Here is a 576716-nt window from a genome sequence, read left to right as displayed (position 1 = left end):
AAACAAAGAATAGTGATACAAATTTGTCCCGCCAGGGAATTACACTCTAAAAATTTCTTATTTTTCCAATGCGATATATTAAAAAAATAATGAAAACCCGCATTATAATTAAACCACAAAAATATATTTAAAAAAAAGAACTTATTCGATATCATAATTATGTTATTGGGGTTTGTAAAGGAGTACTAATTTTAATCAACTAAACGGGTGACAGCAAAACTGATCCCCGGGCATTGAGATATAAAATATAGAGATAACACTACAAATCCGAGCAAAAAAGTCGTCGCCAAAGGAAAGGAATGACCGGCGGAGGGAACAAGTATCGCCACGTCATATCACGTCAACTTTGGCAAGCAAAACACGTAGTCCAGTAAAAATCACGGACTGTTTACATCTGTCTACTGTAAGTTCTATTCAAGATGTCGCTCCCTTCCGCGTACGGGTCACCTTTGTTTATCATTTTAGTATACGCCCGACTAACTGAGCAGGACAGAGACAAGAGATAGCTTACGACTAATAAATACTGGTAACATATTAATAAAACGCTTTTAACATTAAATATATATTTTAAACAAGTATTGATTTAGATAAAAACATTACTTGTTGGTGAAAGGTTATACTGTCGCTTTTTCTATCTTTTCAGATCGATTTGTGCAGTATCTTAGCGTACATATGAACATTTTAGTAATTGCGAGGAGACAAAAGTTCTAAAGTAGCCGGAGAATGCTCGCAACAGACTAAAGTCAAAATTATGCCAATTGGCCGCAGGTTGAGGGGCCACATTTCAAACGCTCATATTTACTCTTGTTACATATCTCAATGTTTTTTATCTCAGCTTTTTCCAACTCCACACTTCGCTTTCGTATCAGCGTCGGCGACGGAACCTCAGAACGCCTAAACATTGGGAAAAAATAACGTTTTTCTTCCTATGTCCGTACTCCACTCGTTACCTGGCCATTGCATTGCTTTATTAGCTGGTACAGGCCGATTAGGATAATTACAGCTCTCTCCCTGGCAGATCACGACTCGGGAATTATATACAAATATACACAAAATGCACTTGCATCTCTCTGCACGACTGTTGCATTTCTTACTATTACTGTTTACTCATAACTCGTACATTCTTACTTCTCTACCGCAGTGCTATTCTAATACTCCGATGCTCAACTATTCTGCAGACAATTGGAATCTTCGAGATTCACGTGAACTCACGTTTAAATGATATTTTAATAATAATATATCCATTAACATATCGACTGGGAAAGTCGAGAAAATATTTATATCTGTGATATTGTGAGCATTTTTCGCCTCGTGTAGTCATAGCATTTGGATACCTTGTTTAAGCATGAGTTCGATGCTTGACAAAGTCGACACGACGTGTTAAAATATTTATGCTTTATAAAATTAGTTCACATCATCCGAAAACCTAATACAAACATTTAATTAATTGCCATTGAATATAAAAAACTGTCCAGAACATTTTTTTGCTGATTTAAAATATTCTAAGGCTTTCTATTTCTTCGGGTAACTAATTTCACAATTTTAAACCCTTGTACAACGAGTTTTGCGACCATTTTCCCCCTCGTCGTAATTTTCATTTAAATTATTTTAATTATATTTTTCATTGCTCCCCTTAGTATTTTTTTAAATGAAAATTTGAACATTTTACTGTTTTTTTTTATTTGTGCAATTTTCCTACATTTTTAAATAGATAATGTCGAGGTTTTACTGACAGAATGCATTAAGTCATTAAAACAAGTTCCGAGATAATCGTATTTAAAGCTTTTTCATTCTTTCAACATTTCTCCCACAATTCTCTTTTTTTTAGAGCTTTGAAAGAGTAATCTTTATTCTAGACATAGCGTAAAATTCAAAATCAATATCTTGCACCTATATTAAAAAATATTTTAAATATATAAAGACTGTCGACAATGCATTCTGTCAGTGTAGCCTAGATATGTTGGTTTTAAGTATCTTCACTGCCTTTGTCTGAAGCACTTAAATGTTTTTGTTTTCCCCTTTTTTACATGAAAAAAATATTCACTTGCAGTAATTTGTATGTGGAAGTGGGTATATTATGGTTTTGTGTCTAAGAATACTTTTGTGATTTTACAAGAAGTAAATATTTATTATTTATGTTCAAAGCATTAAGTGCAAGTTCGGACATGGTGGTGTTTTCACCCCATTTAAATCTGCATGAAATTTTTGTACATTTCGTAAATGCTATGTATACTACGGTGATAGCAAAGGTGAAAGTGTGTTTTAGTATTTGCATATAGGTGTAGTGAGACGAAGAGACGGGTAGGTCTTAAAACCGGTAGACATTAAGTAAATATTTAGTTACATTATTTAAGAATACTAGTGATTATATTTATCTAGTGATTAAAGCTCTTATTCTTCCCGTGAATGAGATTTTTTAATTTTTATTTTATGTGCGTAAAACTTCGTTTAACGAGCATAATAATTCGTTCCAGAATGTTACTCCCTCACTCGTAATGCGTAACACTCGAGCGAAACAATTTTTCTCTAATTAATCAATGTACAATACAATAATACAGGATGTTCTTTAACCCTGTCACATCCGAAACCACGATGATCAGTATGGACAAGAAGACATATTAGCATATTTAAAAAAATATTTAAAACAAAGAAAATTTTGAAAAATAAAATATTTAAAACAAATGGTTGCTTATTTCTGCAGGGGAGAAGTGAGGGGAGCTCAGTTCTCTATTGTCAGTGTATCAGATTCCCCCCTCCCCCCCTTGTTTCTCCCCTGCAGAAGTAAGCAACCATTTGCTTTTTTTTATATTTTACTTGTTTATATTATATTCGTTCCAAAAAAAATATTTTAATGTGCCAATATGTCTTCTTGCTCATACTGAATATCGTGGTTTCGGATGTGACAGGGTTTAGTGAACACCCTGTAGATACGTTCCGTGTCGAAAAAAATACTCGACAAATATTATAACGTTTATTTAAACAAAATTATAAATTACATTGTTATTATGTTAATGTTAAAAATATTTACAAATTATGCTTGAAATATCGAATCAAATATTGATTGAATAGGTCCTATGTGTGAAATAGAACCGGAACCCTGGACGAGTGTTTTCGACGTAATGTCTAGTCTTAGGTAAAAATATTGCAAGGGGAAGTTGAGTGGAAAAAACTCCGCCTCGTAGTGTAGTGTTCGCCTATGTTCGAGATGCTGAGTTCGATGCCTGGGGGCATCAAAGAGAAGATAGTTTTACACCGCAATATTTCAATATCAGTGGAACGGCGCATAAAGCATAAGACTGATCACCTTACGTTCCTGCAACGGATGATCAAGATGGAGTATCTTAGTATCTCCGTATTCATTTTACCAAGGGTTTGTGATTAATTATTTTTGGCTAGAAAGATATCAAACGATTTTTGATTTTGTCCTCGCCACGATTCAAAACTTGGTAGAAATGCGTCACTGCATTTTCATTAAATACATTTACGGCTCGCATACCCACTGCCTTGTCGAGGTGATGTTTCTCAATGAACGATGACACAGTTCCCCATGCTTTCAGCATTTCTCTTATTGCGTTAGGTGCTAGTTCTGCTGTTACCTCCGCCACCCCTGACGAACTCGCTTTCACAGCTGCCTTTTGATTGAAGCTTCCCGCTTCCCCGTGCCTTGCAACGCCGGGGATACCAGTTCTTCTCTTGAATTTCTCAAACCACCCATGGCTTCCCTTGAATTCTTTTTCTCTGTCCTTTGACGGTCCTGTTTCCTTGATGAGGTCGGCGAAAATTAGTTTTGCCTTTTCACAAATGATGCTCTTGTGTAAAGTGTCGCCTTTCACCACCCTTCCGTTAATCCACGTGAGAAGCGACCTTTCAACATCGTCGAGGATACGTAACCGTTGCGTAGATATTCTCGTCACCCCCTTTGAAGCGTCTATCTTCTTAATCATGTCCTTATTCTTGAGGATGGTACAAATCGTAGATGTAGACCGATTGTATGTGCGTGAAAGATCAGCTACGCTCACTCCTTCTTCTCGTTTCTCGATGATTTTACGTTTTAATTCTAAGGTTATTTTTATTCTTTTACAGCTGTCTCCTCGGAACTGATTCTTCGAGGACATTTTTGCAAATTATTACCCCAAAAAATCACGAATATATCAGAGCGCAAGTTTGGAAGGTAAACTTGCAGCGTCACTAAGAAGCTGGCGCTGCGAGTGCTAGGCGCAGACTGGCGTGCGTGATTGGCTAAAAGCTTTGTGCGCAAGTCTGTGCTTTGGACTTACCATCCGAGATTCCCGGTATTCCCCTCGTCGCGTCGGCATCGACATCGTGATGTGAACCGAAGCTTATTTATTTATTTATTTATTATATATACGGCCTAAGCCAATTACAACAGTTACATGAAGAAACATAAATGCAAGAAACTGAACAAAAAGAACATAAAACTATGTAGCAAAGACAAACAAGGGCAAAACAATAATGGTATACAATATATTCATAAAAACGAAAGACATAAGACTTCGAGCTAAACCATGCCATTCCAACTTCATCCTACACTGTTTAGTCACGAAGAGATCTACGAAAAGCCGGAAGATCTATCCCAAATAATTCGAAGTCGTGTGATGAATTGACTAATCTACACATTCTGGACATTGGGGCATAAAAACAAAAGTTGCTCTTAGAAGATTTTATAAATAGCAGATTTTGACTTTTGGTGACATGGTTGGGGAAACATGAAAATAAATTGTTTGCAACAGAGATGGGACATCACTTATAGCATTAAGTATTTTGATGCATATAAGGTCCATCTCAGTTCTACGTCTCTCCTTATTAAAGGAGAAATTTCTTGTTCCGCTCGTAATGCGAATTACTTATTATGAGAGTTGCTCGTTTAGCGAGGATCCACTGTATCGAATCGAATCGCAAATTGATAATTCTGTTTCATGAAGGTAAGATGATCAATCTTACACTTCATATGCCAGTCCAGAGTCATGGCGGCCTCCGTGGTGTAGTGGTCAAGACGCTTGACTCACGCACGGAAGGTTCCGGGTTCGATTCCCGGTGAGAACACAAAAATTAAAAGTGTGATTTTTCTCAAGCCTGGGTGCTCTGTGATGTAATTCACCACTGTAATTAGGCCTCCTGGCCTGTTGTGGTGCAAAAAAATGTTATAATGTTAAAAAAAAAAAAAATGTTAAAATGAAATATTCTAGTGTAAAAACACCTTTTTGAATAAATATTTCATATTACCCATGTAGAGAATCGAACCTTTGAACTCTTGCATGATAGGCAAACGCGCTAACCACTACACCACGAGGCTGGCGTATAATGACGAATTATGCATATTAAGAACAACAATCCAAAAATATAACAATATTACAAATTGGATTATCGGAATCGTTTTTTAAATTTAAAATCTATATAATCAATTTTGGAAAGCAAAAAATATTGAGTTATTCTGAAAATTAATTTTGTTGTGATAAAAATTATAATTTAATTATATATTAAAGTTTATAATACAATAGAACTTATTAATTAATTGATGTATGGGAGTGAAGTATGGACTTGGAAAAACAGGGATGAAAGTATGCTGAATGCTGTCGAAATGCGATCTCTAAGGCGAATGTGTGGTAAAACTATGTACGATAGATGCACAAATGTCGAGATCCGTACATTATGTAAGGCTGAGATCGGCATTATCGACAAAATCGAGAAAAGAGCTCTGCGCTGGTTTGGACATGTAGAACGAATGGACAGCGAAAGAACGGCTAAAAATATTTACCACGCGAATATTGATGGACGCCGAAATAGAGGAAGACCGAGAAAGACATGGCATGACCAAATCCAACAAATACTTGAAGATGGACATGTTCAAGTAGTTGGAATAATCGGCGTATCTGCATGAGAAAATGTAGATTAAGCGAGATCTGTATGCAAAGACAGATGGCGTTCTATCCTATCTGCTTACCCTTATGGGGAAATGGCGTGATGATTTGTTGTCGTTGTTAATTATGCAGCGCAAACATTCATGCTTGCATGCATCAATGTCCCGATTGTGTCCCGTTGTAAACTCGAGACAATATCTGGACTTATTTGGTGCGAGTCTTTCTAAATTTAAACAATTACCAAGACAGACCGGACCTAGTCTGAAGTTAGTAATTATTATTTATATTCTAATTAGCTAATTTAATAAATAAATCATTTTTAAACATATCTAAGTATGCTAAACATGCTAGTAAATTTACGCTCATTATTTGTAACGGATCTAGGTGTCTACCATAATAGTAAATTACTCTGCGATACCCATGTTGACAGCATCATACAAAAGTCTTCACGTGCCCCTGGCTTTATGATGCGTAGCTCTACGTCGTTCACCATGGCTAAGACACTCAAAATTCTTTACTGTACATTGGTGCGAAGCAGCTTGCTATTGCATCACAAATGTGGAATCCTATGTACAATGTGCTGATATCACGCATTGAAAATATACAAAAGAACTTTGTCGAGTACATGTGTTTTTCGTTGAATCTTGATACATTCTAATATGTCAAAAAAATCACCTACTACCTCTGCAAAAACATTGCGAAATAGCTGATATAATTTATCTATTAAGAATTGCTTCTGATTCAATTAACTGTCCTGAGTTGCTATCTAAACTCTATATTGTTGTTCTTCAAAAAGTTGTTAAACCTTCCTCTTCATACTCCTCGTCTAATTCTAGAAAATCATATTTACGGCGAAGTTTTAATAATTTTAATGTGATGACAAAATCATTAGGCATAAATTTATTTGCGAATAATCTTTATGACGTGCGGCGTTTGCTCTCAAAATAATTTTATAGTGTTTTTTTCTTTTGGATTTAGATAATTGTTAGTTTTATGTTTGAGAATATATTATGTTAACATACTGTAGTGCTATTTGTGAAAACCTGTAATTGGCTAATTTGTTGTTTGTTTTTTTTGTATATGATAATTGTAGGCGTTGGTTATCTAAATAAAGAATAAAAATGTAAAAATACGTAAATTGTAATATAAAATACGTAAACAGCTTAATTAAGCTATGAGATACGTTGTACATACATATGTGCGAGCTGTTTATTTATATCATTCGTTATCAATTTGTAGATACGTTTATTTCTATTACAAACTTATCAATTTGGGTCCATTATTTATAAAAAAAATAATTTACAATTTACATAATTTTCGGAATAGGTAATTTTCTCATAAAAGGATTTTTTAGTATCGCGTGTCGAAGAAGGTACTTCTTTACAAGGGAACACGACCCGTGGGTTGATACCGTATTAAAATTTCAAAAACACTAAAAATTTAGTTCCACTTTTATTACAATATTCATCGTTGTTCTTAATTCGAATTTTTGAATAATCATAAAACATTCCCAAAAATTGTTCCGATTAAATTACTCTTACGTCGTAAATTGCTCACTTAGCTGGGACCCCGCGAGTGCGAGGGGGACACCAACACCCTCCGGCGTTAACAACCGCGCGGGAGGGAGCGAGACAGAACGAGTCATTAGGAGGAATAAATTCGGCAATAAATATGCTAAGTCCTAAAAATAAGTGCCATATAAATCATGGAACGGACGTAAATATGGAGAACATGTTATTTGGAGACTTGTACTGCAAGAAGGTCTACTTAATATCATATAAAATATATTTCTGCAATGTAAATCACTCCGCGTCTACTGATTGTCGGACATTTTGTTGATTTAACGCGTTCAATTGTTTTTTATTGCATGTTTAATTGGGGCCAAAAGGCAACACCGCTTTTTTTGACATTCAATTGCGTTATACAAAATTCACTTTATCGAATATCAGCTAGTCCTTAATTAGAATAATTTGGATTTAAGAGAGTAGGTTTTGTTTTTGGTATCAAAACGGATTTACAGTCGTCAGAAAATAAATTGCATTTGTCTATTCCACTATTTGCAGTATGGTTTTGGAAGCTAATTTTACTGGGAATAACATGAGAGGCATTTTTAGATTTTACATACGACCAAAAACGTTTAGGATCTATAAGAATTTCCCTCTATTTTATGATTATAATTTATATAACTAATACCTATATTAGTTTTATAAATTATAATCCTAATAGATGTTTTAATCTTGATCGTAATAAGGAGAATGCTTTGTAATCAAGTGAGTTTTTATGAAATTCATATATATAAATTTTTTTTATTTATAAATCATATAACACAAAGTATTTTACAAGTATAATACTTTGAATTACATTACCAGGAGTTACAACAACTCAATTCGGGACATAAATAATATTAACATTAAGAAAATAACACATACTGAGAACAACAAAGAAACAAAGCAAGTTTAGCACCTTTATAACTAAATATAGAACAACAATATATACGCCTAAAACCTTTTCTTACACAAGCAGAATAAATATATTTAAAAAAACGCTTTTAAGAATAAAAAAAAGTAGTGAATCTACTAAGGGAGATAGGGTCATTTACATCACATGCCATGCAGATGATGCTGCCATAGTGATGATGAGAACATATCCACCTCAGTTAGTAAACATCTGGATGCCTAAAAAATGTCGTATAGTCCAATGAACACACGATTATTGGAAACATAATTCGAATATACAAAACGTGTGTCAGACCAAATCATGGTGTGTACAACAGAGGCGAGGATAGATAGAGAGAAAATAAAAAATACAAAAAACCAAGTAGAAAAACTAAATAGAAAAACCAAATAACTGCTCAGAACGTCAGAGATGAAAGAACTAAAGGCAGTCGCAGGGAAACCCAGAAGAGGCAGAATCTAGAGTCAAGAAGTTAGACGGATTTGTGATACCCATTGCATAGTAAATATATTTTGGAGCTGTCCATTAATTCCATTAATGGACAGCTCCAAAATCCTCTATACCATTGCCCATGAAATCCCGGCTGTTTGCCGTCTGCCCGGAAGACCACCAAGGAGAGAAAAGAACAGCTGAAACTCAAAGTCTCGGGAGTTAGCTTTTAGCTGATACCAAATTAATCGATCTTAATCGAGAAGAAGAAGAAAATCAAACTTTCAGAAATAATTTGCACTCAGATCTTCCAAGAAAAGGTTTAGGTAGAAGTCCTTGAGAGTCACGCTTTGCAATTTACGCATTTCATTTTCTTTAATTTTCTTTGCAAATTTTAATGATAGCAGGATTATACCACGGTGAGTATTTGTTTGCTAAGACATCCTTTACGGGAATATAATTATAAATAAGATCATTAATAATATTAATGAAGACAGTATTGACAGAGGACATTACATTATCCATATTGTTGTGAGCAAATAATGTTTTCCAATCGTAGGTTACAGCTTTTATTTCCAAATTGTTTTGTCTGACCCATATTTTATTTTTATCAGCATTTGTTTCATCACTAAAACTTCATTCTTCAATTCCTTTACCTCTAATTCAAGTGCATCTAGCTTGAATAGTTTAGATGAGATTTCAGTCAGTCAGTCTTAACTCAACATCAACACAAATAGTTATCTTGAGCTCCATCTGCAGTTCGGCGAACCTCGGGTTAAAGTGCTGAGAAAGCTTTACTTAAATCCATATTGGCTGAGAATGCTGGAGATTGAGGGAATTCAGAAATTTCAACAGTTCTTCTTTTATCTTTTTTGGAACCATATTAATGTTATAACTTTGTTATTGAGTTTTCAGTTTGTTTATTATATTATGTTTTTTAAAACATGCTTAAGTTCCTACTTCGTTGTTATCTATTGATCTCGTGCAAAATAAATTATATAGTTTATGGTAGAAATCAGTTAGCAGTAAAGTTGTCGGTTAGTATTCAGTATAAATATTAATTTCTACTATCACTTCATGCAACGATTAATTGTCCACGAACAAAATATAAGAAATGTATGGAAATTATGGCACCTGAGCTTGAGATAACAGTTGTTGATGAGAATGAGTACTTTACTTTGTTAAGGCCGGTGTTTGGGTCCGGTCGCAATATAGTATTTCGAGTAATAGTTTATTTTTCCATAACTGTCACTTAGAAGTATCCGGAAACAAAGATATGTCACGTTTCTTAATTTTTAAATAACTTTTTTCATGTCGTCGTCACAAAATGATAAGGCAGTGAATTGAAATTTTCACTCTTTATAAAATTTTTAATAATCTATTTATAATTTAACAATGTTTTGAGTATGTCCAAATGCTTGCAGACTGGCTGTTTAATGGAACAGTTTAGGAAATGTGGATGTTCAAACATAGGCAGAATAGTGAATATTACACAGTGTGTAATATTCACTATTCCACTTAAACCAGCCAATGACAGGTCATAAGCCCTGTAAATGCCTAGACTCCCATTTTTCCTTATCAAATGTGTTTTTCTCCTCTGTTGCAAGAAATTTAAATATTTATAATTTTACGATTCAACTTATTTTTTTTATTTAACCAAAGTAATTAAGATTTTTCCGCTTCTTCCCAAACACATACGAGTAGGTAAACTAAAAACATGGAAAATTGTAATGGTATCTCCTAAGAACCTCTCTTCAACTTCTCTCAAAAATATCAAACAATATTCGTCTGAAATATTTTTTAGAAAACATTAATTTATTAAGAGTAAAAATTAAAACGGGAAAGTAGTCGCTATCGATGGACAACACTTTCAATGATATTTATTTATTTATGTATTCCGGACAATTTTTATAGCGCCTTTTTTGTGAAAATGCACCTGTACAATAAACATCCTAACACGTCCTGCAGCTACCATGCGCATAGCCGGTTGGGATTTTAGTTCCCCTTTTCCAATATATTATTTTCAATTTTAAATCTCACACTAGTTAACATATGATACAAGACTTAATAAATATCTCTTATTTTTTTTAAATAATGAACTCGTATTCATTTCAAATGGACATTTTCAGACTGGATTTGGAAAGTAAAATTTGCAAAACTGCGCTGGATGTTCAAAAAAAAATTAAGTATCCTTGCTACGCGAAGAATGAATGTCCGCTAATTCAGCAATACATCTGTAAAAGAGAGAGCACGAAGATAGAACTCATAACAAGGAAAACAGAGACGCTGTTCTGTAACGAGTGTTGGGTAAAACAAATTCAGTCGGTTGATGACAGTGATGGGGGACGTACGCGCGTAATATAAGCGGGGTATTTATGATTTTCATTTTATTTTGCTATAACGGGGCTAAATTATATGTTTGTTTGCATTAATTATAGAAAAAAAAATATAAAACAGTATGTCTCTTATTTTTTTTTCTTATCAAATGTCTGAACTTAAGAATATTTCGTCTTTTACTAGTGGTAACACGATGTTACATCACCGCGCGCAAAGGGATTATTTACCAATCGTTCTAGAGTAATCGTTCTAGAATAAAAATACACAAGAGCTAGAAACAACATGTCATGCAGCTAGCTAGCCTACTAGACCCCATTTACGTTTTACAAAAAAAAAACCAAGAAGTAGTTTGTATTGTATATTATTATTTTTTAAATGCAGCATTAATTTTCACTAAAAAACAGTGAGAACGTATTTAAGTCTGCAAAAAAAATATATTTTAACTACTGTATTTTACGGTGTACAATTTACTGGATTTAGAATTATGAATGTTATTTTAAAAGCAAAAATAAAGTTTTTATTGCTTGTTCGGAATTGGTTCGAGTTAAGTTCCTTGACATCATATTCGGGCTACAAATCATTCTTAACGTCAGCATAAATGTTCCACTTTTATTACGAACCCTCGAGAAGCAATAACACATGTCATATGTATCCATAAAGTATAAGACAAAGGTCGTCGCTGAATGGTGCAAAGAAAGAGTCTAAACACAGGGGAGAAGAGTTTGAAACCAAACGTAGAGAAGAATTGAACTGATAAAGTTATTATCATTTTTTATCCACATCCAATGCCTACAAAATGTTCATACGTAGTCTGCTCAAAAAGTATCGCGAATTTTGTCAAAAATTAATTTCGTTTCGGGTTCAGTTTTGGGAACAAGAAAAGGTCACAGAAGGTCAGATCTGAAGAATACGGAGGCTGCGTTGTTTTTGGACAAAAATTCGCCCACATGCAACGATGTGTGAGCAGGGGCGTTATCATGGTGCAAAAGCCTTTTTTTTCTTCCACAAATCCGGGCGTTTCTGGTGGATTGCTTCGCACAAATTGCGCATAACTTGCAGGTAATATTTTTTATTGGCCGTTCTACCTTGTGGCAATAACTCATGATGCACCACGCCCCTGCAATCGAAGAAAACTGTAAGCAAAACGTTTACATCAGACCGAATTTGGCTCGCTTTTTTCGGTCTTGGCTCGTGCGGTAGCTTCCTTTGGGATATATATGTAGATAGATAACTTTGATTTCCACGTCATAATCATAAATCCATGATTTGTCACCAGTTATAACCCTTTGGAGCAAATTATGGTCGTCGCTGACAGAGTCCAACAGCTCCTGAGCAATATTTTTGCGATGCAGTTTTTGGTCAAATTTGAGCAATTTTGGTACGAATTTCGCGGCGACCCGTCTCATTCCCAAATCATTGGTTAAAATCGAATGGCACAAGCCAATCGATATGTTTAGGTCCTCAGCAACTTTTCTATCGGTGGTTCAACGATTGGCCAATACTATTTTCTTTACTTTATCAATGTTTTCGTTTGTTGTTATTGACGTGCTCGGGCGTCCGGCACGCTCTTCGTCGTTCACATCTTCTCGGCCCTCTGATAACATTTCGTACCACCGATAAACGTTGCTTCGGTTCAAGGTAGCTTAAGCATATGCCACAGTCAACGTTCAGAATGCGTCCGCGCACTTAATTTTGTTTTTCTGCTGGAAGGGCTACAGCTGTGCCGAACAACATCACTCTGGCTGTTGATCCTTTCCATGTATCCAAAGGGGTTTTTGGAAGCAGGATTCTCCTACTATTTTAACAAGAGTCTTTTTATGTATTTTTCGTCTTTTTTGTATTATGTACGTATTCAATTATTTATTTTGTAATGTATTTATTATTTAAAATAAATTAAGTATATTGAACTGAAAAAAAACTTTACTTTACACTTTTCTAATGTTTGCAAGCGTGGTTAAATCTCTTAGGTTAGAAGTTAGAAGGCATCCATAGTATGTGATCTACCCAAGTGTATTACCTCTGCTTAATATCTGTTGTCACTTGAATTCGTTTTATTTATTTTCAAATTCTTGAGTTTTTTACATTTCAAGGACACAAGTCCCAACTCCATTGTAGTAAAGTTTTGTATTTATATTTACGTATTCATTTTTTGGCATTATATGCAATAAATTGAACATTAAAAACAGTGCAACATCGCAGGAGAAACCCGTGCCGAGGACACTTAACATGTGAGAATGTGCATACCAAACGTAATGTACAGAAAAAAAGGAAGTTTACACTGTGGGTAATTTAACAGTATTACTCGTAGCGTAAAACACTATACATATCTTTAATGTCCCTCCGTATACCTTCATATCGTGGGATAATTACTACGAGACTAGATAACTTCATACGAAATATTTTAATCGGAACCATTGTCAGTTTATTCCGAAATACCACAGGGGTCAAACCTTGGTCCACTTCTCTTTACTATCTTCATTAATGATATCGTGAAGGTCATTAACTTCCAGCGATTTGTTTTATTTGATTGATTCTTGGTGCTTTATTGTTTTTTGGTATTTTCAAGGCTACTGTGATTCCAGCAATTTTTGGTGGTTGTGTCAATGGCTGATTGATGGTTTCTGACTCTAAGGAACGACTATTATTTATTTCTCTCCAATTTTTGTTCGTATTAAGAAGCTGTTTGAATTAACTTTCCATTTTCTTTTGATTTTTTTTTTATGAAATGATATCCCTATTGGCATTTCCTAATTATCAATTATTTTAACGGACAGTGGAAGAAGGTTATAGATTTTAATTCCATAATACTCAAAGTCCTTTTGACCGAAAGTGGTGTAAGTTTTAATTTTTTGAGTTGTCTTTGTGTCGAGAACCTTGTATTTATTTTATTGGTACGAGGTGTATTTATTTATTCATATTTTTTGTCTTACAAACCATAATTAATAATAAAAATATTGTGACCCCACTGGGGTGTTACCCGTGCCGTGGGCACTCAACAATATACTTTTTTTTAAATATTTTTACATTTGAGAATAAACAAAAAAGAATAACTTAATAAACAGAAATAATTAACAAAATGTTCAGACAGTTTTAAACACTAAATATTTGTGTTTATAATTAATTTGTGTACATAAACATTATTCATATTACAAAACGCACAATGAAAGAACAAAAACCTAACATAAGCTATACACTTGTGAAGCAGTTGATTCAATATTGGTTTGGGTGAACGAGACAATCCATTTTACTTCTACCCAGCTCCACTATTTATTTTTTATAATGTTTTCGAACATTTTCTCTTTACTAATTGTTTTAATAATTAGTGGAAGTAGGTTATAGATTTTAATTGAATAATACTCAAAATACCTTTGATCCGAAATATTGTTGGGTTGAGATGAATACTAGTACAACAAAACATCATTCAAATGAATGCAATCGTCGTAATAATATACACAAGCATATTTATAAAAAAATATCTCCAATTTTGATAAATGGGAAATCATAACTGAGTTTTCAACTCAAATCCTTCCTTTTTACGAAAATCCAGTCATGAGCCCTTCTATTAAAAATTGTTTTTGTACCTACTCGAAAGCTTAATAATCGGTTCAATAAAGGTTGTTTTATACATTGTCTTATCTATCATTCTCTTAAAGCCGCATATTATTACATTGGAACGAGACTTTTCAGTGAGGTTATAAAACATAATAAAATATTATAAATTTATTTCGTTTATTAATTCAATATGTTCAAAATATAATTTAAGAATGTTTTATTATTTAAACTTTCTACTGAATATGCTGTATAATTTTTAGGTTAATTTTTTTAATATAAATCTTGTATAATTTTTAAGTTTAATTTTTTTTATAAATCTTGGGTATAAGGAAATTTAAAAAAATAAATAAACATATTAAGCCAAATATGTAAGTATTATAATTGTTTGTAAAAGGCAGATTTGCCGTTTGTTTTAATAAAATAAAATAAAACAATATTTAACGAGGAAGCGCGCCCCGCACTTCAATTTTATTTTAAGATGCCAAATAAAATATATTCTTAATTTTAATACCTGCAACGTTTTTACCATCCATATATTTGACCACTTACCGACTTTTCTATATTTACCGGTTTCGAGACGTACCCGTCTCTTCGTCTGGACACAAATTAAACCAACATACAAAAGCCACTATACACCTTCGCCATAATTGTAGCTCAAAAATATAGACATTGAACAGTCGGTGAGTAGTTATATACAAATATTTAATAACATTTGGTAAAATTTTAGACCATAATGATAATGATTTAAAGATTAATTTTAATTCGCGTTAAATTGAATGCAAAAAGTTTCCGCAACAAACAATAATCTAGGGCAATTTAAATGGCTTTAGCATGTTCTTTTTCCACAAATATTCCGAACAGGTAGAAACTGTCATTTTATTTGCTTATTTGTTTTCTTGACCTGATTGCAAAAGTTATTTTATAAAAGAAACAAATTGCTTCTATGGCACATTTTTACTGTTTCAATTAAATGAAGATAACTATGATTACTTTAAGAGTATTTATTTATTTATTAATTCACATGGTGCTTTTTAAATTGGATTTTTAAAGCCAGCGCAGTCGTATTAAATTAATACAAATTAACAACAAATAACAATAACAATTGTGGATTTTTTATAGAAACAAGATAAAACATTACACACAGCTCACCGGGAGGATAAGGAAATGAGAAATGAGATAGGAAAATAGGAAAATAGGAAAATAGGGAAAGAAGAGATAATGGAAAAAAGTAGTAAGAGGAAGTAAACATTACATATTACAAAAAAATAAATATAAAGTAGGAAAACTAACGTTTGAATATTTTGCACGAGTAATGTCTCTATGGCAGCGATGGTAAAAAGGGTGTGTTCATCTGCTCCGTAATTTAAGTTTTCTAAATATTTTATTATACGAAATTAATATGTGTTCAAAAATAAACACAAAAAAATACTTTACCGAATTATCCATTAAGACTACAGTCTGATAAAAAGTAAACAAATCAAACGATTTTATATTTATTTTAGAAAAATTAGAACGTCATTCGTCAGCCAATATGGGCACTAATATTTTGCTAAAAACATTCAAAAATTTACAACTGAATCATTAAATATATATATATATATATATATACAATTCCATAAAATGGGGTTTGAACTGAAATATTTAAACTGTTTCATTTTTTAAAAACTATTATTGAAGGTATAATTTCACGCAAAATAACGACAAATTCCTTAAAATGTACGTAACTAAAAAAAATATTTCTTTTCAATGAATTCATTTCTTGAAAAAAAAACTTTAATATAAAGTCTTTGTATGAGAATCAATGTTACTAAGTTCGGTCTAAATTTTATGAGGCGTAATCTGCTGGTCGAAAAGTAATTATATTTTAATCTTATTGCAACAAAGAGGGAAAACATTTTTGAGAAGGCAATATGGAAGTCTAGGCATTTATAGGGCTTGTGACCTGTCATTGGCTAGTTTAAGTGGCCACTTTACAAACTGTGTAACATTCACTATTCTGCCCATGTTTGAACATCCACATTTGGTTGGATGGTTATAAATATAATCTCGCCTCGTGGTCATACGGCCAGCGCGTTTGCATACTACGAAGGCAGACTCAGGTTGGTTGACATGAAATATTTTTTTAAAGGGTGTTTGAACACTTCAATATTTCATAGGTCTATATAATAGGCGTATGTGTCCTACACCTACAGTGTAATACTGATCATGTTATCTTTATGTAACAAATAAATCAAGATACGCAACTATTTGTAAACCAACGCATGCACCATTGGGTGTAAAAAGGAACGATTATAATGATGACTGACATAAATTTAGTTTCTTAAACAATTGTACAATATTATAATTAATCTTTTTACACATAAAATATTTGTTTAAAGGGTGTTTGAACACTTCAATATTTCATAGGTCTATATAATAGGCGTATGTGTCCTACACCTACAGTGTAATACTGATCATGTTATCTTTATGTAAAAAATAAATCAAGATACGCAACTATTTGTAAACCAACGCATGCACCATTGGGTGTAAAAAGGATCGATTATAATGATGACTGACATAAATTTAGTTTCTTAAACAATTGTACAATATTATAATTAATCTTTTTACACATAAAATATTTGTTTAAAGGGTGTTTGATCACTTCAATATTTCATAGGTCTATATAATAGGCGTATGTGTCCTACACCTACAGTGTAATACTGATCATGTTATCTTTATGTAACAAATAAATCAAGATACGCAACTATTTGTAAACCAACGCATGCACCATTGGGTGTAAAAAGGAACGATTATAATGATGACTGACATAAATTTAGTTTCTTAAACAATTGTACAATATTATAATTAATCTTTTTACACATAAAATATTTGTTTAAAGGGTGTTTGAACACTTCAATATTTCATAGGTCTATATAATAGGCGTATGTGTCCTACACCTACAGTGTAATACTGATCATGTTATCTTTATGTAACAAATAAATCAAGATACGCAACTATTTGTAGACTAACGCATGCACCATTGGGTGTAAAAAGGAACGATTATAACGATGACTGACATAAATTTAGTTTCTTAAACAATTGTACAATATTATAATTAATCTTTTTACACATAAAATATTTGTTTAAAGAGTGTTTGAACACTTCAATATTGCATAGGTCTATATAATAGGCGTATGTGTCCTACACCTACAGTGTAATACTGATCATGTTATCTTTATGTAACAAATAAATCAAGATACGCAACTATTTGTAAACCAACGCATGCACCTTTGGGTGTAAAAAGGATCGATTATAATGATGACTGACATAAATTTAGTTTCTTAAACAATTGTACAATATTATAATTAATCTTTTTACACGTAAAATATTTTCTTTTTTATGCTTTTTAAGAGAAAATATTCGAGAATTTCAAACAAAGTTATTTCAACAAATCAAATATACAAATTTCATTCGAAGGAAGTTGCGAAATGGGTCACTAAGTATTTTTATTTCCATACATAAATGTTGCTTTTAGTTGTAAATTTTGAAGAAAACAACTTCAGACGAAGATTTGAATACATTCATGTATTTTGGAGCCATACGTTTCAAAATTACATTCTCAAACACAGAACAGAGATATTTTGTGTTCTCAAACAAAAGTTATTGGAACTTACAGACTGTTTTGGCTTGATAATTTACTGACATATTGTTTAGTTATATTGAAATTTATGCAGATAGATAGCTATACAGAGATAGGTAACAAGGACTAAAAAGAAAGCTGAATAATGCGTCTTATACTTTAAAGTATTATATACGATACAATAACCACACATCTATACACATATACACCAGGAGCAAATTCTCCTTATAATCGATTATTTGCAACTTACCATTTTTTTTTGACATCAAAAGTAATGTTTTATATTAAATTATTATAAGGAAAAAACTCATCAGAAAAAAATAATGCATTACATTTCTTGGGTTAGTAAATTCATATCATATTTCTTTATTCCATACAGCGAGCCAGTTTCGCTTTTTCGGTCAAAATTATTACTACTGTATTACACGAGAATACTCTGCTGAAGAAAAAACTTGAGTTTAAATACGTCTCCCAAAATTTGAGAATCGTGTTCAAAAAATTACACTTGCGATTACAGTAAAATCTTGCAGATTTCCTCAATGCAATTTATTCTAGCAAAATAAGTATACTTTATTTTATTTAAATTATTTATTGACAATTCTTGATGTAATTCCATTGTAATGATATAATAACTTATGTTTACAAATAAGTTTTAAATTTTAAAATACACCAGTCTGATGATGCCCATTATAGGGTGAAAGCGCTAATTGGTCAAATAAATAAGTGAAAGTGTACCAAGTATTTTTGAATTAATGACTTATCTGTAAATATAAGTTATTACATCATTACTTAAGTATACCTTGATAATGAAGCTTGTATAGCTTTGAAACCAGTCGGTAGATAAAATAAGTGGTTGAAAACTAAGTTGTTTTCATTTGTTTTGGTATTCGGTATATATTTTTTTTAAATTTTTATATTCTATTTATTGATAACATTGCGCATGCATTTATAAGGGACAGAGACACAGTTAAAGCGACACAATCAGGAACGACCCATGCCTGTGAACTTGCCCCGACTCTAGAATATTCGTGTTGAGTCGGGGCACTTGTAATGCATTCATAAACATGCATATATACATATAATTTCGTACTATAATTTATACATTTGAATTAAAACTACATTCGATTGTAATTTATGTAAGAGATAGGTATACAAAAAAATAATATCATTAAAATAATTTAAAAAATACATTTAGCACCGGGACGTGCCTTTAAACCGATTTAGGGACTACACCCACAAAAAATGGATGGAAAAATATAATATTACAGTATATGTGCTTTGGAAACTTTGTATTTTTTTTTTCGTTGTATTATTATTGAAATGAACAAAATGAAATCAAAGGAGGTGTAAAAAGGATTTTTTATTTCGTAGTGTTCGACTAACTGTGGTTCTTATGATGTACCCAAACGTTTAATTTTGAGGGCCATTTTCAACGAATTGTAATTAACTCACTATTAGAAAACGGGAATCAATTTATGGTAGAGTGGGATTCACTACGGACCTTTGATCCGTGAGTCCAAGACACTAGCCACAACCCAATTCTGATTTTTTTCATAGCTTTTTTTTATTGTTAAAACTCTAGAGTTCAAAGTAAATAAATACAAGCGATATCATATTTATATACAACGTTTTATTTCTGTTTACATTTTTTTTTTTTTTTTTAGGTAAGATGTCCCAGATTTGGATTTCTGATACATCAAAGGGACCATAAACATTAAATCGCAAGTACTCTACGCGAAACGCATCCTGCCTCACTGCTCTGGGTTAGTACATATTATTAATTTGATAGATTATAAAATACATTATTATTATGTGGATCTTCAAATCTTCAAGATCTCCGAGATCGACAGCTGCCCATGTGATGATGAAACACCTCAAGATATCCTTCACCAGTTGATGCATTGCCCCTTTTACAGCTTTCAGAGACAACAGCTTGAGGCGCGATGCAGAAGTTTGAGTGAGGATCTATGCGTCGTCGGATCGATGATACTTCATAAAGAACTCGAGACGAGCCAGTGCCGAAAAAGAACTACTGTCCTCAATAAAACAGAGAAAACTCGCATATCTGGGCCATATCATGCGCGGAAGCAAATATGTGCTTCCACAGCTGATAATGATGGGAAAGATCGAGGGAAAGAGTGGAGTTGGAAGGCGACAGATGTCCTGGCTGAGAAACATCCGCGACTGGACGGGAGTGCGCGGGGTTGAGGCGCTGTTCCAGTCGGCGCAGGACCGGAATGCCTACTCTAGAGTGATCGCCAACGTCGGGGAGACCTGATATGGCAAAGAAAGGAGAAGAAGATATCTAAATTATTTATATTACAAAACGCACAATAAAAGAACAAAAACATAACATAAGCTATACACTTGTGAATGCGAATGTTGATGGATGCTGAAATCGAGGAAGACGAGACCAAATTTAAAAAAATACTTAAGGATTGAAATGTCAAAAGTCGGAATAATCGGCGGGCGTGCATGAGAAGATGCACGAAGGTAGAGAAAGCGAGATCTGTATGCAAAATGATATGGCGTTCTACTCTCTGCCTACCCTTGCGGAGAACGGCGCGATTGTTTGTTTGTTGTTTGCAGTCCGGTGTCCAATACTCGGCGACCTGCCCCTGCAGTAAAAAGTAATTATTAGCTGAACTTTCTCGATTCCCGGTCGTAACTCGGAGCTATTTGTCAGCTGGGACGTGCCGGACTCGCATTGTTCCAACTCCGGAAGAGAGAAATGTCAAACGCGTAAATTAAAACGTTATTATATTTGTAATTTCCCGCGGCGACTCGAACCAATAAATTGAAACATATTTCGTTCCCGTGACACGTCAGTGCTGAAGTTTTCAAATATTTCAGGCCATTGTTCCCGACCGTTCCCTCTAAACGGCGCGTTGCGCTCAGTTAACTGCAACAGAACTCCATTTTTAAACGTCTCAAGCAATAAAAAAATACTTATGACGTAATAGAAGACGCCGAACTAACGCTTAGGAATTTCCCGATTTTGAACGATTCAGTAATTTGCTATTAAAATCGTAACTTTAAAGACGTTGAAACTAAGATGCAATAAGATGGACATCATCTTTCAAATTGAGTGAAGATCAACGTGGTTAGTCCAAATATTTAAAAATCCAATTATTTTTACGCCCATCGCCCGTATTTGGAAATAAAAGTGAATTAGATTGAGTAAAATTTTAATTAATTGTATGGTGTTTTGCAAAAATGTGTTAAGCTACACCAACCTAAAACTAAAATAGTTGATGTTTAACACGAGATGCATTTTTCAAAATTACGATTAATAATTTAGTTTGGCTATTAAGTTTAACGTTTATAAAATACTTCCCAAAAAAAAATATGTTAATAAGCATTTTAATCTTTTTTTTTAATGTTAAAAATAATAAATAAGGATTTTTTTGTCGGTCTGGTGGTGTAATGGTCAGCGCATTTGCCTACCATGTGTCATGTACTTACATAGTAATAGTAATAATTATATTTAGTTAGCAGGTGGTAGAAATTACGTACTCCACAGAATGAAATATACCTAGAGCTCTGATGCATGTGGCACTTAGCCATCTGATAAAGCCCCCTAGGACCAACATTAACATCTTAAGCTATGCAGAAATCATGTATTTTTATTTAAAAGAGTCGTTTATAGTAAGCACCTAAAAACCATATGCTTCGGTGTGTGAGAAATATATTTTTGCGTGAATCTCAGGATGTCGCGTGGGAAGAATAAATATTCCTATTTTTTGTATCAAACCTACCCCTCCACTGGACCAAAACTTGCATTATATAAATCCATACGCAGTCCTTGGAGAATGAATTAGAAATGTTATCTCACGTGGTCGAGACTAACACTTAATCCATCTAAAACGGAACAACTATGGATGGCTTCAGCCAGACGACAGAATTTAATTCAGGATACGGCACTACCCGATGTAAGGAGTACCGCTTTACCCACCGTTAAACTACTGGGAGTCATCCTTAATTCTGACCTTTCTCTTGACACTGAAATTAGTAGAACGATAAGTTCATGCTTTTACCAGCTGAGACAGATTAAATGCATACGCAAAAATTTGCCAGTTGATACCGCCCGTCAATTAATAAATGCGTTTGTAGTGTCTAGAGTCGATTATTGTAATGGTATCTACGCAGGTCTACTAATGAATAAAATAACTCGCCTACAGACTGTATTAAATGCCGCAGCCAGAATTATTTTTGGAATCTCTAAATTCAGTCATATCACTCCACTACTTCGGGAATTGCACTGGCTACGTTTTTATATAATCACTTTGTAAAGCGCCCTTGAGGCGCTTATATAATAATATTACGAAAATGGCGCCATATAAGTTATCCATGATTATTATTGCTACGGCACTCTGACAAAATGCTTAGTTTTATTAAATTTGGTAACTTTCAAGTGTAACAGCATAACGGCTTTTTGTAATATGTTTTAAATAATAAAGTTAATATATATAGCTAGCCATACTTGTTATTCCTTATTTATTTTTTCTTTTTTCTCTGCTGCCATTGGCATGTTTTTATACTTGTTATACTTTTAAACTACTTTTAATTACTTATATTATATATGTTAATAAAATCAATATATTGCTGCTCTTACTATAATGTGTCATTAATTTTGAAGATGTTTTTTAAATTGACCTAAATTTAAATTTACCGTCTTATATTTCACTTAAAGATTCTTCTCGTCGTTTCTTTGAATTCCTTAAAATAAATATGTGCTTATGTTTTTCCTTTTTTAAAAAAAATGTAATTACTATTTTATTTTATTTTTACATCTGAGCATGTTTTTCATTCTTTATTTCCATTCTTAATTCTTAATTACTCTTACAAATTTTCTTCATTTTTAATATTATTTCCATTTGTAAATACTCACTACAAACTACAAACCTTAAAATATATTTTTTTCACTTAAATTTAAATTTTTAAACAACTTTCATTTATGTTTTCTTTTTCCTTCTCTTTTTTATACTTTCATAATTAACATTAGATTTAATTGCTTTTTAATATGGAAACTTCACTGGTCCATTAGAATTAAGTCCAATTGTGTAAAATATTAAACTTTGTAACTGTACTGTATGTTTCCTGAATAAAAGAAAATATAAAAAAAAATAAAAAAAATAAAAAATAAAAAACAACATCTTTGTGTCTAGTCAATTGATCTGGTGGGCTTCGAATAATCCTTTTATGTGTTCTACTACATCGGCACATATCAAACATATGCAAGAGGTCTCGGGTTGTAGTCGGGTTGTGTCGATTCTAGACACAGTTGATATTTTTTATCATTCATTTATTTTGTTTATTTATCAAAAGCATACGAAAATTAACATATAAATGATCCTACTGAACTGCATAAAATGCAGTTACGTAGGATCAGTTACTTACGGTTAAGTTCTAATATATATATACATAATCTTATCTTTTAAATTCGATAAATATATAAAAACTCTTATTACTATGGAAAAAAAAGAAAATATGTACATCAAAAATAAAAAAAAATCTAAATAAAAAAGAAAAACACTAAAAAATTTCAACATAAAAAACTACATTTTAAAAGCCAGATTTTAAGCAGACGTCTTTCTCTTGAGCCAGATAAGATTTTTGGTTTTTAATATTTTATGGGAGCATATTACACATTTTTTGTATATTGTACTCTAGTGTTCTTTTCCCGTTTTTATTTTTGAATTTAGGAAGAGCTAGTTCATCTGCACTAGTGATCCGAGTATTATATACATGCTCCAATTTATTTCTATATTCAGATAGAGACGCATGCTGAGAAACCAGCTTGGACCATAATAAAACTCTAACGCATAAAATATTCATAGATTTATACAATAAGGATATTGGAATATCGTGTGGCTGATTTGTTTCAATTAATAATTTGATTATTGAATTTTGTAAGTTCTGAACAAAGTTTATGTTTGTATTACTGGAAAAAGCCCATGAGGTTAAAGCGTATCTTATAATTGATTCTGAAAGTGACAAATAAATTATTTTTAAAGTACTATCAAGGACACAATATATTTTAATATATACATTTTACCAACTATTGATCTAAGTCTATTACACAATTTTTGTACATGAGCATCCCATTTAAATTAATCCTAAATAAACATACTCACTAATATTTTCTAATACATCACAATTGTAGGGTTATATACTAATCTAATTGATACAGTGAAAATCATGAAAAATTATACAGGGCTCTATACCAAATTTGGCATTTGGTGATCTAATATGCAGGGTTTGATCTTCTTAGCACTGATAATCAAACCTAGATCATGTGACTACCTTTTCAATTGTATAAAATCATCCTGTTATTGTTTCTCAGCAGTAGCTAAATTATTATGTGACATCACTAGTGCGGTATCATCAGCGTACACTAAATGTTTGGCATTTATAAATAACTTATTCATAATAGTTACATACAGTATATATAAAGTAGGACCCAATATGGAACCCTGAGGTACTCCGGCAGTTACACATTTAGTCTCACTTAATTTTCCATTTATTTTTACACATATTTTTCTATTTGATAGATAATTCACGAATAGTTTTAGGAGGTTTCCACTGATTCCATAATCATTAAGTATTTCAATTAGTTTGCAATGATTTATGGTGTCAAAAGCTTTAGAATTATCTATAAACAGTACAAGTATATATTTTTTTATTATTAAGGTACTTTTTTTTGGAATCCAATCTGATTTGAATATTTTATTGAAAACTTTAAAAGATATTATTTTAATGATATGTATTTTTCGAGAATCTTTTCAAAAGCAGGCAAAATACAAATATGAAATATAAAAGGGTGTTTTTACACTTAAATATTTTATAGTCGCTGGACTGGTACTTGAATCATAAGGCTGATAATTTTACCTTCATGTGACAAAAATTATTAAGGTACGCTGCGATTGGTGTACCAATTCAGTAACCTATGCACCATTAGGTGTGAGAAGAGAATAATGATTATGATGATGATGATTTATATTGTAATGTATTTTTTTTATTTAAAAAGTAAATAAAATTGAAATAAATGCTTAATGATCTTAACCAGACGTTAAAGATACATTGGGGTTTACTTCCAATATGAATCCCAAAATTACAAAAAGTTAGATGCCGTTTGCAATAAATAAAACCTGTGGACAACTCTGGCAAAGAAAGCGTCAATTGCGGGGTTAACACATTTTTGCTATATTACTCGTATTATCGTGTGAGCCACATGTTAATCTTATCTTAGCAACAATACGTTAAGCGTCGTGAAGCAGTGTTTCATTGTTTTTAGTCCAGGACCTCGATTATAAACGCCATCTTTATTTGTACATATCGAGACGGTGTCCTTAACTTCTGTACTATCTCTATCTACCTCGGTATGTTTTCCAGATCGAATAGAACTAATGAATGACCTAAAAAATTTAGTCCGCGTTCCTCTCATCATTAAATTTAAAAATAGTTCTCATTTATATTTTAAATAGGCTTCTGTGATAAAACGTGCCCACTTCAAAGCGATTATACACTCTAATTAATTCAAATTTAAGCTAAAAATGCTCGCTTTACCATATAATAATTAGCAAGACGGTATACTTAGCGATCGTCTGTACTTATGTACCGAGCAATTACAAGGCAATTTTTTTTTTATTTTGGGGCTTAAGACATTTTTACACAACACCCATCCAACTATCGTAATATGAAAAAAATAATATATCGGGGTTTCAAAAACAAGGGTAAAAACACTGTTTTAGTTGCTGTTTGTGTAATTAAAGACAATTATTTTGTAAATAAAAACAAATAAATAATTAATCCTTAAATCAATAATAACTGAAAGATCACGCTTTTGATTAGAAAATTATATTCCTATCAAGGAAATTTAACCCACAAACTGGAAATTCATATCTATTATGGAATATAACAATATAACAGTATTGAAAGTATTCCACGCACCAAGATACGGAGAAAAATATTTTTTTATTGTAATTCCCATTTCGGTATGTGTTTATTTAACTATTATCACAAATCACAATGAATAATGTTAAATTAATTCTTCCCCGCATAATTAATAATCACCAGACAAAGAAACCATTTTTTGCCATCTAAATGTAGTCAATAATGAAGCCATGACTCTACCAATAGTTTGTTATAATATTATGATTGTTTCACAATGAGTGGAATATTTCCCTAGTCCAAATACTCGCATCTCGTACCACATTTCAACACAGACATTCGAACGTTTTTTGTTTCGAAACAATGTAACATAAACAAAAGAACAATGAGTCGCCATTTTGTTTTATTTTCAAAGTCAGGTTTGACTCCAGTTTACAAAAAGCCCTTACGACAGCAACTCGACTGGAATATCTCCGACTAAGATGAATATTTCTGTATATTCTCTACTCATTTTATACCGGCCATCTTTTTTTATTATATTTTCCCTCCAATTTGATTTATTTGACATTCGCGAACCAAAGACAATAACCGTAAAAATGTAAATGAAAACGAGATTATTTTTTCTTAGCGAATCCATTTCAACTTCTTAAATAATATTCATGAATTTCGTTATAAATTTTTTAATGCCTCTTTGGTTATATTAGATTTCGTGTTTTTTCGCGATGTTTGGAATGAAACCATATTGAATAAAAGCTTGTAGGAATTTTATTTTATTATGCTTCCATTTAAATAAAATCTCGGAGACGCTATTGTCAAGACACTATCTGACAATATTTGAATAAATCATCCACTTTTATTATTTATTAAAATTTGAACAAGTTTACTGAGAAAATCTTTTTCATATTTTATTTTTGCATTTAGTAGAGTATTTATCTTTGTTGCGTTGGCCATATGTGTTCAGTAAAACTTTAAAAATAGTTCAGGAGATTAATAAAACCATGCACATTTTGATAGTGGATTTATTTATTACATATTTTTTTATTGATACCAAAATATATAATTACTTAATTTTATTTTAAATAAATGCATATTTCATTGCAACGAAATTGTATGATCTCATTGAGAAATTAAATATACTTCAAAAAGAAAGTTAAATCAACCGTTATTGCCAGCAAAACGGCGTTAAAATGATTTGTGGCAATTCCAACTTTTAAATTCAGAAACGTTGAATTCAACGGAATAAATTGTATTACTTTACTTCCTAATTTAATTATCTGTGTCATTAATAAGCTACTTTACTATTGCGTAGATTACTATTTTTAATATTATTTCCCCGTTCTTATGGTTTACCTATAACGATGCTCAGTGCTTCGGGAAATCGAATATAAAAAATGTTTTCATGCACACGGTAAAAATTAAAGCATTTTATAATAGGGCAAAGCTTCTCTAAAATGAAAAAAAAAAAAAAAAACCACTAAACTTTCTCGTTGCGGTATATTCTGCTCGTTACTTGAAGGCAAGATGATCAGTATTACGTATCTGGGACCATGAAACATTGAACTGAAAAAAGTATTTTCAATTCAATTAAAAACTGAACTACATTCCAAACCTCCGCTGTTTTATTTCACCAACTAATATAAAGCTTGATCTCCGACTAATTAGTAACTAGGTTTGATGATTTTCTCTCTTCTTGTACCCTATTTATCTTGAAAGCTAAAAAAAATATTTTCACGTTTAAAACGATACCATAAGTCAAATTTGCACATTAATCTCTTCCAGAGAATTAACTCTCTCGGGAACAAACACACCGATGACCAAAAAATATATTTTTTGCTATAACATTATCAAACTTCAAGAACCAATTATAATAATTTGTTTAAAAATTATGATCGAGTTTCAAGTATTTTCGTTTGTTTTTCATTAAATTGTTTATTTATATTTGTAAATTGTTTATAACCTCTGTATGTAAAAGCCCTTTCTTTTTTTCTTCTTCTTTATTTTCTTCTTTTTCTTCTTCTTTTTCACATCCGCTCCTAAGTGGAGCATGTGGACATCACCAGTTGCCTCCAGGAGACCTTTTCACCAGCCAGCATTTTCGCCTCTTCCCACATCGATCTAGCGCCCCTTAATTCCGCCGAATAAAGTCGGAAGATCGTCATCGACGGCCTTCCAGGACGGCGTGAGCCCGCAGGTTCAAAGAAGAGGCAACTAGGGTTTAGGTTCTTCTGAGACATGCACATGTCCAAGCCAGGTTTACCACCGCATCCTCAAGACGCTCGATATAGGAGGCTGCTGCGTCCGTTCTTGGACTTTAATGTTAGTTATAAAATCGGACCACCTTATACTTAATATTCTTCTCAAGCACTTACTTTCAAAACTCAGAAGTTTGGTGTTTTGAGCTTTGGTAAGGTCCCAAACCTTTAGGCCGTTATAAAAAAAAATAATGGCATACATGACATTAGATAAAAAAAAAAGGATTTTTATTGTAAAATTAACATTAATCATAAATAATGATAATTTTTTTAATTGTTAAGATAAAGTTATGAATAAAACCTCTTGGTTTAGTTTTACTTTTATAATTTTTTGACGAACAAGCGCTTTCGTCTAAGTAGGCATCTTCAAGACTGGTAAAGTGTTTACAACGGTTACAGCTTTAATACTATTTCTAGCATATTTTGGAGATAAGGAGATCAAAAAAGTATTTTAACAGGGGACAGAAAACATAAATATTGACAAGTAGTTTGCTAAACAGTTCATTTAAGTAAGATAAAACTAAAATTAGAACTAAACCATGAAGTCTTTTTGAAAACTTAATTTATAATTTTATCAAAATCATAAACAATGCAGTTATATGAAGAAATATCATAAAAAACATCACTATTATTAATCATATTAGAAAAAAATTTAGACGTTCTAAGGGATACCAGTAATTTATTCATTTCAAATTGCTAGGTTATATTTTACAATATATTTTATATTCGTCAACTTATTGTGGCATTAGGCTGAGCCTGTGTTAATCCATAATAATTAAAAGAGAAAAAAAGTCAATTGAAAAAACTTTTGACATTCTGCAATATCAATTTTAAGAGAAAAAGACCAAAAAACAACGTAAGCACTTGAAAAAATAATTGATATTGCACAGAGTTATAAACATCTAGAAAACAATAAAATGCAAAAATAATAGTATAAAATAGCGATTAGTACATAAATAAAATATATTAGACATAGTTACAAATATAATCAATTAAAAAAACAAAAAAATTAGAGAAGTGAAGTGACCATTTTCAAATAGTTGTAAAAACCTTGGGGTAGAGGGGGATTCGAACCTCGAAACTGGCAATCCACGGGACTTCAACTCTATTTTTACATATCATTTTAAGCGTTACATACAAATTAAAATATGAATTAAAAAATAATCTTTCCGCTTTATAATTTAAGCAGGTTCGAAAATAAAAAAATCTTAAATTTCGTGAATTCAAATGGGAAGTTTAAATTTATCTTCAATTTTATCTACCAAGTAAAATTAAGTTTTCAGTATGAAAAATAGAATATGTTCAATTTTTTTGTCTAAACGTATTCAATTACAGGTTACCGACAAAGATACTATTTTTTACAAATATACACGTTTTCGTACATAAATATCGATGTTAGTTTATACTGATGAAGATAGCGTTCATAATCGCGGCGCTATCGAAAGGTTTAAACCCTTTCGTATAAAAATCGTAAGCACAGAAGAGTTTAAAATTTTAAAAACCTATGCCAATGTCCGTATTTTTACATTGTTTTTATTACCAAATTATTTGTAAAAAAGGTATTAAAAAATGTTAATCGAGTGTCAGCAGCGAGTAATGGAAGTAATGAGAAAAGTACTCCAACTAACGGAACTTGTGATGAGATAATAATTCTCTCCTTTTAGTTACATGAGAATAACAACGGTAGAATAAACGAACTAACAAAAATATCAGCAGCTGTTTGTTCTTGTTTCGAGAAACTATTTTCTGTGCCCAAAACTAATCGCACTTCTAGCTAGAGTTGCATATTATTATCAATTATTTTATTCAATTACTTAAACTTTTTAAATCCTAACGGTTTTTGCGTAGGGGCATATAGACTTGCGAAAGACTTAAATTGCAAATGAAACACAACTTTTGTGTTAAATGGGTCATCCGATTATTTTAATCAGCTCTAAGCCGCGATTATAAAGTCTATCTTCATCGAAACATACCAAAACGGTATACTTAACTTTTGTACTATCTGCATCAACCTATTTGTCATCTCGATGTCATATTATGATCGAGTCTAACAAATAAATCCTAATTCAAGCAAAAAAATGCTCGCTTGAAAATGACTTTTGACAATTACCAAGACGGTATGCTTAACGATAGTCTGTATTTATCTACCGAGCAATTACAAAGCCGACTCCTTTAACGTCTCGATACGTGCACTCAGTAATATAGTAAAGCAGATAGAAAAAAAAAATAACTCTATTTATTTTTTATGGACGCAATTTTTACGCCTAGATGCTCTTATATGTTAATGGGGCAGAATGTAGCCACATTATTTGTGCATCTAGGCGTTCGTTTTCAAAACTGACAGCTATGTCGGAATTTAATTCAATTTTAAAATATACTTATCTCTCTCTCGTATTAAAAATAGGCTTTTAAGAAAGAAACTGGCCACCCCAGAAAGATAAAAAAATATATAAATTATAATTAAAGCAAAAACTACTTGGTGGAACAAAAATTTTGGTTCTTTGGGATAGATCTTCTTACTTTACGTAGATCTCTTCGCCATCAAACACAGTGTCGGATGAAGATGGATTGGCATGGGTTATCACGAAGTCTTATAAGTTGTTCGTGTTCGTAAATATATATTGTATACATTTATTTTGCTGCACTTGCTTGTCTTTGTTCAATTTCTTATACATATATTTCTTCATATAACTGTTGTAATTGGCATAGGCCGTATATATAATATAACAAATAATAATGAATATTAATTTTTTTGTGTACTAATTTTGTTGTAATTTTCATGGCCTTTATCAACCGTTTTTATAAGTATCTACTATATGCATCTCTTTTGAAATAAACAAACTGAACTTGATGGCACAGAGCCAATTTTACCATATAAACAATCAAAAAACCTTTTTTTATTTTCAACAATAAATGTATTTTTTTAAAAATTAAAAAAACTTAATTGGAACAAATTTATAGCAACAGACATGTTTGTAAAAAAAATAAATGGAAATGAAATAAAATAGAACGAATTTTACCAGAAAAATAATCAATTCTGTAAAACAAATCCCTCAACATAAAAGTATTTACCATTACCAATGCCATACAATTTAATAGACACGTTACAAGCGCGTAAAATATGGCATTTCAATTCGTAGGTATACATAAATAATATATGTAAAAGCATGTTTATCGTGATTTGCTGTTTTTTTTTCCAATAAGGAAGTTCAGTGGCATTACAAAAAAAGTATTAATTGACTATTAAACTAATCAAAAAAAAATTGTATAAATAAATATATATAAATAAATATAAATAAAACACGAGTGATACTTTAATCCACAAATTTGGAATATCCAGTGACCGGTTTCATCGCTTTCGCGACATCTTCGAGACTGGTATCTTTATTAAAGAGTTAAATGTATTTATACAAAACAGAGGTAAGGATAGATAATTCAAAGTTATATGTGAGTGAATTAAATAAAGTTATTTTTATCTTTAAGATCATTATCAAAAAAAAATCTTTGGGTTAACTAATGAGTTGATATAATGCTATTTTAATGTGTTTAAGTATTTAATTTTATTTTTAGTGTCCCATCCTTCTTGAGTGTGGTTTTGTAAATAATGATTTCTGAAAAACAAAGGGTAAAAAGTCATTAGTAAAATTATATTACAATGGGTAATGTAATGGAGAATGCACATGGGTTATCTGTTCATTAAGTAATTCTACGTCGGCTTTATTTTTTAATCTATTAATTTCGAGAATTTCTAATTTGTCAAGTTTATGGCCTTTAGGTGCAATATGAATTATTTTTACCTTATTTTTTAATTCAAATGAATGTTTATTTTCTATTAAATTATTGGCAAAATTTGAATTATCTTTATTATCAGACCATGATTGTATGTGTTCTTTTATGCGTTTTTAGAGGCTCTACCCGTTTGGCCTACGTAGCATGTATATTTACAGTCGTTACAATTAAGAAGGTAAGTTCCTGAGTTGGAAAACTTATCTTTTTTGTCTTTAGTATTTACCAAAAAATTAGCTAAGGAATTATTATTGTAAAAGGCTGCAGTGCATTTATTTTATTGAATAAAAATAAATGCACTGCAGCCTTTTACAATAATAATTCCTTAGCTAATTTGTTGGTAAATACTAAAGAAAAAAAAGATAAGTTTTCCAACTCAGGAATTTTGTTAAATAAAAATAAATGCACTGCAGTATTTTACAATAATAATTCCTTAGCTAATTTGTTGGTAAATACTAAAGACAAAAAAGATAAGTTTTCCAACTCAGGCACTTTGTTTTTCAGAAATCATTATTTACAAAACCACACTCACGAAGAATGGGACACTAAAAATAAAATAAAATACTTAAACTCATTAAAAAAGCATTATATCAACTCATTAGTTAACCCAAAGAAATTTTTTTGATAATGATCCTTAAGATAAAAATAACTTTATTTAAATTACTTACCTATAACTTTGAAATATCTATCCCTACCTCTGTTTTGTATAAATATATTTAACTCTTTAATAAAGATACCAGTCTCGAAGATGTCGCGAAAGCGATGAAACCGGTCACTGGATATTCCAAATTTGTGGATTAAAGTATCACTCGTGTTTTATTTATATAATAAATTACAATGAACTTCCATCACTTACAAACTTAAACTAATAACAAAGTTTTATTTTCATAATAATTTAGTTTAATTTTATTCGTTTTTTTAAGAGTTTTAGAGGCATTTCGCCGTACAATAAGGAAGTTCAGTGGTTTTTTAAAAAAAAAATATTTGTTGATAGACTGTTAAACTAAGTAAAAAAAAATTTTTTTTAATTTTTATATATCGTATTATCGGCGCTGTAACGTCAGAGGTTCATTTCCGCTTATTCTCATTCAGTTCTTCCCATTGGTCCAGAAGCGACAAGCAGACCGGAAATCTTCCATAGCTCTCAGATCATAGGTTGATTCACATGAACCAGTGACGTCATTAAAAATAGTGCGTTTTTATCAAAATATTTTTTATTATTTTTTCTGTACATTTTCAAGAAACTTTGCGATACAATTGAATGCTTTAATTTTTGTCCCGCGTAAGAAAAAATAAATTGTATCCAATTTCCCGTAGGGCTGAAGTTCCTCGTTGAATGCTCTAATTTTTACCGTGTGTAAGAAAACATTTTTCATATCCGATCTCTCTTAGCACTGAACTTCGCAATTTTCGCAACTATTGCCATTTTATTTCCTGATAACTTCTGTCTTATAAACCTAGTCTAAACTAGGAAATGGGGAATATAGCTCAGCCAATATGTTAACAAATAAATTCAAACCCTTTGTTGAAGCTACCTGGTTTTTGTTACATTCGTGTTTGTGACGTTATTTTACAATTTTCCACTTTTCGTTTTGCTTCTCAAATTCAGTTTTCTTTTACAACAGAAATACATTCGCAGTAAATTTTGAAGTCACGTTTTATATCATTCCATCTTGCTGAGCAGGGGGAGAAAAGGGGCAGGGGGGCATATTGGAGAACACAATAAAACACAGAAAACGATGAATGTCGCTTTTTGTGATTATTTTCATGTTTTTATAAAGTATCGCCGTTAAGTGAATTACAAATAAAATCTCTCGACGTCTCGTTCTTCAGGTAGGCACTTTAACATATTTCCGAAGTATAACAGAACAAAGTTTTATGTAAGTGCTTCTTTGGGTACCATTATTTTTGCATAATGCTTCTGAAAGTAAAAATGATATTTCACTAGGTTTTAGAGAAACAATAACCATCAAAATTGTTTTCAATACCTGCATTCTTAAAGCATTAATATTAAAATAAATAATGTAATACCCGCCTAACTTTTAAGTGCACGACACTCGAGTATGGAGAAATGCAATTTGTGCCCACTTAAGTATGGTTGAATTTGTTTTCCTTAATGGAGATGTTTCCAAACATTACGATTTTAAAGGAAAAGTTACAATTTTCTAATAGAATTAATATCTGTTGATGGTCTAGTTGTGCCAAAATTTAAAAATAAATATATACAGCGTACGATAGATTACTCGTACATTGTTCATAAAATATTTAATATGCTGTCCTTGACTTAAAAACATGTCTTAGTAAAAATAAAATTATATTTTTATTACGAAAGTGATTAGAAGACAGGCTGTTTTAATACTAATTTATTATTTATGTAAAACTTTTATTTAAGAAATTCAATATTTTTATCTCTGGTTAAAAACATTTTTTTTTTTCTTTTTAACCTTTTCTTTTCTTCCTTTCTTATTTTATACTTGGATCTTAATTCTAAAAGGTACTTTTTTTGTTATCATGGATGTTAATGTAATTTTTGATTTATTTCGTTTTATTTTAAATTTTTATCTTTTTTGGTTGCATTTCTGAGCACCCACTGCTTTATTGTTTTTTTTTTAAATCTTGTTTTCCTCTATTTTTCTTCTTTTAAAAAATATTTTATCTGGTTTTCTCCAGTTTTATTTTTTTCTTAATACTGTTTTTTGATAAAGCATAAAAAACAAAATGTATTTTTTGTCTGTACAATAGTATGTTTGTCTCTTTTATTTGAATCTAAATCAAAGCTAATGTCGAAGCACTCGATAATAAAACTACTATTTAATAGTTTATCGGGACAAATATGTTATAATATATCTCATATTGACCATATCGAGTCTATCCAACACCGTTTTTTAAGAAAAGTGGCATGGTTGCTCGGATTACAAAGGGGTAATTATTCTTATTTTGAAATAGAGCAATCTCTTAATCTGTCTTCATTGGAGAGACGTAGAACTGAGATGGACCTTATATGCATTTTCAAAATACTTAATGCTTTAAATGATGTCCCATCTCTGTTGCAATCAATTTCTTTTCATGTTCCCAACGTGTCACCAGAAGTCAAAATCTGCTATTTATAAAATCTTCTAAGAGCAACTTTGGTTTTTATGCCCCAATGTCCAGAATGCGTAGATTAGTCAATTCATCACACGACTTGGAATTTTTTGGGATAGATCTTCCGGCTTTTCTCAGATCTCTTCGCGACTAAACAGTGTGGGATGAAGTTGGATTGGCATGGTTTAGCTCAAAGTTTTTAATCTTTCGTTTTTTTAAATATATTGTATACTATTATTGTTTTGCCCTTGTGTGTCTTTGCTAAATAGTTTTATGTTCTTTTGGTTCAGTTTCTTGCATTTATGTTTCTTCATGTAACTGTTGTAATTAGCTTAGGCCGTATATATATAATAAATAAATAAATAATATTGTATGTTTTTCTTTTTACAATGTTTATTGTAATAATATGTGTGTTTGTATCTCTTACGTTCAGCCTGTCGCACACATTCACATCAACAACTGATATGCCAGCTTACCAAAATATTTATTTAAATATTATGTTAATACAAAATCTCTAGTTTTTTAGCAGTGCTTATTACAATATTAAATCGTAGACTTTTTTACCTCATGATTCGACAAATAATGATTTTTACCCCTACTGACACAATGTGATTTTTAGCTGTGATCAACAGTAGGGTTATATAGGATTGCGTGAGATGTGTAAATTATAATACGGAAATTTGTAGTGTTGTGAAATTCAAGAAACTATCTAAAACGTAGATTTTTACGAAATTTAAAAAGTGCCGATACCTCGAAAACTGACAATGTTTTACTGAGATTATATTTACATCAGTCCCAACCTAAGAGTAATTTCTAAGAGTGTGATGACCGAAGAAAGCAATGTCATCATTTTCTATAGAATCCAATACAACATTATAATGCAACTCTAACGGTATTGGACATGAAATCGGGATCATCGTTTTGCAGTACATTCACATCGTCCCTACCATGAAAAAAATAACTACAAAGGAACGTCGCCTGTAAAGAGACCTCGGGGTTTTAGCAACGCCAGTCAGTCATCACAAAAGTTCAGTTTAGTCAGGCAGACCAGCTCGACGAAGTCACACCGGTTCCAGCATGTAGCTCAAATGTCTCTTCAACCCATCATCGCGGTGCAACACAACCAAGTGCTGTATCTTATTCGCGATGTAATAAATAACCATCAAACAGCAACGTCGTGTCTTCTCTCAATCTCTAACTGGGGTAGGAGCTCCAACCAACCCTCAACTACCTATTCCTACATATTAAAATAATAAAATATTTCGTCAATATTTTAACGTATCTTGGTTGAAAAAAACTTTATTTTCTGTCATTTTTCCTTTCCGTTTATTATTGTAGAAAGCTCTTCTTTCTATTTTTTACCCTAGGATCTATTTTGGGTTCAATATTATATATATTATACATTAATGATTGGTCACTGTACAAGTTCAAGGGAAAAATTATTATGTATGCCGACGACATTGGACTATTCTATAAAAATCAAACAGACATATTAACAAACAATGACATAAACAAAGACCTAACTATGTTGACTAAATGGACAAACACAAACTTACTTACACTTAGTGAAAAAAAAAAATGCAATATTATCCATTTTGAATCTAGAAAAAATGTCATAAAGTAGATGCTTACATAAATAATGAACGACTTCCTGAAATTGAACATGTTAAATACTTAGGATTAACAATAGACAGACAGTTAACATGGACAATTCATATCAACAATTTAATTAGTAAAGTGGCGACATTATCGAGTCTTTTTTTAAAAATCAAAAATTTTGTTCCAAAAACGGATAAAATTCTATTGTATGAAGCCTATGTAAAAACTCAAATATTTTATACGCAACTACTATGGGGAGCAGGATATCAAAATGACATAAACAGACTACAAAGACAACAAAATAAAATATTAAAGTTAGTGTATGACCTTCCTATTTAACTGCAACTAGAGAACTTTTTAAACAAACTAAGCAATTAAATATAACTGAACTCTTTCAACTAGAATCATTAAAATTTATCCATAAATTAGCCACTAATGTAATTGTAGACGAAGAACTAAAACTTGTAAAAAATTTTAGTCAACATGGACATAATACGAGAATATCAGACAAATACCATATACAACTTTCTAAAACAAGACAAGGACAATCAAGACTAATGAACGAGGGACTGAAATTATACAATAAACTACAAGACAAAACTAAACAAAAGACTCAGACAAACTTTTCAAAAGACGTAAAAAATATCATTTTTAACAACAGAGTATGAATGAAAAATGTATATATTATTCTATGTAAAATGAATGTAATAATCCGTAAGGGTTTATAAATAAATTTTCAAATAAAAAATAATATATATACAATTCACATTATCTATGGACATCTGTAAATTTTTCAATACTTTGCTTTATATTAATATTAGAGGCTTTGATGTTTTAGTTCACACGAGTAATCCGAAATCTAATCAGTCGTCGGGTGCAGTATTAAAATTGATTAGCATGTATAAAAATAAGCCTTTGAGTACCAGCGCCCCTGTGTTCCAGTTTAGAATGAGTTTTATGAATAATTCTGACTGCATTACCAATTCGGGAGACGCTCGGGAGGGGCGGGGGCTGGAGGGAGACAGGAGAGTGGGTGGAGAGAGAAGGGGAACATCCAGGGAAGAAATTCTGAACTCGTTTGAACTTTCCACGATGAAAGGACTCCATTTAAATAAAAATGTTTCCCCGAATCATAACATTTCCACATAAAACAAAATGAATAATGTATTTTTATTGGAATTTATATTTCTCCATATCATAACAGTAATAATAGTAAATATATCTTAGTGAATTCGGATGGAAAATGTTACACGTTTTACAGTCATGTAAAAACGTAAAAAAATCACCAAACCTGCTTCACGTAATATTTATATTTCTTTTACGATTACCATGGAACAATTTTTGTAGAATAATAACATTAATGTTGATGAATATGAAATATTTCAATTTTGAAACATTCATGCTTTTTAGTGTAATTCTTGATTAAAGTTCATTTTTAATTGGGTCATTAAAATATATATATATTCTTGATTTCTTTAGCTTAATTGCTAGCAATATGTGTTACTTTTTGATTTTTTGTACTAAAATATTTACATTGTATATTTTTTATACGTGCAAGAGTGTGTAAATACGCATGTATGTGTGTGTGGATATGTGTGTGTGCATGTATGTATAATTATGAATGTTATTATATTCATAAATTCGTAGGGTTACGATGATGTAATAACTTATCTTTACTTATAAGTTATTAATTTAAAAATACTCGGCACACTTCCACTTATTTATTTTGACCAATTAGCGCTTTCTTCCTCTAATGGGCATCTTCAGACTGGTGAATATTATACATAATATTTCAAATATCTGCCTTCTAATAATATACAAAATGATAAATCAAACCGCTCATACACGCGTGTGTGTAATATTCATGTAAAAAAGTGAATTTGAACAGGAATGTTGCGTCTCATAAAACGAATAATACGGACCAAAATGGACACCGAGTCATTGGAACAAAAGGCATAATAGTACTACACACGTGCGTTTCCAGAAACTATCTAGCAGCCAACGGGCCACATGGCGACGGTATCTAACTACTGTCTACAAAAGCATCTCTTCGGACATCTATCTCCTTTTGTTAACCATAAAGTTGAAACAGTGTTTGATTTATTTTAGTTTTTATGTTTACTTCTTGGCATGAACACTTGACCAATTTACTACTATACTCTATTTTTAATAAATTTATTGATATTGTTTTTAACTTTGATGGAATTCCTCTCGTCCATGCGCTTTGTAGCTGCAGATGATTGGTTATCTAGCTTTCATATATCAACTTTAAAATACCTAAATTTTGTAAACGGGGTCTAGAATTCCAATCGTCTATGCGCTTAGTAGCTGCAAGGCGTGTTGTAATCTTACTGCTTTTTATTATTATTATTTTTTAATGCATTAAATTTATTTGCCAATTTTTTATATGTGTAAATGGGGGCTAAATTTCTAACTGTCTATACGCTCTGTAGCTGCAAAACGTCCTGTAATCTAGCTCCTATCTGTTATAATTTTTGATTGATCTTAATTGAAAACAAGGAACTAGAATCCCAACCGTCCATGTGCTCTGTAGCTGCAAGACGTACTGGGATATTTATTAATTGTACAGCGCCCTTGAGATGATTTTCACAAAAATGGCACTTTATAAATTATTCAACTGATATATATATAGTGTAAGAATAATTTATGTAAAACTAAATATTACTTTGAACTAATTAAACCAGTATACTTACGCAAAGTCAATCATACCATGTGAGATTTTTATTTTGTTAAAATCTGTTAACCTGTCTTGTTATGAGAGAAAAAAAATCAATTACTAAATACACAAATTTTTTAAAATAAATTATAATAGAAATAAAATACAAATGATACTAAAAGTCACAAATTTGGAGGGTATCTTCGGTATTTTTCAACTTCTATGGCCGCAAAGTTAATGCTTAAAACATGAATAATATAAATAATAACCTAATAGTGCTATAAAAATTTTTAAAAATTGATTATTTTATACACTCAACAAATATATCAAAACAAAAAGTAGGGAAAATAATACTTTAATGTATAAAATGTCATTTTTATAGTAATTAAGGTCTTTAAATACTGTCAAGAAAAAAAAAAGTTATTTATTAGTGGCATAAAAATATTTTTAAATTTGTAATTTTGAATTTCCGCGAAAATGCCCATTCAATTGGCCACGTTTCTTATTCTGACCATTCAATTTTGTTTAGAACATTGTCATGAATCTCACGTCACAACTATCAAAGCCAAACATGTCGCGGTTTTCTTGTGACGTATTTCAAAAAAAACATTTCTTAAATAACTTATTTATGAAAATATTTCTCCACAATGCCCATATTGATTTTGAAAATACAATTGATTATTTTAAATCCATTTCATATATTTTTATCGGTATTCGTAGTATGTGATATTTCCCTATTTGAGCCTAAATTTTTTACTAGGTATGTCAAAACCATCAAAACAGGATGTGTTTGTGTCAGAGAGGAGGTGTGTGTGAAAAACTAAATAATAACAGTCTCTTAATACTAAATTGTTCGGTAATAAATCATTTAATGTATTTAAAGTTTTATCTTTGACTAGTTCAGTCGTTTGGGTGAATAGCCACAGAATATAACGAAAATCTGCTTTTACGAACCAATTTTTGACCGTCTCTTAGTCAGCAATTCGGCCACCATGCAAGAGGCTTCGGCTTCGATTCCTGACATGGTTGACACAAAATATTTATTTAAATACATACATAGTTATTTTTATAGAATAATACTACACATAATAATACGATTTTTTACTAAAAACATTAAATTTTGTTAAATCTTAACGATAGAAGAAAAATTATAGCCCTGTTAAATTTATTCAAAATTGTAAATTTAATATGGGATTGCCCTGAACTATTATCTCTCATCAACTTCAGGGTGCCTGGAAGAATGACTAGACAGGTGCCACCGTTTTGTAGCAACAATTCACGGACAGTGTATACTTGTAATGCCGTATTAAATAGACTTCAGGAACTCGGCAATAGTTATTCCCACGTATCTGAAATATTTAGTGTAGGGTATTGTTCCTGTAGAACAAACCTTTTGAACTTTTTCAAAGATGGTGAATGGTAATTATATTTATTTATTCATGCATTTCATAATATATATATATATATATATATACATATATATATATATATATATATATATATGTATATATATATATATAGATACAGTTTTTTGTTCACTTTGCCTAGCTGTGTGAAACAGTACTTATGATTTTCTTGTTTTTTTTACTGTAGAATGTTTTATTATTTAAACATTCTACTGAATATGCTGTATAGTTTTTAGGTCATTTTTTTAAATATAAATCTTGTATAATTTTTAGTTTATTTTTTTTATGAATCTTGGGTATAAGGAAATTCATGTTTTTAAAAATATATATATCTATATTTAGCCAAATATGTTAATATTATAAATGTTTGTAAAAGGCAGATTTGCCGTTTATGTTTATAAAATAAAATAAAATAAATTCATCAAATGAAATAATTTATTATATCCCATTTTGTTTTTTTTCCTTCCTCGTACTTATGCTTATTTCCGCTTTATATATTTTGATGTTTTCTTTTATTTTTTAATATCGTTTAAACAGCTATATTGATACATTTTTGATTACTTTGATTTACACTTAACATACCATATTTAAATCAATTTACGAGCTCCCATCCATCTATATGGATGGGAGCTCGTGAATAGATTTGAGTTTAAATGAGAAAGATGGATTACAATTAAAGTTATTTATTGAGTAGATACAAACGAGTTACATCATTACATTTTTGTACAGAAGGAATTTACAATAGCGAACACTGGACGAAAAGCTCTGGTGAGCGGCGCGAAATGTCAAGACAAAATGTGAAATATTCTTCCGGTGCACGACATTTAATATCTTGTTCGAGCTGAGGTTGCAGCGGATTACGCGTATCAAAGCGGGGCTCGGGTCTGCCAACTAATGATGGAAATAATCGAAACATTTAGTTAATCGAAATACAAGCATTCGAAACATGCAAATAATCGTATTCAAACATCGAATTATTCGATTTTTTTACCGTGAAATGTCAGAAAACGGCAAAAAAAAACAATAGTTTCCATGCATCTTACTTGATTTATTTACAACACCAGTAATATGGGATTTAAACGAGAAATACGCTTCAAAAACAATACAAAGAACTTTAATTTGGTAATTGCGTGGTAAAAGTACATTATTCATGTTATAAGGAAATAGAGATGTTTCTTTGAAGCGAGTATACGAGATAACGCAGCATTTTGAAATGCTAAAAGGTAGTTTGTTAGATACAGACCAATGCCATAAATTACTCAAATTAATTGCGTAGAATGAAAGCGTTACAAACTTTTGGTTTCACAACAGACGTGTAACGGACGGTTTCGTCGCTGCGCTTTCGATTCTCGACCTGAATACCCACGGCCCATTGTTTTATGAAAACTATAGCTAACTTCGTGATTGAGAATCTTAGAATGATCTTTGTCTGTATGCGCGAATCTAAAGCATTATTACTCTGAGGATCTGTACGTGAAATGCGATCAGAAACCCAAACGAGAGTTTTTGACTCGACGACTACTTTTAGGTAAAAATCTTGAAACGGGTAATGAAGTGGGGATGGAGAAGTCCGCCTCGTAGCCAGTGGTTTTCGCGTTCGTTTGCTATGTTTTACATCCAAGGTTTGATTCCATACAGGATGGACATGAAATACTAGTTTAAATTTGATCAACAAATTACAACAGGGATGGGGAATACCTTAAATAAGGGAATATGGAAGTCTAGGCATTTACAGGGCTTAGGATCTATCATTAGCTGGTTTAAGTGCCCACTTAAAACACTGTTTAAGATTCACCATTTTGCCTATGTTTAAACATCCATATTTCTTCAATTCTTTTATGTGTTGATTTTAGTGAAGTTAAAGAGCTAAAACCTTTATTGTTGCTAAGAGCTGACTGAATTATTTCCCATACTAGGCATCGCCGGTAAACAATATTTCATTTTTTAAACTTCTTCTTGGACCAGTTGGATTTATTACAATATTTGAGTTTGTCCAAATGTTTGTAGATAAAAGACGTGTTTTCAGGCGTTGCCTAGTATTTGAAATAATTCAGTCAGATGAATCTCTTGGCAACAATAAAGTTTTCAGCTCTTCAACTTCACTAAAATCAACAGATGGAGGAATTGAAGACATTTGGATGTTCAAACATAGGCAAAATGGTGAATTTTACACAGTGTGTTAAGTGGCCACTTAAACCAACCAATGACAGGTCCTAAGCCCTGTAAATGCCTAGACTTCCTTATTCCCTTATTTAAGGTATTCCTCATCCCTGTTGTAATTTGTTAATCTTAACGACTCCCGAGGGGGTAAAATCCAGTCTTTTGTCCACAAACATTTGGACAAACTCAAATATTGTAGTATCTCAAATACTGCGATCACCTAACCTTTTAAGAAACAAAAAAATATCAAGTTTGTTACGCCACATGTGCACACATTGATATAGATTATATACCTAGCACATTTGCTAGGATGATGCGTTTGGATTTGTTTACTACCTACGGAACCCTGGTTAAGATGTTGCAATTTTCCTACCGCGGACACTTATATTGTTCCGGCGCCAGAACAGCGACTGAACTGACCGTGGGCCCAAGTGATTTCTCATATTCTCACCGCGATCGCAAAAATATATTTTGCCATCAATAAGTATTAAATCTGTGTGTATAATTCGTCAAGTGACCCTCCTTCCTGACAGAAGATTGGATCTGATCCTGACTGCCGCGACAGAAGTACCAGGAATAGAGGTGCCAGAACCCAGAATAAGGTAAGAATTGCAATTATTGTATTTAGGGTTCTGTAGCAAAGTGAACAAAGGATACGCATCCCGCGAATCAGCTATTTTCGAGCGTGCAACTGCTAACGGGCAAGCGGTGCGATCACAGGTCGTAAACTTCATTCGGTGTACCAATGCTGAAATAAATACAATAAAATATATTTTTGATGATAACGATTTAAACGAAATTAGTACTTACTACTTACATAGCAAATACTATACTTAAGTAACCAATATCTATGGGTTGACTTTAAAAATATGTATGTATATTTATCTTATTGCACATAGGTGTTTAAAATAGTCTTCCGGAAAGAATTGAAATTATTCCAATGGATTCCAGTTGCAAGGATAGAATTTTCCAATTCCGAATGTCGCAATCCTCTTTTTTTGATAACGCATTTATTTTAAAAACGATCTCCAATAACTTCCATACACTTTTGCACGTAATTAAACAACAATAAAAACAGGTTTCTGATACTAAATCTTGAAAATTAATGTATGCATTGTTTAAAATAATACTCTGATAAATTACCCCTCGATTTATGTGAATTAAAACTTTTTTTAAATAATGACAATCTTTTTTTGGCATTTCAAAAAACCACAGTTATTGCACAAAATAATAATAAAGTACAAAATTCACGCATTAAAAAAAATGTTTATCAACTACTCCTAATTAAAACAAAAATTAATAATTATTTGTGAAAACGATCAAAATAGCAAGTAATGACTTAAATTTGGGTTGATATTTTTTGTTTCTACCGTTAAAATTTAAATATTATCCTTATTACAATGTTGATATTTAAAGCACAAACATTGTTATTTTCTTTGTTAAATTATAAAAGTGCGTATTTAGTTTGTGAAAAATCACTTACCTGAATTCAATATTGCAAACTGGTTTCATGAACAGAACATCGTTCCTCTGTCAAGGCTTAAAAATAAACTTATTAAGTTACACAGTAATATAATAATTTAATCTGTTTATTGAATACTGGATGTTTTCAAAGCATGATACAACTATAAAAGTAGCAAATATTTGTTGGAATGACTATGTTGTATTGTGTTCGAAGAATGAAATATATTAGGGTATTAAAAGCAAACTTAGAAATCTCCACCGAAAACGGAAAACTAGTTATTGATGTCAAGATAAACTTTACATAAAAACCTACCTACCTAAATAATAGCGAAATTCACGACCGTCTCTCTAAATCTTGTAAAAAGAAATTCCAATTATATTACTTGACACCGCAAACTTAGCATTTTCCATTGAGTTAGTGAAGCATAATTAGAAATCTCACAATTAATTTTCCAAAGTTTTTTGCAAATATCTAAGTAACGCTTTTAATAAAGATTTCTAAGTTCTTCTTCAATTCTTCGAAGCAATTCTTATACCCTTATTTATTTTAACATATCACAACAGAGATGAAGAACATTTAAGAGAAGGTAATATAGATTATTTATTTGTTTGTTTAAATGATATCCGACAAATGTGATGTCTTCCGTGACTAGGAGTCGCGTACCGCATTCTGTCGGTCCAAATTTTTGTAACTTTTTCCAACAAATCCAACGTTTTTTTTTCGTGAAGATATTTTCGTTTTTCCGTGTTTCTATTTAACCCAGAACTATATTCTCAATACGCCCGAACACAAAAAAGTATAACATAACCTAACAGTACAATGAAAACAGAAATTTTGTAATAAATTGCATTGAAAATGGGATTTAAGAATCGATTTCTGTTCAAGAATAAAAAAGAAAATTTTGGTAGGTACAAAAATTTTGTTTTACGAAAGACCTCTACGAACAGCATAGTAATCGAAAAAGTCAGTTTGTATGAGATTATGGGGAAAAATGGCATCTTAAATAGCCGTGTTAGAATAAGATCCTAAAACAATCCATAACTCTTCGTCGGCCATAAGTGTCTTCAATAATTTGTTATACGAGCATATTCTCTGGAAAATTGACACATTTACTGCCTCGGTAGAGTGGGACATAACGGGAAGAGGTTTCAAATGAAAAGCATAAGTAAACTAAAATTTGAAGAACACAACACCCGTTACCTCCACTTTATGTCTTCGTGATGTTTTATCGATACCTCTGCCGACTTTATTGCTGATCATTATTTATATTATACATTATTATGCTCAGGGCTGTAACTTTTAAGATATTCGTTTTAAAAAAACCTACTAAATTTAATTCCAGGCAATTTCAGAGCAGGCATCGAGTCAAAAACACTTACCTAAGATTCTGATTATATTTCACATACAGGACTGTATTTTTCATCTGCCTAGACACAAACCACGTAGTTGCGTTAATTTTTAATCAAATTTTGCAAAATGGTTTTTAAGTTAAGATTCCACTAACCATTATCGTGTTTATAAGTTGATCTCTAAGTTGCGATAACAACCTTAGTAATTCATCAATTGTAATAATTATTGTCTTGTAGGATATGTTATAATACAACAGTAAAATGACAAACAAATACTAAAAATGTGAGAATGCTTTAAGAGGCTTAAGCCAAAGGGTTGCCCATCGATTTTGTTAGTGAAATTGGTCGCTGAGAGCCTGAAAGGTAAATGATAGCGATAGATAACCTCGATCGATAGAACACATGTTCTTGTTTGAGTTACTATTTTTAGTTTATTTGTTAAATGAATTCTTTATTATGTTTATTACGTTACATTTTTCTAAAAATATTATATATCTTCTTCTTCCGGTGTTTTGTCAGGTCCCCAGGACGCTACTCAGAACAGGTCCTCAAGTCAATTCGCCATAGTGATTCCTGGAAAAAGATGACAGGGTGGTGTCCCGTTGCCTTCTCTAGTGGATTATTCTGTCGGGGTTACATTTCCTTAGCTGGTCGGTTTTGGTTTGGAGGCGCCAGAAACTCGCCTTTCATCCTCTCGTTATCTATTATAATCACACCGTTATGAGAGTGATCCCATTGCCCAGGGTTCGCGACGCGGACGCTGACAAGTCAAACTAGTCAATAGTGTTGCGGGTATAATTTCACTGGGCACTCGAAGCATTTTATAGAATCACACCCTTCACCAAGATGTGACTCACTGCATCCTTACTGACAGCTACCCTTTATTATATACCTACCATGTAAATAAAAAAATAATAAATAAAAAGCCTATTTTCTATTTGACAGGTGCTCTTTTGTAGCCTTTTTACTGCAATTATATTCTTCTTAGTGGAGACCTTGTAGCCTCTTTCTCAAGAGGGATTTGTCTTCTGCCATGAGCTGGTTTAAGTGACTCTAGGTATATTATGCACTGTTTTGTCATTTATGCATTTACCATTTTGTCTATGTCGGAATATTTGTATTTCTTCCTTCTTTTATCGTGCTCCCTTTACGTGCTTTGATTTCCGTGTTTTCTTCTCTAAAATGTTATCTATCTCTGCTGCAATATGTTTATCTTAATAACTCACAAGGGTTATATATAAATCAAATAGCTACTTGTCCGCAAACATTTGCGAAATTTCTGAATATTGTTAAATTTATCTTTGTATAAACAAAATTTGAGTTTTCATCGCACAAAATTTTACCCTGTCCTTCAATAAAATTTTAATTTATTTTACTACTGCACTCGTAAACAGTGTCAGTTCTGTCTAAAAATCAACGTTTAAAATCGTGATAAAAAATCATTTCGTCGACATTTATAACGCAGTTTATTCCACGAAATTGAATTTTCTTCTAATCGGTCCATTCGCACAGCACATCCCAGTCAATAGCGCGAGACTAACACTTATATTATGTCATATGAAAGCATTCCATTTATATTTCCATTATCTCATCCCCTCCCTGCCTCCTCCGCAACACACTCCCCGTCCCCCCCTCCCGCCGCTAATGGGATGTGTTGCCCTCATTTTTTACGACGTTCCCGTAAAAAAAATACAAAATAAAAACGAATAAAAATGTAAATTGCGTTGCGAATTTTTGTGTTGCCTAGTTTAATGTTTATTCTTCTCTCCCCCACACAGTTCGCTCTTTTTATGCGTTGGTACACATATTAGATATTTTATACTTTTACGACGGAGCCATTTTTCCGGCCCCCCTTCTCGACAGAGCCGGTTCGCGTTTTGGGTAACAGACGAAACGCCCGCCCCGCCGTGGGATCTTTTTTGCTTATTGCGTGTTTTTATTCATAGAATTTTCTTGTTGAGACTTTTATTAACCTTTCTGATTGTGGTCTATCTCTTTGCTCTTCTGAGGAGAGAACACATTCCATTCCTCGACATACCACATCGTATTTCATAAATTATTTCTCTGTTTACGGTGCCAGATTTAAAAAAAAACCTTCATCTTCGTATAAAAAAAATCACTTTCCTTGACTACTTTCATGAAACTCCTCCCGACACACAATTATATGTCCTTAGAACTTTAACTTCCATTTTTTTAATTTTATTTCTTTTCCGGAAACTCTTCCTTTCTCCTTTCAAAATTATTACCAGATCTCACATTTCTCATTATTCTCTCTCTATTTTGCGTTGCTCGGAACAACTCTTTATGTCATAAAGACTTGTCAAGAGAAGTAACATCCTATTTGATTAGAGTTGCCATCCGTTCCGATATATCGCAACACAGCCGAAACATCCAACCCGATAACTGGCTGCTTTACACTCTGTGTGACATTCACCCATGTTTGAGCGTCCATATTTCATTAATTCTTCCACCTGTTGATTTTAGTGAAGTTATAGAACTGAAAACTTTATTGTTGCGAAGAGATTCATCTGATTTGAATACTTCACATACAACGCAACGCCCGAAAACAAATTTCCCATGTCTGTACATCATGGACCTGTTGGTTTAATTGCAATATTTTTATCAATCTCTGTTGACCATCTTTGTCGTAACTTGTTAATCTTAATGACTCCCTAGTGGGTGAAATCCAGTATTTCATCCACAAACATTTGAGAAAACTTAAAATATTGTCATAATTTTAGGTGTTATCATAAGTTGTGTCATTTTTTTTCGATATGAAAAGAACAAGAGGACCCATCAACAAAAAAATCATCAAATCAGTCAATAACATTTTCTCATTTATTACTTTACTACAAATTAGTCAATAATTCATGGCATCTCCACTGTACTCTGCGCAAATATAGTGATCATCTTTATCAGCATTATTCTTTCGATTGAAAGCGAAATGCGATGTGACATAGACAACTATTGCTTTGTTAGTTGCTAATGATATGGTTATAAAATATACATACGATGCTTCTGCATCGTCTGAATTATTTTGCTACGATTTTTGATAGTAAAAACATAATAATGCATATTCGATGTATTAAGCTATGGATTAAAAACACTGGTTTATAAATAAATATTTTAATTAAATCAAAACAAGAAAAGGACAATCGAGACTAATAAAGCCTGGACTGAAATTATACAATTAACTACCAGACAAAACTAAAAAAAAGACTCAGAGAACCTTTACAAAAGATGTTAAAAATATTATTAACAGTAGAATGTGAATTTCAAAAGTAAAAATATTTTGTTAAATTTATGTAACCTGCAAGGGTTTATATATAAAAAATTAAATAAACAATAAAAAAAAAAAATTTTTAATGTATAGATCGACTATCTAGTTTTGGCGCTTTTGCAAAACGTTCACAAAAACATTTTTAATTTATATTGTACTGATTTCAAAAATCTTGATATTATATTAAATGATTTTAAAAATTTATTTTGGGTTAGAGTGAAAAAAAAATCACTTAAGAAAGTGTCATATATTTATTTATTTTTAACAGGGACGTTTTTATTTTTCAATATTTTTTGTTCTTTATGATAATAATGAATACAGTGTTATTAAAATGCACAGTTCAAATTATATTGGAGAAAATATGTACACAGACTTATTGATAAACAATACAGATAGCACATTTGGTTAAAATTTAAAATGCCTTTTTACTTAAATCAACATCTGTAGATGCGTTTGTGTGAGTTTTGCAAACGTGCCAGCTCTAGTTAAACAACCAGTATGACAAGATGTTTTTATGTGTAAAAAGCTAGAAATGTATGCTAGGACAGACGTGTATGGCGGCTCATCCTCTCTGCCTACCCTTACAGGGAAACGGCGTGACGGTGTTTGTTTGTGTTTTGTTTTGAACGGAATTAGGTTTGGAATAAAGAAATGACGAAGACATTACCAGTTCTGTTCTTCTCTGCGTTTGCTTTCAAACCTTTCCCTCGTCTTTAAATCCTATCCTTGCGCCATTCAGCGACGACCTTTGTCTTATACTTTATGGATACATATGACATGCGTTATTGCTTCTCGAGGGTTCGTAATAAAAGTGAAACATTTTTTAAAATCATGAATGACTTGTAGTCCGAGTATGATGTCGAGGAACTTAACTCGAACCAATTCCGAACATGCAATTTGCGTTCAAATAATTTACCCGAATGTTTAATTTTGAGGACCATTTTTAACGAGTTGTAAATATCTCAATATTAGAAAAAGGTAATCAAGTTGAGGTGCAGTGGGATTCGAACCACGGACCTTTGAGCCGTGAGTCCGAGACCATAGCACCGGGACCACAACGTGATTCGCAATATTAACTGTATTTTCGCTTTTCAAATAACATTCATAATAAGGACTTCAGCCGTGCGGGAAAATTTATTAAAAAAATGCTTTTTTATGCGCGTTTAAAATTAAAGCGTTAAATTTTGCAGCGAAGATTATTGAAAATGTAAGAAAAGAATATAAAAAAGTATTTTAATAAAAATTATCTACTTTGAACGGCGTCACTAGTTCATATGAATCAACCAATGAGAGAGTTTTGGAAGATTTCCGATTAATTTACCGTCAACGGACCGACCGTCAGAACTTACCGAGGAGAACCGGAAGAGAACTTGAGACCTCACACGCGGAGTAATTTCAGAAATTCAAAACATTAAAAAATCGTAGCGCTGATAATAGGATACGTAAAAAATATTTTAAAAATTGGCTTAGTTTAATAGTCTATTGGGGCCAATTTTAGATTTCATATTTTTCTTGCCATCATTTTTTTTTTTCATTCGGTGATAAGTTTTAAATTTGGAATAAAACAGACATAGCCGTTATACTTTATTGTTATCTAAGTCTTCGTGTTTTATATGGTATTGATTAGGATAATGGCGGGTAAACGTCCTCAGAAGTCTCATTCCAGCCCTGTTCTCCACCGTCATTCCACTAAACAAATTCCTCTCTCACGTTTTACGAGTAATATATTTGTGAAATGTCTATATTTATGTTCCCCTTCGCCCTGACATTGTCAATCATGTTGAGAGTTCCACAATGTTTATCCCGACTCCTGGATGATAGTACCATTTCATGAAGAGTCCATTAAGTCCGTCTTCTTCCAACAGCCTAATCCGGTTCCACTGAAGATTTAATCCATCTTATAAATCACTTTCATTAACATCTTCAGTAAATGTTATTTTCAATTAAATTCAATTCGTTTATTTAAAACAATACATACATTACAAACTAAAAATTTAAGACGTACATATTACAAAAACTTAACTGGAGATGCAGGTATACCGATCTCAATTATATGTCTTCCTGCAAAAAACACCACTTGGTTACTTTAGAAGATCGCCGTCTACTGTTGGATATGGGGGTGCTTCATGACATACTTAGTGGACGCCTTGATAGTCCGGCTCTTTTGTCGGAGTTATCATTAAATGTCCCCAGCTACCGCACCCGTCACACGTCGAGCTCTCTATTTCATCTGCCAGCAGTTCGTACGAACTATGCCCAGAACTCTCCACTTATACGTTTTGTTGGTGAATATAATTTGAACTTTCCCCTTATTGATCCATTTGATTGTAAAAAAATAACATTTAAAATGCATGTCTTAAAACATACTTTTTTGTCTTATACTTAGTTTTAATAATAAAGTCTTATTTTATCTTATTTTATTTTATTTTACTATATTTTATCTCTAATTCTTAATATTTTAAATATATTTATATTTTCGACACTTGACACTTGTGCAATATTTACACACATGTCCACCCTCATTCCAATATAACACCCACCCTCTCACTTACTTACACTCACACAAACACACTAGTATGTTTTGTACGTGTATTTAATGTATTTCTGTGGATATCTGTCATTGGTTTTATTCTCTGTACATTTTATTTGTTGTATTTTTGTTAAATGTATTACTGTTGATATCCCCAATAAATAAAATAAAATAAAAAAAGACAAAAAATTCATAAAGAGATTCTTGTCAAAATAGTAGAAGAATCCTGCCCCAAAAAACCACTTGAGATACATGGAACAGATCAACATCCAGAGCGATGTTGTTCAGCGTAGCTATAGCCCTTCCACTGTTGGTCCTGTATATCGGAATATGAAACAATCTATGCTGACGCTGTCTTGGAACATACACAAACTAATGCTCATCATAATCTCAGGATTATCAATCAAACCGCGCAACAATCGATAAAAATGTGTAGTCAAATACACATTCCTTCTAGTCTCTAAACTGTTGTAGCTATGCATACCCTGGAGAAACTCGGTCGGGTAGAGCCAAGGATGATACCCGCACTCTCTGGTGTAGAGATATCTCAGAAACTTCTTTTGGATTTTCTCTATCATAAGAGAGTACTTCAGTTTACGCGGCCCCCAAATCGTCGAGCCACTCTCGAGTCTACTTCACACCAAGGAGTTGTAAAGAGTTCTCAGTGCGCGGGTATTTTCGAAAACCCTGGCAGTACGCAGAACAAATCCTAACATCTAAAAGTAAGAATCGGGTTATGGTCCCGTGGCTAGTGATGCGGTCTCACGGATCAGGGGTCCGTGTCCGAACCCCACTCTACCCCAACTTGATTTTCATTTTCTAATAGTGAGTTATTTAAAACTCGATGAAAGTGTCCAGCACAATTGAAATATTTGGGTAAATTATACGAACGATAATATTTCTTTTTCTTTAAAAAAAATTAATAATAATGGCGTATGACCTCTTACCGACTTTTCTATGTCTACCGGTTTCCAGACGTACTCGTCTCTTTGTCAGGACACAAATTACACTAACATGCAAATCCTACAATACACCTTAATCATACTCATTGTCAACATTTTATGGTGGTGTATAGGGCACTGATTGGTAAACCAAATGCTGGGTATTTCGATCATCTGTTAAATTAAGGTAAGGGGATCAGTATTACGCTTCAGGTGCCAGTCACAATAGAAACAATAATAAGGGTCAGTGAAAGCAGCACACTTACTTCAGTCAGCAGTTCATTTCTATTATTTTTTGCATCCATTTTCGAGAATCTTCGGCGCACAATTAAATGCTTTATTTTTTACCGCGCGTAAGAAAAGATTTTTATATTCAATTTACCATAGTGCTGAACATCCTCAGTGCTATGGAATCCCATCAAGGCGGCCTCCGTGTTGTAATAGCTAAAACACTTAACTCACGCACGGAAGGTTCTGGGCTCAATGCCCTGTGAAAACACAAAATTATTTTTTTTCTTTAACCTGCGTTTTCTGTGCTGTAATTCACACAGTAATTGGGCCTCCTGGCCTGTTTAGGTGCAATAAAAAAAGAATTGTCAATCAATACAATGTTTTAAGTTTCAATTACAATGTTTATAAGAAGAAGGTGAGCAAGTGGATTAGGGGTAGACCTTTTTATATCCTGTAATTATTTTCGTGACTAAAAATTGTGTTGCTTTTAATTGAAGAAAATCTCTTATTGTTTTTATGTATATTTCATTTTTACTTTCTATGTTTATTCATTTACATATGTTTTTTTTTTCTTTTTAATACTAGTATTTTAACCGAATCTTATTTTTTTTTAAAATTATAAATGGTATATTCTGTAATTTATTTTTGTTCTTCAATTTTTAATTACTAACGATATATTTTCACATTTGTATTTAAGCTTCAATTTTTATTACTATCGGTATGTTTTCCAATTTATATTTTTGTTCAATTTCTTAATTACTAATTTTATATTTTCTAATTTATTTTTATGATTCAATTTTTATTATTATTACTTGCATGTTTTCTAATTTATATTTATATTGATTTTTTCTAATGTTATTATTATTATTTGAATTTATTAAGCATCATTTAATGAAATTAAAAAAAAAAAAAACACGTGAAAAAATAAGGTCCTTCCTAAACACAGGAATTTCGTAGCTAGTCGAGACCTGAAACAAATAAACTCTGTACATTTTAAAACTGTGAAATACTAAATAAATAAATAAATAATATAAATCGAATATGCATATGTACCAGATACCAACAGGATCACGCAATAAATGTACATGCACCCTTTATAAATCATGTAGCAATAAATACTGCTATTATAAAAACGATGAAGCATATTTTTATATCTAGGCACCGCTATCATTGAATGTATTTTGGACGTATTATAATGTATGTTTCTACTTAAGTTTCTCCTTGATGTTGCAACACTTTCTCTAAGTGAAAATGTCCACTTGACATTATAGTAATTTATGTTTGTAATTCACAAAATAAAAATAACTCGTGAAAATGGCGAATTTTTCAAATAAAATAAAAATAAATAATGGACTGTTCGCTTATTCACAATATTCAGAAAGTATTAATGCGTAAGTTAACTTTTTTTTGGTGGAACACGATTTCAAATTCACGTCATATCTATTTAATTATATTTATGGTGGGCTATTTGATAGGCATTAATAGTTAAAAATCAATAGGAATATTTAATGTTTTTGAAAAGGCTTCCGTTTTTAAAGTTGTTTGGATTTTTAACTATTGGCAATGATCAAACAACCAGCTGAGTTCGAAAATTTTGACGTTTATGAACGTCAATTTTTTCCTTTTTTAATTTTTTTTTAATTGTTGACAAAATAAGTAATTAAAGCAAACTTAGAAATCTCCACCAAAAACGGAAAATTAGTTATTGATTCCAAAACAAACTATACATAAAAACCTACCTACATAAGCAATAGCGTAATTCAAAACCGTCTCTAAATCGTGCAAAAACAGATTTTAATTGTACTACTTGAACCGCAAACTAAGCATTCTCCATTGAGTTAGTGAAGCATAATTAGAAATCTCACAATTCTTTTTTCAACGTTTTTCCCGAATATCTCAGTAACTCCTTCAATTGAGATTTTTTAGCCTGCTTCTAATACCCTTAAGTATAAAATTACAAATGGTTTGTACACATTTTCTTTTTATATTCAGTTTTGAGTGTCATTTTGACATCATCAAAGCCCACGCATATTAACTTGGCACAAATAAATATAATATGGCAATAAATGTTTAAAAACCATGTGTAAATTAAAACACAATCATTATAAGACGTCTTTCCCCATTATGAAATCAACGAACAATTTTTTTGCGTTATATAATATTTATTTCTGAATAAAACTATGGTGTATGTACCTTATTACGAGACCTTACGTTTATTTTAAGCAGTAACAATAAACTAGGGGCCATTTTTGTTCATTTGGGGCGCACAAAATTATCTAAGATCTCATTTTCAAAAATAACCACAGGGAAATTGCAATGGCTGAATAAAATGAAGGCGAAGTGCTTCGTAAACGCTTCACTTTTGCTTATACATCATTCCATATTCGCGGCAGTCACTTTTATGAAGCGTATTCTGGCATATAACTTAAATTATACCAATTTTCACCATTCTGCCGGCATTTTTGTTCCATTTTCATAAGTAAGATTTATCGCCTCGCTCGCGGCTCTACTTGGACGGGAAGCATTGGAAGGTCAGAATATAAAAAAGATTTATATCTCGGGAATTACCCCTTCCTTATCGGTGGATGTACCTAACTTGTTACTCGTGTTCGGTAGTCGGGGCTAGCCACCCCCGGACCGACTCGACTCTTCACTCCACCATTATAAACATATTGTGTACCATTTAGTTTAAGAGTGTTTATACTACAGCATTATAAAATGTATAACCTCACGGTGAGTCTGATGATCTTTCCTTCGTGTAAAAGAAGATCGAATACCCAGCATCTGTTGAACTAATTAACTAAGCAGCACCGTATGCAACATCTATATGGCAGCCGTCTGTGATATATCACTTAATTTGACGACTGAGAAAAACAGATTTTCCAGTGACTGTATGGCAGGGGCGAATCGTCCAAACAAGCGATTATGCACAGCTTACAATTATATTCGACTTTCTATAATAATGTTTTAGAGTAACTATGTTTACGGGAAAATAAATAACATAATAATTATTTAATATAAATTACTACCGCCGTTTATATATATCTACAAAAAAATACATCAAGTGCAGCCCGTTATCAGTGAACGATGAAACTAGCCGATTACCTCAGCTTAATCATCCGTAAAAAGTACACTACATTTTACATCTTTAACCTAGTCGCGTTTTTTCAGCACTAAAACAACCTTGCAGATTACAAATATTATTTGAAGGTATTTGTAACCTAATATTTCGAATATTATTTCCGAAGGACTATTTTTTTTTATATGATACCGTTAACATATAATGTTTTTTCTTTTTTTTTTTTTTCAATGAAGGTATAATTTACACACTTATTGAAAGTCAATATATATACAAAACAACACAAAAAAGATAGTCAGGTTTCAATAAATAACTTATATTCCTTGTTCATTATGTACTTATATGTAGGTACAAATTAGTGAACATTTTTTTGTAAATTACCTATAAAATAAATCACTGCTTGCCACTGCTGTATAATCCTATACGGGACCAGAAGAGTCGGCCACATCTCTCACACTTCCAGGTTGTGGGGCAGCTACCTACTGACTCCTGTAGGTAGCTGCCTTCCTCGCAGTCTTTTAAGCCTCAGACTTTCCAGTCAGAGGTCGTCGTGTGCCGCTTTTCCCTCCTTTACGGCTCCTCTCCACACATCTCTATCCCTGGCGAGATCTTCCCAATGATCAGCGTCACCGCAAAAAGACTTCGTGTCACGTTGACAGTCATCTTTAAATCGCAATGGGGGTAGGCAGGACACTTGGCAAGGCAAAATGGTGGCAAGCGGACACCCAGAATTATAAAGTGGAGACCATAGGCAAACAAAAGAGGTGTTGGAAGGCCAAAAAAGGATAGATCGACAAAATTGCCTCGATAACCGGTAAAACATGGAGGATAAAAGCGGGTAACAGGAAGGAATGGATACGTTTGAAAGGGGCTTTTATTGAGCAGTGAAGATAAAATGGCTGTAGAAAAAACAGCATTTTTTTTAAATAGAAATATCGTGTAAGATTTATAAAAATTACATTTTTAAAACTGAATAGCACATAATTAAGTATTATCGATACAGTTTGACCATATAAAATATTAAAGGCTAATGCTAATGCTAATAACTGTAACACCAAAGTTTATCAGTCGAGGCGAAAATGGCCGACAATATTTCACCATTACCCCTTTTACAAAATCATTATTTCAAAATCTGATAAAATCACGGTTTCAAAATAAGCTAATTAAAATTCGTTTCAGTAGCGCGCCGCGTATTTTATTAGATGGCAAAATATTTTATTTAAAATATTTAAATCGATAAGGCAACCACTTCAATTTATTTTTGAAAGTAAGCCAAAAAGCAGGGTTATTTTTGTCTCACTGATTCTTTCATTGGAGTAACGGCCATTTGCTTATGCTTTTTTTTATTCTAAATAGCTGAATACATTAAATATATTACTTCCTTAATCTTATCAGCTAAATGTAATGAAATCATTTTTTAGAGTTTAACTGGTGAATAACGTATTTCAAAATAAATCAAACTATCAATTTGTATAAGTTTCTTTCTTACTCTATATATTTTATTCTCTTTTTCGTCCGTCTGTCGATAAAATCTGTCAAATTTTCTATTATTTATTTGACTAACTTTTTTTTTTCCAGATAAAAATTCTTAACAAACTTTGATGGTTCACACTTCAAAGTAATCCACCTTATGAAATATGTATTTATGTCTACAGACGCCCAGCGGTCGATTAATTATTGTTTATGGTTAAATAGGCTAATCGATTAAAAAAGTACCAGACTTTCGTACGTTTTGTAGATTAAAAGATTAAAATAAAATGACATTGAAACCACTAAAACCATCAACAATGACGTGCAAAAACTATTAGAATGGACCAACAAAAACTTCTTAACACTAAATGCCAAGAAATGCAATATAATACATTTCGAAACACAAAAGAAGAACCATAACATGAACATAAAAATAAACAACGAAACTCTTAAAGAACTAGAACATGTGACTTACCTAGGACTCACAATGGACAGACAATTAAAATGGACAAAACACATAGACGGACTCACTAAAGTAATGGCATCACTACATAGCGTCTTCTACAAAATTAAAGATTTTATATCAAGAAAGGAAAAAATTATGATGTACGAAGCCTGTGTCAAAAGTAAATTGAGTTACATGATCGCCTTTTGGGGAACTAGTAACAAGACAGACATAACATGAATACAAAAACAACAAAATAAAATTCTTAAACTAACATACAACCTATCCTACCTGACCTCTACGACTGAACTGTACAAAAAAACACACCAGTTTGACATAAACTACTTGACTAAAATTGAGACCTTAAAAATTGTGTACAAAATAACACTGGGAAACATACAAGACGACGACGTAATATTAGTCAAAAATGCTGACATACATAAATATAACACCAGACAACAAAAACACTATCATATTGAAAAAGCAAAGACAAACACAGGACAGTCAAAAATACTACATAATGGACTTAAACACTACAACGACCTACCTTACTACTTGAAAACTTTTAATGGAGACAAATTTAAAATCAATCTGAAAAAGCACATGATGACTGAACTAACTAGACTAGACGAGACATAAAATGACTAGACAATATTAAATTTCTAATGTAACCCTAACGGGTTTTTTAAAATTGTAAATAAATAAAAAAAAATTTAAAAAAAAAATTTAAAAAAAAATAAATGTAACATAAAAAATATCAAGTAAAACAAACATTGAAATTGCTCCACAAAAAAAAACTTTAAAAAATTACTTATTTTTAATTTTTTTATTATTTATTCTGAAGACCAACAGCCACATTTATCATATATAAAATACAAAACCAATAAAAAAATAAACCAATTACAATATGTTTCTATTTTTGGGTGATACAGTGTGTGTTGGATTTATTCCGACGTTTCGGCTACCATTGCAGTAGCCATCTTCAAGGTGAACTAAGTGTTTTGTAGAAAAAAGTATATGTTTAACTACTAGTAATTTGTACCGTGTTGCAGTCGGCATTAGGCTCATTTCTATTAGTTTTTATAGTATGTAGTGCTGGGAACCATGTTGAGTTTAATTTAAGCCCGTCATCTTTGTTTATGTTATTTGAATGTCTGTGTTTCAATTGCCTCTTTTATTATTCGTGCACTGTAATTACTGGGTTTAAGTCAAATTTTCGGTTCGAGGACGAAAAAATGACCGGTGTCTATAAAGTGTTTCGCTATTGCAGATTTGTCGGGGTGCCTAAGTTTACACGCCCTTTGGTATCACCCAAAAAAAGAAACATATTGATAACAGTGATCGTGAAAACCTTCGCACCTATTAAACAAATTACAAGTTTTCGAGAAAAGTAATAACCATCATCATTCGCTTTCCGCACCTAATGGTACATAGGGCACCGAAGTGGTACACCAAATGCAGCGTATCTTGATCATTTTTCTTACATGAATTTAATACGATCAGTTTTTCGCTTCAGGTACCAGTCCAGGGATTATGATATATATAAAAACACAATTTAAATCAATATTTTATAACAACCATGTCGGAAATCGAGCCTGAAGCCTTTTCCATGGTAGGCAAACGCACGGACTATCACACCACGAGGCCGAAGTAATGATAATAAACGATCGTCGTCCTGTAATGTTTGCACGATCTCCTCAAAAATTAAACACCTTGCGTTTATTAAACACGATTCACGTTAAAAAAAAAACGTTTACTCCCAGCGGCTTAGCTAAGCGAATAATTGACTTTCTACTAAATAATCTTTAATTTAAGGGAAGATTTAAAGAGTTATTTTAGAACCTTTTTTTATTGGGCAACTACGACCTCATTGGCTTTGCTAATTTCCATCGAATAATCCCCTCGAACTCTCTCCCTTTCCTTTCCCTCGCGCCATAAAATGTAATGTGTTTTAATTTAGAACTAAGTAGGATTAAAGCTCCTGCAAATCCCGTTACTAGTCCTGTTACCCTGGTAGGAAGGAACGTAATTCTTGCTTCCTGAATATTCAGAAACAATCATTAAATAAGACGATTCGAAATAAAATAATGTTTAATCCGTTTTATTTCGAGAAATGGGGGAGGATAGAGAGAGAAGTAGAAAGTTTTACTGCTTGAGGGATATTAAGGGGTGTTGAGAAATCACCCTTGGTACCTCTATATGTTAACAAAATAAATTTGATTTATCCAACTCAAAAAAACTATAAATTCATTCAGTATTGTGCGAATGAACGTGAACATTTCGTAATTCTTATTTTTTTAAAGATGGCTACTTTGCTGCAAGACACTTTCGAAAATTTATTCTTCATTATTACCATTCGCATATGGCTCTGCATCAGTACAATAAATTGAGCGTATATCGATCATCTGTTACATGAAGGTAAGGTGATTAGTCTTACGTATAACATGAAATATACTAGTGCAAAATCACATTTTTAATCTATATTTTATGTTGGCATTCACAGGAATCGATTCCGAGACCTGAAGCATGGTAGACAAATGAGCGAACCGTTGAACTACGAGGAAGACTTATCTCCACTCGATTTTCTTTTTCAGGATTTTTACCTGACAAAGGTTATCGAGTCAAAAGCACTCTTCCACAATTCTGGTCCTATTTCACAGAAATGTATTTTTGATCCGCCGGGACAGGCAGATAATATATATATAAAAGAGCTGATGTAAAATCATGTGATTTTTAAAGAGCTGATGTAAAATCATGTGATTTTTAAAGAGTTGGGGAAAAAATCATTTATACGCGGTGATGTAACATCGTGTTACCTCAAGAGAAAGACAGAGTTTTCTGAATTACAAACATCTGAAGGAAAAAATAGAGAATTACTGTTAAATAATTCTTTTTCCATAATTTACAAAAGTTATAACATAATTGAAATACGTCGGTCATTTAACTAGCATGCACTCCTATTCACTGCCAATAACAGACTGAACAATTTTCTTCTTTTGTTTTTGTATCTTTCACACAAACACCGGCCACAGAACAGCGTCACTGTCATCCATGTTATAAGTTCATTTCTCGTGGTCTTTTTTATACAGCAAAATAGATTTATGGTGATATTGACACCCTTTTCATCCGTGTAATTATTCTTCGCATAGCAAGGATAAATATTTTTTGTATCAAAATTCAGCATATTTATATAAATTTTACTTTCCAAATCCGGTTTGAAAATGACAATTAGAAAACCACAAAAATAAAACTTAATTATTTCAATAAATAAGAGAGTTATATCAAGTCTTATTTTCTATGAAGACTGGTGTTACATCATAGACACACAAGAATGAAATACATTATATTGGGAGCTGACAGTAGCTTGTTACTTGACCTAATGTCTGCACAGTAAATAAATGTGTGAGCTGAACTAATAATATAATGTTTTTTTCTTTTTCTTTCTTTTTATTTTTTTTTCTCTCTTACTGTTATATATGTATATATATCTGTGTGGATTTAAATGTGAATACGTAATATATGTATTTTATATTTATTTTTTAGACACTATAAGTTTAATATATTAAACCATGTAAATGAATGCCTCGACACGGGTTGTGCCCAGTGAGGTATTCATTTTTTTTTTTAAGTTTTATATAAAACGTGTAATAATAAATAAATAAATTTACTCTAAAATAAAATAAATAATGACTATTACAATACTGAATGTATAGTTAATATACTATACAAATTCGACCTTGGGTCGGTAAGTTTTCGCACGCACAATTTGTTTTCAAATAGCCTTGATTTCATTTAATGAATTTTGTTTGGAAATAATTATTAAAAGCTTTTTGTATTGGCTCAATGACTTGGAATTTTTTCTCTTTTATCATATTTGGTGATGTTTGATTTATTATCTTACCGTATAGTGGTTATCGCATTTGGCTTACTTGCCCCGGGTTTCAGCTCCTGAGAGGGTCGAACCAGAGTTTTACCAATGCAGTGCCCCGTGCCTCACTAGGTCTGGATAAGGAAATAATGACGATGATGTACACAACGCTATTTTAAATGTCTGTCAACAACATTATTTATAATCGACGCAGATACGTAGCAAGTCAAGTCGAAATCTTGTAGTAGTGACTATGAAATGTTTGGAGACATTCGGTATGTGGCTGCACAGAAAAATACTTCATTTTATTTTATTTATTTTATTTTATTTATTTATTTACGGACAAAGTCCATTATAAACATTACAATTAAAAGAAATTTTTACAAAGGAATAAAAAAATATAAGGAACAGAAATAAGCAGCAAAGACAGATGATAGATTTTTTAGATTAAGTAAAAAGCATAGGCTAACTATACAGATTCTTTAGCTGATTTGTAAAGAAAGACATCCTTACACCATAATAATCAAGATCTTGATGATCGTTCACCCGCCTGATCATTCTGGGCAAAGGCGACTGTGCACCATAATTGGTCCTGTAGTGACCGAGGAAAAGCATTTCATTATTTCTTAGTCTACGGGTGGGAACGTTAAAAAGAATCTTTTGCAAAATTTCAGGGGCATCAATGAGACAGTTCATAATTTTATACATGCAGATTATATCTGCAATGCATCTGCGTTTTTCAAGACTTGATATGCTTAAAAACCTCTCCATATCAGAATATGAATAGTCTCCTCTTTCCAATCCCATCTTCCATGCAATTTTTCTTATAAAACGATGTTGAACTGATTCAAGGCGCTTGATATGAACAGCATAATGAGGGGACCAGATTACAGATGCATATTCAAGAATAGGGCGAACTAAAGAGCAATAAAGTGTTTTAAGTGTAAGCATACTTTGGAAATCAGACGTAGTTCTATTAATAAAGCCTAAAAAATTCATATACCATGGACAGATTTGCGTCAGGTAAAATGCATAAAAGTATGTGTTAGTCCTGTCTGATCCACAGTGGACGGCTACAAGCTGAATCTGTTCCTCATGTTAGAGGTGGCTGAACCTAAAACTCACCAAAACGTTTGGCAAGCGCGGTTTTTTAATGCCGAAAACCTTCAAAATGATAAACTCGGTCTTGAAAACAAAACTATCCCAGGTGAGTAGAGCAGACTGCTAAAAATCTCACTCCGGCACTAAACCAGTCTGCCTTGAAATTTCTGGGGGAAGCAAAATTCCGAACACAGAACTCAAAGTCTACAACATAAGGACCGTGAGACAGAAGGAAGTCAGAATTTAAGTATCTATTTAATAGATCGTATTGTTAAATTGAAATGGCAATGGGCTGGTCATGTTACGAGACAGGGAACAGAGAGATGTGCACCCCGAGTTCTGAATCGGAAACCGTGGGATAATAAATGAGCAATCGGACGGCCCCAGAGAAGCTGGGCTGACTATATTATCCCTGTCGCAGGAAGTAAATGGGCAATCGCAAAAAAAATCGGAAGTCATTAGAAGAGACCAATATTTTTAAAAAAAGGTCCGTTGGATTTCTTATATGATTCACATTCTGCGTGGAAATAAGTATGAAGTCCTCAAATCTATGCTTATGGGCGAGATTGATGGACTACGTGGACCTGGCAGAAAGCAAACGTCATGGTTTCGCAACATAAGAGACTGGACAGCGCAGAGGGGCCTTTTTCAAAGTGAATGCCAATGCCGAGGACACCTGATAAGGCACAAGAAAAAGAAGATAGTGGGGAAAAAAGATTCCGTCCGTCGAGAGCCACAATGGAGAATTTTCACGCTACATTTTTTATACGATCCCTTGACCAACTCACGTACTAGCCTAACCTAACTAAGCGAAGATACTATATTTGAGATCTGTTAAAAAAGTCATCACAACCACAAACCTACAAATGTGTTTCGGGAGACAAATGAAAAGTAATGAACTCAATCCATCGGGATTAAAATCCCCCTCCACCTAGCTTATTATTTATTCCCATATACTTTAATTCGGAATATTTGCAAATATTAAAAGTTTTCAAAGATTTCTCTTTGAAAATACCCAGCTAGACGGAAAAATATTTATTCTGTTAAGAAAATAAACATTCTATCATCCGTCACTCCTCCGGTCGTGTTTAATTTTACATTTTGAATCTATCAAATAAATATTTACTCAGTTTTATGGCGGGTCATTAATAATCCATTTTATTTTCCTGTTTTGATATAAAACGCCTAAAACATATTTATATAGGCGAGGAAGCAGCTGAAATAACACATTTCATTATTTCAATAAAGAAACATTGTACTACATTGGACTGTGGAAACGAAACTATGCTATTTTTAATCTGGCTTGACTCGTTATTCAAAACAAGATGAATTAAAATATGCAATTAGGTGTTAATACAATTAGATCTAAATTTGTTGCTGTTGCGGGAAATTTATTGAGGGAAGTTACAGCAATTTTTTATTTATTTATCAATACATTTTATCTAAACTAACAAGGGTACATATCCCGTTCCAAGCTAGACAATTACATTTTAATACTCGTACATAACAATAATTTACAAGTTAAAAGAACGAACAGACAAATAAAATATAAACTTAATAGTATACACATATTGATACATACACATATACATACATATACATACACACATACGTCACATACATACATTTATATATATGTATACATATACATTCTTAAACACATACATATACCTATGCGCATACACATACATACATAAAAGGTACAAAATTTATCGAATATATGCAAAACTTCATGATTGCCTTTTGTATTTTTTTCTTTTTTTTTTTTTTCTTTTTTTTTTCCAACATCCAGTAAAAATCTCTAATCCGCGGCATGCATTAACTTCTCTGACTCCCTACGACCAATGTCATGAAAAAGCGAGGTCAACCCTTTCTTCAACTTGACAACACTCCTGCTTTTCCACGATTCTGACAAAAAGTTATGCACCTTCTTGCCAACACAACAGTGTTGCCTCGATGCCAGAACAGTGTGTCCTCTTCAATTAGTATCAGATCCGTATTGGAATATCTCGTATTATGGTTGTGGTTGACGATGGGGTATTTGTCTCTATTTATGTGTGTAACCACTACCGTTCTCAATATATACTATTTAGTTGACTTTTGTGTGAAGTGTGTAAAGTGGCCACTTAAACCAGCCAATGACAGATCATAATCCTTATTTTTGTGTATGTAAATTAAATTTAGTCTATTTTATTATATCTTATATGTTTTTAATTTCTCTTTTCTTTTCTTTAAAAAAAAATCTTTCTTTATTTTTACCTTTCACTAAACTTAATCTTTATCATTACTTAAATTGATTTTACACTCTTATTTTATATAATTTATGAAAGATGGTGGAGTTCTATAATTGAGAATATATGTAAAGAACGTTAGTTATGCTTACTTAAAAAATGTATGTATTTTATGTATTCTTGTTGAACTTCCAAATAATTTATTTTTTTTAAATAAAAAAAATAAGCCCTGTAAATGCCTAGACTTCCATATTCCCTTCTCAAAAATGTTTTCCCTCTCTGTTGAAATAAATTTAAATATGAACAACTCCCTAGGGAGTAAATCCAGCCAGTCTGCAAGCATTTGGACATAATCAAACCTTTATTTATTGTTAATTTGCCATGTTATAATTGCTTATTTAATTTTTCTTTACTATTTCCTTATTTTCTGCTGATTTTGTTTCATGTATCTATATTCTTTATACTGTGTTCAGGTGTTTTGTTTTATTATAATTGTTTTTCAATATTATTTTATACTTTGTCAAAGGCGTAAGCCGTCGAAATAAATAAATACAATTATTTAAGAGTACACATTGACAGTAAAAAAGTAACTGATGTTCCGCTATAGCCGAAATGAAGTTATAAATACTCCATAGATATTGGAAGGAAATTTTGGCGTTTACATGTACTTGTACTCGTATGACGTCCGTAAAATCAACGAATTTATATCACACAAAATTGGATTTATTTTTACGAATTGTACTTAAGGATAACAAGAGGGTACGCGGCGCCAGAATATTTAAATGAATACTACTACCATCACGTCATTTCCCCGTAGAGGTAGGCAGAGAGAGTGGACCGCCACACACGTCTATCCTGGCATTCCTTTCTAGCTTCTTCCAAATTCATACATCTTGTCATACATGCCCTTCAGTTCTGCCTGCTGACTTTATGGCCAGACTTAAGATATTTTATGGTTAATCTCATAATGCCACGTCTTCCTTGGTCGTCCTCGTCTCGCTTTACCGTTCATTTTCGCCATATTAACTTGTTTTACCGTTTTTTCGTCGTCCGTTCGTTCTACATGACCAAACCGCCTCAGAGACCCTTTCTTAATCTTATCAATTAAACCTGACTCAGATTTACACTCTGCCTGATTTCATCATTCATAACCCTGTCATACATTGATTTCCCACACATTCGTCTAAGAGGTCGTATTTCAACCGCGTTCACTCGGCTTTCATCCTTCCTCTGCCAGTTCCATGTTTCACTTCCATAAATAAGTGTTGGGACTAAAACTCCGTTGTGCACTGCCAGTTTAGCTTCGATTGACATATTTTTACTAGCAATTAGTGCGCTGTTTATTTTCTTGCCCGCATTCACTCTCCTTTTAACATCTTATTCTACTCTTCCATCCCTTGAAAACATGCTTCCCAGATACACAAATTCTTCTTCTTGTTTGAGACATTCAATAAACAACATTCAACTGGAAAAAGTCACAGAGATTCGATATCTTGGTGTTATATTTGACGAAAAACTTGAATTCAAAAGCCACATCAACCACATTACTTCTAAAAGTATGAAAACATTGGGTTTTATTCTTAGAACCATTAAAGATTTTAAATCAGTTAAAATAATGAAACTCTCGTATATATCCTTGGTTAGAAGCCACCTCTATATATGGTCAATATATGGTCCCCTTTTTACAAAATACAAAATTCACAAAAATAATGTTAAAAACGTCCAATTTTTAAGATTCATTAATTTTAAACTTCATACCTATTCCTATGGAACAAATTGACTTCATGTCTTTGTTAAATTCTTTGAATTAACCTACTCTGAAGGATTGCAGAAACTGAAATCATTATATTCTTATGTTATATATTGTAAAAGGCACTTGTGTCTGTCGTATGGTAAATAAATAAGTAATCAATAGATCCTCAAACAAAAACAACTTAAACAAATACAAAGTAATAAGTTCAACGTCTTGGATGAACATATTAACTGTATGAGATTGCTTCGGGAATAAATGCATAACATCGCTACTGTTTTCATTATTATCCATATACGTATATCGTATATGTGTATGTCATCACTGTCATACGTATTATTATATAACTTTTGATTCCATTTTCGACATGTATTATAAATTTTTATTAATTTTATTTTTCTATTACTATTTTGTATATTGTTTTGATTATTTTGCATATTTTTTTTGATTACCTGTATATTGTTTTAATATGTAAATAAATATTTTTGATTTTTAATTTATATATCGAAGAGTCCCGACTTAACACTGAATTTCCTTACAAGTCGGGACATAATAAAACATATAATTGTGTCTATGTAAAATTGTGTATTTTGTGCATTAAAAAAAAATATTAAAAAAATATACCAATTCCGGACAAAAGGATTTTGAGTATTATGCAATTAAAATCTAATTAGTATATTATCATACCATAACCACTAAAAACTGGATTTTGTGGTTAGTATTTTACATGCATTCCCGTTTCCAACTCCCTGCGTACCGCCACGCTAACAAGTAGCGAAATTTTCGATCAGTGTTGTTCAATGTATGGCAGAGAGAGCAACGTGACGGCATATAACATCCTCTCGCAACAGTATTTCATGAAAAAAGGTGTCCGTTTTGCAGAAAACTCGAAACAATTTGATAAAAACTTACATGTCAATCATGGTGATTTTTTTTGAACGTCGAATTGAAAGCTTTAGTATTTCTCTTACCCTCCTTAGGAAATCGCAGATTTGTTTCACCTTCAGGCTCGGAAAGGTTAAAAACATGTATTTTTCTCTCCATCAAAGTAGTTTGAATAAATAATTACATTATTTTACAATATTCTTCCAAGAGACTGTAAAATACTTAACTCATTGGGCATTTAAGCTCACCATAAAAATTCCAAAGCAGGAAATATTGTACAAGCTTGTATTCTCCTTTTCCCGGAATAAGAAGCACTTGTAATAAAACTTAATTTAAATGTGAGTAATAGGGTACTTGAACTAATGAACTAATTAAAATTCATTTATGTCGTATAAAGAATTTATTTGCATTGCTGACCTTATAAAGAGTTCAAATAAATTATATCATATACACATAACCTACTGCATAAATTAAAATTTCAATACCAACTTTTTTTTTTTAATTATAAATATCAGCGTTCTTATAATTTACCCAAATATTTCAATTTTGATGACCATTTTCAACGAGTTGTAAATAACTCACTATTAGAAAATGGAAATCAAGTTGGGGTAGAGCGGGGTTCGAACCTCGGACCTCTGATCCGTGAGTCCGCAACACTAGTCACGGGACCACAACCCGTCACCAACCAACTTATGTCACTAACCGTTTCATCTGCCAATTTTGAAAACAAATTTTGGTTCATTAAACGGTGAAGTTGTGCCATTTGCAAAAATAACTAAATTAAATGCATGGTTTTTTGTATTGCATTTTCAAAAAATCAAGATGTATTTTAAGGTGGGGAAAATAATTTTTAAAAATCTTATGTCAATTTTTTTTTTTTTAAAGTACCTAGTCTTTTTCCTCCGGCTGTACGTCCAATTTACTTGGGTTCAGCCCCCCTACACGTCGGACTAAGGCAGTGGTCGGCAAACTCTTTAGTCAAAAGAGCCAAAGATCAGCATTATGACGATTTAGATTTCAATATTTGAGTTTGTCCAAATTTTTGTAGAGAAAATATTAATACCGTATTTCACCCTCTCGGGAGTCATTAAGATTAACAAATTACAACAGGGATGGAGAATACCTTAAAGAAGGAAGTATGGAAGTCTAGGCATTTACAGGACTTATGACCTGTCATTGGCTGTTTTAAATGGGCACTTTACACACTGTGTAACATTATCATTTTCCTATGTGTGAACATCCATATTTCTTTAATTATTCCATTTGTTGATTTTAGTGAAGTTAAAGAGCTAAAACCTTTACTGTTGTGAAGAGATTCATCTGACTGAATTATTTCACATACTAGGCAACGTTTTATTCAATTACAAACACGCGCCTCGTAGTGTAGTGGTCAGCGCGTTTGCCTACGATGCAAGAGGTTTCGGGTTCGATTCCCAACATGATTTTTTTTTTTAAATGTGTTTTTACACTAGAATATTTTATAGTCCCTGGACTGGTACCCAAAGCGTAAGACTGATTTTTATTTATTTTATTTTATTAATAAATTTATTGCAAAAAAATAATATACATACTTAATAACAGGGAATCTATATAAAACCAATTAATGTAATATGAAAACGGAGTGTTCTCTGTTCATGATAGTCTCCATCTAACATGGCACAGCCTGTTCTAAGATGGAGATTTTCTATCTTTAGAGCATAAGTAGTCCTATACTAATAAAACAATAACATAAAAAAGAAAAACTAAAACTACTTATTTATAAATGCCTAGCTAATCAAATGTAAGAAATTAGAAATCGTCATTAAACAAATATAAAGTATATATATGTGCCAAGAATACATGTTACTTATACATAAATAATATAGTACAATATAAAATAAAACAAATATAAAGCAATGAAATACATAAAAGTATAAATAATATGTGTACCAATTATATAAAGTAGTACGTTTTTTGATTTACATATATTTTTCAAGAAAATCTCTCGCTACACTATTTATATGTGCAGTTATTTTTATTTTAAAATTTGTTTATCATTTTGAGTCTTTTATATTTGGAAATAAATCATTAAATATTTTTGGAGCAATTACATTGTATTGCTTTTTACCAAAGGCGGTTGATACAAATGGGACAATACAGTTAATTTGTGTTGCTGAACGAGTGTTTATATTTTATTGGGTTCTTTTGACCTCACTTAATTTATCATAAAATTTAAGTAGAAAGCACCTCACAAACAATTGTCTTACACCCAATATCTTTAACTCAGCGAATAGATCTTCCGTTGGATACCTAGAGGGTTTTTTGAGAATGATCTTCATGATTCATTTTTGTGCTATTTTTACTGGTCCAAGGATTGAACAAGACCAACCTCCTCAAGCTAAATTGCAATAAATATGATAGTTTGCTTTGGCAAAAAGCAAAGTTAATTTGTCCCATAAGTTGAGCATTCAAAATATTTCTTTGGCTTTTGTAAATGTATGCTGATTTCCGTATTTGCTTAGATATTTCAATAATTTGATCTTTCCAGCTAAGTTTAGAATCTATTATGACCCCTAAGGGTTATAATAGATTCTTACACTTTATGTAACAAAAATCAAGATACACTACGATTGGTGTTCCGCTGCAGTGTCCTATGCATCATAGGGTGCGAAAAGGAAATGATGATGATGATTACTACATATACATATTACTTTTCTTAAACATACTTATAATTTTTAACCTTTTTTTTAAATAAACTTTAATCTCTTTTATTATTGCAACTCATACGCTCTCATGTCGCTTAGGTACTTTTGTCTTTCCGTTTTCGACATGCTGTTGCAAACAACTCCGTTATTCTACATAGTAGCTCGATTTGGTATTTTAAATTTAATTTAATTCAGGAGTTCGAGACAGTAAATCGAGTAAAAATATAAATATTATTTTATGTAAAAGGCTAATTAATATATCGTATTAACATACAAGCTTCATTAACAGGCGCAATAATTACTGCCCTTATGTTAATAACATATTTCTTAACGTTGAATAAAAACGCTAATTAAAACTGGATTTCTCCCTTCACTAAACAAAAACGCTTAATTAATGATTCGTTATTATTTTTTCCATATACGAGAAATTCTTAGGAACATAATTAGTTAAGACGTGTAAAGCGTAGTAGGGTAAACCAAACAAAGAGTACGCTCTTTTATTTTAATACATTTTGTAAGAAAAAACCTGCCAACAATTATAATAATATGAAAGTGCAACATTTTTGGAAACAATCAGGTAATTATCAGGAAAATACAAACCAATGCTCATCATAATTTCAGAATTATCGATCATACCGCGCAATAACTGTTGTATCGAAGCAAACCCTGGAGAAACTCGGTCGGGTAGAGCCAAGGATAATACCCGCACTCTTTCATGTAGAGATATCTAAGAATATTTTTTTAGTTTTTCTCTATCATAAGATAGTATTTCAGTTCATGTGGCCCCCAAATCATCGAGCCACTCTCCAGTCTACTTCGCACTAAGGAGTTGTAAAGAGTTCTCAGTGCGCGGGTATTTTCGAAAACCCTGGCAGTACGCAGAACAAATCCTAATCGAAGAGCCGAAGGTTTTACTATCGGTTTTGCTCATACTAACAATTTAGTCAGTGAAAAATGTGGTTTCATTTTTAAACTGAAATTTAAAAAGCCGCAATCATTATTTGATTTAACTCGGGCGCTTTCACTGTCAGTTTGGCGACTTACGTGGAAGGCTTATGTCGGATTTGACACGCCGCGCCGGGACCTTAAGCATAGTAGGCGAACGTGCCTACAACTAAGCGGATTTATCTACTCTCGATTTTCTTTTTCAGAATTTTTACCTGTGTGGCTAGCCGCACACAGGTAAAAATATCTTAAACACCGGTTTGTGATTCAGGTTCTTTTTCACGTTTGCTCATTTGTTACGTGAAGGTAAAGTGCCACAGAGACAAAGAAATATTGCACTTTAAACGACCTTTGAAATAAATATGTTAAGTTCACCGGGCCAGGAATCAAATCCAAGACATCAAGAATGGTAGGCGAAGGCGCCAACCATTTCACAACGAGGCGGACTTATCTCCACTCGGTTTCCTTATTCAGGAATTCACCTGAGAGCCGCCATCAAGTCGAAAACACTCGTCCAGGGTTTTGGTTTTATTTAACACTCATAACTGTATTCTAAATGATACAGTTACGTGTGTTAATTCTTTAAAGGTGCGTTACAAGTGAAATGGACCTAGAACCCAGGACGAGTGATTTACTTTTGGGTAAAATTCTCGTAACGATAGGGCTTGGGACTAGGGACGATGAGAATATCATCCTTATTCTACCACTTTGCCTAGGCGTAACTTTATATCAGGTTTATAAGTAAGCCCCCTATAATATTAAGAGGATATGCAGTATTTTATGTAAAAAAAACATTGCTATGCCATAATCCAGGGAGAAATACGTCGAGTATAAGATGGCTTGAATTCAAAAGAGTTATTGTCTTTTAACGATTTAAATTTACCTTTGTGAGGAACACACACAAATAGGAATGTAAACATCCTGTAAACATTTTTTTTATTTGTTGTAAATCCAGTTAGTTACCTTCAATTTACTTCACTTATTAAAATAATCTTCCAAATAATGATATGAACCTGTCAGGGATGTTTTGATGAGATATTTTAAATCCAATTAATTTTCTTAACACCTCACAAATATGACTTGCGATTAATTTATTATTTCCTCATTTGAAAATATTTTAGAACGCATAGAAATAAATTTACCAGAATTATCACGTGGTGACTGTAAATAATAAAATATGTTTATTTATGTACGTAAAGTTTATGTAAAAATTTTAATACACATACTTAGTGGTATTGTAATTTACAATAAACCATTATTCCTTCACTGCATTTATTTATTTGTTTACTTATTATAATATAAGTTTACATATTTAATAACAGGGAATAAAACTAGTGAATAGAAAATTAAAACGGAGCGTTCACTGTTTAGAATAGTCTCCATCTAACATGGCTCAGCCTGTTCTAAGGTGGAGATTTTTTATGTTTTAAAGTGTAAGTAGTTCTATACATATATAAAATTTACAAAAAAACTAAAACTACTTAATTATAAATGCTTAGCTAATCAAATGTAAGAAATTAAAAATCGTTATTTTACAATTATAAAGTATATATATGTGCCACGAATACACGTTACTAAAACATAAATAATTTAGTATTATAAGTATGTAATTAAAAAACAAATATAAAGTTATGTAATGTACAAGAATATAAATGTGTACCAATTATATAAAGTAATCTAGGTTTATTAATTTACATATATTTTTTTTTTTAATCTTTTGCTACACTATTTACATGTGCAGTTATTGTTTTACATTTTGAGTCTTTTATATTTGGTATTGAATCATTAAATATTTTTGGCGCAATTGCAAATTTTGGCAAATTACATTTTATTGCTTTTACCAAAGGCGGTTGATACAAATGGAACAATACAGTTAATTTGTATTGCTGAACGAGCACGTTGGTTTTATATTTTTGTACAACTATTTTGGTGAAGGTGTTAAGTGGGATCTGCATGTTTTTTAAAAAAAAAAAATGTTTGCATTCTTATGATTTACCCAAACATTTCAATTTTGGGGCCAAATTGTAAATAACTCACTATTAGAAAATGAGAACCAAGTTGTGGTAGAGCGGGGTGCGAACCTCGGACCTCTGATCCGTGAGTCCGCGACACTAGCCACGGGACCACAACCCGTTACAAGTGTTAGTGTTATCAGATTCCTGGTGAAGAAACGGGTGTGTCTTGAAACCAGTAGACATAGAAAAGACGGTTAGTGGTCAGGTCTATATATTTTTTTTTTATATCATTAATTAAAATGTTTGACCACTAAGTAAGGTTCTTGCTTTGAATATTAAAGTTTGAATGGTGGTCCCACATATCAATATTTTATTATTTCTTGACATGTAGCGTAAAACTGATCACTTTACCTTCTAATTAACAAAAAAAAATTATGCTACATTTTATGTCCTAAGCTCCACTGAATGCGGATGAGGAAATGAAGATATTTATGAAGTATGCAAATTTATAAAATTTCATTTTTATTTTTTTATTTTATTTCATTTTCTCAATAAAACACAGCCCATCATATAAATCACTTGGTAGTATATGATTTCATTATGTTGGTAGAAAAATATATAAAATATTTTTCATTATATCATGGGGATAACTTTTGTAATTATTTATTTTTAAGAGTTTTATTGTATTTTCAAGAAAGGAGTTAAGGACTGGATTTTCCTTAGTGGGAAAGATCTGAGTAGGAGACTCCTTGATGATTTTACGAATGTTTGAGTTTTTATTTACCATATTGATGTGCCATGTGTGTATTTTAAAAAAAATATTTTTTTTTATTTCTGACCCTATATTTGTGGTGATATACTCATGTGTCTGTGTCAACTAATTGCTAGTCTCATCTCAACACAGAACTTTTAGTCCCATGGAGTTGGGACTTATGTCTCAAATAATGTGCAATAAATTTATGTATGTAAATAAATAAAAAAATTAACATAATAGTATTTATGCTCTGTATTTTCTTTAGTGTATCAGTTTTATTATTGTACGTGTTAGTGAGGGTGAGTATATACATACACGGTTTTTCAGGGCCAGACTGCGAAAATTTAAAGGAACATTACTTATGGTAAGCTTTAAAAAAATCCTAATAAAATTATTTCAAAAAGTCATTTAAAAAATAAAAAAAATTAATCTCAATATGTAGTAAATTCTTAATTTCTCTGACAAACAGTCCCTCCACAAACCTTTACCCCTCTCCTACCCAGCCGCTTTGCTTGTCCGCATCTGGCGCGTTTAGCTTCGTTGGTCAAATACGTTTTTAACAACAAAAAGGCGGAAGAGTCCTGCTAGTCTGAGAAATTAAAGATTTACTCCATTTTAAGATCATAAAAAAATTGAAATTTGGAAAAAAATTGTTAGGATTTTTTTTAAAGCGTACCATGAGGAATGTTTCTCTGAAGTTTCGCGGTCTGGCCCTGAAAAACCGTGTATAGAGTGTGAGAGGGTTTGTATATACATATGTATGTGTGTACGTTTATGGCAGTATTATATGTATATGACAATGCGTAATATAAGTGAACTTATTGAATTATGACTATCAAAAAATATCTGTTAATTATACATATCAACCACCTTATCAGTCTGTCAAGAGCCCTCCAGCTTAAAACCCAAATTTAAAAAAAAAATGTAAAAAATATACAAAAGCAATAAAAAATAAAAATGTAAATATACAAGTACTCGGTACTCATAAGAAAGGTATTCTCCATCCCTGTTGTAATTTGTTAAGTATATATATAAGTAATAAAATAAATAAAACAACTTAGTTTTTAACCACTTATTTTTATTTTCACCGACCGGTTTCAAAGCAAACAAGCAAGACAAAAAGTCAAGGTTTACGTAACTAATGAATTGATTCCTTTTTATTTAATTTATATCATGTTCACTTGACAAAGGAGCTTGTTTGCTTTGAAACCGGTCGGTGAAAAATAAAAATTAGTGGTTAAAAACAAAGTTGTTTTATTTATTTTATTATAGTGAATAACCACAAAGTTAGTGCTTCAAATATAAACTTTATATATATAAGTACTCATATATGATTGCATGTATGTATATACAGGGTGTTCTTCAAACCCTGTCACATACGAAACCACGATGATCAGTATGAGCAAGAAGACATATTGGCACATTCAAATAATTTTTTTGAACGAATAAAATCATTAAAAAAAAAGATAAATAAAAAACAAATGATTGCTTACTCCTGTAGGGGAGAAACGAGGAGAGGCAGAGGGGAGTCTGATTCACTGTCAACCGCACAGCCACGCCCCCCTCGCTTCTCCTCTGCAGAAGTAAGCAACCATTTGGTTTTTAAATTATTTTTTTTAAATTTTCTTCGTTCCTAATACTTTTTTTAATATGCTAATATGTCTTCTTGCCCATACTGATCATCGTGGTTTCAGATGTGACAGGGTTTAAAGAACACCCTGTATATGTAAATATATAAGATGATTATTTGACAACATTAATAGTGGCTTTGAAAGTTATTTGTTCATATATGGCCATTCATACATTTTTTTCGCATCGTTACATGCATTTCGAAGTCTTATTTGTAATTAATGTTATTTTATGGTATCTATTAAAAATTATACAGTAATTATATTGACATTATAATTATTTATCATTACAGAAACATTGAGATTAGAGCCAGAGATAACATTGATAGCAAGAGGCTGTTTGTAGCGAGATGTTGATCTGTCCTTGCAAAGTCTCTCCCCGTAGCTCCTCCCATCTGCTGACTACTGACTACTGACTGCATTGAACTATACTGAATTCATTGTAAATTAAGCATGTATTTTTCATAAATTTTTGTATAATATTAATTTACGTTTCTATTCGCGTTCAATGGAGAGAATAAATGTGAAAACAAATAAGGAGAATTACTTATATATACATCATAATGCCATTATTTAATAAACTAACATTAACATATTATCAGCGATATGATTTTTTTAAATTTTTTTCAAAGTCTAGAATAACTCCGCTGTGACTTCAGAGGTTCTTCTCCCGATTGGTTCGTTTACGGGAAGCAAACCGGATATCCCTCATAGCTCTCATATCATTGGTTGGTTCAAATGAACCAATGATGTCGTTTAAAGTAGTGCGTTTTTTTTAATTTTTTTTTTTATTCATCTTCATTTTTTTTTTATTCATCTTCAATTTTATCTACAAAGTAAAATTATGTTTTCTGTATAAACAATAGAATATGCATACATTTTTTTTAAAACATTTAATTACCGGTTACTGACGAAGATATTTGTAATTTTCATGCACATATTATACACATTTTCGTACGTAAAATCGATTTTACCTCATACTGTCTCGATATGTACCGATGATAGCGATGTTTACCGACGCTACGAAATGCGTAAGAAAATGTGTATATTTATATGAAAATTAAGAGTATTTTTTTCAGTACCCAGCAACTGAACATGTTAAGAAAAAAAAAGTTATCATATTCTTTTTGACATACAGAAAACAAAATTGTATTATGAAATTAAATTGAAAATAAATTTAAACCATTCCTTTAGAATACGGACCGGAGAATACGGGTGTTAATCTAAATATTTTAATTTTTAATATAGTTGAAAATGACTCTTTAAATTTATTTATCCAATAATGGCTTGGTAATTGTTTTTTTCAATTCAATTAATTTGCATATTTAAATAACCAAACATTACAAACGAAAATTCATGACGTATATTTAATAAAAAAAACAAAAAATACGTAAAGAGACTCTTGTCAAAATAGTACGAGAATCCTGCTCCGGAAAACCCCGTTCAGATACATAAAACAGATCAACATCGAGAGCCATGTTGCTCAGCATAGCGATAGCCCTTCCAACAGGCCTATCCTTCGGCAAGTTGGTCCTGTGTATCGGAATATGAAACAATCTATGCTGACGCTGTCTTAGGTAATTATCAGGAACATACAAATCAATACTCATCATAATCTCAGAATGACTAAAATGTTTTTCCCAACGCTGGCTGATGCAGCAAACTTCCGTCATCATCACCAAAGTACTTTTGAAACGACCCAAATTTTCACCGGACGCGGAGCTATGAGAAGTTATCTATGTATATAGGTTTAAATTAAGGAATGATGACTATTGTCCATGCGATGATATTTCTTCACAGAGTATCGAACATCTGTTATTTCAGTGCCCATTTTTCAGTTTGCAACGCCATAATCTTGAAGCAGAATGCAGGAAAGATGGAATATCCTTAACAGATATCCACACTGTAGTTAAAAGTAGTTATCACGCGCTATTGTTCTTTAACTTTGCAACAATGGTAATTGGACTCATGAAGGTAATAAGCCAAAATCAGTGATCGAACATCCCATTTCCAAGACAAATAAAAACGATTTTTTCTGAGTTAGCCTTGTACATGACACGTAAGGCTACTAAATACAGGGGTCCAAATACATATTTAAAAAATTAAAAAATCTCAGAATTATCAACCGTACCGCGCAACAACTGATAAAAATGTGTAGCCAAATACACATTCCTTCTAGTCTCTAAACTGTTGTAGCCGAGCATACCCTGGAGAAGCTCGGTAGAGCCAAGGATAATACCCGCACTCTCTCGTGTAGAGATACCTCAGAAACTTTGTTTGAATTTTCTCTATCATAAGAGAGTACTTCAGTTCATGTGGCCCCCAAATTATCGAGGCGCTCTCGACTCTAGTTCGCACCATTGTTACTGGAACAAGTGACATTCAATGTTCCGATCCGAAAGTAAATGCACGTCATTTTCAACAATTAATTTATAATTCTTACAAACACAATATAACAAAATATATTGTTTCTGTGAATCGAGTATAGGAACGTATACCACGCATGTGTGCAAACAGTTTTAATCCATTGATTGTGTTCAGTAGTAAGGACAATACTAGTAATTATTACCTAGTTATTCTGTAGAAACACCTTGATCTTTTTAATTCTCAAACAAGATTAAGCAAAGATAAAATTTATTTATTACTCTTTGTTACAATATACCTCCAGTAACAATAATCGCCCAGAGATACAACGAGGTCGTGCTTTAAAGGCTTTACGGGGGTTTATTTATGTTTCGGTAAATAAGTATTTGTGTATTTATGTTAATATAATAAAATTTTAAGGTTGGCAAATTTTAAAAAATGAATTTTGAACAGTTACTATGTGGGTTCGTGCATACACTATGCGGAGGATCATGATTAAAATAATTATTATAGTTAACAAAAAAATTAAAAATTAAATACAACTGCCTAAATAAACAATCCTCATGAGATTAGACAGAGATTATAAAGCTAAAAGTTTCAAAATACAACTCAAATTTATCTAAAGGTAATCTAAAGGATAAAGTAGAACTTCAATTATCTGAATCAATTAGAACCGGACCCCATTCAGATAATCAAAATTTCGGGTTTTTTTCGAAAAAAATTAATATTTTAATTAATCACAGTATACACGTTAAAAATGAGAAAAAAACAATTTTGAAAGAAATTTTTTTTTTCTTTTTTTTTTCTTTTATTGGTAAATTTCATAAAAGGTCCATGTTTTTAAAAAATTCTACACAGATCTACTTTTATACATCTAGTAAATGTTATCACTGTAACTCTCCAAAAAAAGAGACTAACTCTTGTGCTTCGAGAGTGACTTACACTGTTGTAGTTGTTTATTTATAAGAGAAGAAAAAAAAGATATTTAAAAAAAAAACAAAGAATAATAATACATTCATAATAATTAAAATTAAATGCAGTTTTTACACGTGTTCAAAAAATTTCTTTAGATTTACTTAAAATTTATTTATTGATATGCTATTTTTAATAGTTTTTAGTTCATTGGGGAGGTTATTATAATTTTGTACACCTTTAAAGGCAAAGCTATTTTGACTCTTATGTGGAATTTAGTAATTTTAATATTATTTTGGTATCTGAGTGACTTATTCATCATTCAAATTAATTAATTAAATGAAAAGGCAACACTTTTACACATGATAAGCGTAATTACAAATGCTGTACATTAGTACGGTGTGTAAGTACTAGTAACGAGTAGTGTTTTATTTTATAGGTAATCTACAAAAAAAATTCTTTCAAATGTACCTACATACAAGTACAAAATATATAAGTAATATAATTATAAACGGCTATTTTTTCTGTGGTTCTTAGGAAATCAACTCATACAAAAATTGTGATCTTTATGATATACGTAGCTTTATTCAACAGTATTTTAATGCAACACTCACGCAAATACGCAAAGTTTATTTTAAAAATACCACAATGACATTCAACGGATATTACCATTATGATGGAAATGTCAACTCTGAGCACTAGCCGATTCGGCCACTTCAAGCGCCACATGTCCTATGTGATACATAACATGTCAACGGTATCCTATCAACAAAAATTAGTCCTTCAGAAATAATGTTCGAAGTACTAGTTTCCGAACAGAAAATCTTCAAATAATATTCGTAATCGCAAGATTATTTTAGTGCTGATGAAACGCGACTAGGTTGAAGACAGTGTACTTTTTTGCATGGAGAAATAAGGTGGGGTAATCGGCTAGTTTCATCGTTCACTGAGAACGGGCTGGGCGCAGGACGAACTTTATAGATTTTTTTATATAAACGGTGGTAATGATTTATAATAAATAAAAATTATTTTATTTATTTTCCCATAAACATAGTTCTTCTCGCAAAGGTTTGCCTTCGACTTAATAAAGCTTAGACGAAATCAAGTGAGGATTATCACTAGAGCCCACAAAGGGCACTGCAGATTAAACAAACACCTTGCTAGAATAAACTTCTCCGAAACTTCTAGATGTAGGTTCTGCAGTGCAGATGAGGAACACCAATACACATTCTATGTGAATGTGATGCTTTACATCACAAAAAGAGCCTTATCTTGGGGGCAGCACTGGTTAAACCTGCGGATATTAAAGAGCTCGCCCCTTACCGAATAGCCCGATACTTTACGGATCTGAACTTGGAAGGGGAGATTTAGCAAAATGTAAACTCTCGCCTTCCACACAGTAGCCAGGCTATTTATAGACCCAGGCTTGGAGGGCGAGAACTATTCACTGGGACCCGTCACAATAGATCTTCACAGGTCGCAGTGACGTCAGGAGCTTGAATAGCACCGACCCCCATATCTAAGAATAAAAATAATATATAAGAATAAACATAGTTACTATAAAACATTATTATATAAAGCCAAATATAATGTTAAGCTGTGCATAATCGCTTATTTGGACGATTCGCCCCTAGTACGTACCGTACTGTAAATAAAAGTCATTGCTTGCTGAACATTTTGGTCGAAGTTAGCTGTTCGACAATCATCATCCATTTTCGGGCAGCTAAGTCGTTATTTTGCGAATCGCAGTACGTTTGTTTGGTATCCTGACGAAGAGACGGATACGTCTCGAAACCGGGGGACATAGAAAAATCGTAAGTGGTTCTATACAAATATTTAACAACATTTTGTAATATAATATTGTTTTAAATGCTCTGTATTACTTATATTATGCTTACATGTATGTATATTTAATTGTATTTGTAACTAATATGTAAAAGGCACTAAGTGCCGTTTATTTCAATAAAACAAAATAAAATAAATAATATCCTTACACTGTATAATATTTACTAGTCTGAAGATGCCCATTAAAGGGTGAAAGCGCCAATTGGTCGATCAAATAAGTGTAAGTGTACAAAGTATTTTTAATTGGTAAATTATATGTAAATATGAGGTATTACATCATATAAGTAATCGTTGATGTTTTTTTTATTTACTTGTTTCGAGAAGTTTCTCTTTGTTTTACGGGAAAAATATTTTGCCAGGATTGATATATACCCATGAATCAGAATAAACGTCTATGTACATGATACATATTTATTTTGATTTACACTCTCTAAAACATGACTGATTCTGTGTCCTCCATCATCCTTTTATTTTTTCCATTTTCCATCCCTCTCCATCTAACCCCATATCTTATTCATATAAAAGTGTAACACTCGGAGTTCAGGGGGTCGAGAGGCGCATGTCGGGGCGAGGAGGGGGTCGTTTATCACAGACTTTATATTCGCTATGGAGATTTTATATGGTAGAATTATGCAAATACAATCGGCTGTGAGTATTATAACTCTGTGAGTTATGCCCCCCTGTCCCTTCCCCCTTCACCCCCGCCCCCGCCGCAACCACACACATAATATTATGTTGTATACATATAAGCCAACTAAGGAATACACGCAAAAGTTGATCTGCTTACAACATCCCTTAGCCGAATAATCATACCTGCATAAAAATTGTTTCACTTAACTGTACATGTGAACATAGAAACAACAGGTGGAAAAAGTGAGTATTGAAACATTTGCAGAATGGTGAATAATGCATAGTTTGTAGTACGATTACTTAACTAGCCAATGATATAGACAGCTTGCCCACCACATACCGCCCACCGCATCTGAGGACTTAAGTCTCCTTGGCGGTGCCAACATCCACGGTAAAGTTGCTCGTTGCCGAACGAAAAAAGCTGCCCGAAGGAGCTATCTGTAATCTGGTAGCCTTAGCATATTTTTCCTGAAAGAAAGCGATCGAGAAACACATAATATGCGCTTCATTAGATCGAGAAAAGAAGGAAGTAAATTTTTCACTGACTGGGATTAAACTGATTAGACATGATCAATTTGCCGGAATGATTACAGAACTTTTTAAAAGCTTTAAATTTATTTTTGAAGCCACCAGATCTGTTTATTCGACAGGACCTATAACAGGGCCACGGATAAAAGACAGAAGCTTTATTCGATAATCATAGAGAGGGGGAAAGGAACAAGACCACTTTTCAAAAGACTGATTAGGATATCCGCAGCATCACGAAGAGGAATCAACGATATTAAAAACAAACAATTTGTTGCAATAATTTGTTGCAACTGAGAGGGAAAACATTTTTGAGAAATATAGAAGTCTAGACATTTACAGGGCTTATGACTTACAAATTTAGATCTAAATAACTCCCTAGGTAGAAAATCCAGCCTGTATGCAAACATTTGGACATACTCAAAATATTGTTGAAATAATTTGCCATTAAATTCACCATGATCTGGTAAAAACTGCGTGTCCAGTGAAAAAAAGAAAGGTAACCCTACCTAAAGGTGAAGATTCTTCTCTGTCTAACTGGCAAAAAGTTTCTGGTCTGTACCATGCGAAGGAACTAGTAAAAGGGTACTCGCAAAGATTTGCTTTTGACCTAATATAGCTCTGTCGAAATCATGTAAGGGTTATTACTAGAGCGCTTATGGGGCACTGCAGATTGAACAAACACCTTGCTAGAATGAACCTTTCCGAAATTTCTAGATGTACATTCTGCAGTGCAGATGAGAAAACACCTAAACATGATGCTCTTTTCCGTCCCGTACCCCGCCAGCTCTCTGTCTTTCCTTCCATAATAAGTTGGGGAAGGGCATACTCCTCATTGCGGAATATGTGACCAGAGTATGAGGCTTTTCTTCTTTTGACAGTGGTCATTAACTCCCTTTCCTTGTTCATAATACTCAAATCCGCTTCATTGGAGACACAATCAGTCCACATGATTCGAAGCATTTTTCTGCACTGCAAAAGTTTGAAGGTCTCAATTTTTTTCATCGTTGAAACTTTAAGAGTCCATCGAGCCCATTTTGTTACTTATTAGTATCATAAAAAATATATTTAAATTTGTAATTTTGGATTCCCGCTAAAACGGTGAATACATTGGCCACGCCCCTAATACGTCACGATTCATGTTTATTTGTTCCTGATTATTTAAATCTGTTTAGAACACTATCACGAATCTTGGCGTCACAACTATCATGACCAAGGCCAGGCGCCGTACCGCAGTTGGTTAGACGGATAACTGTCAAACTGGCGTCGCAGGTTCGATTCCCGCCAGTTGCAAGAAAAATATTCAAGAAATATTTTTTTCTCAATTGGTTTGGTTGTTGGGGTGATTGATTTTTATAACCTCCGTCAATATCACCTCTTTCTCACCCGCTGACAAGCCACTAAGTAGAGGCTTAGCGGGTTAATCCTTTTTTTTTAAAAACATGTCGCATTTTTCTAGTGGCGTATTTAAAAAAACATATTTATGAAAACATTTCTCCACAATATCCATATTGATTTTGAAAATACAATTAATTATTCTAAATCTATTTCATATATTTTTATCGGCATTCGTAGTATGTGATATTTTCTTATTATACTTTGAAATACTGCAACTAGATCTGTGTACTATTTTTATAATTTCTCTTCTTCCTCCCAACTGAGATAAAATAAAATACAATATAGTTGGATTACCAGTGCTGTGCCATATGCACCTGGTGATAAGGAAATGACGATGATGAATAGCAAAATTGTTTTCTTTGTCATAAATTTATAATCAAAGAATAATTCAGAAACAAGTAATTTCAAATTATAACTCGTAGCATAATTGGATTCCTGTGTCAACTTTCGAACGTAGCGTTGGCGTTGTTTGAAACACTCAATAACGTAAGAATGAACGTGACGCAGCCCGTAATGTATAATCAGCTCTTGTTAAATTTAAGGAAAATACGACTCAGAAAATACGTAAACAAGAAGATGATCAAACTTACTTGTAAACGATATAATCCAATTCCCTAGAATTTGCTCCGAACTTTCAGTGAGATTTCAATTCCAGTCTTAATACTTATAATAAGCAAAGTTTGCGAGGGATTCAAAATAAAATAAATAGGTTTTATGATATTGTACGCCGAACTTCGCGATGGAAGATTCAAACAAGAAAACTTTTCGCTCGTAAATGTATTTTTACTATTAATTGAAGTGATGTTTTCTCTAAACTCTTTACAATTTTTGAGGGGTTGAAAATTTTGCTGATGGTTTTTGCTTCATATTCAAATATCCTACATAATGGCATTTACCCGCCTTGCATTTGAGATATTTAGAATCTAGTAAATTTGATACACTTTTCATTATAATGGCTGGTTTGATATTCTTGCACAAATTAATGTCTAACTGTATAGATGCTTTGATATCCTTGCTCGGATAAACCTTAATGTACCTCGCCGTAACTTGCTTACCAATCCTGTCATTGCTGTGGGAAATTATTATTATTATTTTTTTATTTATTTATTATTTACATACAATATTACATTTTAGTTATTTTAAGACATTTTTGATTTTTTTTTTTTTTACAGGACTCACCAAGCCAATGAATATGGCTTGTCGGTAAAGATCCTTTACAATTAATCATATGATAGTCCTACATGGTTTTATAATAATAATTACTACTAACTTAGATATAGGGAGCGAAAAAAAAGTACATGTAATTGATGCTTTCAAAAAAAATATTTAGAAGATGTAAAAAAAAGCAAAAAATAAGTGAATGATCACGCAATTTTAAGATAAAAAATAAATAAATACAGAACCGGAGTACCAAAATTTTAAACAGAAGTGTGTACATATTTAATAGGCACAAAGCATTTAATTAAAAACATTATTTATTAACATATCCATATCTATATCTATATCCATATCTATATCTACATCTATATCTATATCTATATCTATATCTATATCTATATCTATATCTATATCTATATCTATATCTATATCTATATCTATATCTATATCTATATCTATATCTATATCTATATCTATATCTATATCTATATCTATATCTATATCTATATCTATATCTATATCTATATCTATATCTATATCTATATCTATATCTATATCTATATCTATAGATATATATATATAAATATATCTATATCTATATCTATATCTATATCTATATCTATATCTATATCTATATCTATATCTACATCTATATCTATATCTATATCTATATCTATATCTATATGTAAGTCTATATCTATATATCATCCTCATCCATATCCATACATATTTATACCCGTACATGCACACATACATATCCATACATACATATATACACATATATACACATACATACATACATACATACATACATACATGTGAACATACATATACACACATAAACATCCATGAGAATATTACTAAGTTATAAATTCTATTTTAAAACTAACATCGGATTATTTTCCCCTCTGCCAAGGATCCTCAGAACAGTGAACGAAATCTCACTAAACGGTACTGTCGATGTGTTCCTACAGCAAGGGCAGGCATTTAAGGAGCAAGCGGTGTTGTTTCTCCTGACTCGCGATGTCGTGTAGATTATGCTATATACATACCCTTTGTTAAGTATACACTTTGTTAATTTAAGTAGATTTTAAGAATGTTTAGATTAAGTATTTCTCATAAAAGCCAATCTATTAGGGCTTACTTAAGCCTGTTGATTGGCTAAAAAAAAAAAAAAATTATAAATTATATACAGTTTAAAAACTTGGGAGTTCACATAACTGAGGATGAAAGTATTCACAAAGAGCTCGCAACCCTCTTAGGAATTGCTAGATCAACTTTTGACACGATGCGTGTGAATCTTGATACTTTACCAAAGCTCAGAACACCAAACTTCCGAGTTTTGATAGTAAGTGCTCGAGGAGAATATTAGGCTCAAGGTGCTTCGATTTCATACCAACTAATATTGAAGTCTGAGAACAAACGCAGCAGCCTCCGTTTTAGCCGCATACCCTTCAATTGAACGTCGTTACGCAGAATGCAGCCATCTATAGAAAAGTAAAACTGAGATAATAGCACTTTTATGAAAAGGGTGAATATCAAATCTTTACAACAGTTGGAATGTTTTTGACTTTGACAAATGATAAACTTCGCTAGTTCCTTGGCTCGTTGCGGGCACTGGGTGCGTTTTATTAATAGTTTTATTGATATTTGGAGAAAAATACAAATGATGGCAATGATTTATAAGAAATGGTAATTATTTGTTGGTTTTTCTGTAAATAAAGTCACCGTAAAACATTATTATGGATGGTCAAATATAATGGTAAGATGCGCTTATATACACGGTTCGCCCCTGGCAGCCAGCCATAGAAAAGTGAAACTGAGATCATAGCACCTTTGTGAAAAGAGTGAATAACCAAATCTACCTAACAGTTAGAATGTTTTTTACGTTAAAAAATAAAAAAGAATGAATTCATTATTTTTTTAAAAATATTTTAAACAAGAATCTAATTATGTATTTGACCACTTTTAATGATTTTTAAAAAACAGTGAGATTTTTCTAGTGCTGTGGGTGTTTTCCGCAAATTTAGAAACGCCGTTTTTGTGATCGACACTATTTTCTGAAGTTGATTATTACAATTTGTTGTATGAAAGCGGTCTGGCTGTTTTTAGCAAAACATAGGATTGACCTTACTGCTCCCGACACAAATATATTTTTTTTTTAATTGTGGAATGGCTGCTTTCTGCATAACTACGTTAAATTATACAAAGTGTAATTTATGATTTTAGTACACCATTTGAAAAATATCGTTATTTTGTTAAGTGATTGTGTTTTAAGCTAGTTAATTTCAGACTTTATAGGTAAATTTTTAAGTATATTTCTTAAAAGGCTTATTGAATAGAGGGCTTTAATAATAATGGAAAATTAACAGAGTGTATCATCGATAAAAATATCTTCATCGGTAATATGACATTCGATATGTTTTAAATATATACATTTTTGTAGAGAAAAGTCGATTTTACTTTACAAACAATTTAAAATATTTCTGTTATATTCCCACTGTGCTTACCCAATTCAGGCGTAGGTTTTCTAAAAAGAAAATTCTTTGTAGATACAGATTTACTGAAATTTTCGGTGTTAAAGTTGTTAATGAAAGCTAAAATTTACTGAAAAATGTAACTGTGGTAAGCTTTTTATATCATAAATTTTAAAAAATATGAATTTCGTCATTTTCAATTCACTAATCTCAGATTCTAAGAAATTATTTTAAAAAATATATTTTTTTAATTTATTTTAATTAAATTCATTTATTTCAAATATAACATAAACATTACAAACATATAGTCAATTCGTACATATTTTTAAAAAGAAATTTATATGAAAGAGACTCATATCAAAGTAGTAGGAGAATCCTGCTCCGGAAAACCCCTTCGGATACATGGAACAGATCAATATCCAGAGCGATGTTGTTCAGCATAAGCAGCCGCAGCCTTTCTAACAGGCATAACCATAGGCAAGTTGGTCCTGTATATCGGAATATGAAACAATCCATGCTGACGCTGTCTTAGGTAATTATCAGGAACATACAAACCAATGTTCATCATAATCTCAGAATTATCGAGCATACCGCGCAACAATTGATAAAAATGTGTAGTCAAATACACATCCCTTCTAGTCTCTAAACTGTTGTAGCCGAGCATACCCTGGAGAAACTCGGTCGGGTAGAGCCAAGAATAATACCCGCACTCTCTCATGTAGAGATATCTCAAAAACTTTGTTTGAATTTTCTCTATCACAAGAGAGTACTTCAGTTCATGTGGCCCCCAAATCATCGAGTCACTCTCGAGTCTACTTCGCACCAAGGAGTTGTAAAGAGTTCTCAGTACGCGGGTATTTTCGAAAACCCTGTACGTACCCTGCAGTACGCAGAACAAATCCTAACATAATCAATGCATTACCTGATTACACTGATTGTCTCTATGTGTTTATGAAATGTCAGGGTGCTGACAAATCTAACTAATCTATTTATGCTGCATTTTAAAATAATATTACTACTACCAACACATCGTTTGCTCGTAGGGGATGGCAAACAGGATGGAACGCCACCACGTCTATCCTGGCATACATTCCTAGTTTCTTCCATATTTTAAATATTTATAATAGACGCATGTACGTAATAGAAATGCAAATTTTATATTATAATAAAGTTATAAAACCCAAGGCTCGTTATACTCTCTCTTGTGTATAATATTTTACTTTTATTCCTGCGTTTATCTTCTATTCGGTGCTACGTAACTGTTGGTGCCTTTTGGGGTAAGGAAAAATCCTTTACCTGCATTAAAACTTAAAGGCGTCATTTACATAATTATAAAAAATAATCAATGTACAATTCCCTGTTTTTTCTTTACATTTTGTTATTTTGTTCTCACTGGCACATTTCTCATTATTTTAAATACTGTTTATTTAAAAAACATTTAAGTTTGTAAGTGAAAATTCTTGATGGAAGTTCATTGTAATTCATTATAAAAATAAAAGACGAGTGATACTTTAATCCACAAAATTTGGAATATCCAGCGACCGGTTTCATCGCTTTCGCGACATCTTCGAGACTGGTATCTTTATTAAGGAGTTCAATGTATTTATTCAAAACAGAGGTAAGGATAGATAATTCAAAATCATATGAAAGTAAATTAAATAAAGTTATTTTTATTTTAAGGATCATTATCAATTTTTTTTCGGGTTAACTAATGAGTTGATATAATGCTATTTTAATGAGTTTAAGTATTTTATTTTCGGGTTAACTAATTCAGTATTTTATTTTTAGTGTCCCATCCTTCGTGAGTGTGAAATTGTAAATTATGATTTCTAAAAAACAAAAAAAAAAAGTCATTAGTAAAAATATATTACATTGGGTAAAGTAATGGAGAATGCACGTGTGTTATCTGTTCATTAAGTAATTTTACGTCGGGTTTATTTTTTAATCTATTAATTTCGAGAATTTCTAGTTTGTTAAGTTTATGACCTTTAGGTGCAATATGAATTATTTTTATATTCTTTTTTAACTCAAAGGAATGTTTATTTTCTATTAAATGATTGGCAAAATTTGAATTATCTTTATTATTAGACCATGATTGTATGTGCTCTTTTATGCGTGTTTTAAAGGCTCTACCCGTTTGGCCTACGTAGCATGTATTTTTACAGTCGTTACAATTAAGAAGATAAGTTCCTGAGTTTAAAAATTTATCTTTTTTGTCTTTAGTATTAACCAACAAATTGGCCAAGGAATTATTATTGTAAAAGGCTGCGGTGCATTTATTTTACTGTTTATTTCAGTCATTTTATACTCGATGCATCAGTTTTAGTACCTTTTCCATCGTCGGAAGACGTAATTACTTAGAGGCGAAATGCATAAGCGTTAGTTAGGATCTAAGGCACATCCATTCCCTAATAAGATGATTTATCACAAGAAGAAGTATCATACATGGTTGGAAAAGAAAGGACAGATATTGAGGACATAAAATGACGTGACCTCTTCAAATGAAACGGAAGGCCCACTGATGATATCAATAGTCCGGCTTTTCTTGTACGAATTTTCTTTGTTTTCTCTTTATGACAGTATTCTTTTTCAGATACATTTTTTAATTCTCATCCACAGTCTTACGAAAGATTCTTAATTAAAAACAAACACACCCTTTTCGAAAAGCAATCAGTTTGTCGTGCGCATTTTTGCGTTTAATTAATTATTACTTTATTTATCAGATATTAAAAAAAATAATTTTAGTGTTACTATTGATACAAAGTTTAGTGTTATTTTAATTGATTTACATGTACAGTTAAATGCTCTAATTTTTACCGCCTATAAGAAAACATTTTTTTTAATGTATGTGTATAAGTTTTGTACGACCGTGTACAGAGTATTGATGCAGAGCAAATCTGACGGAGTGGAAAAATTTGATGATCAAAACAAATTTTCTCTCCTTTTGAGTTGCCTCCATTTTGTTTTCACAAAATACAAAACGGTCTTCCGTCAACACAAAACGCTTTTTATGCTTTTAATGTATTTCACTCTGCATTTATCCTGTTCATTTAATGGGACTTAATTTTATTAACATGATTAAAACCCTCAAAATATTTACAAAATATGATAAACAAATTTTATGGAAAATATTCGAAATAATAGGCGATGTCTGGGAATTCAGATGAATGGATATTTGAATATATTTTTTTCTGTCACTCTCTCTGATACTGATACTGTTTGAAAAAAACTGCACGTCTGACTGATTTTGCCTTATTAAAATCCTTTTTTTTCTTTTTCCGTTTTTCAAAATAATTTATCATATTTGTATACCGTACTTTCAAAGACATATAAAACTGGGCACTTTTTTGGGTTTTTGGATGGTCCTAGATCTCCTAAGAAACAATTTATTAAAAAAGCAAAAAGATTAAAAACGCACCAATGGAAAATATCTGTTGTATACAAAATCACTACTTTAGTGCTATAATCCAGGGAAACAATACGAGAATACGTTGACTTAAAGAAAAGTCAGACTGACGTTCTTAAGAACGTCAGCTATTTAATTGCCTTCCGATTCCTTTAGATAATTCAATTTCTGTAAATTCTGATGATTTGAGCAGGATCAAAACACACGTTATCACATTGCATTATAAAGCAAAAGGTATATAAATGTATCGAGTCAAATGAATGTAACGTGGTTTTTCTTTTAAAGGTTTTGAACTGAAATAATTTTTACCTCTTACCAACTTTTTAGGGGTGACATTTACAATAAAACGTGTATAATGAGCTGTAATTTAGTGTTTTTGTATACAGCAAACCAAAAGGCCCAATTAGAGTGGTGAATTACAGCACCAAGCATCCAGGCTCGAGGAAAATCATATTCAATTTTCGTGTTCTCATCGGGAATTGAACCCGGAGCCTTCCATCCGTGAGTCAAACGTCTTACTCATTACGTCACAGAAGCCGCCAAGATTATTAGACTACTGGTTATACATAATTTTTCAAAGCCTTCTTGTGTGAAATATTTTTTACATTCAATCATTTATTATTTGTATACATTATTTTTACTCCTGTATTTTTTTAAAGTAAATTGATTGGGTGATTTGTAAAGTAGTTTTTTTGTAAACTATTGTTTTCTGACGCGTTCCGTCTTGATCAGAATTTGTCAATGTTCTTATAGTAACAATTTATTTATTATGCCAACGATTCTCGAAACATGCTTCATTTTTACTGGGAATCCAACTTATTTGCCAGCTCAAATTAATACTTAAATCTTTCGAATGATTATCATGTATGATTTACATAGCTGTATTTTTCCTCAGGGTATTTGTTTGCCTCTTCGAATAGCGCATTTGGTTACCATGCAAGAGGTCAAGGACTCTTGATGAAATTTTTATTTAAATTGAAGTTTAACTATTTTTTTCTTTTATGGTTTTCTTCATCCGAAGAGTAAAATAAATAGGTTTTGAACCAAAAGAAAAACAATGTTTGAGTATGTCCAAATGCTTGCAGACTTGCTGGATTTTTTCCCTAGTGAGTTATTCATATTTAAATTTATTTCAACAGAGAGGGGAAAACATTTTCGAGAAGGGAATATAAAGTGGCCACTTAAACCAGTCAATGACAGGTCATAAGCCCTGTACATGCCTAGACTTCTATATTCCCTTATCGAAAATGTTTTCCCTCTCTGTTGAAATAAATTTAAAAAGATTTTTTTTTTTTTATAATGAGTTTACCAATTGACAAAAACTACAACATATGTAATTTAATTTCTGTAACAAAAAAAAGTTTTTTTTTCGAAAAGTTTTTTAATATTTCGTTGATTTTTTTTATTTTTCATTGCAATATTTTAAGTGAATATATATTATTTTAGTTAGCCACTCAAAACATTATTTTATTTTTCTTATCAGTCTTATGTTGTTATTATCAGTCGCCATGTTATATGCATATATGTATTTATAAACCTTATATTATGTAGCCTTTAATTATTTAATAACATTTCGATCGTGCTTTAGCTAACATGAGGTTGTCTCGTTTTTGGTGTAGTGTTTTGTTTTTTTTTTTTCATTTGTCTTTTCGCCTTATAAGTATGTTATATTGATATTTAAAAATGTATTGGTCCATAAAAAATTTTAATAAATAAAATTTATAATAAAAAAACAGAAATAGTACCAAAATATTTTGCAAGCTGAAGCAAAAATATGGTGGTTTTACTTGAAATTCTAATGAAATGTTTAAAAACTGCATTTCAAAAAAGCATGTCTCTTTAAATATGTACTTTTATCTTCTTTTACCACGACAGAACGTCTAATCTCGGTGGTGTATTACAACACAAAACACCCACATTTTAATTATTACAATCGGGAATCGAACTCGGAACCCCCGTGCGCGAGACATGCTTATTATTCATTACACCACAGGGGTTACTATCAAACTTATGTTCGAGTAAATGGAATTTGATTTTACATGACAACAGCTGACGTTATAATGGTTTTATGTCTGGTGTATAATATAAAATTGGATTTTCCGAGAAAGAAATAAGTAATTCTATTGATTCACTTTGTAATAATCGGGAGGGAGAGTGCATTGATCAATAATAATCATGATTTATGGTCGAGATTCCTCTTTACCTATACTTAAGTGAAAATTACAAGTTGTGATTTGATTACGTCCTTATAACTTACAACTTACAGGGGTATAATCCCGCGCTATAGTATGGACAGCAACACGAGATAATTGGGACAGAGATAATCTTAGTCAATCAGAATTCCGTGCACTCAAATCGTTCCCAATTTAACTTCATTTATTACTTAACTTAAAACTTCAATAGCATTACGCTCTACACGAATTGATGGTAATTTGGTGCGAGGGAGACAGAATGCAAATAGAGAAATAAATACTGTGACAAAAATCATCTGAGTCGAGCAGTCAACGTGATATTCTATGGTTCTGTCTACGACTCAACGGTCTGAATCAGCAAAAATGAATTAATACATAATTAATCACTTGGTGCCGAAACATATTTTCAAATTATTTTCTTTACATTTCAAGCTTTAAATATCGATTGTGTTTTCTGGTTTTAACCATTAATATTGTTTTGCAGCAAACGCCAACATCTTTCCCGTTGCACAGTCCAAAATGACTGTTTTATAAGTCATAAATAGTATAGTATTTCGTGCTTTTTGATACGGCATTTAAATTCATAAAGTTCCGATTTATATTCCAGTAAATATCACATACCGAACACCGATAAAAATATGTGAAATGGAAGTAGAAAAATTAATTTTATTTTCAAAATCAAATAGATATAATATTTCACTCATAATATTTAAAATAAAAATTGTTAAAAAATACGCCTTATCAAAAACACGACATGATTGATCGTGACATTCGTGACGTCAAGATTAATGTTCGTCTACAATGTTTGGCATTTTTTCTTACTGTTTGTATGGGCCGGTATTGTCGCGTGGTTTTTACGAAGTATTTTGACGTTGTGAATTTATATTCGCTGTGCATATATGTACTATACAGTTATAAAATCACTAACGTATGTAAATAATCGCGTATGAAATAAAACACGATATCTCTTCACACTAAGTACGAACTGGAATGACAAAACGTCAAAATTAAATGCGAATCGTGACGTATAAGCGGCGTGGCAAATGCGATGAAGCGTTTTCGCAGGATTTTTTTATGCTACTAATAAGTACTTCATGTACATTTAAGTTTGTAAGTGAAAATTCTTGATGGAAGTTCATTGTTATTTATTATATAAGTAAAATACGAGTAATACTTTAATCGACAAATTCGGAATATCCAGTGACCGGTTTCATCGCTTTCGCGGCATCTTTGAGACTGGTATCTTTATTAAGGAGATTATTCTTATTATTACCTCTATTCTGTCTAGTAAAGAAAATAAATCATATTTTATTTATCAACGGACACAGCCAATCCCTACATGTTGATCCAAATAAAATTATTTTTGAAGAAATGGACGGAAGACAAATAATATTGGTGACATAATTAATAAAGCACAAATTAACACAACACGGCATAGAGTATACAAGTTGTTCGATAAAAAAAAAGTCGGTAAGCGGTTTTAAACAAATATTGATAACAATTAGCAACTGTTTGACCACAAATTTAATGATTTAATAATAAATTAAATAATATGCTAAATAATAGTAAGTACCAAATTAAACAATACAAAAATAAATAATGAAAAACATCACAACATTAAGATATGTAATAAGTAAATAAATGAATAGAAGGAAAGCAGATTAGTAAATTTTTACTAGTCTCAAACTTTAAAAAGATTGTCAATCTCGTCCCTATTAAAATATATCTTTTGAACTACACATTCCTTCAATACCATAAAGACATAAATGTTATCATGATTCCATTACGTGCGCGTTCGTAATTACCGATTTTTATTCAAATAATTTATTTCAAACCTCAAGACTATAAACAAAACAAAAAATCGATCAATCATTGAAATTATAAAAGGTCTTTGAAGTTTTATGATGCTTCTTTGTGGTGCGTGGAGTCATGAACAAAATGGACGAACAGGAGGTATGAGTACCATTAGTATAATAAAAATGTTAAATAATAATATAATGGTCTACGGTTCGTAGTCCTAGATCCAAAATCGTCTTGCATTGTGGCTTGAATAGCGTCGCCTTTATCCGTCTCAACAGAAGTCATTCCAAGTTATGTACCCAAACAAGAAATGTTCTGTTCTTTGTAAGCTGCTTCAAAAAAGTTTATACTTAGTCCACAAACCGGTTATAAAAAGTGTTCCTACAACAGTCCGAGACGAACGAGAGTCGTTTTACCAGTTCAAGTCTACGAGCGCTATGTTTGTCTCATTTCTTTTCTTCGGGATTCAAGAGATGGGTTACGGAGTCAGGGAATTGATGGAGGTATTTCGGTCGCGGTTTCGGATAAGCCGGTCGATTCGGAGTTATGTTGCACCACTCGTACTTTACATGGAAAATGTATTGAGAATAATGTAATCGAGTTTTTGTCGTTTTGCTTCTTACTTTGTTGGCTAGAATGTTAATTATAAAGTGACAGCGTTCAATTATACATCGGCCTTTATGTTGAACTTTCCTCTTCAGTCCCGACTCCCAACTCTCGGCGAACGACCGTAAAAAGTTACCCGTAGCATTTATTTGTTTGTGTTGTTTTTATAGGCGGACACAATATTTTGGAATTATTCATGGCTCAGTGGGTATTTTAATGAGAATTTTGATTAAAGACAACGACTGTATTTGTAAAACGTAAAACGAGAAACAAGAGTCGTGACTTCTGCGGTCGGTTAATTGCCTTTATTCCTACTAATAAAACTGGCTTTCATATATAAATAAGGCTTCAACTCTCTTTCCGATAACTCGTTTCGTCTTTGTGTATTATTATATTTCCAGATACCTAAGTATCGGCTCTACCTACGGACATAATGATTTCATATTTATATAATTTAATAACGTAATGATAGTCGTGTAGTAATGACGGCCAATTTGTCTCCGGCGTCTCGTCTCTGGCGGACCACCCCGTCCCCGCCCCGTCCCGTCCGCTCTGTCCCCGCTGTCCCCGCTGTCCCGTGCCGTCCCTACTGTCCCTGCCGCCCCGTCCTGCCCGTCCTGCCCGTCCTGCTCGTCCTTCCCGTCTCTCCGAGCGGAGAAGTTATGGAAACTGAAATAAATTAAACGCGAACTAAACTCTGACAAAAAATCCATTTATTACACGTTGAACAGCTATTTGTTTAAATGCAAACAAAACGCGGGGGTGTCGCGGGGTGCGGCGTGGCGCGGGTCGGCGGGGGGGGGGCAGGGGTGTAGCACAATACACACATCCGCCAGAACATCAATCACCGCGACTTAATGGACGGCTGTCATTCTCAAGGCATTCCTATTTCTGTGAGCATTATTCACTCCTCCCCCGCCCTCCCGCCCCACCAGCCGCGGTCTGCCCCCCCCGGAAACATATTTATTTTACTTTAAATGCAAAGTCTTCAATATCGATTGGCATAATAATATTGTGAAAGGCGCATTCCTCTCCTACCGGAGCCGACTCCTCGAGTAAATAATTATTCGCACTCGCTTCTACAATGAGCTCTCTTTACGCTGTCTTTATTTTTTTCTAATCAATTTACATTAAAGTTATTCTCATTTATTAACCTACTAAGCATTCATTTATTTACTATGAATACCAATAACAATAAATTACCAATAACAACAGCTATACAACATAAAAGAATGTATGTAGCAAAGACAAACAAGCGCAATAAAATAATTGTATGAAATATAATTAAAAACACCATCAACATATAAGACTTCAAACTAAAGCTAGGGTTTCCTAGGACAGCGGTGCCCGTATCTTAACGGCCGTAGTGAACGGTGATGCGGTGGGAAGCCGTCGTAACGTCGTCTAGAGAGTGGTTTCCTAGGGAAACGGTGTTAAATGGTGTTGATAACACCGTTTTACTAGGAAACCACACTCTAGTCATCGTTACGACGGCTGTCCACCGCATCACCGTTCACTACGGCCGTTAAAATACGGGCACCGCTGTCCTAGGAAACCCTAGCTTAACCCACGCCAATCCATTTTTATCCCACACTGTGTTAGTGGCGAAGAGATCTACGAAAAGCCGGAAAATCTATCCCAAAGAATTCCAAGTTGTGAGACGAATTGACTTATCTACACATTCTAGACATTTTTTAAATATTTTTTTTATTTTTATTAATTCATGCAAATACATACATATTACAAAAATACAATAATAACATATCCCAAACTCTTTGAGGCCAAGGGCCCTGTGTTGAGTTGGGAGACAACATAATGGAAAGTGGAAGCACATACATAATTAAATAATAGCAAAAAAAATAGTATTATATAATATAAATCGGGTTGTGGTCTCGTGGCTAGTGTCTCGGACTCGCGGACCAAAGGTCCGTGGTTCGAATCCCACTCTACCCCAACTTGATTCCATTTTCTAATAGTGAGTTATTTACAACTCGTTGAAAATGGCCCTCAAAATTTAATATTTGGGTAAATCATAGGAACGCAAACATTTCTTACAAAAAAATATATATAAATACATATACATGTATTTCAAAGGGCATCCGGATATATAATAGTATATAAATCTATGCAATATCTCGCAGCAGTCTCCTATAATGGTCTCTTCCCTTTAAAAAAAATCCAGACTAGTACACTCTTCCTGAAAATGGCTTTCGTTTTGGAGAATTAAATATGTTCATCCACGACATTAAACACTCTTTGGGCTACAAAAGAAAAATTCTTCTGAGCCAACGTCGTACGTGTTTTGGTGTTTTTGCAATTAAACAATTCAAATTACAGGAAAACAACGTACGAGCATTCTGCTGAGATCTACTTTTGTAGCCGCATGGCCAGAAATGTGCCAATGACTCTTTTAAAAAAAAATGTATAATGTCCAGTAACTTCATGAATTGGAACAATGTCTCAGATGGGAAAATGGGGGGACAACGCAGCATTACTCTTAGAATTAATTTTTGTACGTTTATTTAGGGGGTTCATGATAGACGCAGTGCAACCTCCCCAGCCCACTATACCATAGGTTGCCACTGACCAAAAAAGAGCAAAATACACCGTTTTGAGAGTGCCAATGTCCAAGATGTTCCTAAGTGAGCAGAATACATGGCACTGTTGAACTTCTATCGAAGATTTTTGACAATAATTATTCCCAAATACTTAATGTACTCAACTGCTTTTAAAATCTGGCATGAACAATCGGATTTTATTTCCAGATTAAGATGGGATTCAGGTGATGATCTATTACCAATACTAAACGTAATATATTTGGTTTTATCCACATACAGGGTAAGCAAATTATTCTCTATCCAGGTTTTCATCGCTCTCATACCACAATTTGCTTTTTTGAGTACAGTTCCAATCTCTAGCTTCAAACAACAAAACTGTGTCATCAGCAAATGATATTGTTTTCCGCCTTTTCATTGTGGCATAAAAACAAAAGTTGCTCATAAAAGATTTAAAAAATAGCAGATTTTGACTTCTGGTGACATGGTTGGGAACATGAAAATAAATTGATTGCAACAGAGATAAGACATCACTTATGGCATTAAGTATTTTGAAAAGCATTGGGCATTCTGACCGAGTCATCCGTTAACTTCCATCGTATTCATAATTCCTACCAAATTCTGCAACAAGCAGTATCCGATACTCTTAATCACTATCTCCCTATCCACATCCGGTGGCGCATAAACCACTGCATTGGTACTTCGATTACAGGGTATCTGGATCGTTTTTCTACATTTTTTTTTAATGTTTTCAAAGGAACAACCCGCTAAGCCTGTATTTTAAAGGCTTTTCAGCAGGTGGGAAAAAGAGGATGTGGATGGAAGTTATGAAAAATACACCACAACACCCTGATCAATTGAGAAAAAAATATTTTTTGGATTTCCTTCTTGCAACTGGCGGTAATCGAACCCGCGACGCCAGTTTCACTGTTAGCCGTCTAACCAACTGCGCCACGGAGCCTGTGAAAGATAAGGTGATCAGTCTTACTCGCGCTTCGACATAAAATATTCATTTATTAACGCCCAATGGGCTTTTACATATACAGAGATTATAAACAATTTACAAATATAAAAATACAATATAAAATAAAAAGCATATGAAAATCCTAGAATTTCAATTATTATTCAAAAAATTTTAAAATAATTAGTTCTTGAAGTTTGATAAAGTTTTTACGAATACGTACATCTATTTTTTGTCATCAGTGTGTTTGTTCCTAAGAGAGTGAATTCTCGAGAACAGATAATTAATATTTGAATTTTGCTTGATATTTAAATATGTCTAAAATAAATACAATGCCTCATTGGCCTGTTAGGAACTTTAAGTTAAATAAATTTGACCAAATCAGGAACATCAAAAAGATTATTTACAACTTTATACAAAAAACGAGATCAGATATTTTTTTAATATCACTAATTTTAAGCAAATTCAATGTACGAGTATATAAAGAGAAGATTATAGATTTATTTTCTCGCGGTAAATGCAGTTGCTAGAATATAAGTATGGTATTAAGTAGGATCTTCAGATATAAAGTTTCACGGTCACCTTGCCAGGAATCGCTCCCACGACCTCAAAGGTGCCAACCACTATGCAACGAGGCGGACAGAGATCTCCTTTCGATTTCCTTTTACAGGATCTCCAGCTATTAAATCACAAACACTCATCCAGGGTTCTGATTCAATTTCACAGACAGAACTTCATTTCTTGTCCGCTCGGCCATATGTATATTAAAAATTGAAGATATAAAATCATTTGATTGCTTAAACCGCATACTTTATTACTTTATAAAGAATCGTTAGTAACATAATGTGGTATTTATTCACCAGAGGTATGTATGTATGTATGTACGAGTACCTAACCAAATTGAGCTACGAAATTGTCTAAACCAAGAGCGGTCATTTACCTTGCTATAATGAAGGTTAACACAGACACACTACATAAACATTATATAATACGAATGAAGTCGTATTTTATAATATTATTTATACGGACGTCTAATTCATAATATTGTACAATCGATCAACTCAAATTCAAATTATTTATTAATTTCAAATCTAGCGTTATTATTTTTTTAAATCTTGAAATATGGAACACATTTAAACATATTATTATGTGTGCTCTAATAATAACTATGTACATTTATTTAATTTTAAAGTTTCATTTTTCCTTTCATCCACCTGATACTGCAAAAAAAAAATTTCAAATACAACCTTCGCTCAAAGAGGATTGGCCTACTACTCGGTAAAAGTGTACAATCTACTTCCATTATCCATGAGAACAATTAGTAAGTTCTCGCAGCATAAAATTGCTATGGAGAAATGGATAGTGGAGGTGGGTTGCGCACGGATCGATGAGTGGATCAAGCCAAATAGGTAAAATTGTGTACTGTGTATGAAATTTGCTCTATTGGTCTGTATAAATTGGTTATGTTTTTTATGATTATTTTAGTTTTTTATTGTTTATTATGTTAATGATAATTAGGTTAATTGGATTAATTAGGTTTTTTTTTGTTGTTATTATTATATTAACTTTGTTAAATAGCTAATCTTAGGCATGTTTCACATTTTGTAAAATGTTTCCCTCGGCACGGGACACATTATTATGTATTAAAAAGAATACAAACAATGTAAAAGTATAAATAAATAAAACATATTTCTTAACCTTCTCTTTGAACTTTGATTTTTTTTCCCCATTTCACAATATTTTTTTATTGCCTTAAATAAAATAGAATTATGCGACTTGGTCTTTTTCTGATTGGGAGTCTGATTTTTACCTTATCTCTGGTATTGTGATATGTTTATGTTGGCATTTATCCATAGAAAATTATTATAAAAAAAGTAGAAAGACTCGATGGTTTGTAATAGACTTTGTGGGAGTGAAAGCGAGAGAGAAGTGTTTATAATTAAATTCGATTCAGTGATCGTTTGAAAGAAGACAACTTGTTATCAAAGAAATCAAGACTGGTATATTTTTTGGCAGACCTAAAATTTTTTGGGCTTAGGGAATGAAAACCATAGTTAGTTCTATGGTTATCGGTATGAAAGAGTAAGTTTTGTCTGAGCTTTCTAGTTGAGATATTTAATTTCATTAAGCATTTCAAACAGTATGTGAGGATATTAGAAGCAAACTTAGAGATCTCCACCAAAAACGGAAAATTAGTTATTGGTGCTAAAATAAATTGTGCATAAAAACCTACCTACCTAAATAATAGCGTAATTCAAAACCGCATATAAGTCTTGCAAAAAAGATTTCAATTTTACTACTTGACACCGCAAACTAAGCATTCTCCATTGAGTTAGTGAAGCATAATTACAAATCTCAAATGTCTTTTTCCAAAGTTTTTCGCAAATATCTCAGTAACTCCTTCAATGGAGATTTCCAAGTTTGCTTTTTATACCCTCGTGTACTTGGTGACGTGTTTGCACTTTAAGTGATTTTAAAATACAACAAATTTCATTTTATAATTCTAAACTTAAAAAGTATTTAAAATTACATACAACTACATGATATACCTTTTCATGATTAACCAAAGAAATGTTATTTACAATGTTTTTTTTTTATTCATCCGTCCTGTTTTTATGCTTCGAAATTGGTACTCTAAATTCGCGACAATTTATTGAACTGTTTGAAAGCTATGTGTTGCGAGGGTTTGGTATCCATGAAACTTCGTTGACTTCACAGGTCCTATGCGTTGAGGTATATAACTAGAGTAAGTATGAGCGTTCGAAATATGGTTCCTCAACCTGCGGCTTTAGTCTGTTGCAAGCAGTCCCGGCCTACTTTTCTCCTCGCAATTACTAAAATATGTACGCTAAGATACTGTACAAATCGATCTGGAAAAGAGATGGTATAACCTTTCACCGGCAAGTAATTTTCTTACCCTCAATCAATACTTGTTTAAAATAGTTATTTCAATGTCAAAAAACGTCTTATTAATATTTTACCGATTCGTGAGTTATCTCCTGTCTCCGCTCTGCTCAGTTAGTCGGGCGTATAGTAAAACGCCAAACAAAGGTGACGCGTATGCGAAAAGGAGCAACATGCCAAATAGGAAATACAGTAGACCGATGTAAACAGTCCGTGCTTTTTACTGTACTACGTGTTTTGCTTGCCAAAGTCGACGTGATTTGACGTGATGACACTTGCTCCCTCCGCTGGTCATTCCCTTTTCTTTGGGATCGACTATTTAGCTCGGATTTGTCATCTTTATATATTATATCTCAAAGGTCCTTTACATGAATTTTGTTTTGTGATCGGGTACTAGTGGATGTCTCTATTGAAGACGGCATTTACGTTGCTGGTAATGCGATCTCGTAATAGGGAAGCATTTATTAAAGATTTTATTTTAGATGTTTCCCGTAAACATGTGTCCTTTTTTTTCTTCCTTATAATAAAAATATATCACTGCATTTATTAAACCGAAAAAATCTCTGAAAAAAATATATACTAAATATAGAATCCATTACGAAATTTAAGTTTTTTTATAATTATTCTTTATATAGGATTCATCGAATCTCTTATAATCGTAAATAAATTAATTATAACTATAAAATATGAATCAATTAAATAAAAATCAAATAAATATAAATCAATAATATATAAATCAATAATTAGTAAATTAAACCAAACTAATTTAAATCAAAAAACTAAAATCAATAATCGCGAATCTAATGCCAAGCTGTCTTATCCAGCAAATATTCATCGACTCTATGGTAGTTCTTTCCAAACAGGCTGGATTATAAAAATAATTTAAAAAAATATTGGCAAAGCCTGAATTTCATGAGGTACTTTACTGTAGAATCGAATTAAAAAGAAATTAAATTTTTTTGCAGTATGGGCACATCTAGCATATCTTTATTTCTAGTGTTGAACCTATGGAAATCTCTTTTCTTCTAAAATGAACAATATTTTTATGAACATCCATAAAATTTTTATAGATATATTGATGTGTGACTGCCAATATATAGATTTTTTTAAACATGTCTCTGGAAATATAGGAAGTAAGAAAATAAGAAACAGAAACAATAAAAAATAGATGCAGCGACAAAAATTAATAAAATCAAAGTGGATAATTAAATTAACGAAAATCACAATGACATTTATACTATTTTGTGACCCATTTTATAAATAATTTATTAAAGGGAAAGAGGCTTAAATTATAATTGTCGGTTGTGTGTTTCGATTCCCCTTCATGCTGCTGCGTTTATCATAATCAATCTTATGAAGACATCCTGTGGTCTTGACCCTTTCTCTCCCTGTAAGAATACCGAATAAAGCTTCCAGCTACTATCCGCGGCTCTTTTATAGGTCCTGTCGGGTATACGGATCTGGTGGGTTCCAAAAAGAGTTTCATGGCATTTAAAAAGTTTTGTAATCATTTCAGCGAATTGATCATGTCCAATTATATCCTATTATATCCCAATCAGTGATAAATTCACTTCCCTCTTTTCCTCAATCCGATGAAGTTAATATTATGTACTTCTGAATTAGCTTTTTGGGGCACAAATATTCCAAGTCAGATTGCAAAGAACTGCTTCGGGTAGCTTTTCTCGTTCGGCAACGAGCAATTTTTCCTTGTATGTGGACTTCGCCAGGGAGACTTAAATCGTCATATCTGGTGTGCGGTATTTGATGAACAAGCTGTACCAAGCACACTGGATACAATACTAGAGAGAAAATGTCTCCTGAATATCTTCGGTTTATCGCAATCAGGCTTGTTTATGACATTTGTTCGGGTAATTGTACATGAGCAGTTAATTTAGTAAAACATTATAATATATATTTCTGCCTTCTCCCCGCCACAGGTCCGGCCATCTTCCAATCGTAATAAATAAAGATGTCTCCGATAAGTAAAACATATCCAGACAAACAAAACAAATTATCAGTCGTGTACGGTGCCTCCTCTCCCCTCTCCTCCCCACCCCGTCACCCCGCAACACCTGTACCCCAACCCTACCCATCTTCGAAGTACATTTCATTCAAAACTACACTCCGGTTCGAAAGTTGCAAATCGAAGCAAAAATGTAAGAAACCTTGTCAATCTGATAGAAAAATCAAACTTCACCAAAATACAACAGGTAAATATCAAATAGGTGCCAAGGTTTTCACGGTCACTGTTATCAATATGTTTATTTTTTGGGTGATACCGTGTGTGTTGGATTTGTTCCGACGTTTCGGTTACCATTGCAGGAGCCAACTTGACCAAACTCCATCTCTCCAACCATCAGGTGACTCAGTTTACCCTGAAGATGGCTCCTGTAATGGTAGCCGAAACGTCGGAACAAATCCAACACACGCGGTATCACCCAAAAAAGAAACATATTGATAGGTAAACATCAGTTTTTTTCCAATTTTAAATTAATAAGGGTCCATAAAATACTGTCGAGTAAAACAAATATTTTTTTTATACTTACGTATTAGTAGAATGAAAATGTTTTTAAATTTATAATTTTAAATTCTCGCGAAAACGGTTCATTGCATTGGCTACGCCCTTAATATGTCACAATTCGGTTAAATTTTGAACTTTGTTTGTGACCGTTTAAATTTTAATAGAAAAACGTCACAATTGCCAGGGCCAAACAGGTCGCGTTTTTGTAAAAACATATTTTTTAACAATTTCATAAAAAAAAATTATGCATGCAAATATTTTTCCACAATATCTATATTGATTTTGAAATTACAGTTAATTTTTCTAAATCCATTTCACATGTTTTTATCTGTATTCGTAGTATGTGAAATCTTCCTATTCATCACGCGATTTTTTTATGTTTGTTATTAAACTGTAAAAAGGCAATATTATTTACCTGTATATACAAAAAAAAATCTGTCTGTAATAGTATTATTATGCAACAAGAAAATTATTAAAAGACATGGTTGCCAATAGTATCGTGTTATTCTCCATGGTATACGAACTTGAGTATCTTAAATTTATCATACTTACATGCCGGAGAGCGACATTTTGCAAAAATAAGTATTCTATTTTAATTCTCACCTTTCCGGCTATCCCTATGCAAAAAATGACAATCGGTCGCTCCGTTGAGATGTGAAGGAAACACAAACAAACATACTTTCGCATTTATATTATATAGATATTTCGTTCCCCTTATTTCTTTATGGACGCTATTATTTTTTTGTGCCTAAATATATACACGCGATTTTGTTGAAATCAAAACAGGTCTCTGGAATACATTGGTCGTATACAATTTAATAAACTGCCTGATGACCTTAAAAATGAAATGTCGAGTGGTAAATCTCAAAGACCAGAAATGAAGACCTATTTCTTGAATTTTTTTGAAAGTGATAGTTTTTAGCTCAGTTTCTGTGAATAGTGTATATATTGTGTTTTAGGTTTAAATGTTTTTCTTTTCTTTTTTTAATATTAAGTTCACAGATTGTTTAAATGTTTTCTTTCCTTTTTTTAATATTAAGTTCATAGATTGTTAAAATTTGTTTAAATTTTTATTGTTTAAATGTATACTATGTATTGTTACAAGAAATGTACTATTTTTTTTATGTACCGTCCCAAATGAGTTTTCTCGTACAACTCCTGGGAATATAATATCATGATATTCATGTCTTATATGTTTTATTAATAAATAAAAAATAAAAAAAATAAAAAAATATCAACAATTTAATTAACAAAGTGGCGACATTATCGAGTCTTTTTTTAAAAATCAAAAATGTTATTCCAAAAACGGAAAAAATTCTAATGTATGAAGCCTATGTAAAAACTAAAATATGTTATACGCAACTACTATGGGTAGCAGGATATCAAAATGACATAAACAGACTACAAAGACAACAAAATAAAATATTAAAGTTAGTATATGACCTTCCCTATTTAACTGCAACTAGAGAACTTTTTAAACAAACTAAGCAATTAAATATAACTAAACTCTTTCAACTAGAATCATTAAAATTTATTCATAAATTATCACTAATGTAATTGTAGACGAAGAACTAAAACTTATAAAAAAATGTAGTCAAAATGGACATAATACGAGAATATCAGACAAATACCATATACAACTTTCTAAAACAAGACAAGGACAATCAAGACTAATGAACCAGGGATTGAAATTATACAATAAACTACCAGACAAAACTAAACAAAAGACTCAGACAAACTTTTCAAAAGATGTAAAAAATATTATTTTGAACAACAGAGTATAAATGAAAAATGTATATATTATTTTATGTAAAATGAATGTAATAATCCGTAAGGGTTTATAAATAAATTTTCAAATTAAAAAAAAAAATGTTCGTTTCCTGCGTAATTCGCATTTATCTTTTCTCCGCAATTAGCAACCGCTCCCACTATCTTTTTATTTTATATTTTCCCTTAAAACTAGAAATTCCTTTAATAGTACGTACATTAGAGGTCAGCGCTGTGTTCATTGGCAAATTTTCGCTTCTTCCTGTACTAAGCAAGTTAGTATCTTGCAAGTTCATGAACTTAGTAAACATTATTAAGCACCTTTAGATATATCGCGGAGTTACCGCAGTTCTCTATAGCTACAAGTAGGCGCAACTTATCTATTGTTCAATAATTAAATATCAACGTCTAACAGGTATCAAACCAACCCAAGCGTGAGAAAATGGGAACAGGTGCACTAATAAACTAACGTGTGTATTCGGCCAAAAATAACTCACGAACTTTTATAAAATTTATTACTTTTAAAGAACTTGTATAAATCTTAGGCGTTAATAATTATTATGTTTAAGTCGGATTTATGTATAATGATAATAATATCATTAGATGCTCTAGAGCAGCGTTTCCCAACCGCCGACCCGCGGACCGCTACCGGTACGTTGAGATTTTCTGCTGGTTTGCTGAAAAACTGGTCGCCTATTTTAAAATTCCTGTACTAAAAAAAACGCAATTTTTTATTTTAATAATTGGACCCCGATTACAATGGGAAGTTAACAGAGTTATCTTCGACTGTCTATAAAGAAGAATCGAGATTTGTGTACGAAAATTAGGATATTTGCATGAAGATTTCAAGTATCTTTATTGATAACCTATAATTGAACATGTTTAAAAAAAAATATGCGTATTCTGCTTTTCATACAGAAAACTTAATTTCACTTTGTAGATAAAATTGAAGATAAATGTTAACTTTCCATCGTAATCGGGGCCTAGGACTTTTTAACGAAATTTCAATATCCTCTACTCGATTAGAAATAATAGTTGGGATTTCAACGACGAGGTATTTACATTTTTTTCTTTTAAGACCATATGGCTAAAATCGAGGGAAAACGAAAATCTTGCAGATCTTGCTGCTGATCGCATGCTTAGTATGGAATTTAATTAACTTATCAAAGTCTTATGGATGAAGGTAAAAGAACATCTAGGGACGCGATTATAAACCCTTTCTTTATCGGCACATATCGAGACGGTATGAATTAAACAGTACGGTAAAATATAATATTAAAAACCAATAAACAAAATACTGCATAAATAAAAGTTTTTATACCCGCGATACTGGTCCGGAAAACTTTTCTCCTATTTTCACCGGTGTGCAGGCTTAAAAAGGTTGATAAACGCTGCTCTGGACCGAGAGTGGCCAACCGGTTGATCGTTGTCATTAGGTCGATTACGACAAGGCAATGAAAAAAAATAAGGTTACAAAAAGACGAAGACTTTTAATAGTTTTTAGAAATCTAGTTCATTTGATAGATGATTGAAATACACTACATTTGGTGTTCCAATTTATTTTTTACATATTTATTACAATAATTTACATTTAGTTGTATACAACCTTTTAAATTTATTCAAAACTGTAAATTCAATATGGGATTGCCCTGAACTATCATCTCTCATCAACTTCGGGGTGTCTAGATGAATGACTAGACAAATGCCACCGTTTTGTAGCAACAATTCACGGACAGTGTATACTTGTAATGCCGTATTAAACAGACTTCATGAACTCGAGAATAGTTATTCCCACGTATCTGATAGTGTAGGGTATTTATTTAACTTGTTGTACATATATTTGTACATTGGCGGGCTTATTGGCAAATGGCAATTTCTTCCAACCAATCAATGTTCCAATTGAACAAACCTTTTTAACTTTTTCAAAGATAGTGAATGGTAATTATATTTTTTTCTTCATGCATTTCATAATATATACAGTTTTTTGTTCACTTTTCCCAGCTGTATGAAACAGTACTTATGATTTTCTTGTTATATTACTTTTAAATATTTTATTTTGTTTTTTACATTTATTCTCGAATTGTTTAAACTTTCTACAGAATATGTTGTATTATTTTTAGGTTTTTTTTTTATATAAATCTCGTATAATTTTTTTATAAATCTTGGGTAAAAGGAAATGTACGTTTTTTTTTAAATATTAAGCCAAATGTGTTAGTGTTATATTTTTTTGTAAAAGGCTGATTTGCCGTTTGTGTTAATAAAATAAAAATAAAATAAAATAAATAAAATAAGTTTAATGAGTAGTAAAATTATACATGCATATTTTTTGTTTTTGTTGGTTAGTCATCTGACCTGCCTAACTAGGGATAGCTCCCCCGTTCTCTTAGACTGTAAATATTATATTATTTTAGAAGCAACAAATACAAATTACAAATATTATCCACTTCAGTTTTTTTATAATTCTTTTTGTTATTTTTCCCATTTTTATAATTAATATTCAAAAGGAGATTCAATCAATATATAATGTAAATGAACAAATTTTAATTTTATTAATAAGTGAACCGTTATTAATTTGAATAAAATTGTACAACAAGAAATTATGCAAAGGTTCATTGATATCATTTAAAATTCATACTTAAAGTTAAGACACGCGTGTATAACTGTTAAAATATGTGATTTATGTTTAGACAATATTATTATTATTAGAGCGTACATAAGAATATACTTCTAGATTTAAAAATAAGTAATAAATATACCACTAATACATAAATCCGTCATTATAAATCCAGTTACCTCCTTTTGCTTCGGACAACAATTTCACTGACTTCCCTCGATCAATACAGAGTAAAAATGTGGCGAACACTTTTCTCAGCCTAGCAATGCAGTGCCCTATGCACCACAAGGCGTGGAAAGAGGAATGATAAAGATCACAATTTATATTGCACGCGTAACAAAATAGATTTTAAACGTATGAAAAAGTTGAAAAATACCGTGCTGAGTGTGAAATACAACCAATATCCTTGAAGAGTTCCTATTTTCGACTCCTTGGGGTCCACGGTTCGAAACCTGACAGAGTCTAGAGTTGATTTTATACTGCAATATATCATTGTTTCTAGACTGGATCGCGAAACGTGTGACTTATGACATGCATTTATCTTCTATGTAACAAAAATGATCTAGATACGCTGCAATTGGAGTTTCAATGCGGCACTGGGTACGGGCGGGTAGAGGAATGATGATCGGTTGATCGCACGGACACTGGACAATAATTAGGCCTCTGGTTTGATCTTGTTGGCTACCCCTGCTCTAGGTACCTTAAAGAATTATACATTCTAAAAAAAAAAACTACATCCTATAAAATTTTGTATTACCCGTCGATGGGAAAAGTGCTCTCCCGAAACTATAATTGTGTTATTTTACTACAATAAACGTGTTGCACTGAATTTTTCTTTTGTTTGTAATAATTAATATATTATATCGTTTGTTTTCTACCCAACTTATTGAGAAAGTTCAGCCTACGGAAAACTTGATGTAAAATGTATGCAAACGCGGGGTAAAAGTTAAAGAATTAAATATTGTACGGAGATGTTTCTTGAAAATTCATGAAAAAAATAATAAAAATATTTCAATAAAAACGAACTACTTTGCATGACGCCTCTAGTTCGTCCGAATCAACCAATGATAAGAGGGTTGTGATAGATTTCCGGTTGACACTAAGTCAACTGACGAATCAGCAGAACTCATCGAGAAGAAGGGGAAAAGAACTTGAGACGTCACACGCGAAGTAATTTCAAAAACACAAAACTTAAAAAATCATAGCGCTGATAATACGGTACATATATACATATGTCTCAAATAATGTGCAATAAACTAACGTATGTAAATAAATAAATTACATCCCTTGTTTATGGCCCATAGCCGTTTAAATAAATACGTAAAAATTAAAGATTAATTACAGATTATTATTATATATTTGTTCATTGAATCGATGAAACGAATTCAACAACTACGCATTTTGAAAAATAATAGTAATGTGAACGTTTACCTCGTGGTCTGGTGGTCAGGTGGTCTGGTGGTCTAATGGTCTGGTGGTCCGGTGGTCTGGTAGTCTGGTGGTCTGGTGGTCTGATGGTCTGGAGGTCTGGTGGTCTGGTGGTTAACGAGTGTGATTGCCTACCATCCAAGATGCCTTTGGTTGCATTTTCTTGGTTGATTGACAAGGAATATTTATTGAAAGGGGTGTTTTCACACTACAATACTGAATAGCTTCTGATAGTTGCGTAAGACTGATCTCGATCCTTTTACTCCTTACTCTTTAGTAATGGAGTTACGCTGCGGTAAGTGCATTAATGCAATATTCTATGATGAATAGGTGAATGTAGATAAAAAATATTAATTCTCGGCATATTTACCAAAAAATATTTATTAAAAAGTTTGTAATTTAAACACAATTATGTATTGTATGCTTAATTCCTACGACGCCATTTTGTAAAATTAATTGCTTTAAGCACAAAGATAATCATTATAAATTTGTTTAGGAGATGATTCAACTAGAACTAATGACATTAAAAAAACACTAACTCATATCATGACTCATAAAATAATTATTTTAAGTGCTCAAGTAATTATTCTTGTATTAGTAATTTAGTCATGTTTGACGAATAAAGGAAATACAGTGAATGAGTTTCTAACAAAAATAATATACAATAATAAATACATTACTGAGATTTCATTTATAGTTTTGATAGAATACTTCTTCTTAATAGTGTTCTTAGTTTTATTGTTTTTCTTATTCTTCTTCATCTTTTTCTTATATGAAAATTGCCTTGTCTGTAAAATACATGTATCTAATGGGGAGAAGCTGATTATTATGTTTTTTGTAAAACTGTCTCTGCAGTAGTAACAAATCAGACGATAGCAATAAAACTGTTTTTGCTCTAGGAACAAATCAGACAATATTTATATATTTTTGTGGAACTGTCTGCAGTAGGAACAACAAATCAGACGATAGCAATAAAACTGTATTTGCTCTAGGAACAAATCAGACAATATTGATGTGTTTTTTGTAAAACTGTCTCTGTAGTAGGAACAAATCAGACAATAGCAATAAAACTGTATCTGCTCTAGGAAAAAAGCACACAATATTAATGTGTTTTTTGTAAAAAAATAAAAAATGTAAGAACAAATCAGACGATTGTCATATATTTTGTTTTTGTAGTACGTATTTTTGTTTATTTTTTATTATTTCGTAAAATACACATATGTACCTATATGTTGTTACTCGTTAATTTTCTGTATATATGTTTTTATAATAATCATCAGCACCCATCGTATTTTTCGGGCCATAAGACGCACTTTTTTAGATTGAAAATTCAGTTAAAAACTGGGATGCGTCTTATAGCACGATGCGTCGTAACGTCCAAAACATTTTTTTAAATAAATATTAATAGGTAAATTTTGTGGTGCGTCTTATGTATAAGTACTCTATTCCATTCTCCAGCTGATTAGAGATAATTTATTCCTAATTTACGTGAAGGTAAGAAAATTAGTCTCACGCTTCATGCGCCAGGGACTATGAAATATTTCAGTGCTAAACCACCTATGAAATCAATGTTTTACGTCGACCGACCAATATAAAAGGCAAGCGCCTGTCAGCAGTCCACGTGGCGGATAATTTCTAAGCGACGTTGTTTTCCAGGATTTTTTCCTGAAAGCAACCAGCATCGGAAACACTTCTTTGTTCATCATCATCATCATCTTCAGTCTTCTCGTGTCCAATGGCGAATATAGGCCTCCCTCTTAAATCTCCACATCTAGCTATCCTGAGCGATCCGCAACAAACCACTTCCTGCAACCCTTCTTCTGTCATCAGACCACCCGGCATGAGGTCTGCCGACATTTCTTCGGTCTGTTCTAGGTCACCATTCCAAGACTTTTTTAGTTCATCTAGAGTCTGCAGTTCCGGCTGTATGACCGGCCCAGCTTCGTTTCTGGGTGGCAATCCTGATTCTTTATATTATTTTTTCCATGTTCATTAAAAAAAAAAAGATTTTTCAGTCAAATTTTAACAAAAAGTGACGTTTTTTCGTATCCCTATAAAATTTTCTTGAATATCTCTTTTGCCACACTTATCGAGGGTAGAAACTGATAAAAGAGAGAAAAAATATAAAAAGAAGATGGCAAAATATTTTTTGAGATTTCTTTGCGGTTACGTGCCTAGTGAGATCTCCACGTATCGACTCTTCGTTAGAAGAACAAAAAATATTATTGCGAAAAATGAACGCGTTAACTTTCCGACTGAGTCCATACGGTGGGTTGTTTCAATATTATAAGAGATTGCCTTATTATTTTAATAAACATTATTTCTATAAACGACGGCCCACACGCCTCCTTCAATGGGGTAATAACCTGTATACAACAGTATTGTTCAACTAGTGTAGTACTGAGTTACCTACTCCGCGGCTGTCAAAAATCAAAACCTAGTAAGTGTTTTTCAGAAATGGCCAGAAAGTAAATAAATACTCAAAGGTGTGGCCAACATCTGTCGAAAATTTGTATCTGGATGTACAGGGAGAATTTTAATTAAAATTGAAATTAATTTCGCATGTTTTAAAGCAATTACTAATTTTATTTTGTTTTACTTTTCAAATTATTTGTTTGAAATAATTTGAAAATCAAGCATGACGTGTTCATCCATGCCTTTGAAATTTTGATTTTTCATTTTAATCATTGAGTCAACTTCCAACTCTCCACATGACCGAAGTTAGCCGATCAGGCCGGCATGCGGCAGTCTCTTTCTTAAGCCCGATGTCCTTTATTTAGTGCCGACTACTTTACGAGTAAGTGAATGCTAGTTACTAGGTTTCAATTGTGTGTGTTAAATTCAATTCAAGGTGTGACGTACTAGCTTTTAAAAGTGTTATCAAGAAATGGAATACTCCATGCTAGATTTTAGTTTATTTATTTTATTCAGATAAAAAATACAGAATATTACATCAAAATATTTTTTTAAATATTGATTTGATAAACAGTACACGGTTCGATAAAAACTAGGGCCACATTCTGAATCAACTTGTAAAATTCAATTTATTTATACTTATACGAACTGATTTCAAACAAACTTCCAACAGCAACGTATGCCTGCATTAAAACCTAGTTACTGCAGAAAAGCAATGATATGTTTTTTTTTTTAATTTGTCCCTTACTAGGTTTTGAAATTTGACTGCCGTCCGGCTCAGGTCGACTTGACAGCTAATAACCGTGTTTGAACAAATACTGGGAAATTATTTCACAGGAAAGAAATGTTATTGAAAATGTTTATATTTTTTGTTCGTGCCATGATTCAGTGGTAACGTAACGAACTGAATCCGCGGGTCACGGTTCGATAAACAACACTCGGGTCATATTTGAAATCTACTTATTATGATACCTATACTCGTATGTGATAAATTCAAATCACTTTTCATCGTGTCCCCGTCTGGGCACTGCATTGATGCACCAAATGCTGCCTTTATTGATCATCTGTCACTTGAAGGTAAAGGGATCAGTCTTACATTTCAGGCACCAGTCCAGGATAAATTAAATATTGCAGTGTTAAACCACCTTTAAAGTTAATATTTCATGTCCACTTTCCCAGGAATCGAACCCAGAACCTCAATAATTGTAGGCAAATACACCAACCGTACTTCAGTAGAGTTATCTTGAATTATCAACTTTATGTACGAAAATGTTAATCGTTTTATGATATATTAATGATAAAGATACATACTTCAAATTTTCATACACAATACAAAATTCACGTTTTAATTTAAAAATAAGCAGATTTTTCTTTATCGACAATTAAAGCTTAACTTCCTATTATAATCGGGGCCCAGATAAAGTTTAAAATAGTTGTTTTAATGCGTGCTTCCATGTCAACTTGATTTAAATAGATTTTAAATACATGAATTATATTTCCATTGCTTTTTCTTTGAGCCTGATGAACTAAAATCGTATTGATTTCTTACGCAAGCTGATATAAATATTGTTTTTTAGTATAATTGCTTTGTAATAACAGTCAACGCGCCAACATCACCCGGCAATTATTTATTCAACAACTTTTGATTATGAAAATCAACTGGATAATTACGAAATAATTACTGGATATTTATTCGAATTCTTTAAATTTCCACCAATTTACTTCGGCAATTGAAAGCAGCATTAGTGTAATCGACCATAAAATATGGATAGTCAAATAATATAATGATACATAATAAAAAAACGTACTTTTAATTGCCTCTCAAAATTAAATATACATTGCTTAGAATCTAAGAAAAATTAGTTAGATGTGAACACAGCGAGTGTTTTTATACAAAAGCAGTGTAGAGTTTAGTTTTTGTTAACTTATATGAGGAAGAGATTATAAAGCCAGAGTTTGCCCCTATCTAAACACGAATATCTTGCTCCATTTGAGAGGAAACTTTCAATTTAAAATTGTTCTTTTTTTTTAGACTGTTTGATCTGTTATTGGCTAGAGGCTGGATTCTTTAGCCGCTGAGTTCCAGCTGTCTTTCTATCTCTTTGGTGGTCTTCCGGGCAAACGGTGACCAGCTGGGGTTTCATGGGCCTCGGTAAAGGGGATTTTGAAGTTGTCATTATATCGACGTGATCTTTCCAAAACCTTCTCCTTGTTCTGCTCCGCCGTACTATGTCTTGGGTATCGCAAGTTTGCATAATTTCTGCCGGATTCTGTCCCTCAGAGTTTTTCCTGCTTTTGTCTTTAGTACTTTCATCTCTGACGTTCTGTACAGATTTTTTGTTCTCACCGTATCTGCCCTCGTCTCCACTGCATACGTCATGATTGATCTGACACACGTTTTGTATATACGGACCTAGCTTTCAGTTCGCATGTGTTTATTTTGATGTACGATATTTCTGAAGTATCCTGATAATGCCAAGGCTTTATTAGTTTGTTCACTCACTATGAAGTATAGGTCGCTGTGGCTCGAGATTTCAACACTTTAATATCTAAAAGATATGACCTATTACACTGTCATCAGTTTGAATCTTTTAGGGTACTTAGATATTGTTAAGAATTTTGTTCTACTGACTGAGATGCGCATGTTAAATTATTAGATGCTATGTGGAACTTTTGTAACATGCGTTGTAAACCATCGTCTGCGTCGCATGTTATGTTGATGACATTATCTCCCATTTTGTAACCTATTCCTAGATAGGCCATTCCTATATGATCTTGTTCATAATTTAATTTAATAGAAAAGGACTCAAACTGTTACCCTGTCTTATGCCGCTGGCTGCTGGGATTTTATTGGACATTTCACCATCGAATTTTATTTTGGTTTTGCTGCCAGTGTTAATATCTAGGATGGTTTTAGTGACTGTTGGCGATATTCCTTTCTCTGTTAATATTTTGATGACATAATAATATAATATTTGTCTGATTTATATAGCGCCATTTTTTGTAAAAAATCGCCTCAAGGGCGCTTTACAATTGTATACCTAAAATTACATTTTAACTAAACTAAAGTGATATATTATATTTCCAGATTTAAAACTGAGGGTATGATAGTCTAAAGAAGTGGGATTTTAATTGGGATCTAAACTGACTGGGACTGTCGATAATTCGTAAGTTTGAAGGCAATTGGTTCCAGGCAGAGGGGCCGGCGGCGGCAAAAGCACGATCTCTAAATCTAGTGTTTGGGGAGCGCCGGATTTCGACAAGTTTTCCTCTTCCTGAATCAAATGCTGAGCTAAGAGTAGATTTTTTTTGACATGTATTTTCCTTAATACAAAGATCCGATAGATATTTTGGAGCCATTTCATAAAGGGATTTGAATACTGTCCAGCAAAGCTTGTATTTTATTCTCTCTGGGCTTTTTAACCAGTGCAAATCTCGAAGATGTTGTGAGATGTTAGAATATTTTTTGACTCTCGTAATAAGCCTTGCTGCTGCATTGAAAACAGATTGAAGTTTATTTATTGGTTTGATATTTTGGGAGATTTACGTATATTCCATTACAGTTATCTAGACGCGAAACGACACAAGCATTTACAAGAGCTTTAGTTGCATCTATAGGAATATTTCTCCGCACGGATTTGATCTGTCGGAGATGGAAGAAACCAGCACTTACCGTTTTATTGACCTGAGAATGAAGAGAAAGAGCTGAATCTAAATGAACCTAGTAGTTTAACGTTTATACTAGGGGTAAGATCACAACCTGTGATTGAAATTGGAGATCGGTCTAAAAGGTGTTGTCGCTTTTTTGTCGCTGTCAATAGAAGCTCAGTTTTAGATGGATTGAGTTTGAGTCTGTTCGATGACATCCAGTTGTTGACGGTTTGGATGCATTAAGACACACGATTTTTTAAATTGTTTATATTATTCAGTAATTTCTTATTAAACGCTTATGTCAGGTCGAAAAAGTATATGTTCGCAGTTTTATTGTATTCAATTGATTTTTCTTGGATGAAAATAGCATCGGTGGTGGAACGATTTCTCCTGAACCCTTGCTGCTTTTTTCTGCTTAAAATGTTTTGCTCTCTGATTGCGACATAAAATTACAACAACTATTTATATACAATTATTAAAAATCTTTAGAAAATCTCCGAGTACTTTTTAAAAATTAATTTAAAAATTAAATGTACACAATTTTATTGATAATCACACATTTAATCACCCCTCGCCTTTATCGACAATGTTCCCTTTGCAGTGTGATACTGGACTGGACCTCCCTCACTCCACTTTTCATTCCCGTAGACATAAACCCGCGTCTGTTAACACCCTCTTCGCCAAGTGGATGTCTTTCCACATACCAAATCCTTAAAAGATTTTAAGAACTAAATTCCACTTAACATTTCTTCCCTCATTGATCATGATCATATCTCCGTATCTGTACTTTAGATAACTATCCATACATATGCTAACACCTTACATAAATGGAATAACTACTCTGCTTTAATAATTATGATAAAATTATAAATAAACTTATCTTGGTTTAGTTTTACTTTTTATTATTTTGACCAATTTTCGCTTTCGCCTAAGTAGGCATCTTCAAGACTGGTGAATTGTTTACAACATTTACAGTTTTTATACTATTATTAACATATTTTGGAGATAAGATCAAATAAGTATTTTAACAGGGGACAGAAACATAAGTATTTACAACTAGTTTGCTAAACAGTTCATTTTTGGAAGTTTTTGGACCGAAATTGGGATTAAGCTTTTATTATTTAAAAGGTGGGAAAAGAACACATGGCGAAATACAACGGAGTAGGAAATACACTAATTTTATCATAATCATTAACTATGGAGTTTTATCAAGAAATATCAACAAAAAACATCAATATTACTCTGCTTTAGGTTCCATCACTGATTAATTCGTTTGTTTTTTGTATAGATTCTATGATGACAATGTGAACAATATTCTGTATTTACTGTATTAGTTTTATATCACCCGTCGATGGGAAGAGTGCTCTACCGAAACTGTAGTAGTGTTCTTGTAAAAAAATAAAAAATGTCTAACACTAATAACAAAGTTTTATTTTCATGATAATTTAGCAACAATTCCAATACAATAGGAAGTAAACTTCGTAAAAAGTAAAGTGCCTATGTAGCAAAATCTTTTTTTTTGTGCTAAAACGACTTATGATACTTAAAATTTTCATACAAATATACACATTTTCGTACAAAAAATTAGTTTAGACAACTGATGATTACTTGGTTGAATTGAGGGTCCAGTCCAAATTTATAAAGCAGTCAGTTCATTTGGTGAGGTATTTAAAATAAAACTCTTTTATTAGATTTAATTATATTTCTATTTTTTTTTAAATATTTGTAACACGTTTCGCCTTGCTCGGACATTATCGAACTAACTAATTTTTAAAATAAATATTATATAAAATAAATATTTTTTTCATTTTATTTTAAATTTACAAAGCTTAATACTCGTATGCACAAACATTTCATTTGTGGTTTTCCGAATTCTATTATTGTATAATATAACTTTATTTATGACACTTTATGTATATTGTTAACTATAAGTTTGAAATCATTTTTAATCTTAATTAAGTATCTATTATATTATGACCGTATTATTGTATATATGACTGTAGATTTCAATAAATTAAAATATTTAAAAAATCATAAAAACAAACTAATCAGTCTTACAAGTTCTCATGATTTACCCAAATATTTATATTTTGGGCCAATTTAAGTCGTTAACAACTGAGTCAAAAAAAGGCAAACAATATGTGGTAGAACGGATTTTGAACCTCGAACTCCCGGATTGGAAGTTCACGGCACTGCCGCTACAGCACAGTCCGTCTAATTCTTAATAAAAGTTTACAAAAATGATCGTTAATCTCTAATCTTTATGATACAGGCTGCGTGTAAACTTCAAATTTACTAGCTATTATTATTAACAAGTTTCCATCAATCAGAAACAAAATTTTGGGAATGATTCATGACTTCGCCTTTTTTGTGCCTCCAAAGAAGTTAATTACCTGATTTTATAATTAAAAGGCTTTTTAATTCATTGACCTCCGAAGACCATCCATCATTTAAGAAATAAGAAAAATGAAGACGGAAATATGATTATGTTGGTACTAGTGTTCTATTGTCGTGTGTGCCCGCCATTAAGGGATAAGTAATGGCTTTGGAAAACTAATATTTATATTACAGAAACAATTAGCTGATCCGTAATGAACCCTCGGTACCATTCTGCGAGCTTATTTTGTTTAGAATTAATCTAAGATATATTATTTTAAGGAAGGGATACAAATCCTAAATCCCTCTTTGACTGTATTTTGTGACAAACTCAATTCTGACAGTAATTCAGCAACTTAACGGCCTGTCTAAATATATTATTTCTACATTCATTCCATGTTTTAGTTGGGTAAATACTAACGAATAGAAATTTATATTATTAGCCGTTTTATTAATACCTAATATTATGTTCTATCAGCCTATATAGCAGGTACTCGGTCAAACTAAATGCCGATCATTTAACTTTTGTATAATGTCGCTACTCCAATATGGATGTTAAAAACTCCAAACTTCCGAGTTTTTAGAGTAACACGTAATATTAGGCTTTATTAGGTGTCTCGATATCATAACTAACATTGAAGTCGATGAATGGACGCAGCAGCCTCCTATGACGAGGGTTTTGAGAGTGCGGCAGTAAACCTAGCTAAACAGTATGCAAAAAACGCGATTTGCAAATCAATGTTGATAAATCGAAAGTAATGGTTTTTGAAAGGGATGAAAGTATAACTCTACGTGAAATCGGTGTGAACGGAGATATTCTGAATCAGGTAGAAGAATTTGTGTACCTGGGAAGTATGTTTACTAGGGACGGAAAGGCCGATAAAGATATTGAAAGGAGGGTGAGTGCCGGGAACAGGGTGAACGATGCACTGAAATCTACCTTGGCAAACAAATATTTGTCGCAGGAGGCAAAACTAGCAGTTCACAGTGGAGTTCTAGTGCCATCCCTAATGTATGAAAGCGAAGTATCAAATTTGAAATATAATGATGAAAGTAGGTTGAATGCTGTCGAAATGCGATCTCTCAGGCGAATATGAGGTAAAACGATGTATGACAGGTGCACAAATTTCTAGGTTCGTGAACTTTGTAAGGCCCAGACAAGCATTATCGACAGAATAAAGAAAGGGGTGCTGCGTTCATTTAGAAATGTAGAGCGAATGGACACTTAAACAACGGCTGAAAGGATCTACGATGCGAATGTTAATGAATGCAGAAAACGGGGAAGACCGAGAAACACATGACACGATTAAATCTATCAAATACTATAGAATACCAGCCCTGGAGGCGTTTGGTGATGTTCACATGTTCCACCTAGGAGTGATGTAAAAAAGGATAACTGTGTTCTTTTATTATTTAAATAAACGACAATTTGTGTAATCTTATGCAAGAAAAAAAACATCACCTACTTTAATTTAGAAACAAATACAATTAATCTTTTGTTCGTTGTTTAACATGGATACAATCAAAACCACCATGCGTGTAAATTTCATTAAATCGATGCAGCTAAAGAATGGACTATAAATATCGACAGAATAAAAAAATAAAAATTATGGTGATAAAAAATAACTCATTTATTAAGACTTCTGTTTCTTGTAATATTCTGGCCAAATCTAGAGGCACAAAAAACAGAATTCAAAGTAAAGAAAGTAAGGTAAGGTTTAAAGCCTGTACCTTAAAGGATAAACTACGGGAGTCACATTAGCGGCCTCCGTGGTGTAGTGGTCAAGACGCTTGACTCACGCACGGAAGGTTCCGGGTTCGATTCCCGATGAGAACACAAAAATTAAAAATGTGATTTTTCTCAAGCTTGGTTGTTCTGTAATGTAATTCACCACTGTAATTGGGCCTCCTGGCCTGTTGTGGTGCAAAAAAAAAATGAAATGAAATTAAACGAAATGTTCAGAAAACAAAGTATTGTGTTCATGTAATTTCCAAAACATAACTTTTGAATCAAACGAGATAATTTAAATATTATTAATTGAATCGGCATTCGCTTCGTAACACTTCATCATAAATTATTTTTTATTTATTGATATATACGGCACGTAGTGACTTTTACTTTACAAAAAATACATATTGTGTAGAAATAAACATTTCAAATAATAAACAGTAGATAAACGAGGAAAAAAAAGCTTAAAAAGTTTATATGTAAGTACGTGCATTTGCGGTCGCAGGCCCTACGGCATGGAATGCTCTTCCAGCAGAAGTCCGAAACTGTGAGAGTGAAGTGATGTTTCGGAAGAAACTTAAAACCCACTTGTTCTCTAAATCATTTGATTGCATTCCAAGCATGTGGTGACAAAGTACATTATTTTGTTTAAATTAAAAAGTTAAAATAAAATTTATATCTTTATATAATCACTTTGTAAAGCGTCCTTGCGGTATTATATTACGAAAATGGCGCTATATAAGTTATCCATAATTATTATTATTAAGTACATATTAAAACAAATGGTTTTATTCAATGAACACGCTAACAAAGTGTGTTAAAAATAAATCATTAAAAGTTTTATAAAAATTAAAAAGTACGAAAAATGTTTTTTTTTTAAAGAGGACAGGTATGTTTATCTTAATTCATTAGTACATTGGACAAAAAAAATTAAAAATTAAAAAATGTAATTATACTAAGTTTAAGAGAAAATATGTTTTTTTAAATGTAAAAAATAAGAATCCAAAAAACATTTCATAAAAATATACAAAAACTAGAAAAAAAGTAAAGAGGAAGCAAATAAAAATTTTAAAATATAATATAGGTACATAACTATAGCTTTACAAATGTAAGTTACCGTTCACCATCTTTGAAATAATAAAAAATAGTTGATTTATATAAACTATACTTTATGTTAAATAAATCAGTAACTTATTTACAGTGTGTTATTGCCGGGTATATGAAGTCGTTTCAGAATAACATTATACGAGTATACCGTTCGCGAAATGAATATAAAACTTTGTTATTAGTGTTACACAATTTTATTATTTTACAAGGACACTACTGCAGTTTCGGGAGAGCACTTCTCCCATCAACGGGTGATATTTATTTATCTATTTTTTTCAGAAAATATACAGTCATACATAATAAGTATTAAAAACAACAATTTTTTAACATAAAAAGATTAATTAAGTTTTCATAAATTATGCAAAAGATATAAACAATAAATGTGACAAAAAAAATAAAAATAAATAAGAATTTCAAGTAAGAAATGAATAATTGTTGACATTTGCGTTTATAAAACTAATAGTACGTGCAGAATGTTGTTCACTGTGTCATTATAGAATCTATACAACAACAAACAAATTAATATGTGATGGAACCTGATGTACGATGGTTATTTCACTTACCTAAGAAATCTAAAAATCGAGAACATAAGTAAATGTTACAATAATTAACCTAAGATTTGTTATGTGGAAAGTCATCTGCTAGGCATAGCGGGTGTTAAAAGGCGCGGGTCCATGTCCACGGGGGTGGCAAGTGATGTGAGGGAGGTCCAGTATCACACTGCAAAGGGAACATTGTCGATAAAGGCGAGGGGTGATTCAATGTGTGAATATTGATTAAATTGTTCTGAGTATTTAAAGTTTTGTAACTAAGATAATTTTGACTTGTAAAGAAAATGTGGGGTTCAAACTGTCAGTAGGGTCACAGTGAGTCACATCCAGCTGGATGGTGTGATTCTATAAAATGCTGCAAACGCCCAGTTGCATTCCACCGGCAACACTACTGACTGGTCCTACTCGTTAGCGTCCACGTCGCGAACCCCGGACAATGGGATCACACTCATCACGGTGTGATCGCAGCAGATAACGAGAGGATAAAAGGCGAGTTTCTGGCGCCTGCAAACCAGAACCAACCGGCAAAGGGAAGGTAACCCCGACAGAAAAATCCAACAGAGAAGGCAACGAGAAACCACTCTGGTCATCTTTTCCCAGGAATCACTATGGCGAATACATACAATAAGCAGTTGTCCTGGCTGCGGAGTAGCGCAGGACCGAGATGTTTTCGGTGTAGTGATCGCCAACGTCGGGGGATCTGACAAGGCACCTCAAGAAGAAGAAGAAGAAAGAAAATGTCAAACAATGATTTTTTCGATGACTATAGAACATAAAAATAGCGTATCTAGGACTACTGATGTTTTTTGCATTAAAAAAAAGTGAATTTTTATTTCAACTTTCAAAAACGTTTTGAGTATGTCCAAATGCTTGCAGACTAGCTGGATCCCCTTGGAAGCTATTAATAAGTACCAGGACATTGGTGACTCATTTCACATGAAATTTATTACATATAAAACGGCTCTTCTTCTTTATTTTATTGGTAATAGTTCTAGGTAACTATTTGTTACTTTTGTTACAAATTTGTTTTAAACTTCTTTATTTGAGTTTTTTTTTTTTTTTTTCTTTTTTCGTTTCTTTTCTTAATTAATTTATAAGTAAAAAATATTTCTCTTTATCATTTTTTTTACATCATTATATATTTTTATACATAAACATATACTATTTACCTAAATATTAGTTTTCAATAATAATACATATATATATATATATTTTTAATGTTATTCAAAATTTGCTTCTTAGTTATTTTTTTAATTGGTTCAAAGTATTTCTAATACCAAATTATCTTTTTTTATCCATAATTCTACAACTGGTAATATTTTATTCTTTTATATAGTTTATATTTCTTAGACTTTCTAAATTAATCATATTGTTTTAAATGCTCTGTATTAAACCAGCCAATGATATGTCATAAGCCCTGTAAATGCCTAGACCCCCATATTCCCTTCTCAATAATGTTTACCTTCTCTGTTGCAAAAAATTTAATTAAAATAACGTTTTTACGACGAAAGTGGACTTCGGTATTATATTAATGTATAAAATAGCTAATTGCGATAATTTCTGCATTTTCAACATCGAAACGGCAAAAAGCGGACTCTCGTGTTTTATCCTGGGGTACAGATATATTTACGTATATTATTTTTCTGTAAAAGCCTATAAAACGTAAATTTTCGTTTGAGTAGATATGCAGGCATTAGCTAAACAACTTCGTGAATGCAGTTAACCTACATTTATCGTTATAAAAATCTTTAGGAATGCACTCGGCAGGTTTACTTATAAAAATAAGAGAGAGGTAAAGTAACTAGCAACTCCATAAAAACTATACTCAGATTTTATTTAGAATGGAATCGATTAAACTACAAACCTGCTATTTTACAAATTGTTGTAGCCAATAGGTTGTGTTTTTAAATAATTAAAATAGTACTAAGATTACAACTAAGATTACAGATTTTACAAGTTTTATAGCATTTATATATTTAACAATGAGGAAGTTCAGCGGTTTTTTTATTATTTTTATTTGTTAATGGACTATCAAACTAATCTAAATAATTTTTTAAATCAATTCGTATGTGGCGTGACAAGTTCTCTTCGGTGAGTTCTGCTGAGTGATGAATTGGCTTCCCGTATACTGGAAATCAATCACAACACTCATCATTGGTTGATGCGGAAGAACGTCGTTCAAGGTAGTTTGTTTTTGTAAAAATTGTTTTAATAATTTTTTTCATACATTTTCAAGAAACTTCACCGTCCAATTGAACGCTCTAATTTTACCGCGCGTGGAAAATATTTATTTTTTATTCAATTTCCCGTAGCACTGAACTTCCTTATTGTAATCAGCAATACGTTAGGAGTTGTTAAAGCCATTGCGTTATATATGTTGTAAATATCAGGTAGAATAGCATAATGAATGACAAGAAAGCAGATAGCTGGCCTAGATAGATAGGCGGCCTCCGTGGTGTAGTGGTCAAGACGCTTGACTCTCACACTAAAGGTTCCGGGTTCGATTCCCGGTGAGAACACAAAAATTAAAATGTTATTTTTCTCAAGCCTGGGTGTTCTGTGATGTAATTCACCACTGTAATTGGGCCTCCTGGCCTGTTGTGGTGCAAAAATAAAAAATAAAAAAAATAAACATAAACAAATAGACATAGCTTATAGATTCATTCATACGCGCAGTAACTTAATTAAAACTGTAAATACTATAATATAATCACTCTGGAACATTGAAAAACACCTGACTTTATTTTTTTCTATGACAAATGAAAAATCACAATTTCTTTAATAATGCTTTGAGAATGTCCAAATGTTTGAGGACACGCTGGATTTCACTCCCAAGGGAGTGGTTAAGATCTTAATTTATTGCAACAGAGAGGGCTTTTATTGCCCTGCCATTGGCTACTTTACTCATATGCAGAATGATGAAAGTTACGCAGTGTGTAAAGTGGTAACTTAAACCAGCTAACGACATATCCAAGGACTTCTACCTAAACCTTTTCTTGGAAGATCTGAGTGAAAATTATTTCTGAAAGTTTAATCTTCTTCTTCTTCTCGGTTAAGATCGAATAATTTGGTATCAGCTAAAAGCTAACTCCTGAGACTTTAAGTTTCAACTGTTCTTCCCTATCCTTGGTGGTCTTCCGGGCAGACAGCGAACGGCCGGGATTTCGTGGGCAACGGTATAGGGGATTTTGGAGCTGTCCATTAATGGAATTATTGACGTAATCTCTCCATAACCTATTTACCATGCACTGGGTATCGCAAATCCGTCTAACTTCTTGACTCTAGATTCTGCCTCTTTTGGGTTTCCCTGCGACTGCCTTTACTACTTTCATCTCTGACGTTCTGAGCAGTTATTTGGTTTTCTATGTCGTTTTTCTATTTAGTTATTCTACTTATCCTCGCCTCTGTTGTATACACTATGATTTAGTCTGACACACGTTTTGTATATCCGAATTATGTTTCCAATAATCATGTGTTCATTGTACTATACGACATTTCTTAGGCATCCAGATGTTTACCAACTGAGATGGATATGTTCTCATCCTTTTATATGGCTGTATCATCTGCATAGCGTGTGATGTTAATGACTTTTGTTAAAAATTCGTTTTAAACTTCTTTATTAGTGTTTTTTTTTCTTTTTTCGTTTCTTTTCTTGAATTAATTTATAAGTAAAAAATATTTCTCTTTATCATTTTTTTTACATCATTATATATTTTTATACATAAACATATACTATTTACCTAAATATTAGTTTTCAATAATAATTCATATATTTTTTTTAAATGTTTTTCAAAATTGTCTTCTTAGTTTTTTTTAACTGGTTCAAAGTATTTCTAATACCAAATTATCTTTTTTTATCGATAATTCTATAACTGGTAATATTTTATTATTTTATATAGTTTATATTTCTTAGACTTTCTAAATTAATCATATTATTTTTAATGCTCTGTATTACTTATGCTTACATGTATGTATATTTAATGGTATTTGTAACTAATATGTAAAAGGCACTAAGTGCCGTTTATTTCAAAAAAATAAAATAAAATAATCTCCCTTAGTAGTAATTCACTACTTTTTTTTATTCTAAAAAGCGTTTTTTCATACATTTATTCTGCCTGTGTACGAAAAAGTTTTTGGCGTATATATTATGGTGCTATTTTTAGTTATAAAAGTGCTAAACTTGCTTTGTTTCTTTGTTGTTCTCAATATGTGTTATTTTCTAAATGTTAATATTATTTATGTCCTGAATTGAGTTGTTGTAACTCCTGGGAGTGTAACTCAACGTATTATACTTGTAAAATACTTTGTGTTTTATGATTTATAAATAAAAAAATAAAAAAATATTTTTAAAATTTAAAAAAATATAAAATATATCATAAGCACTGTAAATGCCTATTCAGCCCATAAGTGATACTAAAACCATACAATTTCTCAAAAATGTTTTCTGTCTCTGTTGCAATAATACAAATACATACAAACACACCCTCTTACGTATGTATACTCGTTTGTACGCACGCAAACATTTAAAAGTGTACCATAATTTAAAATGAAAGGTTTTTATTTAGAAACATCGCTGGTCTGTCTTTTAACCTTATATTTGATATCAAATTAATCATTGTTGGTTGTATGTTTCTATAAAGCAAAAAAACAATCAATTTGTTGCTTTAAATGTGCTTTTTTAGCTACCGACTTTTTTTTATTACGAAATATCGTTTGTCTAATACCGAAAATTTCATTACAGTTTTTACGCAAACTTTCTAATGTTTTTCCCTTAAGCAAAACGTTTGATGGTCGTAGTGAAATGCATTTTAGAAAGTAAACTTTTTACGAAATTACTAAAAAAGTTGCAGAAATGAGTCCAGTATTTTGTGCAGCTGATTGTAGTTTCAATTTCTTGTTAATTAGCTTTACAAATGCAACGGAAGTATTTTCTTTATATCGGTGGCAATTCTATTTCTGCAATAGTCTGCTAATTTCACGGAAGGTTAGATTGATACTGACTCTAATTATGATATAATTACACGATTCAGTCGTTACTTTTTGATTACAAATATTTTTTTAACAGTCTATCCACCGTAGGTTAGTGGTTGCTCTGTAAATGCCTCGACTTCCATATTCCTCACTTTAAGGTATTCTCCGTCCCTGCTCTAATTTGTAAATCTAAATGACTCCCGAGGGGGTGAAATCCCGTCTTTTGCCTACAAACATTTGGACAAACTCAAATATTGTAATAAAACCAACTGGTCCAAGAAGAAGTTTAAAAATTGAAAAATAGTTTTCAGGCGTAGCCTAGTGTGTGAAATGATTCAGTCAAATGAATCTCTTTACAACGACAAAGGTTTCAGCTCTTCAACTTCACTAAAATCAACAAATGGATAAATTTAAGAAATATGAATGTTCAAACATAGGCAAAATGGTGAATGTTACACAGTGCGTAAAGTGGCCACTCAAACCAGCCAATGACAGGTCATAAGCCCTGTAAATGCCTAGACTTTCAATTCAATTTATTTATTCATATATATGTACATTACAAAATGGAATATCTTAATTCATACATATAGAAATAATTAGGTAAAATTAGGTATATATATAAAGAAAAACACATAAGTATACATAATATCCAGAGAATAATATGTTAAAAAAGCAAGAGAATCTTGTAACCAAAAACTCCCTCAGAGACGTGAAAAGTGTCAATGTCCAAAGTAATATTGTTCAACATAGAGATAGCCCTTCGAACAGGCATAACCATTGGCAGGTTGGTTCTGTATATTGGAATGTGAAACTGTCTATGCTGACGCTGTCTAAGGTAATTATCCGGAACATAAAAGCTAATGCTCCGCATAATTTCAGGGTTGTCAATAATACCGCGCAACAATCGAAAGAAGTGCGTAGACACATTCCTTTACATTCCTTCTGGTCTTCAAACTGCTGTAACCGAGCATACCCTGGAGGAACCCTGGAGGGGGATAAAGCCATGGATAATATCTTTAAGGTATTCTCAATCCCTGTTTTTATTTTTTTATAGTTATAATATTCAATAAAACTTATAACAGACTTATTTAAAGCACTCAGTACGCCGGAATAATATAATTATTATATTATTGTCCGATGTCTTGCAAAATATTTGCTGGCACAGCGCGGGTTTAAGAGGAAAGGCGGTCTGACTTTTCTTCATACGAACGTACTCCCGTATTTTCTCTCTGGATAATGGCAATTGCGCGTTAGTTTTTTGGCCATCGGCGTGACTCTATTGTTTTGTTTTTTTGATAAATTGCTTCTTATAGGAAGACAATTCGAAAACCTGAAAAAGCGCAGAGTTGTATCTGCCGTCTTCGGACGCACGGTATACAAATATAATAACTTATTTTGAAAAATTGGAAGTGTAGCAACACAGAACGTTCCATTTTAATACTGTTTCTTTAAAAAAACTCCCAAATCGGTTCAGTTTTTGGTTACGGAAAACGGGACAGCGGAACGTCGATTTTGTCGACTAGGGTTAAACAAAATCAGTCCGACGTGCAGTTGTCTTTTTTGCACAGCATTGGGGAGTCATTTGCGAGAGAGTGACAGAAAAACAGTGTTCAAATACCTATTCATCAACATTTCCAGACATTGTCTGTCCTCCTAAGCCGTACAATTCGGTTAGGTTTAGACTATACCCTGTCGGCGTAATCTGTATGTGCATTTGCACAATAATTTATTATATAAATTATCATCGTGGGTATATGTACTTTGTCTTTGTCTCTGAAATAGAACCAGAACTCGGGACAAGTATTTTAGACTCGATGACTGCTCTTGAATGAAAACAATATGAATATGTCAATCGAGTGGAGATAAGTCCACCTCGTTGTGCATCCGTTGGTGCGTTCGCCTACCATACTTGAGGTTTCGGGTTCGATTCTTGGGAAGATTGACATGAACTATTTGTTTAAAAGGTGGTTATACCCTGCAACATTATATGGCTCTGGATCTCCCGATCGGACTTGTTTCTCCTGGTTTACTAACGAGCTAATAAACTAACATTCCCCATCATCGTCAAAATTGGGAAAATTATATCAACGGTGACAGACAAACTGACTATGTTTACTGTGCTGCTCTGATAGTGATAGGGACATTGAAAGGGGAAATATAAATTCTAATAAACATTTTTTTTTTTTACGCATAAAACTTTTATTTTTAAAAATAATTAACCGTTTATTAAAGCTTGAAGTTTTTGCAATGTGTGGATCTGAAAAGAGGCCATAAGACCTTTAAAACGAATCCGGGTAAATGGATAGGGCTTTCTGAGCAATATTATTTTACCCATAAGAAGACTCACGGTCTTCAAAACGATTTTTGGGCATGTGGAGAAAGCCACCTTTGCTTCCTGTAACAAATGATCAAGATATGCTACATCTACTTTCGCAATGCAGTGCCGTTTGCACCATCAAGTGCGAATAAGGCTTTGATGATAATAAAATCTATCTCTAAAGATTTTAATTTACTTTAATTATTAATCCATTTTCGCCTAATTGATTCCTGATTTTCAAAATAATTTTACTAACATTATTGTAATATTTTGATTAAATTTATTAGGTAATAGAAATGTGAATGTATCCCTTTTCCTTTTCATATACCGATGCAATGCTCTCGTGTCCTATGCACAATTGTGAGATATATGAATAAGGGCAAGAAAATAATCTTAAATATTTTTATTTCATTAAAAGTATGAACGTTATTGAATAAACGATTAAAAACCTCATACCTTTCCGAACATAATTCTGCTGTAGAGAGATTATTGTCTTTTGTGCTTCACCCCTCCTCATCCCATAACTCCCCCTACTCCTGTACCCCCTCCAAACACCCCGCCCCCGCCCCCTCCCCCCACCCGCAACCCCGCAGAGCAGAACCTGTTTCGTATTCGATACGATCTCATTTTGTAAACATTAAATTTATGTTGATTAAAAATCTGAATGTTTACGGAATATAAATATGGTGAATATAATCTAAATGTTTACATCTACATAATATTATGTTAGAAAAAACCAATTATATTTTATTCAGTTGGTACCTGCCAGTTTATTTACTTTTATAAAACATTTTCGTGCCGTGTATCAGTCGCACTTTTTTCCAAAGCTTGGGCAGAGACGAGTTGTGGTACTGTGGTAGTTTCGCGGACTCGCAGAGGCCCGTAGTTCGATCCCCTCTCTACCACGGCTTGTTTCCCATTTTCAACGTGGTTAATTACGAGTTAAATACAGTGGCCTTACGATAAAATAAATAAAAATAACTTTTTATTTTTCTACCGACCGGTTTCTTTTTCAAGGTATTCTTTTTAATAGTTTTTATTTTATTAGGGAAATCAACAGTTCTACATACATATTTTTAGTAAACAAACAGATATAGTGTATAAACTCAGAACTAATAACAGATTTCCACATAGTATACAAAGTTAGTAAAGAAAATATATTACATATCAAATAAATACATACAATTTATACATATCAAAATGTTATTTTCATGTACTCAATAATCAAAGATTTTTAAAATATTAATTTTAAGAACATTAAGAACATAACTAATGAGTTCTACTTTTTTTTTATCAATGTTAACTAAGTATTATGCTGCGTATGAAGCTAATAAATCAAGTATTTTTGTCTTCAAATATAGAATTTATACTTTAAGTTAAAATTAAATGGATGTATACAATGCTCGATCAATGATATCTAATATAACACGGAAAAAAGATAGACAAAATAGGGTTTGCCGAAGACATTGCTCTGATTGCTAAATGTGAAGAAGGACTCACTGAAGCTCTTACATCTATGGAGAATGTATCAAATAATAAATGCAATATGAAAATAAACAGGAGCCAAACTAAAGTGATGACCGTAATGAGCAGCAAATGAATGTAGTAATGTTGGAGCAACTCTGAAAAACGCAAAGAGTTTGTGTACCTTCGAAGCAGAATAGCCTAGGATGGTCGAACAAAAAGAGAAATCGACTGCCGCAAACATAGAGCGAGGCTTGCGTTCAACAAAAAATCTAAAATTCTAAAATTCAAATGTCAAATAACATAAACCTTAAACTCCGCAAGCAACTTTCCAAGACATATGTAAGGAGCATATTGATTTACGGTTTTTTTTATTTTAAAATAAAGGATTTGCACATTTTTTGCCTTGCTTATTATGTACAACCCTTATATTAACTGCAAAAGGTATGTTCCTTATAATTTTTTGACTATAGTGTGAGGATCTGGTGATGGAAACTCACACAGGAGATGCCGGACTATTGACAGACATAAGCAGATCTTCCGTTCCACTTTGAGAGCGTTCGGTATTTCGGGTCTATTTTTATTTATTTCAACAATCACCTTTACTATTTTTACCATTTATGATATTACCTCATGCGATAAGTCCTTATGGCTTATTACTGTTACGATATCTTCTAGGTCCTTATCCAGACTTCTGCATCGCGCCTCCAGCTACATTCGCTCTAAGCTGTAAATGGGACAATGCATCAACAAATGAGGGACATCTCGGGGTGTCTCATCATTACATGGATACCTATTGATTTCTGAGAGCTTGAAACGGTGAAGATAGCTCATAAAACATCCGTGGCCTGTAAGGATTTGAGTCACTTCGTAGCCAACTTGCTGCTTTTTCTTGAAATAAATAGCGTAAAAGATTGTTGGAAAAAATATTTTAGTTACCTGTACAGTAGTTTCACTTGAATACCGGTCGTTCCAGAGCTTAAGAGTTCTGCCTCTTATTTTCTTTTTGGCAAAACTTAAAGGAAATTTGTAAAAATCAGGAGCTGCTTTTTTTTAGAGTAGCTTCTCGAGCCTTTTCATCTGCTTTTTTACTGCCTTGAATTCCGCAGTGGCCTCTTATCCATCCGATATACATATTCCGTGATCTGAATTGATTTACGGTTGTGAGACATGGTGCCTTGCTGAAAGATATAAAAAAAGGCCTTTGAAATGTGGTGCTACAGAAGAATATTAGGAATTTCCTGAAGAGACCACATCACTAATAACGAGGTTCTCAGCAGAATCGATGAAGGGAGCCACCTGATCAAAACCATCTCAGAGAGGCGAGCCCGATGGATCGGCCACATTATGCGCCATGGGGGTCTCCTGCGTGACTTAATAGAAGGTATGGCTGAAGGGATCAATCACAGAGGGCGCCCCCGACACGACGGGAGCATTTGGAGAAAGTCTGCGAGGAAACTGCGCCTCATATGTCGAGCCGAAGAGGGCTGTAGAGAATAGAGAGCAGTGGATGACGAGGTGCAGGACTTTGCTGCCAATCAGTACCCAGGATTTAAACTGCGAAGAAAAATAAGTTATAATATTTTATACTAGTTATTTATATACATGGCAAATCATAAGAACGTAAATATTTCTTTATAAAAACGTCTTCGTCAGTATTATTCCCTTTTCGTCATCCAAAGATGCAAAAATTAAAAAAAATAAATTATTATAATAATACACTTTTTTGCATAAATGATTTTAACACCAGTCTGACGAGCTTACTTCTTCCACTCCTTGACTATGCAGATGTGTGTTATCCAGGTGCTAACTCTGAATTACTTGATAAGTTAAAACGAGTGCAGAATGTTTGTATCCGTTATATCTTTGATCTTCGCAAATTAGACCACATAACCGAATATCGCACGAAACTAAACTGACTCAGTATCAGGCATAGAAGAAATATTCACATTCTATCACTTCTTCACAATATTTTAAATAATCCCACTTCGCCTGTTTATCTAAGAGAGCTCTTCCAACCTCTATCATAACATGGACTATCTCTTCGTTCTAGTAAAGAGAGAACTTTTTTAATACCCTTTCGTCGCTCTTATTTTCTTGCCTCCTCCTTTACAGTAGTAGCTGCTCGACTGTGGAATAATCTACCCACTAATGTTAGAGACGCCCCCTTCTTTATTTACATTTACGTCAAGATGGAAATGTCACTATCTAAAATCTAAATATTAAAGTTGTTCCTTTATCTTTCTTCTTTCCTTCCCATCCTCTCCTGTCTTCATAGTATAGTGTTAATTTTTTATATTTTAATTTTTTTTTTTGCACCACAACAGGCCAGGAGGCCCGATTACAGTGGTGAATTACATCACAGAACACCCAGGCTTGAGAAAAATTTTATATTAATTTTTGTGTTCTCACCGGGAATCGAACCCAGAACCTTCCGTGCGTGAGTCAAGCGTCTTGACCACTACACCACGGAGGCTGCCATTTGTTTAGTTAATCTATGTTTTTAAATTTGTATAAAATCGTAAGATTCAATATATCCATGTACTTGTGATTTCCTCAAACTGAACGGTTTGGGTAGGTAGAAAGAAATTGCCTTAAGGCAATATGCCCGCCCTTATATGTATATAAATTTTATATGTATATAAAGTTTGAAATAAAATAAGTTGCCCATTAAAGGGGAAAACGCTAATTAGTCAAATAAATAAGTGTACTAAGAAATTTATTTAACTCGTGTGAAAATGTATATCGGCCCCGTGGTGTAGTGGTCAGCGCGTTTTCGTACCACGCAGGAGGTCTTGGGTTCAATTTCCGACACGGTTGACATGAAATATTTATTTTTAAAGGTGTTTTTACACTAGAACATTTCATAGTCCCTGGTCTGGTACCTGAAGAGTAAGACTGATCACCCTACCTTTATGTAACAAAAATGCAGTACCCTATGCACCACAGGGTGCAAATAGGGACATAATATTTATACATTTAAAAATTTGAGAATGACACTAATATTGTTTTTCCCATTCAATTTTTCCCGCGAGGGAAAAATATTTTTTTAATTAAGGTTAGTGTTTTTGGTTCTTTATCTATACAAAATAAAATGAAAATCGCTTCCGATTTGTTATTCCTTTACTATTGGCTTACATTAAATCGCAAAAACAATTCTGAACAAGTGTCTTAAAACCCGTGATTACGGAAGAAAAGTGGAAAATTTAAGCCCTTTCAAGTATAACGGCGCTTTTAAAGACCACTTTCGCGTGTACATAATAATATTATGTATAACCTTTAATTTGCGTGAAAATTTCCCAAAGTACACGCGGTCTTAGTGAAATAAATTCTTTTGTAATAAAATGGGGCTCTCAAATTCTAATAACGTTAATTTACACAGCTGAAATTTGGTGGAAGAGAGAGCATAGGGAGAAGGATGATGCTGAGAACTGTGGAGTGGGAGGGAGACGGGGATACTCCAACCCTCGGAATGGAATAATCATGAATTAAAATGGATTATGGAAAAAAGTTTTTAAATTAAATTGTTGAGCCCCTCCCCCTTCGCTCCGCACCCCTTGTTGCCCCGCAAACACTCTCACCGCATTCGCTTACTGAATCACTATTGTAGCCGAGTGATTTATTTAAACTCGTTTACTCATCAGAATACTGATCCAGTTGGCACTGAAAAGGTTAAAAAAACTTTAATTTAATTTATTTTATTCTATATTTATTATTCACATCTTTAAATTTGATGGTTTATATTAAGTGTATGAAAGTATTGAATGGGTACTACGTACATATTTTTTTATCTTTTTTTTTTTTTTTTCTTTTTTTTTTTTTTTTTTTAATCATTTTATTTGCTACGTATTTTTGTTTCTAATCTGAAACAAAAAGAAAAAAAACACATAATATTTATTATATTTTATATTATTTTGTTCACTTGTCAAACACGAGAGCCTGGCTCTTTTTTGGCGAGTTCAAGCTGAATTGTTTTGATTTTTTCCTTTATAAATGTTTTGATATTCAATGAATGTTTTATTTTTTTTAAATGTATATTTACGGTTTGATGAACCTTTAACAAAGTACAACTTTTTTTAAAAGCATAAAAAAGTGTACATTCGTAGAAATTATCAGTATAAAAGAAACATAACAATTGTGAAAAATATCTGCATATAATAAAAAGGTAAATTAAACAAAATATCAGTTAGGAAGAAAAAAAATGTTTGAAAGTTTGGTTTTATAACAAAATACCGTTATTAAGTCGACCTCGTGGTGTAGTGGTCAGCGCGTTTGCCTGCCATGTAAGACATCTCGGGTTCGATTCCCGACATGGTTGATGCGAAATATTTATTTAAAACGGTGTTAACACTATAAATAATATTTTATAGTTCCTGGACTGGTACCTGAAGCGTAAGACTGATCATCTTTACTTAATGTTACAAAAATAATCACGATACGCTGCGATAAGTGTACCAATGCAGTGCTCTATGCAATATTATTAGGATTAATCTTACCAAATTAAAAATAAATGCATATTGCAAATAAATCATATTTTCGTAATTTCAGCATATGTTAATTTGGTTTTTCTTTTATTATTCTTTTCTTTTCTTTTCATGGTCACGTCATACCATATATTATATGTGCTATAAACTATTTAATAATTAAAAAAGGAATGGCCCACGCTCAGACGCTGTAGTCTTTGTGTGCATTTTTTCCAATTCATGTTATAGCTTAATTTTAAGATGTATTTTTCTAAAGTGTATTCATGTAATTATATTTCTATGTAAATAATATATGTATGGAAAAAAAACAAAAAAAAAATTAAGGTTTTACCTTTTTTACGTCACAAAATTCAACAGATAAAAGAGTTGAAGAAAATTATAAATAAATCATATTTTTCCAAAACCTGTTATCTCCCTATGGCGCCCAAAGGAGGGTAGCGGGTTTTGGAAATAGACGGCTCAATATATTATAAGAATTTAAATTGAAAAGCATTTTCAGGCGTTGCCTAATAGGTAAAATAGTTTGGATTAATCTTACCATCAATGAAGGTTTCACCTTTTTCACGTCGCAAAAGTCAATAGATAAAAGACTTGAAGAATTATAAATATCAAAACTATTTTAATTTGTTTCAATATACATAAGAGGTAAAACAGAGTATTTAAAAAATAAAGGATAATTACGTAGCAATGAAATACATATTTGACATGAAATCTTTATTCAAAAAGGCGTTTTTACACTAGAATATGTCATAGTGTCTGAACTGACCCCTAAATCTGATTGTCATGTAACATAAAATGATCAAGAATTGCTGCGGTTGTTGAAACAATGCAGTACCCAGCAGGAATGATGATGATGAAATATAATATATGAAAGATTCAAGTATATAAACAAATTATAAATAAACAATTAAAAAATAATCAATTTATAACAAATCTGCCCTAATAGGACTTGGAGATATAAAATAATTTATTATTAACTTTGTATATTATCCAGAATATGTTGCCAAAATAAAATTGTTTCCCCACATTAACAAGAAATATTAATTTCAAACTTCAGCAAGCTCAAATAATTCAAAAGCTTGGAAAGTAATTTAACAGATAAATTTAATTTTATTCTTCGAACGAGGAGAAGAGGAAGAAAGAAAATACCCAGTCTCTTTCTCCCTCACTCCCCCAGATTGAGAGAAAGCGAGGAACAAGTGCTAATTGCAATTAAAATAGAAAATAGCTCGCAGCCTTGCTAAGGAAAAGTTCTTTCGGTTTACTTTCGGTCTGGACTGACTATGTACGGCCGAATGCAAATATCTAAGTTTGGTTTAATTCCCGAATACAAAATACAGAAAACATGAAATAACACTATTTAAACGAAACGTTAGCAGACATGGCTGGGTGATAAAACTATTGATTTAAACCGAGTTGTGGTCCCGTAGTAATATTGTGGACTCACGGGCTAAAGGTCAGAGGTTCAAATCCACTTTTCTAACACAACTCGATTTCTATTTTTCCAGCACAAGCTATTTACGACTTTTAGGAAATGGTCTGAAAAATGAAATATTTTAGTAAATAATATGTTAAAAATAAATTTTTTGAAACACAAAAATATAAACAAAATCTACAGTCAAAAGTTCTGCCATGACGCAACTATTTTAAGATTAAATCTCTCTCTCTCCGATAGCGCTACAGCCCATATCGAGCTTTGGCCTCCTGCAACTTTCGCCTCCAACTCTGTCGGTCCTCAGCCGCCGTCTTCCAATTTGCCACCTGAAGAAACTGCGCTGCATCCTTTCTCACTTTATCCTCCCATCTCAGCCTGGGTCTTCCCACTAATCTCTTTCCTCCCGGGTGTCCGCACATTATTGTTTTAGGGACATGTGAGTCAGGCATTCGCTGTACATGTCCAGCCCATCGTAATCTAAGCATCTTCATATGTGCCGAGATGCTCGGGGCCTGGTATATATTGTAAAATTCTTCGTTATACCGATTGCGCCACTGATTATTCTCTCTCACTGGTCCGCAGATTCTTCTGAGTACTTTTCGTTTAAAAGTGTCCAGCATTTCAGCCATCTTTACTGTCAGTGTTAACGCCTCACACCCATATGCCAATACAGTACGTATAATTGTTTTGTATGTGGTTATTTTGGTTTTCCTGTGGACGTTACGTGATTTGAACACTGGCAGCAAAGAAAAGTATGTTTTGTTGGCTGCTGTGATTCTTTTTCTGATTTCTGCTGGATCCTCATTATTCTCAGTTATACTGGAGCCCAGGTAGGTGAATTTCTTGACCACTTTGAAGGAGTAGTTATCTTTGTATTGGACACAGCCTCTTGCTCTGTGCGATGGGTTTTGGCTCTGTGTCATCATTTTTGTTTTATCAACATTGATTTGCAGTCCCACACCTCGTGCAGCTGTTTTCAAGGGATCAAAGACCTCTTTGATGGCTGTTATTGATCTTCCGACAATGTTGATATCATCCTCATATCCAACAAGTTGACTACTTTTATAACAAATATTGGAGCTAGTGTCTATCAGAGTTCTTCTTATGACATGTTCAAGCACAATATTAAAAAGAGATGGGACCAGGCCGTCTCCCTGTTTTAATCCCTGGGATACTGCAAATTCTTCCGTTAGTTCTCCGTCTATTTTGGCCTGACATCTTGAATCTGCAGCTCTCAGAATAGCTTCTTTTATGTCATTCCAGTCATTTTCAAGTGATTCGGTGGAGTCATCCTCGGTGATCTGATTTGGCAAGCTGTCTGCATCTGTAAGAGAGTTGTGATATTGCTCTCGGCCTTCTGGTGTTTTCAGGGCCGCTGTATTGATTTTTGGAACAGTTGGTCGTTTCTGTATCCTGTTGCTTGCAATTCGACTCTTATATGTAGCCACTACCATATAGTGATCAGAATCACAGTTAGCTCCTCTGTAAGTCCTTACATTTGTAATACTCGTTGCCCCTCTTCTTTCTATCAAGACATGATCAATTTGATTATGGTGCCTGCCATTTGGTGATGTCCAGGTCCATTTGTGTATATCTTTTCTAGGGAATTGAGTTGAGGCAACAATTAGATTTCTAGATTCTGCGAAGTCAATCACTCGGAACCCATTATTATTAGCCTCTTTATGAAACTGTTCATTCCGGTGATATGCTGTAGTAGAGGATCTTGTTCAATTTTGGCATTAAAATCTCCAATTATCATCTTGATATCATTGGATGGTAACGTGTCATAGACCTGTTCAAGTTTCTGATAATATGTATCCTTAATTGTATCATCTTTATCTTCAGTCTCGACGTACACATTGATCATCGATACATTGAAAAATTGCGTTTTTATACGTAGGGTGCACATTCTTTCATTAATGGGTTTAAAGTCCAGTATACAGCTTTTCGCTCTTCGATCGACAATGAAAGCCACTCCAAATTCATGATGCTTTTCATTTCCACAATGCATTATCGTATGTGTCCTCGTGTCAAATGTCTCAGATTCTGTCCATCTTGTTTCTTGCACTGCCATTATATCAACGCCAGAGCATAGCGGTAGACTACGGATGGGAATACCATCCCACTATGCCAAGGCGTAACTTTATGCTAGGTTTCTAAGTGAGACCCAATATGTTATGTTTACAAAACAGTAAAAAATGCTACAATTATGTCAATGAAATTCAAATTAAATTATAACCAAACATATTAGATTCTGTCTATCCGCACTAGGTATGGTAAATACTCCTTCTGAGGTAGGCAGAGATACGAGTACATTCCATTCTTAATATTAAAAATATACTTTTACTGGTGCAGGTTGCCGTTAAGTTTTCGAAGAACAACTTAATCAATATAATATAATTGTGTTTAACAGAGTTTTACGAGATTTTTTACTGCTTAAAGTTTTTCATATTCCCGACTCATAATAACCTAATTTAAATATATTTCATGGAAAGCCTTCAGAGTTAGCTTATATTATTTGACAATCTGTTTTACGAGTTAGTATAATAATATATTTAGGTAATGGTATGCTTACTAAAATTTTGATATGAGATCATAAAGTTACCCTGTAAGCGTTCTAAAGTTACGATATTTTGAAGAGAGCTTTGAAACATTTATTTTGGTAAAAACTTTTCCCCTGCCTCAGCATGAGTACGTAATTTTCTCATTTTGGAATAGTTCAAGTAAGCGAGTATCCTTGTGAAAGTATAATGTGGAGAATAACGTTTTAATTATATTTTTTAATAAAATTTAAACTGAAATTAAAGCGCAGCGAAGAAGTGGTGTCGTTTATTCGGCGGCATATTTGAGTTAATTTGTATTTAACTCCTCGGGTATTCATTTAAAGTTGGCAATTAAATTTATTTCTCGAATAAGGCATTATACCAAAAATGAAAACACCTACCAATGAAGAAGTTTGCAGATTACGTACATTTACGTCCAAGATATTTTTAATTAAAACGTGAAAAACATGTTCTACCTTCTATTATCATTAGTAAAACAAACGCAGCGTATTTTGATTATCCGCTACATGCTGAGGTGATCAGTCTTACCCTTTAGATGCCAGCCCAAATACAATAAAATATTGCACTTTAAACAACCTCTTAAATCAATATTTTACGTCCGCACTGTTAGGAACCCAGGATCTCAAGAAAAAGTAGGCGAACGCGACAACCAACTCAAGACGACCTAAGAGCAGCTATTGAGTCGAAAACACTCGTCCAAGGCTCTGATTCGATTTCACACGCAAAATTGTGTTCTTCATTCGCCTAGACCTAGAGTACATTAACATTGAACAAATTACTTTTAAAAGGTCAACCTTTCATTCATAACATTCATTCAGTTGAATAATAGCGTTTATAATATCTCCCTATGTAAAACGTGACATTGTATGATCACTTTTTAGTCTACTTTTTGAAACGTGTCAATGGAAACTAAGTATTATTTTAAAAGCCACTTTAAATCTTGTTATAGAGCCCAGTGAAATCGTTTTAAATCGCTGGATTTCCTAGAAAACGTTTTAAATATTATTTTCCCGAAGCTCTAAGCTATGAAGTATTTCTTTTTTTCATTTAAATAACAGAAATGAAATTCTCAAACTGCCACATAAAGTTTTACGAGCAATTTTGTATATAAAGTTCAAGTCTGATACTCCTCACGAAGGTACCCAGTACCTACCCACGGAATCTGTGTTTGAGGAGAATAAAAGCACAGATAAATAAATTACGTTCTTTCTTTTTATCTCTTTTTAAATGTGCAATAGAACGTTTCGTTCCAAAATACAATATTCCTTTGTGAGTTGTGTTTGAATTTCCTTCCTCTTTCCTCCGTAGTTGCATCTCTCTCGTGCCTTGCGTCTGTTCTTGTGTAGGTACTGTACCACTTGTACCAACACTAGTACTGTGTACTGTACGAGTAGAGTAGTCTACTCTCCGTTCGGAATATGGAATTGATGTTCCTGCAGTAATCAGCTTTGAAGCTTTTATACAATTTACAATTTATTTAAACGTGTAGGAACACGAGCACTTCTTTTATATTACTGATACTTTATGTCAGGAAAGACTTTCTACCATATTGTATGACATTCGTAGAAATACCTGAATCGATCATTTTCAGCGGTTTAATGTATTTTTCAAAGGACACTTCATAAAAAATCCATAGTAATTTTTGTCTTATTTCATTATAATAACTCTTATTTCATCTCTCATACTATATTGAATAGCATATCAAAAGCATTATTATTTCCCGTGTCTTTATATTGAATTTCGGAATGCGTAAATAAAATAATCCCTAACATAAATGTTGTTGTATTTTTAATTATTGTTTACAGCTAGTAACCGACATTTTTCGGGGTTTCAGGGTTTATAATTTTGTATTTTTAACACTATTTAAATGTTGACATTTCGTAATTATTTATTTGAATAAAAATAAACATTATAATAATAAATGTTACAAACTCTAAGTTGATAAGTAGTTAAATACTAACATTTAATAAAATGTTTGATCACGAAGTTAATGCTTTGAACATAAATAAAAATAATCGTTGTTTCACCCCAAAATGCATATTATTTTATTTGATTTCCCATGCTTATTAATTATTTAAAGGTTTTTAGCTCTCCTAGGTAGTTTAACGAATGTCAGTTACGAGTTGTAAACTTATGGCCATCCTTTCATACGTTTTAATGGTGGTTTTTATAATGTATCTTTGAGTGAACTCCAAATTGGTCAATAAATATTAAAAGTTTTTTTTTGGTTTACTTTTTTGTATAATATTTTATCCTTTTAGTGTAAAATGTGCTATTATATTTGAGAAAAACTTTCTCTGGATGTATTCGATTGTTTATATCATCTCTTTTGTTTTTCCTAGTAAAAATAATAAAGTTGACGATGCCGGATCGAACATAAAGTATAGCGTACTTTTGTTTAATTATGTTAGTAGTGCTTTTGACTAATATGTAGGTTTTTCGCTGCCATAAAATATTTAACAATATCAATAGTAGGTAAAATATAAAAGTAATATTTTTACTGTCAAAACTTGATATAAATTGCATAGATAATATTTTATATATACTGTCAATAAATTTTATCATTCACACAAGACATTCGTAGTAATAAAAACGATTTATTTGTAAAACGATATCGCGAGTAATGAGCTTTCTATCAATGTAAAAAGCAAACATGTCAAACGAAATATTGAACGCACGTTTCATATTACGCGGCTCCAACAAAATTCTAGTTTATCTTTTTGTGTGTAATGTTGGCAGCGCACCAAGGTTGACGCTTGCGCCCGTACCAACTTCACAGTCGTCCGTCGGCCGTTCGCCGTGCTGCTCGTGTTTCTAGGTTATGTCAATCTGTGTCTTGGATTTATTCACAAGTGCCTAAAATGTGTATTAAGTAAACAATCAATTAAAGTTAAGTTACGAATGTTGTAATGTTAGCATTGTTACGTGTCAAGTTCTGTTTGTGAAACATAACCTGTATTTGGTGATGTCAAATTTATACAAATATTTTTACGAAATTTGTATATTTTGAGTGTTTTCTGGTGTTCCTTGTGAATTTGGTGTGTGGATTCAATTCGAAGGATTGTTTTTACCATTGGATGTTCTAAGTAAGTCAGATTATTTTTACTGTCATTTTTTAATATTGTTCCGATAACTTCCTGTCAACTTTATAACAATTTGGTTATGTAGATAATACAAAACAATTCACAACGTCGCGTCGACTGCGATTCTTTCAAAAAAACTTCGACTGTCTTTTTATTAATTCAGTTTTTTACTATTCAAAAATTTTACTATTCAAAAATTTTACTATTCAAAAACAAAAAATATTTTAATGAAGTTATCCAAAACTTATGGAAAACTTTAAAAATTCAAAATATTATTCAAAATTTCTTCTATCTTATTCAAATGAGGTTAAGTATCGCGTCGCTGAGAACTAGTTTTACTAACTGAAAGAAAATGATTTTGAAACTTTGTGAAAACTGAAAAATGAAAATCTCAGTTTGTCCAACTTTACATAGATAGTCTCGTTCTAAAATTGAATCTGTTCTCCGTCGCTCGTCGCTCCTAGCTCGGTACAAGCGCTGCCATCTGTCGTTAGTCGTAGCAGGTGTTAACAATTACAGCCAAACCTTTCTCACAAAAAGCGTTTTAAAATAAACTTTTTATCTTTCGGTTATTATTTTTCTAATTTACCACTCGGAACGTGGGATTTGTTTTTTTTTATTAATACCTTCAAAATTATTATGCTTAAAAAAGACGCGTATGTATAATGCATGATCTGGTGACTTTAAAATTAAATTAATTAAAATACTTAAATAACGTATTACAACCCAAAGTAAATTATTTTACTCCACCTCGCGGTTTGGTGGTTAGCGCGTTGGTTCGTACAAATTCGTTAAGTTTGCTGGTTCAACCTCCGGGCGGATCACGTCAATTTAAAACGTAAGTTTGATGATCTTACCTTCACATTTAGAATAAATTAATTACAGCTTCTTTTCCGCCACCATAGTAAAGAATTAATTAACGAAAAGAAGAGTTTTATAATAAATTTCTCCAATCAATTTGTACGCAATTTTATTTGCTATATTATTGTATTTATTCTGATTAATACAATACTTATGTCCCAATTTTATGACATTTAAGCTCTTTGTTAATGTGAATTTAAAGACTATAATTATTCAGAGTCAAAAAAGTATTTAGATACTTTTAAAATATACAGTAGATAGTCCTTAATATTGTTTAATGCAACTGTGAATATTAGCATAATTTAATGAAACAAAAAATCATTAAAAAGTTTTCTTGTTTAGCAAAATCTTCCTTCGTTTAATCAATTTAATTTTGAATAGTTGTGTTCTTTTTAATAATAAATTGTAATATCCACAAAATTAAAATAAAAAATTGAACATTGTGCGGCTCAAGTAAATTCTCTCTACAAAACCTGACTGAAATCTTAATTGAGACGGATAACTTTCCACATTTTTTGTGTTTTTTCAAATTAGATGAAGATGTGTCAATTCTTTTTATTTTCAAATTGGGTTTTCGAAATATAACGAGTTTGAAGCTGTAAAAAGTGATGAAATGTAGAACACAATATGGTTTTTCATTCATTGCCTACTTTCATCGCTTTATCGCGTGACGGTTGGCCTGATACTATCTTCATGATATCTTTTCTTTTTATTAATTCGTTTTGAATACAAACCGACGCGATTTGTGCTAATTTTATTAATCATTATTACCTACCATTTACCGAGAACCGTTGCATATTTTAATTAAACCGATTGCCTCATAAATTAATTGTCTTCTTCCGGCTTTTCCCGTTGCAGTTTTTCTCTTATTGCCTACATTACATTCGTACGAGTTGATAAAACTACATAATTTATATTCTGTGTGCATACATTATTTCTTAAACATGTTAACACTTATTTTCAATATTTTTTTAGCCTTTGTATTAATTATTCGTTTAAGTTTTTTTTAATGAAAATTTTGTAGCACTGCGATTTGTGTTTTTTCCTTTATTTTATTTCACTTCTGTCCATTATTTTGTCATTTTATATATTTTTTTTTTATATTTTCGTGGTCTTGTAGTGGTGAATATTTCTGCTTAGTATCTAGTGAATATTGCCCAAAAATAATATCGCTAGGCGTGCAAAATAATAAAAAAAATATATATTTGACGTTTAACACGTTTTATGTCCTTTTTGTTCAGTTTATTGTATATATGTTTTTTTGAGTAACTGTTATAATTGGCTTAGATCGTATATATATTAAATTAATAAATAACGTAAAACGAGAACGGCCAAGAAAGACGCGGCATGATCAGATAAGTCAACATTTATATATAACAGACATCGACGAACGTGTATGTCACGATTGACGCATGTGGCGTTCTATCTTCTCTGTCTACCCCTTTTCTTTGCTTCTAACGAAATTTAGGCATTTTCCAAATAGGTACGTGTAATTGTTTTTCCTGACAAGTATCAAACTTAGGTGCATAATTATTCTAGCCGCATTTGATCATTTGTCCGCGACGTGGTCAGCCGGTCAGCGCATTTGCCTGCCATGCATGATGAGGCATCGAGTTTGATTCTTGGCATACTCGACATGAAAATCTTGAAAAAATTGTGGTAAACATGGACACAATACGAGAATATCAGAACAATATCACATACAACATTCTAAAACGAGACAAGGACAGTCGAGACTAATAATCTAGGGACTGAAGTTATACAGTTAACTACCAGACAAAACCAAATAAAAGACTCCTTTAAAAAAGACAACCTTTAAAAAAGTATTTAAAATATTTTCATTAAAAATAAATATATTTTGTTAAATAAATGTAATCCGTAAGGGTTTTTAAATAAATTAATTAATTTTTAATAAAATATTTATTTTAACCGATGTTTTAATACTATTATATTTCATAATCGCTGGGCTGGGACTTGAAGTGTTAGACTGATCATTTTACCTTCATGTAACAATTTATAAGATACACCGCGATTGGTGTACCAACGCGTGTGTAATGCACCATTAGAGTGGAAAAAAGACTGAATTAATGTAATGATATATGTTTGGTGTGACAGATGCAACAAATTCTTAATATGTTTTTTTGTATTCTTTCGGAAAAGGCGTTTTACACATTAATGGTTGATTTCAGTTTTTTTTTGTTGCCTAAAATGTTTTCCGTACGCAATTCTATTGATTATTTATAATAAACTAATTTAATTCAGCATGATACTCGTATATATTTTTCATTTGCAGGTACATTTTTCAATGCGAAATAAATTAAATACACACTTACCTAATTCTGTAATATTATGTACTTATGTTTGGTTTTCTAGCGTATGCGGTAAGTACTGAAGAGGTTCTAACTGTTAACTCTTGATAAAATCAAGAAGTTTGCATTGGAAAATAAATCCGAATCCCAGGAAACTCCAGTACGGTCCGATAGCATATATTGTGCACTAATAATATAAAGTCTGTTTTCTTTATTCATATGTCGGTCTCTAATATGATTTCAAGTCATTTAATGTGTATGAATGTGTCGTCCTTTCGAGAAATAATTATTATTTGTTAACATTAAGTTTCTCAAAAACAGTGTTTATCGGAAACGCGAAGCTTTCGCGGTTTAGGGTCGTTACAGCGAATGGAATGCAAAACCGCGGCATAAAATCAAATCACTTTCGGTTGTATTATTGTAGTGTGGCGTAGGTCACAGGTGTCCGTGGGATAAACACGCCACTGCATAGTAGGTACCGTTTAGGTGCCTACGCACCGCCGCATGCCGGCCGGCCGCCTACCCGAGCGGCCGGCCACGTGGCGCGCGCCCCTTCCCGTCATCTCCGGCCATTATCACTGAAACGAGAAAGCCCGCGAAAGCTCCCATCCGCATCCGCAGTTCACGCGACGCGACAGGCGACGGCGGCCATACCTACGGCACGCCGAGCGGGAACCGAAAAATACGCACGCGAAAGCTGACACCTTTTGATGCAACGCGGACGTAATAAGGACGAGTGTCGCGTGTCGCGGTCAGTGTGCCGCATGCCGACATTGCCGAACGCTTCGCCCGTGACCTTCGTTGAATTTCTCTATCCCGAAATTCGAGTGCCGAAACGAACGCCGGTTCACGAATCTAGATAATAAATATCTTATACTACCTACTTATCGTACGAACGGACACGAACGGGACGTTACGCAACCTGCTCGTCACGTTCGCTCACCGTCTTGTCGTATTCATATATATGACCTGACAATTCAATTCCAAAAGTAAAATACGTACTTCTTACTTCATTGTAGCGATTTTATATTTCTCACGCTATTGAATAATTAAGTGCGTAATGAATCGTTAAATTTTAGTTTACCTTTATTGCCTCTAAAAACTTTGCGGAATTATTTTACTATGCAGCCATAAATTGCAAATATGTTTGAATAATGACTTTATTGCGCTCTATCGATGTTTATGAGCGAAACAACTTATTTTACAATAATCATTTGCATAGATAAGGGTGCATAAATTTAAATATAAGACAATGGATACTTGGGAAATTAACATTAAATTCTCGCTTCGATTTCAGAGTGTTATTTTTAACCATTATTCCGTAGCTCACTACGAGAAACCTCACTATTAAAAAAAATGTTACAGTATATAAATGATTTCTAATTATTCTTCAAATGTGTGCAGGTAATATCCGTCTAGAGCCCTGGAAAACCAATCATTAAATCTTAGTTCATCTTCTTTCTGGCACTGTTCCAACTCATTGCCTAGGTAGGCTGTTGGAGTCGACCCTTCTCGTTCTCAGGCCGTATATTCTTCGGTTCCGGGTGTCACATTCATAAAGGCCGTTTGTCTGCGGGATTTTGAAGCATTGATTTATTTATTAATGAAATCATACAGTCTTTATATAAAACAAGGAACAAAAGAACAATTTTAAAAAGTAAGACCATTTGTTACGGACGTCAAACGGAAAGCGGCCCTTGTAGGGACCGCCCCTGCGCTATATTAGAATGTTTAGACTTAGGGATCTCGGTATGTGTTAGAAATGAGCTGCCCCTCCAATAAAGACTAGTATTTGTCACTTTCGGGGGTGGCCTTTTCCATACCGAGACATTTAGAATAGGCATTTAGTTACAAATTAGTTTTAAGTATATTTTTGAATGTGCATCGTTTCGCGCTGCGTTGCCGCCGCAAGAATGCCGTGAGAACTGGAGGGGGTAGTGCCTATATACGTGGAGGGAGGGAGACGGATGGAGCGGGCGTGCGGCCTTCTCTATCGCTCTCTCTCTCTCCGCGCGGCATACGACGGCTAGACCCGCTCGGCGGGGTGAATGGTGGGGCACGTAGCGCGAACGGTATATAACGTGTACAAATGAAAATAAATGACACTTCTTCTCTGACGTTTGGCTTTTACTCATCTCTACTCGCTTCTCCCCGACCCGGCTTTCTACTCGATTCTTCTTCACTTCGCTTGACACCTTCGCTTCACCCTGGACTTGGATTTTGGACTTCTCTCCCTACGGATTCCTGACCACGGCGAACCGGCAACTTCAACCTGAAATAAGAGGCCCTTCTGAGGACATCTCCGGCCCTGACGAGTTAGACAAGATCGCCTAGCCTCCGCTGCCTTACAACCAGTGGATCGGGACGTGTGCGTTAGTGACTGCAGCGGAACCACAACACGACGCCGGTAGCGCGTTAGCTACACCATTTATCCAGGGGTTATTTGGTCCTGCTCTGAATAATTTTCCAGGTAGATCCGCAATCCTCTGATGTTAGAAAACGGTGGAAAGGAAAATGTTACTAAGCAATATTTAGCAACTTTATAAAATAGCTGATTAAAGTTTTTTTTTAATTAATAAAAAAATCTCGTAATTTAAATTTTCATTCAAATTGTGTAGGAATTAAGCCAAAATAATTGGTATTTATAACTTTTTTTTATTAATTGAAATAATTACAAAAAAACTTTAATTGGCTCTTCTGTAAAGTTGTTACATAACATGTAGCTTAGTAACTTGTACCTTTTTACCGTCGATATACTGAATGCAATAATATAACAAATTATAACAGGGATGGAGAATACCTTAAATAAGGGAATATGAAAGTCTAGGCATTCACAGTCTTTTGACTTACTTTTGACTCCCGAGGGGGTGAAATCCAGTCTTTTGTCTACGAACATTTGGACAAACTCAAATATTGCAATAATATAATTTTGTTCTCTGTACATACTAAAAAATCAGGCTGTGTACAGATTCCTTTTAGTTTAAATTTTCTGAATTTATTTAGTATGAACATAATACTCTTGTATTGTGTTTTTTATTCGGCAACGTTGTGTTGTAGGCTGTGACCTGTTTCTTCGGCAGGTTGGCTAGAGCCACAGGGCAAGTTACTAGAGGCAGGTAGAAAATCTCCGTGAAGGTAGTTCCGTAACATAAAAAAGGGTTGTTCGCTCGGCCCTGTCCCAATAAATAATAAACTCATGTTTTGATTCTAAAAAATATTAACAATATAAATGACTGCATCCTCATTTTCACTCATACGAACCAAAATGCTTGGTATTATATTTAAAAATAATGCATCCTAAAGATAACATGTTTTTATTCGATAAAATTAAGTTATTCGCTTTGCGCTTTACTTTTAAAATAAAAAACACACATTTACATAATATATTAACTATCGTAAGTCTTGGTTTCGATTCCTGGCAGTGTGCACGGGATGCCTCGAGAGTTGTTTAGACTGCAATATTTCACCGTTCTAAACTTGCGCCTGAAACGTGAGACTGATCACCTTACCTTCATACAACAGATAATCGTAATAAACTGCATTTAGTTTACCAATGCATTGCCATATACACCACTGGGTGCGTAAATTGGAATGATGATGAATATGTGTTTTTTTTAAATATTTTGTTATTTATTTATTCTGTTATTAATTTACACTTTGTAGCAATTAAATTGAACACTTTTGAATTACTCGTGTTGCATCTTTTTAAACATATCTTTTTTTTAAAAGGCATAACTGAAACCTGCTTGTTTGTTGGTTTTATTATGTATAACATTTTAAAAGCAACTCTGTGTTGTAAATGAAAAAAATGTATATTTATCGTATTTTTTTTAAAGTAGACATTTGGTCTTTTTTTACCTAACCTCGTTGAATTTTGCACGAAGCATATCTTACCTCACATTCTTAATAAGTACCCATCACATCTCTAAAAGATATAATTTATTGCATCCTCAGCTTAAGTATTTTTATTCATGTTAAATGAAGGCAAATATTTTTTTACAGTACCACGATATTTGTGTAATAAATAATCGAAGCCAACTTTAAATGGTCAAAATACCATAGGAAATGTGAAAATCAGATTCCCATTCAGAAAAAAAGGCGAAGCTATAAAATTATATTTTATATAAGGCAGTAAAAAAATATTATTATTTAGGAAAAACATTTATTTGAGACATACGTGTTTAACAATTTATAAATGAAATAATTAATACAATGTCATTATTAGAGCACCCATAAAAATATGTATATGTGTGCCATATTTCAAAATTCTAAATTATAATAATAATATAGTTTATATCGATGGTCTAGAAGACAAACGTGCTATTTACAGAATTGGTAATTTTTCAGGAGAGCAGTTTAAAGTTAGACAAAATAAAAAATACAATAATCTCCTCAATAAACTAAGAATTATTAAAACAAATATATATCAGTTAAAAGTAAATTTAAAGAAATTTTTTGAACCCTTGTAAAAACAACTTTCTGTTTTAATTAGTGTCACTGTATTATTCTTTTCAGATTTTCTTTTTATTTCGTATAATTTTAATTATTATCTCTTGTGTATTTGAAATTATGTAACTTATAATACTGTGAAAATCACTCTCCAAGCACTAGAGCTAGCCTTTTTTTGGAAAGTAACAGCTATAACATTAAAAATTATAAAAATATATTGTATAGAATGTTTTTTTTAAAGTTGTGGATATTGTTTCCTGGCAAGAAGTGGTAGTAACAACAACCGGCAACATCGTGCAATCGACTTAATTAATTTACGACTTCAGCGGCCATAACTATTTTATGGGTTTAATTACACCCCTCCTAGTCTCGCCACTTTTAATGTTATTAAAATATTGTAATGACGTGTGTTTTATATTAAACTACTCAGTATAATTACTTGCAATAAACTATTTAATTTACCCCAGCAGTTTAATTTTGATTCTAAGCAATAATATATATTTTACTCGATCGATATGGTTTATATTATCGCCATCATCACTTTCCTATCTGTACTTAAAGCTCTAGTCCAGGAACAACGAAATATTGCAGTGTTAAACCGTCGACCTTCCCAGGAATCGAACCCGGGACCTCAAGCATGATAGGCAAACGCGTAAACCACTACACTACAAGGCGGACTTATCTCCACCCGATTTCCCTTTTTAGGATTTTTACCTAACGGTAGCCATCGAGTCAAAAACACTCGTCCAAGATTCTGCTTCAATTTCATACATAGAACTGTATTTCTAATCCGCCGGTCACGGGTGAAGAATACAGGTTATAGTAATCACCCATATCTAAACGATATTTCTGTCACCTCTTAAATAAATAGCTATATTAGCATATATAGCAGAATTATAATCTCATTTTTATATTACTTTTCTACGAAGAATACAGATTTGTTTGTGAAATAGAACCAGAACCCTGCATGATTTTTTCCCCTTTTTGACTCGAGGGTACTCAGATAAAAATCCTGAAAAAAGAAATCAAGTGGAGGTAAGTTAGCCTCGTAATGCGATGGTTGGCCTTGTCGCCTACCATTCTTAAGGTCTCAGATTCGATTCCTAGCAGGGTCGACGTAAAATATTTGTATTTACGTGCAATTTTTCACTGTCCCTGGACTGGCACTGGTAACGTAAAATTGATCACCTCACCTTCGATGTAACAGAAACCATCCACATGCGCTGCAATTAGAATTCTAATGCAGTGCCCTATGCACCACTGGATGCGTAGAGGAAAATAATTATGATGAATAATTGCATTATATTTATCTGTCATTGTTTCAATTAAGGCTTTTTAAAAGAATCGTTTTATTTGAAATATTTCAACTGTCATTAAATTCCTCGCTACCTTTAAACTGAGCATGTTTTTTTTTATTTTAATTTTATTACGTTTATCACATTGTTGTTGCTACAATAAAAAAACAGGTCTCAATGTTATAATGGAATACAGGTTGGACGAGTTTTTATTCTATGTAAGAAGTTTTTTTAAATTCTTTTATAACTTGTATCAGTTGAAATTGATATCAATAATAATGTCTAAAATGAAAACTTGGTGTTTTATAACCTCGTGTAATAATAATATTACTTTTAATTGTACTTACGTAAAAATAACATAACCACTATGATTAGTGTAGAATTAAAACTCGCGTTTCACAAAAATTCTCCTTGTTATTTATTACGGAAATTATTTTATAATTAGATTGTAATCTAAGAATGTATTTAATTGCAAAACTAACAGTTTTCACAATGGATTTCTAGTGCCATCCCTAATGTGTGGGAACAAAGTATGGAATTGGAAAAATAATTATGAAAGTAAGTTGAATGCTGTCGATATCTTTGAGGTGAATGTGAGGTAAAACGATGTATGATAGGTGCACAAATGTCGAGATCCATGAACTATGTAAGGCTGAGACATGCATCATCGACAGAATCAAGAAAGGGGTGCTGCGTTGGTTTCGACATGCAGAGCGAATGGACATCGAACGAACGGCTAAAAGGATCTACTATGCTAATGTTGATGGATGCATAAGAAGAGGAAGGCCGAGAAAGACACGGCACGATCAAGTCCATCAAATATTTGAAATGGACATGTCAAGAGTAGGAATAATCGGCGTGCGTGCGTGAGAAGATGTATGAATGTACGTGAGGAAGCGAGATCTGTATGTAAAGACAGAGTGATGTGGCGTTCTATCCACTCTGCCTACCCCTACGGAGAAACAGCGTGATGGTTTGTTTGTTTTATTAAACATGTAATAATATTGTTTATTAATAAATGGGGACAGTTTCAAAAATGCTTAATGTCAGTTTCGATCCTAAGGATTGGCATAATGTGACTACGTTGAAGACAAGGAAAAATAAGATTCTAATAATATTGTACTACACAGGGGTTCTTTAAACCCTGTCACATCCAAAACCACGACGATCCAAATGGGCAAGAAAACATATTGGCACATTATAAATAATATTTAAAACTAAGATTTTTTTTAAATAAAATATTTAAAAAATCAAATGGTTGCTTATTTCTGCACGGGAGAAGTGAGAAGAGCGCGGCGCAGTATCAAACTCCCCCCTACCCCCTCCTCGTTTCTCCCATGCAGAAGTAAGCAACTATTAAATAAATAAAAAATAAAATAAATAAATTAGCTTTTTTAAATATTTTAATTTTTTAAATTTTATTTGTTCTAAAAAAATATTTTAATGTGCCAATATGTCTTCTTGCTCATACTTATCATCGTGGTTTTGGATGTGACAGGGTTTAATGAACACCCTGTGTAATAAACGAACCGCGTATTGATTTTGAAATGATTCTCAATCCAACAGTATGCTGACATTGAAACTGGCGTCACGGGATTGATTCCCATCAGTTTCAATGAAAAACTCAGATTTTTTTTCTTAATTTAGTGTAGTTTTCATACCTTTCATCCTCTTACTGACAAGCCTTAAAAATGCTGAGTTCTGATGGCTGAAAGCAGCTTGGTGTCAAAACTAACTTGATCCGATGGATGATGTTCCTTTTTTGTATAGCGCTTTTCTTAAATTAGCAGCCCTTTGTGTGTGAGGATAGCGTCATAGATATTACACCTCTACCATGGGGGCCGCTAAAAAAAAATATTTTTTTTAATTTGGCCTATTGTGATACAAATAACGGTAATCTTTTTGATAGACATGTATAACAAAGTTTGTGTATAAAAGTAAACGTTGACTACTGTAAATGGGCGATCCACCTGAAGGTACTAGTATATAGGACTATAGGACAATGTCAAGCTCTAATACGTGAACCTAATGTTTTTAATTCTTACGAGGTCGTCCTTGGTAGTTTTGTAAGCACCCTAAATGCTGTGCATTACGTACCCCAAATATTTTATTTTCATGGCCATTTTCAGTTAATTACTGACTCGAATAAATTCCCCGATAAAAACGTTTCAATCATTGTGGAATTGAAGTTGTTTCATTATAATGGTGTTATCTGTTTTAGTCAAGAGAGAAACTCCTAAGTAGTACTCGGATAGTACATAATTGAAATTTATGGAATAACGACAGGTTAACACCCGCTTTCCCACTCGACTGGTCAAACCAGAGGATTTAAGTATCAACTTGTATTTTATTATCAATAAATTTCGTTACTCACATTTTCTTAGTGAATTGGTTGAAATATAACTTGCTACAAAGTCAGTATACCTTGAGACGCGTTTTCAAATGTATTTATTTTACAGAAACATGCAGTCAACAATGATTAAATAAACATAAGGTTTAAAGACAGACCAGTGAAGTTTCTAATTAAAAATCATAGATCAATGTATCAAATTTAAAAAATAGATCAATTCAGTAAATAGTAAAATTATATCTAGATCGTACTAACAATGTTAGTACGGGGAATTACGCACTTCGTTTTCCTAGCCTAAAATTGAATTTCGTCAACTGTAAAAATATCTAATAAGTATGTAAATATTATCCGCCTCGTGGTATAATGGTCAGCGCGTTTGCCTTCCATACAAGAGGTCTCGGGTTCGATTCCTGACACGGCTGACATTAAATAATTAATTTTTTTACCCCCCATTATTATATAGTCCTTCGACTGGTACCTGAAGCGTAATACTAATAATCTTACCTTCATGTTACAAACAATGATCGAGATAAGTTGGTTGTCCAATGCTGCGCCCTATGCACCATTACGGATAGCGAAATTATGATAATGAGGTAAATATTTCAAATTTATCGTACTCAATTTTATTTGACTAATACGCGTTTTTTTTATTTGACTAATATGTAGAAAAAAAAACATCCCAAAAACAATTCAAGTAAATTTTTTAATAATTAAAAAAATCGCTTTAGCGCTGAACATATTTATTTATTTAATATTTTTCTGTTTGATTTATTTTCACGTGATAAATAATAAGTATCTACATGCTCATTTCCATAAAGATAATTGATTTTGGTTACTTAACTTCGTTAGAATAACTTCGGTCCAACAACATCGCTCTGGATATTGATCTGTTCGATGTATCCGAAGGGGTTTTTCGGAGCAGGATTCTCCTACTACTTTGACATGAGTCTCTTTCGTGTATTTTTTTTTCTTTTTTTTAATATGTACGTATTAAATATATGTTTGTAAAGTATATGTTATATTTAAAATAAATTAATTGAATTGAAAAGATACGTATAGCTCCCTAACTAATTAGATGCGGATACTATACACCAGCGGTGGCCAACCGGTCGATCGTTGCTATTAGGATTGTCAATCGCGACAAAGCAAAGGAAAAAAAAGGTTACGGAATGACGAAGATATTAAAGATTTTTTAGCTTCTTCCTCTCTGGGTGCATGTCCGCTATTGGGCGTCTTCGATGATGATCGCTAACATTACTTAACTATATTTTGGCATACCACTGCCGCAAGTTCTTCAGCCAGGAAGTTCTTCTTCCCCCGGGGGTGCTATTCTGAACCACTCTCGTGGCACGATAAAACATATTTTGTATTTAAATACACGAGATTTTAGTTTCTAAACATACGAGTAAGTAAAATGGTTTGATTCAAGTATTTTACAGATTGATGATTAACTATCTCAAACGTACATAATTAATTATGAAGGCTATTGCATTATAATTACTTCTTATTCTTAGTGGTGGGGGTCAGTGCTATGCAAGCTCCTGGCGTCACTGCGACCCGTGAAGATCTATTGTGACGCGTCCCCGTGAATATTTCTCACTCTCCGAGCCCAGGTCTATAAAGAGCCTGACTACTGTTTAGAAGGCGATAGTTTACATTTTGGTATAATTACATCAACCCTTCTCCAGTTTTTTTCAATTAATTCATCAGTTAGTTAGATTGGCGCATAAAGAACTAAAATAACACGGGTAGAATTCACAATGAAATAGTAAAAAAAAAACATAATTCTTTCTTGTTTTTTTTATTTTGGTTTATTCAATATTCAATATTATACCACTCTCATTTTATCTTAATGCATTAAGTTACCTTCGATGATATTTTTTTTTTTACCTTTATTAGGTTTAATTAAAGATTGGGGATAGTAAAATCAAGATTTACATGAGATGGTAGAAAAAGCTCAGAGGTGGACAATCGATAGTTGAAAAGTGACATAACACCATCACAGATTCTCATAAATAAATATATTTATATATTTTTTTAATTTACTATAATTTATCTTCTTAAATCAGCACTGGGCATGTATTTTTTGTGCATTTTGCGTTATAAGTTTTATACTCAGACTATATTAGGTTATTACTCTAAGGTTTTATACTACAAGTATGATTGGTTAATGGTTTCTATTCCTGCATCCTCAGTGGCCGACCCGCGTCGCTGGGTGGATGAAGATTTATGGAGCATAAACTGCCTTATTGTCTGTGTCCGGAAGGATGAAGAATACAGTTATGTGTGTGAAATGGAACCAGAACCCTGGACGAGTGTTTTCGTTTCGATGGCCACTCTCAAGTTAAAACCTGGGGAAAAAAATGCTGTGCAAAAAAATCCGCCTCTTAGTTTAGTGCTTGGGGTGTTTGCCTACCATGCTTGCGGTCCTGAGTTCTACTCCTTGGAGGGTCTACAAGACATATTTGTTATACTGACTGAAATACCTGGAGCGTAATTACTAATGCAGTGCCCTATTTATTTATTTAATTTTATTTCATTGGAAAGCCAACAGACATTTATACATTTATAAGATTCAATTATATTATAAATACATATCATAAAGTCCAATAAGAGGCTTCCACATTATATTGTTATTGTAAATGTTGTCACATAACATAAAATATGCACTATCAGGCGTGGATTAAGGTTTGACGATAATATCTTAAGAAACTTGAAATATGATGCCTTATAATTCCCCGTATCACTACTAATAGTTCTGTTTTAGAATCACTTTTACGGTCTGTTTATCAATTGTGCCATTTCCATAGTAAAATGTACGCACAATAGAGTGGAAACATCAAACATGGGTATTATTAATATCTTCTGCAACTTATTGTAGTGTTATCGTATTTCCTGAACAAGTTAATATACAGAGATAGTTTCGGTATCTACACTTTGCTGCTTTCTGCAATATTCTATGCGATACCAAACATATTATGCACCTTACCCTCTTAAACATAAAACTCGCCCAGCACTCGGTTATCTATATATTAATATGATTTAAATTTATGTAAGAAATAGAACCACGTCCCGTATTTATATTCAGTTATTATTTTTAGTTTTATTTTAGGTGACATATGTTTGTATATTGTAACGATTATATTTCATTCTGCCCCATTTAAGCAGCGCGTAATTAAGCACGGGTCCAAATAATATTTTTGGTACGTTAAAATTCAAACATGGCAATACCATGTCAGACCGTGCATTTTTGAAAAGCAAAGACCGCCCGTGACAAGCGAAATTCGTGAATAAACGTGTAACTTAACAAAAGCTAAGTTGTAGTTTGTCATATCGAGGGAGCATCGCCTTACGGCATGCAAGTACTATGTAATTGAATTTGTAATCGTACTCTCGTTTCGATTTGCCAGAACACTGAATCTAATGATGTATTTTTGTCCATAATTATAGGCTTCCTAAAAACCCCATTTTATTTTTTATATTTAAATATATTACCATCTTTATAATGGATTAACATTACATCTGTCTAAATCTTGACAATTTACGTCAAGTTTTATATATAAAATCTGAATTGTTTAACCCGATGCCGCATATACGACAATAAGATCGGTCGTAGTTTTATTTAGAGGAATGACGCGGACAGCTGTGGTCTTTAAAGAAGATTTTAAGAATTTAACGTGGATGATTGGAGAATCAAATATTTAATATTTATTTTCATTTAATTTCCAAATCGTTTGCAATGTGGACTTCTACATTCTATATTTAGCTGGGTAAACGCACAAAACTTTATAAGTTTTGCTTGTAAGAATAAAATGGTAATTTCGAGAAAATGCCTTTGTTATTTTGCAATTACCTGGTCTACATATTTTAATTAGCAATACACAGTGTTTATTGAGGCTCCGAGATTATTTAAATTTTGAATCCTATTTTTTTATCTTGATTCTTCACACATCTCGTGTGAAGGTCGGACATGATTCTTGTCCACATTTTGGAGATTCTCATCTTTACTGGTTGAGCGACAATGGTGAATAGCGTATATTTTGTGATAGATTTGATTTGCATTTATTTGTTCGGCTCACTTTTTGCATTGTCTCACCACAATGCACAGAGCAAAACTGTCAACCAATAAAGGCACCATTTGGTTTTTTTATATAATTGAGGTTCAATTTTTTTTCTAAATTCTTCGAAATCTGTTGATACATTGAGTGTTGACATTCTTTTATTCTATCAAAATTGGACATTTTTCACACTCCTCACAAAGGGGCGCACAATATAGATAGGTGCCATGTCCTGGTAAAATACATAATATTTTACGTATCAAGGCACTGTGAATTGAAATAAAAAACTATCTGTATTATACTCGATAATAATTTCGTAGTTATTTTATATCGTCAATGGTTGCAGGAGACTGCGGCGAGACATTGTATAGATTTATACGAGTATATAGTACTACTCATATTAGGCGTGTTGTCCAGATGTTTATTAAAATTTACGTTTATGTAATAATTTTTATTTGTAGAATGTATTTATTTATCTATTTTATTTTTTTATTAACATATACGGCAAAAATGCCCTTTACAAAAATGCTCTTTAAAAAAAATCTAATAAAAACATACTTGGTTTCATTAACGCATACAATACTTTTTACCCGAGATTTAAAAACAAAAATTAAACCTTAAAATTCAAAAGAAGTTTAAAACAATTTTAAAATAAATGTAAAAATCAAATTAAACAATAAAATATTTTAGAGGATTAACATAACAAGAAAATCATAAAGCACTGTTTCATATAATAATTTATTATACTAGAGGTTTAATTACCATTCACCATCTTTGAAAAAGTTCATAAGATTTGTTCTATAAGAACAATACCCTTAATAATATGCATGATAATTCTTCAATATTGTGCAACTCAACACAGGGTTCTTGGCCTCATAGTGTTAGGGATCAGAATCCTAGACGAATGTTCTAGATTCGATGGCTTCTCACGAGAATCCTTCAAAAGGAATTCGAGTGCAGAAAAGTCCGCCTCGTGGTGTAGGTGAGTGGTTGGCATGTTCGCCTACCATGCTTGAGGACCTAAGTTCGATTCTTGGAAGGGTCAACAATGAATATATTTGTTTATAAGGGAATTTTATAGTGCAATAGTTCAATGCCCTTGAACCCGTATTACGATGAGTAGTTTAAAAAGTTATCTTTAATTTATGATAAAGTAAATTTTTTTTTTTCGTATTTAAAATAAAATATTTCGAAACACGTTCAATTACAGGTTACCCGATGAAAATACTTAATTTTTTCATTTAAGTGTAGACATTTTCGTACAAGTTCCACTTTACTTTATAGACAATTGAAGATAACTCTAAAATTGTTGCAACAGAGAGGGAAAACATTTTTGAGAATGAAATATGGAAGTCTAGGTATTTACTGGGCTTATGACCTGTCATTGGCTGGTTAAGGTGGCCACTCGACACTGTGTACCATTCACCACTCTGCCTATGTGTAAACATCGACATTTTCTCAACTCTTTCATCTGTTGAATTTTGTAAAGTAAAAGAGCTGAAACCTTTATCATGTACGCGAGATTTATCCGGTTGAACCAATTCACCTACAAGGCAACACCTGAAAACAATTTTTCAATCTTTATACTTCTTCTTATACCAGCTAGTTTAATCAACAGACATTTTCAAACATGTCTAAAAACATTTAGACATACTCAAAACATTGTTTAAGATAACTCTGTTAACTTCCCATTGTAATCGAGGCCAGGGTCTGGCAACTGAAGCGTGCGAATGATTACCTTACTTCCTGCGACAGATGATAGAGATAAGCTGCATTTATTTTACTAATACAATGCCCTATGATGATAATAAAAGATTTTTCAAAAGGTCATTTGTTATCAGTTATGAGTTTCTCCAAACAGCTTGCGACATTTAGCTAATTTGCATAACAAACGCGCCCAGAATTAGGCAATTTACATTACAATAAGTTTATTTTCTTGATAATTTTCGAATAGCGGACTAGCTTCATTCTTCTATAGATTACATACGCACTTATCTTACATTAAACTGTTAGTTAAACTGCAATATATGAGACATTAAGGTTACAAAAATGTCATTTACCCACACTGATAAAATAAACTTGTGTATTTACGATAATAAAAAAATTATCAACTTACATTTGAACTTAATTATGCAGAAAGCTGCCAGTCTACGGGGGTGTTTTCACACTAGAATATTTCATAGTCCCTGGACTGGTACCTGAAGCGTAAGACTGATCATCTTACCTTCATGTCACAAAAAATTAGGTGCGGAAAGGGAATGATGATTTCAATTTCAATTTATTTATTTTATAAACGTTTATGTATGTACATTACAAAATATTTCAATGCATACATAAAACGAAAAAATTAATACCTAAATTTAAATATACGAAAATGGTAAAATAAAAATACCCAGCAATTATAAAGAAAGAATGCTATCCTCTCTGAACTTTTTTTCGCTAATATGAAATATGTCAATATCCGAAGAGATACGGTTGAGTAAAGACATTGCTCTTTCTTCTGGCATTGGATGATGAATACAGGTTAAGAGTACATACACGCATTATATCTATTAAAAAAACAAATTATATCATTGCCGATCTAACTAGGGTTAGTACCCCGAAGGTGTTTTTTTTATTTTTTAATATACCTACATCCTACTTTTTGTTTTTTAATATCTTCAAATTTAATATTTTTTTTTTCAACACATAATATTTCAAGCGTTTAGACATAAACAGATAAATGTTTTGACATATATCTTTTGTGTTCCTTCAATAGTCATCAGTTCCTCCGACTCCTCCCGACTCCCGGCCAATGGCATGAAGAGACGAGGCCAGCGCTCTCTTCAGCTTGACATTACCACCACATTTCCATGTTAAAGGGATAAGGCTGCATATTTGTTGTAGATTAAAAATATTTCGTATTAAAAATAAAAATTGTAATTAATAAATTTACTACGCTTATGATACTTCAGCAGAAAATGAGGGTATTAAATGGCAAATGCATTCTCATACTAAATAAAATGTAGTTACGTTATTTGTCCAACTGTACATAAAATACTTAAGAATTATCGTTATTGTTTAACCACTTCCTGTGTTCATTCATATCTTTATTGTTCTTAGTGTTTGTTAATCTTGTGCCGTTTTGAAAGTAAATACAAAGGTTCTCGTAAAGTAAAGTTTTGTTAACGTTAATAGGAAGTAATGCTACACGTTAATAAATCAGTATAGTTTTACGGGCCTGTCCTCGGTCGTGACTCGTGACTCGTGACAAATTTAACGACGGTTGGTTAGACTATATCATTCTCTTTGGTGATTTATTTATCTGCGTTTTAATTTATTTTATTTTGTATCAGCCCCGCCCCGGATCACTTACACGATCCGCCCAACATCGAGAAATGAATCAATAACACGCGCTTTAAAGAAATGCACATTTTTTATCCGTAGTGTTAAAAAAAGTTGCGTGATGCAGACATTGCAGACCCGAGTTTGCATAATCATTTTTTAATTTATAGATGTTACACTATAGATGGAGAACATTTTTGAGAAATAAACATAAAAGCCTAGGATTAAATTTCCGTCATTGGCTGGTTCAGGCTTGATCACTTACACGCTGTGTACCGTTTGGCACCGTCTGGCTTGTATTTAAACATCTGTATTTATTCATTTTGTGAATTTTTATAATCGCTTTAGGGCCAGTTGCACAAAAAAAAGTTACGTTGAATAAAGTTAAATATTTGTTGCGTTTTCGTCAAAACGGACAAAAGAGTTCGCGCGAAAAACTCAAATAAAGTATATTATTTTGCACATTTTGACAAAAACGTAACATATTTAACTTATCTTTTTTTTAATGCAACTGGCCCTATGTGATCGGATTCAATACCGATTTTCTAACGAGTCGGAGCAAATGGGCGCGAGTCATTTCCGAGTGTCACATCATATTGGAGTCTTATTTTGTATTTTGACTGCCTCCGAGGTGTGATGGCTAACTCACTAACTCACGTGGTGGTAACGATTGATTCACGCACGGAAGGTTTCGGGGTCAATTTTCCCGGTGTGAACTAAAAAAAGTTATTTTTCTGAAGCCGCGGTATTATGTATTGTAACTTACCACTAAAATGGGCCTCCAGACCTGCACATTTTTTTTTTAAATATTTGTTTTTTTTAAGTTAAGATGAACTTTTTATATGCCAATCTGTGGTTATCAAAAATAAATTATGGAAAAATTATCAACTTTTTTTTAGGGGTCCGTACTTTGTCTTAATGTGATTCTAAACGAAAATATTTGTTTATTTATTCATATTTTTTGCTTACAAACTATATTTAATAATAAAAATAATGTGACCTCACTGGGGTTTCCCGTGCCGAGGACACTTACAAATACTTTTTTAAAATTACATTAGTTATTAAACTAGTTATTCATAGATGGTACTTTTATATTTTTTTTATTGAGAAATGGAAATTTTACATGTTTTTTTTTTGTTTTGTACACAATTTTGTGAAAAAGACCTAAATTATATTTTTATGATATTTGTTACAATCAATATAGTGTTAAGTTTTTGAAAACCAAGTTTTGTAAAATTTCCATTGAAAATAAACGTAAAAATTGCATGTTTCAATAAAAAATTATAAAAACGCCATTCATGAAAAATAAGTTTCATATTTTCGTTTAGAATCACCTTAAAGTTGCCGTAAAATAACTCGTTTCCTTTTTTTTGTTTTAATTTTTACTTGAATTTTTTTTTAATGGAGTTTCAAGATTTTTAAACTTAGTACCAGTATTTTGTTTTTAAACTACTTCTACTACTACTACTTTAAATAACCAATTGGTATTTTTTGTACCAAAATGTGCCTGATCATTTTTTTTAAGTATGCATGTTATTATTTTGAACATGTAAATTTTATGTGAGCAAATGCTGCATTTAACCATTAAGTGATTTTTTTACAAATAAGTTAACGTCCCATCAGAGACTGAGATGTTTTGAAGCGAGAAATTTTGAAGTTAACTATTGTTTTTATCAAATTTCTTTCTTCTGATAAAAGTAAGTATGATGCATTTTCTATCCAGAATCCGAAAAACCGAGCGCTTTCTATAAACATTATTTAATAAAACCAACTTTTGATAAGTTTATATAAGGTCCCACTTTATTCTGATTTATTATTGAAGTAATTAAAAATGCTTCCAATCACTTATTACTCGCCATAATTTAACGCTCCTCACTCCGACACTCCTTCCATTAGTGGTTTATAAATATAATAAGACGTATTAAAGTAAGAACTGTATGCGCCTTCAATTTTACTTCCCCCTCCGTCCTCTCCCGCCCAAGCGCCCCGCGAACCACCGCCACCCTTCTTCCTCGCCCTATAATAATATTCGCACATACAAATCGAAAACTTTATTCATTTAAACTTGTACCAGAAGCTAGCGGAGTCCCCCTCTACTTCTTCCTCCCTGCCTCCCTCCGCACATCCCCCTCATCCCCCACACCCCTGTCCCGTAATCCACCACAAAACTTTACTCCTTTCGAGTTATACTTTTTCTTCTTTACATTTCTCTGCTGCTTGGGAAAAAACTTTCCTTAAAATTGGCGGACATATTCGATACGCTTCTTTTAAAACATCGTAGCCTGAGTTTCTTTGGAAAATACACGATTCTTCAACCTATCTTATCAAATTTATAAGTTTAAAAAAAATATGCACTATTAAAAACATTAAAGTAGTATTATTCTCAACACCGCGGCATCTTTATATCATTAGGAATTTAATTGGTTGGATTAAGTACACATAATCAATATAATATACTGAATTATCAGTTACGTTATATATATATATATATATATATAGTTGGATAATTTATAAAGCGCCATTTTTGTGAAAATCACCTCAAGGGCGCTGTACAATTAATAAATATCCCAGTACGTCTTGCAGCTACAGAGCGCATGGACGGTTGGGATTCTTGTTCCTCGTTTTCAATTAAGATCAATCAAAAATTAAATTATATAACAGATAGGAGCTAGATTACAGGACGTCTTGCAGCTACAGAGCGCATAGACAGTTAGAAATTTAGCCCCCATTTACACATTTTAAAAATTGACAAATAAATTTAGTGTATTAAAAAATAATAATAATATGAATAATAAAGAGGAGTAAGATTACAACACGCCTTGCAGCTACTAAGCGCATAGACGATTGGAATTCTAGACCCCGTTTACAAAATTTAGGTATTTTAAAGTTGATACATGAAAGCTAGATAACCAATCATCGTGCAGCTACAAAGCGCATGGACGAGGGGAATTCCATCAAAGTTAAAACAATATCAATAAATTTATAAAAAATAGAGTATAGTAGTAAATTGGTCAAGTGTTCATGCCAAGAAGTAAACAATAAAAAACTAAATAAATCAAACACTGTTTCAACTCCATGGTTAACAAAGGGAGATAGATGTCCGAAGAGAAGCTTTTGTAGACAGTAGGTAGATACCGTCGCCATGTGGCCCGCTGGCTGGTAGATAGTTTCTGGAAACGCGCGTGTGTAGTACTATTATGCCTTTTGTTCCAATGACTTGGTGTCCATTTTGGTCCTTATTATTTCGTTTTATGAGACGCAACATTCCTGTTCAAATTCACTTTATATGAATATTACACACACGGGTGTATGAGCGGTTTGATTTATCATTTTGTATATTATTAGAAGGCAGATATTTGAAATATTATGTATTTATCACCTGCATTCCTGCATTCATAATTGTTCAGTTGAATATTATTTCATACATTTTTAATTTTTTATTCCTGTAGGTTTTCTTCTTTTTTTTGATTGTTTACACGATGTTTAATGAAAATCTTGTAATTTTCCTGTCTCTAAATGTATTTTTTACCAAAAACTTCTTAAATATTGCTTAAAATTTTATATAATAAGTACCTATATTCCATAGATAAATAAATATTACTTAATGTCCCTCGGTTATTGCCAATTCGTTCGTCGTGTTTGAAAATGATTAGTAATGCTTCCTTCACCGATGACCCAACTTGCTTGTTTACGCACATCGTTATATCAATGAATCTACGGTTATTGTTTTATTTTTATTGTATTAATAACAAATACAATCGCGATGACAATTCTAAGTCCCGAGTGAGTAATCTCATGTATTTTTGGTTTATGTTTTAAAAAGCCGACAAATACATAGGTATCATTTTATTTTACCTCCAATGGCCGTTTTCCGTGCACGAAAGCAGTACTTAAACTTGTCTGAAAATCTCACTAAAACATGGAAATTGTACGTGTAAAAATAGTAAATATTATTTCTTTGAAAAGTATTTAAAGATTTATATTCTTATTAAATATCTATAAACTTATTAACAGCAGGGGTAACCGTATGAATGCGGAATTTCAGCCATACGGGAAGTTAGATATGAAACACGCGCGGTTAAAATTAGAGCATTAAATTGTACGGCGAAGTTTCTTGAAAATGTATGAAAAAATAGTAAAAATGATTTTAATAAAAACGAATTACTTTGCATGACGTCACTAGTTCTTCCGAATCAACCGATGATTAGAGAGTTGTGATGATTTTGAAGAGAAGGAGAACTTGAGACGTCACACGCGAAGTAATTTCAAAAATACAAAACTTTAAAAAAAATCATTGGGCTGATAATACGATACATAAATTCGATGTATATTTTTTAAATTTGGCATATTTTTATAGCCTACGAGCTGAACCCGGCAATGCTTGCTAGATTTGCGTACATACTCGTTTTTTTTTTGAATTTTGTATGAAATTATAAGATTTAGTATAATTTTTTAGAATATGTCCATGTACTTGTAATGTTATCAAACTGAACAGTTTTGGGTAGGTAAGAAGAAATTGCCTCAAAGCAATATGCAGGGGTTACTGAAAATCCATTAAAAAGATATAAATTTGTAGAAATTTAAGAAAAGAATCTTATTGGGATCCGTAAAAAGCTAATGTTGTTTGTAAACATTCAAAAACAAAAAAATTAATACACAAATTAACAACATCCTTCAGTTTTTTTGTATATGCATTCTCGTCAAATGCATTCTGGTTAACGACGGATAAAATAGCTCCTGACTTTTTTTCTAATGAACAGATTGAAGATTTTTAAAGCTATAAATATGCCCATGGCATAGCTCATCATTTTGCTGACAATCGCACGTAAATCGGTCTAATTATTCAGTCCGAATATATTATGCCGCTATTCTACTGTGGAGCGGCGCGCTCTTCTTAAGAAATAAACTAACATTTTAGCGACGTAAAATACAAATGACATACCTGCAAACTTTTTAGTTAAAATAACATTTATTAAGTATGTTGTAAAAACATTTGGTTTCTCTCATTTAATCATCAAAAATATATGCCCTTTTTCCTACATATTCATGTTAGTTTTAAAGTTTTATTTAAACCAATCCTATTTTATAACGAACCATAATTGAGTGTATTTTTTCTTGCTCTTCAACCCCTCAATCCCCTTTATCTCGCTCTGCAAACTGCTCAAGTCACCCTGTTAATTATATTAAACGGCTGAGTCATTGTATAGAGAGTTCAAAGATTCAAATCCGTTTAAAATTGTGTAAATTCATATCAAAAACATTTTTCACTTTGTAGTATGACATTTTACACTGATTTAAAACCACTAACTTTTGAGTTATACGTCATAGTAAAAATTAGTACGTAGTCATATAAACGTTATGACTATCATATCATATTGTAGATTACTAAACTTAACTATTCAAGTATATTTAAAGTTATTATTAATACGCAAATTCTTAGTTCAAGTAATTCACGATTAATTATTTTTAAAATATAAGGTAATATGAATACGTTTTATCAGAAATACCTTTATATATTTTTATACTCGTATGATACGTTTTATAATTAGGAATCGGGTTGTGGTCCCGTGGCTAGTGTCTCGGACTCACGGCTCAAAGGTCCGTGGTTCGAAGCACACTCTACCCCAACTTGATTTACATTTTCTAATAGTTAGTTATTTGCAACTCGTTGAAAATGGACCTCAAAATTAAATATTGGTGTAAATCATATGAACGCAAATATATGTTTTTTGAAAATAAATAAAATAACAATAATAGTTGTATTAATAACTTTGAAATTTGATAAACGTAGTTTTCAATGTGTGATTTCGCACACTCCAGTAAACAATACATGGAAAAAATCCATCTACGATCTAAATGAATCTTCTATTGTACTAAATGCAACTTGGCAGAGTATTAGCTGGTGAATTTAATGTTATTGTTTCCTGTGTTCATATAAACAGTTTCTTAGTTTACTACTTATAATGAAAACTTCCTTTCAAACTATTATCGTGAGTACTTCTATTATTTTAGTCCATTTGTTTCCAACTCTAGACCTGGAAATGCTCGAGCAATATATTGTGTATCCACCATCTTGTCGTTTTATTTTTGACATCAAGAAAACAGCTCAAATAAAACAAAACTGCAACTTTTATATTCCAATTTTATAAAATACTTCTGTATTGTTACTTTTGCGAATGCATATTAAAAGTTGTGATTTACAAGGAAAGCGATTTGCTATTGGAATTCAATGCTGTTTTCCAATATTGATACTAACCCGTTTCTACTGAGAGTCACTTGAGACTTGGCTAAGAGATTCCGAACTTAGTACACGGGATGAGTTTACCAGTTTACCGTCCCCTCCGAAAGAGGGGGTAGAGTATTATAGGGGGACATGATTCTAGTTTACTTTCCACACAATAACCATTTATTCAGATTAGATAACGTTCCCCTCTCTCCCTCGCCCTCCCCGTCCACCTCGACCCGCGTCCCGCAGCCATAGCAACTACATATTCTCATACCGAGGAATGTTTACACTGTAAATCTAGATTACGAGTGTTTCTCTAAATTCAGTGGATTAGAACTAATTCGACTGTTTTGTCACTTGCTTTAGAAGTTTTCTAAATTATACATACGTTCTACGTGAAAAATTTGCAAAATTTAAAGCTGTAAATTCCAGGATGATTCCAGGAAGTATTATGATTCTGTCTCCATTCGGATAAAGAATACAGTTCTATGTGTGAAATAGAACCATAACCCTGGTCGAGCGTTTTCGACTCGATAAGTACTCTCGGGTTAAAATCCTGAAAAAGAAAATCGACTAGAGATAAGTTCACCTCGTTCGATTCCTGAGAGGGTCATCGTGGAATATTTATTTTAAAGATGATTCAGTGCAATATTTCACTGTCCCTGGAGTCGCACCTGAAGCGTAAGACTGATCACTATACCTTCATAAAATAGGTGATCGAAATACGCTGCATTATTGTACGAATGCAGTGCCCTATGCACCACTGGGTAAAAATTAGGAAACGATTATGAATTTATCTACGGTCTCGTGGTAAGATTCGCGGATTCACGGATCGAAAACTGAGGTACAAACCCAGCTCATCTAATTGAAAAAAACCTAAAAATGTACGAGTACATCTCGTCATGATCGTAAAACAACGACGCATCATAATCTGTACAAGAGAGCGGTTTAAAAAGTTTTTAATACTTGGATTAGTTTTTTTTTTTTTCAAACCTAGATAATTTTTTTTTGCACCACAACAGGCCAGGAGGCCTAATTACAGTGGTGAATTACATCACAGAGCACCCAGGCTTGAGAAAAATCACATTTTTAATTTTTGTGTTCTCACCCGGAATCGAACCCGGAACCTTCTGTGCTTTAGTCAAGCGTCTTGACCACTACACCACGGAGGCCGCCTTAATAAATAAAGCCTTTATATACCCTTTTCAAGATCAAATATAAAAGGAAGTCAACGTCGCATTTTTGCACATCTGCCGTTGTTCTACGATCACGGCGATATATCCATTACATTATGTACATGGCGGCCTCAGTGGTGTAATGGCTAAGACTCAAGGAAGTTCCAGGTTCGATTCCCGATAAAAATACAAAAATTCAAAGTGATTTTTCTCAAGTCTGGGTGTTCTGTGCTGTTATTCAACGTTGTAATTGGGCTTCCTGGCCTGTTGTGGTGGAAAATAAATAAAAAATAATAAAAATATATTGGTTTATTATAAAAGCGTTTTGTTTTAAATTTATATACATGTGGATATCAATGCGTACTTAGGTTTTAAATAAGTAAATCATAATCCTTTTTAGGGGCCTTATTGTAACATATTGTGCAATAATCTTGAATGACTTTCTTGCAATAATCCCGCAACTAACTGCCGAAGTCAACCCGATAAAATGATTTCTTTCACTCGCAAGTTACACAATAACCCGATAACACAAATCTCCGGCCGGGGTGAGCGTGGTCCCGAGTCCCGACTGTCCCGAGTACCGGGTACCGGAGTAGGCCCCCCCCTCCACCTCCCCAGGCCCCCGGGATGGGTCGGGGGCTGGCCACCTGTTACAGCCGAGACAGGGTCATCCCTAGGGTGACCATGATAAGTACTAGGTACTTCCTACTTACATTGTGAAATTGTCATTTTTTTCAGATAAAGTACTTTATTTTTTTAATTTATTTATTAATATACACGGCACGCAGTGCCTTTTGCCTTACAAAGATGCATATTTAAAATAATATAAACACTTCAATATAATGTGAAAAACATAAAAATCAAATTGAAAAGTATTATGTTACATAAATACTCTAACACGGCAGCTTCGTAAAAAGAACATATTTAGATATTTAAAAAAATATTTAAACAATGTGTGCAGATAAAATTTTAACAGGAAAAAAAAGTATTTTTTTCTTCAAGAGGTACAAAATATAAGTATATTAAATTCAATAAAACTCTATAATGTTTTAAAAAAAAGTATATATATTAATAAAATAGTTATAATAATAACAATAAAAGTCATTTTAAAAAATAAATATGGTACACATAGTACCCATACAAAAGTAAACATAGAAAGCACTATAATCTAAAAAATGTAAATTACTGTTCACCATTTTTGAAATGATTAAATAGAGTTGATTTATATAAAATATAATCCATACTTTATGTTAAAAATATCAGCAACGTCGGAATAGTTATTGCCAAGTAGGTACATGTAGTCGATTCAGAATACCATTATACGAGTATACTGTTCGCGAATTGTTGCAACTAAACGGAGGTACTTGACGAGTCCTTCGTCCAGGTACCTTGAAGTTAATGAGTGCTAATAGATTTTGGCAGTTCCATGTAAAGTTAACAATCTTAAATAAATTTTTCTTCTCTCAGTTAGTTTCAACAAGTTCAAAGTATTTAATAAAAAGTTAACTTGCTAAATTTTTCAATAAAAGTCTCTCGAAATCGCTAGGATATGGTCGCCGCCACGTCCCGATCAAACATTGAAGGTTGTTTAGACAGTGTATCTAATCTGTAGTGTACCCGCAACCCGCAATCTACCTGGAGCGTCCCGAGTCCCTGAGCGTCCCACACCCCACACCGCGCGCCGGAGCCCCCATTTCGAGAACAGTTTTCACCACTTCGTCCCAAAATGACGGAACGTTCGGTCGTTGACTCCACTATCGTTCCGCCATCCTTTAGCCATTACATCCGCCGATGCCGATGGTAATAATTACCTCTAATTACTAATTACGCTGCAAGCTCTGCTCGACACGGCACGATGCCTCCCAATACTTTTATGACTCTACTAATCATACCTCTTCACTTAGCCCAACTTAGCTATTCCAACCGAATTATACGGTGCTCATTTAGTCCCCTACATTACTTAAATATATACACCGATTAATAGTTTCGATATTTTTTTTTATTGTGGCCCAGGTTGTGTAACAAAATTTTCTTTTTTTTTTAAGTTAACTTTTTGCTCCCTGACAGTACAATACAAATTAGTCCTGGTGCAAAATAACTAGTGTTTCTTAAATGAGAATGAATTTGATGTAACTAATCACTGTCGATACATATTTGGACGTTTTGAGTAGTTTCGGCCATTTTGAAGTAATGTACTGGTAAACGTCGTTTTACGCCGGAGTTCCGTTCCGAGAGACACTGGCGTAAAAAAAAATCGACGTAAAATCAACACAAATATAACGGGAGATATAAAATTAGGTTCCGTGTCAAAATTCTAAGAACAATCTAACATGTTTATCTAATACATATCCTATATATTTTTTTAAAATAAATTATAAATGTATTTAACAAATACAATCAAAATTGGTTTACAAAATAATCTCTCGAAATGAATAATGATTTTTTGTAATAAATACTAACTCACCAGTTCGTCGATACTAAATTAAATTCTCTCACTTTTTAAGAAAAGCATCCAATTTCATTTGCTTTGATCGTTGCTTTGAGTTGATGACGTGTAGAGTAGATATCTTGTGATATGATTAACTAAAAAAAGATCCCTGTATTCTGTATTCATTCCACGTGTTGTTATTTTAATCACATTTAGAATAATTTTGCGTTACCAGGATGTCATGTAACGAGCGAATCATTTTCGAGTTTTTCCAAACATGCTTTTAATTTAAACCGCTAAACTTGAAAGACATTATTTATAATATTTATTTACTTTCTGTACTCAGGTGTTGTAACCGTAAGATAGTATAATTTTAACACGCTATAAGTGAGTCGAAGTAAGTGATTACAGTAGTCTTTTTATTATGTCCAGAGGGATAAAGAATACAGTTGTGAGTGTGAAATAGATCCAGAACCCTGGACGAGTGTTTTTGACTCGGTGGCTGGTCTCAGGTAAAAATGCCGAACAAAGGAATCGAGTGGAGAATCGAGTTGGCGCATTCGCCTACTCTACTTGATTTCCTGGGTTCGATTCCTGACAGGGGTACACGTGAATTATTGCCTTTGAAGGTTGTTCAAACTGAAATAATTCATTGTTCCTGGACCAGCACTTGAAGCGGGGGACTGATGACTTTACCTTCATGTAACTGGTGATCAAAATATGCCACATTTGGTTTGGAATGGTGATAATGCTGATCTTCATATTGTTTGCACAGATTGTTTAGGTAGGTACAAAATTTAAACCGTTTCCATCATATTATTAATATCTCCATAATTGAATTCTTTTGTATAACAGAGTAATCTCGAATCTACTGGCACTAATTAATGCGCATAAATTTATTGTCTGTCTTCAATATCTGGTGCATTAAAACTGTGTTTCCGTCATCCGTATCCGGTTTTGTATCCGTTACCCACTGCCATCTGTGTTTTCTGCTTCTAACTAAAGAAAAACCGACCTGTTTTCAGTAAAAAAGGTCTTGAAACAACTTGTCATTTTTTATTGGCGTCATTATTTTATTTTTATTATTTATAATTTATCTTGACTCTATTCTGTAAAATGACCACCAATTGTAATTAATTTCTTTTTATATCTCTTGCATACAGATTTATGTCTCTATTGTGTGGTTCTTAATTTCTAAAATATGGTTTCCAGAATCTATTAAAAGTACCAGTTATTTATTTTAATTTTATATTGGCTTTAAATTTGACTTACGCATCATCATTCCATTTCCTCACTTATATTACTGATTGATCATTTATATTACTGGTAGTACAGGGACAATGAAATATTCCAATGTAAAAAAACATTTTATTTCAACCGTATCTGTATTGAACCCCGGACCTCTTACATGGTAGGCAAAACCGCTGACCGCTGGACTACGAGGAGGACAAATGACTTATTACAGATTACAAACCCTTCTTTAGAATATTCGCCACGCTACGGAGGATGTATTTACTTACTAATGTTTTTACTGATTTGATGTTTAGTCGGCGAAACTCATGAGATTTTTTTATATTTTTTATTTTATTTAGAAAACGTATTAGGTTTACATAATTTTATATGTTTTCCCAAGAAGTTTTTTGAAAAAAATATTTTAGAGACAAGCATATAACGATATTTATTTTTAGGCGTACTTACACGTTTTAAAGGATTATTCACAAAATCAGAATCAAAATTATTATGTATTAAAAATTTACAACATGATCGAAAAATAAACGAACTTATTTTTTAATTTTTAAAGTTAAAAAAGTATTCAAATTTAAATATACACGTTCTCTAGATCAACTAAACTCGAATTATTATAAAAATAAAATCATTGTTATAAGTTTTACACGTGTTTATTCTTTAAATAACACAACTATAGTTCCGGGAGAGCACTCCTCTCATGAACGAGTGGCACAAAAAAAAACACGTGTACCACTAATACTAAGTTTTTATTTGTTTAGTAATTCATTTTGAAGTGTTACAAAGTGAATGTCGATTCAATTAATAAATCTAATTTTAAACAATTTAAAAAATACTATGCCTTAGGCCTTAGAGGATAAAACACGGGAGTCCACTTTTAGCCGTTTTGAAGTTAAAAATGCAGAAATTACCGCAATAATCTATTTTATTCCTGAGTAAAACATCGAAGTCCACTTTCGTCATAAAAATGCCCTTTGTTCAAATAAAAATATGAAGTCCACTTTATTGCAATGCAGAAAAACAACAGTAGTCCCAGGTACACCATTTTAATATGCGCTATTATTATCACAATAATCATTATTTTCATTGAATGTTCTTTATATGTTAAAATTATCTCATTTGGTCAAAAAATTACGACGTTTTAGAAATCGCGCAATCACAGTCTTCAAATCAAAATCTTGTTTCCTGAACATTTCGTTCAATGTGACTTCCGTGGTTTATCCTGTAAGGTACATTATATTAAACTAATCTCAACTAACTACTCGATATAAAATGGTTTGGGTTATAGATTCTAATATTAACTGTAATGTTTGTATTTTTTCAATTGCTTTTCTAAAAATATCCTGCTGTCCGGGTTTAGAAGCTTACACTTACCAGACCTCGCGTCTTCTGATATTGAAACTGAATATCCCCTCGTCATTCTGTCTGGGCAGTGTAAACCACAATACTGACCGACCCCCGAGCCTAGTTTCCCGTTCCCGGTTCTCGTCCCTGGCAGATACGTTATGGTCTGCTCGGACAACCGGCACTAAAGATTAATGGTGTTTTGATGGCGGCGTTTAAGAGATTGTTCCGTCATTAAACCGGGAATGCAATATTCCCACTGGCCGAGTTTGTTTACTACGTCAGATGACCGGACCACGTGGTCTCGCCTCGGAGCTTGAATTCTTATGTTCAGTCTTTAGTAACAGTGTTTTTAGTAGCATATTTTTTTATTTATTTACACCTTTTATCAAAAATACAATTTTACGTTCTCTTTGCCCAGCTAATAAGGGTACATACCCCGTTCCAAGCTAGGCAATTACATTCTAATACATGATAATAATTAAAAAATTAATAGAGAGCAGACAAATAAAATATAAACTTACTCGTATACACATTTTGATCCATATATATACACACATACACATATACAGGGTGTTCTTTAAACCCTGTCACATCTGAAACTACGATGATCAGTAGGGCAAGAAGACGTATTAGCATATTTAAAAAATAAAATATAAAAAAAAACAAAGGGTTGCTTACTTCTGCAGGGGAGAACTGAGGGGAGCGCGGCGCAGTATCAGACTCCCCCCTCCCTTCTCCTGGTTTCTCCCCTGAAGAAGTAAGCAACCATTTGCTTTTTTTGATATTTTATTTTCTTAAATTTTATTCTTTCTAAAAAAATATTTTAATGTGCCAATATGTCTTCTTGCTCATACTGATCATCGTGGTTTCGGATGTGAAAGGGTTTAATGAACACCCTGCTTATATATACACACATATATACACACATATATACACCCACATATATATACACATGTACATACACACACACGTACATACACCCATGCGCATACACATACATACATTCATAAAACATAGACAATTTATTTATAATGCGAAACTTCATGGTTACCATCTGTATATATATTTTCTTTATTTTCATATTTTATTTTCGACATTCAGTAAGAATCTCCAATCCTTAGCATGCATCAAATTTTCTGACTCCCTACGACCAATGCCATGAAAGATTGTTTTTTATATGGCTTTTTTTTAAGAATCACGCAAAATCAAGTACAGTCTAATCTTAACAAACATCATCATTTCACTATCCGCACATAGTGATGAATAGGGCACTGCACTGCCACTCCAATCGCAGCGTACCTAGATCATTTTATCCTATCAAACTCAAACTCTTATATACTTCTGGAACGCTTATGACAAAATGAGACCTCAACAAAATTATTGAACAGTTTCACCGTAATGACAAAATTCCTATCATATTTTATTTGCATTTGTGATTAAGTATTCGTTATATAATTTCACGCAGGAGACTCGACAGGCCAAATAAGTTAATTAACTACAAAATGAGTACCTTTTTTATGTAGCGTATATCTTCTTTTTATGATTGCCACTTCCCATGCATAACTGGACAGAAAATGCAACGTGTAGGGCATTTTTTACTCCCTTTTTCCGAAATAAAGCATTAAAACAATGGCACGGCTGCAAGGTCTGAATTCTGAATATATGCGATGGCCATCTATTCCCAAGCGACGGGAAAAATCCGGCCAAATAATTCCTAAAAATCTCGAATAAATCCCCGCGTTCGGTTACAAAATGTTACACGTGATCCCGAACGCCGGGCCAATACAGTCCTTACGCTGCCTCCTCACTAAGCGCGTATTAGCTGATCGTGGAAGTTGGACGAATGTATTCGACCCGCGTTCGACGTATTCATTAATTCCGATTCGTATCGAATCCAATTTCATTTCTGAACTTGTTCTTTGTTTATTTATTTTTCGAATGCACGGAATTCTTTAGTTTTTCCGTTTCGTGTTGAGTTATAATGCATTACTTTCATTCGTCAATGTTTCTGACTCCTGTAATGTGCCTGTAATATTGAACACATGTGTATTATACATCTGTGTTGCTTTTTATGCTCTTCGTCGTACAAAGTTATTCTAAAAATAATTCAGCTTTAACCCTCCGTTGGTAGTATAACGTGCAGCTAAATACAAAACACTGTTTCTTAATCATCTTTAGCAAATTCAAATATCTCTATATATATAATTCTTATGTTCGTGTGATGTCACTGAACTTCTCCTTAAACGGCTTAACCGATTTACGCGCGGTTGTCAGCGAAATGTAGATCTATACGCTGCGCGTGTTCGTAGATATTAAAATTTTCAATCGAATCTATAAAAAAAAAAAGTTAGAAGCATAAATCTTTTTTCATCGACCTATTCGTTGCATTTGACGAGAATGCATGTACAAAAAAAATGGAAAGATGCTGTTTTTTTGTGTTAAAAAAATAATTGTTTTTGAATGTTTACAAATAAAATTCGCGTTTTATGGATCCCAATCAGATTCTTTCCTTACATTCCTTATAATTTCTTCCCATGTATTTCTTTTTACTGGATTTTTGGTAATACTCAAATAATATTAAGTAACATTAAATACATTTTTGATAATCGCATTCACGTATAAAGTGCACCCCTGTTGGTGAAAAGGCCCGAGTTTGACATTTGCAAAAAGAATTCTATATTTGAAATTAAATAATTTTATGTTTTGGAATTCAACCATAAACAAGCACCTAGATACCTACTTATCAAAGAAAAGTATTTTTCCAAGCTAATAGCAGGCAAGCCAACGTTCGGGCAGGACAACGTCTGTCGGGTCCGCTAGTAATTTATAAAAGTACGGCACAGCCTAAAAAACCTTAATAAGTTCTTGAATATGTAAACGAGTGTAATTTTGAATGCATAAATAAATAAATCACAAGTTTTTTTTGCCCAGCAAAAATATCCATAAGCAAAGAAAATAAATCACGAAAATTATCGAAAGTAGCTCTGCGTTAGTTTGGACATGTAGAGAAAATGGACAGCGCAAGAACAGCTAAAAAAATTGCACTGCGAATGCGAAGATGTGTGAAGAGGAAGCGAAATAGAGCGATGTGGCGATCTATCCTATCCGCTTACTCTTGCGGAGAAACGGCGTGATGGTTTGTTTGTTTAAATCCCAAGAAATAAATAAATTCTTCTATGGCGTGTATAGTTTCTCGGACTTTTTTTTTTTGTTTAAATTTGATGATATTTTTTATTGTAAACATAAAACCAAAAGCATATCATTGAAATAGAGGAGGTTCAAAAGCGTATTTTGCGATACTTATATCTTAAAGAAAATAATAATTATCCATTCTTGTATCCATCATTATTTCTAGCAGGAGTGCTGGATTACAACACCCTCGAATCAAGTTGTCAATTTTTTCTTCGAAAACATTTCTATAAGCTGATTTCTGGAAGTATATATAATCCAAATATACTGATCTCACTAGCCACGGGACCACAACTCGAATTAAAAATGTTTTATGTCAATCGAATCCTCTTGCATGTTAAGCAAACGCGCTGACCACTACACCACGAGGACTTAATTATTACGCAACTGTGAAAATGCACAAAATTAAAATACGTGTCCATAATATAATTCTTTCAATGTAACAACTATAACATTCTTAAACAGTTAACAGTTCTTAGTACCTTTTGTATAAGTTCCAAATTTCTAACCCACGTTCGAATTCAAATTACGAGGAACTTCTAACTCTTTTTCATTTTAATTCTCTGGTAAAACGCCGCGTTGTTTTCGATATAAAATTTCTCTATAACATATTGAACTGCAAAGTAGATACTAACCTCCTTAATAAAATACAAATAAATGCGGGATTGAGAACACTCAGACATCTGGAAATATTTAAACTGCCGTTGTTTCCAAATAATGCTACATACCACAAACCTATGGCCCGCATGTGCCGGGAATATAATAAATACTGCCGAAACAATAAAATTGACATTTTTCGTACGTGTGTACTTAATAAATCTTATTTAATAAGTACACACGTACATCATATTTTTTATTGCATTGTATCCTGTATAAAAAAATATTCAAAAATATGTATGACATCTTAATATATAAATCTATTTTGTGCAATTCTATAATTGAAGATATATATGCATGTAAAATTGTATCGACGAATGCTTTCAAATTGTATGTTTTCTAGTATGTATCTTTGTTGAATTACCTAATAAAATAAAATAAAATAAAAAAAATATAAAAGTATATTGTATAATAAAAAAACATGTATCAATTATGTAATTATGTTAATCTTGTTATCTTAATGTTTTTTTTAAAGACTTGTTTTTAGCGTGTTTCTTTTGACGCTTAAAACGCATCCATTCGTACAAAATTGTAGGATTATTTTGTCAATGTAGGCAAAATCGAGGTCATTTCATCTTTCACAATGTCTATATTTACGTTTTAATTAACTATGATGTAACACATCATGCTATTTCCGGGATGGTCGTCATCAGCGCTAAGAGCTCATAACAAAATGGCGTTTCGTTTTGTTCAAATATTTTTTTAGTTGCTCAATTAATGCATCGTTTTCCTCGTAAATAATTAAGGAATTTGATGAATAAATAGAAAATTAGCAAATCACTGTTACTCCATCATCATCATATTCTTTTCGACACCTAGTGGTGAATAAGGCACTGCATCGGTACACAAATGCAGCATATGTTGATCATCCGATCGCCTTAGTAAGTACGTAAGTCTAGTAGTGAGGCAATCAGTATTAATTACTTTTTTATAAGCTTCGGTGCATGTAAATAAAAATAAAATACTGCAGCCTAAAACAATCTTTTAAAATAATATTTCACGCCTACCCTGCCAGGAATCGAACCCGAGACCTCAAGCGTACTACTAAAACTAAACAAGAAGGACTGTTACGGGATTTTTACCTAGACAAATGTTTTCGTCTGAAACACTCGTTCAGGATTCTGGTACTATTAATTTGACACACATATGTAGCTATGTTCTTAATAAGATACAGCTCCAATTATCCAGATTCATGACTGCTATATTTTATTGCTTTAGAAATAATTCGGCGAATAGGAATCACATTAAAAACTTACTCAAACATGTCCAGCAAAGTTAATTGCACAATTGAATTGAAATTAAAAACTTCTCCTTTATTTTGGATTTGGCAATCCGGGGGAATGGAGTTCGGATATACGGAGTTCTACTGTATTAACATACAATTTTTTTGTCGTCCATTTGGTATTATTTGTATCTGATTTATTTTCGTTCGCCCACACTACTAACAGAACAAATTACCGAATTCAATTTAGATTTAATCAAATCGGCTTTGGAAAAAGTGCACCATGAAAGCTTTGAAAAAAGCTCCGGCTCCGTCACACTAGACTGCGCACTAATTCTTAATAAAATCACCGTAACGAATATTCGGCCTCCGTCCCCGCTCCACCCCTGCCCGGCCTCTGAACATTTCAGATTTTATTTCCAAAATTAGATTATTTTTTGCTTATGTTTCCTAGCGCACAGAGATGCACTCTAGATTCCGATTGCATAATTTATATTGAAACTAATTGGATATAATAAATAAGTAACTACTTTTTGTTTAAGTTTTCTATTGTGTCATTATTAGGAAAAAAAAAATATTTTTTTATTCGGCAAGGTTTAAAAATGCCATAATGTATTTTTTTACTTACAATAGAATATGTTTTATTCGTAAATTTTTAATATTTGGTACTTCGTATAAATCACATCATAAGAATTAGGCTGAATATTAGCATTATTCCGTATTTTTTGTTAGGTTCTTATTGCGAAAAGAAAAGCATTAAAACGGTTTAAAATATAATTCATATTATTTGATGAGCACAAAACATTTTTTATTTAATTTAATACATTAATTATGTGATCTTGTTAATACTAAATTAGCACTCTCTGTTTGTATATACCTGTATATTATTTATTTTTTAGGGAAAAAATCCCTAATTTGCTTTTCTCTCAAAACATCAGAAATTTTCCAACATTTTCTAATAGATTTTTTTAACAGTCTTGTTTTAAATAATATCGAATTAAAAACATGCAGATTTGTTGAAGATACCTGGGCCCCGGTAGCAATAGGATGTTATATTAGAACAGAATTATCTTCAGCATTATTTTGAGTATGTCCAAAAGGCTAGATTCAACCCCCTAGGGCCAAGATTGACATCTTTATTCAAACATTGTGCGTAAAAAGAACCTTAACCAGCTAATAAAAGGCCATAAAGCCTAAGTAAATGCCTAGACTTACGAAATATTATTTTCTCAAAAATATTTTCCTTCTGTTGCAAAACAGGTCAAGAGTTTTATTTATTTGTCTAGAAGGTAAAATCGAATTTTATGTATGAACATTTAAAGAAAATATTTCTCTTTATAGACATTTGAAAATAACTATGTTTGTTGACATCCCATTGTAATCGGGACCCTGGGAAGTGTTCTGAGAAGATATTTTTCATCTTACTTTGACAATAAATAAATGTATTATTTAGTAGGTATTATGAATCTCGAGATTAATATAATTGAAATGGAATTTAATGAATGTTTCCAGTGTGTGGTTCTGTTGTCAGCGGAATTCGATTTAATGTTCAATTATTATCAATTTAGCCTTGTAAAATAAATTACTCCAATTGTTGTAACCATAAACAGCAATTTGTATTCATGAATATTAGTGTATGGTTGGTTGCTAGTTGCTATCACTTCCACTGATATACGGGCTGCGTTGTATTATAATATTTTATTACATATAATACCAATTATTTATTTAAAAAATATATTTTAAGAATCGTCTTTTTTAGTAATTATTTTAAGATCCTGGTATTTCATAAACTTATTCAAATATAAATAAACGCGATAAACCAGATAGATCTCATTATTTTTAGTATGAAAATAGCGTCCGGAATCGCCTATTTTTGTAATTACTTAATGATCCCGGTATTCTTCATGGTACTTCAGTAACTTATTTAATTATAAATATTTACGATAATGCGATAGATTTCATTATTTTTTGTATAATAAAGTTTTAGATACTTTATTGTTATAGATAAAAAAAAATAAAACAACATTTTTATCTATCACATATAATTTTAAGTAACTAAAGGAAATCAAAGGAAAAAAACAATAAAAATTTAATGTCTCGAAAACAGTCAAATTTTACTGAACACAATTATTTGATAGGTCCAAGGGTGTTCTATCACTTTATTTTTACGTCTGGTGTCTCGTTACCCTGTATATATCTAAATACAATGCCCAAAAAGAAAAGAAGCGTAACTATGTAAAGCCACTCTTTGTCATTTCACTTGTAAAAATAAAAAAATAAAAATACCATAATAATAAAATAGAAAAAAAAGAGTTTTTTGTTTACTCGGTCTTAAAAAATATTTTCGCCAGCGGATCCAGACGGAGTAACCCAAGATCAGCCTTCCTCCTTTCTTCTTTCAAACAAGATAAAATAAATATAATCTGACAGTGTACAAAAAAAGTGTAAACTTTCTTAAATAGGTACAGTTGGATTAAATTATAATTATTTTCAATTAAGGCTCTCGATTTTAGAAAAAAAAAAGTTACAATAATTTAAGATTCCAAACCAATGCCGAGGACTCCTGAACCATAATGTTTTTTTTTATTATTTACGGATGTAAACACCACTTACAAAATGTTGGGTTTGTTTAATAAGAGGTTTTTTCAGAAATAATTATTTTTATAGCAACAATATTTCTCTGTATGATCTGTTTATGTTAAATTATTACAAACTAACGAACATTCATTGTAAATTTTTGCACATTTTTAATGAGTCCAAAAAAGGTGACAATATCCTTTTATAAATATTTGCGTTCTTATAATTTACCCAAATATTTCAATTTTATAGCCGTTTTCTTTTAATCCTAAATAACTGTGTTAGATTATGGGAAACATTTTGTGGCAAAGCGAGATTCAAATCTCGGACCTCCTGACCGCGACACTTATCCACGGGAAGGATCACCCGCCTCCTGAAAGTCGGAAGTTTTAATAACAGTATGGTGTGTTTTTTAAATTAGTATTATTTTCTTTATAAATTTATTTATTGTTTTCTGCCTTTCTGCGGTCTCTTCACTCTTTACTCCCTCTTTTATGCAAGGTACATATTTGCTCTTGTTCAAAAGAATTTTATTCCGATGACTGTACCACTTTTGTCCTGCTTCAATGGAGGTGATACATTACATTCAGTATTATATAAATTATGCACAATAATACACTCGCAAATACTCGTAACACCTTCTTAAGGCATTAAATCATCACTGTTCGAGTGTCTGAATTCTTTTGTCAATGTTTTTTTGGGGTTGAGATGAGAACCAGCAGACATTGACCTCCCGAACTGACAAAAGGTTGCATATTCTCCCATGTCCTCTTTCAAATCGTTTGAATATTTCAAATGTCTAATACTTAATTTAGTTTCGGTTTTAGTTTTTTTGTGATATTTCATTTATTTATTTATGCTTTATTAAGAACTAATGTAAACATTAAATAACTACATTATCAACATTTCTTAAGAACATATTTTTTCAAATTAATTTGAAATATTTTAACACTTTATATATCTTTAATTTCTTCGGATAATTCATTGAACGGCTTAAATCCAGTGGCGGCTGAAGGGGTTAAAATGGGGGGTCATTTCTTTTACAAAATAGGTACATGTCTATTTCACAATAAATTTCACACATTTTTTTTTTGTAAAAATACATTAATATATCTATGTCTATAGAGATTTTTCCTAACAAAGCGAGCGCACTTTATCTTGGTTCATAGAGTTTCTTAAAGGGGTCTTAATTCGCTTTAGCGTCGAAAAACATCCTCCACTCTCAACAGCCGTCATCGTAATTCCACAAATAAAAATTACTAGTAAGTTTATTTAACTTTTAAAACACAAAAAAAATACAAGATTTAAATTTTACCAGTAAATATGAGTTGAGTGCATACGAAACAGGACCCTAACAAGCACTAGGTACTTGAAGATGTGCAAGAAACGATATATTATAATAATATTAATTCACAAAGCTCATTTCAATCTTGTAAAAAGGGACGAGAAAATGTAAGCTTATGTTTATCCTTTTCTTTAAGGATTCGCTTTTTAAGTGAAGGTATGTAAAATACATAGGAATTCATTTATCATCGTATCTCTTCAGCCTGGACCAATGCCAATATCATATTATTATTTTTAATGTTATTCTTATCTCCCTTGTTTCATATTGTTATCTCCCGGGACAATGCCCGCGATCGGACTAATTTTGGGAGAAATGTTCCGATGTTCATGTATGCACGGGACGTTTCATCTCTTTCTTTCTCATAAGAAAATCTAGAGATAAGACAATAGCTCTGTGACAGTTACTGAAATGACCCGCGCATTCGACATAACATGAATATTTGGCGGCGCACGTGCTTAATGGTATTCTAGTTAACATCTATAAAAACATGAAGATTAATCTTCATGATTCATTTAAGTTAATTCATTAATGTATTTTAAGTAAATTATTTTAATTAGTGGCAAATTTTGGGGGGTCATTGACCTAATGGATATTAGGGAAATCCACCACTGCTTCAATCCTTTGTACAATGAGTTTTGAGACTCTGTTTTTCTCCTCATTGGTAATCTTATCTTTTTTTATCCCTAGTTTCATATGTATGACATTGTTGGTTAAATTCAATTATAAATTGTTTTTATATTTTTCCCATTAATTATTTTATGTATAAAAATTGCTACATTATATTGTGAGCGAGCCAATTTCTTTGTAAATTATTTCTACATTAGAATATTTATTTTGAGTATAATAATCCTCATCCTCCTCATTTTTAAGAATTTGTATATTTTAAATTTTCCCTTTATTACATAAAAAAAGGATGGAAGAACGGTAATTTATATGTGGACATGTTTGATTAACCAAGATCATATTGAAATATTTAAAAGGATTATGACTTGTGATCAGTGTTACTCTGTAAACACTACGTTCTGTGCATGTTTGAAACTTCATAAATATATAAGTAAATACTTTCGTTTTTTTATACGTCCTTATATTTTATGTGACATGTGACCAAACACATGCGTGTTTCTGCCGCCATCTGTTAAAATTTCGTAATAACTCATATAAATATCTTCAATGAGATATATTATAAAATCCCTCGAGGGTTAAAACCAGAATCTATGAATTATTAGTGCACAAAAATAAACTCACTCGAAATAAATTTTCTTTAACACTAATCAGTACCAAACCCTCTCTATAATTAAGAAATGAAAAGCCGTAAAATATTTTTAATGGATTTGAACTATTGTGTTACTGATAAATGTTGATATCAAATGTATTAAACGTTTTTGTTAGTTCTTAAGGTGTTCTGAACTAACTAAACAATGCATAAATAAAAAAATTGAGAAAGGGATTTTTATTCCAATATTGTTTTTTTTTATTTTATATTTTATTTTATTTTTATTATTTTAATCTTCTGTTATTCTCTAGCAAAACTTGAACTGTTTTTACGAAACAAAAACAACGTAATTTCGTACTTAACAATATTGTATAATTATTTTTCTATTATGTCCATGGATTTAGTATGAAATGCGAGTGTTTTTTTGCCTTTTTGCTTTGTATTATAATGTATTATCATTTTTAAGTGCGGAATTTTTATTCTGAATCATGTCTGTCTGAAGACTTCCTCCGCTCCGTATTAAAATAGACAGATGTTGCTTGCGGCAGTAAAAAAATAATGAAACTGCATTTTTTACAAGTCCATAAATTAATAACACCCTGACATATTTATTATGTACATAATGTAAGAGTTAAAAATGACTAGCGTGTATATTATTTTAATTCATCCAATTTAAATTGATGTATACAATGATTTTGCATGTTAATTATATTATTTCAAGAAGCTGATAATTTAGCTACGTTGTAGCTTGATGTGTATTTTTTATTTTATTTATTCATATACGTCTATGGCACACAACTACAATCATCATTAAAGATTTATTACAATATAACAACTATTTTGACCGATAATATATATGATTAAAACATCACATCGAGCCATGATCGCGAAAACATCGTAACCGACAGGAGCAATATTTTACGGTAGAATATTTATTTTTGTCAATTATCAAGGAATACTCTTTGAAAACCAACCATTTATTTTTTGGTATCAGTAAAATAAATAGTCGAAACAGGAAAATGATAGGTAGAAGTGTTCTCCCGTAATATATTGTTTTTGTCGGTTACGATGTTTTGGCGATCGTGGCTCAATATGGAAAGCTTAATTTTGTAAATTCACTTTTACAAGATTTTTATGATTTTGTCATCCATCCATTTTGAATCTCCATGTTTTTATAATTAAAAAAATGAGCTTAGAAAAATTATTTAATGCAAGTAACAATATTACTATTTTTTGCATCAAAATTCATATACTTACGTATGGAATAAAGTATTCTATTTTTTGTTAATAATTCATGTTTCTCACGAAATTTGTGCCTGAATCTAGAAATTGTTATATTTTCTTTTAAAATAATATTTACATAAAAATGTAGTCTGCTTTCTAAAATCTCTATCCGTATGTAGGTATCCACAGTAATGTTTGAATTATTTTAATGTTATCATTAATTTGTCGTTTTTACTCTTCTTTAATGCTCAAAAGTAAACACTATTTTCATATAGAATTCTATTTTGTTATTTTTTTAAATATTTTTTTTTTCTTTTATTCAGAAAACATACAGTACAATTATATAGTTTTAGATCACACAAAATTAGACTTAATTCTAATGAACCAGTGAAGTTTCCATGTTATATTATATTACATGCTAATGTTATCAATGGAACTATTTTTATTATTTCAAGTAAAAAATATTATAAAGGGAAAAAATATAAAACTGGAAGTAGTTTAAAATTGAATTAAAATCAAAATCAATAAAAATAGCAAATTAAAAACATGCTTGAAGTAATAACAGGTAAAAGTAATATTTAAAGTATCCCTAAATCAACAGGTAAAAAAGTTATGTTAAAAGCATGTAATTGGTATTTGCAAAAGTGAAAATAATATTTTAAACGAAAAAACTTACTAAAAGTGATAAAAAAGTAAGCATTTAAGTAAATAAATTAGAATAAAAACTAAAATTCATTACATATACTACATTTTTTTTATTTCATATCAGATGGTTAAATATACTTTATACATTCGATTTTATGTAAAAATAATGCGTATAGGAATTGGCTTTCTCTTTTTCAATTCCCGTGTATGAAATAATGAAATAGTTCAATTAAATAAAAAATATAATAAAATTTAACCAAAAATGCCATGCAAATGAATCTCGAGATAAAAACGATAAGATAACCAATGAGGGAAAAAACAGTCTAAAACTCTTTTTAAAGTTGAACAATGAGTAACATGAAGAAATAAAATAATTCTAGATTTAAAATATAAAAAATATATGTGTTCTTGATTAATTTCGCTATTAAATGTGATGTAATTAATTTTTTTAAATTTATTATTTCTCAAGATGTGTATTCTAACTAACTTAAAAAGGCTTAAATCAATACATTTGTTAGACTATTCTTATTTTGTCTCCATTCTACACATTAATTATGAATTTATATCAGTACTCATATTTTAAAAAGCTTTAAGTTACTTATAGCCCCGAGTAACGAGTGCATAAATAACTCATTAATATCAGTTTGTATAATTATAAACTACAATTTGTGTTAATTATTTTTTTCATGCTTCGTTCACATTAAATACTTTAATATGTATACAAAGCCATTTACTCAATTTATACAATATAATAAAGTAATAAACTGTCTTTAATTTAGTTTGTCATGCGCCATAAACAAATAACGGAATGTTTTGCTCTGTATATCGTCTTTTTAGATCAAGATTCAATAAATTAGGCTAGACACGACATGTCTTGTTAATAATATTTATTTAAAAATTATTTAAATTTAATTAAAGCGTTCAGATATGCATTATGCACGATGCGATTCAAATTGAATAAATTACATGTACTCAGTTATTTATAACAATTTGTTGCTCTTTAATTCCCTTTTAATAAATCGCATATTTTCCTCAGCATTTTACTACTCTTCCTGGTTACGAAATATATTAGGGATAAGATAAAACATTTTATATATTATGCGCAACTCAAATATTATTATTACCTCCTTAAGTATGTGATATTTATGTTCAAATTAATTTTGCAAAATATTTATTTATTTTATTTTATGATGAAAAAAATGTGAAAACATTATGGGGCTTGCCATCCAATTAGAAATGTTTTATTAAATTTAACCAAACAGGAACGATTAGAAAATGAAATAATAAACAATCATCATAATTCTCCTTTTCACACCCAGCGGTGCATAGGACACTGCATCGGTTAATCGAATGCAGTGTATTTTAATCATCTGTTATATGTAGGTAAGGTGATAAGTGCTACGCTTCGGATGCCAGTCCAGAAACAATGAAATGTTGCAGTTTAAACTATTTTCAAAACCAATATTTTACGTCTACCCTGCCAGGAATCGAACCTTACGAATGAGGCGGAGACGCCAACCACTACGAGGAGGACTCTCCTCGCGACTTCCTTTTTCAGGATTTTTACATGAGAGCAGGACCGCCGACTGCCACTCGCAAGAATCTAATTTCTATCCAATATCAAATAGAAAGTTTACTTTCGTTGTGCCTGCACACAATACAACTATTGATTAATATGCATATAAAAGCTTTTCTGGTGACCCGTACGCCAGTAGATTTATAGTTTGATATTCATCATAATACACGATAATATACAATCCATTTGAATATAACATTTGACAGGTAATTAATTATTTTATACACCTACCTGGTAGCGTTTTATTGAAAAACTCGTTTGTGGCTAAAGTGTGATACTAGCAAATATGTTTACTGAAGAGTTAATACTATGTATAATCATATCGTTCCCACTTCTTACAATTCTCCCGTTTTCATTAAACATATGCAAGGGAAGCGATTTGCTGATGAATGTCGATAAATCAAAAGTAATGGTTTTTGAAAGAAATGAAAGTATGACTAAATGTGGAATCACTGTGAATAGAGTTATACTTAAACAAGTTGAGGAGTTTGTGTATCTGGGAATTATGTTTACTAGGGATGGAATGACTGTAAAAGATATTGAAAGGAGGGTGAGTGCTGGGAACAGAGTGAACGGAGCACTTAAATCAACCTTGGCAAATAAATGTTTGTCGCAAGAGGCAAAATTAGCAGTTCACAACGGAGTCCTGGTCCCGACCCTGATGTGGAGCGAAGTATGGACTTGGATAAACAGGGATGAAAGTAGGCTGAATGCTGTCGAAATGCGATCTCTCAGGTGAATGTGTGGTAAAACTATGCACGATAGATGCACACATGTTGAGATCCGAACCTTATGTAAGACTGGGACAAGTATTATCGACAAAATCAAGAAAGGAGCTCTGCGCTTGTTTGGACATGTAGAACGAATGGACAGCGAAAGAACGGCTAAGAATATTTACAATGCGAATGTTGATGGATGCAGAATTAGAGGTAGACCGAGAAAGACATGGCATGACTAAATCCAAAAAATACTTCAAGATGGACATGTCAAAAGTCGGAATAATCAGCGCGCGTGCATGAGAAGATGTATGAATATAGAAGAAGCGAGATCTGTATGCAAAGGTATAGTGATGTGTCGTTCTATCCTCTCTGCCTATTCTTACAGTGAAATGGCGTGATGGTTTGTTGTTGTTGTTGTTGTTGCTAGCATTAAACAAGAGAATATAAATGTGACTTTATAATATCCAACATTATCATCATATTATAAATGTGTACCCCTCATTGCACCCGATAGACGTTCTTCTCAGATGTCGATGTTCTCTTCATATTCCAGTCTGGAAAAATTTAATGTCGACCTTACCGGGAATCGAAAAATATAATCGAATCGAGACGAACAAAACATCCACTCCGTTTATTCTTCCCTTCCTCTTCGTTCATCTTCTCATGCACGCACGCCGATTATTCAGACTTGACCATCTTCGAGTATTTGTCGGATTTGGTCATGCAATGCCTTTTTTGAACCCTGTCGACTGGCTTACAATAGGCCCTTTTGGATTAGAATGAAAGATTTATGTACTTGATCTTGACTAACTTTATTTAGGTTAACTTATCATGCTGGAGGACGAAATAGATGTCTGCCAGGTGTTTAATTAATATGTGAAATATATATATATACAAATAAGCAATTAACCTCTCCGATAGCGGGGTACATTGGTTCTAATCTAGTAAAATATGTGCTAATTTATTAGATGTTCCAGACCACATTTTCTTAGCATTTCCATTTAAGATCATAGTGGGTGAAGATTATCAATGCGGATTTACTACTACTACTACTACCATCACGCCATTTCTCCGTAGGGGTAGGCAGAGAGAATGGACCGCCACACACGTCTATCCTGGCATACAATCCTAGCCTCTTCCACATTCATACATCTTGTCATACATGCCCTTCGGTTCTGTCTGCTTTTGACATGACCAGACTTAAGATTTTGGTTTATCTGATCATGCCACGTCTTCCTTGGTCGTCCTCGTCTAACGTTGCCGTTCATTTTTGCCATATATACTTGTTTTACCATTCTCTCGTCGTCCATTCGTTCTACGTGACCAAACCATCTCAGAGACCCTTTCTTAATTTTATCAATTATACTTGTCTCAGATTTACACTCTCGCCTGATTTCATGATTTGCTGATTTATAGATCTATTATTTCCAGAGTAATTGAAATATTATAAAGCCATATCAAACTATTGTTTAATCTTATTACTGATTAAATTCACACTTCATTTAATAGCTTATTCTTAGTTTATTTATTAAAGCTAACAATATTTTAACGAGCACTGAAGACACGCATAATTAGAACCAAATCAAAATATTACATTTTCTCTGCCTTTGAGTTTTTGGTGGAATCTGTGCTTTTAAGGTTTTTTTGAAAATTCGCTGTCGGTTTTTTTATAAAATCTTTGTGTTCTAGATTATCTTTGATGATCAAGTCATTAGGTAGGAGAAATTTGACCATTTGACCATATTGAAGTTGATTTATTTATGCCCAAAACTGCAGGCGGCCTGCTTGTTGATTCTGTTAGAACTAGAGCGTCCGCATCCATTACGAGTTTCAGAGCCTTGTACCATCCGCATGTATAATTTTTAATGTTGAACTTTTTTGATCTTCACATAAATTATTTTTAATTTTCATGGAAAGCAAATTGGAAACTTCTTATTTACATGAACTAACTGTGAAGAGAACTAATGTGAATTTCATTATGTATAATAATATAGTAATGATCATTTTGTATTTTCTTTTTATATTAGTAGGTACAAATTGTTAATAATTTAACATTAACCCAAACTACAGACAATTCCTTTCTTGCTTGTCTGCTTAATGTATATTTTTTCTTAGGTGTCAGGAATTCCAGCCGTCTATGCGCTCTGTAGCTGCAGGATGTGTTGTATCCAGCTCTTATTTGTAAATGATTTTGAATAATAATTAGAAATTCCATAATTCAATTTTTTAATAATATAAATGAGGACTAGGTTTCATCCATGCGCTCTGTAGATGCGCACAAAAATGGCGCTTTATAAATTATCCACAAAAATAACAAAAACCTAGGCAGACATGGCGTGTCATCTTTGAGCCGGGAGTGATAACACTGCTTGCCATTTTTTTTATTAATCGATAAAGTTACGTAAAATGATACATGTTTTTTTTCTAATACATTCTACTTTTATATATTTAGTTTATCTCATAACCGTAACTTACCAAAAAAGAGACTACCTCTTGGCTTGGAGGGTGACTTAATTGGTTTAGTTAAGTTGAATTTAAATAATTTCGAAGATAAGTGAGAAAAAACATGAAAATTATACGAAACAATGAGAAAAACAGTAAATAATAATGCAGTAATACTAATTAAAATAGAACACTGTTTTTACTCGGATTCAAAAAATTTCTTCAAATTTACTTTGAATTTATTAAGTGGTACATTAGTTTTTTTTGCTGTACGAACACATCGATCTTTTTAACCGTTCTTTCGCTGTCCATTCGCTCTACGTGTCCAAACCAACGCAGCACTCCATTCCAAATAAAACAATACGTTAGTTAGGAATAATTGGTTGAGATTTTTGAATGTATTAATGCGCTTAAAAAAATAGTTCGTGCACAGGCAACCTCAAATCCAGCTTTCTTAATATACATTATAAATATATTTCTCTATTCCCGTCAGGTCCCCTAACTTATTCATAATACATCTTAGCTTAGTTGGGGCCGCGTGTCTCCCTCTGGCGTATTCCCCTCCCGCGAGTGTGAGCGGTGAGGAAATACAACACAAATTCTCCCGTCATTCGTGAAATATAAATTTCCAGCGGAGTGTTTTTTACGTTTTGTTTTTCTCCTTCCTCCTATTCATTTCAGTTTTCGGCATATTTTTATACTGTCATATTCTTTTCATGCTCACTGTTCGGGAGCAGTAAACAACAAGACCCTTCGTCATTTTTATTTTCCATATTTTGTCGAGTTTTTAGCCTACATTTAGGACGTTATTTATGTATTGTTTATTTTTGCGAATCCGTCCTCTTTGCACGTAAATATACCTTCCTGTGAAACGGCAATTGAGTAAAAACTAATTACTTACTAGACCACGTCGATATTAGAAAACGCTAACACGATATTAAAAAATACAGGGAGTATTTTTGATACTCCCGTCGGATCTTTATTTCGTGAATGCGAAAATTAAATACGTTACTCGCGTTATCTTTTGTTTCGTTTGTCAGAAAGAAAGTTAAAATCTCAATATTTTCTGCTTTCCAATGTTAATTTTGTATTCCTTGTGTTATTAACGTCTAACTCACGTTCTCAGCTCCCCGTAGACCCCTCGATCACTAAAATCGACCAACTCATTCCGAAGATACATCTAAACTGAGCGCGCGCCGTGCCCACACGAGCCCAAATTTAGACCCTCGCGCGCAGCGCTGTGACGTCACCTCGCTACCCTCTAAATAATTTTAAGATCAAATATATAAATCACTAGCTTTTACCGCGGCTTCGCTTACGTGGTATTAAGGAGTAATTATTTGGGTAATAAATTAGTTGTGTCGTTTATCAATAAGAAGTTTCCCGGTGGAATGATATATTTTATCAGGATCGAAAGTAGCTCGGTCTTCCAACTGTCGCTATGAAAGAAATACGATAATCCGTTGGTCTATGGTGACGTAGCATTGTTATTCTGTTCACACATCCAAAATCCTACTAAGCACGAAACCAAAACGAAAAGCAAACCAAAATAACTATAGATAAAGCGAGTCAATTATAGAAATTTTAAGAATGAATTTCAAGTGGATTATTTTTGACATACCTCCTTACCACCTACTCATTTTTAAATAATGTTGCACATTATTACTAATATATATTTCATTGTTTTTTTAGTGTATTTTTTTTATTTTTGGTATGAAAACTATGTAGCCTGTTTTACTTCCCATCTCTGCGGCTATCCCTGTGCAAAAAATCAAGTCGAACGGTCTCTCCGCTGTGACGTGAAGGGCGCACAAACAAACAAACACACACACTTTCGTAATTATAGTATTAGTATAGATTATTACATATTTAATTTTCTTTTAAAATTATTGTGTTTTCATATAGCTTAAAAAAGTGTTTCGCAGTGTCCCCTTCCCCATATTTGTAATAAAAATAATGTATTATGAGTAAAGTTACCCTCCGTCGCGATGCATCACAAAATGGCCGCTATGCCGGCACCGTTACTGGCGTAACCTTGTTCAGTGTCTCATCGCGAGACATGTAAATACAGCTACTCGACATCGACATAAATATTTAGATATATTGCCCATCTGTATAATGTAACAGTTTTTCCAAACAAGGAAGTAAACAGTGCAAGGTTCACGACATAATTTACTTTTATGTTTCTTCGTGACAGCCCCCTGTTTTCGAACCATACTACATTCCTCCAGGATTAAACAATATATTTATAATTTAATATGTAGTTTGTGTTCATTTCTCAATATGCAAACTTCCCCTGCCAGACAATACACTCAACAATATTGGATCATCATTTATCAGCATACTTTTGTGGGCGTGAAAAAAAACAATATCACGTGGCTGCATAATTAACATATCCTCGATGTTGGAAAGTTCTTTATTATTTTTGTAAACCCGTTAGGGTTATATAATAAATTTCATTTGATTTCAACTCTTAATTTATACTTACCTACATCTACTACCTTAAATTAAATTGAAATGTTCATGGAAGCAGAGAGAGAGAGAGGAAAGTAGAGTAGCTTTACAATGTCTTCTCCTTTTTATGAACTTTTTATGTAATATTTTTATTTTTACTTTTTTAGAATTAAATTATTCATAAGTGTGAAATCTGTAATTGGTCTTACTTTTTAAAATTGTTCTTTTGTACCTTGTTTTATACAAAGACTGTATGATTTCATTAATAAATAAATATCATAACGTCTAATCATATTATGTCTCGTCTGGTTAGTGTACTCATCGTGAGATTTTTCAGGTTGATTTTAAATTTGTCTCCCGTGTAATTTTTAAAGCCATTGTAGAGTTTATGTCCACCGTATAGTATTTTTGACTGTCCTACGTTTGTCTTTGATTTTTCGATGTGTTAGTGTTGTTTTTGTCTAGTATTATATTTGTGTATGTCAGCATTTTTGGTTAGTGTTATGTCATCGTTTTGTATGTTTCCCGGTGCAATGTAGTGTACGTTTTTCATAGTCTCAACTTTCGTCAAGTATTTTATGCCAAACTGGTGTGTATTTTTGTTCAGTTCAGTCGTAGGGGTTAGGTAAGGTAAGTTGTATGTTAGTTTAATTATTTTGTTTTGTTGTCTTTGTATCCTTGTTATGTCTGTCTTGTTACCGGTAGCCCAGAAGGCGATCATATAGCTCAATTTGCTTTTAATAGAGACTTCGTACATTATGATTTAATCCTTTTTTGGTATGAGGTTTTTCATTTTGTTAGAGATGCTATGGAATGATGCCAGTACTTAGGTGAGTCCGTCTATGTGTTTCGTCCATTTTACGTCTGTCTGTCCAAAGTGGGTCCTAAGTATGTCGCGTATTCTAGTTCTTTGGGGGTTTCATTGTTTATTTTTATGTTCACGTTATGGTTTTTTTGTGTTTTGAAGTGTATTATATTATATTCTTTGATAACTTTGTCTGCAATATATGAATGAATTAATTATTACCTTCCAGTTTCATTTTTGTAGATATGGTTGCTCCTAATCCTAATCTTTCAGTACAAAAGGCAGAGAGATTAATAATAAAATCTTATTATTTGTTTTCAGTAAAAATAGATGGGTAATTTATAAATCAGAGGCAACACAAATGAAAATAAAACCCCTGATCTCGAGTAGCAAATTACATTTCAACAGTAAACACTAAAGTAGGAATGTTTTTAACTTTTTTACATTTTAGTTCAGCGTTCAGTCAACAAACACGCCACACGCCGAGTCTACCTACCAACCCAGCTAAAATAACGACCGAACATTTAACTCTTTCGTATTTTTTCCTTTGGAAACAGGAAAGGGTAGAATTAATTTATATTTCTCGTTTATTTATTTTTCCTCCCTTTTCCTGCGTCATCCTTTATTATTTACAGATGTTATTTGTTTGTCATGTTGCTGAGTCCTGTCCTCTGCCATTAACCCTTTAGTGGCTGTCTTCTCTGGTAGAAAACATTATTTGACTGCCTTGGCTTGTTCAGTTGTATTATATGCAAAGTACATATTTTTATTCAGATTGAATTGATAAAAACGGCTTTATTCAAGTAAAATTACACGCGGTTATTACTCGTATCATATTGTTAATTACATTAAATATTTCTTATTTTTTTCTCTCTTCTTATTGAGTGAACCGTTTTAACGTCTTACCAACGATAATACGGGTTAAGCATTATTCTTTCGTTCAAATTTTCGCGTCGATGTGAAAATTATCTCAATTATCTGATAGTGATTTTCAAAAATCATCCCTTCGGCCCATTTCAAACAATCGTAAAAATCCTCACGGCTCGATAAAATTACACAGGGTTAATTGTCATTCGTCATCATTCCATGTCCGCTCCCTAGTTGAAGCATATGGTCTTCACAAAGAGCCTTCATGCATCTCTATTGGCTGCCAGCTCCTGTACGTCCTCCCAAGTCAGGTTCGCGTCCCTCTCAGTTTTTTTTTTTTTTTTTTTTTATTATATTGAAAACATATTATACATAATTATATACAATATTCCCAAGGAGTTTTTTAAAAAAAAACTCATTTAGGGACATACAGATAATAATTTTTTTAGAGACGTTTTTAAATTTTAAACTATAATATTATTTAACAAAAGCAGAAAAATTAAAATTATGATATACTACAAATTAAAAAGGGTATGAAAAATACTTGAAAATAACAGAATAAACAGAATACTAGGCATGGAAATAAATTCAAAATAATGTTTACATTATGCAATCTGGGAAAGAAAATTGAAAAAGTTTAAAAATTACATGGATGTATATATACATACTGAACTAGTACAAAATAAAATCATTTTTTTTAATTAACAAAATATGCGCACACCCAATACAGGTTAATTTTTTTTATCAAAAACGTTGAAAATATTGAAATTATGTATACAAGCCAAAAAAAGTATATAAAAAGAAAAAAACACAAATAACATTTAAATAGTATTAAAAATTACATATACAAGCAAAAACGGTGAAATATTAAAAGGTATATGTTCAAGATGCGCATTCTCTATAAACTAACATTATTTATTCAAAGTACTTCTGGAAAAAATAATTCTTCAATTCGCACGTCCTGTTTCTATATTTTGAAATAGGTACTTTAAATTTACTTCTGTCACAAACTACCGGCGAACAGGACGTCGAGAATCTGATGCCTTGTAAAGTAGGCAAGCCCGGTGAAGGCTTTCGGCAGGCATCCGCAGTATATGGCCCAGTCAACCGTATCGCCTCTGCTTGATGACAGCTGTCACCGGAGTTTGCTGCGTCCGTTCTCTTATTTCTTCATTCCTTACAAAGTAAGTAAGGTGACACAATTCACGTCCATAGAGGAGAATAGGTGTTATGCAGGCGTTATATAGACGGCATTCGGTTTTCAAGTATGTGTATATACTGTTGAACGTGGCGCCTGCTACTTCTCGCCGCGCATTTCCAGTTCTTTTTGAAAGCTGCCATTGATATTCATTGTTTTATTATATTTTTATTGTTTATTTAATGACAGGCAAACGCAGCAATCAGTACATCATAAGACCGATTTACCTCAACTCAATTTTATTTTGCTGGATTTTTACCTGATAATTACCACCAGATACATTAAAAAATATATTTAATTATGTCAATCCACCCTAATTTTACCATGTTGTTTGGATTTAGGCTATACGTATGGAACTAGCCTTAAACTGCACCTCGTGACGCATACGAGACTGTACTAATACACCGATCGAAGCGTATTTCGATAATTTTCACAAATAAGCCATTTTATAAATAATTTCCAAATATTTGGCGGTTGTAATAAATATAACCGTTAAAGGGTAAAGGGGTGAAAGTTTTCAACCAATACATGTTTATCCTTTTGACTTAATAGCTTTTCAAACCTTCCCCTAACAATAGATCATAATACCTTCTGGCAGCTTTCATTAATTTCCAACCTTTACATACTCAGTACTGACTGTACCCACACTTAATTTGACAAGGGCTTATTTTTCTCCATGGTGTGATTCGAGATAATTATTCGTTTCGCGATCTAAATTTCGGGCAACTTTTCACCTTAATTATTAATTATCATACAATCTTATAACACCGGTCACTCTAATTATCTGCTACCGCTGTGGGTTAATTGTGCCATTTATATATGTATCCCTTTTCTTGCGATAATTATTCAATTATTATCTTTGTTTTATACTTTTTCGATTTGTTCGTCAAAGGTGTAGAGAAAATTCCCATGTGAAACTCTTGCATGCATTAAAAAAAATATTCCATGGAATTCACTTTCTCTTTTAATGTAAACATAGTATAAGTGTGTATTATATTTTCATTGGTTCCTTGTGAGATTAGCAAGTAAGAATTATTAAAAAACCGGTGTTCCTACTTCAAAATTACGGTTGAAAGTTTAAAAAAAAATGCATCGATTGTTTACCTAAAAACAGGACTATTACAATTTCGATCGATTAAATTATTCCTGTTCATCTCTATATATATAATTCTTCTGTACGTGTGATGTCACCGAACTCCTCCTAAACGGCTTAACCGATTTACGTACGGTTTTCGGCGAAATGTAGATCTTTGCGCTGCCTGTGTTCGCAGATATTAAAATTTTCAATCGAACTTGTAAAAAAAAGTAAGAAGCACAAATATTTTTTTTCATCGACCTCCCAGGATTGCATTCGACGAGAATGCATATGCGAAAAAAATAAAAGGATTTTGTTTTTTTTTTCTTTTAAAAATGTTTGTTTTTAAATATTTACATACAACATTCGCTTTTTATGGATCACAATCAGATTCCTTCCTTACATTTCTTAAAATGTCTTCCCATTTATTTCTTTTTACTGGAATATTAACTGACATTCAATACATTTTTTAAAATCGCATTTATAAATAAAGTGCACCCCTGTTGGTGAGAAGAGCCAAATTTGACATGTACCTATGTACCTCTGCTCCGGAATATCTAAGGGAACTATGCATTCCAGATGAACTAGCTGACAGGCGTCTCACGTTTAGATCTGCTACGTCTACGGCGAGAGAAAAGTTATTATACCTCTACGCAAACAGCGCACTAAATTTAGTGAACGCGCATTTGCGGTCGCAGGCCCTTTGGCATGGAATGCTCTCCTAGCAGAGGTGCGAGGCTGTGAAAGTAAAGTGATGTTTTGGAAAAAACTTTAAACCCACTTGTTCTCTAAATCATTTGAATAAATCCGTAGCATGTGACAACAAAATAAATTGTTTTAATTAAATTACAAATTTAAAAGCTTCAATTAAATTTATTAAACTATAGAATCACTATGTAAAGCGTCCTTGAGGTATTATATTACAAAAATTGCGCTATATAAGTTATCCATAATAATAATACTTATCAATTAAAAGTATTTTTCCAAGCTAATAGCAGGCAAGGCAACGTTCAAGCAGGACAACGTCTGTCGGGTCCGCTAGTTGATATATATATATATTATATACACTAAACGCGGCACTGAGTACCCGACTTATTCCATTCAACGTGGGTTACGGAGCCTACTTGTATTTGGTTGGAAAGGGTGTTTTTCCTTGCATACGCTAAGTAAATGCGAAGCAGTGCTAAAGGGCGCGGGCGCAACGTACAGCTTTGAATTCAGTAAACAGTTGGTCCTTTTTACTCTACTACGCGTTTTGCACGGCGTGTTGTTCGATAGTTTTTAGAACACGATTTCATATTCGTGTTATATGAAGCGTCACCTCTATTTAATTATACCTCAGTGTTCCTATTACACATTATACCACTCTTTCTTGTAGCCATTGTTATAATGAAAATATTCTTGTACCGAAATTTATTTGTATTTTTCCTTTAATTAAAAAAAAACAATGTATTGTTGAAATGCCAACAAAAGAATGTGGTTTTTTTTATTCGCAAACTATAATAATAATAACGACAAATCTTTCTAAATTTGTTGTAACAGAGAGAGAATACATTTAAATAGGAAATATGCAATTCTAGGCATTTACAGGGCTTATGACCTGTCATTGGCTGGTTTAAGTGGCCACTTTACACACTGTGTAACATTCACGATTCTGTCCATGTTTAACATCCATATTTTCCTCAACTCTTTCATCTGTTGACTTTTGTGAAATAAAAGAGCTGGAACCTTTATGGTATAAAAAAATCTTTATTTACCATACAATGTGACAAAAACATATTTTTTTGTTTTAAAAAATCAGCTATAGACGGTTAAATGACAGACTTATTGCCACTAGCAATTTCTTACAGTCTGACCAAAAACAAGCCCGTTTGTGACAACAAGATATTTCACAAAGTTTCCGATGAAAATTCGAAACGTTTTTTTATTAAATTTAGAACTAACGTTTATTTTTCTTTTTGTTTCAGCGATCAGAAAACCTGGATCTCTCACTGTCAGTACCCCCCCACCACTACAACAACGGTTACATCATGAATGACCAGGTAATTACAATTAATATCGCTACCTATCGACAGACGAGAAGTAACCCATCCGTAGTCAGACGAAAACGTAAGGTATAGCCCATTATAGACTACAAGAAAGTAACAGGAAGTAAACTGAACACTAGACACTCGATGTATTGTACCAGACTCAAGTGGTGAATCCATACAAGTCAAAAGCTCTATTGTACGGCAGGCTATTCGATACTAATAACTAATAATCCCTAAGTAGAAAACAAGTTTTTATGTTGGTACAAATCACAATAAGTATAGTGTAACAAATTGTCATCAGTCGAATGATGTTTTTTTTAAATTTATTTATTTATAATACCTTACGGGTAACGTTAACAAAATAATCATTTCATTTAACAAAAATATTTTTTCTTTTTTATAAATTTATATTCTATTGTCAATGATAATATTTTTCAATCATTTGTAAAGGGTGTCTGAGTCTTTTGTTTAGTTTTTTCTGGTAATAATAATAATGTTTGGATAATTTATATAGCGCCATTTTTGTGAAAATCACCTCAAGAGCGCTGTACAATAAATAAATATCCCAACACGTCTTGCAGCTACAGAGCGCATGGACGGTTGGGATTCTAGTTCCTCGTCTGCAATTATGATATATTACAATTATGATAATTATGAGCTAGATAACAGAACGTCTTGCAGCTACAGAGCGCATGGACAATACGAAATCTAGCCCCTATTTACTTTTTTTTAATTTTTTTTTTATTTGACAATGAAGTTTAGAGTTTAAGTGATATTTTAAAAAACGAAATAAAAGCAAATTTATAAAATTAGAATTTAGGTAACAACAAGTCTTGCAGCTACTGAGCGCATGGACGGTTGAAATTCGAGACCCCATTTACTAAATTTAGATATTTGATAACATTTACATAATATGATAGCTAACATCACAAAAAGTCTTGCAGCCTCAAAACGCATCGACAAATGTAATTTCAATAACACAAGAATGATTTTAAAAAGTTAATAATATAAAATAATTTTAAGAAACGCAATAATAATACATTGAGCAAAGAACTAGTAAGTATGGCAATTAAGTGAACATGTAACAGCACAAAAAGTAAAATATAAAAAACTAAACAAAGATAGCATTCCTTAACTTATTATTAAGGTTAACAAGACAATAGATGATACCCGAACTCAAACTCGTCCCTGCTTTATTTTGGTATGCAGTAAACAGGATCTATTGTAGTAGTTATATAATTTCAGTCCTAGTCTCGACTATCCTTGTCTCGTTTTAGAATGTTGTATGTGATATTGTTCTGATATTCTCGTATTAAGTCCATGTTTACTTAATTTTTAGTTCTTCGTCTACAATTACATTCAGTGGCTAATCAATCTATACATCTATCTTCTATCTATGCATATATATATATATAAATAAATCGCCGTGTTGTGTCTCGCAACAATTCGAAAATGGCTTGACAGATTTACGTGCGGTTTTTTGCAAAATTTTCTAATTTACATCCTCAAGATTTACAAATAATAACATCTTCAATATATTGAGTAGAAAAAAAGTTAGAAGCAAATATGTGTTTTCATCAATTTTCCAGGGTTGCATTCGTCTAAAATGGATGTATTAAAAATTCGGAGGATGTTGTTTTTTTGTATATTAATAAAGTTTGTATTTTAACGTTTACAATCAACTATTTTTTTAATGTATACTTGGATTTTCATATGTTTTATCTCAAGTGGCCAGTGATTATTTTCGACAAAATTTCAGTGGCACTCAAATTCCTCATTTTGCAATTACAATAACTTTTCGCACGAGTAGATAATACCGTATGGCTGAAATAACATTTTATGATCGTATTCAGAACAATCGCCTTAACGTAATAAATAACGCTTCCGCAATGTTGGCTGACGGAAAACGTCGCACAAATTGTAACAGGAAGCCATTCATCATTGCAAATAATAAAATATAAAACTTTTTGTCTCCTTCCCCCCCTTTTACTCTTATTCAATATTTTCCTCTTCCTTTCTAGCAGCGACTACACAATCTATAATACTAATATAAAATAAAATAAAATTTATGCCGGCCTCGTGGTGTAATGGTCAGCGCGTTTGCCTACCATGAGAGGTCTCGGGTTCGATTCCCGACATGGTTGATATAAAATATTTATTTAAAAGGGTGTTTTTACACTAAAAATATTTCATAGTCCCTGGACTGGTACCTGAAGCGTGAGACTGATCACCTTACCTTCATGTAACAAAAATGATCAAGGTACGCTGCGATTAGTGTGCCAATGCAGTGCCTTATGCACCATTAGGTGCGAAAAGGTGTGATGATGATGAACATATCTTACCTTTTTATTTCGCATAATTAATTTAAGATATTTTAGAGAAAAGGTGGGAATGCCGCTTAAATTATAGAATGTATATTTTCTACAATGAATCGAATAATAAAAAAAATCATTTTCTCTTCCAGCGAAGATATGATGCTTTTATTTCTCACAGACAAAACAATCCATACTTAATATTATAAAAGCGAAAGTGTGATTGTTTGTGTTTCCTTCACGTCTCAACGGAGTGACCGACATGTTTTTTTGCATAGGGATAGCCGAAGAGATGAGAAGTAAAATAGGATACTTATTATTCATCACGAATTTTAAAAAAAGTACAAGAAAAAATATATAATACATCAACAATGAGCAACATTATTTCAAAATAAGTAGGCGGTAAGTTGGGATGTCTAAAATAATCAATTTAAAATTAATTATTTAAATTTTCATAATTGACTTGCTTTATATCTATGGTTAGTTTGGTTTACTTTCGTTTTGTTGGAGGATTTTGGATTTGTGAACAGTATAACGATGCTGTCTCGCCATTGATAGACTAACGGATCGCCGTATTTTTTTCCCGATAGTTGAAGTACCGGCAATCGATACAAGGTACTTTCTATCCCGAAAAAATATATAATTCCATCCGAAAAATTCTTATTGCTAAGGGCCAAAACTAATTAATTACATAACCAATTTCGCCCATATATTACGCGAGCGGAGCCACGGGTAAAAGCTAGCATTTATATTATGTACCGTAAAAAAATGCAAAAAGAGTTGCATAAATCTTCGTTCAAGGATTTGATTTACTCCATTTTAGCATTGTTTTTTTAATTACTAATGAGTTCGTTTGAATTAAATACAAATACACATTTGTTTTTTTAAATTATTATATTTGACAAATAAATGACCAACAGTTAGGTAGCGCCGGTCAAATTTTTGGCCACTTTTTCCGACGGTGTACTTTCCGAAATGGCGCATATTATATTAGCTTCAAGAGCTGTTTGTTTTTTTTTTCATAGACCACGGAAATCCAATGGCGTCAGATCACAGGATCGTGGAGGCCAATTAACAGGACATTTCTAGAAATAATGTCGCCAAACTTGTGACGCAGTTCATGGTTTCACGTTTAGCGAACTGAACGTTTTTATAATAAATTTCCACAATTTTCCAGCGTTGTTTGAGTGTTAGCCTTCCATTATTAATCTGAATTTTGTTACAGAGCACAAATGTAAAAAAAAGCTCTGAACATAAGTTCAACAAGAGACGCTATTACCAATCGAATATTCTATTCTATAACAACCAAGAAACACCCTTTATTATCAATAATTAGATATAATATATATCTTTTGCACCACAACAGGCTAGAAGGCCCAATTACAGTGTGGGGAAAAAGCACATTTAATTTTTGTGTTCTCACCGGGAATCGAACCCGAATTTTACAGCTATAAATATAAATAATCGTAGTGTATTGGTTAGCTCGTTTAACCAGCATGCATAAAATTATTGATTTGATTCCCGCAACGTTGAAAAGATTTTAGAACTAACATTTACTAGCGTAGAACGTCAGATCACTGCAGTTGATCTTACATCGATTTCATTTCTGATTATCCTAGGCAACTGAAATGGCTCAAAATTAGACAGCGGAGAGGCTATCACTCCCTCTCACTTCTGTTTAATGTACTTCATAGTCCTAACGCTCCTATATACCTGCGTAAAAAATTTCAACGCTTATCAGTTCATGGTTTACCTCCTCTCGTGGTTTATCTAATTCTCAAGGCACTCTCTTAAAACCCATCCACAGTTCCTCTTTCTTCTCTAACTCATATAGTGTCTATGCGGCTCGACTGTGGAATCATCTCCCATCCACCATCAAAGATGTTACTACATTATCTCTGTTTAAATCACGTCTGAAGAAACATCTAATAAAAAATCTAATAAAATCTCCCTTTTCTACCTTAATCTCTCCTTTCCTTTTTCCTCTTTCCTCTTTTTTCCTTTTTCCCATTGAGCAATAGTTTTGATTTAAGGTAATTTATTAACAAATACGTTTATTTCTATTTTTAAATATCTTTAGCTTTTTAATATGTTTTTTTCTGAATATGTTCTGTAAATTGAATTATAAAAATAAAACTTTTATTTTATCGGTTAGTTGGAAGAAATTGCCATTTGGCAATAAGCCCGCCAATGTACAAATAACATTATGTACAAAAAGTTAAATAAAATAAAATAAAAATTACACTTACCTTAGTAAGTTTGTATTTTGTTTAGACGAATAATAATTTTTTATCAGTGTCTATTTTTCTCAGACACACTAAATTATTTCGTTTTAAAATTTTTAAATGTGTGTGTTTCGTTGAATAACGTGCTCGAGTGCTGAAATCTTCTCCGTCCAAATATTGACCTTTCTTATCTGACAGTACCGGAGCCCAAAATCTACAGAAAACAGATTATATCAACAGAGATTACCTAGATAGCGACACTACAAATGTCGCAACGGAAGTCAGGTTTTAAAAAAACTACAACACAATAATATTTGAAATCTATGAGTAAATGTAAATAACCCATTTAAAAATGATAAGAACATTTTGGACCGAAATTTTAACTTAAACACGGTTTTTCAGGGCCAGACCGCGAAACTTAGGAAGAACATTCCTCATGGTAAGCTTTGAAAAAAATCCTAACAATTTTTTTTCCAAAAAGTCATTAAAGAAAAAACAAATATTTATAATTTTAAAATGGAGTAAATCCTCCCTCCCGACAAAAAAAAATTGCGATAAAAGCGTATTTGACCAACGAAGCAATACGCAGTTACGCGCTAGACGCGGACAAGGGAAGCGGCTGGGTAGGAGATGGGTAGCGGTTTGCGGAGGGACTGCTTGTCCGAGAAATTAAAGATTTACTACATTTTGAGATTACATTTTTTTTTAAATGACTTTTTGGAAAAATTTTACTAGGATTTTTTTTAAAGCTTACCATGAGGAATGTTTCTCTGAAGTTTCGCGGTCTAGCTCTGAAAAACCGTGTATAGGAACTAGGAACCTCATCAGAAGTTCATCGTCAAAACGAATAATATGCTAAATTAAAGAAAAAAATACTTTATACTTACAACATCAGAAAATATATTTTATATCTGTGAGTTATTTATAATTAGGAAGTTCAGTGTTTTTTTTTTTGTTTATAAAGCTAGATACTAAGCTTTAAAAAATCTATTTTTATACATCGTATTATCAGCGCTATCATTTTTTAAAGTTTTGTATTTCTGAGGTTCTCTTCCGCTTATTTTCGATCAGTTATGCCGATTGGTCCATTGACGGCAAACAAACCGGAAATCTTCCATAACTTTTATAATCTTATCACATGATTCATATGTGACGTCGTTCAAAGTAGTTCGTTTTAATTAAAACATTTTTTTTTCGTACATCTTCAGGAAACGTTGCCGTATAATTTAATGCTCCAATTTTTACCGCGCGCAAAAAAACATTTATTTTACGCTTTCGTCAGCGTCTTTAAGACTGACCCACCGGGTTACAGCGAAAGCGCTTGCTGGCCAATGAAGAAATAAGTTAACCTAAACTTACTTTTTATAAAAAGGATTATATCATCTTATGATTTAAATTTGTTTATTTCAAATTTAGTTGCATTTTCCATGTTATATTCATGAAATTTATAATAATTTAAATACGTATATAGTTTTGTTCCAATTTTATTTATAACTTTTACCACTGACCGGGTTTCGTCGTGGCTGACATCGTCAGACTAATGGGAGACTAAACAAATTTCTATATTTTATCTAAGTGCAAACAGAGGTTTTAAATCATGGTTTTGGGAATAAAAGAGTTTAAATGAACAGTTGTATGAATTTAAGTTTTGTTTGAATGTATATAATAAAAACAGATGTGAAATATATAATTTTATGAAGTTTCATGATAAAAATACATTTGAATTTTATTTAAACTTTAGCAAGGCCCCAGTCACTGGTAAAAGTTATAAATAAAAGTGGAATAAAACTCACGTCACGTCGGGGTCACCACTGTAGAGGTTGGTGGGATAGTCTGTTGAGGAGTCCCTACACCAGTCGAAGCTAAGGATGTAGATTATTGTTATTAAATCTTTAACTTGTAATTAAATTTTAAATAAATAATATGATCTCTATCCTAAGCTGTTTCTTTCCTTTTATCTACGCTTCGCATGGTGTAGGGACTCCTCAACACATTACCCCACTAACCTCTACACATTAAAGGGTAGATTATTTCATAATCGAGCAGTTACTACTGTGAAAGAGGAGTTTAAAAAATTAGAGCGGTGAATGGGTATTGAAAGGGTTCTCTCATTGCTAGAATGAAGATATAGCCCATGCTGTGATTGAGGTTGGAGTGGCTCTCTCAGATAAACAGGCGAAGTGGGATTATTTAAAATAGTGTCAAGAAGTGATAGAATGTAAATGTTTCTTCTTTGGCTGGTACTGAGCCAGTGTAGTTGTGTGCTATATTTGGTTATGTGGCCGAATTTGCGAATAAGATATAGCATATACAAATATTCTGCAATCGTTCCAACTTATCATGCAATTTAGAATTAGCATCGGGATAACATACATCTCCATAATCAAGGAGTGGGAGAAGTAAGCTCTGGACTAATGTTTGCTTAACATTAAATTGGCAAGAAAATTTGCAATATTTTAAGTGGGTGCAAACTGCTATAAAGTTAACGACTAAATTCGTTAACCCGATCGTGCCACCCTAAATTCGTGTGTATAATACCTAAGTTTTTTACTAAAGTGATGAAATTTATTTTGAAAAGAGGAAGTGTGGGAAAATCCAGCAATAACAATATTAAGAATAATAGGCCTAAAAATAACATTGCGAACTTGAAAAAATAATAGATTTTATACAGAGTTACAAAATCTAGAAAATGGAATACAACAGCGAATAAATATCAAATAAAAAAAAAGCAAAAAGAATAGGAATTATACATAGTCACGAACATACTGTAATTTACAAAATAATGTAAGCATTAGTTTTAAATTAGTAGAAAATAATTATTATTTCGGTATGATATATCAAGTAAAAATTAAAGTTATCAATGAAATGACATAAAAATAGATAAAATAGAAACAATAAAGAAAAGTACGTACTTCATGATACAATTAAATTATATTCAAGAATGCATTATTTTCTTTTCTCGATACCTGGGCCTCAATTATGAACGCTATCTTCATCTGTATATATCGAGACGGTATACTTAACTTCTATACTATCTGTATCTTCCTCGGTATGTTCTACCTACTTGCCATATCGACATTATATGATCGAAACGAACCAAAATGACCGCAAAAATTAGCCCGCGTTCCTTACTTCACTAACATTTCAAATAGTTTTCATTTATATTTTAATAGGCCTCTGTGATAGAAAGTGCCCACTTCATAACTCCAATAAATCCCAATTCAAGCCGAAAATGCTCGCTTGAACATGATTTTTAAAAGACTTTTGGCACTTGCCAAGACGATATGCATTATATTGTCTGTATTTATCTACTGAGCGACTACAAAGCCGGCTCCTTAACAGTCCCGATACATACACTCCGGAAGATAGAAAAACAAAAGGAAAAAATATAATAACTCAATTTATTTTTTACATTGGTAACATTTTACGACTACATGCTCTTGTATGTTAATAAGGTAGAATCTAGCTTGTCTAGCCACTGCATCTTGCCACTCGTTTCCGAAACTGACAGTTATGTCAAAATTTAATTTGACTTCAAAATTTACTTGTTTCTCTCTCATATTTTTAAAAGGCTTTTAAGAAAAAAAGTGCCAACCTCAAAACGATTAAAAATTTAAATAAATCATAATTAAAGGAAAATTTGCTCGGTGGAGCAAAATTTTTGACACTTTTAATGCGTAGATAAACGTATCGATGGGTTCTAGATCCGTCGGTATAAACCGATGTACTTACGTCAAAATTTGATGGGGGGGATTGGTAGTATATCTTTGTAGTCGGTCGGTAGATTTTTATCTTCAACTATGACGTCATACTGAAGCTATGTCAGTTGAGTGCCTAGATATGTGTACCGTGACGTACGCTTCTCCTTGTTTCATATCGATGTACCTACCCAAAACCTCAAGGGGGGGTCAGTAGTATATCTTAGTAATCGCTAGAGAGATTTTACCATTAACTATACCGTCAAGGTGACGTCTTTATCTTCCCATCAAAATCGAGACTCTGGCTACTACGTATCTACACCGCAAGACAAAAAAAAATACGAGTTTACCTGCTACCGCGCCCCTTGACTTTACTGAACCCTTTTTCTAAGAAATCCTTTATCGATACCTCTTTCTTTTGTTTAATAAATTAAGGACACTATGTGTCACCTTTCTACAATATTTACATTTTAAAATGTCTCAACAGTCTTGTTTTACCCGCGTTTGAGTGAACATAACACAACAATCATGGAAAGTGCAAAGCAAATGTCGATTGCGATAAAATCCAAAATAATCACATTGTCGCAAGAAAACATATCTAATTGTGAAATATCTCGTCGAGTTGGGTATTCAGAAGGTGCAGTGAGGTTTTTATTAAAAAAAATCCAAGAAACTGGATCCATAGAACGGAAAAAAGGAAGCGGACGGGGGCGCGTGACATCTGCCCGAGATGATCGCTTAATAAAAAAAATTGTTATGCGCGATCGATTTTTAACGGCACCTGAAATACACGCAGAGGTGCAGTCTACCAGCACATCAACATTTTCAGTAAAAACAGTGTCCAGGCGGCTGTTGGAGCATGGTTTCCAAGCACGGAGTCCCGCAAAGAAACCATTACTCACGGACAAAATGAAGAAGGCTAGACTGGATTGGGCGAAAGAGCACCAGAATTGGACCTTGGAAGATTGGCAAAATGTTGTTTTCTCTGATGAATCAAAATTCAACCTTTTTGGTCCAGACGGCAGAAAGATAGTTCGACGAAAACGTGGGGAAAGATATCATCCGTCGTGCGTCACTCGAACCGTTAAACATTCACCCTACGTGATGATTTGGGGGTGCATGACAGCATACGGTTTAGGACCTCTAAATTTTGTACAGGGTACGATGAATGCCATTCAGTACAAAAAAGTGTTAAAAAAACATATTATTCCAACAATCGAGGACATTACGCAGTATACCGCGGACCCAATTTTTCAGGACGATTCTGCGCCGTGCCATAGAGCCCGCACTGTGAGTACAAATATATATATTTTTAAATGCATTTTGTGACCACATGATAAATAATTTATTGTTTTTTTATAGATCAATGAATTCAAGGAGAAAATTGGCTTAAAATCGTTGACGTGGCCCGGGAATAGCCCTGATTTGAACCCGATAGAAAATTTATGGGCGATTATGAAAAAAAAAGTCGGGAAAAAAAAATCAAAAAACATTGAGGAATTAAAAAAAAACTTAATTCAAGTTTGGGAAGAAGAAATAACATCAGAAATTTTAGATTCGCTTTACGCTTCTCTAAATAATAGAATTTTACATGTTATAAAAAATAAAGGTGAATTCACTAAGTACTAAATATTTTTAAATGTTATAAATATGTTTAAATGTAAAATACTTTAATTTAAAATAAAGCGATAAGAACCTACTTCTTAAATATGAATTAAAAAATAACATGTCTTTTATTATTCCATCACAAACACTCGACCATAAATGAACCGTTATGGGTCTCTAAGGTTCGGGTAATCTGATACCTGATATATAATGGCAATTTCTAAGTACAATTCATGAGTAAGATTTTTTATTTTAACCTTGAAATAACGAGTAGTCATCACATATGTCAAACAATATAAAAAAAACTAATTAAATATCAAGAATAATTCATTATATGTCAATTTTAGTTTTTTTTGAGAACTCGTAAATTTATTTGTCTTGCGGTGTAGTTCTCCTTTAATCCTAGTTAAAATTTTTCCAGAAATATTCAATTGGAAAAAGTTGCATTTTATCATGGTAATCTTCATTAAACGTTCTATCGGTTGGAATATTCTCAAATGCTGAATTAAGTGTTCAAAATGTAAATCGGTTACTATTGAATTGATTAACCTTTATTTATTTTACTGGCGTGTTGCCATGTGAATATATTCCCAAAATTACGCATTATTGTAAATTAACTTCATTACTGTGTATCCTACATGACATCACCGCCGGAAACTCTATTTGACAATGTCATTAACTGGTAATTAATATAATGCCTGACATCCTTTATTACTTAATACCTGGGCTGGTATTCTGAACGGAATTGCCCGCGAAGAGATCGCTCTGTTAGCGTGTATTTAGTACGTAAATATGCGTTAAAAATGCGTTTTCTACGCGCCCTTTAGCGTTCAGAATCCACCTCAGAAATGCAATTATGAATCTTCTCTATTCCCTACAGAGTGTTTAATTTGGGAATATTATTTTTTTCCATACGACTAATGTTTGCTTCATAAATGGCCACACTGACGATTAAGCGTAAAAAAATATGAACACGTGAAATCAAACATGATGCTTTTCATTTAGAACATTATTGCGACCTTAAGCATTACCCAAAACACTTAATTACGTTCAATTGACCAAACCGCATTAGTTTTATTTTCGTTTATGAAGCAGTTTTGTACATCATTTGACGTTTAATCATCAGTGTGGCCATTATATGAAACAAAGTGACGTCACATTAAATAAATATAAATCTTCAAATTAATCACTCTCTAGAGAGTAGATAAGATTCAGAATACCACCACTGGTTACTTTGTTTAATCGCTCTTATCTGAGCATTCGCTTCAGGAGATTATTTTTACTAATAAATGGGTAACTTGACTCATATTTCCTAACAAGATATAATATTTTATATTGAATAACTTGTCATCCTCAATGGTATGTAATTAATGTAGATTTTAAACTAGATAAATTAAACAATCATTTGATAAAATCATTGCCTCGCCATTATTATATATTCATGATCAAATCTAATAAGGGAGCAGAATGCAATGAATGCGTCGTTTGTTGCAAGAAGCCACAAAAAAACATTTTTCGGCTATTATGTTTATAAATGCGGCATTGTGCTACGACAGTAATGAAAATAAGAGAGTTTGAAATGTATTATTTATGTATCCTTCATTAAAAATAAAATCGTAGATATATTTATTTAGGATTTTTACGATTTTCTGAGCTTTTGAAAGCTTTTCATATGTCTATAACGGTCTGCAATCATACATAATGTAATAAATTTGACAATATTGTAGATTTTTAAAATTCATGTTTCAATTGTATTCAAAATTACTTTACGGGTTTACCGAAAAAACCGCAATTCTTAATCTACAGATTTTTAGATTTTATTGTGTTTGGATTTGGTGTTCCTCTGTGGGTAGGTTCCAGTGCATTAGATGCATATTTTGGTTTATATGTGAAGCTACCCACGGAGGCTTTATAATGCACTGAAATAGGCTCTTTTTTCTGCTTCGACCTTGCTTGCCTAGTTTCCGAAACAACAGTCGTCTTCAGCGGTCCCCAATTCGGCGGGGCCCGGCACAAACAGAGCCCTTTTGATTTCATTTTTATTCTTCAAGAATAAATCTCTACAGAGAAGCGACACCCTTAATTACAGTCCACAGCTACAGATAAGAAGTTACACGAGAGCTTTATTATAAAATAATGAACGTTCTCGAACTAGAAAATTTATCAATGATTTTAACTTATTTCGGTAATGAGTAAATGAAAATATTGTATTTTGTGGGTATCACCCATTCTTTTTATACTAAATTACATTTAAATATTACGTTATTTAACTCGTTTATGTGCAGGTCCTCTATAATGATAAATAATGAACCCATTTAGAGTTTAATATGTGCCTCTACTTAAATTAGATCGGTGGCGCTTACCATCGACAGCGACATGGTGTTTGTGTAACCTTCTAAACATTATTGACACAAATGATCCGCTTTCCGCCAGTTTCCAGAGGAAATGATCTGTTAGTGCGAGATCCTGTTAGCCTGTAATGCGCCTTCCAGTACTGAGGACTGAGGACTGCCAACTCGGGCCCGAGGAGTGAAGAGTGGTGAAGACCCATCAACTACAGGATATTGGGAGTTGGGAGAACAGTATCAGATAATCGTGCGCTCTACTTCATTTATTACTTTGTGATTGTGTTCACTTTGATAAAGATTTCTCTTCTCGGTTGTTGACTCAATTATTTCGTGTTTGTTTTTTTTATTAATTATCTTTTTTTTTTAAACTCATTAAAAAAAAATAAAATTATAAAACTAAGTTGGCTTAAAAATTCGTTTATTATTATACAACAACAACAAACCATCACGCCATTTCCCCGTAGGGGTAGTCAGAGAGGATAGAACGCCATAACACTCTATCTTGGCATACAGACCTCGCTTCCTCTACATTCATACATCTTCTCATGCACGCACGCCGGTTATTCCTAATTTTGACATGTTTGACATGTTATTATTATTATAATGGATAACTTATATAGCGCCATTTTCGTAATATAATACCTCAAGGGCGCTTTACAAAGTAATTATATAAAGATATTAATTTAATTTTAACTTTTTAATTTAAGAAAAATAATGTACTATATCATGTTACTTTTTCACCACATGCTAAGAATTTATTCAAATAATTTCGCCGAATTTAGTGCGCTGTTTGCGTAGATACATAATAACTTTTCCTTTCGACGTAGATGTAGCTGATCTAAGCGTAAGACGTCTGTCAGCTAGTTCATCTGGAATGCAGAGTTCCCTTAGATATTCTGGAGCAGAGTTGTGCAGTGACTTGTACATAAGCCAACAGAGTTTGTATTCCACCCTCTGTGGAAAACGTAGCCAGTGCAATTCTCGAAGTAGTGGAGTGACATGACTGAACTTAGAGATTACAAAAATAAGTTTATTAAGTTTAAGTGAGTACTTGAATATTCTAAAAATATTACAGTTTAAAAATTAATGGTTTTTAATTAACCCTCTGTAAAATTGTACTTTAATTTTTTATACTAAATACGAATTCCTCCAGAATTTCTTCAGTATTAATGAATTCATTTGTACCCCGCACTACCGAAACTTGATTCCCATTTTCTAAAAGTTAGTTATTCGTTAAAATTACCTTTCAAATTATTTGGGTAAATCATAAGAACAAAGTAAAATAAAAAATTAAACAATATAAAAATCTTGCCCTTCAGTCGGTCTCGTTCTCTCGACCTTTACCTGTTTCTCACAATAGCACTTGTTTAATCGTGTCTAATAAAAGCAGGTTCCCTGGATTAGCTGTAAAATAAAGTGTACATTTTCCTACTCGTGCCTTGTTCCCTTCAAGGGGCCACCCTTAAATTTTGTGCAACGGATACCAACCCTAACTGAATAAAAATATACAGAAGGGGTTGAAATCGCGGTGTTTTAATTGATTTAATTTATTTTGAGGCATTTGTCTCTTTGATGAAATTGTGTTTTTCTTACAGTTAATAGAAAACAGACTGACGTTCGATTTTAATCAGCAACTAAACCAGCTTAAAAAGTCATTAATTTCACAAGTTTGATAGCTTTGTACTATTCGTCGCGTTGGGGAAACAAGGTTCTGACAAAATATGATTTTTTACATCGAACTTTTATTATGTTTATATTTAAATATCGATTCTATCTGCATTAAAATTTCAAAGAATAACGAAATCTATCCTTAATTATTTTTAAGACAATAAAAACTATTTGATAAAATAACGTCATCATTTCAAACTTTTATGTCTCGAAAAAAATATTTATCATTTTTTTATCATTTATTTATTCATATATATGTACATTACAAAATAAAATATCTTAATTCATACATATAGAATAATTAGGTAAAATTAGGTATATATAAAAAAAAACACATTAGTATACATAATATCCAAAGAATAAAATGTTAAAAAAGTAAGAGAATCTTGTAACGAAAAACTCCCTCAGAGACGTGAAAAATGTCAATGTCCAAAGTGATATTGTTCAACATAGAGATAGCCCTTCCAACAGGCATAACCATTGGCAGGTTGGTCCTGTATATTGGAATGTGAAACAGTCTATGTTGACGCTGTCTAAGGTAATTATCAGGAACATAAAAGCTAATGCTCCGCATAATTTCAGGGTTGTCAATAATACCGCACAACAATATACACATTCCTTCTAGTCTTCAAACTGCTGTAACCAAGCATACCCTGGAGGAACTCAGTGGGATAAAGCCATGGATAATATCCGCACTCCCTCATGTAGAGAAACCGAAGAAATTTCTTCTGAACCCTCTCCACCATAAGAGAGTACTTCAACTCACACGGTCCCCAAATCATCGAGCCACTCTCGAGTCTACTTCGCACTAACGAGTTATAAAGAATTCTCAGTACTCGTGTACTACCAAAAACCCTAGCAGTACGCAAGACGAATCCTAACATCTTCAATGAACTACTACAAACTGTTTCGATCTGATCATGAAATGTCAGGGAACTCACAAAAGTGATGCCTAGATCTTTAACCTTCGCAATCCGCATAAGATGTATTATGAATCCACATAGAACCTTGTTTCCCCAACGCGACGTATTGTCAAAGCTTCTTAAGTTATTTAAACGTACGTAGTACCTACCTTTATAATTATGCCTCTACTTTTATTTGTTTACAATGACGATAGCTTTTTATTATTTCTTGATTTTTTTCTGTAAATACATTTTATTTGATATTACGTACATCTGAATTTTGTATATTATAACTTGTAATTGGGATATTTTTATTTATTTTAAGAAAACAACAGCCATTACAAAATAAACAATAATTACGACAAAACGAAATTGTAGGCCAAACATATTATTTGGAACCGTCAATTAATATTTTTCTTGTGGTATTCTACGACTGCGATATTGCCTTTGTGACCTCTCCAAATCTGCACACTGCGAAGCAGCTTTTAAGCTATAGTGAAAAAAAAATTCATTTAAGAATATATTTTTCTGTAGCAAAAAGTCGCTTTTTTAGAATATTCCCTTTTCAATAAAAGAAACTGTATTTTTTTATAATTGTAATCAATTATTAAGCTTTAAAAATCTCGCGTCTTTATTTGATGGTCCTCTGCAGATTTGTGCAACAATTGCAGTCTCGGCGGGGAAAGAGGCGGGTGGGGCGCCGCGGGCAGATTGATTTTTATATTTAATGAGATTTTAAATTGAGTCATGCGCCTTGGAGCCGCGGGGGTGGGCGGGTGGCGCCGCGTGGAGGTGGGGGAGCTGGGGTGACTGTATGCGAAGACAAGACGAATAATTTGGAGCTAATATTATTCAATTATGCAACTCTTGCCTGCACGTGGAACCGCCCCCTCTACTCTGTAGCCGACTGAGATAACTAAAGATTCCCCTTTGCGTATACAAGAAAACGGACTGGATGAAAGCTCAAGTCGTGAAACCGAAATGTTTTGATATTTTCGATTTGTATTTAATAATTATCTAGTCATATAAATAAAGTGCGTATTTTTAGCTAACATCGCGTTTTTATATTGGCCGGCGAAATAACCAGATTTTATGGTGTCTGGTATCATCTTCCTTCTTCTTTCTTCATATCCGCTCCTAAGTGGAGCATATGGACATCACCAGATGCCTTCGGGAAACCCTTTCGCCAGCCAGCACTCTCGCCTCCTCTGAAATACAGTCGAAAGATCGTCATTGACGGCCTTCCAGGACGGCAGTAGCCCGATGGTGTGGAAAAGAGGCAACTTGGGCCACTGCTCTTCTGGGGCGCCCGCAGCACTCGTCCAAGCCAGGTCCACCACGCATCCTCAAAACGCTCATTATGAGAGGCTGCTGCGTCCGTTATCGAGCTTCGAACTCCCTTACACCTATATTCTCTTCAAGCATTTACTCTCAAAACTAGAAAGTTTAGTGGTCTGAGTTTTGGTAAGGCGCCTGACTGCTTAATTCGGGAAAAAAATTACGCGTCGTATTTGTGTAATTTCAATTCTATTCCACTATATCTCAGTAGATAACATCATAACCCATTGATTGATAATCAGATTTAAGTATCATTTACATGTAGACGATACAATAGATATGGTGATATTGTCTTGTCCCAGCTCCGTGAACAGCCTCGACCGCGCTGAACAAAACGCTGGGATAATGGGCAGTTCGCACGTGAGCACCGCGAAAAAGAATACGCGACGGCGTTTATTGCGGGCGAGTTCACGAAAAGTACTATTTATTTTATACCAAGATATATTGCAATTGTTAAAGAACGAACTAAATAATAAATATGATTATGTTTGGCAGAAAAAATACGCAGGAGCGACGCGCATGCGTCGAGCAAATCGCTATTGTCGTAAGGTCCTGCCCGTGCGAATTCACAATGCGGCCGCGCGCGGTGGTGGAGGTGGTCATTGTTCCGCGGAGATAGCCTGCCCGTCTATTTCGGTGACAATGTCTCGAAAGAATGATTTGTCCTACAAATTAATTACTGTTTACATGTGGAAACTGATTGCTGCAGAACAGTGGGTTGACCGATTGCTATCTATAAATTTATGAAACTTCATTGACGACTTGCACTGTTTTTATTTATGTTTTGCACCCACAAACGTTATCAGAATGTTTGTGTCAGATTTATTTATTTATACTTTATTTGTTTATGCTTTTACATTGTTTGTATTCTTTTTTTATACGGAATAATGTTCCCTCACTGAGGTGTCCCGTGCCGAGGGAAACATTTTACAAAATGTGAAACATGCCTTAAATTAGCTATTTAACAAAGTTAACATAAATAAGAAAACGTAATTAATCCAATTAACCTAATTATCATTAACATAATAAACAATATAAACTAAAACAATCATAAAAAAACAAACAAATTTCATAAACAGTACACACATTTTACCTATTTGGCTTGATCCACTCATCGATCCGTGTGCAACCCACCTCCACTATCCATTTCTTAATAGCAATTTCATATTGTGAGAACATACTAATTGTCCTTATGGATAACGGAAGTAGATTGTACACTTTAACTGAGTAGTAGGCCAATCCTCTTTGACCGAATTTTATTTATTTTTTTATATTTTTGCAGCATCAGGGTAGAGTATCTAGTAACTCATGTATTTGTAACGGAAGGTAGAGAATAATGTTTACGTGAGTATAGTAACAGAGCTTTTACATAAAGTTGTTTTATAGATTTTACATTAAGATTTTCAAATATACCGAGGGAGCTAGTTCTGATTGGGACTCTTAAGCTAACTTTTAATAAAGCTTTTTGTGCAATTATTATTATTACAGAATGATAATTGCAAAATCTCGTTTACTTTCTTTTTTTAAGGTAGGTACCATTAGGGTGGATCGAGGGAAAGGAAAGGAATGAAAAAGTCAAGAATATTAACAAAGAATGAAATTTCGTACTTTATAATTAGGACATTAAACATTTTTTTTTTCAGATAACAAATAAAAAGCCAATATTACAACTAAATAATTTTTTTACATTAATTAAATACATATATTCAAATTAACGTTTCCCATTACGTAAAAGAAATAAACAATTCTTGTGTACATATTTATAAGTTTGTTTGTTTGTAATGGTCCTATTATAAAAATATTTTTTTGTTGTTTTGTGTGGTTTTGAATCACTATCATATATGCTGGTAAATGTTATTTTTAATTATGAACATCTTACGAATTAACGTTACTTTATGTCGATCGAGAAAGATTGCATCATTCGTGTAATGTCATTACTTGACCCAAATCACCATTTCTCTTTGCGAACGTAATATTATAATTAATTCACTTAAAAATTACATGTATAACCTCAATTACTTTTAATTAAACAGTTAATATTTTTCTCTCTAATTATATTATTTGCCATGCGAAACATAATTTCAAATTACAAACTTAAAACACAGCACATCTTCATATAGTATAATGTATTCATCAAAAGTTTTCTTCGGTATATTAAATAAAACATTTATCCATATATTCGCTAACAGAATATTATTCACAGAGGAACACAAAGGTTGATAAAGCAATCTCGCATTTTCAATGTTTAAGATAACTCATTCGATCAACACCGTTCCCCGGACGGTTGGTTACCCTGGAGGGTTGTAAAGAGGGCGGGAGGGAGAAAGGAAGGGTAGAAGGTGGAGGGTGGAGAGGCCCCCCACTCCACTGCTTATTTTCCCCGTTTGTAATCTAATAAAAGCTCTGGGGTGGGCAAAGAAGCTTTTAAGATTTTTCGTAAACACACTCGCACACGTCTAAAGATTTGAATGATATAATTTTGTTTGCGAAGAAATTTCACTCTTGTGTTGTTTGTTCTCGATTTTTTCCTCTTGTCAAAAGCGATTTATGTCTAAAGCTTTTACTGTCATCGGCGTGATTAATTTCAAACTCCAAAATCAGTTTGCAAATACATGTGTCAAAAATTGACATTAATTATATCGTCTTAAAGATCGTGATATGTCGCCTTACTAAAGATCCTGGGTGGGCATGACGTCATTGGACCATTATGAACAAAAGAAAGAATTTTTTACTATCTACACGTTTTCCATTTATTTACCATATCATGCACTTAATTTATTCATTAATATCAAGTTGCTTTAACTATCCAACTAGGATAAATAACCCTGTTCTAAGACAGTCAAAATATAAAAACAAATTTTAAAATAAAACATTATTTCTACATTTATAGTTACGTTTCCAAAAAAGTTTTTTAAGGTTAAAGCATAAAAGTAATCCTAATATTTCTCGCGTTTTTACACATATTCCTAAATTGATATATATTGTTTATTGAAGAATTCCGTCTGTTTTCAAAGCGAGCATATTTTTTTCGCGTGACGTGCCTTTAAATCAAATATACTGTTCAGGATTAGCGCTTTTTCAAAGATTTTATTTTGCTGTACCTTGCCTGTTTTATTTGTTTTACAGTTGATTGTTTTTTGTGTATAAACCTAATATATATCTATTTATATATTGTTTATTGTTTATTTTTTATCATTGCTGGCTAGTTGCCTCGCCCTGAAATCAGATTTCAACTCGTAAAAACACGTTTATTATGATAAATAACTTCTCTGGCACTGACAGTTGCGCCAGATTCGTTTTTCCGTGTTATATTTAAAATTTACAATTTTCCGGCCTTACAAGCGTGATTCGGTACTTGTACTCGCTACACTTCAAAATAACAAGTAACGAACCAACACCAACACGTGGTAACAAAGTATTGCACATCACGATGACTGAGCTAATCTGTGTTAGAAAAATTAACAATATTAAATACCATTGTAAACAGAATAAAATTTACAAATAAAATCATTATTCCTCGGTTGTTTTCTTGGGCCCTTACCGACAGTGCGCCCCTGTTTACCCTCCACTCCGCGCCGGGAACCGGCTCTGGTTAAGCGTCTGCGGGGGGAGGGGGTGGAGGCGGAAGAGGGGAATATTGTTTGAGAAAGCAATTGAATTTGTTTTTAGATTACGCTGCCTGTTTGTTGAACTTTGAGATTATGAGCTTAATTTTCCTCGGAAACATTTTCGAGTTGATATTTTGTTAGTAACCTGTTTTCTCAGTTTAATTTGCGTATTTACTTGTATATTGCGCAATAAAATTGTACTTTTAAATTATTATCCATGAGCGGAGTTGTATTTTACATAAAGCTATTAAGAAAATGCAAATTTTCCAAAGTTATTTAGCGTTTTCCTTTGCATTTTATAACCTTAATAATGTACTTAAAGTATTAAATGTACACCAACTTCGCCATATTAATATTCTCTTTTGACTAAGTGTCGGTAAATTTATATTTTTATATTCAAATCATTTAACGACTGAACCCCGTACAAACTACTAACTTATTTTTACAAATAAAACACTTTGACTTTTTACACATGTTTAATAATAGTTAGAGCACAACAATCCACCCTTACTTACCCCGTCCACCTTGGTGTACCTACGTACTATAATGTATATTTATTTTGTTTTCGTTTATATTTACACCTGATGATGAGTAATTCTGAATATCCGAAACGTATGTTCTTATTGATATTAAACTCGTTTATGGCGCAAAAATACGAAGTGTTTTATTTATTTTATATTTAAAATGTTATTCCACAAAGGCAATGCCGAAAGAAACATTTTAAAATCGAAATTGGTGCTTTCGAAATATTTTTGCATAATCAAATTACAATGTTGAAATTCCGTCAAAGTGGAATCTTCAATTATAATAACTATGAATAAAATAACATTATGGAATATGAATTATAGCTCCCGCGGGAGCTATAGAGTTGTAAAATACTGTTCTCTAAAGACGCGGGGAAATTGTAAAAAAAGTGTTTAATATGAAATTCAAATTCTGAAATTATTTGACAGAACATTCTCATACACTTTAGGGTCTTATCTATGTATATTTTACGTTAGAATTAAATACTTGCATCATTTTTTTAGAATTTTAATTATTCCCAAGTGGAAGGCAAGTTTTTATAGATTATACAATGTTTCGATTACCTACTTCGATTCCCTGTCAGAAATATTTTAAATACATAACAAGTGCTGACGCAAAACTGATCTATATGGTTTCGATTTATGCTTTATAAATGTATTGTTCTAGCTTGAAGATAACAAAATTGTTTTTGTTATTTTATTTTATTGTAATATCTATATACATACATCTGCATTTGGTTACTGAACATTACATCTTGGGTTCAAAACACGCTAAGATCCAAAAATCGACGTAAAATATGGATTTATTATATTTTGATTTCTCCTATTTCGCTTGGACTGGTATCTGAGTATTGAATTACCTTTTTTTCAGAATACGCTGGAATTTGTATTCCAATGTAATGCCCTATGCACAATTACTTGCGAACAAGGGTAACAAGCAAACTGTATTCGCTGCAGTGCTCCTAAGATGTATCCATAATGGTCATTTTAGTCTGCTTCCTCTTGGCTGTATGGTCTTATTTACTCGCGGTCAGCCCTCCAATTTCTCAATCTGCACTCGGGACTTGGAGATTTGCGGTTTGGTTCCTGTTTTTGGCCGGTCGTCACCTGACGCCGAGACAGTAACCGCTCTTGCTAACTGGGGCTGCTTTGGATGCCACCGTTGACTTTTGTTCCTCCGCTGCCATCCTCGACACAACGGCCTGTACGACGCCGCTGTCTCCTTACAGCCTGAAGTATGTCCGGGTGGTCTAAGAGAAGATGTGTGCCCTTCCGCCTGTTCCTCCGTACTCATGCACTTCATCTCCGCCATCACGAGTGTTGAGGTCTTCGCCCGTAGTCGTGGGCAAGAGATCGCAGTCCTCATCCAAACTTAGTCATCTTAACACTCCGGTCTATTAAAATGAAAGGTGCCTACCCCCGTGACTAGGACGCACTGAATGAGAATTACTCCAGTGAGAACTGAGAAGGTCTCCCAGGAGCCGGGCTAATAATAATTATTATAATATTTGGCTGATATGATCGTCATTTTAGTGAAAAATCACCTCTAGGGCGCTTTACAATTGTATACTTAAACTTACATTCTAACTAAGCTAAAGTGACATTATATTTTCTGACATAAAATTGAGGGTATGGTAATCTAAAGAAGTGAGGTTTTAGTCGGAATCTGAACTGACTGGGACTGTCAATGATTCGTAAGTTTGAAGGCAATTGGTTCCAGGCAGAGGGGCCGGCAACGGTAAAAGCACGATCTCCGAATCTAGATCTTGGGGAGCGCCGGATTTCGACAAGTTTTCCTCTGCATGAATCGAACGCTGATCTGAGAGTAGATTTTCTTTGACATGCATTTTCCCTAATACAAAGCTCCGATAGGTGTCTTGGAGCCATTTCATGAAGGGATTTGAATACCGTCCAGCAAAGCTTGTATTTTATTCTAACCAGTGGAAATCTCGAAGATGTTGTGAGTTGTGAGAATATATATTTACTCTCGTAATACCCGCCTTGCTACTGCATTGAAAACAGATTGAAGTTTATCAGTTTGGTATTTAATCGTCTGACAGGCAAATATATGCCCACAACCCATCGCCCGTGGCCAAGGGCACACGTATCATTTTAGTGATCAACATAATATATGGGCATTAAAATATTAAACAACTTAAGTTTATTCTCAGTTAATGCGCTTTGGGAAAAAATAAATTGCCCATTTGCCATAAGACTTTAAACTCTAGCGCCATAAAATTTCAACTCTTCTATTTAAAATGTCAGTGAGGCTAAACCTCCATTACAAATGGCATTTAGAATCACCACCCTTAGTTGTTGTACCTGGGCAGTGCACTGTGGGGCCTCCCCCTCTACTCCTGTCCCCCTCGCTCCCGCGGGGAGGGCCGCCCGAGGGAGAGGAACACTAGATAGAACATTGTCTTGTTACGGCCAATAAAATTGATTAAGTGCCCCTTTTATAGTTTATACTGTCGGCCGACTAGTATACGGTGAACTATTATTTTACATGTTTATTATTGCATATTTATGCCTTTCATATTGCACAAACTTTATAAAGTTGTCTTTCGAACGCCACCGTAGCGTAGTTGGAGCACATTAGACTGCCATAAACAACTTTCTCATTTAATGTCTTCGAATATTTTATTTTTCACAAACCCAAAATCAAACTGCCTAGGCGTGGGAGAGTAAATTTCATCAAAATAGTTCCGTACCATATTTACAAATACGTTAAATACCTTTTTAAACGTTGACTGTTTTAAGTGATTTCATAATCTAAATATAAAGTTTATAAATTAGTGGTTAAAAACAAAGTTGTTCTATTTATTTTATTTTATGATTTCATAATCTTTGAGAATGTTTTTCACTAACTTCCAAGATAAAAATAAAAAAAACAAAAGATATTGAGCCCTAGAAAAAAATTAAGACGAAGTTTAATTGATTCCATGCCCAAACGTGTTCAGGCTGAAAGCAAAAGGAGGACATAAATAAAAAATATTATATTATTACAAGGAATTTTTCTCCATCATCTCGCACAATACTGTATATATTAAATGTTTATAAATATTTGGAAAAACTCAAAATATTGTTGACTATACATGTACTTTATTTGTTGAGATATTTTGCGAGATCTCTCGCATCTTTATTTTATTTTAACATTTCCTTCCTTGTAAATAGTATTTATTTGATTGAAGCAAAGATCGGCAAAGTCATCATTGACAATGTATTTATGATTTTCCTTGTTACCGATTGGTAAAATGTAGAATACAAAACGTTGTCTTAGTTAACATCCCCCTCTCCCGCCGCCCTCTGCCAACCCTCCCCGCGGAACTAAGAATCTAATTATTTCCCGCAGTTCTGACAGTCTTATGTGTTCACTTTAAAATAAGCTATTAATCTTTCTGATTGATTCTCCGTAATGAACTGGGCCGGTGGACTCGACTTACCCAGGCTCCTGGAATACACGTAATTCATTATTCTTTCATAGAAATAATTTAAAAATATACAAAGTACGCTTATTTAAAAAAAAATATCATTAATACTCTAAACTTCGCCGTCAATTTTCAAAATGCGTAGATGGGGGTCTAGATTTCTTACCGTCCATGGGCTCCGTGGCTGCAAGACGTGCTGTAATCGAGCTCCTATCTATTATAAGTAAAATTACATATTCCGACTCACTCGTAGGTTGAGAAACAATGAAGTGCTGTTCATCGATCAGCATAGAACAAACTATGGTCTTTATTCTCCAACAACCCGTCTTTGTCGTACTGTTAACTCGAGACAAGATCTGGACTCTTTTGGTTTGAGTTTACAACGATTTAAACGAAAACTCCCTTATGTTTGCCAATGCTTCTTTTCTTTTTTTTAAATGTTTTTAATTATTCTTACATTGTTATATTAATACCCTATGAATTGTATAAATGGACAATGTCAGTTAATAAATAAATTAATTAAATGTATCTGAATTGAAAACTAAGAAGTAGAATCCCAACCGTCCATGCGTTCTGGAGCTGCAAGACATGCTGGGATATATAATTATTGTACAGCGCTCTTGAGGTGATTTTCACAAAATGGGCGCTATATAAACTATCTAAATATAATAATAATAATATGTATAACTTGGGCGTCCTTTGGGGCAGTAGTTTCCTCGTTAATTTGTATATTTTTAAAAAGAGTTTTTTTTTTTTCATGTATATTTCGCCACCAAATAAACAGCCTAGCAGCTCAGTTGAGTGGCTGACTAAATCTTTTGGCGATGACATGTTCATATGTACAATATAATCAAAGCTTTCGCTACTGTTACGTATTCTAAATAAAAATGACGGGTTTGTCTAATTCTACGCACAAAATGATTTACTTAAATTAGGGTGTATGAAGAGTACAGTTCTGTGTGTGAAATATAACACGAACCCTGATGAGTGTTTTCTACTCGCAGATAAAAAATGTCGAGATAAGTCCGGCTGTAGTGTCTTGGTTGGTGTTTGAATCCTGACATGGTTATAAAATATTGGTTTTAAAGGTAATCCGACACCGCTATATTTTATCGTTCCTGGGCTGACACCTGAAGCGTAAGACGCTTCAATTGGAGTACCGATGCAGTGCCCTATGTATTACTGGGTGCAAATATGGAAATTATGTCACTTTTTAATTTATTACAACTCAATTCAATTTTTTTTTTTAAATGTTTTGAAGGAGAAAAGCAGTCGACAATAATATTATCACTAGCAGTAATAAAATGTATTATCTTGGTTTATTTTTTTAAATAAATTGAGGTGAATATTGATACAAATATATAGAGATAATTATTATTCCGTTCGAATATCAATTTTTAACATACGAAAATGACCCTGATTTAGCGTTGATACCACAATAATAAGGCTCAAACTTCTGTGCGCGAGTATAAGGGACAGGCGCAATCAATTAATTGTAGAGTATTAATATTATAGAAGACTAATACGCCGCTTTGATTGTAAAGTTTGCTTGATACCTTGACAACAATCGTATTCCGAAACCGGTTCTTGCATAAATTTCCAACTAAATTAGTGATATGTAAATTGTTAAAAGTATTTATTTTATGCAAATTGTAGAATATAAATAAATGGCACGTGTAGATACAACCAAGTCATTAACAAAAAAACTTTAAAATATTTTTTTTAATACAAAACTGGCCGAAACTCTTTTGAAAAATGTGAAATTCCCTTGACCATTTATTTTTTTGATAAAATAATAATGCTCATTATTTTAATGAAAACGTAATAAAAAAGATGACGCTTTCATGCAGCAAAAAAGTAAGTAAATGTTGTAGTTTTTTTAAGATACCCTCTTTTTTATCTGTGGGGTTTCTGAGTATTACGATTCAATTTGTTGTGTTAAGGAATTCACAATCTAATCAGGATATTCACAAAAAAATAAAGATACCCTCTTTAACCTCCTAAAAAAGTCTGCATTCGGTGAAACTGCATTTTAATTATCATCAGAAAAACACGTTTTTTCGTTTCGAGCTGTTCCTAAATTTGAATTGTATAATTTCCACAACTTTCTTTAAAGTTGGTATACCATATAAAATTGTATTTCACATAATATATTAATAATATATATATATTTTATACATGTGTAATAATCCAATTTTATTGCCACAAACGTGTAATCCTCGCTAAAATGTCGTAAAAGATATTAGTTTTGTAAACAAATTTTAATTATTCATAAATATAATTACGTACGTATACATTATTGGGTTTTGGGTTCCTTAACCTTACCTAACCTAAGGTCGAATAAAGCTCAAAGCTTCTAAGTGTAAAGGTTTTTTGGAAGTAATAAAATAAAAAGAACCTTTTTTTTCGTGTTTTAGGTTAAGTGGAAATTATTTCTTTTTATCAGGGATTTTTTTTTTGTACTCACCAAATGTTCATTATGGTAACGTATATGATGTGGATAGGAAGAATTCAAGACAAAACTTAATAATTTTTTTTCATGTCTAATGATGCGTAGGTATTCTATTAAAAGTTAGTATTTCATAAAATTATCTTCCCTCGCTGAAAAGACCATCGCGCAGGCGCGCCATATCCTCTGCCCAGTTAATATTTCAATTTAATTTCTCTTAATTACGGTTGTCTGCACAATTTAAATGGTAATTTAACATCCCCCTCCCTCCCTCCACGTCCGCCTATCCCCTCCACGGCCGCCCATCACCCCCTCCAGCCAACCAACGGGCCTAAACCCCCGTCACAATATACTAGCAAAGATATTATTTCAGAGAATCTCTCATTTGACTCCGTAATAACTCTAAATAAAAATTAAATTGATATCGGATTTTTAAAGATAAATTGTTTTAAATCAAATTCACCATTCTATATGTTTTAAAATCAGCGTAGGTTATCATTGCTTTATAATAAATAGACACGTTACTTCTTTACTAAATGCATCCCTGTTGTACTGAAGAAAGCAAATATATTTTAACTTACTAAGAAATAAGTACAATGCGTTCGAATGTTTAATGCCCTATGTCAATGTGTTACTTGCCTGTTGGTGACTTCCTTTATATACCAACTATACTTCCAAACACTGTTCCTATCTTTTATTTATTTTTACTGTATTTTTTTAATTTTATGTTGTTTATGTACTCATATTTTATAAAACTATGTATGCAAAAGCCTTATGGGCGTGAAAAATATAAAAAGTTTTTAACTCGCTGAAAATGGCTCCAAAATTGAAATATTTGGGTAAATTATAAGAATACAAATATTTATTTTAAAAAAAAATTCTTTTCACTAGGATTTTAAAAATATTTAGATATGAAAAAAAATAAGTATGTCAATGTATCCTCTTTTTTGGGTGATCCCGTGTAAGTTGTATTCGTACCGACGTTTCGGCTACCGTTGCAGGAGCCATCTTCAGGGTAAACTAAAATCTACGGACTTCTGTATTTATGTGATTTCGTCAATCAATTTTTTTTTTATCACAAATCACTTTTTTCTTGTGTTACCAAAATATTTCAGTCTAATATAAGGTAAAAAAAAAACTTTTTTTAAATATTTGTTCTATCGATAGTAATAAACATTTCCTGATTTAAAAAATATTATAAATACCTACATTCAATATTTGATTAATAATTGTTATAGTTACTCATAGAATTTAGAACAGTCCAGAAGGAGCGTAGAATAATATTTGAATACATCGGACTGTGTCCAATAATTCCCCCACTATGCCCTATTTTCGCCGCCCGCAATCGTGATGTCGCCGCGTAATGTTGCACGATGGGAAAAAAATATAATTACAACACAAATGTAAGGTTAAAAAAAAGCAATCTGTTAATTTCTCTAAAATTTTATCGTGCGCGCATAAATATTGATTGACTCAACGGAGTAGATAAGTAATGGGTCATTTAATAAGAGTAATTGATTAATGAACTTTAAACTTAAAATATAAAACAAATTGTATTTTACATAAAACGGATATTTTTATATCATGATGTTTTAATGATAATGTCGGTCAAATGTCCACGATAGAGTTGTTTAATCCGAGATCCAATTTTCATTAGTTTTCTCATTAGATGAGCAAAGTAGGGTAAAAAAATTTACTACCCTGGCAACACTAACGAAATGTTCATTTTGTTTCTTTGACAATCTGACAGATGGAAAAATAATTCAATTTTTAAGTAATGCATTTGCTACATACACATTAATTTGCTAATTTATTTATTTTATTATACATTAACGGCATAAATTGCCTTTTACAAATATCGAACATAAATATAAAGAAAAAAAAATACATATATAAAAACATAACAAAAAATTATAAAATTGCACAACTATAACAATAGTAACAAGTAGGTTAATACACATAAGCAACCAAAAATATTAACGAAATAAATACATAAATATGAAAAAACAAAAAAGGGAAAAACATTTTCAAATATAAAGAAAAGTTTATGAATAATATTGCGAGAAAAAAAAAGAAATCAGACTCGTTTTATAACTATCAAGTCCAGAACCAAATATATCAGCCTTGTCCTCATACTGATTGCCATATCTATGGAGCCTAGGGATAGGCGAGTGCATGTGATAGTTGGTTCTAGAACTTGCAGAACAAAAAGGAGATCTGTGGCGGGTATGTCGACCAGGTACACGGAAACACACCAACTCCAGCAAATCTGGACATTCAATTAATGAATTGATCACCTTAAAAAGTAATATTAGGTCAGCTAGGATTCTTCTATCAGAAAGTCTTAAAAGATTTGCTGAAGACAACAATTGATTATAATTAAATAAAGCAGCTGGAATATGAAGTTTAAAATTAATATATTTTAGAAATTTCTTCTGGACGCGCTCGAGTGAATCAGAATGTACACGATAATGGGGCGACCAGACTGGAGAAATATATTCTAAACGACTTCTAACCAGGGAGCAATAAAGTGACTTGATTGGTGCGATACTTTCAAATTTATTAGTAACCCTACAAATAAATCCCAACATACTTAGCGCCTCATTTGAAATCTTGTCAATATGTTTGATAAATGTAAGTCTATCATCAAAAATTACGCCAAGATCCCTAATGAAATCAACTCTTTCAATTGTGGCGTGGTTCAACAAATCGTTAAAAATTAAAGGTTTTTTACTTTTAGAAAAGGAAATAACCATTTTTAATGCGCCACTCGTGAATTCTGTTGAGATTCATCTGCAGGGTATTGCAATCATCAGTTTATTTATTTATAATTATTTACAATTCTATAAAGTTTAAGGTCGTCAGCAAAAAGTAAATATTTTACATATTTTACCTAAAAATTTCAACAATATCATTTATATAAATTAAAAATAAAATAGGTCCTAAGTGTGATATTTGGGGTACGCCACTTGTTGCTAAAAAAACTATAGGAGATATGAGAATTTATTTTAACTGCTATTTTTCTATTATACAAGTAACTAATGAACCATTTTAAGAGTTCATCACGTATTCCCAGTCGACCAAGTTTCTGCAACAAGTTAGAGTGGCAAACTTTGTCAAAGGCTTTACTGAAATCGGTGTATATAGCGTCGACCTGGTGCATCTTATGAAGTGCACTAGCAATAAAATTCTCGTACAAAATGAGATTGGTGACTGTTGAACGACCAGTAATAAACCCATGTTGCTCAGGACCAATTATTTGTTTTAAAGGTATAATTAAGTTATCAAGTACAAGTTTTTCAAACAACTTAGGGAGGGTAGACTGAATACAAATAGGTCTGTAGTTGTTATTTCATCTTTGCTACCCTTTTTAAATATGGGTTAATGTGGCTTTATTTCCATATATCAGGAAATACGCCAGTAGTTAAAGACTTTTTGAATAAAATTTTAATAGGATGTGCTAATATATGAATACAATATATAATGTAGACTGGAGGAATACCATCAGGGCCAGCAGACTTACGTTTATCCAACGATTTTACAAACTTAATAATTTTACCATCAGAAATAGTAAAATTAGGAAGGTCAATAAGCTCAGTAAATTTATTTTCCACTGTGTTATTTAAAGTTACACATGAAATGTGATTGCATCCTGTTTCTTTAAGATCCTAGCCGTATTTCTACACTTTAAAAGGACACAACACGGCATAGTTGAATTTAAATCAAGAGTTGCGTACTGAGCGACGTCTACAAAGAAACTAATGGTACTAATTTATGAGTAGTTGAGTCGCCTTCATTTTGATGTGCGTATGCGGTTTCTGGACTCTTCTTAATTCTATGTAGTAACTTATGAATCCAATGAAAACGATTTACGTAAATTATCTCCAACGCGCGTTTAACATTGTTTCAACAACTGAAATTCATCGCGCTTTATACCGACACACAATTAAATGTTTTCTTCATTAAAATAAATGAACACGTCGGACATTTTAAATGTGTTGAATTTAATTTATCGTGTAATTTGATCACAACAATTAAAAATGTCGAAATATCCCACGCTTATTTTCATTCGTGCATTCAAAAAGAATAAAAACTTTTATAATGGCCCGCGGCTGCGCAGCGGACCGCCGGAGCGGGGCGAGGGCGGAACGGGGGAGGTGGAATTAAAGAATAAAGCCTTTATGTTTTATTGTCCATAAAACAATATTTTTTCAGCCGTAATGAGGAACTGCCCAAAGCCTTTAAATAAGAAATATTTGACAGCCCGCAAAGTGGGAATGCGTTTCGTTTGCACCTTCCGACGATTATAACTCCGTTTTCTCTCTCTCACTCCCTCCGAGATTGCGGGAAAGGGAAACCCTTTCCGCTTTCGTAGCTCGTTAGGGATATCTGGCCGTATTTAAATTTATATGAAAGCGCGATTTAATTTACTTAGCAAAGTTTCCGAGTTCTTTGAATGGTACAGTAGGCACCGCGCTATTCTCGGGAAGGCATTACTTAGGCGGAATTGTTCAAAGATTAATCCCTTTCAAATCTGATCCTATTCAATCACTCTTATTTTTGGAAAACAAATCTCAACAGTCAGTATTTTTAGATGGGGGCCAACAATATTTGCGTTCATTTTTAAACGCTATTTACGGGCCATATTTATATATGTTTTTGCAATGTGTTTATTTTAGACAGTTGTACAAATAATATTTGAACACCTAGTCATACCTTAGATAATAAACAATATATTTATTCATTTATTTACATACCAAAGTTTATTGTACATTATTTGAGACATAAGTCCCAACTCAATGGGACTAAAAGTCCTGTGTTGAAATGGGACGAGCAATTAGTTGACACAGACACATTGAGTATATCACCACAAATATAGGATCAGAAACATGAAAAATATTATTTTTTTTAAACATATATGGTACATCAATATGGTAAACAGTAAACGCAAACATTCGGAAATCATCAAGGAGTTTCCTACTCAAATCCCTCCCACTTAGAAAAAAACAGTCCTTAACTCCTTTCTCGAAAATAGTTTTTGCCATTGAGAGCTTAATGCGCTCTTCCAAAATATTGAACACTCTCGGTGCGATAAATGAGAGATGTCCCTGAGTAAAAGTCGTACGGGTTTTGGGTATGACATAATTCGGAAAACCTCGTACGGACATTTTGCTGAGACCTCTCCTTATTGTTCGACCAGAAGTGTGTAAGTGCTTCTTTTAGGTACATTGTTATAAAATCCAGATGCTTTCCGATGACACTCTATCTACTATCTACATATATGGATGTTTGTTTTTAACAAAAATTATCGCCACCCCACGAAATAAAGCGATAGACCCAGCATCCCTAATCTCTTTTGGCAACTCGTTAAACGTCTTAAGTCCTTTATGATACAGATTGTGTTGAGTTGCCTGGATTCTTATTTTGGGAAGTCTGACCTCCTCTCGCCCCTCGTAGGATAGCGATGAATTTCGTTAAATTGCCTCATAAACTAAATTACTCGTATTTAAACCGAGATGTTTTCTTACACTATTCTAAAATCCCACCTTTTTAGATAAAAATTTAAATTTTAGATTAAAAATCCTATTTTTTTAGATTAAATAAAGAACTTTTAATGTGATGATTTATATCCTGCAATGATATTTTTTATTTGTTTATGTATGATATGTGCTCTAATTAAATATATTTTAAAAACGTATACAAGTCGAATAAAAATGATGTTTGTATTTAATTGTCTTTTTTAAATTTACATTCCAAATTTTTTCAAATGTTTATATTTTAACCCTGTTTTAAAAATATGGTTTTTAGCCATGATTTTTTAGTTAAAAACATTTTACGTGTGCTCACGGATTTAAAAGAACTCTCCTTATTTAGTGCGTGTGATATGTAAACGTAGCGGGAAACGCCTATATTTATTGAATTAGGCAATCAGCGGAAAAGAACACATAGTTTTTTTTTTCAACATGTTTTAAAAGCTTTAATTTGATTTTTTAAATGGCATTGCACTTGTATATATATCCTTTAACCTGGCTCAAATTTCCGTGAGAAATCACTGATTCTTTCCTTCGCTAATTTACCGACGGCCCTGTCTGAACCCCTTTCCCTAACCCCCCCTTTTCCATACACCCAAATCGCGAAGCGGCAAAATACTGAAAATTTTTAATACGAGTCATAATTCTTATTTTATATTTCGTATATATGACACTCGAAAACGTAATGGCGAATATATTGCTTCTATGGCAGGATGGGTCTCCCCAAAATGTCCCCACCGCCCCTCGGCACAGAAAATAAAATATGAAATATGGCGCCCACTTCCCGTTCAAAAGAAATAAGAAATAATAAACGATAAATGTATCGTATGTATTTCTTTAACTTTCAATTTTAACCAAAGGTGGTTATTATGTGATTTGTTATATAACCAATTAAATTAATTCCGTGATCAAATAAAACTGTCATGAGCCAGGTGATATGTTTTATGTTATTAAAATTTCAGCCTAATGGCATTCATTTGTACCTGTCCAATTTCTCACTTGTTAGTTTTATCAAAAAATCACCTATGAATGTTATTTCGAAATCAGAATTAAAAACCTTTCGTGCTTCATTTTACTAGATTAATTGGCTCTTCTTCTTCTTCATTTTTTCATGGCCTTTTCACATCTCAACTCGGGTGTTCTGGCCAGATTAATTGGCTCCGATGTCAACATCTATTATTGTTACAAAAACACATAAATATTGCTGGTCTGAAAGCTATACGTCAATTATAGGAATACCTCCTTAAACTCTGTACAGAAAATCATAAAGTGTCGTGAAGATATATTTGCGAGGAAACGGTGGTAGGTATATTGTGTTTTTAATTATTGCCATATAAGCAAAAAGGAGCTCAATACAAGTAAACTTAATGCTTCCATTCTTCCCTATAAAAAATAGTTTTTTTTTGTCATCCGATCATTGGATTTTATTAACTTTGAGCATAATATATTTTGTATTAAAAAAAAAAAAAAAAGAAAAAAACAATTTATTGTTTTAATCTATGAAACATATATTTTCTTTTATAATTTCAACGCCAGTTTCGATAATTTCTTAATAAGTTGGCTCTACTAAATATTATTAAATATCTGTATATAAGTTAGCTTCAGTTTATCATTATATCTTCATGTTTAATAGACGACGTAAAAACATTTTTTTAATTTTAAAAATTATTTTATCTCCCCCTTCCCATTGCTTAGCTAGCAAACAAAACGAAGTCTATTTTCATCCTAAATAAATTTTGAGAAGTTGCCAGATGAAGATGTTTATAATATCTATTTTAAATTTGTATATTCAAGTCATGGGGCTGTCATTAATGCTTTTGGAAGTAAAAATCAAACTCAACTTTGTTATTCTTCATAACAGAATGATCAAATATGCTTATTTTAGTCGATCAAAATGTTCATTTGTGAATACCGTTAAGTATAACAACTTAACGACTGAATTAATTCATTAAAAATTGTGTTTACATATCAATTTTTACTAATCCCAATTCATTTAAATATTTACATACAATTCCTATATGTATTTGTATATGCTTCTACCTAAATAAATAAAATATAAAATAAAAAGTTAGAAATTTTATAGTAAGCATTAATAATTTACCTATGCAGCTAACGCCCGATTGACTAAAGTGTGTTCGCATTTCCATGATACATTTAAAAAAAAACTATATGTTGCTGTTTTGACACCGGAAAACAGTAAATCAAACATTTATTAAACAATAAATTTGGCGGTTTTAACAGAAGATTATAATTTTCTCAATGAAATTGTGAAACCGCAGACTCGGTTTACCAACACGGAACGGAATTGCGACCAATCTCAAATCACAAAACAATAATTGAGATTTGCTTTGAATTTCAACCGGCTGGCTTAGATTTAGATTGTGTTTTCACGGTCACATTTCTAGCCAGAAAATTTCTCCTTACTCAAAACACATTGTTTTAATTCTGAAAAATAAAGACGTTCAAAGAAAGATCAAGAAAGACATTCTACGAAATTTTCGATTTAGTCATCTTAAATAAATTCCGCACGAAACAATATTTTATTAACATTTATTCGCTTACCGCTTTCGTAGGTAACGATTATTTATAATAAAATTTACCAATGTAAAAAACTAAAAACGTTATAGTATATACACATATTTCAATTTTTTAGTGGAAAATCGAGTTAACAAACCTATAAATCTATCAACTGGCAAAAAAACTACATATTATGTATGTTTAAACAAGATATCGATCGGATATATGCAAATTCGTGAGCAAATTGTGTTTTCGTATTTAACTGATATTAATTTTAGAAGTACGTTCATAAAAATTATTAGTATTCCGCTAAGTCACCCGAATGGGAATAAAAATAATTGCCTGTCATTCCCTGTAATTATAATATATTGTTGGAACACTAATTATGATGAATGGCCGACTAGATTATTATTATTGTTATTACTGACCGCCTCCCTTCCGACCAATGGGAAAACGACTCGGACGAATTACGAACTTTAAATACCCGAGTGCCTATTATTTATTAATCATGATTAAATTAACTGACAACTCGGCCATTATGTCTACAAAGATATTATTCTGATTATACGTTAGGCCGTTGAAAGCAGAGTGTAACGAGATCAGTTACACAAACATACAATATCTTGAGATTGTTGTTTACTTAGTGGTGTAAAAGAAATAGTTCAGCTGGAATTAGCTAGTTCGAGTAATCAATGAGAAATTGAGTCTACCTACAAATGATCTCTTTGTTTCAAATTTCACGTTTTAACCTAATTTGTTACGTATATCGAATGATAGTTACAGTAGTTGACTGTAGTTTTGAGCTTCAAATGATTAATTATGTAGTAATCGTACCTTATTTGGTAAGAGTGTATAAAAGACACACAATCCAGTCGTTTTCCCGCTTTTGTACAAATAATATTTGCGTTATAAAGAAGCATTATTTTTTAACGAATATCTACTACTACTACTACTACTACCATCACGCCATTTCCCCGTAGGGGTAGGCAGAGAGAATGGACCGCCACACACGTCTATCCTGGCATACACTCCTAGCCTCTTCCACATTCATACATCTTGTCATACATGCCCTTCGGTTCTGTCTGCTTTTGACATGACCAGACTTAAGATTTTGGTTTATCTGATCATGCCACGTCTTCCTTGGTCGTCCTCGTCTAACGTTGCCTTAACGAATATCCTGCTGAATTATTTCTTGCAACTGGCGGGAATCAAACGGCCGTCTAACCAACTGCGCCACGGCGCCTGTTGATGTGTTGATTTTGTTTATGTTCGAAAAAAACTGCCCCAGTGCACAGTGCACGATTCAGTATAGTGCTGCACAGCACACGTGTGTGGATTAGAGACAGGAACACGTCCATGTGGTGCACGGAATTAGAATCTATTCTGACGGAGAAAACACCGGATAATGAGATAGACGACTAGTTCCGGGACCTAATGGACATTTATGACTATATGGAATTTAAATTATACATCTTAATGTTTCCCGATTGCTTTTATTTTTGTGTTTCTACATTCCGCCGCGGAAAAGGATTGGGGAAATTCTAAAAAAAGATCCAACTTAAATTCCAATCTCTCGCTTGTATAAACAAACTATGCATCTTTTGTGTTATAAATTTGTGTCCGAATGTTACATGTCTTCTTCTTTATCGTTATGCGCCTAATTAATGTAAAGGAACTTTTAAAGATTTATTTTGCATTGTGCCAATTTTGGAGTACGGTATAATCGGATGGGGTGGTGCTAGTGACACAGTTTTAAATAGTGTATTTGTTGCACAAAAATCCACAATTAAAATAATACTCAAGAGTCCCCCCTCCGAGGGGGGGTCTTTTTTGATTAAAAATTAACCAATCGGGTAACCCCACCTCTAATGTGTCTCATAAGTAAAGTTATATTAAATAAGAATCGAATTTGGAAAACAAAAAATTGAATATTTGTACATAAATGTACATGTACCTTCATTTTAAAATTTAATATAAAAATGAAAAATTTGTGTTGTATATACCTATCATTACTCACCCACGACGATAATGCCTGCATGCTGTCGCTGATTTCCTTTTTTAATTTAGGATTCGATTTCAATTCTATTTATTTATTTAATACGTTTATGTATATTACAAAAAAAGATTCAAGGCATACATAACACGAGGAATAAAAATTAGCTCTATATTGCCTAAGTTGATCGCAATACAACGGATCAATCGGAAAAAATACGTAACCAAATATGCATTTCTTCTTTTCCCCAAATTACTGGAGCCAAGCATAACCCAGTATGAAAACTGACGGAAATTTTTATTCAAGTTGAATATATCACTCGCATTGTCTACAATAAAGTTATTATACAAATTTAGAATATTATTGCGACTTCACAATTACCCAAAACGAGGTTTAATTGACCAAACCGTATTTTTTTTCCGTTTTTAAAACAGTTTTCTAATTGACGTTTCATAGTTTGACATTAATTTGACGTTTAATCATCAGTGTGGCCATATATGAAGCAAAGTGTAATCGCATGCAAAAGAATAATATCCCCAAATTATTTTCTTCTCTTCTGCGATAAGATTCATAATTGCACCCCAAGAAATTGACTTTTGTAATAAATCTTTGTAATTTTACTTTTTACGTTGAGTTTGAAAATCTATTCCACAATTTCATTAACTATCGTATACAGTGTTTGTATAAAAATGTTTTTTTGCAGTTTCTGTTTTTTTTTTTTAATATAATAAATAAAATTTTATTTATAGTAGAATACCTACTTACTATAATATTTATTAAGACATTTCAAATATTATAATCATAGTAAACACATTACTATTTTTGTGGCGAATTTATTGAAATGCCTTTATCTCTTTTTTTTATTAGCTTTGTAGTATCTTAATTTCTTATGATAAAAATATACACAGTTTTATTTTATACTGTGTTTCTGCATTTTTCATAATTGTTTTTCTGTAATTTAAATTTAAATTTGTCCGTATCCCTACTAACAAATTGAATCCTCGCTACCTACATAATAACAGGACAATATAAATGCATAATATAATATCTCCGTATAGTAATAAAAAGGTCAAGCGATTTTGATTTTGTTTAACCTTTTGTTTGTCGATTGAGGCCATTGACTTATGTAAATATACAATTTCAGAATCAATAGGGTATTATCATTATTTTTTTTAAAACTGAAAATAAGTTCTAAATTATTGCGACAGAGAAGGAAACATTTTTGAGAAGAGAATATGTAAGTCTAGGCATTTACAAGGCTTACGACCTGTCATTGACGGGTTTAAATGGCCACTTTTACACACTGTAATATTCACCATTCTGCCTATGATTAAACATCCACATTTCCTCAACTCTTCCATCTGCTGACTTTTGTGAAGTAAAGTAATATGTTTGCCTATATTTTAATTAAGCTTATCTGTATATTTTTTACCTTCTTCACTGTTTTATAATACTGTTTTATAAATTATAATAAAAGCCGATTTTTCCGGCACTGAACTTAACTAAAAAGAGCTGAAACCTTTGTGGATACGCGTGAAATTCGTTTGGCTGAAATATTTCACCTACTAGACGAAAATACTTTAAAAAATTTATACTTCTTCTTATACCAGTTAGTTTAATCGACAGTGATTTTAGTGCGTCCAAATATTTGTGGACATACTGGATTTCCTCCCTAGGGAGTTATTGAAATCTAAATTTATGCAATAAATCGACTTCGATTATTCGTTACATAAGCTTGTAATGACTTCATTATTTGTGAAAATTTAAATCGAACCCGAATCAAGAAAATCATCTAGTTCGTGTAATCAATGGTTAGGTTCTAAGTATTTTTAAATGCCATTACGTATGTATTAATATATTTTTAAGCTTTAAAAAAAAACATTTCGACAATTATTGACCTTTTATTCAATTTATATCCGGTTGTAAATAATGTCGTGATTCTTATAACTGTTTATAAATTACTAGAGTATTTTTACAAGTAGTTATTCACATCGCTAGTCTGAAAGATGGGGGATCTTCATCGTCTTATTTGGAGTCAACGAACCCAATTCCAATTTAGGAATAATATAAACATCTTGTTTATTTAAGCAAATGTCTGCTGTAATTATTGCCTTATTACCATTTTCATCACTCACGTAGTTTAACTGTATAGTGCATTTTACAAATATAGTTTTATGACGAACATTATTTTAAATGGGTACTTCTAAGCATTAATTTGGTGTGATTAGTTACTAGTATGAAATTTTAGTATGACATTTCTAGTATGAAACTTCTAGTATGAAAATTTCTAGTTATTAGCTACTAGTTAATAGTATAAAATTTTAGTATGAAATTTCTAGTCTGAAACTTCTAGTTTGAAAATTTCTAGTTATTAGTTACTTGTATGAAATTATTTTTTTTCCTTTATTAGAGCCTTTTACCAAAACATGATAACATCGGCCGAAAATAAGTTACTTTCATTTATAAGTTATAACAAGCATATAACCAACAAAATCAGAAATTACAAATTAAAATTAGTCGCTAAAATAAACTCCGTTTTTTCGTTCTTGAAAGTTAAAGAAATAAAGGTGAATATACACGCTGTACAGAAAGTACTTCGTTGATTTTTACGTCATTTACAAAAAAAAAATGTTTAGATTCGAGTGGAGAGTTTTTTCGTTGTTAGACTTTCGCCCTGCCACAACTTGATCCCCAGTTTCTAATAGTGAATTGTTTACATCTCGTTGAAAATGCCCTAAAAGATTTTATATTTAAATAAATCATACGACCGGGCTTGTGACTTATGACAATCTGTCATGGCCTGGTTCAAATGATCTCCCCCACTGCGTAGCACTCATCATTCTGCATCAGGTTTGAACATCTATGTATATTTCTTTGATATTTTGATATCTGTTGATTTTTACATTTCGAGGATCTCGGATTCCAGTATTTTTCCAGGATCATTTTACGAATCAATACAATTAGGTATATACCTAGCACGTCTCACTGAGCTGTTGTTTTTTTGTTTCAGACATTTCACACGCCGTCATTTGGCGATGAAGAGTTTGACCTTCCGCCGATCCACCTGCAGCCACACCAGCACCACGCCGGCTTGCAACATCATGCGCAGCACTTACAGCACTATCAGCATCACCAAGCACCCCAGGTACCTATCATTAAAGTGTACTAATTCATTGTAAATTTCATCACCATCACTTTCCTATCCGCACCCAGTGGTACATAGAGCAGCGAATTGGGACTCCAATTGCAGCGTATATTGATCATTTAAAAACAAAGGCAAACGCTTCATATCTATATCGGTGAAAATTCACTCCAAATCGAACCTGTAATCTCAGGCATGGTAGGAAAAAGCTCTTACCGGTAAACTACGGGGTGGACTTATCTCCACTCAACTTCCTTTTTCAGGATTTTTGCCTGACAGTGGAAATCGAGTCGAAAGCACGTCCTGTTGTTCTAGTTGTATTTCACACACAAAACCGTGTTCTGCATTCTGCCCAGACGCAGGGAAAATCATCGTGTATTTACTTATTTATTGATACCCGTACTGCAATCGAAACCATTCTCAGCTTATTCCGCAATACCTTAAGGATCAAACCTTGGTCCACTCCTCTTTACCATCTTCATAAATTATGTCGCGAAGTTTTTTAACTTCTCTTGATAACCTTCGCGGACTTGAAATTATTCCTTGAGATAGAAATCCCAGTCGACTGCTTGCGACTTCAGTCCGATTTAAACAATATCCTAGACTGTAGCAGTATCAACCAGATGCATTTCAATATTTCATAATGCGCAATTTTACTAGAGCATTGCGTTTCAACAATCAAGGATCTCAATTAAGGTCATATATGAACGCAGATTTACTTTTTGTGCTCACAGCGAGAGAACATGTGATATTGCACTGAAGATGTTGAGTTTTATTCTCCGAACCAGCAGAGTTTTTGAAAATCCCAATACACTCAGAATCCTGTAAAACTCGTTGTTTTGGACCAGGTTTAAGAGTGCCTTGGTGATAATAATATGGAGTCCACACAAGGCGAGATATTCTCTCGTGTTGCTTCCAAAATTTACAACACTATACCTCTTGATTTAAAGTTAAATACGAATAAACAGAAATTCAAATTATTTGTTAAAAAATAGCTTCTGGATTTGGGTCCCGAAAACTGCCTTGTGATGGTCACTAGACCAAACAGTAGTCTATTTTAACTTGGAATTATTGATGCATGTCTACTATTTATATTTTATGTTTATATCCATACAGTGTTATTTATTATATTATATTTATTTATTTATTATGTACTAGAGCATAATATAAAAATAATGTAAATGAAAGGCCTCGACTCGGGTTATGCCTAGTGAGGTGTTCATATAGAAAAGAAAAAATATAATGTTTTATGTGAAATAAATTAGTAAAAAAATGCATTTCTCTTGAGCATGCTTGGGACCAACAATTTGCAACTTAGAAGATATGGTTTCACACTGACTCATTTTTTCAGACTGTCGAGAGGTTTTATCAAGAACCCGGCCATTTTTAAAAGTATCAATTTTTTATGTTCTTTATGGTTATCTCCGACAGCGTCAGCACAGACTGTTTTACCTACCAACCAACCTGCCTCTGGTTATGTCGATTGGAAGAGCAGTCAAGTAACTGAACATCACTTGGGAGATCGGTATCTTTCACGACAGTGAAACTATGTTTAAGGGGCAAATACTCTCGCTATTATATAATGTCGAACCATCACTCAATGGTCCCTGATCTGACGTGTTGTCCCAATATAACAGCTTCAATATTTGATTTTATTTGTAATGTTATTTTGGTCAAATAAATTAATTTGAATTTGAATTTGATTTTTTTTTGACATATGAAAACCCCAATGTTGAATTAACGGAATATTATATTTATAGTACTAACTGTAATTTTACCGGCAACGAAAACATAATTTCTAATAATATTTGAATTTTATGGCATCGAACTGATAATTTTTAAGCATGGTGACGGTTAAATGAACTATTTTGCTTCTAAATCTTTTTATAACAATACTTTATTATCTACATATATTTTTTACCACGGAGTTTTCATGTTTTAATAATATTGTCTGCTATTGTCTTTTCACCAATTGGCACAAGATAGTAAAATAAATATTTAATATTTTTTCCATTCTGGTATAGCTCTTTTTAGATCAGATAATACAGACAAAACAAATTTGCTGGTTGGAATTAATGATACTATCAGTCCCACCTCATTCTCTTAAGACAGGTGTTTTATTTTATTATAATTTTGACTCCACAGATGGGAATGATCAACCCGGCGCAAGACGGTTTGCTGACTGACGGTCAGCCATCATACCAACAGCCGCTGTACCTTCAGCCACAAGACCATCCAATGCACAGGTGAATATCCTTCAGTTAAACGAGAGTTGTAATAAGTAGTATCAATTGATTTTGTTTACGACTGCTACTGGAACATATATATTAACAGAACGCGCTGATCAATTCATTTTAAGCTGTAGAGTAATAACAGCATGGCGTTTAATTTTATTAAAATTCACACATTATATTCCATTTGTAAGTAATCATTTCCTTAAATTGGACTACAAAAATGCTTCACAAAATGCTTATGGGCGTGGCACTACATCACAGCTAAATATTATGTTCCCTTCAAGGCAGTTTCTCGGGTAATAAATCTTATTTTATAAAAACTAATACTTTTATCTGAAAATCGCCTCGATTTAATTAATATTTATACTGTATTAAAGTTTTGTGTATATTTTAGGAATTTGATAACAATTTTTTTTAACTAATAAGTATTCATAAATCTACACATTATCTAATAAAAATTAAATTCATGAGCTTGGGGGGAACGCCTAATCCGCTGTTTGTCATGTTCGTAGTTTTGCTTATAATATTCCCCCGACTTCAATCGGCCGACCGTTCACGCATTGAAGTATCGCGCGCGCGCTTTTCAGCTCATATGGCAGCCCCCAGCAGCCGCCGGGGAACTACCTGATACAGCAGCAGCCAGGGGGACCTCGTCTCCTGGTCATGCAGCCTCCTCAGCAGCCTCCTCAGCAGCAACAACAGCAGCCCCCGCAACAGCAGCAACAGCAGCCGCAGCAACAGCAGCAGCAGCAGCCGCCGTATGGCAGGTCCCCGCCTCGTGGGCCTGGGCCACAAGATACTCACAACACTACCAGTGAAGATAGCGATGACAGCGCGCAACACCATGCCCCCATGGTAGGTGATTTTAAAGTTTTCATTCCTCGCTTTAAATATTATAATTATTAAAACGATACTGCCCTTTTATTGAAATGAAAAGTTTCTCTCAAATCACATTAATTCAAGTCATTTTCAATTTGGTTTTTTACATCACGAATCACGACTCCATTATAGAGTCATTGTTTTTAGTACATCATTTCTTTAAAGTTGTCGATCAGCCCTCTCCTATTCATCCAATTCCATTCCAGATGCACAGTCCTATCCCCAGACTCCTGGCCTAAATCATTATCCGGTAACTCCTGTCCCCAGTCCAGACTTAAGAACCAACACGGGCAGCGGCCGCCTGATACTGGAGGCGTTTACAATGTCTACAATAATTACTTATCCTTAAACTACCCTCGTGTGTCTGCAGAATGTCGCACACCTTACTAAGCGTTATTTTACTTATAAAATGCAAACGCTTCTAATTTAATTATCTTTTACTCACAATATGCGGCTGTTCAGTAGCGTTTTTTTTTATTTATTTTATCACCCGTGTCCAGGTGGCGTGTGTTGGTCTGGCTCGGTTGGTCATGTCAGTGTCGGTTCTTAAGCCCCGGCTCGGCGACTCCCGAGTAATCTAGCTAACTCCCGATCCCGACGGCGATCGCTCAGCTCACTAAACTCCGAGCCTCAACCGGACTGACGAACGCAACTTCGAAACGTGTCTCTACCTATACTCTTCTGTTTTTCATATCGAAGATCAGAAGAGAGTATCAACATGAATCGACGTTGCGTCCATTGATTCGGGGGATGCTCGCGGTCTTAACCTAGTAATGTGTACTTGCGCCATTTCCTGGCCGTGAATTATATCTTTTACTTTATTTCTGGTGGGTACGCTGCCCGGGGACGCGGAGAGCTTTTTACCGATACATTATTGCTCGGCGAGTCGACGACCGTTCCCCAAACAACAGCAACAGGTAACATGACCCACCAAGAGTGGCAACACCTCCCTGGGCGAGTTCCTCCTTTCTCGCGCGTCTCAATTGGTTGTGTCTACTGTATGTACATTGTACAGTCCTTCACCTCTAACAAATTTAAACGATTGATTATCCATTAGCTGGTAGCTAATATGCTCCAGAGACATGAGACAAATGGTATGGAGTCCCGCCCTCGGGGTGTTGCCCCGCTGCTGTACAGCCGCTTTCTTCTTCCGCGACTCTTCCCGGTGTTTGGCTTTAACTGGGTTCTTTTATTTGAATTATCGGTGATCATGATTATTGATTCTATTAACCGCCTGCTTATTGTTCTTTTCCGCTATCATATATTATATTTATTATTGTAACAAATCTCTCAGTCGGTGGTGCCTATGTGTTTATGGTTTCTTATTAACATCCTCCTTTTTATAGGTGTTTACGATACTTCCAACTAACTCTTCGTGATAAAATTAATAAAATGATGATAAACTTGATATACATTCTTTTCCATTTTTAAATGTTGGTCGTGATGTGGCGCATGTTTAGCAAAACGGTTTTTATTGCAGTTTTACTATTACAAAACTTAATATGTAACTAGGCATTTTTTGAAAAGTGCTTTTTTTTAACGATTTTTTAAAAGTATTTATTATGACCATAATATTCTTGCCAATATATATATATGTTTATCAAGTTCTTGCTTAACATCGTTTTGATAAATTTTCAAAAAACAGTAAATTAAGATTAAATACAAGCTATTTATAATTCAGAATTACCATTTTGCACTTTACTCTCCTCCGTCTTCTTGTATTGGAGATGTGGTCGGATGGGAATCGGCAATTTTTATTATTAGGTACTTAAAATGTTTTCACAGATTCTTTTGACGGTAAGTGAAAATTAATTCGGCATATCAACATCTATTTTGTGTCGCTACAGGGGGGCGCTGTGAAGCGACCGTCGCCTGAGCCGGCGGGGACGGAAACTATACAAGGTGGTCCGGTCGTCAAGCAACTCGCCAAGAAACCCAAAGTTCAAAAGAAAAAGAAGAAGAGGGATCCCAACGAACCTCAAAAGTGAGTACCTGGACGGAAAATATAACTACGCTGTAAATGATTTTGATGTGCTATATATTAAAAAATACATATCCAATATCTGTATTTCTAGGCCCGTATCAGCGTACGCACTCTTCTTCAGGGATACCCAAGCGGCCATCAAAGGACAAAACCCGAATGCAAGTTTTGGAGAAGTTTCAAAAATTGTAGCTTCAATGTGGGATGGGCTGGACTCGGAACACAAAAGCGTGAGTTTTATTTATCTTCTCTGTTCATTAACATGTTTTGTTACATACTACATAATATTATGTATTTATAGTGTGGTTTAGTCCTGTTTTCAATAAAATATATAAGTAATTATAAATCCTAAATATGTAGGTACCTACATATATAAATTCATTACGTGGCCGGATCACTGATCGGTAGTGGGACTGCAGGATCTTGTCTCTACCACTAATTGAAAATTCTTCTCCTATTGATTGTTTTTCGTAGAGGATACAATTTAATATCGAAACGAACGTTTAAATTATTACCTCCCCTTCATTAGACATTTATTAGTTACGTATTGTTAATGCAATATGTGAAAGGGGATGCTATATAATTCACGTTATGAGATATTTCATATTATGTAGATTTACTTTTTTGTATATTTTTTAAAAACTTTTTTGTATATATTTTTTTATTTTTTATAAACTGATATCAAATTTTACCTAGACGCCTTATTAACATTATTACTAGCGAAATATTATTAAGTACATTGCAAATATTTTATGAATTTACTGGGATTATTCAAATCCACGAAATTAATTTACTCAATATTCTAAAATATCGGTATTGTTTTTTTTATTTGCACTGCATAAAAATAGATTATACTTAAATGTGAATAATCAAAGTTTCAAAAGATTTATTTTATCGTAATTATAATTAAGGCCATGAATTTTGTCAATCCCACTGTTTTTCTAAAATTGTCTGCGTATGCACATATATTTTTAAGTACTTTTCTACAACAATATTAAAATAATAAATATATCGACTGGCAACACTAAACGGTCCTCTTAAAATAAATTTTTCAACTTCTGTTGTCAAACAAAACTTTAAGCTTTAGGTTTAAGAATTGAATACTGTCACATTTTAATAATTTCAATCAACCTTTTTATATTATTTCATGGTGATGAACTTATTTGTAACTGTATTTCTGTGTTGTTTATATCTTGGATTCGAAAGTTGTTTTTAATACATTGTGTTAACTTATACAGGTGTATAAACAAAAGACGGAAGCTGCCAAGAAGGAATACCTCAAAGCTCTGGCGGCTTATAGGGCCAGTCTCGTTTCTAAGGTAAATAATTCCCAACCATGTTTATGTAATCAAATATAGCAATTTCAACCGAATTAACTTACAAATAAACCTTGTATTATTTTAGGTTATGTTGTAAACAAATAATGTTCATTTTCATATAGGTACTATGTTTTTTTTAAATTTCTTTAATTAAATATTGGAATGGCGTCTTTACACTTTAGTTTATTATTTTTTAACTGACAATATTTTGCGTGTGTTATATTTTTTTCTTTGTAATTTACAATAGACATACCTTCATAAGTTACAAATATAAAATACATTATTACATTAACACAACAAAAAAAACCCCCAAAGGCGTGGCATTTTATTTTAAATATAAATATTTTTTCAAAAACTTACCGTATTCAATTCACTGTAGATTTTATCAAGAAATGGAGGTGAAAAACCTATTTTCAGAACGTAATATTATATTAAGGCATTAGGGAATATTAAAATCAATATTTAAAGAAGCGTATGTGATAAAAATATCACAAGCATAATTGATTTTGTATATAAGTCAAGTGTGTAGTGCCGTTAGCATAGCAGAGTGTATAAATGCTGGTGTGTTGTAGGGCGGAGGGGACCCTGAGGGAGGCGGGGGGCTGTACGGGGGCCCGGCGGGCGGCGCGGGCGCGTACGGCGCCTACCCCGCGCACTTCCCCGCGCCGGGCGGCTCGCCCCCTGCGCCCGCGCGCTCGCCGCTGCTGTCCCCGCCGCACCACATGTCCCTCATGGCCATGGGCCACATGGGGCCCCCGCACCACCACCACCAGTACATGCACCACACGCAGGTAACACGCCGCTATTACCTGCCTCACTCGCTATCGATAAACTATGTCACAATGGTTGCCTGCTAGTTTTTCGGATTTGATGAGTTCCAAATTAAATATACAAATTATCGATTTGAGTTCTGTAAATCCATTTTTCATTTGAAAATATATTGTTTTGTTTAATGTTTTATAAGATAATACGATTTTACTTAAGAAATACATATCAATTGGCAAAGTGGAAGGGCTATTTGATTTTAGTGCATGTATACATGTTAGTCAAATACGCCACTGGCTTCTATTAGATTGACTGTATAGTCACTCATAATGAAAAAAACATTCTATGATTATTAACTACAAAGTTAGCTACAGCTAACAGCATTACGACGGGTCGTATGTACTCAGGTCGAGAATTTCAAGCGCAAACCGAAATCGTTTGTTACATGTATATTGTTAAGCTAAAAACCAAACCAAAAGTTTCGAACCCTTTTGTTTTATGCAATAGAGATAAAGGTTCTCTTTAAGCACGAGCGAATCATCACTCTAAGATTGCCGCTGTCGATGTATAGGTAAAAAGTATAGAAAAAAAAACTAAATTAAGTGGGAAATACCGCACCAAAAAAGAGGCAACCTCTTGTGCTTGGTATGCGAATATTTTAAACAGCTTTTATAAATAACATACGTATTTGATCATCATTCTCTTTTCCACACCCAATGGTGCATTGGGAACTGCATTTGTAAACCAAATGCAATGTGTTTTGATCATCTGTTACATCAAGAAACAATGAAATATTGCAGTTTAAACAACCTTCAAAATCAATATTTCACGTCTTCCCCCAAAGAATCAAACCCAAAACCTCAGGAATGGTTGGCAAACGCACCAACCCACACAACAAGGATATTTGCCGAATTGTCCACATGATTTCCTTATTCGGGATATTTACCTAAAAGCTGACATCGAGTCAAAAACACTCGTCCAAGGTTTTGCTTCTATTTTACATACAGAACCGTGTATTTCATCTGCACAACACATAATTAGCTACGCAGAATTTTGTTAATTGAGTATAGCGTTACCCTTACTTGTAAAACTTATAAGTCCGAAAATGGTAAAAAATTATGCTGTTTTCTGTTAGGACTTCAAATAATCGATATGTGTGTAAAACTTGTATATTCATACTGTGTTTTATTGTTTAAAAAAATATATATCGAAAAAAAACTTCACTCATTCGCTACTGAAGTAAAAACTGTTTTCACTTTCCCCTGAACAAAAGTAAGTTTGGGACTTACGAGTTTTACAAGTTAGGCCGATGATATGTTGCATACAAAATGAACTTAAATGATGCGATTACGAATTATGATGCATTTTTATTAAAATTAACGACTCTGATTAGTGGAAGATTCCACCAATATGACTGTTTATGTTCTAAATTGTAATTTTTTTTTTTTTAACATGGGTTAGAATTAAAGGTGTAAAAACAATAAATGTGAAAAGGATGGTTATAAACGGGGTTCGAGGAAAAAGGAACCATAATAGAAAATAGATGTTTTCATGTCTAAACAATAGCTTGTTATATTCATATAGTGTTTTATTGTTTAAAAAACATGCAGGTATCAAAAATACTTATGTTAGTAATAGTAAAAATGTGTATTTCAATACGTTGAAAAAATCTGTCAACCACGGAGTACATATATAATTTATTTGTTTCGAATCGTATTTAGGGTGAGAAGTCTGCGGTTCGAAGCCCCCTTGACTACTATTTGCTTCACATTTGCTGTATCTACGTCTAGTCAAAAATGGGTTTCAAATTAAATTAATCATATGAATCCTGAAATCCATTTTTATTTATTTATGTACAACGGAGATATGCAAACAATATTGAGTGTACATGTAAGGCCAGGAAACTAACAATTGTTTTTTTGTTATTTCGCAGCAACCGCAAACAAATCAATTACAACCCATCAGCTCACCTCACCAATCCCCTCAACACCACGGGCCCCAGAGCCAACAGGGCCACGTCCAGCAGGGCCAGATGGGGCCTCACGGGGGGCAGCCGCAGCAGCAGATGGGGCAGCAGCAAATGGGACCACAGGGGCAGCAGCAAATGGGCCAACAGGGACCCCAGCAAATGGGACAACCGGGACCCCAGCAAATGGGCCAACAGGGACCCCAGCAAATGGGACAGCCGGGACCTCAGCAAATGGGACAACAGGGGCAGCAGCAGATGCAACAAGCGCAGCAGCAAATGGGCCAGCAGGGACAGCAGCAGATGCAACAACAGGGGCAGCAGCAGATGCAGCAGCAAGGGCAGCAGATGCAGCAGCAAGGGCAGCAGATGCAGCAGCAAGGGCAGCAGATGGGGCAAGGGCAGCAGATGGGGCAGATGATGAGCCCGCAAGGCCCCGGTGGGCCACCCATGGGCATGCCCTCGCACCAGTCCCCCCCTCACGGGGTGCAACACAATCAGCTCCAAATGATGACCTCACATCAACAACAGGTGACTATTTGCACCGATCTTATTTTAAGATAGAATTAAAAAAACATTAATATATCGGTTGTGATCCCGCGATGCTGTTATAGACTTGCAAATCAGAGGTCCAGGTTTGAACCCTACCCTACCACAACTTGATTTTAAATTTCTAACGCAGTTATTTATAGCTTTTAAAAAATACTCGTAAGATTTTAATATTTGTGTAAATAAAAAGAATGTAAATACTTCTCTTTATTTAAAAAAAATAATAGAAAATTGAATATGTTTAAGTAATTATTCATTATAATAATGAGGAAGTTCAGTGGTTTTTATAAATATTTTTATGTATCGTATTATCATCACTATGACTTTTTAAAGTTTTGTAATTTTAAAATTACTCCGCCGAGACACCACGAGCTGTCGTTGGTGAGTAATGCTGCCATTTAAAAGTAGAACCCCGTAGCTGTCAAAATACGTAAAGCGTTGAAAAAAGGATAACCTGGAAAGGGGGAATCTATCACAACACATAACAATGTAATGGTGACAATTACACAGCTTAAAGTAGTTCATCTTTATTAATATTTTAATGCATTTTCGAGAAACTTCACAGTACAATTAAATGCTCTAATTTTTAGCATGTGAAAAAACCTTTTTATATCCAATTTCCCGTAGTACTGAACTTCCTCATTATCTTATTACATTATGCAGCCAATAAAATTTATTGTGTGTAGTAAAAATAATGTAGTTTAACAAATTGCTCAATCTTACATGAAATGACTAACTACATATGTATATTGTTAATAGTGTTTTTGTTATATTACAAACAAAGATGTACTTGACAGTAGCTAACGTTCCATAGGATAATGATTATATGTTTCCAGCAATCCAGTGGCAATGGGGAAGGACGCACCACGGCCTGCATCCGGCACGGCTGCACTAACCCGGCTATAGCCAACAGCGAGTGGGAGGACGAGTACTGCTCCAACGAGTGCGTCGTGAGCCACTGCAGGTATGCGGGTCCCCTTCGCTGCTCCTAACTACTCGTTGCTCTCCACCAACACACTCACACTCACATCCGCTCTCTTTGCAGGGACGTGTTCAGCTCCTGGGTGGCGTCCAACAACAACCAGACCCAAACCTACTCGGCCGTCAAGTAGGCGGAACCGCGGGCCTCCGGATAATGTGAAAAGTGCATATTTATTACAAGAATAAACTCGATATTGCATTTCTTCTGTAAATAGAAATCATTGTTATAATCTTTTATCGTTTGATTGTTAGTTAGTTTGGATATATTTAGGAAACGCCCAGGTGAATCCACCCACCGAGGTGAGGAAGTTCTCCGGTTGCGAGAAGATGGTTTCTATTTTTATCAAAGTGTTTTAAGTATCGGAGACGGGCAGTGGAGGGCGCCGCGGGTAGCCCGAGAAAATGGCAATGTGAAGGAAGCAATACATTACATATAGGAGTAAGAATACGATAAGTTTAACTGTTGTACTAATTACTATAGTACAGTCAATATACATATTATATGAACACTGTTTTAGGATAACACAATTCTGTATTATAGCTAGAGGGGGGAGATATCGAGAGGGAAATATTCTGAGATGTCATCGTCGGAAATGATAACTGTATTTAAATTGTAATCAATATAAATAATTCTCCTTATAATGAAATACTGAACCCGTCGGTTTTGGATATTCACTTTATATTGTAAATACCATTATGAAGTATTATAATATATATCATCGCGAGAGATGCCATACGTAGTATCGGATATTGCTAGTAAATAGTAAGTCAGTAGACTTGGTAGCCTCCTACTGTCGCAGTTATTTGAGATTTATCTAATGTTAAAGAGGACTTTATTTTTATGGCGTATCGGGCGGACGTGCGTACGATATTACCCACACGGGTAGTACTCCACATACCTATACTAATAATCACTTTACTTGTAAATCTCATACACCCAATGGTAAGTATGAACCTCTAGTGTGTACGTATACTGTAATAGGCCATTATTAGATGAGACATAAGTAATAACTTCATGCATAGCATAGCTGAGTATGATGTATAAATATATTTATCATCTTTCACCTATAAATACTAGTTAGTCCATTGTATTACTCGTCACCAAATATGCGCAGGCTGCGACCGGCCCGTGGATTCAAGATTCACTTCTCTTCCCTGTCGGGTGACCCGAGTTGCGGCTGGCTGAATGTAACGGGCCATTGAATTTCTGGCCCTCAGACAGCCACCGAACAGTTCACTTCACATGTTGTATGTTGTAAAGAGATATTTATTACCCGTGTTTTATCCAATACTATTTAGTAAGCATTCCTATTGAATTGTTAATGGTCTTGAATCCACTTTAAATTTGTTTTAAGGTTTATGTTTTGACATGTCTGTTATGATTATTTACCTGTAAAGCGGTAGTGTGGTTTCTGAACATTATTGCAGAAATATATTGCGTTTTGTACCTGTGATTGTAATATATTATGACCAACCCAACCAATAAAGAAACCTGCTATCACTACCTAGTGACCACTTACATATAAAATCCATTTGGAAGACATTTATAATGTTTTAGATAGGAAAATGTCACTTCATGCTTATTATTATTACTTCAAAAATAAATTAAATACAATATGAAACTTTTATTACTTTCCTTTTATGTCACCCCACATATCTTCATATATCAAAATTCTTCCCCAAACATGGAATACTTATTTTTACATATTAGTCAGATATCTCCGAATTAAAACTTCCGAGTTATTGACAAAAGACATACATATTTAAATGGTCATCTAAAATCTAATGTCAATTTGAATTTTATTTTTTATCAACAGATGTTTAGTGATCGCATGCATTGGCAAAATGTCTGCTTTCTTTTCCTGTGTCCTATTCCTAAATGTCCTAATAATGATAATAGGAATTTATATGACCCGGGCAGTATTATATCACCATTTAATTATGTTGCAAGTTTTATGACATAATATTTTTTGCTTTTTGTAGTGAATGTGAATCAGATGAATTTTTTTTTTCATAAAACTGCAAAAACTTTTTTGGACCAGCCTGACTAATGAACTTTAATAAAGGATCAATACTTTTGTCCTAATGTTCTATAGTGATGATAAAATACCAAACACTTAATACGTTAATATTATAACAATTCGAGAGAATGCCATACGACAAGCATTTATTACATCAAAGAAAAATAAAACATGATGATTTAATTGCTGGGCCCCGATGGGAATGGGAAGTTAACATTTATCTTTAATTTTATCTACAAAATAACATTAAGTTTTCTGTATGAAAAGCAGAATATGCATACATTTTTTTCTTTTAAAATATGCATGTTCAATTATAGGTAACCAATGAAGATACTTTAAATGTTCATGCAAATATACTCACTTTTGTACACAAATATCGGTTTTCCTTTCAAGACAGTCGAAGGTAACTCTGTTAACTTCCCATTGTAATCGGGGCCCCGGTAAGAACTGGTCCAAATAAGCTAAATGGCCTTTTACCAAAAAAAAAATTTTGGTTTGGTTCCGGAGAAATGTTTTTTCCTCATGATTTTTATTGTACCTACGGTAGTTAAGTATACCTTGATAAAGAAGCTTGTGTAGCATTGAAACCGGCCGGTAGAAAAAATATAAAAACAAAGTTGTTTTATATTTATTTTATTATAATAACTATAAAGTTAGTGCTTCAAATATATATTTTTATTTTTAAATACTTGGTACACTTCCACTTCTTTATTTGACCAATTAGCGCTCCTCGAATGGGCAGATGATCTGAAGATTCAGACTGGTCACTAATTTCAGACATTTTATTTATTTGGTCTACAATTTAAAAAAAGCATTCAAATAAAAAAGACGCTACATACTTATTATTAAGGCATAAAGAATTCCCTGGTGTTCTTGACCAAGGTAGAATTCTCCACAAGGTGAGTCTATTTAAGCGAAGGTGTATAAACTAAAATAAGATTATTATGAATAATATATTATGTACAGCCATTTTTGTTACCTCAAGGGCGTTTTACAAAAGTGATCTCATGCAATATTGAATTCAATTGAACTTAAAATTTATGTAAAACAATGTATTTTGGCATTATGCGCTAAGGATTTATTCAGATGGTTTAGAGATCAGATGGGATTAGAGTTTTTCACCTCCACAATTGTGCAGGAAGAGCATTATTTGTATTTGTGACAATTTTCATTTCCATTAAAAGAAAACAATTATGATAGCTGAACAATAATTTATTTGTCATTATGTACACAAAATAAATACACAGAATACTGAGATGAATACAATTTATAGTTTTAATGCTAATTATGCTGTTACAATCAACTAATTGAATATTACATAAGAATATTAAAATTAACAGGACTTTCATTTTCCTTACACTTTAAACACAACCACAGTCCATTGAAGTTGAAACTGTCTATGGAAATTATATTGCTTTTTACATGGATAATTCATTTAAAAATAACACAATTCACAAAAGCTATGAAACAATAATAGCAAAATAAGACCAAAAATCACTCAAATTTTGATATACATTTATGATTGCGAATTTAGAAACAATTTTGTACTGGAACATAGATAGTGCATTATAACCTCATTAACAAGCTTAAATATATTTACTATTCCCAAAAAATACTGAACAAACAAGGAACCATCTCAGTGATATCACAAAAATTGAAAATGACAATAATAGTGCATGATTTTAAAAAAAGGTATTAGATACAAAAAATATTCAGGTACAATCTAATAAATAATATTTTTGGATTTTTTTAAGTAGGTCTAACTTAATCAGATTTTAAAATGAATTTTACTAAAAATACTAAGTATTCAAAAGCCCAGAACTTTAAAGAGTTAAGTAGTGAACATTTACATGATTATGTTTTAAGAATGGGGTCGGGCTTTGGTAGTGAATGGCAAGGTCGGGGGATAGTTGAAATGAAGTCGAGTGATGTAGGTACCTACTGCATACTACATTATGCAAGGTGATCATTGTGCTGAATATACAATCCTCGAGGAAACCGATCCCGATACATCTACTTCTGTAAGGCCGCCGTCTCCAGCCTCGGTGCTTCTTTTTTGGCCATTCCAGACATCAGTTTCTTGATCTCGGCGATAGCTTTCCCTGGATTCAAACCCTGGTACACATAATTAATAAAATAAGATTCAAACATGTAATTCTAGAATGTGAGGATTTCCTACTGCTGGTCAATAATCAACAATAATCAAATATTTAGTACAATTTACAAGGTTTACTGAATGTGATTTTATGCAATAATGAAGGTGCTATCTCACTATGACGGACAGCAGCCGGTGCAAACCGACCTTTTACTTAATCGTTAAAATTAAACAAAATAAGTTGTGAATTCTATTTAGATAGACTGATTTTTAATAATTAAATATAAGAATTTCAATTCAAACAAGCAGCCGGGTGGCTTCTCTGAGCAATACCCTATGATAAAGGTTCATAGGGGTACAATATATTGTGCAAATACAAAACAAATTAGTAATAAGCTGTAAAGCCAATATTATGTCATTATTTTCCTAAACCTTTTCGACTAATCCTAAAATTAATGTTTCTTTTTTGGGTGATACCATGTGTTGGATTTGTTACGACTTGGTACGACTTAAACACATTCTTTTTTCTACAAAATACTCAGTTTACCCTGAAGATGGCTCCTGCAATGGTAGTTGGAACAAAGCCAACACACATGGTATCACCCAAAAAAGAAACGTATTGATTACAGTGACCGTGAAAACCTTCGCACCTATTTAATCCTAAAATTATTTATCTTTTTTATACCATGGACCATTGAATTATTATAAGACATTATAGATATTGTAACAAGTTACATTCATTACTTTCGTTTGTTTTATTATAATATTTTTTATTAGTCATCAGCGAATTATTATTTTTAAATTTGATAATATTGATTATCTTCAAACTTTCCACCCGGTGTCAAAGACATTACCACACTTCCTTATTACCTACATTTGAATTGATAAAAACATAACATTTTGCTAATCCAAATGCCAAACTTATGCATTTAAAAGTATTTATATTTACAAGGAAAAATACAATAAAGCAATATAGTTTTACTATCAAAGAACTGTTACTTGAATAAACACACTAAATTATGTACTGAAATATATTATCAGCAAGCCGGACTGGGCCTATCACAGTAGAGTTCACGGGCTCACAATGTCACATAACAATTGGTGTCAGTCAAATAAATTATGTTCCATTATGAATAGGTTCACAGTCTAACAGAGTCATACAAACTATTCACACTTATTTGGGACCATCTCAACTATCGGTAAGTATTTATTTAAATGCATATTTAGATTTTCTAATAAATTCATTGACCATTAACTCTTAAAAATTAACCAAGATGAAGAAAATCGTATTACAAAGGCTTTTTCTGGATGACTGCATTTTCCGTTCTTACAATACATCTGAAAGTTTCCAGCAACAATATTACCAGCGAGGAAGTTAAGTGCTAGTCGAAATTGTATGTTTATAAATGTTTTCTTGAACATGAATACTTTACGAAAATTAATTTACTTTAGAGCAAACCTCACTAAATGTAAAAAGAACAAAAATAATATTTTAAAATTTAACATATTTTAAATAGGAACATGCACTTGTGTCATCAACCAATCAGTAATTAGTTGGCCAATACTCTGGGAAAAACGAAGTAAAATAAAATAATGTTGGTTTTGATGTAGTTTCAATACTATGATGTCATCACCGTATGCCATGTATCAAAAGAAAGGAAAAAACTGAGAGATTAATTTAGTTTTCATAATAAGATTAATATTTCAATTTAAAAGTGAAAACCTAGCTACTGCAGTTTTGGTTCCGGGATTTCATGGTTCCTGAAGGAATATTGATATGCGAGTAAGACTAAAATAAAGATCTTTTCTTCGTGATTCCGAATCTGTATTTAACAACATTTTGTCAAAAATGCTAGATACTGCGCTCTTTGTAAAGACGGCAGCATACACCTGTTTGAAAATTTCCTAAATTTTCATAATACAAGTAAATCGAAAGGGCGACATTTTAAGTAAAAATTAAAGCAGAAATCTTGACTTTGCAGAAGTTAAATACATAATATTATCATCACATATATCCACACCCAATGGTGTATAAGGCAGTGCATTGTGAAACCGAATTCAGCATATCTCTGTTACACGAAGACAATGTAATCAGTCTTACGCTTCAGGTAATACTTAATATTGCAGCATATAATCGTTATTCAATATAACACTTTATGCCGTCCTTGCCGGGAACGCACCTTTGCACGATTTTTACTTGAATATAAGTAATCGAGTGGAAAACACTCGTCCGGGATTCTGGTTCTACTCTTCATCCGCCTGGGCATGGAGAACTGCATAACAATTCATATGTAGTAATAAAACACTAAATGTCCTCATTGTATACCTAATTCAAAGACTTGAAGCTGAATAACTAACCTTAGGGCAAGTTCGTGTGCAGTTCATGATGGTGTGGCAGCGATACAGCGACCAGGAATCTGCGAGTCTCTGGAGTCTCTCACCTGACTTCTCATCGCGGGAGTCGATGATCCAACGGTATGCCTTTAAATCAAACATTCTGTATAATATACAATCACTTTACAAATTGCTACTCACAGGTATCCGATGACATGCTAATGTGCTGAACCTTAAGAGTAATAACCACCCATACGGACAAAAACCATTCTGTGATTATCAATCACAAAGTTAGCTACAGTTTACAGCAATACAACAGGCCGTAGGTACTCATTTTGAGAATTGCAAGCGCAAACCGAAACCGTCTGTTAAATGTTTGTTGTTAAACTAAAAACCAAACCAAAAACTTGGAATTCTTTTGTTCTATGCAATAGAGCTAAAGGGCTCCTCTAGAGAATCATTACTCTGAATGCTGAACAGTCTTGTTTCTTTAACTAATAAACGCATCACTCGTAAACCTCCATTAGCGATATCAAGTTTTCGGAAGAGCTGATTAAATACATGCAAAGTTACTATTATTATTATTCATTATAGGCAGGCATCTTTTGCTGATGCGCCTATATCTCGTGTACTGCTTTTTGTCCAAGTTCTTCTTTCTTCAAAAAAGCATCCAAACGGTTTTTGAACTGGTTGACCGAAATGGAATAGACAACTAGACTTAGCAATTTATTCCGAATGAAACTACCCTGATGGAAAGGAAGTTTTTCTTGGGATTGAGGTGGAATTGGGGACGATGGAGCTTGCAGTTATCGTTATCTTTTTGAAAAAAACACTTTTATTTCTCAAAATCGAAAAACACTAAACATTAAAACTGTAATTTGTTGAATGCGATGTTTGGCACTGTTATCAACCTCGGCAACATTGTTTGATGAATGACATTAATTAGTTTATTCAAAAAGGAGTACGAAAAATCCATTTTAAGGCCTTAAGTCCACAAAAACAAGGGAAATAAGGAGAATTCTACAAGAATATTTCAAAGCGCAAATCTGCGCTTCGGCACTCAACGGGTGCCGAAATTGACAGCGCAGATCTGCGCTCTGGCAACAAAGCAATTACTCAACTGTATTTTGTAAGTTTTTCATTGGTAAAAATTGTGCCAGAAAGCTATTAAAATGGAGCATTTATTCTGTTTAAAGGAAATTTACCTTAGATAAGACTAAAATGTAAAAAAAATATTAATGGAGAATTTATAATTTTGATAACATAATCTCTAAAGCTCTTAATCTCGATAAGGTCTTCTTCTATTCATATTAATTATATGATAACACTTACAAAAGTTATATTACATTATACACTAGAACCTCATTTTACACGGTTTTAAAACACGATCCAAAAATTAAAAAAAGATATTTAACGGGAATATATTTATCCACTAGGTAATTTCTAAATCAGCATTTGCGAGTTACCTTTCTTCTTCTTATCTATTCTCTCCCCGATCATCGCATTCTTTAGCCAAGAGACGCGCCTTCTACCTGAACTGCGTTTTCCTTCAATCCTTCCGTACATAACTTGTAAAATGTTCTATTTTTCGTCTCTTATCACATGCCCAAAGTACTCAAGTTTTCTTTTCTTTATAGTCTTCAGTACCTCTTTATCTTTTTTCATCTGTCGGAGAACGTCATGGTTTCGGACTCTGTCCACCCAGGAGATCTCCAATATCCTCCTGTAGCACCACATTTCAAAGGCTTTGATCTTTTTCGAAGTGGCTCAGGTGAGTGCCCACGTTTCGACGCCGTTACCCATTAAAAATCATTTTTCTTATCGTCCTCCGTGAATGCTACAAATAGATAAGTCACGCATTCAAATCACCATAATATGTAACAAATCACCAAAAATGCTGATTTTGAAATTACAGTTATAGTAATTACCCCACAATATGATAGTAAATAATCTTTGTTACGATTTTGATGTCTTGTTATATTAAGGTACAATAAATAGTAAACAATTTAATTTTTTGAAATCCCAAATTGATTTTTGTACAAAGAAACCTATCCAGTATTACATGGTACTGTGTGGGTCGTATCCCCCGTGTAAAAAGAGGTTCCAGTGTAATTTTAAAAACACGTAAGATCTAGAAATTTTATTATTTTAAAATCATCATTTATTTTGAAAGAAGGTTATTTTTTTTACCCATATAATTAAATAATAATAGTGGAACAATTTAAATGAAACCATGCATGACAATCACACGAATGTTGTGTTGTATGTATCTTGAAAAGGACTCAAATGGTCGAATGGAATTATAGTGACCGTAAATGATTAGTGTTTTTAAAATAGGCAAAAAAAAACTCATGTTAAAACTTTGAATACAAAAGTTATGCCATTTTGTCAGTTGGTTCACTTCACCTGTAATGGGCTCATTTTTGCTTTTTTGCAATTGTTTTTTTAACCCTTAGAAACCCGATATGTTTAGCGGTACCTGCATGAGTACGGCAGGCCCGAGATACTTGGTCCCGTTCCACCAGTAGGAGGGGCAGGAGGTAGAGCAGCACGCACACAGGATGCACTCGTAGAGCCCGTCCAGCTTGGCGCGGTCCTCGACAGCCTGCAGCAGCTGCGTACGCTTGCCGCTTCCCGCATCCTCGCTACGTTGCAGCCACGGCTGGATGGACTCATACTGCTTGTAGAAGTTGCTCATGTCCGGCACCAGGTCCTTCACCACGTACATGTGCGGGAGGGGGTAGATCTTGGACGGCTTCGCGCAGTCCGTATCGATCTTGCTGCGAAAGAAACATTCGCTGTCTCTTCAATGATCTTTACAAATTGGAATAAAGACTAATAAATCGAAAAATGCACTGAGCAGGTCATGTTGGCCGATGGAAACAACCAACCACTTAAAAGGCTCCAATATGATAAACCGAGACCTAAATAGAGGTGGTTGGATTGTGTGGAAAAAACACCGCATCCTTAGGTATCAGAAACCAGAGACAGAGACAAATGTATATACCGGGACCCTCATCGGGCTATAGTGCCAGATATGATGATGAAATTAGATAACGCAGCCGTGGAGAAACATTATGTGCAAAGTTCAAGATAGATAAAAGAACTGAGAAAAAGCGCATATCAGAGATTGGCAGACTAATTGAATATGAATAATACAGGCGCTGGTAAGTAATATTTTCTAGTTATATAGATCCTTACGTGCACACATTTCAAACAAAATACTAATGATTTATTGTTTGAGATGATCACATAATTTGTGTTATTGAAAATCTAAAAACTGAACCTCTGTCACAATTCACCGCATATCAAACAAATAAATCTGTATTATATTTTTACATACAGATGGGTATTTTAAAACGCTTAAGTTGAATTATGACAATGTTCAAGTGAACCCAAATCTACATCACATACTATTGACATAAGGCGAGAATTACAATGTTTAACCAATGCTGAAATTAAACATAAGTGCTATATTTTTGCCATTAGATTCATGATCATTTCATCATTCTTTTTTTGCACCTAATGATGCATAGGGGACTGCATTGGTATATTATTTTTTTTAAAGTTTTTCATAAACAAAAAAGATTTAGTGTAGAATCAACTTTTAGTTGGGTAAGAAATTATACAAACCGACGAATCACCAGATTTATGGAGAAACGGGTTAAGAATGTCACTGCAACATTATGTTAACGGAACTTATTGGGAGATAAAACCTACGTAGCTAAGCTTAACTTAAATCATTTTCCTCGATGCATTGACCCATGTAACATTCAAAAATTATATTTCATATTGCCATGGTAATCGCTGAGGATAATGTCTTCTCTTTATGGGTAATCAATTTAATTAAGATTAGAGAGGTCAGAAGGTGAAGAACATTATTGATTATGTGTTAAGAGTTCAGAGTCAAGGTTGTACAAAATAAATATTTTAAAGTAATAAGTCATATTTTTAACTGTTATTTACGTAGACAAATGGTCATCATGTTTGCCCATCAAGATTTGCATGCAAGAGGTCTCGGGTTCGATTCCTGACATAATTGACAGTAAATATTTATTCAAAGGATGTTTTAATGCTTACATTGGAATATTTAATAGTTCCTGAAGTGTAAGCTACAGCTGGTAGACGAGTACGGTGCCCTATGGACAACTTGCATGATTAATTAATAATAATGAACTTCACTCATTAAACATCGTTAGATTACATCAAAAAATACACCAATTATTTAAATTAAAATGTGTTTCTTCTCTTCTAGGGTAAAATTGTATATTTTTTTAAGAGAATTGTTTTTTATTTATATATACGCCCAATGGGCATTTTTAAGGACATATGTATGCATAGAAAATTATTATAAAAGAAAGTATATAGTTAGACTTAGTGGGAGTGGAAGCGGGAGAGAGGTGTTTATAATTGAATTCGATTCAGCGATTTTATGAAAGAAGACAAATTGTTATCAAAGAAATCAAGACTGGTATGTTTGTTGGCAGACCTAAGAATTCTGGGCATAGGGGAATGAAAACAATAGTTACTTTTATGGTTATCGGTATGAAAGAGTAAGTTTTGTCTGAGGTTTCTAGTTGGGATATTTAATTTTATTGAGCTCAGTAGTTCAGGCGCATCAAAGAGTGAGTTGAGAATTTTAAACACGACTAGAAGGTTGGATTTATTTCGACGGTCTCGAAGAGAAGATATATTTAAGCTAGTTTCTAACTCATTATACGTATATTGGTCCCTGGATAAGCCTAACCTCCAGCCTATCTTTCTTAAAAATCGACGTTGAACTGATTCAATATTTTTTATGTGAACATCATAATATAGAGACCAGATAACAGAGGGATACTCTAGGTGCGGGCGAACTAGGGAACAGAAGAGAGTTTTAAGGGTATTGATATTTTTTTAAGTCAGTTGTGCTTCTGTTAATAAATCCACGGAGTTTTAAGGATTTATTGATAACATGTTCAAGTTATATAAGAGTTATAAAAGAAAGTTTAGTGTCACATATAAAACCGAAATCTCGTATACTAGACACAGATGATAATATTTCATCGTTCAGTGAGTAGTCATATATGATTGGATTTTCCAGTCGAAAAAATCTCATAACATTGCACTTACTTAAGTTGAGATGTAGATTATTGGATGAGCACCAAGTGCTAAAAGGCAGTAAATTAAATTGTAATAGTGAAAAAATAAGTTTTTGGTTTATTCATGTTAATGTTAGGGGTTCAAAATAAGACAGAAGATCGATTAATTAATTATTAGAAAACTCGTCGATAGTAAGATTAAATCACGAGAAAATAATACCTCTAAATATAACTTTTGAAGAAAATTTAATTGGTAAAATTTTTAAGAGTAGATAATATATAGTTTTCTATATCAAGAATTCAAATTTCAATAGAAAAAAATCAATCAAATAGGATTTCAAAATAAATAAAATCTCGGAGCTAAAAAGATCGTGTTATTTATTGTGAACTTTTCCTTTCAGAAATTGTAATCACCTGATACAAGCGAGGGTGTTGATCCCTCCGATGTTCATGGCACAAGATCCGCAAATTCCCTCGCGGCAAGATCGGCGGAAGGTCAATGTGGGGTCTACTTCGTTTTTAATTTTAATAAGGGCGTCTAGTACCATGGGGGCACATTTGTCGAGGTCGACTTTATACTCCTGCATGTGGGGCTTCTTCTCTGGCTCATCTGGGTTCCATCTGTAGATTGAAAATGTTTTGTTTCGTGCCAGGACAGCGCCGGTGGAATGGATCCTGCGAGTATGCTGAAATTTCAACCGAATGTGATTGTTATTACGCGAATAAGGAAGAAACTGCGTCAAGTTATGTAACTTGGCAAGAAAAGCTATTCCACTCAAAAACATATGGAAACGTATGAGATGAAAATACTACAAAAACACACCTGGCCAAATGCACCTGCCACAATTTTCAACAATGAAATTTCAGCAGACATAATTCACAAAGCTTTGATGACGTTTAAAATTATTTATTTCGTATCCCGCGTTCCTGCCCTGACAAAACCAATTTTTTTGTTTTTCTGTGGCAGATTTCCTATAATTTGACAACCATAAACTAGCTTGAACCACAACTCGAACTAAATCATAGAAATCTTCCTACTCATTAACGAGTTGGGTAAAGTGTGGTAACGAGAATAATCACTCTATACTATAAACATAATAATATTGTAATATTGAAACAAATTATATTGAAATTATATGCCGTTATTCACTATCTTATTATTGTTGGCTTAATTCATCAATTAACAACTGACTAAATAACTAGGAAAGTATGTAATAGTGAGAGAAAATAATAATGTTAGTTGATCAAACAATAAACGGTAAATATATCTCAATAAACCTCAATGCTTACATAATATTAAGTACCTGATTAAATTATCACTGATATTAATTCGTTTCCTGCATAATATTGGCCTCATGGTGTAGTGGTCAGCTCGTTTGCTTACCATGCAAGAGGTTTTGAGTTTGATCCCCGACATGGTTAATCTGAAATATTTATTTAAAAGGGTACTTTTAGACTAGAATATTTCATAGTCCCTGAACTGGCACCTGAAGCGTAAGACTGATCATATTACCTTTATGTAACAAAAGAAAGAGATACGCTGCAATTAGTGTACCAGTGCTGTGCCCTATGTACCATTAAGTGCGGAAAGGGAATGATGATGACCATGTTAATTTTATTATAATTGTTATCAGTATTTTGTTATACACGTTTCTTTTAATCATTTTCCGGCAGCCATAAATAACTCCACAAGTGCCAACTTATTTGTGAAAAAAAATGCAATTGGCTGCTGCAGATCGATGGGAAGGGGTTGTAATTTTTGTAAAGTTTGAAACTTGTGAAAATTTACTAATCTGCTTTTTTTTAGATTCATAACGTAACCCTAACTCTATGGGGCCAATAGCCTTGTGTTAAGTTGGGATACAACATATTATAATGTATAGTGGAAGCATGCATGTTATTAAAGAATCATCAATATCGTTCCTTTTTTGCACCTAATGGTACATAGGGCACTGCATTGGCATACCAATCGCAGCGTATCTTGATATTTTTTGTTATATGAAGGTAAGATTATCAGTCTTACGCACTTGAATATTTCATAGTCCAGCGACTATAAAATATTCACGTGTGAAAACACCTTTTTAAATAAATATTTATGAAAGAATACCAAAAATGAACTTTCCTTTCATATTTTTATTTGCTCATTACATTTTCGAAATTTTTGTGTTTTTCAATTATTTCATTTTGTACTCACAGTTGTTTGGTCACATTATTTATTACTTTAGTAATTAACTTTTTAAGCCGTTTCTCAATTATCATTTAAATTATGTGTTTGTATTATTTTCTATTGATTTTAATGGTTCTTTTATTTTGTACATTTGATTATATCTGTAACTAAATATATATTTTTGAGTTATTTTTATTGTTCTTTTTTGTTTTATTTTAATTCTTTATTTTTCTGGATCGTCATTCTTATTTTACTGTGCATTTTATCTTTTTGTTAATTGTTATGGCTTGAAACGGCACAGCCTAAAAAGTCATAATTACTGCATGAATTTGTAAACAAATGTAATTTTTAAATGAATAAATAAATCATCCACTGAATAATACTATAATCCCAAAAATCTACATTATTTACTTGCACTATTATATTGAAACTAAAAATATTTACATATATCTATAATTGGTATAGATCTCAATCATTAAAAAAGATTCACATAACCAAACAATTATTCATATGAAATAAATATTAATTGGTAATTTATAGTCAGTCCACCTCGTGGTCAAGGTATTAGCGCATTGGCCTATCGTGCGTAGGGTCTTATAAGTTTAACATGAAATAGACCTTTATTTACAAAGGTGTTTATGCACTGCAATATTTCATATTACATCAACAAATAATGGAATGATGGATTTATAATAAAATTGGTAATATATTTACTTCGTTCTACTATAAAGTAGTGCATAAGCACTCACAAATTCATTAAATGATATTATGATTTATTGTATTTGTTTTTTTCCATATATTTATTTGCTTTGTATGTTTTTTGATGGTCAGTTTAAGTATTTAGTTTAAAACCAACTGTTATTTAGTTGTATTATTTTCTATTAATTTCAATGATTTTATTATTTTGTAAATTTAATTACGAGTTTGTACCATCTAAAGCATTTATAAGAGACCATCTAGTATTCCATAAAAAATAGCTGAGATACTATTCGTCATTTGAGATACCTTCCCCATTCACAATTAAATGCGAATAGGGGGTATGGAAATTAAGACGTTTCTGTATTTGCTGTGATATAATTGACTTATTTTTATAGATTAGTTTCGAAGACAAATGTTCTAAAACAAACAACATTTGTTTTTCAAATTTTGGTTTATTATTTTCAAAAAAATATTGTGGTAGGTAATAATAAATTTTCAAATAATATTAGTATACTAGGGCTGGTATTGCAAATGCATTTATAGCGTGGTATAGCGCGGTATAGCGCATATGTAAATACTACGTTCTAAATACGCGCTATACCGCGCAATAAATGCGTTAATAATACCAACCCTGAAGACGAACCTCATACGACAATAGTTTTGCACCGTGGTGCTTAATCGTGTAATTAAACGATTATTCGCTTCGTGGTCAAGTGGTTGGCGAGTTTACATAACATGCAGGAGGTCTCAGGTTCGATTCCTAACATGGTTGACATAAAATATTTATTTAACAAGGTGTTTTACATTGGACTATTTCATAGTCTCTGGAATGGCAGCTGAAGCGTTAGACTGATCATCTTGCCTTCGTATCTAATAAATTATCAAGATACGCTGCACCAATGTAGTGCCTTATGCACCACTAGGTGCGGAAAAATGAATGGTGATAAAACGATAGACGTATTTCATACATAGTACATCCTGTTTTAGTAAAATATCATTTGGATTCATTTTAAATCATGATACCTTTGCATTTCAAACACTACACACGTGTGAACATTAACGACGATTTTTTAAATTTCGCTGTCAATGAAACGAAAATACGACACCATAGTTTACTGATAGCCATGATAGATGAATTAGGTTTTACACTGGACGATTGTACTGTACGTCAATTTTGACTTTGACAGAACGGAGTCCTAAAATGTCAAAGTATTTGTGGTCAAAGTAAAATTGACAAAGAAACCGAATTTATCGTATTATATTATAGTATTATACTAATATTACTAATATACCTATGAAAATGTAGCGTGCATATGCCGATATCGAAAATGTTATTGTTGTTTTACTTTTAGTGGAGCTTATTTAGCGGTTGGCAATATTTCATTAAGTAATACAATTTATATATATCTTTATTTCATTATAATCAGTTGTTAAATTATTGTCATCGTGTTTCGAAGCTGTGTGATCATCTGAGAATCGCTTGGTTTGCGTAAAAGATCCAATTACGAATAATTAATCCGAATAAATACAATTTAATCTTGATGCATCGACATCAAAAATAATAACGTTTTTCGACATGGCGCACATGCACGATTTGCCTGATGAGATTCTAACAAAAATCTTTAAGTATTTGGATTACTTCGCTTTATTCAACTTGTCCAAAACATGTAAGCGATTCGGGAGATTTTATAGAGAGCCTCAAGTCGTAAGGTATGAGTTTTTATTCAATTAAACTTAGAAACGGTCAGGTGTCAATTCATTGTTGTGATAGGGTTATGATATTTTGAGAATTCAAAATATATTTTATAATTTCTTGTTGGAATCCAATTTTAAGTGTTAAATACCCATTTAAATATTTTTCTATGTAAACATTTCAATCATCTTGATACATAAAAAAATAATGTCTCTGATTATCTTCTGCGGCAAGGTTGAAATATTGATAATATTTTTGTGTTTTAGGAGGTCTTACTTCGACAATCAGTGTGCACGGGATAATGTTTGTTGGACTGACATTAGAAACTTTTTTAAATATTCTAAATTACATATAACACATCTAAATTTAAGTTATGTTCACTGGCTTCCGACAAGTGATCTGAGGAAGAGTTTGAGCAAATTAAAATTCCTTCAATACCTTAATGTAATTGAAACTAATTTGTACATAGCACACGTAAAGGAAATAGTTCAGAGGAATTCATTGGTAACTATTATTTAATAAACGCCCAGCGGGCTCTTACAATATACAATTAAAAGAACATAATGCATTATAGAAAATAACATAAAATAAAATCATAACTATTACACTATATAATTAATTCTAAAAATTATCATTTTAATATTGCTGTGATACTTATAGATTTAAAAAAAAAACATGAACCTTGAAATAATCAGTCATAAAAATGGCACTGCTAAGATGGTCCTAATTTATTATTAACAATATTAAAACCTAAAACACAGCATAACGCAGTATAGAAACAAAATGTCGATTGTTGGTTCTATTTTGTAGATAGCAATAATACTTTTGCACTCCCAAGATACCTGCCTGCGCAGTGTAGGTGTAAACTATGCGCCTCAATCTCAATCTTCACTTTGATATTTTCTGTGTATAATTTATAGTGTTTTAGTATAAAAAAACAATGTTGATTTATTGTTACGGAGATGAAGAAGATTGTAGATAAGGTAATATGGAAATGTGGGCATTTACACGGCTTCCTGTTATTATTATTATGGATAACTTATATAGCGCCATTTTTGTAGTGTAATACCTTAAGGGCGCTTTACATAGTGATTCTATAGGTAAATAAATTTAATTGAAGCTTTTAAATTTCATTTAAAAAATATATTTTGTTAAAACATGTTACGGATTTATTCAAATGATTTAGAGAACAAGTGGGTTATAAGCTTTTTACGAAACAGCCTCACACCTCTGCTGGGAGAGCATTCTATGCCATAGAGCCTGCGACCACAAATGCGCGTTCACTGAGTTCAGTGTGCTGTTTGCGTAGAGGTATTTTAACTTTTTCTCTTGCCGTAGACGTAGCTGATTTAAGGGTAAGACGCCTGTCAGCTAGTTCATCTGGAATGCATAGTTCCATTAGATATTCCGGAGCGGAGTTGTGCAGTGATTTATACATAAGCCAACAGAGTTTGTATTCCTCTGCAAAAATCGTAGCCAGTGTAATTTCCGAAGTAGTGGAGTAATATGACTGAACTTAGAGATTCCGAAAATAAGCCTCGCTGCAGCATAAATGCTATTAAAATATTAAAATACAAACTTGGCTGGATTAAGGTGCCGCTGTACACACTGTGTAACATTCACCATTTTGCTTATGTTTGAACATTCAAATTTGTTCAGTTCTTCCATCTGTTGATTTTTGTGAAATTAAAAAGCTGAAACCTTTATTGATGTAAATGAGATTCATCCGACTTAATTTTTTCATTTACTAGATGACGCCTGATTCAAATTTTTATAAACAATGTATTTTACAACAACAATTTTTTGAGTTTGTCCAAACGTTTGTAGACAAGGACTGGTTTTTATTTATTGATTTACTAAGCTTAAATGTGTTTTAAAGTTTTTTTGCATAATTTTGTTTTCTGGTGTTCAAGTAAAGTTATGCAACATTATTATAATAAATTAACCATCAATTTTCAGATTGAAAAGCAATCTTTCAAAATTAAATGAATATTTATTCCACAGTTAAAATCCGTTGCACTTAGTTACTCGTCAAACGATCCTTCTGATTTGACCCAAGTATGGATGGACCTAAATAGCATACACTTCTTTGTGAAAAACATACCCCTGCAAAACCTTTTGACCAAGTTTTTCCGAATGGGCTACCCGAATATGACTGTCAAAGTAAGTAATAACTTAAAAATTTAAAACAACAATAAGTTATGTACCAACCATAGTGAATAAGTATTAACTTCTATGATATTTTCACCTCAAAATAATGTATCTGTTGAATATCTCATGTAATGATATAGTTATTGATTCGATTGTACTAATTTATAAAACACGGTTATTACATTTTATAGGATTAACTATTAAATTCAGTATTTTTGTTATTATAATTAAAATGCAGATCCTCCGTGACATGTCAATAGAAAAAGTCAATCTATCTAAAAGGAATAAATTAAAAAAACGTATTTACTCTAGTCCAACTTCTATAACAAGGGCTATCTGAGGGAGTTAAATGCAAAACCACCACTGTCCATGATCACGGTTTTTGGGAAGACTATCAAATCCAGTAGCCAAATGACTATTACACATTCAGCTTAAAATGAATAGTCCTTTCGCTATCTGTTATACCACGCACAAGTTGCACATTTAACTTAAAGGAAATAGTCTTTTTGATGCTGGTTTTGTTGGTCTTCATTTTATCTGTTAATAGTTATTTTATTTATTTTAAAGAAACAAACAGTCGAAAATGATATAGTAACATTAAAAAATATACAGTTTAAAGACAGACTAGCAAAGTTTCTAAATAAGAATCATACATATTATTAAATTGTGTTACAACAAAAGGGTGTGTTTATGTGTATTTGTATGAGAGTAAGTGTAGATGTGTGTTTATGTGTATTAGTGTAGAAGTAATTGTTTAGGTGTGTGTAAGTGTGAGCATCATTAAATAGTAAGTGGGATCGTATCGCAGCCAGAAATAAGGAGTCTTAATTTATTTTTAAATAAATTAAGGGGCATGTAAAATATATCTATAGATGAAAAAAAGCATTATAGTTAGAGCAAGAACGATAGAGGAAAGAGTGTTGTGCATAGTTAGTGCTGTAGTCTGTAGACTGGCAGATGGAACAAATACTTATTTCATGGACAGTGGCGGTTTTGAATTTACCCCCTCTCTTTCTAGTGATTGGGACCCTTATTAAACACATCTAACACTAGTTTTTCAAATTCCATATCTCCGTGGTGGATTCTCGATGTGGAATAATTACCCTCCCATGTTAAACAGGGCTTCCCGATCGCAACCAAGTTTTGTTTGTGGAAATGAAGTGTTTTTGATATTAGATTGTTGGATTTCAGCTAGAACTTGTTCAGGAGTCGGATAACTATGAAACATTTTTCCTGAAGTACTGGAGACAGTTACTGCAGTTTGATTTCAAGCGTTACTTTATAACCAGCCACTTTCCAAACTTCGGTCATGCCCTCTGTGAAAAGCATTGTCCGTTAATGTTCAAGTACAGAAGTGAAAAGGAACCTACAACCCATCATATATTCATGGAGACATACCATGGAATCTTGTTAAGTCATGAACTATGCACCGGTATGTTTCCTTATGAATCTAAATCTTCTCATGTATATTACTCCAATATTTTTTTATTTATACCCCGAGGCCCTGCCTTGTGATCATCATTTTGTATTCCAGACTACACTATAAAGTTTTATACTATGTATTTATTTATATGCTTAATTATTTTCATTATTGAAATACAACTAAAATGAGCCCGGCAACAATTTATCCTAAAGTTAAATTGTGATTTTGTTTTTATTTTTTAGAATTTCACTTGTTCGTAAGAGGAATAATCTCACAAAACTATTTGTTGAAATATTTTATTAATCATATTTTTTGCTTCATTTTTTTCATTTCTGTAATAAAAATAACAGGTTTTTTAAAATATTGAGTCTTATAAACACCATCTCCCAGTGAGAAACGGTGATTTTGTTTACAGGTAAGCTACAAAATTGTTTATAAATTTGTACCTATATGGCACGTAATGTATTTATTTTAATGCAAACAGATGTACAGGTTATAATTTTATGTTTTTTTTTTTTTTTTAAATATATATTTGGACCCCTGTATTTAGTAGCCTTACATGTCATGTACAAGGCTAAGGTACTCGGAAAAAATCGTTTTTGTTTGTCTTGGAAATGGGATGTTCGATCACTGATTTTGGTTTATTACCTTTATGAGTCCAATCGCCATTGTTGCAAATTTCAAGAACAATGGCGCGTGATAACTACTTTTAACTACAGTGTGGATATCTGTTAAGGATATTCCATCTTTCCTGCATTCTGCTTCAAGATTTTGGCGTTGAAAACTGAAAAATGGGAAATTCTGAGAAGAAAGGTGCCGTTCTTTTACAAGTTGCGGCTCTTGCTCGTTTTTTTATGTTTAGGGACTAATAAATAAAAAGAGAATACATAGTAAAGCCTATCAAGTAATTATACGTATTCACAAAATTTATTAGAGGTGTTCAAAATAATATAAAAAATTAAATGATTAGTAGTTGAAACAATATTCTTGATATTTATTAGTGTATATGTAATATATAAATTACAATTTTTCTTTGGTTCTGTGTGATACAACAACATCTCACATCTATGAAATCAACTCAAACAACGATTCTCATTAACTTCACGATATATTATTTTATATGTAGCTATATTTTATATTTCATTATTTTAATACAAAACCCATACAAAAGATAACCCATGATAATATTCACATTACAATTGAAATGTCATCTGGCCGATTTGTTCTAGAGATGAATTATGCCAAAAATGGCCACGCCGAGCACCACATGTCCTGTGATATGACTGCACTAAAGTAACGGTGGTCATATGTCAACTGTATCATCACAAATAAAAATAGCCCTCAGGAAACAATGTTTGAAATACTGTTTTCGAAATTTTAAATCTTCAAATAATTTCTGTAATCTGCAAGCTTACTTTAGGAGGAAATAACCACAGCTAGTTTAAAATGTTAAAAATATAGCATACTTATTTGTATGAAGAAATAAGCTGGAATAATCGGCTAGGTTCTTGGCTCACTGCTGGCTCTGGGCGTGCTTTTTTAATCTTTTTATTTATTTTTGGAGGAAAATACAAACGGTGGTCATGGTTTATAAGAAATAACAATTATTTGTGTGTTTTTCTTTAAATTAAGTTGCTTAAAACATTATTATGGATAGTCAAGTAAGGCGCGCATAATCGCTTTTATGGACGATTCACCCTTGCTATCTCCACTGGAATTCTTAAATATAATGATTATGATAACATTATTTCATTATCCTTTTAAAAAACTTTTTAGATGTCATCGATAATGACTTAATCAAACACTATGCTACATATTTCACACTGGAGCAACATTATAATTATGATCCATTGACTTTATATATATGCAGAGCTGAGGAAGGGGAATCTGAAACTATTCATGTGAGTTGTTTACAAAATTACTATCTAAAATGAACTTTTTATGTTGGCAAAGGATGAAAAAAAACAACATCGATTATCAACCTATTCTGATTAAGATTAAATACTTGACCCAAAAAAGAAAGTGTGAGAGCGGATTGATCTGAAATTATGTTAAATTTTTACTAAAATAGCATTTATTTTAGTTTCGAATGCTGACATTCATGCAACTACAGTTATAAATAATTGTTCCACTTTCCTTTTATATAATCACCCTAGACAAAGCTTTCTATCCAGTAGTGGAACTAATATGCTGCAATTATTGCAAGGCCAATAAACAAATTCATATCTCATGTTTAGAGGGGGTGTTCATTATACAATTGTTGAGCCATTTTTTTTTATATGTCTGGTGTGCCTCTACCGAACGTACAAGCATGAAATATTAAGTAAAACTATTCTACCATCTCATCTGAATTAAATATTTTTTCTTTTGTTACAGAAATATGCTAATGAGCGAATTCGGGTAAGAATGAACGAAGTGTTTTACTTTAGAAGAAATGAGTGCTTCCTCGATGACAATGTTTCTCTTGTCAGCCATTTTAAGAATGCCAAAACCTTGAAAACTATTTGTATGGACGAGTGCCATTTATGTGTAATGGGTAGGTTTCTTCATAATTATTCTATTCAGTTTATTTCTTCAAATATTCTCAATGCATCTTTGTTAATTTTTATTTATGCATGCACAACACGTCATTATAATAAGTATGTACATAAAATAAAAAATACCATGTGAGTTAAAATAAGGGTTGGTTGTTTAATAAATATATTATCTTTTTAAATAATGGGAAACGTTAAAATATATAAAACACTGATGTATTGTAAATATATACAATTTTCCTAAACTGGCTACAATTAAGATAGAAAATATTTTGTTGCCCTCAACAACAAAAAAAACAAAAGAGATAGTATATCATGATGCAATCATTCATATAAGAAAGAGACATACATATTTCCTTCCATAGATACGACTCTAGTTGGTAGCAATAAAAATATATTTAAAAAGGTAACTAATTATCTACTCTTATTACATAAAGATATTCTATTTACGAACGAAACAATATATCTTTTCTGTTTTTAAGCATTTTTTCATCACGCACGATTGTATATTTCTACATAGCATCACCTGATTATGATGAAGATCCGGGAGGCAAACCCACAAAATGCCATTGTCTTTGCGCTAGTAATGTGTCATTTAAATTTTTCATCACTGATATAATTTTTTTATTTTATGCAATAAAAAGTTGTAACTAAGCAATTATTTTTTGTTTTTACTAAACATTTCTTTAAATTATTCATCATTAGCAATGTTTTAAAATGACACATCACACAAATCATCATTATGTAACATTTACTTTTATTTCAGCCGAATCGCCAAAGTCTGATTTGCCATTATTTAAGAAACTTAGAACTTCTAGGATCCCACAGATTCCAAAAGGAAAGAAAAATGTTTTTCGTAAGATTATAGATTGTAACACTGAAATAGAATCATTTAAAACTATAACAAATGGTTCACGGGAGTGTTTTAAAGAGTAAGTATTTCTATTTTATTTTTTTATTAATTTTTTTTGTTTTTTATAATTAACATAATAATAAAACAGAGTATAAAAAAATAAAGCATAACTACATATCAATGAAATACATATTAATAGAAAATTAGTAAACAAAAAATCCCACAAAGGCATGGCCTGTTCGTGGGTATACAAGAAAATGTAAATGAATTTTGCTCCTATAATAAATAATGGACAGCTATAATATTTTTGTATAACATAAGAAAGAAAAAATAAAATATTCTGTAAAAGATAATGTGGTTTTTTTTTATAGTAATTAAAAAATATTTAAAAGAAAAATCCAAAAATATTCCTTATTATTAAAGGGCAACAAAATAAATCATAGAAAAAAAGAGTTCATATCTTTAGTTTGAATCCAGGATAGTGCATGTTTTTTAAAAGAAGGAAAATTTTGAAAGTTTGGAATCGAAAAAAGAATTAAAAATTTTTGGGCCTATAAAATGTGCATGTCTCTGTGCGAGCCTCGTTTTACAATGTGGTCTTTCTAACACACGATTCCTTCTTTGACTTGATCTATTTGAATTACTTGTAAATAAATTTTGGTTGTTAAATATATATTTTAAACATTGAAAACATTATATTTGTCTTAGATCTAAAAGTTTAGCTTCTTGGAACAATTGGAAAGAGGGAAAAGTGTGATTTTTGTGAAGCATTATTTTTAATATAAATTTTTGAACAGTTTCTAATTGTTTAATATGATTGTTGTAAGTTCCCCCCATCCAATTATTCCATAGGAAAGCGATGACTGTACAAGTGCATAATATACCATTTTAATCGTATTTAGCTGGGCGTAAATACTTAGTCTTTTGAACACATAGGTTAAATATCTTAGTTTATTAACAATAACTTCAAGATGATTAGTCCATTTAAGTTGACAGTCAATGATTACTCCCAGGTATTTTATGCACCTTTCAGACTTCATGTTTTTGCAGTTATTACATATGTCAAGATTACAATATTTATTATGAAACATTACATTAAGGAAAGAAGAAGGGGAAGATGATTTTGAGTTGTAAAATGGAATAAACAGTGTTTTATTACAATTTAGCGAGAGAAGATTTCAATCTAACCACTCCTTGATAATAGTTATACATATATTGGCTTTTTTTAAAGTATTATCCCAGGTATCACTTTTTACAATTATTGCAGTATCATCTGCATAAGCAACTAATTTACCAGGGACAGCTATATTACAAAGATCATTAATATATATAAGAAACATCAAAGGGCCAAGAACCGTTACTTGTGGGACTCCGTGTATAACGGTCTTAGTATTACTAATATTAATTCCGATTCTGGTACATTGCAGTCTATTTGCTAAGTAATTTTCAAAAAACAACAAGCACTCATTTTTTATGCCAATTTGACGTAATTTACATATTAAAATTCTATGATTTACTTTATCAAATGCTTTTTTAAGATCTAAAAAAATTGTTAAAGTTTTCATATTCGCATCTAGACCAGAATAAATTTCATGTGTAAGTTTAAATATTGCATCACCTGTACTGCAATTAGATCTAAATCCAAACTGGTTATTTGACAAAAGATAATAAAATTCATAATTATTTTTTTAATACATTTTTCTAGGATTTTTGCTAATTGTGAAATCAATGTTAATGGTCTATAATTATCTGTTTTACATGTAGAGCCTGATTTGTGAATTGGTACTATAATCGAAATTTTAAATTTATCAGGAAATAGGAATAACTAATGGTGATAGTATAAATATTTTTATTGACTTAATGACTTTATCTTTTTAGTCAGTGTTATCTTTATTACTCGCCTATCCAGTGCAATCTGATTTTATTTCTTGAAAATCTAATCAAAATTAAATAATAGACTTGTGTTCATTTTACAATAAAAGTTCAGATAAATCAATTTAGTTTAATTGTATGTTTTGTCTAATTTTAATCTTAAAATTTGTTTTATTTTCAGGGACCACAATCACGACAGCACTAAACTTGTAATGGATAGAAATAGTTTGATAGATCTCGCCAAATTGACAAACCTCAAGCATCTCTCCCTCTCTGTTATACCGGATGATGCCAGAGAATTCTTCACAGAGGTAACAAATAACCAAATATATACTTATAATAATATCGCACTTGGGCTGGTATTCTGTACGGTATAGTTGTACAGTATTCTGAGCGGTAGAGAACCCTTTTTTAGCGTGTATTTAGTATATAAAATGCGCTAAAAAGGTGTTCTGTACGCGCACTATACAGTTCAGAATATCACCCCTGGGCAATAATAATGGCAGAAGTCCAAAATTGACATTTTTGAGTCAAGTTTGCAAAATGTTCCCAAATATATTTTTTACCCGCATAATTAACAATATGTTTTTTTTTTTATATTCACGTGGACTTAAAAGCAAAACTGTCAATATGGTACTACAATTTTTTACTTATATTTAAGATAGAATATTGGCACAATGATCATTATGCCATTGTTTAAACTAATTAAAAAAAAAAAACAATCAACACATTTAAGACTAGAATGGAAGAGTGAGTTAATTTAAATTGTGCCTTTTGTTTTTACAAAGAGTATCAGTTGACTAACAGCGCGGGTGTGTGTGTAACTGCTCTCAGGGGGCAATATATTGATTAGTGTTTTTTTCTTACTTTCTGATTATTTATTGTAATTGAGAATATCTGATTTCATTGTTTCAGGTCTTTAGTAGTTGCATATTTCTGGAGTATATTGGTTTGTTCAAAATTATGGATTTTCATAATTCTGAGGTACTATCAGAATTATTGCATTTATGTAAAAATGTGAAAATTTTAAGGTAATTTGTGTTACTCGTACTCGTATTAAGCAATTGCAGTAGATTAATTGTAACGTTTTATATTTTTTAAGCTTTATTATTTAACTTCCCTTTTTCCTTGTCTTCAAATTTCAGAAACAAATAACTACATAATGAGCGTAGGTTTTTGCATAATAAACATTAGCAAAAATGACAACACTTTCAAAAATGTATAATCTTTTAGTTGAATGTCGAATTTTCAGGATTCATAGCCAAATAAGGAAAATGGATGCAATTCTTGAAAACCTTTCGAAATGCCATAGTTTAGAGGTGATGGAAATAGTGGACCAGATGACAGTTATTCAGAAGAAGCAAATGATGTCACTATTGCAACTGTTGCAGTTGACTAAACACTGTGATAATCTCCGGTACCTGAAAATTCACCAGCACGACTTAAACAGAAGAGATATTACGCAGTACAAAAGATTTGAAAATGTTCTTCGCTCTAAAAACGAATACCTATTTGTAAATTTGACTGAATTTGAAGAACATTTATTTTTTAATAGACACACATATGATTTGAAAGTAACTGTTATGTAATTAATTCACTAATAAAATATCAATTTTGTATATGAGTGGTGTACCAAACAATGGCTGTACCATGTTGCTGTGCTATTTTAAGACTTGATTTACGCTAAGGCTGTAGGTACCTGTTCAACTTGTTACTGTGTTATGTTAACACTCGTATTCATGACGAAATTTAATAATTTTTAATCAAACGATTTTATTTACTTGACATAAAACCTTGTTTTAATTCCTACTTTTTCCATTTCTTGTTTGCGTGATGACTGGCTGCAACATTCATTGGTATTTTCAGAAAGCATCGCAAGGTGCCACAGACTTAAAGTTAAAAAAAAAAGTGTGTCAAAAAAATATATACTATACCTGCATAGTACTAAACTCATTGATGTACTAGTTGTATCTCATATAGTAATAATACTGCATTGTCCTCGACAATATTGGAAATAAGGAGTTAGAAAATCACGATACTCATGAAAACATTTATGGGAGAAAGAGATAACGTTTATGTAACTCTGTGTAACTCATCACCACAGCTATGACACAGCTCGTTAGTTTTATTACTTAGGTATTTTATTTCATCAATTTAAAAATCTAAAAAATATGTTTTCAGTTCTTCAGAATGGCAGTGTAATTAAAGCATTTTTATGTGTAGCGCCAACGTCTGATCACAACAAAAATCTATTAGAGAATGAAGGTGATTACCCGAGAATTTAAATGCATTGACTTCATCCTTATAACGTGCCTTTGTATCACTTTGTATCTAGTCAATTACAAGGAATTTATTATATAAATAAAACACGAGTGATACTTTAATCCACAAATTTGGAATATCTAGTGACCGGTTTCATCGCTTTCGCGACATCTTCGAGACTCGAAAATGATGAAAAAAATGAAAAACTCGAAGATGTCGCGAAAGCGATGAAACGGGTAACTGAATATTCCAAATTTGTGGATTAAAGTATCACTCGTGTTTTATTTATATAATAAATTATAATGAACTTCCATCAAGAATTTTCACTTACAAACTTAAATTACAAGGAATTCGAATTTAGATAAAATATTTTAAAATAACTGAACTTTAGAATAAACACTAAAATTAAGAGAAGGTGTGTAAATAGAGATCCGCTCTTGAATTATAGCTTTAATGATTATTTACATTATCAAAATTAAATTACCTATAGAATAGATATAAAATTTATGTGGGATAGTAAAGAACAACTACTGAATGACACAAACAACAGGAAAGTATTACGATTTTTTTTTACAATTATAATTGTCTATAAAATACTGTAGAGTAAAAGAAATATTTTTTTCTAATTATTAGCATAAAAATATATTTTTTGATTTATAATTTTAAACTCCCGCAAAAACTGTTAATTGCGTTGGCCACGCCCCTAATACGTCACGATTCGGTTAAATTTTGAACTTTGTGACCGTTTAAATTTAAATAAAACATCGTCACAAATATTCGTCAAACGTGTCGCGTTTTTGTGGAGACATGTTTTCAGGAATTTCTGAAGAAGAGTGAAATAATATAAAAAATGTAAAGCATTTTTCTTCTGTGTTATAGAATTCGTTATTTAAATAGAATAATATTGATGGCAGGACAAGTAGTAGAAGACAGTATTTCTGATTATCACCACAGTACTATAATAATATGCTATACTGAGAAGATCTTTAAATACAAGATGATTCTTTGAGCTACTTCCCAAGGATTTTTTCCTCGAAGCAATTTTAGACAATTTATATCTGCCTTTTATGTTTGTATTTTCATTTACCAGATTATTCTCTTAGTTGTGGTGGGAGTGAGACCAGCTACTCCTTTTTGCCACCAGTCTGCCAAAAATCTAATAGTGTTGCTCTAAAAATTACCTACTACTATAGATTTAAGAATATATGTAAATGGAGTATGTTTTTTTGGATAATACTGGCATCAAGCATACTGGTCAAACAGTAGACGTGAAGTTAACATATAATATCAAAGAAAAAATGTACATACACGTCATTTTCTTAAAATAAAAAATTGAGAAAGATGATCATGAAATTACTCGATCTCAATCGGTAAGAACTTTTTTTAAAAACAAAAATTAATATTTATGACAACCATTCTTAAATTACATGGTAACATCAGCCGCTAAACCGATTGTAATGTAACCTGACCTGACTGACGTGGATAAAATTTTATATAGGAATGGATAAATAATGTATTTCGGCATTTTGTTTAATTAACATTACTAAAATAAGGAAATTGTTCTTGTTAAGCAATTTCACAAAAATATACCGACCAAAAAAGTGTGTTCGGACTGAACTGTCAGATTTTTGTGACGGTGCGTAACCTTCTAATTAATCAAATTATTGCCCTGTAATCACGGTAAATACTGTGATATTGTGTTGTTTAAAGTGCAATAGTTCTTTGCGATTAATATAATAGTATTCTGAACTTCGGCTTATTAATGATTCGCGTGCTTGTATTCAATTATAGTGACAGCAATATGTATGCTTATTATTGAACTCATGACAGCGGAAGATGCATGTTCAATTAATACTGATATTAATCATATTTAACTTATTGTAGATAAATAAAAATGATGCAAGACGCGGAGTTGTCTCCGCCGAGGAAAAATGTAGTCTCCCAAGCTTGGACTAGGTTATCACAGGTAAATCTATACATGACGACCTTATAACTTATAAACTTGTAATCATTAATTGCCTTAAATATTACCGATTATAAGTACATACGCATGACATCAACATTTCATTGAAATCAGAACTGTTGAATTACGTATCCGTACGTTTTTATTTACAAAAATATACAAATAAATCTTTAGTGATTTTAGCTTTTATTTACATACTGTTTGACTACATATTATATTATGATACAATTAAATAAATATAACATAATATTCTACATACATTAACTCAACATAATATATTTCAAACGGATATTTTCATTCAATACCTGTAATTTGCTTCTGGATGTTAGTTGATAATGATGTTACCTCACAATAAAAATGAATAAAATTAAATCCCTTGCCTTGGAAATAACTTCCATAACAATAAAATTTTCTTATTGTGATATTATGATGATATTGTGATATTAAGGAAGCATAATTAATTACACTACTGTTTTCATCCGCCCGGGTCGACATTTTTTTCACTGTTTTTGCCACTGGATGCAGTATAATAAATAAGCATGAACAAATACAACTGTTCTTTGAATTATAAGTATATTATCCACATTAATTTGAAATTCTGTCGAGAAGATCAATTATTTGATGATTCAATATGAACGCAATTCATCAAATAAAATTAAATATAAAAAATTAAGTCCATTACTATAATATTTATAGTTATAAAAAAAAATGAAAACTGTTTGGTCTGAAAAAAATTTATTTATTTAAAAACCAACCAACTTGTGCTCCTTAACCCTATATCAAAAAGTTATTAGGTAATCTCCAAAATATAAAATAAAAATATGTTGGTGTTTATATGAACCTATAAACGTATTTTTATGTTAACATATTACAACAGAGATGAAGAACATTTAAGAGAAGGTAATATAGAAGTCTAGGCATCTACAGGGCTTATGACCTGTCAATGGCTGGTTTAAGTAGCCACTTTACACACTGTGTAACATCTGTTGATGTTTGTGAAGTTAAAGAGCTGAAACCTTTATTTATGCAAGTGAGATTCATCTGTAGATAGATGCCTAGACTTCTATATTACCTTCTCTTAAATGTTCTTCATCTCTGTTGTAATATGTTAATATAAACAGCTCCCCAGGGAGTTGAATCCAGTCCTTGTCTACAAAAATTTGGACAAACTCAAAATATTGTATTTTTATGTATTTGGGACTGAAATTTCTTCTTAGAACATTGATTTAGTTTTTGTGTTACGTATTTTTACTTTTTACTCCAAGTAATTCAGAGTCAATCGGGTTTTTATTTAATTTATGATTATGATTTTCACTATAATTTTCATCTTGTTTGCTGAGATCAGATATACCAGGGGTACCTGGATAATTGGACACCACACACAAAGGGAAGATGGCTGGCATCGGCCATTTTGTTGGGAGCATTCGTTGCCAGAATAGTTACCCAGCATGTGAGTTTTACAACATCGGAAATATTACCTCCACATATCAGATTTGTATATTTAAAAAAAAACTGTTTCATATGTAGATCAACAGTAAATTCAAAAATATTCAAATCTTTTTATGAGGAGGTTGCAAAATTAGTGTAATCTATAAACCTTTGTGTGTGAGTATGCCAACCTATGCAATGGATGTCCGACGTGAAACCATTCAAATTATTATATAAAATAACAAAACAAACCAAGTAAAGAAAAATGCTTGTATTAAAATATGCAATCTCATGACAAAAAACTTTAATGTAATCGAGCTAATGATAAGTTTTTCTTTCCGATTAGTAATTCAATTGATCTTTGAAACGTAACTTAACAGAATCAATAGACGCAATATAATTCAGGAATTCTGTATTATAACATCCGGGTGGATGAAGAATACAGTCCTGTAAGTGGAGATCAGTCCGTGGTTGGTGCGATTCACCTACCGTGCTTGAGGTCATAGGTGCAATTTCTGGCAGAATGTACGTGTTTTTTTATATTTTAAAGGTTGCTCTGCACTTCAGTATTTCATTGTTTCTGGACTGGCACCTAAAGCGTAGGACTGATCCCCTTACCTTCCATGTAACAAACAATCCAGATACACCGCAATGGTCAAAGTCCTGATGTTTTGCCCTATGCGCTTCTGGGTATGGATAGAGAAAGTATGATGATAACATACGATTGAACGCATTCACTTAAGAAAGTCAAATTCATTCAGAATATCAAAATATTTGTTTATAAAGAATCAGACGAGTTTTATGATTATTCATTGCGAAAAATACAAGAAATTGCACAATATAATTGTTTATTGTTTACTGTCAGAGATAGGATTGCTTTTATCTATAGCTTAATGAACGTATTTTGGATTTGTTATAGTCGTACTCGGTGTTTTTGGACTCTCTGACGCCGTACGCTCGAGGGCGTTGGGCCGTGGCTGCTCTGTTGCTATTAGCGTTTGTGTGCCGCATACTATATGCGCAGGTACGACTTCTCTCCATAAGGTCACCATTGCATGGGTTGCGGCATACTCATTCACTCGTGCTGTCTTTTGTGATTGTAAAATGTTCTGTATGAAGAATTTTGTTTTCTGATTATTTACTATTTAATTATTATAAATGCTAAGTGAACTAAATAATGGTTAATAATACAATAGATTGCCATCAAGATTGATAAGTGAATAAAATAAATATTTGACTATTTGCATGTTCGTAAACACCAAATTACATTTTAAGCTTCTTATTTTAAATGAATTGATTTTTTTAAACACTGGCAACATTCAAGCGCACAGTGCAATGACTGCCACTTTATATTATATTATATCATGTACAGCAAAGGAAATTCTTTATTACTCTTGATGGAATTCACTATTTACAATATATTACACATGTTTTTTTATCCAAAAGTAATTTTAAATACGTTTTCTAATAAGATGCATTAAATGTAATCTACTATTTAAATTGGAAATGCAAAACAAGTTTAAAAGTACTATTTTGTTTCTAAATTAAAACAAATATAAAAGATACTATTATACAGTAGAAGTGGAAGTCTCAGGCCCGGTGATAGGATTCTCGGGCCCCTCTTCATTATTTGCCATATTATTGGCTACTTGCTCCTACTTGCACTATTTATTGAGAATTTTCAATGTGCTGTAAATTTTAATTCAAGGTTAATAAGTCAGTGGGATGGGGAAACATTTTCTAGTTCAAACTTTGTTACAGTTGATAAATTTTACAAATTATTATTTATTTATTTTATATTGGTATGTAAGGAGAATATATAATAACAGTAATTAGTATAAATGCATACACCAATAAATTAGTTGACACTTAGAACAATAATTGTAAAATTAACCAGAACACAAATAATTATTGTATGTGTATAGTATAGCAAAAACCAATGAAAAAAATACACTCAGATTGAAATATTTAAGTGACTACATTAATTATGTAACAGTAAATAATATTCGGGGACGATCTTGAGTCAGCTAATGGACCAATTGAAACACTGAATGAAAAATATTTTACTTTCATTTATATATCGATTACAAGACCGCTTTCAAAATTTATAAGAAGGCTGGGGCAACGAACGCTTCAGTCGAACTAACAAGATCCTCTCAGTTTGATGAATAGTATGGAAAAGACAAAGATACCTAATGATACAAATCTTATGTAACTAAAGTAGGTATTTTTAAATCAAAAGACAACAATACTGTCGTATTTCCCAAATATGAACATTGCCATAGACACTTTGAATAGCGGCGCCGTAACGCAATTTACATATAAATGCGCTGTCGTAGCGCTAGTATTGCAAGAGAAAAAACCACGGGAGATTAACTACTACCATCACGCCATTTCTCCGTAGGGGTAGGCAGAGAGAATGGACCACATATATTCCTAGCTTCTTCCACATTCATACAGCTTGTCATACATGCCCTTCGGTTCTGTCTGCTTTTGACATGACCAGACTTAAGATTTTGGTTTATCTGATCATGCCACCTCTTCCTTGGTTGTCGTCTCACGTTACCGTTCATTTTCGCCATATATACTTGTTTTACCATTCTTTCGCTGTCCATTCGTTCTACATGACCAAACCATCTCTGACCAAACCATGTCTGAGACCCTTTCATCATTCGTAACCCTGTCATACATTCATTTCCCGCATTCGGCGAAGAGAGCGCATTTCAACCGCATTCACTCGGCTTTCATCCTTCCCCTGCCAGTTCCATGTTTCACTTCCATATTAAAAATTTACAATGTACAAAAAAGTTTCTGGGGCCCCGTTGTTTCCATTTTTTTTATTATTATAGTAGTAATGTGTGTGCATTAATTGTTAACTAATTAAAAAATTGTGTTTTCTTGACTCGGGGTCGGGCATTTGCCACCTCAACCACCCCTCTGTCGCCGGCCCTGTTTTTGCCAAACTTCAAATTTTTACTATATTTTTTCAAACTACTCTTTTTACACCCTAAAAATGTATGTACATATACATATTTTAACTTTCATGTCCATAAAGATTTTACATTAATCATAATCTTTATCAAATTTCACGCATTAATTTTGTGAATTTATGTATATATTATGATAGGAAGTGTTAAGTGTACATAATGTGTTAGATAAATTGATAAAATTTTTGTAAAACTCTTTACGTTGTAAACCATTAATTAACACACCACATAGAATGTTTCTTGCTTCTAAGTGTTATATAAATAATTGTGTTTTTCATGCTCAATTTGTAGTACAATCCACGAATTCATGGATTTTGTGTCAAACATTTATGACTATATTCATAATATAATATTTCAGAGTTATTTTGTTTTTTTTTTATTATTGTTATTTTCGGTGGAAGAAAGTTAGTCTACTGAACACAATTTTAAGACAAATATATCAATATTCGATAAAACCTTGCATAAAACAAAAGCAAAGTACAAATAACTTTCAACTATAAAAAAACCTATACTTAAAATATTTATGTCTTTGTTTTTACTAACCATAAACATGAACAGTTTTTTTTCTACTTTAAGTATATATTCTTGCAATAGCTACTATGTCTTATTATGACATTGTTAATAATAAATTATTAGTGGCTTTTCCTAAAATAAGCATTAGAAACAAATCCTAACTCATGCTAATTTGCGATAAGTTTTTAACAATTTGGTAATTTGTTAAAAATTAATATTTATCTCTTTGTAAGGATTGGTATTTTCAACTTATTAATAGATATTGTATTTGAAATGTTACCTAATAATTATTTTTGTTTCACAGGGATGGTATATCATAACTTATGCCTTGGGCATTTATCATTTGAATCTTTTTATTGCATTCCTCTCACCAAAGATTGATCCAGCTATGGATTTTGACGGTAAGATTTTTTTTCAATATAAAAATACAGCAAATTAATTAAGTAAAAACTAATTATATATCTAGTTAATGAACAGTTTTTGTCATAACACATAGATGTCTCAACAGAGATAAAGAAATTCTCACAAAGAGCATTCACAGGGCTTATTATGACCAGTTTATGTAATCTTTAAATGCATTTCTTTCAATGTATTTTTTAACCAAATTAAATTATTATTGCGAATAAGATTGATGAAATATTTTTCAAAAAGTATTTGAATAAATATAATTTAAATTGATTGAGAGTCATCGAGACAAAAATTATCCGCAATTAAAAATACCTTTAAATTCAAAATTGTTTGGTTTAATAACAATTGTTCATAGTAAGTGAAAAATACATCTTCAAAAATGTTGTAGTACACCTGTCTGTAAACTCGTAAATAAATGTTTTTTAAAAGCATTGTGATAGAACATATTTTTTAATAGGCTAAACCTAATCTAGAAGTAAGAATACATGATTAATAGTGCATATTTTGTTCCCGGCAGCTGATGATGAAAATGGTCCCGCTCTCCCGACGAGATCGACAGAAGAGTTCCGTCCCTTCATCAGGAGGCTACCGGAGTTCAAGTTCTGGCTCTCAGTAACTAAGAGCACCATAATCGCCATTGTGTGCACCTTCTTCGACTGTTTCAACATACCAGTCTTCTGGCCAATCTTAGTCATGTACTTCATAACGCTCTTTTGTATAACAATGAAACGCCAAATTAAAGTAAGTTTACCTCGTATCTTATTTATCAATATTTTTGCAAATGTAATTTTTGTGTTAACAACTAGAAAATTATGTCCGCCTTGTGACGTAGTAGTTGGCCACGAGGTCCTGTGTGCGATTCCTAATAAAGTCAGCGTGAAATATTTATTTAACCCTCGTGTGGCTATGATGTCATATGAGTCTACAAGACTTGATATATGGCTCTTATTTTTTTAATAAGGAAGAAGAACACAGACAAAAAACAGTACACGAAATATATGCGCACCAGCGAAGGCCGCCTGCCTGCCTATAACAAACAATAGTGATAATATTTTGCTATAACAGATTAATAATGTTTTTTACAGTATTTCGTAATTTTCCCCAACTGTCTCTAAATCATAAAAGGCTAATCATTATCACCCGTATTGATCAAATTAATAATACAAATATTCAGTACCCATGTGCTAAATAAGTGTGAAAAAGAAAAATACTTATATGTATATCAGTTTTGTAATAACCAAAGTAGGACTAACAAAAATGGATATTACTCAAATTGTGCTAAAAAATCAAATAAAGAAACCATAAACCCGTTTCCCCGTAGGTGTAGGTAGAGAGAATAGAATGCCACCTCACTCTTGTACTATTTATATAATTACCCACTTATACTTACTCAGTAATATTTTCAATGGCTTAATTTTTCTTTGTTTCAGCATATGATTAAGTACCGGTACCTTCCCTTCACACACAACAAGCCTCGATACCAGAATAACGAGGTGCCCAACTGACCCTACCGAGGAAATGGAATTTCCAAACGATAGACATAATTCACAATACCGGGAGCGGGTCCCGGTATTACCTTTTGTACCATATATTTCTCTATTTTCTAAAGAAATGTCGTGAACTTTTGTTTCGTGGACTATGGACACTTTGAGACTTCACGTCGCATAATAGATATTTAACCTGCGCCAACTTTATGTTTCTTGTGTGATTCATCAAAAAATTAAATTACGAGTACTGTTTTGTTAGCTGATGAAGTTAATAGTGGATTAATTACTAGTGAATGTTATCTGGGTGGTTTATTTTTATCATATCCTAAATTTGTTACAAAGTTCTATTCTGTTACAAGTACTAAAACTAGAACAATAAATTATCCTTCGGTATATTGAGTGTTTACAAAAAGTACTTTGGTTTATTATATTAAATCACTACGGATCTATACTATATTATATAATGAGACCTCTGAACATGTTTAAATACACATATAAATGAGCCGTTTTTAATATTTTGTATAAATTCCCGTGAATACTAGTTTGAGAAACTTGCCTTAGGAGCCTTCCTGTAGTGGACGAGAGTGCTGCGTTAAATGTCCAACATGTTGTGTACTGTGCCGATGTTAATGTTTATTTTTATGTAATGGCAATCTTTCGATCGTTCGCTTTGGAGAAGCGTATTATTTTGTATAAAGTATTATATATGTTTTAGTTAATTCCCCCCTTTCAGTAACATACTCAGTATTCCAAACTTATTTAATTAAATATGAAATGAATATTTTTTGTGTCCTTAACATCTTATTTATTTTATGAAACATGCTAACAATTTTTAAGTCTTTTTATGAAAAATTTGTTATAATATAGTCTCTTATTAATTTGAAATATGTAGACGTAATATCTTATGATATGTGAAAAATGATGAGTACTGTAAGTATAACACCAAAAATAACCGCAGATCTAAGGTATGCGTTTTCTAGACCAACAAATGAAATCTGGAAAGATACATAATATATAACATGTGCAATCATTAAAATGTTATGAAAAATTCACCTTTTTATTTAACCAGTTTCTATATAAAACCTATCCTTTATATTACTCGTGGCTCTCTATTGAGTGGTAAGACAAATCATCATCTGATTTTTTAATAATATGAAAATTTCATTTACATATTGTTTTATATCGAAGTGCAATGTTCTGTGTCAATATTCCTGAATTAAGTACATAATATGTTCAAATAAATAACAACTTTGTTTTTAACCACTTATTTTTTCTACCAACCGGTTCAGAGCTATACAAGCTTCTTTATCAAGGTATACTTAACTAATGAATTCTATCCTATTTTATTTTATCAATGTTTACTAAATATGCTGCATATTGAGCTAATAAATCAAGTATTTTTGTCTTATAAGGATGGGAAGCATTATGTCAGATGGACATGATCTTTAAAACTAGACAGGAGTCGACTAAATGTAATATTGTTTATTTGGTTATTTATAATTTTTTTCTTATTATGAATCGCTTTTTTTAAATTTCTTAGATTTCCAAGTTGTCTAATTTTAATATTGTATTTTCAACATGAAGAACTTTTAATCCAGTTTCGTTATTGAAATTATGATTATTTTCTATCAAATGGTTTGCAAATTCAGAAAAAATATTATTTAGACCTTAAGTGATGAATGAATTAATTAATAACCACAAAGTTAGTGCTTCAAATATAAACTTTATATTTGAATTCATTAATAATTATTCATTCAGTTTCATAGTTCCCGGAATAGCATTTGAAGTGTAAGACTTACCTTGGTGTAATAAATGATCATGAAACAAGAAACACCACAGTACTAATGCTGTGTCCTATGTACCATTAGGTTAAGGGTAAGTCATAAGAACAGAAAAAACTCTCCGCAACTTTAGTACTCAACGCATATTAGGAATTGAACATGATCTTGAATAATTCTCTAGGTGAATTGCAAACTAATTATGTAGATTTCTGTTGTCAGGGTCAACTGTATGATAATGCGAGTCTCTAGTCTTAACAAAAGCTCAGTTTACCTTACGTGTTTGTTGTTCTTACAAAATTGCGCAAACACTGCCAGTTTAAACTAGACAGATAATCTTTCTGCAGTATGTAAAAATATTTAGGATTTTAGCAATGGCAGGTCTTTGATTTTTATGGCATATTACTCTCAGCAACTTACAGAATTTGATATAGTATTTCAGAAGAATACTGTGAATAAATATTTTGCATCTATTATATTCTACTATATAATAATTCCATACACACAATGATACTTTGTGTGTATTAAAAAATGAGAGTTGGTAATATTTAAATTATTTATTACTTTTTTATGCAAATTACATCAAATTTACAGCGTCAGTAGTGAGTTTTTTATTCGCAATAATATTATTCAATGCCTACTAAAGCTTGTGTAAGAAATATGGCACTAATAATTATAATTATAATGTGTCTTAACAAGTTAAGAATATGTCATTGAGAAAAAGATTTGACCCTTTAAACTTCTTATTGAAAGACATATATCCGAGGAAAAATGCAATAAAACTTCCCACAGTTGGTGTCACCTGCCTACTTTAATCATGTTAAATTCATGGGATCGATCATCGGCATGCAAAAAATCCCACAAGACCCTTCATCTGCCTTAAAGTTTCATACAAGTTTATTATTTTTTTAATTTAATAAGAATTTCAATAAGATTTTGTAAACTAGCTAACATAACTCAATTCATCAAACTCAAGCTACTAATGTTTTTGGTTAGAAAATATCTTGGTATTTTTCGTAGGTTAAAAGCTGTTTACACGCGGACAATACAATATTGTTTTGTTCCAGGACTCAAACATTGTCCATGTGTAAACAGCAATTTTTAGGACAAAAAATTGTCCCGAACATCGCCACCAAGATAGATGGGCAGGCTATCTCTGCGGAACAGTGATTATCTTCACCACTGCGGAGAAAAAAAAATATTTATGTTATTTAGTTGGTTTTTTGATAATTCCAATACATCTTTGTATAAAATAAATGCATAGTATTTTTCGGGAAGTGGCTCGTAATAAACGTCATCGTGTATTCATTTTCGCAGTGCTCACATCTGAACTGTGGCCAAATTTTCGTATTGTCCCAGCATTCTATTCAGCGCGGTCGAGGCTCTTCACGGAGCTGAGACAAGACAATATTGTCATATCTATTGTATAGTCCGCATGTAAACGACTACTACTACTACTAACATCACGTCATTTCTCCACAGGGGTAGGCAGAGAGGATAGACCGCCACACACGTCTAGCTTGACATACATTCCTAGTTTCTTCCACATTCATACATGCCCTTCGGCCGTGTCTTGTTTTGATGTGACCAGACTTGAGATTTTGATTTATCTGATCATGCCACATTTTTCTCGGTTTTCCAAGTCCTACATTACCATTCATTCTAGCCATATATCTGTTTTACCATTCTTTCGTCATCCATTCGTTCTACACAACCTAACACTATCCTGTCTCAGATTTACACTCTCACCTGATTTCACCGTTCATAACCCTGTCACACATTGATTTCCCACGCATTCATCTAAGCCAGCATATTTCCACAACATTCACTCTGCTTTCATCCTTCCTCTGCCAGTTGCGCGTTTCACTCCCGTACATGAGTCTTGAGACTAAAACCCCGTTGTGCACTGCCAGTCTAGCTTCGATTGATATCTTTTTATTAGCAATTACTGTGCTCATTACGGCTCTCTACAGAATATGTATATTAAAAACACACTTATTTTACTTTAAAAAATATCTGGAGAATTATTTTAACAATTGTAGATGCACAGAATGGTTTTTTTTTTTCAATAAATCCATCACCAATTACTTTTATGTGAATACATTTTTTTATTATTTCTTCCTATCTGTTAAATGGACTTTATTATGACCTAACTTTAAATGTGAGTAAAATAAATGGAAGCCAAGGGGTTAATACATTTATCTATCTCTAGGCACAGTTACATGAATTTGCACTATAATTACTTAATAGCTGTAGCACATTATAGTCACAAATGTACATAATATATTCGTAGTACAAGATTTTTCCTTTTGAGGATATGCACTTTTCTATCGTTGATGTTATCATTTCACTCGTAACTTTTAATACATACCTATTGTAATACAGGGTATCTTCAGTAGTTTTATTAATTGAATTCTGTTTTTCAATACCCATTCAACCTAAAAACTCTTGCAAAAATGTGCTGATTTACTTGCATTAGTATGGGACACTGCATCGGTATTCCAATTTTGGGGTATTTGGTTCGTGTTTATTACACGGAAAGCAGGCGATCAGTCTTACGCTTCAGGTGCCAGTTTAAGGACAATACAGTGTAGAACGACATTTAAAATAAATGTTTTACTGTAAACCAAATATGTATTCACTTCTCTTAAGACTAATTCTGCATAAAAAGCTAAAAAATTGGAAATCAACAGGCAAACACTAAGGTGGTTGAATTTTTTCTCCAATAATTGTTAATTTTCTCCAGAATCAGAATAAACATAGTCAACAAAATCTCAAAAGGTTGTCAGACCAACAATGAAAATAGTTCGATAACATATTTTTAAATTAGTAAAAACAGGTCAACAGAAGAAATATTTATGTTTAAAGCAAAGCAAATATAATTTTTCATATCCGAGTACCAGTTAATATTCGGTTAGCTTCCACCTGTAATAATAGTGGAACAATATTGAGATTACCAAATGTTTGCATTGATAAGAAGTTTTATTTGTTTTGTTCCTGACAGATCAAGTTTACATTAGCAGTTACGTTTTGTAGGAAATAATTACTCTTTGTGGTTATCCATTCCATAAAATAATTGTGTTATTTTTTTAAAGTAGTTTGCAGTACCAAAAAACAGATATAATTTTTTTTTTTTTTTTAATTTCAGCTAATAAAATTATATTTTCTAATTATATTTATTTTTAAAAATAAAAGACATAATTTTGAAACGGTTTTTATGCGGATCTCTAAATTTTTTATTCCAAATGTTTATCAGTGTTAGAAATATTCACATACGGTTCAAAGTATGTGTATCCGAATGAAGAATCTTTATTGAATTTTCTCGGTAAATAATTGAATAAAATTACTAATTCAACCAAGGTAGCCATTTCTTAAATTCAACCGCTATGTAAACATAAGCAATTCGAAGCAGTGGCAGTGGATTATTTGTTTTGTTTGTGATTCCCACACATCGGAGCCGGTCCAAGTCATCTGTTGAACAGATGCGTAGGCAGAGTCATGTGCGGATGATAATTGTTTTCCCAGTTATAGGGAGTTCGTGTGAATAGTAGATATCGCAGCTGCTGGCAGATTAACTCCTGACACAGCCACCTGTCGTTGAATAATGACCTATTGCTGAATGTCGGCAGCCGACAGCCGACAGAACAAACACATGGCTCTATAAATAAGCCCGATGGCCATTGCTTACATTGGAGTTTATTTTGAGATGTAGCTTTGTGATTGGAAATGAGCGGGTAGATTGGATTTGCTTTTCAGTAAAACTACAATGCAGAGCTCAATGCCAGTAATATATTTTATCTGGAAATACAACACAACACTTTCCAAGATTAGTATAAAATAAAATGTAAAATACGGTTAGTTCAGTATATATAGATAAAAGTCGAATAATGATCGGAGATAAAAGTAGTGCGATGAAGAGGACTCAGACACACCACTGACATCGAGTGGTTCACCTCCGCAGTAGCCCTTAACTAGGAATCTTTAAATAAGTTTAACTCTATAATTTATACCCGAGTTTACCTCGAGGGTAAAGTAAAATCAATAAATAAACTACAAAAAATATAACAGCACATAAACACTTAAATCTATCAATTTAATTATCTGTAATTCACCGATAAAACACACAAGTGCTGATGATATTCTGAATGAAGATACCTATCATATAATGAAGAGAATTTTTCTTGTTATATAATAAAACAACATGTTATTAGTGGACATTCACTCGCAGACAGTAGCGACCTTTCAGACATAGCGGACAAAACGGTGAGGAAAGTACGGTATAGAGAAGGAAGAGGCGTGTAGTAGCGCTCCCGAGTGGGACATGAGTGGAACTAGCCGGTGTGGACTCCTACAAACTCCAGTTCACCATACAACCTCCACATTACATTCTCACTTTTATAAAAAGTTTGATATTAATATTCAAATAAATAATGTCTTAAAATTACTTTTACAATCTTCATCCCGTAACGCACATTGAATTGCCATACAAATTATTGTTAAATATAAATTATTTGAAAATATTTTCTACATTCGATAAATTTAAATAGGGATTTGCTTACTTCTCCGGCCTCGATATACATATACATATATATATAATAATAATAATTTAACTATTTCCCAAAAAGAATTTAAATATGAAAGATCTTATTTAACTTTTGATATAATAATATTAACGCAGACATTATCCACTTCACACAAAAATTGTATACCTAGAAAACATTTACAGTAACTGGCGGAAAAGGGAAAGTAGAATATTTACACTGGAAAATGGAGAGATAGATATTGCACCCAACGTCCCGATCCTCGCAACAATTAGCTCAGACACAATTGTGATATTACATATTTTATACAATTAAGTACAAGTTGTAGCGAAGATATTAGTTAAGACAGTAATCTATTATATATATTTTATAATTATAATATATGTAATATAACACAGTATTATTAGGGTGAGTGGGCTGAGCCAAGTGCACGAACCATCAACAACATGTTACCGGAGATGACACCGTAAGCCGACCGCAAACATTATGTACGAGGAACACTTCCACAGAACCTTAACGATGAAAGAATAACAGTGCAGTGGATTAGAAACGAACGTGCATATCTTAAAAGTTAATTGACTAGCAACTAAGAATCTGTCGCCCGCAGACTTCCGCGTAATTAACGAGATATAGAAATTTTACTTGGTCGATATTCGACGGCGATACGGGGCAACATTCCGGGTCGTCGGGTCTCTCCCACGCGGGAGACGGGAGAAGGCGGAGGCAACCTCGCGGGCCAAGCGGCACTCCGGGCCTTCACGAGTGCACGCTGTTCACGGCCTTCTTTTCCTGCGGCTCCGGCGTCCGCTGCCCATCCCGGCGCGGCGGCATGCGCTCGTTGATGGCGTCCAGCCCCTTGGCCTCCGCGAACGACGTGATCTTGTGGTTGGGGGAGAAGCCCTGCAGTGCATTCTTCAGCGACGTCTTGCCGCCCGATAGGGCTCCCAGCGGCAGGGCTCCGGTAGGCGTGAGCCCCTTCAGCTGCAGCACCGACTCGCTCTCTTCGCGCAGCACCGAGAATACGTGCGCCATCTTGCCGATAGCGCGGATCTTGTTACGGATGACCTCCTTGCGCAGGTTGGCCTCCTCCATGGCGTCGTCACCCTCCGACATGAGCTCGTCGTCGGAGCAGATGTTCAACACATTGACCAGCATCTCGGTGACCTTTTCCCCCACGAAGGGCAAGGACCAGGTGAACACGTCCATGAAGTTGGGGAGCCAGTACGGGTGCGGCGAGCAGTTGAACTGCCGAATATTCATGACGTTGTTCTCGTACTTGAGCACTGCGGCCTTGTTGTTGTACACGTCCAGGTAGTTGGGCGCCGAAAAGATGGTGATGAGACTTGGGAAGCCGGTGGTCTGGCTCTTGCGGTACATGCGGTAGCCCGCGTCCTGAGCCTCGTGAGCGCGGATGATGGACAGCAAGTTGTTCTTCTGCAAGAAGTCGCAGCATGCTGCGTAACTGTAGAAGTAGGAGCAGCCCCGTACCGAATTGTGTGAGAAGTGCTCGGTGTTCTTTTCATTTCCGAAGTCCTCGAGCGGGTCGGACCACAGCAAGTCGCACATGGGTCCGAAGGCCGGCGGCTCCTTGAACCTGTCGAGCTTGCGAATGTCGTCCAGGTTGTGGATCTCGGGAGAGAGCCCCCCGTGGACACACAGGAACTGCTGGTTCATCAGCGCGGCGAGCGGCAGGCAGTCGAAGGCGTCCATGCAGGCGTCGTACACTCTCTCCGAATACTTGATTTTACACTCCTGTTTGAAGGTGAAGTATTCTGTGAGATGCCTACACTCGTGATTCCCTCTCAAGAGGAACAACGTCGTGGGGTGGCACAGTTTCAAGGCCCAAAGGTATAAAACACATTCTATACTAAAATATCCTCTATCTACATAGTCTCCCAGGAACAGGTACTTGGTGCAGGCGGGGGAGCCTCCGACCTCGAACAGCTTCATGAGGTCATAGAACTGGCCGTGTACGTCCCCGCACACGGTCACGGGCGCCTCGATGTCGATCATGGTCTTCTCGGAGCGCAGCAGCGCCGCCCCGTCCTGGATTATCCGGAGCGCGGCCGCCTCCTCGATTCGCCCCTCGAGCGTGAAGTGTTGTTTGAGGACGTCGGGGGAAGGCTTGGACGTCTGGGCATCGAACACTTCCGCGATCGTCAGTTTGTGACTCGGGGGGAACGCGACACCTTGAATCATCCGTTGCGTCGTTGACGCCTTTTCGATATTTCCGGACATATTTGTCTTTTTACACTTTAATCCATAAACACGATTATTTTTTTACTTCAAAATGGCAGAGAACAGAGCTAAAGCCCTGACCCCCGATCAGAGCACGGACTACTGCGCACTGAAAAACTATGCGCAATCGCCTGGCGGTGGTCAATAAAATAAACAGGGATATCGAGCGCGTTTTATTACATTTGAAATATACTTTTTTCGTATGACATGACATAAACGAGGCTGAGATTCGGTATTTCTAGAAACTTTTCTAATGCGAATAATTTACAAAATGCGCCAATTCGTTTTATCAAGAAATTCACCTACTAAAATGCCAAACGCCCAAAATACCAGGTAGGTACTCTGGTGACTGGTGACCTATCTTTGCGTATCTTTATTATTTTTTTGTTAACCCTTTCAAACTTGATATTTCCATTGAGTATTACCAATGGACTATTAATTTGATAAGAAATTAAAATTCTTATTTATATTTATTTCGTCCTGACAGACCTTACTAGCAAATTAACTAAATTCAACAAAACAATACTGTGTTTTCATTTTTTTAATACCGAGTATTTTAGATTTTGAAATTATTCAATAACTAAAGTAATTAATTAAGAGTAAGAATTATCTTGATCTTAGCTTAATTTCGTCTTGATCGTGGAACAACGACGGATGAGCGAAAAATGCGACAATGAAGAAAACATACAGGGTGTTCACTGTCACCCTGTCATATCCAAAACCACAATGATTAGTATGAGCAAGAAGACATACTGGCAAATTTCAATATTTTTTTAGAATGAATAAAATTTAAAAAAATAAAATGTTTAAAAAATCAAATGGTTGCTTACTTTTGCAGGGGAGAAACGAGGAGGGGGTAGTCTGGTGTCTAGTACGCCCGTACGCCGTGCGCCGCATTGTGACGTAATAATGTTTTGATTAAATAATGTGGATAAAATTATGTTTTAGCATCAAGACGTGTCAGTAAAGGCGTTTTAAAACGATATCTGACGTGCATATAATTTTGGAAAGGGCACATCAAACATTAAAATACCTCGACTTTAATATTTCGTTCTGTAAATTTTTCTCAATATCTGCTATAAATTTCTTGGTTAAAATTCTAATTTTGAATAGTGTGGATAAGCGTAAAATATTAGTCGATCATAGTAAAGAAACCGTGTTATCACTTTGCTTATGCAAAGTTTTTCAGTGCTCGGACTGAGGCGGACGAGGGGGGCACGGCGCGTGGCGTACGGGCTTACCAGACACCAGACATCAGACTCTCCCCTCCCTCTCCTCGTTTCTCCCCTGCAGAAGTAAGCAACCATTTGATTTTTAAAATTTTATTCGTTCTAAAAATGTATTTAAATGTACCAATATGTCTCCTTGCTCATACTGATCATCGTGGTTTCGGATGTGACAGGGTTTAGTGAACACTCTGTATAATACATTAAAAATAAATACTCGCACTGTCTTTTCAATTTATATATTTATTTTGAAAGTATTATGTTTTCTTAGACATTATTGTTTTTTACAGTATATTGTTTCCATTATTAACTGTCGCGTATTGTGTAATTGCGTAATTTTTTTATTGGATCGTCCACAACTGTCCAATATGAAAAATACAAAAAATGCTTTTATTTTACGTACATACTGTGTGTTTACCAAATAAAATAAAATCGTCATGATCGTAGAACAACGAGGCATGTGATTTTCTTCAACTTCACTGTAGAGCGGTTTACGCTACAACTTGGTAAGCACAAAATTATATTATTTGATACTTTTGGGTTACTTTTTTTTTCCAAGCTTGGAATATAAAGCCTTTATATAATTTTTCAAGATCAAATGTAAAAGAAAGTCATTGTCACATTTTCGCTCATCATTTTAATTTTTTTCCCCTTTCATAGGCATTTTTTATGTTCCACCCACCGCAATCATTTTGACTTAGTACCTTTAAAACGTCGTAATTTCACTTAGTTACTGTGAGCGTTAAGAAATTAGACGTTCTCTATTAACTTTTTGAGTTTTTGATCATCCATTCATAGCAATAAGCCCGCTGGCAAATGAAAATTTGCCAGGCCAAAAACTGTAAATTTAAAAAGTGATGATGTTTTACAACCATTAACCTCACTATATTGTTATCAATATTACACCTATTATAATACACACAATATTTTTAAAGATTTCCTTTCAGAAATAATTCTTTTACAATCGCATGGAAAATGTAAACATTTTATCCACACAGAAAGCTTCGCCAGTGGCGGTGTATTGTTGTTGTTTTTGGTTTTTATTAAGGCCGTTAGTAAAAAATATACCTAATTTTGAGTGTAGATTGATGTGTAGGTTGTGCTGGCCATCCAGTACAACATAGTATTGCCATATCCATCCATTTCATAAAATAAGTACCGTGCACAGTTTAACTTCTACGCAAAATCCTCATCATCAAGATCATCTATGGTATTGTCTACGGCTTATAAATCGTGACAGGCCGTTTCTTGAATTTTTCGTTTCTGTAATAATTGAATACATATTTTGCGTTGTTTCATGCAGTTGCATTTATAGTTCTTTGTTCTTTGTATTTTTAACTCAGTTTTACTGAGTAATCTCTTATTGAGGAATCTTGGGGCAAACAAGCAAATCAATAAAATAAGCCGACTAAACAGGCATTTGAATTAAAATGACTTTGACGTCGAAGGTAAGTTACATCCAAAGAATTTATGCGATATAGAATTTCTAATATAAAAAAAAAAACAAATAATTAATAATTTTATCGCAGATGGAGGTCGACACGACGAAGGGTGATGGATTCAGGCCTTATTACATTACTAAAATTGAGGAACTTCAACTGGTTGTAGCCGACAAATCACAAAACTTGCGTAGATTGCAAGCACAGAGAAATGAACTCAATGCGAAAGGTAATGAATGAAAGAGTACTGTAAATTTAGCGGAATGTTCAACTATGGCTTCAGTTATAATAAAACTTGTAGCGATGTTAAAGCTGTCTCGTTTTTCCAGTTCGTATGCTTCGTGAAGAATTGCAGCTTCTCCAGGAGCAGGGTTCCTACGTGGGAGAAGTGGTGAAACCCATGGACAAGAAGAAAGTTCTAGTGAAAGTTCACCCAGAAGGGAAGTTTGTCGTAGACTTGGACAAAAATATTGACATCAATGATGTGACTGCTAACTGTCGTGTCGCACTGAGAAATGAGAGTTATACTCTTCATAAAATTCTTCCCAATAAAGTAAGTCCAGTTATCGTATTATGTGGTGCACATTTCTTAAACATACAGTTGAACTAGGTTATTACGAGGAAGATGGGATCAACTGAATTTGTTAATTATAAGCATTACTCGTTATACCAGAGAAAGGTAAAAAAATATATATTTCATTAAAAAAATGTATCTAAATGCTCTGCTTGATGCTTGGCAATCGCAATGGGAATCTTCTCCTTCAGGGAGGGTTACCTTTCTTTCATTTTTTCCTTCAATCCGTTAAAATCCGCTTAAAATCATCTTGGGTTATCCCTGATCACTGGACTATGCAGTTTTTATCCTTTTTATTTATATTTTTTATTATTAAAATGATTTGTTTTTAATATTGTTGATTCCCCTTCGTGCTGCTGCAGATATCCAAATCAATTTTCTGAACACATCCTGTGGTCCTGTCCATTTCCCCCTCTCTATAATTACCGAATGGAGCTTCTCACTGCTATCCGTGGCCCTGTTATAGGTCCCGTCGGTCGTACAGATCTGGGCCACCTAAGCCATTCCGAAAAGAATTTTAAGGCTTTTGAAATGTTTTGTAATCATTTCGGCGAATTGATCATGTCCAATCAATTTAATCCCAGTCAGTGAAGAATTCACTTCCCTCTTTTCTGCATCCATTATTTTTTTAATCATATAGTTTGACCGTAATTCATTATTTATTTACTATCATAAAATATTGGATATTTTGTACTGGTAAAAATGGTCCTTATTTAGCTAGTTAAGTCTTTGAATTTTAAGGAATGGCATTGTATTATCATTTTGTAACCGAAAATTAACATAGCTGACGCTAGTTTTCTCCAAACTTTCATTCTGTACAGTAAACCAACACCCCATGCGTGTTAAATATTTGAACCAAGCATATATCATTATCATTCCCTTTCCGCACCTAATGGTACATAGGGCACTGCATTGGTACACCAATCGCAGCGTATCTTGATCATTTTTGTTACACGAAGGTAAGATGATTAGTCTTATGCTTCAGGTACCATTCCAGGGACTATGAAATACAAAAATGCCATATGTGAATATGGAAATCAACTACCTACAGGTGGAATACTGAATGTTACATTATTACGATCACTTAATCCAGCCAATGACAGATCATAAGACTTCAATATTTTCAACAGCTTCATCGCTGTTGAAAATTTACATATTTATACATGAAAAATACAGGGATATTATTTACAAGACCCACAAAGTCAATTTATATGGCTTGCCAGTGGAGATTTTTTTAAAAACATTAATAATTACACTATTTGTTTCATTATTATGTGTATAGGGATCAAGAAAAATAAATAAATTCGGTATTATTTAAAAAATAAAAACCTTAAGATTTAAACACAAATAAACCATTACGCCGTTTCTCCATAAGGGTAGGTAGAGAGGATAGAATGCCATAACACTGTCTTTGCGTAAAGACCTCGCTTCCTCTTCATTCACACGTCTTCTCATGCGCGCATGCCGATTATTCAAATTTTCGACATGTCCATCTTCAAGTATTTGTTGGATTTGGTCACGCCATGTCCTTCTCGTTTAGCGGATTAAACTTCCCTTTATTGAAGAGCTAATTTTGTATGACAGGTCGACCCCCTGGTGTCCCTCATGATGGTGGAAAAGGTCCCCGACTCCACGTACGAGATGGTGGGAGGCCTGGACAAGCAGATTAAGGAGATCAAGGAGGTGATCGAGCTTCCCGTGAAGCACCCTGAACTGTTCGATGCCCTCGGAATTGCTCAGCCCAAGGGAGTACTGCTCTATGGTCCTCCCGGCACAGGTTTAAATAATTACATCTTTTTACTGTTCCAGTCTTGGGAATACAGATCCTAAAATAATTTAAGTGGTCATATTTCAAAAATACTTATCAACCAAATATGTGTATAATCTTCATTGTGATTTTACATTTAAATGGATAATAGCCAAAATATCTTTATTTATTTAAATATATTTATACATAGAAAATTATTATAAAGGAAGTAGAAAGACACAATGGTATATAGTAGACTTAGTGGGAGTTGAAGCGGCAGAGAGGTGTTTATAATTGAATTTGATTCAGTGATCGTTTAAAAGAAGACAACTTGTAATCAAGACTGGTATGTTTGTTGGCAGACCTAAGAATTCTGGGCATAGGGGAATGAAAGAGTATGTTTTGTCTGAGATTTCTAGTTAGGATATTTAATTTTATTGAGCTCAGTAGTTCAGGCGCATCAAAGAGTTAGTTGAGAATTTTAAATCTTAACCAACAATACTGTCAGATCAAAGCCCTGCCACTCAAATATGCGGTGACAGATATCGCTTTGTCATTTGCCACAATAAGGTCCCTAGGAGTGCAGCCTTCTCCCATCAGCAGGCATGTCAGTAGGTGGCTGTTTTCCTGGGTTGCGCCGCAGTCACGCAGGATATCGTTGAATAAGGGAAACGTTGAATGCCGATTTTTCACATGTGAAATGCTGCCTGCCAGGCATAAACGAAAAGCTTTTCTGCACCGTATAGTTGCTGGTGATAAAAAATGGATCCAATATGATAATCCTAAGAGGAAGAAATCATGGGGACCATCTGGCCATGCTTTAACATCTACAGCTTAGCCAAACATTCATGGAAAAAAACTTTTGTTGTGTATTTGGTGGGATCAGCTTGGTGTCGTGTATTATGATATGCTCAAACCGAATTAAACATTTACTAGAGCTGTCTACCGAACACAATTGATGATATTGAGTCGAGCACTCGAGGAAAAGCGCCCCCATTACTACTCCAGATACGACAAAGTTATTCTCCTGGATGATAATGCTCATCCAGAACATGTTGCAGCGCTGGTCAAAATCTGTTTGAAAATACTCAATTGGGAAGTTTTACCCCACCAGACATTGCCCCTTCGGACTACTACTTGTTCCAATCGATGGCACATGGCCTGGCTGAGCAGCACTTCACATCATATGAAGATACCGAAAATTGGGTCGATTCGTGGATAGCCTCAAAAGATGAAGCATTCTTCCGACGCGGTATCTGTATGCTGCCAAAAAGATGGGGAAAAGTAATGGCAAGCGATGAACAATACTTAGAATAAAACATAAGATTCTGTTCTTTCACAATAAATGCCCAATTTTTTATAAAAAACGGCGGAAGTTTATTTGTACACCCAATAGAAAAGGACAATTACATCACAAAATGGACGCTTTATTACTCCGAGATTATAATTAAAATATGAAATTAATGTTTAAATATAAAAATACTATAAGTAATGCATATATCTCCTGTATAATTGACATAAAATAGAATCATAATTATTTCACTAATATGTTTATAATTATTTTTAAAAAAGAGAAAGGAAATAAAGTAAAAAATAATATAAATTAAAAAGAGGAGAATTGAGGGGAGGGATGGCCATTCAAATGGAAAGGATAGCTAATTTAATTGCAGCAAGTCCAACAGCTCAGCATAATTTTTAGCTGTTCTGTAGATGCTTGCCAGGGGAGAATAATGGATGAAGTTTGTCCTATTATACTCGCACTGGAACATGTGTCGGAGTCTGGTGGTCCTTGTGGGCATACGGAAGTTTATCAGGGACAGTAATTTGGGGCAATCTATTATGGTGCATATCACTTTGTGCATCAGAGTGAAGTCAGCAATTGTCCTTCTAGTGGATAACAATGTTAACCTCAACTCGAATATCAAAGTTTGGTAGCAAATTTCATCTACAGATTTACCTTTTTTGAACTGTATGTAGCGTAAAAACTTCCGCTGAACTCTTTCCATGTTAAAAGAGTTGCAGTTGTACACAGTGCTCCAGACTGACGATGCATATTCCAGTTTCGATCGGACCAGGGCACAATACAGAGATTTTATTTAAACGATGCTACTAAAATTGTTGTATTCCGGATAATGAAGCCCAGCATCTTCTTAGCTATTGTCATTCTATGGTGCATAAAGGTTAGCTTTTCATAAAATGTTAACCCGAGATCTCTGGTTTGTGGGGCAATTTATTTTTCTAAATAGCTTCAAATCATCAGCATATAGCAAGAAATCTTCATTAGAAAATTGTGCGGGTAAATCATTAATAAATAGTACAAAGAGAAATGGACCAAGTCGAGCACCTTGTGGTACCCCCCCCCCCCCCCGATCTAGCTGTAATTCATAAGAGCGATAGCCATTTAGATTTATTCTCCTACTGCTAAGATGACTTTTGAGCCAGTTTAAGATAGTCTCATAAATTCCTAGTGCTTCTAATTTGGTAAAGTAGATAATTCACATCAGGTATAAAAATACCTATTCGTGGAAGACATATTGTAATTTTATTTTTAATATCAAATTACTTAGTGTTATTACATTTTACCAGTTTTTCATTATTTTTTATTTTATTTTATTGCCCATTACAGGATTAAACAATGCAAATGTTTCCTTTTTTCTTATCAGGAAAGACTTTGCTGGCTCGAGCTGTAGCTCACCATACTGAATGTACTTTCATCCGTGTCTCTGGGTCTGAACTGGTTCAGAAATTCATCGGAGAAGGAAGTCGAATGGTCAGGGAACTCTTCGTTATGGCCAGGTAAAGATATATCTATAAATTGTCAGCTTTAATTCCTTTAATATATACAAGCGGACAGGCGCCGTGGCGCAGTTGGTTAAACAGCCAGTTGCGAAATTGGTGTTGCGGGTTTGATTCCCGCCAGTTGCAAGAAAAATATCTAACAAAGATTTTTCTTAATTGGTCTCGATGTTGTGGAGTATTATTCATAATTGCCTTCCATATCCTTTCTTTCCCACCTGCTGACAAGCCTCTAAAATAGAGGCTTGGCGGGTTATTCCTTTAAAAAAATAACTAAATATTTACATACTATTTATTGTCACTTTGTTTTTAGATCACACACGTTTTTATTTAAAACTGCGATAAATTAAAAAAACTTAGAATCAAAGCATCACCGCTCAGGTTCCTACTTCTCAAGGAAAAGCCGACAACCAAAACATATAAATGGCAGTAAACATTCACGCGTAACCAAATAATGCTTTTTTTCTGCTTTCAATATTCCTAATTATTGTTTCACCAACTACTTACTATTGGTTCCTAAATCCCTTTTCTACATATTATTTTATATTGTATCCTGATAATACTGTGTATCCAAAACTAGTTGTGTTAATATTTACATACAATGTGTTCTTGACTCTAGGGAGCATGCACCATCCATTATCTTCATGGATGAGATTGACTCGATCGGTTCATCTCGTATAGAATCCGGAAGTAGCGGAGATTCTGAAGTACAAAGAACTATGTTGGAACTTCTTAATCAGCAGGATGGATTTGAAGCTACTATTTAATATTTACATACAATGTGTTTTTGACTTTAGGGAGCATGCACCATCCATTATCTTCATGGACGAGATCGACTCGATCGGTTCATCTCGTATAGAATCCGGAAGTAGCGGAGATTCTGAAGTACAAAGAACTATGTTGGAACTTCTTAATCAGCTGGATGGATTTGAAGCTACTAAAAATATCAAGGTTTGTCAACCACTCTGTTTTGAGCAGGTTTATATTCTTGTTTAATATGACACTTTCGTAATGATAAAATAAAAATTGAAAATAATAAAATAGCTTATGTTATAATTATGAAATAATTTCCTCAGGTTATAATGGCCACCAATCGTATTGATATTCTGGACCCTGCGTTGCTAAGGCCCGGTCGTATTGACCGTAAAATCGAATTCCCCCCACCAAATGAGGAAGCTCGTCTCGACATCCTCAAGATCCACTCCAGAAAGATGAACCTTACCCGAGGAATCAACCTTCGGAAGATTGCTGAACTCATGCCGGGAGCGTCGGGTGCCGAAGTCAAGGTATAATTTAATATTGAAAAAAGATGTGTGTATTTATGTATATATTTTTGAGCTCCTTGCCTTGAAATGTTTAGTTTTAATAATAATTCATAACATTTTCGAGAATTAAAAATACTTTTTTTGTGAACCACTTTATTTATTTACACAACTGACTAGTTCAGTGTTATTTAACAACTCTGTGGTCAACGTGTTGTTGTTGAAACTAGTCAGCTGTGCAAACAAATAAAGTGGTTCACAAAACAAAGTATTTTTAATTCTCAAGAATAACGAATTACATATTAACCCTTATACTGCTAAACAACGATATATCGTTGTTGTTAATCCCTATCATAAAGTTCTAACTAGACTGATGCTGACGTCATAATCCCCAAAAGGGTAAATGAATTCGGGAACTGCTTGTTGCACTTAACCGTCAGTGGTATAAAACATTTTCAAAACATAAAAATTACTTACTCGACGGGTTATTATTTAGTTTCGTACCTATTTCAGCCCTACGGAAAATTTTATACAAAAAATGTTTTCTTACGCGCAGTAAAAATTTAAGCATTAAATTGTACTGCAAAGTTTCTTGAAAATGAATAAAAAACATTAAAAATATTTTAATGAAAACGAACAACTTTGAACGACGTCACTTGTTCATATGAATCAATCAATGAAAAGAGGGCTGTGTAAGATTTCCGGTTTGCTAATCGTCAAGGGACCAATCAACAGAACTAACCGAGAAGAAGTGGAAGAGAACTTGCGACGTTACACGCGGATTAATGTCAGAAATACAAAACTTTAAAAGATCGTAGCGCTGATAGTACGATACATAAAAATTGAAAAAAAAAGCTTTGTCTTTTAACAATTTTTTTTTAAACCACTCATCCTCATTATAAATTTACTTATGATGTTTAAATTCGCAGTGCTTTTAATAAAAGAGAAACGACTAAACACAGGAAACTTCTAGCTAGTCGGGACCTGAAACAGTGAACTTTTTTACATTCCAAAAACAGTGAAATAAAAAATAAATCAATGTTAATAGTTGGATTTTTAATCACCTATATGATATTTGAGGAAAATAATTATATTTGATGTTTTCCCCGCTATTAAACCCGATTCAGTGATTACGAAAATATTGATGTACTTCCGTAATGAATAACTAATTGAATACTTTACCTTTAATATAATAACTCTTATCTAGTGAGGTCTCTATATCACCGGAAAACCCCATAATTAAGAGTATAAACAAATAAGTAAAGAGCCATAAAACATAAAAATAATTCAGCATGGAACCTAATGATTGTCAATTAGGACGTTTGAATATTAAAAAAATCATTTGTTAATTTATTATAATGGGTACCCACAGTAATGGGAAATCAAAATGTTTTAGCTGTTCATTAGGTAGTAATTATTACTCTACTAACAAAACGTAATTATTACTATACAAACTCTATTCTACAAACAAAACGTAAATGAGGTATATCAGCTCGATATTGATCCAAAAATACTTTTAAAAAGGCTTCTTCGATTTCGTGCTCTTCGTAAGAGTCATATTATAAATTATTATCACTATCACTTAAAAAAATATCGTTATTGTCTTATTCACTTTCGGAATAGGTTGAGCTGCTAAGCCTCCGAGTTCCTCGGCGAGGGATGATTATTTCTTTATCAAATTCACTATCCGTTATCATTTAGAATGATATATTTTGTAAATTTATTCATAATAAAAAGGACGCTTTGCAGAGTTAAATTGTTAGTTAGAGTAACAAAGTAAGATTAAAAACATATATAAATGTAAAAAATATGTAATTTAGCTCAGCTGTTTGTAATTTCGGCAACTGTTGTCTATCTCGCTCAATCCATTATGCGTGAACTAGCTATTAGTGAAACGGAATATTTTTCTTAGAAGAGATATCAATTTGTGAGACAGTTGTACAAAAACATTATTTTTTTAAATTAAAACTATATTATAACAACTACCAAGAAATAATATCACTTCTTAGTACATTTACCGGTTACCTTTAAGTTTTAATCTAAATAACTCCCTACAAACATTTGGACATACTCATAATATTGTTGATTAAAATAACTTGCATAAAAAAAATTAAATAATTTTAGGCATTACCTAGGAGGTGAAATAATTTATCCAGATGAAACTCACCGACATCAATAAAGGTTTCAGCTCTTTTAGTTTGCAAAAGTCAACTGATGGAAGAGTTGAGGTAATGTAAAAATAATCATGAATGTGTAAACATACCCAGAATAGTGAATATTTCGCAGTGTGTAAAGTGGTCATTTAAACCAGCCAATGACAGATCATAAGTCCTGTAAATGCCTAGACTTCCATATTCCCTTGGCAAAAATGTTTTCCCTCTCTGTTGCAACAAATTTCAAGATATATTTTACTCAATTTTTGTTTAGCATGCATTTATGGAAGTGGTAGGTTTGATAATATATAACAGAGCATTTTGCCTCGCAATCAACAAAAAAACTATCACAATTATTTCGTTTCAATAATAACAATGCGCCTTGAGATTGCAGTACGAGATCAGTTTTGTTTGTTTTAATTTTCAATTTAGAAAGGGTTTACAACCGCTGTACGAAAATTGTCTATTTGCGGCACGAATTTTCTATCTTGCTCACTCCATTGGGTTTGAACTAGATATTTATGAAATGGAAGACTTTTCTTGGAATTGCTATTAATTGATAAAACAGTAGTGTGTTTGGAAAACAACGTATTCGATAAAATATTTTTGAAATGTATAAATAAGAGGATTTCTGATTAGATTCTTGAAAAACTGCGTAGCAGCGTAAGGGTTAAAATGATCCACAAAGGTAGTGCTACAAACATCCAAAATACTAATAAAAATAAATTAATTTTCAATGTGAAAGAAAATCATTTAATTTTGCAACCTTTTAAAAATATTTAGTACCTACTCTGCCAATGACATTCTTACTATGAATAGTAAATATGGATAATTATTTAATGTCAATTTTTTTATTTCAATCTTAGTTTTCTATGCATAAATTAGTAGATCTTAAATTTCACGTGATCCTTAAAAACATTAACAATGCGTCTTCTGAATGTTTAACTATCATACTTATGTATTTTTTTAAAAAACCTTCTCTGGGTGCATGCATATTATGCATTTATCTATAATTATTTTATTTATGGGTGCCCGGAAAAGCTCCACTGAAGACTTGGCTGTTTTTCAATGAGCTTCATTAAAAACATGTAATAAGATACTATATTTTTATAGGGTGTTTGTACTGAAGCTGGCATGTACGCACTGAGGGAACGCCGCGTGCATGTGACACAAGAAGACTTTGAGATGGCCGTAGCTAAAGTTATGCAGAAAGACTCGGAGAAGAATATGTCCATCAAGAAATTATGGAAATAAAGAGCTACTTATTGTATTTTTCATTTTATATTGTCTTATAATTAACATGTAATTATATTTAATTTTAAAGTATGAATTTTTTTTGGAATAATCGACAGATGCAGGTTAACCAACCAAACTATAAATAAATATGTTTAGATTCTAAATTGTGCCTTCTTCATGATACACGTGAGAGGGTTTAATTGGCTGGCTCTGGTCTCTCTATTAGCTTTAAATACACCTATTTCATCATACATAAAATTATTTTCATGTGTAGATGTTTGTGTAAACTATGTCCAGAAGTCTAGACTTATACATTTAGCCCAGAAGTACAATGAGAAATTTCAGCTCTACAGGAAATTGGATACAAAAAATGTTTTCTTACGCTCGGTAAAAAGTAGAGCATTAAATTGTAAAACAAAGTTACTTGAAAATCTATGAAAATAATTATAAAAAATAATCTTATTGAAACGAACTACTTTGAACGATGTCACCAGTTCATATGAATCAACCAATGATAAGAGCGCTGTGAAAGATTTCTGGTTTACTTACTGTCAACGGACCAATTGGCAGAGAAGAAGCGGAAGAGAACTTGAGACGTTGCACACAGAATAATTTCAGAAATGCAAAACTATAAAAAATCATAGCGCTGATAATACGATACATCAAAATTTAGAAAAATATTTTTGTCTTATTTTAATAGTCTGTTGACAAATAATAAAAAAAACACAACTTCCTCATTTAAAATCACACTATTGATCTGTTGCAATAGACACATTTTACAACTAAATAAATAATTACAATTATAAATGCGCATTCAAAATGTGAGGTCTAAAACAAATATGCCCTGATTCTTAGTTAGTAAAATGAATGCATTTACCATTTTAATCGTAATATTAAGAAATCCCAGAAGTATTTTTAAGGAGTCTACGAAGAAAACTGTTCACTAACTTTTCTTGTATGAAAGGATCTACTTATTATTACGATGCCATAAAAAAGAATGAGCATTATTATTTTATCAAAAATTTAGATGAGCGAATTTTATATTTTCAAAACTGTGACTACGATTTTTAATTGAATTTTATTTTGGACTTTTGTATATTTTTTTTCTATAGAATCTATAGGGACGTAATTATACACAAAAAACTGATTTTAAACACCATTTTTTCAAAATCGCGGCATTAGCCGTGGTCATTCAAGGTCACAAACTTTAGGTTTACTAAGGACCCTATGTCCACCAATTCTTTAAGTTTCAAAACATAATAACCTTTTTTATAAAAAAAAAGTACATAACGAATGACCTTGAACGTCCAATACGTATAATAAATCTCGACAACCACCTGATGGGTCTAAACCTGGTTTTTGCAGCCGTGTAAAGTGTCCTAAAACAAAGCTACTCGTATTTGTAATATCTTTGAAAAATAAAAATTAGTACGTCAAATTCGTTTCTTACCGAAAAATACCGTATTTTACCAAAATCTGGTAAAATTCCCGTAAAATACCGCGGTAATTTTACCGCCTTGCATCTCTAATTAAGAGATACAAAATTAGGCATGTAAGTATATGTCGATTTCATACAAACATGTGTCGTATACCAATTCCATGGTATGATATAAAATCTGTGCTATATTGAAAAGGCGATTACATATTTAAATAGAATTCAATTAAAAAATATAAACTTATATATTTATTTTTTTACTTATTTGTGCCCATTGTGTTCCCTTAAAATTGATGAACAATATCTAAACATAACAAATCTTATAATAATAAAGATACGTATATAGTTTCATGCAACTTTTATTTATGATTTTTAACAGTGACCGGGTTTCGTCGTGACCATCATCGTCAGACTGTTACTATATATGTATTTTTATTATTATAATTAAAATGCAGTTTCACCAAGAAATGTCAGTAGAAAAACTCAATCTATTATGACAAATTTTGATTATTATACCAATATTGTATGTATTGTTTATTGTTTGTGAACCAGAATAAATAGTAATCAAAAAATAAAAGTTAAATTAAAAACTTAAAACATCAAATTACATATTTATATGTAAAAATATATTAAAGGGAAAGATACACCCTTCTTGTAAATGCATTCCATGAACTTAAAAAAAATAATTAAGTAACTTCGCATTTATTTTGTGAAAAATCACTAAAACAAATTTGATATGCTGGCCGAAGATGACTATTCAAGGCTTAAAAGAAAAGAAAGGGTTCTGAAACCGGCAAGCATATTAAATTTATTTTAGTGAATTAACATGAAAAATCACAAATTTAGTCCTTATGGATGGCATATTAATTATCTCAGTAGAGACTTAGACTCAATAGAGACTGCATGTGCGTGAGATGTATGAATGTGGAGGAAGAAATATCTGTATGGGGGTTTGAACCTCCTAAACCTCCCCTTTGTCTTATATTAACGCAAGCACATTTTTTAATTTATAAAATTATTCAACCACGAGGTGCTGCCGCCAGTGGCGATTGTGGGAAACTCAAGAAATAATTATTTAACACGACAATCCGGTGTTTTGTTTTTGGATGTAGTCATCAAATATTTCTGTGTAAATACCTTAAAACAGTATATTACAATTGTACGTCTATCCTGTAAACCTTATAATGTGCATAACTACATACAGTATTTGGATTCAGTGTTTTTGAACAGCGCGTACATGAATGTTACCGGCAACATAATGAAAATGACAAAATATTTTTTACTCAGATTAGACTACTGGTATACTAGAATAAACTTTTTTTGTGCTGGGGTCGTTTTTATTTGTATGTAGTAATTCTTATATTATCTTGATCGAACCCATAATAAAATATGATCTCGCAGTCACTCATCCGGATGGAAAAACACGGTAACGTGTTTTTAAAAAAATAAAATATTTATTGAAAAAGAATCATGACAGAATAAGTATACAATTACAAATAGTTTGTACACACATAATCAATAATAACGTTTTTACCTCACTAATAGAGTGAAAACTCGTGTTTAGAGAGGGAGTTTGTTTTACATTTATTTTTATAGTGTATATATATATGGATATGTATTATATTTTATTAACATCGCATTTTTACTATATAAACCAGATTCCTTAAAATTAGACGTTGTAATATACTGTTAGAATGATTATTTTTATAGCACTATTTTTGTGAAAATCTTCACAAGGGTGCTGTACAATAAACATCTCAACACGTCTTGGTTGGGATTATGTTGAGTTTTAGTAACATACGTGAGCTAAATTTCAACATGTCTTGCAGCTACAGAGCTCACGGGTGGTTTAAATCTAACGACCATTCAAACTTTACAAAAAATAAAGATGTTAAAAGGAAGGTGAGCGCCCGGAACAAGGATGATCGGTGCACTAAAATCAACTTTGGCAAATAAATGTTTATTGCAGAAGGCATAATTGACAGTTTATAAGTTTCATAATTAGCAATTCAGCCTGGTGCCGAGATTTATGCATTTAAAGGTGAAAATGTTAATTTATTTATTATGGATGCAGCCTAAGTCAATTACAACAGTTACACGAAGAAACATACGAGTATATGCAAGAAACTGAACAAAAATAACATAAACCTATGTAGCAAAGACAAACAAGGGTAATACAATAATGCTATACAATATATTCATAAACATGTAATATTTCGAGCTAAACCATGCCAATCCATCTTCATCCACTGTTTTAGTGGCGATGAGATCTATGAAAAGCCGGAAAATCTATTCCAAAGAATTACAAGTTGTGTGACGAATTGACTAATCTACACATTCTGGAAATTGGGGGCATAAAACCAAAATTTGCTATTAGAAGATTTAATAAATATCAGATTTCGATTATGTCGAGATTCTTGCAATATATAAGGCTGAGACAAACATTATTGACTTAATCAAGATCCTTGCAATATGATGGAGTGCTGCGTTGGTTTGGACATGTAGAGCGAATAAATGGCAAAAAAACAGCTAAAGGATTTACCATGTTAATGAATGTAGAAAATAAGGAAGACCGAGAAAGACATGACTTAACTTGAAGAAGACTTTCATTGATGAAGAAGACTGTTACAGAACCTGTCATTCAAGTCCAAATTTAGGCAAAAATTGATTTTTGTTTTTCACTCACACTTTCGAATAATATTAGGTATGTAGGTACGCGGCATGGAGAAAAAACGTGATAAAAAATCGACGTTGATTTCAAAATCGGATATCAACTCATTGGGTGCTCATTGGTTTAGTACCGCGAAACCGTCCAATTTTGCCCTGGATGGATATTTTGCCCAAACAGTCTAATCTATGATCAACCTTTAAAAAAACATATTTCCATTTGATTTCGGTAAATTTGGTACCAAATTTACCGAAATCGGTACCGATTTTGGTACCAAATTTACCGAAATCAAATGAAAATATGTTTTTTTAAAGGTTGATCATAGATTAGACTGTTTGGGCAAAATATCCATCCAGGGCAAAATTGGACGGTTTCGCGGTATTCAAAAATCACTTATCTGTCAATCAACCAATAAAAGGTCGGCATTTGGGTCACGTGGCTAATAATGCCATTGCTGATTGTGACTTGTGACATAACCAATACCAAATCAGCTTAGTTTCATTACGTAAAAAAATTGTTTTGTGCAAAAGCAAAAAATTAGCCACCGACTACCTACCTCAGTAAAAAAAGTTATGCCAACTTTTATTCATCTACATGATAAATCGACAGATGCCCGTCTTTGTTATTACACTACACATTTATAGTTGGAAGTTTTATTATTCAATGGAAGAATATATTTGGTTAGCGAATTCACTTAATATAAAGGCTAATATTACCAAACGTCTTGCAGCGTCTTGTAGTGACAAAGCGCATACAAAGTTTTTAAATTAGTCCCGCCTGTGACTTCACAAGTTCTCTGCGTTTAATTCTGCTGATTGATGAATTGGCATGGAATGGAATGGAGTGTTAACTGAAAATCTATTACCACACTCTATCATTGGTTGATTCACAATAACGCGTGATGTCATTCAAAGAAGTTCATTTTTATTATGGATTTAATTTATTTTTGAGAAACTCAGCTATATTTTACCGAATAAAATTTTTTATATCCAATTTACCGTAGCACTGATTTTCCTTATTAGTTCACTTATCATAAACGCACGTAATGAAAACAACGCATCGAATCAATCCAACAACATGTTATTTGTTGATAAGTTTCATTTGTGTGTGTAGTTGAACTCCAGATAGATACCCCACATGCATGGGTTTAAAAATCAATATTGCAAAAACCCATGTACTGTGTAATCAATACCTACTAGATCCTCTAGTCAGTGTTGGCGTAATACTTCGTTCCTTGATGCTCAAAATCCTACTTATATAATTTGATAAATATGTATGTTTTCACACAGCATATATTATTTTTTAGAAAATTCTAACGCATAATTCGATATCATTACCAAAAAATAAAACGAAAGCAAAGCTGAAAGAAAAAAAATCCATTCGTTGTTCAAGGTAGGTACTCATTTTATATTTTTTCACGTTATTTCATCACCGATGACAGCTCATAGCAGACAACAGCATTCAAGTTATAAAAAAAACTAGATGTCAAAATGGACACGTATGAAAGTGTATTGCTTGTGAAACCCGAAGTTTTCGTATTTAAAATACCTCCTAGAACAACTAACAGAGGATACAGGTTATAAAGAAGATTATCTAAGTCATTTGTTCAGATTTTACGATATCGTCTCCACTACAGAATCAAGAAATTGGGCTCTGCAAAACGCCCCTTCAATTAATTTGTTTTATTGTAGAGCTGCCGATTGGAACCTCCAGGAACCTCAATGGACCGGCCGAATGAGACTCATTTCAAAGGGAAATGAATGTTTCATCAAACTAGAGGATAAGGCTTCCGGAGATCTCTTCGCGAAGTGTCCAATCGAAACGTACCCTGGAATAGCATTGGAGTCAGTCACAGACAGTTCACGCTATTTTGTTTTGCGAATTCAAGACGATAATGGTAAGATTTTCGCCTCTCGTGGGTGCGTAAGTAAAATAAACCCACGATTATGATGAGAACCATCAATACATTGTAATTTTCATGCTCAGTTTTCCTTGTTTTTGCTTTTGATTTATGTAGTATTTAGTTTTTATAATTTATTCTAAATCACTCAACTTTCCTTATTAAAAATATTAATTTCATGCTTCATGTTGAGTCTGTTTTGTTAGTATTTGAATATTCTTACATATCAAATAAATTTAATTCCTTCAACTCCTTGAAGTGCTAAGTGTATCTGCGATGAACGATAAAATCATCCATTTAAAAGTTTATTTTTATGAAAGTGTATAATTAATAGTCTTTTTTGTAAAATATATCGAGGCTTTACTGACAGAATGCATTAAGTCATTTAAACAAGTAGTGGGATTATTGCACTTAAAGCATTTTTATTCTTTCAATGCATTATTTCTCCCACAATTTAAAAAATATTTGAAATATATAAAGGCTGTTGACTTTATGCATTCTGTCAGTATAGCCTCGATATATTTTAAATATAGGTACAAGATTTTGATTTCAAATTCTATACCTAGAATAAAGATTACTCTTTTAAAGCTTTAAAAAAAATTACAATAAAAGAAAATTATGGGAGAAATAATGCGTTGAAAGAATAAAAAAGTTTTAAATGCGATAATCCCGCAACTTGTTTTGATGACTTAATGTATTATGTCAGTAAAGCCTCGATATAAAGGGTACACGGCAAGAACGGGCTCACAAACAAATAAAGACACTTTACAGGAGAGCAAAAAGAAGAATGAAAACCTTATTTATGGGACACTGAGTTTGTGTATTAAATATAATAGGTTTTCAATAAATGTAATACAGTTGAACTTGTTGATTACGAGGTAGATGGGGCCGACTGAATTTGCTCGTTATAAGCATTACCCATTATACCGGAGAAAGATTATCAAATTTTTATCCAATCGCCATTGCGTATTGTCACTAAGTAAAAAAATAAATATACTAACATATTACAACAGATGAAGAACATTTTAGAGAAGGTGATATAGAAGTCTAGGCATCTACAAGGCTTATGACTTGTCTTTGGCTGGTTTAAGTGTCCACTTTAGACACTGTAACATTCACCATTCTGCCCATATTTGAGCATCTATATTCCTTCAATTCTTTCATCTGTTGATGTTTGTGAAGTTAGTATGTAGGTTAGAAATAATTCAATTAGATGAATCTCACCCACATAAATAAAGGTTTCAGCTCTTTAACGCTCTAAAATATTCTTCATCTCTGTTGTAATGTGTTAATATTAACAGCTCCCCAGGGAGTTGAATCCAGTTCTTGTCTACAAAAATTTAGATAAATTCACGTATAATTCATACAAATAATTAGAAAATAAAACTGTTAAGGAAAATTACAATAAAATGCTTACAAACATACTACCAAATTGCGAATGCAGATATATAAACGTGAACGTGGGTCCCAACCGTATCACCAGAAGTCAAAATCTGCCATTTATCAAATCTTCTATGGCACACGCAGATTTTGGCGAGCTCCGATCGCGCTGACGTCGGGCAGTTCCGGTGTGTCTTGCGTGGTGTTAGTGGAAAAATGCGGCGAGAGTGCGTGCCCATACATCTAAGAGCAACTTTTGTTTTTATGCCCCAACGTTCAGAATGTGCATATTAGTCGATTTGTCACACAACTTGGAATTTTTTGGGATAGATGGTCTGGCTTTTTGTAGATCTTTTCACCACTAAAACAGTGTGGGATAAAGATGGATTGGCATGGTTTAGCTTGAAGTCTTATAAGTTTGTGTTTGTCGTGTTTGAATCACATTATTAATCGTGTTTATGAATCTATTGTATATCTACCATTATTTTATTGCCCGTGTTTGTCTTTGCTACATAGTTTTGTGTTCTTTTTGTTCAGTTTCTTGTACATATGTTACTTCATATAATTTTCGTAATTGGCTTAGGTCAAATAAATAAATGAGTATTTTCCACAATGTTGACACTGAATAAGAATAGAGAAAATTTTTACACTCCAGCATTTTTCACACCACATTCTATTTCACAAATAATTGCCACTTTTTCATGAATTAAGAGACACTTCTTCTTGTTAGTAGACATGTTTATAATTCAAGGGTTGATTTTTAACTGATCTGACATTACCCTCTCGTAATGTTTATTATGCATTGACCACAGAACATTAAAAACTGAAAAACATTGTAAAAACCCCCGCAACAAGGATGTCATTCATAAACTACAAAAGAAGTTCTAAATTGTAATGAGGTGTCGAGCCGGTACTTATTGAGTTCTCACAAAGCTTGGATTTTTTACATGCAATTTCGACCATAACATGGCCACATATTATGTGTGATACTTTGTCAATGTTGTCGGCGAAAACACCAATTAGGTACTTGGATACTTACATAATGTCAAAAACGTAATCCGATCCCAATGCCCAGCGGCATCGATACTATGTTAATCGCCCTTTTGGATTTTATTACTTAGGTTCTTATTTCGAAAATTATGTTTTTAAACAATTGAAGAGTTTTTGCTCAATTGTTGACAATATTTTTGTTCAGTATGTCCGAGAAGTAGCTCGTTATAAAAGTGAATAAATGTATGGAGAAAACTATAAACTAAAATGTCAACTAATGTTTCCTCATTATATCTGAGATCTCGCTATTTCCATGATCGTTACCAAGTTCGACTGTATATATATTTGCATATAATTACAAAAAAAATCTATATTAAAAAAAAAACTCCTTTCTTGAACTGTCAGAACGAGGTTGTTGCAGAAATTGTCACATTTTGACTGTTTTTTGCCAGATGTGACCCCATATTTACTTCCTACACAGGGAGCCACATTTCGTTAGCTTTGAATATTCAATTTTATTGAACTCATCAGAACAAAATGGTATTAATATCTTGAAAATTGAAAAAATACAATGAATCCGTTTTAGCCATATAACCCTTCATGTATTTTCCTATTATTCTATTTGTGTATTGCACTTTATATAATTTACATTATAGGGTGTATATTATTTTTATGTAGATGGGCAAGAGAAATGCCCCAGCTCGGCAACATTTTTCATAAAGAGTCAGTGAAGGTTCTCATATAAACAAATTATATTAATATGTATCTTTTTTGGGTGATCTTGTGTAAGTTGGATTTGTTCCGAAGTTTCAGCTACCATTGCAGGATCCATCTTCAGGGTAAACTGATGGTTCCTGCAATGGTAGCTGAAACGTCGGAGCGAATACAACTTACACGGGATCACCCAAAAAAACATATTGATAACATTGACCGTGAAAACCTACGCACCTATTTAACAAATTTTATTGTAAGTTAAGTCTTAAAGGATACATGCTATTTTGTGATATAAATAAAACAATTTAAAAAAAGACAATTACTAAAATAAAATTGTGTGTATCGATGGAATGAGAGTCCAAAATCCTATGGAAAGCCATTAAAGAAAATGGCAGATATAATAAATTGTTATCACAATATTCAGGCAGGGCGGCATTCATCGGTCTCGGGTTTGGCGACCGCTCTGACTCCTTCGACCTGAACGTGGCCCTCCAAGACCACTTCAAGTGGCTGCGAAAGGAGAAGGAAGAGGAGACGGCTCCGCCTGCCCAGGGACAAGACTTCAGCTTCAAGGAAGGGGAGACCATCAAAATCAACATGAAGATAACTGTTTGTTTATTCTCAATAATTATTATATTAATATTAGTATTTTTGTAGATGCTTCTCGATAAGGAATATAAAACTTTCTGTTTTGTTTTACTGACCAAAAAAAGTTTTCGCTTAAGTAGGCAATAGTCTGAAGTCTAAATAGACAAAAGCGCTCATTGGCCAATAAGTAAAATAGCAAAACTAAACCAAGAAGTTTGATTGATATTTTATATAAAAATTATTATATTCCTTATTGAATAATTCCCCTTCTATTGGGCTATAAATTGTCCAACTTCAATTTAACCTTTTTGGGTTTATTATTGTTATCATGGATAACTTATATAGTGCCATTTTCGCAATATAAACCTCAAAGGCGGTTTACAAAATTATTATATGAATATTGATTTAAATTTGACTTAAAATTTATAATTTAAGTAAAACAATTTATTTGTTTTCGAAACAATTCAATTTATTACATGCTACATTCAAATGATTTAGTGAACAGGTTGGTTTTAATTAATATCCAAAACATTACTTCACTCTCATCATCAGTTTTGCATTTCTGCTGGAAGCATTCCATGTCATAGGGCCTGCGACCACAAATGTGCGTTTGCCGAATTGAGTGTAATAACTTGTCCTATCGCTGTAGATGGGGCTGATATAAGGGTGAGACATCCGCCAGCTAGTTCATCTGGAATGCATAGTTCTTTTAAACATTCCAGAGCGGAGTTGAAGAGTGATTTTTGAGTCCCAAGTCAAAATTGATAATTTTTAAAGTAAGAATGCCACTGTAATCATAGTTAAAAGCTTCATAACCTGCAGAAAATTTGTTCACTGTCACTAAATCCGATACTATAGGGCTTTAAAATTTCACATATTTCCTTCAAATGCCCTAAAAACTCCTTATTTAAGTAAGAATATTGATAATGGAAAATTACCAAAGTGTATTTAAGCGATTTGATTGCACGACTAGAGTCCAAAATCACTTTGACATGCCATATAAAAAAATATCTAAATCTGATAAAAACGAACAAAACTAATTAATTTTAATAAAATTTCAGAAGAAAGATGGATCCGAGGGTTCCAGTAAGTCCAAGGCGCGAGGGGGCCTCGGTGTAGGAGCCGGCGGAGGGGGACTGCTGCCGCCCCCTCCGGGTGCTCCGCGCATCCCTCCCCCTTCCCCCCAGCATGCAGCGCCCCCGCCCTCCTCACAGCCGGCTGATTGGGGAGATTACAACTCGGCCGGGTACTTGAACTTTTAAAAATCTTGGGATAACAGTTTAGTTGGATTTCTCATTTTTTTTATATATGGCACAAGGCCATTTACGAAATTAAATACAATTTTGATTTTTATGGACAGTTTCGAGTCTTAAAAATATTAAACTTAAAATGACACTTAAAAATGATGCAAATTCAATATTGAACACTTTCAGATGCTCACCCATCTAAATTTTGTTTTTAATCTAGTAAAACTTTTGCTATCTTATATTCAAAAGAGAAATAGTATTAAAGTATTATCTGTGGCGGAAAAGCTAAATTCACATATTACATATATGTATACAAAAATTAAACTGTTATGATAATTAATAGAAGTCTCCCAGAAACATCATCTCCCTTAAAAATTCTACTGGATTTCTGGCACTTTAACTCCCGATTTGGGATGCAATATCTTTTAATTTACTATCTACATATTTGAAACGTTTTATAAAATTGTTTAATTTAGCGTTGGTAGATAAACAAATATATATGTAGGTATATATGTAAATCAGAGGGCAATTGGCCACAATCTGACGCCCCACTTTCAGAGCAAATGTCCATAAGATATAATTAGGTCTGCCAAAATATGTGTATTGTATCGCGTTACCTAACATATATATATATATGTAGACATCGGTGTACTTATTTAAGAATTTCTTTACATTACTAAATGATGTATTTTATTTTCAGTGGAGCTGCACCGGGAAATGCCGCGGGAGCATCGAACAGCAGTTGGGTTCAGTTCTGAGACAAGTAGAATGGGGAACATTATTCGTAAGGATCTTCTCTAATAGCTTTAGTTGCTGTAAAACCTTGACAAGGATTATGTATCGTAATGGCCACGTGAGGCGATAGCAGACTGCGTATTATGTTGTTGTTATGAGGAGATACATACTTACTTACGAACTTTAGGTGTTATATTCAATATCAAACCGGTGCAATAATGCGTTGAACCATTTTTCTGTTAATGTACATAAATAATATCATTGTTGAATCACGTTATTAACCGTCGTTAATAATTCATATCGTAAAAACGAATAAAAGTAAAGTTATGTAAAAATAATGGAGTATTTTCCGATAGCTGTTTGTGTGTAGCGTAGAACTAGACTGTTTCAACAATGGTGTTTGTAATTTTGCTCACAGTTCCACGTATTCGTACAATCTCAGTGTTCTTATCACGTACTCATCCCCGGGGAACGGGACATAGTAATTAGTTGTTCCAACTGTCACGCGATGCAATGTGTTACCACAATTATTTACCACTTAAAACTGTTCATTTAGAGATATCAGAAAATGCTCATTTGACATTGGTGCATATATTAATTTTCAACTTACACATTAATGATAACAAAATATTTATTACCAGATGTAGATGTTACTTGTGGTAATACATTTGCACCGACAATACTATTATTTAATTATAAGTGTGGCTTATTGAATATACATATTAGTAAAGCTAAGTTATAGTTTTAGTTTGGGGCCAAACATCACTCTTCCGCCAGCTTTTAAATCCTTTGCCTAACAAGGCTCGCACTAAAATTTAGCTTCAGTATACATACATATACAGTACTCGTACCCTAAGAATTTCTTGCTGGTTTCTATATTCGTTCACTCATTAAGTAGATTCGTAACTCGGCGATGTTGGGATTGGCCCTTAATGTTATAAATATGTACAATATATTATGAAAATGTAGAGACAAAACTGTACTTTAAATAAATAAGACATCGATAAATTAATTGTAAGAATGTAGATTCTTCTTTACTTAGTTGTGCTCTATAGAGAAACAAACTGTTACTAAATTTGTTATCTGTGTTGATGCATATATTTTTGTAAATACATGCAGGATATTATATTACATATATTTATTCTGAATTTGATAAAAATAATGTATCTTATCAAATATATCTATTATATATTACAATTTATCATGTTATAGTTCACATTCCAATAAAATTCTTTTGGTTTCCTTAAAATGTTTTATTTATTTTCTGTTAACCTATTCAGAGTTAAAATGAAACAACTTACATATAGCTACATATTTAGTTTCCCATACATAATTAAATATGTATTTTACATACAATTTGCGATTAACAATTTCAGTTGAATCATAATATATAATTGACCCAACGCATCGAAATTGGTTTAATTGAAATACATGAAATAATAGATTTTTAATAAAATATACATAGTGCATATTATTATATTACGTATTTTGAAGAAGCTTTGTACATACTTTAGGCCATGCAATAAGCATATTTGAACAATTAAAAGGAAACGCAGTATGACTTTTCTTTAGACAAATCCGATTTACTTTTCTTATGGGAGTTAGGACCATCTAAAAACCTTTAAAAGCGCCCAGTTTTATCTGTACGTTCAAATGCACAGTATACAAATATTTTTGAAAAACGCAAAAAAAAAAAAAACATTCGGTTCGGTTTCGGGGTGCGAAATCGGGAATACGAGACCTCCTTTTTGTCGATTTCAGTTAAATATAATCAGTCCAACGTACAGTTGTCTTTTGCGCACAGTATCGGGGAGGCATCTGCTAGAGAGTGACAAAAAACGTGGTTGTCGTGTGCTAAATAAAAGTTGTGTGGAAAATAAATTTCTGTGTGGAACAATATCTATTGTTAACATCCATTTTTTATTAATATAAATGTGCCCGTATTATGGTACATCTTCATTACCTATTAAAATTTAAGTTAATAATAGAATATATCTTTTGAGCTTGATCTGACATTATTCACTTTTCACAAGTATATTATTAATTTATCACAATATTATAACTGGAGCTGTAGTAGTATAATTTAATATAGTTTAATAACTAACAATATATATATATATAATTACATGTACATATACCATTGTTTTACATTTTAAAATATATAATGACTATTATGCATATAATGAGAAGTGAATATTAAAAATATAAAAAACTAACTTATATAGACATTAAGTTTTTTGAAGTACTCAACAAAAACTTTGTGCGAAAATTTTATTTAAAACATTTAAATCAAGTTTTTTTAAGGGAATTTTCACCTTATTTACTACCTGACATTTGTTTTTTTTTTCAAAGAAAATACAATTTATTAAAAATTATTAAAATCATTAAATTTGTTTAAAAAATATATTCAAGATACACAAATATATGTGAATAAGAAAATATGAATACTATAAAAAAATAAACTTTATTGATATTTATCTTAAAAATGTTAAATTAGAAACTTGTGATTTGAAAATAATTATATTCCCTTTTTCATAGCAGACAAATATTTTCTTTACGTATTTATGTACAAATTTTGTATGTGTACATTCTTATTATTCGCTCAATTTGAGAGTCCTAATCTGAGTCGGAGTGACGTCGTCTTTTCTTTTTACTATCCCTGTCTCTCTCCCGACTGTGTTTATCTTCCTTCTTCTTCTTGCATTCCTTCCTCCGCTTGCGTTCCTTGTCGGGAGATTCGGAGGAACTTTTGCTGGAGTGTTTCTTACTCTTCATCTTCTTTACACTCTTGCGTTCTAATTTTTCCAATTTCCTGAAAACATATACATTTGTGTGATTTTTTTTTTGTAAAAAAACAATATTAGCTTTATATAATATACTCCTAAGTATTTGACATTATCTGCCCTGTCCAATATTGAGCAACTACAATGAGCACTATGAAGACAACTATTATTATGTAGTTCGATGTTTAGATAAGCATTTTGTGAATAGTTTCTAGTGCTGATTTGAAATGGGGAGAAGTTAGTTTTAGATTTATTAAGAGTTAAGTAATTAGTATCTAGCCATGCCTTTACTACATTAAGATATTTTCCAGCTTTCTCATATGTTCCCTTCTATGTCTTATCTATGAATAATAGAACGGTGTCATCAGCAAAACTTATAACATCTACATTTCCTCAACTCTTCCATCTGTTGACTTTTTTGCAGTAAAAGAGCTGAAACCTTTATTGATGTAAGTGAGATTCATGTAGATGTTTAAACATAGGCAGAATGGTGAATGTCCTTATTGGTTAGAATTTGAAGACAGCGAAGAAAATAAATTTGTATATACAGACATATTTAATGAATATACTAATATTATCGAGGACTTCATCGATAAATTCTTATAGGGGAGAGTTAAAGGATTCTTTTGTACTCCATAATAGATCCGTGGATCAGTTGGTTTTATCAACAATATTTTAATCAAACCCACTATATTTGTAGACAAAAGTGTAGATAGAACATCCTTAGAAAGATGACACACACACGCGCCAAATAATTTTACCGGAAATCTAGATTGTCGTCTGAAGGAAACAAGCGAGCATATTGTTCAACACAGTACATTATATTCTGCAAGACCAACATTATTTAACACAGGACGTCAACTCAATCATGAAATCGGATGATATTATTATTATTATTATTAATTTTAAGCGAGCAGCTTAAAGCTGATATGCTTAAATCTATTTAAAGGAAAGTTAGTTGTTGGCGCACTTTAACTTTTCCAAAAACAAATCTAGTCCATTTTTGAACATTGAGACTACACATTGAGATAAGCTTTTGTGGCAGCTTATTCCAACCATCAACAACCCTATTGCTCAGGAAATGCTTCCGTGGATTTAGATTGAATCTCGTTTTCGAGACTGTGGCCTCGAAGACGAGCATTTTGTTTAAGCTTGAACATGGGATCCAAATTTGGGCAGCTATAGTGACTGTTGAGTATCTTGTATGTCTCTATCAGGTCACTCCTTTCTCGCCGTTCCCGCAGCGTTGTGAGACCGAGAGTTTCCAGTCTCTCCACATATGGAAGCCGTTTTAGGGTCGGCGACAACTTTGTAGCTCGTCTTTGGACTCTTTCCAACAAGTTGATATCCTTAACAAAATAGAGATTCCATATTTGAAACCCGTATTCGAGAGTAGGTCTGATATATGTTTTGTATATTTTTAGTAGCATATTCAGTGATATATATAAGAAGGCTTTTTTTATCAAGTAGATAATTGAATTGGATTTTTTTGTTATGTTTAATATGTGACATTCCCATTTTGAATCATCTGTTATTGTTATTCCAAGGTCTTTTTGTTGTTTACAGTTTTCGAATCTACACCATTTGGAGTATATTTAAATTGGGGGTTTTTCGAGCCGATGTGAAGAACTGTAGATTTACTAACATTAAGTGTTAGGAGCCATTTCTTGGTCCATTCATGAATACTGTCCAGGTCTTGCTGTAGTTGAGTTGAGTGAGTAAGAGAGTTTGCATACAGCTTTGTATCATCTGCAAAAATTTTGGACTTTGATTGTATGATTGCTGGTAAATCTATAATATTGAGTATGAAGAGAACCGGACCAAGTACGGATCCCAGCGAAACGCCGCTTAATACTGGTTCTTCATGCGATAGTTCATCACCAACTCTAACTTGGTAGGTTCGTCCTGTAAGGAAGCCTTCGATCCAGTCGTAAACTTTTCCCCGGATTCCTATGTGGTACAGTTTGGCTAACAATCTTTTAGTTGGTACCCTGTCAAAAGCCTTTATAAAGTCTAGATAGATAATATCAATTGGGCTATTTTCATTATGTTCCATGGTCAATTCATTCAAAAACTCGAGGAGATTAGATATTGTAGATATTCCTGGCATAAATCCGTGTTGCTCATTGTTAATTATATTGTTTTCCAGTACGAACATTAGAAGTTTTTGAACAATTAACTTTTCCATGCATTTACACGGTATACTTGTCAAGCTTATCGGTCTGTAGTTGCTAGGGTCCAGTCTATTACCTTTCTTGTAAATTGGTGTGACTATAGCTTTCTTCCAGTCGCTCGGTAGTCTTCCAGTGTCAAATGAGCTATGCATAAGAAAAGACACGTGTTTGCTTACTTCAATGTTCTGGAGTACATTCATTTCATCCCTGCCACGTAGACGTGAAAAAAAAAAGGACACAGCCTATAAAAGGACCATTGGACGTGGTAACAATAGGTAGTCAGTCAAGTTCAGTCAGTGGGTTAAATCCATCACTCATCTACAAATATTTGAAAATATCTGGCAGATCATGTGGATTGCACGAAACAGTTACGGCACCATCAGTTAATAGATTTAAAAACAAATGGGACGTAATATACAGAAAGTAAAATAAACTTGTCAGAAAGACAAGATATCGCCTGCTCATTTAATAATAATAATAATATTAAAAATATTGTTGACAAATGCAAATCTCCTCACTTGAGAAGCTTCTTCTTCTGTTTGTGTGACAACTGCGCCAGCAGATCAGGCGGCTGCACGTCCGTCTCAGGGGCGCGGTGCGTGAGCTCGCGTGCCCCCAGCGGGATGGCCCCCGGGCGCAGCGCCAGCCCCGCCTCCGCCAGCCCGCGCACCAGCTCCGCCCCGCCGCCCTCTGCCGCACCCGAGCCTTCCCCGTTGCGCCCCTCGGTCAGGGCGCGCGCCTCGCTCATGGACAGCGCGTACATGCTGCACTCCTTGTCTGGAAATATCGGGATTTCAAATTTATATTAAAACCTCATGTTGAAAAACAATGACAAATGAACATCAATATTTTTTTATAGCTCATTTTTCATAGCTCCAAAACTGTTCAATGCATTTCATAAAGACAATATGATGGAGATTAATTATTTGAATTTGTTTCGATTAAATTTTTTGTTGAAATTATGGATAAAAAAAATAGGATTTAAATAGCATATTGTACCTTATTATTATTTTCTCACTTTTATGGACAAAAAAATGTATTCTAATGTTAGGACTTATTTTTTATTTTTTGATATCTATCGTATTATGTAGCCTTTATGGGATTTTTTTTGTGTTTATGTAATAACAGTTGGGCTGAAAAGTTCGTGGGCTGACACATAGATGGCTAGATAGATACATAGATACTAGAATTAAATCCATATGAGGCTGTTACTGACGAAAACATAAAAAAAGTCCACAAAATAATTTTGAATTATCGTAAAGTGAAGTTGATCGAGATAGCTGAGACTCTAAAGATATCAAAGGAACGTGGTTGGACATATCGTGCATGAATATTTGGACATGCGAAAGCTGTGTGCAAAGTGGGTGCCGCGCGTGCTCACAATCGATCAAAAGCAACAACATGCTGATGATTTGGAGCAATGTTTAGCGATATTTAACCGTAATTAAGAAAAAAATTTCCATTGATATATTACAATGGATGAAACACGGAAACACAAATATACACTCCAGAGTCTAATCGACAGTCAGCTGTGTGGACTGAACGAGACGAACCGAATCCAAAGCATGGAGAGACGCAAAAGTCAGCTGGCAAGGTTATGGCATTAGTATTCTGGGATGCGCATGGTATAATATTTATCGATTACCTCGAAAAGGGCTAGACCATCAACAGCGATAATTACATAGCATTGTTGCAGCATTTGAAGGATGAAATCACGAAAAATCGGATCGGAAGAAAAAAGTGCTGTTTCATCAACACAATGCACCGTGTCACAAATCAATGAAAACGATGGCAAAGTTGCATGAATTAGGCTACGAATTGCTTCCCCATTCAACGTATTCTCCAGATCTGGCCCCCAGCGACTTTTTCCTGTTTGCAGACCTCAAAAGAACGCTCGCCGGGAAGAAATTCAGCACTGATGAAGAGGTGATCGCCGAAGCTGAGGCTTTTTTTTAAGGCTAAAGAAAAATCGTACTATAAAAATGGTATGACCGCTATAATCGTTGCATCGCCCTCGAAGGTAACTATATTGAATAATAAAATCGAATTTTACCAAAAAAATATGTTTTACTATGTTGGCCTACGAACTTTTCAGCGCCAACTATTAGTGTATTTTGTATTTATAACTTATGTATTACCTATTTTAAAATTCAAAGAAAAAATAAATACCAATGGCAGAATACTACCTGCTGACCACAATGTATATTCGGGTCACAAAATCACCGCTGGCGGGGATAATCAAACCAGTGAAGTAGAAGTAAGGATAGATGTCGCTTGGGTGGCATTTGGTAAATTAAGTTAATGACCCGAGTATTTAACCAATGTGTCCTACCCGTCTTTACATACAGCGTGGCGACTGTGACTCTGACCAACCAGTCTTCTCATAAATTGCAAATCGCACAGAAAAGTATGGAACGCGTTTTGCTTTTGATTGGATTCGCAGTCAAATCAAAATATGTGAAGTGGTGGAAAAGATTAGTTGGTTAGTGGGCAGGCCACATTGTTCGAATGTCTGTCTCGAGTGGAGACCGAGGAATACGAGGCCCTAGGGACGCCCACTAATGAGATGGTCAATGATATTCAGAGGTTTGGTGGGAGACAGTGGATGAGGACGGCGCAGAACCGGGAAGAGTGGAGAAGACAAGGTGAGGCTTATGCCCTGCAGTGGACCAACATGAGCTGATTTAAATAAATATTTTTAAAGGAATAACCCGCAAAGTCTCTATTTTAGAGGCTTGTCAGCAGATAGGAAAGTGAGGATATGAAAGGCTCTAGTATTGTTGACATATTTCTACTTATTGTTGTTTAATAGCTGTAAAAATCCCCAATAAAATAAATCATTGCGAATGAGAAGATAGATACCTGTGTTGATGTGTCCCCACTTGTGACACTTGATGCAGCGAACATTGCGCACAAGTATCCCAAAGGGTTGGTCGCGGATCTCGTTATCCCCGCGGCAATAGCTCTCGCGGGGGGCATTATACTTGCGCTGCCACTCGAACTTGTACTCGGGCTCGTTGTCCTCCCTCTCGCGCTCCTTCTTGGCTCCCGGCGGAGGCTCGTACATGAAGTTCACACTCAGCTTGTCCTTGCTGTCTTTGCTCAACATCGCCCTGAAATCACACACGACACAACGCATAAAGAATAATTATTTAGTTGGTTACGTAAGTAAACCTTTAATATAGTTGATGTTCAGTTTTATATCACCTCTCGATGACGAAACTATAGTTGTGTTATTTTAATACAATAAAAATTTGTTAACAATAATAATAAAGTTTTCATTTTGTTTAAATGCAAGTAAACCCCCAAAGGGCTCTTTTTACAAAAAAACATAAGTAAACTTTTTTTCCAAAAAGCAACTAGGAAAGCGCACTACTATACTTTCTATACAATATATAGTGGAACCTCTATATTAGTCATTCATTTGTTCCTGGGCCCCGATTACAATGGGAAGTTAACATTTATCTTCAATTTTATCAACAAAGTAAAATGAAGTTTTCTGTATGAAAAACAGAATATGAATACATTTTTTCTTCTAAACATGTTCAATTATAGGTTAAAGGCGAAGATACTTTAAATGTTAATGAAAATATACTCATTTTCGTACACAAATATCAAATTAAAATATACTATAAAAAAAAAATTGTTGGCTAAGGAATGTAAACGCGGAAACGGAGAGTGTCGTGCATAGTCAGTACCTACGTATGTAGTTGCAAACAACTCCATACTTCTAGTTACTCGATTCGGTATTATAATAATAATTTATTATATAAATAAAAGACAAATGATACTTTAATCCACAAATTTGGAAAATCCAGTTACCGGTTTCATCGCTTTCGCGACATCTTCGAGACTGGTATTTTTATTAAGGAGTTCAATGTATTTATACAAAACAGAGGTAAGATAGATAATTCAAAATTATATGAAAGTAAATTAAATAAAGTAATTTTTATCTTAAGGATCATTATCAAAATTTTTTCGGGTTAACTTCGGACTTTTTACCCTTTGTGTTTCAGAAATCATAATTGACAAAAATCACACTCACGAAGGATGGGGCACTAAAAATAAAATACTTAAACTCATTAAAATAGCATTATATCAAATCATTAGTTAATTATCTATCCTTACCTGTGATTTGTATATATACATTGAACTCCTTAATAAAGATACCAGTCTCGAAGATATCGCGAAAGCGAAGAAACCGGTCACTGGGTATTCCAAATTTGTGGATCAAAGTATCACTTGTCTTTTATTTATATAATAAATTACAATATACTTCCATCAAGAATTTTCACTTACAAACTTAAATGTTTTTAATAATAATAAGATTCAAGAGTTCACAACAATCGAGCTCTGAATTTAAAAATAAAATAAGAAAGTCATTTATTTTTCTATGACCTTCTAATAAAATTAAATTTAAAGTGTCTAATAACTTAGATTGTATTGTAGACTAACAAACTAATTAAAGAAAACTATGTGATAAATTCATTACAGTAAAAATATTACAAACTTGTTTTCATGAAGATCCTGTTCTTTTTCATACTGGACCCTAAGTTCTTCCTGTTTCTTCTTGTACGCTTCCGTTTTCTGTTCTGCCATCCATACCTATTACAAATGAATTATTAGTGAGTGGATCATAAACATGAAACAAGGATATGATGGGATGATTTAATCATAGGAATACAATTTCGGAGGGGAATATATACGATTTGAAAACAGATATGTTTCGAAATACTCCAAATCAAAACAATAATATGAGATCATGTTTTTTATTTACCCTCTTTAGATTATCTCTCGAAGCAGGGTGGAAGAACTTTTTACACATGTAATTGTTGAAACCCTTCCCCATTTTGATGAATAAAAGTTTTCAACTTATATGTTATTAATTCCCAATATCTACAAATAACACAGACAGCACACGCACAACAACCCCGATTGATTTCGATATGTCAAATTATTTGACAAAGCGAAAACTAAACGGAGCAAAAATTACAAATCATAAACAATATAGAACAATCAGGTTATTTGAAAACATTATTTTACTACGGACAACACTGAAATTGAAAATAGAAAAGGCAAAATCTGTGCCCGACGCGACTAAAACCATAAACCAGAGAAATTTTACTATGCCATAAAGTAATCTGTGGCAATAAACAATAAATGCTCGACGCTCAGCTCGTCGTGTTTTCTTGATTTCTGAGGTTTCCCGTCAGTTTGATGCAAATATGAATTTCTCGTAATTTTACGCTCGTGCTTTTATCTAAATGGCGCAACGTTTTCCCGGTGGAGGGCCCAGTCCGGGTCCTCCCGGACCGATGCAGCAACAGAGATACAATCAACCACAAAACGCCGCGATACCGCGGCAATATGCCGGTCCTAACTTTCCTGTAAGTCTAAGCTTTGTTTATGAGATTTTTGACATTATTTTTTAAATTTGTAAACTTTAATACACATGTAGATTTACCTTAGGTTTCCGTCGCGCGAGCTGTCACTAATTTACTATAAAGTGTTCCTCGCTAATTTGTTAATCAATTTCTGAATTTATTGATGTATATTTAACATTTATCGCATATTATACAGTATTTGACGCTCGTATCTCGCTTGTTTACAGCCACAGCGTAGTGGATTCACCCCACCCCCTTCGATGGGCGGGCCGGGGGGTGGTGGAGCCGCCCCCCTGGCGGGGCTCATGCAGCGGCCCGCCCAGCAAGGCTACCAGGGCGGGCCCCCGCCGCAGGGCTACCCGGGGGGCCCGCCCCTGCGCGGGGGGCCCGCGCCCCCGTCCCCGCAGTCGGGCGGTAAAAGGCCCCCTCCGGACGCCAGAGGGGGCCCGATGCAGCAGCCCGCCAAACCGTATGTCTACGCTTAGTATGTGTTTGGTTTGCTTTTTTACTACTTTTATTTACGCTTTAGTCACACACGATAACGCTTTTGTTTTGTACATTAATTTGTTCAATTAATAATAATTTGAAATTTGGATAGTAATCTCAACTCATTTTGTTGTACTTAAATGAAATGTTAAAACATTGATCAGTTCGTTTAACTTCCATACTAAGATGGAAACCCGTACTAATCTCTCGATATCTTATTTCTATTTTCCCCTTACGAGTTCCTCCCATCGGTTCCTTAGAACAGGCGTTTGCCCACAAACGAACCGATCGCAACTTTAGGCGTGATAATCAATTCTGGCTTACCAAACCCTTCGTATATTGAGCCTATTCCTAGAATAAATTCATTTTGTGTCTCGAATATATATCGTCGCCCTTCAGGCGAGTCACTAACCCAAAAAACACCATTATATCGCAATTTGAAAGTTTGGAGACTGAGGAAAAATTATTTTTGTGTTTTGGAGGTTTTATGTACACAACAAATTAATTCATGTATTTTTAATAAATTCCATTGATAACTTTTACCTTCTGATACTTTTCAAGATATCTTTTAGGTTTTTAATGAAGCGAGTTAGGGCAAGGGTAAAATTTGGTAAAGCGTCTTGCTTGTTTATAGTCAAGGCAATGCAAGCTATAGAGTTAGGAAAGGAAGGAAGTATTAGAAATGATTATTGTACAGAAATAATATATTATGTTGTGGTTAAAAATGATTTTTATTTAAAGAAGTATTTTTTAACGTGATTTTTTCATATTAAAAATAAAAACGGGAGGTATGTGGAGGTATCTTTCCTCTACTAATTTGTAGCAGTCTTGTAGTTTGTGTAAAATAAATGAAAAGAATTTAACCTCGAGGAAATTTAAAAAGAGAAGATTTTGAGTCACTTACGATTTTTGGTTTTATTAATACATGCAAATATAGTGATTTCACAAATGAAATAAAGAATACTAACAATCGAATTTGAATGCTGTCGGAGGCAGAGAAGGCTTATATATGTCCATTGACAACAAAACATTCTCTTTACTTACTCTCTGCTCCCCACAATAATATAAAGTCAACATGGTAAAAAATGAATAATTCAGATTTACACAACTTTTTTCTAACTAAGTTCCCTCGGTGACGTTTACCTCTTGTATAACATAATTTTACGCTTCAGATGGCACATTTAACTAAAAACCGTCATTTTTAGGGTTAGTGATTTGAGCCTGAACGGTCATGATATCTTATATGTGTGTATAAATAAATTCAAATTAACAATTAAAAAAATAACAAAAAGAGTATAGTAATAACAGACAAAAGCGATGTTGTGTTCTTGTATAATAAGTAATTAGCTATAAGCTTTTGATGACTTAGAGCCATCTTTAGGCATTTTAAAAACACTAAATTTCCTTCAGTTAGTTTCTTACTATGAACTATAGTTTATATTTTTACTCTTTGATAATGATCCCCTGCCTTGGCTGTTAATTAAAAATGTATTTTGCGATACTCGTTAAATAGTCACGTATTATAATAATCGTAACTTCTAGTTTAGGAATGCTTACAACAGCATGTGGCTTGTTAGAATGCTATTATTTTGGCAATTATACGAATTAACCATAGATGTTAGAAAAGCCGCAAATTGGCAATAGTGTATCATCGTAGTGTAGATCGCCGATGAAAAATGTAGCTTGAATATTTCAATAGTACCGCATTACTTATACACCGTTATTTATAGTATTTCTCGTCGTTTTGTTAGCGATTTCCAGCATCCCGTTCCACCCAAAAAGAAGAAGAAGCTGGCTGATAAGATTCTGCCGCAGAAGGTCCGAGACCTGGTTCCCGAGTCACAAGCCTACATGGACCTGCTGGCCTTCGAGAGGAAGTTGGATGCCACTATAATGCGCAAGCGATTAGATATCCAGGAGGCGTTAAAAAGACCCATGAAACAGAAAAGAAAACTGAGAATATTTATCTCAAATACTTTTTATCCGGGAAAAGAAAATGCCTCTGAAGGTAATACCATCTTTTTGACCTTGTTCTGTCAATTAAAGCCATTTTTTATAGTTATTTTGGATTATTTAATGTATTACGTGTTAACATAAGTTGTCAATTTTTATCCAAATTTAAAAATGAGCACCAAAATTAAAACAAAACGGTAAAGGTTATACGTCATTCAAAAGGAAATTTTCTGCTCTACAAGATATTGTGTTTGCTTTTTCACTAAGTACATTGTTTTATTTGATTATAAGCTTTCACTTTCCTCCACAGTCATACATGCCCTTCGGTTCTGTCTAATTTTGACATGACCAGACTTAAGTCGTCCTCGTCTCGCGTTACTGTTGCCGTTGCCATATATACTTGTTTTACCATTCTTTCGTCTTTCATTTGTTCTATGTACGTGACCAAACCATCTCAGAGACCCTTTCTTAATCTTATCAATTATACTTGACTTAGATTTACACTCTCGCCTGATTTCATCATTCGTAACCCTATCATACATTGATTTCCCACACATTTGTCTAAGTCTAAGAGATCGCATTTCGACCGCGTTCACTCGGCTTTCATCCTTCCTCTGCCAGTTCCATGTTTCACTTCCATACATAAGTGTTGGGACTAAAACTCCGTTGTGCTCTGCCAGTTCAACTTTGATTGAAATATTTTTATTAGCAATTACTGTGCCAAGTGCGCTGTTCATTTTACTGCCCGCTTTCACTCTCCTTTCAACATCCTTTTCTATTCGTCTATCTCTTGAAAATATGCTTCCCAGATACATAAATTCTTCAACTTGTTCGAGACATTTATTGTTTACATTTATTGTGCAGTCAGTAACCTCACTTCCCCTTTCAAATACCATCACTTTTGATTTACTTTCGTTCATCGCCAATTCGCTCTCCAAGTATATACATCATACATTCTAGAGACTATTTTTTGCAAAACCTCGTTGCTGCTTACTAACAACTGCATCGTCAGCATACAACAAGCAGTTGACTGAAAAATTATCCTTCAAATTATGCTCCGAAAAATGAGCGTTGCCGCGTCAACATTGCTGTGCAAACCTCGTAGAATAGTAAAAAAGATCGCCTGTCCATGCCAGATTACTGTGAATTCAAAGCTCTATGTCGCGCCTTTTTATGCTGCTCCTCGTTTACTGACTACAGGTTAGGTTCCGGATCTTACGTCGAATGGAGCACAAGAGAGGGGCTTAGTGCTGCACCTAGTGTATGCATATATCAATGCCAATATATGCTGTTGTGTATGGTTTAAAAATAGTGTTTTGGAAATGTAATTAATAATTAATGTAAACTTTGACAAATGATAACTGGTAATGATTACTTAGGTGTTGGTGAAGGCTCTGTAGCTTCCTGGGAGCTGAGAGTTGAAGGTCGGCTCCTGGAGGATTCAAAAAGTGACCCCAACAAAGTATGTTTTATTACCTTTAGCAATCAAAATATATATTTATATTAATTCTTTAAGCATTTTCCCGCATTTCCGCTTATGCCTTCCAGGTCAAGAGGAAATTTTCATCCTTCTTCAAGTCCCTTGTAATAGAACTAGACAAGGAATTGTATGGACCAGATAATCACCTAGTGGAATGGCATCGCACCCTTACCACGCAAGAGACTGATGGATTTCAGGTATTTACGTCATAATCAATGAAAGGTTTTCCCCGCATATTTTTTTATGGTTCTTGCTCGAACTATAATGCTTTTTTTTCATCTATTGATATATTTAACACGCCCCTTACACGACTCATTCTTTTTAGCTGCGATATGATCCCACTTGCTATTTAATGATGCTCACACCTACACACACCTCTACACTTACTCTCATACAAATACACATAAACACATCCTTTTGCTGTACCACAATTTAATATGCATAATTTTTATTTAAAAACTTCGCTGGTCGGTCCTTAAACCATATCTTTTTTTATGTTATTATATCATTGTCGACTGTTTGTTTCTGTAAAATAAATAAACAAAGATATATAATTATTCTGGCGATTCAGAAAAAAAATGGATGCTTTGAGAACTTCAAACTGCAAACGTAACAATTTCTTCCAAATTTAAATTTTGCAATTTATTCCAACCAACCGAAATAATATATTGGCAAAAAAATGTAATATATTCATATTTTATTGTGTACCAATATCTACACCTGATGATGCATAGATCACTGCATTGCTTAAGTAAATTCAGCTTCAACAATGTTTGAGTATGTCCAAATGCTTGCAGACTGGCTGGACTTCACAAAAGTCAACAGATGGAACAGTTGAGGAAATGTGGATGTTCAAACATGGGCAAAATGCTGAATTTTACACAGTGTGTAAAGTGGCCACTTAAACCAGCCAATGACAGGTCATAAGCCCTGTAAATGCCTAGACTTCCATATTCCCTTCTCAAAAATGTTTTCTCTCTCTGTTGAAATAAATTTAAATTCAGTTTATCTCAATCATCTGTTACAGGAAGGTAAGGTGATCAATCTTACGCTTCAGGTACCAGTCCAGGAACAATGTAATGTTGCAATTCAAAAAACCTTTATAATATTTTTTTCACATTCGCTCTACGAGGAATCGAACCCAGGACCTCAAGAATGGTAGACGAACATGTAAACCACTACATAATGAGGCGTACATATCTCCACTCGGTGTCCTTAGACCGAATTCTGGTTATATTTCACACACAGTACTTTATTCTTTATCCGCCTGGACACGGAGAACCAATGAACCAATATAATATATTAATTGTTTTTTCAATTATTATTTGGATAAAAAACAAAAGATGCTACACTAATCATGGCAAATTTAAATATCGACATTTTTTCCATTTATTTAGTTTTTCCTTAAATACCTTGTTTCAGGTGAAGCGGCCGGGAGACAAGAATGTCCGCTGCACCATCCTCCTCCTTCTGGATTACCAGCCCCTCCAGTTTAAGTTGGACCAGCGTCTCGCCAGATTACTTGGTGTCCACACCCAGACCAGACCCGTCATCATATCTGCTCTGTGGCAATACATCAAAACTCACAAGTAAATTACTCCTCTAAAGATACCTTACTCTAAATTAAACACTTAAACGTAACACTCCGAGTTCAATATGGACAAGAAAAAAATATGCACATTTCAATATTATTACAGACCCCATTACAAAATGCGCCTCGTCAAAGATATATAAAATATAATGCAGTTGCCACCGGTGAAGATATACAAATTATAAAATAAAAACACCATTGATAGTTAATATACTTTTCGGAAACAACTTCCTTATAAATGCCAAAATTTTGACACTCGTCTCAATAGCCCCCGTGGTGTAACGGCTAAGACGCTTGCCTCACATACGGAGAGTTTCGGGTGGTAAGATTGTAAAGCATTAAATGTGATTTTTCTCACGCCTGGGTATTTTGTACTGCAATGAGGAAGTTCAGTGCTACGGGAAATTGGATAGTAAAAAATGTTTTCTTATGTGTGGGATAAATTAGTGCATTTAATAAAATTGTACTGCGAAATTTCTCAAAAATGTATTACAAAATAAATAAAATTGTTTTAATAAAAATAAACAACTTTGCAACGTCAAAGGTGACCATGTGTTTGCAATAACCAATAAATTATACTGTTGTTATGCTGTTGTGGCTACCGGCAATAGATTTCCGGCTTCTGGTGTAGCTGTGTTTTTTGCATCAGCGGGTACGAATAATAAATTTATATAATATATATAATAATTTCTAATAAAAATATGTCAATCGAAGCTAAACTGGCAGTGCACAACGGAGTTTTAGTCCCAACACTTATGTATGGAAGTGAAACATGGAACTGGCAGAGGAAGGATGAAAGCCGAGTGAACGCGGTTGAAATGCGATCTCTTAGACGAATGTGTGGGAAATCAATGTATGACAGGGTTACGAATGATGAAATCAGGAGAGAGTGTAAATCTGAGACAAGTATAATTGATAAGATTAAAAAAGGGTCTCTGAGATGGTTTGGTCACGTAGAACGAATGGACGATGAGAGAATGGTAAAACAAGTATATATGGCAAAAATGAACGGCAACGTTAGACGAGGACGACCAAGGAAGACGTGGCATGATCAGATAAACCAAAATCTTAAGTCTGGTCATGTCAAAAGCAGACAGAACCGAAGGGCATGTATGACAAGATGTATGAATGTGGAAGAGGCTAGGAGTGTATGCCAGGATAGACGTGTGTGGCGGTCCATTCTCTCTGCCTACCCCTACGGGGAAATGGCGTGATGGTAGTAGGAGTAGTAGTACTGGGTTTAAATTTTTAGCATCAGAAACACTCACCAACCTGAGCGTGAATTGTGATATCATGAGCGGTGTATTTTCGAAGTTTCAGTGAGGATTAAAAAATTACAAAAATCCTAGCAATTATTATACAATGCATAAAAATAAATTATTTTGTTTTTGGATTGGTGATAGTATTAACAAATATATTTTTTAAACGTACGAACTTCCCCGTTGGTCTCTTGGCCTATTTTCGTGTAAAAAAACCAAAATAAGTATAATGATCAATGGCTTCCAGACTGCAAGATGCCCACGAGCGAGAGTACATTGTGTGTGACAAATACCTGGAGCAGATATTTGGGTGCCAGCGCATGAAATTCGCGGAGATCCCGCAACGCCTCAACCCTCTCCTCCACCCCCCCGACCCCATTGTCATCAACCACGTCATCTCCGTGGAGGGGGGGGCTGAGGCCAAGCAGACCGCTTGCTACGACATCGATGTTGAGGTACAATACTTGAAAATTATTCTGGATAACTTGTATGATATTCGCCATTTTCGTAATATCATATCTCGACGGCGCTTTGCAAAGTGATTAAATGGATCTCGTTATATAGAGGAGAGTTCAGCGTGTGTAAGAGTTAATGGGGGATTTTTTTCAATTGTGATCTCAAAAGCCATGAAACAGGGATGTGTAATGTCATTGTGGTTGTTTAATCTATAAACGGACAGCTAAATGTATTGGAGGTTATAATCTGTAAATATACCAAAACTTTTAAAGTCACTCGCCTTAATGAATAAAGTTGGAAATATTTATTTATGTATTTATGCTTTATAAAGTTAGTTCATAACATCTTACGAACTAATATAAACTTTTAATAATATTACAATTTTTTTATCAAAATTTCTCAATAACATATTTTTTCAAATTAATTTTAAATATTTAGATTTTTTCAATTTCCTTTATTTCTTCAGGTAACTCATTGTAAAGCTTCAATCCCTTGTACAATGAGTTTTAAGATTCTGTTTGTCTCCTCTTTGGTAATCTTATCTTTTTTTTACCCCTTGTTTCACATGTATGACATGAATAATATAATATGAATTTGTTCGTTTGAAGGTTGACGACACACTGAAAGCTCAGATGAACAACTTCCTGATGAGCACCGCCAGCCAACAGGAAATACAAGGATTAGACACCAAGATACATGAAACTGTAAGTTCAACCCTACCATTAAACGTGTACGTGTTTTATTGTAGATAAATTTATATTATGTGATCAAATAACATTTTTTGTAAATTAAGACCAATAGTAAATTATTAGTAATGAAAAACTCGTTAAGGAAATATTCTCACAATTAGAAAAATAAATATTATGTTTAGCTAATAAAATATGCGTTTCAGGTGGATACCATTAACCAACTAAAAACAAACAGAGAATTCTTCCTGAGCTTTGCCAAGGACCCGCAACAGTTCATACAAAAGTGGGTCGTCAGCCAGACGAGAGACCTTAAGGTGAGTGTAACATATCGAGTAAATAACTTGTTTCCAAACGGAAAACCTATCCCTACGTAACTAATATGCTGTCATTACATTACTCATTACTTAACTCTTCAACCGCTTTAATACAATACCTGCCATAAGTCAATACTGCACAGTGCAGTTTTGGGTTCATCAACTAATGCTAGTAATATACTCAACTGACACACCAAAAAACACCAATATACCCGACCATACTAGAACAGCCAAGAGCGAGAGGCGATGCTGCGCTGATATTACGTCTGCAACTTAGTGAAATCAGAAAACCCTAAGTTCAACTTCAATCCAGCTAAATATTTTATCAATGGCAGATCTGTGAATGCAAGGAGTGATCTGCCTAAAAAAAATAATCACGTTAATTCATTCCAAAATAAATAGGATAAATATGTAGGATGTTAAAGAGGCATACCAGGGCTGGTATCGGAACGGAATTGCGCGCGAATAGATCGCTCTGTTAGCGTGTATTTAGTATGTGAATACGCATTAAAAATTCGTTTTCTACGCTCGCTTTTGCGTTCATAATACCACCCCAGAAAGATACGATAGGGGCATATCACCTAATAGCTGCCTGTCCTTAATAAATAATAATAAAAATAAACACATGCCATACTATTATTCCGGCAGCCGTATTGTCTTATGGACGTAAAGAAGCAGGGGCTCCATTTCTTAAATAATATTTCAACAAAATCAAACCAGTTTTTGATAAATTTGCATAAATGTCAAAAATAAAAAAAGTATTCATATCAACAATAATCTCAAACCATAAAGAAATATGTACAAAATGAGTCCTAAATTATGTGTTATGTGATCTGACATTTGCCGGCAAAGAATTAATAAGGTTGCAAATAGCAGTTGTTGTTTTTTATTAAAGACCCTTACTATTGTTTTTGTAAAATGTAAATGGGGGCTACATTGTAAACGTCCATGGGCCCTGAAGCTGCAAGACATGTTTTTTATCTAGCTCCAATGTACTTAAAAACTTTTAAATAATTTATTGAAAAGGGGGAACTAAAATCCCAACGGCCTATGTGCGCTCTGTAGCTGCAGGACGTGTTGGGATGTTTATTGTACCGCGTCCTTGCGGTGGTTTTCCATTAAAAAAATGCGCTTTAAATATATAAAAATAAAAAAATATTTAAAAAATATCCGGAATGAATAAAAATGCTTGCTAAATGGCATTAAAGTCAATTTATCAGAAACAGCTTAAATCTCAGATCGTTATTACCAATGTGACCTTGCTTCACAATGAGTCAAAATCCTATTATTATTTCACAGACCATGACAGATGTGGTTGGCAATCCTGAGGAAGAGCGTCGCGCTGCCTTCTACCAACAAGCTTGGGCTCCCGAAGGAGTGGCTCGCTACTTCCACTCCAAGTTGCAGCAAAGAAGAAACGAAATCGACTCTGCTCTCACCAACAGAAACCCATAATCCCACATCCCTATCACAAATAAATTCTAGTTTATTATTTTATTTTAATCTATTGTTTTATAAAGTGAAATACATTCATAATTTAGGTTAGCATTGGGTGTCGATAAAATAAAAACTTTTTACTCTGGTTTATGTAATTTTTATTTACATCAAACAACATTTGTAAGATTTTAATTGACCTGAGACAACTTTTATTAATAAAAAAAAAATGTACTGGAAAAAGAACTTCAGTTCAACAATTGTACTATTTTTTTTTGGGTGCGCGTCGTGAAAAGTTGTTTATTGGCTAGTAAATGCCTCACAAAATAGCATGATTTTTCTATTGTCATTGGTTCATTTTTTTATTTAATATGGTCATACCAAACGTCCGTATTATCTGTGGTCTGCTTTAGTTTTGACAGCTTGATTTTCACACACCTGGAGTTTGGTTAGGGCACGAGCGATTTGTTTTCTTTCTTTCATCACCAGTTCGAAGGATATTTTTTTTAAACACAGAGTATTCGTGTTGTTATGGAAGTGTCTCAACCATCATTATATAAATTGTATCCTTTAGTATTATAATATATTCCATATCCATACATTAATTTCTTGGTGATTTATCATGAAGCTGTGTTCTTTTAAAAAAATATTACCTTAACATTATATATGCAGGCTTGTTGAGGTTCCTTTTCCTACAGATCGATATGCACAAATAATATACGATGTCTTGAGAGTGGATCCAGAACCCAAAAGAAGCAAAGTGACCAAGAATCTTACGATAGATAAGAACATTTTAAAAGCGTAAGACCTACTAATTTTTATATGTATATAAATGAATGATACTCAATATTTGTTTTTGTACCACAACAGGCCATGAACGCCCAGGCGTGAGAAAAATCACATTGATTTAATGATCTTACCGAGCGTCTTAGACGTCGCATCAAGGGGGCCATAACATAACATAGCTTATTTATGTTAAATTTTTCAAACGGAATTTTTACTTATCAAAAAATGAGAACTTACAAAGCATCAATTATTATCCAAAGTTAAGAGTCCCAACTGTACAATAAATGAAAGTTTGCAGATTTCATTTTAACTCAACAAATATGCTTTTTTTAGTAACATGAAAATGCACTGAAGAAAAAGAAATGAAAATATGCTATTTTAGAATGTTCTTGTGTGTTATCCCCAATTTAAAAACAATTATTATTTCATTTTTCTTCAATGTAGGTATAATATTTATACGCTTATTGAAAGTCAATATATGTATGAATAAACAAAACAACACAAAGATATAGCCAGGTTTCAATAAATAACTACACATTATAAAAATAATCAAAAAAATTAACACAAATTAAATAATGCTGTCAGTTCCATATACTGCTATCTTCCAATCTACCAAAAGCATGAAATGTTTTTGTGTAGATTATTATTTTTACATAGAAATGTATTATAACAACCTTATGCTTTCTTTTTAAAGAATTTCATATTATATTTAAAAGGTATATTGAAAAAACAAACATGGATTTGTCGCATATACATATATTTCATTGTAAAGAGAATTATAAATTGCCAACTTTTTTAAAACATGTTTGTGGATGCTTTTTTTCTCATAGGATTCACTCGTATGGACACATATTATAACTTTCTTATTTTTTGGAATATTTCACTTCTGATTGGACCGTAGTTAATGCTTTGAAGTGAATCTCATTTCTCAACAATGTTTTGAGTTTCACTAAATTTTTGTAGACAAGAACTGGACTCAACCCTTTAGGAAGCTGTGAATACCAATATATTACAACAGAAATGAAGAACATTTAAGAGAAGGTAATATAGAAGTCTAGGCATCTACAGGGTTTATGACCTGTCATTAGCTGGTTTAAGTGGCCATTTTACACACCGTGTAACATTCACCATTCTGCTTATATTTGAACATCTATATTCCTTTAATTCTTCCACCTGTAGATGTTTGTGAAGTTAAAGAGCTGAAACTTTTATTGATGCGGGCGAGTCTCTAAAATGTTCTTCATCCCTGTTGTAAAATGCTAGTATTAACAGCTCCCTAGGGGTTGAATCCAGCAAAACTCAAAAGTTGATAAATCCACCCGGTCCGAGAAGAAGTGTTAATGGAATAATTTAAAGCATATTGGTTTGTATTTAATTTTAATGAAAAAAATTTCAGCCAGTTCTTCAGCTTCGAATTGAAGAATCTTCGTGTCGGGATAAACTCATTTTTTGAACTCATGTTGCTGGCTACCGAAACCATCGAGGACCTGGGGCCACCCGTCGGCCAGGAATACTCCCATTACTAATAGTTCCGCCATGCCGGAACACACTCCGGCGCCAACTCCTGCGAGGTCTATTTATGGATTTGTGATGTTCCTAGCCTTCCGCACAATGTTTGTTATCTATGTTGGTTGGGCGGTGACCCCTGACAGACTGCTGAATATGATGAACATCTATTACTATCCGCAGAAGTACTGGGCCGTAGCAGTTCCTATCCAAGTGTTGGTGGCCGTCGCTTTCTTTGCGTTTCTAATCTACCCGGGACTGAATCTCTCCATGACTCCTAATGTGGACGATATGAGGACTATAACGGATAATTTCGCTCTGAGAAGACACGGACCGAGCTCGGCAGACTCGCCAGGGACATGGTGCGATTGTAAAGATAAAAGAAAGTGTGGCTTGAGAAATGATTGCCTCAAAAGTGAAATCAAAGAAGAGACACGAATACCCCACGTGGAAGATTTGGATATTATAGATGTTTGCAAAAACCTTTACTCCAAACAAAGTGATACTGAATAATTAATTATGTCATCCAAACTGTAAAACATACATAATAAAAGTGTATGAAAAGGTGGAGTTATGTAAATGTATATACATATTTTGTAATAACATTATATTGATAATACTCCTATGCAACTTTTTTTTTTAAATTTCACTTCTGTAGTAGCTAGGCAAATAAAAAAATGATTAAATTAATTTGTCCCAAAATTTTTTTAGAAAAATTTATTTGAAACTATGATTAGGCTCACAATCATGATACCTTTACCCGGGGTAGAGCGGGGTATCGGTCACGACCTTCGCACATAATGTGCAGTTCATTGTGCTGCGCTATACGAAGCGGCCGTTACCAGTATTAAGAGTGCATTTAGCTTGGAATTCATCGAACGTCTGAGAAAAAGCTTGCAAGTTTTAATGTTTGCTCTGTTATACAATGATGTATACACCGTTTATTTCTAGTGATAACTCAAAGCCAACAATTATAACGGCCATAATTCTCATGTTTTAAAGAGCGCCACTCTTGGGGCATAATAATGGGGTGGTACCTCGTTCCGCCCCTTATATATTTGCAGGTATCCCAAGTTCTAACTAATATTATAAATGCGAATATGAGTTTGTTACGCTTTCAATGACTCACTATTACTTTTTCAACTGCAGATTGTGCGAACATATAAAAGAAATACTAGCCGGCAGTCCTGGTCTACGGATGGTATTAACCAAGCTGCTGATGCAGTCATAAGTGGAGACATGTAATACATGGCAGCATCTAATCGGTGTGAAGTGCCATCATCAACACTTAAAAAGTATGTTCAGGAAAAATAATAAGAATAAATGCGCACTGCACTAAACTGTTATTTTTTTTAATGTCTTCATGAAACAGCTTAATTTGGGCTTAAAGCTTAAACTGTTACTGCTAATCTTATAAAAACCAAAATGCCCATCTCTAGTTAGTACACCATTGTGGCCCGAGGGGGTGGGGGGCAGAACTAATTTTTAATAGTAATAATTAATTTAGATGAGTTTTGTTTCTTTTCTTTGTAGAGGAATAAGTAAATATATATAGGTATGTTCCAATTGACAAATAATAGTTTTATTTATAAATTTTATATTTGAAGCACTAACTTTGCGGTTATTTATTATAATAAAATATTTTTTTAGTGTTATTTCTTACAAACTCTCACAAATTGCAATCAACTCGTTCTGCAGATTATTAAAAATATATTTTTACAAAACGATAGCTTACACACCAATTCACGCATTGACTTTTACGTATGCAAAATCACTTACATATCAACATTTTAAAAGAATCATACATAGGTGATTATGAAAACTAAATGTCACTTTAAAAAATCAACTGATCCCTTAGTAGAGATACGGATCCTGTAAATTGTCTCTTTATTTTAATTTATTATTTCTTTATTTATAAAAAAAAAATACCGAGTTGATAAAAGTAAAGCCTGATTCTATTAAAAACTTTACTAGATTGAAGGACATCAAAATAAAAGTCACAATAAAGTTAAAATGTTTATTCAAATTCAAAGAAAACTTTAAATTACTCTTAATTAACAGTTTCATCATAACTTTTCCATTTTATTTTCTACCGGAAAATGGATCCATCAATGCATCAGCCAGTTCTTTCATTTTTAAGGAAATCGTAATAAGTAATTACATGAGGTTTTCAATATGGAACTAAATTAAATTAGGAATATATATACACACATTAAGTCCATAGGAGTCTATTCGCACCCCCAGACGTACACTGTCATCAGTCTAAATTTATTTGTTTTGAGTTATGAATGCAGTTAACCACTTTTTTTCTCTAAGGAGAACACTCGTGGGTATATTTACCACAAACTTCAGCATTCTTTGAAATCAATTGAGTAAAATATCGAGAAGAACACTGCAGTAATTATGATTATACAGTGTTCTCATATTTTAACAGTCAAACGAGCAAATACTACAAAAAAAGACAACTGACATCAAGTTACGAGCATATATATTTTTTAAAAAGTCTGTTTCAGCTGTTTTGCTCTCTTGCAAAACAGCCGATTGAGACCATACCACAGTGTACTTCTGGGGATGCGCATTGTTCACAGCTTAATAATAAGCAGAACGGGTGCTTGTTATAGCACGTAGTCGAGTTGGTATCTGGCAAAGTGATTGTTGGGGTCGTTCTGTATGCGCGGGTATCCCGCTACCAGGGCGTCCTGTCCCCCGATGTACAGAGTGTTGTAGATCTTCCAGTACACGTCGCGCACTTTTCTCGCCGGGTGGAACAGTCCCTGTTGAGAATAAACTGGCATTAAGATTGTTACTAATGCAAACCATATGTGGAAATACAGCGACGATTCACTATCGAACCTCCACTATGAAGCGCCCTCGAGGTAAGTATAGAAACGCTGCAACCGATGAACAAATGCGGAGACTTGAGCATCATTAGGTGCAGATAAGGGTAAAAAGAAGATTATTTATTCCCAAAAGAAATAAAAATAAGCAATGTGTGTATTTTCTTTATAACATACCAAATTACCCATTTCAATATGATCAATTTTGCTACTTTATTATTCCATCTTTTTATTAAATTATGGAAATTATTGGAGAATATAATATCAAGATGTTCAGTATCAGCATACCTGTAATGTGTACTGCAGAATTTTGATAGGTCCGAGGGCCACACGAAGCCCTTCAATGGCGTCCATAAAGGCTTGCACCAAATGCGGTGAGGTCTCGAAGATGTTCGGCCACACGTGGTTCAAGAGGTGGATGAGAGCGTCCTCGCAGCCGAAGCCGAACACTCCGAGGGCCATGTGCTTGATGGCTGCGCACGCTGTCTGTCTGTGTACCAGGTCCCTGTGGACAACATGTCACTCGGTGTTAGCTGCATATCAAGCATGCTACCATCGGTTGCAATCAACAAAGTCAAATAAAACCATTTACGCAATGTATCCTGAAGCCGTTTTCTACGGATCATAAAACTGGTCACAAAAGTAAAAGAAGGCTGCCTTTACAATTTATGGATGAATTTATTAAGAATTTTGTTTCAGTATCTGCATTACAGCACATACACTCAATATAGTGCGCATAACGCACATCCGTATTACTTATTGCGCCCAGATTTTGAGTCGCTTTATACGAGAAGTATAAATTTGGAAATTAGTTTCTTGCTCAGAACTTTGTTTACATTTCTGACCAATTTCAGTTTTTTGCTCCGTAAAGTACGGCCCTTTAGATACCAAATAAGCAACACAACAAAATATTACCTGTCCATGAGCGCGTCCTCGAGTAGCGGGCTGACTGCGTATATGTAATCTTTTCCCATCTCCCCTATGTACTCGAACAGGAAGGAAAGAGACTTTAGCACCCCATTCTGCACGTTCAGCTCCGGGACTCGGTACTCCGTCATGAGGGCTGGCAGTACGGTGAAGGGGGAGCAGGTCTCGGCTACAATAGCTATGGCTACCGTAGAACACACTCTGAAATTTATTCAATAATCAGCGTCAAACCAAAAAAAGAAAATTCATAAGTATCGATATCTTTTTTATTTAAAAAAAGGGTAGTAAAATATTTAGCCCTCAAGCGACAAGCCCTGTAGACTCTAGACTTCTAAATTCCCTTCTCAAAAAGGTTCTCCATCTCCATTGCTAAAGTTCTGGTTCATTTCACACAAATATCTGTTCTTCATTCTGCCTTGGCAATGAGAAATATACCCATAAGTCAATATTATATTAATATGCACCTGTTTTGTCTCTCCTGCACCTTGAGATTGTTAAGGAGCGTGGCGAGGACGTCGTGTGGCCCGATAGCTTTGGCGATATACCCGAATGTGTTGACGGTGGCTCGGCGGATGGCCTTCTTGTGCGCCTTTAGGAGTTCCAGGAGCTCGAAGCAGATCCGCATCCACTCGCGAGCGGACACGTATTCTGGTCCTCTGTCGGCGATACGCCCGACCAAGTCTATGCAGTTCTCTTGTACCTTTTCGTGCCTGCAAAGTTAATGATTACACAATCAGATTTGGGATTGGGCTTTAAAGAGCTCATGATCAACTAGATAAATAGAACAATGTAAAAAATATTTGAAAATAAATTACTGTAAAACCGCCTCGTTTTTTAAAAAAGCAACATAAAAAGTGTACAACCGAGAAAAAGGTTAAAGTAGGGAAATTACAGATAAAATACATGTAATTACATTTAATAAAATCTATTTTAAACACAGTATAGTTTTAATGATTTTGAAAAGTTTTTTTTATGTAAAACCAAGGTGACGAAACAAGTTTAAAAAAATCGTTAATTGAGGAAATGTACCAGAATGCATGAAGATAAACGAGATTTCATTTCAGCGAAAAGTGTGAAAAAAAATTTTGAGGAATGTAAAAATAAACTGATCTTACCTGTTCTTCAATATGGGTGTCAATCTGGGCAAAAGGTCTTTAATTGGTGGAGTCATTTTAGTCATTCCAATAACGTTTACGATTGCCTTAAGGGCTCCTAATATGGATCCTAATACTTCAGGATATTCTTCACCCAGATATTCGTATAACACAACACCTAAATGTCCCATTAGTTTTTCCTGAAATGGAAAAAAAAACAACAGTAGAGATAAAGTGACGTGATGAATATATACATATAAATAATAAGAGAGAGGGTAAGAATATTTTACTGACCTCCTGACACGTCTTCATGACTAGAGCTATTCTCGCTATGAGATCGGCCGCCTGTTGGCGAACTTTGGCTGACTTGTTGTTGAGCCTCCACAAAATGGTACCGCAAATCTGAGGCAAATACGGTTTAACTCTTTTCCCCAATTGGTTTACTATTGTACCGAATCCGCTCAACATTACAACATCCTGAAAAGAGACAGATAATCTGAGATTTGTTTGATTTGCAGGATAATTGTATCTACTAAGAAATATCATCAGTTAGCTGGTATCGGTACCCGCTTCATTTAATCAGAAAAACATATAAATTGCTTAGCAATATAACTAATTTAATTATACTTATCACAAGTTAAAAAGAATGAGTGCTACGCCGATTCAAGATCTCTATTTGCAAAGGAAAACTTGCCTCAGTTGTTTGTTCCTGAAAGGCGTAGAGAATCCCGTCAATGAGTTGTTCCTCTAGCCTGCTATCAATATCGGCCGCACCCAAATTCCCCATAATCTTCTCGATGGACTCCATGACCATTTTACGGTATTGTTCATTTTCGTCTTTTAAGTCATCTACAACGCGGTTGATGATTTCACTGGCTCCGACCTGGAAGAAAGTCACAGGAAAGTATGAAATATTTTATCATGTAGTATCATAATTTAGCCGCAGTCGGTATTCAGTCAGGCCTCCTTCAAATAGGGTTTTATCTATGGCAGTTGGTTGCGACAGAAAATTTTGGCAAAATGTGATGCTATGGCATATAGACATGAAATATACAATAATCGAGTCTAACCTTATTGGCAATTTCCACTGTGGTATCGACAAGCTGTCGATAGTTTCTGCGGTCCAGTGCCATGCGGTGGTTCCAGAAATGCTTGAAGAAGTGCGGTAAGATTTCATCCATGATGTACTGAGACTCCACACCGTCGGTGGCGCAGCATTGTTTCACAATCTAAAGGAGAAAGTTAAATGTAAGTTAGGTACAAAATACATATAGCAACAATAAATATTATTCGCAATGAAAATAAATGTTATATGCAGTAAAACGCTAAAGTGAGGATATGAAAAACTGCATAAAAATGGTTTAAACGGTCATAATATTTACCTATGATTTCATTAAAAATAATTGATATTTTTTCAATCAATACCACAATGTGTTTTTTTTATTGAATTTTAAAAAAAACATGTTTATATAATTGAATGTAGGTACTTAACAATGTGAATATGAAAATAAAAATGTGAATATGCATAAAATGCGTACAATTATTTTTTCCCCAAATATTGGGTATAAATTTTATGTGGTATCATTTTTTTTGTATGGTACCACTGAATTTCAACTGTCATTTACATCGCGGCAAAACTGTTTCACACTTTTATGATAACTGTTTAAACAATCTTCTTTCCAAATTATTAAATTACTAGCTGAACCCGGCCACGCTTCACTGAGGCTTTGTCTGGTATTAATTATTAAAAGAGTAAATAAAAACAGTCTAGAAACTATGCATTTACCGAGAAAACACATTGCTTAATTGAATACCTTTATTTGTGTTGCTGTGCCTATGCTGTAGAATAAGAGGAATTATAATTCTGTGTAACTGTGTAACATTCACCACATATGAAAGAATCGAAGGAATATAGATGATTAAACATGGGCGGAATGGTGAATGTGTACAACAGTGTGTAAAGTGGCCACTTAAACCAGTCAATGAAAGGTCATAAGCCCTGTAGATGTCTAGACTTCTATATTACCTTATATTTTACGTTCTTCATCTCTGTTGCAATATGTTAATATTAACAGCTCCCTATAGAGTTGAATCCAGTCCTTGTCTACAAAAATTTGGACAAACTCAAAATATTGTTCTTAAAAAGGGTTAGTTTTTCGTTTTATCTCCTCATGTGATAGGCTAAAAGGCCTCGTCGTGCTCAAATTAAAATCATGCAAAAATCACTACTCTAGTGCCATAATCTATAGAGAAAATACGGGAATACGTGTTGATGAAGAAAAGTCAGACCGCGTTTTACCCTGAGCCTTCTAAAATTATGACACTCAACTCATGCCCTACATGAATTAGTCATTCTTTAACCGCCAGCCGGGTTTGGACGTGACCTTGATATTTAATTCGAAACCAAAAGAAAGAACTAAGATAGACCAGATCTTGTCTTCAGGTAGTTTTTTTTTTTTTGTCCTAGCTTTAATTTTATTTTGTTATATTTTATTTCATTTGTACCTGTATAAGAAAATATGTTTCCATTGTTGGAAAGGACTGTTTTGCAAATGCATTCTCTTCGAATGCAACCCTGGTGGATCGATGAATAAAACATTTATGCTCCTAACTTCTTTTTTACATATTCGATTGACGATTTTAATATCTACGAACACGCACAGCGCAAAGATCTATATTTATCTGAAAACCACACATAAATCGGTTAAGACGTTTAGGAGGAGTACGGTGACATCACACGTACAGAGGAATTATATATATATAAAGATAAATAAATTTGTTGTAACAGAGAGGGAAAACACTTTTGAAAAGGGAATATGGAAATCTAGACATTTACAGGGTTTATGACCTGTCATTGGCCACTTTACAGACTGTGTAACATATTTGAGAGATCAGTAAGATATTCAAAATAAAATTTCACTGATTCTACATTTATTTATTAATACACAAAAGTGATGTGATGCGTTTCGTCTTATTTATTTATTGTGGATAACTTATATAGCGCCATTTAATATAATACCTCAAGGGCGCTTTACATGGTGATTCTATTGTTAAGTTAATTTAATTGAAGCTTTTAAATTTGTAATTTAATTAAAATAATTTATTTTGTTGTCACGTGCTACGGATTTATTCAAATGATTTAGAGAACAAGTGGGTTTTAAGTTTTTTCCGAAACATCACTTCACTTTCACAGCCTCGCACCTCTGCTGGGAGAGCATTCCATGCCATAGGGCCTGCGACCGCAAATGCGCGCTCACCAAATTTAGTGCGCTGTTTGCGTAGAGGTATAATAACTTTTCCTCTCGCCGTAGACGTAGCTGATCTAAGCGTGAGACGCCTGTCAGCTAGTTCATCTGGAATGCATAGTTCCCTTAGATATTCCGGAGCCGAGTTGTGCAGTGACTTATACATAAGCCAACAGAGTTTGTATTCGACCCTCTGTGGAAAACGTAGCCAGTGTAGTTCCCGAAGTAGTGGAGTGGTATGACTGAACTTAGATATTCCGAAAATAAGTCTCGCTGCAGCATTCAATACAGATTGTAGGCGAGTCATTTTGTTCATTGGTAGACCTGCATAGATACCATTACAATAATCGACTCTAGACACTACAAACGCATTTATTAATTGACGGGCGGCATCAACCGGCAAATTTTTGCGTATGCATTTAATTTGTCTCAGCTGGTAGAAGCATGAACTTATCGTTCTACTAATTTGAGCGTCAAGAGATAGGTCAGAATTGAGTAAAACTCCCAGTAGTTTAACGGTGGGTAAAGCGGTACTCCCTACATTAGGTAGAGCTGTATCCTGGATCAAATTCTGTCGTCTGGCTGAAGCCACCCACAGTTGTTCATAGGACATTATAAGGACATTATCAAACTATAAACTCCAGTTTAATCATATAAATTTAATCCAGTGTTTTTTTGGATACCTTAAGAATATATAAAATGGAATTATACCACAATAAAAAAATATTATTATTATTATAAAAAATAGCAAGATTCATGCAAAATTAAAAAATACCCTCAAGGCTAAGTTTGATGAGTGATTTTATAAACCAAACAAATTGAATAAGATTTCTAAGTAGTCAAACAAGTTACCTTAAGTACAATCTTCTTCATCTCCTCGTCGGGAGACTGAAACTCTCGGATGAGGATGAGCATGACCTCACGGGTGTAGTAGTTGGCATACTCGGCGTCCATGAGCGGGATGAGATTGCCGATGGCCTTGAGGAAGGCGGCGAGCCCCTTACCGCGGTGCGTGCGGATGCCCTTCCACAGCGGCTTGAGCACAGAGTCGAAGGACTCGATACCGTACGGGGTGGCCGCCTCCGCCAGCGCCGCGCTTGCCAGGGCTGTGATGGTGCGCACTTTCTGCTGCTCGTCCACCAAACCTGGATACCGCAAATTGCCATTATTTAGAATCTGATATATTTTTCTATATGTGATTTTGGAATTTCCTAATGAGGAATAAATTATAAACTAATTGTATCAAGTGACATACATAAAAAATATAAGAGAAAATTGATTTAAACTGTGTCACTGAGTTTTTAAATAAACATGTTGTTTTTAGTTGTTGCCAAATACTAAAAAAAAAATTAAAAAATATATGCTTGGTCATAATGCTTACTGTATAATTCTACAATTATAAATATATTATGTAAAATAGTAATCTAAAATTAACCAGTAAATCATTGTGATATTATAAAGGCTTTTTATTCCAAGTATAAAAAAATATATAGGTGACTGGAACATAACCCGCCATAGCAAATTCGCACATAGAGGAGGTCATTTGCTAATTATTGAATATTACTTTCCCTTGCTAAAGTTTTTTTAGTTTGGGAGATATGTAAATTTTTATACTTTATTGAGATTTTTCCAAAATTTTACCTTCTAGCATTCAGAACAGAAGTTTTTTCATTATTTTAGTATTTTTTTTATTATTTGTTGGTAGTCATAAACATTTGTGATTAAAATACATCGGAATTTCCCCCAATAGTTTGGGGTAATAACCCTAGTGGGTTAAAAAATAAGACAACACTTTAAAAAAAACTTTACGATCAAATTCAACCTGAAATAAAAAAAAAAACTGCGGTGTTTCAATAATTTATTCTACTCTAAGTTAGTTCTCTTGTTCGTCACTTTTTTTTTTTAAGCATAATATCTTATTTTTTAACCCTAGTTAAAAAAATAAAGTTTCGAATGCTTGAAGGTCAAATTTTTAAAAAATCTCAATAAAGTATAAAAATTGACATATCTCCCAAACTATAATACTTTAGCTAAGGAAAGTAAGGTCCAATAATTACCAAATGACCTCCTCTATATGTGAATTTGCTATGGCGGGTTCAGTTCCAGTCGCCCAGTATATATATAACTAACCCAAGTACTAAAGGATACACTTTTGGAAGTATCGAGTTGCGACATAAAGCGTCAATTAAAACTATTTTTGACCACTCATGTAAAGTTGAAGAGGACTTACGTCGTTGTCCTACGATCATGAAGGAATAGTAAAAATTTAACTATAATTGAATTTCTTAAACTTTCATAGCGGATGCATGTTTTTCTGGAAAAGTTTAGAAGCTATTCGTTTGGTTCTATCATCATCAGTGGCGCTACAGCCCGCTGTGGGCCCTGACCTCCTCCAGAATCTGTCTCGTTTCCTCGCTGCGGCTCTTCTCCAGTTTGCCAGGCCAATTGCTCTAATGTCACTTTCCACATAATCCAGCCATCTTAATTTTGGTCTGCCTTCCGGAGCGGTATAAACATGGCTCAACCATTGTAATCTTCATATTTTTATGAATTGCGCAATGCTGGGTTAGCCATAATTCATGATAAAACCGTCTCCTTCACACTCTGTTTTGGTTGATATAACCAAATATCTTCCTTAATATTTTTCTTTCAAATACTAATACCACGTTTTCATATGTTTTGGTCATAACCCAGTATTCGACACCATATGCAAAGGTCTTAGTTTTTATAGAGAGCAATTCGGATCCCAGATGTTAAAACAAGCCATAACATTTGTTTGCTGCCGATAGCCGTGCTCTAATCTTTGTTTGGTTCTAACCAAATTATTATTATAAAAACTGTATGTGGCCATTTTTAAAAATATTATACTAATCACTACACCCTAATCTAATTCTGAAAAAAAACAATATTTAAAAAAATCTCTAGTTTATCTAACTATAACAAGTCTCTTGTTCCAGAGTTCAATGTGTCAATTTTTATCATCGACTATTCTAATTGGCGTTTGTACAAGCTAAAATCAAATGTTACATACCGTGTTCAATAATCTCCACTAAGCTCTTGAGATGTGGCAAGATAGCACAACCCATGAGGATGGCAATCTGTTGTACAATCTTGATACCGGTGTGACGAGCTTGCCACGACTTCTTGGAGCGACACACGGCCTTCAGGAAAGGAAGCAGGGAAGGAATACCTGTAACACATTTTATATTCAGAATAGAAACACAAAAAAAAATAATGAGAAAAATTATGCATTCAAAAGGCAAATTCATAGTGATCACATAAGATTATAGTAGGTGCATATAACTTGTGTATCAACGGCGGCCCCCCGTATTGAAGGCAGCCTCCATTGTGCAATTGCTATGGTTGAGGGTGCTGGGTTCGATTCCCAGTGAGATGACAAAAATTAAATGTGAATTTTCTCAACCCCGGGTGCTGTGTCGCAATTCACCACTGTAATGAGGAAGTTCAGTGTTACGAGAAATTGGATGTAAAAAAATGTTTTGACACGTGGTAAAAATTAGAGCATTTAATTATACTCTTTTTTTTCTCATGTCTTATATAATATATTATTTTTCTCTTTACTGTGTAACATGTTCTCTCAGTATATTTGTAAAAAACTTTAACTGGATGTATGTACTATTTTTTATATTTTGTATTCTTATATAACAACTGTTGTTTTTCCTTAATAAATAAAATAAAATACCCCAAAGTTTCTCAAAATATAAAAAGTTCTTGAATTCGTCGCGCGTCGTAAACATCGTTACATTTCATCATCCAGTGCCCAAAATTGAAGAACATTCACATCATATCAAAGGTAGGTATCCATTCGATGTTCCTATCCTTTCTTCAAATATTCCCAACTTATCACAAAACTGAATGAAATTCGTTTTTCCATTACAGTCCGCCTTTTCGTTAACACATGTGAACACCAAAACATTACAATAACCAATCAATTATAGAATTGTTGTGTTGTTGTGGCAAACGAAACTCCAGGGTAGCCTTGTTTTTAGAATTGTGCAGGGTTCTACTTTTAAATGTCAGAAAAACTCAGACTCGAACTCGTGACTTCGTGGGTTTTCAAAATTACAAAACTTTAAAAAAATCATAGTGATGATGATATTTTATTATGTGGAAAAGCAGTAGACGAGACCTACCAAGAGCAGATGCGACAACAGCAAAGGCCCTTGCAGTGGTGTTTCTGACGTACTCATCAATGTTGTCAATATCGGGCCTCATGGTGGAGATCATCGTGGCGAGCCCAGCAGCCTTGGCCAGGTTACTGATGATCTCGCGACCCTCCACTCGGGCGTGGTAGTCCTCGTCAATCAGCAGTGGTTCTATTACCACCAGAATCTGAACATAGAATAAGAGTATTTAAAACCGATGTCCCGATTGTATCGTATTGTAAACTGGAGACAGGATCTGGATCTTTTTGGAGCAAGTCTTTCTATATTTAATAAATCACTAAAATAGAGATCGTTACCAGTACATATGAAATAGTTTCATTTTTAGATATTCTTTGTTCTTGCTGAACTGGGGAAACGCACGCCGGCACCAACCGGCGTAATTGTAAATCGGCGTAAATCGAACCGGCGCAAAATGACGTTTACCTGTATTTCATTGTCTAGATCGGCATTTACTGCTTTTAATGCCCCTATCACCATCAGTGCACGTCAGTCTATTATATGTCACTGTCAATCTAATTTCGGTGATAGGTTATGTTAGTTCATTAGCTTGTTAGTAGACCGGGAGAGCCAAATCCGATTGGGAAAAACCAAGCCAGTGTCACCTCTCTACTGGCCATTCCATATCAGCTCTTACAGAGCAAACTTTTCTTAAACTACATAATGTCGTGAAAGGGCTGCTCTGCGCTTTGAAGGAAGTTCTGTTTTTTTTTTTTAGTACAAACATAATAATTGAATGTCCTAATATTAACTTAAATCTAATTATCATTAAAACACGAGCTGAACCTGGCAATGCTTTGCTATTGCTAGATTTGAGAACTTGCTAAATAGATTAAATGAACACAATTGAAAGTTTGATTTCAATAACTGTATTTAGTCCAAATTAGCTATTTACTGCCTTGGTTAGAAGTAATTTAGAATTCAATTCAACAATTTGGTCACCTTATTACAATGTTCATATTTTAAAGTTAGAAAGAGTACAACGTAAATTCCTTAGATTCATCAATTACAAACTTAATATACCCGCTGAAAATATTGATTATGATAATTTATTATGTACACTAAATATGTCAACTCTATGTAAAAGAAGAATTATAAATGACTTATTAAATTTATATAAAATAGCGAATGGCGTATTGGACGTCCCGGAATTAACTAGTGTTATCAGCTTGAAAGTACCTCTTCGAAATACTCGGCAGCTAACGTTATTCTTTGAATCTCCTGGCAGTCACAATTATTATTACAATTCACCAATACCTAGACTACACCGGCTAGGTAACGAGTATGGTGAAGTTGATATATTTTGTCTGTCTTTATATAAATATAGGTTAAGTATTCAAAAGGTTATAAATTAATTTATGTAAAATTTCTTAATATTTTTCTTTTTTTACTATTTCTTTTTCTCATGTATCTCTTTAATAATGTATAAACTTATATGTATGTATATGTATGCGTGTATGTTTTCATATGTAAATTTTTTAAATATTTTTCTATGTACCATATACCTATGTTGGTACATTTCCTGATTTTTACTTATTATTGTATCTTTTAGCTTTTCTTATGTTATCTTTTATTTTTACCAAATTTACATACTTATGTTTCACTGCTGCACTTAAATGTAATTTCTAAAATATGTAAAAGCCCATTGGGCGTGTAAATCAATAAATAAATAAATAAATAATTGTGAGGACAGAGAATTTTGATATATAGGTGTTGGAACATTGTTTTCCTGTCTCTGTCTTGCAGATGCTGTGCGAAACTGGTGATGAATAAAAAAAAACATTTACGCTCCTAACTTTTTTGTACATAATAAATTGAAGATTTTATGAGCTTTAAACCTTCTCGCAGCAAAGATGTACATTTATCTGAAAATTGCACGTAAATCGGTCCGGTAGTTATCGAGTCCATAGAGGAGAACCATTCGAACATTGCCTTTTATATATATAGATATACTAATTATTACCATTTCTAAACAATATACGTACACTTCTAAGAAGCCAACTCGAATGAGATTACTGTTTAAAAGCTAACTTATCTGCTAAACACATGTTTTTTTAACTCACATTTAAATGAAATAATATTTTTTTGCCCTCTTATTTCTAATGGTATTTCCTTATAATATAAATGTACAGCTCGGTGCATCAACGAGTTCTACGTGTTTGTCTTCTTACGAAATGGCAGCCTTACTTCATTTTTATTTCTTGTTTTATATCCGTGTTCACATTGATTAGAAAAACCCCTTTTAGTCAACTCTTTTGAGGTATAACCAATAATCATTTTGTGAACAAAAAATATGTGTCCAAATCAGAAAGTGTTCTGACAGAAGGGGGGCAGTTTGGGCTGAGAAAAATATAATACACGCTCTGGTGACAGCCAAATTATTAAAATATTCAATATTGGTCGAATACAGAAGTAAGGTATTTGATTTTTAAATTTTAATATGTACCCTTTTTCAGACTAATTTTAAAAGAAAAAAAAAAAGATTAAAGATGGTTAAATTGATTTTGTTATCTTTTTTATTGCATAGTGAAGTTGTACCTTGTGAACATATGGGCGAACCAGATCGTCCAACTTGTATAAAATCCTGTCGATGACCTTGACGAGAAGATGTCTTTCCTGGTCCTCTAGTGTAGGGCTCATGAGCAGAGGGAGGATTTGGTTGAAGAGTGGTCCGGCCCCGAACTCGCGAGCCTTGTCTGTTATCTGTCGCAGCGCCGCCTTACACATGGGAGGAGTACCGTTCTGCAAGAAAATTATACTTATTTCTTAAAATTTTTATTTAAGTTTACACAGACGTTAGATGTGTTTGGTTTACACTGCAGAGGCAAGTTCTTGTGGTTGGAGAGGGACTTACACTGTTAACCCCATTTGTTCCGTCATTTTTAATAAATATCTATTGATGAATGTCATACAGATGCAATGGAATTAACTTCATTTATTTTTTTACTAATTTTATATTTGAAGCATTAACTTTGTGGTTATTCATTATAATAAAATCTTGTATAGCTTTGAAACTTTGCGCTAGATATGTGAATATTAATTTAATAAAAAAATGTATTTACAATAATTATAAATGCAGTGAGGTGACATTTTCTAATTATTGTTTCAAGAGATTTTTATATTTGAATAGTGTTAAATTTACATTCAGTCCAATCCTTTGGAAAATTTGTAATGACTATCCATTTTGTTACTGCTATTTTAAAACAAAGTGATTTCTTTATTTTTTGGGATTTTTTAAAATAAAAAATTAGTGCATAAATTTTTTTTAACCTTGATCTTAAGCAGCAGTTTCATAATCTTTCTCTCCTTCTGCTCTTCGGGGGGCAGGGATTCTTCATCCACGTCAGTGAGCAGCTTATCAAAGTACTGCGCATCCTCGGGTTTCATAAAAGGCAGGTTGGGGAGGCGCGGCTGTGCGTCCAGGAGGCGCGACGCCGACCCCGCCTCCTCCTGCTGCAGGAAGAAGCCCAGCGGAGTGTTGGCCCCCGGGGTGGGGGTGGCTGTCAGCTTGCGTGCCGGAGTACGGATGGGAATATAACCTGGACATATCAATCAGTCTAATTGATATCGTCTGACATAATCATTATCTATTAAATTTATGGCAGTAATTTGGCTGTGTAGAAAGAATATAATATTTTTTAAATATTATTATTAGTTATAGGCAGGCAGGCAGCCTCTGGTGGGCGAGCCTATATCTCGTGTACAGATTTATGTCTGCATTCATCTACCTTCAAAAAAGTATCCAAACGGTTTTTGAACTGACTGACCGAAATGGTATGGGCGACTAGGCTTGGCAATTTATTTCAGTTTGAATAATAATATATGTAATCTGCAAGCTTACTTCGAGAAGATATAACAGCAACTGGATTTTAAGAATTTAAATACATCATACAATTTGTATGTAGAAATAAGCTGAAGTAATCTGCTAGTTTTTTTGTTCACTGCAGTTCACTGGGAACGGCCTGGTCAAGCTATTTTTGGAGGAAGATATAAACGGTGACAGTAATTTATAATAAATAACAATTTTTTTATTTATTTTCCCATAAATATAACTACCATAAAACATTATTATCGATAGTCAAATATAATAATTAGCTGCCCATAATCACTTATATGGACGACTATCAAGTCCTCCCTCTTCCGCATATATTGATCCGTTTTAAAGTAGTTTTTCGACTTTTAATTTGAATTAGAATAATAAATTCTAAACAAAACACGGAATTTTGGGAAAAAATGATTAAAATCAAAATAAACATCTTCGTGATACCAGGAACAAACAGGACTGAGAAAAAGATCAGACTCTTATTTAAAAAACAGAAAATACATTTTTGAAAATCAGTAAAAAAAAATAGAAAAAGTTATACACATATGGAGAAAAACAAATCAAAATTCAAATGAAAGTTAAAGCTTCTTTGTTAAATTGTATTTAAAAAAACATCTTGTTTTTTTAAATTACAACACGTAAAAATATATTTTTATAATATTGTGTAAACTACTGTAAAATTGAATAAATAACATAATAAATGCATTTTTTCAGTTTTGACTGCTTTCAACATAAGTGATTTTTCACCATTGATCAAGTTTTGTCAAGTAAAATCTTATGTTATATACGACTGAGAGCAGAGCGGGAGTTCTGGTTTGCGTACCTGCGGGCGGGGGCAGCACCTTGTACCCGGGAGGGAACATGGTCTCCAGCTCGTCGTCCGTGTACGGGCGGTTCCTCTCGTCGATCTCCTTCTCCCAGCGGTAGGCCTGCAGCTGCTCGGGAGTCATGGCGGCCAGGTGGCCCGGGGTGGGGGTGGCGAGCCCCATGGCCTTCAGGCCCACGGGAGTCGACTGAAATTTTATTCCAATGTGAGATTAGGCTGAAACTTTGCACAATAAGCTTAATAAATAGCGAACAACTGAAAGTTTTTTAGGAAAAATTAAAAATTCTTATTTTATTTTGCTTCTTGATGTCGCAAGTTTATTTGAAATTTTATTAATCAATTTTAAGTGAAGAGTAGATGAGTATTACTTCAATTGACATAATTTTGTGACCTTATAGCTGGTTTCATTGCTTTCGTGACATTATTTGGCGGCCTCCGTGGTGTAGTGGTCAAGACGCTTGACTCATGCACGGAAGGTTCCGGGTTCGATTCCCGGTGAGAACACGGAAAATAAAAATGTGATTTTTCTCAAGCCTGGGTGTTCTGTGATGTAATTCACCACTGTAATTGGGCCTCCTGGCCTGTTGTGGTGCAAAAATAAATAAATAAATAAATTATCAAACTGGTATCTAAGTGTTATGTATAAAAGTAAGTGAATTAGCTAATCAAGATATTGAATTATGTGTAATAAATATTTATGGTTGTTTTACCTCCATGAATAAATGCAATTGTAAATAACAATACTGATGCAAATTATCATATAATAGCCTGATAAACTTTCGTGTACCCACAAGGACCACCAGATTCCAACACATGTTCCAGTGTGAGTACAATAGGACAAACTTCACCCAGCATTCTCCCCTCCCCTAGAGAGCATCCACAGAACAGCTGATAATTATGCTGAGCTGTTGAACTTGCACCACAACACTCCTGCTGCTATTAAATAAGCTATCCTTTCCATTGAATGGCCATCCTCTCAATTCTCCCCTTTTTGATTTACATTCATCTTTGATTATTTTCTTTTTATTTTTTATAATTAACATATTACTTAAATAATTATGATTATATTTTGTGTCAATTACTATAATACTTTACGAAATTCTTAACCAAATATCGTAAGAGCCCTCTGGGCGTTTATTAAATAAATAAATAGAGTCTTTGATGGTGCTCCTATTTCTCGTGCGCTACATTTTGTCTGCGTTCTTTTCCCTTCAATAAAGCATCAAAATTTATTCCAGTCTGAAACCACCCTGCTGGAAAGGAAGGTTTTCTTGGGATTGACGTTGAATTGGAGACAATAGAGCTTCCAGTTATGACCCCGGTTATTGGTATTGGGATTTAATTTAGGCATAGCGCGGTCATAGTAATCATCGAGTGTTCTCTCTTCTGTTGTTCGTTAATGTTAGTTCTAGTGCTTAATTGTACCATTTATTATTGGAACTCTTCGGCAAATAATGCGAATGACATATCTTTTGCACAATAACCTGGAAAAATTTAATTTGTATCTATATATCTGTGAAAATGTAGGAAATTTAAGTTATACTGACCCCTCCGGGTGTGAAGATGGGTGTATGGTGCGGCGTGGGCGTGGCGTGGGACGGTGTGTGTGACGGTGTGGCGTGCTGCGGAGTGTGCGAGGGCGTGACATGGGAGGGCGTGGCTTGCGACGGCGTGGCGGAAGGAGTGGCCGCCGACGGTGTCTCGTCCCAGCGAGAGCGCCTCTTGGAAGCTCCGGGAGTCGGAGTTTCTTGAATCAGGTCGCCGCCGCGGTCAGTACGAGGTGTTTCTGCCCAGCCACTGTTGTGACCCGGTGTTTCTGAAAAAAATATTGATATTTATTTGTTATTGGGCATAGGAAAAGCATTTTGTAACAAATTGGAGATGAATCACAAATACATTCAAAAGTTAACCAATTTATATTTATTTATTTATATTTGGATAATTTATAAAGCGCCGTTTTTGTGAAAATCATCTCAAGGGCGCTGTACAATAAATAAATATCCCAGCACGTCTTGCAGCTACAGAGCGCATGGACAATAAGAAATCTAGGCCCTATTTACATTTCTATTTTTTTGTTTGACAATGGAGTTTAGAGTTTTAGTGATATTTTAAAAAATGAAATAAAAAACAAACTTATAAAAATAGAAGTTAGATAACAACAAGTCTCGCAGCTACTGAGCGCTTGGACGGTTGGAATTCTAGACATTTGATAGTTGATAACATATAAGATGATAATTTGGATATTTGATAGTTGATAACATTTACCTATTGAAGCTAGATAACTAATCGTCTTGCAGCTACAAAGTGCATGGACGAGTGAAAATCTGGCAACTTAAAATTATCAATAAATTTACAAAAACAAACATTGAGCATAATAGTAAATTTGTAAAGTGTTCGTGCTAAAAAGTAAACAATAAAAAACTAAACAGATAAAGCACTTCAACACTATGGATAGCATAACAGATAAAAATATCCGAAGGGTAGTTTTCGTAGATGTTCAGTAGTCACTAGTCACTGTCGCATTATCCAGTAACCAATGTGACATATATAAGAGTATCGAATACACAGTTCTCTCGCATCTCACTCTCAATGCTATATACGCGAGTGTGAGAGACTAATACACGCATCACGCAGGGCAGTTGCAAAGTATCCTGTACCTGATTTGCGCAATTGCTGTCGGGCCTTTGTTTTTTCAAAATGGTTTTTTCATGTCTTTAGAAATAAGATTAAAAATATTCTCGCCTTTGACTTAAACTATAAATGATTGAAGCGATTGCCCATGAATATTCCATTTTTTATATTTAAAATCTCTCATTTTAGCATGTGTACTGAATACACATTACCGTAATGCGCAGATGTTTTTGGCACAGAAAGGGATGGGTTATTCATGGGGATGCATTTCCGCGTTAACTCACCTCTTTCTGTTTTGGGTGTCTCATCCCACCTGTTCCTCCTGCTAGCCGGCTGCGCGGGGGTCTCCCTGCCCGGTGTGGCATGGCCAGGAGTGGCGTCCCACTGGCGGGTGCTTTGCCCCGGCGTGGCCCCCGGGGTCTCTCCACCACGCCCCCCTCCCCCTCCCGGAGTCTCGTCCCAGCGGTGGTCTGCGGGAGTTCTCTGTGGACGGTGAATTATCAAAAGATTAGGAACTCCTGTGGGTGGTTTAGTATTGCGACGCCCGTAAATTATATGATAGTTCATATGAATGAAGAAATATAGATATTCTGCAATAGAAACATAAGATGTCCGAGGTTGGCATCACACTCTACCACAACTAGTTCCCATTTTCTAATAAGATAAATCATAAGAATAGAAAAAAGAAAATTCTAAAAAGTATTGTGTTTTTGTGTTTTTTTTTTGTAAATAATGCTACAAAGTTTTGATGAATGTTAAAACAGGGAAGAATGGTTAGTGTTACACAGGGTATAAATTGATTGACTGAAACCAGTCAATGACAGGTCATATGCCTTGTAAATGCATAGACTTCCAGAAGGAAATAATACCCATTTCAAAAATGTTCCCTATCTTTCATCAATCTTGGTCTTGATGACTCCCTAGGGGGTAAAATACAATACTGGTTTTACAATTATTTGGAAATACTAAAAATATTATCGATTAAACAAACTATTTCAAGACAAGAGAAGAAAGGATTTTCAGACATATTACCGTGACTTCCTCAAAAATGTTCTCCGGGTTGTAATATCTATCTTGTTTGATAATGTACAAGGGCGCAAACTTACGTCGGCTTGTTCCCAGGAAGTGGGCGTGGTGGGTGCAGCGGTGGTCTTCTTGGCCGGCACGAAGTGTTCCTCCACAGTCTGGTCCCAGCGCCCGCGCTTGCGCCCGCTCGCCCCTCCCGCCTTGGACTCCCCGTTACTAGAGGACACTGTGCGAAGGGTTCCATCTTTGGCTTTCTCGACGATCTTCTTCCTTAGCTGATAAACAATTTTTTTTTAATTGTTTTTTATTTTCAAATATTACAATGCCCATAGGCATATATGTTGGAAGTGAAGAACTGGAGAGGAAGGGCAGGAGACGGACAAGAGCGGAGGAGACTCCTGGATGCAGCCAAAGCCCACCCAGGGCTGTCGAGCTTATGATGATGATGAATATAGGCTATTATAAAGCAAATATTACAATGCCCATAGGCATATATGTTGGAAGTGAGGAACTGGAGAGGAAGGGCAGGAGACGGGCAAGAGCGGAGGAGACTCCTGGATGCAGCCAAAGCCCACCCAGGGCTGTCGAGCTTATGATGATGATGAATATTGGCTATTTTTTTATTTTATTAATATAAAGCAAATATTAATAAAATAAAAAAAAATGAGACAATACTGTAATCTATTATATCCGTTTCACACGAATAATGCAAAAGGTCCATATTTGTATGATTTCTTCCAGTATTGGTTTTCATCTAATTATTCGGGGCGTTTAAAAATCGGTTTGAAAATCATTAAAATTTTCGTGCGATATGTGTTGACCATTTTTGCATCTGCCCACGCACGCGTTAGGTATTAATTGCTTAGAGTACATACCTGCATATACTATAAGACTGAATGTCGGAATACTTATCTTAGCGAGATATTTATTATTTTTGACAAATTAGAAAATGAGTCAGGAGAATATTTTTTAATACAATTAAGTTAAATTTTTTACATTCTCAAACAGTTATGAATTTGAAATTATTGTATTAACATTGTTAAAAAAATAATTTATTTACATTGGGAAAATAAGAAAGTATACTAAATGATGTCATTATCAATATTGTTATTGTGTCTAATAGGGGGTGAAATCCAGTCTACAAACATTTGGACAAACCCAAAATATTGTAATAAAACCAAGTAGTTCTAGAAGTTTAAAAACTGGAAAATTGTTTTCAGGCATTGCTTAGTATGTGAAATAATTCAATCAGGTTAATCCCTTCGCAACAATAAAGGTTTCAGCTCTTTAACTTTACTAAAACCAACAGATGGAAGAATTGAAGTAATATGTATGTTCAAATGTGGGCAAAATGGTGAATGTTACACAGTGTGTAAAGTGGCCACTTAATCCAGCCAATGACAGTCATAAGCCCCGTAAATGCCTAGACTTCCATATTTCCTTCTAAAAAATATTCTCCATCTTTGTTGGATTTTTTTGTTTAATTCATTCAGCGATAAATTTTGGAGCTTCAGTTAAAATGATTATAAAAGTCTGTTGTAGTTCTAATTTTTGATGATTTGTATTCTTTTTTAGCCGGGTATAAATGTAGTGTCCAGTAACTTACCTCAGTTTCTTCTCCTTTGAGGAACTGCTCTTTCATGATCTCCGTATATGTGCGCGAGCCAACATCGGGAGTCTTGCCACCTGTAAACATACAGCGGGTATGAGGGATTATATCGCGGAATTGCATTCACTATATATGACCACGTGGGCTCATAGGGGAGAGGATCTCTGCGTAACCAACATTAAAGATAAAATAAAATTTCACTTTAGAGTCTACATTCACTGTGTGATATTTAAGGTGAAATATAAATAAATATTGAATAATAAAAAAATGTGATCTGCCAATTTATTGACGATTACAAAATTAAGATACAAATTTACTTCATTTAATACATACATATACTTCTTTGCCCATGATCTTTCTACTGAATACATTTTCTTTAAGATGTATTATTTTACAATTGCAGGTTCATAATTGACATATGACGGATATCGAAATGTTTAAGACTGTGATATCAGTAAAGGAATTTTGTTTCAGCACAACACAATTCTTTATAAATTGTCTAACCGTAGTATTACTGTATAATTATGGAAGATTATTCAACCATAGAAAGGAATCTCGGGCGATGCATTCATAATAATATTTGTTTAAAAGTAAAGCTACCCCGGCATAGATATGTAAGGTATTACCAGTTGTGTTGCACCTTCTAGAACAAACCATGGTCAAGTAGTAATTTCCGCAGTAAATCCTCTTAGTCCCTATAGCACCCGAGTGGAAAAGATCCGAGATTTTGAATAATGAAGTAAGGCCCGTGTTGCTAACAGATCGGAGTTCACGGCTCTAGTTAGCGAGGAGAGGCTGGCGGGGCCGCAGAGACAGGGGACCGGGGTCGGCCGGATAGGCGACGGGCCCCGAGTCCCGAGGCTGAGCGCTCCCGCCAGCCGGCCTTAGGAGGATACGTACATTGTGTCCAGCTCCACTCCTCACTTCTCGAGTATTTGTGCTTCTAAATACACGTGGCGAGAGAAGAACCTAGAAAAAAGCTGGGGCAATTAATAATTTTCTGTTCATTTCATTCAATCTTTCACGCGGGAATATTTTCTGATCACTGATATCAAAATGCTTCCTTCATTTGAGAAATTTGATTTTTAATTAATATAACAATGTTCCGAATGATAAAATAAAGTCCGTCGGCTTCCATAGCGTATTACCATACCAGTACGACCGTAGTCCGGACCCTGTGGAACCTCTCGGGGAGGAAAAAAATTGTTTACATTAGTAAAGATGAAATATACTTGTAACATAAAGTTAGACATGAACTTTACTAACTTTGTCCTATACTTTGTAGAGCCCCTAATCTCGTACGAACCATTTCACCAGCTCATATTGGCTTCTGATCTAAGCTAAAGGAAGAAATGTATAAAATAATATACTAAATTGACAACAGCTATAAGAAAACTACATTTTTAAATTTCATAATGATAATTTAGAAAACGTCAATATTCTCTAGCAAATTTGTGGAATAACATAATGATGTTTTCCTGTTTTATATACTATCTTTTTCACATGTCTATCAAAGTTTTATTTTTCTAAAACAATCATAAATTATTTTAATTAGACCAAAATTAACTGACACATTAAATATTTATCATGCTACTTGACTTTTCAAAGCTCATCGCACATTCTAACACTTCCTATTATTCCCAAATGCATCTAGCACACGACTCTCATTACTCCACATTCAGTAACCCCAACTGACAAAAACACTTTTTCAATAACTGAAAGAGAAAACCACATTTTGCAACACTATTTACAGCGAATTCCGTTAAACAGGGGCTGCTAGTGCAGATTGCTGCGTAGTTAATTTTAATTTACTTTTTATTTATAAACAGTGTTTTTAAGTGAGGTTTTCGCTAACAAACCGGCCGAAAGAGTTAAATGGAGTATAAGGCGAGGGAAATGGGCCAACCTTGTGCGAAGGGATCGGAGCGCTCCGGAGAGATGATCATCCTTCTCCTCTTCTGGCGATATTCATCCTCGCGGTCTGCGATAGTGGGACGCCTCCGATCGGCAAAAGGGTCATAATCTTTCTCACTCTAGAAAATAAATTGATAAATTTATATTCTTAAAAAATCTGAGATGACACAAAAAAAAAAGTAATGTACGAGTATACTCATATACAAAATGCAAGGCTGAGCCAAAAATTATCAATAAAGAGGTGCTGCCATAGTTTGGGCATATGGAGCGAGCAGACAACAAAGAAACGGTTAGAAAGATTTATACAGCACAGGAAAATTGAGAATTCTTTAAAGTGAACAAATCCAAAGCAAGAATAATCACCGCGCGTGCATATATGACCAATCAACTGTTCGTATGAACGCAGGAAAAATGTGTATGAATTATCAATGCAACGGCAGTGGTCGCTTGTCCATAATCCAATAGTTATAATATCGGGTTGGGGAAAAAGTCATTTCGTATTTCGCGCCCTTTTTTTTTAAACTAAGTATATTTCTTTCAATATTGGTCACATCGGATCATATGATACGGCGTTGTAAAGGTGTGAGTGTATACTACAAACACTTTATTGACAATATTGGTAGGTTCAATCGTGAACTATCGTGTGTCGAGTATGGGGTCTCAAAGGAAGAAATTCGCCACATTTTACATTTTTCCTACCTGAAAGAGAAAAACGTGTCGAAAGCGACCAAAAAAATTTGCAATGTATACAGGACCGATACTCTTTCGGTTCGTGTTGCACAACAGTGGTTTGAGCGATTTCGTTCTGGTGTAGTGGAGGTGAATGATGCACTACGCCCCGGCAGGCCTGTCGTCGAAAATGTCAATAAAATCATGGAAAATATCGAGAAAGACTGTCATGTTAGCAGTCGTAGCATTGCCCAGGAGCTGAATATCGATCATAAAACCGTTTTGAACCATTTGCAGAAGGCTGGATTTAAAAAAAAAACTCAATGTTTGGGTGCCACACGAGGTGACGCAAAAAACCTCATGGCCCGAATTTCCGTCTGCAAATCGCTGCTGAGTCGCAACAAAATCGACCCATTTCAGAAGCAGATGGTGACAATGTCAAGCGACAGAGATCATGGCCGAAAGCCAACGAAGCGGTAGGAGAGGAATCATCTTTCATCAGGAAAACGCTAGGCCGCAAACATCTTTGATGACGCGCCAGAAGCTCGGATGAGAAGTTCTTATGCATCCACCCTATAGTCCGGACCTGGCACCAAGTGACTACCACCTGTTTCTGTCTATGGCTAACGCGCTTGTTGGTACAAATTTGGTCTCAATAGAGGCCTGTGAAAATTGGTTGTCCGAGTTTTTTGCCAATAGGGACAAGGGCTCCTACGAGAGGGGCATTATGAAGTTGGATTCTCGTCGGCAACAAGTTATCAAACAGAACGACGGATTTTGACTTAAATCAGATGGTTGTAACACTTTCTATAAAGCATTGAAATAAAGCGAAAAGTAAGAAATTTATTTTTCTCCAACCTAATATTTTGTGACAACCTCGGATAGATAACGGCATATCGTGTGGCGTAAACATACCTGTGCAACATCGTTTAAAAGCGCGGCCGGAGCGGTGTATCCCGACCTCTTGTTTTGGTTGAAGGGAACTGTGTCGTATTCCTCATCCTCGATCTCGTCACTTGCCGCAATGGACGTTACGTATCCTTCGTAACGAGATTTACCGCCTGTGGAACCGTCGTAAATATCTCTATCGAAGTAGCCGCTCTCTCCCAACCCGACTCCTTGGTCGGTTTCGGGATTCACATTTTCAATATCTTTTTTCTTCGACTGTATGTCCTTTATTTGAGCTTCGATATCTAAAAATAAATATTGAAAGCATTAATTTTTGAGTCAAAAGTTGCGAAGTTAAAAGGTTGTTGCTAAAAACAACAAATATAAACTATTCGCCGATAAACGAATATAACCAAAATGGCCCCCGTTGCAGAGAAAACGTGATCAAAATACGCGTTTTAATTTATAAAAAAAGAACCGATAATAAACAAATAAAAGCAGAAATATTTACCTTCGTGAGTTCTTGGAATAGTATCCATTATGATAAATATAATTTACAAAAATTTCCATTCACCACCAGCTCGACACGTCAATTTTTGGCCTGAAATCTAAAATCTTGAACTCAAACCTCAAACTCTAAATTCAACTCAGAGATGGCGTATTGGCGTATCTGCCATATAACATTTTTTAGCTGTTAATTGAACATTTTACCTAACCAGGTTTCTTATGCCTTGCCTTGTCCCGAGTGAATGTTTATGGTAACACTATATCGATGTTTATGACACTTTGACATTATTGTCTTCGTTTTACGTTATCTAAGCCATTAATCTGTGGTCTTCGGAATCGCATGTCGTGTGGCGTGTTTTTCGCTGTTATCCGTGATATTCATAAAATTATAAACATTTAATTTTGAAAATATTCATATATAACGTTAAACTGGAGCTTACACGTCAAACGACATCGGCCTGATCTTCTGAATTACAGTACAGTAAGTGTTTTTGTAATTTATTGTAGGTGAATGGACTCCACGTCAAATCAGTCCGCTGGAATAGGTGACACGTAGGCTAGAGCGTAAAAACTGAAAGGCAAACTATCTTCGCCGAATAATTTTAGATAAATGCAAAACATCAATAATTTAATTATATTTGGGTTACTTCCGAAGTGGAGTTATTCATATTTCGTCTTAAGGTTTACCATATGTTTTGATTTCTTTATTTATGATAGATTTTTTATCCGACTCCCGTATTCGTAAAATTTGATAATAATTTAAGAATGTACACGCGGACAAATGACGCTAATCATACTAAAATTTTGAATATTAATTTATTTAAGTTTCATGATTTACAAAGTTACCATATTTACTTAAATTACAGCGGAAATACATTTGTAAATGTTTTATTTTTAAAAGATACGTCTTATCAAAGTGTTAAAAAAACACGTGTGCATTAAATATGAACAATTTGCTGACAATGTCAATAGCAAGATGGAATGCATATTTCCACAATTTATGTTCTGTTGTTGTAATCGGCTGTCATTGGAATGAATATTGACTTCGGCACCCGATATTGATAAGGGAGCACTCTATTCTACCCTCACATATTCGGTCAACTAGTGAACTTGGCCCTTTTTGTAATGCCATATGATGCACTCCATTATGAATATGATTTTCTTGAAGGCTTCAGGCTCTGCTGAAAATATATGTCTTGTGAAATTATTTAGGGTAATAAATAGTAATCCCAAATTTCATTTTGTTAGAATGTATATAATTATATTTTTCGCTATTTAGCTCAGTTGGACCGTAATATATATTGAAATATGGCTGGCTTATTAAAATATACAAGATTTAATTAAAACTTAACTAATAATTGTAATATACTCTATCAAATTTCTTTTTTTTGTAAGTGACTGAAAAAAAGTATTAGTTATCAGAATCCATGTGTTAGTTTGAAACTGGTAAATGCAAGACTGTGCTTATTAAAAAAAAATAAAAAAAATTTTTGATTCCCACTATGTACCTACATATTTTGAAAATATACTTAAATAATTTAAACAATTAAATTTGTCAAATGGTCCTGTGATAATATAATTGATTCTGAATCGGAGGTCTGGGGTTTAGTTTCTTTTTAAGTGCAACCTGATTCCCACTTATCTATTATTTGTGGCCTAAAAATTGGAATATTTGTGTATTATTTAATGAAATCACATGTCCTCAGATCAGGATATCCTAGTGAAGAGGACTTTTAATTATTAAATTTGTAATCGGTGTATTGTATAGCTAAATAAAATTTTTAAAAAAACTTTGTTCAAACATATCGTCGGTATTGTAGAACAACGACGGATGTACGACAAGTTTGACATTGACTTTCTTATATTTGATCTTGAAAAAGTTATATAAAGACCTATTTTCCAGGATTAAAAATTAAATGTAAAAATCAAGTATCAAATGATATTATTTTGTACTTTCCAAGTTGTGACATAAAGGGTCAAAAAAATTATTAAACCTCTCTTACGTAAAGTTCAAGAAAATCGCATGCGTTGTTGTTACGCTCATGACGATTAGTTACGTACGCCTGCCCATAGTGACTAAGACCTTGTTAACCATTGGCAATAGGAAGTAGAGAGATATTCTTTCTTCTTTCCATTATATAAAGTTTCATAATCAATCACGGAGAAAATTTAATATATATATTTTTTTTATAAATTCGATACATATCTACTTTTACACATAGTTGTTTATTGTTTATTATAAGAGTTTATATAATTTTAAATACAAATTTATTTTAATTTCTTTAAGTTTCTTTTTTTTGATATGTTTTTTAAAGTTTAAAGTAAATTAAAAAAAGAGCTCTCTACATAAAATAAGTTAATTTTTAAAAAGTAAAAAATCAGACTCTCATTTAGAAAGAATGCAATGTAAGAAAATTCAATTTTATACAGTCAGTAAAAAATGGTAAAAACATTTATGAAGAAATTTTTTTATTTAAAGTTAACATTCTTCCGGAATGTGTTTCTACTCTAGTTTTTTTTCTTTCTATCGTCTTAGATCTCCTGAATTATGTTCTACTCTAGTCTTAAATTCAATGAGAAAAAAAAAGAAATGTTTTTATTTTAAAAAAAGAAGCGAGAATTTTTTCATTGTCTCCTTGAAACAACACAAAATGCGTTCTTTCATTTTGAATACCCGGTACTGTTGTAATTATATACCTTAAAAAAATATTTTATTCTATTAAAAAGTAAGTCACTTTTGTTTTATAAAACTGGCAAAATTTCTCAAAAAATATAGATTTATCCCAGAGCAAGAAGTAATGTTGTGATTGGAGGATTTTAGCAACGTCACATTATGTATATTTGATGTAATCTAATCAAAACAAGATTTAATTTGAAGTACTTGCATATCTGTGCAGTATTTACACATAGATAGCGACAATTAAATTATGTAAATTTGTGGATCTTTATTTTTCTCAAACATTTCAGTCATCAAATTACACTTTCTTCAAGGTCTACTTGCTGAAAATTTTCAGTGCACAAGGCACTTCACTGGTTCACCCATTGTATGCATCTCCATCATTTCTTACCGAAGCCAAGAGGATCTGTCGTATGATTCAGATTCAATGATCACGAGGCACTGCTGTGATCACCGGGTGCGGAAAGGGGATGTTGATGATAATGATTCTTTAAGTAATGAGAGGAAAGCTGCGAGAACACTAGCGCCATCGATTATTTTTTACTCGCGACAGATTGTACCAGTGCCGCTACTCAATTTTGATGTTGATTTTGTCTATATGCTCACAAGCGTTTGTTTCCCCAGTGGTACTGTAACGACTTGGCGTGTACAAGGACAATCTCCGGAAAGCAAAGATGATCCAGCAACCGTTGGAAGAGGCGTTGGTGGGCGCAGCGGACGGCTTGGGGGAGGAGGAGGTAGCGGCGCCCCCGCCGGCCAGCTTCACGTACGATGCTCTATTCCCCGCCCTGCCCCTGTCCCCCACCGTGCCCCCGCCTGCCAAGGCCAACGACAACATGCGCGTCAGCTCATCCAGCGTCACGCAGGTCAATAATTTTAATGTTTTACTACATAAGTATTGACAAAACATTGTACAGGTAACCCTTGACTTTGATGCGTAACACTAATGGACATTGATTTTCTCACGGTAACTATTATTGTAGATTCTTATGTAATTTTGCCTGCTGAATCCGAATATGCCATCAAAGTTTGTCTGTCAGCTTTTTCTTTTTCGTAATTTTATGTTCTGCTTGTAAATACCATATCTCGTCTCTCATATTTAATTTTTAGATTTTCTAATTTTTGTACCCGTTTGTCAATATTACTTTGACCATGCATTTTTATTTAACCAATGTCGTATTAGTCTGGATAAATCTGATTTCGGGCAATAATTGAACGACTTGAGGTTGCCCGACAATGAGTAACTGCAGGGTTATAAGCGTGCTTCAGAATTATGTTAATTTTTTACTCTAAATAATGTAAATATCTACTCTCAATTATTACTAATATCACACTTTAACTTACCAAATTTGTGAACCACGCTGTGAACTATGTACAGTATATTGTTCAACGTTACAATGCCACGTAACCGTGTGAATAGTCCTGACAACTTTTGTTATATGTGTGGTGAAGTGACTTAAGCCTCAAAACAGAAATATAACCCAACAATTCAAAAAAGTTATGAACCGAACTTTGGGCGTAAAGTTGGAGATCAGGATAAGGCTTTGGCCACACATATCTGTATATGATTACCATGTGTAGAGAAATTTCATCACGACATAAGCCATATTGAATCATGCTTGTGAACTATTATTGGGATCTTAAAAGAAACAAATATACAGTCAGAAAGCATGACATACAGGCAAAATTTTATAAAAATATGTTATGTAAATAAATCATTTTATTATGTACCTAAATCATTCTTTAAAAAATTAAATTTCTAGAATTTCTAACGCATGTTAACCTTAAGTGCTGGAAACATTTGAAAAGCAGATTCGTAATTATGAGGAAAATTTCTACAAGAATCACTTCTAGTTCATGTAACATTAAAAAAAAATGACAATCAGTGTAATTAGTTCTTAAAAAGGGAATTTTTATTTATTGCACATCAACATAAAGCCAAAAAACTAAATTAACGCATTGTTTTAAAACCGGGTATTTTTTTTTCTTTTCACCCTTTAAAGCAATGTCATATTTAGATTTACCTAAAATTTCTTTAACATTTTTTAAAGAAAATATTTAAATTGCTATATAGAAAAAAGTTAAAATATGATACTGTTTGAGAACAGAAGCGTTCAAATAAGTTTTAGTGTTTATTGTGCTATACAGCCATCAAGCAGGTAAATCGGAAAGTTAGAATTTTGTGAATTTTTAAGCATATGAGAGTATTTTATATAATTTATTCTGTATACTTAACTAACAATCAAATTTTTTCGAGTTGTTTCTATTTCATGGGATGTGCGAAATACACTTAAAATGATTAAAGTAATATAAAGTTGCTTTTGCTGTCTAACTAGGGTAAGTAACCACCCTATTCTAAGATAGAATGATGATAGTGAATGTTGATATTGAATTTAACTTCGATTTTAGTAAAAATACTTAGTTAAATTGTTTAATATGGAAAACCACAAAGTTAGTGCTTCAAATATTAATTTTAAAATAGACAAATGTCTTCTTAGAGATGGAGAACCTCTAAGAAAGGAATATAATCCCTATCTCAATTATTCCAGTACTCGTCTGCAAATATATATGTGGACATACTCAAAATATTATTTTTTAAATTAATTTACTGATTTGTAATCATACTTTCAAGTTATTTTGTTATTACCTGCCTCACTAGGTAAGCCCGTATCAGAAAGTTCGTGTATCTTCTGTTCATTGTTCCGGTAGGCTAGCAATATATTTCTTTATTCCATTTTTATTCTATTTAGGTACATATTACAATTGGGTGGTTTCTTTATAAACTGGTTAAGGATAGTAACTTTTTTTATGTAAGAAATAGCAAAATGTAAAATATTTGAGGGCGGCCTCCAGTTGTATTGGCTGAATCAGTATTTGACTCACTACACATAATAATATTGTAGAGGTTCTCATTTTCAGGAAAGTAGTAGTGACCGGGTCGGGATGTGTCATCTACGTTCGGCTGTACTCGGGTGTATCTTATGGCTCGTAACAAGTTCTCGTTAGTTCCAAGATCTTTCATATTTATATTTTTAAAATTCCTTTATAGTTAATAAGTTCAAATTCCTGTATGCGTACATTGAGGAACTGTTACATATAAGTTGCTATAGCATAACAAGAAACCAAAATGCGCTGAATATAAATAAATTTATGCCTTTTTTGTACATTGTGTATTTTATTTAACACTTATTGTAATGAACTTGTGAGGTTTTACAATAAAAACCTCTAATTTTGGGCATTTTGATGTGACTTTTGCCAAAACTAAAACAGAAGCAGAAATTCGATTTCAGCTACTTTGAAAAAAATCTAAATTGTCTGTGTATCTTAGTGATCCAATTAATCATTTTTATTTTAAAAACAAATTATGGCCAAATAGAATTAAGCAATATAATTCATTGAGATAAAAATTATTGTAAATAACGTATTGAAGAAATTGGACTTTTTTGTACAAGAGGCCCAGTCATGAGCTACAGAACTAAATACCTTTTATTTATTGAGGTCTCACCGCCACTCGCCGATTTTAAAACCTTTTTTACTCACAATAATTATTTTAAGGTGTATATAAACATTAACAAATTACAACAGGGATGGAGAACATTCCAGAGAAGGGAATATGGGAGTCTAGACATTTACAGGGCTTGTGACCTGTCATTGGCTGGTTTAAGTGGCCACTTCACACACTGTGTAACATTCACCATTTTACCTATGTTTTAATATCCATATTTCTTCAATTCTTCCATTTGTTGATTTTAGTGAAGTTAGAGAAGAGCTGAAACCTTTACTGTTGCGAAGAGATTCATCTAATCAAATTATTTCAAATACTAGGCGACGCCTGAAAACCATTTTCCAATTTTTAAACTTCTTCTTGAACCAGTTGGTTGTATTACAATATATTGAGTTTGTCCAAATGTTTGTATACAAATAGGGGTTGAAATCCAGTCTTTTGTCTACAAACATTTGGACAATTTCAAAATATTGCATATAAACAATTTTATAATAATTGTAAATGCTCATTTTAATTACCACAGATACAAATAAGAAAGATAGAACCGGGAAGTAAGCCACATTTTGTTGTACATATATAGGTGTTCATGGTTCCCTTTGCGGAGCGCAAGCAGGAGCAATCCGACAAGTTCGGGGAGGGCGAATCGGTGCGCGCGTGCCAGAACATCATGAGGGAGACTTCGGCGCACATCGAGATCTCCAGCAGCCGTGACCAGAGCCTGACCTTCGTGGTCACCGGCAAGAAGACCGACGTGCTCGAGGCCCGACGCCGCATCCTCGCCAGCTTCCAAACTCTGGTAAGAGACCCGCAGAATTTGTTTGATGGGCTGTTTTAAGGAAAAAAATCAATTTTAAATTTTTTATTTATTGGTGTAATATAGCGGTAATTTTTAGTTTTCAATATTTCAGTCTGATGGTTGTGAAGCAATGACCTGGTGTGTTTTGACTGGCACAGCATAAACTATGCCTTGCTGGCACCAATGTCTCAAATGTGTCATATTGTTAACTCGAGACAGGATCAGAATTTATTTGATGTTAAGTCCATTAAGATTGAAACATTCTCAGAATCAGACCAAATTTTGTCTAGAGGTCATCAAAAGTTTTTATCCTAACTATTCCTTTTTGTGTATTTAATAATTTGAGGAGCAACACATCAAATCGTATTTTGTCCACCCCAAGGCAAAATTGAGTTTATGATGGATTTTTTAAATACTGTTGAGATCTCTTTAATTGTATAGAAGACATGCTCAAATCGCATTTTAACCCATATAAAATAATGTTCAAAGTTAGCCACCCACAAGAAAACTCATTTTGTCCATGTGTTAACGATTTTGCCTATGAACCGGAAGTAAAAATTCGTAAGTATTCAAATATCCAATAACCTACTACAATATACCGATACATGTATGAAGGAATTGGACAAGTGAGAAATTTAGACAAAGACTGGAATCTAAAAAAATACTAAAATTTGAACAATTAAAAAAATAAAACTAATATTATCCATGAAATAAAAAAATATTCTTTCGCAAATGTAATGTTGGAAAAACAGACGAACCTGTTGTCAAAATTAAATTGTAACCAACATTTAGATGTGACGACTCAACCCGAAAATATTTGTCTATGACAAAAAGGGAACACGCTTTAAAATAAATATTCCTGAAAGAATTACTATTTGCAGTAAAAATATAATTTAATTTGAAAAAAAGGCTTCAAAAAATTATTATTCACAAGATTTGGATAAGAATAGACACTTGGAGGGATTTGGGTGAGTTGAAATTTTATGTGGAATACTCGATGCTCATCAGAAAGAAACAGTTGCGATGAAAATAGTGAAGAGAAATATCGGTGCAACTGCTTAGATGAGGAACCTGGACTTAATTGAATTATTTTTTTTTTTAATTCGTGGTTATACCGCATTGTAATATCATTAGATGTCGTATTTTATGTTTTTTTATATTATGAACATATAGCTTTTTTTAAAGTAAAGTATACATTTTCTTAAAAGTGGTTTAACCCAAATGCATTTTGTCCCCATTGAGTCGCATCAAAGTGTATTTTGTCCATGCGATTGCATCAAAACACATTTAGTCCATAGCTATTTATTATTATTTCCTAAAATAAAAGTTAGTTTATCATTCTGTTTAATTCTATATTTTTTCTACGCTATTTCGGGTATTATATAGATACTTTGTTTGATATAGTCTGAATAATAAAATATCAGTTTTTTCCATTTTCAAAAAAAAATACTAATGTGGACAAAATACGATTTCATGTAATGCTCCTCATTTGTGGTTTTATGTAATTTAACGTAATCTAAAAAATAAATAAGTATTTAAATTTGTCTCTTACCACTAAAAATGATATATTTAATCAGTTGTGTTTCGATGGTACATATTTATATTTGACATAACATTGTTAAATGTGCGATTTTAAATATTTGATTGTATAAACAGTTGGCAGAAAAAATCAACCGCGTGGAACATTCGGGAGTAACATTGGCGGCCACAGCTGAACAAAATAAATTGCGTTTTATTATGTTCATTGTAAATATTAGCGAGCAAATTATTTGTTGGCTTTATATTACCAACGGTGATGTGGAACAGCTGGTTCGATGATTTAACTCCAATCTTGCTTGACCTATCATCTTGGAATCTGACTTTCTTCTGCAAACACTTCCAACTCACATAATCCTCTTTCGACAGGGTGATATTAGTCATAATGTTCATTATCTGTGTTAAAAAGAATTGATTTATATCAAATATTTTCTATATTGGAGAAGCCACATAATAATTTATTTTGGAATAACCGCACTAAACAATTTTTGCTTTTCTTATTTGTATCTCTCATTTGAATTTTTGTTAAAATATTTTTCACGGAGTACTTTTTCTCCAAATATTTCTCCCGCTGGAAAATCCAATTCTAAACTCAGTCTGCACTCCTTAAGTTTATTGTGAAGTGCAGATATTGCTCTATATATATGAACTGCCCTTACAGATCTGCGCCTTCGCAGTTCACTCTCCGTGTTCCTCATCAGAATAAGTTATTCCAGGCTCCCGTTCACTACTCAAGCTACTGATAGACATACTTAAAACTTACCGATATTCTCGAGTCTTAATAAAAAAAAAGACTTATGGATGTCATTTCGGGGGTTAAGGGTCATAAGGGCGAAACTACAAAAACACAGTTTTGAGATAAATGATAAAACAGTTTTCAATAAATAATACTGTCTTTTAAGGATAACAAATAAAGAAAAAAAAAATACAGTTAATAGAGCATAAAATGTTTTAGAGACAAAAATATGAAACTACGCTTTCGTCTATATGACCCTAACTTGCGCTTACATTAGTAAATTAACAAAATGGTGTAAAAGGTGTTTTATTCTTCTGACTTTAAACAAAACGCTTCATTTGTAGTTTCACACAAATTTATCTAGGTAACTACTTATCGGATGAGTTTCATCTTTTTGTCACTAACAGGATATTTTGTTTGGATATCAGATTAGTACTTAACACAAAACAGCATTTTTTGTAGTTTCGCCCTTATGACCCTAAGCCCCCGATTTGTTCTGTTTTTTTTTTCATTATCTTTTGAATTGAATTAATTATATTTTGAATAATTCCCAATTAATTTCACCATAAGTATTTTACATATCGTCGGTGTCGTTGTACTGCAATAAATTTTCTATAGGGGACTAAGAGTCGTTAGTTTTAAATTATTGCTAATTTTACTTTAAATAATGCTAGTTTTTCTGAAACTTCAGCGGTATTTTTGGTCGATTAAAATCTTAAATAATATATTATCAAAACACTTTTTAGGTCCCCCCGCTAAAAATATCAATTGATAGTTAGGCGGTATTGCTGTATCACTGACGATGTGGTAAAAATATTATCTTATTATTTTTTTATACAATCCTATAAAACCTCTGCAGGTCTAAGGTCAAGATGTGTGTTTACAAACTAGTATCCCTGCACATTGTAGCATCATCGGCGTACTTGTCTACGGACTTATTAATTTTCTAATAATATGATAGGGTAAGAAAACAATGCCAAGAGTTGTATCGAATAGTACTGATAAAATAGCAACAGTATTTTACAAATATTGAACACAATGTAACATACATTATAGAGTTATTAATAATACAATAATCGCTCACTATACTCGTGAAAGTGTTGACCCCGCACAAATGAAATTAAAAAAATAATTGCTGAGTTTATTACCGACTCACTATTTATCAACCTGTTAAATTACTTTTCAAGTACATATATAAGACGTACAAAATAATATTTTAATATAAGCAATCTAGGTATCTCTTCCCTCAGTATACCTATAATATATCATATCTCCGGTAATGCATGGAATATAATATGTACAAATAAAGACATTGATAATTGTATTATTTTGTGGTTGCGTAAATCTTCATACTAAATATTATGTATTCATATATTTAGTTCCGCTTACATTATCAAATTGTTTACATCATAGTGGTCTGTCTTTAAACCGTATCTTTTTTATGTTATTATATCATAGTTGACTGTTTGTTTCTGTAAAATAAATATATAAATCATAGATTCCTTGATTCTTTCTTATCTGTATTTTTTACGTACTTGACATACATAATACCTGATCAATTTCTGCTGAAATGGGTGTTATAGAATGCGATATGACCCTGTTCCGGGTTACAGCGAGAGTTTAGTTCACTTGTACTTCGTAGTACTTCGGTTATGCAGACTCTCGATGTAACCTAATCTGAGGTCACACCGATTTTTCCTTCGCCGTTACCATCGCAAATAAAAATCCCAATACCATTAATACTATTTCATGTCACCGATTTGAAAATAAATTCAAGGACTATTATTGAAATGCAAGCTGTAATCATGCTATGATCTTTTGATTAAATTGAAAAAAAACAGTTGATGAGTTTTACCTGTCAACCGACGATATAGATCAAAGAAGTTTTTTAACTAAATCACAACAATTTACTTTTTGTGCCTCGTCGGTGGACATAGTGTCTGACGTGTTGAGTACTATTGCAACAGGCCAGCAAGCAGATCAACATCCCTAAGGAGCACCATCGCTGGATCTTGGGCAAGCAGGGCCAGAGGCTGAAGGAGCTGGAGAGGACCACGGCTACCAAGATTAATGTACCCGGTATCGACACCAACAGCGATGTCATCACCATCACGGGCACCAAGGAAGGCATCGAGGTTGCCGTGCACGAGATCCGCGTCACGTCTGATGAGCAGGTATTGCTATTTATATTTAGGTATGATAGTAGCTATCCAGTCGAAAGCACGAGTCTAGCATCCAGGTTTTTCAAATTCAGAACTTTATTCTTCCAAAATACAGTTTGAGCCTGTATTTTATTTGAAAATGATAAAAAACTTTTTTTGAAAGTGCCTTTGAAAGGCGAATAGTAAAAATGTAGACTGTAAATTTGTATTTAATTTCCACTAAATTTTTTTTAATATCCTTTAATAGCCAGAGATATTCCGAGTATTCACGCACAATTTTTAAAATAAGATTTATAATTTATCTCATGATTTGACAGTCTCGCAAGGCGTTTGAGCGCATCAGTGTCCCCAAGATCTACCACCCCTTCATTCTCGGAGCCAACAATGAGAACCTGGCGGCAATGGCCTCGGAGACTGGAGCTCGCATCAACATTCCGCCCGCCTCTGTCATGAACGACGAAATCGTCATCGCCGGGGAGAAGGAAGGCGTTCTCGCTGCCAAAGCCAAGGTCGAGGCTATCTACAGGGAAATGGTAAAACATGTTATTAATATTATATCGTGTCAACAATTTATTGTTTCTCAACCCTATTTCCTGATCTATAACTTATAATTTGGTACAATCAAATCCATTTCACAGTTCACCATTGCAGCCTCGACTCCTTTTCGTTTAAAAGGAATCGTTGGTTTAAATTTGCAGATCATTTTCACCATTTTATATATATCTATATAGATATATATATAAAATGGTTCAATATTTCTTGTAGAACATATTTAACCCTTTCTCCGTGTTAAAATTTTCTTTTATTTATTAGTTTATTTATTATTTATTAGTTCAAACACTCACTTTACATATTTTATCTATTAGTTTAAACAGTCATTTTGTTATTGACCATGAATATATATAGACTATACTTGATGAATACTTCAGCTACTAACCTTTTGGATAGTAAATTACTCCCATATGCTGTAAGAGCTGCGTAGTAATGCTGTCATAGGCGCTCACAGACGTATGAGTTAACTTATTTTGTGATTTTTGTTAAAAAACTGTCCTTTTGCTTATGACGGCAGTATATCTCTTCAAAAGTGAACCTCAAGTCAGAAATCTGTTCTTATTCAATTTTTTTTTTTACTGGGACTGTTAATTGTAATATTACCATGTGTAATATTAATATAATTTAGTAGTTATGATGTTTTTTGTTGATATTTCATGATTAAACTACATAGTTAATTCTCGAAGTAGAAAAGTTAAATTACACTGAGAAGTTTGGTTGATATTTTGTATAGAAACAATGAATATGGTTATATTTCTGTAGGAAAAACGCTGCACAGTAGTCAGTGTGGAGGTGCCCAAGTCTCAGCACAAGTACGTCATCGGCCACCGCGGCTCGACCATCCAGGAGATCCTCAAGGAGACCGGAGTCTCTATAGAGATGCCACCGCCGGACTCCGCCATCGGCAGCATCAGCCTCCGAGGACCTCACGACAAACTAGGACTGGGTAAACATTTTTTCCTACTGCTCCTCTGACTCGAAAACTATAATCGAGAAACTACAACTTCACTTAATCACCTAAAAACTATCCCATTTATATGTTGTTTTTTTTTAAATATAAGCCTCTGTTAGTTTGCATATTTTAAAAAGACGATTATTTTATTTTATATATTTTCTTTATAAGGACAAACAAGAGAAGAGTTGAAATAAGGAAAATAGGGTCTTTATACGTAAAAGAGATTTTATCAAAATATAGATTACTTTAGAGAATATGGAAAACTTAATGAGATAAATATATAAACATTGGCTAAATGGAAAATAAATATATATGTGTATTTCAGCTCTATCAAAGGTTTACGAGAAAGCAAATTCCCGCTGCACTACTAATGTAATAGCCCCAGCCTGGATCTACAAATATATTATTGGAAAAAAAGGTGCTAAAATAAAGAAGATCACCCAAGATTACCCGAAGGTATGTTTTGCGATTATGTATGTACATAATTAAACACTCAAAATGTTTGTTTCGAATATTTACTTTATCTATGTATTTTGCAGGTGCACCTAGAATTCCCAGAAGGCGATGACAAGATTAAGATCGAAGGACCGCCAGAAGAAGTAGAGAAGGCCCAAGCTGAGCTCAACGAAGTGGTCAGGACTCTTCAAGAAACCCTCTCCTATGTAGAATTCAATCTAGACCAGAAACTTACTAAATTCATCGTCGGAAAGGCCGGAGCAAATGGTAACAGTTTTTCTTGTTCTTTTTGTTAAATAAAGTAAAATAAAACTCTGCTATATTTACCATAGAATTAGTGCAGTGGTAAATGCGTTTGCTTGCTATCAAGCAAGAGGTCTCGGGTTCGATTCCCGACATGGTCGACATGAAACATTTATTTAAAAAGGTGTGTTTACACTAGAATATTTCATAGTCCTTGGACTGGTACTCGAAGCGTAAGACTGATCATCTTACCTTCATGTAACAAAAATGATCAAGATACACTGCGATCGGTGTACCGATGCAGCGCCCTGAGCACCATTAGGTGCGGAAAGGGAATGATGATGATGATATTATTTCCTAAATATGTAGATACGAAAGTCTTATTTTCAATTTGCAGTCAATCGATTGAAGGATGAACATCAGGTTGCTATCAACATCGGGGAGAAGATCCGGATAGAAGGACCCCGCGACGGTGTCGCCGCAGTGGAGAAGGAACTCAAGGAAATGATCAACAAGTTGGAAAATGAAAAGGAGAGGGATGTCATCATCGATCACAAGTATTTCAGGCGTTTAATAGGAACCAAGGGAGAAAATATTAAGGAAATTAAGGAAAAATTTAACAACCAGGTACAAATATACGTTCCCAATCCGACCGAGAAATGCGACATTGTGAAATTAAAAGGGCCCCAAGAGGAAGTAGATCAGTGCTACAAGTATCTAGTGAAGGTGATCAAGGACCTGACCGCCTCCTCTTACGTTCAGGAGGTTCCCATCTTCAAGCAACTCCATAAGCTCGTCATCGGCAAGGGCGGCGCTAACATCCGCAAGATCCGCGAAGAGACGCAAACCAAGATCGATCTCCCGGCCGAGGGGGACACCAGCGAGTCCATCACCGTCACCGGTAAGAAAGAAAACGTCGAAGAAGCCATTAAAATGATCCTGAAGATTAACGACGAGCTACCCAACATGGTCACCGAAGAGATCACCATTCCTCCGAAGTTCTACAACTCGCTGATCGGCACCCGAGGCAAGCTGATACACTCCATAATGGAGGACTGCGGCGGTGTGCAGATCAAGTTCCCGCAGGCCGACAGCAAGAGCGACAAGGTCACCATCCGCGGCCCCGCCGAGGAGGTGGAGAAGGCCAAGAAGCAGCTCTTGGAGTTGGCCAGCGAACGCCAGCTGTCTTCCTTCTCCTGCGAAGTGCGCGCGAACCCGCAACATCACAAGTTCATTATTGGCAAGAATGGTTCTAATATCCGCAAACTTCGAGAGCAAACCGGCGCACGTATTATCTTCCCGAGGGAGAACGATGCTGACAAAGAGGCGATTACCATCATCGGTGAGTGAATTAATATTAGTTTTCTCTAAAAACTTGTCACAACTTGATAAGCACAAAAGTATGTAATTTGATACTTGGGTTAGTTATATACATATATATTTTTGTTTTCAAACCTGCAATAAAAAGCCTTTATATAACCTTTTCAAGATCAAATATAAAGAAAAGTCAATGTCGCATTTTTCGCACATATTTCGTTTGGTTGATATTTAAATTTCTCGCCTAAGCGATTAATTTCTCAATTAAATTATAAAACAAAAATTAAATAAAAATTTTAATAAAGTGTAGGACTCATTCGGAAACAAATGCCTTTTATCATCTGACCTACTGTCTCTTAAGGACAGTCCAGAAAATAAATCTTACATTTCCTGCATGTGAACAACAGATAATCAAAACTTTCAAATTACTTATCGCGCTGATATAATAGTATATGACCTCAAGTCCCCACTGAGAAGTAAAATGAACACTGGACAACTTGTATAATTATGTAAGAGCATCCTTAATTAGTCGGTACAGTCAATTCAGTTACGCTTACAATGATATTATGCACATATATTACAGCATAATGTTGCGTCTCGTCTGATCAACTTTCGAATGGAACCAACTATGTGTATACGTAGAAAATAATGGTAAATTTGACTTTAATTTGTAACATTCAGAGTGATGACACTCCAACTACCAAATTGTCTGGATTGGTGTACAGACCGTCTTGGTTTCCCTGCGCCACGTGAACCTCTGAGGCATTTGTCTGACTGAATGTTTATGAAAATACCACATAATATGTACCAACACAACCTGACCTGTTTTTAGGTAAAACTAACGTTGTCTAATTATTTCAAAAGAAAAGAATATTCCGATTCTAACAAACCCACCAGTTTAATTAAATAGCCACTGTTAAAACTAAAATAATAAAATAAATCTAGTTAGGGCTCTACTTCGGAACAAGTTAATTTGTCAGCATGCGTCGCCCTCCGAGTATAAACACAAACTGGTACATGATTACAACACCAGGTTTACTAGTATGGCTGTACTAGAGCTAGCCGTTCCTAGATATTGTAATAAATATGGCAAAAGGACACTGAAATACAGTATACCTAAAATATTTAACATGTATTATATAGTTTGATCATTTATATAGCGCCATTTTTGTGAAAATCACCTCAAGGGCGCTGTACAATTAATAAGTTTCCCTGCACGTCTTGCAGCTACAGAGTGCATGGACGATTGGGATTCTAGTTCCTCCTTTCCAATTATGATATATTTCAATTTTAACATATAGGAGATAGGTTACAGCACGTCTTGCAGCTACAGAGCGCTAGCCCCCATTTACATTTGGTTTTAATTTGACAATAAAGTAAAGGTTTTGAATGATATTAAAAAAAAAACATTAAAAAAACTCATTTTTAAAAATAGCAGTTCGATTATAAGAAGTCTTGCAACTACTGAGCGCATGGACTGTTAAAATTCTAGACCTCATTTACAAAATTTGTGGTTGGTAACATTTACATGTTGAAGCAAGATTACCAACCGTCCTGCATCTACAAAGCCCATGGACAAGTGGAATTCTAGCCACTTAAAATTATATCAATAAATTTACAAAAAATAAACATTAAGAAGAGTAGATAATTTGTCAAGTGTTCATGAAAAAAAGTAAGCAATAAATAAATAAAGCACTGTTCCAACATTATGGTTAGCAAAATAATGAAAGATATCCGAAGGGTAGCTATTGTAGACTGTAGGTATCATAGCCGGACATGTGGCCAACAGGTTGCTCGCTAATTCCTGGAACTGCTCAATTTTTAATCTTAAATAATGCAATAAAATGTGGTATAATATTTTTTTATTTTTTATTATTATTTTTTTTAATTTTTTTTTTTGCACCACAACAGGCCAGGAATTCTAATGACAGTGGTGAATTACATCACAGAGCACCCAGGCTTGAGAAAAATCACATTTTAATTTTTGTGTTTTCACCGGGAATCGAACCCGGAACCTTCCGTGCGTGAGTCAAGCGTCTTGACCACTACACCACGGAGGCCGCCATTTGTAATGTTTTTCAAATAAAATTATGATGAAAGTTAAGTGTGAAAAATCGAAGCAATATATAAAAACCTGCTGATGAGTCGTATGCTTACAATTCAGCGGGACTTTAATTTTAAGATTATTGTGTAAATATTTTTGAACTTAACAAATTACAACAGGGATGGAGAATACCTTAAAGAAGGGAATATGGAAGTCTAGGCATTTACAGGGCTTGTGACCTGTCATTGGCTCGTTTAAGTGGCCACTTTACACACTGTGTAACATTCACCATTTTGCCTATGTTTGAACGTCTATATTTCTCCAATTCTTCCATTTGTTGATTTTAGTGAAGTTAAAGAGCTGAAACTTTTATCGTTGTGAAGACATTAGTCTGACTGAATTATTTCACATACTAGGCAACGCCTGAAAATCATTTTCCAATTTTTAAACTTCTTTGACCAGTTGGTTTTATTACAATAGTTTGTCCAAATGTTTGTAGACAAAAGACTGGATTACACCCCCTCGGAAGTCATTAAGATTAACAAATTACAACAGGGATGGAAAATACCTGAAAAAAGGGGATATGGAAGTCATTTTCAGGGCTTATGACCTGTCTTTGTTTGTTTTAACCTTTTTTTTTCTTCTACCAACTTGTTTCAAAGCTACACAAGCTTCTTTATCAATGCATACTCGAATAATAATTAGTTATGTTTACTTTGATAAAGAAGCTTATGTAATTTTGAAACCGGTCGGTTGAAAAAATAAGTGTTTAAAAATAAAGTTATTTTGTATTTATTTTATTATAACGAATAACTCGACTCATTTTTACTCATCGGATGTAAGAATGACTTAATACATTGATTCATTCAAAAGGCCATATTAACACGACCATATGCGCATATAATTAAATGTTTTTATCTCATTTAACAGGTGTCTAGCAAATAAAACTTTCATAGAGAACAAAATATTTTTAAAAATAAAAAAAACAAACACAGGTTGAAAACACTTCTAAAACTTTAACTGCTATTATCTCGAAACTCACTTTAGTGGGTTAAGTCGTTCTTCCACCTGTGTCCTCGCTTGAGGGGGTTAGAAGCAAAAACACTGCTGTCCATGATCACTGTGTTTGGGAAGACCAATAAAATCAGTATCGAAAAGATCATTTCTTTTATGTTAAATGTGCACATTGAATTGTGTTCAATGGGCGCTTTGTCGGGCTTCCCAAAAACAGTGATCATATACAGTGGCTTTTAAGCTTTTAACCCCCTCAATTAATAGTACTTAATAAAAAATAACATACACAATAGGTTTACCACACATTTGTAACTGGAATAGACGTTTCGATCAGTTAGATTCTTGTAAGGCTATTTAAAATACAAACGCAATAATAACAACAAATAAATGTCTGGAATTTTAGGGCGACAGGAGGCTGTGGAAGAAGTACGAATCCGTCTGGAGGCGAGTATCCGAGACATCGACAACATCGTAGACGGGGAGACCGAGGTCCCCGCCCGCCACCACCGGCACTTTGTGGCCAAACGGGGCGAGGTCTTGGCTCGCATCTCCGAGGAGTGCGGCGGAGTGCAGATCTCCTTTCCCCGCCAGGGCGTGGCCTCCGACCGCGTGGTGCTCAAGGGAGCCAAGGACTGCATTGCGGTGGCTATCCAGCGTATCGCGGAGATCGTCGCTGTCCTTGAGGCGCAGGTGATTTATAATAGTACTCTCATATTGAACAGAATGGTAAAACAAATATATGTGGCAAGAATGAATGGTTACGTAGGACGAGAACGGGCAAGAAAGACCTGCGGTCGGATTATGTTCGGCTGTACTCGGGTGCATCTTATGGCTCGTGACTCGACCGCGTGACCTGTGACCTTTTGTTTATTTCGGCGCGGTGAGTGTTGTAAACAAGCAAACCCATAAGTGCTAAAAATAAACAAATGTGCTCATTAAATTTATACCTTTTATTTCACTGTGTATTTTATTAACACTTGTTTTACTTTGAACTCGTAAGGTTTAATAATAAAAGTGCCTAATTTTGGGCATTTTGAAGTGACTTTTAACTTCTAAATTTTTTGCAACAGAGATGGAAAACATTTTCGAGAAGGGAAGTCTAGGCATTTACTTGTGCCCTGTCATTGGCTGGTTTAAGTAGCCCTCCTTACACACTAACATTCACCATTCTGCCCATGTTTAAACATCCACATTTACTCTACTCTTCCATCTGTTGACTTTTGTGAAGTAAAAGAACTGAAACCCTTATGTGGGTGAGATTCATCCGGCTGAACCATTTCACCTACTAGGCAATGTCCGAAAACAATTTAGATCTAAATAACTCTCTAGGGAAGAAATCCAGCCTATTTATTCATTTATAAATTTATTGCAAAAAAATAATATACATAATAACAGGGAATCTATATAAAACTAATTAATGTAAAATGAAAACGGAGTGTTCTCTGTTTATGATAGTCTCCATCTAACATGGCACAGCCTGTTCTAAGATGGAGATTTTTTATCTTTAGAGCGTAAGTAGTCCTATCTACCAACATTTGGACATACTCAAAAGATTGAACTTGTTTAAATAAGTTTTTGTTTAGGCCGATACTAGAACAGAAGCCGAAAATCGGTTTTGGATGAAAATCTTGTTTCGGTCAGGCGCTAGTAAAAACTCCGATGTTTCGTCAAACCTAAGTCTCATTTACTGCAATTATTTATATATTTTAAGTTCTAGTGGATGGTGAAGGTATGTACAACTATTAAAAATCATCCTTCCTCAGGTAACCATCGAGTGTGTGATCCCTCAAGTGTACCACCGCAAAGTGATGGGGGCTAAGGGACTCAAGGTGCAAGCCATCTCCCGTGACCACGAAGTGCAGATCAAGTTCCCGGAGCGCATGCAGCCTCAGGTCAACGGGGGCACCTTCAACGGGGAGCAGGAGAAGGAAGGCGAGCCCCCCGCGGCAGAAGAAGAAACCCTGGATGATGGAGCTCCACCAGCCTGTGATATCATCCGCATCTTCGGGCAAGAAGAAAACTGTTACGCTGCCAAGCAGGCTTTGCTCGATCAGGTACACTGCCTTTGTAATTTTTAATTTATAAATACCTTTGAAAATCTTAATACAGCTCTTTGCTAATAATATGGCGTTCGCATTTTGTTAGGTTCCGATTACTGTGGAAGTAGAGATGCCACACGATATGCACAGACTGTTCATGGGAGCCCGAGGACGAGACGTTCGGGAGTTCCAGGAGAGGTACGAGGTGCATGTTGTTGTTCCACCACCCGACCTGAAGTCCGATATACTCAAGGTAACTTTATTTACATAATTCAGTCCCGAGACTCCAGGTTAGAGTTAAAGCTGGTTAATATAATCCAAAATAGAAACATGAAATTATTCATATACATTGAATTTATAATTCCAGGTAACAGGGGCTCCCGCGAATGTTGAACAAGCTAAGATCGCCTTGGAGGAGAAGAAGCTTAAAGCCTACGAACTCAAGATTGAAGTAGATCCCGAGTACCACCCGATAGTCATTGGAAAGGGGGGCTCAGTCATCAACAAGATCCGCAATGCTCACGATGTTCAGATCAATCTTCCCAAGAAGGGAGATCCGGAAGAGGGAATCATCACCATCCAGGGGTTAGAGAAAGATACACTCGCAGCCAGGGATGATATTCTCAAGATTGTCGGTGACTTGGTTAGTTTCTCGACAGTCTTTAATTACTGGATAAAATTAGTTCTTGAGAATATTTTCATATGGAATGTGAAGGAGTGGAGTTTAGAGTTCAGATCTGTCAAGATCTGTTAAGAAATTGGAATTGCTGTTAATTTGTTTGTATTTTTCCAGAATAATATGATCAAGGAGGAAATCAGGATAGACTCCCGAGTTCACTCGCGGCTTATCGGTGCACGCGGGCGCAACATCCGCAAGATCATGGATGACCACAAGGTCGATATACGCTTCCCACGCAAGACCGGAGACACCGACCTCATCACCATCATCGGGGCGCGAGCTGAGGACGTGGAGGAGGCTCGCATTACTCTGGAGAACCTGCAAGAGGAATATGTAAGTAGAACCGGTACCCTGAGGTAGGCCGGACTAGTGTTTCACCGCTCTCGGCTCCTTTACATAGATACTGTCTCTATTCCAGATGCAAGATGTGATGGAGGTGGAGATGCGCAGCAGCTACCGCAAGCCCGGGGCGGGTCCTCAGGAGGGCGAGGGAGAGGCCGCCCCCAGCGCCAACGGGGCTCCTAGCAAGCCGGACACGGCCGGCTTCGTGGTGCCGGCTGCCCCGTGGGACCGCCCGACGCCCGACACGAACTCCACCACGGACTTCCCGTCCTTCGGGCCCCAGCCAGGAGCCGCAGCCCCCATGGCAGCCTGGGGCCCCCGCCGCTAACCGACATGCCCCGAGTCAACATGTAGAAACCATCAACTCGGATATTACCATTCGTTTACCTCTCTCCCGCTCGCCCAGCGGATAGAATTGTTATCGTAATCATGTTAAGCATTGCACCCCAAGTAACGGTTTTATTGAACACAAATCTGCCCTTGATTATCGTTAAACTTATTGTTACGCAAGTTCACATATTGGTGGAACCATCACATGTTGACACGACATTGAGCGGCGCTCCTACAGGAGAGCTACACATGATAATAGTTCGCTAACTATATTTGCGCAGGGAATGCAAGGAAACATATTTTTTGTCAATGTAAATAAAATAACTTTAAAACTAGATATAGGGGTATATACATAAATCAAATGTCTCTTAAGGAAATTATACTTTGTTAAGGATTTAATATTTTATTAAATAACGAATAGCCGCTTCTTGAAAGTGAAAAAACGAGCTATCGTGCGCGGATTGTTATGCGCTCTTCCCCGGGTCGAGTTTACCGGTGCACTTTCCTTTCGCATAATACACGGTGCCTGCGGTCTCCCTCTCCTGAGAGATCGATGCTCATACTGTCGCCGACACTAACACTGTTTAACAATCGCATGCCTTTTTGCATAATGAAATTACTCCTAATTTAAAATATATATTTTTACGAATTGAAAATAACGATGAAGTAATATATGTTTATAATGTATATTGTTTGGGCTCAGATCAGCATTGCCCGGAAGATGCTCGAAGCGCATGAAACTCGAAGGCTGTCGGTTTGACTGTCGCGGCAGTAAAAACAATTGTGCCTTTATGCTTTCGCTTTTAATGTGTTTAATATAATTATTGTGCAAATAATGTTGGTATTATTTAAGATTTATAAAGCTTGTTTCCGATAGAAATGTATATTGTGGGACGCATAAAACAGCGATGGACGGAGCCGAGTGTTGGCATATGTAGCACGACCCCGCCTGGCCATTCTGACCCCTCTAGCCCGCAACTTTGTACTCACACTCGTAGTGCCAAACTCCTATCATCCTATGTACAAACAATATCAACTTGTTATTGGCAATTATTCCTTTGACATTTGACTGATAACAAAAATGTGTAAAATGAATCGGATGTAAACTAAAGATGTTTTGTAATTACTTTTGATAAGGATTGACATGTATGTACATAATGTTACGTCCGCCGTACTGGAGCAGGTTTGCTACCAATATTCCTCGAGGATGTAAGAACGGATATTATATATATTCCACACAACTCTGTTCTTTTATTCCAAACCTATCGAATTATAAATAAAACGTCTGCCAAAATATATATCAAAGAGAAGTACAGTAAAACCTCGTTTTTACGTTTTCCCGCTTTTTACACCGAAATGTTCAGGACCCATTTTTCTTCATACAAATATCCCCCCCGATCACACCACCTTGGTTTTAGCTTAAAAATTTTCGAATTTTTAGTGATGCTAAAGATAAAAAGGGACACCGTAAAAATAAAATTTCCCAACATTTAGGGGAAAAATTATTTTATGCAAATTCAAAATTTTATTTTTTATTTACACAAAATAATTTTAACATGCTGTTTTTAAATCAAATAAAAAAACAGATTACATAATTTTGTTTGAAAAAATATAACAATATTTTAAGTGAAATCATTGAAAATAAGTAAAAAAAAAACATAAAAAGGGGGTTTTTACTGTATGTATTGAATTTGTGATTTGTATGTATTGAAAATGATTATTATTGAACATTCAATCTGTTTTAAGAGTAATAAGTAGTTAACCCGAAGGCTTTACTGTTATTGCATTTTACTAAGGTTACGGTGCACATACAACATCTATAACTGTTTTTTTATGTTAAAAGTATCGCATACCTTTCATAAATTGTTCCCACTGAAGATATTTAATAATATTAATGAAACTAACTACGTATATGTTATTAATTTGATACGTAATGACGTACACCAAACATATTATAATAACCCAAATAAGTATCCTTAAAACAATGTGACTCTAAATTTAGTTCAATAATATAACTAAATACAGGTAAACATCTTTTTATGCCGGGTTAGGGTCCGTGTTCAAAGTCTAAGAACAATTTTAAATGTATATTAATACATATCCAATGTATTATAATCAAAATAAATTATAAATGTATTTCACAAATAATGTTTTTTTTTTTAAATACTATCTTACCAGTTCGTGGGTACTAAATTAAATTCTCACACTTTTTTTTAAAAAAGCATCAAAATTCATTTGCTTTGATTGTTGCTTCCTTTGCAGAATCATAGCATAAACTACAAATATTTGAATGTTCTTTTAATTTTAATAATAATAATATAAGCATACCTTTTTTCTTTTCTTAAAAACAAAACGAAAACTAACTCTGAAAGAATTTCACACACACAATAGGCTGCTCGTGTACGTGGTAATAGAATAAAACAACGTGTAAAAGTGTGTTAGCTATTAGAATCACGGCGCCTACTGTCGGCCGAACCGGGGAATCCCACGCCGGCACCGAGAGGCGTAATTGTAAATCGGCATAAATCGAACCGGCCCAAAACAACGTTGACCTGTATTTACTTCTTCCTCTTGGTTTAGGTCGTATGACCTGTTTGTGACAGTGGGCTGTCCTGGGATGGTGATAACCAGCTGTCCTTCCGTCTTTTCGGTGGTCGTCCTGGTAGTCTTCTGCTGCTAGGGTTTTCAGGCTTGGTAATTTTCACGAGCCTCGTATCTCCCATGTGGTCCACACGGTCCCTCCGAAAGCGCATTCTGTTCCCACCCCATTTCACTATGTCTTCAACACCACAGACAAACCTTGTCATCTCATTTCTGATCTGGTCTCGAGTTCTGCCTGCGATGAACCATATTTACTTTGTGTAAAATCACAACATTAATTTAGTCTGCCGACTGGTTTCAAAACAAGACTGTTCCTTTGTCAAAGCTTAAAAATAAGCCAACACTAATATTTTAATTCTTACCAAATAACAAGTAGATACCTAAAAACACATCTGCCAACATTTTGTGTTCACATCAAATAAAAGATTTAAATAACTCCTTACAAATGTTTAATGATAAAAAATATATTTTAATTCTAGTACCTATGAGAGCTCTCATGTCTTTTCTGAGAAATGGTAGCTTGACCCTATCCCTTCTCAATATTTCCTAGTATTAATGAGGAAGTTCAGTGATTTTTTATATGGTATTATCATCTTTATGATTTTTTTGAGTTTCGTTATTTTTTTAATTACTCTGCGCGTGACGTCACTAGTTCTCTTCGGCGAGTTGTCCTTGTCGGTGGATTGGCTTCCCAGAATTCGGTTACCTATCACAACACTATAATTGGTTGATTTAGAAAAACTTGTGATATCATTTTAAGTAGTTTGTTTTTTTTTTTTTTTTCATAAATTTTAGAGAAACTTCGCCGTTTAATTAAAGGCTCTAATGTTTAACAAAATATTTTTTTTATCCAATTTTCCGTAGCACTGAACTTCTTTATTCATCTGAGTTAATTTTATTTCAGTAAGAAGCGGGCTTAGATTAAATAGCTTCGCACAATAATATCTACTTTCTGGAAATATATAACATATTCTTTTTGGTATAAACAGTAAGAAGGGTAAAAATGTAAAAAAACAAAGCGCAAATTTACATTTCAATAAAATTATTTTATATCACATGCGCAGTAATAATGATTCACATTGAATACATTTTTGCTGTAGTCTGGATCAAATCGCCTGTCCTTTCAGCCAATAAATATTGTATAACTTTGTAAACATTTATCATAGAGAATCAATCTCAGTAATTCGCCGTTCGACTATCGTCGGATAGTATACTACTATAATCGGACATTATTTTTACTAATCGATTCGAATCAAGACTCGACTTAGTTCCTTAATAAAAATTGATTCAGAAGGCGAAAATTCATGACTAATGGATAACAGGAAGTTCTGAGGAGTATGCGCCTCATTTTTCTGAAGAGCTCAAAAATAAATCTGACGATGGAGACAATAAATTTCAACAGACTGCAGTTCGTACAGTGAAATCGGAGATGCACTTATAGTTGGGATCAGGTTAAATAATTCATAAACATAGTTTATAATTGTATGTAATTTTTGTTAAAAAAATGTATTAATTAAACTGTAAGATGCAGGTACAAATTCCTAAATGAAAACTTTTTTATTAAACATGTTTTAAATTTTACCATATTTTGTATGTATCACTATAATCCGCCGTTTTCACTTATCGAACACTTGCTTATTTTTTAGGGTGGCAGGTTACGGAGAGAGTACTGTACTATAAATGTACTCCTTGCATAAAATTTCATAATCTACCAACTAGCAACATTATATTAAAATACTTTCTCTATTAATATTTTTATTATACTAATTAAATTTGCACTCAGAACTATTATTATTTTGTACATTATACAAGGTATAACAAGTTATCCAGATACACTGTAATTAGTGTGCTAATAATGTGCTCTATGCACCATGAAATGTGAACGACTTTCTATAGAATGAGGAAGTTCAGTGGTATTTCTTTAATAGACTATAAAACTAAACCAATTAGCATTATCATTGCTATAATTTTTTAAGTTTTCTATTTTTTTTAATTACTCCACGAGTGACCACTAGTTTCTGTATGAAAAATATAATATTTTTCCATTTTTTTTTTCTAAACATGTTCAATTACAGATTCAGACGAAGACGTTTTGAATTTTAATACAAATACAGGGTGTTCTTTAAACCATGTCACATCCAAAACCACGATGGTCAGTATGGGCAACAAGACATATTGGCATATTTAAAAAAATATTTAGAATGCAGAAATTTTTTAATAATAAAATATTTAAAAAACAAATGGTTGCTTACTTCTGCAGGGGAGAAGCGAGGGGGTGTGGCCATGTGGATGACTGTGTATCAGACTCCCCCTCCCCTCGCTGCTCGCTTGCAGAAGTGAGCAACCATTTGATTTTTTTCAATATTTTATTCGTTCTAAACATTTATTTTAATGTGCCAATGTCTTCTTGCTCATACTGATCATCGTGGTTTCGGATGTGATATGGTTTAAAGAACACCTGTATACACATTTTCATAAATAAATATCAATGTTAGTTTATGGCGTCTCTATATGTACCGATGAAGATAGCATTCATAACCGCGGCGCCGGTTGGTGGGTTGGCTTCCCGGAAATCTGTCACAATACTCTATCATCGGTTGATTTAGAAGAACTTGTGATGTTTAAAGTAGTTCATTTTTATGAATTTTTTCATACATTTCAGAGAAACAATACTTTGAGTTTGTCCAAATTTTTGTAGACAAGGACTGGATTTAACTCCCTGAGGAGCTGTTAATATTAACATATTACAACAGAGATGAATAACACTTAAGATAAGGTAATTAATCATATTGTTTTAAATGCTCTGTATTACTTATAATTATGCTTACATGTATGTATATTTAATTGTATTTGTAACTAATATGTAAAAGGCACTAAGTGCCGTTTATTTCAATAAAATATAGAAGTCTAGGCATCTACAGGGCTTATGACCTGTCAATGGCTGGTTTAATATGTTTAATTAAACCAACAAGCTACAAAAAGTGGCTTGGTGGGATTTTAGTTTTAGTAAAAATATAACAAGTGAAATTTTTTTTAAATTGTAAAAATGTATAATTATGCTATTAAATAAATAAATAAAAAAATATATATCTTAACAGCTCCTCAGGGAGTTAAATCCAGTCCTTGACTACAAAAATTTGGACAAACTCAAAATATTGTTGATAAATCCACCTGGTCCACGAAGAAAAGAAGTACAGAAATTGAAAAAAAAAAAAATTTTCAGGCGTTGCCTAGTGTGTAGGTGAAATAATTCAATTAAATGAATCTCACCCGCATTAATAAAGGTTTCAGCTCTTTAACTTCACAAACATCAACAGATGAAAGAATTGAAGGAATATAGATGTTCAAATATAGGCAGAATGGTGAATGTTACACAGTGTGTAAAGTGGCCACTTAAACCAGCCATTGACAGGTATTAGGCCCTGTAGATGCCTAGACTTCTATATTACCTTTTCTTAAGTGTTCTTCATCTTTGTTGTAATATGTTAATATTAACAGCTCCTTAGGGAGTTAAATCCAGTCCTTGTCTACAAAAATTTGGACAAACTCAAAATATTGTACAATTAAATGCTCGAATTTTTACTGCATATGAGAAAACATTTTTTATGTCCAATTTCTTAGAAGTTTCATCAGTGGACAATTCAAATGTATTCTTTATTACTCAACATATGCATTATTTTGGTAAGTTTTCCAGATACCTCAGAGGAAGGGGGGCATACTGTCAACAAATGTTTGTGGACAAGGCTAGATTCCACTGCCCGGGGCGTTACCAAGGTTGAAATTTATTGCAACAGAGGGGGAAAACATTTTTGAGAAGGGAAGTCTTGGCATTTACAGGGCTTACGATCTGTCATTTTAAACCAGCCAATGACAGGTCATAAGCCCTGTAAATGCTTAGACTTCCATATTCCCTTCACAAAAATGTTTTTCCTCTCTGTTGCAAAACATTTAAATATTAATTTTATTGAGTATGTTTCAATTGACCTGCATTACATTTTTCATAAGCTAACTTATTGATGTACAAAAACTATTAAAAATTGTCATAAAACTTAAATGTGTCGGAACCAGCACTGCCCAAGTGCGGGAGATGCGAGGGAGAGTTTTGTTGGGCATTCCAATACCCCTGATTAACGACCCGAGTCATCGGATGATTTGATATTTACTATAGTTGGGTAATATGTCTTCAGCTTCGGTAACGTATATAATCCGCTCCGAGGAGTCACCGACTTCCTGGTACTCCGCGTCCGGAGATTCCTGGCAGAAAAACAGCTCCGAGGAAACCTGGCCCTCGGCCGCGGCGGCCAGCAGGACCTCGAGGTTGGTCTTGGCTCGTCCGGCCTTCTCAGGTGGGTCGTCGTGGATGATGATGATCTGGTGGGAGTCCTCTCCGCCGTCCTCGCTCGGCGAGTAGCCGTCGTCATCGGCCGTGATCCATTCCACTCTCTGTTCTTCCGCATCGGACAAACTGGATGGAAATAAATCGGAGCCTACTTTTTTATTGTCATATTGTGAAATTATCATAATGCTCGAGGAAACACTTTTTTTAATGTTAGAATCGACCGATATTTGTATCATTTTCTGGAGATGAGCTTGCTTAGCGTCGAGGTTCTTCCTTTTTCTCGTAATCCTTTTAATTTTGGACCTATCAATTGGCGGACGGTAACCGACGGGCAAAAGACCGAGCTCAGAGATGTCCACGAGGTCGGGTTCCCGCAGCGTCATGCAGTTGCGGGAGAAGAGCTCCAGCGGGCGCCGGCCGAGCCGGGCGCGGGGCTGCGAGAACACTCTGCACACGGACCACTCGAGGTCGCGCATGCCCGCGCGGGTGGCGGGCATGGACAGCAGCGGACGCACGGTATCCGACACGTCCGACAGTTGTCTCTTGAACTGGTTGGGCGGTATCATGATCATCTTGTCGGTCACGCCGTAACATCTCGTACCACCCCTGGTTCCGGAGTAGATGGAATATTTTTCATCGTTAAAAGCTGACTGTTTGTATCTGCTGAGCTTTTCTCTATAACAGGTTGACAGAGTCAGTCTGGATTTACGTAATCGGAAACTTCGGTCTATCTTGGCTAACTCTGGAAATCCGGCTTCCGGTATAATGGCCGATGGCGTGTCATCCTGAGGTTCTGCGAGATATTCCGTTTCTTGAGCGTTTTGTACAGCTTCGCAAATCTCTTCGTTGCTTTCGGACCCAGCTTCGGCTACAAACGTTTCGCAACCGAGAAATGAATCAACGCAAGTTTCAGCGAGATGCGTCATTACTATATTTTCATCTTCCAAACACGGTACGAGAACATGCGATTCATTGTCTATTATAGAATGTAATAAACCACTAGTGCTGTCAATGTCAGTGTAATGCGCCGAAGACGATATATCCTCATCTTCATCGCTATTCTGCTCCCGTTTTAATTGTATGCCATAAGCCTCGGATCCATTGGTTACCATTTCGTAATTAGAAAACAGTTGGTTCTGACCAGCAGCCAAAATTACCTTATTTAAATATCTAGAATCTAGTAAAAATACGTTTCCTTCCATTGTGACCCTTCTGATAATTTTAATGTAGTTTTTGTGAAGAAAGAAAATGAATTTGCATCGTTTCCATTTCACAAATCACCTCGTCTTATATACATAGATATTTCTTAATAAAGGAAAAAAATATAAAATCTCCGATATAATTATAGGTTTTTAAATAATTAAATACGAACTGCAACATTAATCCATCACTGTCAAGGATGGCAATTATTGCAGTCACAGACTTAAGATATATAATATATATTCCTTGCAACAGTAGCACAGATTTTCACGTTGTCAACGTCAAAATATTTTTTATAATGTCAAAATGTTAAGCACAGAATTTGTTTTCAAATTCAAGTTTGGTGTTATTGTCTATGTTTTATCCAAAATCCAACGGGGTTAGTTGATTAAATTTTAACGGGGGGATCACGGGTAGGGGAATAAATGGAAAATGAAAAAGATTGTATGTTATGGAGTACTTTGGTTATTTGAGAGATAGATAGCGCCGAGGTTGAGAAAATTAAGATAAGATTTGATTATCTCGGAGGCTGTAAAAATCAAATTCGGCGTTCGCGCATATGAATAGATGGAAGCTATCCGTCTCTCTGCTTAATTAGAGGAAGCGGGAACATCCGCCGATCGAAAACTTAAGATTTATAAAAACAAATATTCTTATGTATCGTATTATCAGCATTCTGGTTTTTTAATGTTTTGTATTTCTGAAATTACTCAACGTGTGACGTCTCCAGTTCCACTTCCACTACGTCGGTTCTGCCATTGACAGTAAGTAAATCTTCAACAATTATCTTATCATTGGTTGATTCATATGAACTAGTGACGTCGTTTAAACTAGTTCGTTTTTATTAAAATATTTTTTGGTATTTTTTTGTACATTTTCAAAAAACTTTGTTGTATAATTTGATGCTCTAAATTTTACCGCACTTAAGAAAACATTTTTGTATATAATTTCCCATAGGGCTGAAGTAACTCATTAATTGAATTATTTTTTATTCCCATGATTTACTTAAATCTAAAGATTTCTCAAGAGTGTAAGAGCTATGATTTAATCAATTTATATTTCATTTTATGAAAAACTTTTAACTTATAAGAGAAAGACACATTTTTTTCTGGACTAAGTTTTTATCAAAAAAATGAAAATATATATGATAAAACGCATAAACAATTTTTTTTTAAACTCAGTCACTTGTGCCCGGAACACATTGTATATCTCATGAATATATTATATTTATATTCGTGAATATCAGACCAGCTAATTTTTATTCAAACTCAACCGGATAGTGTCATAACTACTGATGTGCCGTTTCTGGAATGTTTCGCTTGGCGGGAATGTTCTCCGTAACTTCCCGGGAACATTCTAGGGGACTCGAAATTTACGGAAATTTATTAATCTGTATACATTTATGCATTTGTCGGTCTCGTGGTGTAATGGTCAGCGCGTTTGCCTACCATGCAAGAGGTCTCGGGTTCGATTCCCAACATGGTTGATTGATTGATTGATTTGAAATATTTATTTAAAAGGGTGTTTTCATACTAGAATACTTCATAGTCCCTTGATTGGTACCGAAATCGTAAGACTGATCATCTTACCTTTATGTAACAAAAATGATCAAGATTCACTGCGATTGGTGTACTAATGCATTGCCCTATGCACCATTAGGTGCAGAAAGGGAATGATGATGATGATACATTAATGCGCTTTTTAGATATGCAAATGATAGATTTTAACATACATTAAAACAACATATGAAAAAAACAGGCATCACTAAGTTAAAAATCATAAATTCCCTGCGCCCATTAACGTTTTTTTAAAACAATAACAACAAATAACAAGACGCAAGGAACAAAAATATAAAAAACGAAACGTACAGTTCGCTAGGAGTGAAAGGAAGTGGGATAGGAAAATAGGAAGGAAGAAGAAAGAGTAAATAAAACATAGATTTAAAACAATGCAAAAATAAATAAAAATAAATATAAATGTACACATACAACATACATACATATACATACACACACACACACAAATCAACATATATGCATACACATATGTAAATACTTATGCGTACATATATATGTATATAATAATAAAAGAAAGAAGACTAATACATAAAATGAAAAAAAAAACTAAAAATTTAATTCCTGTGACATCTCCATCGCATTTTTGATATGTTTTTTAAAACAATATTTCTTTTGTTGAAAAGATATACATCATGTTAAAGTTTTTATCATATGACGAACATACTAGAGATGAGCATATCTGTTTTTTTATAAAAGTAGCTATAAAATTTGACATTTCACAAATAAAGCTGTTTCGTGAAGACGTTTAAAAAATAACAGATAAGTGCAGTGTGCGATGGGGTCCCCCCAATTTTTTTCTTCTCAATTTAAGTATTTGAAATATTTTTTTTGGCTTCCCATTTCTTTTATCGCTTTAAACATTATGTTATGAATAAAAAAAAACTTACAAAGGTTTTTCCATTGCTCAATTTTTTTAAACTAAGAAACAAAAAAATACTGATTTTAATGTATTTTATAGGAACCTTACTTTATGGAATAACATTAATATTTTTTAGCGTGAAACTTTTATTAAATGCAAATAGAGGCCTTTCAATGTCATTTCATTTATACCAATAATGTTTTCATTCGGAATATATGCGTATTAGATGAACATTAATATTAATTATTATGCGGTTTCTGGACTATTCTTAATTCTATGATTAAAACATTTATGTCACCAAATGGCTTTGACACTCGAATTACTAATCCCAGCACATAGAATTAAGACTAGTCCAGAAACCGCATACGCACATCAAACAGAAGGCGACTAAACTACTCATAAATGAGTAGGTTTACATTTGATCCATTAGTTTCTTTGTAGATGTCGCTCAGTACGCAACTCCTGATTTCAATTCAACTATGCCATGTTGTGTCCTTTTAAAGTGTAAAAATACTGCTAGGATCTTAAAGAAACAGGGTAGTATCACATTTGATGTGTAATTAGCAAACGAATTATTTTTCCATCTGTCAGATTCTCAAAGAAACAAAATGGGAATTTCGTTAGTGTTGCCAGGATAGTAAATTTTTTTACCCTACTTTGCTCATCTAATGGGAGAACTAATGAAAATTAGACACATTCATTCATAGATTCTTTCACATTATTTAACAAAATAGAATTCACATTATATGGATATGTTATTTGGTTACGTTTAAGGGTGCAAGATATTTGAGTGCACTTATCTATATTGAGAAACAATTGATTCTCATCACAGTATCTACTGAAAGATTCTAGATCTTTTTGTAAATCTAAAGCATCTTGTGGTGACAATATACACGAGGGTAAAGTCGATGGTAAATGAAATGAAATTATTAACATATAAACAAAGGATATTTTACAATACAATGATATTTGTTCATAAAATTATAAACTCTAATAAAAAAACAGAATTTTGGAAAAAAAGTTGATCGGAACCAGCATGAACACGATCACAATACTAGAGAAAAGAACAAAATTAGACTTCCATTTAGGAAAAAGGCAAAGTCACAAAATTAAATTTTATTTAAAGCAATTAAAAAGTATTACAAAATGGAAAAAAATATTTATGAAGAAAAAAACATCAAAATTTTAAATAATGGTCAAGACATATGTGATAAACAATTTATAAATAAAATATATTTGCAATGTTATTATTAGAACACACATAACAATATGTATGATATGTGTGCCCTACTTTAAGATTTAAATAGATAAATAAAATATTTTATAGAATAATTTAGCATCATCGATAAAAAGTAATAATTTAGAATATTTTATACCATCACCAATGTCATTTATATAAATATAATATAAATAATAATGGTCCAAGGTGCAAGCCTTGTGGGATTCCCGAGGAGATGTACCAGTAAGTTCGAAGCGTTCCTGAGTAAATTATGCTTTAAATTTCCAGTAAGTTACCAAGTATGCTTCACTTAGGTGCAGGGCAGGTTTTATTGTCGTAGTTATAAGCTAGGTCTAAGAATCAGTAATTTAATACTGATTTTGATACATTTAAGTTTAAGAAAAATAAAGAGGTAATAATTTCATAAAAGTAAAAATAGTAATGCATCAATTTTTTTCGAAATAGCAAGAGTTTTTTACGCAAAATAGCAGGGCGTTCTGTAATTTTTATTGCTTATTGTACCGCTCAATTTCGGCAAGAATTCTTTTATTATGGAAGTCTGTAGTAAAAAAAATAGTACAATTTTATTTACTCGGATGTTCATAAACTTAAGCATTTAAATGCTATAATATTCAAAAGATTACGTATTATTGAATTACAACAGAGATGGATAACTTTTGTGGAAAGGAATTATGGAAGTACAGGGCTTATAATATTTCATTGGCTGGTTTATGTGGATACTTAACACTGTGTAACATTCACCATTCTGCTTTTGTTTAAATGTCCATATTTCTTCAATTCTATCATCTGTTAATTGAAATTAACTATGTATTAAAATCACTAAAGTGAAGAAAGAGCTGAAACTTTTATTGTTGTGAAGATTCATCTGGTTGAATTACATATTCACATACTAGAAAATGCCTGAAAACAATTTTACAATTTTTAAACGTCATCTTGGACCAGATGGTTTAACTTCAATATTTTGAGTATATCCAAATGTTTGTAGACAACATACTGGATTTAACCCCCTAGAAAGATATTAAGATGATTAAATTACAACAGAAATAGATAACACTGAAAATGCAAATGGCCTGTAAATGTCTAGACTTCCATTTTTCCTTTTCTAAAATGTTATCCATCTCTGTTGTAATTTAATAATCTTAATAGCTCCCTGGGGGTAAAATATAGTCTTTTGTATACAAACATTTGGACATACTCAAAATATTGTAAAGCTTACTTAATGAGGAACTTCAGCCCTGGGAAATTGGATTGAAAAAAAGTTTTATTGCGCGCGGTAAAAATTAGAGCATTAAATTGTAAGAAAAAAATAATAATGAATATTTTAATAAAAATGCACTATTTTGAATGACGTCACTGGTTCATATAAACCATCTAATGATATAAGAGCTTTGAAGGATATCCGGTTTGGTCACCGTAAACAAATCAATCGGAAGAACTGTCATAGAACAACCTCTGACGTCACACGCGGAGTTATTTCAGAAATGCAAACCTTTAAAAAATCATAGCGCTGACTACGATATATAAAAAAAAAAAGGCTTAGTTTAATAATCTATAAACAAATAAAAAAAGAAATTAAAGACACTGAACTCATTATATCAAACAACAATAAATTAATTTATAAATTATTTATAAAAACAGGAATGAAACAAGGAAACAACGCGCAACACGTCCTCTCAGCGAAAGAGCTACGTAAGCACCGAGGACTGTCGCCTGGCGCGCGAATATAATGCGTGCAGTCCTATTTTTGCATTTTTGCAACGTGTATTTGAATGGATGACAGTGCATTTAGTATTTTTGTTTATTCTTAATAATTAATATAATAAAAAACGTTAATGATTTTTTTTTAATTTCAGAAATTTTCGAATTTTACTTAATTTACGATAACTTAATTGATTTCTTTAATATTTTAAAATGTGAAAACCTGTTTGTTTTTCTAAATAAAATTATAATTTTTTTTTTAATAAAACTTTTACTTTAATTACGAGTATTTGATATATTTTTTGTTTTGTTTCTTATTTTTGAAAACCAGTTTTTATTTTATGTATCAACCAGTTTTTATTTTATGTATCAACCAGTTTGACGATATATTTTCTTGCTTACTAGAAAAAACCACATGGGCGTGAATAACCCCAAAACAAATCAGGAATTAAAACAACATTGGTTGGTTTTATGTTTAGTTTATTTCGTTGGTTACATTACAAAGCAAAACTATTGTTAATCCAGATTCATCAAAATAACCTAATGTTAAGCAATCAATATTAATTTTAGGTTAGTAAGACATCCTTATATATATATATATTGTAAGGGTAAGATTCAATATTTACAAATGTTAAAGGCACTAATTACTCCGGGGGGTTACGTCGGATGTCTCACTGACCGCAATAATGGCACAAGAAAGGCTACTACAAGGCACATGTACGTGACATTATTACTATGGTACATTCAAATACGTTAAGCAAAGTCAGTATCTATTTTTATATTAACTTAACAAGAAACTTCTAAAATATATACGTATATTTTAGAATAATATATAATATACGTTTCTATAAAATATTGCTCAGTATCAAAAAAAATATAAAATTCTGTTAAGTAAATAATGTCGATATTGTTTAAATAATTTTCACAACACATAAAATGATCTGTAATTAAAATATTGTGTAAAATATAAATCATATATAATCTGTATTGCTGCCTTTGCGCATTCCATTTGCGCTTAAACTCCTAAAAAACTAGATTTCAAAATTAACTAAAAAATACCATACACAACACATTCAGTTATTATTTGGTATGCTTTAAATACAAAGCAAATAAATTAAGTCTCAGTTAAATGCTACATTACAATTATTCATATAATATTTATTCTAAATGACACAATAATTTCAGGCTTCAAATACATATGTCCATCTCCGCAGCGCGAGAGAAACGCATCTCACGAGACCTTTTGGTGACACAAACTTGTCTTGATGGATATTAATAATTACATAACAGGAAGTAAATGGTATATTAAAGAGATTTCGTCTTCCTAGAGTTGAAATAAGTTCACTTTTGGTAAAATTTTTAGATTCGATTTATAATACTTGTTCACAATGTCCGTCAAACACTAAAATATAAGCTCCAATTTCAGATTGTGGCATATTAGAATAAGGCATTTATATTATTCAATTATGTAGTACCTCCGACCTGCAACAAGACTCGGAAAAGAAAGTCTAATAGACAGGTTCATCGTTTGTCAGAACAGAATCTATTGACAAATATTTTATTTTGTGAGGAAAATATAAAATTAAGTACCTCTGTGATTCCATATTTGGGCAGGTCACATTAAGATTAATTTAACCTTAATATTTACATGTTCGGAAGCTCTGTTTTAATGACCGTCCAAAATTGAAAATATTTTATTAAGGCACTCTTTTTCCAATAGTAACTCCGTCATAATTACATTATTGTAAATATAAATCGTGTAAAATTTTACTAATTAGATGGAAGAATGCAAAACATTGGCATCACAATGGAAATAATATGCAATATGTCACCGTTAAATACACATAAGGCAGAATATGTATTGTATGTGTACACCTGATTAGATTTATTTTCCAGCGTACGTGGGATTCTTGAAGGTGGACGTAGCTTGCTTGTAAATTGGATTCTCTCCCTGAAAAAAAAGTAGTAAATAAATATTGCAATTGTTTTAAGTAAAATTTTCTTCTTTATCTGATGCACTACTCAGATAATTGCAATATGCCACGAAAAAAAAAATATAATGCTGAAAAACTTCTACAGAATCGAATGGTAATATTGCTTGGATCATTTCAACATTCCACAAGCTGATGAAAGCATCAGTCGATAAAATATTTAGAATTCAGGAACAAATAAACAATATTAGATTTTAGATGACCATTCAAATAAAGGCAAATCATAAGAACGTTAACGTATCTTTATAAATAATACAAAGATTGACTTTAGACTCACCGTGTCCCACTTGGCCATGGTGCGTTCTTTCTCGAAGCGTGCAAACTCTCTCCTGTCGTGTATGGAGGTCACCATCTTCCAGAGCAGCAAGATGGCCATCCCGATGAGGACGATGGCAGCGATGACGGCCAGTACTATCCCCAGCATGTATACCTGCGGCGGACACTCGCGCTCTTGCTGAGCTCGTATGACGACTTTGTCATTCTCGTCGTACGCATACACATACGCAAAGCGGCAATCGTCCTCGTCGAAATATGCACACAGGTTTTCGTCTTTTTCTTCATTAGCTGCAATAAATTGATCCAATTTAGGAATATGTGAAACTGCAGTATAAAAAGTACATAATAATATTCTCGAGAAATGGGAGTTTCTTCTCATACAAATGGAAAACTGCCGCCAGACTGGAATGAAGCCATTGTTACTCCCACCTACAAAAAAGGGGACAAGGTTTCTGCTGTTAACTACAGACCCATAAGTCTTACAAGTATAGTCTGTAAAGCTATGGAGAAAATAATTGTCAATAACATTAGAGGATTCCTTTTGCAAGAAAATGTTATCGTAGAAGAGCAACACGACTTTGTGCCGAAACGATCAACAGTGACAAATCTCCTATCCTGTGTGGATACTTGGACTTAAGAGTGGAATGAACGTTATCCTACAGATGTCTTATATCTTGATTACGAGAAAGCTTTAGATCGAGTACCAATAAAACGACTTGTGTCTAAATTGGAACATTTTGATATCCGTGAAAAACTCTTGGGTTGGATCGAGGATTTCTTGAATAATAGAACACTTCGATTGAGAGTTGAGAGGACCTCTCAGACCCTCCCACAGTTCTAAGCGGGGTGCTTCAGGGATCAGTTGTTGGCCCGATTGCATTTGGAATCTACTTGAATGATTTGAGAAAACTTATTCGTACGCCCATATCTTTCTTTGCTGACGATACAAAATTGTTTGCCAACCCAATAATAAGCCACCAGCAAATCCAAGATGACCTTAATCAGATTTTTCAATGGACAAAAGAATGGCTCTTAACGCTAAACCCTGCCTACACATTGGCCCTAAAAATCCGAAAATAATGTATACCGTGGATGGAAATCAAGTGCAAGCAGTAACATCACAAAAATATCTCGGAGTTGTGATTACTCATGATCTTAAATGGGAATCACATATTATCCTAATTGTCAAACGCACCGATTCCTTATACTTAATAAGGAAAACATTCGCTCACATCACCCAAGATTTGTTCCTCAAAATTTATAAAACATATGTTCGTCACTCCTGGAGTATGCCTACCAAATCTGGAGGCCCTATTTAAAAAAAGACGGAGTTGTTGGAGAAAGTCCAGAGAGGAGCAACTAAAATGGTAGTTTCTCTAAGAAATAAATCATACGAGGACCGCTTAAGGGAGCTTGAGTTAAGTTCGCTGGAAGAGCGGAGGCAGCGTGGTGACTTGATTGCAATGTTCAAAATCTTAACTGAGCAACATAATGTACCCAAGTTGAAATCAATGTTCACTATGAATGAAAACCGCCATCTCAGAATTTTTCATTCATTGAAACTCAACACTACCTCCCTCTCATTCAACCTCAGGAAGAACTTCCTGACAAACCGAGTTGTGGAGAAATGGAATGGCCTTTTCGAGAAAGTGATTGCTGCTAGTTCAGTTAATGTTAACTAGATGCACACATCAATTTATAATGTTTATTAACCATGTACACTTGATATATACGCATCAGTTTAATGGCTGCTAGTGTAAGTATTGGCGGCCCCCGTGTTGAGTTAGGACGCTTGCCTCGTGCACAGAGGGTTCCGATTCTCGTTTTTTTTTTTTTTTTAAATAACAAAATAATATTAACTCATTGCACCACTAATAAAGAGGATAATTTGTTCATACAACACACTATTTAATTTTGACACATTTTTTTATTACAATAACATTAAGACTAAATAATAAATAATGTGAAATAAATTGTGATTATTACATTTTATTATGAAATCAGTAAACGAAATATACTTATTTATGTCATTTTTATGAATAAAGTTATTGCCAAAATTTATTTCAACAGAGAGGGAAAACATTTTTGAGAAGGGAATATGGAAGTATAGGCATTTACAGGGTTTATGACCTGTCATTGGCTGGTTTAAGTTTATTATGATTATTTAAATATGAATCCAGCAAGTCTGCAAGCATTTGGACATACTCAAACATTGTTGAAAGTTATTGTTATTCAGTAAATAAATAAAAAAATTCACTTAAAGACAAACCGGCGAATCGCCGGCTTTGTGAGTCAGTGACAAATTGACCTTGGCCGGCGATTCGCCGGCTTTGTGTTGCTATGAGTTAAAGGTCCCGCTGAATTGCAGGTATGAAATTCATCAGCAGGTTCTTACTTAACTTACAGCGTTAAAAAATAAACAAAAATGGTAACTCTGGTCGGAGATAATCAACTTTTGGCGAGTTATTTTATATTATCATTAGAATTCTGCAGTTGCAGCCCTGATAAAAAAACCATCAATGTTTCTAATGTCTCTCTGCACTTCCTAACTTAAGCAGTAACATTTAGAAAATGTTTTCCTTCTCTCAGCGCCAGAACTAGCCAGACATTGGTCGGGTACAAATAAATGAAGATCTCTCAACTACAGAAAATATCTACATATTATTATCCACACTAGATGGAATTCTCGACCGGTACATTGATCGGATCACGGTATACTGGATTAAGAATCCCCGATATAAAATAGAAAGGGAAATGCGTTTAAGTTACCTTCGACTAGCTGTACTCCTATTGGGACAAAGGTACAGTTAGCGGCGCATTCCTCTTCCGTTAGTGGTCCCGTCTTGTACATCTGGCACTGAACGCATTCCTTGAATTCCTCGCAGCGTCCGGGGCAAGTCTGCAACCGGTTAATGAAAATATTCCACAATGAATAAACAGTATACAAGTGTTAAGAAAATCTCAATTGTGTTTTTATGCTTAACACCTCGCTCAGTTGGAGCTCAATCTATGCATAACGTAATACAACGTAAAACTTATCTATTGAAATATTTATTGTCATAAAACTCACCGGACACTTGTCACAGAACCTTCCCGAGTAGCGCCCCTCCTCCCCCATCCCACACACGCACTGCCCGCACACACACTCCCCGTGGCCGCCGCACACTTCCCCTCCACCTGAATACACAAGGGGATAAATTAAACTGATATTCATTTTATAGATGGGTTTCTGGTTTAAAAAAACACCATAGCTAAAAATTTTGATGCAAAGTATCAATTGAACTCTTCGGTCATACAGGCTCCGTGTAATAATTTATAATTACAAGGGCCGTGGGGCAGTTGGTTAGATGGCTAACAGTGAAACTTGCATCAAGGGTTTGATTCCCACCAGCGGCAAGAAAGAAATATTTTTTCAATTACTGGTCTGGGTGTTGTGGTGTATTTTTCAAAACTTCCTTCCATATCCTCTTTTTCCAGCCTGCTGACAAGCCTCTAAAATGAAGACTGAACGTCTTATTTCTTTTTAAAAAATAAATATTTAATTTTTAATCAAGATAGATACTTCATAATCTATGGAACTACATTCCTGTAACTTGCTTCAGCCTGACATAGAAAAAAAAAGAGCTTGGATAAAAACGTCTATGATAAACGGTTTGCGCCATAGATAAGTAAAAAAGACTGGTTACAAGAATTATTCGCAAATGGGGCTGGTTTTGACAGATAATGTAACATGTTACAATACGTTTTATGTTTCTAGTGAACTACATGGGAATGAGGAACTTCAGCCCTAGATGATTTTTTCATGCATGCGGTAAAAATTGGAGCATTAAATTGTACAGCAAAGTTTCCTAAAAATGTACAAAAAAAAACATTTTAATGAAAAACGAACTACTTTGAATGACGTCACTGGTTCATATATGAATAGGATATGAGAGTTATGGAAGACTTCCTGTTTGCTTGGCGTGGATGTACCAATGGGAAGAACTTATCAAGAATAACCGGAAAAGAACCTCTGATGTCACACGCGGAGTTATTTCAGAAATACAAAACATAAAGCGCTGATGATACGATATATAAAAATTGAAAAAAAAAGTTCTTGGCTTAGTTCAATAGTCTATTAACAAATAAAAAGATATAAAAAAACCACTGAACTTCCTCATTGTGATAAGTCAGGACCATTTTTTATCGTTTATCTAATTTCATTATTTAGTTTCTACATAACACGTTGACAGTGTATTAGTTAGAATTTCAGATTTTGTATTTAAATTTTTGAAAAGAGTAGATCAATACCTGGCGGGATGCAGGTGTCGTTTGTGGCGCGGCAATCACAGGCGGACCCCGTCCAGCCCTCCTGGCACAGGCACTCCCCACACACACACTGCCCGCGCTCCTCTCCCGAACACAACAGCCCGTTGTGTCGGTCGCACGAGAAGTTGTCGCACTCGCAGAACTTACCCGATATACGCTAAAAATAAAAACAACATTCATATGTACTCCCTCCACCAGAACTTTGAAATTTTGAACCAGATTCAACCTAAATCCACAAAATCATTTCCAGAGCAATAGGGTTGTTGATGGTTCGAATAAACTGTACAAGAGCTGATCTCAACGGGTAGTCTCAACAACCAAAAATGGGATAGATTTGTTACGGAAAAGTTAAACTACGCCAATAACTAACTTTCGTTAAGCTGCTACCTTAAAATTAAAATGATATTTTTTTAACGGCAAAATGATATATAGAAAGTGAGTTTTTTGTTTATAAATATTTAAAAAAGAAAATAATGTTTCATCACATATAATATATACAATTTACACATAATACACCTTGTCAACTGGTGTATGATTTACCTCGTCAGGGCTGACTCTCCTCTCGCACTCGCACTGTCCGCACACGCAGTTGCCGCGGCCCGAGCAGTCCACGGCCGAGGAGTTGTTGGGGCGGCAGCCGCCCGAGGGGGCGCCCGCGCCGTGCACGTCCTGCGCTGAGCACTCACACACGCGCCCGAAGTGCAGCGGCTCACACTCGCACACGCCGCACGCCCACTTGCCGTGCCCGCTGCAGTGCGGGGAATGCAGCTCAAAACTCTGTCAGGAGAGATCAGAGAAACTTAGTAACGCCGCCTACTGTCGATACTGCGCTAGTAAAATACTCGGCTGACAAAATATGGTAAGAAACGAAGTTTTATTGAATGTGTGTCGAAATTATGAATTACTCACATACTGTTACTTAAGTAGGGTTCACAAGAGAACAGGATAATATTGTCCCAGAGTGAACAGAAATTTGGAAGACAGGACAATGGACTGAGACATCGCCTTAGAGATAGACGGGCAGGCTATCTCTGCAGGACAATGGATTATCCCCATATGAGGAGAGAAAACGCGGGGGAAGCGATTGTTGCTGCTTTGGAAATGCCAGGTTTTATTTGTTCTTCTTTAAAACTAATATTTACTTCGTCCTCCAACAATTCCAATAGTTGTTGTATTGTCCAATTGTTCTGTCCTGCGCGGTTGACGCTATTCACAGAGCTGGGACAGGACAACATATTATTTATATATATATTGTCCTGTCTATTGTATTGTCCTTGTGTGAACCCAGTTTTAAGGATAATACAATATACATGAGTTCAGTTCTTGACTGAATTTTCAATGAAAACAAATTTACATAGATATTGAAAGAGAAAAAACCGCATATTTATATTTTTACGATCTGGGTGTTGTGGTGTATTTTTCATAACCTCCTTCCATATCCCCTCTTTCCCACCTGCTAACAAGCCTCTAAATAGAGGCTTAGCGGGTTAATCCTTTAAAAAGATAAATATAAAAATAGGAACGGCCAGAGGGCTTTCTTGTTTGAACACATTGTCCGATGTCATCAGTTCAGACATGATGAATGTTGAAAAGTAATAGGAGTATATATTATGAGACTCACGGGATGTCCGGGACGCTCGCAGGGGCAGTCACAGAGCATCTGTAGGTCCACTACGAGGCTCTCGTTGATGCCCACTGGGTAGATCTGGAACACTTGCTGCCACTCCCGCGGGTCAGTGGGGCACGACGTGACCATTATCTCCGCCGTGAACTTGACCATGTCACCAACCTGGGATAACAATATTGCTTACATAAACAGAAGCAGAGTGGATTTACATAGATGAAATGTTTAAAATTATCATCGCACATCTGTATACTTCTCAATATATTCTAAGAGGAAATATGTACATTTAATAGATGGAAGGCACTAAAACTCCAGTTAGTTCTGATAAGCAGGTCATAAGTAGATCTGGTTGTAAATCGGCTTATGCAATTCTAAGGTGGTTATTTTTAAATTATTTATTGAGTTTGTCTTTGTTTTCTTTGTTCTTGTCATGAATCACCAATATCATTCATCGTGTTACTCATTTTTTTTTTCAGGTTTTCTTTCTTTTCGGCAGGTTGAGAAATTGTCATTTTTCTTTTTTTAGAAATCTCGAAAGGGCTGAAAAATATGCTCAGGCTTTTATCGTCGCCCTTAGTGCAGACAACCAATCGAGATTTGCGGTTGTAATGTTACATAGGTGCATTCATAAGAATGATTGAAAAATATTAATTCAGTACATAAAAGTAGTGCTTATGTAGTATCAATTTCTTAATAACTGTATAAATTATGTATTCAGAGTTGTTAATTTGAGATGATGCCACATTTGGAAGATATTTACGTACTACATATCGAGCCATGATCACCAAAACATCGTAACCAATAAAAACAATGTTTCACAGGAGAACACTTCTTCCTCTCAATTAAGAAGGTATACACATATAATAAACTCTGTTCTGACTATTTATTTTATTGATAAAAATATTCTAAATAAAGCTTGGTTCCCAAAGTAGGTGCATATAATTAATTAAGAAGATAAAATATAATCTTGTAAAATATTGCTCCTATCGGTTACAATGTTTTGGCGATCATGGGTCGATATCTCAAAATTAGATTTTATGTATGTATAAATGACTGCAAAGCTTTTACACAAGTTATTATTATATATAATTGAAATTACTGACCTTCAGGCCATCACACTTATTGGTAGCTTCCGGTGGTCCGTTACCGAGACACGAGGAATAGTAAGTGACTCTCACAGCGCTGGTTGAATTATCCTTCATCTCAACAGATGAAGAGATTTTCTGGAAACAAATAATCACTCAATTATTATGGTGTATGCAGTATTATCACAAACATACAATACCAATTTAAAATACATCGATACCAACAAGCCATTTATTAAATCTAATTAACACAATCACCGTGGACGAAACCAATTTACACTTTTATAAAAGGTTAAAACTTTTACCCTAGTGGGGAGGAAAAAATGTTTTAAAAAAATACATAATTGCAGAAAGATGGCAGGGTCGATTTTACTTTTATTTATCAGAATAATACTATTTTAGTTAAGGATTTTTTTAGATTGCTATTAATAGTACTATGTTTTAACATTCGATTTAACTAGAGGCAATGGCTTAATAAATAATAGGCTTACGTTTTAAGAAACAAGTGATTAAAATTTAATGTCTTTTGAGCAATCTGAGTTTGAATCTAAGGTACTAACATGTGTGACAGCAGTGTATGGATCTTGTATATTATAGCATTAGATGATATGTGTCAGCTGCCGATAAAGAGCTACATGTATCAAAATAAGTGTGCTTAGTATTCTAAGTGAAAAATCAAGAATATCAAAAGAATCTCACATCATATTGCTCCTTAACCAGATCCACAACGTTGCTAGAGTCAGCGGACAGAGTTCCCGCCGATGATCCTTCAATGTGTTCCCGCAGTCTCTCATAAACTGAAATCTGCTCCGCGGTCACGGCGAATATAACGTTGATAGCATTTTCTTTCACCTAAAACACATCACAATTGACAATTTTAAGATCATTAGTAGCGATAAGCCAGGCGATAGCTCGGATCGAAGTAAGTAATCTCACCTTCAAGTTGACTTGAGAAATACTGGGGTAGTCCTGTAGAGAAGAGTGTGTGTACATTCCTCTACTATCCAAGTGACATCTGCCATCATTCGGTTTTACAATACCTCCCAACTAAAAATTAATAAACGCGGGTTAAAAATATTACATTTATTTAGTGGAAGGTTGCCTCTGTGAGTTTATATAGAATTACGTAAATTATGTTAATATTAGATAAGATTCATTAAACATATTGGTTGACCATAGTGGAATGGACAGCTACGTTTCGACAAATATTCCAGTTTGAAACTACTATCTATACTACTATTTGGAATTCAACCACAAATACTACCTATGTAATTGAATCCAATATTTGAATATTAAAAATGTTTAATTTTGGAATTTAATCATAAACAAGTACTTAGGTACCTACATATCTGGCAATAAACCAATAAAATAAAAAAGGTGTTATTTATTTCATTTTAGTTCCAAAACTAAAGAAAAAAGTTAAAATACATATTATCAGCGAGAGGAAGATTTCCTCGGGGTGGATAACTGGGGGCAATAGAGATTCGATTGATACCCAAAAAAATACATGTTTGTCAATTCTCTTGTAAAGGGTAATTTGATAATTTGACCATCTTGTTTCGATTTTATAAAATTTTTATCAAAAAAGTTTATATTTTTTTACATTTTTTAAACAATTTAACGTTTCTACCTCTCTAATGGAGCAAGATGCTCGTGTTTAGAGAGGGCGTTCGTTTTACAATTACACACTTGAAAAATATTTTTATAAAAATATTATCAAAAATTGTTATACAAGTATACTTAAATCACAAAAATCCATTAATACAGCGTGGAAATTAGAATGCAGGTGGGTTTCATATGATTCTTTAATTTTTATTAGAAAAATTTTATATTTTTAATACTTTTTATTTAAAAGTTAATTGATTAAAATATTTTTTTCCCAAGAAAGAATAGTGATTTTGTGCTGCACTAGCGTTGCACCTAGGGCACGCTTAAATCCAAGGGATTTTTTTTTTAATTTGGTAAAATATTGTCATTTTTCAGTTTAAAAACTTGTATTATGGATTATTTTTTATTAAATTAGATGGGTACGTTCTTGTTATTTTAATTATAATTTTACTAATGCTTTTTTGTGAAATCAACAAAGGATATAAATTTAATTTATAGCATCCTCCCCATCCCACAGCTCTATACTGTAAAATCGAATGTATTATTGCAAAATACACACTTTTGATACTTTTTACAGATAAAATATTTCTAAACTGAATAAATATGCATTTAAGTATCAATGACGACGATTTAAAATCCATTTTGTTTGACACTCCAAACATTGATGTTTGGATGCATTATGTTAAATGGAATCCAGCCTTGACTACAAACATTTGGATATACTCAAAATATTGTTGATTAAACTAACTGGTAAAAAAAGACATTTATAAGTATTTTTAGGCGATGCCTAGCATTTGAAATAATTCAGCCAGATGAACCTCACCCTCATCAATAAAGATTTCAACTCTTTAACTTCACAAAAATATATAGCGCTAAATGTGGCTGCAGGCCTAACCTTGCCATCTCCAGCGTAGTGGAACCCGGCGTCCGTAGAGAACACGAGCAGGCGGCGCGCCTTCTCCCTCCAGCCGATCTCCCCGCGACACACAACAGCTTGCATGATGGCGTCGAACCCGCCTTCCGGAGCGTCCAAGTTTCCTGACACAGCTGCGTTACGCACCTCGCCCTGTACTCACAAAACAACGTGTTAATGCAAATATTAACCTCTAACACCCAATTATTGATTACAATATGTACTGACTTGTAAACCTGCAAGATTTTAATAACTACATTAAAAAGCATTATTTAAAAATTTAAAGCATTAACTTTGTGGTCAAACATTCTGCTTAGTGTTATTAAATATTTGTATGTATCCACTTACCGACTTTTCTACATCTACCGGTTTCGAGACGTACCAGTCTCTTCGTCAGGACACCAATGAAACCAACATGCAAAAAAATATAAAACCAACCATACATTTTAATAAGCAAACTTTACATGCACTGATTAGTTTATGAAAATATTTTATGTTGTGGGAGAAACAGTTGAAAAAAGAGGGAATGGATGAAGGGAGGGGCGTGAGATTAATAAGTATAGGGTGACCATTACAATTAAACATCGTATAATGGGCTATATTGAAAGGCTGTTTGATTATTGATCAAAGTAACATTTTTTTAAAAAGCTTTCTATTATTTCTCCCACAAAATAAAATATTTTTATAACCTAATCAGTGCATGCAAGGGTTACTTATTAAAATGCATGGCGTGTTGGTTTTATATTTTTGTACAACAACTATGGTTAAGGTGTACAGTGGGTTTCGCATGTTAGTTTAATTGGTGTCCTGACAAAGAGACGGGCACGTCTCGAAACAGGTAGACATAGAAAAGTCGGTAAGTGGATTTAGACAAATATTTAATAACATTTAGCATTATTTCAAATTCATAAAATGATTTATTTACATACACACTAGAGCGTCTGTTGACAGGTAATACTCATTAAGTACAGATTTATGGTAAGTTCTATATTTTGCAAAACTGAAGTGAGTGAAATTATACAATCATAAACGGCTGTTTCGGATTGCATAATTGTCACTCTACCATAAATCTGTACTTAATGATTTTTACCAGTCAACCGTGTGCTGTTTTAATCCAAAAATATATCTATACATACAAACAGATTGTTTAGAATTTGTTCACAATTATCATCAATTTATTATACTGTTATTATGAAATTATTGGCAAAACATTGCAGTTATATCTTAATTTTTAAAAGGTTCCAAATTATAAACCTGACTGTTTAAAATAGTAACAAGTAAATGTGCGCAGTCTCAGCGGATTTGTGGAAATTATATAATTCAGGAAACAACAACCCTCGGGTATAGAAGAAAGCAAACCAACAGGCAAATTATATAGTCTAAAATGCAACTGTACTGTCAAGTCTTTACCGTTGGTGCAGATAATGTAGTATCTCATTTGTGTGTTTTAAAAATATACTTTACATGAGGGGGTTGAAAGCAAAAATACAACTGAACACGATCACACTTTTTTCCAAAATGAATAAAACCAGTAGCGAAGACTATTCATTTTAAGATCGATGTAAAACCACCTTATACCACGCACGAGTTGCACATTAAATTTAAAAGAATAGTCTTCTCGCCACTGGTTTTGGTCGGTTTCCACAAAAACGGTAATCATAGAGAGCGGGGTTTTTGGTTTTAACTCCCTCGTATGTAAACAGGTAACTAGAAAAATATAAAAATGATACGTTTTATCTGTTTTCATTCCATGTCCCGTAAATGGACAGAAAATTTTGTTTTTTTTTTCCGAACATTTAATTATTTATATGTTTCTTTTTTGGGTGATACGGTGTGTGTTGGATTTGTTCCTATGTTTCGGCTACCATTGCAGGAGCTATCTTCAGGGTAAGCTGATTGTTTTGTAGACAAAAAGTGTATGTTTAAGAACTACTAATTTGTACCGAGTCGCAGTCGGCAGTAGGCATATTTCTATTCATTTTTGCAGTATGTAGTACTGGGAACCATAACCATAACTGGTAACCAAACTTGGGCATCCTGACAAATCTGCAATAGCGAAACACTTTATAGACACCGGACATTTTTTCGCCATTGAACTGAAAATTTTGCATAAACCCAGTAATTACAGTGCACGAATAATAAAAGAGGCAATAGAAATACACAGACACCCAAATAACATAAACAAAGATGACGGGCTTAAATTAAACTCAACATGGTTCCCAGTACTACATACTACAAAAATGAATAGAAATATGCTTACTGCCGGCTGCAACATGGTACAAATTAGTAGTACTTAAACACACACTTTTTGTCTACAAAACACTCAGCTTACCCTTAAGATGGCTCCTCCAACACACACAGTATCACCCAAAAAAGAAACATTTTGATAACAGTGACCGTGAAAACCTTTGCACCTATTTATTGAATTATTTTGTCATTTTATGTTAGAAACAGTGGTTATTGTGGCCTACAAGCAAATATTGGGTACACAATTTTATTAATAACAATGCGTTTAAAGATCCAAAGCAGTCGCGTGCGTTTAGTAAAAACAGTATCAACGAGCCAAATTAGTAACATATACATAACATGAAGGAGACTTACGGCAAACTCGTACGTGTCAGTGCTGAGCGACATGACGTTCCGGTACCCGTAGGGCGCGGCGCACCCAGTGCACGGCTCCAGCAAACTAAACACACCTCCACATTACTAACTAGCGCACCCATCTACATACTTGGGACAAATTATTCCTCAAAATACAACTACTGTGTAGATATAACTTGAAATATGACATATGTAGTCAATAATTTGTTGATTTTATATTTTGATCAGTCGATAACAATGTCATCATCATCGTTTCTTTTCCACGCCTAATGGTGGATAAAGAACTGCAATGGCACACCAACCGCAGCGTATCTTGAGATTTTTTATACATCAAGGCAAGATGATCAGTTTTACGTTTCAGGTGCCATTTTAAGAATGGAAATGGAACAAAACGATGTATTTTGAAGAACAATTTCAACAAGTTTTTATGAAGCCCCCACATTATTTAATAAGGCAAATACAATAAGTGCCTTATTCGAGGCACATACATTTCAAAACAAATCATATCAACTTTCTTCATGCGATTCAAGCAATTTTCTAAATAACCATCCAATAGATACTAAACTATTTATGCAGTTCATTCTCTCAAATTCCTAACAAAAAATATGATAAAAATAATTAGAAAACACAGGCTTAAGAGATTGAATGCCGTTGGTGTGTGATGATGGTAGTGCGAGGGGTGCCAATCGCGCATTTACGCCTCATATGTTATTTATATTAGTTAATATTCTGCTGGTAACTGTCGCGGTGAGTTTTTTTATTTACTGTCACTGCGCTTAAATGTCTTTACATCTATTACAAAGCAGTGTTTTTTTTTGGAATAAAAAAATACAAATTAAATATGGATGTTGAGGAGGTCTCTTTAAGACCTAAGAGAATGAAAATTACAATAAATTATTTCTTCCCGGTAAAAACTTTGACAATGCATACAAAAAAAATGATGTCGTAAATATGGTATTGAACTGTATTAATATGAACCACATGGTCTTGTACTACTGTTTTATACAAAGTCAGTATGAATGTCAATTTTTACAAACTTTTGAAATAAAAAAAATTATTTGTATTCGTTTAGACATTAATGTGTGTTTGTATGTATTGTACACATTTTTAGTATGAATAATACTAATCCATGTGCAAGTGCGTAATCGACACAAAGAATGTAAAATTTAAAATATTTTTTGATTTCCGATATCCAAATATTTTACTAAAAGCGTTTACAGACGTAGAAGTGATTTCGCAGGAAAAAAAATGGCTTTCCCCCCTCTCCACTTTTGGCAGAGTGGCAGTCGACCTGTTAACAACCTACTTTGAATATGATTTTTTGTGAAAAATTTAGAGAAAATGCAGAAACAATTCGAAGAGTAAAGAAGAGTCCCAAAGAAATGCTGAAATCCACAACGGTCTACACATACAAGAATCTGTAAATGGACAAACATAAGATAGTTCAGACGCTAGAGAAGAGATACCCAAACACCATAACATCTGCTACCTCGGAATGTATAGGGTAGGGGGGGAGGGGAGGAACAAGCGGGGCGGCCGGGGGCTGCTCCTGTCAGGGGTGGGGGGAACTTACGGAGAACTGGTTAGTGTTTGTACTGAGGGGCATGTGATTTCTGTAGCCGTACGGAGCCTCGCACCCGTCGCACGGCATCTGTAACCTGGGAAATAATTACTCTGTGGTGAAAATCTGCAATCCCGGAAGCTATTTTATTTTTAATTTTTATTTTTGCACCACAACAGGCCAGAAGGCCCAATTACAGTGGTAAATTGCATCACAGAACACCCAGTCTTGAGAAAAATCACATTTAATTTTTGTATTCTTACCGGGAATCGAACCCGGAACCTTCCGTGTGTGAGCCAAGCGTCTTGACCACTACACCACGGAAGCCTTGTGTCTTCAATTCAGTAGATTTTTCACGCTTATTGGTACATATATACAGGTTGTGGTCCTGTGGTATTATGGCAGACTTGAGGATCAAAGTTCCAAGGTTCAAACTCAACTCTAATACAATTTGTTTTCCATTTTCTAGTTGAAGATCGCAATCGTGTTGAAGGTGGCAAAAAAATATTTAAGTAAATTAGAACATGATCTTTTCAAAAAAACAAATAAAAACTTTAAAAAACAACTATTATTATTATTACTTAGTACTTCATTTATAGATTACGCAGACAAGGTATAATCTAAGCCTTACCAGTTTCAAACATTGAAGAAATACCGAGACTCAAAACATATGCGGAATGGTGAATATTACAGTATGTATACACAGTGTGAAAAGCTGATAGTTTAAACTAGCTAATAATAAACAACTATTTTAAAACAGGAATTAACATTAATTTGTCCGACCCCAGCCAACCACTCCTCTATACAGCACATGAGCTCATTGTCGTCCAAAAATTTATTTCCACACAAATGTTCTTTGAGTTTTGGGAATGTCAGGCAATCAGGAATAGAGGAGGGTATTTAACCAATTCAAACTAAGCTTGATGAATGACAGCCACTGATACTAACGTCTTGTATGCTGGAGCATGACTGAAGTGAGTAGTTAGCAGGAGTCGGACAAAGGTTCTACCAGGAAGCTATTGAAATGTTGGAGTATCGTTGGAAGAAGTGCACACAAGTCCAAAATAGGGCATGGTTGGAGCATATCAATTAACCCTCGTATTTGATATAGTTTATTTAAGAAACAATAACAGATTAACAATACATTATTAGGCCAGTAATCCTTTATATCTGTCCACAGTATGCCAGTTACTAAAATCATATTAATGTTGTGTTGTATGTATCTCGAAAAGGACTCAAATGAAATTATAGTGACTGGAAATGATTCTGTATAGCATAAAAAAGTTCTCTTACTTCTTGGGAACGGTGGAGACGTACGGCATGACCACCTTGTCCACGAAGGAGCCGAAGCCGAGGCGGAAATTGGAGGTGATATTCCTCATGGAGTCGGAAAGCAAGTCTCCCAGAGCAGACAGCTTCTCCTTGTCGTCCTCCATAGACTTGCTGAGGTCCATGAGGTAATACAAATCGACGGGGTAATCCTCGGCCTGTGCGTACCACACGTTCAACTTGTGCACTTCGTCTAAAAGGACATTAACATATTTATTATAACAGAGACGGAGAACTGCAAAAAGGGAATACCGAAGTCTAAGGCCTCTCACTGTTCGTATACAAAGATTTAAATATGCTTAAAGTAGAGTTAAAATAAAGTTGTTCACTCTCAGAGTAATAATGCCCCACAACGTGTAACGGACGGTTTCGGTTTGCGCTTGCGATCCTCGACCTGAGTACCTAAAGCCCATTGTTTTACTGTAAACAATAGCTAACTTCGTGATTGAAAATTCTAGAATGAATTTTGTTCATATGGGCGCCTTGACAGCTGTGGTGCCTTATTACTCTAAGGGCCTATTTCTCCATCTCTGAGTAAAGCATTGAATAACTAATCATCACATAACAATAATCTAATGATTAACGTCAACACTTTCACAACATATGTGTATCCTCTGATTTGATAAATAGATATTTCATACGGCAACATTGCATTTAACTGGTCTACGTTCACGTCTGTCAACGGACACTGTTAGCTGTTATTGTATTCGATCATTACTTTAGAAGCCGCATGTGTTTTTTAAATTGTAATATAATGAAGAGTAAGTGCGAAAGTTGTATCAATTTTAGTACGGAGGAGTGCGAAGTATTGATAATTGTAGCTTTGCGCCACTAAGAAGTAATAGAAAATAAAAAAGCGACAATGTTTTGAGGAAGGAAAAAATTTAGCCTGGAAGTCTATAGAAGCGGAGTTTAACGCGTGCTCCAGTTTTAACCACTTTCGGTCTCATAAAACTTAATTTATAAAAACGCACACTTTCCAAAGTAACAAATCGAAACACAAACCCTCTTCGCTGGCTGGCATTGCAGTGATTAGCAGTTAATCGCGGGAAAGAGCTTTGAGTAGCTTACTCAGGCACTTACTCGCTGAATAGTGCTACTTGGCAGTGGTGAAATAGATTTATTGTTTTACTGGACGAGTAGTTTTTACCAAGACCTCACTCAGAAGTGGTGAAATAGGCCCTGAGGGTTCACTGTATAATTTGAAAAAGTAAGTAACACATAAAGAACATTTCTATTAAAACCTCACCAAATAATCAATAAACGTCACCCAACAGAAATACCAAGATATTGTGAAACCGCAGTATAATATTCTTTAAATCTTCCGAAAATTATTACTAAGGTGTGGAAATGACAAATAATGGGTTAAATGGTAAATGTTACACACCGTGCAAAGTGAACACTTAATCACTAAACATCAGCAGACAGTGGTATTTTCATTGGCAAAAATGATCATTTTCAAGCTTGATTGCTTAATATTTTTTTGAGGTTAATGTAACCAGGTGGATTGCTGCACAGGACTACAAAAAGATTTATGATTTACTCCAGGTTATTCGGTGAATTAAACATAAAAAAAATGTTTATATCTTTCTTCTTGATGCTTAGTATAATTTTTCTTTTTGTATACTTATATTATGTTCCATTTATTTTATAACCAGTAAACCCACAATTTATAAGCTTTAGAACAGGCTCTACTTGTCTAATCGGGCGGGAAGTTGTGAATTAGAAATGTCTAAAAAAATATATGTAAGTACATGTATTGTTTTTCTTTTTTTTCTTTGCTTCTCTTAAATATATAAATATGTAAATTGAGAATAAAAATAAAAAATAAATGAGATTCACAAACGAAAATATACTGTTAATTAAATATAGAGCCAGAAAAGTCTTACTTATCCTCAGCTGCAAGTTGACCTTCTGGGGGCTGATCTGCACCACGTCGCCGTGGGCGGAGCCGCTCTCCGAGCCTCCGGCGGAGCCCCACGAGGCCCCACTGGCGCTCCCGCTTGCGCTCCCACTCGCGCTGCCACTCGCTCCCATGCTCATCCCTCCTGGCAACATATTACTGTATTACAAACAATGACTTAAAGTACTGCAGTCAATATAGACCATTCAATTAGATTTTGAGATAATATTAAAAAAGGTAACTACACAATTAAAGATATAAAACTAAGAATAGCATAGCTTCGTACAATATTCGTGAAAAAAATGACTAAAAATGGACACAGCTAAAATCGGAATAATCTGTGTGTACGCATGATAATGTGTTTCTCCGTGTAAACGGAGGTTCCAGTGTATATTTTATTTAACAATGTTTGATTATGTCCAAATGCTTGCAGACTGGCTGGATTTCCTCCCTAGGGAGTTGTTCATATTTAAATTTATTTCAACAGAGAGGGAAAAATCTTTGAGAAGGGAATATGGAAGTCTAGTAATGAATCTCACCCACGTGATAAAGGTTTCAGCTCTTTTACTTCACAAAAGTCAACAGATGGAAGAGTTGAGGAAATGTGAATGTTCAAACTTGGGCAGAATGGTGAATGTTACACAGTGTGTAAAGTGGCCACTTAAACCAGCCAATGACAGGTCATAAGCCCTGTAAATGCCTAGACTTCCATATTCCCTTCTCAAAGATTTTTCCCTCTCTGTTGAAATAAATTTAAATATATTTTATTTATTTATTCATATTTTTTGCTTACAAACTATAGTTAATAATAAAAATAATGTGACCTCACTGGGGTTTCCCGTGCCGAGGACACTTAACAATATACTCTTAAAAGTACTCTCAAGCGTCTGATTATCATACTTTTTCTTTGCTGAGGGAAAGACAAAAACGCACGAATAAGGAATGTTACCTACATTTTATCACAACTGCTGAATATAACATTAACCGAGAACCTAAACTTTTCTGGTCTTTTGTCAAGTCCAAGCGAGCTGGGTGTGATGTGCCTCTTCAAATGTCCTACAAAGATAATTTGGTAATTGGCGGTCAGAATATTTGTAATGCTTTTGCGGAATATTTCCATTCTGAATTTTTGGAAACTAATGCATCTAGTTGTAGTGTTCCTGCCGAAGAAAATAGTTTAATTGATCTTAATGCTATAGAAATAAATGAGTCATTGGTAACAAAATATCTCAAAAAACTTAAAGTCAGCAAAGGTGCTGGCTTTGATGGCATACACCCTTTTTTTATTTCTAAATGTATTAAACAGCTTGCGCGTCCTCTTACTTATCTTTTTCAATTATCAATAAAGGAAGGCACGTTTCCTGAAATATGGAAAAAGGCAAATATTACACCTGTGCATAAAAAGGGAAATAAGAGTCTTGTAGTAAATTATCGACCCATTTCTCTTCTTCCCATTTTTAGTAAAATCCTTGAAAATATAGTAACCGATCAGCTCTTCGATGTTATAAAACCACATATTAATCCCAATCAACATGGATTCTATAAGAAACGGTCAGTTGAATCAAATCTTTGTGAATTTACCGATATTGTTTTGAATGCAATGGATGCAGGTTTTCAGGTAGACGTTTTATATACGGATTATTCAAAGGCTTTCGATAAAATAAGTCATTCGGTCTTACTTCGCAAGCTTTGGAACATTGGTATACGAGGGAATCTGTATCGTTGGATATGTTCCTACATTAGTAACCGCAGTCAATCGGTCTCACTCAAGGGATTTAATTCATCATTTAAACCAATCCCATCAGGTGTCCCTCAAGGTTCGCATCTTGGACCCTTATTTTTTATTATTTATATCAATGATATAAGTTTATGCATTCAAAACTCAAATTTTTTGCTATACGCTGATGACAATAAAGTATTTAAAATTGTGTCTTCAATAAATGATTGCGAAGTTCTTCAAGCTGACTTAGATAGAATCTGTTGCTATTGCAAGGACAATCAGTTATTATTGAATTCTGATAAATGTCTTGTCATGTCATTTACTCGAAAGAAAAAAAGTATACTATTTGACTACAAACTATCTGGGAAAATTGTCAATCGTTCAATGAAAGCAAGAGATTTGGGTGTACTGATGGATGATAAGCTTTTATTTAGAGATCACATAAATACAATAGTAGATAAGGCGTACAGACTTCTAGGGTTTATCTTACGAATCTCCAAGCCATTCTCATCACCAAATACATTAAAACTTCTTTACTATACTTATGTGCGAAGTCAACTCGAATTCGCTTCATTAGTATGGTCCCCTCAATATAATGTATATATTAATCAAATTGAAAACATTCAAAAGAAATTTATAAGGAGCCTGGAATATCGTTTTGGTAACATTGAAAATGATTACGGCGCATCTTTGATCAATTTTAATATAGAATCACTACAAAAAAGGCGCCTTAGATATGATTTAATTTTTCTTTTCAAAATTCTCAATAACATAGTTGATTCGCCGTATCTTTTACAAAATATTGGTTTCCGTTGTCCTCTTCACTATACTAGATTAAATTCCCTTTTTTATGTACCAACTTGTAAAAACAATTATACCTCGAATTCATTCATTAGACGTACCTGTAGAAATTATAACGGACTCAGTATTGATGTAGACATTTTTAACTGCACGTTGCATTTGTACAGAAAATTTCTTCATGGGGTCGATTATTTGGGATAGTTGCTGAATGTACATCTTGAGTGGTTTATGCTATGTATATGTGCCGCATGTAATGTATATGTTTGTGTATGTTTTATATGTGCGTTCATGTGTGTGCGTGGATGGCTCGGAGTGTGCATTCGGTATTTTTATTTATTTTAATTTATTACCTCCATGGAAAACGCAAATGTCAACAATTATCCTTTTTTCACTTAAAATTCTTATTTATTTTTTATTTTTTGTCACATTTAATGTTTATATCTTTTTAATTTATGAAAACTTAATTGGTCTTTTTATGTTAAAAAATTGTTGTTTTTAGTACTTATTTTGTATGACTGTATGTTTTCTAAATAAAATAAAATAAAATAAATAAATACTTATTTTAATTACATTTGAGAATAAACAAAGAAGACTAACTTAAAAAAACGAAGATAATTAACAAATATTCAGACAGTTTTTAAAAAAAGGTATTTATGTACATCTATATTATTTATATTAAAAAACACACAATGAAAATAACAAAAACCTAACATAAGCTATACACTTGTGGAGCAGTTGATTCAATATTGGTATGGGCGAATGAGACAATCCGTTTTACTTCTACCTAGCTCCACTATCCATTTTTTATAGCCTTTTAAAACATTTTCTCGTTACTAATTGTTTTAATAAATAGTGGAAGTAGGTTATAGATTTTAATTGAATAATACTCAAAATCCCTTTGTCCGAAAGTGGTTTTGGTTTGTATTTGTTTAAGTTGTCTATGTGTTGAGGATCTAGTAATTATATTATTTGTGTGTGATGTATTGTGGAGGTTATGTCTTTCATTTGAGTAAGAGTAGTTTTTGAATCTATGAGTGAGTATTGTTTTAGCGTATAATTGTTTTGGTGTCTTAAGTTGTGATTTATGGAATATTTCTTCAGTAGATGTCTGTATCGGGACTCTGAGTATTATTTTAATTATGAATTTTTGTGCAACAAATACACTATTTAAAACTGTGTCACTCACACCACCCCAACCGATTATACCGTACTCCAAAATTGATTGGCACAATGCAAAATAAATTTTTAAAAGTTCCTGTACATTAATTATATTTCAAATTGTTTTGAATATATACGTTAGTCTCTTAAGTTTATTAGTAATATTTTCAATCTGCTGTTTCCACTTTAAATTTATATCAATAATAACTCCCAAGTATCCAGTATTGGGCAATTACAATGAGCACTTTAAAGACAATTATTTTTTTTTAGTTTGATGTTGAGATAAGCATTTTGTGAATAGTTTCTAGAACTGATTTGAAATGGTTAAGAGTTAAGTAATTAGTATCTAGCCATGCCTTTACAATATTCAGATATCGAAGGAATCAATACTAGAATATGCATTACCTGCTGCAAATTGTAGTGTAGATGAATGAATGTAAAAAAGGGAAGTCTGTAAAGATAGATAATTGTTTTTGCACCTTTGGTGAGCTGGCGGTTCTCCTCCATGGCGGCGATGTTGTTGGGGTTGTAGCTGTACTGCTCGGCGCATCCCCCCGACAGGGACGTCATGCTGGGCTGGTAGCAGCGCGGCCGCTCGCCGAAGTCCGGCTGGTAGCACCAGGCGCACGACTTGGTCTGGATGCACTCGTGGCACGAGCTCTTGGCCACGCACGGATTCTGCGCCGTCGCCTTCTCCGCCCGACCGCCGCTCGCAGCGCACAACAGACATAGCGCTAAGGCGGCCCACATCTTCATCTGGAAGTGTTACATTTGTTTCTTAAAAATCGACATTGAACTGATTCAATATTTTTGGTGTGGAGACCAGACAACAGAGGAATACTCTAGGTGTGGGGGAACTTTTAAAGGTACTATTTTTTTTTTAAGTCAGTTGTACTTCTGTTTAATCCAAGAAGTTTTAAAGATTTATTGATGACATGTTCAATATGCAGTGTAAATAATTGTTAACACCGGACACAGAAGACGATATTTTACTATTCAATGAGTAATCATATAATGGAAACAGGATGCAATCACATTTCATGTGTAATTATCAAATGAATGTGTTTGTCACAAATGCATTACTTAAAAATTGAATTATTTTTCCATCTGTCAGATTGTCGATGAAACAAAATGGAAATTTCGTTAGTGTTGCCAGGGTAGTAAATTTTTTTACCCTACTTTGCTCATATAATAAGAGAAATAATGAAAATTGAACCTCGGATTAAACAACGCCGTGGTGGACATTTGGCTGACATTATCTTTAAAACATAAAATATTATTTAACGTGATATAAAAATATCCGTTTAATGTAAAATAAAATTTGTTTTATATTTTAAGTCCAAAGTTCATTAATTCAATTACTCTTATTAAATGACCCTTTACTTATCAACTCTGTTGTGTCAATTAATGTTTCCGAGTGCACAATAAAATTTTAGAAAAATTAACATATTGTTTTTTTTTTTACCTTACATTTGTTTTATGGTTATATTCTTCGCGATCTGGCAATATTACTCGGTGACTTCAAGTATGCGCGCGGCGAAAGTGTGTCTAAGTGGGGGAATTATTGGACACAGTCCGATGTATTCAAATATAATTCTACGCTCCTTCTGGACTATTCTTAATTCTATGCACGCGCCATTGTTCTTAGACTTTGCAACACTGATGATTGGACTCATAAAGGTAATAAACCAAAATCAGGGATCAAACATCCGAGTTTTTCAAAAAAAAATTCCGAGTACCGCAAAACCGTCCAATTTTGCCCTGGATGGATATTTTGCCCAAAATGTCTAATCTATGATCAACCTTTAAAAAACATATTTCCATTTGATTTCGGTAAATTTGGTACATTAAGGACGAAAGTAGATTTACGTCACTAATTTTCCTCACAAGCTTTAGTCACTAACTTTACTAAGTGGCTTGTCAGAACCTGTCAAAGTGCGCGTATAATTTGTTGCGGGCCAATTACGACTCTGTATTTTTTAATATACTGCTCGATAGCAAAGACAAAGGAAAGTTTTTTTTGTTGCATAATATAGACAAAGGTTTTTAGATCATTTACTGTTCATATTATGTGCTGTCAGTAGCTTAAATAAAAAATTATGACGATGGGCAAATTAAAAGGCATAGGTTGAGCCTCTGGGTTGTCAATTTTGCCCAAACGAAAAAATTGTGTTAGGATTGTCACCTTCTTATTTTAATAATTAGTTTAAATTAAATAAAAACTATTATGAAGGTTTTGCACACATAAGGTATTTTAGATTTTCAAAAATATTATCATTATTGTGGATAATTTAATTTAATTCTTCTTTGCCTTTCTTAATTCATTTGATAATGTGTTTTTATATTCCTTATATTGCTTTTTAATAGATTCTGAAGCATTTTTTGTATGGTATACAATTTGTTTCTATATTAGATCATTTTCATTATATCTGGAGTTAACCAGCCTCAATTATTATCCACCCTCAAACAATATTTTTTCACTTTCGTAGCTATGGACTTAGATTCCGAAATAATTTATATTAATTTTTAAAATTGATGTCATCTAGTTTTAACCTTCTTAGTTGTTCGTTAACTATATTCCTGAAACAGTTATTATTTCTCACAACATATGTATGTATAAGTATTTACCATTTCGAAAAATGTGTGTACCTACCTGATATTAAAAAATGTCATTTTCGAAATTAAGACTAAGATTATTGGCATGTGTACTTATATAAAACATTTCTTTAAATAAACAATATTTATTAATTTTTCTTAAGTTATCAACCAGATTTTGACAACCCTAAGGCCTATATATTGCTTGTATGAAAACAAATAAAGTTTGGCGGGTAAATTTGCCCAATTGTTTTTAGAAGAATATTTTATTAGCTAGCCCTTAAAAATATGCTCAAACGACAATTTTGCCCTTGAATTAATAATTCAATAAAGCAGTTCTTATACAAGAACGTCATATGAGCTACAGTTCAACAAATAATGGTTGCGGGCAAACATGGAGGAACATGCAGGTAATTTTGCCCGCCATAAAAATTTTAAATTGCTTGAAATCGCATTTAAATATGACTGAATTTACAATTGTAACCCAATTTAATGATTACCAAGGTCATTTTTCGTTATTAAAAAGTAAAGCACAACATAATTTTTTTTGGAGAAAATCAACATAATTGCAAAAAAGCGGGCAAAATTGGACGGTTTTGCGGTACCTTAGCCTCGTACATGACACGTGAGGCTACTTAATAAAGGGGTCCTAATATATATTTAAAAAAAAAAACAGGAAGAAGGAACCCAACCATTCCTAAACATCTTGTTATTTATTATTATTTTTTTTATTTTATTAACATAAACGGCAAATATGCATTTTACAAACATTTATAATATTAACATATTTGGCTTAATATCTTTTTTTCTTTTCAAAAACATGAATTTAAAAAACAAGATTTATAAAAATAAAAAAAATCAAACCAAAAATTATACAAGATTTATATTTAAAAAAATAACCTAAAATTATACAGCATATTCAGTAGAAAGTTTAAATAATAAAACATTCTACAGTAAAACAACAAGAAAATCATAAGTACTGTTTCACACAGCTAGGCAAAGTGAACAAAAAATTTACATGAAATGCATGAATAAATAAATATAATTACCATTCACCATCTTTGAAAAAGTTCATAAGGTTTGTTCTATAGGAACAATATCCTACATTAAATATATCAGATACGTGGGAATTACTATTGCCGAGTTCATGAAGTCTATTTAATACTGCATCACAAGTATACACTGTCCGTGAATTGTTGCTACAAAACGGTGGCACCTGTCTAGTCATTCTTCCAGGCACCCTGAAGTTGATGAGAGATAAAAGTTCAGCCCAATCCCATACTGAATTTACAATTTTGAATAAATTTAAAAGGTCTATAATTTTTCTTCTATCGTTAAGTTTTAACAAATTTAATGTTTTTAGTAAAAAATCGTATAAAAATTCATGACTGATTCTAAGTTTAAAATTTATATCCCGTAAGAATTTTTTTTGGACTCTTTCAAGAGAATTATCATCAGTGTAAAGTGACATCTCTAGTCTGAATAGACTTAACAGGTATAATAATAATATATTTACTTTAATAGCCCTTAGGCCGTTTTCACACCTGCCACGCAAATCCATACTACCCGATATTTTACCGCGCTTATCCTGCAAACGCATACAAAATCTGTTACCTTTTCACACGCGTTGTAAAATGAATACGACCCGGTCTGTCAGACATAAATCTGTTGGGGTGTGCTTAATCGCAAACGATTATTATCAATATTAATAGTTCGAATAACCGAATTAGATTATTCCCGTAATCGACTTTTTATTTATGGATAATGCGTTGTTTTTTCAAAATACTTATGAAGTATGAAGAATGAAAGAAAAAATATAAATTAAAAATATATAAAATAAATATGCCTACTCTTATAATGCTTTATTGTATACACTAACTAAAAAAATACATAAAAACTTATGTATTGTACTCGTAATATTATTATTATTGTAAAAAAATATTTTTCGGTCATTTCTGTTTAGAAAAAGGTGTTTTTTAATTAGGTATTTTTTCTATTTTTTGTTATTATTATTACCTTTTTTTTAATAAAAGAAATATTCCTTCACACAGGTTTTATCAAGGGGACCATTGAGAAAGAATGGTGTATTTCTATAAAATAATTTAATAAATATAATAATAATAACGCGTAAATCAGGGAATTTTCATGTACCTAAGTTTTGCTCAACGAAGTTCGGAAAAAGGTTTCTGGAAAGTATTGACCATTCCGAATTTTAAATAAATATTAAAACACGGAAAATCGAATAGCCAATTCAAAAGTGTCGTAATTAAAAAATATTACTTAAATCTTTTTGATAGTGATAGTTATTAATGTTATTTATATAGATGGTGTAAAGTACTATGCTTTATGTTTCTTTTTGTTTTCTTACAATTTCGGATGTATTTACTATGTATGATATTATGTATTGTCACAAAAATGTCTCATTTTTATTTACGGTCCCAAATGAGGTTTTTTTAAATTCCTGGGAGTATAATATCTTAGATATGTATTATATATTTCATAAATAAAATAAAAACAAATATAAATGTATATATATATTGAAATATTCGATACTTTTGAGGCATTTTTTTCAAAACTGTAATTATTTCATATATGTAATACTGTCTGTAGCTCTGATTTAATATAAAGAAATACATTATGCTACATTGCCTCTGTCACTTCAAAACTTTATATTTTTATATTCGTGCTTTTCTTGTCTGATAAAGTTATGGGTTTTAATATTTTTTTATTTTTGTTTTGTCCTTAAATAGTACAAACACAATACATGAATGTGTTAATATATTAACCTATATATAATTATTAGTCGGCCTCGTGGTGTAATGATAAGCGCATTTGTCTCCCATGCAAGAGGTCTCGGGTTCGATTCCCGACATGGTTGAAAAGAAATATTTATTTAAAAAGGTATTTTCCCACCAGAATATTTCATAGTGCCTGGACTGGTACCTGAAGCGTAAGACTGATCATCTTACCTTCATGTAACAAAAAATGATCAAGATACGCTGCGATTTGAGTACCACTGCAGTAATTTAAGCACCATTAGGTACGGAAAGGGAATGACGACGACGAATTGTTATTAAAATATATAATAATTATTAACATTTCACTAATTAAAAAAATTATTTAAGACCAACTCGAATGCAATCACTTTTTAAGAGCTAACTTATCTGCTACACACATGTTTTATCAACTAACATTCAAATGAAATGATTTTTTTTTGTTCTCTTATTTCTAATGGTCTTTCCTTAAACTCTTATTTCTGATGGTCCACCTCGGTGAACCAACGAGTTCTGTGTCTTTGTTTTCTTACTAAATGGCAGACTTACTTCATTTTTATTTCTAGTTTCATATCCGAGTTCACACTGATAAGAAAAAATCTTGTTCCCTATGTTCAAAAGATTTTTTGTTCATTTTGTTTATAAACACAATTGTTTTGTATTTTGCTTTCAATACATAGGAATTTGGTTCTATGGAGTTGAGATTTGGTCTCAAAAATTGATAAATTAATTTAACTAAACTAAAATTATTTTTCTGTGTTAAAAACCTAACATGTTTTTTAAAATTGAATTTCATATATTGAAATTGATCAGGCAGAAACCCAAAATTTAGGCAAAAGAGCAAAGATAGATATTTTTTATTTGGCTAGGTTGGCATTGATTTTTTTTACTATTTCGTTAGCTTAATAGAAAAAAAACTGTATTATTTTTAAGTATTCAATATATTGTTAGCTATAGAGTGATTTAGACAAGTAAAAAAATACCGAACGTATTAAATATTTTTGATGAATTTTCATAATGTTCCTTTTATTGTAAGAAACATGACTAAATAAGTATTTTTATACACAACGTATTATTATTTAAATTTTGTTTATATGTTTTAATTCGTATATATCTTAAATCTGCTAGTTTTTATTCACAAATGAAATGATAAATTAGGAACCGTTAAGTCAAACGCACAGAAATGTAAATAAACCACGCTGCTAATTAGCGTATTATTAAATAATATCTGTCGTCTTCATAAAGATCCCATCCCGCCTGATATTAATGTATTTATTTGCTTTACAAACAATGAAAAATAATATACAGAAACATTAAAATAAAAAAATGCACTACTTATTTTTCATCAATTACGTGCAAACACTTTTAATAATATTTTACTTAAACTTAAAATACATATATAAACAAAATGAACAATATAACCCACTTATTTATAATATAAATTAGAAAGGGTATAAATAAATAATATGCACTTATTAGTGCAGTTTTTAGTTTTCATGTAAATTATTTAATATTCGGAAAATATTGCTCTTAAATAAATACCTTTTTTTTTTTAAACTGATATAAAATATTCGATTATAATAACAGGTTTAAAAATATTCATAAGAACATCGCAAAGAGTTTTTACGAATGTGTTAGTGAAAAAGTAATGTACCGCCATTATTCGTTTAAATAAGTTTCGATAATAATATCGATTTATCGTTTATAAAAACGAATATTTCTTTATATTAAAGTAAATTTATATATACATCGGTAGAATTTATATTGAAATACATTATCACCAAACCCCTATCAGAACCTAATGGTGCATAGGCCAGTGCATTGTTAATTTGAATGTATATATGATTTAAATCATTATATAGACATAATAAAGTAATAATTGCATACAATAAACATTAACGTATGCGAGTGTATAAGTCCTTGTTTACACCTTCAACTTTAGTAAGCAGAAAATTAACTATCAACAAAATTACCAAAACAATCAAATTATACAACAAAAAAAAAGATTTTTTTTTTGTACAATTTGACTGTCTAGTTTCGGCTACAAAATGTTTCCCTCTTTAGGGTTATTTAACAAGTAAACATACATAATACATATATTATATATTCGGTTGTGTAAGCAAATACAGTGGATTACAAAACAGTATTTTTTATTCTCAAATAAAAATTATATATTACGATGATCCACAATATTAGATTTACAAACATCTAAAATAATACAATGACATTATGTTCATCACCATCAAACTCTTATTCGCACCCAATGGTGCATAAGGTACTGGAGGTGCAAGTAATGATGTACCGCGGGAAAATTCCCGAAAGCGTAATTCCCCGGAGCAGGAGTACATTCCTCCACATACCCGAAACCGTTTTAAAGACTGTGGGTCTTCCTATCGGTTTTAATCATTCAAAAAAACAATATTTTGGTCAATAAATGAGTAGATCTTTTGAAATTTCTAATTTCGTATATTATTTCAATTCAATTTAACTTTATTACGTTCACTGCCCCTTTCACTGTGAGTTTGAAAGATTATATGGAGGGTCTTAGTCGGATATTGTCATTCATCCTTATGAACATACATGTGTATATTGCAAGCATAAATGGTAGCAAAAACGATATTTACTTGTATCGCAATAAATTCGAGATGCAAGGCGGTAAAATCTCCGCGGTATTTTACGGTAATTTTCGATAAGAAATGAATATGACGTACTAATTTTTATTTTTCGAAGATGCAACAAATACAAGTAGCTTTGTTTTAGGACACGTTACATGACAGTGAAAACCAGGTTTAGATCCATCGGGTGGTTTTCAAGATTTATTATAAGTATGGGACGTTCAAGGTCATTCGGTGTGTACTTTTTTAATTTTTTTGACAAAAAAAGTGATCATATTTTGAAACTTAACAGGATCGGTGGACATAATGCCCTTAGCCCTCCCGTGCCTAAGGGGGGTATCTGGGGTCCCCCAGGTAGCATATTTGTTCAATACCTTTTTTGTTAATCATCATATTGATTTCATTTTATGCATAACTCTACTCCATTATGTTACAAATGTATCGAAGATATTAAAATATTTTTCCGCGGAACTCTTTTAATAATAATTCACATTTGTCTTTGTTTCCCCCCCGCGCAAACAGCATGCATCACAATGGGCTATTATCATGGATTTTTTTTATTAGCTTTTAAATTAATCTAAAAAATCACACGCCGATCGGTATTATTCTTTTTGAAATCTGTTAAGAAATAAGGGAGATATAAAGGATTAAATTCTAGTAATTTGAATGGTGCCAAAAACAAACAGCTCGTGACGTCATCAAGTATGACGTCTTCGGATGTTTTGTGACGTCATCGGATTTTTTTTTCATCAATGTCTATGGATTTTATAGAGTATTGTAGATAGCTTCTTTTTTCTATGCGTCGTATGTTTACATTTGCGGCGTCTTGTCAATTATTAGACGCTACGAGTTTTGATTGATCATTTTTAAGATGTATTATCGATGCGTTGTTCCTAAATGCAGAAATACATCAAAAGATATGCCGAAAAAACAATTTTTTCGCTTACCCAAGAACCCAGTAATGGCAGAGAAGTGGTGTCGGGCGATTAAAAGGATCAAAATATATTCAGCCAAAACCAATGTTTATTTCTGTGAGGACCATTTTAATGTAAGTATTATAACACGAATTCATTGAGTATACCGTTTTATATGTACAATGAATAGAAATATTAGACTTTCAGTAACAATTTTATAGAAACTATGCGTTCAGAGCATATTAATAATATACAAATTAATGTCAAAACCTGAAATTCAAATTTCACATTTTAATTTTCTCAGTGTGAGGATTAATTTCCAATTTCGTGGCTCACAAATCATGGTGCACTATGTGTATGACTTAGATCCATGGGCAATGAATTTTTTTATAAAATATTACATTTATTTTATAGATAAAAGAAGATATACAAAACTATCTTAAATTTACTTTAATGGGAGGCCGTCCATTTTTGAAGAATCACGCGATTCCACATATTTTTAGTGGCGAAAATGAAGAGCCACTTTCATCATTTGTGGGATGTGCACAAGGGTCCGTTGACGCCTCCACACGTGATACCTATTCAACGCAATGGCAGCCACACCCCAGTACTCCTGAGCCTCTACCTTCCACGTCCTACTCTGTGCCTCGAGTGTTCTCCATGTCGCCGCCGCATCGCACTTTTACTCCCGAGACTTTGCCCTGTACGAGTTCATCGTATTCTGTACAGCACGTATTAGTGTCACCGTTACCGTGTACCGAGGTGCCTCGCGTGTTCTCTGTGTCCCCACCAGCTCGCACCGTTACACCTGCGCCTTTACCCTGTGCGAGTACATCATATTCTATGTCAGTGTCACCACGTACCAATATATCTGTGCCTTTAAGCCAGCATAATAAAGGAATTCAAGTTGGTTTGCAAAAAATGCCTACAGTTAGAAGCAAATCGACTTCAACTCGTCTAGAGTACAAGACAATTGCTTGCTCACCTATAAAAAAAATTATTAAGATTAAATTTTGTAAAGAAGATTCTACATCAGTCTCTGCTGTGTCTGATGAAGAAAATGAGTCTGACAAAGAAAACATTTCAGATATGTCCATTAAATCTAGTTTAGGTTCTGAAGATCAAATTAACTTGACTTCATGTAACATGAGAGAGGGAAATGTTTTAATTTTAAAACAAAATCCTAAATTATGTTTAGGATTACCTAAAAATATGTATCACCTCATAGAATACATAACTTCTAAAGTAAATTGTGACGCTTTAGCTATTATGATTACTCTAAAAAAAATTAAACTTGGCGAGTCTTATGCTATTCTTGCTCTTCAATTTGGGATGTCCATAAGTACAATAGGTCGGATATTCACAACAACTGTGAAAATTCTAGCTCCTTGCTTAAAAGAAATGATTTGTTGGCCATCTGCTGAGAAAATTAGGTACAAATTACTTATTTAATTTATATCAAGATATTCGAAAGTGCAATCAATGATCGATTGCTTTGAAATACAAATTCATAAGCCGTCAGATCCTACAAATCAAGCTTTAACTTGGTCCGAGTATAAACATACAAATACTCTTAAATACCTTTTATCTTGCACTCCTGACGGATTAATAAATTTTGTGTCTTGCGGATATGGTGGACGTGCAACGGACACTGACATAGTTGAAAATAGTGGATATATTAGTCATTTGCAACCAGGTACTCACATAATGGGTGACAGAGGATTTAAAAACATATCCAAACTTCTGGAAAGCAAGCAATGCCAGCTCGTGCGGCCGCCCAGCGTATCTGCAGGAGTTCAGTGTACACCCCAGGAAGTGCAGCGAGCCAAGCAAATAGCTGCATTACGGATCCACGTTGAGCGTGTTATAAGTAGAATCAGAGAATTCGCAATGACACAAATGTACGCAGGTGTCCATTATAATCACATTTTTTTAATGGATGAAATTGTAATAATTGTGTGTGGACTAGTGAATTTGCAAGGAGTTTTAATAAATGAATAAATCTGCAAACATTGTATGTAAACGTAATATTACCTATTTGAAAAATAATACATAAATATAAATATACGTAATTGTATTTTTTTACATTTGAAGCAGTACATTTGTTTTTATTCAAATAGGTGCGAAGGTTTTTACGGTCACTGTTATCAATATGTTTCTTTTAGGGTGATACCGTGTGTGTTGGATTTGTTCCGACGTTTCGGCTACCATTGCAGGAGCCATCTTTAGGGTAAACTGAGTTTCAGGGAAACTGAGCTTCAGTTTACCCTGAAGATTGCTCCTGCAATGGTAGCCGAAACGTCGCAACAAATCCAACACACACAGTATCACCCAAAAATGAAACATATTTTTTTTATTCATTCTTATAATTTGTTTCTAACCACTAATATTTATTTTACTACGAACTGGTTTCAAAGCTACACAAGCTTTCTTATCAAGGTTTACTAAATTAAACCCTTATAAGGAGGCTTGTGTGGCTTTGAAACTGATCAGTAATAAAATAAATATTAAGCGGTTATAAACAAAGTGCTTTTATTTTCATTTTCAATATTGTATTTATGAAAATTTATGCTCTCATGGCTAAATGTTTTTTTATTTGATTAATTTTTTACTGTAACTATAATGTAACTCATAAAATAAAACCTGCGTACTAAATATATGCACATTTTATTTACATTCATACCTTAATGTTGCCTGTCTTATGTACTTTCATCATGACTTACAAGTGGGAAATTTAATATTGAAGAAGTATAAATTTCAAGGAAATGAATCTGTTGATATGTGATTACTTGTATAATGGATGAAGCAGTAAATAAAAAAAACAAAGAAAGGTTGATTTTAACAAATTTAAAAAAAAAAAGGAAATGCTTACAACGAAAAATGTTCTTTCATACAATAATAAAGTAGAAACTTTCGTTATCCATTGTACACCATATTATGTTAGTCACTTGTTAAAATAATATAATTTTACTTAAGGAGAAATGTTTAAGTTGTATTCATAAAAAAAGTTTTTATTCATAAATAAGTTTATAATAATAATTTTTTAAATATAGCTAGACACCAAAACTTTTGAGCTCTATCTATAAAACTTTTGCAGAGTGTTTCATTATAATCTACATACAATTTTGTTATGTTTTTTGTCAATTCGAAATCATGCGCAGCCACACAGAAAAGTGCTTTTTTTTTATTTGCCAAATGCATTTGCAGTTGCATCTGCATCATACATCTTGCATTGGGTTCCTTCCCATGAACAAAATATCGTTTTGCAGATAACTCTGTTGAAGGGCATTTCACTTCCACTACAAAATGATCAGCTATCGCATCCGGAGAGGCTCCAAATATGGGAAGTTCCTTGGAAAGCAGGAGGCCACATTTATTAAATTTTATTTTCAAGTCCTTTTGTAAAATTTCTAAAACTTCCGCTTCGAGAAGTTGACCACGCTTCATTGCTGCAGTTTCAATTATTCTACCACCAAGAATAGTTTCGATAAGTGTCCCATCTACTGTACCGCAATTTGCAACCTCATAGAGTTTGGATGCAGTTATCCTGCCAAATCGTAGGCTATACCATAAAGCACAGTCGGCTTGGTGCAGGGTGGCATTGGCTGCCATTTTACATGATTTTTCATTCATATTTAACCGGCAGTAGTTTATAAAATCATCTGCAGACCAAATATCTCTTGTTTTAATAAATTCATACACAAGGTAATTAATACAATGTTTTTCAATTTCAGTGGCTGGGCTGTAGTATTTAGTTAACTGGCTGTTAAATACTCCCAGCCGAATTGTTTTATTTATAAATTCGGCAAAGAAATTGTTATCTAACGCATGGATAGCAAAATTGGGATGCGGGGTCTTTGGCTTTAATGAACTTTTTTGAGGTTCCAATCGCAGCCATCTTGGATTTTCTCCAATAACACTCAGTTGACGTCCTCGAGGGTTCCTCAGAACGCCTGTTGAGCCACGCCACAAATGCTAAAGCATGTTTGCATCCTCCTGTAAATTAAAAATAAACAAAATTAACACAACGAACTTAAAACAATATAACTACATTATTTAACATGAAAAATCACAAACTTTATGTTTCAAATATAAATTTTACAATGATTTTTAGTTAATAAAAATAATAATTTAGATACTGGGTTGAAAAACTGGTGTCGAGTACAATTATTAAAATCCATGTTCAAATCCAATGAATCGGGTTGTGGTCCCGTGGCTAGTGTTGCAGACTCACGGATCAGAGGTCCGAGGTTCGAGCCCCACTCTACTCCAACTTGGTTTCCATTTTCTAATAGTGAGTTATTTACAACTCGTTGAAAATGGCCATCAAAATTTAAATATTTGGGTAAATTATAAAAACGCCAATATTTCTTTTTTATTAATAAAAAATGTTGAGAATAAATTTTACAACAGAAAATAATGAAAAATATTATCTGTGTGCATTCTTCTCTTCATGGACTTTCCTAAATATAATATGAATTACCCGCGACCTGTGTTAATAAATAGGAAATTAACCTTTTTTTGGCCTTGACTAATACAATATGTGTTGGCAAATATGTACGTCGAGTCTTAGTTTGACAGTCAAGATATAGGAGTGTTTCATTTTGTAATATAATACCTTGAGAAGCTGGACAATCATGACACTGGCATGATTCAATTGTTTCTTGCACTTCATTACATATTAATGTGACTGCATAGGCTTTGGCTCGTACTTTGTGTTCCGGAGTTACACGAGCCTTTACGGTACAAATGTCGCCAGTATGTTTTACTTAGACATATCCTATCGAATTGTCACCGTAGTTTTCTCTTGTCGATCTAAAATTTTAACAAACATGTTACTACTAACTGTAAATTTAAGTAATCAATTTTAGTATTTTTAAAAGAACCCAGAGATTATAAAATATTATTTGACATCCATATCGCGTTCACCTCGAGTAGAGAAAAACGACTTCCGGCTACCCTTCCAGGGAAATTTTTATACAAAAGTAGGTCAGTTTACTTCGTAAAACCGAAAAGAATCTTAAAAATCATTAAAAAATTCCAAACAGTTCTACAAAACAAAAAAAAAAACAGATTGTTGGATGACCAAAATAACAATATTCACACATTGAGGTTATGTATTCAGTCGACAAAGCTGAATTCGAAAGAATGTTTATAAAGTAATATAAAAGCAATTTTTAACAACAAACCATACTATACAACACTATATATATAATTATATGATAAATTATAGTATTAATTTCTTACCTGAAAGCTTTAACACCTCGAATTTCGGCGCTAATAAAACTCGCGTTACTTGTAAAGTAATTAGTCATCATAAACCCATTAATATGCTTTATCTAAAACATTTAAGTTTGTAAGTGAAAATTCTTGATGGAAGTTCATTGTAATTTATTATATAAATGAAACACGAGTGATACTTTAATTCCAAATTTGTGGATTAAAGTATCACTCGTGTTTCATTTATATAATAAACATCAATATGCGGTAAATTGTCAGATTGTCCTTGTACAAAGCCACTGTCCGTCATGATAAATTGAATTAATTTAGAAAAGGTTGAAAAACATAAAATAATCAAATTAATTCGATATGAAATCCGTTTTCACTTTCATCTGTCAACGTCTGGAACTGGAGAGTGGAGTGGGTAAGGGGGGGGCTTAAGATAATATGCATAGACAACTCTCCTTATTTTTCTATCTGAGGCCTGTGGCATTACCAACATTAAAATGAATGCATTACTCGTGAAGTTCTGTGACGAAATTTATAACCAACTTACGAAAGAATCGTTTTCGATGGACCTTATTTTCCAAACGAAAATAATGAATGAAAATATTCATTTTAAGAGCTTATATAAACACTAGGAGAATCTTTAAAAAATCTTTTATTTGTAGAGTAGGTTAAATCCGATATTCCTCCCGAGTGATAATACCCTATTCATTTGCTATTTGCTCCACAGTTTAGTGATCTTTGATACTTCGGTCAATTTCCAGTTTACGCGAGTAAGATTTTGCATGCTAAGGGTGTTTAGAAAAAAGTATTATTATGACTAATAATTTCAAATAAACATAATTTTTATATTTAGCTATCTGGATATTGCGCATTGGATTTTGCATACAAAGGTGTTTTTTGAATAATAAGTGAATTTTTTAAAATTTATAAAACCTTTTTTTACTTCACCAATCTCAAAATGAGTAGAAAAAAATTGACGGATGATGTTATTGAGCAGCTTCTAAACGATACGGATATTGAAGTGTCTTCCAGTGATGACAGTGATTTAGAGTTAGAATCTTCAGATGATGTTTCTGAAATAGATGACTTTGTAATCGAAGATTACGATGAATCTGATTATTTCGACCAGGATAGTGTTAATTTAGAAGAAAACAGCCAAAATGACGGAGAAAACGTCTTCGCTTCTAAATCGGGTTACCAATGGAGCAATATTCTACCTTCTACTTCAACAACACGTTCCCATAACATAATTAGTCCTACGTCCAAATTAACTTTTTTTATTTTAATTTTGCATATTATATAAATTTTTACACGGCGTTGTTCGATTTTTGAGTTTTTATTTCTTGATTATTTGATTTTCAAGTTTTTTAATTTCGTATTTTAGATTTTTTAAGGTCTCGAGTTTTTTTTTATTGTACTTAATTTTTTTTAAATTGATTTAGTGATTTTTCAAAGTTTTTTTGCCATGGAGTTACTGTGGAGTAATAGAAATTACTATTTTGTATTATTTTTAGTCGTCGTATTCTGTAAAATTGTATAATATATCTACCTATGTAACCGATAAAAGGAATTCGTGCCGTGTTATACTTTATTGTATTTTATTTGGGAAACATACCAACAATTTTAAACACATTAAGATTGAGCTGTGTGATTTTTTTTCTATATTATTTTGTAAAATATTATTAGTTTTTAAAATTAATTCAAATAAATTAACAAACACGCTGTATATGGTTTACGAACTTGCTCATCCCTCTCCCGACCGCCCGCCGTACCGCCCCGCTAGCTAGTGGCGTAATTTCAATCAGTGGTATCCAAAACGTGGCAGCGGGAGGAGCGCGCTGCCATATAAAATATTATCGCAGCAGTATTTTATGAAAAAATGTATGAATTTCGCAGAAAACTGGAAATAGTATGAACCAGTTTTATAAACAATACCATTACAATTATAAAGACATTTTTTAAATATTTTTTTAAGACGTATTTATAGCATTTTAGCTGGGGTATTCGTAGTACCCCCTCGGAATTTTTTCACCCTCAGGCTCCCAAAGGTTAGTAAAACCGTGTGTGACCTTGAACGACCACCGCTCATGCCGCAATTAAAAAAAAAAAAAGTTTTTTTGCCTTTAATTACGTCCCTATAGATTTAATATAAAAAATATGAAAGCCTAAGAAAATAAAATTTATTAAAAATGTTCATATATTTTTTTTCTTTGGACCAATTCTTTTCAAGATACACGTTTGAACATCAAATAGAGTTGATCGAAATAGCGAAAAAGCGGTATTTGTACTAACTTTTTACTAATTGTTTGATAGTCAACCTGTCAAAAGTCATCATCGTCATCATCATCATTCTATGTCCGCTACCTAGTTGGAGCATATGGTGTTCACAAAGATCCTCCAAAAGCAAAAGAAAGAGCAAAAGTCGTACGGGTTTTGGGTATGTCATAATTCATGCTTTGGGAAAACCTCGTACGGACATTTTGCTGAGACCTCTCCTCATTGTTCGACCAAAAGCGTGTAAGTGCTTCTTTTAGGTACAGTTGTCTCATATCCAGCACCTTCATGTATTGGAACAGCTGTTTTGACGGGTATGTTGGAGGGTGCCGGAATATTATTCTCAATAATAATTTAATGATGTAATCGTATGTGTGTATATGAGTACTTACATTTATATTTATATTTTTGTTTTTTATTACTTTGTTGAAATTTTTACATATTTTTGAATTTGGATTTTAGGCCAGAGCATTCTTAACAATTTTAAATCGATTGATAAGGTGGTTGATAGCTTTCCTCATAAAGGTTTGAAAAAAACAATTATTTTTTGAAAATCATTGTTCAATAAGTCAACTTATATTCACTACACATTGTCACATATATGCACACCCATACATGAATACACAATATATTTAGTAAATACACACCCTCACACAATATATTTAGTCCCCCTCCCTAACATGTACAATAATACTGATACATTGTAACAAGTAGGTACTTAGCATAAATATTATTATTGTACAGTAAAAGTTATCCTCATAATGTAATTGTACACATTATATATAAATGTATATATTTGTACCGACATATTGAAACCATTGTATAAATTCCATAATGTGTTAATAATGTGGTTTTATAGTACATAAATTTAGAGTTAACTCTAATGGACCGGTGAAGTTTACATATTATATTACATGCTAAGTTTATCAATTAACTATTTGAATTTTTTAAGTACAATATTGTAAGGGAAAAAAAACATAAATGAAAGTAATTAAATAATTAAAATCGAAGTAAAAAAGTTATGTTAAAAGTTTCTAGTTAGTATTTACATAAATGGAAATAATATTAACATTAATAAAAAAACTTACTTAAAGTAATTAAAAAGTAAGAGTTAAAATAAAAAAGAATAAAAAAACATGATCAAGTGCACAAACCATTTTTTTTAAAGGTAAAATATATTTACGTACCTACATATTTCAAGGGATTAAAAAAACCGATGAAAAGCAACTTAAAAAAAAAAGACAGTAAGTTTAAGTTAATTTAAAAAACATCTTCAGAATTAATGTTAGGAAGATAGAAAATATCAGTCTAGTGCGTCTAGAGGGGACATGGTATGCAAGTAGATTAATTAGTTCTGGGGAATCAAATTTATTATTTACAGTTTTGTAAAGCAGGATCTGATTGAAGATATCTTTTCTGTCTTTCAATGAATCAAGGTTATGAAATTTTAAAGAAGTTAGGTATATAATTTGGAAAATACAAATGAAATTTGTATGTATATTTATATATATACACATACAAATGAAATTTGTATGTATATTTATATATATACATGATCCCGTAACTTCGAATCGATATTCGAATATTCGAATCGATACTTTAGGAATGAAATAGTTCCGCAGTCCCCATCCCCTTCTCACACACACAAATACAATTCTACTGACTATGCGATGTCGCATGGATACGCGCTGCACATGTGAAATGGGCCTTACAGAATTGTCAATGGGATTAAACAACGCTTTATTATAATTACAAAATGACAGCAATTAACAGAAAAATTACAATTTTGATAATTCATTTGAAACACGTCACGGATAATAAAAAACGCGCTCCTTTCACGATCCACATCCATTTTCCTTAGGAATTGTAGTTATTTACTATAGAAATAAAAGACGAGTGATACTTAACCCTTATACTGCTAAACAACGATATATCGTTGTTGTTAATCCCTGTCATAAAGTTCCAACTAGACTGATGCTGACGTCATAATCCCCAAAAGGGTAAATGAATTCAGGAACTGCTTGTTGCACTTAACCGTCAGTGGTATAAAACATTTTCAAAACATACAAATTACTATTCGACGGGTTATTATTTAGTTTCGTACCTATTTCAGGCCTACGGAAAATTTAATACAAAAAATATTTTCTTACGCGCAGTAAAAATTTAAGCATTAAATTGTGCAGCAAAGTTTCTTGAAAATGAATAAAAAATAATGAAAAATATTTTAATGAAAACGAACAACTTTGAACGACGTCAATCGACGACAATAAACCAATGATAAGAGGGTTGTTTAAGATTTTCGGTTTTCTAATCGTCAATGGACCAATCAACAGAACTAACCGAGAAGAAACGGAAGAGACCTTGTGACGTCACACGCGTATTAATGTCAGAAATACAAAACTTTTAAAGATCGTAGCGCTGATAATACGATACATAAAAATTGAACAAAAAAGCTTTGTCTATTAACATTTTTTTTTTAAACCACTAAACATCCTCATTATAAATTTACTTATGATGTTTAAATTCGCAGTGCTTTTAAGAAAAGAGAAACGAATAAACACAGGAAACTTCTAGCTAGTCGGGACCTGAAACAGTGAACTTTTTTACATTCCAGAAACAGTGAAATAAAAAATAAATCAATGTTAATAGCAAGATTTTTAATCACTTATATGACATTTGAGGAAAATAATTACATATATTCGGTGTTTTCCCCGCTATTAAACCCGATTCAGTGATTACGAAAATATTGATGTACTTCCGTAATGAATAACTAATTGAATACTTTACCTTTAATATAAATACTCTTATCTAGTGAGGTCCCTATATCACCGGAAAACCCCATAATTAAGAATATAAACAAATACGTAAAGAGCCATAAAACATAAAAATAATTCACCATGGAACCTAATGATTGTCAATTAGGACGTTTGAATATTAAAAAAATCATTTCTTAATTTATTATAATGCGTACCCACAGTAATGGGAAATCAAAATGTTTTAGCTGTTCATTAGGTAGTAATTATTACTCTACTAACAAAACGTAATTATTACTGTACAAACTCTATTCTACAAACAAAACGTAAATGAGGTATATCAGCTCGATATTGATCCAAAAATACTTCAGAAAAAGCTTCTTCGATTTCGTGATCTTCGTAAGAGTCATATTTTTAATTATTATCACTATCACTTAAAAAAATATCGTTATTGTCTAATTCACTTTCGGAATGGGTTCAGCTGCTAAGCCTCCGAGTTTCTCGGCGAGGTACTATTATTTCTTTATCACTTTCACTATCCGTTATCATTTGAAATGATATATTTTGTAAATTTTATTCATAATAAAAAGGACGCTTTGCAGAGTTAAATTGTTAGTTAGAGTAACAAAGTAAGATTAAAAATATATATAAATGTAAAAAATATGTAATTTACCTCAGCTGTTTGTAATTTCGGCAACTGTTGTCTATCTCGCTCAATCCATTATGCGTGAACTAGCTATTAGTGTAACGGAATATTTTTCTTAGAAGAGATATCAATTTGTTAGACAGTTGTACAAAAACATTATTTTTAAAATTAAAATTATATTATAACAACTACCAAGAAATAATATCACTTCTTAGTACATTTACCGGTTACCTTTAAGTTTCAATCTAAATAACTCCCTACAAACATTTGGACATACTCAAAATATTGTTGATTAAAATAACTTGCATAAAAATAGTATTTTTAGGCATTACCTAGGAGGTAAAATAATTTATCCAGATGAAACTCACCGACATCAATAAAAGCTTCAGCTCTTTTAATTTGCAAAAGACAACAGATGGAAGAGTTGAGGTAATGTAAAAATAATCATGAATGTGGATGTGTAAACATACCTAGAATAGTGAATATTTCGCAGTGTGTAAAGTGGTCATTTGAACCAGCAAATGACAGATTATAAGTCCTGTAAATGCCTAGACTTCCATATTCCCTTGGCAAAAATGTTTTCCCTCTCTATTGCAACAAATTTCAAGATATATTTTACTCAATTTTTGTTTAGCATCCATTGATGGAAGTGGTAGGTTTGATAATATATAACAGAGCACTTTGCCCCGCAATCAACAAAAAAACTATCATAATTATTTCGTTTCAATAATAACAATGCGCCTTGAGATTGCAGTACGAGATCAGTTTTGTTTGTTTTTATTTTCAATTTAGAAAGGGTTTACAACCGCTGTACGAAAATTGTCTATTTGCGGCACGAATTTTCTATCTTGCTCACTCCATTGGGTTTGAATTAGATATTTATGGAATGAAAGATTTTTCTTGGAATTGCTATTAATTGGTAAAACAGTAGTGTGTTTGGAAAACAACGTATTCGATAAAATATTTTTGAAATGTATAAATAAGAGGATTTCTGATTAGATTCTTGAAAAACTGCGTAGCAGCGTAAGGGTTAAATCTATAAATTTAGAATAACCAGTGACCAGTTTCGTGGCTTTCGCGACATCTTCGAGACTGGGACATTCATATTGAACCTAATATCCAAATAGTATTAGGTTAGCTAGAAAAAAATCTCAATTTATTTGTAAGCACATTTTTGGAAATCTTATAAAAATATATTGAAAAAATATTGAAAACTATTTAAATCGATGACTTGTAAATACGTCAGAGGTGACTATTAAATTACTTCATATTTTTTGTTTCTTCTTGGAATAATGCTTAGTTTTAATGGATCCAACAATATGAGAATTATTCTTAATTTCCTAAGATTTTATATTATCTTTTTAAAATACCAGATGATGATTAATGTCATTTATAAATAATAATAATGATATTGAAATTCTAAATAACTAAATAATATTTGGTAAAAAACAGTGAGTGGGAAAATCATGAAATTAGGCACGCCAGGGGTGGAGTGGAGTCTGCTTTCGGTAGTGAATATGTAAATATTACGTAATCAGGAGTGAGCAATTTTGTAAAAAATAAAAAATCGTTCACTGTTTCATTGAGATGGTCTGATTTATTTACCGAAATAAATTTTGATTCATCTTGAAATACCGTACAATAAAACCGGCTGTATACACGATTTTCAGGGCCAGACCGCGAAACTTCAGAGGAACATTCCTCATGACCAGCTTTAAAAAAAATCTTTTTTTTTCCAAAATACATTAAAAAAATATATTTATATACGATTTCAAAATGGAGTAAATCTTTAATTTCTTGGACAAGCATCCCTTCCGCAAACCCCTACCCCTCCCCAACAGAAGACTAATTGCGATAAAAACGTATTTGACCAACGAAGCGATACGCACCAGGAGCTCAATCACAGATAACTATCGACATGCTAAAAAACGTGCTAAGTATTTGAGCGATCACCACGAACAATCATGAACACGCTGAAGTTAAAGCGGTCGCGTTGCAAAACGAAATTCAACTTCGGTCAGTTCAAGAGGATTGGTTGAATCTCGCACACGCCTTCTTTCTCGAGTGCCGTATTGCATTTAGCCGGCGGTCGGCAAGCCAAATGTTAAGAAAAGCAGTCGCCATAGTAATTGTTTGTAACTTGAAAACGAAATAACAAACCGGCACGAGATTACACGCGTGTTGACTTTTTTGATTTGACGTTTGACCACGGACTACGGATACGGAACTTATCTATGGCGTTTTGCAACGCGACCGCTTTAACTTCAGCGTGTTCATGATTGTTCGTGGTGATCGCTCAAATACTTAGCACGTTTTTTAGCATGTCGATAGCCATCTGTGATTGAGCTCCAGACGTGGACAAGGGAAGTGACTGGGTAAGAGAGGGGTAGGGGCTTGTGGAGGGGTAGGGGCTTGTGGAGGGGTAGGGGCTTGTGGAGGGACTGCTTGTCCGAGAAATTAAGGATGAGCTACATTTTGAGATTACTTTTTTTTAAATGACTTTAGAAAAAAATATTAGGATTTTTTAAAAGCTTACCATCAGGAATGTTTCTCTTAAGTCTCGCGGTCTGGCCCTGAAAAACCATGTATAATATGGTTATTAAATCGGTCTGAGCTCTGAGCAGACGTGTCTCGTACAGTGAAAAGCTTTGTGCATAATACACTCAAGTCAACGCAGTGCCTTATACATCACCAGAATACACAATGTATAAAAAAATAGTTTTTTTTAGCCACGCTAGAGCCCGAGTACAAAGTCAAATTATGCGGCATTTACTATACTGCCGTCATAAACAAAAAGGCAGCTTTTTGACGAAAATCGCAAAATGAGTCAAATATGAGGTAATGTTTTACAAGAAATTTCGAACTATTTGATGTACAGGAATGAGCAGTAAAAAATATTCCAGTACGAAAAACGATATGTTTTTAAGTAACAACACAATATCTAGAGATTCACAATCAAAAACTGAGTGTAGATATGACACTCACGAGTTTTATGCTTTAGAAACAATTGACATCATGTCTTTTCAAATTTGCATAAAGTTGATAAATAGTAAAAAAAGTGTCATATCTCAAAATTTTACTTTTGCAAATAACTGCCCCTTTGCTTATGAAGGCCGTATACGTGGGCATGGTAATAATTTCTACTTGTATATCAAGAAGAGGGGAATGAAAAAAGCTAACTCCAAATTTGATTAATTTGTAGACATTTTATTAAAAGTCGATTAATTTGTAGACATTTTATTAAAAGCCGATATTAACAATTCCCGCCTGCTTAATTGATACTTGATCTATGATACCAACGATGTTTTAATTTTACCAAACAAGAACTGCAAAAAGTAGTACGTAATAGTTAAAAAATAAAACGAGCAAAAATGAAGCATCTTAAAACATCGCGATTCGAACACACATTTGCGCGGGTTCTCCAGAAATGGTGTTTTGGCGGCGCCTGGGAGGGGTTCGGCTCGAGTTGATTTTTCGTTGACAGTAAAGTAATATAGGTCAAATTGGTAGTTGGACGAGATCGCCGGCTCCGCGTGGGGAGAGGCGAGGAAACTAGGAAAATCGATAGTAAACAAAATAGACTGTTCCATCGCAAGTTGACTTTCTTACCTAGACTAATGAAGTCAGAAATCAGTTGCAGCTTTGACGCGTGAACTATTACATAGTCTAGAGTTTCATTATCATCGTCATGTTCCTATCTTGGTGTTGATAATAAAATAGTAAGTGTACATTAGTACTCGTGTACAGAATGTTTATATTTAAAAAAAAAAACATGAAAAACTGGTGGGAACTGGGACAGTTGAGAGTAAACGTCCGAGATGACGGTCTTCTATAAGATGGATAAAGGAACTAGCGGGCTCCCCATTAAATGCTGCCTTCAACTTGGCCCAAGATCGGGAGTAATGGAGGCGTATCAAATACCCAGTGCCTGAAATCCCATCAGACAAGGACTGTCAGCATTGAGCAAGACGATGAAATATATATTTAATACCGATGATTTGTCTACCCAGTGAGATAAATAATTTATATTTCCGATAGTAAATTAATAGAACAAAAAAAAAACTTTTGAAACCGTAATAGGTACGCGACATTGAGTTACAGTCGAAATGACAACATTTTTACTAACTTAGCCGGTCTTCGGTCATACGGTGATACATCCACTATTGGTAGAGGAGGTATTCTCCGAAGACGGTGACTCATCGTAATATTGCTAATGCAACCGGTGACGATAAAACGTAAACCACAACACTTCCTGAGATAAAGACATTTTTATTCAGAATAATATTTTGATTAGCGACAGAATTTCACAGGAACATTAACATTATTGTATAGATATTGGACTATCAGATAGTGAAGTAACTTTTTCCAGTCGGATATCTTCCGAGACGACTAATATTTTACATCCGTTCAAGATAATGTATCTATTATCTATCTGGTTGGATATACGATCATAAAAGTAGTGCGTATTTTTCGGAAGGAACAATAAATAATTAATGGCTAATACCACTGAATAGATACCAATATATCTGTGGCTAATACCAATATTCTTTTTAATTATTTGATCGTAAATAAACAGTCGATATCGACGCTGGAAAGGAAAAGTTACCAAGCGACATGTAGCAACTTAACATAATATATTTTTACTTTAATTGATTAATAATATAAACCTGATACATTCGTATTATTTTGGCGTTGTTCCTACATAATTTAAAAAAAATGGAGATTCCTTATTGATTAAAAAAACAACAACTTTGATTGGCTCTTCCGTAAGGTTGCTACATGTCTCTTGGTAACTATTTTCTTCCAGCGTCGATGTTTTTTTTCTTTTCGGTTTCGTTTTAATTGAAATCAAAATACAAATAGGTATACGACTCAAACAGCCTTGATGATATAATTTATTCAAATAGTTTACACGAATTTCATAAGAATAAAGTGAAAAATATATATTGAGATGGACTGTACAAACCGAGGCTGACAAAATTGAAAAAAATATACAGAATACATAAATTTAATATTTTCAATTTATTTGTATAATAAAACATACAAGTCTCATAAATAAATAAGTACTTCACGGTGAAAATGGCGGTAACGATTATTCAGGTGAATTCCAGCGCCGAGTCGAGGTAAATATAGGATGCATTTTTAGTTTAAAGTACACCGCCACCTGTTTGTTTACCCGGTTTGGCACAAAAAATATTTTAAAATATAATATTTTAGAAATTATATTTAATATAGCCCGCGTAATTAACACTGGGTCCGTATTACAATGGGAAGTAAGGATTTTCAACGAGAAACTTCAGCCCTACGGGAAATTGGATACAAAAAATGTTTTCTTACGCGTGGTAAAAAACAGAGCATTCAATTGTAATGCAAAGTTTCTTAAAAATGTAGGAAAACAAATAACAATTTTATTTTTAATAAAAACAAACTACTTTGAACGACGTCACTAGTTCATACGAATCAACCAATGATAAGAGAGTTGTGGAAGATTTCCGGTTTACGATAATTCAACGGACCAATCGGCAAAACCGACTGGGAAGAAGCGGAAGAGAGCTCGAGACGTCGCACGTGTAGTAATTTCATAAATACAAAACTTTAAAATACGATACGAAAAAAAATAAAATAGTCTATTAACAAAAAACCACTGAACTTCCTCATTGTCTATGAAGTAAAAATGATTTAAAAATAAAATAAAAATTGAATATTTGTAAAACAATACTGAAGAATCTTCATAGGCAAGTAACGTAAACGTAAGTAAACGTAAAAGTACACTAATTTTTTAACAGAAAAAGCGATTTTACTCTGTAAACAATAGAAGATAAATGTGATCGGGGCCCTGGTAATTCCCACTTAATAGTGTTATTGCTCGGTTGAGGTGCGGTGGGGTGAGAATAGTACATTTGTCAAGTGTTCGGGCTAAAACGGACACAAATAAAGCACCGTTCCAGCACTATACAGAAAAACATCAGAAGGGCAGTTACTGTCGCACATGTGGCTAACAGGCTGCTTGCTAATTCCTAGTTATAGTATACAATATACTATGTACATGACTTTTTCGCACCACAACAGAACTCCCAGGCTTGAGAAAAATCACATCTAATTTTTGTTTTCCCATCGGGAATCGAATCCGGAACCTTCCGTCCTAACGCGCGTGAGTCAAGCGACTTAATCACTACACCGGAGACCACCATTGCCATATACCTTTTGTAAACAAATGTGTAAAAATCGTTGTATGTGCATTTTAACTAAAATTTAAAATGCAACGGCATATTTAAATAAATATAATAATACGGTAGTGCGATGATTACGTGATATCGGCAAAGAAGGGTTTTAGAAAAGCGTGGGGTGTATTGTAGATCAGTGGTCCCCAACCCCCGGGCCGTGGACCGAATGGAACTGGGCCGCGCAAGGGCCTGCTTAAAAATCGAAATTACTTTTGAATAATCGACCATACATATAAAATTGATCATATTGCTGTAGTGAATGAAAATTAATATTCTTAGGTCATTCCCTGCACTAGGAAAACAAAACGAAGTGTTTTACCAAATTGTATTCATTCGTTAGTATAAATATTTATTTACTTTTTACCCCGGTTCCCCTATTCCTAAATCCCTATTGCCATTTCCGACATCCTATCTATGTGAAGCGGGGTTTTCTGCAGTGCTGACTGACAGCGACCAAAACAAAATAAAGAAATAAACTGGACATTAGCGAGATACTTCGGGTGTCAGAATCTCCTATTACCCCCAGATGGAACCATCTCGTTTAAATGAAGCAAGCTCAGGGTTCTCATTCATTCATTTAGCAGGAAGTTCAATTATTCAATCTGGTTTTATTCATTTTTAATGGGTAGCTGTAATATATTTTGAAGGCGTGTTTAAACACGATTTAATCAAAATATTCCATCAAAACACATAAAACCTTAACATCAAAACTTTTAAAGAAAATAGATAAATAACTTTTAAGTTAATATATCTGACAGATATCAAAATAAGATTCTTCTTCGTCTTTCTGTCCCATATCAGGTCTCCCCGACGTTGGCGATCACTCTAGAGTAGGCATTCCGGTCCTGCGCCAACTGGAACAGCGCCTCAACCCCGCGCACTCCCGTCCAGTCGCGGATGTTCCTCAGCCGGGACATCTGTCGTCTTCCAACTCCACGCTTTCCCTCGATCTTCCCCATCACGATTAGCTGTAGAAGCGCATATTTGCTTCCGCGCATGATATGGCCCAGATATGCGAGTTTTCTCGGTTTTATTGAGGACAGTAGTTCTTTTTCGGCACTGGCTCGTCTCAGCACCTCCACGTTGGTCACTAAATCTGTCCACGGAATTCTGAGTATTCTCCGGTGAAACCACATTTAAATACCTCGGCAGTCAAATCATTTCTGATCTGGATAGGGAAATTAGATGCAGAAAAGAGATAGCACGATCAGCATTCAATTTCAATGGCATGAAATCATTCTTCAGCAGTGATAGTCTAACTTAAAACTGAGACAGAGGATGGTCAAGTGCTATGTGTGGTCAATACTGCTCTACGGGGTTGAAACATGGGCTCTCGAAGTGAACTCCATGAACCGATTAGAGGCTTTTGAAAATAACATTAAAATCCCAATATTAAACCCTAAGCATTCTCAAAATTATTTTCTCTTTCTTGGAAAAAATACTTTCAACCTTCCGTTGAACCTTAAAAATATTGAAAATACCCATGAATCCAAAAGAAAATAAAAAAAATATCTGAAGTTTAATAATCGATTATTGTTATTATATATTTTTTCTTCATTTTTCCCACAAACTTTGTGTTTTCTATACTATTATTCGTACCACAGTTGTAAATTTTATTATTATATATTGTACAAATATAATGTTATGAATTCCGCGGGGGCAAAAAGGTTGGGGACCACTGTTGTAGATAATATGCAAGACCGAGATAATATTATGTTCCAAGTACTCCACGAGGGCCGGCGAAGGTGGGCGTCTCGGGAACGATGGAACCAGTCACCAGTCACGCGTGGGCGAGGTGAAATCTCAAACGATTGTATAACCCTTTGGCTTGTCACTGTCTCGATGGACCAAAGGTGTAAAACTTAAAAATATTACACTGAATTGTACCAAATACGTGGTGTTTGGTATGACGTTGGGTTCAACGTTTAAACCATATTATCACTATCCGTCGTTCTATGTTTGTTCCCTTCCTTCTTCCCAGTTTCCGGTTTATTTCCAGCCTATGATAGGTAATCAAAGGTCTTCCCAAACACTTGTGATCAGAACTATGGTTCTAGACGTTGTTAAAGAGGAACCAGGGACTCACTCTATTACACTATAAATTAAAAGTTAATTTAAAATAATTATATATAAGAAATATTCCGAGGAACGCTATGTACGAGTATTATTATAGACAATTAATCATTAGTAACATAACGGCAATGTTATGAATTACAATTTATAATTTAAACAAGTATTTTTGGTTTTGACCACTTTTATATTGACTAGAGACCAGGTTTCGTCGTAGAAAGCAAGATTTAAAATGTATCATAAAAAAATATAATTTAAACTACAGTAGAATTCAGTTTATCCGAACTCCAGTCATCCGGATCGCCAAATGTCAGGATCGTTATCAGGAAATAAAAAATAAAGGAGATGTTATACCAACAAGTCTACCAATGAATAAAATGACTCGCCTACAGTCTGTATTGAATGCCGCAGCGAGACTTATTTTTGGAATCCCTAAATTCAGTCATATCACTCCACTACTTCGGGAATTACACTGGCTACGTTTTCCGCAGAGGGTGGAATACAAACTCTGTTGGGTTATGTATAAGTCACTGCACAACTCTGCTCTAAATTATCTAAGAAAACTCTGCATTCCAGATGAACTAGCTGACAGAAGTCTTACGCTTAGATCAGCTGCATCTACATCGAGAAGAAAAGTTATTATACCTCTAGACAAACAGCGCACTAAATCCGGCGAACGCGTATTTGCGGTCGCAGGTCCTACGGAATGAAATGCTCTCCTAGCAGAAGTGCGAAACTGTAAGAGTGAAGTGATGTTTCGGAAGAAACTTAAAGCCCACTTGTTCTCTAAATCATTTGAGTAAATCCTTAGCATGTGATATCAAAGTACCTTGTTTTTCTTGAATTACAAATTTAAAAAGTTAAATTAAATTTATTTCTTTATATAATCACTTTGTAAAGAGCCCTTGATATTACGAAAATGGCGCTATTTAAGTTATCCATAATAATAATAATAACAAACAAAAAAGGGCGCTGGCGGCCGGCGCGTTTCTTTGTCAAAGCAATTAACTTTGCTGCACATGTTTAAGTAAGTTTTTATGTGATAGCGTCTGGCACTCATTAATCCGGATAGTTGGAGATTTGCTGTACGTGAATTGGAATTGTTAAATAATGATAATAGGAACAGCTGAATGACACTGGGGCTCTATTCAATGCGCGGCGCCCGACATCCTGTCGATCCGGGGTAGTCAGTAGTTGTAATCTGAGAAAAAATATATATAAAGAAGATTCAGAATACCGCCCCAAGACAACAATATAAAACAATCAAGTAGCGCACATTTTTTATTCCCCATTATTATATCCATAATCCATTGGAGTAGGTAATAACTAATAATAGTTGATAGATGTCTTCGAAATATATTCGGTAATAATGGGCAACATGAAATTTTACATTTCAGAGAACTGCTAACTACCCCCGACTACCCTGGACCCGCACAGGGACGGCGCGGGTAAAGGGCATTTAAGGAAGCCGTCATCCAGTGATCCAGTTATTATTTTACAATGGCAGGAACTAATTCATCGTTCTGTATAAACAAAATATAATATTTGCATTTACATAATTATAAAATTTTATAATTTAATATATTTATATACAATTGTGCTTGTTAACTCCAGTCTCAGTTATTTGTGTATGACAAAGATACATATTTTTTCTCCCGCCTGTTTAATGATGTCGGTTACGAAGATACCCGGTTGCTGGTCACTATAAACAATGGTTAGTGCTAAAAACGTGCGTTTTATCTATATAATCAAAAACCCAGAATGAGTTTGCAAACTGATGGGAGTACAATTTATTATGTCATGTGCATATTTTGTATTTTGAATAAAAATATTTTTAAATGTGAATCTACCAAGAAAGTAGATGATCTCTATTCATGAACGTTACAGAAAATTATGTGTGCACATACCATTTCTAGCATTCAGCCTTAGCCGGAATTTCAAGGATCCTTGATCAAACAACGAATTTAAAGTGACTCATGAAAATGACACGCCAAAAGTATCTTTACTTACTCGAAGTTGAGTACATAAAATTACTCTATGCAGTAACTTAACTGTATATAACTTCATTTTATTCAGTGTCTTTACTCCGAAACCTATATCCATATATTTCTAAAATAATTCAAATACTGCGTTTTCTTAAACACTAGATGGAACGTTTTCTTAAATCTGAAAACAATACTATTTCGTTTGTATTAAATGACAGCAAAAGACTCTTTGAAGAATATTTGTCAATATTTTTCTATACGAAAATTAGATTATTTTTATGACATTTTATCGGTTACGTGATTGGTAGATGTAACTGTTGAAAACACCAGGGCTGGTATTCCAATCGAAATTATAGCGCGGTATAGCGCGTTTTTACGTACTAAATACGCATTATAGCGCGCTGTAAACGCGTTCGGAATACCAGCCCAGGGCTGGTATTCTAAACGAAATTATAGCGCGGTAAAGCGCGTTTTTACGTACTAAATACGCATTATAGCGCGCTGTAAACGCGTTCGGAATACCAGCCCTGGTCAGCAACACGCGAATGAACTGCCGAACTCGCAAATAATTGCTTTCGACCTGATAAAACTAAGCCGAAACCAAGTGAGGGTTATCACTAGAGCCTTCACAGGGCGCCGCAGATTGATTATCACATTGCTAGAATACATTTTCTTGAAACTTCTAGATGTAGGTTCTGTAGTGCAGGTGAAGAAACACCTATACTTACACATTTTATGTGAAGCTGCATCCTCGGGGCACCAGTGGTTAAACCCGAGGATGTAAAGCTAGGGTTTCCTAGGACAGCGGTGCCCGTATTTTAACGGCCGTAGTGAACGGTGATGCAGTGGACAGCCGTCGTAAAGGTGACTAGAGTGTGGTTTTCTAAAAAAACGGTGTTATCAACACCATTTAACACCGTTTTCCTAGGAAACCACTCTCTAATCACCTTTACGATGGCTGTCCACTGCATCACCGTTCACTACGGCCGTTAAAATACGGACACCGCTGTCCTAGGAAACCCTAGCTTTAGAGCGCTCGCCCCCTACCTAACATCGCGATTAAAATATTTTTTTATACCAGCAATTTTGACAAACGCTGAATGCATTTCTTACTCTTACCGTCTCTGTAATCGGGGACCAGAGCTTATCTTTATCGCCGTAAGTAAATATAGCTTTCGAGAGCGCGGGAATGAATGCGTTCGACTAGAGGGAGGGAAGGAGCGAGCTGCACACATGCACATACACGCGTGCTTTATGCAGTCTAAAATGAATATCCTAACTACTAACATCTGCTTATCTGCCACGGGCGCCACGGCCCGCGCCCGCGGGGATCGAAGCATCTCCGGTCTCCGTCACACGTGAGCAATGAAAACAAGTCTTAGTTTGTAATGTTACTATAACTTGACTAATAATTGGTCGCAGACACTGAAGCAGGCACGCGGCAAGCGCCACACCACCACACCGCCCATTTAATAATATCAATTAATAATATTAGTATAGTTCATTCCGTTTGATTTTACGAGATCTCGACGTTTGATTCCCTGGCGGTTCAAAACGAAATATTTTTCCGAAGCAATTGAAGAAAAAAAATTAAGCTTCTATTTCGTTTTGAGCATTTTGATCTTTCAATATTTCGACCTTTCTTGAGAAGGGAATATTGAAGTGTAGGCATGAACAGTTTATGATCTGTCGTTGGCTAGTTCAAACCGGACTTTTTTACAAATAAATTATGCGCCGGGATTTCGGATCGTATTTAATTAACATCATCATACTAAATTAATTAAAATGACATAAATAATAACTATTACACAGCCGCGTACTAACAAGTACTGCGGATGCAAACGTAAGATGCAGTAAATTTTATAAACTGGCATAGTTCACTTATTTGAGATTTAAAAAATAAGCATCGAAAATCAAACGCTAAAACAGGTGAAAGAGATTAAAAGACGAAAATCGGTATCAGCACTTGGTGATTACCACAGCGGTTACGACACCCGTCTTGTGGTTAGCGCGAGGAGTCTACGGATCGAATCCTTTGCGGGTAAAATTGCGATTGCATTATATAAAAATACAATTTTACACGTTACATTGGTGAGCCGATACAGTGTTCTATGCGTCATTGGAGGCTGATGAAGAAGAGGAGGAGTGACGAAGACCTTATTGGAAGGTAAGTACTTGTATTGTGAACAGTACACTGCACTTGTCTTCATATTGGTAACTAGTAACAAAAATACTATCGAGATATTTATATCACTCGTATAAAGATACGGATGATAATATATTATTCATCTGCCTTTACATTATACATTTTATACTATATCATCGTATATATTTATAATCGTGTTGTTCCGTCAACGCTTATATTGCTATCAATATTGAATAAGAAACCCCATAAAAATACAGTAGGAATGATAATGTATGTACATATACAGAGTACAGAGGTCTTCTTTGGGTTGTTAAGTAAATTTTATGAATGAAAAAAATAACGACAGGAAAAGCTAAATACGGTATGTTGTGACCCTGATTTCTTGGCTCGAGGTCCAATATTCAAAGCACAACTTGCAGGTGTAATACAATTTCGAAAACTTAAGAAACTGGTGTAGTGTGTGGTGACCCCAGCGCAGGAAGCGGTGGAACCCACCTACGTACAACCTTGATGACCGAAGCAAGCTCTAGCCAGCTAATGAGTGTTGGCTAATATGCTCACACCGCGAAAACTTCACCGACAGACTCTTCGACTCAACAGTCAAAACATGTAATACCAAAAAAAAAAAAAAACATATTGAAATGAAACAATAACCAATAACAGTTTTTATAGAAACTTGTGTCATTGATTTTCTTTTATCAGTCGCGAGCAAATATTTATCAACAAACAGTTTGAATTAGGCACAGCTTGAATCGAATTCGCGAAAATATGAGTAGGCGTCTATTCGGTGTAATTTGTTTATAAAATAAGGTCACGATTCATATACATTTATGGAGAATTTGCCTACTATGGTAAAGATTAGAAAAAATATTTCACACGAGCAATAATTATTACGTAAAAATAAAAATAAATCGGCAGTAAATAACATAATATTATATTTCGAGTGTAATTAGTAAGTAAATTTCCTATTACGCAAATTTATATTTGAATACTTTAAGGTGAGACTTTCTACATATTCCTTATAGATTTTTTTTTCAGTATTCATTCGAAGTACCTATGCTATTTATGGCTTGGATTTGAGAAAAAAAACAATCGAAGAAAAAAAGGTCCACAGTGATTCATCGATAAAACTTCAAATTGATATGAAAACATTTACATAAGTACAGAATAATCGGGAAACAACAATAAATCTCCCAGTTGAGAAAAGAAAAGAGAGAGCGGCCGTACGGGAGATACATAAATAAGGCAAAAAGAGTGGTTCCGTTAGTCTGCAGTACTGGACTGTAACGGAAATGGACGTTCGCACGTATGAACAGTAAATAACACATTCCAGATTTGTCCTGCAGTCGCAGTTTGCAGTTCTTTCGCCACAACCCTATATGAGAAGATACGAGTCCCGAATGGCGCACGGCAGTGAGCCGTTACGGGAGGCAGTTATTTACCTTAAAGTTGAATAAATGCCTTAGCTAAAATGAGGAAAGAAAAAACTTAGTTCGATTAAGCATGCATACTAAGAATATAAAAATTAGATACATAAATGGATAAATTATTATTTACACATTTTAAATTTGCAATATGGTCTTTTCACGTTTTTTTATTATTTTTACTTTTAAATAAGGAAAAAAATTACGATGGTACCGGTATTACTATTGTTTTCGTGCGACGTCGAATAAATTTTTTACCAAGGTTTAAAATATTCATATTTTGAATTACCCGGAAACGAGACGTATCCTTGTAGGACAAATAACACGCATGACGTTTTGTCGCAAAATTTGTACGCACTCACGCACTGTTCACTAGTAGAAGAACAGTCGGCGGTCATAACGCTTGACGTCAAAATGACGTGATGCCAACAGCGAGCTGTTAGGTGTGTGCTCATTTTTGAACCCGAAAATTATAAATGAAAATTTGTTTTGAATTCATTGATATTACAATCGTAAAAATACACTCTAAAAATGTGTTATATTTTAAACGTTATTCCCAACTTGTGTGACTTAAAACAACAACTGTGTAAATCTGTTAACTATACCTACAGTTATCATATGAAATTTTGAGATTCTGCAAGACCGTATTTAGTAAAAACAATGAAATTAAACATATTGTTATACTAACTTATGCATTAAGTATAAAAAACGATTAGGTCTTGTTTTGGAAATTTTTCTGTCATTTTAAGTAAGAAAATAAAGCACGTTTTAAAATATATGTGCGCAAGATTTATTTTTAAATACGAATAAAAAATAGAATAAAGAAAATACTATGCCATATTATTTAGAACCAAGAAAAAATGTATAAAACACACAGGTGTGTCATCAGTAAACCAGAAAACATAACCGCCATAACATGTGTTATTTTTAGAAGCTGTGTCATGTTCATTAAAATCAATTGAAAGCAAAGGGATTGTAAAAAACACGGAAATTAGTTGCGTTAACCTATTCGTATTGTTTAAAAATCATTACCCTCAATCAAAACTCAACTGCACCCCTGTGAAGTTTATATGGTCACAAAGAATGTTTCTCAAATATCAACAAAACGCAAAGTTAGACAATTACCTTATTTACTGCGTTAACCGCTTTTTCGTAATTCAATACAATTCATCAGATAACACAAAACAACAGATTCACATCCGATTACAGATACTGCATAATTTCTGTAATTTTTATCACTACACCACAACTAATATTCGCACCCAGACCGGACTGAAGTTGAAGTCGTTCGCGTTGTAGGCGTTCGCCGCCTTCCATATTAGGAAATTTGACATTTCTTACAGCGCTCGAACGGCCATAAAAAGAATTACATTAATGTTGTCATACTTTTAAGAAAAGGCAAATCCAAAGGGAGATAACAAGCATTTAGTTTACGGTAAAATTCAAAAAATATTATTCGAAACTGCAGCAAAAGTGGTACCTAAAAGCATTTTAAATGCAAAATATATAATACCATTGAACCGGGTTGTGGTCGGGTGGCTAATGTCACGGACTCACGGATCAAGAGGTCCTATTTTCGAGTTTCAATCCCGTTCCACCACAACTTGATTCTCATTTTATAGTAATGAGTTATTTACAACTAGTTGAAAATTACCGGTTAAATTGAAATATTTGAGTGAATCATAAGAAAGCAAAACTTATTTTAAAAAAAACTGTTACAAAAAAAAAATTGTATGTAAACCGGTCTGTAGTTAACTGGTGTAATAAAAACTTAAAACCTGGTTCTAAAACTTGATTCCCATTTTTAAACAGTTCCGACTAGTTAAATTGACTTCAATGTTGCCTCGTGGTCAGCGCGTTTAGCACCCATTTTAGAGGTCTCGGGTTCGATTCCCGGCATGGTTGGTTAAAAATATTTGTTTGAAAAGGTGTTTATACACCAGAATATTTTATAGTCCCTGGACTGGTACCTGAAGCGTTAGACTAACCATCTTACCTTCATGTAACGAACAAAATGATCATGATACACTGCGATTGGTGTACCAATGAAGTGACCTATGCACCAATAGGTATGGAAAAGGAATTGTGTGGTGTTGTAGATCATATGAATTCAAATACGTATTTTTATTTTTTATACAAACCAAGTATCGCATTTAAAAAATAAACAACACTAAGGTATTCTTTCCACGATAAATAAATGAATAAATTCATTCTGTTTTAATATTTTTTCTTATATTTTATTTTATGTTGGCGTAAACACGTAAAAGAATAAAAAAATACGTAAGTACTTTAACCACTCCGTATTTTCGGGATCAGTATTTTTTCACTATGGTATTAGTAGCATTGTTTAGCTCTCTGCCGTGTCCCGTGTCAGACCAGACATTTGGTAATGGGAGACATTTTGGCTCGCTTGTCATGGGTAGGATGAGTGCGAAATGAAAAACCAATATTTGTGCGTTTATTCGTGTTTTTAAGTTTTAAAAGTGATTTTTTATTTAAGTTCATCATAACCTTAATTTAAGTTTATCATTCAAAATGTCGGGCGAACGCGAAATAGCAGCGGAAGACAGTATTAGAGTCGTATGCAGATTTCGTCCGCTAAATGATTCAGAGGAAAAGGCTGGCTCTAAATTTATTGTGAAATTCCCATCGGACGATAATTGCATTGCTATAGGGGTGAGTATGCGGCAAAATATTTCTAGAATTAGGCGCCCGTTCCTTGACTAAATGCTTTTTTACGTTTTATCGATTTATCGTTACGCGACGGTAACTTTGTTTCCTTACAAAGACGATGGAAAGGGTAATGAACTTGATCTCGTTAAATGGAAAGTAAAGCTTCTATTGTTGTATAGTCGGCTTATCCGTTATGTCTCCATCGTTTCGAAGAAATTATCTCCTTCAGCAAAATCAATACAAATACGGCACTGCGACCTTGACCCATCTCTGATGGTGAAGTTTGAAGTCCTCTCCGCACGTTCATTCCTCAACCCTTGTTTACATTCAATCTGATCTTCGTGAACTATTTCCTAAAACCCTCGCAACTCGGGTGAACTTTCAATAATTTATTTTTTGTATGTAACTGTATTTTGAAACACAAATATTGTATCGTTTGTAGTACATTTAAATATTATTAAAATAATGCCAAATGTAATGTGATCATCTTTAGAAATAGTGACATGATGTTGCTAATTTAAGATGATTTGTCATAATCCATAAATACAGTTTCTCTCACACCACATGTTTCTACTAAACAAACTTGAATAAGACGCATAACCTCTGATTTTGTAATTTTTTTGTAGAATAAAATTTTGTGTGTTTTTCTCATAAAATACTTATTTTCTAATGAATAGCAACAACAACAAACCATCACGCCGTTTCGTAGGCAGAAAGGATAGAACGCCATAACACTCTATCTTGGCATACAGACCGCGCTTCCTCTACATTCATACATCTTCTCATGCACGCACGCCGATTATTCCTGCTTTTGACATGTCCATCTTCAAGTATTTGATGGACTTGATCGTGCCGTGTCTTTCTCGGTCTTCCTCGTTTCCTGCATCCATCAACATTTGCATCGTAGATCCTTTTAGCCGTTCTTTCGCTGTCCATTCGCTCTACATGTCTAAACCAACGCAGCACCCCTTTCTTGATTCTGTCAATAATGCATGTCTCAGCCTTACACACTTCACGGATCTCGACATTTGTGCACCTATCATACATCGTTTTACCACACATTCGCCTGAGGGATCGCATTTCGACAGCATTCAACCTACTTTCATCATTATTTTTCCAATTCTAATGAATAGGTAGGAATAAAATAACTTAATGTCAATTTGTTTAAGGGCACATCACCCGCGCGTGGGAATTTTTTTTGTCATAATGGTTCCAGACTACTAACGCATACAATTGCAATTTTTGGACACACCGTTTCAAGTTGCACCGAGGTGACCCTCGGTGCAACTTGAAACAGTGTGTTGCACCGAGGGTCACATAGACACTTACTTGGCAAATTAATTATTTCTAACTCAGAATGAAATTGGATTACCCTAATCATTTAAATACTTATACCTTCGAAACTTAAATTCTATGCTCGTTCTTTATCAAGTTTTCGCATTAAATTACAAAAAACGTAGGTATGTATTTTTCAAAATAAAATCATACAAATATTCAGTTAAAAATTGACTCGTTTTCGATTTTCGTGCGTCCTCCCAAGTCTAGTTCGCATCCTGTAGTAAATATATATAAACTCTGACTATTGACTCCGTTTGATAACAGTTGTCACCGGAGTTTGCTGTGTCCGTTCTCTTTTTTCCTCACCCACTACAAAGTCAAACCGCGGCAAAATAATTATTACACATATATTCTAGAAATTAAGTATTTTACTGTTTTTGATACTAGTGAGGCGCCACGATTCTTACCATAGAACTGAATAATAGGTGTTATGCAGGCGTTATATAGGCGGCCTTTGATTTTTACTGAGTGAATATCAGATCTCCAGACAGCTTTCATACTATTAAATGCAGCACTTGCTATTCCATATTGCAATCCCAGATTTTATGAAAACTCCCGTTTTCCATAACATATAATTTGAAATTTTCAACTCTTTCGATGATTTGGTTTGGTAGCAATACAACACTACCTGATATTTGTAAAAATTGGTACTATTTATCTCATTACTCCACATATAGATAAATAAATCTATTTACATAAAAAAATATTTATCTGTACTTTTTTTCACAATAGTTGCAGTGCAATTAATATATTTTTTTCATAACATGCGACGTGTATATTTCTGCATAGTATTGCATCTTAATACGATGAATGTCCGTTAGAAAAAGAAGGCCCGTAAACCTTTGCAATATTTTATCTTCTATATTATTAAATAAATTACATACCTGTTTCTACTAGAGATGTGAAGAAGTCTCAAATGCTCCTTGCTTCTGGTTTTCTTAATTATGTTTCTACGATTCCCCACTGTGCGATTAGTTGTATATGTATATAAAAATACTGTATTTTTTTTGTTTGATAAAAGTTCCGTGGACTCAGTATCAGAGACGTCCACCGTCCTCGGCGAGTGGATCGTGAATAAATTGACATTTGTAATCTGGCTTTTTTGTATGAAGATTTGTATAGGATTTTTACACCCTTAAAATGGCGACAGTTTGTACGATATAATGACCATTACGATACGATAAACTAAAATATAAGGTCGTACCATATTTACAAATACGTTAAATACTTATTCGAACGATGACTGTTTTCAGTGATTTCATGATCTTTGAGAATTTTTTTCACTATCTTACAAGATAAAAATAAAAGATATTGAGCCCTAGAAGAAAGTTTAAATTTTGACGAGGTATTTTTAAAATTTGGCTAGGATTACTACAAATACTTTAAATATCCCATCAAAATATCACATTTTAGCATTTTTCAGGCAACCCCCCCTTAAGGAATAGAAACTATCTATTTACCTATATTTGTTTGGTTAATGTTATTTTATTAAAGTAAGTATCTAAAGTAAGTTTATCTTTAAATGATCTCAAAAATTGTTTCTCAAAACATCTTATTTTTTAATTTAAGAACCAATCTACTAAAAATAAGAGAAAAGGGTAAAAATATTTTCTTAATTTCTTGTCAAGAATCATACCCGTAACCTGTAACCTGTAACCTTGTACAGGCAAACGTCGCTTTACACCGGGGTTCCATTCCGAAAGACACCGGCGTACAATGAATACAAATGTAATGGAAGATATACGAGTAAGGTTAGGTCCCGTGTCAAAATTCTAAGAAATGTATTATTGGATTTGTCCGATTCAAAAACTTCATCATTATTACCTATCCATACCCTGCGGGTGCACGGTGCACTCCGATTGCAGCGCATCTCAATAATCTGTCGAATTGAAGGGAAGGGGACCAGTCTTACGCTTCATGGACCAGTCCAGCAGCCATGAAATATTGCAACGTGGAACCACCATAAAAAACAATATTTCATGTCCACCCCTTCCAGGAATCGATCCCCGGATCTCAGGCGTGGTAGTCAAATGCGCCGACCATTGCACTACGAGGCGGACTTATTTCCACTCAATATCCTTTTTAAGGATTTTTACCAGTAGCCATCTTTAAAAATATTTCAAACAGGGCACTAAAATGATATGGAAATGAAGTGGATAGTTACTTAAGTGTACCATAATGTCCAACAGATTGCTTGTAATGACCAGAAATTGTGAAAGTTTATTTCCAAGAAATGAATTAAAGATGTACCCAATCACCGCACTTGAAGCCAATTACTCTTAATTACTTATGAAATAATCTATCTTAGTTTTTACTTTCACCAGTGCTGTTTAAACATCTATCATAAAACTCTAAGCCTGCTCGGAATATTCACTCAATGTTTCGATAATCAATGAATCATATGAAGTGTCTAACATATTATTTATCAGTATGCTTAAATAGTTTATCACCAAGTTTAATGTTTTTTTTACTATTTAGACATCGCATTAAAAACTATAAAACCTAAATATTTTTAACTGTATAAATAATCATCATATGATAATATCAGTGCCTATGGTGATGATTCCAATTTTCTAGATCATTTATTTTTGACTAGTTAAAAATGATTCCAAAATTGCATATCTGCATCGTTTCATTGAAATGAAGTATTTAAACCACAAGAACTAAAATATTTTTTAATAAAACAAACACACACATTATTTTTTATGAATATATTTTTATTTTGTTTATTTATTAAGGCCTAGTCATGTTGGGTCTCGTCTGGTAGTATTGAAACTGCAATTTTTCAAAAAGCTATCAGATACTGTATAATTATTGAAATACAAAAGACACATATTTGGCAATCTTACAGTATCTGATATCTTTTTAAAAAATTATCAAGCTTTGTTTTTGCTCTCCTGTAAACCTCGCAAAATACAGTTTCGATAGTATGCATAGGGACCGTCGGTGTGTCCTGGCTCTTGCTGAGAACACTTAACAATATATATTTTTACATAAATGAGAATGCATTTATGGACAAACAGAAAATTTTAATAATATTAATTATAACAGCAAAATATGTTTTGTTGTGTATCCGAGTAATTAAAAAAGATAAAATTTTAACTTGAATTGTAGCAGTATTTTTCTAAAATAACCTATCAAATGGATAAATAATATCACACTGTGAGTAAAACTAAAGTGCAATTTTTTAAATTTTTGATGTTTAAATGCAAAACAATCACATTTGTCACAAGCTTGAAAGTGTTAAAGAGAAGTAAGTTTAAATTAAAAAACGCACAAAGAAAAAAAAATATTGAAAAAACCCAGCTTTTCAAGCAAAGTCAAATCTTCAAGCTACGGTTTTACACTCTAGATACGATATCAAAAATGAAAACAATGTATCATCATCATTCCCTTTCTGCACCTAATGGTGCGTAGGGCACTGCATTGATAAATCAATCGCAGTGTATCTTGATCCTTTTTCTGTTATATGATCGTAAGACTGATAATAAGATGATCAGTCTTACGCTTCAGATGCCAGTCCAGGGACCATGAAATGTAAAAAGTGTAAAAAGACGTTTTTTAAATAAATATTTCATGTCAACCATGTCGGGAATCGAACCCGAGACCTCTTTGCATGGTAGGCAAATGCGCTGACCACTACACCACGAGGTCCAGGCCGTATTTAATGTATATAGTATGAATATTTGTTTACATACTAGTTTTAACTTAATAAAATTGTAAACAACTTAAATAGAGTAACACAATATGAAAAATGAACATATTATCTATGTTAGCTTAACTAGACAAGTACTCGCATTTAAAATTTACTTTTATCGTATTTCCATTGAGAATTTTCACGATCAAACTTGAATGCTTTATTAATATATGTTTTTTATTTTTCAGGGAAAAGTATACTTATTTGACAAAGTATTTAAGCCAAACGCGACCCAAGAGAAGGTATACAATGAAGCGGCCAAGAGCATTGTGTCGGATGTGTTGGCCGGGTACAATGGAACCATATTCGCCTACGGACAAACTAGCTCCGGTAAAACTCACACCATGGAGGGTGTCCTCGGTAAGCTTCCATTCAGCCCCCTTAACGAGTTCGAGATTCATCCACACTATCTTCACACTGCGGGTGCCAGTACTGATTATATTATGTCATGTTGACAGGTGACCCGGGGAAACAAGGTATCATACCTCGAATTGTAAATGACATCTTTAATCACATCTATGCGATGGAAGAGAATCTGGAGTTTCATATCAAAGTATCCTACTTTGAAATTTACATGGACAAAATTAGAGATCTTCTCGATGGTACGTAGTGTTTTTATCGACAGTAAGTTAATTTATAATAAATACTGTTATTATTCTAATCAATATGCTTATTTCTCCTATTTTCTTTCAGTTTCTAAAATAAACTTGAGTGTTCATGAAGATAAAAACCGAGTACCCTTTGTGAAAGGAGCAACTGAAAGGTTCGTTTCTAGTCCCGAGGAAGTATTTGAAGTTATAGAGGAAGGAAAATCAAATAGGCATATTGCTGTCACCAGTGAGTTCAATTATCATTCATTTACATAAACTTTTGAATTCACCGTTTAAATAAAATATGTATTTATGCTAAACATCTTTAGCCCTCTGCAACTGCTTCATACGTGCGTGAGTTTGCCTTTCACCAACACAATATCAAAAGCGTGCGACATGCAATTGTAAAATTATTCCTGAACAGCACGATCGTGCGAGGGTACCTTTTCCAAAAATGTATGTTTTAAGGTTTTTTTTTTATTGCTGGTGGGTAAACAATCGACATTTTTAAAAATCTGCCCATTGCAAAGACTTATACTTATACAGAAAATAACAAAAAAATATGAAAGAACTAAAATAATATTAAAATTATTCACATCAAAATATGAAAATAGTTCAATTTTAATTTTAATTTGATCTCTCTTCCACAGACATGAACGAGCACTCTTCCAGATCTCACTCCGTATTCCTGATTAATGTAAAACAAGAAAACTTAGAGAATCAAAAGAAATTGTCGGGAAAATTATATCTTGTAGATTTGGCTGGTTCTGAAAAGGTAACTGTTCTACCTAATATCGAGGTGAAAATATGAATTTTATATTTGTTTTTATTATGTCATTAATCGATTCACAGGTCTCAAAAACTGGTGCCGAAGGTACTGTATTAGATGAAGCTAAGAATATTAACAAATCTCTATCGGCACTGGGTAATGTCATCTCCGCGCTGGCTGATGGAAACAAGACGCACATTCCCTACAGAGATTCTAAGTTGACGCGGATCCTCCAGGAGTCCCTCGGAGGTAACGCCCGTACCACCATAGTCATATGCTGCTCACCCGCGTCGTTCAACGAATCCGAAACCAAATCCACACTGGACTTTGGCAGAAGGTAAAAAATTCGTTTTCATTTAAAATTTAAATGATTTTATCAATGTCTGGTAAACACTTAAACAAAGACTCTTCCTTGAATTCCAGAGCCAAGACAGTGAAGAATGTCGTATGTGTCAACGAAGAATTAACTGCCGAAGAGTGGAAAAGAAGGTACGAGCGCGAAAAAGAAAAGGTCGGCCGACTCAAGGGAAAGGTTTGTTAAACACAATTTTGTGTAACAGCTAGTTATGCTTCGAGTGGAAACATACTATTATATTATTCGGTTGTTCTCGTCAGGTGGAGAAGCTGGAGGCCGAGCTCAACAGGTGGAGACTCGGGGAGACAGTCAACCCGGAGGAGCAAGTCAACTTACAGGAGGTGGAGGCTGTCACTCCCGTCACATCCATCATCGAAGAAAAACCTGTCATTCCCGTAACTACAATGAGTTATTACGTAATATTGTGTGCAGAGTAAATACAATAATAGTCGTAATAAATACAATGTCATGTCATTTACAGGAATTGCCCGCTGTGGCTGTACCAGGAGGCGATGTGGACGCTGCCAAGTTGGAAGCTCTTTACCAACAGCTGGATGAAAAGGATGAGGAGATCAATCAGCAGTCACAGCTCGTGGAGAAACTGAAGGACCAAATGATGGAACAAGAGGAGCTCATCGCTGGCACCAGGTACTAAAAACTAGTATTGGAGTTCAAAATACTGCGTATTATCACCATGCTACATGTTGAAACATCTATTTACTGATGTTAATATTCTAGGCGCGACTATGAATCACTGCAGGGAGAGATGAACCGCATCCAGCAGGAGAATGAATCCGCCAAGGAGGAAGTGAAGGAAGTTCTCCAGGCCCTGGAGGAGCTGGCCGTGAACTACGACCAGAAAAGTCAGGAGGTGGACGCCAAGAACAAGGAGTGTGAGCAACTGCAGGAGGATCTGCTGCACAAGCAGACCTCCTTTAACACCACGTCCAGTGAGCTGCAGCAGATGAGGGATATGATGGCGCACCAGAAGAAGAGGCTTGCTGAGATGCTCGCCAACCTGCTCAAGGACCTGGGAGATATTGGCAGCGCTATCGGTGGAGCTGATAACGAAGTCAAAGTATGTCTTCATTTAGATTCTTATATTATCCTGATCATTTATTACACGGGTTCAATCCGAGGCAAATTTTAACAACTAATGTCTTATTTCAGATCAGCGCGGATACAGTTGGCAAATTGGAGGAGGAGTTTACAGTGGCTCGTCTTTACATCAGTAAGATGAAGAGTGAAGTAAAGAATCTTGTACAGCGCTGTCAGGGTCTGGAAACTTCCAGTGCTGATTCCTCCAAAAAGGTTTTTTCAATATGCAACTTATTTATTTATCACAAAAGATTATTATAAAATTCGTAGATGTTTTCGTAATTTAATTGCTGTATAATCCTATGATTTGATCAATTCTTACATAATATTATTTTATATTATTCCCTCTTAGTATGTGAATGTATTCTTTGTTTGTTTTGTACGTGTTATGTTAGTAAAAATAACCTATTTAACTTTACAGCTCGTTGAGTATGAACGAGAGCTAGCGGAGTGGCGATTGCAAGTGACCCAACAGGATGCGCGCGCGCGCTCTCTCGCGGAGGCCGTACGCGAGACGGATGCTAAGAAGAGGCAGCTCGAGGACCTGGCGGACACCCTCCGAGACGAGTGCGCTAAGCTTAAGGCCGCTAATCAGGTGACTTATCTACCGGCGCTATGTTCTTATTCTAAAAGATAGGGGTCAGTGCCATATAAGCTCCTGACATCACTGCGACCTGCATAGATCTATTGTGACGGGTCTTTAAGGAGCCTGGCTACCGCGTGGAGGGTGAATGTTTTAATTTGATTAAACCCCCCCTCGGGGTCAGGTTCGCGTCTCGTAATTCTGAAATGAACTGCTGACGAACAGCCAGCAGTAGACGTCCAGAACGTTGAGAACCTGATGCCGTGCAAAGTAGGCAAGCGCGGTTAAGGCTCTTAGGAGGCATCCGCAGTATATGGCCCAGCCACCCTTATTGCCTCCGCTCAATGACAGTTGTCACTGGAGTTTGCCGCCTCCATTCTCTCATTTTTTCATTCCTCACAAAGACAAACCAGCGCACATTCCAGATTCTTCTGAGACACCTATTCTCAAAACTCAGTATTTTGCTGTTTTGGGCCCTAGTGAGGTGCCAAGATTCACATCCATAGAGGAGAATAGGTGTTATGGAGGCGTTAAAAAGTAAATAAATATGGAGTATAGAAAAAAAAAAAACTAGTTTTTTGGTTCCTATGTATCCTGTTTACAGATATTTATGTTATTTTGTTTTTAAATAATTTCCCCTAAAACATAGCATGTTTTATTATTATTATTTACATTTAAAAAAAATTCATTAATACGCTAAATTTCTTTGTCAATTTTTAAAATGTGTAAATGGGGGCAAGATTTCTTACCATCCATGCGCTCTGTAGCTGCAAAACGTGCTGAAATCAAGCTCCTATCTGTTATAATTTAAATTGATCTTAATTGGAAACGAGGAACCAGAATCCCAACCGTCCATGTGCTCTGTAACTGCAAGATGTGCTGGGATATTTATTTATTGTACAGCGCCCTTGAGGTGATTTTTACAAAAATGGCGCTATATACATTATCCAACTATATATTAGATAGGGGGCGAACTGTCTAACGTCCTCAGGATTAACCAGTGGTTCCCCGAGGCTGTGGCTTCTTGTATGCTATAAGGCATCACATCAACATTGAATGTGTGTAGATGTTTCCTCATCTGCACTACGAAACATACGTCTGGAAGTTTCAGAAACGTTCATTCTAGCACAGTGGTTATTCAATCTGCAGTGCCCTGTAAGGGCTTTAGTGATAACCCCTCACTCGGTTTCGGCTGAGCTTTATTAGGTCAATAGCAAACCTTTGCGAGTACCCTTTTGTTAGTTCCTTCGCATGGTGCTGACCAGGTACCTTTTGCTAGAGCATTATGCTCTGCTTCCCGGCCCATGATCTAAGCTCGTCACGAGAAGCACATCCGGGCAACCCGCAGTAGGGCTCGGGACTGTATCGGCTATTATACTCTGCGGGTGTTGTATCACGTACTAATGGGGGCTGTGTTCAGGTGTCGGCGGCGGGAGAGCAGCAGGCGGCAGGGGAAGTTCGCGCCGCCCTGGAGCAGCAAGTGGAGCAGCTCCGCGGTGTGCACACTGCGCAGTTGGCCGCCCTCCGTGACGAGCTGCACCAGGCTAGCCAACTTCATCAAGACTTTAAAGAGTAAGTGCAGCGCTCGACCTGATTAGTGTCCCGTAGAACGATACTTATTCTTAAAATTAAAATAAAAACTCTTAGTTTATAACCACTTATTTTCTTATTTTGCTGTCAAACAAGTTTTCTTTCTAAGGTATTTTTGCTTTTTATTGAGGCCTTTTACTAAAACACACTTATTTTAGCTGAAAAAATGTTCCGTATATTTACAAATCACAATTAGTATATAAACAATAAAACCAGAAAGGAAAATTATTATATATATGTATACAAACAGAAAAAGGATGCCAGGGTAATAATATCAAGGCATAATTTAGTAGTACCTTTTAGTAATATTTGAATTTTAGTGATCAACCACAAAACTATTGCTTTAAATATAAATTTGATACTTATCTTTCTTTACATTTGCAGAGAGAACCAGAAGCTAATGCTCGCTCAGGAGCAATTGCAGGCTGACTATGAGAAACTGAAGAACGAAGAAGCCGACAAGTCCGCCAAGCTGCACGAACTCACGTCCGTATCTTTCCTCGTTACTCCGCGCAAACAGCCCCCCAGCGCCCGCAGCGTTATAGACAACCGCAACGTGTTCAAACTCAATAATGCTATCTTGAGCAAACTGGAAAAGGACTCGGCAAACAAGCTAATCAGCTTCCCTCGCTTCGAGAAATGCGAATTCTCCTCGGAGGTAGAGTCTAGGGAGGCCCGCAATAAGACGGTGCCGGCGCGTCCTTTCCCCTCCCTCCTACCCTTCTGCCCCCTCCACCCCTTGCACATTCATCTGCTAATTTCTGTTACTATGATTTTGATCACCCACCGCTGTCCTCACATCATCATTTTAGTTTAGTAGACTTAGTCGTAGTTCACCGCTCCCCGTGAGGATCTCAACCTGCGCCCTGCACCCGGGTGTACGGTGCAATCCCTCCGGGGACGAGTGTCCTTCAGACAATAATATTACGCAGTCATTGCCTTTATTTTAAATACTATTTGGTGGCATTTATTGTATTAAAAAGAGGGCAGGAAGTGTTCATTTTTATCTATACGAAGGAAATTTTCCACAATGAGTGATGTGAACAGTATTAGTCAGTACACCGGGAGTATAAACTGCCCGACTCCGGTAATGGTGTGACGATGTATATATTGTATAACTGTATATTTGTAAAACTTAGCAATGTCAGTCTGACTATGCGTAACCAAGACTGTCCCATGCAGCTTTGTGGGTATTCTATTTGTCATTTACTTAGCCACAAATATTTGCTAAATGTTAAATAATGTAGCTCTCCGAGTCAATAGTCTAAGGTAAATGTAAATATTGTTAAATACGGTAGTTGTTGCTATTTTGTACCTGATTATCGTTTCATGTTCCTATTTTTATTTTACTCCGCATGTTTTTTATAATATAAATGTTCCTTTTCGCCTCGGGAATTTCGTCAATAAACGAGCTTTGTCGCCTTTTCTGGCTAAAAGGCGAATACAAACGCTTCAGTTTATCTGTTTACAGAGATTTGAGTCTTGCGAAGCGACGTCTGCTGAATGCTGGAACTAGACTGTTATTATGTTATCTGTGATGTATGTTAATAGTACTGCGGATATATCCCAGAGAAATTTAAATTACGACATATCTATTTTAGTTAATTTTTAGTAAATTAGTTGCGATATATAATGACGAGTCAAGATACAATATTAACACAACAAATGAAATACATAGTATATTTATTCTAATGTAAATAGGATATAAACCCATTCGATAAAATCATTCCATTGTAAAAAATAATTATTGTCGCTGTTGTTAGAATTGTTGATGAAATAAAATATATTAGGAATCCGGGATCGGTGTCGTTTACTGCTGCGGGCTGTGGTGGTTTGTTTGTATTTTTAAATATTATTAAGAAACTCGAATACTAATCTCAATTTGTTCGAAGTGATAAATAAATATTTTTATAAGTAATTTTGAACAGAAAGAGGCAATACTTTATGGTGTGATATTTCCAATAAACTTTATTTTTGTTACGTAGTGAACCATTTGGCATTTCCGCTTCTTTTCTTTTGTTTTATTATTTGGACTCGTTATATCCTACACGACTCCCATTCATATTCATTTCCCAAAATGATCGGGGGCCATAAAGTCAAACGAAAGTCGGAAACGGGGATAATCGGGGGGAGAGGAGGCGCTGTGAATATGGATGGGGGCCGTGGGGGGCGAAAAGAGCGGCGAGAGACTGACGGAAGTGTCTGTGTGTGTGTGAGCAGGGTGAGCGTGGAGCGCCAGAAGCAGGCGCGAGCGGATCTGCAAGGACTGGAGGACACGGTAGCCAAAGAGCTGCAGACACTCCACAACTTGCGCAAGCTCTTCGTGCAAGACCTCCAGGTGTGTATTTTTATTTTTTTATATACACGCCCAGTGGGCATTTTTAAGGACAATATAGTAGAACTCCGTTTATCCCAACTCCAGTCATGCGGATTGCCAAATATTCAGATCGTTGTCAGGAAATAAAAAAAAAATATAACAAGAAAATAATAAAGCACTGTTTCATACAACAATTATACTAAAGGCTTAATTACCATTCACCATCTTTAAAAAGGTCAATGGGTTTGATCTATCTACACTAAATATATCAGATACGTGGGAATAACTATTGCCGAGTTCCTGGAGTATATTTAATACAGCATTACAAGTATACACTGTCCGTGAATTGTTGCTATAAAACAGTGGTACCTGTCTAGTAATTCTTCCAGACCCTGAAGTTGATTAGAGACAACAGTTCTGGGCAATCCCATATTAAATTTACAATTTTGAATAAGTATAATTTTTCTTCTCTCAAATTCAATGTTTTAACAATAGTAATTTAAAAATTCATGACTAATTCATTGTATGATGATTTAAATGCATGACTTGTCTGTTTGTAGCATTCATGAAGGATTAAAAAAAAAAATCTATTTGAAGTGTAATTTTGTAAAACAGTTTTGACATGATTTCTCACTATGAAATTTGATAATAATACATTCAAATCAACTCAGATTCAGGTTGAAAAATTATGCTTTAAGTTAGAATTTAGAATTGATTATTTTCCTTTCCTAGGCACGTATCAAAAAATCGGTGAGTTCCGAGGAAGGTGAAGAAGAAGGAGGATCTTTGGCGCAGAAGCAGAAGATCAGTTTCTTGGAGAATAACCTCGACCAGCTCACTAAGGTACACAAGCAGCTAGTACGAGACAACGCAGACCTTCGTTGTGAACTTCCTAAATTGGAGAAGCGACTCCGCGCTACCATGGAGAGGGTGAAGGCCCTGGAAACTGCGCTGAAGGTGAGTTGTTTTGTATTCAGTGAGAATAGAGCGGAGCAGATTCATTTGTGTTATTGATCATCTGGTTAAAATAAATCCAAACAAAATATGGGGACAGTTTGCATTGTACATATCTTATTTTATTTCAACCAGAATAGTTGTAGCAGTGTTTTACATTACGGAATGGAATTTGTATTGCAGGAGGCTAAGGAGGGAGCGATGCGGGACCGCAAACGATACCAGTATGAAGTGGATCGTATCAGAGAAGCTGTGCGACAGAAGACTCGCGTGAGGCTCGGACCGCAAGCTCAGATAGGTAATCACAAGTCACTTAATTATTTAACTCTTCAATTCGTTAACAGCATTTAACTAGATAATTGCAACTCTCTAAATCAAAATAATCAAAAAGCATCAAAATAATTGAGTCTGTAATTCAATTTCCTGTTAAATTTAATGTCTAATTGTTGATGTGTAATGTACATTTCAGCGAAACCTATCCGAGCTGGTCAGGGACCTATTGTGACTGGAGGAGCCGTGCGCCCGTTGCAGCAGGCAGAAAACAAGCGCAAATCCATCATCATCGGTGGAAACAGAGGTACGTAGGCTCCGGACATCAGCCCTCTCTCACAGTACCACCGGCTCCCTCTAACCGCATTCCTCTTGTTGCAGATGACAGTTGAAGCGACTGAGTCGAGTCACTACGGAGGCTTCAGACGGTAACCGCTTCCGCTCCGATCTTCACGTTTCCCCGCATTATATATTACCCGTCGTGTCTCCCGATCGAAGGTTATAACAGAACGAAGCGGAATGTTACTGTGTACTTGGAAAAGGCTTTCGAATACTAATTTTATGTACAGCTTCGTGATGGTACTATTACAAATTGCTTAATGTATTTTAAGAGATAATTACGAACTTCTATTTATTTCATATATTTTTAATATCGCTTTGAGATCTCTCTAAATGGAAAATAACGCTTATTCGCTCGGCTTTGGATTTTTCACTCTCCCTGTGATGAGATATTTTGTAATTTGAATATAATTCTGTAATATTACGAGCCAGTGGAAATTTGCGTGCTGTAAAGGACGCGGAGATTAGAGATATATTGCGCTTTGTCGGCTCGGTGTGTATTCCGATTTCCCGAGCTCGGGAGCCTTGCGCTCTAGAAGCTAAGCAGCTTTCCTCGGCTTCGGGTCGTAATATCGACAAGATGTTTTTATTGACATATTTTTGTATCGTGAGAGATGTAGCGGAGGAAGGAAGGTGTAGCGCAGTGCAGCTGTGGAAGTTCATAATTTTGTTGAAGTTTCATCGCTCGCTCCAAAGATCATTAATGCTTTATTTATTTTTCCTTTGTCAAATTTTATAAAATCATTATGTAAAAAGAATATTATATGTTTTCTACATTAAAAGATTGCGCATAAATGTGCAGAGTGTTATCTTTGCCGCTATGGTGTTATGGCAAAAGCTGATATGTCAGTTTTGCCTTAATACAATGAGAATAAGTGTCACTGTTCAAATGATATACTTTTTGTGTGGATAATGACGTATCAAGTTTTGTCAACGCACGAGAGAAATACTTGAAATAATTATATGACAAGAAACGGATTAATCAGTTTACGCCGCAACGCTACAGAACGAATTCCTAACTTGCGCTTCATTCTGGTGGGTGAAATACATTTTAATCTAGTTCTAGTGTGTGCATCATTATATGACAAGAAACGGATTAATCAGTTTACGCCGCAACGCTACAGAACGAATTCCTAACTTGCGCTTCATTCTGGTGGGTGAAATACATTTTAATCTAGTTCTAGTGTGTGCATCATTATATGACAAGAAACGGATTAATCAGTTTACGCCGCAACGCTACAGAACGAATTCCTAACTTGCGCTTCATTCTGGTGGGTGAAATACATTTTAATCTAGTTCTAGTGTGTGCATCATTATATGACAAGAAACGGATTAATCAGTTTACGCCGCAACGCTACAGAACGAATTCCTAACTTGCGCTTCATTCTGGTGGGTGAAATACATTTTAATCTAGTTCTAGTGTGTGCATCGTAGTGAGTTCGACAATGTCAGATCGGTCCACTTTAACATGTTCACTTTGCCGCTTTCAGTAATAGAAATAATCGCTTAATAAAGTTAACATAATCGAGGAACGAGGAGGCTATGTATTAATAGTAGTAGCGTTACGCAGGCAGGATGATATCCGCAGATTTATTTATGCCATTTGTGATTTAATTATATTCTGACTTCTGATGGAAAGTGATACTTAGGTGCTAATTGCAAATATCTGCGAGTATGCTGGAACCACCTACAGCTTAGTCAAGAGACATTTTATACAGAAAACTGGTGCATAAGCATCTATTTTATAATCCGCATTTTATAATATTAAGTTGGAATCAATTTAATCCAAGAACAGAAACCCCCTTTTTAGAATATGTGTTCTGTCTATATGTATTTATTGTACGCATTTCATGGATTCACCTACAGTCTGAAATATCCTGTGAAGCAACGGAGAAAGGAGGAAGCCACTCTACGTTACTTATTATTTTAAGTAGATTTAACTAAAGAAATTTTATGTTAGTAGTGAATTATTTAGATGGAATTGTATTTGGGGAAGGCTATTGGACCGTGGGTCGCTAATTACCGTCTACCGACTAGGTCTTTACCGGGTCCTGTTAGTGTACCGAGGTTTGTTGGTCTTGCCCGCACACTTAGTGATTCGCAACTTTTCTATGTATTTAATAATTGTTAAGAGAAAGCAGAGCGTTCATTCTTGTAATTTATTTCCGTTAGTTGTTAATTTAATGTAGGTGTAAAGAATTTCAGTTACTTTGTATGTTTACATTGCATTGCATTATTGTCCATTTTGCCTTGAGCTGACGGGGCGCTCCGCACTCACCTCCCACACATCTGCAGTTATTTTATGAATAAATTGTATTCTGCAACTACACAAAACTAATTCTTTCATTTATCATCTGACCCATCGGCTATCAGTTATATTCATCCCTGAAGGGTTGTATAATATTCCTGGATAAATGTTCGTGGTGTGGCTAATTTTATGCATTTGCCGTCGCCAAACAGTTGTTTCAGCCACGCAACAGAGCGGCTAGGCTGTTCATTAAATGGCAGCATTCACCTGAACGGCTAAGCTGTTATTTGAATCAATTAAGATTAATCAACAGCTAGCTGGGAGTAAGCTAGCCCTTTGGAAACGGCCGAACCAAAAGCCCCCGAGTTAGGTTAGGATAGGTTGGGTTAAGTTAAATACATAATCCTAAAAAAAGTTTTTTATACTTAACATTCTTAAACTTAACCCAACCTACTCTTAACTTCACATAAAAAATAAAAGGATTATTACTGTCGTATTTAAATCAAAGAGGCTAAGCGACATTCAACCCTTTCGTTAAATGTTCATTCAATGAACGGCCTAGCCATTCAGTTGAATGCCGGCATTTAATAACAAGCCTAGCTGCTCAGTAGGTGGCTGATTGAATTATTTGGAGGTAACACACACATAAAGAAGTATTTGTGTTCTTGTGATTTACCTAAATATTTCAATTTTGGGGCCCATTTTCAACGAGTTATAAATAACTCACTATTACAAAATGGGAATCAAGTTGTGGGATTGGACCTCGGACCTCCGATATGTGAATCTGCGACTACGTGAGTAGCTTTATTCTACACCATTTTAATACAATACTTGCACAAAAGTTTATTGACAAATACCACAACGACATTCAGCAGTACCTTTTAACACCAATCACTGGCCGATTCCTTTTAAAATGAATAATGCTAAAAATGGCCACTGCGAATGTCCCATGTCCTATGTCACATGTGATACCAAAGACAAATAGTACTTCGGAAATAATGTTCCAAGTACTAGTTTCCAAATAGAGAATCTTCAAATAATATTTGTAATCTGCAAGCTTGTACTAAAAAAGCTGACTTTGGTTAAAGATGTAAAATATAGTGTACTTTTTTGTATGGAGAAATAAGGTGAGGTAATCGGCTAGTTTCATCGTTCACTGAGAACGGGCTGGGCGCTGGGCGAACTTCATAGATTTGTAGGAAGATATAAACGGTGGTGGTGATTTATAGAAAATAACAATTATTTTATTCATTTTCTTATATTGATAAGCTGTGCATAATCGTTTATTTTGACGATTTGCCCCCACAATATACATATAATTAAAATAGGGCGTTTATTTTCTTTAGTATTTTATTTTATCGCAGTTATAAATCTTAGTCAAAAATATACAAAATGTAAATCTATGAAATAAACATGCTTTGTTGTCCATGGAATTTTCCATTTTTACAGTAAATAATTCATCTGATGCTATCATTCTTGCAAAAATGCAGATTCAAGTATAAAAATTATGTATACTTTGTACATACATATTATTCAGCTGGAATGTGATACTTGTTTATGAATAAATGGGAACTTAAGATTCCACAATACCTGGATATCAAAGGTACCAGATTGGTCCGACTATAGGTCAGCTACATAAATATATAATAACTCTGATTTGTTTTCCTAATCTACGCGAATAACTAATTTTGAAGTTGAGATTTTAGTTATAATAAGAACACATTTTCGATGTCCCATACCACAGTGTATAATTACATACTACATATTATATTGTATACATAAATACATACTCTTTAAAAATTGCAACTTTCAATTAATAAAAGAGACATTTGTAAATTCATTTTGCGGGATTGCATGTATCGACTTTCTAAATAAATTCCTTAAAAAACAGCAAAATGCTCTCTCTGAATGATTCACAATTTGTCAACAGTTGTGATTTTTCTTGGAAATTGACACATCTGCGTCTGTTTCACTTGGCTGTTCTTAATTCATCTTCCAGACATTCAATGAAGTGAAATTGACTTTTTTTGTCGTGATTTAACAGGGATTTTTCTCCAGCAACTTAGGACATGGATGTGAAAGTAGGTACGTATATAATTAATACTATTTATACTTTTGCATTTTCGCGAAAAATTAAGGCAAAATTTACAAAAATCAATTGTTGCATATTACACGTTTCTGCCATATTTTAACACCAAAAAAGTCATAAAATTAACATCATATTTGCAAATCATCATTTTTAAAAATGATGATAGCTGTGCATATTTCTTACTTGTTGATTCAATTTAAAGTATAATACAATATTTTTAAACAGTGTAAATTAGTGACAGTGTATCGAGTCCTGCTCGATATTATAAATACATTTTTTTCTATATAATTTCTACTCTTATTATAAAATTGTTATGATTAAAGATACAATGTACTACTTTTAAAAAATATACATTATAATATATGTACATAAATATTACATGTACAATTTTTTTTCTGAGGTACCTATAGGATAATTTTTATTATGAATTGAATGTGGTTATGCAGAAAGCATCCAGTGCACAATTTTGAAAAAAATTGATATCGGTGTTTTTGGGTGCAGCAACGTCAATTCTATGTTCTGCTTAAAACAGCCAGGCCCGCTTTCATACAAAAAATTGTTCCGAAAATAGTGCTGATCACAAAAATAGCATATCACAATTTGCAGAACGGTATAGATGCTGATGGGAAGATTAATGCCTCCAGAAATCTGGTTCTCTTAAATAAATTAAAGTATATAAATATGTAAGTATTTTAATGTTATAAATTAATAGACCCATGATAAAAAAACATGTTTTAATACAGAATGTCACCTCATTCATACATTCAGTTTGGATGAGGCATCATTCGATATTAGATCTGGCTGTTTTCTATAAAATGCATATTTGAGGTTGTGTGGCCAGCCAGACTTTAAAAAATCGCCGAAATTCCTTTAACACATAATTAAATTGTTTTTAAAGTTTTCACAACAAATTAGTTAGGGTGATTTTTTACAATTAAGTACCCTAAAACAAAATGTTCAATACATAATGACACAACATACATCAGAGTTTTACTAGAGCTGGTTGTTTTCTGAAAAATGCATATCTTAGGTTTTGTGGTCAGCCAGACTTAAAAAATAATTAAACTGACCTAACATATAATTTAAATTATTTTTTGCAAAAAAACGAATGAATGCATTATTTATCATTTGTCAAAGTAGAAAACATTCCAACTGTTGTGTAGATTTGATTATTAACTCTTTTTACAAAAGTGCTATTATTTTCACTTTTCTATGGCTGGGTTCTTTCTGCATAACTACATTAAATTAAAGTTAATAAAATCTTCTAAGGTTTTCAACATGCTATTTCGAATAATACTAAATTAACATACACAACAGAGATAAAGAACAGTTCAGAGAAAGGACATGGATGTCTAGGCATTTACAAGGCTTAGGACTTGTCATTGTCTGGTTTGAGTGGCCACTTTGCACACTGTAACATTTACTTTATTTGAACACCCATATTTCTTAAATTTTCCAACGGCTGGAAAAAAAAACTGAAATGATTCAATCGTTAGTAAAAATATTGCGATGATTGTAATATTATACGAAAAAATACATTTTGTCAGTGATAACCTAAATATTTACAGTTAAAATAATATTTGGTCGTAAATTGCAACTAATTAAAACCTAATACTTCATAAATAAAAGTAATATACACACAAAACATATTTTTTTAGTGCAATTATATTTTATAAACATAATCTGTTATTGTACCATAAAAGGAAGAGCAAAATATCATAATTCAAAATAAAATAATTAAAGTTTAATTTAATACTTTGGAAATTGTATTTAAATGTACAATTTATTTTAGTTCGTGGGACAGTTTTTGTTGTTATTAATTATGAGAAAGCCGGCATATTATAATTTTTTCAATTTTCATGTAGGTTCAAGGTGCCGACAGTGGCTCGGGTGGGTAAAGTGGATAGAGTACCCTGCGTGTAAAATTATAAGCAATACAATTTAATCTTGCTTAGAGTGAGAAGGTCTCATAGGGCAAACACATTACACACCTGGTCCATTTCAACTTTTTTGTCTCAAAAATAAATTTTAAAGGCAAGTTTTCTTTATTTCTTGTCTGATTTGCATATAACAGTATCACTATCATGAACAAACTTAGTAATTTGTGTTTGTTTAACTAGAAAATCAAAATGGCCGTATAGAGTACAGTGGATCTAATACTGTAGTACCCAGCTATAAGAAGTATTTCTTATGCTACTCACATATTCAATTAAGTCTAAATACATATTTATTAACAGCGTATTAGAATGAGCCCCTGTTGATTCATTTGTGATCCACTATACCCGACCTAAAGTACACAGTGGATCATTTTTAATAAATTTGTTGTTACACTTTATGTTATTAGTAAATCTAAAAAAGTACCATGCTGTCCGAAAATATCATAACCATAGTCCTTAAAATATAGCTCGATTAGAATGACAGCGGTCAAACTAATTTCATTAGTGATGGAAATCATTGATCACTGATCAAATCGATTTTATCAGTTATTTCATGCAATCATGAAACTCTGTTTCCGAAAATTTATATAAAAAACGCAAAAACAAGCCTGTTATAGTGTGTTTAACACAATTATTCAACAAAAAATGGGACATTTTAACTTTTTTCATGAACAACATCAAATGATTTTTTTTTTTATTCGATCAATTTACATTGATCAATTTGTCCCATCTCTTAACGTTTTTGCAAAATGATGTAACCTTGTAAGAACGTCGTTAATAATTAGGTTTTTAATAATTACGCTGATTTTATATATTAACGTTGATTTATGTTTCAAGGATTGTATTAAAAAATAAATTATCACGCCAGATACAAATGATTTTTCGTGTGTCAATATAAATAACTCCTTTGACGTTACTACGAAGTTGTGTCGTCACTTTTTCTGACAGCTGTCATTCTAATCATGTTACATTTTACGGACTATAAGCTATAGTGATACCAAACTTTAGCTTTTGTGTTCAAACCATTACAAAATTACAGTCCTTCAGAAAAAGGGCGATTTACTGTCAGCACCCTAAGCCTAAATAAAACTGTATTAGAAAATTTATATTTAAAGCACTAACTTTGTGGTTAATAAATTATATAATATTGCGTCGGTCCGAATAGTGAGGTGGGTAAAGTTAGACAGAAGGTGCAGGCCACAGAGCAGTGCTGGGTATACTTTCACTGTTGGAATCTCTGAAAAACAAATAATCAATTAGTATGGCGCACAAATATAATCATCGTTTCCTTGCCTACATCTATTTATTTATTTAATAAACGCCCAGAGGGCTCTTACAATATTTGGTTAAGAAGAATACAAAGTATTATAGTAATTGACACAAAATATAATCAGAATTATTTCACTAATATGTTAATTTTATTATATTTTTTTGCAACAATTCACAGACCAACTTCGAAATGCACTCACCCATACCCAGGATACATAGGAATGGAAATGAATTAGAATAAATATTCAATATTTTCAATATAAATTCTGTTCATGAATTAAAATAACGGTATCAGCATTACAGCGTATCTGGATTATTTAAGGTGATCAGTCTAACGCTTCAGGTGCAAGTCCAGGGACAATGAAATATTGTAGGGTCTTACACTGCCAGGAATCGAATCTGGGACCATGGCAAATACGCCAACCATTACAATATGAGGCTGTTCTTGTTCTATTTCACACACTGAAATGTATTTTTCATCTGCAGGGATACCGAAATAAATTGAATCAAAAAGGAGGTGAATTTACTTGAAGAAGGGAAGCAGTGTGATCAGTTGCGCTTTGGTGGAAGCTTCCCGCAGCTGGGGGAGGCAGAGCGCCACGTGCCTCAGCCAGGCGGACAGCGCTCCCCGCCTCCTCTCCACCACCCACGCTTCCTGCAAGTTAAATAAATAATTTATTGTCGAACGATTGCTACTTCATTCTTACGTTCTTCCTTTCGAAGCGAGATCTGGGACGTTTGGCCGCAGTCTCAATTTGGAACTAACTTTGTATTCATCGCTGTTATGCTGGAAAACTAGAATAAGGTGATGGTACAGACCATGTGTATTCAATTGTCGTCAATTGATCATAAATTGACAATACTGCAGTGAGGGGTACAATGGAGCTTTTAAAATCTCTGTGTTTTGTTATTTTTGCGGTTTGATTGTAAAGAAATGTTACATTTTTGCTAAATTAGTTTTATAAAATTGAAAATAAATATGCCAAACTGAACAGTTTCGGGAAAGGGGTGATACGTATTGATAATAGTGACACACCTATAGGAATAATAATTGTCACAATATGTAAAAATAAAAAGTAAATTAAAAATCTTTTGGGGGAAAAAAAAACATTTAAGTTACTACTAATAGGATATTTTATATGATATTCATTAAATAAGTATGTACATATTATTTATTATGTATTCTAATGCAATTTTACTAACTGTGTTTCATTTGAATAATTTTATTTGGAGTACGCACAACAAAATAAATAACGGTTTAATAGTTGTTTAAATTTTAACAAAAAAAAAACACTTTATTTTGTTAAAATTAGATACAACCTTTATGCTTAAAACAACATTTAATTTGAATAATGAAAAATAATTTTACACACTAAATTTAGGTGATTAAAAAAATAAAAAATAATTAGAAACCAATTTTAATTTATTTTTAATTTTTAAAAATATATTATACAATTGATTATGTCCTAATCTCGGCAAATTAGAACTGGAATTTAATCCTTTAAAAATTTCATCTAAATAGACGGTGTGTAGAGTGATTACTTAAACCAGCCAATGACGAGTCATAAACTCTATAAATGTCTATTCTAGATCCAGCGTAAGAACAACCTGCGTCCGCGCATGTCCCGCCTTCTCCCTCACTTATTAACTTAACACATTTAATCCCGATTGATCAATTGAATTAAATTAATTCATTAATTTTATTTCTATTTTATTTTAATAACCTACTCACAATAAAAACATGATAGCAATTTATACATTTAATAATGGTGATAATAGGTATGGCTATAGTTTCATTTCATTTTTTTGCACCACAACAGGCCAGGAGGCCCAATTACAGTGGTGAATTACATTACAGAACAACCAGGCTTGAGAAAAATCAAATTTTAATTTTTGTGTTCTCACCGGGAATCGAACCCGGAACCTTCCGTGCATGAGTCAAGCGTCTTGACCACTACACCACGGAGGCCGCCAAATTAGAATATAAATGTATAGTATTAGAATATAAATGTTGCATTTTATGTGGCATCAGATTTATCAAATCGTTTATGGAATTGATCCATAATTGAAAATATCATCATTGCCATTAAAAAAAAAACAATCCTCAGATGACCGAATGATTTGGCGATTTAACTTCCCCAGTTCTCGAATATCGAATACCGAATCAAAGTATATTTTACAGAATGCACCCCAATACCAGTCTGCCCAGAAATTGTGTGAATGACACAAGTTTGGGAGATATCAGGGTTGTCAGACATTATTTTTTTAATATATATTAATAATCATGGTGCGTTGAGGTTTGTGTACCACCTATAAAAATTAATAAAATTAATCAACATCAACATTCCGTTAATTTATATAGTACTTACAGTATCTACATCATTAATTTACAAAATGCATTATTGTTACAATTCGAATGCTTATCTGTCCTCTTTTGTTTTTTACAATTGGTAAGAGCGAATTTGAATATCCATTTTATCTCAGGGTCTGAATGGGTTAAGATTTTGTAAAGCAAGCGCTTCGCTAGACAGTCGACGAGTTACTGATGTACTTGTACAAGTATAGACGCCGTAACCATGGGCACTGCAGGTGAAGAAAACGTAGGGGGGGAAGAGGTATGCGCAGGACAAACCTAATTTCGTATTGTAGCAGGTCGTTCTTATGCTGGATATAGAATAGATTTACTTTCCCTAGTGATTATTTCATCTCGGTTATTTCATTTGTATCGGTCGAACATTTATAATTTTTTTTAAATAAAATAAAGTCAATTAAAATATATCCATTAAGTAATAAACAATAAAATCTGTACCTCAGAGGCAGACGGATGCAAATCCAGAATTTGATGAAATGACATTTCGATTTTTGTATCCAGTTTATAATCATGCCCGTTGATTTTGAAAAAATGTAAGTCTTATAATGAAAGAACCAATGAATTAAAATACTGAACATACAAATTAATGTTCTGAATTATTAGAAATAACTATTGTTGAAAATTTGACGTTTGGATTTGCATCCGTCTGCCTCTGAGGTACAGAAATATACCCAGAAAATAGATGCTCATCAGTGCAGCCACCGACCACATACCTTATCTTAACTTCTTTAATTAACAACTGCATAATTTTGAATTATAAGAAAACAATAAAATATTTTCATTGTATTTGTATTTATGAAACATAAAAAATTGAATACCTTCTTCCCGAGAGCTTTCTTCGGGGGAAATTTGAATGGAGAAATATCTGGGTGTGTGTTCTTCAGATCGGAATACAATTTACGAAACTCGGAATATCTTCTGTACACATTCCATTCTTCAGAAAATATCTTCAGAAATACCTGGAATAACAAGAAATCATTTCAAGGGTGAAAATAACAGGAAAGTTCATTTCAGGTATTCTAATTAGATAATAACTTATATTTTGATATAATTTATAAAAAAATATCAAATCCATAAAAATAAATGAACTTAGAAAAATTGTGTTAAAATCTTAGATGTATAAGGTTAGAATACATAATGTGTCATTTGTACATACTTATTTAATGAATATCATATAAAATATCCTTTTGGTAGTAACACAAATAATTTTTTTTTCCCCAAAAACAACTTAAAAATCTAAAATTCTAACTTTAATTTGAGATTTTTAGGTTGTTTTGAAAACACCTTGGATTGGCCGCAATGAAAATAGGTTTTGAAAATAGCCACACCGATAATGTAAATATAAGAAAGGTGTATTACTTGATAAACGTGAAAGGATTTGGATCCACTGGTAATGAGGAAAGCCGAGGGGATCCAAATCTGGACATTGCTGCTAATCTCCCTCCCTGGGGATTGAGAGTCTTGGGACACTCCCGATGCCATTAACCGACGCTGAAGAACCTCGTTGAATTCCATCAGTTCGGCATGCATTTCGGCTACCTGTAACAATGGTATTTAACAGAATATATTTATTTTCCCATTGTTACCTGGTTATTGAATATTTATTATACAGCCTGAGCCTTACTAAAAACAATATATTGAGAATGTGCTGTTAAAACTTCCATTTTCATATCATTTAAGTGCTTTTTAACTGGTAACCTTTTCTTGCATTCGGGGTCAGCCAAGCAATATATTCTGTTTATGGATTTTACATGCCAGGTGATCAGGCTAGATTGCCTGGTTTCTAAATAAAGCTGGATATACAAGTTTCAATGATGGGTAAAACCTTTCTATAGTAATCGGAAGTAGGGAATATTCTTTTTAATACAAAACTAATAAATGTGTACCTGAACCAATTTAGATTCATATTGCTTTACTTCATCTGCCTGGGAAGAGTCTCGCTTGAGCAACTGAACTGCGGATACATATTTTCTGAGTTGCTCTTTTAATCTATCATTTTCTCTACAAATAAATAACACATAATTTACATAGTAATTCAAAGAGCGCAATTTAATGTTACAGGAAACATATTTTACTTCATTATAAATATTACCTATTTAAATCCATAATTGTTTTCTCCATTTTACTGCGCTTTTCTTTGTGCGCTATTTCTAACTGGGTGATACGGAGTTGCAAAGCGAGGTAATCTTCCTGCTGACGGGTGAGTGCTCCTTGAAAATGGGCATCCTCCGACTCTCCCCCTTCATCATCTGGAAAGCACAACTCTAAACAGGACACACTTCCCTCTGCCGGGCCACCTTCGCTATCACTTTCTGACAGTCTTCTGTTCCCACTAACGCTTGAAATATCCGAGTCCTTTTGTGAGCCCGTCAAACTCTTCTTGCTAGAGAAAATATCTCTGGCTTTCTCGGAAAGTCTAGCGAGTATTTGTCCAGGGGTTTCATTTAGCACCTTTTCCAAGGAAGTTGAGGAATCTTCAGAAAAAAAGTGTTTTCTTTTCACATCATAATTATTGGAAGTTGTGGGTTCACTTTGAGAAGCTAATAAAGAATAAGCGAATACTGAGTTCGGGTCCGGGGAGCTGACGCAGGTGGGAGGAGCACTATTCCAGTTAGTGACGGGAGCTGTTATATTACTTAAAGCTGAAGTTTGGGCGGTTGCGGGTTTCTTAATACTATCTAAATCACTTTCTTCGTTTTCTTCTTTCGTATCGAATGATATGACTTGCCGAAACGTCTTTTTTTTTGTATTGATCTTCATTACTGGGGTTTTAACAGCAATAAGCGGTTCTGTCACAGTTGGATTTTGCTCCAGCACAGGTTGGATTTCATTCAATTCAGCTTTGTCAATTGACAGAGCAAAGAGTATGCACACCAAACCTATAATGACAAAACATGCTTTTACATTATAGTGGGTGAGGAGTTGCGATCACTAGAAGTCGCAGAATTTTCATTATACAGTAAAAACCCCTTTTTACGTTTTTCAAGGGAGCAAGAAAAAAAAGTGTAAAACTGAGGAAAACGCTAAAATGAGGAAATGAAAAATGTATGGAAAAAATAGGAATAACATAAAATTTTTATTGATTTGCTAAACTATAGTGTAAATATACTTCCAGAAAAATTGTGAAAACGGTGATAAGTGGAAATCGCCAATTATTTTTTTTTATACTTATTTTTAATAGTTTCACTAAAAATATTTGTATATTTTTTCAAACAATATTATGAGATCTGTTTTTTTATTTGATTTAAAAACAGCGTGTTAAAATTACTTTATGTGTAAATGATAAACAACGAAAATGGAATTTTGAATTTGGATAAAATAAAATACAATATTTTTTCCCCTAAATGTTGGGAAATTTTATTTATATGGTATCACTTTTTTTCTGTGGCATCACTAAAAACAACTGTCACATAGATCGCGGCTTTTAAAACATTTTTTTTATAACTTTAAATATTTATGTTGTTATGTTTTAATCATCGCAATTTAATGTTATTAAAAATTTATTGTTTCTAAACCTTTGTCAATTATGTATCATGATTTGTACAAGTCAATATGACGGTTTTGTTCATTGAAAACTAAGACAACCCTAAAGGAAGATACTTAAACAAAAAGGTCAATTACACTGCACCTGCTTTGAATTTAGGTTAAGACAGTAATTTATAATTTATTAGTTGTTTACCTGTTTTTATTCTTCATTTGCGTGGCACACGCGGTGGCGCGCGGACTGCGGCATCATTATTACGACGTGATTTTGGCTTTTTGACACATCAAATGAATTTCGAAAATTTTAAGCGTAAAACCGGGGTGATGAAAAGTGTAAAAAAACGTTAATTGGGGGGAATATTTGCATGAGAATGTATGAAGAAAAATGGGTCCTGAACATTTCGGTGTAAAAAGCGGGAAAACGTAAAAATGAGGTTTTACTGTATTTCATTTTGATATTTTTTTAAGGAGATAGAAAATGTTATAATGAAAAGGTCCTTGACTTGAACATCAATGTCGCTAATTTAAAAAACTTTAGAATACCAACCGGCAGCCATATTGGGGAGTAAGCTTGTGGCTTCGAAGTCTCTCATGAGAGCCCATTCTTCATAATATTCTGTCACCAAGGAGTGCCCGACCCAGCTATGCAGATATCTAAGAAAGGCAAGTTTATTCAAATGGGTTAAAGCAATAAATTATTATACATAGTATTTATTTATGAGCAGAGATTCGTTAATTTATTATGCAATCATGATAAAACTTATTATCAAAGGATTATCCGGAATAATATTAAGAAATAATGTTTTAATACTTTGAACGATAAATAATTTACCGAAAATATTAAATTATTTACATCATGTAATATAAAATTAAGAATTTACATATGCATAAAACTAATATTAATAAAATCTTTGAAATCGAAAACAGTTACTAATATTGATAAATGAATTATTTTACTACCTGTGCAAAAAATATGCATACTGAAATGAAAACAATTACATTTTTTATTATTTTTTTGGCATTTAAATTTTTTTTTTTTTTTTTAAAACCTTTTTATGTGTTTTTTTATATTTCAATACACAATATTGTTTAAATATTCCAATATTTTGCTATAATGTTTATTTATTTTTAAAATATAATAATGTTAAGAAAACAGTGCCAACGATAAAAAGCTATAAGACTACCAAGAGTCTCAAAACTCATTGTACAAGGGTTTAAACTTGTACATTGATACCCGAAGAAATAAAAAATATAATATATTATATAGCTTTAAAATCAATTGAAAAAATTATGTTTTAGATAAATGTTTTTATTAGTTCTTAAGGTTTTTTAATAATTATTATTATGGATAACTTATATAACGCCATTTTCGTAATAAAATACCTCAAGGGCGCTTTACATAGTGATTCTATTGTTAAATTAATTTAACTGAAGCTTTTAAATTTGTAATTTAATTAAAACAATTTATTTTGTTGTCACGTGCTACGGATGTATTCAAATGATTTGGAGAACAAGTGGGTTTTAAGTTTTTTCCGAAACATCACTTCACTTTCACAGCCTCGCACCTCTGCTGGGAGAACATTCCATGCCATAGGGCCTGCGACCGCAAATGCGCGTTCACTAAATTTAGTGCGCTGTTTGCGTAGAGGTATAATAACTTTTCCTCTCGCCGTAGACGTAGCTGATCTAAGCGTGAGACGCCTGTCAGCTAGTTCATCTGGAATGCAAAGTTCCCTTAGATATTCCGGAGCAGAGTTGTGCAGTGACTTATACATAAGCCAACAGAGTTTGTATTCGACCCTCTTTGGAAAACGTAGCCAGTGTAGTTCCCGAAGTAGTGGAGTGATATGACTGAACTTAGAGATTCCGAAAATAAGTCTCGCTGCGGAATTCAATACAGATTGTAGGCGAGTCATTTTGTTAATTGGTAGACCTGCATAGATACCATTACAATAATCGACTCTAGACACTACAAACGCATTTTTTAATTGACGGGCGGCATCAACCGGCAAATTTTTGCGTATGCATTTAATTTGTCTCAGCTGGTAGAAGCATGAACTTATTGTTCTACTAATTTGAGCCTCAAGAGATAGGTCAGAATTGAGTAAAACTCCCAGTAGTTTAACGGTGGGTAAATCGGTACTCCCTACATTAGGTAGAGCTGTATCCTGGATCAAATTCTGTCGTCTGGCTGAAGCCACCCACAGTTGTTCCAGTTTTTGATGGGTTTAATGTTAGTCTGTTTTCAGCCATCCAGATTCCTATTTTCTTGATGCATCCATCAATTAAATTGACAAGCACACTTCTCTCGCCTGGTTTGCAATAAAAATAAATCTGCGTATCATCTGCATAGCAGTGAGACTACAATCCACATTCTTTGATAATGTTCTCTATATCTTTAGTGTAAAGGAGATAGAGAAGTGGTCCGAGTACTGACCCTTGAGGCACTCCAGTAGACACCCGAAAGTTGGTTGAGCTTTTACCCTGGAACACAATTGCATATTCTCTTTTATTAAGATATGAACTGAACCACATATATGCCTGATCACGGATACCATAAGTTTTCTCCAGACGTTCAAGCAAAATATTATGGTCTACAGTATCGAATGCAGCACTCATATCCCGAAGAGCCATCAACACCAGATTACCAGAGTCCATCGCCGTTATAATGTCAGACAGTACTCTTATCACTCCCGTCTCCGTGGAATGAAATGTCGGTGTGCTGATCGCCTTACCGAAAATAAAGAATTCCGCTCGATATAGTTAACGAGTCTATGAGAAACTATTTTTTCTAGTATTTTTGATACGATGGGAAGATTTGAAATAGGGCGAAAACTGGAAAGATCTTCCACATCTAAATTTTTTAAAAGTGGAGTTACATTTGCTTTCTTTATGGCTCTCAGAACAATGCTGCGCTCCATGGATGTATTAGATAAATCTGTTAAAAATGGAACTAATACGTTAATGCATTTTTTCAAAAGCCATGTTGGTATATTGGTATATAAATCATAAATAAATAAATATTGTTGGCAACATGCATTGACGTGTAATAAACAGACACGTCACTCCCTCACCATTCTATAGGCAATTAAAGAAGAAGAGTTTTGACGTTTACACATTCATGAAGTTCTGTAAATATTGACAGTCAAGTGTAGGAAACAAACGCCGTAGTTTATTGTTGTAGTCCCTGCGATAGTGACGTACAGCCGGATAGTTTCACTATCAATGGACAGTGTCGATTTTATATTGAAAATTCAATAAATTGAATAGTATTTTTGAATTAAATCATATATTTATTTTGTTTTTCATAGTTGCAAAACAAACTAATTAAATTTTACACAAATAAAAATGCTATCTTCCTATTAGCTATTAACATGTTGTGTAACAATACACCGTTGGAAACATGAATCTACCTCTCGAGAGATCTCTCATTGAGGGCCGCTCTGAGGAAGGCCTTGAAATGTCCCGTGGGGGTGTTCACCTGCTTCAAGTTCTTGAACCTTTCTTCCTCGTGTCGAGTGAGATGTAGGCGAGCGTAATTCCACAAGGAAGTACCTTAAAAAAAGATAATTATAAGTAATTACGTCATCGGTTGTCCCTTTTTATATTAACAATGGTTGCTCGACCTTCCAAGTAGAATCTACCAAATGTCAATTGTAGATCTCTAATTGACTATTCGCAGATAAATATTAAACAGCTTGTAAAAGTAAAACATATTAAGGTGAACAAAATTCATGGGAATTATTATTATTATTATGGATAACTTATATAGCGCCATTTTCATAATATAATACCTCAAGGGCGCTTTGAAAATAAATAAATTTGATTTCAACTTTTTTAATTTGTAATTTAAGAAAAACAATCTACTTTGTCATCACATGCTAAGGATTTATTCAAATGATTTAGAAAACAAGTGGGTTTTAAATTTTTTGGAGGAATATTTATAGCTTCCGCATGGGGGTTGTTCTGGAAAAGAAAAGAATGGCTCGATGGGAGCCCAGTGTAATCAACAATGTTTTAAGTATGTCCAAATGTTTGTAGACAGGCTGGATTTCCTCCCTAGGGAATTATTAAGATCTAAATTTGTTGCAACAAAGAGGGAAAACATTTTTGAGAAGGGAATATGGAAGTCTAGGCATTTACAGGGCTTATGTTCTGTCATTGGCTGGTTTAAGTTGCCATTTTACACACTGTGTAACATTTCCTCAACTCTTCTATCTGTTGACTTTTGTGAATTAAAAGAGCTGAAATTTATTTATTTATTAAGTTAGTTCATAACATCTTAAGAACTAATATAAACTTTTAATAATATTACAATTTTTTTATCAAAATTTCTCAATAACATTTTTTCAAATTAATTTTTTAATAATTCGATTTTTTCTATTTCCTTTATTTCTTGAGGTAACTCATTGTACAGCTTCAATCCTTTGTACAATGAGTTTTGATATTCTGTTTTTCTCCTCATTGGTAATCTTATCTTTTTTTACCCCTTGTTTCATATGTATGACATTGTTGGTTGAATTTTATAATATTGTTTTTATTTTATTCATCCCCTTAATTATTTTATGCATAAAAATTGCTACATTATATTTAATTTGTTGCTTTACTGTGAGCAAGCCAATTTCTTTGTGCATTCTTTCTACATTAGAATAGATATTTCTTTTGAGTATAATCCTCATCGCCTTATTTTGAAGAATTTGTCACTCACTCTAGTTTCTAGTGAAAAAATTCTAAATTAGTAATTTAACAGCTGTAAGAATGTGTTAATATTTACCTATGTAATTTATATTAAAGGCAAAATTGATTCCAGCGGAGACAATGTTTTGCAGGGAAGACGGAGCGGAGGTCAGCTGTGGCGGCCGCAGTCCGTGCGACAGCACACTCGCCCATCTATCACACAACTCTGAAATCCTGAAAATAATAAATGATTTATTTCTTAACTTAACTGATTATTTATTATATTTTTTTATTGAAGAGGCATTATCTTGTAACCTGATATCATCCTCGGTCGCGAGTTCAGTTTTGCCCCCGTAACGCGCCTGGCAGCCCTGGACGACGCTCAACAAGCTGCCCAAAACCTTTTGTCGTTCCTGTCGATGTTTTAGAACCTCCGTTTCGTGGTCGATTCCTGATATCATCGATGACATCAATCGAAGGCTCTGAGGAACACGGATATTAAACAGATACAAATGGCAATCGAAAACTGTAATTCGGGGCTAACATTAAAATGCGATGAATAATATATTTTACGAACCATTGTTTTGATGTTATCAATTTTTACGAATCACTCGCTGCCGAAAATATATTAAATTGCATATCCTCATAATTTAAACATAAGGAAATAAATAAGAAATAAACATTAAGTATGATGACACTGACGTTTGACTCTAAAGTGCATAGATAAATAACAAAACAAGATGGGAAAGTATTCACATTTTCTGAGAGGACAACAACAAACAGCTACAGGGTGGATTCTCTGTGGATGCCGCACCATTTCATAATCGCGCCCAATTTTAAAATTTGGTTCTCGTAAGTATATAAATTTACTCTCTCTCTACCTAATTGTGATGCGAGATTTAATATCAATGGAATTATACTGACAATTAAAAGGACCAGGGTTCAAGTAAAATATGAATCGGAGACTCCGTTCCACAATAATTTAAATTCTTACAACAAATTATAATTAAGTATATGATTTTGATGTTTTGCGCTATCTTTACTTATGGAAGGAAAGCAGGAACGTGAAAAAAGTATCTACCTATGAGCCGCTCCACAACCTGAAAGTATCGGAGATCTGGTCGACTGTGTTGGTCCCGTATAGGACTAGGCACTCACCGAAAAAGCGGGTTATCTCAGTTTTCAAATTGAGTGGTACATTACCATTGTTTTATATAGACACGGTTGCCGCAGAACTCATGGTTAACACGAATTTTATTTATAGCAAATCGGGACGTGAATATGAAAAAAGTTGTGTATTTATTATAAATAACTGCAATAAATATGGCTCTAAAAATAAAACCTACCTTATTGATATTTAAATATTTGCAAAAACATGAAATCAAAATAATCAACAAATAGGTACTGAACAGAGATAACTTAAAAAAAGGGAATATGGCCTGTCATTGGCTGACTTTAGTGATTACTTTACACACTGTATAAAATTTGTCATATTACACAGCTCCTCTTCGATAACTCAGTTAGTAGAGTGGATGGTGGACTTTGAATATCTATGTTTCTTTGATGTTAGTGAACCTAGTGAGTGGGAAAATTCGGTACAAGTCTTCTCTAGGCCAAATATGGTTTCAACTATTTTACTTCACAAAAATAAACACTTCACATAATACTATTTAGCGTTTTGTTGGCTGGATGCAGAACTTTTATTGTATTTACTTAAATTTTCAGGATAGCAATTTAAAATTGTAAATATGATTTTTTATAATTTTGCATCCAGCCAGCGATTTATCATTCTTCCTGTATTTGAAAACATTATTTTCACAGCCAGTAAATTCTTATACATCTCTAAACCTTTTAAAAAAAATCTCAGCCTCTCTTGAGATATTTGACTATCGTAACTTTATTAAAAAATAACTTATATTTATTCTTTTTAATGAATTGCATTAAAAACTTGGCGTAAAGCATGATACCTACTTCAAAAACAAAAGTCACAATATTTAAATTTGATCATTAACTCAATTTCATTCGTTTGATAACCTTTTCGGTCAAGCCTAGGAGATAAAAATAAATACTATCTTCAAGAATGACTTCATGTAAATAAATTGTTCATATAAAATGTGCCGACACGTTAGTTCGTTTTGAGTTTTTATCCAAGGAACAATGTCAAAGGTAAAATAACATTTGTTTTTTTATATTTTTTTATTTATTCATTTGGAGTCATCATACTATTATTCGCACCCGAGAAGTGTAAATTTTTCCTTTTAAAAAAAAATATTGCTGTAACTTTTTGTTTGAATTATTTTGAATATTTTAAAATTATTATTATACATTAAAAAAAATAAATAAAATGATTCACTTATACAATATGTTCAATTTACCATTTATTTTCTCAAATTAAACAGTGGCTGGGCAGGAAGAACTAAAAATTGTATATGTATTTTATGCGTGTAAATATTTTTAAAAAAAAGGTGCATAGGGAAATTAATTGGTATACCAATTATTGAAGCGCATCTCAATCATCTGTCACATGAAGGTAAAGTAGTCAGTTTTACATATCAGGAGCAAGTCTAGGGACAGTAAAATATTGCAATGTGAAACCACTTGTTAATAAATATTTCATGTCAACTTTTCCTGGAATAGAACCCGAGACCTCAAATGTGGTAGACGAGCCCACCAACTAATTTCTCTTTTCAGGATTTTTACCTGAGATAAGCCATAACCTGAGTCACTTTTGCATATTTTAATTTACTTACTTGGAGTACAAACAAGGATACACCTATATTTCAGCATTTTTAGAGGACAATCATTTAAAAATAAAATGCAAATAAGTACAGTGCATTAGAATATTTAATAAGCCTATGTCAATGTTTTAGTGCTTGTCGGTGAACCAAGTGTACATAAATGTCAGTGCCTGTTGGTGAACCAAGTGTACATACATGTCAGTGCCTGTCGGTGAACCAAGTGTACATACATGTCAGTGCCTGTCGGTGAACCAAGTGTACATACATGTCAGTGCCTGCCGGTGAACCAAGTGTACATATACATTTCATTTGTGCTAGTAGGGACACTAGAATATTATTTGAAAATGTTCTGTCAGGTACACATAAGCAAAGGTTTATTAAAGATTTTAATGGACTGCACATTGCCAGTACTTACTCAGAGCCGGACCTATGGTAGGTTTAGTTGGCACATAGAACCAAACACTTGCTTACAAGGGAGGGGAGAATAATATGCTCATATTAATTTACAAACATGAATATTCCCACCCCTTTTCAATAAGTGATGGGGCGCTAGATCCGACCTTTATTATTTGCATTTTATTATATATATATATATATTTTAATGTGTATCTATAAACAGCATTCAAAAGAGAACATGTATACAGAAAAGTTATAAATTATTTAAATGTATTGTTATTTATCTTTTGTAAATATTTTCAGTATTTTTCCATTACCTTAATGTATCATGTTTTTTTTAAACACCACATTTAATTAAAAATAAAATATATACATTTTATGCATATTTTTACGAACATAATGGTAATTTTGAATAGTAATGCTTGAACGATTTTGGTTTTTGAAGAAATCTGAGGGTGGTCGCTTGTGGGGAGGTTGCTTTTCCGGGAGTACAGCTCCATGTTTGGTCCGCCTCAACAACTCTATAAATGTGGATCAAAGGATGTATAAGGAGGACATAATAGCGAGCCGAGTGTATGCAGAGGCCTTGCTGAAGGCAAACGTAATCACTCAAGAAGATTGCAATGCCATTGTTGAAGGATTGAAGAAGGTAAAAGTATTGGCTTAAATATATAACGTGGTGTATATCGATGGTCCCGTTCATTAATCAGACATTTTCAAATTATAAGACTAGAGATAGTAAAAAAATAAATGGAAGCAAAAAATCTAATATTGTTGATTGGTGACAGAATTTTACAGATATTTAGAGGTTTCGTACATTGGCAAGATGTTTTCATATTAGTGTGATGTCATTATTTAACTATGTAGAAGATTTTCAACATTGCATAATTTTTATTTTAGTAGTGAATTAGATAGAGGAACTTTTAAATAAAGCTGCATACCTACTTGCTCAAAGCTTATTGCCAATATGTCACTTACATTGTTTGTTCATAACTAGGCAAAATGTGACTACTTTTATTGCTAATTAATTTCAATTTATTTAGGTTATCATCATATTTTTCTTACCCACACCTAATAGTGCATACAGCACTGCAGCATACTTGATGATTTGTTTCATGAAGGCAAAAATATTGAATTTACAATTTGTGCCAGTCCAGGGACAATGTATTATTGTGGAGTAAAAGCATCTTTATAAATCAATACAGTAAAACTCCATTTATTTGAACTCGAGTTATCCGGATTGCTAAATATCAGGATAGTTATCAGGAAATAAAAAAATAAGGGGATTTTATAATAACAAATAAAAAAGGGTACTAACGGGTAGCGCGTTTCTTCGTCAAAGCGATTAACTTCGCTGGACACGTTTAAGCTAGATTTTATGTGATAACGTCTGGCACTTATTAATCCGGATTATTGGAGTTTTACTGTATTTCACTTCAACCTGGCTGGAAATCGAACCTGAGATATGTCAAACGCTAGACTACAAGGTAGACAAAATGTTATTAGGTTAGGTTAGCAAAATGGTAATTAAACGAAACATTATACGGAGCAGCTAGTCAATCAAGCGAGACGGGTTGTAGTTTCGTGGTAGTGTCGAAGATCAGAGGATCGGATTTTTCGAGGTGCAAACCTGCTTTATAACAAGTTATATCCAATTTTCTAAAACCGTTATTAACAACTGAAAGAAAATAACGCCACCTATTGAACTTTCAAGGTTTACATATGAGTATAAAGGATCAACACTTTACTATCTACATAGGTGTAAATTAATAATGAATAAGTATTGTGATTGTATTAAAATATCAAATATTATTAGGTTGAGCAAGAGTGGGAGAAGGGGGAGATGGTTCTAACTGAAAATGATGAAGATGTTCACACAGCCGTAGAGAGGAGACTCGGAGAAATAATTGGAGAGCCAGCTCGACGCCTGCACGCCGGAAGGAGTCGCAATGACCAGGCTACTACCGACACTAGACTCTGGATGCTAAATAACATTCCAACTGTACAGGGAATGATAAAGGAACTTTTAAAGGTAAACTTTTGTCAAAAGATAAAGTGATAAAGTCAGAACTTTACGATTCTACACAAACCAACCTGCAACCTCCATCGTTAAAATCTCATACATATCTTTTATTTCACAAAAATCAATACACATCAAAGCAATACATATGTATATAACTTTCAAATGTTTAATAATGATGACAAAATATACTAAAAAAGTAAAATTGGAAAATAATCATTTGAAGTTACAAAATCTAGAGGACTGCTGTTGCCATAATCAGTTATAAATTTTTGGTAATTACATACAGACAATACTGGATCGAGCCAAGTATGAGATGAACATCTTGCTGCCTGGATACACTCATTTACAACGGGCACAACCAGTCAGGTGGAGTCACTTCTTACTCAGGTAGAAATGACTTCAGTTTGTCTTTTATGTTTTATATTCATTGAAATGAGAAAGTTCATTGCTATGGGAAATTGGACATAAAAATGTTTTCTTATATGTGGTAAAATTTGAGTATTTCATTTAATGGCTAAGTTTCTCAAAAATGAATCTATTTATTCATATTTTTCTTTTACAAACTATGTATAATATATTATAATTAACAAAATATTCACAGTTTTAAAAACAAGGTATATATGTACGTCTATATTATTTATATTACAAAACGCACAATGAAAATAAAAAAAACTTAAGATAAGCTATACACTTGTGAAGCGCTTGATTCAATATTGGTTTGGGCGAATGAGACAATCCATTTTACTTCTACCTAGCTCCTAATGATAATAATAGCTAGCTAATAAAAATGGACTACTTCGAACTATGCCATAAGTTCTTCCAAATCAATCAATGACAGAGTGTTGAGGTTTCTGGTTTCCAGGAAGCCAACTTACCAGTCAGCAGAACTTACCGATGAGAGCTTGTGACATCACGGGTGGAGTAATTAAAAAATTTCAAAACTTATAGCACTGAAAAAATCATAACACTGATACATAAAAATAAAAACATTTTTTTTGGGTTAGTTAGATAGTCTATTAACAAATTAATATTGAAAAAAAACACTAAACTTCCTCATTATGCTAGTGGCAGATCCTTATGCCATTTGTCAGTCATTGTATTTTATATGTTATCATTCATGTTTATATAGTAAATATATGTTCCGAATACAAGCTTTCATTACAATTTTTCTTGTTAAAAATAAATAACACAATAGGGAAATATCACATACTACGAATACCAATAAAAATGTGTGAAATGGATTGAGAATTTTTTTTCCAAAATCAATATGGGTTTTGTGGGGAAATGTTTTAATACATAACTTTTAAAATCAAACTGTTAAAAAACATGTCTACCATAACATGACCCATTTGGCCTTGACACTTGCAACATCAAGGTTCGTGACAATGTTCTATTTAAATTTAAATGGTCACAAAGTTCAAATATTAACCGAATCGTAACGCATTAGAGGCGTGGCTAATGCAATGGACCACTTTTGCGAGAATTCAAAATGATTTTTTTATGCTACATTAGTACTTATCAGTTAAAAAAAATAAAAAAAAATTTACACAACAGCATTTTGTAAACCCACATTGATTAAAATTGTAAAAAAAAAATCGTGATACTTCCCTATTATGTAAGTAAGTCTTGAAGCTTGTAACAGTCATGCTTGGAGTCTGCAAGCTGACATGGAGTTACTGGAGACTACGGCTCTGAGGACAGGAACATTACCACTGGGAAGCGGAGCACTTGCTGGGAACCCCTATCCAGTTGATCGCCAAGAAATGGCCAAAAAATTGGGATTTACTAAAATATCTATGAATAGCATGAATGCAGTTGGCAACAGAGATTTTGTAGGTAATGAATCATTCTATATTACATTTTAAATTTAAATCAATGAAATATTTGTCAGAGATTGTGATTAATAAATATTATAAACCATAATTATGTTAATACATAGTTATTGTACTTTAATTTTATTAAAAAATATAACATGACCACAAAATATTTTTTTGAATCCTAAAAAATATTCACTATCACTCTTTCCTTGTGCGTACTTCTCTGCACCTATGTAGGGAATTTTAAAAGCGAATAGTAAAATTATATTACTACTGGGAATTGTTAAATAAATGTTTAAAATTAGTTTAAATTTCACTTTTGTAGCTTGTTATTTTGAAACAAAATGAAATTCTGGTGTACATAATAAGGAAAACACAAAGGAATAGGAATTACGATGGTTTTAAAAAAGATTTGATGAAACAGACATTTGTACACATTGCCAACTCCACATCAGCTGACAGACGTCTTACGCTTAGATCAGCTACATCTACGTTGAAAGGAAAAGTTATTATACCTCTACGCGAACAGCGCACTAAATTCGGCTAACGTGCATTTGCGGTCGCAGGCCCTACGGCATGGAATGCTCTCCCAGCAGAAATCCGAAACTGTGAGAGTGAAGTGATATTTTGGAAGAAACTTAAAACCCACTTGTTCTCTAAATCATTTGAATAAATTCTTAGCACGTGGTGGAAAAGTAATACGAAAAAGTACATTATTTTTCTTAAATTAAAATTAAATTTATATCTTTATATAATCACTTTGTAAAGCGCCCTTGAGGTATTATATTACGAAAATGGCGCTATATAAGTTATCCATAATTATTATTATTATTATTATTATCATTGCATAATTAGTTACTAGTAAAACTTGAATAATTCAGAATATTTCTAGTTGAATTCCTATTCTGGTGTACTCTGTGTGGAGCTCACTTAAGCAGACTGGCTCAGGATCTGATTCTGTATAGCACATCCGAGTTTGGTTTTGTGCGCATCAGTGATGAATACTCCACGGGAAGCAGCCTCATGCCGCAGAAGAGGAATGCGGATGGATTGGAATTGGCTCGAGCTGCTGTGGGTCCCCTTCTCGGCAACTGTACTGCCATGTTGACTACCCTTCATGCATTGCCCTCCACTTATAATAAGGATCTCCAGGGGGACAAGAAGATGATCTTTGAGTCATTCGATACCATATGTCAAGTTCTGGAGGTGGTTAATGGGACAGTGAAGACACTGACAGTAAGTATTCCATTACTAATTGCACCAACAGGCGCCGTGGCGCAGTTGGTTAGACGGCCAACTCTGAAACTGGGGTCACAGGTTTGTTTCCCACCAATAGGTCTAGGTGTTGTGGTGTATTTTCCATAACTTCTTTCCAAATCCCCACTTTTCCACCTGCCGACAAACCTTTAAAATAGGAGCTTAGAGTGTTAATCCTTGAAAAAAAAAACAATCATTTCATATTTAGAAAATGTTGCATGACCTTCAACAATGAGGAAGTACAGTGGTTTTTAATTATTTTTTTATTTGTCAATAGATTATCAAGCTAAAACAAATCAAAAATATATATATTTGTATGTATCGTATGATCATCGCTACGATTTTTTAAAGTTTTGAAATTACTTCTCGCGTGGTATCACAAGTTGTTGACAGTGAGTTTACTTTACTTACTTTACTTTACTTTAGTACTTTAAAAAATCATAAAGATAATAGATACATATAAATAAAAAATAAACATTTTTGGAATAGATCGATAGTCTATTAACAATAAATAAAAAAAAGTTTTTTAAAACCACTGAATTTCCTCATTGCGAAACTTTTGACTCGGGTTCCATTCCCGCCAGTTGAAAGAAACAATCGAAGAAAGATTTTTTCAATTTTTTTCTCAAATCATGTATTTTTCATAAATCCCTTCCATATTTTTTCTTTCTCACCATCAGACGAGCCTCTAAAATAGAAGCTTAGCAGGTTATTCCCTTTTTTTTAAAACTTAAAATAATAATTTTAAAAAAATCATTAAATGTTCTACAGCTCTGTTGATGTAAATATATACATTTATTTATTTATACTTTTACAATGTTTATATTCTTTTTTATACAGAATAATGTTTCCTCACTGGGGTGTCCCGTGCCGAGGGAAACATTTTACAATAAGTAAAACATGCCTTTAATTAGTTATTTAACATAGTTAACATAATAATGAAATAAAAATGTAATTAATTTAATAAACCTAATTATCATTAACATAATAAGCAATATAAACTAAAATAATCATAAAAAACATAACTAATTTACATAGGCCTGTAGACCTAATTTCATAAACAGTACACAATTTTTTACCTATTTGGCTTAATCCACTCATCGATCTGTGCGCAACCCACCTCCACTATCCATTTCTTAATAGCAATTTTATATTGTGAGTACTTACTAATTGTCCTTATGGACAATGGAAGTAGATTGTACACTTTAACCGAGTAGTAGGCCAATCCTCTTTTAGACATACTCAATATGTTGTCAAAAAATTAAATGTTTGTTTTTGGTTTTATCCAGGTAAATGAAGCCAGATGTGCAGGTGCTTTAGAAACGGATCAGTTAGCCACCCGATTGGCTCATTGGTTAGTAGGACGCAATGTTCCTTTCCGCAACGCACATCACATAGCGGGGGCTGTAGTAGCTAAGGCTGGTGCACGTAAAATACCACTCAACCTGCTTACTAAGGAGGAGCTTACCAATATCAGGTACCTACCAAAACCTATATTTTTTACAAAAATATTATTATCTTTTACTTCTTAAATCTGAAACCATTTGATACAAAGGTAGACCACTGTAAAAAACATACAAAGAGATAATGAAGGCCCACCCCTGTTTTGTCAGTTTCAGTCTGTAATTTGTTACTAATAAATATTTTATTATGTTTTTTTTTTTTGTAATTCTCGTATATAGAAGAATGTAGTGCAATTCTTTGATACCTTATTGTAATATATTTTCTATTTGTAGTGAGCATTTATCTGGTGACATGTCTGAAATTTGGGACTATGAGGCAGCGGTTGAGGAACTTGCTGTTTCCGGAGGCACTTCCCGTGTTGCTGTACTGGACCAGATATACTCCCTCCAGAAATGGCTTCAGGGACATTAAAAAAAAAATCTACCCTGGATATTATGCATACATTATTTTATCGAAGAATTTACAAATAAAACTATATTATAAAACAACATATTGTATTATTATTTCATATCACAGTGGACACTGCTGGGCCGGAGACAATGACCTCCGAATGCCGACAGATTTGGAACTGGGGTATTTTAATAAGGATAACAGTTATTTCACTGGAAATAATTATGCATCTAGTTGATTGTTTTATGGATATTACGTTTATTATAAATTATCAAAACCTCTTCTCAATTAAAAAAAAGAATATGTTTACATAGTATAGCTGACAAGCACCTAGTGATTTTGACTAAACAAATATTTCATTTTCAACTCAATTGGAAATAATATAAACTCGCACTAAAGTAGGCACTTATAAATCACAAAAACTAATCTCAAAATGCAGAAAATCCTTCATTTTTCGGACATGCAGTCCCTCCACAAACCCCTACCCCTCTCCTACCCAGCCGCTTCCCTTGTCTGCGTCTGGTGCGCATCGCTTTGTTTGTCAAATGCGTTTTTATCGCATTTTTTTGCCGGGGAGGGCTAGGGGTGCTAAAAGGAAGGGATGCTAGTCTGAGAAACTAAAGATTTACTCCATTTTGAGATCATAGATATTTTATTTTTTAAATGTCTTTTTGGAAAATTTTTACCAGGATTTTTTTAAAGCTTACCACGAGGAATGTTCCTCTGAAGTTTCGCGGTCTGTCCCTGAAAAACCGTGAATAGCATATTTTTATATAAATGTAATTTTTATTTTATTTTATTAGGTAATTCAACAAAGATACATACTAGAAAACATACAATTTGAAAGCATTCGTCAATACAATTTTACATTCATATATATCTTTAATTATAGAATTTCACAAAATAGATTTATACATTAAGTTGTAATATATATTTTTAAATATTTTTTTACAATTTTTTTTATACGGGATACAATGCAATAAAAAATAAGTTCAATAAGTTGTACGTGTGTACTTATCGAATAAGATTTATTTCTAAGAGATTATTCGCAAAAGCTGAGAGAGTATCATTAAAAATGACAATTTTATTGTTTCGGCAGTATATATTATATTCCCAACACATGCGGGCCATAGGTGTGTGGTATGTAGCATTATTTGAAAACAAAGGCAGTTTAAATATTTCCCGATGTCTGAGTGTTCTCAATCCCGCATTTATTTGTATTTTATTTAGGAGGTTAGTATCTACTTTGTAGTTTAATATTTTATACAGAAATTTATATCGAAAACAACGCGGCGTTTTATCAGAGAATTAAAATGAAAAAGAGTTAGAAGTTGCTCGTAATTTGAATTTGAACGTGGGTTAGAAATTTAGAACTTTTACAAAAGGTACTTTAAGAACTTTTTTTGAACAGATTCTATTGAATTTATATGATTTTGATATTGCGGACTCCATACGCATGAGGCATACTCAAGATTACTGCGAATCAAACTTATATATAGACATATGACAGTTTCCGTTTTTTTAAAGGGTTTGGTTACTCTCTTTAGAAACCCCAGTAGTGACTTACGAGTTATGTAATCTATATGATGTTTAAAATTTAATTTTGTGTCAAAACAAACCCCGAGATCCTTAATAATGTTAACCCTATTTAATGGTTTGTCACCAAGAGAGTATTAAAAAATTATTGAGTTAATTTTACAAGTAAAACTGATAGAGTGGCACTTTTTAATGTTTAATTACATATCGTTTTTATGGCACCAACTCAATAAAGTTTGCAAATCAGTCTGCAGTTTAACACAATCCTTCATTCTATCAGTTTTATTATATATTTTAAGGTCATCAGCGTACAAGAGAGACATAGGTACATTTAAATTTAATTAGCAGGTCATACAAAATAAGACATGCAATAAAATAAATACAACAATTTACGTCAACAATTTTAGAGTTTACCCTTCTTCGCATTCATTTTAGTGACATGTATTTTTTTTTACCAAAACCGACTAGACTACAAGATTATTAAATGTTTAGTCTGTCTACTAGATTCCTAGATTGCTTTTACTATTTTTTTTGTAAAACATCGCAGACGTACGTAACGAAAATTTAAATACTAAAGCATAGACTAAAGATCCAGTACAATATACTAATAATAAAGTCAAAAGTAGGTAGGTACTTAAGAAATTGACGAACGTACGATGTGCGTACGATGTTGATAAATATTTTTTACTTGCTTCGTCTTGAAATGGTATTATTTTACGCGATTGGTGGGAAATTGACGATTCAAATTCCAGAAACTTAAACTATATAGTAATAGTATTAGTAATCTGTGCTTAAACTCTCGACGTAAACTTTGTTCAGAGATTATGTAGTAACTTTGCTAAAACTTCAACATTTTGTAATTTAGTTCAACTGTCATGTCGCTACGGGACCGTTTTTGTGTTTACTGAATACTGATAAGATTTTATCGAGACATTATATTCGTTTGTGTTTTCATTTTTAATTAGTTTGAATCTCTGCAACACAGCTTTGCAGCTAGAATATTATACAGTATCGTATCGCCTTTGACCATATTAGACGTTCTCGAGATGATAAGGCAGCCGGTCTTAGCATTCAAATGCAACCAAATTGTTTTGGAAAATGAAGTTATCAGTGGAGGGATCGCGGTAGATTCAGATGGAAAAATTTGCAAAATAATGAGAAGTCAAGAAGAATGGAAACAGCTTCCGCTAACAATACAAAAAATTGAGGTCAGTCCAAGCTTATCAAATATAATGTATTATGTCCTATACATATTATGTAGGTACTTATTGTTATCTGTAAATGAGTTGTATAACAAGTTATTTTTATTTTTTTGTCAATGTTTTACCCAAATAATACTTATATAGGAATCATTTGCATTATTTTATTCATGAAATTTTTTAATACACCATTTAAATTAAAATATTTATTTTATGTGGTTATAGGTAATGACGTGCCTCGGGAAAATTCCCGAAAGTGTATAACTTCCCGGAGCGGGAATATTCTCGAAACTTTTCTGCTAGACTTGAAACGTTCCCGAAACACTGGAATTCAAAATTATTATTACCTACGTACTTTCAAAACATCATCCACCTGGACTTAGCTATCCGGAGTGAAATTACTGGGAAAGAATAGACACCACTCATCAACTATAGACGTTGGAAGAATACTCAAATAGTTCAAACGAAAATTGACCTTTTGCGTATGTGTCTCCCAAGACACGCTAATTCGCTTACTTAAAGGCCAAATTTTTTGATCGTTGGAATTTTTTTTTTTAAATTATCTTTTTTGTATGAAAAAAGAATTAGTTTTTTTAAATATTTGATATTAACTATTACTAATGATCAAAAAAGCAGGACCTTATTAATAACTAATACATTTTGGGTCACCGGGAAGTTACGGGGAACGTTACGGGGCCAAGCGAAACATTCCGTGAACTGCACATCAGGATGAGTAGTTGTAGGTAATAATGTTTACATTGTAAACTATAAAAGCGTTGGCAACCTCTATCAACCGAAAATCGGTAGATTCATTATCAACCCAAGTGTCGTAGACGGAGAAGAAGGGGGGGGGGGGCAGCTGCTATTGTGTAAAAAATTCATAGTTGTTCAAAACTTCATTGATAAAACCATTTCTATATCGTAATTTTTAGAGATGCGCCGAGTACAAGTTTTACCGAGTTACCGAGTACAAGTTTTACTCGGTTTGATCTTTGCCAAACCGAATCCTCAGCCGAATAACTCGGTTCAATCAATGAAATGCTTTGTTTGGGGCGCGAAAATAGGTTTACACAGTTCTGCCTCATTTCCAATTATGTTTATTTTTGATAATTTTATAGGAGCTAGATTACAACACGCCTTGCAGCTATAGATCGCAAGGACATATAGAAATCTAGCCCACATTTACACTTTACAAACAAACAAAAAAATGACCAAGAGGTGCTTTTAATCAATAAATAATCTTTACAAATAGAATCTAGATAACATGTCCTGCAGCTACAGAGCGCACGGGCAGTTGAAAATCAGGTTAAGTTAGAAATAATTTAATGTTAATTTAATTTACATAATGTTTATTTGTCGGCCTCGTGGTGTAATGATCAGCGCGTTTGCCTACCATGCGAGAGGTCTCGGGTTCCATTCCTGACATGGTTGATATGAAATATTTATTTAAAAGGTGATCATCACACTAGAATATTTCATAGTTCCTGGACTGGTACCTGAAGCGTAAGACTGATCATACCTTCATGTAACAAAAAATGATCAAGATACGCTGCGATTGGTGTACCAATGCAGTGCCCAATGCACCATTAGGTGCGGAAAGGGAATAATGATAAAATGAAGTTGATATCACTAAAAGTCTTGCAGCTACAAAGCGCTCGGAGAAGTGAAATTCTAGCAACTTTAAAATGTTTGCAACAAAAAAAAAAATACTTATAGGTACATTGAGCAAAGTAGTAATAAGTTTGGCTAGTGTACATGTTGCAATGGCACAAAAAGGAAACAATAGAAAATTGAACAAATATTGCATTCCTTAACATTTATTATGGTTAACAGAAGACGAGTGATGGTCGATAGGCTTCAAGGTCATTTTAATAAAACACACCCGGATAAGAAAGACAAAGATGCGATCTATTTTCAAGACACGAAAAAGAAGTACGAAATTCAGCCAACTATATCAAAACTTTTTTCATCAGCTTCTAAGCAAGGCAATGATGGACTTCGAGCTTCGTACAATATCTAATTGTTGATTGCTAAAACAGGCAAACCACATACTATTGGGAAAGATTTAATTTTACCAGCAGTAAAAGAAGTAATAACCACAGTGCTCCATAAACCAGGTTTTCACTATCTGAAAAATTTCTTTGAGCAATAGTTTTGTGCAAAGATGAATTGATGAGATGGCTGAAAACATTGAAGAATCCTTATGCAATCGTCTGCAGACTTGTCATTTATTAATTCAGCTGGATAAGAAAATTTTACCAACCGATGAAGCATTATTATTGTTATACGCGAGGTTCATCAAAGATGAGAAAATATGTCAAGAACTATTGTTTCCTACAAATTTGGAAACAGATACAAAAGGAGATACCATATTTAATACGCTGGAAAAGTTTTGTGACGAAAAGGAAATTCCTTTTAATAATATTTTGTCAGTTGCTACGGATGGCGCACCCGCTATAACAGGGCTTCACAAAGGCTTCAAAGCGTGCTTAAAAAATAAAGTTCCTGACGTGCTTGCTGTGCATTGCGTAATTCATCGCCAGCATTTGGTTGCGAAAAATCTGAGTGAAAGCCTCCATACATCACTGCAAAATGTTATCAGAGCAGTTAATAAAATCAGAAGTAACTCGTTGAATGACAGATTATTTAGTCAGATTTGCATTGCCAACGATGAAGATTTCAATATTTTGCTGCTTCACACAGAGGTCACTCAGCCTCGTGCTGTTACTCCAAACCAAAGTGTGTAAAATGTGCAGACGAACACTTAACGGTCACATGCAAAAAGCCAAAAGACTCCCCAGCGACAGGCGTACTGTGCCAAGGCCTTCACATGGCAAATTACAAGGGTTGCCCCAAATGTCCATTTCTCCGTTACCCACCCGGTCACACCAACCACCCCATCGATACCCCACAACTACCCCCACAATACTCCCAAAAGTCCGCCCCAGCCCCCACACCCCTAATGTCGTTCGAGATTCCACCCCTGTAAAGGAATGTTTGGTCAGCTCAATACTTTTTAGGCATTGTTCACTGATAACAGCGAGAATTGTAATTTTGCGGACTGTATAGAAAATTTTTACTAACTTTTAAGTTCTTCCAATTGTTACTTTTATGAAGCACTTCACTTTTGCCATTGCACGGATACCGGTATCGTGTACATGATGATGAGATGTTTATTTTAGGCTGTCAAAAGGTACTTGTTTGACTTGATTTTATAATCAGTTTGGATCTGTGATAGAGTTACTAGGAAACAAAGACATAGAATTGCGGGACAACCTCATCTCATCAGAGAATGATATTGCGTATTTGTTATGTCGCGAATTTTCAAAAATGTACTTTTTTTTTTACATAGATGAAGATTTCACATAAAGCAACTATACCATCAAAACGTAGCAGAAAACCGATTTTGAGAGCAAATGAAGGTGTTAATTGATCAATAATCGTAAAAGTGTTCAAAACATTAACCCTAGATATCTCTGTTTTTTGTTTTTGTCTCACAACGCTTTTATCTACTCACATCTTCAACTATAGAGAACTTTTTTCATTTAAATATAATAATTTATATATACATATATATGTTTAATCAACAATGTTTTCAGTGTGTCCAAATGTTTGCAGACAGGCTGGATCTCTTTCCTAGGGAGTTATTTAAATCTATTTCACAAAAGTCAACAGATGGAAGAGTTGAGGAAATGTGGATGTATAAATATAGGCAGAATAATGAATGTTACATAGTGTGTAAAGTGGCCACTTGAACCAGCCAATGACAGGTCATAAGCCCGTAAATGCCTAGACTGCCATATTCCATTCTTGGAATGTTTTCCCTCTCTGTTAATCTCAATATTGTGATTATTGTTATAGGTAAACTGACTATATTATAAAATATAACAAAAATTAAAGTAATATTCCTTTAACACTTTTGTCAGGTACCGCTCATGCTTCTTAACTATTTAATGCCAGTATTAAATGTGATGCTATTATCTAAAAATAGTTTCAAAAAATGCAAAATCCAGGTTGAGTGGTAGTGACTCGGAGTCACGAATCAGAGGTTTGAGGCTTCAACTCCCCTTTACCACAACATGATTCCCCATTTTCTTATTAAGTTATTTACAGCCAAAATGGCCACAAATTTGAAATATTTGGGCAAATCATAATTGAGGCGATGTTACTACTAATTATCTCCTTGGATGGAGCATTGAAGATTGTCAGTATAGCAACTGGAAATAATAATAATTGTTTGCCATGATAATGCGAACATCACCAGACGCCTCCGGGAGACCCTGTCGCTAGACAGCACTCTCGCCTCCTCCCACGTTAATCCCGCGTCCCTTAGCTCTGCTGAATAAAGCAGAATGATCAATTTATTAAAAATCAATATTATTAAATTTAGAAATGATAATTTTGCGTTTCTAACATGCCTCGAATTATGAATTATTTTAGTTCAACCGGGGTGTTCTAATGCCGGGAGTGGTAGATTCTCACGTCCATGTGAACAGTCCCGGTCGCAGCGATTGGGAGGACTTTCCCTGCGCTACTCAGGCTGCTGCCGCCGGTGGAGTCACTACGATTGTTGATATGCCACTGTGAGTATTTTTAAATTCAAATATTCGTGACGATTAATCGTCATATTCTGTATCCATTTTATTGAAATATCCCTATTTATAGCCTCCCGGCTGCGATGGGCAGACCACATAAAAAGAATGAATAAAGAGAGAGTGCCCAATAAGATACTTCACATAAAGCCCTTTAGACTTGGCGTTGGTAGACCCAAACTCCGATGGCCTGATAAAGTGCAGCGGGATGTGCATGCTATTGATATCAGGGACTGGAGGAGCACATGTCAAGATAGAGGGAGATGATGATTTCAATTTATGATGAATGTCTGAGGAGGCTGAGGCCCACAGCGAGATACAGTTTTGTATGTGAAATGGAACCAAAACTCTGGAAGAGTGTTTTCAACTCAATGGCTACTCTTAAGTCCTGAAAAGAAATATAAAGTTGAGATAAGTTTAAGTGTAATGGTTGGTGCGTTCGCCTGTCGTACTCAAGGTCACGGATTTGACTCTTGGCGAGGTGAATGTGTAATATTTGTTTTAAAGGTGGCTTTACACTGTAATATTTCAATTTTCCTGGACTGGGACCTGAAGCCACCTCACCTTCCACGCAGCAAATATGATCCAGATTTGCCGTAATTCCATTTGCAGCGTATTTAAATTATTTGATACACAAAAGCAAGATGCATCTCATGCTTCAGATCCAGTCCGGGGACTTTGAAAATCACATTAAATAAATATTACATATCGACCCTGCCAGAAAACGAACGCATGACCTCAGACACGGTGGGAAAAAGCTCTAATCAGTACACTACAAGGCCGACTAATTTCCACTCCATTTCCTTTTTCAGGATCCTTACCTGAGTAGCCATCGAGTAAAAACAAAACAGGGTTATAGTTCTATCTGACACACAGAACTGTATAACTGTTTTGTTCTTTATTCCGCCAAGACACGGGAAAATTTAAACAATTTATAAAGAAAATTATCAGATAATCCAAATAAAAAATAAAAAAAACATTTTGAGTCAATCCAAACCTTTGTAGGCGGGTACTGGATTTATGTATCTATAGAATTTAGCATAATGCTTGTGTAAATCTTAGAGTATATATGTGTAATAATAATATCCATTTTGGATAAGAACTAGGATTATTTTAAAATTGATACCTATGAACTACGATTTTTTCCCACAGAAATTCTATTCCATCAACCACAACTCTTAAAAGTCTTCAAATGAAAGCTGATGTTGCTCGTGGTACTGTATTTGTAGATGTAGCTTTCTGGGGTGGCGTTGTTCCTGGTAATCAGGTACATATAATTCCTCTGACCTATGCAGTTTATGTCACATCATTCTTTTGACCTATGCTGTTTACATCACACCATTCTTGCAGTCTGACCTGTTCAGTTTTTTGTTATAATTAATATGACTTTTTACAGAGTTAATGAGAATGTTGCATATTTTTCTAGAATGAGCTGTTAAAAATGATTGCTGCGGGAGTTGTCGGTTTCAAATGTTTTCTCTGCCCCAGTGGAGTAGACGAGTTTCCTAACGTAACTAAGGAAGATTTAGAGAAGGCGCTCGAAGTTCTACAAAATACAGATTCTGTGTTAGCAGTAAGTTATTATTAATAGCAATAATAAAAAACAAATCGAATTTGCTTGAGTGAAAAGTGTTTTTTAACCATAGAAATATAATTTTTTGTATATTTTAACAGTTCCACGCAGAATGTGATCTTGAAGAGCCATGTGAAACCAAAGAGTGTAGTAAGTAATTCAGATTTTGTACAAATGTTACGTTTTTTCTTTGTATGGTTATTATTTTCATTTTCATTATTTAGATCCTGAAGAATACAAGACGTACTTATCATCGCGTCCTCCCGAAATGGAATTAAAAGCTTTAGAGCTTATCATGAAGATGACAGAAAAATACAGGTACATAAATGTTGAATGATGTTATATTTTATTACATTATTCAAATTATCCAATCCCTGTTATAAATAAATTGTTTTTGAAAACATGCCAAAGCATAATATTTTAATTTTTATTACAATTTTTTTATTCCGCTTATGAAATTAAAAGCTAGAAAGAAAATGTTACATTTAAGGCCTAAAACACAAACTAGCTGGCTGCCGATGTTAGGTATTTTATATACAATATTACAATTTGTCGAGCTCAAAGTGTTTCTCCGAATTGAGAAATAAATTGATGTGTTGTTAGAATTATGTCAGGACGCCACCACCGGCCGTGTGTCAAAACTACAATATAAATTTGTATGGAGACAGGCGGGTTTAGCGTTCCGAAATAAGTTTGATTGAATTCAAACTGTAATTACAGTGAAAATTTAAATATGTACTTTGAAGTTGTTTTAATGTATTCAGAGTATTGATTAACTTATTTTATCTGGGATTATGAAAGCATTTTCGCATGTTTTTATGTGAGTTATTATCTATTTATTCCTCATGGAAATTAAACAATTTCAATCACTTCTTCAAATATTTAGCTAACAATTTATGTAGAATGAACAGTTCAATCATCAGTAATATTGCTTCTGCTGGAACGATGCTAAATGATGCTTAGAAGATCAACTTTAGACTAAGTTAATGTGCAATTTGCTGAAATTTTTTATCAAATTTTTAAAAACGTGTTCAACTAGTTTGTGTGATGTACAAATTCCAACTAATATGGCAATGTATACTAAAGATAAAAAATAAGATAAAGGCATATAAAATATGTATACTTATTTATGCAATAAATTTGTAAAATAAATAAATAGTAGTAACATAAGAATCAGATGAAGTCATCTAATATAATTGTAATATAATATATAATTATATGATGCGATCGCAATAAGTACATAAAAATATTTCCATGCCCTTTTGTTTCCAGGGCACGTTATCATATAGTCCATATGTCATCCGCTCTCGGAGTTCCCGTGTTGGAAGAGGCTCGGAAGCGAGGAGTTCGCATCACCGCAGAGACCTGCCCTCACTACCTCACCCTGGACGCAGCCACAGTTCCTCCCCGGGCCACACAGTACAAGTGTGCCCCTCCTGTCAGGGATGCAAAGAACAGGGTGAGATAATTCACAATATTCGTCAAATGGTTGTCTTTTGTGAATTTTATTTTTCCAAACAGTTTAAAATCCGCACATAGCAAAATAATTCATTACGTTATAAAATTGTGCAGGTAGATTGTAGAGTACAAAAAGAAATGAACCAAGGTACCAAGAACCTTGTGGTACTCCCAAACAAGTCGTAAATGTATATAACATTGCGCCGGCAATATCTGTTAAATAACATTTTACGAGTAGTTCAGGAGATTATTAAACAAAGCAATTTTTAATGATGATTTTTTTTTCAATTTTTTTTATTGATGACAAAAAGAAAAAAAAAATGCAATTTTATTTTGAAAAAATATTTTAGCGGTGCTGAAAAAATACCTTTACATGCGGTAATGTAACATTGTGTTACCGCAAGCAAAAGATAGAATATTCTGAAGTTCAGAAATTTGAAAAAAAAACATACTCTATAATAATTTATTTTCCATACTTTATAAAAATTATTGTATAATTTAGGCCTGTTATGGCAAAATAAATTGAAAATCTTAAATACGTCGGTCATTAAACTAGCACGCACTCCTACTTACTGCCAATAACCGATTGATAGAACATATTTCTCCTTTTGTCTCTTTCACACTAATATCAGGGCCCATATAACAATGGGAATTTAACATTTATCTTCAATTTTTTTATTTAACTTTTTGTACATAATGTTAATTGTACATTAGCGGGCTTATTGCCAAATAACAATTTCTTCCAACTAACCAATAAAATTAAAGTTTTATTTTTATAAAATTAAAATATATTTAATAGAAAATAAAGATAAAAAAAGCTAAAGATATATAAAAATATAAATAAATGTATTTGTATATCAATTACCTTAAATCAATACTATTACTCAATGGGAAAAAGGATAAAAGAGGAAAGGAGGAGAGATTAAGGAAGAGAAAGGAGATGTTTCTTCAGATCTGATTTAAACAGAGATACTGTAGTAACATCTTTGATGGTGGATGGGAGATGATTCCACAGTCGAGCGGCATGGACACTATATGAGTTAGAGAAGAAAGAGGAATTGTGGATGGGTATGAAGAGAGTGCTTTGAGAATTATAACGAAGAACTGATAAGCGTTGAAATTTTTCACGCAGGTATATAGGAGCGTTAGGACTATGAAGTCTAATCTAAGTTAGGACTATGAAAATTTTATCTGCAAAGTAAAATTAAGTTTTTCGTATGAAAAATTTAATATGAATACATTTTTAATTTCGGTCAGGTAGGACTAACCAATAATTAGTGAAAAAATAACTAGTAATTTTTATTTAATTTAATAACAACACTTATAATTGAAAAACAAAGAATTTAAAAACTACTTAATTTGATACAGTTGGATACCTACACTTGACACAGTTACTCTAAACAAACTTGTAACATCTTACAGGATGCATTGTGGGAATGCTTGAAGGAAGGATCTATCGACATGGTTGTGTCCGACCACTCTCCGTGTACTCCCGTTTTGAAGACTAGCAATTTCCTCCAAGCTTGGGGGGGAATCTCATCTCTTCAATTTGGTAACTACGAGTATTATGACCTTTTATAATTGAATTATGTCCACGTAGAAGGGTGTACGTGATTCAACAAAAACTTTTAGGTAAAGCTCTTTTAAGTCAATTTTATTGTTTTTTTTTAATAAAACAATGCTTATTTAATAAAATTCAATTATTGTCAATGGTACCTCGTTGCTAAATATATCACTTTACATTTTAAAAAATATGTTGTTTTTTTTTTTTTTTAATTTCCACGTTATAAGGCTTTCTACGTAGGCACAATTCAATTATGAATGGTCATATTGGTAATGTAGTTATGGCTAAAATAATCGGATATTGTATAAAATATTACTGAAATAATCAAAAAATAAAGTCAGTTGGCATGTTGAATTTATATATTTATTTTAATTTTTAACAAAAGTTTACAATGTAATATTATAACAACACATACACAATCACATTACTAAAAAATATTAAATAAAATCAGCATAAAATTTGAAAAATATATTTATTGTCTATAATAATACTCTGACCACCCAGATAAATATTTATTATAACTTTTTTAATTAGCGTATTGTATAAAAATGTGTTTAAGAAGATTATTGTAAATTTGTTTATGTGGTATGTGTAAATATGGGTGATTATGCATGTGTAATGTTGTTCTTCCTTATTTACGGTCGGTCATTACGTAATGGGTTAAATAACCCGTAAAGTAATACTGATATTTATTTTGTACAATGAGCTTATTTTAAATTCTTAAATTGTCTGCGTAGGGTTGTCCCTGGTATGGACTAGAGCATCAAATCTGGGAATGGACCTGGTGCAGGTGTCTCGTCTTATGAGCGGTGCTCCCGCCCGTCTTTGTTCCCTCAACAGCTCCAAGGGGGCCATCGAGGAAGGGATGGACGCAGATCTCATTTTGTTTGATCCATACGAAAGCTTTGAAGTCACTAAAGAGTCAATCCTTTATAAAAATAAAGTAAGTTTCTGGAAATTTGAGAGTGGGTTTATAGAAACGTTTTTAAAAAAAATTTTAGATTTGTTCAAATATTAAAGTTTTGAAGCCATTTTTAACGAGTTGTAAATAACTCGCTACTAGAAAATGCGAATCAAGTTGTGGTAGAGCGGAGTTCAAACCTCCGACCTATGATCCGTAAGTCCGCGACACTAGCCACAGAACCACAACCCGATTATTATGTAGCTCCAGAGTTTTTATCCGTGTCCAGGCATATTAAGAATACAGTTCTGTCTGAAAATGTTCTAAATTTGTGAGATGAGTTCACCTCGCAAAGTAGTGATTGGCGCGTTTGCCTACCATTTTTGAGGTCTCGGGTTCAATTCCTGGCTGGATGGACATGAAATTATGCTCTGAAAGCTATATTTCATTTTTCCTGGACTGGCACCTGAAGCGTAAGACTTATCGCCTTACCTTCATGTAACTGATGATCGAAATATTCTGCTATTGGTATACTAATGCAGTGTCTTATGCACCACTGGGTGCAGATATGAAAATGATCATGATTATGTATATTTACTTACATGCTAGGTTGAAAGTCAAAATTCTTGATGGAAGTTCATTGTAATTTATTATAGAAAATAAAAGACAAGTGATACTTTCATCCAGACCAGTCTCAAAGATGTCGCGAAAGCGATGAAACCGGTCATTGGATATTCTAAATTTGTGGATTAAAGTATCACTCATCTTTTATTTTCTATAATAAACTATTAATATACATAGTTTTTTATATGACTCTTATAAAACTTAAAATTTCAGGTGTCTCCCTATCTGGGAATGAAATTGAAAGGGAAAGTTCTCGCAACTTATCTCCGTGGAATAATGGTCTACGATGATGGAATAGTTCTTCATGTTCCGGGGGGAAAACTTTTGCTGAATTGTTGATGATTGATTGTAAATAACTCATTATTAGAGAATGTGAATCAAGTTGTGGTAGAACAGGGTTCGAACCTCAGATCTTTGATCTATAAGTCCACTATACAACCCGGTTTGTTTAGTTTTATTAACTATACAGGTTGTTCTTTAAACCCTGTCACATCCGAAACCACGATGATCAGTATGGGCAAGAAGACATATTAGCATATTTAAAAAAATATTTAGAATATTTATTTTTTTAAAAAATAAAATATTTAAAAAGAAAATGGTTGCTTACTTCTGCAGGGGAGGTGCGAAGGCGGCATGGCCGCGCGGTCGGTAGTGTACCAGACTCCCCCCTCCTCGTTTCTCCCCTGCGGAAGTAAGCAACCATTTGCTTTTTTTGATATTTTATTTTAAAAAAAATTATTCATTCTAAAAATTTATTTTAAGGTGCCAATATGTCTTCTTGCTCATACTGATCATTGTGGTTTCGGATGTGACAGGGTTTAATGAACACCCTGTATATTATGTTGATTTAAAATAATTTTATTTTTTATTTTAATGCCTTTTTATTTTTAAAGAGTTTTGTATTTTTTTAAATTAAAAATTACACATAGAAAAGTACTGGCCTTTCAAATTTTTAATAAACTTATATGTGCCGTAAACATCGTATGTTAAAAATGCTTTTTTTCGTATGACTTTTTCAATATACAATACAAAATTTAAAAATATAGATTACACAAACATCACTCTGTCAGATTTAAAATTTACACTAAAAATGTATTACGAGTATGTAACTTAGTAGACATTATAATAATAAATATATACATCTCCCCTCCCCTCCTTATCCTCTCTTCAAGCATTTTTGTCCTTATCCCGCCCAATTTACAGTAACTTAATGTTCTTAAAATAAATATTTAAAAAATCTTTGATCATTGAGTACATGAAAATAACATTTTTACACATATAAATTGTATGTATTTATTTGATATGTAATATATTTTCTTTACTAACTTTGTATACTATGTGGAAATCTGTTATTAGTTCTGAGTTTATACACTATATCTGTTTGTTTACTAAAAAATATGTATGTAGAACTGTTGATTTCCCAAATAAAATAAAATAAAATAAAACATAGAGTTTTCATATAAATCATTCAAATGTCCGTGTTTACACAAGCAAAATTGTATGTTTATTTGATTTATTTTTATTTATGCTTTATTAAGTTAGTTCATAACATCTTAAGAACAAATATGAACTTTCAATAACATTACATTTTTTTATAAAAAAAAAATTAAAAACATATTTTTTCAAATTAATTTGAAATATTTCACTCACTGAACGTCTCCAATCCCTTGTACATTGAGTTTTTAGACTCTGTTTTTCCCCCCATTGGTAATCATACATTTTTTTATCCCGATAGTTTCATATGTATAACATTTTTGGTTAAAATGGTTTATATTAGATTTCGTAGTACCTACCTTGATGCATTATCCAATGCAGATAATAGAACGATGATAATGAAATTAATAATTGAATCGGGTTGTGGTCCCATGGCTAGTGTCTCGGACTCACGGCTCAAAGGTATGTGGTTCGAATCCCACTCTACCCCAACTTGATTCCCATTTTCTAATAGTGAGTTATTTACAACTCATTGAAAATGGCCTTCAAAATGAAATATTTGGGTAAATCATAAGAACGCAAATATTTATATTAAAAAAAAAAAACAGTTTTTTTCAAATGGCATTACCATAGAATTAAGAATAGGCCGGAAACCGCATACGCGCATCAAAGAGAAGGCGACTAAACTACTCATAAATGAGTAGGTTTACGTTTTGACCCATATTAGTTTCCTTGTAGATGTCACTCAGTACGCAACTCCTGATTTCAATTGAACTATGCCATGTTGTGTCCTTTTAAAGTGTAGAAATACTGCTAGGATCTTAAAGAAACAGGATGGTATCACATTTCATGTGTAATTAGAAAACGAATGTTTAAGTAGCAAATGCATTACTTAAAAATTGAATTATTTTTCCATCTGTCAGATTGTCGAAGAAACAAAATGGAAATTTCGTTAGTGTTGCCAGGGTAGTAATTTTTTTTACCCTACTTTGCTCATCTAATGAGAGAAGTAATGAAAATGGACCTCGGATTAAACAACTCTGTGGTGGACGTTTGACCGACATTATCTTTAAAACATCAACGATATCAACACGATATAAAAATATCAGTTTTATGCAAAATTTCATTAGTTCAATTACTCTTATTAAATGACTTATCTACTCTGTTGCGTCAATTAATATTTCCGCGTGCACAATAAAATTTTAGAGAAATTAACAGATTACTTTTTTTTTACCTTACATTTTATGATTGTATTTTTTCCCACCGTGCAGCATTACGCAGCGACAACGCGAATGCGCGCGGTGAAAGTGGGGCATAGTGGGGGGATTTTTGGACACAGCCCGATGCATTACTGGCGCTACACAACAAAACGTTATGCTTGTTCCATACCACAAATCTACAGATTATAATATTTCATTCATGGTTTACGACAATTTTTACCGCGTTTTTTATACCTACACTAATATTTTCCGCTATTGCTCGTGTTTTATCAATTCAAGACTGCCAACAACGATTGCGATATTAAAAATACATAATAATGTCCGAAGTAAGCTTTTAATGCCAAGAAAATGAATGAGAAACGTACCTTTTATTGATTACTTATTGGATTATTCCATTTCAAAACAGATCGCAGCTGCAATGGGTAAAATGTTGCTAGCCGACAAAATTATATATTTTGATTTAAATGTCACTATTATCTCAAAAATTGCACATCATAATAATTTTATAATAGTTGTAAAGAATAATGAAACGATGTATACCTAGCGTAAAATAAGCCGCTGCCATAACCACAACGAAAATAACACATGGGAAAAAATAAAATGTCACGAAAAACAATTGTTGAACCTTATTCGTCGGACTGTCAAAATTTCAATTTACCCAAATTAGCACTTTATGGAAGGCGTTCCGGCTTGATAATAGCTATAAACCAAATTTGCCAAAGGTACTGAACTAATATGAACTAGATGCCGACAGATGGGTTTGACAAATTTAATATTTATTTAAATAACTACGTGTTATAGATATAATTATGCCAGGTGTGGTATTTTGAAGAGTAATAGCTTGCGTAGAGATTGCTCTTTTTGCACGTTTTACGTATTAAATATGTTATAAAGTGTTATCTACGCGCGCTTTGCCGTTCAGAATACCAGCCCTGAGACAATATTATATTTAATTTTAAATCAAGGGCGGACTTTTTTTTCAAAAAACATATTGCTTTCTCAAAACTCTTCTCCCGCTGTGTTACAAAATATGCCAATTCAATTTGTTTTTTTTTTTATTCCAGAGGAAAACAAAAAATTAGAGTATTTTAATTCCTATTTATATATTTTTTTTATCTTGCAAAATTATGAAAAGTATTCTAGCGATTATGTATTGATCTATCAATTTATATGGATGTACATTATTTATTTACATTATATAAAAAAAACTACCTTTTCCATCTAATTTTGCTTTCAGAAAAGTTGGGTATTTTTATTTATATTGCAACTTGCAACACCTTGGGCGATCGACGCGACCTCCTTCACGGGCTTTGGCCACACTATACGTATTTATTCATACATTCATAGTGTATTATTATTATTATTATGGCAAGCATCCCTTATATAATGCATCCCCTTGTGATGTAAACACCGAGCGGTACTCCCTTTTCCCGCCACTCGCCATTGTGCAAGGGCGAAGTTCCGATTACGTCACGCGGCAGTTACGTCACCGCTGTGACGTCATCGGTGACTCACCGCTGGCTGTCATAAAACATTCCTATCGAAGCGGGGAAGTAAAATAGTATAGTTGATGTAGATGCGTCCGTGTAGTCTATGGAGGTTTCTGACATTCTGATAAATGCATGGTTATGGTACATAAATATTATAACGAACATCGCAATGTCACCGTTCCGAACCATTTGATTCAGTATAATTTGCTTTCCTTAATTTCTATCAATACAAAATAATGTCCGAATATCAACATAGGATATTTAAATAAAAATTAGATAGGTACCCGAAGTGGGCGTGAGATTCCTACAAGAAGTATTTGGTACTTGACAAACTTATCTAAAAAAAACGAGACAATCATAAATTCCTTATCCGTACCCAGCGGTCCATAGGGCACTGCATTGGTACGCCAAATGCAACGTATTTTGACCATCTGCGGTATGAAGACAAGGTGATCAGGGCCGCGATTACGAACGGCTATCTTCATCGGTATACCTATACTAAGACGGCATAAACTAATATAGATATTTATGTATGAATGTGTGTATATTTGTACGAAAATTCAAAGTATGTATCTTCGTCGATAACCGGTAATTAAACACGTTTAGAAAAAATACATTGTAGAAAACTCAATTTTACTTTGTAGATAAAATTGAAGATAAATGTTAACTTCCCATCAGAATACATACCCAGAGTTACACTTAGGTGCCAGCTAACCCAGGGATAGTGAAATATTACAGTGAACGAAGCTTGAAGATTTCACGTCGACTCTGCCAGGAATTGAACACGGGACAACAAACTTTAGCGAACGCGCAAACTACTACATTACGAGGTGGACTTATCTCCACTCGGTGTTTCTTTCCAGGATATTTTACCACGCATCTGAGGAGCTCCCAACGCGATACCCAAGTCCGGACAAACTGACGGAAGAGTGCAAAATTCGTACTGTTGGCCATCAGATCCACATTCCATGCTGGTCGCATGACCCCTGTCAGACCATTCAGCATCTCATCTCTGGCATCATCTAATAGCACACAGTGCCACAGGATGTGTTCGGCCGATTGATGGTTATATCGGCAAGCACAGCTCGAGACAGGGGCAAGTCCAAGTTTATGAAGCTTGTCTCTAAACTCCCCATGTCCCGAAACCATGTGTGCAGTATGATGGTCAAACACCAAGAACTTACAACACATCCTGTGTCTGATGGAAGGTAAAAAAGACCACGTCCATCTCCCCGTACATGCCATGTCCCATCTATTCTGCCGTTGATGGAGAGTTACGCCTCGCATAATATTACATAGTACGCTAAATCTTGTCTCGGAAGGGCGCAGCTCAACACCAAAGTATTCCATATTCTCTCCTCTCCTCACAGAGCGTTTTACTACTGCCTCTCTTGCCTTAAAATATATTGGGAGAACTCCTGCAAGCACATGAAGAGTCTCAGACGCCACAGTCCGATTTGCTCTTGTCAGTGCCAGCAGAGGAACCCTCTGTCCACTAAGAAGTGCTAGTCTAGCCACTCCGATATTCAAACGATGTACCCATACCTGGGCCGCATACGTAACCTGGGCCACATAAGACCCACGAAATAGGATCCGCAGGGCTGGAGAGCGGATTCCCCACTCAACACAACTTAGGCGACGTAAATGGAAAAACAAATTTTTAGCCTTTACCGAAACGGTCTTGATGTGCGTGAGAAACGACTGAGTTCTGTCTAGTTGAACACCAAGATACCGAACATGGTCTTGAAACCTGATGCTCTTCCCGTCCATCCTAACAACAGGGTTTCTCTCCCTATTCAAGTTTCCACGTAACATCAAGCCAATAGTCTTGTGAGGAGAGATGAGAGTTTGTTTCTTTCACCCCATTTTAAGATGTCGTTCAAAGCATCAATAGCCTTCTTCTCTATCATAGCTCTTGATCCTCCAGAGACAAGAAGTAGCGTATCATCCGCATAAGCTACCGTCGTGCAACCCTTTGACAGCGGAAGTAATAAAAGGTCATCGAATAAAAGGTTCCACAGGGTCGGCCCAAGAACCGAACCCTGAGGACAGCCCATAGTAGATAGCTGTCTAGAGACAGTGAAATATTGCAGTGTAGTTAAATATTAAAACATTAAAATACAGTTAAACGTCGTTTTACGTCGGGGTTCCGTTCCGAGAACATCAGCGCGCGGCGTAAAAAAAATCAGCGTAAAATGAACACAAATATAATAGAAGATATGATGTTAGGTTCTGTGTTCAAAGTCTAAGAACAATCTAACATGTTTTTAATTTAATTAATTTTTTAATTTTAATTTTATTAACTTATTTAGAAAAACAACAGCAAAAGGCAAAGGATACATACAACATTATAAAAAAAAAACATAAAATAAAGACTAATCAGTTTTCCACATAAATACAATTATGAAATCCAGTACAGTTAGTTTTTGTGTGTGAGGATGCGTAGGTAAGTGAGTGTAGTGTGGTTTTGGTAGGTATGTGAATATGTGTGTGAGTGTATATGGGTGTGAGGGTGGGTTTATGGACCGGGTAAGTGTGTGTTTGATATGAGTGAATAAATTTATTGTTTATGTGTTTATTTAATACATATTCTATATATATTCAAAATAAATTATACAATTTAAATGCGCTTACAAAATAAATAATAATCTCTTTAAATAAATAATGATTTTTTAAATAATAAACACTAACTCGCCAGTTCGTCGGTAGTCAATTAAATTTATATATTTATTTATTTATTAACGGACATTGTCCATGTATACAATTTATAAGGTTTAAATATAACAATAAAATAATAGTTTAAAACATTTAAAGAAAAAAGAAAGAAGCATTGACAAACATAAGGGACATCGAGACAAGATCTGGACTATTTATTTAGTGCTCGTTTAAATCGTTGTAAACTTAAACCAAAAAAGTCCAGATCCTGTCTTGAGTTAACAATACGACAGAGGCGGGTCATTGGAGAATTTAGGCCATAGTTTGTTCTATGCTGATCGATGCACAGTACTTCATTGTTTCTCAATCTACGAGTCGGAATATTGAATTTTACTTGTCCCAGTAATGATGGAACATCGATTATACCATTTAGTATGCCGAACATATATATGGAGTCAATATTAGTTCTACGTTTTTGTAGACTAGAAATATTTAACATTGACTCTATTTCAGCATAAGAATAATTATCTCTTGTAATGGTAGGCGATCCCGCCAACCACTACGCTACGAGGCGGAATTATCTCCACTCGATGTTATTTTTCAGGGCAGCGATTATGAACGGCTATTTTCATCGGTATACCTATAATGAGACGGTATAAACTAATATCGATATTTATGTACGAAAGTGTGAACAAATATTTGTATGAAAATTTGAAGTATCTTCGTCGGTAACCGGTAATTGAACATGTTTAGAAAAAAAATTGTAAACATAGTCTATTTTTCATACAGAAAACTAAATTTTACTTTGTAGATTAATTTGAAGATAAATTTGAACTTTTCATCAGAATACGTAGGTACCCAGGATTTTTAATTGAGAGACATTTTAAACTAGAGGTATCTAGGTATCTAGTGTAAAACGCTAGTCCAGGATTCTGGTTCTATTTCACACATAGAACTGTTTTACTTATCCGTCTGGACACGGATATAAAGATGTTGTAATAAATATAATAATGTCTGGCTACATAATGCAATTATATTTATCTTAGACGTGCGGATTTACAAATATAAAAATTTGCAAGTAGTATGTTATTATCGTTCGAGCCAAAATAATATTTTGTGGTACTTTTGAAATTCCCGCTAGAATTCGGTCGGAAAAATAATGATGTCACAAGTGTGACGTCATCACTTTTACCCTGCGAAGGTTGGTTGAGTGCTGAGTTGATATATTGAAAGTTAGAACGATGACGCAATAAAACGTGGGTTTGAAATGTGCTAATTTAACGATAATTTTTTGTACATATATTTTTTTCTTTGCGCTATGAGAAGCCCAATTACAAGCGTAAACTGCAGCACAGAACACCCAGGCTTGAGAAAAATCACATTTAGTTTTAGTAATCTCACCGGGAATCAAACCCGGAACCCTCTGTGCGTAAGGTAAGCGTCTTAGTTATAACTACATAATTTCACACAGTATATTCAAGCTTAGTATGTTAAGTATAAATGCTGAAAAGGGAACAATATGTATTTAAAATGTAAGTTGTGTATCAGCAATATTTTATAATAATTAAATACAGATTTTAATAATGTTTTTATATTTGTTTTGCTTCAATCATAACACCCATAATTTGTTTTTAAAATTAATAACCTTCTAAGCCTCTAATATAGAGACTTGTCAGCAGGTGGGAAAGAGGGGGTGGGGTATAGAAGGAAGTTATAAAAATACACCACAACACCCAGACCAATTGAGAAAAAAAAATTCTTGGATTTTTTTCTTGCAACTGACAGGAGTAGAACCTGCGATAGCAGTTTCACAGTTGGACACACCTATCAATTGTATTATTAATATCTTAGAGTAATAATGCGTGAACCTATAGAGAAGCCCTATCACTATGTTTCATAGAACGAAAGTGATGTTGGTATGTTGGTTAGCAACCAATTGGTGGACATTTTGTTTTATTTGACACAATAAACATTACGGTTCGATTGGATGCTTTTGTAGCTGTGCTTGGCTTTGTTTGTAAATAACTTGGATATTTACGTTATAATAAATAAAAAATCGACTATGGTGAATTGGAGTATGTTTGGTTGCATCAGTAGGAGCGTCAAAGGTGTTAAAGGAGTCAGTTTTCACAGGTAATTGATTCCGAATATTTTCCCATGATTTACATTGATTTTTGGCATTTATTGTCCCGACACGTGTATTATGTTGCTTAAATACGTTCCTTATATCAACATATTTACTTCAGATACTATTTTATCTCAATTTAGGGGATACATTTGTGAATTAAAGTATGTTTACTGTTGATTATGGGCAATATGTCAGGGCCGCACTAGGCATCCATATAAAGTTTTAGTTTTTATCGAGTAGAGGTCGATTAAAGTTGTAGTCGAAAAAAGCAACGAAAACTTGAAATCGCAACTAAAATGACGTGTCCAAATTTCAGGCCGCGACGACTCGCCATTTCGGAGATGTGACGGACAAACAAACAAACTCAACACAAGACTTGGGTTCAATGGAGTTGGGATTTATGTCTCAATAAAATGAATAGGTAAATAAAAAAATAAACACAAACATGTGTTTTCAGTTTTATAAAATAAATATAGGCGAATTATAGAAAAATAGATTGGAATAACCCTGCAATGATAAATACACAGGTACATATTCAAAAGTAATTACAATGCAAATTTATATCCATTTGTCAATTCTCGACCTGAGTACCGCCAATTGTTTTGCTGCAAACTGTAGCTAACTTAATACCCAATAGTCATAAAATGGTTTTCCTACGTTTAGGCTCCTCTCTAGGTTACGCATTATTACTCTGAGGTTGAAACGGTGCTTTATCGGTTTAGTTTTTTTATTGTTTACTTTTTAGCATAAACACTTTACAAATTTACTACCATGGTCAATGTTTATTTCTGTAAATTTATTGATAATCTTAAGTTGCTAGAATTTCACTCGTCCATGCACTTGTAGCTGCAAGACGATTAGTAATCTAGCTTCAATGGGTAATTGTTATCAACTATCAAATATCTAAATTTAGTAAATGGGGTCTAGAATTCCAACCGTTCATACGCTTAGTAGCTGCAAGACTTGTTCTAACTTCTATTTTCATAAATTCGTTTTTTATTTCGTTTTTTTTAAAGTATCACTTTAGTGAGTTTTAACTCTAAACTTAATTATCAAATAAAAAAAAAGATATGTAAATAGGGGCTAGATTTTTTACTGTCCATGCGCTCTGTAGCTGCAGGACGTGCTGGTATAAATATTTCATGTCAAGCAATCGAACCTGAGACCTCTGTAGGCAAACGTGTTGACCATAAGACCTCGTAAATTCGATTCGGTGTATAAAAGTATTCAAAGAAAAAACTGAAATGTAGGGTTCAAACAAAAATGGGCTCATTGCATTTTGTTTGGTTTTTGAGATAATGTATTTTTTAAATCCTGAATGAGTTATATGTTGGACTATAATATTAAAAACGTTTAAAATGTGGCTTCTTGTCTAATAAAAAGAAGAAAAAAAATATGGGCTCACGGCTGGCAAAAAAAGGTAAAATATGCCATGATTTCTGCAATGGGCATCATTTGTCAGTTCAGGTTTCTTTAGGGTTTTTCAAGGAATTTTTTTTAGTTAAAAGTAGACGTCTTTTTAAAAAAAAATTTTAGTGATTGGAAAATGTATTTTAACCACAGTGTTTTGAGTTTATCCAATTTTTTGTTGACAAGTGCTGGATTCAACCCCCTAGGGAGCTGTTAATATTAACAAGTACAGCAGAGAGAGACAGGTCATAAGCCCTGTGGATGCCTAGACTTTTATATTCCCTTCTCTAAAATGTTCTTCATCTCTGTAGTATTATGTTAAAATATATTTTCCATTAAATGAAAAACTATTTTGTTAAAGATATGAACCCAGTGTCCCACAAATGGAATTTTATTATTCTTTTCGATCTCCTGTAAAACGTATTATTTTTTTGAGCCCATTTCTGCAGTGTACCCTTCAAATATAAATATGACGTATATGACCGGCGCTACAAAAATTGGTCATGATTATTATTGAGGTATTTATTTATTTCACACAAAACTTTATATTTTTTCTTTTCTATATGAACACATCACTGGGCATAACCCGAGTCGATGCATTAATTTACATTTTAAATGTGACACACTACATCACTGTTATGATTGCCTTACCCGCTCCTAATGGTGCATAGGGCCTTGCACTGGTGCTCTAATCACACTGTGTCTGCGATCATTGGTAATATTCGTGAAGATAATATGATCAGTCTTTTATTTCAGGCGCCAGTCCAGTGACCACAAAATATGTCGAGATCTGCGCATTGTATAAGGCTGGGATAAGCTGACGAGCATTAGCGACAATATCGTCAAAATCAAGAAAAGAGTGCCGCTTTGGTTTAGACGGCGAAGAAACGGCTTAAAGGATTTACGATGCAAATTTTGATAGATGCAGAAAACGTCGAAGATCGAGAAAGACACGGCAAAACAAAGTTCAACAAATTCCTACATGAATATGGACCAGTCAAATGTCGGAATAATCGTCGTGCTTGCATGAGAAGATGTATGAATATAGAGAGAGCAATGTCTGTTTGCAAAGGCAGTGTGATTTGGCGTTCTATCCTCTTTTGATCTGATGGTTTGTTTGAACTGCATTCTTCATATCGCTATTATATATTGATAATATAGGTAGGTATATTTAATGTCAGCCAGAATCAACGATATTGCCACAGATTGGTTTGAGGTCACCACCGGAGTTTGTCAAGGTTGTGTCCTTGCACCGTTCCTTTTTATAATCCTCATAGACTTCATCCTGAAGAAGTCAATTCCACTAGATCGAGGAATATCCATCTCCTCCTCCCAAAATCTCCGTGACCTAGAATATGCCGATGATGCGGTTATAATTGACGATATAGTCTCGGGTCTTCAGGCCACTGAAGATAGCCTAAATTGGTAGGTACTCCGCATGCATTGGTTTAAAGATCAATATTGTAAAAACCCATGTACTGTGTTGTAACACTTCATGCCTTGATGCCCAAAATCCCCTCACTCTGTCTAACCAAGTCATCGAAAGGGTCGAGAGTTTCAAATACCCGGGAGTATATGTTACGGAAAACGGAAGCTTTAAAAAAAAAACTGGGAGTGCGGCTAGGAATAGCAGGCGCCACATTCAACAGTATGAAGGTTGTCTGGAGATCGGACATTTACTCAGTGAAAACCAAATGCCGCTTATATAACTTTTGCATAACACCTATTCTCCTCTATGGATGCGAATCATGGCACCTCACTAGTGCCCCAAACAGCAAAATACTGAGTTTTGAGAATAGTTGTCTCTGAATAATCTTGGGTGTGCGGTGGTTTGACTTTGTGCGGCATTCCGAATTGCGTCCGTTCTTTTATTACTTCATTAAGTAATAAAAGAACGGACGCAGCAAACTCTGGTGACAACTGCCATCAAGCGGAGGCGATACGGTTGGTTTGGCCGTGTACTGCGGATGCCTCCTGAGAGCCTTAACCACGCTTGCCCACTTTACAAGGCATCAGTTAGGTTCTCGACGTCCTGGACGTCCACTGCTGACTGTTCATCGGCTGTAGTCCATGTCCGAACTACGGGACGTGAACCTGACTTGGGAAGACGCACAGGAGCTGACAGCCGACAGAGATTCCTGGAGGATCTTCGTAGACACCATATGCTCCAACTGGGGAGCGGACGTGGAATGATGATGATAATGTTATAAAATCCCTTTTGGTTAAACGGTGGTATGTATGATCATGAATAATACAGTAGAACTCCGTTTATCCGAACTCCAGCCATCCGGATTGCCAAATATCCAGGTCGTTATCAGAAAATAAAAAATAAAGGAGATATATGTAATAAACAAAAAAGGGCGCTGCGGCCGGTGAGTTTCTTCATCAAAGCAATTAATTTTGTTAAATGTGTTTAAGTAAGTTTTTATGTAATAACGTCTGACACTCATGAATCCGGATAGTTGGAGTTCTACTGTATTACTATATAATATACAATAACAGAATCGAGTTGTGGTCCGGCGGTAATGTTGTAGGCTTATTGTTCAAAGCTCCGAGGCTCTAACTTCTAACCCCGTCCACTACAATTCGATTCCAATAATTATTTTATTATTTTAGCGAGCGCAAGGCACAAGTGTAATACAACTTAAAAGTTTTCTAAAGAAAATGGGCTCAAAATTAGATTTGGGTAAATAATTAGAACGTTGATATTTGATGTTCTTTATAATATTGGAAACAAATCAATAAAAACTGAAAGCAAATTATTCTACCAAATCCCAAAAGGAAAACTACGAGAAGTCAAACTAAAAGATGGGTCATGGGGTCTACCACAAACTCTAAATTCGGGCAAAGAAATTTCAGGTTTCTGGGCCGCAAAATATTCAATACGTTACCCAAACATTACAAAACCATGACCCGAATCCTATAAAATAAATTTGTAATTAAGTGGTTACGGGATTTAGGTAGAGAAAAATGGAAAAACTCGCTAAAAAACATTCTAAAATAATAAATGGTATAATTAAGTATTTTTTTATTTTTTATCAATATTCCTACAGAGATGAGGTAGATTTTTTGATAAAATAAAAATTGAATATTGATAAAAAATATATACCTACTCCCCCTCGGGAGAAATCCAGATTTGTGTATGTACAAAAATACACATACCAAAAAAATAATTAAGTATTGTATAACTTTATAATAAATTAACTAGTAGGTAGTCATGCTTTTGTTTATTTTTGCATTAAAACAGGTTGAACCTAGTTAGAACCTAGTAGAACCTAGCTAGACATAATCCAGAGAAATCTATTACCTATGTGGTAGATAAAGAAATTGTATTTTTTGTTAATAAACCATGATTATTATTGTAATATATTTCGCTGTTTGCTTTGGTACAAATAATGGTTTAGTCACACGGTCACTCCCATTCCGCATGACGTAATCGCCTCCTCCCCCCACCCCACACCTCGCGGTAGTAAGGAATGACGTCAGCCTTTATTTTCGAGTTCCCGCGCTCGACAGTGGATAGGCACTACTGCTTCCTACCACTCAAATCTCATTTTGCTCAGTAGGTAATCCGTAGTTCAAAGAACGCACAAAAAGTAAGAAAACCACCAGATTTTGCCATTTACAATACAGTTTATTAAAAAAACGCGCTGTCAAATAAATAAAGTAAATAAACATGAGATGAAATCAAACATTTAAAAAAATATTTCCGTTGAATATAATACTTTAAAATATTTATATACCTAACTAATGTTTCATTATTTTTCTACCAGCAGATTACACCTCTCGAAATTGTAATTAAAATATTTTTTTCAATAGTAATTAGTGCGCATAATATAAAATAAGAATAACAAAATATTAAAATACAATTGTTTCGGATTATTGAAAGATAATGGATTTAACAGAAAACTTATTAACAATATTTTGAGTTTGTCCAAATTTTTGTAGACAAGGACTGGATTCAACTCCCCGAAGAGCTCTATTAACATATTACAACAGAGATAAATAACATTTTAGAGAAGATAACATAGAAGTCTAGGCATCTACAGGGCTTATGACTTGTCATTGGCTGGTTAAATAATTCAATTAGATAAATCTCACCCGCATAAATAAAAAGGTTTCAGCTCTTTAGCTTCACAAACATCAACAGATGAAAGAATTAAAGGGATATAGATGTTCGAATTGCCGTATTGAACAGACTTCATGAACTCGGCAATAGTTATTCCCACGTATTGGATATATTTATATAGTGTAGGATATTTTTCCTATAGAATAAACCGCTTAAACTTTTTCAAAGATGGTGAATGGTAATTATGTTTATTTATTTATTTATACATTTCATAATATATACCATTTTTTGTTCACTTCGCCCAGCTGTATGAAACAGAAATTTACGATTTTCTTGTTATGTTACTTATTTATTATTATTTCATTTGACTTTTACATTTATTATCAAATTGATTAAACTTTCTACTGAATATGTTGTATAATTTTTAGGTTTAATTTTTTTAATAAATCTTGGGTAAAAGGTAATTTATGTTTTTTTTTTAAATTGCTAAGCCAAATATGTTCATATTATATTTTTTGTAAAAGGCAGATTTGCCATTTATGTTAATAAAATAAAGTATGTGTAGAATGGTGAATGTTCCACTTTTTTCTTTTTCTTCTTCAAATGAGGAAGTTCAGTGCTACGGGAAATTAGATGCAAAAAATGTTTTCTTACACGCGGTAAAATAAGAGCATTTAATTGTACGTGCGAAATATCTCGAAAATTAATTTAAAAAATGAATAAAAATGAACTACTACGAACTACTGAGAGCTGGCGCGTTCGCAAAACTTACATAAACACATTAAAAATCTACAGGATGTTTATTTTCAAAAGGTAATGTCAAATAAAAAAAACGTGCTTTCTTTTTAAAAATCCGCGTTGGATTAGAGGGTTGTGTACTTAAAAAAAAGCCAAGGATTAAGAAAATGTATGATTAATTTTCACACAAGTACATTTTTTATTTAAAAATTATATTTTGTGTTCATCATTTTCGGCGAACTAAATAATAAAAAGGCTAGTTTTCTGCCGTCATTTTCGGAAGAATTTTTGTTTTTGGAAGCGACACGTTATTAAATAAATATATGACATTTTTTAAAACTGATTGTTTCTGTTTTACTCTAATCGAAAAGGGATTTTTGAAAACATAGCACATTTAACTAAAATTTAATATTAAGGTTTTTTAAAGGAATATTCTGTATTAAAAATGTGTTCGTATAAGTTTTGTGAACGCGCCAGTACTGGATGATCGACTTATACACGATTAGATTAAATGAAAAAATATATTTGTAAACTAGTGTTTTTAACCCATCGCATTGAATATTTATTATTATATTTTTACTATAAAGAATCGCACCAAAATTCAGACGAACGCAGAAGCATTCTGTGTATTCTGTGTATTTTATTACCATATATCATTAGCAACCGTTGTCTTTGTCACGCTCATAAGCGCGTCTGCGCTCGAAAGAGACGGAAATCATTTTCATAATGCGTGCGATGTCATACCATGGGCCATGAATAATACCATGAATAATCACAGATACTACTTAATGCATTTGTGTAAGTTTTGCGAACGCGCCAGCTTTAAATAATCCACTTTATGTCATAAGTTCTTACAAATCAACCAACGATGTGATAGATTTCCGGTTTCCGGGAAGCCAACTCACCAATCAACAGACTCGCCGACTAGGACTCGTGACGTCACTGGCGGAGTAATTTCAAAATGATAAAACTTTAAAAAATATAAAAAATATAATAAGAGGATGTATAAAAATATATTTAAAAAAAGTTGTCTTAGTTTGATAGTCTAATAACAAATAAAAACATGCAAATAAAACCACTGAACTCTCTTTCATTGTGTTTTTGTGCCGAACACAATACACATTAGGTATATTTACAAAATTTATTAGGATATTAAAACACAGTGTTATTCTTATGTACCTTTATAATCCTATTATATTCAAGAAAAATAAGAACAACAAATCAGCCCGCCGTTTCAGATAGGATAGAACGTCATATCACACTGTCATTGTATACAGACCTCGCTTCCTTTACCTACATTCATACATCTTTTCGCCGACTTTTGACCTATCCAATGCCCATCTTCCAGTATTTGTTTAAATCAATATTATATTTGTAATACATAATATACCTACTTAAAATCTTATTTGTTTTTGTTTTTTTTTTGAACTCATATTAGTGCTCTTACCACAATCTTTTATAGTGGCGTTTGAAGTGTTAAACAGATTGACCTAAAGTTTTTAGATGGTTCACGGTTGAGATTACAAATCCAGCTCTTTATGCACCATCTTAGAATACAAAGATAATGCAACATAAAAAGTAGGTACATTATAAACTCGTATAAATGAGAATCTTATCAGAATCAGTCAAAAATATAATTTATTATCGCGTATTTTTTTTTAATAATCTATCGTGTCAATAACATAAATTTATTTATGAACTAAACTAATACATTCAAAACCGAAATACTCCCTGGAGTGTTATTAAAATGTAACTTTATTGCAACAGAGATGAAAAACATTTTCACTAATCCTACGCATTATTTTATGATGAACACAGGTATGTATGTAGGTAGGTTCTATAGGTACCTACACCTATACATAATATAATAACAGAAATAATTCGATATACGGCGGTAAAATGATCCGTCTAACGCTTCTATTATTCCAGGTCCAAGGAACATAAACGTGAAATATTGCTTTAAAAAAAAAAACCTTGTAAAGTAAATATAGAATTTGATCCAGTAGGCGACGGAATACAACAGTTTGAAATGTCATTATTAATGGCGAACATAAACCCAAATACTAAATACCTATAAATAAACAGATAAGCGTTATCATAAACAAGAATATATAATCATTTTTTCGCTAACCAAGTAGAGAAAAAGTTTTACTTACCATTTCAAAGAAGCATAAAAATTATAAATAAATTATAATAAAGGTACGAATGTACCTTTTAAAAAAAAACAAGTAAATATTGGATATGATTTTTTTCTTCGTGATTGTAGGTATACAGTTAGAATAATGAGAAAAAATCTCTTTTGGTGTAAAAAAATCTCGTTTAAATAATACTACCATATAATGTTTCGTTGCTATGCCTCTATATTGCTGGCGAATATTATAATTTAGTAGAAGTTTTCCGCTAAAGTTGGTCTCGCCCACAATAGCGTCGATCGACTATTGACTCAGTGGGTGCGTCGATGTTGTAATCAAATACAGTGGATTGTCATTTTAATGTTTAACATTGTAAAGTATTAAATATTGTATATCAGTGGATCGGGAACCCAACTTTACCGAGAAACAATATTTTAATTAGTATCCAGTGCGGAATACTAGATATTTAGTATTTATTGAATATAATTTATTTATAAATGCTTTTGCGGGAATTTCAAAAGCTATTCTGATGTTATAAATTAAAAATAAGGAATTACGCATCGTTTAGAAATTCACTGAAACCAATATTGTAATTTTATCGGGTATACATTTGAGGAAAATATTGGAAAATAATTTCGAATTTAAAATTGAGTTAGTGGCGGTAGAAAGGCAAATTCGTTGTGCGCGTGCGCAGAACACGGCGGCCATATTGGGATGACGCGCTATTCATTGGAGTTCTCCGCCAGTGACGAGCGAGCTCGTATTTGACGTGGCTACTACGTACGATCCAGTCTGCCCACTCCGAACACAGAAAGTCGGTGACGAGGAATACGTAACTGGTGAGTATCCACTGTTGAAGAATAACAACCCAACACGGGGAGAAAAAATTGACCCCCGAAAAATGGTTCACCGCGGACGTTATCCCGCGGACAATGATCGACGTGTGTTGACAGTTTACGAAGAATTCGCTTTGAATATGGCGTCTCGGAAAATACTCCGGCTGTACGAGTGTAAATTTAGAATTACGTCGTAGCGACGTTCGTCGCGGCCGATACGGGAACACTCGGAGTGGTGGCGTAGAAGGTGGAACCTTGTCGGCAGCGCGAATCACATCGCCTGACGTTATCGGCGCTCGGAGCTCCGTTTCCCGCGAACTCGGGGACTGATGACCTTGGCCCTTGTTACAGGCGCCCCTCCGTGGCATGGACGGAATGGTGGAAGAGAACGGCACTGGAGGCTCCGGGGACGGGCTGAAGGCCGCGGCTCCAGGGCCTGCGCCCGCCGGGCCCCACGCCGTCACCAGCATCGTGCAGCTCTTGCCCTCCCAGGCCCCCTCTGCCCAGGTGAGCCCTGCCTCGGTCTAACGTTCCGCACGATACCACTATTAGGGTTCACAATATAAACAAGATCTGATTTTATTGACAACAACTAAATTTAAGATGACAATATAACGAAATGTCTATTACAACTAAATAAACAAACAGTATGTGCGCAATTTGGACTAATTTTGCAGTGTTGATATTGGCCATAGTAAATAAGTTGATAAATAATCACGAAATTTTCAAATGGTTCATTACTTATTTAGTTTTTGTTGTTTATATTGGCTATTTAATAACAAGAGCAATATCTTTTTAGACACCGGGAACTTTAGAGATAATTATAAAAAAATCATATCCCCTTCTTATGACCAGTAAGAATCAAATCTATTTTTTTACACTTGGGCAAATTATAAAGCGCAATTTTTATGAAATTTTGCCATGATTAGATTCATTTCGAACGCTGATAATTTAATTACATTCCTAGAATGTAATTGAATTCTACTATTACTTGTCATAGGGGTGTCCATAATGTGTAATGATAACAAGATAAGTAAACGTAAATATTGCCCATTTTGTATATTTATAAAATTCCAAACTAATGCCTAACTTATGCCTGGTCTAGTTTTAATTTTTAAATGAATAGAAAACTTGGTCATGGAATTAATATTTTTCTTTTAAGTTCACCATGTAGTGTAATAGTCGATTCGATTATCATCGCTTAATCCCGGGTTCAATTTCCTAGGATGCTTGGAAAAAGCTAAGAATATTTGCAGGATAAGACGGCTTAGCATTAGATTCATGTTAATTGATTTTAATTGTGTTGTTGATTTTAATTTATTCGTTTGTTGAGTTTCATTTACTAATTCGTCGGGATCGTAGAATAACGACGGATGTGTGAAGAATGCCACATTGATGTTTTTTTATATTTGATCTTGAAAAGCTAAATAAAACTTTTTTTCTAGGTTTGAAAAAAATTTAATACGTATAACTAATCCAAGTGTCAAGTGATATATTTTCGTACTTATCAAATTTTGACATAAAGTGACAAAAAAAGTTGTGAACCGCTCTCACGTAAAGTTGAAGAAAATCACATCTGTTGTTGTTCTACGATCATGACGAATTGTTGAACTGTATTATATAGTTGTAATTTATTGACATTTATAAGTGATTCAATGAATTGTATGTTCTAAATTCCTGGTGTAAAATATTTGATTAAAAACAGATTTCATAGGTTCCTCAGACTGGTATCTGAAGTGTAAGGCATCCTGCTTTCGTATAATTAATTAATTGTAATAAGTTTCGATTTATGTACTTAAGTATTGCTCTATGTACCACCAGTAGCTCAATCACAAATAACTATCGACGTGCTTAAAAACATGCTAAGCATTTCAGCGATCACAATGAACAATAATGAACATGCTTAAGTTATCGCAGTCATAAGTCAACGCTCGTGTAATCTCTAAGTCAACGCTCGTGTCGATTTGTTTTTTGTTTTCCTCGTAAATAAATACAGTTCATTGGCGAAAAATTAGCGTTTACCATAAAAAATAATACAATATATTGCATTTGCAAAATAGTAAGGAGTATCTAATGCAAAAAAGTGAAAATTAAATTACAATTCTTATGGCGACTGCTTTTCTTGACATTTGGCTTGCCAACCGCCGGCTAAATGCAATAAATAGCATGATAAATAATAAATAAATAAATAAATAAAAATAGCAGTTTTGGAATATTTTCCATATTTACACCAGTGAAATTTAAATATGTGAAAGCAGGATTATACGTCGCGAAACGTAAATTTTTTGACATTTAATATTAGGTGTTCACATATGTTCCATTGTGATGATCGCGAATACGATAAACAACCATGGTGAGAAATTGTTATCACGTCGCTTATTAGCATGTCAATAGTTATTTGTGATTGAGCACCAGATATGTATTTAGAAAAAAATATCGATTATGATATCCTTCTAACTTTCTGTTTACTTAAATGGATAATTTAAAAATATTTTGGTTTTACATTTGCTACATCAGAATGTTTAAGTGTTCTAAAACCAGTCCGATTAGAATATGAAATACCTTTGTCCATATTAAATTCTACTTTAACAATATTCTGACGTGATTTTGAAATGTCGAGATTCATGCAAGAACGACTAAAAGGATTTACGATGCAAATGTTGATGGATGCAAACATCAATGAAGACCGAGAATGACATAGCATGACCAAATTTAATAAATACTTGAAAACGGACATGTCAAAAGTCAGAATCGAAGTCTGTATGCAAAGACAGTGATGTGGCATTCTATCCTCTTTGCCTACTCCTACGGAGATATGTGATGGTTCGTTTGTTTCTTGTTTTGATATATTTAAATCATATTAGAAGTATTTATTCATTTTATAATTACTTGCGCACCACCACTTTCCACCACTGAATGGTTTATTTCTGTTTACTGCTTTCGGTTTTACCGACCCATCTTCAAGACATAGAGGACATGTTTAAATTGGCATGCGTGCATCGAGAAGATGTACGATTTTAGAGAAATTTGAGTATGTGGATATAGTGTGATAAATGTTTGAAATTAATGCATAAATATTGTATTTGATTGTGTGCGGGACAGACGCAGTCAGTGATTCAAGCCAACCAGCAGTCGGTGATTCAAACCCCCGGCAACATGCAGACTGTACAGCTACCCAACAAGACCAATGTCATCCTCGTCAGCAAACCCAGCTCTGTTATACACACCACCCAGGGCACTCTGCAGGCCTTGCAGGTAACTACACATCCTGTGTCACCCGGCTCCCCCATACAGTGCCGGCAAAAAAACTTTACAAGGTCAATAAAACACAAAATCTTCACATTCAAGTGTTTTATTCTGGATATTTCCTCACAATTAGCATTTTGTCATGTCACACTTACATCTTATCACCATTTGTAGTTGTTTGGACATGGATTCATCAAGGCTGGCGATGTAGCTGGACTCCGTTGTTATCCAGAGTGTCTTCAGCGCTCCTTTAGATCTTCGATGTTGCTAGATCGCAGTTCTTGAACCTTTTTTTAAAAATATATAATTCCAGGCACTTTCAATTGGGTTAAGGTCAGGGGAATTACCCAGCCACTGTAAAATATTAACTTTGTCACTACCTTGGCCCTGCGGACAGGGGCCCCATCATGCATAAAATAATCGCACTTATGAATGGCTCAAAAATTAAGCAAATGTCCTTTTAAAACATAATCATAATTGCTTGCTTTCCTAGTTCACATTCTTGCGAAGGAAGTATAAACCTCCCCTGCCCCTGCCTCCACTGAAAGTACCCCATACCATCACACTGTCGGGGTGTCTAACAGTCTTAACTGTAAATTTCAGGTCATACCGTGGCACACTACTCGGGTGCCGAACAATCTTTGAGCCTCCCCCAACCAATCTGAAAGTTCTCTCATCACTAAACATAAACTTCTTCTTCTTCCACTTATCAGATGTCCTGTCTTGATATTTCCTACAGAAATTTAGCCTTTTCATCGAGAAAGTACAGATAACCTCACTGTCGAAAGCCCACTGTCAAAGCAAACTGAGCGTTGATTGGCTAGGAAAAGGTCGCCTGTGGCACGTTAATGTTGCGCGTCTTGACAAGTCTAAAGATTTATTTTGCCGGCACTGTACACACCATCCGGGGCACTCTGCAGGCCTTACCCAGCTCCTCCTAATAAAATTTTGTGTATAATGGTTCATGAAGAGTATTTTCAATCACAATTGAAACATGTTTATACATGCAAAATACAGGAGTTAGTTTTTACCCCTTTTTTGTGACTTTATTTAGTTTTTAAAAAATAATGTTTCAGCTAAAATTAAAGCCAGTTTTTTAATTTTTGAGCTTTTATAATGTTAAATGATATTTAGATTTCCTCTGTGGAGCAATTTTTGTATTTATTTATTTGACAATTGTAGTCTGAATTATTTTACGGCTGTTTAACCCATATTGTAATGCAGGCTGTAAATATAAGTTACAAGTTAATGAATAGAAAGCAGACAGCTGCTTAACTGCCGAAAACAGAAAAATAAATCCATATTATCTGCAGAAGCCGCATTCAGCAAGTGAATTGCCCTATTAATAAGGGAATTCCGGCTTGCATTTGTATGGCTTCTGGGTGCGTAAAACAGTGTATGAGATCTCGCTTTAGTATAACTATTGGGAACATACAAACTGATCTCTTTCAGTATATTTGGATTATATATACTTCCGGAAATCAGCTTTCAGAAATGTTTCCCAAGAAAAATTCGATGTCGAGATTCGAAGGTGTTGTAATCCAGCATCCCCGCTAGAAATAATGATGGATACAAGAGTGGATAATTATTATTTTCTTACGATACTAAGATATAAGTATCGTAAAAATGGCCTTTGAACCTCCTCTATTTCAAGGATGTACTTTAATTCAGAAGGGTCTCGAATTATGGAACAGTATTATATAATACAGTATGCAGCATAATTATACTGGTTAATGTTAAATTAGTCAGTGAATTCGGTGGAAGTTCATAGTAATTTATAAAACAAATAATTTAATGTATAACAGGGTGACAGTTTGATTCGTTTGATTTGATAGACCAATAAACGGTTTCATCACCCAAACTTTTTTCAGGGCATATATATTTTAAACTTAGAAACCCTACCAGTCTGACTACGTTGCGAGAGCGATGAAACCAGTTATTAGTCTATAAAACTAGGTTGATTAAAATATCACCCTGTCGTGCATGCATTTTTTATTATTATTGTAACTAGTTGATCTAGATGAGAGAGCTCGGTGGTTAGGCTTACCTCGATAGACTAATGACAATATTATTCAGATCAAACCTGAGCCGAGGTTGGTGAATGACCCTCTGCAGATGGAATCGTGCAGCGACGACAGCCTGTCTGACGAGGAGACACCCAAGAAGCGGCGAGACTTGCTCACGAGGCGCCCCTCCTATCGCAAGATCCTCAACGACCTCGGCGGAGCGGAAATCGCCGGTGAATATCATTTCATTACTAATTCTGTCATAAGGGATTAGATGTAGGTTTTTTACTCATCCCATATATGTTTTTACTCATCCCATTTATGTTTTTTAAAACTTTTATTTTAAAAATCTTTACAAAAATTAAAAATCACATTTTTATAAATAGTAGAAATTTTCTCTACCCCCGCGAGAGGATTCAGAATAGCACACCTGATGTACTAAAGAAATATTTCAATGTAAAACCACCTTATAAATATTTGACGATGATTTTTACCTGAGTAGTCATTAAGCCAAAATCACTCGCCTAGGTTTCTGATTCTATTTCACACACAGAACTGGATTCTTAATCTGCCCGCGTACGGATAATATATATATATATATATATATGTATTCTTTTTCAATAATTAATACCTATATTTTTAATGATGTATCAAAGTTTTGAAAATGAAAGTGTCTCGCATGCATCACTATTCATTATGTGTGTATTTGACACAGCCAATTGAATATTATTGTATCTATTATTAAGTTTTAGTCAGACTGTAAGAAATTGCCAGTGGTAATAATTCCACCATGTAACCGTGAATACCTTTGTTTTATTTAAGAAAAAAAAAAAGTTTTTATCACAATATATCTGTACCTCAGAGGCAGACGGATGCAAATCAAGAATTTGGAGAAATGACATTTCGATTTTCGTATCCAGTTTATGATCATGTCCATCGAGCAGTACCGAGTCAGCACTGACTTGCCTCGTGTTTGAAGTCAGTAACTGACGCAATGTAAATCTGCCTTTACCTATATGTACATAAAACCAGTAACTTGTGGAATGAAATCTTCATAGAACACATTATTTATTGTCATGTAGCAGTTAATTGTTTATAATTAAGTTGTATAAATGTAAAACTGTCTCCGGAGTATCTGTTTCTGTTCTTGTGACTTTTTATGTTTTGTGTATATTTTTATAAATATTTGACTTCTATTATGCATGTAGTTTTTTGCACCGTTTGTTTGAAACATTTATGGGTTAAATAGCCACCGCTACACTAATTTATTACGCTTCCCCCTTTGTCTGTTTTGTATGCATTTATAATGCGGCATTCTGCTCCTTTTTATGTTAAGAAATATGGGTGCGAGATCAATTTATCAACATACTATTCTTGTGTTCTTTACGACCTTTAGACAATCGGGTTTTGGGGAATAATTGAGTTTCGTGCGCCAAACTACCCCGTAACTCTCAATTTCAGCTTCTGAAGTCGGTGAACAAACCCTTCCTTTTAATGTTCGCATAAGTTGTAGATAGAGAAACGGTTTGATGTAGTCGGAAACATTGATCGGTTGCACTTGCAGAGGGTCGCATGGAATCCAATTCATCGGAGTGCGAGAGCGAAGTTTCTCTGGCGCCTCCCTCCTTGCCCTTCCCCCCAGGTCAGTCTGGTGTTCGGGCCCCGATCCTCCACTCACACCGGCCAGACCCATCTGCCGCACTACTAATCTAGCTCACCGTCCATTCTGACAAATGCCATCCGGAGAGATGTATTAACTCAAACAGAAATCAGTGGACAGTGGGTTTACATTTGCATTGCACAATTTAGATATGATTAATGATAATCTACATATGTTCTCGGTGGCAATATTGAAAACCAGGAGAATATACTGGATTCCTCATTTCACCCGTCCTTGAAATGTGGCTTACTAATAATGTGCAGCACGCTCGCCTCGATGCGGTACTTTTATGCAAAGTGTAGATAGAAAGTATGTTTTTCCATTGCGGTAACATTGCATGCATCATCATTAATATTATCTTACATGTAAGAGGTTTTAGACACTATATTATTTATATTAAAGTACTAATAGTATGAATGCATATGGGCACATCCGTCTGTTACTTCTTTTAATTTGTCTAAATGAAATATAGAATCTAATGCAGAGTAAATTGAATAAGCTTATTATTCTTTACTCATTAATGATGTGAATCACATTTTTAAAAAAAAAATCTATGTAATGTGAGATAACTCAAAACTTAGAACATAATATTACGCCGTAATTACTACGAGGTAACCTCAAAATCAGCATTTTTGAGTTACCCACTAAAAGTGCATATTTGTATTCTACAAATCTCCTCCATGAATGCTACAAATAGGCAAATCATATTATGATGATTTAAATGCGTGACTTTACTATTTGTAGCGTTCATGTAGGAGGTTAAAAAAATGTGTTTTTATTGGGTAACTCGCAAATGCCGATTTTGAAGTTACCTAGTCGTAATAATTAACCCGCGACAAGATTTTGAAATGTTATTTTCAAAATCTATTTAGTGCTAACAACTAATAAAAACAAAATCCTTTCTAGTTGTTGAAAGAGACACATGGAAAGAAAGTGAAATGTAATGAGGAAGTTCAGTGGCTTTTTTGTCTTTTTTTATTTGTTAATGGAATATTAAACTAAGCCAAATTTTTATTTTTATATATATCATATTATCAGCGCTATGATTTTTTAAAGTTTTGTATTTCTGAAATAACTCCGCATGTGACGTCAGAGGTTGTTCTATGACAGTTCATCCGATTGGTTCGTTTACGGTGACCAAACCGGATATCCTTCAAAGCTCTCATATCATTGGATGGTTCATATGAACCAGTGACGTCATTCAAAGTAGTGCTTTTATATTAAAATATATATTTATTTTTGTTCATACATTTTAAAGAAATTTTAGCGTACAATTTAATGCTTTAATTTTTACCGCGCGCAAGAAATCATTTTTTGTATCCAATTTCCCGTAGGGCTGAAGTTCCTCATTACGTAGTTCAGATTTAATAATGATAAAAATAAATATTAAGTTACTAAAATATTGTTGATGTCCATTTTCTTTATGTATGTCCGATATAATATGGTAGTGGGGAGGTGATGCTTGTTTTGGAACTAAACTTTTTGGCTGCTTTTGTAAATATGTAAGTATTTGATGAATTATTATAACTTAAATTTATATTCCTGCTTTTAACAAACATATTCAATAATAGTAATAAGTTTTTTTTAATACTAAATATAATGCTTTATTGGTAATGTACAATTTGACTGCTTAGTCAGAATACCTCTTAAATTATTTAAAATCACGTTGACTGGCTTTGGAACATAACCCCTTTTCATTGCATATAGAGGGTCCAGCACCTAAATGACTCGAGAAGAACTTATCAACTTATACGATAGCCAAATTTCAATAGGAATCTTGTCAATTGTGTTTCTTCTAAACAATAAATAAGACCGCAACAAGCAAGTTTAACACTATTTTATTTATCTAATAGAGTTTTGGTCAAACATAATTTTAGTAAGTTTTGTGATCCGTCATTCTAAAAATAAATATAAACATTTATTTTATGTAATTAAAATATTTTGATTTAAACACTTATTGTTTATAACGTTTACGGAGCTGCACATGCTCCTTTGAATATAAATCCTAATAATTTTAACATTGTTTTAAGTCATACATAATAATACGAAGGTGATAAATCGTCACGCCGTAGTACTCTACTCCCACAAACATAGTACTCTACATAGACTCGATTGAAACAGAATCGGGTTGTGGTCCCGTGGCTAGTGTTACGGACTCACGGATCAGAGGAGGTTCGAACCCCACTCTACCCTAACTTAATTTCCATGTTCTAATAGTAAGTTATTTACAATTCGTTGAAAACGACCCCCAAATTTGAAATACTTTGGTAAAATTATAAGAATGCAAATATTTATTTTTTCCATGAAAAAAGTCAGTAATGAAATAAATAATAGGTAGTCGAAAACGCAGTGTTTTTATTTGTATTATAATGTAATGAATAAACAAATAATAATAGTGAAATACAATAGACATATATTTGGCAATTCTACAGTATCTGATAGCTTCTTAAATAAATATCAAGCTTTGTTGTTGCCCTTCTGTAAACGTCGCAAAATGCATTTTTGATAGTATACGTAGGGACCATTGGTACATTTTATACATATTTTATAGTTAGACAAAGGAACATTTGTGTTTCATAACCAGTCTGCGTACATGATAACCGTATTAAATTAAATGATACGGTAAATATCAAAAGTCAATTAATTAAATAGTTTAATATGGAAAGTTAGCGCTTACAAAATAGAATGGCTCTTTTTTAACTGCGGGAGAATGCATATTAACAGAATGTGTAAAATGTTGTGGGCTGGCACATCGGACGGAGTCGGATATGTCCGGGGACAGGGACGGTTAAGGTGTGTGTGTGTTGGCCCACGCGTGTCTAATGGTGTGCGGATGTGCGTGTCTGACCCCAGGCCGTATTACAGTGATCCCGGCGGGCGCTCTGCAGGCGGCCGAGGGCGGGCTGCACACGCTCACCATGGCCAACACCGGCTCGGGGGGCGCTATTGTCCAGTACACCACCAGCCAGGACGGACAGTTCTTCGTACCCGGTAAGGCTCCCATCGTCCTATTAGCTATCGTTAGTTGAGTAGAGTGTATAATAAATATATCACTTTTCATCATCAATCCCTAATTTGCACCTGGTGGTGTATAGGTCACTGCATTAAAAAGTACATGCAGTGTATCGATCATGTGTTACAGGAAGGTAAGGTGATCAATCTTACGCTTCAAGTCAGTTAAATATTTAAAAATAAAACCACCTTATTAACAAACCCATAGCCTAAAGCATGGTAGGCAAAAATACACCAACCACTGCACTATGCCCGCTCGATTTCCCTTTTCTGGGTTTTTTTAACCTAAGAGTAACGTTGAAAACACTCGTCCAAGATTCTGGTTCTATTTCACACACAGAACTGTATTCTTCATCACCTGGACACAGACAAATATATTACTACTTGATTCCCGTCTTATCTACACTTTTTATTTTGTTTTTTTTTATTATATCGAATAAAACATACATTTGCACTTATAGAATTTTTCAGCTATCGCTGTCCAACTAACAAGTGAATCGTTTTTGTTGTTCTCAAATCACCATCAGCGAATCCAACAAACCGGGATCTCAAAGTTGTACATAATAAAAATATTTAAATACTTAATATGATTTATTTTGTGCAGCTAAAATTCATGCAATGCAATGTAAATAATATAACACTTCTAGAACACACTTCTAGTTGCATGCACGGTGTATAGTGCAAATCGCACCTCGAGTGTAAAACTGTAGTATTAGCAAATACTGTAGTTTAGAGGTACGGGAGTTAGAGAATAACATGAAGGGTGTGTGTTGCAGTGTCACAAGGAGGGCCCGTACTGGAAGACCAAACGCGGAAAAGAGAGATGCGGCTGCTGAAAAACCGGGAAGCGGCGCGGGAGTGTCGCCGGAAGAAGAAGGAGTACATAAAGTGCCTGGAGAACCGAGTGGCCGTCCTGGAGAACCAGAACAAGGCGCTCATCGAGGAGCTCAAGGCGCTCAAGGAGCTGTACTGCAAGCAGAAGACGGAGTGAGGGGGTCCAGCGCCCTCGCTGAGCCCTGCCCCCTCCGCCGCCGCCGCCGCGCCCCCTCTCCGCAGAAGGCCGGGAGACGAGCGGCCGCCGGTAGATAAGCCAAAGGATTGTACATGTAACGTTTTGTTGTTTTACTGTCTAAAATGTGTAATATTATATAAGTGTGAACTACGAATAGTGCTATGTAAAGTAAAAGTGTCCTATATATATATAAATATATATAGAGCGAGTATTTTTATTATTATGGAAATCGTACGGGGGTAAATCATCGAAGAGAACTTTATTCAGAGTCCAGAGTGGTTATGTAAATACGCATATATATATATATATATATATTTTAATACCTCTGATGTGTAGTTTCGTTAGTAATTCCCCGTCGTCAGTGGACAGGTTGCGTATTAACCGGCCGCTGGTTAGTTCTGGACTCGTGTACCTGATGTTCTACCTATGTGATATGTATATTGAGCTCGTAGTTCCCGCTTCCTCCGTACAATAATCCCACATATCATCTTCCCCCCGACTCCGCTAGTCGACTGCTGACCTCGGTTATATTAGAAGCGGATCGGAACGGTTAATACGCGCCATTTTTAACATAAGATTGGAGTGCCTTTGCAAAAGTATAATTGAAAACCACTTTGAGACACATATATATATATTTATGTACATGAATTAATTATAAAATGTTATTTGTAAGTAAGGAAAGGAATGACAAGGCTCTAACGGTTATTATTATCGTTTTATTATGGGAATCTGCAATACACAGGTCCTTTTTTTCTGCATCTTTATTTCAAACAATTTTTGAATTAAAACTTTTGCTCGTACTTTTTAGTGAATTAAGTTGCTTCTTTCACTTTCCTCTAGCTTTATCTCAGTCATATTGTTAACTGTATTCGGGTTATTGTTACTGAATACAGTGTAGATTCTATTTTTGTTCGGTTTCTCGGTAGCTATTTGTCATCGCATGCGCGAGTGTGTATATCCCATGTACACAGCGCGCACGTCACTCCGTCCCCCGCGATGTGATGGCGACTCGCTCCCGAGAGACCGTAGTGCCATGCAATGTAACTCGTGATACTTGTTAATGGTGTCATTTTAATAATTTATTGGAAGGATCTTACTAATTTATTGGTGGGATTGAATGCCCTCACTTTGTGTATATTGTTGGTTATGTTATGTCTATCAGAAGATCTTTATATTGGCAAATGCGAAAGCTGTTGTAATGATATTTGACAAGAATTGTAAATAATAAAATTGTATTTTTACAGATATTATATAGTTTTTCTACAAACTCTTATTTCTGTATTTCTTCCCTGCTACTATTTTACCTATTTCAGAGCTCGGTGTTTACATGACCACCCTTGCAGAAAATGAGGAAGCTAGTATTTAAAAAAAAATATTATATCGTCAAGTTTCTGGCACAAGTTGGTAACTAAATATTTTCTAAAATAAGACGTCTTCATAAATTTCATTAAATAATCTTTGATCCAGTTTACCCTGAAGATGGCTCCTGCAATGGTAGCTGAAACGTCGGAACAAATCCAACACACGGTATCACCCAAAAAAGAAACATATTTACTAATAATCTTTGTTTAAAAAGTAAATAAAAATATTTCGTAAATACAGAAAATAATAATTTATAATATTCAGCTTGCAGTTTTATTTGAATTGTAGATTTAGGATGAGCTTTTAAATTTAAAGGTGCAATATCTCGCAACTAGTAAAATGTAGTTACCAACTTGTGCCAGAGACCCGACGATATATACTTTTAACTAATTCAAAACTTCAAAATAAAAATCTCAAAAAAAAAAGATTACATCGTTTCAATGGGGCATTTATAATTGGCAAACTAATTTATACATAATGGAGGCATTGCTGTGGCATTTAGGTAGAAGTCACTATTAGCTGATTGTGCGGGGAGTCATTTAAAGTTTCTTACTGATGTAATTTAAACATACAATTTTGGGTCTTAGGATAAACTCTAAATGGGTAAACTTAAGATTGAAATAATTGAAGCGATATGATAATAGAATTTAATTATTGTTGTACTGAAATTAATGAATTTTTCCTAACTTGTATCTATTCCCCCAACCTTCCGTAGACCTTGTAGAGTGGAATCGCATCTTCTTCTTCGCAGTTTCAATCTTGGGGATTGGTTTGCAGCAAAGTCCTGCATCTCGTCCTCCATTGGTCTCTATTCTCCGCAGCCCTTTTCAACTCGGTATATGAGGCGCAGTTTAAATCCTCGCACACTTGCTCCAAATACTCCCGCCGGGGGCGCCCTCTGTGAATTGTCCCCTTATCGCAATATGGAACCGCATACTTCTAATTTTCTTTATTTTAGTGACATGTACCTCACTACCTAAATATTACAGATTGGTGGGTGTATTTGTGTGTTCAATTTCAAAACTAGTTTTATATTTTTTTACTTTCGCCTTACAATAAAAAAAAATTACGATTATATTCTAGAAAACATTTTTAGAATAAAATTAGCACCTCTCAACTTTCTCATTGTGTAGTTTGTATGTTACTAATTAAACTACTAGATTGGTAAGTATGATGACCGAGTTAAGTGATATCCTATAAGGTACATCATACACTGTATGGAGAAATCGATTATAATACTAGCAATTAGCAATCAACCATGTTGCATCAGGATGCAGTACTAAAACTTTTCTAATAAAATTCAATTTTGGAGTTCGACACCGAGTATTTGACTACCCAGGAAATAACATCGCTTTCTAGCATAGCACAGCTGTTGGCAGATAAAATAGGAACATTTTAGTAGATATTTTTTCAATACATAATATGATATCAGCATTTACCGTTTATGCATTGCATTTTTTTTTTTGCACTACAACAGGCCAGGAGGCCTAATTACAGTGGTGAATTACATCACAGAGCACCCAGGCTTGAGAAAAATCACATTTTAATTTTTGTGTTTTCACCGGGAATCGAACCTGGAACCTTCCGTGCGTGAGTCAAGCGTCTTGACCACTACACCACGGAGGCCGCCAACAATATTAATTTTACCACAGTTATTAGAGACCGGATGATATGCAATTGCATGTTTGTGTACGGAATTGCATATTTTTTTTATATTTTTACGGGTTTAAGCATATTTTAATAAAAACCTGCTGATGGGGGCATATTTACGCTATTTAACCCTTTGTGTTCTAGTAGTTCTACAGTGGGACCACCGATTAAAAAATAAAATCCTTGCGTACTGGTAAGAATCGAATGGAACCACCCTAGTAAATATACTACTAGTGACATCTGTGTTTAAATAAAAAATAGTTGTAACAATAAACATGACATGTCGTCATTATTTCGACAAGTCAAATCCTGCAAGTAGTGTTTGCGTTTGGAAGAGGAAACAAATTGAAATATTTACACGTGTTTGTTATAATGGGAGGTATGTTTTTACAAATATTTATATATTTACATTAGTTTTAAATATATGTTGCTTTTATTTGAAAATAATTTTGATTTTAAACAACTTTTTGCCACTTTTTAAAGGTGGTTCCATAAGAAACCACTAGGACACTAAGGATTTTTTTTCTTTTTACTCAGATAAAACTAGTTGGATTTTTCTCGAGTTTGAGGCTCTTCCAGTTGATGAAATTTTGGATAAAATACCTTCAGATCGTGATTCTATGACATCTGACGATGAAGATGAGTTTAAAAATGTTAATTTGTTGTTCGACTGATAAGTCAATGAAAAGAGGAGATTCTGATTGGAGATTAAGCCAGTGTGGAATCTTATCTCTGAAGTGGATGGACAGAAAATCCGTTCTGTTTCTTAGCAATTTTCATAATCCCAATGATATTGAGCATGTAGGAAGAAAAATAAGAGCAGAGTCTCCGAAAATGTGCCATGTTTAAAATTGGTCAAAGATTATAATCAGCATATGGGGTACGTAGACAAATTCGATATGCTAAACTCGTGCTACGAAATTGATAGGAAGTCCAAGAAATGGTGGCATAGAATACTATGGCACTTCTTAGATATGACCGTTGTAAATTCATATTTGCTTTTTAAAGCACGTACTACGATCAAGTCCATGTCATTGAAAGATTTTCGACTAGCAGTTGTGGCAGGTTTAGTTGGAGCAAGTTCTACAACAAGGGGAAAAAAGAAAACCTTACTTGCTGCACCAAATAATTTTAAAGTTCAAGTTCCCCTAGAGCTCCGGATGGATGAAAATGCACATATGCCGATAAATGGGAAAAAAGTACGTTGTGCTAACTGTAGCGCCGAGGCAAATCCGCACCGGACCAGGTGGCACTGCTCAACTTGCCATGTTGGACTTTGTCTTACAGATAAAAGAAATTGTTTCATATTATTTCATCAAATATAATGTTTATTCATACCTTTTTTCCTATTTTTTATATTACATTGTTTTTAAATTTTTTATTTCTTGTGGCCTGGTGGTCCCACTGTGGAACCGCCAATTTTCTCTAAAACTATAAATGTAAAAAAAAATTGAAATATAGAAATAATCTTTACTATCCTTTGTTTTCAATAAAATATCTTAAAAAACCTAATCCGACTAAAAAATAATGTTCCATCCACAAAGGGTTCAGCATTGAAACGCACAGCTTGTTCATGAGCCCTCTACGCTCTTAGCGGCCGTGCGGCTTTTATCTAAATAATATAACACAGTAAATTTTTTTAGTAACATTTTGCAAAACAGCTTTGAACCATTATGTCAAATTAATAGTTTTTTTATTGGCATGAGTGAAATTTTTACTGAGACAATAATATATGCGCTAATATAGTGCATAAGTTCAAGCATTGTTCGGTAACCTCGGTGGACGTAGAACGTTTATTCTCAATGTATAAAAAAAGTTTGGCTGATAGAAGGCATAACCTTACATTATTATCATTTGAAATACATTATTGTTAACATTAATAAAAATAAATATAAATTTCATATTGAACTTTGTGGTTATTCATTAAAATAAAATAAATATTGTTAAAAACGAAGACTTTAAAAATGATTCCTATTAAAATAATAATAACCATATTCAAAAAATATGTTACATATTTTCACACTTTACTGGCATATCTTAAGCATTTTTCCTGCATATTTCAGCCTTTGTATGTTGCATATAATCCGGTTTTTTGTTATAATCTTAAGAGTTATAATATGCCACTGGCTAATAGTCACCCATACGGACAAACCCCATCTATAATTATCAACCACGAAGTTAGCTACAGTTTACAGTAATAAAACGGGCCGAAGTTCGTTTTTTCTAATCCCATATTTTTTTTTTTTTTTTTGCACCACAACAGGCCGGAGGCCCAATTACAGTGGTGAATTACATATCAAAACGACCAGGCTAGAGAAAAATCACATTTTTAATTTTTGTGTTCTCACCGGGAATCTTAACCGGAACCTTCCGTGCCTGAGTCAAGCGTCTTGACCACTACACCACGGAGGCCGCACGAAGGTACTAAGGTCGAGAATTGCAAGTGCAAACCGAACTGTATGTTTCACATTTATTGCTAAACTAAAAACCAAACCAAAAAGGCTTTTGTGGTATGCAATAGTTTATAAAAAGTTTAGTCGTTTGTAAAAACTGCATTTTCATGGGTAAGCTGCCACTAAAGATGAATTTTTCAACAGCAATGGTGTTGGTGTCTGCATAATATGAAATAGAATAAGCCACAGTAATAGTTCTACATTATCTCTGCAAGCCACTAAAGATGTTATTAATAGTATTGTCGGCATAGTGATATTAATCCTTATCTTGACAGAACGAAAAAATATTTTTTACACAAAAAATTGATGGTTGAAAAGGCTTCAGAATCCCAAAAAAATACATATTAAAAAATGGTTTTATTTAAATGAATTGTGGAATAAAAACATTGGTAAAGCAGTTTTAACCGAATGCTGTTTTAGTTCATGAGAAAAATGAGACTTTAACCCTTAGACTGCTAAACAACGATATATCGTTGTTGTTAATCCCTATCATAAAGTTCTAACTAGACTGATGCTGACGTCATAATCCCCAAAAGGGTAAATGAATTCGGGAACTGCTTGTTGCACTTAACCGTCAGTGGTATAAAACATTTTCAAAACATAAAAATTACTTATTCGACGGGTTATTATTCAGTTTCGTACCTATTTCAGCCCTACGGAAAATTTAATACAAAAAAGGTTTTCTTACGCGCGGTGAAAATTCGAGCATTAAATTGTACAGCAAAGTTTCTTGAAAATTAATAAAAAAATAATATAAAATATTTTAATAAAAACGAACTACTTTGAACGACGTCACTTGTTTATATGAATCAACCAATGATAAGAGGGTTGTGGAAGATTTCCGGTTTGCTAATCGTCAATGGAGCAATCAACAGAACAAATTAAGAAGAAGCGGAAGAGAACTTGCGACGTCACACGCGGATTAATTTCGGAAATACAAAACTTTAAAAAAACGTAGCGCTGATAATACGATACATAAAAATTGAAAAAAAAGCTTTGTTTAGTAGTTTATTAACAAATATTTTTTTTTTTAAACAACTAAATTTCCTCATTATACATTTATTTATGATGTTTAAATTTGCAGTGTTTTTAAAAAAAGAGAAACGACTAAACACAGGAAACTTCTAGCTAGCCGGGAACGGAAACAGGGAATTTTTTACATTGCAAAAACAGTGAAATAAAAAATAAATCATTTTAATATTTAGAATTTTTAATCACTTATATGATATTTGAGAAAAATAATTATATTCTGTGTCTTCCCTGCTATTATACCCGATCCAGTGATTACAAAAATATTGATGTATTTCCGTAATGAATAACTAATTGAATACTTTACCTTTAATATAATAACTCTTATCTAGTAAGGTCCCTATATCACCGGAAAACTCCGTAATTAAGAATATAAACAAATAAGTAAAGAGCCATAAAATATAAAAATAATTCACCATGGAACCTTAATGATTGTCAATTAGGACGTTTGAATATTAAAAAATCATTTGTTGATTTATTATAATAGGTACCTACAGTAATGTGAAATTTAAATGTTTTAGCTTTTCATTAGGTAGTAATTATTACTCTCCAAACAAAACGTTATTATTACTATACAAACTCTATTCTAGAAACTATTCTACAAACAAAACGTAATTGTGGTAAATAAAGTATATCAGCTCGATCTTGATCCAAAAATATTTCAGAAATGCTTCTTCGATTTTGAGCTCTTCATAAGAGTCATATAAACTATCATCACTATCACTTAGAAGTTGATCGTTATTGTCGAATTCACTTTCGGAATAGGTTGAGCTGCTAAGCTTCCGAGTTTCTAGGTGAGGTATTATTATTTCTATATCACTTTTAATATCCGCTATCATTTTGAGTGATATACTTTGTATATTTATTCACAATAAAAAGGACCCTTTGCAGAGTTAACTTGTCAGTTAGAGTAATAAAGTAAGATTAAAAATATATATAAATGTACACAATATGTAATTTACCACAGCTGTTTGTAATTTCAGCAACTGTTGTCTATCTCGCTCAATCCATTATGCGTGAACTAGCTATTAGTGAAACGGAATATTTTTCTTGGAAGTGATATCAATTTGTGAGACAGTTGTACGAAAACATTATTATTAAATCAAAATTATATTATAACATCTACCAAGAAATAACAATACTTCCTAGTACATTTACCCGTTATCATGAAGTTTCAATCTAAATAACTCCATACAAACATTTGGACATACTCAAAATATTGTTGATCGAAATAATTTGCATAAAAAAAATATTTTTTAAGTATTTTTAGGCATTACCTAGGAGGTGAAATAATTTATCCAGATCAAACTCGCCGAATTCAATAAAGGTTTCAGCTCTTTTAGTTTGCAAAAGTCAACAGATGCAAGAGTTGAGGTAATGTAAAAATAATCGTGAATGGTGAATATTTCGCAGTGTGTAAAGTGGCCATTTAAAACAGCCAATTACAGATCATAAGTCCTGTAAATGCCTAGACTTCCATATTCCCTTGGCAAAAATGTGTTCCCTCTCTGTTGCAACAAATTTCAAGATATATTTTACTCAAATTTTGTTTAGCATGCATTGATGGAAGTGGTAGGTTTGATAATAAGGGCACTTTGCCCCGCAATCAACAAAAAAACCACCATAATACTGTCGTTTCAATAATAACTATTAAAACAATGCGCCTTGAGATTGCTGCGCGAGTTCATTTTTGTTTGTTTTTATTTTCCATTAAGAAAGGGTTTACAACCGCTGTACGAGAATGTGTTGCGGGCGGCACGAGTTGTCCATCTTGCTCACTCCACTGGGCTTGAATTAGATATTTATGAAATGGATGATTTTTCTTGGAATTGCTATTAATTTTTAAAACAGTAGTGTGTTTGGAAAACAACGTATTCGATAAAATATTTTTAAAATGTATTAATAATAAGATTTCTGATTAGATTCTTGAAAAACTGCGTAGCAGCGTAAGGGTTAATATGTATCCTATAAGATACATTGCCAAGAAAAAGGATAAAATCTTACAAGACTATTTACACAACCCGATTAAAATAATATAATAACAATGAATGGTGCATGGAGTAATGCCGACACCTCGTTTCTGATCATTTCATGTGTGAGTACAAATTAGAGTTGTGAGTTACTCTTCACCTGTGAGTAAAGATCAAACCGCCCTAGAGCGCCACTGTGTTACAGTGCTGTTTTTATAAAAAAAATGTCGTGCAGCGCCGATGAAGTGCAGTTACTCAAGATTCAAAATAATTTTTAAAATGGAATTAATTTTTAAATACTAGTACTTAAATTCCTCCATTTGGAGTATTTCAAATAACATTATGTCTTTTGATATATTGTAGTAATACTTATAAAATATATTATTCTAAATATATCTCACATGGAAATTCAACTCTAAAAGGATGATAAAAAAAAAAAAAAGTTAAAAAGTCAATAACATCAAATAACTAACGAATATTTCCTTAAAATCTAAATTAAGCTAAACAATGCTGTTTCAGTTTTCGAAAAAGACTACTAAAAAAAATTTACCCTCTTTTCCTACGTTTTTATTATGTACCCACCAATATTTAAAAAAATATATATACGTATAAATATCTACCCCGATTCATGAGACATTGAAATTTGTCTATGGTACAAGAACATTTTTTTTTTCTATGACTATTAATTTTTTAGTTTATACATATCTGTAGTCTGTGGTTTATAAAATATCTTGGCGTTTTGCTTGTGTGATCGCCATTATGCTATTTTAGAAATTCTTGTTTTTTTTTTTACATTTTTTGTTACAAGTGAAATAATACTTTTCTTTGCTTATTTATTAGATAAATAATGAGTAATTATGAAGATGATCAAAGTGAAGACGGTGAATTGGCAAGAAGTCCTAACCCGCAGGAGGAAATGGATTTTAGGTTACTACCCTCAACGTTCTTAAACGTATGCTTTGTTTATCTGTTTTCAACTACAAATATGATATTTATGTTTTGTGTTTTGCAGTTTATCCGAAGAAGATATAGATACCAATGATTCCTTAGATATTAGGCCGCCACAAGCTAAAATTATTTCGTCTCGTCCTCCCAAAGACGATAGGAAAAATAGGCACAGCTCTAAAACGGAAAGACACAAAGAACATGCTCATAGGGATAAAAAACACACATATAGGTATGCTTTTTATTATTCTTTAAATAATTGTTTCGCTGCATCCGAAAACTCTGTATAAATCTGTTTCCTATTTTAAAGTAGTGTCAAGTGTGATGGATGATTCATCATTCATCTATATTTCATTGGTGCTCTACTTAAAACTGAGCAAATGAGCGCATCAAACACAGTTTTTTTCTGATTTATAAACTGGTCAGCTTCCATTTTATATTAGGAGAATTGTCTTCTACTGAATTCATGACATTAAAATATTTTTGTCACTTTATCAAGTTTCATTACTAAAACACTTTTTTTTATTGAAAATATTAATTCATTAAAAAAATATTAACGTTTACGTTTGTTTGTTACAGAGAAAGAGATAAACCCGATATTAGAAGTAAAAAGGAAAATGCATTAGTTAGAAATACAGAACGGGACATGACTTACCTCAGTAAAGAACATTCTCGAGAGTACGCGAGAGAGAAAGAAATTTACCGAGAGAAGACTATCTATAGGGACAGGGATCATCTCAGGGAGAAGGATGTTTACAGAGAAAAGGATGTGTACAGAGAGTCAGATCCTTACCGGGAGAAGGACTATAGGGACAAGGAATCTTACAGGGAGAGGGACAAGGACAAGGATGTTTACAGAGAGAGGGATAAGGAAAAGGATGTTTACAGAGAGAGGGATAAGGAAAAGGATGTTTACAGGGAGAAAGACGTCTACAGAGAAAAGGAGCCCCCCAGAGAGCGCGACCGAGAGCGAGAGCGGGAGAGGTACATAGAAGCGGAGCGCAACAAGAGCAGAAAGTCTCGCGAGGAAGTGCGCTCGCGCCACACGTCCTCGGACGAGGCCAACGCCGGGCGGCAGAAGGAGCGAGGGCCGGGGTCGGAAGAGCCCGGGCGGCAGAGAGAACGCGACCGGGGGCTAGCGTCGGATGAACCCGGCACCGGCCGTCAGAAGGAGCGCGAGCGCGGGCTGGGGACGGACGATACGGGACCCGGGCGACAGAGAGAGCGCGAGAGGGGTCCGGGGCCGGACGAGGCCGTTACCGGTCGGCTGAGAGAGCGAGAGAGGGGTCTGGGGTCAGACGATGCCGGCGCCGGTCGGTTGAGAGAGCGGGAGAGAGGTCTGGGGTCGGATGATGCCGGTCGGCAGAGAGAGCGCGGACCGGGGTCAGAAGAGGTCGGAGCCGGGCGGCAGAGGGAGCGTGAGAGGGGGTCGGACGAGGCCAGCGGCGGGCGGCATCGCGAGAGGGGCCCTGGGTCCGGAGACAAGGAACTGGAGGACCTGCGCTCTCGCCTGCTCAGCAAGCGACGCTCAAAGGAACAGCAGGACTCCTACCACCCCGCACATCTCCAGCGGAGAGACAAACTCCTTCACACAGGTATTCTGATCAACACATTGTTAGTCGTAGCCATTCCTATACTCATATCTATACAAATACATTATTTTGTATGAGACTTTTAATGAGATTCACATTAATGTATAAATCAAAATACAAATGCATTGTCAAATTAATGTTCAAAATATTTTCACTGGCACTGTTTTTTCAAAATTGTGTAAGAATAAACTAGTAAAACTGGAGTCCTGTGTATAGTGATAATTTTGTCAATACAGAGTAATTGCTAATAATTTTCTAATGATTTATATATTGATCAATACCGAGAGGTCTCAGCAAAATGTCTGTACGAGGTTTTCCCAGAGCACGAATTATGTCATATCTAAAACCCGTATGACTTTTGCTCTGAGACATCTCTCATTTATCGCACTGAGAGTGTTCAATATTTTGGAAGAGCGTATTAAGTTCTCAAGGACAAAAACTATCTTCAAGAAAGGAGTTAAGGACTGGATTTTCCTTAGTGAGAGGGATTTGAGTAGGAAACTCCTTGATGATTTTCCGAATGTTTGAGTTTACTGTTTACCATATTGATGTGCCATATATATGTTTTTCAAAAAAAATTTTTTTATGTTTCTGATCCTATATTTGTGGTGATCTACTCATGTGCCTGCGTCAACTAATTTCTCGTCCCATCTCAACACAGGACTTTTAGTCCCATGGAGTTGGGACTTATGTCTCAAATGATGTACAATATAATGATGTACAATAAATATTATGATAATTCGTTGCAGTGAGTATTACAAAAACAGCTATCAAAATAAAACCTCAATTTAACTCTTCTGGGTTTTGTTTTCATCTAACTTTAGGACGGGAAGGTGTTAAAAAATAATAATATTTACAGAGCGCGAGATGTCGCGGCGCAAGGAGGAAGGCCGCGCTGCGCTGGAGGAGCGGCGCTCGCGGCGTGCCAAACGGGTCCCGTCCCCCTCGGGAGGGCCCCTGCGCGCCCCCTCGCCGCCCCCGCCGCCCGCAAAGCGCCCACGCCCCTCCGTCTCGCCTCCCGAGGTAGTCACCGTCTCCGACGCTAGCGAGCACGAAGAACAAGAAGAAGGTAACAAACGCATAATCCCCTTTACTTTCCTTTACCGTACAGGAAAACCAGCATAAGATTAATGTACCGATCGTGTGTATTTAATCAAAGATCAATCGATCACAAATATTCTAAATACTCGCACTTCCAGGTGAACATTCCGGAACATCTTCAGAATCCTCTACCTCCGACAGCGAGGGAGACACGGCCTCGGGCGAGGGAGAAGAGAGCGCAGAAGGGGAGGAGAGTGGTGAGGAGGAAGGCGCGGGGGCGGAGGCTCTCGAGGAAGAAGACGAGGGCGAAGCAGCGAGGGACAGCCCCCCCAGTGACCGGCGCTCCCCCGCCTCCATACACTCCGACACTCCGAAGAGAAGGTGAGAACGCACGAACATTGAATTTCGCCGGGTCAGTAATAAAATCACAAATTGTAAAATTCACAGTATAAATATTGTATAATATACACATTTTACACTGGGGATACGTTTCTCATAGTATCTACTGTGTAAAATAGTATTCTAAAATAGACTAATAATGGAAAAGGTTTCTTTGTATTAAAATCATTTCTGGATTAAAAAGTGGTTTTCTATTTATTGTACCTTAATTTTATCAAACAATATAACACGGCATCAAAATACTTAAAATTGTAACGAAGATTATTCACTATCACCCTTCTCTTGCGCATACCTCTCTGCGCTTAAGTAAAAGAGCGATGTAGGGATTTCTAAGATACCTTTCTGCGCCTCAGTAAAATAGCGATGTAGGGAATTCTAAAAACGATAGTATAATTTTATTACTATTACACATTTTTAAATAAACATATAATTTTTTTAGATTTAGTTATTTTACCATGTTATTTTGAAACACTGCAAAAGATGGTTCCGGTGTATGTCTGGTTTTATTAGACAATATCATATTGCACATTTTGGTTGTGTTTAGTCACTTTGAAACTTGTCTACAACTGTTTGAAATGCAGATTGTGTATTGGACTGTGCTTCGATAAACATATATTTTTATTGATGTAAATTATTTAACCAATTATTGGTTCCTTCTAGAATGAAAATGTTTGTGATCTAAGTAATGACAGTGAAATACTGGACGTAAATTGTCATGGATCAGAATTAATCAATTTTAAGTTTTTAGATCGCCAATAATGAAAACATAAAATAGCAAATGTATTTTGTGCTCTTTGAAAAAAGGGGGCTACAACAGCCTTGGCTCGGAGGCCCCATTATAGTATATAGTAAATTACAGCTGTGAAAAATTGCACTTGTTTATTGTGATTTCACCGGGAGTTGAACCCAGAATCCTTCATACGTGAAGAAGCAAGCACAGTGGGGGGTCACCATTACATACATATATGCAAAATAATATTTTTATCTTATTATATTAATTACAAATTGATAAATATTTATTAGAATGGAAATTCACAAGCAAAACCATCAACCGTAGTGCAGATGTATATTTTGTTATTTTCCATTTTCTTCTCGATGAGGAAGTTCAGTACTACGGGTAATTGAATGTAAAAATGTTTTCTTAATGTGGTCAAAATTAGAACGTTTCATTGTACATCTAAGTTTCTTTAAACTTCTTTAAATGGCATCACAAGTTCTTCTAATTCAACCGATGATAGTGTTGCGATAGGTTTCTGGTTTCCGAGAAGCCAATCGACCAGTCGGGACAACTCACCGAAGAGAACTAGTGACGTCGCGCACGGAGTAATGAAAAATATATAAAACTGAATAATACGATACATAAACCACTGAACTTCCTCATTCTGACTTGTGTCTAGAAAACACAACTTTGAAAGTTTATCTGTAGGTATTATGGTACTGAGTAACTTTTCTTATGTTTGTTGATAATATTGTGTATGTATTCTAAACTGATGCTATTGTTAATGTTGTCATGTTACTTACACTGTCTGTCACGTTAGCAGATCGCATTCCCGTTCCCGATCTCGTTCTCACTCTTTCTCCCCTCCCGCGGCCCCAGACAACGGGGAAATGGACACGGAACACAGTCCCGCCCCCCCCGCGCACGCCTCCACGCCCCCCCAGGGCTCGCCGCAGCCACCGCTGCCGCCGTACTACCCGGCACTGCAGGTAAAGAAGACTAGCGCATTTTATAATTTCATTCCACGGCATTTTACACGGCGTGTTACCCATAAAAAGTATAAACGTCTGGTAATTCCTCCCGTATCCAGTTAATCAATCGCCGCTCGATAACTGGGAAAATACACTTTTAGTTTTTTACTATAAGAGAAGATAAGTAATCGTTCGTTACAGCTTGATATAATATGTCTACGTCTTAATTAGATTATTGGAGATTTTCAGTTTTTTTAATGCGCCGTATTTAAACGCATATTTACACGTGTTTCAGGGTTGTCGCTCGGTGGAAGAATTTCAGTGCCTCAATAGGATAGAGGAAGGCACGTACGGAGTCGTTTACAGAGCTCGAGATAAGACCACAGAAGAGATCGTGGCTCTCAAAAGGCTCAAGATGGAAAAAGAAAAAGAGGGATTCCCCATCACGTCCCTGCGAGAGATCAACACCCTTCTCAAGGTAAAGTTGTTCATCCTTCTATTGTGATGTATCATGTGGGGCTCCTACTCGGCCACCTATTAATATCCCTGTATGTTTTATTCTGCAGGCCCGGCACCTCTTATCTCCAAGAGAATTGCGATTGACCTCTGAGCCAATCAGTCAAGGTTGTCCATTCTACTCCTAAGAGCGAGGGGCGGGCCCCCGACTATAATATTTTTTCACTTGTAATCTTTTGTCCCCCCCGAGGCGCCCGCTGAAACACTCTCTCATTTTCTAGGAACTATTTACTCTGTCACTACATCACTACGCCCGGTGGTTTGTGGTAAAACTGTCCCTCACCGTTAACTGGACTCGATTGACTGCGGTTACGTAAAGCCTCGTTTATCTAATATTCAATTTTCCGCTTGTTCTATCCCTTCCGATACCTTTTATCCTTCTATCCTTGTAAATCTTTGTAAATCTTTGCTTTTAATGCAGTCAAATTTTCTTTCTTTTAACATTCTTCTTTTTAGTTTTAAAATCATTAATACACATTTTTAGTGAATAATTTGGCTTCATCTAGATATTGAGTTTTGTTTATTTCCCTCTTCAATATAAAGTAAAATGTTCCCGTAGCAAATGTGGGCTCTACATAACTCGCATTGTCAAACAACGGGTCTGAAAGAATATTTTATGTTTCTACTGAACAATTGGAATTTGAAATAATATTTAGATTTACTTAACCCTTAAGCTAATTAATAATAATAACATTCTGAACTCTTATTGAGCATAATTATATAATGAGATCGAACGATCGATAAATTCAAAAAGTAAGTATGTGTATTCTTGATATTGTAATTGTTTGTGTTTATTATTTTGGTAAAATATGAAAATCTCTATAAATTGGTTAAATAACTATGAAAATGGAAATCAGTTTGTCCATTAGAGTAAATGGTGGAAATAAATGTCGCTCTGCAGGCTTTTCACATATTTTATAAGTTTAAATAATGGCTAAATTCAATTCTTTTAGTTGTGTGTACGAGAAAACTTCATTGTGATTTGCATTTTGCTTTCTTTTATTTTTATGAATTTGATATAATTTTCTAGCTTTATCATTTTTCTTAATTTTATTTTTGGTTCTTTTTGTAAAGTCTAAATTGATACGGAAACTAAGAAGTTCACTTGATCTAGTTGGAGAAAATAAAGGTTTACGCATTTTTGACAGTGTTGATTTTTTATTGTTTTGATCGTATTTCAAATATTGATTTTAATTTAATTACGCCATCAATGAAATGTCATTAAAATTTATTGTGGTAAAAGTAAAGATATTTTTGATTGGATGTCTATTGAAAAATTACCAAAATTTAAAAAAAATGTTTAAAGTGTATCATATTCATGTATTTGACATTTAAATCTAACTGTATACAAAGCCATATAATATCTTGTAGTACTCCACGTTATTGTTTTATAAAAACACTCGTGCAGTGAATTGCGCAACAATAAAGTCAAATTTGCGAATCTACAAAATTATGCCATATAGAAAATTATTGAACTCAAAATTGTATTAGTGACGCAAAGATGAAACTCCCACAAGTTTATATTACAAGTCAGTTGCGCTTATGTGTCATTAATACATGTGATTTATCGAGTTAAGTTTAGTTTTGCTGCGCCTTCAAATGGGATAAGTTTGTTTAATTTTAATATCATTCATACTGAGTGTTTTATTCTGCTGTCCTTGGGAAGAAAGTGATATCTCCAAGATAGTAAGCTCAGAAAAAATGTTTTGCTATTTAGATTTTCCAGAAATAGCGGAAATATTGAATTACATATGAATGTAGTTATGCAGAAAGCAGCCAGTCCACAATTTTGGAAAAATTAGATATTGATGCTGTGCTAGTTCTGCTAAAAACAGCCAGACCGCTTTCATACAAAAAACTATATTAATCATCTTCGAAAAAAGGTGTCGATTACAAAAACGGCATTTCTCAATTTGCAGAAAACACCCACAGCACTAGAAAAATCTCATGGTACTTTAAAAATCATAAAAACTGGTCAAATACATTATAAGATTCTTGATTGTAATAAATAAAAAAACTTATGCATTCATTGTTTATCGTTTGTTAAAGTCTAAAACATTCCACTTGTTGTGTAGATTTTATAATTCACTCTTTCTCACAAAATGGCTATTATCTCAGTTTCATTTTTCTATGGCTGGCTGCTTTCTGTATAACTACGTTCATATATGCAATTAAATATGCACATTAAGTCACTCTTCCCAATGTCAACGGTATTTTAAATTTAGTTTAGAATGTTATCTAAATTTTCAAAAAAGATGATCTTGTTGACCACGCTGCCACCTTAAAAAATAGTGTTCGTTTATATATTTTTTAAATTTTTTAATTAGTGGCGCTAGATAAAATTTGTTCTTAAAAACTGTTTTCATTTCCATTATAAATATTTGTGTAATGTATATTTTTTTGAGAAAAAGAAAAATCTGAAAATTATGTTGAATTTTATACAAACAACGAGATTAAACATTAATACCCTCAAACATTATATATTCGGGTAAATCATTTTGCGATGCAACCTTATGGTATATGAATGGTATAATTATTGTATAGTATCACAATATATTTGTATAGTATCACAATAACATGCTATTGGGTCAATAACTTAAAAACCTGATTGTTTTTAGGAAATTTGAGCGTTTATTTAAGAAAATCTTGTACAATTCTGTTATTCAAAGTTTTGTCCACCGGAAGTTACAACATTTCCCCATCTTTCTGGCAACTTGTGGATGCCATCCCAAAAAAAACCGGTCATCTTTTGAATCAAAGAACGAATCGAGCCAATTTATAGCACATTCTGGAAGTGCATTTTGCATCGACCGAAACAAATTTATTTAATTTATTTATTTATACTTTTACACTGTTTGTATTTTTTTTAATACAGAATAATGTTCCCTCACTGGGGTGTCCCGTGCCGAGGGAAACATTTTACAAAATGGAAGTCGGAAGCTGCCAATTCTGGACTTCCCATCCGCTATTTTCCAAACAGTTTTTAATGAGTTGAGCAACATGTGGTCGAGGAATATCTCGTGTCTGGTCTCACATTCTGGCAACCAGTTGTTGTCGGTACAGCTCTCCAGTAACGGTTTCATCCGGTTTTAGAAGCGTATAATACACAACTCCTTTTTAGTCCCACCAAATGCAGAGCATTATCTTGGCAGTGTGAATATTCTTCTTGGTGTCGATTCGGCTGGTTGGCCGGCTTCACATATGATTTGTTGTGCTTCTGGTTGTAATGAATTCGTTTTTCGTCGCCAGTTCATTCCACGATTTCTTCTTATGACGCTCGAGCAGCATTTCAGACATGCAAAATTGCTTTTCCACGTCCCTCAGCTTCAACTCGTATGGCACCCAACTTCCTTGCTTTTGGATGAATCCCAATGCTTTTAGGCGCTTGGAAATGGCTGCTTGAGTCACGCCCGATGATTCTGACAGCTCTTCTTGTGTTTGACACGAGTCTTGATCGACTAACGCTTCCAATTATTCATCTTCAAACTTTTTCGGCTGACCAGGTCGCTCTTTGTCTTTGATATCAAAATCGCCACTTTTAAAGTGTTGAAACCATTCGAAACACGTTGATTTCGGAAGAGCATGTTTGCCATACTATTCCATGAGCAAATGATGACTTTCGGCTGCAGTTTTCTTTGCAAAAAAGTGACTCAGCAAAACCTCCCGGAAATGCTGTTTTTTTGCCAATTTTCAAAATTTTCTATGATTGAAAAAAATATGATGACAAGCAAAACACTGTTCAGTGATTTTGACAGCTTATGAATAGAGCTTTAAAATGACATGTATGTCGATGATTTGCTACAGCGCATACACAAGTGCTGACATTTAGTGTCAAATTCCGGTTTTACGTTATAGACCTAATATTTACACAGTAAAGAACATTTCTTTCAATTTTACAAAAATAGTATCTGTTTTATTTTTATGTTTTTTGAAAAAAGGAATATTTGCGTTCTTATGATTTACCCAAATATTTCATTTTGAGGGCCATTTTCAACGAGTTGTAAATAACTCGCTGTTTCAATTTTTTAAATACCTCGTTTGTATGAAAAAATATGTCAAAATTTGCATACACATTTAATTTTATAACGGAAATGGATATATTATGTATATACAACACTCATTTTACATGAATTAATAAGTTATACATGTCACAAAACACCTCTTGATAAAACTCTAAAAGTGTCTGTTGAGATTCAACCACCTATGTCCTGTCTGGTAACAATATCAGTAGTAGTGTGCCTATATTTGTTGTGCACGCATTTTTTTTGGGATTTATTGGTAAAATTTTACTTTTCTTTAATTTGATTGAGAAATTACAGCAATAGTCTTACATTTTCATCGCCGTCCAGATGCTGGTACAGTTTTTCTGTGTTGTCGATGGATACTGCGCTGCAGTCCTGGCTGCTGGAAATGCTGGCAAACAGTGTGAATGACACGGCACAATAGTCTGTTTGTAAAGATTGAGATCGTAAAAAAATATGTTTGAATCGAATAGAATCTACGAGATTAATAGTCAATTTTTGATACTGTTACCGGAGGACATCGGACTCCAAATGTATTTATTTTGTGGATAGAATTTATATATTTGCAGCAATTTTAGATGTGTCGAACATAGAAAATAATGAGATTTCAGCAATGTACGATACACATACATACATATGCGAGTTCTGGAATGCATCGAGAGATTGAGAGTCATTGGGCTTGGGACATCTGTATTGTAAAAGTGTTTTAATGTTTCTGCGCAAGAATACACCGTCATGTAAGTAAACAAATACCGACAGATGCGAGGTAAGCTCGGGTCATACAACAAACCTTCACTCAATGCACAATTACTCATTTTGATAATACAAACTCATGGCGAGATATTCTAATTATTTGCTTTGCATAGGTTCAAAGATTGTAATTGTTTGGTTTGGTATTTTTCACGAACATGTGCGTGCATTTTGCATATTTTTTTTACAGTAAAATTATGTACAGTATACATATAAATTAACTGTATTTTAAAAAAATAAATTTTGTCATTTTAGTGGTTGAAAAAAACTGAGCCACAATATCATAGTTTATGAAAAAAATCTTTTAAGATGATTAATTCATGAAAAATACATCTAGTACTGACATTTTTTTAGTTAGGATAATTAAATTTTCAGGAACTCTTCGTTACCGAATAAACTACAAATTTTGAAAGGAAATGTTACGAACAAGTTTGTTACAAAGAAGTTATTAGGTATTTTTTACTCTGGGTCTTTTCACCACCACGAGGATAATTTATTTTAACACAATTACAATTTGTATGTAAATTGGTACATGATTCATTGACCACCATATTTTTTGTGCCAATCATGACATTAGTAAGCTTATTTATATAAATTTATATTAGGGGAAAAAAAAATCGATTTCATTTTTAATAAAATCAACTGTAGATTTATTGTTTGTTAGTATATAATTTTAACGCTTGGAAATATGTAGTTATAAATAATATTGTTACATTTTAAAATATTATCTTATATCCCGTAAGAGGTAATAGTGATGGAAAAGGGATCATTTGTTCTGTAATTAATAGTTCGGTAGAATTTTGTACTTAATATTTTTACATTAAAAAAGTTTAAATGTGTGAAATTTTTAATATTTATTTTCTTTTACAGGCAACACCCTAGATTTAACCATTCTTCAATTCAAAAGGATAACTATATAAATTGAAAGTACACAAAGTTCATTGAGAAGGAGGAAAATGAAATAAAACAATAAAATTAAATATGAAATACAATACATACAACAATGTATAATCGGATCATCGGATGCTGTGAAAATGAACAATAGAATCTAGGCTGTTGTCTGTTTGCAAAAATAATATTAAAAACTTTTTTTATTTAAGTTTTTAAACATACTTTAAAATTCTAGTTGCAGACATCTTTTATCAGAAGAAATTGTGCAGTTTTAACAAATCACCGGTCAAATAATTTCTTTGAATTCCATATATTTCTTGGATTTTATTTTTCAGTGTTGTTCCTATATTTTATGTATACAATTGACTTTTTTTTCAGATTTGTTTCGAGTGTTGAATGAAACAGTTATTCCGAAAAATTGACCACGAAAATGAAGCGGAAGGATGCCAAAGTGGAGTTTAATTTATTTACGCTATCGTAACTATCCCATATAATAATTGTGCAACCATTTTGTGTTTATTTCAAATTCCAATTCTCGATTCAGTAGGATTAAGTATTTTTCAGAGCTAATCTGAATTTTGGGGACAGTTATGTAAAAATGTTTTTTTTTGTTCTATATATCTTGTTAAAAGTTCTTGTTATTTGCTAGGCAATCCTATTCCTCGTCATATTTTAATTAAAAAATACTAATAATAATGATAAAAAAACATCTTGCATAACCTGTGTCCAATTTCTCAGTGTATTTGTGACAAGTGTAATATAAAATACATTAAATTAACATGTTAAGAGTAGAGGATTTTTTTGTTTGGAGTTTGATTATAATGAGAAAGTTTAGTGTCTTCAATTTTTTTTTTTAAGTTCCAACTTTTTTAACAATTTTTTTTTCTAAAGATAATTTTTGGTGGAAGTTCATTGTAATTCATTGTAGAAATAAAAGGCGAATGATACTTAAGTCCACATATTTGGAATAACAAGTAACCAGTTTTATCACTTTTGTGACATCTTCGAGATTGGTATGTTTATTATAAAATTTATGTAGAACCCGTAAGGATAATATTTCAAAATTATATTCAGAAAATTCAATTTTATATAAGGCTGTAAAAAAAAATTGATATGGAAAAAAAACTTTATCAAAATTCAAATCGAAGGTTAAGAAATATGTGTTAAACAACTTATAAATGAAATATATGTACAGTGTTATTATTGGAGCACACATGAGAGTGTTTATGTGTGCTTTATTTCAAGATTCAATATAAAAAATAAAGTAAATAGTAATTGAATTGAATTAATTTTGTCTGAAAGGCCTTTCTTACAAAGTATTGCTGGGTGAGAATACAAGAGTTGAAATAATGTTACTTAAATAATTAGTTGTTATACATTAAAGTTTATACCAAATTTGTGGATTTAAGTATCCCCCATCTTTTATTTCTATAATAAATTAGCCTAAAATAAAAGTATTGTTCCTTAGAAGTCGTTCACTATATTCCATTTAATGTACTGTAATCAAATTTGAATAACAAACATTAAGAATTTTAAATTTCTTAATTTTGATAATTTTACGTTAAATTAATCGATTATGATTGACAAAAAGGACAATTTGTTTTTTCAATGTGTAAATTTCAGTCTGTAATTGAATGTTCGCGTTCAGTTCCAAAATACATTTTTCTAATCGGATTTCGGGTGGCACTAAACTTTCTGTTTGAATGTTTGAAATGGCAGTGATTATATTTTGGAGGGCAGTGTGTGATGCGCGTGTGGCACGTGTGTGTTGCAGGGTCAGCATCCCAACATCGTGACCGTGCGTGAGATCGTGGTGGGCTCCAACATGGACAAGATCTTCATTGTCATGGACTACGTGGAACACGATCTCAAGGGGCTCATGGAGACCATGCGTGCGAGGAAACAAGTTTTCCTTCCTGGTAATTACTATTTATGATATGCATTTTATGCTTTCCTAACTTGTCTTCCACTGTTTATCTTGGTTATTTTAACAATTTATAACTCATTTTTGAACCCCTTTCATCCTACAGGGTCAATTTTATTTATCAGCTTCAACATTTTCATATATTTGAAGAATTACAAAGTATGTAATGTTTAATGATTCAGTAAAACCCCTGTATTAGGTTTTTCAAGGGAGCAGCAAAAAAAAAGTGTTAAACTGAGGAAAATGCTAATGTGAGGAAATGAAAAACTGCAGAAAAATTGTAAAAACGGTCATAATTAAGGATTATTAATATTTGAGGGCATTGGAAGTAAAGATAGCAAACTTCCGTTTTGGTGTTTTCGAGAAAAATAACAAAAACTGCTACACCAATGCCAAAGAGAGTCTATATGTTAGAAATGTTATTTTCATTGAACTTAAACTTTAAGATACTAATAAATTAGCTTTAATAGAAACACAAATTAATTTATTTTTTCTTAATATTTGTATGGCGCGGCCACTTTGAAAATTTAAATCTAAAGCCTGTCATTGGTCGAATAAAATGGCTGATGGATATTGCTATGTTTGCTTAACACTATCTTCAAACCATCAGAAGTATGATTTCAAACTACATTTGCAACTCGACTCATGATTTTTATAAAAATAAAGTTGATAAACTACAGAATGACATCATAACAATTTTTTTTGGAGGTTGATGTCTTTGCTTCCAATGCCCTCATTTACCTATGATTTCATTTATAAAAAAAAAGTTATTTTTCAATCAATGCTACAATGTGTTTTTTTTTATTGAATTAAAAAAAACGTGTCAGCCGCATGTCACAATTGAGTAAAATATCAAAATTAGGCACTTAAACAAAATGGTCAATTACACTGAACCTTCTTTGAATTTAGTTTGAGACAATAATTTACACATTTTTTTATTTACCTTGATTTTATCCACCATTTTGGGCAAACGCGGCGGCGCGTTGCTCGGTGTCTTTTGACAGATCAAAAAAGTTTTGAAATTTTTTAAACGTAAAACCGGAGTTATGAAAAACGCAAAAAACGTTAATTGGGGGGATATTTGAATGAGAATGTATGGAGAAAATGGGACCTAAACATTTCGGCCTAAAAAGTAGGAAAACATTATATTGAGGAATGTATAAACGAAGTTTTACTGTATTTTATATTTATATACTTTGTAATCTCATTCAATGAGGAAGTTTATTGGTTTTTATTTTGCCAAAATTCATTTCGGTGAGTTTTTCTAACATTTCAAAGTAGAACCCCGTACCCGCTAAATGTTAAAACACGCTAAAGGTCATAAAACATGGCTACCCCGGAAACCGGAAATCTACCGCACAACATAACATTATTATTGATTGATTGGTTATAACAGCCGATCAAAACATATCAAAGTAGTCAATTTTTATTATTAATTTTTTCATACGACCTTATTAAACTTTGTAGTACAATTAAATGCTGTCATTTTTACCGCATGTAAGAAAACATTTTTTGCGTACAATTTCCTGTAGCAATACGATAAAAACTACAGTTTTTTCACCAGGTAATTAACCACGCATTTACTCCGCATTAAAAGAGTTGAATGTTAAAAATGTATCCTTTGTATATGAATATGATGTTATTGATTTTTATTAAAGGTAATATTTTAAGCATAAATAAGACATGCTACAATACGAAATATATTATTATTATTATCTTTATAGATACGCCACAATTTGTGTACCATTGCAGTAATTAGCTGTTGATAAAGAGTAATGAAAATAATTTTTCTGACAGGTTTTTAAATCAAGTTCAGGCATAATTATTGAATTCAATGGTGAACCTTTAACACTGGTACAATGAAGTGGGAGTGTGAGAATCGAATGTATGCGAGTCAATGAATGTTTCCACATGAGATAAGTTAAATTATTTAAATTTTCAAAGATGAGTTAAATAATAAAAAATTGACTTATCAAGTTTCTCACGCCCCCCTTTCAAAGTGCATCCACCAGCTAACTCGATCATCTAGAATAATACTCCATAAAAATAAGAAATGTAGAATACTCAGTAAGATCTATTAGATACTAGATAAATTATTATATTTTTTTGCATCACAACTGAACCGCTCTTGCGGCCGTAGAAAAACCATTTATCTTGTGTATTTTGCATTGAAATACACGAGATAAATGGTTTTTCTACATCCCAAGAGCGTTTGGGAAACCAGCCCAGGAGGCCCAATCAAAGTGGTGAATTACTTCACAGAACACCCAGGCAGGAGAAAAATTACATTTAATTTTTGTGTTCTCACCGGTAATTGAACCCTGAACCTTCCGTGTGTGACTCGAGCGTCTTGATCACTACACCACGGAGGCCACCAGTTGAATTGTGGTTGTTGAAGATGCTACGAGGTTTGACTCTATTTATCATTATATTATTGGGACATAGTCCTGTCTTCGTGATGAAATAAATCATACAATCTATCGATGTAACAAATTTCACTCGATCCATTTATTTGTAGACTTTCCTTTGAAAGTGTGAAGCTTTCAATAAGAAAGTTCAGCTCTACGGGAAATTGCATATAAAAAAAAGTTTTCTTACGCACGGTAAAAATTTGAGCTTTCAATTGTACGGCAAAGTTTTTTGAAAATGTACGAAAAAATAATACAAATGAACTAATTAGTATGACATCACTAGTTTATATGAATCAACCAGAGTTGTGAAAGATTTCCGGTTTGCGAGTAAGTCCACGGATCAATCGGCAGAACTGACTGAGAAGAAGCGGAAGAGAACTTGAGACGTCACACGTCTGAGACGTAGTTTCAGAAGTACAAAACTTTAAAAAATCATGGCGCTGATAATACGATACATAAGAATTAATTTTTTTTTTTGGGTTAGTTTAATAGGTCTATTAACAAATAATATTAAAAAAACCACTGAACTTCCTCATTATGGATGCCCAACATAACTAATCATCGCTTAGTAGTTAAATGTTCTAAAATTCGGAGATCAACAAGATAATGAGTTATCGCGTCAGATCTAAACTAGCTTTGTGATGTAAACACTATTACACTTACAATTTCGGTCCGATGTTGATCACATGGATTCCTCTCCCTCGCACAATTGAAAATGCCATCGACTTCACGTTTGTAACGATATTGATTACAGTATCAAACTATGATGTTTCAGGTGAGGTGAAGTGCTTGATGCAGCAGTTACTTCGTGCCGTGGATCACCTCCACGACAACTGGATATTACACCGAGATCTGAAAACCAGCAATCTTCTGCTCTCACATAAGGGAATCCTGAAGGTTTGTTCACCAATTTCACTTATACCAGAATTCGCAATCAATTTGTCCAGGGCAAAATAAATATAACACAAATTAAATATCAGCAAGATAGACATAATCTTAACAGATTTTTTTTTTTTTTTTGCTTGTTGACGCAGGGAGCTCCTATACTAGTTGAAGGTGACAAGAAAAATTACATTATGCTTCGATGTGTATTTATTACATTCTGAATAATATTTTGCACCACAACAGGCCAGGAGGCCTAATTACAGTGGTGAATTACATCACAGAGCACCCAGGCTTGAGAAAAATCACATTTGAATTTTTTGTGTTCTCACCGGGAATCGAACCCGGAACCTTCCGTGCGTGAGTCAAGCGTCTTGACCACTACACCACGGAGGCCGCCTAATGAATCGGTAATGGAGTGCCAGAGTTACCAACTGATTTAACTGACTGAACTTCTTAGGGGTGCTACCGCTTATATAGTAATTATTTATAGTGCTTTCTAAATGTTATTAAATGCTTGTATATAGCCACTTACCGATTTTTCTATGGCAACAGGTTTCGAGATATACCTGTCTCTCAGGACACCAATTAAATCAACGTGCAAAACTCTCTATACACCTTCAACCATTTCTCCCACAACATAAAATATTTTCATAACCTAATCAGTGCATGTAAGGGTTGCTTATTGAAATGCATGTCGTGTTGGTTTTATATTTATTTGTAACAACTATGTTGAAGGTGTATAGTGGGTTTTGCATGTTGGTTTAATTGGTGTCCCGATGAAGAGACGGGTACGTCTCAAAACCAGTAGACAAATATTCAATAACATTTAGTAAAATGTTTGACCATAAAATTAATGCTTTAAATATTAATAACATAGCGTTTTCTTTACTTCCTAAAGAGGAATCGAGGCCCTTTTCTATCTCTTCGCCCTGAATGTCAGCAATTTGATATCCGCCCTGGGTAATCAGTAATTTATTGTTTTGATAATTTATTGTTTACATACAGGAAATTTATGATTCACATTCCGCATTGTCCTAAAGATGATAGTAGGTCAAGTGACAGTGGGGCATTGGTTTCCGGGTGAGTCCTACGGTATAAGTTATATGAAGGAAGCTCTTTCTTCAGCTAGTTACATTGTTGTCCCGCAGGTGGGAGACTTTGGTCTGGCGCGGGAATACGGCTCCCCGCTGAAGAGCTACACCCCCGTGGTGGTGACGCTGTGGTACCGCGCCCCCGAGTTACTGCTGGGCGCGCGCACGTACTCCACACCCATCGACATGTGGTCCGTGGGCTGCATCTTCTCCGAGTTCATCACCATGCAGGCCCTGTTCCCCGGCAAGAGTGAGGTTGACCAGCTCAACAGAATATTCAAGGTTTGCAGCCATAAACTTTATTAGACATCTCTTAATTAAAATATAAGAGTGACATATGAACATTGTCAATGTTCAGTCCTCGTTCAGCAACAAAAATAGACTTTTTATTTCATATATTGCATTCAAATTATTTTTATTATTTTAAAAGATTTTACATAGTATGCATTAACAATTTCCTGTATGGAACTAAACCATTGATATAATATACTGTTTGATAATATATTTTCCATAATTTATAAAAATAGGAAAACCTCATTTTTATGTTCCTCATTTTTTACACTAAAATGTTCAGGTCCCATTTTTTCCATACTTCTTCTTCTCTTCTTCTTTATCCTTCTGTCCCCCACTGCTGAATATCGGCCTTTTCCACATCCTTCCATTTTTCTCGGTCGGTTGCTACTTGCAGCCAATTTTTACCCCCTATAGCAGCAATGTCGTTGGACCATCTTTTTTGAGGTCTTCCGACGCCTTGCTGCTCCCAAGGTCTCCATCTTAAAATTTTAGAGGTCCATCTTGTGGGGTCTTGTCTCGCAACATGTCCTGCCCACTGCCACCTTAGTCTTGCTACGCGATCCATGATATCCGTTATTCTGGTTCTGTTCTTAATTTCTTAATTTCCTATTCTGTCTCTTAGGTTTATACCGAGCGTGGATCTTTCCATGGTTCGCTGTGTGCATTTGAGGTTTTTTACATTCCTTTTTGTGAGGGCCACGGTCTCCAATGCATTTCCATACATTATCATTTAAATATTCCCACCAATTTTTTCACATTTTTCGTCACCACGATTTTGCATTGAAATTTTTTGAAAACTCCACCGCTGTGTTAAAAAACATCAAGACGCGCGCCGCCGCGTGACCCCTAAAACGGAAAATGAAAGCAAGGTAAATAAAGAAGAGTAAATTACTGTCATAAACTAAATTTAAAGTTAATAAAATTTCTTAACATTTACAGGAAAAATCATAGTACAGTAAAAACCCCTTTTTACGTTTTTCAGGGAGCAAGAAAAAAAAGTGTAAAACCGAGGAAAACGCTAATGTGAGGAAATGAAAAATGTATGGAAAAAATAGGAATTCCGTTAAAATAAAATTGATTTGCTATACTATAGTGTACACACAGAAAACTTGGGAAAACGGTGATAAGTGGAAATTGTCAATATTTTTAAAACTTATTTTGAATGATTTCTAAAAATATTTTTATATTTTTTAAACAATGTTATGTAATCTGTTTTTTATTTGATTTAAAAACCGCATGTAAAATTATTTTATGTGTAAATAAAAAAAAACTAAAATAGAATTTTGAATTTGCATAATATAACATAAAATCATTTTTCCCCTAAATGTTGGGAAATTTTATTTATACCATATCACTTTTTTATATGGCATCACTAAAAACAACTGTCACATAGATCGCCGAAAAATCGTTTGCACTTTCATGACAACTTTAAATATTTCTATTGTTACGTTTTAAACATCGCAATTTAATGATATTAAAACTTTATTGTTTCTAAACGTTTGTCAACTGCGCATCATGATTTGTACAAAAGTCAATAAGACGTTTTTGTTCAAATGAAAACTAAGACTAACCCTATGGAAGACACTTAAACAAAAAAGTCAATTACACTGCACCTGCTTTGAATTTAGGTTAAGACAATAATTTATCCTTTATTAGTTGTTTAGTTGTTTTTATTCTTTACTCGCACGGCACACGCGGTGGCGCGTGGGCCGCGGCGTCATTATTACGACATAATTTTGGATTTTTTGACACATCAAATGAATTCCGGAAATTTTTAAGCATAAAACCTGGGTGAGGAAAAAATTTTAAAAACGTTATTTGGGGGGAATATTTGTATGAGAATGTATGAAGAAAAATGGGTCCTGAACATTTCGGTGTAAAAAGTGGGATAACATAAAATCTAGGAACGTAAAAACGAGGTTTTACTGTATGTATTTTCACAGGCAAAGGTCCTTCCCAGTTGTGTCACTATAAGTTTTGTCTCTGTACTCAATAAATGAACTTATGTTAAAAAAACGGTATCAAGTGTCTGGCTGTTAACGTTTATTGCGCCTGTTGCAGGACATGGGCACCCCCAACGAGACCAGCTGGCCGGGTTGGAGCCAGCTCTCGGGCTCGCGAGCGCAGTGGGCGGAGCAGGCGGGCGCCGGGCTGCGCTCGCGCGTGGGTGCCGCGCTACCCGAGCCAGGGCTGCAGCTGTTGCAGGGACTGCTGGCCATGGAGCCCTCTTCGCGCCTGCAGGCCTCCAAGGCCCTGCAACACCAGTTCTTCAAGGTCCGTCTCCATTATATATTATTATATACGAGGTATATCTGGAAAGTAAGGGCCGTTTGTATTTCTCGGCATCCACCTTAGATTAGCGATGAACTGGTTTGTCGAACATGGACGCCCACTTTGTTGATAGTCGCACGTTATCGAAACCCCCATCGGACTGTCTTACCCATCTTCCTTACCATTGCATCATTGTCTCGTGTTCTCTGTACGCTTGACTGATCCGCTGATGAATGTGGACTAATGTTTTCCCAATAAGGAAACGAACTACAGTCCTTAACTCACAAGCGGCAAGATTTTAAATTTTATTTGGCATTTTGAACCAGTGCAACAAAGCATAACTCATAATTGTGTCGACTCCTTTTCAATAGGTCTGGGTAAGTACCACGCATGCGCGAAACTGCGATGGCAAAGAATACAAATGAAACTTATTTTCGGGATATATCTCATCGATGAATTGGTTCAGCCTGATGAATCTCACCCGCATGATAAAGGTTTCAGCTCTTTCACTTCAGAAAAGTCAACAGATGGAAGAGTTGAGGAAATGTGGATGTTCAAACATAAGCAGAATGGTGAATGCTACAGTGTGTAAAGTGGCCACTTAAACTGGCCAATGACAGGTCATAAGCCATGTAAATGCCTAGACTTCTATATTATCTTTTCAAAAATGTTTTCCTTTTCTGTTGCAAAAAATTCACAACAACAACATACCATTACGCCGTTTCCCCGTAGGGTAGGCACTCTGTCTTTGCATACAGACGTCGCTTCCTCTACATTCATACATCTTCTCATGCACGCACGCCGATTATTCTTACTCTTGACATGTCCATCTTCAAGTATTTGATGGACTTGATCATGCCATGTCTTTCTCAGTCTTCCTCGTTTTCTGCATCCATCAACATTCACATCGTAGATCCTTTTTGCCGTTCTTTCGCTGTCCATTCGCTCTACATGTCCAAACCAACGCAGCACCCCTTTCTTGATTCTGTCAATAATGCAAGTCTCAGCCTTACACAGTTCACTGATCTCGACATTTGTGCACCTATCATACATCGTTTTACTTGCATTTCGCATTTCGACAGCATTTAACCTACTTTCATCATTATTTTTCCAATTCCATACTTCGCTCCCATACCCCTTGAGTTGGCACTAGAACTCCATTGTGAACTGCTAGTTTTGCCTCCTGCAATAATCATTTGTTTACCATAGTAGATTTCAGTGCACCGTTCACCCTGTTCCCGGCACTCGCCCTCCTTTCAATATCTTTCTCAGTCTTTCCATCCCTAGTAAACATACTTCCCAGATTCACAAATTCTCCTACCTGATTCAGAATATCTCCGTTCACACTGATCTCACATTTAGTTATAATTTCATTCCTTTCAAAAACCATCACTTTCGATTTAACAACATTCATAAGCAAATTGCTTTTCTTGCATACATCGTAGACTTTCGTTACCAAGAATTGCAGGTCTTCTTTGCTGCTAGCTAGAAGCACGGCATCAGCATACAGAAGACAGTTAACAGTCGAACCACTAATTTTTGCTCCTATTCTTAAATCTCATTAAAAATAAATTAATACTAAAATTGTGAAAGAATAAAAAAATATTGTATTCTAAAGTTTAAATATTTTTCTCTGAAGGATTTATTTATAAAATGTAACAGTGTATAATCAATTTATACGATACATATTTCATATCTTACCTTCAGTGACGATTTTCATCTTTAATTATTTTCGTACAGTTTATCTAACAACTGTTAATAATATGACAAGTGCCAGTCCAAATTACGAGCGAGTGTTGCGCAGAAAGTGAAATAAAAATATGTTTTCCAGGATCAGCCGCAAGCCATCGATCCCGCCATGTTTCCCACGTGGCCCGCCAAGTCGGAGGGCGGGCGCAAGCAGCACAGCCCGCGGCCCCCTGCCGGCGGCGAGCTGTACAACAAGCTGGCCGCGGGGGACGAGGCCGTCGGCTTCCACATGGCCAGCTCCTTACCCCCCGCGCCCTTCCTGCCGCCGCCCACCTCCTTCTCCCTCAAGTTCTAGAGCTCCGCCCCGCCCCGCCCGGCTCCGTCTCGCTCTGTACTATCTACGCTTGATAACATTCGACAAATTTACTGTTAAAAAAAAAATATTTTACGTGGTTTGATTGTACAACTCTTGAATGAAAATTTGCTTGATACTTACATATACTTCTTTATATCAATTCGTGGGCTCAATGCTATTATAACTAGGTAACTTCAAAATCAGCAATTTCAAATTAACCACAAAAAAACACATTTTTGTATCTTCTCCATTCAAGGAGTGTTTTCGGTGATTTTGAAGTTACCAATTTATGGTATTAAGCCCGGGAATTAGTTTATACATTTTATTTTTTAAAAACTCTTGTTTGATTATTGGATACGCATCATTGTAAATTGTGATTCCATCACAGAATTTCACTATAAATATATTACTGTGTAAAATATTCTAATTTTAAATAAATATAGAACATAATATTCAGATTTTACTCAATTATTGTTTAAAAAATTATGTTGTCGAGTACTCCAATGCCATGAAATGTTTGGGACGCGGCGATTAGATTTAAAGATTGAGGAATATTTCAAACAAAAAGGTTTGAAAATCAATTGTTTAATCTTCGCGCTATATAATTTGTAAAATGGAAGATTGTACAGATGTTAGAATAATTACAGTAAAACCCCTTTTTTATGTTTTTCAAGGGAGCAACAAGTAAAGTGTAAAACGGAGGAAAACGCATAAAAACGTCAAGTTTAAGTCATTTCAAATATATACTGAAATTCGCAAAAATAAAAATTTGAATTTGCATAAAATACAATGGGTTTTTCTCTAAATGTGGGGAAACTTTATTTATATGGTAACACTTTTTTTTCAATATGACATCACTCTGTAAAAAAAAGAAAATTGCTGGAATTTCTACCTTCAACTGTCATTTAGATCGTGTGAAAATGGTTTCATACTTTTTTTTTTTTTTTATAGAAAAAAAGAAATATTTGCGTTCTTATGATTTACCCAAATATTTAATTTTGAGGGCCATTTTCAACGAGTTTTAAATAACTCACTATTAGAAAATGGGAATCGAGTTGAGGTAGAGTGGGATTCGAACCACGGACCTTTGGTCCGTGAGTCCGAGACACTAGCCACAGGACCACAACCCGATTCACTTTGATGACAACTTTTTAAACCGTCATCTTTTCACATCATGTTTGTAACTTTTATAATATTATTATTTCTATTGATACATCTTTGAAATTTCTGCATTATAATTTATTGATATAAAAACTTTATTCTTCCTAAACGTGTCAAATGCATGTGGCAATTTGTAACATGTCGATATGGCGTTTTTGATAAAATTAAAACTAATCTTGAAGGAAGACACTTAAACAAAATGACCAATTACACTGCACTAGTTCTGTTTTTATATTGACATAATTTTGGCTCTTGACGCATCAAATGAATTTTGTTTTTTTTTTTAAATGTAAAAATGGGATGGCGAAAAATGTAAATGTTAATTGGGTGGAATATTTATATGAGAATGTACGAAGAAAAATGCGTCCTGAATATTTCGGTGCAAAA

At 33.6% G+C, this 576716-nt stretch overlaps 20 protein-coding genes and 3 long non-coding RNA genes across 45 annotated transcripts; 15 read left to right on the top strand and 8 right to left on the bottom strand.

Annotated features, from left to right (window-relative positions):
- The first annotated feature begins 141566 nt into the window (after positions 1–141566).
- Positions 141567–249817, top strand: LOC148279279 (uncharacterized). Of its 5 annotated transcripts, none has more exons than XM_088230190.1 (13): positions 141621–141931; positions 198171–198245; positions 237390–237524; positions 239667–239767; positions 240343–240610; positions 241474–241551; positions 242482–242618; positions 242710–242845; positions 243854–243934; positions 244507–244725; positions 246633–247196; positions 248051–248178; positions 248260–249817. In XM_088230190.1, exons 2-13 carry the CDS (start codon positions 198234–198236, stop codon positions 248324–248326), a joined length of 1926 nt encoding a protein of 641 aa, XP_088086316.1. In that variant the 5' UTR covers positions 141621–141931; positions 198171–198233; the 3' UTR covers positions 248327–249817. The 5 variants fall into 5 exon arrangements, with proteins under 5 accessions (XP_088086318.1, XP_088086317.1, XP_088086319.1 ...); XM_088230189.1 differs by having other exon boundaries at positions 240322–240610; XM_088230192.1 differs by lacking the exon at positions 241474–241551 and having other exon boundaries at positions 141567–141931.
- A 1595-nt stretch (positions 249818–251412) lies between these two features.
- LOC148279277 (succinate dehydrogenase [ubiquinone] iron-sulfur subunit, mitochondrial-like) lies at positions 251413–260688 on the bottom strand. The gene is made up of 5 exons (XM_088230197.1): positions 260550–260688; positions 260141–260412; positions 257125–257425; positions 254670–254792; positions 251413–252331 (listed from the first exon to the last, which is right to left on the bottom strand). The coding sequence occupies exons 1-5, from the start codon at positions 260598–260600 to the stop codon at positions 252230–252232; spliced, it is 849 nt and encodes a 282-aa protein (XP_088086323.1). The 5' UTR covers positions 260601–260688; the 3' UTR covers positions 251413–252229.
- Positions 253403–260667, top strand: LOC148279278 (uncharacterized). Of its 2 annotated transcripts, none has more exons than XR_015822936.1 (3): positions 253403–253510; positions 254675–254786; positions 257119–257305. It is a non-coding gene; the product is annotated as an uncharacterized LOC148279278 (long non-coding RNA). The 2 variants fall into 2 exon arrangements; XR_015822935.1 differs by lacking the exon at positions 254675–254786 and adding an exon at positions 260128–260667 and having other exon boundaries at positions 253435–253510; positions 257119–257812.
- A 3080-nt stretch (positions 260689–263768) lies between the features above and the next one.
- LOC148279276 (uncharacterized) lies at positions 263769–274910 on the top strand. 2 transcript variants are annotated; one of them, XM_088230195.1, is made up of 11 exons: positions 263769–263845; positions 264220–264302; positions 264552–264789; positions 266290–266448; positions 267628–267868; positions 269636–269760; positions 270236–270395; positions 271160–271325; positions 273300–273429; positions 274034–274149; positions 274371–274910. In XM_088230195.1, the coding sequence occupies exons 4-11, from the start codon at positions 266350–266352 to the stop codon at positions 274705–274707; spliced, it is 1374 nt and encodes a 457-aa protein (XP_088086321.1). In that variant the 5' UTR covers positions 263769–263845; positions 264220–264302; positions 264552–264789; positions 266290–266349; the 3' UTR covers positions 274708–274910. The 2 variants fall into 2 exon arrangements, with proteins under 2 accessions (XP_088086321.1, XP_088086320.1); XM_088230194.1 differs by having other exon boundaries at positions 263775–263845; positions 263945–264302.
- A 1908-nt stretch (positions 274911–276818) lies between these two features.
- LOC148279275 (protein RER1) lies at positions 276819–285214 on the top strand. Of its 2 annotated transcripts, none has more exons than XM_088230220.1 (6): positions 276819–277016; positions 277265–277346; positions 279691–279795; positions 282576–282672; positions 283197–283420; positions 284110–285214. In XM_088230220.1, the coding sequence occupies exons 2-6, from the start codon at positions 277275–277277 to the stop codon at positions 284182–284184; spliced, it is 573 nt and encodes a 190-aa protein (XP_088086346.1). In that variant the 5' UTR covers positions 276819–277016; positions 277265–277274; the 3' UTR covers positions 284185–285214. The 2 variants fall into 2 exon arrangements, with proteins under 2 accessions (XP_088086346.1, XP_088086345.1); XM_088230219.1 differs by lacking the exon at positions 279691–279795 and adding an exon at positions 278689–278793.
- A 4499-nt stretch (positions 285215–289713) lies between these two features.
- LOC148279274 (serine/threonine-protein phosphatase 2B catalytic subunit 3) lies at positions 289714–293086 on the bottom strand. Its single transcript, XM_088230210.1, has one exon. It carries the CDS (start codon positions 292721–292723, stop codon positions 291242–291244), a length of 1482 nt encoding a protein of 493 aa, XP_088086336.1. The 5' UTR covers positions 292724–293086; the 3' UTR covers positions 289714–291241.
- Positions 293087–295136: 2050 nt separating this feature from the next.
- On the top strand, positions 295137–305244 carry Rpt6 (26S proteasome regulatory subunit Rpt6). The gene is made up of 8 exons (XM_088230221.1): positions 295137–295397; positions 295479–295617; positions 295718–295941; positions 297547–297739; positions 300373–300505; positions 301303–301456; positions 301582–301791; positions 305034–305244. Exons 1-8 carry the CDS (start codon positions 295380–295382, stop codon positions 305172–305174), a joined length of 1212 nt encoding a protein of 403 aa, XP_088086347.1. The 5' UTR covers positions 295137–295379; the 3' UTR covers positions 305175–305244.
- Positions 305245–310695: 5451 nt separating this feature from the next.
- LOC148279272 (NECAP-like protein CG9132) lies at positions 310696–318055 on the top strand. The gene is made up of 5 exons (XM_088230209.1): positions 310696–310835; positions 310951–311156; positions 314668–314852; positions 315893–316077; positions 316779–318055. Exons 1-5 carry the CDS (start codon positions 310750–310752, stop codon positions 316834–316836), a joined length of 720 nt encoding a protein of 239 aa, XP_088086335.1. The 5' UTR covers positions 310696–310749; the 3' UTR covers positions 316837–318055.
- On the bottom strand, positions 318052–326749 carry LOC148279271 (corepressor of RBPJ and splicing regulator). The gene is made up of 5 exons (XM_088230207.1): positions 326548–326749; positions 326281–326375; positions 324633–324883; positions 322289–322547; positions 318052–319625 (listed from the first exon to the last, which is right to left on the bottom strand). The coding sequence occupies exons 1-5, from the start codon at positions 326617–326619 to the stop codon at positions 319430–319432; spliced, it is 873 nt and encodes a 290-aa protein (XP_088086333.1). The 5' UTR covers positions 326620–326749; the 3' UTR covers positions 318052–319429.
- Positions 326750–326901: 152 nt separating this feature from the next.
- Positions 326902–336965, top strand: Bap60 (Brahma-associated protein 60). 2 transcript variants are annotated; one of them, XM_088230230.1, is made up of 10 exons: positions 326902–327157; positions 327382–327623; positions 329392–329648; positions 330973–331055; positions 331142–331270; positions 332496–332662; positions 334171–334378; positions 334988–335083; positions 335272–335382; positions 336682–336965. In XM_088230230.1, the coding sequence occupies exons 1-10, from the start codon at positions 327035–327037 to the stop codon at positions 336835–336837; spliced, it is 1572 nt and encodes a 523-aa protein (XP_088086356.1). In that variant the 5' UTR covers positions 326902–327034; the 3' UTR covers positions 336838–336965. The 2 variants fall into 2 exon arrangements, with proteins under 2 accessions (XP_088086356.1, XP_088086355.1); XM_088230229.1 differs by having other exon boundaries at positions 326923–327157; positions 327382–327638.
- Positions 336966–337226: 261 nt separating this feature from the next.
- Positions 337227–339810, top strand: Tcs6 (Threonyl-carbamoyl synthesis 6). Its single transcript, XM_088230232.1, has 3 exons — positions 337227–337379; positions 337489–337617; positions 338999–339810. The coding sequence occupies exons 1-3, from the start codon at positions 337348–337350 to the stop codon at positions 339126–339128; spliced, it is 291 nt and encodes a 96-aa protein (XP_088086358.1). The 5' UTR covers positions 337227–337347; the 3' UTR covers positions 339129–339810.
- PIG-P (phosphatidylinositol glycan anchor biosynthesis class P) lies at positions 339139–339810 on the top strand. The gene has a single exon (XM_088230231.1). The coding sequence runs from the start codon at positions 339139–339141 to the stop codon at positions 339619–339621; it is 483 nt and encodes a 160-aa protein (XP_088086357.1). The 3' UTR covers positions 339622–339810.
- A 1301-nt stretch (positions 339811–341111) lies between these two features.
- Positions 341112–365446, bottom strand: Sf3b1 (splicing factor 3b subunit 1). Of its 2 annotated transcripts, XM_088230226.1 has the most exons (21): positions 365293–365446; positions 364809–365086; positions 363217–363343; positions 361308–361387; positions 359782–359976; positions 358960–359158; positions 357592–357860; positions 356042–356231; positions 354666–354934; positions 353934–354137; positions 351366–351564; positions 350243–350401; positions 348064–348356; positions 345037–345195; positions 344661–344849; positions 344261–344443; positions 343988–344166; positions 343337–343582; positions 342861–343073; positions 342234–342450; positions 341112–341882 (listed from the first exon to the last, which is right to left on the bottom strand). In XM_088230226.1, exons 1-21 carry the CDS (start codon positions 365318–365320, stop codon positions 341724–341726), a joined length of 4035 nt encoding a protein of 1344 aa, XP_088086352.1. In that variant the 5' UTR covers positions 365321–365446; the 3' UTR covers positions 341112–341723. The 2 variants fall into 2 exon arrangements, with proteins under 2 accessions (XP_088086352.1, XP_088086353.1); XM_088230227.1 differs by lacking the exons at positions 363217–363343; positions 364809–365086; positions 365293–365446 and adding an exon at positions 362211–362326.
- A 165-nt stretch (positions 365447–365611) lies between these two features.
- Positions 365612–387912, top strand: Dp1 (satellite-binding protein 1 Dp1). Its single transcript, XM_088230228.1, has 15 exons — positions 365612–365769; positions 368590–368831; positions 372051–372266; positions 376506–376712; positions 377018–377233; positions 378015–378198; positions 378533–378663; positions 378747–378930; positions 379304–380248; positions 383685–383971; positions 385045–385335; positions 385427–385573; positions 385688–385963; positions 386114–386332; positions 386418–387912. The coding sequence occupies exons 2-15, from the start codon at positions 368640–368642 to the stop codon at positions 386667–386669; spliced, it is 3747 nt and encodes a 1248-aa protein (XP_088086354.1). The 5' UTR covers positions 365612–365769; positions 368590–368639; the 3' UTR covers positions 386670–387912.
- A 12736-nt stretch (positions 387913–400648) lies between these two features.
- mys (position-specific antigen beta subunit myospheroid) lies at positions 400649–458032 on the bottom strand. 4 transcript variants are annotated; one of them, XM_088230198.1, is made up of 17 exons: positions 457838–458029; positions 445400–445436; positions 423543–423819; positions 419371–419529; positions 417446–417674; positions 416165–416249; positions 411973–412143; positions 410406–410516; positions 410169–410321; positions 409488–409607; positions 408382–408549; positions 407301–407537; positions 406743–406917; positions 405523–405629; positions 405222–405351; positions 402454–402740; positions 400649–402136 (listed from the first exon to the last, which is right to left on the bottom strand). In XM_088230198.1, exons 2-17 carry the CDS (start codon positions 445400–445402, stop codon positions 402071–402073), a joined length of 2478 nt encoding a protein of 825 aa, XP_088086324.1. In that variant the 5' UTR covers positions 445403–445436; positions 457838–458029; the 3' UTR covers positions 400649–402070. The 4 variants fall into 4 exon arrangements, with proteins under 4 accessions (XP_088086324.1, XP_088086325.1, XP_088086327.1 ...); XM_088230199.1 differs by lacking the exon at positions 416165–416249 and adding an exon at positions 414592–414676; XM_088230201.1 differs by lacking the exon at positions 445400–445436 and having other exon boundaries at positions 457838–458032.
- On the bottom strand, positions 434944–437264 carry LOC148279265 (uncharacterized). The gene is made up of 3 exons (XR_015822939.1): positions 437209–437264; positions 436580–436776; positions 434944–435957 (listed from the first exon to the last, which is right to left on the bottom strand). It is a non-coding gene; the product is annotated as an uncharacterized LOC148279265 (long non-coding RNA).
- Positions 458033–459049: 1017 nt separating the features above from the next.
- Khc (kinesin heavy chain) lies at positions 459050–475619 on the top strand. The gene is made up of 19 exons (XM_088230216.1): positions 459050–459388; positions 464609–464780; positions 464879–465022; positions 465114–465257; positions 465661–465785; positions 465863–466116; positions 466203–466311; positions 466395–466529; positions 466616–466782; positions 466873–467212; positions 467305–467445; positions 467654–467827; positions 469236–469387; positions 469790–469891; positions 471626–471743; positions 472455–472679; positions 472860–472974; positions 473146–473253; positions 473328–475619. The coding sequence occupies exons 1-19, from the start codon at positions 459248–459250 to the stop codon at positions 473336–473338; spliced, it is 2877 nt and encodes a 958-aa protein (XP_088086342.1). The 5' UTR covers positions 459050–459247; the 3' UTR covers positions 473339–475619.
- A 3807-nt stretch (positions 475620–479426) lies between these two features.
- Positions 479427–492078, bottom strand: LOC148279262 (sorting nexin-29-like). The gene is made up of 11 exons (XM_088230217.1): positions 491937–492078; positions 491675–491841; positions 491457–491593; positions 490096–490237; positions 487230–487336; positions 485292–486078; positions 485086–485200; positions 484559–484738; positions 484018–484158; positions 481356–481483; positions 479427–480796 (listed from the first exon to the last, which is right to left on the bottom strand). The coding sequence occupies exons 1-11, from the start codon at positions 491937–491939 to the stop codon at positions 480739–480741; spliced, it is 1965 nt and encodes a 654-aa protein (XP_088086343.1). The 5' UTR covers positions 491940–492078; the 3' UTR covers positions 479427–480738.
- A 1315-nt stretch (positions 492079–493393) lies between these two features.
- Positions 493394–501542, top strand: Argl (Argininosuccinate lyase). Of its 2 annotated transcripts, XR_015822937.1 has the most exons (9): positions 493394–493525; positions 494939–495142; positions 496310–496525; positions 496803–496903; positions 498159–498352; positions 498659–499041; positions 499226–499569; positions 500880–501067; positions 501327–501542. XR_015822937.1 is itself a non-coding variant. In XM_088230213.1 (8 exons), exons 1-8 carry the CDS (start codon positions 493517–493519, stop codon positions 501463–501465), a joined length of 1395 nt encoding a protein of 464 aa, XP_088086339.1. In that variant the 5' UTR covers positions 493394–493516; the 3' UTR covers positions 501466–501542. The 2 variants fall into 2 exon arrangements, 1 of the variants encoding a protein (XP_088086339.1); XM_088230213.1 differs by lacking the exon at positions 498659–499041.
- A 2176-nt stretch (positions 501543–503718) lies between these two features.
- On the top strand, positions 503719–515439 carry LOC148279259 (uncharacterized). 2 transcript variants are annotated; one of them, XM_088230214.1, is made up of 10 exons: positions 503719–504188; positions 508620–508762; positions 509924–510038; positions 510198–510344; positions 510446–510494; positions 510569–510662; positions 511617–511803; positions 513225–513354; positions 514104–514309; positions 515105–515439. In XM_088230214.1, the coding sequence occupies exons 1-10, from the start codon at positions 504027–504029 to the stop codon at positions 515228–515230; spliced, it is 1359 nt and encodes a 452-aa protein (XP_088086340.1). In that variant the 5' UTR covers positions 503719–504026; the 3' UTR covers positions 515231–515439. The 2 variants fall into 2 exon arrangements, with proteins under 2 accessions (XP_088086340.1, XP_088086341.1); XM_088230215.1 differs by lacking the exon at positions 503719–504188 and adding an exon at positions 507926–508040 and having other exon boundaries at positions 515105–515369.
- On the bottom strand, positions 503986–505954 carry LOC148279260 (uncharacterized). The gene is made up of 2 exons (XR_015822938.1): positions 504887–505954; positions 503986–504829 (listed from the first exon to the last, which is right to left on the bottom strand). It is a non-coding gene; the product is annotated as an uncharacterized LOC148279260 (long non-coding RNA).
- A 17420-nt stretch (positions 515440–532859) lies between the features above and the next one.
- CrebB (Cyclic-AMP response element binding protein B) lies at positions 532860–545212 on the top strand. 5 transcript variants are annotated; one of them, XM_088230206.1, is made up of 8 exons: positions 532860–533006; positions 533355–533510; positions 536106–536258; positions 538326–538488; positions 539820–539901; positions 541026–541048; positions 542781–542906; positions 543704–544062. In XM_088230206.1, exons 2-8 carry the CDS (start codon positions 533370–533372, stop codon positions 543916–543918), a joined length of 903 nt encoding a protein of 300 aa, XP_088086332.1. In that variant the 5' UTR covers positions 532860–533006; positions 533355–533369; the 3' UTR covers positions 543919–544062. The 5 variants fall into 5 exon arrangements, with proteins under 5 accessions (XP_088086332.1, XP_088086331.1, XP_088086329.1 ...); XM_088230205.1 differs by lacking the exons at positions 539820–539901; positions 541026–541048 and having other exon boundaries at positions 538365–538488; positions 543704–545212; XM_088230203.1 differs by lacking the exons at positions 539820–539901; positions 541026–541048 and having other exon boundaries at positions 543704–545212.
- Positions 545213–553106: 7894 nt separating this feature from the next.
- LOC148279257 (uncharacterized) lies at positions 553107–576044 on the top strand. 5 transcript variants are annotated; one of them, XR_015822942.1, is made up of 13 exons: positions 553111–553330; positions 553416–553580; positions 553928–554943; positions 555800–556009; positions 556140–556362; positions 557922–558087; positions 558365–558547; positions 558636–558693; positions 566023–566167; positions 569359–569480; positions 570617–570841; positions 572915–573127; positions 574956–575254. XR_015822942.1 is itself a non-coding variant. In XM_088230223.1 (12 exons), exons 1-12 carry the CDS (start codon positions 553251–553253, stop codon positions 575166–575168), a joined length of 2961 nt encoding a protein of 986 aa, XP_088086349.1. In that variant the 5' UTR covers positions 553107–553250; the 3' UTR covers positions 575169–576044. The 5 variants fall into 5 exon arrangements, 3 of the variants coding, with proteins under 3 accessions (XP_088086349.1, XP_088086348.1, XP_088086350.1); XM_088230223.1 differs by lacking the exon at positions 558636–558693 and having other exon boundaries at positions 553107–553330; positions 574956–576044; XM_088230222.1 differs by lacking the exon at positions 558636–558693 and having other exon boundaries at positions 553107–553330; positions 557919–558087; positions 574956–576044.
- The last annotated feature ends 672 nt before the right edge of the window (positions 576045–576716 follow it).

The sequence above is a fragment of the Micrasema longulum genome, unplaced genomic scaffold (genome assembly GCF_059751315.1).
Source record: "Micrasema longulum isolate JH-2025_06_02 unplaced genomic scaffold, ASM5975131v1 h1tg000740l, whole genome shotgun sequence".
NCBI lineage: Eukaryota > Metazoa > Arthropoda > Insecta > Trichoptera > Brachycentridae > Micrasema > Micrasema longulum.
The sequence above is the reverse complement of the archived record's forward strand: the minus strand, read 5'-3'. Positions and strand labels throughout refer to the sequence as shown.

Excerpts from the sequence above, each read along its gene's own strand:
- LOC148279277 (XM_088230197.1), bottom strand. The coding sequence starts at position 260,600 with ATGTCTGCTGAAATTTCATTGTTGAAAATTGTGGCAGGTGCATTTGGC. Across the intron at positions 254,793-257,124 it reads GGCCTGCCGTACTCATGCAG|GCATACCGTTGGATCATCGA; the intron begins GTACCGCTAAAC and ends TTTGATTTAAAG. Across the intron at positions 252,332-254,669 it reads GCACACGAACTTGCCCTAAG|GGTTTGAATCCAGGGAAAGC; the intron begins GTTAGTTATTCA and ends TATGTGTACCAG.
- Dp1 (XM_088230228.1), top strand. The coding sequence starts at position 368,640 with ATGATCCAGCAACCGTTGGAAGAGGCGTTGGTGGGCGCAGCGGACGGC. Across the intron at positions 368,832-372,050 it reads GCTCATCCAGCGTCACGCAG|GTGTTCATGGTTCCCTTTGC; the intron begins GTCAATAATTTT and ends GTACATATATAG. Across the intron at positions 377,234-378,014 it reads AGGCTATCTACAGGGAAATG|GAAAAACGCTGCACAGTAGT; the intron begins GTAAAACATGTT and ends ATATTTCTGTAG.
- Khc (XM_088230216.1), top strand. The coding sequence starts at position 459,248 with ATGTCGGGCGAACGCGAAATAGCAGCGGAAGACAGTATTAGAGTCGTA. Across the intron at positions 459,389-464,608 it reads ATAATTGCATTGCTATAGGG|GGAAAAGTATACTTATTTGA; the intron begins GTGAGTATGCGG and ends TTTATTTTTCAG. Across the intron at positions 467,828-469,235 it reads AGCTTAAGGCCGCTAATCAG|GTGTCGGCGGCGGGAGAGCA; the intron begins GTGACTTATCTA and ends GGCTGTGTTCAG.
- LOC148279275 (XM_088230220.1), top strand. The coding sequence starts at position 277,275 with ATGATGCAAGACGCGGAGTTGTCTCCGCCGAGGAAAAATGTAGTCTCC. Across the intron at positions 279,796-282,575 it reads GCCGCATACTATATGCGCAG|GGATGGTATATCATAACTTA; the intron begins GTACGACTTCTC and ends TTTGTTTCACAG. Across the intron at positions 283,421-284,109 it reads CAATGAAACGCCAAATTAAA|CATATGATTAAGTACCGGTA; the intron begins GTAAGTTTACCT and ends TCTTTGTTTCAG.
- Argl (XM_088230213.1), top strand. Across the intron at positions 496,526-496,802 it reads TGATAAAGGAACTTTTAAAG|ACAATACTGGATCGAGCCAA; the intron begins GTAAACTTTTGT and ends AATTACATACAG. Across the intron at positions 498,353-499,225 it reads TGGCAACAGAGATTTTGTAG|TTGAATTCCTATTCTGGTGT; the intron begins GTAATGAATCAT and ends GAATATTTCTAG.
- LOC148279257 (XM_088230222.1), top strand. The coding sequence starts at position 553,251 with ATGAGTAATTATGAAGATGATCAAAGTGAAGACGGTGAATTGGCAAGA. Across the intron at positions 553,581-553,927 it reads GATAAAAAACACACATATAG|AGAAAGAGATAAACCCGATA; the intron begins GTATGCTTTTTA and ends TGTTTGTTACAG. Across the intron at positions 566,168-569,358 it reads GAAACAAGTTTTCCTTCCTG|GTGAGGTGAAGTGCTTGATG; the intron begins GTAATTACTATT and ends ATGATGTTTCAG.
- Bap60 (XM_088230229.1), top strand. The coding sequence starts at position 327,035 with ATGGCGCAACGTTTTCCCGGTGGAGGGCCCAGTCCGGGTCCTCCCGGA. Across the intron at positions 331,271-332,495 it reads AAGAGACTGATGGATTTCAG|GTGAAGCGGCCGGGAGACAA; the intron begins GTATTTACGTCA and ends ACCTTGTTTCAG. Across the intron at positions 335,084-335,271 it reads ACACCAAGATACATGAAACT|GTGGATACCATTAACCAACT; the intron begins GTAAGTTCAACC and ends TATGCGTTTCAG.
- Sf3b1 (XM_088230226.1), bottom strand. The coding sequence starts at position 365,320 with ATGGATACTATTCCAAGAACTCACGAAG. Across the intron at positions 350,402-351,365 it reads TGTTGTCGCATCTGCTCTTG|GTATTCCTTCCCTGCTTCCT; the intron begins GTAGGTCTCGTC and ends AATGTGTTACAG. Across the intron at positions 348,357-350,242 it reads AGTGGAGATTATTGAACACG|GTTTGGTGGACGAGCAGCAG; the intron begins GTATGTAACATT and ends TGCGGTATCCAG.
- LOC148279276 (XM_088230194.1), top strand. The coding sequence starts at position 264,169 with ATGGCGCACATGCACGATTTGCCTGATGAGATTCTAACAAAAATCTTT. Across the intron at positions 264,790-266,289 it reads TAGTTCAGAGGAATTCATTG|TTAAAATCCGTTGCACTTAG; the intron begins GTAACTATTATT and ends TTTATTCCACAG. Across the intron at positions 273,430-274,033 it reads CCAGAGAATTCTTCACAGAG|GTCTTTAGTAGTTGCATATT; the intron begins GTAACAAATAAC and ends TCATTGTTTCAG.
- LOC148279259 (XM_088230214.1), top strand. The coding sequence starts at position 504,027 with ATGATAAGGCAGCCGGTCTTAGCATTCAAATGCAACCAAATTGTTTTG. Across the intron at positions 510,663-511,616 it reads AAGATGACAGAAAAATACAG|GGCACGTTATCATATAGTCC; the intron begins GTACATAAATGT and ends TTTTGTTTCCAG. Across the intron at positions 511,804-513,224 it reads TCAGGGATGCAAAGAACAGG|GATGCATTGTGGGAATGCTT; the intron begins GTGAGATAATTC and ends AACATCTTACAG.
- PIG-P (XM_088230231.1), top strand. The coding sequence starts at position 339,139 with ATGCCGGAACACACTCCGGCGCCAACTCCTGCGAGGTCTATTTATGGA.
- CrebB (XM_088230206.1), top strand. The coding sequence starts at position 533,370 with ATGGACGGAATGGTGGAAGAGAACGGCACTGGAGGCTCCGGGGACGGG. Across the intron at positions 538,489-539,819 it reads CGGCGGAGCGGAAATCGCCG|AGGGTCGCATGGAATCCAAT; the intron begins GTGAATATCATT and ends TTGCACTTGCAG. Across the intron at positions 542,907-543,703 it reads CGGACAGTTCTTCGTACCCG|TGTCACAAGGAGGGCCCGTA; the intron begins GTAAGGCTCCCA and ends TGTGTGTTGCAG.
- Tcs6 (XM_088230232.1), top strand. The coding sequence starts at position 337,348 with ATGGAAGTGTCTCAACCATCATTATATAAATT. Across the intron at positions 337,380-337,488 it reads CAACCATCATTATATAAATT|GCTTGTTGAGGTTCCTTTTC; the intron begins GTATCCTTTAGT and ends TTATATATGCAG. Across the intron at positions 337,618-338,998 it reads GATAAGAACATTTTAAAAGC|CCAGTTCTTCAGCTTCGAAT; the intron begins GTAAGACCTACT and ends AAAAAATTTCAG.
- LOC148279272 (XM_088230209.1), top strand. The coding sequence starts at position 310,750 with ATGGACACGTATGAAAGTGTATTGCTTGTGAAACCCGAAGTTTTCGTA. Across the intron at positions 310,836-310,950 it reads ACAACTAACAGAGGATACAG|AGCTGCCGATTGGAACCTCC; the intron begins GTTATAAAGAAG and ends GTTTTATTGTAG. Across the intron at positions 316,078-316,778 it reads GGAGATTACAACTCGGCCGG|TGGAGCTGCACCGGGAAATG; the intron begins GTACTTGAACTT and ends TTTTATTTTCAG.
- Rpt6 (XM_088230221.1), top strand. Across the intron at positions 295,618-295,717 it reads AAATGAACTCAATGCGAAAG|TTCGTATGCTTCGTGAAGAA; the intron begins GTAATGAATGAA and ends TCGTTTTTCCAG. Across the intron at positions 301,792-305,033 it reads CGTCGGGTGCCGAAGTCAAG|GGTGTTTGTACTGAAGCTGG; the intron begins GTATAATTTAAT and ends ATATTTTTATAG.
- LOC148279271 (XM_088230207.1), bottom strand. The coding sequence starts at position 326,619 with ATGGGGAAGGGTTTCAACAATTACATGTGTAAAAAGTTCTTCCACCCT. Across the intron at positions 326,376-326,547 it reads CGAGAGATAATCTAAAGAGG|GTATGGATGGCAGAACAGAA; the intron begins GTAAATAAAAAA and ends CATTTGTAATAG. Across the intron at positions 322,548-324,632 it reads GTGGGGACACATCAACACAG|ACAAGGAGTGCAGCATGTAC; the intron begins GTATCTATCTTC and ends CGATATTTCCAG.
- mys (XM_088230198.1), bottom strand. Across the intron at positions 407,538-408,381 it reads GCGAGCGTCCCGGACATCCC|AGTTTTGAGCTGCATTCCCC; the intron begins GTGAGTCTCATA and ends CTCTCCTGACAG. Across the intron at positions 405,630-406,742 it reads CGACACCTGCATCCCGCCAG|GTGGAGGGGAAGTGTGCGGC; the intron begins GTATTGATCTAC and ends TTGTGTATTCAG.
- LOC148279274 (XM_088230210.1), bottom strand. The coding sequence starts at position 292,723 with ATGTCCGGAAATATCGAAAAGGCGTCAACGACGCAACGGATGATTCAA.
- LOC148279279 (XM_088230189.1), top strand. Across the intron at positions 243,935-244,506 it reads GGGCCAGTCTCGTTTCTAAG|GGCGGAGGGGACCCTGAGGG; the intron begins GTAAATAATTCC and ends GGTGTGTTGTAG. Across the intron at positions 247,197-248,050 it reads TGACCTCACATCAACAACAG|CAATCCAGTGGCAATGGGGA; the intron begins GTGACTATTTGC and ends ATATGTTTCCAG.
- LOC148279262 (XM_088230217.1), bottom strand. Across the intron at positions 487,337-490,095 it reads AATGAGAGATCTCTCGAGAG|ATATCTGCATAGCTGGGTCG; the intron begins GTAGATTCATGT and ends TGCCTTTCTTAG. Across the intron at positions 484,159-484,558 it reads AATCCTTTCACGTTTATCAA|GTATTTCTGAAGATATTTTC; the intron begins GTAATACACCTT and ends TTGTTATTCCAG.